Source organism: Schistocerca serialis, chromosome 4, assembly GCF_023864345.2.
Source record: "Schistocerca serialis cubense isolate TAMUIC-IGC-003099 chromosome 4, iqSchSeri2.2, whole genome shotgun sequence".
In the NCBI taxonomy this organism is placed as follows: Eukaryota; Metazoa; Arthropoda; class Insecta; order Orthoptera; family Acrididae; genus Schistocerca; species Schistocerca serialis.
Window position 1 is genome coordinate 627515651 of NC_064641.1, and position 514686 is coordinate 628030336.

The following is a 514686-nucleotide window of genomic DNA, read 5'->3' on the forward strand; positions in this document are numbered from 1 at the left end:
CCATTTAAAAAGTATTTTTTCTCTTGAAAAATAATTTTCAAAGCTATTTTTTAATCATTTTGTTGACCTATTTACAAAGTTGTTTGGTTCTGAGGAACAATAATTCGCAAAAAGCTATTTTTAGATCATTTTGCTGGTTTATTTGCTAAGCTATTTGTTTCTAGTCAAGAGTAGCTTTCAAAGCAGTCATTTTCTACAATTTTATTACATATATACATTGATTTATTTACAAAGCTATTTTTTACATCTTTTCTGATACTTTATATACATTATTAATACGGCCAGGTACACTAGAAACTAGAAGAACTTAAATACTTCGTTCGCCATTTAATATGTAATATTTTTTCCCATTCTGTATACAATACTTACTTTTTAATCATTGATAGTTCTGTATGCAGTATTTACATTTTAATCATATTTTTATACACAATACATATGGAAAAAGGGAACTACCAGCAGTAAGTGCTGAACAACCACACATACATACAAGTATAGGCAATATTTGCAGCCACACATAGTCTACATATAATTTTCACTCGCACATAGTTTCCAGTCATTCACTATCACACGCACACACACACACACACACACACACACACACACACACACACACACACACATGTACACCCACTATTTACAAGAAAGATAACCAGCCAAATAGACAATGAAAAGTGTCAGTACGGGAGGACTCAGATCCCATCCTCACAGAAGAATCATTTGTCGTCACACCGAGACACCTACTTTCAGCTGTGTCCGGCATACACCTCATAGCCTCGCAATCGAAACACTTCGTTGCAAGAAACTTTGAGGACACATGATGCGCACCCTTAGCCCACCTCTAGGTCGCAGCTGCATCTATGTTGGAAGCTACAAACTCCACAATCTGCGAACTATTTGACTCGTCTCTCACCAGACCGATAGCCTTCTTGTTTTGAGGTTTTATACGATAATTGTTACCAGTCACATATTCAGATGTGTCAAATGTCTCGGGATTGTTCCTAATTAGGTAAAACGGAATGCAGCTCTTCACCCAGTAGATAAAACTGTCTTATACATAAGAAATAATTTGGGATCAGTGAAGTTTGAAGAGGTCCACACTAACCGATATAAAAAGGCTTTATGAACTACTGTGAAAACTTACCCACTTTCACAGCGACTAGTTCTTGAGTGAAGATCATGGCCCACTTGAAACTGGACCCACCAATGTAAAGTCTTGCACCATAACGGTCCCACTACCTGTAAACTAAATGTATTTCGCGATATTCTCTAACATTTTCCATGGTTTTTACTAAAACTGAATTACCCATTAATTTCTTAAAATCTTCATCAAAATAACATGCCATGAGAGCCCTCTGTTCAGTTGTTAGATCACTGTATTCCTTCAATGATTAATGCTGACTGAAGATTATGCCAAAGACGATTATAACTCGTTCCATCCCCAAACTGAGACACTGATGGACGTTTCTGTAGTGCAGAATAGACCTCTGTTTATTCCCCAGCCTTGTTATCAGCTTTGGTATGGAATCATTTCACGGAACTAGGCACTCCAGACACAGTGGTAAGTCGTGGTACGCATCATGTAGGTGGGTGGAATATGTCAGTCCTGCCTCCAGAACATATCCCTCACCAGAATCTGGAGCCACATTTGTATTTCTTTCCCAATTGTGCAACCAGCAGAACGCTCCAAATGACAGAGGTTTGCTATGTGATGTACTCATAGAGATTGTTTATATCAAAGCGAAGTATGTAATTTATATAAATTAATGGCTTGTATTCCTCCTCATTCATTAATAGGTTATTCGCCTTGGTCTGTCTGTGCACACATTGGCAAAGTGCCACTCAAATCCCGTGTTCGAAGAACTGCAGTTTATCAACATCAGTCAACACTTCGATTCTGACACGTGTTCTTCACACTGCAACCCACGAAAGCAGCGGTGCAGAAAGTAGGATCCAGAGAGTACGTGCCCAGCCTTACACCCCACAATTTCTCAAAAATGTCTCAAACAGGAGTATATCGTTGTTCATGTATAATCTAGCATATTCCCGTAAATCAGGGGCGCTGAACTCCTGCCAAACATTAATTGTGTGCTCGTACTCTGCATTCGTTATGGCAGAGCATGTTAGTTTAGTGGAGAATTTAGTTATAACAGGCAGAGTATTTTCATGAAGCCCCTCCTTCAAATCCAGACCCCTTATTTGTCACAAGCTGAAACTTTGGATCATCTGGATGTGCAGCTCTGGTGGTGTACATATCCTCCCAAAGCATTGTCGCAGCAAGTTTCTGAAGAGATGCGTTCATTATAGGTAGTGAATCCAGGAGCAGCAGCATTATGTTTGGTGTGATTCGCTTGGAAAATGACATGTACTTTTCAACAGTATCAGGAATGACACTGAGCTTATCTTTCAAGATGAAATCACTCAAGTTCTCAACAAGGAAGTTAGCATCTCACCCACTCAAATTATAAAAGAAGACGGGTATGTATTATGGCAGTTGGTATTTCAAGTTGCATGCATTTTGAGTTGCACCACAAAACTTCCTCATAAGATGACAGTGGTTTCTAGATGGAGATACTGCTTTCCTATCCAACAGCAGCCAACAAATATGACAGTTAACTGCCTGCTCATACAGGGCACCATTTTCATGCAAGTCGATAGCGATAAATTCCATCAAGTCCCCAAGCTCTGAGAGTAGCCTTCTCACAGGATAATCCCTGACATGATTCGAATCTGTTGCGGTTGCAGACATATGAGCACGTGACTTGATAAGTTGCCACATAAGGTGAGTGCCCTTCTGGGAAGGTAGTACAAGGGTCATTTAGGTCACCTTCACGGTGCACTGGGGGACTTAACAGGCACTCGAAGTCAGAATATATAACGAAGATACGTCACTCATGGTAGTGGATATTTCTAACTCGTTGAAGAGGTGACCTTGGGTGAAAACCACATATTGTTCGTACTGCTCAATTTTGTAAAATCAGTATTTTCTTTCTAAGTAGAGAGATACCCCAGAAAATTATTCCATATGATTGTTGAGTGGAAATACGCAAAATGTGCATGGAGGCAGATTTGTTTGTTTCTGAGACTAGGATTACACGAAGAGCAAAAGTAGGCTAAATCAACTGTTTCAGAAGCTCGGTAACATGCTTCTTCCAGTTAAAGTTTTCATCAGTATGTACACATAAAAACTTGGATTATTTTACCATGTTTACCCACTTCTCTTCATGTGCTACACAAAAGGTGAAATGACTTTTTGTTATACAGAACTGAATAAGGTATGTTCTATCAAAATTTAGGGTGAGTCCATTTTCAGAGAATCGTCCAATAACTCTATGAAAAAGTCATTAACAATCTCTTCTGTGCCTGTCTCTCTACTGGAATTTATTACAACACTAGTATCATCTGCAAAAAGGGCCATTTCTGTTTGTTGAATGTTAAGTGAAAGACCATTCACATACACAGGGAATAGGAGTGAACACAAAATTGAACCCTGTGTGACTACCTTTGCCATTTTCCCCGTTCGTTAAAATTTCCTACTTCCCCAACATTGTTCGAATCATTTATCACAACTGTTTGTTGGTATGGCTATGATTGAAGCCAGTTGCGTGTAAAGCACTCGATTTCATAAAACTTGAGTTTTACCGACACAATCTTACACCTTGGAAATATTACAAAAAATTCCATCTGGTGATATTTTGTTATTTAAGGCTCTTAAATTAGTGCTTAATTAGTGCTTTTCTGTCAAATCCTGGCTCAGTGAATTGTCCGGTTTTACTCTTCCTGCAGGCAGCCATTTAAACTCCCTAAGCATCCTGCCATGAAGTGGCAGTTCACAAAGGTGCTGAACATCGCCCAAGTTGGTCTGTGAATCTAAAACATTGCATTCTCGTAATCCTGCTGTAAGTGAATGTTTCGACGTAAGAATGAAACTAATCTATTGCTATTACATTCCTACAGCAATCGCTTGTGTGAATTCCTCACTCTTTTGTAAATAAGAGACGCACAATTTGTCTCCTATCTTTTGCCACTCTTCCTTTGGCATTGTATCTTGCAGTAGCTCAGCATGCAAGCATCAAAGGAGTTGGGTAATAATAATAGTAATCTCTAATTTTGTCTACATTTCTTTTAAAGAGCACTCTTATTGCCCTTTGTCTCTAACGATATAAAAAGTTTCTATAGTCCAGTGTAATTGGAGTTGGAAGGAGATCAGTTTGCTAATATGTAGAATTGCGTGCCAGTCACGTGTTATTATGTGCAGATTTGCACACCACAGAAAATTCGAACCTTTGCAATCTAAGCTTATTGCGTGAACTCCGATCTGCGTTACTCAGTGCAATGCAAAATTATTTGTTGCATTGTATTTAATACAAGAAAGGTCCACCATCACCAAACTTATCTGCTCGCTGTGACGTATAAATTTGCGGTGCCTACAGTGTCACGTCTTTCAGTGTCACACAAATTTTTATTTTTAAAGGGGAACACGACTATTTTCATGGGTTCGCCCCTCACATTTCTCCCTCATATTACAAAATTGCCGTCTGATGTAGTACAAACTCAAAAAATAAATTCCTTTTAAAGCAGAGTTTCGTATATAATTTATATTCAAAACCTTACACCTGTGTCACAGAACAAATTCTACATCGAGAATACTTTACACAAGTTTAAGGGAAGAAATGCTTCCGATAATTATTACAGTATTTAAAGAACATCAAAATATGAACAGGCTGAAATGAACAAACAGTACATGAGACTATGTTAATCAGTTTAATTGTAAAAATCTAAGGAGCATATTATTAGCAAAATGAGAAATATCCAAAAGTGAATTCCAAAATGAGTACTTCTCAATTGGGAGTAAATCAAAACAATCGGAATGGCTGAAAGAGAGCACAACAACATGAACCATAAACGAATAAGAGCTAAGCAACTAAGAAAATAAGAGAATAGGCAAAAATGAGATGCCAACAAAATGAAAGCGAGCCGAACTCCGTCGGCACTTATATACGGTTGCAGCGCCTGCGATCACAATGCACTCTTAGCGCTCGGGGCGGCGTCTAACGGCCCGTACGCAAGTTGTGTGATTGCTGTCGCAGGTCGACCCTTAATCTATGATGTTACATCGCCAACAAAGGATGAGAACCTGACAACCAGCAAAGCAGGTAACAGAATTAATAATAATTGACCTTTCACCGTAGAAGTGGTAAAACATAGATATTGCTTGGTTTAGTTATGATTTTCATATTTAATCATTCCGGTAGTCACTGTGGCTCCTTCCAACTTCCGAATAATTAAGGTGCAGAAGAATGCTACATCAGCGATTTTCTCAATTTTATCTTTCTCTCTCGCCTCTCTTTTTTCTCTGGTGAGTTACAGCGCTCTAAGAGCTGTTCATATTCATACGGTCCATCGAATTAGAATTTACAGATAACGTCGATTTCCTCGAAAGGCAACTCTTACACTTTCGACTTTAGATGCTTGCTCCATTTGTCTGGTCCCTTCAACCCCCACAAACCAACCAACCATCCATTTGTCTCTCTTGTAAATCGGAAGTGCTTTCTCTTTATGCTCTTTAATATTCTGTTTTGGAGCTCAAAGCTCCCACACTTGCCAGCCTAACGAATTGTCATCCTTTATTATTTCTATTGCAGTCTGTTGGTGTTTGTCAGACAATCTTGTAACTCTGAACGTGGCATTGCCGTCATGTTCGTCAAGAATGTCACGGTGATTTGAAACACGGCTGGGTAATCACGCTGCGTGGTGCTCACGCCCTGTGGTATGGGTGCATCCCGCCTCCCACTCTTTAAGGCTACTCGTCTTTCTACCCTGACCAGAGTTACTAGAGCACCCTGGTAACTGATCTGACAGGGTAACCGGCAGACACGAGGCCCCCGCTGGCACACACCATCATGCTCAGCCACGGCATCTTCATTCTGCACTTTGTTTACGCTCAGTCTATGAATATTACTTGTCAGTATTTCGCTCGAAATTGGAACCTTACAATTCGTTTGGCCAATCCCACATTGAGAATTGTTTGCTTTATGTTATGTTATGTTAACCTAGAAACGACAGAGAGGCTCCGTCCCCGCCGCAGCCGCAGTGGTCCGCAACCCCACGACGACTACCGCAGTACACTTCACCCCTCCGCCGCCCCACACCGAACCCAGGGTTATTGTGAGGTTTGGCCTCCGGTGGACCCCCCAGGGAACGTCTCACACCAGACGCGTGTACCCCCTATGTTTGCGTGGTAGAGTATTGGTGGTGTACACGTGCATGGAGAACTTGTTTGCGCAGCAATCGCCGACATAGTGTAGCTGAGGCGGAATAAGGGGAACCAGCCCGCATTTGCCGAGGCAGATGGAAAACCGACTAAAAACCAGACTGGCCGGCTCACCGGACCTCGACACAAATCCGCCGGGCGGATTCGTACCAGGGACCGGCGCTCCTTCCCGCCCGGAAAGCCGTGCGTTAGACCGCACGGCCAACCGGGCGGGCATTGTTTACTTTAATGGATCACGTGGCATATGCTGACTACCATATTCTGTTTTCCCTCCATAATGGCTACCACTGTCGCCTACTGCGTATGTTTCGCTCGTGGCCCCGACTGCACAAATAAAAAAACATCGGCCTAACACCATCTTGCCGTGTCTGTCCGGTCTGCTGGCCATCGTATTGGCTGTGTGATCATTTCACTTTTTGGAGGAAACTGAAATAACTATCCCAGTTATCCTGCAGTGCTGCAACATATTTTCGACGAATGTTCTATACTCAATGCAAACAGTTCTATAGCTTTGCCCACATCAACATAAGCTTTCACCAGTATTTGCGGAATCCTTTCGCGATACCACGATGTAGCTGGTATTTATTCCACCTCCAGGAAAGCTCTTGCTGAACTTCTGAAGACCAACAGTCTTTTAAAAATTTTTACCTGAACTAATTTAAATCATTACAACACTTGACATCATCATTTGCCCAGTGAACAGCATCCCCTTTCAAATGTCTTGCAAGAAAAGAAATCTGCTCTAGAGCTGACCGAGATATCGGTAACAGTTCCACGAATTCTTGTATGAATAATTTTGGTCGCACATTTCCAAGCAAACCGAAATAATTAAATTTCCCACAGCTAATTAATGTAATTTCTGCTGAAGTAACAGTCGAATGCTGTGCTACACTTCTAGACAGCTTTTAAATCTCTTGGCCGGTTTTGAACAGTTTCAGGTCAATTACACGATTATGTGCCAACTGTTGCATCGAGCCGGCCGAAGTGGCCGTGCGGTTAAAGGCGCTGCAGTCTGGAACCGCAAGACCGCTACGGTCGCAAGTTCGAATCCTGCCTCGGGCATGGATGTTTCTGATGTCCTTAGGTTAGTTAGGTTTAACTAGTTCTAAGTTCTAGGGGACTAATGATCTCAGCAGTTGAGTCCCATAGTGCTCAGAGCCATTTGAATCATTTTGTTGCATCGAAATGACTCTCTTACTGTTTACTTTGTGTCCAGAATGTAATCTGTCACTATTACGTGCTTATTAAAATTAGTATGTTACATCGTTATATTATTACTAATATACTTCTTCACTCTGTCTCAACATGTGCTGCTTGCTTTTGCTCTATTTTTTCAGAAAAGTGTAATAGGCAACGTCATTAGTTTCCGTTCTTTCCGCAGACTGTGCTTCAGAGTATGACATGGGTGTCACAACTTTTCCACGCCTGACTGAGATGTAGATCTACACTGAAGCGCCGAAGAAACTGGTGTAGGTATGATTCAGTGATCTCTATACAACCTGGATGTAGAAGTCTGGTCTCTGAGTATAGAACTGCAGCGTGTCTGCAAATACACGTGGTTTGCATCGTCCGCCATATTGTAGTTTGGCAAACAAATTTCCATCGTTCTGCATGTGACAAAGAATTGCAAACTGATTTCTTGTTTTGAACTTTATGTCAACATATGATGTAATAGGCCGATGAGGGAGCGGAATTGAAAAGTATTTTCCTTTCGTGTTCTAGTGACATTTCCTAGCAGCCCTGTTGTAGTTTGGCAGGAAACGAAATATGAGCATCTATGGCTGGCACGATCAGACAGCTGAAGTTCAACATTCATGCAGTATAGAGATCACTGGTATGGTTATTCAAATACAGAGATAAGTAAACAGGCAGAATACAGCGCTGCGGTCGGCAACGCCTATATAAGAATAGTGTCTGTCGCAGTTGTTAGATCGGTTACTACTGCTGCAATGGTAAGTTATCAATATTTAAGTGAGTTTGAACGTAGTGTTATAGTCTGAGCACAAGCGATGGGACACAGCATCTCCAAGGTAGCGATGAAGTTGGGATTTTTCCGTACGACCATTTCACGGATGTACTGTGAATATCAGGAATCCGGTAAAACATCAAATCTCCGACATCGCTACGGTCGGAAAAAGCTCGTGCAAGAATGGAACCAACGACGACCGAAGAGAATCGTTCAACGTGACAGAAGTGCAACCCTTCCGCTAACTGCGGCAACAAGTGCCAGCGTGCGAACCATTCAACGAAACATCATCGATATGGGCTTTCGGAGCCGAAGGCCCACTCGTGTTCCCTTGATGACAGCACGACACAAAGCCTTACGCCTCGTCTGGGCCCTTCAACACCGACATTGGACTGTTGATGACTGGAAACAAATTGCCTGGTCGGACGAGTCTCGTTTCAGATTGAATCGAGCGGATGGAAGTGTATGGGTATGGTGACAACCTAATGAAACCATGGACCCTGCATGTCAGCAGGGGACTGTTCAAGTTGGTGGAGGCTCTGTAATGGTGTGGGACGTGTGCAGTTGGAGTGATATGGGACACCTGATACGTCTAGATACGATTCCGACAGGTGACACGTCATAAGCATCCTGTCCGATTACCTGCATCCATTCATATCCAACGGACCTGGGCGATTCCAACAGTCAAGCGCGATACCCCACACGTCCAGAATTTCTATAGAGTGGCTCCAGGAACACTCTTCCGAGTTTAAAGACTTCCGATGGCCACCAGACTCCCCAGACATGAACATTATTGAGCATACCAGGGATGGCTTGCAACCTGCTGTTCGGAAGAGATCTCCATCTCCTCATACTCTTACGGATTTATGGACAGCCGTGCAGGATTCATGGAGTCAATTCCCTCCAGCACTGCTTCAAACATTAGTCCAGTCCATGCCACGTCGTATTGTAGCACTTATGCCTGCTCGCGGGGGCCTACACGATATTAAGCAGATTTGCCAGTTTCTTTGGCTCTTCAGAATACCTTTAAACCAACTTCTTTTTTGCAACAGTGCATCAAGCTGCTGCTCTAGTTCTACTCAATATTGGGCAAACTGTTCTTCCATGTCATGCCTTACTTCCGATTTTAAGTTCGACATGCCTGTTGACCCATGGCAATTGACCTTATCAATCGAAACTTGTACGTTTAAATTTAGCTGATCCACACTTAAATATACTTTAATCATTTCTGCTCTTAAGCCTTCACTGACCTTTTTCAGCTGTGTTTTTCGATTACCTAACGTTGCAGTTAGTGACAACTAAAAACCTTTGCCCATCTGATTGAATCTCTTCAGACTATTGCTCCAATGAATCTGTCATTTCTCGAGTCTCATAGGTACTCACAGGTATTGAACTGTTCAGAATGATGACCAGTTGTTGACCCAACTTGTTCTGCTGACACAGTACTCCGAGATTATAACACCATTTCATCTTCATGCAATATTCCTGTGGAGTACCTATCAGCTCTGAAAATTTCAGTACTGCTCAGTTCCCTCTTCATTCTATCCATATCTGTTACACCGTCGACTAGATCTGGCGAAGTGTCAGATCTGTTGGGTCCTTATCCCTATCAGCCATTCTGTTTTGAAGTGTTACAAGCATGTCCAACAGTTGACAAAGAATTGGAGGGCTTAGCTTTCGAAGAATTCTCCCCTGGATAATCCATCACTGCTCCAGCTGCCACCATTGTTGAGGCACGTAGCCACCTTGCCGCCTACATCAGGACCTAACAATACCACGTTTCACGACTTACCCAGTGATGTTATCTGTGTCCGCAAAAGTGCTCACTCCACTACAACACTCTTTCTGCTGCAAGCTATAGGATTTCAACCTCCAGCTGATACTTCTAAGCGTTGTTTTTAAAAACCCAAAACTTCCGCTTAGAGAATATTCCACAAATTACTCTATTATGAAATACACAACAGTATTACATGCCATTTCCAGGTGTGGTGATTCAGATTTTGGAATATGTTAAGTCCTTTCGCCTTTTGGTGCTAATCAAAACAAAATACATTGGTTTACATCGAGAATAAATGCTAAATACTAATCAGCAACATGCTATGAACTAACGCCTATACCAGGAAGTAGGAATCTAACAGGGATGCAGGACTGAGTTGCAACATACACATCTCCACCTACCTACCCACCTACCTACGTACCTACCGGTTTGTACTGTGTCATCAAAGTTCATCTGTACGCACTATACCTGCTAAACTTACCTGCAGTGCAATTATTTGTATGCTGCAGTCCAGTATAACAACTCTGATGATGAATTACTCTAACGCAAGAATATTCTGGGTGAGATTGGTACACCAGCCAATGAAGAGCATACAAATCTGGTAAATATTAATGTCTTATTGAGGCCCACTGTGCTCCATATCGATAGCTGTACATCCATTACAGCACTTACGAAAAGTTGCAAATGCCATTGTCAGAATTCATGGAGCTCTCGTGCCGACAATTATATCTGATCCACACAGCACTACTGCCATTAATGAAACAGTTACTTCTGTATCAGTTTACTATTCTAAGCTTCCGCAACATTGCTACACTGTGCGGCATTTGATGTTTGCTCTGTGCCACGTATACTTAAGGCCACACCACCAGGGTAGTTTCGAATCAGCTGGCAATAAACTCCAAGATCTAAACCGACCATCATGACCAAGAGGTTATCAACAATATAGACACAACACTTAATGTTAATGTGTGTGAAATCTTATTGGACTTAACTGCTAAGGTCATTAGTCCCTAAGCTTACACACTACTTAAGCTAAATTATCCTAAAGACAAACACACACGCCCATGCCCGAGGGAGGACTCGAACCTCTGCCGGGACCAGCCGCACAGTCCATGACTGCAGCGCCTGAGACCGCTCGACTAATCCCGCGCGGCATACACAACACACAGGCAGTAAACAACAAGATAGTCCACATCGTCCAACTTACTGACTCGCCTTGGAGTGATGGCGTATTCCATGACATAAGCTTTGTCTAAGTCTGAGTAGACTGTCATAGTCTGAATACACTTTGTGAACCCCAGTCAAAATTACTGGCTACTCAGCTGCACTGATTACCTGTAGATGTTGTTAATTCACACGAACTAAGAGATGAAACTGCCTTTCGATATATATGTCCGACCTCTTCCAATACCCAGTGCGTTCTTCCCGATCATTGGCTCGTCAGACTCACCACTAACTTTTCTGTGCTGCATTTGCATCAGGCATTCCTCTCCTTCTCACAATATAATCTCCTAACTCAATTGCTCCAGAGGAGAGACTCTCAGAATGCTTGTTGTTGTTGTGGTCTTCAGTCCAAAGATTGGTTTGATGCACCTCTCCATACTACTCTATCCTGTGCAAGCCTCGTCATTTCCGAATAACTACTGCAACCTACATCCTTCTGAATCTGCTTAGCGTATTCATATCTTGGTCTCCCTCCACGATTTTTACCCCCCACGCTTCCCTGCAGTACTAAACTGGTGATCCCTTGATACCTCAGAATGTGTCCTACCAACCGATCCCTTCTTTTATTCAGGTTGTACCACAAATTTCTCTTCTTCCCAGTTCTATTCAATACCTCCTCATTAGTTATGTGATCTACCCATCTGATCTTCAGCATTCTTCTGTAGCAGCACGTTTCAAATGCTTCAAACCGTTTATCGTCCAAGTTTCACTTCCATACACGGCTACACTATACAAACACGTTCAGAAGGGACTTCATGACACTTAAATCGGTACTCGATGTTAACAAATTTCTCTTCTTCAGAAACGCTTTTCTTTCCATTGATCGTCTGAATTTTATATGCTCGCTACGTCGACCACCGTCTGTTATTTTGATTCTCAAATACCAAAACTCTACTACTACTTTAAGTGTGTCATTTCCTACTCTAATTTCCTCAGCATCGCCTCATTTAATTATACTATACTCCATTATGCACGTTTTGCTGATGTTGATATTCATCTTATATCCTCCTTTCAAGATGCTGTCCATTTCCTTTAAATGTCCTATGCTGTCTCCAACAAAATTACAAAGTCATCGGAAACTCCAAAGTTTTTATTTCTTCTCCCTCAAATTTAATTCCTATTCCAAATTTTTCTTTTGTTTCCTTTACCGCTTGCCCAAAATACAGATTGAATAACATCTGGGATAGGCTATAACCCTGTCTCACTCCCTTCTCAATCACTGCTTCTCTTTCGCACTCCTCGATTCTTATAACTGCTATCTGGTTTCTGTACAAATTGTAAACAGCCCTTCGCTCCCTGTATTTTACCCCCGTCACCTTTAGAATTTGAACGAAGATATTTCAGTCAACATTGTCAAAAGCCTTCTCCAAGTCTAAAAATGCTAGAAACGTAGAATGCTATGTGAAATAATTTCCTCTGTCTCCTAACTGTATCAATATATAATTCTATGATGGACTAATTTTCCTTTCTGTGCTGCACTGCCTTGGACAGTTCCAGCTGATTGTAGTTAAGGAGTTTCTGCCCCTGCAAACTATGCTGCATTTTTATTTTTGCCATTGCTGATATTCTTGCGCCGGTCTCCAAACTTCTCAGCGTCGCACTCGCGTGTTTTGTACGCACCTGCCCCCTACTGCTCGACAATGGCTGCCAGCTACCATTAATTCTTATTATTATACTCAATCAATACTCAAATATCTTGTGACTGTAGGCTCAGATTACGATGCAGCTTTCACTAATCTCACTTCAAAAAAAAAAAAAAAAAAAAAAAAAAAAAAAAAAAAATGAAGTTACTCTGAAATGAGTGTGCCCAGGATATGACATAGCAGTGCCACAGCTCATACTCGCTAATACTCAAGTATCTGAGTGTACCCCATTGTAAACACACAAGAAAAACACTTAGCGATGTATTTTAAATCCGCTCTAGTTTTATGGTTGTTCTGTTGTGTTGTGCATCCTACACCACCACACATCTTGCCGTCTATATTGTACTGATTCTATGTGATACCACTGTAATGTGTTATCGGCAGTACACTTGTGGTATACATGGCCATAGTCAACAGGGTTCGACCAACGTTTTGAGTGACTGGACACGCCAATAGTTGCTGATGACAGATTTCCTAAGAGGAGTCACTCCAAGTACGAACAGTGTTCTTGTAACGCTTCATGCATTCTTGAATAGTGAATATGTAAGTTACAATAGCCATTGGGAGAAGTTTACCATACTCTGTCCTGAAGATCACGCAGCAGATCTGACACTTCTTGTCGAGTGTCTGTCACAGAGCTGTCTGTGTGCTGATTGATCTGTCGAATATTATAGGCGGTCAAGAAACAAACCTTTTTTTTAGTTTCGGTATTTTTTTGCAAACCAATTTCAGAGTAGCTGGTTTTATATTTTCACCCTTTGTGAATGATCAGATAAACAATTTCGTGATGTAATATTCTAAACAAATTCTGCTGCTATGCTTTAAAATCTCTAAATATAAAAAACACACAAATTTTATACTGCGTTATCAAGAGTTTTAATGAATAAATGAAGGCCAGGGGAGATCAATTCTGATTTCACTTTCTTTTGCTAGTTGCAGCAACATTCATTCCAGAAGCGTTCAGTAAGAGCGTTAATAACCTCTTCTCAGCTCTTTCAGCGAAATTATCTGTGTACGAACATGCACCACATCATAGAAGCTGCTATGCGAGACTGAGTCTTATCCCCACACGCTAGAGAAACCGTTCAGAGGGAGAGTAAAACTAACGTCCAGGCATAGCCCATACGTTGTGTGTGTCACTCACGGCTGTGTGCACCGTCACCAGTACTGTATGGTATATCAGCTGTTCTGCAGGGTGTTTCCGTAACGATACAAAGTTGCAGGTACTGTGGTGAAAGACAAAGGTGTCACTCTGAGATAAGGTTCCCTCCTCCAGAGAAACTCGATCGAACGTTACTAAGTTTAGTGTGTTCTGTGATAGTTATGCAGTCGAATATGTTCACGTTATGTAGAGATTTGATTTATTATGTACTTAGTTGCTAAATTATGGAACAGAGAAACCGGACCAACGGTTGGGATTGCATCATGAGCGATATGGACTCTGGAAGATCTCCAGCTTGATATTCATGCCGAATGCGAATCCAGTATGACGGAGTTTGTGACAGTTCCCATCAAAACGCGACAGACATTTTTTTGCATTTTTATAATGTTATATAATATTGTATTTGATAAAATATTTAACTAGAGAACTTTGAAATGCTTCTGAATTGTATGGGAATTCGATAACAATCCTAAACTATTTCCGCTTCCTTCTGCCCATCTTCTCCTCTCCCTCCCCGCACCTCTGTCCACTTACCCACCCGACCTTGAGCTTTGTTTAGCGTTACTGCAATCGAAATCTTCAATCGGAACTGAAATCGCTGAAAACGTCTGGGTAAATCGGTTGGGATTATTGGTATATGGGGTATGAGAGACACCTCTCCAGCTGCTGAGTCTCTGAATATAGTAGCTTCAAAGATAGTATTTCTCATCGTTTTCATCTGTCAATGGATAGAATTACAAAGTCTCGGACGATTCAGATTCTGTAGTAACATTCTAATTATAAGCCAGTAAGCCATAAATACACTAAATAAACGTTCCGCGTTTTCTGCAAAACCGACGGCAAGGAAGGAAACAAAACAGCACATTGTTGTGTATATAATTTTTGTTTGATATATATATATATATATATATATATATATATATATATAAGAAGGAATAATATATGCACATGACACACAGTTCGTCTGATGGTTTACTTGCCTCCCTATCGTAGCTATAGCAGACTGCACGAAAGAAAAACGAAACCGCACAGCATTCTCTCTCTCTCACAGTCAGTCTTAACAGAAAACTTGTACGTTAAAAGAAATATATAGCTGACGTACTAGATAATGTTTATTAAATTATCATATAAAAATTTGAAATAAATATCTCAATAACTTTCAGAGAATTTTGGTAACAAAATTTGCCCTTATGTATTACATATATATTTGGTGATGATGAGGTCCCATACTCCGAGGAGCGTAGGGGACGATAGGGAGACCCGCACCGCCGTACTAGGCAAGGTCTTAGTGGAGGTGGTTTGCCGTTGCCTTCCTCCGACTGTAATGGGAGTTAATGATGATGATGATGACGACACAACAACACCCAGTCATCACGAGGCAGGAAAAATCCCTGACCCCGCCGGGAATCGAACCCGGGACCCCGTGCGCGGGAAATGGGAACGCTACCACAAGACCACGAGATGCGGCACATACACTCCTGGAAATGGAAAAAAGAACACATTGACACCGGTGTGTCAGACCCACCATACTTGCTCCGGACACTGCGAGAGGGCTGTACAAGCAATGATCACACGCACGGCACAGCGGACACACCAGGAACCGCGGTGTTGGCCGTCGAATGGCGCTAGCTGCGCAGCATTTGTGCACCGCCGCCGTCAGTGTCAGCCAGTTTGCCGTGGCATACGGAGCTCCATCGCAGTCTTTAACACTGGTAGCATGCCGCGACAGCGTGGACGTGAACCGTATGTGCAGTTGACGGACTTTGAGCGAAGGAGTATAGTGGGCATGCGAAAGGCCGGGTGGACGTACCGCCGAATTGCTCAACACGTGGGGCGTGAGGTCTCCACAGTACATCGATGTTGTCGCCAGTGGTCGGCGGAAGGTGCACGTGCCCGTCGACCTGGGACCGGACCACAGCGACGCACGGATGCACGCCAAGACCGTAGGATCCTACGCAGTGCCGTAGGGGACCGCACCGCCACTTCCCAGCAAATTAGGGACACTGTTGCTCCTGGGGTATCGGCGAGGACCATTCGCAACCGTCTCCATGAAGCTGGGCTACAGTCCCGCACACCGTTAGGCCGTCTTCCGCTCACGCCCCAACATCGTGCAGCCCGCCTCCGGTGGTGTCGCGACAGGCGTGAATGGAGGGACGAATGGAGACGTGTCGTCTTCAGCGATGAGAGTCGCTTCTGCCTTGGTGTCAATGATGGTCGTATGCGTGTTTGGCGCCGTGCAGGTGAGCGCCACAATCAGGACTGCATACGATCGAGGCACACAGGGCCAACACCCGGCATCATGGTGTGGGGAGCGATCTCCTACACTGGCCGTACACCACTGGTGATCGTCGAGGGGACACTGAATAGTGCACGGTACATCCAAACCGTCATCGAACCCATCGTTCTACCATTCCTAGACCGACAAGGGAACTTGCTGTTCCAACAGGACAATGCACGTCCGCATGTATCCCGTGCCACCCAACGTGCTCTAGAAGGTGTAAGTCAACTACCCTGGCCAGCACGATCTCCGGATCTGTCCCCCATTGAGCATGTTTGGGACTGGATGAAGCGTCGTCTCACGCGGTCTGCACGTCCAGCACGAGCGCTGAGGCGCCAGGTGGAAATGGCATGGCAAGCCGTTCCACAGGACTACATCCAGCATCTCTACGATCGTCTCCATGGGAGAATAGCAGCCTGCATTGCTGCGAAAGGTGGATATACACTGTACTAGTGCCGACATTGTGCATGCTCTGTTGCCTGTGTCTATGTGCCTGTGGTTCTGTCAGTGTGATCATGTGATGTATCTGACCCCAGGAATGTGTCAATAAAGTTTCCCCTTCCTGGGACAATGAATTCACGGTGTTCTTATTTCAATTTCCAGGAGTGTATATATTTATATACTATAAATGTATACATTTAAAAAGAATACTCTCCAAATGTTCGTTAGAGTATCATGTGAAATTACGAAGTAAGTGGACCAAGAACTTATCGAGATTTTTGGTAACAACGTTTCCTGTTTACATATTACATACACATTCACATATTTAAAAATATATATATATATCCTACATCCGTCTGAATGTCATGAGCAGTGTTTCAATTTACATATTCATGATCCTTGACCATTCGTATAATCTGTAGATGAAGTTTCGTTGTGGCTGGGTGTTCCTGAGAAGCAGACTTCAAGTAGCCGGAAACCGCCTCCTTCCGGCTGCTGGGACTTTCTTCCCGCGTCTGCCTCCTTATGTTGATAGGAGACCGTCGGTTTTATATTGCTAGAAATTTTCTTGGCTGGGCTTGTTGCTGCCATTCAACACATTCTTACACTGCCGTCACCTGTTGCAACAGATGTCACAATAGCGGAGCGTGACTGGTGGTCCTCGTGGTAAGATCAGTTGAAGCTAGTAACGAGACGTCGAAATACACTTCAGTTTGAGCGCCAGTATGGAATACTTTAATAGTAACTGTTGTACAAAATAGGTAATTGCCTATATCAATATTCAGTTTAAAGTTTCACTAAAAGTAATATTTTCATAAAAGATTTGCCAGAAAGTTACCAGTGCGAAATAGCCGAAAGTGGGACGTAGGCTGTCGGAATTCTGATACTGAATTTTAGCGTGCTAGGAACTCAGATTTGATTCCGGCTTGCCCAGAGTACACTGTTAGTTATGAACGATTTTTGTGTTACTAAGTTAGTCGGTACTTGAGACAGAGTGATTTTGAAATTACGCGCTATCAAGAGTAATAGTGTGATATATGTGCTAGAATGGTAATAGGTGTAGGGGAAGTACTGAGAGTTTGTATACTTTTTCACTCAACGAGGACAGTGCAACTGTCTGCCTCACTTAAATGTCAGCCAATGGCATGTACTAATAAGCTCCACGTTATGATCCTAACAGGCTATTCATTGCCTAGTCTATCAGTAGCCGTGTTAACCTGTGCCAGCGAAGTTATTTGGATGAAGCACGGGGTGAGCATACTGCTCTTCCAGGTGTCTGCACTTTCCCTGACCTTTGAGCGGTTACGAATTACTTAAGAAACATCAAGACGCTGAGTGCACCCCACTCCAATCTGCCCTCCACCAAGGTAAACACTCTGGCGGTGCCGAGAATTGAGCCCCTGTAATCGTACAGGATGATCACTTAGCTCAAGAGGTGGACAGTTTATGCTGAAGTTTCTCTTAATAAATATGATTGTACAGTTCGCGAGGCATGTCAACTCTAATCTACAGTCAAGAAGCGTTACATCTGCATGGTACAAAGACTAACAGGTTGAGTGGTACGAATGTTACTGACGCCAGCTCAGACCAGGTTTTAGTACTTCATCCACACAGCATCTTCCTGTGTGACGTATACGCCACAGCAATTCCACGTTGGCGTCATTACACTACAGTACAACTGACCATAAAGGTCGCTCTGAAACTGCAGCTGACATTGCACATCTCGTTCGCAAACACCTGCGCCAGGTGATAGGATAGGAAGAGAAGATAATGTTTCGTGGCCTTTAGCTCACGAGGCATGACCCCACTAGACATCTTCGCGTGGTATCACATAGAGACTCTTGTGTAAGAGGCCCCTGTAGAAACGCATCAGGATCTCCAGGCAAGAATACTCGCTGCCCGTGACAATGTTTATACAACATCGGACTCGCTTTGTTACGTACGGCACCTCTGCGATGAAGTCATGTCCACGAAATAACGGGACGACAGACTCTGAGCCACTACTGAGAATTTAGAACTTGTGCCGGAAACAAAATTATAACACCTTGAAAGACGATGTCGATTTTGACCCATGGACAGAATATGGCACCTGGTGAATAGTAGGTGTACTGACAGTGGTTTCAAAGTGACCCGCCTGCATATGGCGTTGTGATACAGCTACCAGACCGCCACATGTGCATACGTTTTAAAATGGAATGACCAAAGGTATAAGGCTCAGTGTGATGCAGACGTATAGAGCAAGCAGGCTGCATGCCATGGAGACGCACTTGTGATTTCTACGACCAACTTGAGACAGGATGATAGTGGTGGAATTGTGGGCTAACAACTGGCAGGGTGGTCATTTTGTATAACTGTCAAACAAGTTGGAAGTGCAACGTCGATTGCGCAGCGATGACGGCAACAGTGCACTCGAAAATTAGCTTCTGGACGTTCATGCAGCACAGATGCCGGCGAAAACCGCAGTGTTTTAAGGGCAGCGGTGGAGAATCGTCGTATTGTAACGGCAGCAGTGACATATCGTACAGCTTCAACGGCACAGGTAAGAGCAAATGTCAACAAGAATTTTTACAAACCAGTTACCAGCAGCAGAACTACAGGCGTGCACTCCCCTACTCAGTTCTTCACTCACGCCAAAGAATTCCCGTGTACGGTTCGACTGCTGCCGTCGGGGATCACTTGAAGGATGGAATGGCGTACCCTTTCTTCACCGATGGAAGTAATTCTGTCTGCATGTAAGTGATGGTTGTTGTTGAAGTTTTAGTACGTGCTTTTACTACACAAGTCTTCAAGCCTAAGATTTTCATTGTAGGTGGTCACACAGTGACTGAAATCGATTTTCTACTGTAAATGATTTCTGGTGCTTCCAATTTTGTTGTTTACGATATCAAATATTTTTGCTACCCCCATTACACTGAGTGTCTACTGAGCCACTAAGTCCACCACAATTCACTATTTAAGTCTACAATCATTCGTTACGAAAATGTTCTGACCGTAAAGCCAGTTTTATCCACTGCCTGACAAAACACGTAAAGCACCCAGAAGAAGGAAGGGTTTCAGTGTGTCGTCTTACATGTACACAGCATAGGCGACCCGCCATGGGGCGTGAACAGCGTTAGATATTGAATGATCACTGCAAAGGAGCCGGCCAGATTGGCCGTGCGGTTCTAGACGCTTCAGTCTGGAACCGCGTGGCCGCTACGGTCGCAGGTTCGAATCCTGCATCGGGCATGGATGTGTGTGATGTCCTTAGGTTGGTTAGGTTTACGTAGTTCTAAGTTCTAGGGGACTGATGACCACAGATGTTAAGTCCCATAGTGCTCAGAGCCACTTTGAACTGCAAAGGATACGAACATGCCGCATATTCTATGAGACAGCGTTATCAGCGCCTGGCAAAGTTTGATACTTGATTCATTGTGGGTCTCCACTTGTCCGACTCCGAGAATCGTGCAATACCCAAATTTGGTGGGCATTCATGTGAGACAGCGGTCAAATGTTGGACTGCATAAGAACGTTAGGGCAGGCTTACTCGCCGTATTGTAGGCCATCACATAAGCCCTTCACATCTGCACCTCCCGTTCGAAAAAAGAAAAAGAAAACGGATTCCGTGCCACATTGTGTACCCGCCCGCACTATTGGTCGGAAACTAGTGGCGTCAGGATAAGGCAATTACCGTGCCATAGGCTGCCGTTACCACCTCAACATGAACGGATGCGTTTGGAGTCTCGCCGTGGCTGGGACCCGTAGACTGTTGATGAATGGCACTAGAATTGTGTTCAGCAAAGAATCGCAGTTCTGCAATGATATTATAGTCATAGTCTAAGAATATGGTGATTACCTGGGGAGAAGTTCCATTCTTTCAGTGTTTTAGACAGGCAGCAGTGTAACTCGCGGTGTCATGGCGGGGTGGAGCAATCGCGTATGACCTGTTAGTGCATGACGGAACTCTGTTTCCACATCTGTAAATCCTCATTTGTTATCTCTTACTCGAAAGGATCATGTTGCCAGCTTTCAGCAGGTCTCTATGGCCTGTCTGCCGAATGTTGATGCACTCTCACTGCCATCAAGATCCCCAGATCTGGCACGATAGAGCGCATATGGGACCAGTTCTGACTTCAGCTCTTTCACAATGCAAGTATCCAGGATATAAAGGACCAGCTACAATAATTGTTGGCCATCTTGCCTCAAGAGAGCATACAATGGTTTTTTGACACCCCCTCCCCCCCTACCGAATCAGTGCATGCATCTAGACCAGAGGGGGTGAAGCGTCTAATTGCTAAGTGGACTGCCGGCCGCGGTGGTCTCGCGGTTCTAGGCGCGCAGTCCGGAACCGTGCGACTGCTACGGTCGCAGGTTCGAATCCTGCCTCGGGCATGGATGTGTGTGATGTCCTTAGGTTAGTTAGGTTTAAGTAGTTCTAAGTTCTAGGGGTCTGATGACCACAGCAGTTGAGTCCCATAGTGCTCAGAGCCATTTTGCTAAGTGGACTCATACCGCGAAGCTCTTTGTAAGTCTGACCCGAATTCATAATCACATGACTTCTCAAGTTTGATTTAGTTTCCCCCTCCGCTTCTAGGTGCCCTACTTTTTTTGTTAGGCAGTGTATATTGCCAGGCCGATCGATGTTGTAGTGGTGACCGGGGTATTTTGTTTGTGGTGGGGCCAGGAAATGGATATTGATGGGGATTTGGGATGGAGCAGGAGGGGGGAGTGACGGAAATAATTATTTGTTTAATTCATTAAAAATTGTTTTTTGATTAATATTTGCCATCATTCAGATAGATAAAGAAGGAATACTCATTTAAGTTACATTGCAGTTCATTTTAAAAGTTCTATGTGGCTTCTTTTCAAGACAGAAAACAAAAAATTTTAAGAATAGACTTTATTTCCAGATACTTAACAGCACATATTTCTGTATGGCTCAGGTACAATTTTCTTATTTTTTAATGATAATGGAAGCCTTATGGTTTCCAAGTCAGTACACAGAAGTTACATAAAAGACTTTAGTAACTAGATATTGCTTACTGAAGACAATCTTAAATTCCTTAAAACGGAGTGAAAGATCATGAGATAAAGCCTCCTACTTTTATATATTTTTTCCAATTAATAAGAGCTACGCTGTAACCAGACACACAGGCACACACAAACACAACTTGCACAAAAGCTTACCAAGACATTTTCCATCTATATTGACGTAACCAGATAACACATTGTGTCACTTGGAAAGGCTGTTCTCAGATGTAACATTTCTTTCAAATCTACTAATCCAATCATACGATGGCTGGCTCTGTAACATGCCTTCAACAACTATTGCAACATCTGTTTGCTTCGCAGCAATATATAATTTACGTGATAACATTTAGAATAACATTTTTTATTGATCGATAAACCCCTAGTAAAATAACGTTTTAATAAATTGGAACACATTTTTAAATTTATTATGTTTTGCATATAGAACTATTTGTCACATCAAGATGCAGAAAGTAGAGCACATGACCTTTCTTAACCATCAGATGTCTAAATTCTAATTTATATACCTTCAATCACAAAAATATTGAACACACAGTTCCAATAAAAGTCCCTGGGTTTCTGAGGGCACCATGTTGTTAAATACACCGATAAAAACATGAACTAACAATGGAATTTTAAAAGTTTCTGAGAATGTGATAGAAGATGCTCTTAACTTACAATCTGTTAATTTTTTTTATTAAGTGCTACCCACCTGTTTGATTACGTTGAATGTTGGAGCTGTCTTTCAGTGTATTCTTAGGCAGCGTTTAAATTCTATTTTCAGTTAATATAAAGTTCTTTCTCCCAAAATCACAAACACAACGTGACCACAATCCCAGAAGAATTTTATTCGAACTGACAGGCTGTGTAAACTTGTACACGTATATCTAATACACATTTCAATGGCATTATATTCATTTATTAGTGCGTTATAAACATCTGAGAACAACAATTTAATAAACTCTATGCTTTGGTGTTTCAATTAATGACCCGCAGTATAATTACTTTAACCACCCCTCAACTATAAAGTACAGAATACTTCAAAACTGTTAATCTTTACCACTGAAAACATTCATTAGTACTCGCTCTTTCCATAACAGACGTAAAAAATTAAAATTTCAAGGAAATCTGAGAATCCTATAAAAATAAAAGCTTTGGCCACTGCATAAAAAACATATGAAGAGATAACTAAATAAAATGGGAGAACTACTGTCTGTTAGAAACAGTTGAATATTAGCCCATCTGAAGGAACTCTTATTTCCTACACCTGAGAAAACAATTTCAAAAAGTAAGGCAGATTCATTATTACTGCACTGCGGCGGAGGTTTATGCTAAAATGCTAGACATCTTACTTGCAACTGCTATTTAATTGGCTATCTGTACATATATTTGCAGTTTATTTCCTTGCTGAAAATTATTAACAGTCAAGAACTACCACCAGTCATATATTGCAGCTTTGTCAACTGATATATACAATGGGTAAAACATGTCTCTCAGATCATTCATCAGACCAATAGTCAGTATAATGAAGTACAAAAATATTTCGAAATAATTTGTAAAAAACATATTTTAAATAATTCTCTGTGCTGTACTGCAAGGAAATTTTATTTGCTGCTCTTATTATGTAATTGATTCTTTGAATGGTTAAATATTAACAATCTGCAACAATGTAGTATAGTCATGTTTGTGATATGGTAAGTATTGTCTGTGATCACGTCTTCAAGAAGGTGTCACTGTTGGCCCAACGTTATTATGAAGGTGTTATGAGGTTGTCGTTTCAGTGTCAATATGGACGTGTATTAGTGCATGAATGGGGCTAAGATTTTGTTAATTTCTACTCACTACTCTCCCTTCAGTTCCTCTTCTTTGAAAGTGAGCGCATTTCTGAACAGAACTACCTAACTGTAACTTTATCAGTTTAAGATAAATTAAAGCTATAAATCAGACCAACGTAAAAGTATTTATACCAATCAATATCTATAATGTAAACTAGTGTATTATTCAGTCTTAGAGTACTGACGCACTGTTAGTATGACGGCAGTCCCAGATCGCGATATCTTCTACATATATACAGTGACACTGAAATTCATTTCTTCCGTTGTGAAGAGCATATGGGGAAGCCCTGAGCAGCTGTCGAAGTTACCAACCCTTAGATACAGCCTGTGAACATATTTAAGTTCAAAACAAGAAACCGCGTTGGTAGCAACCAATTCTATGAACTAGTATCAGTTAAAAGCTCTATCTTGCGTGAAGTTTCAGCTGTTCGTGTCTATGCTGCCTTCGACTTCACAATGCCACTCGAACATTTTGTACGTCTGACTGCTACGCCTTTATCTCCCACAGGACTCCCCAAACAATAAACTGAGGACCATCACTCGCAAAATGTCAACCAGTTGTGTACCGTCTGTACGATAAACTATCATTTCAAATAACTATATGTCAATAACCTTTAACGTGCAAGACATCCGATTATATACCTTTTTACTGAGTTTTGTTCTCCACATCGAAATATCTTTCATGTTTTGTTTCTCAACTCTGAGTTTATTAGCAAATTAATTCACAACAACAGTATTCGGCAGCACATGCTAATCCGAGCGCACAGAATAAGTATAAAACCTTTCATCGTGTGCCTTCATTTCACGACGACACACCGACAATGAAATCAAATACGAACTCGATCCTGGCACATCTACGAGTGAATGAAAATCAATCTCTCTCTCTCTCTCTCTCTCTCTCTCTCTCTACCTTGCCCCCCCCCCCCCCTCCGTCGTCCCCATCCCCTCTCCCACTCCCTCTCTCCGTCTTCTCCCCACACAGCCGCACAACCATAGTATCTCATGCGCTTTAGATCTCCCGATTGCCATAAAACATACTATCTTCGAAAATGATATATCAGCCTAACACGCGCTTTTGTGCAAAAATATCTTTCTATCAATTAATTTATCTTAGAATATGGGATACTTGTCACGTATGTACCATCCACTCTCAATCTTTCTCGGTGTTTCGGGAATAACACAATAACTTCTGTTTCTGTTCAGATACTGTTTCTATGAGAATTGTACGGAGCTGAATAAGCGTGTCGAATTAGCATTCTCGTTATACTTTTTCCACATTGAGATGATTAAATATTCGTTTTTACGCAGCGTTTGCATTAACTAGGAAACAGCTGATGCTGCTGTTTAGGCCCTCAAACTAATTGAGTTTCTAATGAAGTTACACCACGAAGAATTTTCTGGCGGAACGCTTCCCGAATGATTATTCAATTTGTCAGTTGCCATAGCACGCGTCCCACTCTCACTTTTGTTACGCTGAGAGTAACTCAACAATACTTTACATTCGGCTTAAAATGTGACAGCAGAAGGCGAGGGTATACAATGGTGGTTATGTACGAAGTTGTAGGCTGCTGAGTAGCGGAGCCTTGCGGGCGGGTTGCGAGCCGCGCCGCTAGGTGTCTCGCCGGGTAGCGGCCGGCGCCGTGACGTCGCTTTGGAGGCGGTGGCGCGACGCCGGGGGCCGCTAGTAGAATGACGGCCAGCGGTCGTCGACGGGGCTCAGCGGCTCGACCGCGGGGGCGGCGGCGGAGGCGACGCACTGGAAGGCGTAGTTGGCGCCGCCGTTGCTATCCCAGAACTGCGCGCCGCGGCACTGGAAGCGCACGGCCAGCTCGAGGCGGCCGCCGGCGGGCAGCGCGTCCGCGTACACCACGAACGAAAAGCGGTCCGAGAAGCCGTCGCACGAGCCGTCCACGTAGCGCGCCTGCACGTCGGCCCACGTGCGCCAGCCGTCCATCGTGTAGCGCACGTGCACCGACTTGTGGAAGTCCAGGTTGCGCACGCGCACCACGCCGCTCAGCGACAGCAGCGCCGGGTCCTGCAGCGTGGCGCTCTCCAGGCACACCTGCCGGCACACACGACCAGAAAAGTGTGTCTAGCGGACCAAGTTTGGAAACGGGTTCTCCTCAGTAGCTCGTACCAAAATGGACTCGAGTCGTGTTTACGCGCAAAGGAACAGGTGGTTTAATGGGTCCCACTTTGATTTTTTATAGTTACTGGCACAATTTCGTTTCTATCTACTTAAGGGGGGTAGGACGTCAAACGGGCCGACTTGGAGCAGGAGAGGCACCAGAGGACATTTTAATTTCCACTATCTATACTTTTAAAAATAAATTCATAAAACTTTACAATGAAATGAAATAAACACTCTTAGCTGCTTACAGGCGTTGACATACGTCAACGGGGACAGATGAAAATGTGTGCCCCGTCGGGACTCGAACCCGGGATCTCCTGCTTACATGGCAGACGCTCTATCCATTTTTTTAATCTCATTTTTGTTCGTTTTCGTTCGTTTCATCTGCTCGGGGCGGACGTCGCAAGACACCCGTTTCAGTTCATCGTTGATCCATTAACTCAGTTTTTTTTATGACAGAGGACAGCTAACCCTCTGACCGAACACGCTGAGCTACCGTGCCGGCTTCCATCTGAACCACCGAGGACACAGAGGATAGCGCGACTGCAGGGATTTATCTCTGGCACGCCTCCCGCGACATGTCCGAAAGAACAGATACCATCTTAATAAATATATAGTTAAGGCTCACCGGCCACTTGACCATCTTCTTCTTCTTCTGTGCGAATGCACAAACAGTGCCCCAACTCTTACGGGAATCGGCAACGCGCCGCGAGTAATGAGTATAATGGGCGGGGCACTACAAATGTAGTGCGCGACAATACGTTGAGAGATAAATCCCTGCAGTCGCGCTGTCCTTTGTGTCCTCGGTGGCTCAGATGGATGCTGGCACGGTAACTCAGCGTGTTCGGTCAGAAGGCTAGCTGCCCTCTGTAATAAAAAAACTGAGTTAATGGATCAACAACGAACTTAAACGGGTATCTTTCGACGTCCGCAACGAGCAGATACAACGAACAAAATGAGATTTAAAAAAAAAATGAATAGAGCGTCTGCCATGTAAGCAGGAGATCCCGGGTTCGAGTCCCGGTCGGGGCACACATTTTCATCTGTCCCCGTTGACGTATGTCAACGCCTGTAAGCAGCTAAGGGTGTTCATTTCATTTCATTGTAATTTCATTCTAACGAGCTGCTTGGTCACCGATAGTATCTGTTCTTTCGGACATGTCCGAGGGTGTCCATTCATCTTAATAAATATATCATAAAACTTTGTCAGCATGACCAGGAAGGATTCAGAATTCACACTCATAGCAGTGGAAGTTCGAAAACATAACAAAATAATTTTTTTTTAGATGTGAAATTTCATCATTTTTTCACTTACTAATGGCACCATTTGTTGCTATAGGTACACTTTTATTCGTACGTAAGAGAGATGGTTCGATGAATTTTGCACAGCATACAAACCATACTTAAACGTATATGAAACTCTAGAATTTTCCAAATCTATTAAAAACTGCGGTAAAAATTGAGGTAATTCACTACAAAATTTGTGTTTTTTCTAAACATGAAGTTTAAAATACAACAGATCATTCGTTTTTTCATAAATTAAATAAATTCTAGAGTTTCATCCACCTGTAAGTATGGTATGTAAGCTATGCAAAATTCATCGAAGAATCTCTCTAACTTATGAAGAAAAGTGTACGTATAGCAACAAATGCAGCCATTTGTAAGTGAAAAAATGATGAAATTTCACACGTAAAAAAATTTATTTTGTTATGTTGTCGAACTTCCACGGCAATGAGTGTGAATCCTGAATCCTTCCTGGTGATGCTGACAAAGTTTTATGAATTTATTTGTGAAAGTATAGACACTGGAAATTAAAATGTCCTGTGATGCCTCTCCCGCTCCAAGTCGGCCCGCTTGACGTCCTACCCCCCCTTAAGAGTTGCTGTGAACATACTCTGACATGTCTTTGACTTATCATACATTTTATCGGGAATAATGCATGGGGCAAAAAATATAATTTGTGTCATGGAAACTTACACAATCTGCGAAAATAAAGTCGTGTTGGTAATTTGAGCCCTGTGGGATAAATTAAATAGATTAAACCAGAACATACAAGAAAGTTAGTTTTATTAAATCCAATATAACTGCAAGAGTGCACAGTGTGGAACCCGACTACGATGTCGTCCCTTACACAAATTTCAAAAATCATGTTTATCAAAATTCATATAGCTTCAATATATTGAAAAATACTAACTATTTACAAAAATCACACACGCCTCAGTCTCACGACCAGCAGACAAAATTGGTTTCCTTCTGATTTTTCTTCTAACTGTCCTTCGAAAGGCAAGTCACAAGGAAAGAGTCTTTGAAGGCTTGCTTCAGATGTAGAAAACATCTGCGTTTTTTAGGTCAGTTCATTTCTCTGATACTGCCTTTAAGACTCCGACCATGTCTTGTTTATCTCAAGTTTTTTCCTCCTGCAAGTTAACTCTTTGGGGCGTCTGCAACACAAAGTTGAGCAGCAACTCTCTTGTGATTATAATTTGGTCCCCTTTTGTTTTGGAGGATAATACTGCCAGCACGAAAAGGGCTCATACTAACACCGCCATGTTTTTGTACAAAAACTTACCGTCTAATCTTAAGGATAAATTAAAATATTAATACTGGAACATAATGTTTCGTACATTTGCAACAGGAAAAGAATATCACAATGTGTAACTTCACAAACATAGGTATAGTAATACTGCTTCAAATGTCTGCCTCACTTTTTCGGCGATGAAAAGAGGATAACCTCGCTGTTCGCTTGGAAAACTAGCTACTGCGGCAAGGTGCTCTACAGGCGAAACTACGAACTAGTAGTAGTAACTAAGGCATTCATCATCGGAATGCGCAGTGCTGTTTATTAGATATTTAGGGAACCCAAGTTACCCGCAGGTGGCCACGAAATCACCCTTACCAGTACATGATCTAGAATGAAATTTTCACTCCATTGCGGAGTGCATGCTGATATGAAACTTCGTCCGAGACTAACTCGGGACCTTCGCCTTAAGCAGGTAAGTGCTCTACCGACTGAGCTACCCAAGCACGGTAGAGCGTCTCTCCGAGTTCTAGTCTCGGTAGGGCACACAGTTTTAATGCACCAGAAAATTACAAACACTATCTGATCAAAAGTGTCCAGACACTATTAATGGACATTAATATAGGGCTTCCCGTTCCTCTTTGTGACGGCTTGGACTATACTGGGAACACTTTCAATGAAGTATGTGAATGCCTGGTGAGATATGGCAGCCCATTCTTCCTCAAGATCCAAAACCGAAGGAGGTAGTGATGCTGGACACTGGAGTCTGGAGCAAAGCCGATGTTCTAACTCATCCCAAATATGTTCCATTAGAGGCAGGTCGAACCCTGGGTAGGATAGACCGATTCAGAAATGTTATTGTCCACATACCATTGCCTCACAGATGATTTTTTATAACCCAGTATACTATCACAATAATCGTACCTGAACTTTACGACTATTGTACACAATACCCATTATTGTAAAACGTTTTCATACGCGTCTGTAGTCAGCATTTTCTCGAGTCCAATAAGGGGACCACACACTAACCATGTATATCACCCCCTTACCATAACACCACCTCCTCTGTACTCCACTGCTCACGCTACACTTGATGGAACGTTAAGTTCGCCACGCATTCAACAAATCCAAAACCTTCCATCGAATTGCTGTAGCGTATACCATGGCTCATCACTCCAAATCACTCTTTTACAGTCACCAGTGTCATCGCTCTTTGCTCCACCTCAACACGACGCTTACCATGGACTACTGGAATGTGTGACTTATGTGGAGCTGCTCGACCGTCATACCACATTCTTTTAATTTGCCACGCACAGTCAATGCGCTGACTGGCCTGCTGGTAACACTTTTGAATTCACGAGTGATTACTCCCGATGATTTCATGTGATTTTTACGATCACCCTCCGCAGTTCTCGACGGACCCTCTCCGTCAGTCAATGAATTCTGCCTGGTTTTCGTTGAGCTGCGGTTATTCCTTCGCGACGCCACTCCACGTCACCAAGACTGTTGGGCAGCTTTAAAAGGGTTGAAATGTCACTGATGAATCTGTTATTCAGGTGAGTAGTTCACAGTCACGTTCGAAGTCACTGAGCTCTGACGACCGACTCGCTCTGCCTTTACTACTTCTCTACTGCCAACGCAACACTCGCCACCTTCCTCTATACCGGCAGGTCCGCGTCTCATCACATCCAGTGGTCAATTCGGATTACGTAGGATGTCCCGACACTTTAGATCAGATAGTGTAAGTTCACGAGGCAAAAAATACTCGCTACCTTAGAAAATGGCACTGGTCGTTCTGGTAAACTGCAAATGGGAACGGAGCTGTTATCAGAGATCGAAGTAGTGTGTACATGCCAGTCGGTTGTATGCAAACGAAGCAGTAAGATGGAACGACGCACAGACGCGACAGAATGGCAGAAGGGAGTTGTGGTATTTGGACTTGCCCATGACCACACCGTGAATGAAGTTGTATGATTTGTTCGTGTATCAACTGTACAGCTTGTCTACAAAGAACGGCGCATCAAAGACTATCGTTCACATCGCCACTTAAAGCTGCAGTGGGTCAAACAACAGTGGACCTGACAAAACAACTGAGAGGAGACGTGTTGTTTTTGGACGAGTAAAGATTTTGCCTGTTTTCAAATGATGCAAAGCATCGAGTGTACCAACGGCACAATGCGGTTTTTAACGTGCAATGTTAGGTAAGTATAATTCGGGTCTGAATCGATTACCGGGATATTTTTGTACCTAACTTGCAACCATACATTCAGGCTAAGCTGAACAAGAAGTAGGATGTTTATTCCAACATTCTCGATATCGTATTTTCTTTTTACATCAGGATGAGAATGCTATGGACTTCCATCTTCCCACATAATTACAGCTGCGTTCACAGTGTAAGTAGGCTGTTTAGGTTTTTTTATTGGTAATGCCACCTCTGTATGAAAATCACTGGCTGTGCTGTGTGCAGTCTGTGGCTGCTTTGCATTGTTGTAATACTCGCCATTGTAGTGTTGGGCAGCGGCAGTTGGATGTGAACAGCGCGTAGCGTTGCGCAGTTGGAGGTGAGCCGCCAGCAGTGGTGGATGTGGGGAGAGAGATGGCGGAGTTTTGAAATTTATCATGAACTGCTATATTTATATATGATGATATCAAGGTAAATACATTGTTTGTTCTCTATTAATATCTTTCATTTGCTAACTATCCCTATCAGTAGTTAGTGCCTTCCATAGTTTGAATCTTTTATTTAGCTGGCAGTAGTGGCGCTCGCTGTATTGCAGTAGCTTGAGCAGCGAAGATTTTTGTGAGGTAAGTGATTTGTGAAAGGTATAGTTTAATGTTAGTCAGGGCCATTGTTTTGTAGGGAATTTTGAAAGTCAGATTGCGTTGCGCTAACAAAATATTGTGTGTCAGTTTAAGCACAGTCATGTATAATTGTTCAAAGGGGACGTTCCATAACAGGGTTGTCCACATACTACCTTGTTTGGCTAAGACTTAGTCACTCTATAGAACTTCGGCTCGCTCGTTAAGCCACCAGATTTAAATCCTATGGAAAATGTCGATGCATGCTTGTAGCAGCGGGTGAAACGCAGGAATCAGCATCCCCATAATTTGACAGCTTTATGGGACCTTACGTGTATAACACTTTCCTGAGTTATAAATTAACGCCGGTGCTTCTTCATCAGCACCAGACAACACCCAATCTTTTTGCCTATTTTGTCTGCAACCTAGACGCGTCACAAGTAAATCTCACAATATAAAAGCATCTGAATCCACCTGATGATGATAATGATAATGATGATGATGATGATGATGATGACGACGACGTTGACTAAAATGTATAGCAGTAATAATTAAAACATAAAATCCATGATTGTGTTGTAGTTGTGTATAGTATGTAACCAGTTGTAGCCCTTTTCACACAGTGCATTATGGACCATGAATTTATATTAGAGTTTTGTCACGTTTAAATCTAACCTAAAAGGTTGAGATTCGAAGAAAATGTACAATGTTCTATCAGTAGTAAAATGACAAAGAGTTTCCTTGTTTTGTTATTGGGGAAACAAATGACCCTCAAAGCTTTGTAAGGCCAGCAAACCTTTTACTGGCAAATTGACCAAATATAGACACGTCAGTTCTTCATGGTATTCTGGATGATGTGTCGAGAAGTAAAGACAAAGGGACAGTAATCGGCAAGTATGTTCGCATATCAACCGGAGTGTCGCTTTGCAAGGCTTTTCGATCCCTAGAAGCACCTGCCACCGGCCGAGGAAAGGCAGAGGCGTGCGCGTGCGCGTTTTAGCGTTCGATTAGAGATTTAGTTCACTTCAAAAAAGAATAGGCTGCAACACTGATAACGAACTCGAGGCGAAGGAAACGCCAGACGTGTTACAACGAAGGTGACTGAATGCTGGTACGATAGCAAGGATCCTTAAGCTGTTTCCCTCTTCTCACAAGAGGTGTAACACGTTATCGTGTGGAGCATAGCCCGTATCCTACGTAACTTAAAAGAATAGGACTGGAATCTCATTGACTACCGCACAATTTTCTTCGGCGATGGGTCCCGCTTCGAACTGAGCCACGTTGACCTACGAAGACGTGTGTGGAAACAGCCCGGACAACGGTGGGATACCAATCTCACTAAAATTACCAAATATGCAGCAACCAGTCGCAAAATTTATTCATTCACTTTTGCAAATCGATTTCAACTAATTAACAGCCATCATCGGTGCTTTCAACCAATATGTGCTCTGAGTAGTGATACTGTCTCAAGCAGAGGTCAAACATAACTTTTGCAAAAGAGAATAAATAAAACATGATTTTGCGACTGGTTGCTGCATATTTGGTAATTTTATGGTTTACGGTCACTGCACGACTTGGGAACCACATGGAGCTCACCTTTCACCTGTCTCAGTGTCGCCCGCCACACAGTTCAACACCCGGGAGTGATGGTCTGGGATTGGTTGTCATCCGCAGCACCCTTACTGCACAGCGATACGTCAGCAGTATTCTACACCCGATTTCATCGCCCTTCGTGGCAAACCATCGTGGGCTTACATTCCAGCAAGATAATGCCCTCCCGCACAGACCAGAGATTCTATTGCTTGTCTTCGTGTTTGACAAATCCTGCCTTGGCCAGCAAGACTCCCGGATCTAACCTCAACTGAGAGCGTTTGGAGAAGTATGGGCGGGGCCCTCCAATCAACTCAGGATTTTGACACACTAACACGTCAGTTCGACAGAATTTTTTCACGCTATCGCTTAGAAGGACATCCAACAACTCTGTCAATTAACGCCATGCCGAATAATTGCATCCATAAGGGCCAGGTGTGGACCAACGCGTTATTGACTTGCTCATTTTATGAACTACTTTCTCTTTAATAAATCATCCAGTTTTTCTGAAATCGTAATCTTTTTTCTCTTTACATTTACATAACTTCTACAGATTTTCGTCCAATTCGGATAATTTTTAGTGATGCCTCTGTTTTGTTTTTCCCCCTTAGAGTGTAACTAAACAGAGCTAACTCGACAAATGTATAAAAGTGTACGGAGCACTACAGTATAAGCTACATAACAGGTGCCTACCCTTCCTCGATATCCTAATAATGAAGAAAACGGACTGCACACTGGGACACTCCGTCTACCGAAAGAAAACACACACAGACGTGTACCTCAACGCCAACAGCTGCCATCACCCACCAGCACAACGGAAACCCGTGCCCACTACCCTTGTCCGCAGAGCTCCTGACATATGCGAATTCACTATATCTACTGAGATTTGGCACCTGAAGAAAACCTTCCAGAATAACTGCTGCACTGAAACAAGGAACCTCTTCTCCTGTCAACGGGACAGTGATTTGCGATACTGTTATCTTGTTACTATTTGTTCAAACTCCATAATCACAGAAAAATATATAGCTCTTCCTGCATGTATTAGGCGTTTATCTGTTACGCACCTTGGTTGAAACTATTAATCTTGCCACCATTTCCTCTGTCTTACAAAATATCTTCTGTCCACTGCACAATAATTTATCGTTAATTTTGATATTCGGTCATCTTCCATTTTTGTGACATGATGGTTGCAGTTCTTGTATTCATTAATTTGCGCATTTGAGCCTCTATGATGTCAGCATGCATCCTCCCGTCTGACAGCATGTAGCCAACTACTCTTCTTACGAATCTCATCTCCGATTGTAGTGATATTTGTTTATTTTCTTTTTGTTACAGCCCACAGTTCACTTCCACATATCATTTTGCAGAACTTCCGTAGAGTTTCCTTTCTTGCTTTACTTCCGAAGATTCTATATTTTGTTCTGTTGATATAATTGAATCTTTCTACTTTCTTACGTGTCTTCGTTTCGGCCACGAATGTGAGAGTATTTCTTAAGAAGATGAATGAGTTTACTCCTTCTACTTTCTGATTACTTCTTATTGTTTGGATGTGAATCGGCTGTTGGCCGCTAGAAGTCATAACTCTTCTTTTCTATAAAGATACCAAAAGATGATACAACTTTGCTGTTGCGGATAAAATACGAGCATCTATTTGCAATGTGTTGTCGCTAACAGCAATCAAAATTTGATCATCAGCAAAAAGTAATGTTACAAAATGATTCATGTCGTTGAAGTCGTTAGTATAAAAACTGAATTTAGTTTTCGATTACCTAAGCACGTCGTCAATTTAAATATTAGATAAAATCGGAGACAAACTGCATTCTTGTCTTATTCCCAAATTTGACCTGTCTTTTCTCACTTGGTACATGTTTTCTACTACATTTAGTGTTGTTGTTGTGATGGTCTTCAGTCCTGAGACTGGTTTGATGCCGCTCTCCATGCTACTCTATCCTGTGCAAGCTTCTTCATCTCCCAGTACTTACTGCAACCTACATCCTTCTGAATCTGCATAGTGAATTCATCTCTTCGTCTCCCTCTACGATTTTTACCCTCCACGCTGCCCTCCAATGCTAAATTTGTGATCCCTTCATGCCTCAGAACATGTCCTACCAACCGGTCCCTTCTTCTTGTCAAGTTGTGCCACAAAATCCTCTTCTCCCCAATTCCATTCAATACCTCCTCATTAGCTATGTGATCTCCCCATCTAATCTTCAGCATTCTTCTGTAGCACCACATTTCGAAAGCTTCTATTCTCTTCTTGTCCAAACTATTTATCGTCCATGTTTCACTTCCATACATGGCTACACTCCATACAAATACTTTCAGAAACAACTTACTGACACTTAAATCTATACCCGATATTAACAAATTCCACTTCTTCAGAAACGCTTTCCTTGTCATTGCCAGTCTACATTTTATATCCTCTCTACTTCGACCATCAAAAATGGCTCTGAGCACTATGGGACTCAACTTCTGAGGCCATCAGTCCCCTAGAACTTAGAACTACTTACACCTAACCAACCTAAGGACATCACACACATCCATGCCAGAGGCAGGATTCGAACCTGCGACCGTAGCGGTCTCGCGGTTCCAGACTGTAGCGCCTAGAACCGCACGGCCACTCCGGCCGGCCTACTTCGACCAGCATCAGTTATTTTGCTCCCCACATAGCGAAACTCCTTTACTACTTTAAGAGTCTCATTTCCTAATCTAATTCCCTCAGCAGCCGCTGACTCAATTCGACTACATTCCATTACCCTCGTTTTGCTTTTGTTCATGTTCATCTTATAACCTCCTTTCAAGACACTGTCCATTCCGTTCAACTGGTCTTCTAAGTCCTTTGCTGTCTCTGACAGCCTCACCTTTAGTAAGAGCAGATATATTCGTTTTGTGTTCATTCTCTTTCATAGCTTCTCTCAACTTACTTTATCGAAAGCTTTTACGCTACAACTTGGCGAAGGCCACATCTCGATACGTTTATTCGTTCTAGATGTAATGGAGATGGTTTATGTTAGCTTCCTCATCGTCAATACATAGAGAGGGAGGAAGAAAGAGAGAGAGATCGAAGTTTATTGTATTGCAGTTTGTTTTTATAGCCCTAAATTAGTCAGGGCACGAGGCGGTTTGTAAACGGACGTGGCACCGTGTCAAGAGCGCCTGGCAGCGCTTAGCTGGTGGCCGGCGGTATGCGGGGCTATTTCCACTGGCGTTTACGTCCCGCCGCCAGCAAACGTCAGCCAGCGTGCAAGAACCCGATTTGCAAGTGAAATGTACTGAGTTATTTGCTCTCCGCCTGTTGACAGAGCTGTCCAGAAGATGGTTTACGTGTAGTGCGTTCACCGTAAGTGATTACCACTGGCTAAACCTCTTGCACAATTCGTGGAAGCACTGTCCATGAACAGGCAGAAACGTAAGTTAGCTTTTAACTCGAGCCCTGTATGCTACCATCACACTGTTTAAGTATGTAGTGTGAACAAGACGGGCCGTCGAAGTAGAAGTGAGTAGCAAAGACCTTTGCTGCACATCAATAATGTGGTTCATGTCAGGGTCAACGTTCGCCGCGACGGGAGCAGGCGCAAACTTAAGAAGAACCCACACATCACGAGCAGCGTGCTCTTAAGCGCCCCTAAGCCGCTTGTCAGATCATAACAGCACAGTGTTTCAGTTGAGTGTGTCAGCAAAAAGCTATTACGTTTGTAAGAATTGACGTCTTCACTTAATCGCGTAGGTAGCGAAACCTCCGGTTAACCGTGCACTTCGCAGATTTTCGAGCTGTATTGTGTATTCTCGGTATTCTTCTCGCGTCGAAAACATCAACTTTTGACAATATCCTTCATGAAATGTATTCTCAGTTGCGAATATGAATCACCTCCAGATGTACAGGGTGTTTCAAAAAAGACTTTACAACTTTGAAAATTTATATGAATTAATTCATAGTACCTACAGAGGTGATCGTGGTGTCAATTTGTATATGGAAATACACTAAATTTAGTCTAGTGTAGTTTGCTACTGCCGAATCACACCATAAGGAGCACTAGCGGCAGTGGCGTTAAAGATGGCTTGCTCCACTGGACACTAGCGTGCTAGCTGTGTGCTTTGGTTTGAAGAATCGCTGTCGGCGACAACGGTTTAGCGTAATTTCCGTACCAAGTACGCTCTAGATAGATATGTTACAACAATTTTCGATATCACAGATCGATGAGGATGACTAGAAACGAAATGTTTACTTCATGCAAAGTGGTGCACCACCCCATTACCTGGCTGACGTCCGTGACTTTCTCAGTGATCGCTTTCCAGGTCAATGGATTGGCCGTGATGCGCCAACTGAATGGCCCCCATGTTCCCCAGACCTGACATGATTTTTTTAATGGGGATTCGTCGAGGATATCGTGTTTCTACCTCCTGTGCCGGCTTCTCTACCTGAACTTACAGCAAGAATTTACGTCGCCACTGAACAAGTTATACCTGCAATGCTACAGCGAGTTTTGGAAGAAATTCACATCAGATGGTTCAAATGGCTCTGAGCACTATGGGACTTAACATCTGAGGTCATCAGTCCCCGAGACTTAGAACTACTTAAACCTAACTAACCTAAGAACATCACACACATCCATGCCCGAGGCAGGATTCGAACCTGCGACCGTAGCGGTCGCTCAGCTCCAGACTGTATCGCATAGAACCGCTCAGCTACCCCGGCCAGTGACTGAAGATGGGAGTGTGCAGGATAACCAAATGAAGGTAGAAAAAAGAACTGTGTGTGTTTCCATACAAAATAACACTGAACCCAGATCGATATCTTCTTTCAATAAATTTGTATGAATTTTTGAAGTTGTAAAGTCCTTTTGAAACACCCTGTATAATGGAATGACAACAGTGGAAATTTGTGCTGGACCGGAACTCGAACCCGGATTTCCCAATTTACGCGAGACGTCACCTTAACCGCTTCGTCTATCCGAACATGATTCACGGTCATACCCAAACTTCCATGTGTCATACCTTTACTCGTAGTTCCCAGTAATGTCATTCCCGAAAAGGGAGTCATTTAATTTTTAATTGCTGGCCCGGTATCGGCCAATAAATACTAAACTGCAGTCCCTGTATTGTAAAGAAGTACGATGCGATGTTCTTTCGGACTTGCGTGCATGTCGGATGGAATACCGGCCGATGTGGCCGAGCAGTTCTAGGCGCTTCAGTCTGGAACCGCGCAACCGCTACGGTCGCAGGTTCGAACCCTGCCTCGGGCATGGATGTGTGTGATGTCCTTAGGTTAGTTGGGTTTAAGTAGTTCTACGTTCTAGGGGACTGATGACCTCAGATGTTAAGTCCCATAGTGCTTAGAGCCATTTGAACCATTTTTCGGATGGAACATTGTCATCGTACTACTTCAAAACCGGGCACTGCGGCTTCGGATTCAGGGTGCTCAGAAATTCCGGCTACAAACTTCTAGGATCTGTAGAGGGGAGTGAGTACATAATATTTTGAATAGGAACCCGCGTCTGGAAAGGTACCGTTTCCGTACTATAGCTGTCTGATAAAATGTTTGCTAGATAGATATGCAACAAGGTAATCATGGTGGGAGGGTGGTTACGTCGGATCATATGATGTCATTTGACGTCTGACCTACCTCTCTCACCTGGTTCGAGCATCATTCACGTGTATGTGAGTGTTAGAGCGACATGGTTAAGTTTGCAGAATACACCGACATGATCCTTCTGAATGTCGAAGCTCACGGTAATGGAAGAGCTGCTCGTTGCCTTTATTGTTCTGGACAACGTCCGACTCCATCGCACACCCTTTTCGCCACAATTACGCAACGGCTTCGAGAAAGGGTACCTTCAAGGTCAGCAGGCGTGACTGTGGTGCTCCAAGGAAACGTTGCACATGCGAATTAGAAGAGACCATACTACATCACATTCAAGAGGACCCGTCAACGAGTACACGAGCAATTTCTTTGGCTATTTATGGGTGGACTGGTAAAACACTTGATGTAATGTGTCACGCCTAACCAACTAATTGTAAAAGTGGTCCCGTTTCCAACTTGTTTTCAAATTATTGTAGCACGGAAAAGATAAGTTTCCGGACATGGGTTCTAGTTCAAAATACTATCTACTCACTCACTTCTACACGGCCTAGAAGTCTGTAACGGGAATTTCCGAAAACACTGTATTTCATCAGTGTCTTCGTCAGAAAAGCAACTCACTGTCGATGTAGTAACGGGTCACGCTCATGTCGATGTACGCGCATCCACAACGAAGGGGCTTCCGTAGAGAGACCAGACTAACCTATACTTCCTGAAGAAGTGTACCAGACTATTCAGTTGTTTCAGGGACAACGATCTGGAAAACTGACAAATCGTGCCTCTTAACATTAGGCAACATGGCCTGACTGTGCTTGTACTGCAAACAGCAGAAATCAAGTTGACACTAAAGAAAGTTAGATCCCTTAATCGGGCAGGAAGGTCACAGAAATTAAAAGGGGAAATATATAGGTTGAAGTCATACGCAGTGCGAATTAGAGAAGCGCGCTAACGAGAAGAACACGTCTTCTGATCAGGTGCGTATACGGTCATAAAATATAGGTAATACAGGATTATATCTAGTAATTAATAAAAATAGGAATGAAAGTACGCTACTATGAACAGAATAGTGAATGCACTATCGTAGTCAATATAGGAACGAAACCATCATTCAGCAGAATAGTACAAGCTTATGTGCCATCTAGCTTCGCAGATGATGGCATTGAAGAAATGAATGCTGAAAGAAGAGAAATTATTTAAATAGTTAAAGTAGGCGAAACTGTAGTTGTAATTGGGAACTGAAGTCCGATAGTAGAAAGAATAAGAGAAGGAAAAATAGCACGCGAACATGGGGGAAAGAAATGAAAGAGGAAGCCGTCAGGTAGAATTCTGCACAGAGCATAATTTAGTTATCGATAACATTTGGTTTAAAAAAATCCATAAGAAGATTGTATACTTGGAAGACACATGGATACAATGGAAAATTTAACGTTGAATATATGGTGGTAAGACAATGATTTAGAATTTAGATTTTAAACTGTAAGACATTTCCAGGAGCAGTTGTGGACTGACTGTAATTTATTGGTCATTATCTCCAGATTAAAACTGAAGAAATTGAAACAAAGGTATGTAGTTAGGCCATGGGCCCTGAATGAATTGAAAGAGCCAGAGGTTGTTTAGGGTGTCAAGGGGAGCATTAGCCAACAGTTTTTCTGAAACGGGGTAAGGAGTTCAGAAGAAGACGAATGTAAAGCCTTGAAAGATTAAAAACTGAAGGCAGTTTAGAATAAATTATTTATATAGACAAGATCTAGTAGAAATCCTCTGACAACAAGGCTAAATTTTATTTAACTGACGAAAGGGTAAAATATACAAAATACTGCAAATAACGCAAAGGGGAATACATATGTCTAAACAATGAGACTTACAGAAAATGCGAAATCGCTTAAAATAAATGGCTAGAGAACAAATGCAAGGATGTAGAAACAGGCATGAGTTGAGAAAAGATACAAGCAGCCTATAGGAAAATTAGAGACGTTTGGAGGAAAGATAAGCAATTTCATGACTATTAAGAACTCAGATGGCAAGCCATTACCAAAGAACTGCAAGGTGGAAGAACTATACAGATCAGAAAGGCTACATAAGGGAAACAAACATGAAGACAATATAATGAAAAGCAAAGAGGAAGCAAATTAACATGAGATTAGAGGTATGATAATGCAAAAATAATTTTACAGAACACAAAGATCTTAATGGAAACGAGACCCTGGCGCAGATAATATTACCTCTCAATCAGTATTACTGATATCCTTGAGCGAGCCGTATGCGACAACTGTTCTATGTGGCGTGTAGGAATATGCGACAATAGAAATGCCCTTCGATTTTATGTAGAATATAATAACTTTAAATCCAAAAAAGCAGGTGGTAAAGGATGAAAATACTTCAGAACCATTAGTTAAATCATAGTTGCAAAATACTGACACGAGTTAGTTACAGAATCGAAAGACTGGTAGAAGCCGATCTCGGGGGAGTATCAGTTAGGGTTCTGGAGAAATATTTGAATACGCGAGGAAATACTGACCCTACAACTTATCTTAGAAGAAAGGTTGAAGAAAACGAAACGTACGTTTATAGCTACATAGGCTTCTAGGGCTGGTGTCAACCTTATTCGTCCTCAATGTACTGCTGCATCATCTCATAAAATAATTAAGTAATAAAATAAACCGATGTTTAACAATTTTGAATGGATCACACTGACTGGACTGCAGTGTGAAAACTAAATGTATTTACAATTTTTTCGGAAACCTGATTGCAATTATTAGAGTCAAAAGACATGAAAGGGAAGCAGTAGTTGAAGAGGGAGTGAGACATATTAATGACTATCCCTGTTATTGAATATGTACCTAGAGAAAGTGTTGAAGAAAACTGAAGAAATGTATGGAAAGGGAATTAAAGTTGACAATAAAGAAAGAAATTAGATTTGGCCAGGACATTGCAAATGTGACAGATATAACAAAGGACTTTGAAGATCAGCTGAATGGAACTGAAATCTCTTAAAGAGGTTATTAAAAGGAAAACAACAAAAATACAACGATGGTGGTGGAATGTAGTCTAATTACATCAGGTGGTGCTGAGGGCATTACGTCCTGAGAGACTAAATGTAGTATATGACTTTAGGTACTTCGGAAGCGAAATAGTTTACTGCAGCACAAGTGTAAACTAATAATAGAACGAAAAATATTCTGATCTACATCTACATCTATATGATTACTCTGCAATTGACATTTAAGTGCTTGGCAGAGGGTTCATCGAACTACAATCATACTATCTCTCTACCATTCCACTCCCGAACATCGCGCGGGAAAAACGAACACCTAAGCCTTTCTGTTCGAGCTCTGATTTCTCTTATTTTATTTTGATGATCATCCCTACCTATGTAGGGTGAGCCCAACAAATTATTTTCGCATTTGGAAGAGAAAGTTGGCGACTGAAATTTCGTAAATAGATCTCGTCGCGACGAAAAACGTCTTTGCTTTAATGACTTCCATCCCAGCTCGCGTATCATATCTGCCACACTCTCTCCCCTATTACGTGATAATACAAAACGAGCTGCCCTTTTTTGCACCCTTTCGATGTCCTCCGTCAATACCACCTGGTAAGGATCCCACACCGCGCAGCAATATTCTAACAGAGGACGAACGAGTGTAGTGTAAGCTGTCTCTTTAGTGGACTTGTTGCATCTTCTAAGTGTCCTGCCAATGAAACGCAACCTTTGGCTGATGATAAGTGTATTAACATCAAACAAATGTTAGAGTTAAGCAATTTTATCTGAAAATATTTGTCTGGTTTGTAGCCTTGTGTAGAAATGAAAATGACGATAACTGTAAATACAAAGGGAAGAGTCTTTATTTTTATGAGGTTTTTTTTTTCAAAAGAATGCCCACGATTAAATGGAGCTAGTGAAGCAGTACTCAAGTGAATGGAGCAATAAAGAACTCAATGGCGTAACTTGACTAAAAGAAATGGATAGAGTGATACGATACATACTGAGTCATTAACGAGTACATAATTTGGTAATGGAGACAAGTAGGTGCGAGGGAGGGAGTGAAAATAGTAATAGGAGACTGAGCGTTAACGACATTAAGCAAGTCCAAGTGGATGTACAGTATGTTGCGGTAGCCATGCAGAGAAAGAGATTAGTGTAGACAGCCTACGAACACATTACTAAAACAACAAACAGCTGGTGGACAAGAGCGTATATTCCATGAAGTTTGCAGATGATGCTGTTGTATATTACCTACACAGGTTTAGTGTTGGTCTAGGGCATGGCAGTTGAGTGCCTAGGTGAAAAAAATAAAATTTGATGTATTACAAACAAACAGGGGGAAAGGAGTCACAACGTTGGGAGAGATGGAGAGTAGAAGAAGGAAAGTAAAAAATAGGGAGAAAGAGATGAAGGTAAGGAGGAGGACGAGAAACGCATGGAGGAGGAAGAGGAAGACAAGGAGAACGGCGAGGAAGGGAAGGAGGACGGCGAGGAATGTGCTGCGAATACATAGAAAGATAGATCCCTTATCATTTAGCTACAAAATAGCAGGTCAGCAACTGGAAACAGTTAATTCCATAAATTATCTGGGAGTACGCATTAGGAGTGATTTAAAATGGAATGATCATATAAAGTTGATCGTCGGTAAAGCAGATGCCAGACAGATTCATTGAAAGAATCTTAAGGAAATGCAATCCGAAAACAAAGGAAGTATGTTACAGTACGCTTGTTCGCCCACTGCTTCAATACTTCTCATCGGTGTGGGATCAGTACCAGATAGGGTTGACAGAAGAGATAGAGAAGATCCAACGGAGAGCAGCGCGCTTCGTTACAGGATCATTTAGTAATCACGAAAGCGTTACGGAGATGATAGATAAACTCCAGTGGAAGACTCTGCAGGAGAGACGCTCGGTAGCTTGGTACGAGGTTTTGTTAAAGTTTCGAGAACATACCTTCACCGAAGAGTCAAGCAGTATATTCCTCCCTCCTACGTATATCTCGCAAAGAGACCATGAGGATAAAATCAGAGAGATTAGAGCCCACACAGAAGCATACCGACAATCCTCCTTTCCACGAACAATACGAGACTGAAATAGAAGGGAGAACCGATAGAGGTACTCAGGGTACCCTCCGCCACACACCGTCAGGTGGCTTGCGGAGTATGGATGCAGATGTAGATAAGGAAGGGAAGGAGAATGGCAAGGAGAAGGAGAAGAATAAGGAAAAGAAGGTGCTGGATGAATAGGAAGAGGAGGGGGGGAGGAGGAGGAGGAGGAGGAGGAGGAGGAGGAGGAGATAGGGATAATTAGAAGGGGGAGCAGGAGTGGGAGGAAGTGGCAAGGGGTAGGAGAAGAAAAAAAAGGGGCAGTCGCTTTGGATTCAGGTGTAAATCATTCCTAGTGCTGGCTAAAGATCTAAGAAAATGATTGTGGTGGTGGTGGTGGTGAAAAAAATTCCTTTGAATAGGAATTAAAATTATAACATTATTATGTTGAGGAACAATGAGTGACAGGTTATAACAACACGAACAGCTGCATCAAACTAGGTCAACAACAGTGTGTCATGTAATACTATCACCAACGAAACAATGACAGGCCAAAAGATGGGCTCCTAGACTTGGAATTGATCATTGTCAGTGATACGGCTTCACGACTCTATATGAAGTAATTAGTTTTTTAGGGGTTGATGCCTAATATGAATAAGACGGAAGTGAATAATGGAGATTCAGGAATAATAAAGAACTACCTACTGACCTGTCTGTCGCGCACACGGTCCAAGAAGTCCGGCTGCGTCCAAGGCTGCTGGAACAGGGGCACCAGCGTGCGGGCGGTGGGGAACGCGAACGACTGCTGCTGGGAATCTCCCAGTATAGTCGTCGTCGGCGCCGGCAGGAAGCTGGGCGCCGAGGTGCCCAGGTCGACGTCGCGCAGGTCGTCGTAGGCGGAGCTGGGGATCTTGGGGATCTCGTCGAGGAAGGTGCGCACGTCGGCCAGGTCGAGGCCGAGAACGTCGGCGAAGCGCACGATCTTCTTGCGGCCCGGCGTGCCAGGGGGAGTCTTGCCGCTCTTTAGGGACGAGCAGCGGCGGACACGCTGCGGCCGCGAGTCGTCGTCCTCGTCGTTAGAGGCGCTGCCGCTGCCGTTGACGGGAGGCCGTTCCTTCTCCTGTTGCGCCTCCGCTTCGTCCTCCGGTTCGGGGCTCACCACGATGCGGCACTCCACCTGCTGCGAGGCGTCCGCTTCGACGCACACACCGTTCGTCGCCTCTTCGTGCCTCTCCTCACGTTCCCCAGAGGCTTCTTCACACAGTGCACGCAGGTTCTCTGCCGACTTCTCCTCGCTAATCCGCTCACGCGGGCCGTCGTCGTCCGTAACTCCTCCCTCTTCCACCGGCGCTTCGGCTTCAGCGTCTAACTGACAGTTCATCTGCAAGTCGACGGACACAAATGTCCTCTCGTATTCAGTCTCCGAATCTCCGTTCAGTGCCGCTCCGTTACTGTCCTCCTGGTGGTCCGAGACTTTGAGGCGGTCGACTTCGCTCCCGGGCCGGTGGTGCAACGCGTCTCTTCCGTTACGCAGACTGTTGTGGTGGATGACGCACTTGCCATTATGGAGGCGCACTACGCAGTCGCACCCGCCGCGTCCAGCTTCGCCGTTGGTGAGTCCCAGCCGCCTCACGACTGCACTCAGCGCCTCCTCCGCCTCCTCTTCTGGCATCCCCTTCAGCCTGTCCGACTCAGGGGGCACTCCGTCCTCCAAGACGGAAAACTCTGCCGTGGCGACCGAATCTTCTATCGTGGAATACGAGCTCGGCGTCGGTTCGAGCGCAGACAGCTCGCTCAGGGGTCGACTGTCGTCGCTTGCCGACTGCGATCGAGGAGACGACCGGGTCTCTTCACTCGGTGTCCTGGTCGATCTGCGAAAACAGAAGGTTTTTCAGCGATGCGAAAGAAAAAGAAATTTCAAAAATATCACAGGACTCTGACGGCAATACTACTGATATGCGTAGTGAAGATACCCTTTCCAACTTTATGAAAAATCATACATTAATTTGTTTACGAAACACCAATCGAGACTTTAATACAATTCGGTGTGAGTGGTTAGGTATTCCATCTAGTGTTCCTTGCATCAAAGATTGAGTGGGTATCCCTTGGACTTTTTTTTTTATTTAGTGGCTTTTGGTATTTACCCATACAGCCATCTAGACTCTGAAATGTCAGTAACGGCGATACGAACGTAAAGACTGACACCCAGCCCCGAGTGGAGGAAAATCTCCGACCAGCCAGAGAATCGAACCCAGTCCCTTCGGTTAGCAACCCACTGCGCTGTCCGCACAGCTACCGAGGCGGACGTTGACACAGGTTGTCGCAAGTCATGTTTTACCAAACTCTCCACACGAAATTCACAGCCCCTAGGAGGTTTTGACACATGGGGAAAACCCTCCGTGGTTCGAAAGCCGTTTCAGCTAACTGCTCCGAAAGCAAAGAAATCTTCAGGACAGATCAGAAACGTAGCCAAAATGTTGCAGATAAACACTGAACGAGGCCGAAATTAGCGTACGGAGCGCCATGCGTAAAGCGTTGACTGAATTTGAAAGTACAGTTCTTGCTACCGGTCTGGCTGAAAAAATTTTGGTCTTATATTAAATCAGCAAACAGATCAAAGCCATTTGTCTAAATACTCTGTGGCCGCAACTAGGTCGTAACAGAGAATAAAACAATGATGGTCGAAATACTAAATTCCTTTTGTATAAAATTGTTTCGCGGAGGAAGATGGTACTGCTGTTTTTCCTTTCAATCGTCGCCAGAATGAGGTACCAAAAGAAGTCACCACTGGATAAAAAGTCAACTACAGCTGGTGAACAGATGACAGAATCTAACAGGTACAGTTTCAGGCGCAAAGTGAGCGGAGGAATTTGCTCATCTTGTAGAAGCAGTCTACCGTCGGCCACTGGAGGAACGAAACGTTCCGAATGATTGGAAACTATGAAAGCCACATCCGTTTTGGAGGATGACGCACACGACTGAAGGCCTATATTGCCGTCAGTAAGTGATCTTTTAAGAGAAAAAAACATCTGTGTAGGAATTTTCGCAGACAACGATCGCTTGAAATCTATTTCGCTCTATTCGCCAAACAGAATCGGCAGGTTCTCACCGGCACTCAGGCTGATACCATGTTCCCTGAATTCCAGAAAGCGTTTCACATAGTTCGGTTCTACTACGGCAGACCTAGACTTAAACCATTACATAGCCATCTTTAGTTCTAAAAATTACAAAACAGGAGAATCAGGAACAAATATACGACTGTTGTCAACGTATTTTAAGTGCAAACATAACACTATACAACTACATACCACATAGCAACAGGTGAATTAGTCGGAAGGGTCACGTAATAAACAATATTGGTTACTGTAGAGCATACAGGAGTGTAAAATGAACTGAAACCGTTGTTTACATGGTTGAACGGGAGGAAAATGTGACATGATAGTCGTGTGGTGCCCTCTATCGAAGTGCCGGTAAATAGTTAAATAACAGCAAAGCTATATAATTTTTAAAAATATTTCTTTTTAAACTACACTGAACAATAAACCACTAGTAGTGGTTAAACCACGGAAAGCAAATCACATTTGCTAAGTCATATGTGAGCCTCTCAGAAAAAGTAAGTACAGGATATTTGTCTTTTTCTTTTTTGCATAAGGAACTAATGGAATAAGATCCACTTACACTTCGATACAACGCGAAAAGTACAATGTTAAAACTAATGTACCAAAATAAAAACTTTAAATGAATGAAAGTACTACAATAAAATGCGGTGCGCCCTCTCTGGGGATAAACGAAAACCGTACAACTCGTTAAGTTACATTAGCGCCATCTCTGGGCTTACAGTATAAATAGGTGGAATAAAGCAGCATTAAAATGTCGAAAGTTATGGAACAAGCCAGTAGCGCACAAAAATGAACAAATGACTAAACATGAATGAAATAGTAAGCTGAAAAATTACAATAAAAATTGTGCATAAGCTAAAATCATGCAAATCAACGATTTCAATCCTTTATTTTACTTAATTGTTCATTTTTATGCACCACTGGCTAACTCTCGACATCGTAATGCTATTTTATTCCACCTGCTTATACTGTAAGCCCAAAGATGGCGCTACTGTAACTTCACGAGTTGGAGGATTGTAGTTTGTGCCCAGAAAGGGCACACCACATTTCATTGTTGTACTTTATTCCTTTAAAGTTTTATTTATTTTGGTACATTATTTTAACATACTTTTAGCGTTGTATTGAATCGTAAATGGATGTTCTTTCATTAGTTTCTAATGTAAAAAAAGAAAAAGTAACATACTATCCTGTACTTACTGTTATTGAGGGGCTACACTTATATCTTCGGAAATGCGATTTGTTTTCCATAGTTTAACCATTACTTGTGTTTATTGTTCAGTACACATTTTAAAGAAATATTTTTTAAAATTACATAGCTCTGCTATTATTTAACTATTCACCGGAACCTCGATAGAGGGCACCGCACGGCTCTGACGTCACATTTTCTTCCTGTTCAACCACGTAAGCAACGGCTTCAGTTCATGTTTTACTCCTATATGCTCTACAGCAGGGGTTCCCAACAAAATTTTCTCGAGGACCCCCCCTCATCGAGCATGATTGGCACCTTGTCATATCACAGTAACAAGTACCTAAAAAAGCCAAATTAAGAGTCTTTTCTACATTTTCTATTTTTGGCACTTAGAAAAAACATTGACATATTCATTACTGAAAAAATATTGAGCTTAAAACTTCTTCAATTTAGCTATCATTGTTATTGTTAAATTTTTGATTATTACTCAAAACCTTTGTCTTCAAATCTGGGTGTTTAGTATAACAAACTCCTTAAAAAAATAAAAATTGAGTATGAACTGAAAATGACAGGAAAAAATTAAAACTGAGTATATTGGTCTTTCAAGGGTACTACACTTGAGATTGCATTGAGTAGACATGTGCGAAAAATAAGAAAACACTAACTTCATATAAGCTATTAATTATTTGAAAAATACAGTTACAACAGAGTACTCCATCAGTAAACAGTTAGTTTTAATTTTCAGTTCACTAAAGCTCTGCTCATGCAGGAAGCGGCCAAAACAAAAAATCTGTTATCATACGAAATATATTTAATATGTTTTTTATTCTAATAGCATCTTGCGGACCCCTCTGGAATAGCTCCACCTGTTGCGAACCACCTGTTGCGAACCACTGCTCTACAGTAACCAATATTGTTTATTACGTGACCCTTTGGACTAATTCACCTGTTGCTATGTGGTAGGTATTTGTATGGTGTTATGTTTGCATTTAAGATACGTTGTCAACGGTCGTATATTTCTTCATGATTCTCCTGTTTCGTAATTTTTAGCACTAAAGATCGCTATGTAATACTTGAAATCTAGATCCGCAATAATAAAACTACGGATCTGGCGATCGATTGCTGTTCTTTTCTCCACTGTCACGAATGCAATACGTCATTATTTGTGGAAAGGTCGTCAAACATAAAAGCAACTTTGTGCCTACTTCAGGGAAATATCTGAGGGTTATCACTGCTCATAATGTATGTGAATGACGAAGTGGATAACGTCGGAAGCTCCAAGAGGCTTTTCGCTGTTCTATACAGAGAACTCGCAACGCTAGAAAATTGTGGCGAAATGCAGGAAGATCTGCAATGGAACGACGCTTGGCGTATGGATTGCCAGTTGATACCCTACATAATTAAATGTAACGAACTGCTCGCAAACATATAGAAAGGCCCTCTATTGTTAGATAACACGAGTGACGGCAGCTCACTTGAAGTGGTAGCAACCGTACAATACCAAGCAGTAGAGTGTAGAGACAGATTTAGCGTGAATCGACTACATAACCCTAACAGGATATTTGACTGTTTTCTGGAAAATTATCTTAAATGGTTAATTGTGTCATTTTATGCTCACAGCATGCTTCTTTCCTCAAGAATTTCAGTATTCTTTTATAAAAACGGAGATTTAATTCAAATAATTTGAAAGCCTGCTAAAACGCTCCAGTTGGTTCATGTAATGCCTGTGACGTCACTGGCTAACTCGTTGCTCCTGCTGTCGTAAAGATCATTCAAAGTGATGTCTTGTTTTGGAATTTACGTTTCGGTAAATGGGTTACAAATGGTGTGTAGTACCACGCTCTAGAAATACATCTGCAAAAACTTACGAAAAATTGTTTTTGGGTATTCCAAAGAATGAGAAGATGCATGAAATACGGTTACACTGCACCGGCAAAACGCCACTACGTCGGCACACAAGTTCTCTAACTTAATGAAAAACGTCTAGAACTCTGAAGTTAACATTTATTTACCTCCGAAATATGCTTTCGCACTGTTACAAGGAAGGATAGCGTAATTCAACGAAATTAAACTCTGAGTGAAAATTTTTGTTTCATCCCACTTCACTTGCATTGTTCCGTAGTTCAGTTGTTAGGGCTGTAGGTCGTCGAATTATATAAGGCAATATTCAAAGATCGTTGGTTCGAATCCAATCCGAAAGAATATTTTAAGTTATTTGTTAAACGACTCGAAAGTCCTGTCATATGAAAACCAAATCACAATTATAAAACTTTACCACACCGATCAGAGAAAGAGTATTATTCTGCTTTCCTTACTGTTTACAAGTGCTTATATTTGCAATCGCTGTTCACATACCTCACGTTCAAAAAGACATGTCCTAGTTAATGTAACCACACACTTTTTACTTAATTAGAAACAATGCTTTTTATCTTTGTACTGTACAGCTAGGATCCTTATTGTTTAAACTTTTGAAGTTGAATCATCTTATATACAGATGAGGGAATTTTTGTTTTTTTTTGTTTTTGGTTTTAGGGCGCAAAACTGCTATGGTCATTAGCGCCCGGTCCGTGACTTAGGAAACAGTAAAAAACCGAAAATGGAAACCAGCGAAAGTCATAAAATTGGAGAAACTAAAAGCAGAAGGAAGGCTTAAAAGTCCACTACAGAAAGGGGTTGGTTGTCCCCAAAAAAAAGCTTCAAATGACTGACATCATTTCACTGGCACAAATAAACTCGAGAACGCGATCGGCCGAGCGCGTGTCATCTGCTAAAATTGACGATATATCAGGCGACAGCTGTAGACGGGCGCGTAACTGAGTAAAATAGGGGCATTCAATTAAAAAGTGTCTCACCGTCCACAGCTGAGAGCAGTGGGGACAGAGTGGGGGAGGATCGCCGCTTAAAAGATGTCGATGGCTAAAAAGACAGTGCCCTATCCGGAGTCTAGTTAAAATTACCTCCTCCCGACGACGCGTTCAGGAGGAAGAGGTCCAAGCACAAGGAAGAGCTTTCACGTCCCGCAATTTATTATGGGGAAGTGTCGACCAATGTGCGTGCCATAAAAGAACAACACGACGACATAAAACGCTTCGTAGATCGGCGATGGGAATCGACTGAATAGCTGGCCGAAGAAGAGAGACTGCAGCCTTGGCTGCTATATCGGCCGCCTCATTTCCACAGATACCAACGTGTCCCGGGAGCCAGAGGAACGCCACCGGGACGCCCCCAGGTGGAGCAAGCGCAGACAGTCCTGAATCCGGTGGACCAGAGGGTGGACAGGGTAAAGAGCTTGGAAACTGAGGAGAGAGCTGAGAGAATCTGAACAGAGAACATACTGTATCCGCTGATGGCGGCGGATGTAGTGGACAGCCTGGAGAACAGCGTAAAGCTCCGCAGTATAAACCGAACACTGGTCGGGAAGCCGAAATTGATTTGGGGTGTCGCCAACAATATAGGCACTCCCTACACCAAACGATGTTTTTGAGCCATCGGTGTAAATAAATGTGGCTTCCTTCATTTGTGCACATAGAGCAGAAAATGCCCGACGATAAACAAGTGAAGGGGTACCATCCTTGGGAAACTGACAAAGGTCACGGAGCAGGCAGATTCGGGGACGGAGCCAAGGCGGTGCTGTACCCCAAGTTGTCAAGAAGGTTTTAGGAAAGCGGAAGGAAAGAGAATGGAGCAGTTGACGGAAGCGGACTCCCAGTGGTAGTAGGGAGAAGGGGCGGCCTGCATACCCTACATCAAAGGAGGCGTCGAAAAAATGTCACGGGCTGGATTAGCAGGCATGGAAGACAGATGGCTAGCATAACGACTCAGAAGGACTGCTCGCCGATTGGACAGCGGAGGTTCAGCAGTCTCAGCATAAAGGCTTTCCACAGGGCTGGTGTAAAAAGCTCCAGACACTAAACGTAATCCACGGTGGTGGATAGAGTCGAGACGCCGAAGAATAGACGGCCGAGCAGAGGAGTAGACTATGCTTCCATAGTCCAACTTCGAGCGCACTAAGGCGCGATAAAGCGGAGAAGGACCACTCGGTCCGCTCCCCAGGAGATACCATTCAGGACACGGAGGGTGTTGAGCGATCGCAGACAGCGAGCCGAAAGATAGGAAACGTGGGAGGACCAGCACAGTTTTCTGTCAAACATAAGACCCAAGAATTTAGCGACGTCTGAAAACGGAAGATTGACAGGTCCTAGATGTAAGGAAGGTGGAAGAAACTCCTTACGTCGCCAAAAATTAACACAAACGGTCTTACTGGGAGAAAAACGGAAGCCGATTTCGATGCTCCAAGAGTGGAGGCGATCGAGACATCCTTGAAGACGTCGTTCAAGAAGGCTGGTCCGTTGAGAGCTGTAGTAGATCGCAAAATCGTCCACAAAGAGGGAGCCCGAGACATCAGGAAGGAGACAATCCATAATTGGATTTATGGCAATGGCAAACAGTACAACACTCAGCACGGAGCCCTGGGGTACCCCGTTTTCTTGGGAGAAAGTACGGGAGAGAGTAGTGTTCACCCGCACCCTAAATGTGCGCTCTGCCATAAATTCGCGAAGAAAAAGGGGCAGCCGACCTCGAAAGCCCCAAGAGAACAGTGTGCGGAGGATGCCTGTCCTCCAACAGGTATCGTATGCTCTCTCCAGATCAAAAAATATTGCTACTGTTTGGCGTTTCCGGAGAAAATTGTTCATGATATAAGTGGAGAGAGCAACAAGATGGTCAACTGTAGAACGATGCTTTCGGAATCCGCATTGGGCAGGTGTTAAAAGACTGCGGGATTCCAGCCACCAAGCTAAACGGTAATTCACCATACGCTCCAAAACCTTACAGACACTACTCGTGAGAGAAATGGGGCGATAGCTAGAGGGGAGATGTTTGTCCTTTCCAGATTTCGGAACAGGAACGACGATAGCTTCCCGCCATCGTCTGGGAAAAGTACTGTCGGTCCAAATTCGATTATAAAGGCGAAGGAGGTAACGCAGACTATGGGTTGATAAATGCAGCAACATTTGGACGTCGATACCATCCGGTCCTGAGGCGGAGGAGCGAGAAGAAGAGAGTGCATGTTGGAGTTCCCGCATGGAGAAAACAGTATTGTAGCTTTCGCCATTTTTGGAGGAGAAAGCAAGAGGTCGCACTTCCGCTGCACGTTTCTTCGGGAGAAACGCTGGCTGGTAATTTGAAGAGCGCGAAATCTCAGCAAAGTGCTGACCCAATAAGTTAGAAATTGCGACGCGGTTCACTAATGTATCATGCGCGACATTGAGCCCCGAGGTCTGGGAGAAACTAGGCGCGCCTGAGAACCGTCGAAGCCGACTCCAAACTTCCGAGGAGGGAGTGAAGGTGTTAAATGAGCTAATAAAGAATTTCCAGCTTGCCTTCTTGCTATCGCGGATGACACGATGGCATCGCGCTCGGAACTGCTTATAGCGGATACAGTTGGCCAAAGTAGGATGGTGGCGGAAAACGCGAAGAGCACGTCGCCGCTCCTGTATTGCGTCACGGCATGCCTCGTTCCACCAAGGAACTGGGGGGCGCCGGGGCAATTCGGAGATGCGTGGTATTGAACGTTCCGCAGCTGTAAGAATAACGTCGGTAATGTGTGACCTCATCGTCGACGCTGGGAAAGTGACGGTCATCGAATGTCGCTAGAGACGAAAAAAGTGTCCAATCGGCTTGGGAAAACTTCCCGCGTCGCGGGCGCATATATGGCAGTTGTGGCTGCAATTGAAGGACACATGGAAAGTGGTCACTCGAGTGTGTATGATCAAGGGCGGACCATTCGAAGCGCCGAGCTAGCGGAACAGTACCGACTGAAAGGTCCAAATGAGAGAAATTTGTCGTGGAGGCAGACAAAAATGTAGGGACCCCAGTGCTGAGGCAAACTAGATCCCCTTGGTGGAAGACGTCTAGCAATAGTGAGCCACGTGGACAAGGATGTGGAGATCCCCAAAGCGGGTGGTGGGCAAATCCCCAACCAGCATATAGGGGGGTGGAAGCTGACCAAGAAGATGAAGGAGATCAGCTCGTGCCATTGGTGTGGACGATGGAATGAATACAGTACAAAGAGAAAAGGTATATCCAGAAAGGGAAAGACGGACAGCGACGGCTTGGAAGGAAGGGTTTAAGTGGATTGGGTGATAATGGAGAGTATCATGGAGAAGAATCATGAGTCCTCCATTGGCTGGAGTGCCTTCAACAGAGGGGAGATCATATTGGACGGACTGAAAATGAGGGAGAACAAAGCGGTCATGGGAACGCAGCTTTGTTTCCTGAAGACAGAAGATGACCGGCGAGTAGGATCGTAAGAGGATCGACAATTCATCCCGATTGGCTCGAATGCCGCGGATATTCCAGTGGATAATGGACATAGGGTAACAGAAAATGGAGGAATGTGACCAAGGTTGCCGGCAACTCAACGACTGCTCAGAGCTTGCGACCGACAGCATGGAATGGCATTCAGCCGAAGGCAGAAGATCCTGATCCATAGGTTGTTCAGGAGCAGCTCCTGCCACCAGCGATCGGCTGGTTGATCGGCCGCCAGCAGTGCGCCTCGGCGACACAGAAGACGGCCGAGGGCGATTTCCGCCAGGTGGTGCTGTAGATGGGACACGCCTTGGCGGAGAAGGAGATGAACTGGGTTTCTTTGTAGCCTTATCGGAAATATGATGTTTAGATGAAGGAGGAACCGATGGTTGTGAAGTTGGGGTACGTAAAAAATCTTCACGAGTATGCTCTTTTGTCGAAGTCTTGGTGTCTGACTTTTGGGCTCGAGATTTAGCAGAACCCGATGAAGGGTGAGCCATAGAGTGGGCAGGCGAAAGTGGTGAGGTTGAATGGGCGATCTTTGCGCTGGCCGATCTGACGACCGTGGCACTAAAGGTGAGGTCGCAAGTCTGCGTGGCCGCCTCCTTTGTTGGCTGAGGAGAAGCAAGGACAGTGCTGTATTTTCCTGTCTGAGGCACGGTGGGCTCTCGACTGGCGAATAATTTTCGAGCAGCAAAGGTCGACACCTTTTCCTTCACTCTGATTTCCTCGATGAGCTTTTCGTCCTTAAAAACTTGGCAATCTCGAGAGGAAGCAGCGTGGTCACCCATACAGTTGATGCAGCGAGGGGATGGAGGTGGACAAGCACCCTCATGGGCATCCTTGCCACACTTAACACATTTGGCCGGATTGGAACAGGACTGGCTGGTGTGATTGAACCGCTGACACCCATAGCAACGTGCAGGGTTTGGGACGTAAGGGCGAACGGAAATTATCTCACAGTCTGCTTTGATTTTCGATGGGAGTTGAACTTTGTCAAACGTCAAGAAGACAGTGCAGGTTGGAATGATGTTCGTGTCAACCCTTTTCATAACTATGAACAGCAGTTACGCCCTGGTCAGACAGGTAGTGCTGAATTTCTTCGTCAGACAATCCATCGAGGGAGCGTGTATAAACGACTCCACGCGAGGAATTTAAAGTGCGGTGCGCTTCAACCCGGACAGGGAAGGTGTGGAGCAGTGAAGTATGCAGCAATTTTTGTGCCTGGAGGGCACTGACTGTTTCTAACAACAAGGTGCCATTCCGTAATCTGGAACAAGACTTTACAGGACCTGCAATTGCGTCGACACCTTTCTGAATAATGAAAGGGTTGACCATGGAGAAGTCGAGACCTTCGTCAGACCGAGAAACAACAAGGAACTGTGGCAACGATGGAAGAACTGTCTGTGGCTGAGACTCAGTGAACTTACGTTTGTGAGCAGACATAGTGGAAGGTGAGGAAACCATTGCGGAAGAATCCCCCATGATTACCGGCGTCTCCGATGGCGCACTGCTCCCTTGTGGGGGCCCTCTCTGAGGGCACTCCCGCCTTAGGTGATTGTTCACACCTAAGGTCACACCTCCCGACAAACGGACGGAGGGACCAATCGGCACTTTCGGAAGGTATCAGCTCGGGTAATCACCCCTCCCTGGGCCTGGCCGTTACCAGGGGGTACGTACGTGTCCTACCTGTCTACCAGGGGCGGGGAATTACGCGTTACCCCATCACCGGCTATGCACAAAAATGCGTGGGTCGGCCTTCAGACACGCACAGGGAGGAAGAAAGAGAAAGGGAAAGGAAAAAACAAAGAAAGGGAAAGGAAAGAGGAGAGGTCTCAAACGCCGCAGTGGAGAAAAGGGTAAAGAGAAGAGGTAAGGAAAAGAGAAAGGCAAAGGAAGGATGAAAACATACAAGCAGAGAAGGCAAAGAATGTGTTACACTTACGAGCGTCCGTCTCCGGACGTAGGCACAAACCATACTCCCAGAGGGGGAGAAAGGGAAGGAAAGAGCCAGAGGTGAGGGGAGGGGGGGCGAAGATGGGGGAGAGGGAAGGATGCGGAAAAGGAAGGTATGCAGCCCGGAAAGGAAGGAGGGCCACATTAGCTCGGGGTCCTGTGCTCGCTACGCACGTATCCACAAAAGAGTTGTGGACCCCCTGGGGGGAAAGATGAGGGAAGTCTGCTCCAGACACTGTCATTAGTTTACACTCTCAAACATCGCTGCCCGTAAGTCTGTGTTACCTGCATGTTGTACATACTCTATACCTCTCCATACACAAATCATCATCCTATACCTCATTGCTTTGATTTTCGATGGGAGTTGAACTTTGTCAAACGTCAAGAAGACAGTGCGGGTTGGAATGATGTTCGTGTCATTAGTTTACACTCTCCACAATCTATTGGTTATGAACTGCAGATGGAAACTGAAGAAACTGCAAAAAGGCGGGAATTTAAGGAGATGGGACCTGGATAAACTGAAAGAACCAGAGGTTGTACAGAGTTTCAGGGAGAGCATAAGGGAACAATTGACAGGAATGGGGGAAAGAAATACAGTAGAAGAAGAATGGGTAGCTCTGAGGGATGAAGTAGTGAAGGCAGCAGAGGATCAAGTAGGTAAAAAGACGAGGGCTAATAGAAATCCTTGGGTAACAGAAGAAATATTGAATATAATTGATGAAAGGAGAAAATATAAAAATGCAGTAAATGAAGTAGGCAAAAAGGAATACAAACGTCTCAAAAATGAGATCGACAGGAAGTGCAAAATGGCTAAGCAGGGATGGCTAGAGGACAAATGTAAGGATGTAGAGGCTTGTCTCACTAGGGGTAAGATAGATACTGCCTACAGGAAAATTAAAGAGACCTTTGGAGAGAAGAGAACCACTTGTATGAATATCAAGAGGTCAGATGGCAACCCAGTTCTAAGCAAAGAAGGAAAGGCAGAAAGGTGGAAGGAGTATATGGAGGGTTTATACAAGGGCGATGTACTTGAGGACAATATTATGGAAAGGGAAGAGGATGTAGATGAAGATGAAATGGGAGATAAGATACTGCGTGAAGAGTTTGACAGAGCAAGGAAAGACCTGAGTCGAAACAAGGCCCCGGGAGTAGACAACATTCCATTAGAGCTACTGATGGCCTTGGGAGAGCCAGTCATGACAAAACTCTACCATCTGGTGAGCAAGATGTATGAGACAGGCGAAATACCCACAGACTTCAAGAAGAATATAATAATTCCAATCCCAAAGAAAGCAGGTGTTGACAGATGTGAAAATTACCGAACTATCAGTTTAATAAGTCACAGCTGCAAAATACTAACACGAATTCTTTACAGACGAAAGGAAAAACTGGTAGAGGAGGACCTCGGGGAAGATCAGTTTGGATTCCGTAGAAATGTTGGTACACGTGAGGCAATACTAACCTTACGACTTATCTTAGAACAAAGATTAAGAAAAGGCAAACCTACGTTTCTAGCATTTGTAGACTTAGAGAAAGCTTTTGACAATGTTTACTGGAATACTCTCTTTCAAATTCTGAAGGTGGCAGGGGTAAAATACAGGGAGCGAAAGGCTATTTACAATTTGTACAGAAACCAGATGGCAGTTATAAGAGTCGAGGGACATGAAAGGGAAGCAGTGGTTGGGAAGGGAGTAAGACAGGGTTGTAGCCTCTCCCCGATGTTACTCAATCTGTATATTGAGCAAGCAGTAAAGGAAACAAAAGAAAAATTCGGAGTAGGTATTAAAATTGATGGAGAAGAAGTAAAAACTTTGAGGTTCGCCGATGACATTGTAATTCTTTCAGAGACAGCAAAGGACTTGGAAGAGCAGTTGAACGCAATGGACAGTGTCTTGAAAGGAGGATATAAGATGAACATCAACAAAAGCAAAACGAGGATAATGGAATGTAGTCAAATTAAATCGGGTGATGCTGAGGGGATTAGATTAGCAAATGAGACACTTAAAGTAGTAAAGGAGTTTTGCTATTTAGGGAGTAAAATAACTGATGATGGTCGAAGTAGAGAGGATATAAAATGTAGACTGGCAATGGCAAGGAAATCGTTTCTGAAGAAGAGAAATTTGTTAACATCGAGTATAGATTTAAGTGTCAGGAAGTCGTTTCTGAAAGTATTTGTATGGAGTGTAGCCATGTATGGAAGTGAAACATGGACGATAACTAGTTTGGACAAGAAGAGAATAGAAGCTTTCGAAATGTGGTGCTACAGAAGAATGCTGAAGATAAGGTGGGTAGATCACGTAACTAATGAGGAGGTATTGAATAGGATTGGGGAGAAGAGAAGTTTGTGGCACAACTTGACTAGAAGAAGGGATCGGTTGGTAGGACATGTTTTGAGGCATCAAGGGATCACAAATTTAGCATTGGAGGGCAGCGTGGAGGGTAAAAATCGTAGAGGGAGACCAAGAGATGAATACACTAAGCAGATTCAGAAGGATGTAGGTTGCAGTAGGTACTGGGAGATGAAGAAGCTTGCACAGGATAGAGTAGCATGGAGAGCTGCATCAAACCAGTCTCAGGATTGAAGACCACAACAACAACAATACCTCGTTGCACTGTGGGTGTACTACTAGCAATGCTTTCCAAAAAAGTGTATTGTTTGTACGCAAAGTTAATGCATTTATCCTCAGTTGTCCATTGCTCAGACTAATCTGAATCTATAATTAATACATTCCACCCTTTAAACAACTCCTACAATGAGTTCTTGGTCACGCTATTTTCGTATTCCGTTTAAAACTTCTAAAAATATACGCCTGTTTTAAGTTTCGAACCTGTGGCCTCTTCACTTGCAATTACATGCGCTACCCGTTGGGCCGCAGAACACCTGGATGGAGCTGTCTCCTTGCCTAGTATTTTATATATAGGATATCTCCACTAAGATTTTCCAAGAACAATTTTATTGTGTTTTTGGTCGTTGTTCATGACTAATAGTCGTCAGTGTACTTATACGATACGATCCACTTGCAAAATTTCTGCACTTCTTTAGTTTTCAGTTAGTTTAATATATTGCAGGGAGCAGGGAAAAGAATGTCCGCCACTGCACATATCGCCGCTCTAAATCGGTGGACCATAAACGCATTACCTTTCGGAAAGTTTCCACTCTCAACATTCACAAAATTCCTTCCTATCGTTATTTAAATCTTGTAACTGCGTTTTATATCACTGAATAGCTAAGCTGTTTGCAGAAAAAGTATGTACAAAGCTAGTAACTCCGGCTAAAACACCGATACCAAATGTAAAGCTTCGTCTTACTCCAAGCCTGTGACTTCACCAAAGCTTCAGCCAATAACACAGCGTTTCCAATCACGTAACCAGAGCTTGATACTTAATGATTTTTAAGCTTTGATTACATAAAAGTATCATTTGTGAGAATACTGACCGTAATGCTACTTGAATGTTATAATCACTCAGAGTAACAACAATCTTCAGATTTTTAACGCAGGAAAATAGCTTATTGTAAGTACGCAAACGTTAGGCTGATTAATCTGAGGAATCTTCAGAAAAGCTGTCTTACAAAACCCTCTTTCGACCGATATTTGAGTATTGCTCTTACGTCTACATCTGTACTCTGTAAACAACTCTGAATCCTACGGCAGAGGGAACCTACCATTGTTCCAGTCAATCGGGGTTCCTTCTGTTCCATTGACGTACAGAGCGCGGGAAGAATGATTGTCTAAATGCTCCTGTGCTCCACGTTACAAGCCAAGACTGATAGAGGGGACACAGAAGATCCAAAGAAGAGCAGCGCATTACGTCACATGTTCGCTTAGTAAGAACGAAAGAGTCACGGAGTTATCCAGCCAATTACAGGGGCAGACGTAACAAGAGAGGCGTCATACATCACGAGGTAGTTTACTGTTAAATTTCCGAGTGCGTATGTTCCCAGAATATCAACCAATATATTGCTTCCTCCTACGTACATTGAGGTAACAAAAGTCACGGGGTATCTCCCAATATCGTGTCGGACCTCCTTTTGTTCGGCGGAGTGGAGCAGCTCGACGTGGCATGGAGGTCGTCTGCAGAAATATTGAGCCATGCTGCCTCTATAGCCGTCCATAGTTGCAAAAGTGTTGCCGGTGCAGGATGTTATGTACGAATTGACCTCCCAGTTATGTCCCATAAATGTTCAACGGGATTCAAGTCTGGCAATTTGCGTGGCCAAATAATTCGCTCGAATTGTTCAGAATGAACTTCAAAGCAATCACGAACAACAGTGGCCAGTGACATGGGGCACTATTATGCGCAAAAATTCCGTCGGTGTTTGGGAACATAAATTCCGCGTGAATCGCTGCAAATGGTCTCCAAGTAGCAGAACATAACCATTTCAAGTCAATTATCAGTTCAGTTGGACCAGAGGACCCGATCCATTCCATGTAAACATATCCCACACCATTATGGAGCCACCACCAGTTCGATAGTGCCTTGTCGACAACTTGGGTCCACAATTTCGTGGGGTCTACGTCAGACTCTAATTCTACCATCAGCTCTTACCAACTAAAAATCGGGACGCATCCGACAAGGCCACGATTTTTTCAGTCATCTAGGGTCCAACCGCTATGGTCACGAGCTCAATTGAACAGCTGCAGACGATGTCGTGCTGTTAGCAAACACACTTGCATCGGTCGTCTACTGCCATAGCCCATTAACGTCAAATTTCGCCGCACTGCACTAATGGAGACGTTCGACGTACGTCCTACATTGATTTCTGTGGTTACTTCACTCAATTTTGCTGGTCTGTTGCCAAATGCTTAATTTTGATTAATCCTTAGGGGATTCACTTTAGGAAGTGTAAGTTCCTGGAGGAAGTGTTGTCTCCTGTTTGAACTGTTTTGCTACTGCATCTGCTCATGGTCTAAACGTAAACGTCATGCAATGCAGTCACCAAGTCTTGGAGTCCACTCCTTCCTTTATCATTTCCTTCAAAAAAAGTACTAAAGCTGTATATTTGCTGAAAAAATTTTAAAGTTCTCAACCTTGGCATGTTTTTAGCAAGCATGCACATCAATACCTCTTGCACAACTGGTCAATATGTTCTTAAAGGTCATTTTCAAGTGCAGTAGGTGTCGATGTAGTTAATAATTATCCGCCGTTTTATAATCGGATAATTGTACAACACATTGACAACTACTGGCTTTGAAAGTGGCCTGTAAAGCCGAAATTTGTCAGTCGTCCAAGATGTAACAAAGTGAATGCTTGTCAAAAACAGCCGAAGTGGAAAAACTTCAAAATGTTCTTCCTTTATTTTTTAAAACGCATTTCGGTCGTATGTTGGAAGTATCAGTCTGGTGGAATTTGAAAGGCAGTTTGTCTCAATTTTTAACCGACCAAAAATAGTAAAACCTTTCAGAAAATTTCCGCGATAGAGCTGGTGGCTGCGTGAAGATCGTTACAACACGCGATACTAGAGGGTTTCCTCGCCATACAGCGCCCACCGACCTCCAGCAATAGTGCCAGCGTCCATTTGATGCCAGACGGCCTGCCCACGTGATCGCGACGCGGCGGATCTTTGTCACATTTCTGCTCTCTCACTGGTAAGCATAAAATTGATTGCTAGTGTAGTTCGATGTTCCGCGCAAAATAACTTCGATTAACTCAGTAAACGAAGTGCAGCAACAACACGCATATGACGCTATGAGTGTATTTATCACGAGTCATTTTCATAATTTAAATTCTACTATGTGCCTTGCAGTTATGTATTCTATTCTGCATATTTGAGTCTTACGAATGTTGTTCACGCGTTATAAAACAGAATCGCAAACGGAAAAAGGTCTGAAGTTTGACATTCTTAATTTTAGGTTAAATAGATGGATGAAGGCAGCGAATACAAGGCGAAACATTTGTGTAGGACGAATGCTATCGTACAAATCACGCCAGAAAAGGATTTTCTTGTTTCATAAAGCATCGATTTGATACGAATGATATTCCACGGAGAAGAAGTCCCGATAAATGAAATATATGATAAACTGCGATCATTTAATCGCCGTGCGACATCTGCGATCAGTACCCAAGGTTCAGAAGATGGATGTAGGAATTCCTAATTCAAAGTAGTAGTAAAGTAAGGGATGAAAATTATATCATTTTTATTTGAACGTGATCAATCTGTTCATGGATCATTCCTAAGCAATACTTCTCCTTGTGACGAGTTATGGTGCCTTTATCTTAACTTCCTAAGAAGATATTAATAGCTAACCCTATCAAAGTACATCTCCTTGAGCGAAGGGGCAGCGTGAATGATAATATTTTGCATCTGTTGGTACACACAGGGTGTTTTACACTACGAACTGCTCTCACGGCGTGCATTCATAGTAGCAGGCATTTGTTTCCGAGAACAGAGACGCCTTGCGGTCGCAGTGTAAGAAAAACGGTAAACAAAACTAAATCAGGTGATGCTACTGCACGATAGCGCCCCCCTCCACTCTACTGATTTCACAATAAAACCGTCTGGGAGTTTGAAAAGTCATCTCTTACCCACTTACTCTTCTGATCTTAGATCCTGCCAGGCCTGTATCATTCATAAATCCTCTGTAGGTCATGGATGAGTTATAGCTTACCACGATAACCTTTTGGTGAGAGTCTATTCCAATATTATATGAAATACATGTAAAATGAGCCTGCTTAAATAGTCACGAATTACATCTACATTTTCAGCAATACTCCACAAGCTACCTGAAGGTGTGGCGGACGGAACTTCTGGTATCAGTAACTGATCCCGCCTTCCCTCTTCCACTCGCGAGTGGTGCGCGAGAAGAATGATTGTCGGCAAGGCTCTTGCGTTACCACTAATTTCTCGAATTTTCTCATCGTGGTCATTTCGCAAGATGTACGTGGGAGGAAGTAATATTTGTCCGATTCTTCCGAAAAGGACTCTCTCGAAGTTTCAACAGTAAACATTTCCATGGTGCACAAAGCTTTTCTTGTAGCGTCTCCCATTGGAGTTTGTTGAGCATCTCTGCAACGATCTCGCGCCGACTAAATGATCCCGTGACGCAATGCGCTGCTCTTCGTTGGATCTTCTCTCTCTCTTCTATCAATCCTAACTGGTAAGGGTCTCAGACTGATGAACAAAAGTGTTAGTCAAACATGAGCCGAGTAAGACACTTTTTTCGTGCATGAGTTACATTTCCTTAACATTCTTCCTATGAATTCGTTTGGCTTCAGCTGCACGCACAATACGACACATTTACTTACATTCAGTGTTAACTGCCACTACCTGCACCATTCATCAATGCTCTGTAGGTCATTTGCAAATCGATACTGTCTTCTGGTATTGCTATTTTCTTACAGATATCCCACATTATCTGCGAACTTAAAGAGCTTCCTTCTCTTTCTGCAAGATAATTTACACTAAAGCGCTGAAGAAATTGGTGTAGGCATGCACACTCAAATACAGAGATATGTAAACAGGCAGAATACGGCGCTGCGGTCGGCAGCAAACAATGGCAAGTTATCAAGAATTGAGTGAGTGTGAAGTTGGTGTTGTATTCGGCGGACGAGCGATGGGCCACATCTCTCCGAGGTAGCGATGAAGTGGTGACGTGGGAATCTTCCCGTACCGCCATTTCACGAGTGTACCCTGAATATCAGGAATCCGGTAAAACATCAAATCTCCGACATCGCTGCTGCCGGGAAAAGATCCTGCAAGAACGGGACCAACGACGACTGAAGCGAATCGTTCAACGGGATAGAATTGCAATCCTTTCGCAAATTGCTGCAGATTTCAATGCTGGGCCATCAACAAGTGTCAGTGAGTGAATCATTCAACGAAACATCATCGATATGGGCTTTCACAGCCGAAGGTTCACTCGTGCACCCTTGACTGCATGACACAAAGCTTTACGTCTCGCCTGCGCCCGTCAATATCGACATTGGACTGCTGATGACTAAAAACATGTTGCCTGGTCGGACAAGCCTCGTTTCAAATTGAATCGAGCGGATGGACGTGTATGGGTATGGAATTAACCTCATGAATCCATGGACCTTGCATGTCAGCACGGGACTGTTCAAGCTAGTGGAGGCTCTGTAATGGTGTGGGGCGTGTGCAGTTGCAGTGACATGGGACCCACGATACGTTTAGATACGATTCCGACAGATGACACGTAGGAAAGCATCCTGTCTGATCAGTTGCATCCATTGAAGTCCATAGTGCATTCCCACGGACAATTCCAGCAGGAGAATCCGAAACCCCTCGCGTACAAAATTGCAACACAGTGGTTCCAGGGACACTATTCTGAGTTTAAACACTTCCGCTGGTCACCAAACTCCACAGACACGAACATTATTGAACATATCTCGGATGCCTAGCAACGTATTGCTCAGAACAGATCTCCAGCCCCTCGTACTCTTACAGATTCGTGGACAGCCCTGCAGGATTCATGGTGTCAGTTCCCTCCCGCACTACTTGAGAGCTTAATCTAGTCCATGCCACGTCGTCATGCGGCTCTTCTGCGTTCTCGCAAGGGCCTTATACGATATTGGGCTCGTATATCAGATTCCTCGGCTGTTCAGTGTATACCACCATACTGTAGCCTTAGACATTAACTCTCTATTACGCTGTGTCTGTTTCTCAAGACACAAATCGCCTTTTACTCTATAGTTAATGAAATTAGACCGTTTTGATACTTACTTTTACAACCCTTAACGTATTTGGATTTGCATCCGTATGAGAAACAACTGTTGAAATTCTCTGTTACTAGTAAAGTAAAAACATGGGAAGAAAGTATGATACAGAAGTTTCGATCATAGCGCTAAATGTAAATAAACAGCTTTAGATTGCACTCATGTGATAATTCTGACTCTCTCTCTCTCTCTCTCTCTCTCTCTATCTATCTATCTATCTCTGCATCCGCTTAAAACAGCAACTTTCCCTAATTACAACTTCAACTGCTCATTAGTGTACTGCAGAGTTCCAAACTATAACGATTTAGTTGTACGGAGCTTTTAGTACTATTCTACTCACTGCTTTCGATTTTGTTGTCACTGGAGGGTAAAGGGAGAAATTAAGATATGTATGATGTGTTGTCACACGCAGTTCGCAACTATACTAACTCTTTTTTGGGTGTGGTCTTTAGTGAAGAGCGACTTGTGAAGAAGGTATGTGGCCAGCTGGCTAGTTGGGCAGCCAGTACCTGCTATCGTCGCTGGCGCTGGCGTGCCCCGGCAGCTGAACGTGCACGGCGCTGGAGGAGCTGCTGGACAGGCCGGACAGCGTGCCCGTGTCCGAAGTCGACGTCGACGTCGACGTCGACTCCGAGCCGGAGGAGGCGGCGCGCCCGTTGTACGCCGCGTACGCCTCATCCTCGCCGGCGCTGCTGCAGTTGCTCGTGCTCGACTCGGGGTCGAAGAACAGCACCTGCAAACAGCACGCCTCAGCTGTCCGTATTGTTCTCCTCTTTAATATCTGCCACATCACGGGTTACAATGCTTGTTTGCACGACTGACGCTGTACATGGGGCGTTCACTAAGTAGTGAAACACTTTTTTTCTCTGAAAGCAGGTTGGTTTTATTCAGGATTCTAATACACCATCTTGTTCCCTACTCGTTTGGACACGTAACCCTACTTTTCAACATAATATCGGTTCAGTGCATGGCCTTGCCCCACCTTACTTGGACGGCATGTATGACCGCAGGGTACCACTCTATTACTCGACGTCAGAGCCAACCTCTTGCTCCAACAACAACCTCCCTATCTACACATACAGCTTCCCACAGAGTTCATCCTCCATTGGGTCAGAAGAGATGGAAATCGGAATGTGCGAATTCAGGGCTGTGGGAGTGTACAAGGAAGAACAGTCCAATGAAGTTTTGTGGACGGTGCCAACAAAGGCGTCCAGTTGAGCAGCTAGGTGACTGTGATCCGTCGAACAGCTCGAATGAGTGAGTCCGCATGTTCCAACACTGCAGGAGTCACAGCTGTGTGCGATCGGCTGACCACCGGGGGATCGGACAGGTTCACGCGACCTTGTTACGATCATCTACATCCACACTCCCCAAGCCTCCTGACTGTGTCGCGGAGGGTACTGTGAGTACCTCTATCGGTTCTCCCTTCTATTCCAGTCTCTTATCGTTCGTGGAAAGGAAGATTGTCGGTATGTCTGTGTGGGCTCTAATCTGTCTGATTTTATCCTCATGGTCTCTTCGCGAGATATACGTAGGAGGGATCAATGATCCTCTCCGTTGGATCTTCTCTATCTCTTATCAACCCTATCTGGTACGGATCCCACACTGCTGAGCAGTATTCACGCAGTGGGCGAACAAGTGTACTGTAACATACTTCCTTTGTTTTCGGATTGCATTTCCTTGGGATTCTTCCAACGAATCTCAGTCTGGCATCTGCTTTACCGGTGACTGATTTTATATGGTCATTCCATTTTAAATCACTCCTAATGCCTACTCCCAGATAATTTATGAAGTTAACTGCTTCCAGTAGCTGATTTGCTATATTGTAGCTAAATGATAAATCATCTTTCTTTCTATGTATTCGCAGCACATTACACTTGTCTACATTGAGATTCAATTGCCATTCCCTGCACCATGCGTCAATTCGTTGCAGATCCTCCTGCACTTCAGTACAACTTTCCATTGTCACAACCTCTCGATATACTACAGCATCATCCGCAAAAAGTCTCAGTGAACTTCCGATGTTATTCACAAGGTCATTTATGTATATTGTGAATAACAACGGTTCTACGACACTCCCCTGCGGCACACCTGAAATCACTCTTACTTCGGAAGACTTCTCCCCATTGAGGATGACGTGCTGCGTTCTGTTATCTAGGAACTCTTTAATCCAATCACACAATTGGTCTGATAATCCATATGATCTTACTTTGTTCATTAAACGACTGTGGGGAACTGTATCGAACGCCTTGCGGAAGTCAAGAAACACGGCATCTACCTGGGAACCCGTGTCTATCGCCCTCTGGGTCTCGCCGACGAATAGCGCGAGCTGGGTTTCACACTATCGTCTTTTTCGAAACCCATGCTTATTCCTACAGAGTAGATTTCTAGTCTCCAGAACACAAGACGTGCTCCAAAATTCTACAACTGATCGACGTTAGAGATATAGGTCTATAGTTTTGCACATCTTTTCGACGTCCCTTCTTGAAAACGGGGATGACCTGTGACCTTTTCCAACCCTTTGGAACGCTACGCTCTTCTAGAGACCTACGGTACACCGCTGCAAGAAGGGGCAAGTTCCTTCGCGTACTCTGTGTAAAATCGAACTGGTATCCCATCAGGTCCAGCGGCTTTTCCTCTTTTGAGCGATTTTAATTGTTTTTCTATCCCTCTGTCATCTATTATGACGAGACTCCTCGCCCAACGGCTCTCACTGGCTTCACTGCGAGGTCTCCTTAGACATTCTGCAAGCACCTACCAATATTTGCGATGCTCTCGTTTTCCGCCAAAGTAAACTCACTGACATCTTCTCATTGGAACGCACATCCGTTACAGACGCCACTTCGCAGGCTACGCATAGCGTCGCCACCTGTCGGAACTTCATGAAACTATAGGTTGCTGAAGGTTGGACAATTTCACGATGTTCCACAACGCCTTTTTCAATCGACAGTGGCCGAGAAAAAAAAGTATGTGGCATTATTTATTGAGTGCCCTTCGTATTTAACTTAACATTACTGTCCAGACATAAAAGCAGCGGGAACGAGAGCTAACTCAGCTAGGGACAGAAAAAAAAGTAAATCGAACTTACATTCTGCCCGCGAAACTGACGTATTATTTCAGTATAATTCTGAAGAAAGTCGAGAATGTAATGGATGCTGACTAATAGGATACCCGTCTCCGTGGCAGAGGTCCCTAACGCACTCCTGTGCAGCGGTGCTCGAATCTGAGGTACGTCAGTTCGAATCCTATTGGTGTAAGAAATTTTCACTGTCAGTTTGGGACGGGCAAGAGGAGATGACTTAAGGTTCTTGATCACTAGGGTCTGCGCCAGTCCGCTAAATTCAGTTCCAAACCTCTCCGCAGTGTGTCTCGAAGTTAAGTGAAGGCGACAATGTCTATGGTTGATCCGTGCATCAGATGGGGTCTTTAAGTTCGGCTGCCACAGTGGTGCTCTACGAGAGAAGGAAGCTCCGTGGCGACACCAGGATTCACCCACCTCCTATCATCATCACACCACATCATCACCATCACCATCCAATACAAACATCACACCACGCAATAGGCTACACGCATACATTACCTCCACTTTTCAAATGGCTCTACACGCTATGGGACTTAGCATCTGAGGTCATCAGTCCTCTAGACTTACAGCTACTTAAACCTAACTAACCTAAGAACATCACACACATCCATGCCCGAGGCAAGATTCGAACCTGCGACGGTGTTAGCAGCGCGGTTCCGGACTGAAGCGCCTAGAACCGACCTCTACTTTTCTTTAGTCATCAGTATTCTGACTGGTTTGATGCGGCCCGCCACCGATTCCTCTCCTGAGCCACACTTTTCACCCCAGAGTAACACTTGCAATCTACATCCTCAATTGTTTGGTGGATGTATTCCAATCTCTGTCTTCCTCTACAGTTTTTGCCCGCTACAGCTCTCTGTAGCACCACGCAAGTTTTTCCCGGATAGGTGTCCTACAATCCTGTCCCTTCTTTTTGTCAGTGATTTCCACATATTCCTTTCCTCGTCGAGTCTGCGCAGAAACTCCTCATTGCATACCTTGTCAGTTCACCTCAATTCCAACACTCTTCCGTAGCACCACGTCTCAGACGCTTCGCTTCTCTTTTTCCTGTTTTCCCACAGTCCATGTTTCACTACCATACAATGCTGTGCTCCAAACACATTCTCAGAATTTCTTCCTAAAATAAGGCCTACGTTTCATCAGTAGACTTCTCTTGGCTAGGAATGTGCTTTTTGCTAGTGCTAGTCTGTTTTTTTATGTCATCCTTCCTCCGTCCGTCATTAGTTATTTTGCTGCCTAGGGAGCAGAATTCCTTAACTTCATCTACTTCGTGATCTCCAATTCTGGTATTAAGTTTCTCGGTGTTCTCATTTCTGCTACTTCTCTTTACTTTCGTCTTCCTTCGATTTATTCTCAATGCATATTCTGTACTCATTAAGGTGCGTTTACGGCAGTGCGGTTTACGCCTACTCACAGTGCTGCTGTAGCTTTCCCGGCCGGCCACGGTGGCCGAGCTGTTCTAGGCGCTTCATTCCGGAACCGTGCGACTGCTACGGTCGCAGGTTCGAATCCTGCCTCGGGTATGGATGTGTGTGATGTCCTTAGGTTAGTTAGGTTTAAGTAGTTCTAAGTTTAGGGGACTGATGACCTCAGATGTTAAGTCCCATAGTGCTCACAGCCATTTGAAACATTTATAGCTTCCCCCCACCCACCTCCCCACCCCCCATTCGAAAGTAGAGGTGCCCAGTGTGAGAGCAGGTGTGAATTAAATCATTCGCACGCACATGTTGAGGAAGAGACATGCAGCCTACATGCGTGCCTCTGCTTCCGTGCAGGGCAAAAACGGTCGCATGGCGATTAGGCGCAAGGCGCACACGTGTAAACGCACCTTTAAAGTGTTCATTCCATTCAGCAGATCATGTAATAATTCTTCGCTTTCACAGAGGATAGTAATGTCATCAGCAAATCCTATCATTGATATCCTTTCATATCGTTTCACCTTGAATTTTAATTCCACTCTTGAACCTTTCCTTTAGATCCGTCATTGCTACTTCGAGGTACAGATTAAACAATAGGGCAGAAAGACTACATCGCTGTCCTGCACCCCATTTGTAGGAGCATTTCGGCGTTGGTCTTCCACTCCTATTGTTCCCTCTTCGCCCTCGTTCATACTGTATATTACCTGCCCTTCTCTACAGCTTAGCCCTATTTTTCTCAGAATTTCCAACACCTTGCACCATTTGACATCGTCGAACGCTTTTGCCAAGTCGAGAAATCCTATGAACATGTCTTGATTTTTCTTTAGTCTTTTCTCCAATTTCAACCGCAATGTCAGAACAGCCTATTTGTTGCATTTACCTTTCCTAAAGCCAAACTGATCGTCATCTAACACCTCCTCAATTTTGTTTTCCGTTCTTCTGTATATTATTCTTGTCAGCAACTTGGATGCATGAACTGTTAAACTGATTGTGCGATAATTCACGCACTTTTCATCTCTTGCAGTCTTCGGAATTGTGTGGATGTTGTTTTTTCCCCGAAAGTCAGCTGGTATATCACCAGAATCATACATTCTACACACTAAACTGAATAGTCATTTTGTTGCCACTTCCCCCAATGATTTTAGTAATCCTAATGGAATGTTATATATTTCTTGTCCCTTTTTTGATCTTAAGTACTCCAAAGCTCTTTTAAATTCTGATTCTACGACTGGATCCCTATCTTCTCTATACAGACTCCTGTTTCTTCTTCTATCACGTCATCAGACGGGTCTTCCCCCTTTAGAGGCTAGATGCATTCAACGTACTCTTTCCACCTATCTGCTGTCTCCTCTGCATTTAACAGTGGAATTCCCATTGCAATCTTAATGTTACCACACTTGACTTTAATCTCACCAAAGATTGTTTTGGCTTTTCCATATGTTGCGCCAGTCTTTCCGACAATCATATCTTTTTCGATTTCTTCATATTTTTATGCAGCCATGTCGCCTTAGCTCCTCTGCGTTTGCGAGTTATTGCGTTCCTAAGTGACCTGTATTTCTGTATTCTTGAACTTCCGTGAAAATTTTTGTACTTCCTTCTTTTATCGATCAACTGAAGTATTTCTTTTGTCACTATTGGTTTCTTCGCATTTACGTCCTTTGTACCTACGGTTTTCTTTCCAACTTCTGTGACTGCCTTTTTAGAGATGTCCGTTTCTCTTCAACTGAACTGTCTACTTAATTATTTGATATTGCAGGGCTATAGCAACCCAACTTATTTGGGCAATGATTCTTTCTGACCAATCTCTTAAACTTCAGCCTACTCTTCATCACCACTAAATTGTAATCTGAGTCTATATCTGCTCCTTACAATCTAGCATCTGATTCCGGAATCTCTGTCTGACCATGATGTAATCTAACTGAAATCTTCTCGTATCTCCCGGTCTTTTCCATGCATACTACCTCCTCTTGTGATTCTTGAACAGAGTCTTCGCTATTACTAGCTGAAATTTATTGCAGAACTGAATTAGCCTTTCTCCTCTTTGATTACTAGTATCAGGCCCATATTCTCCTGTCATCCTTTCTTCTGCTCCTTCACCTATAAACACATTCCTGTCCTCTATGACTATTGCATTTTAATCTTCCTTTACGCATTGAATTACCCTTTCAATATCCTCATACACTTTCTCTATCTCTTCATCTTCAACTTCCGGCGTCTGTATGTACAAAAAATGGCTCTGTGCACTATGGGACTTAACATCTGACGTTATCAGTCCCTTAGAACTCATAACTACTTAAACCTAACTAACCTAAGAACATTACACATATCCATGCCCGAGGCAGGATTCGAACCTGCGACCGTAGCGGTCGCGCGGTTCCAGACTGAAGCGTCTAGAACCGCTTGGCCACACCGCCCGGCCTGTATGTACAGATGTACAGTAATTATCGTTTTTGGTTTGCTGTCGATTCTGATGAGAACTACCCAAACACCGAATTGTTCACAGTAACTTGCCCTCTGCCCCATCTTCCTATTCACATCCTACTCCCGTTATACCATTTTCTGCTGCTGTTGATATTACTCTATAGTCGTCCATAAATGTACATGTCACAGAACAGTCACATATCCGCAAGGAAAGGGGCCAATATGCTCTGAGTAAGAACAATATTTCCTCTAGGTGGCTGAACTCATTCCGTGGAACATCCGAGCCAACAATGCCATCGGACATTTACATTTTTACTAAATAGAAAATGTATCCTACGGAATTTGTCGCAATATCTCTTAACTGTTTCCTCTTTCAATGCAAAACTAGTGAGACTTGCACATCTGCTACTTTTTAGATAAAGTTTCGCGTTCCGCCCATAGACGGGCCAATCGGGTGCAACCGACCGCCGCGTCATTCTCTGCCAATGGCATCATCGGATGCGATACGGATTGCCATACTGTCAACATACCGCTCTCCCGTCGTTGTGGGATTTTCTGACCTTGGAACCGCTACTAACCCATCGAGTTGTCCCTCCCACCAACGAAAAATCTCTGGCAGTAGCGGGAATCTAGCTCGGGTCCCCCGTATGGCAGTCAGCCGCGGTCACCAATCAGCAACGGAAGCAGACTCAGCTACTGGGTAGTTGGTTCTAATTCAGTTACCGAGCGGCATGGCGTAGTACGCAAGTCACTGGTCCCACAGGAGGACGGAATATAGTTCAAACCCCCACATGACCATCCACATTAAAATTTTCGATCCGTTCCAAAAACCGCTTGAGGCAAGTGCTGACCTGGCTGCTTTCAGACCACCATTAGGCAGGAGAGTTCTGTCACGTAGCAAGTTAAAATTCACTAAGGAAAATTTGCAGCCCGGCTACTCGCATCTCTACGAGTTGACTGGATACATTCTAATGTGTAATGGAATTGTCAGATAATAACGTAGAGAAGAGTAGGAGTACGAAAAAGGTACAGAGAAATCAATGCTTAAGTACAATAAGCACATTCAAAGGGATGTAGGATGCAGGAGTTATGCAGAGATGAATTAGGTTTGCACGTTGTAGACCAGCTTGGAGAGCTGTAGTCCATTCTGAAGATCACGAGAACGAGACTATCTTTCATTTCCGGTTCCACGGCTAACCCGCGGCATTAACCAGTTGCATGTTGCCTGTCCGCCGGCATCGACGGGTAACAAAAAATTGATTTTCGTTATTTCATATGCTTATTGAAAGAATTTAAAAATATAAAATGTCATAATCCACTCATTAAGAGATACAATCTTACACTCAGCGTCTAACATAATGAGTCACATATTACAGGTAGAAACTGTGTGTGTCTTGATGCACGCAGGTTACTCAAACTAAATTCGTCCAGTATTTGAGAATGAAGGTGCATAGAGACTGTCAATTAACGTTGCAAATAATTTCAAAGCTTTTCAAAAGTTTTTCTCGCTCACATTCTTCCCCCTCTCCGTCCCCCCCCCCTCCAGCCAACAAAATAATGAAAGGAAAAACCCTTTATAGCTTACTATATTTTCGCTACTCATGCAGTAAAACCGCAACATCTGGCATGAAGTGTCAGTCTATTACTTCAATAAGGTGCAGTCAAAAAGTTTCCGTTTGCTGTTGTTGCTGCAGCAGCATATATATGCAACATTGCGCGACTCCAATGAGGGTAGATAAGCACTACATGTAGACAAGGGACTTGTGTGGAATTCATCTCTTTCCGCCTTGCGTGCGGTAAATGCGGAAAACGTAAACTATGGCGACGCAATCACCAAGTGCGTCCAAGATGAACCATTATGTTGGTTGCTGAAGGACAAACACCGCCAGACGTTCATCGGAGATTGAGGAATGTGTGTAGGCATCATGTCTGTCGAAAACCAAGAGGTACAACAGCCAGCCATCTGGTGGGAAGGTGATGCTCACTCAGTTGTTTGATAGGAAACTTGGGTCTCCAGCACGGCAAACCTGGAGGAATTAAGGCGTGCAACTAGGCGAAACGTCTAGGGAAATTACGACAATGGGTACTGCTGCTTCATGATAATGCACGTCCCCATATCGCAAATGTCGCAACGCAGAAGTAACACCAAATCAAGCGGGAGACATTCGAGCACCCGTTCTGATGTCTCCCCCTGCGATTATTACGCCTTCGGTCCCTTAAAAAGCCCTTGAAGGGTCGACGATTTCTGTCGGACGAAGATGTCGTAGCAGGCAGTTACGGACTTCTTAACAAAGCAGGACACGGCGTTTTACCAAACGCGTATCTTCAAGCTGGTGCACAGGTGGGATGGCTGCCTCAATGCTCACTGCGATTTTGACTGATTGGCGTACCGGTCTCTGAACAGAAACTCTCATCGCCATTTATACACTCCTGGAAATGGAAAAAAGAACACATTGACACCGGTGTGTCAGACCCACCATACTTGCTCCGAACACTGCGAGAGGGCTGTACAAGCAATCATCACACGCACGGCACAGCGGACACACCAGGAACCGCGGTGTTGGCCGTCGAATGGCGCTAGCTGCGCAGCATTTGTGCACCGCCGCCGTCAGTGTCAGCCAGTTTGCCGTGGCATACGGAGCTCCATCGCAGTCTTTAACACTGGTAGCATGCCGCGACAGCGTGGACGTGAACCGTATGTGCAGTTGACGGACTTTGAGCGAGGGCGTATAGTGGGCATGCGGGAGGCCGGGTGGACGTACCGCCGAATTGCTCAACACGTGGGGCGTGAGGTCTCCACAGTACATCGATGTTGTCGCCAGTGGTCGGCGGAAGGTGCACGTGCCCGTCGACCTGGGACCGGACCGCAGCGACGCACGGATGCACGCCAAGACCGTAGGATCCTACGCAGTGCCGTAGGGGACCGCACCGCCACTTCCCAGCAAATTAGGGACACTGTTGCTCCTGGGGTATCGGCGAGGACCATTCGCAACCGTCTCCATGAAGCTGGGCTACGGTCCCGCACACCGTTAGGCCGTCTTCCGCTCACGCCCCAACATCGTGCAGCCCGCCTCCAGTGGTGTCGCGACAGGCGTGAATGGAGGGACGAATGGAGACGTGTCGTCTTCAGCGATGAGAGTCGCTTCTGCCTTGGTGCCAATGATGGTCGTATGCGTGTTTGGCGCCGTGCAGGTGAGCGCCACAATCAGCACTGCATACGACCGAGGCACACAGGGCCAACACCCGGCATCATGGTGTGGGGAGCGATCTCCTACACTGGCCGTACACCACTGGTGATCGTCGAGGGGACACTGAATAGTGCACGGTACATCCAAACCGTCATCGAACCCATCGTTCTACCATTCCTAGGCCGGCAAGGGAACTTGCTGTTCCAACAGGACAATGCACGTCCGCATGTATCCCGTGCCACCCAACGTGCTCTAGAAGGTGTAAGTCAACTACCCTGGCCAGCAAGATCTCCGGATCTGTCCCCCATTGAGCATGTTTGGGACTGGATGAAGCGTCGTCTCACGCGGTCTGCACGTCCAGCACGAACGCTGGTCCAACTGAGGCGCCAGGTGGAAATGGCATGGCAAGCCGTTCCACACGACTACATCCAGCATCTCTACGATCGTCTCCATGGGAGAATAGCAGCCTGCATTGCTGCGAAAGGTGGATATACACTGTACTAGTGCCGACATTGTGCATGCTCTGTTGCCTGTGTCTATGTGCCTGTGGTTCTGTCAGTGTGATCATGTGATGTATCTGACCCCAGGAATGTGTCAATAAAGTTTCCCCTTCCTGGGACAATGAATTCACGGTGTTCTTATTTCAATTTCCAGGAGTGTATATAACTAACTCCACACGCAAAGTATGAGGCGCTACCGGAAAGTTCCCGTAATATGCAGACAAATAAAATTACTCTTTACTTGGATGTTATTCGCCACCACCTACTTCAAAGTCGTCCGCTTTTCCTTGGTCTCGAAGTTCCCTGAAATGCATTTTTTATGAGGTAGTTTAGTACCATTTGCGTTTATGCTTGAACCTACTCAACTGTATGAAATGTTCGACCTTTTAATTTGAGTTGCAATTTGGGGAACAGGATGAGGTCACTCGGTGCCAGGTCTGGTGAATACGGCGGATGAGGAACAATTGTCATTTTGTTTTTTCCGCCACAAACTGAGTATCAACGCAGTGTATGACGTCACATTGTCATGGAGGAGGAATCAATCGCCTGTGCGCCATTTTTCCTGTCGTTTCCTTCTCAAGTTCTCCCACAAACGGCTCAGGACATCACAGTAGACACTGCGCTGACGAAATGACAGAGAGAGACGAACTCCTTACGGACAATTATTCTCAAGCGAAGAAACAGATTGGCACGGATTTCACATTTCTCTTCATTTGTCGGACTTTCGTGGACGGCGAGACAACTGAGTCTTCCATGCAACGACTGCTGCTTGGCTTCGGGATCGTAACCATAAACCCAGCTTTCATCACCAGTAATAGCCTTCGAAATAAAGTCTGGTTCACTTTCAAACATTTCTTTAAGCTCTCTGCAGCCTCGCACTCGATTCTGTTTCTGCTCTTCGCTGAGAATTCGCAGCACAATCTTTGCGGCAATCCAGTTCGTCGGACAAAATCCTCTGACCCGTCTCGTAAGACAGTCCCACGATACGGCACATATCCAGGATGGTCTGCCTACGATCTTGCAGCACCGTATTGCGAACAGCAGCGACACAGCCGTCCTGAATGCCAGGCTTCAAGGGAATCTTATACCATTCATCCTGCAAAACTGTAGCAAGTTCAGGTAACAATGAATGAGATGGATAGCGATGACGACCCCTCTCTGTAAAGTAGCCCACTAAGGCTCAATAATGTTGAGAGCTGGTGGCTGTGGTGGCCAGCTGAGATGGGACAAATCATCCTCATGCTCACAAACATTGTTTCAGGGGATGTAACCAATCAGCCAAAATGGACACAATCTTTGGCAGCAATGCAGAGTGTGTCATTCCATATTCCAAACCTTTATAACTAATACTATCCAGGTCCAATCCCAGAATACTGATCCCAAGAGGCGGCTTGCCGGTAGCCAATTTGGCCAGCCAGTCAGCGAGGTCATTCCTCAGGATCCCAACATGTTCTGGGGTCCTCCAAAGACCATCATGCATCCACATTGTTTGAAAGGAAAAAGGAAATCCTGGGTAGTCAGGAGCAAGAGCTGGCGGCCGTAACGGTGGTCAAGAGTTTGTAAGTTTCTCAAGGAGTAGCTACAGATGACGAAGGACTCACTGGTGCAGGAATGAATATGCTCAAGAGCACAGGGGATGCCACCAACTGTGCGGTGGAAACAGTGCAGCCATCTGGCAAGAAGTGGAGTTCGTTACATTCAGCATATATCTAAGCAAAGCCAGTGTGACCTGCAACCACAAAGCCATCAACATAGACTTCTTCAGAACCCTTAAACGTGCCAAGAATGGAGAAAGCAGTGGAGGGCCTCAGCCAGAGCAGAGTCTTCTGGACCTTGTTATAGATCAAGATAGAGGTGTGAACAGTGGCCAATCATGGAGGTATGTGAGCGAACCCAGAAAAGAGATGGCACAGAGAAAAGCTGGAGTTCTTGAAAAAGGGATTACATGTGGATGGCTATCACAACCCCAGAACTGGGACACTGTTGCAGGAGGCAAATCTCTGTATCTGGAAAGAGACGGTGGATCAGGTGCTCCAGGTAGCAACAGATGTGCAACACATAAGCGATCAACTGTTGTTGATGCAGAAACTGCAACGGTGGAAACCTAAGAGACTGATCACCTGACTAGACCAAAAGGCGCCAGTTGCCAGTTCTACCCCATAATGGTGTATCAGGCCCAGCATCCATGATTCTAAGATGGCACTGAGCTGCATGAGAGACTGGACTGGACCAATGCTTTGTAGAGCCATAGCAGAGTAAAGTGGTTCGCACCCCAGTTAGTATGGCGGAGGCATTGAAGAGCGTTGAGATGTGGCCTACATATGTGCTTTAGTAGACGAAGGTGGGGCAGTCATGTTAACCAGGCACCAAGACCAGTTCGAAAAACCGATGAGGTTCGGCCACACTGACGGCCTGTCCATCAAAGTAGATCCAAATGGGGATGCATTGTACAATGATGAAACGTATAACACAGGTCTTGGCAGCCCAAAATTGGAAGCTCAAGGTTGCACTCTATGTACTGCTCCCTGCAGTCTGTGTACAGCAACGCTTATCATGCACGAGCAAAATTAAATGCAAAAGTCATCAGCATACAAGTAGGGGGACACTGTCCATCCCACAAGAGCCACCAGACCATTATAACCATTAAAAGGAGAGGGACACTCAAAACAGAACCCTGCTGTATCCCATTCTCCTGAAGAATGGAGGTGCCAGCCTGTACATGAATGGTGAGACATGAAAGAAAGTACTGGATAAAAATCGGGAGTGGGCCATGGGGACACAACTTATGTAAGGTGCACCATGTGGTATTATAAACTTTATGCAAATGAAAGAAGACTCTGACAAGGTGATTGCACCAGGCAAAAACCCGTTCGGATAGCAGACTCTAGGTGTACTAACTTATCTGCAATAGAATGGAGTTGATAGAAACCACTCTCTGTCGAAGTTAAAAGGTCCTGGAATTCAAGGATCCAGCATAGCCTTCGACTCGCGACATGTTTGAGTAACTGGCAGAGCTGCCCATCTGAAGAGGCAGTTAACCTGATTTACCAAACTGGAATAACAACAATTTCTCACCACTGTGAAGGGAATTCCCCCTCGCTCCATAGACGACTGAAAACGGCTAGTGTATGACGTTGGCTAGCCACCGATAAGTATTTAAGCATTTGGTTGTGCATCTGGTCCAGTCCAACAGCCGTGTTGGGGCATAGCAAAGGCACTCTTCAATTTCCACTAGCTAAACACTGGGGAGGGCACTCCTAGAAGAAGCTCCATCCCCAGCGATTTTCTGAGGACAAGGAGCGATTTCATTAACGGAGGGAAGGGGGACTGCCATAGAGAAGGAGGGGAAATGGGGACACAATGGAGATCAGGAGGAAGGAGGAGGAGGAGGAGGAGGAGGAGGAAGAAAAGACGCAACTGAAGCAAAGATAGACGTTACAGATACTGGGTGGATATGGTCGAATTTCTGTTGGGCCTCAGAGTAGGACATATGGTCAAGAGTTTTGAATTACTGATCTGCCTGTCTGGCGATCGAGGACAATAGGGGTCAGAACAGTTCATACACTTGGGCAGTGAGATGCAAGAACTTTATATGGAGAGAGTGGCCACAGTCGCTGCAAAAAAGATCGCCTCACATCGTTAAGATATGTCACCAAAACGGAGACACAAGAAACAGCACATAGAAGATGGGATATAGGGCTTCGTGTCGCAACAATAAACCATAACTTTGACAATTTCTGGGAGGGTATCCCCTCAAGTCAGGATGAATGCGCCGTTATCAACACATTTGTCCTCCTCTGCATGCCTCACAAAAAATTGAAATTTGTGGTAAGGACTATGGGGACCAAACTGCTGAGATCATCGGTCCCTAGGCTTACACACTAATTAAACTAACTTAAACTTACACTAAGGACAACACACACACCAATGCCCGAGGGAGGACTCGAACCTCCGACGGGGGGAGCCGCACAAACCGTGACAAGACTCCTTAGGCCGCACGGCAACCCCGCGCGGCCGATGCGCCAGACGAAATGAACAGCACACCATGTCAGATTCCTCCTGAGTTCCCCATCAGATCGAAGAAAGACCCCGTGGAAAATACTGCCCTGGGTCATATTTAAGGACTGTCCGGCAATAATTCTCGCTGTGATGGCACCAAAGTGCTCACAAGCACAAAGGCAAACCGAATCACTGGCAGAAAAGGTCTTAATCAGTTGGGAATTAAGGGAGTCAACTTCACCAAACTTATCTTCGCTGTGTTCTACAATAAAGAGCGGTTTGGTAGCAGCCTAAGTCTCCCCATCTGTCCTGGAACACAACAAGTAATGGGTTTCACCCCAAAAAGGCAGGTCCTGGCCCTCTTTCCATAGGTGGAAGACCGAAAAGAAAAGAGAGAACTGTTCCTATCTGGCGACATGGCCGCGGAAGAGAAGCCAGAAGTGTGGAGCTTAGCACGCTTCATGTGCAGAGCGTCCTCCCCTGTCTCCCCCCCCCCCCCCTTCCGCCACCATTTGGACAGGGGCTCACACCGTGGGCGCCAGCCAGCTGCAGATGGGTTTGACCTGCACAGCGTCGGTGCCAGTAGTTCTGGTGCCCCAAAAAGATGAGCAACCACTCCAAGCAAGCACAAGGGAGTGACAGCTCAATTACGTGAAGTGTCATCAATGTCGTGTCAGAGGGCTCACCCAAATGGGTACGTAACAGCTCCAGCCCATGGACTGGCTACTATGCTGATGACATAGCAGGGGGGTGTAGGCTACGGTGGGCAAGGAAGGGGGAAGAGGAACGCATGATTAAGACGCTAGGGAGAGAGTTTTTCACGAAATGGCTCGCATTATGGAAACAATTTAGACAGGGAGGTCAAACCCCAAGGGAGACCAGAAAAAGCCAAAAGAAAGGGGCAGTTTATTTATTTATTCTTATGGCTAGAGCCCCCCGTCGGGCAGACCAGTCGCCGGGTGCCGGTCTTTCAATTTGACGCCACTTCGGCGACCTGCAGTCAACGAGGATGATGGTGATGATGATGATGGATGACGACGACGACGACGACGACGACAGCACAACATCCAGTCCCTGGGCGGAGAAAATCCCCAGGCCAAGCTGGGAATCGAACCCAGGCCCAGAGGATTGACAATCCGTCACGTTGACCATTCAGCTACCGGGGGCGGACAAAGGGACAGTGCAAATGCGAGACAAGATAGTCAAGAATAGCAGAACCGAGGAAATAGCCAGGTCGTCATAAAGAGGAACACCGAGGGAGAAAGAAGGAAGGCAGCAGGGGGAGGAGTTAGGATGGGAAGGAGTGCGTATGGGGAGGGGAATGCAGTCCAGGAGAGAAAAGCCTGCAATGGCTTAGGTCCAATGAACGTCAGACATGTACCCACAATAAAGCTGTGGGCCTCTTCGGGGGTCTGGCTTTATGTACTCACAACAACATAGATTACTGTTCTGATCACCAGTGACTCTTGCCATACACTTAGGACATTCCATAGTGATCGTTAGTGATGAAATACAACAGCGCAACTTGGAAGCTTGGCGAGCATCTAGATTTCTCGCGGAGTTGTTTCCACAGTTTTGTCCAACCGACGTACGTAATGAACTGGGCTAACCTCAGAGCTGTCACTGTCTGAAGAACAGGTCTGCAGTGGGGCTGCCACAGCCGCAGGCGGCGCCACTTCCACAGGGCTGTCCACGGGATCGTAGAAGACGTCGGTGTCCGAGGGCACGCGCCCCAGCTGCACCTGTACCGGCGCCAGTGGTTGCGGCTGCGAGGGCGGCGCTGCCCAGAAGGGTCGCTCCTCGTCGGCGGACGCCGCCCCCGCGCCGCCTCCCATGCCCAGCGTCTGCAGGCGGCGGCTGAGGCGGCGCGCGAACGCCTCTGCGCGGCCGCGGCAGCCGGCCGACAACAGCGAGCCCAGCCCGCACGAGGACTGCTGCGGCTGGTGCGACGGCGACTGCTCCGGCTGCGGGGGCGGCGCCTGCCCCTGCTGCTCCGCCGTCATGCGCTCCCCAGACCTGCCGACACAAGGCGCGCGCTGTCAGTCGCCGTGTGTAACGCCTAGTGCATTGGCCACAGCGCACAGAACACAGAACACACTAAGACACAGAGAATGACGCACCATGAAATCATTATCCGAAAAGGACGCAAATTGGTAGATGTCATGTAGATGTACAGAAACAAATTATTCTAGTTTCATGAAAACTGAATGTCCTCCTGACGAATATCGTTCCAAATTCTGTCCAACTGGTGCGTTAAATAGTCTAAATCCTGGGCTGGTTAGAGTGTCCTGCCCGTAGTGCCCCAAACGTTCTCAATTCAGGAGAGATTCTGCAATCTTGCCGGCCATGGTAGGGTTCTGCAAACACGAAGACTAGCAGTAGAAGCTCTCGGCGTCAGTGGACGACCATAATCTTGCTGAAATGTAGCCCTCAGAATGGCCTGCGATGAAGGGCAACAAAGGGGTGCATAGAATATTGTCCATGTAACGCTGTGCCACAGCTGACAATAAAAGGCATCCTTCTTTTCAAAGAAATGGTAACTCAGACCGTCACTGCAGGCCGTCGGGCCGTGTGGCCTGCGACAGTCAAGTTGGTATCACACTGCTGGTTGGTTGGTTGGTTTTTGGGGAAGGAGACCAGACAGCGTGGTCATCGGTCTCATCGGATTAGGGAAGGATGGGGAAGGAAGTCGGCCGTGCCCTTTCAGAGGAACCATCCCGGCATTTGCCTAGAGTGATTTAGGGAAATCACGGAAATCACACTGCTGTCTGGAGCGTCTACAGACATGTCTTCGGTCTGGAATTTCATTGACTGACGTAGAATTGTCTTCAGTGATGAGTCCCGTAACTAACTGAGCCCCTAGGACTAGGGAAGACGTGTTTGGAGAACTGAGCCCCTAGGACCAGGGAAGGCGTGTCTGGAGAACTGAGCCCCTAGGACCAGGGAAGGCGTATCTGAAGACGGCCCACACAGCGGTACTTTACCATCCTCGCTGTTGCCTGCCGTACGGCCTGACAACTACGATTGATTGTCAGAGGACCCACTGCATTTCACAGCAAGACTACTTTGGTTGTCATCCGCGGCAACGTTACAGCACATAGGAACTTCGATGATATTCTACGCCTTATGTTGTTGTCTTCGTGGCATATCATTCTGGCCTTACAATTCAGCAAGATAATGCACGTCCACACAGGGTGAGAGTTTCCACTGCTTGTCTTCGTGCTTGCAAAACTGTATCTTGACCAGCAAGGTCGCCAAATCTCTCCCCTATTGAGAACGCTTGGCGCATTAAGGGCAGAGCCCTCCATCCTGCTCGGGATTTTGACGATCTAACGCTCCAATTCGACAGAATTTTTTCAGGAGGACATCCAACAACTCTGTCAATTACTGCCAAACCCAATAACTGCTTGCATAAGGGCGAGCTGTGGGCCAGCGTCTCATTGAATTGCTCAATTTGTGAAGCTCCTTCTCTTGAATATATCATCCAATTTATCTGAAATTTTGTACATGTACATCACATCTACACCATTTCCGTCACCTTCGTGGTGCGTCGTTTTTCTTCTGTTAGAGTGTATTCATCAATTCATTATTGGACAACAACAATCAGCGAACAGAAGCTGCGCCTATAAAGTCACTGACATCAGTTTCAGTGGGTGAAAGCTGCCACCGTGCTCTCGAGTCTTGGGGAAAAGTTCTCGTGCACTGGTGTGTCGCAGTACACTTTACATACGGCGATGGGAGAATATGAGATGACAGAACACCACATGAGGCGATGCGTAATGCTTTCCAACAGGTCACTGGTCAGTGTGGGTGAAGATTACATGGGAGCAAATGGTCCGCATTACATATCTGCCATCGTATTCCACTGGTGGGCGATTCAGAATCTTCTGTCGGATGATGAGCACACGTGTATTCGCCTACAGCACCCCATAATGAACCAAAACCATATCGCTCCAGAATTGTGTCACAATGATCTGGGGAACATTTCCCGATGCGACGGTGATTTTAATGATAGATCACCTGGCTTAGTTCTTACGGAGCGCATTTGGGACACCAACGAGTGAGATAAGAGGACCTTTGACACGTCTGCAAGAAATCCTTTCGTTTTTGTGTGTAATGGTTGAGCGGTCCTGGATCAGGATGGAACAAGGCACAGCCACTGATACGTATGTTTACAGCTATGTGCAGGGGAAGTATAGCCATCATTTTCCGTTCCACTTGCCGCCATCTGGAGTTTGTGACTGGCTGAAATCACGTCACGTTGCACTTCCGCTTACGTGTTAATGTGTGTGCTGCTCTTTTGTCTCTAGAAGGGAGAGAGATTTTATAGCATTCCTGCTTAAGGGAAAGATGCAGTAAGCAGTAGTTTTATTCATGAACATAAATCATCTTGAGATTCGCCGACGAGATATTAAGTAACGAAGCGCTATAACTTTCTTTCATGAACAAATTCGCGATCAAGGTTTATGGGCAATCACGTGAGACTAAATTCTTGAAGTACTGACCTTTTTAATTTGTCTGCAGGTGGTTAAAATGCTAAAGTGAAGATGAAGTTACGGCTTAACTGAGCCAATGTCCGAATACTGTTTGATTTCGTTTCTTAATTAAAATTCTTGAAGACTGCTGCATCCTGTTTACTTGTGATTCGTGTATCATTATAGTACACGAATAAATACAAGAAGATAAGAAAAACATGAAAATATAATTGGAATCGTATAGGTGGTTTTTTAAAAAAATCCTCTGTATTTTACAGCTGTTTCTGTATTACACCAAGCAATTTCAAACGTAAATGTTAGACATAACACGTGCATCCGGCAATTTTTGCTGTGAAATTAAATTTTACGAAAATTACACTTCATCGAGTTCCTGCAGATGTACCTTTTTTTTTAATAGGCCACGTTTTCAAACACTAAAAAATGTAAAGATTGTTTTCAGTAAATAGCAACTTTTTTCCTCTTTTTGCAGCGTAATTTGTGTTTCATGTTAATTGTAACAGTTTATATTGGAGAATAATTAGGCCTTTTTGTCTTTATTCACAAGGGGGGCAAGAAACAGTAATGTTATTTTAGTTCGCAATATGTACTTTACAAACCACGTATACATTTTTGCAGAAAGCTCAGATTTTAAATCCAGTGATCTGTACATTCTATATGTATGGACTAGAATGTAGTGCCGGCTGTTTGTGATCAGGGAAGGATAATGTGAATGTTTCATGCATGGGTGATACGTATGTAAGGAGGGTACTGTTCACAGCTTTAGCCGTCGGCGAACTAAATTACCTTAGCCATTGCTACGCAGAGCACTATGTTGGAATTTAGCGTCTCTAATTATCATAAACAAAACCAGTAAACGAAAAATGTCAAAAAATATATTTTGTGGTAAGGATAAGCTTCAGTTTTTTGCCGTAGTCAGCTACTAATAATGATAAATACCGAACGTCGTTGTGAGTAGCTATAAATTGATCTTGACTATCAGCAGTAAAAAGTGAACCAATATTAGGTCGGAATATATTCGTTTTACAAAGAGAAAATCAAAGCCACCGTTCAAACATCAGAATTCTGGAGCAATTTACGTCAACGAAATTGAAAAGGAACCATCTAAAAACAAAGATTTGCTAGTAGACAAAAAATGCTCCTGCAGCAGCCAACAGTAAGGTTTATTCAAGATAAAATGTTTTTCTATTGTAAGATTCATTATTGCTGTGCTTTCTTAAGCTGCTTTTACTGAGACAGAATCACTCTGATAGTAGCGAGCCAGTGTGTGAGTCGCAAGTTGGTGGAAGCAAAAATCTCCTCGAATACGTCTTTCCCATAATGGTGCGAAGAGTTGGATTACTGCAAAGAAATTCATTTGACCACAGCGTAATAGCTCAGAATATTTTAATTAGAGTGACACTTCTGGCCGTGAAATTTTAGATCGACCAAAGTAAATGTAATTGACTCATGAAGGAGATGGCTCAAAAGATCCTCGTTCGATCGATACTTGAGTATTTAGCGCTATCTGCGATCTTAACCGGGAAAGAATCAGAGGCACAACGATATAGCAGGCGGTCATAATTAAACTTTCCCTATTTAACACGTTATATCACGGGAACTAATTACCGTATGAGTACCAAACTTGGTAGCATTAATGTCCAGAGTATAGAGTGCATGATTTCCATCCCTCACAGTGCCACCAGCCACTTCCAACTAGGGCCACCAGGTGCTGCGATCAGTCATCGGGTTCATAGTCTCACACACCTGACCAGTCGCAGTGCCCTTGTTGACGTGTCAACATTAGCTTGGACGAAAGGAGCAAGGCACTGTTCGTGAAGGTCTAGTATCAAAACGACAGTAATGCTGCACTTTCACTTCGAGAAGCATTATGGAAGGGTCCTCTTTCTCCACCTGCTGTGCTGAGTATGATGAAGTAACTGGAGAACTCGGCGTCGTTCCGGGAAGATGCCGACGACTGGTTGACGAAATTGCTGTTGCTATGACAGGCAAGATGAATACACTAAACAGTTTCAGAAGGATGTAGGTTGCAGTAGGTACTTGGAGATGATGAAGCTTGCACAGGATAGAGTAGCGTGGAGAGCTGCAATCAAACCAGTCTCTGGTCTGAAGACCACAACTACAACAACAACAACAACAACAACAACAACATGACAGGCAACGCTGAGCGCAATTCCCGATTGTCCGGCAATGCGCGTGTTGTGTCACGGTGTCACGACAGTTGAACATCCCGTGGTCCACTGAATGAAAGGTGCTTTGAACCATTCTCAAATGGTATTAGAACAAGTTCCATATCGTTCAGCAGCTTGCACCACAGTACGCACAACGACATGTTGACTTCGCTCTCCACTTTATCGCAAGGATTGAAGTTGAAGACCGCTGGCCCCGGAACATCCTATGGGCAGACGAAGCTCATTTTTCTCTGACGGGTGATGCGAACACACAGAATTGTCAAGTGTGTGTATCTTCACCTCCAGTCACTGTGCATAAAAAGTTCCTTTGTATGGTGGACGTGTCACCGAATGGCGTGGCTTCAAGGCTACGTTCATCAGCGGCCCATTCTTTTTTGAACAGGTTGGGGCTCAAGGACCAGAGACGCGTAGTGTCCAGCATTACTGCGACATGCTTCGCCAGCATGTCATACCCGCCCTAGAAGAGAGACACGCATTGAATTCAACAGTTTTCGTGCAAGATGGGGCCCCACCGCACATGGCTCGTGAAGTTCACCTGCTTCTCCGAAACACATTTGGATACGATCGAATTATCAGCGGATCGTTTCCAAATGCTTGGCCTGTACGATCACCTGATCTCACTCCCTGTGATTTCTGGTTGTAGGGCTACCTGGAGGAGCCGGCCGTTGTGACCGAGCGGTTCTGGGAACTTCAGTCTGGAACCGCGCGGCTCCTACGGTCGCAGGTTCGAATCCTGCCTCGGGTATGGATGTGTATGATGTCCTTAGGTTAGTTAGGTTTAAGTAGTTCTAAGTCCATGGGACTGATGACCTCCGATAATAAGTCCCTTAGTGCTTAGAGCCATCTGAGCTACCTGAAGGACAGTGTGCGTCAGTCGAACATTTACCCACGTGCTGATCTGAAGCGCAGCATATGAAGAGAGGTAGCCAGCATACCTATGGACATCCTTCGTTGTGCTGTGCAAAGTGGAATCCTCTTCTGGACACTGATGGGCGCCATATTGAGCCCCTTTTACAGCATTACTGGTACAGGTATGTAATGGTACAATGCACCGTAGCAGCACATCAAAAGTGTTCCAGTTGAATTGTTTCTGCATTATTTCTGTTCCTCACGTCCTTGACATTAATGCTGTCAAGTTTGGTACTCGCAAGATTATTAGTTCCCATGTTATAACGTATTAAATTATAACCACCCGATATTTCGTCATTGATGCGATAAGCAAGTGCGTAAGCATCACAGAACTGCACGTCCAACTCCAGTGGCTGACGCTACAAGGAACGTCTTTTGTATGAAAAGGGACTCACTGTCAAATTTCCGAGAATATAACTTCCCAGGAAAGCAAGGCAATATATTGCATCCTCCAATTACGTATCTCGTGAAATGACCAAGACAGTCAAACCAAGGTACTGTGCATATACACTACTGGCCATTAAAACTGCTACACCAAGAAGAAATGCAGATGATAAACGGGTACTAATTGGACAAATATACTAGAACTGACATGTGATTACATTTTCACGCAATTTGGGTGCATAGATTCTGAGAAATAAGTACCCAGAACAACCACCTCTGGCCGTAATAACGGCCTTAATACGCCTGGGCATTGAGTCAAACAGAGCTTGGATGGCGTGTACAAGTACAGCTGCCCATGCAGCTTCAACACGATACCACAGTTCATCAAGAGTAGTGACTGGCGTATTGTGACGAGCCAGTTGCTCGGCCACCATTGACCAGACGTTTTCAGTTGGTGAGAGATCTGAAGAATATGCTGGCCAGGGCAGCAGTCTGACATTTTCTGTATACAGAAAGTCCCGTACAGGACCTGCAACATGCGGTCGTGCATTATCCTGCTCAAATGTAGGGTTTCGCAGGGATCGAATGAAGGGTAGAGCCAGGGGTCGTAACACATCTGAAATGTAACGCCCACTGTTCAAAGTGCCGTCAATGCGAACAAGAGGTGACCGAGACGTGTAACAAATGGCACCCCATACCATCAAGCCGGGTGATACGCCAGTATGGCAATGACGAATACACGCTTCCAATGTGCGTTCACGGTGATGTCGCCAAACACGGATGCTACCATCATGATTCTGTAAACAGAACCTGAATTCATCCGATAAAATGACGTTTTGCCATTCGTGCACCCAGGTTTGTCGTCGAGTACATTATCGCAGGCGCTCCTGTCTGTGATGCAGCGTCAAGGGTAACCGCAGCCATGGTCTCCGAGCTGATAGTCCATGCTGCTGCAAACGTCGTCGAACTGTTTGTGCAGATGGTTGTTGTCTTGAAAACGTCCCCATCTGTTGATTCAGGGATTGAGACGTGGCTGCACGATCCGTTACAGCCATGCTGATAAGATGCCTGTCATCTCGACTGCTAGTGATATGAGGCCGTTGGGATCCAGCACGGCGTTCCGTATTACCCTCCTGAACCCACCGATTCCATATTCTGCTAACAGTCATTGGATCTCGATCAACGCGAGCAGCAATGTCGCGAGACGATAAACCGCAATTGCGGTAGGCTACAATCCGACCTTTATCAAAGTCGGAAACGTGATGGTACGCGTTTCTCCTCCTTACACGAGGCTTCACAACAACGTTTCACCAGGCAACGCCGGCCAACTGATGTTTTTGTATGAGAAATCGATTGGAAACTTTCCTCACGTCAGCACGTTGTAGGTGTCGCCACCGGCGCCAACCTTGTGTGAATTCTCTGAAAAGCTAATCATTTGCATATCACAGCATCATTTTCCTGTGGGTTAAATTTCGCGTCTGTAGCACGTCATCTTCAAGGTGTAGCAATTTTAATGGCCACTAGTGTATTTACGATATTCGCCACAAATGGGGACCTAAATTTAGAAAGCAGACGTAGAAGAGCGCCTGTGACGTATGAGGGCGCCGTCAGCTGCCGCTGCAGGTCTCAGGTGACAGAGACTCGCCAAGTCGCTGCTACTGAATCCAACTTGGCGGCGACCGCGTGACCGCCTCTACTGGCCGTCGGTCCTCGGCGTAGGTCAGCGACGCGTCTATTTCCGACACCGGCCGCCCCACGTGTTTGCTCATGCGGTGGCCCGCGCATCCTATCACCTGCGGCAACGACCGCTCCCGTAAATTCTAAAAGCCGCAAGTCCGGTTTCACGAGTCTGGCCAGTGTAAGAGGCAGGGATCTGGTGTTCAACGTCACGGTTTGATGTCTAGGTAGGGGGGCTCTCTAGAATAGGTGGTCATGGAATTTTTGTGGAAAGTGTTGCACTCTAGCCTGGAGAAAATTAAATCAAGAAAGGATGAAAAGGCGCTGAAACATGTTTCTGCTGTCGTGGAGATCCGTCTCTTAATGCTGCATCGTACGATTCAGCAAGGAAACTCGGAATAACTAGTTGTGATGATCATGTTTTTGCGTTCATGTTTCTAAATGTCCTTGCCCCTGGGCACCTACGTCTTCCGTTAATATCGGTTGTACACAATATGTTATGAACGTCAACATTTTCATTTGGTAACTAATACGTATTTTACAGAGGAAAATAATGACCAACAATAATAAATCGTAAGACAGAATAATAATTTTGGATTAACACAACCGATCTCTTTAAGTATTCCGTCAGTCTCAGTATGTGCTCAACCATCCTCTCTCTTTACTTTTCTTCTTCCTCCTCCTACTCCTCCTCCACTTTTTCAACCTGAAAAACTGGTTTGATGCACGCAAGTCTATCCTATGTAATCCTCATCATCTCTCAATAATTACTGCAATGTAGAGATATTTGAAACTGCTTACTGTATTCATCTCTTCGTCTCCTTCTACAACTTTTATTCCCCCCCTTCCCAGATACCAAACGGACAATTTCTTGATGCCTCATAGTGCGTCCTGTCAACCGATTGCTTCTTTTAGCACCACATTTCAAAAGCTTCCATTCTCTTCATGCTTGTCGTCCACGTTTCACTGCCTTGTAAGGCTGTAAACCACACATAGCTCAAAAAAAAAAAAAAATAGTAAGTGCTTTCTAATACTTAAACTTATATTCAGTTTAAACAAATTACCCTTTTGAAAAATGATTTCCTTGCTATAGCCAGTCTGCATTTCATATTCTCTCTACCTTGACTATCATATGTTATTTTGCTGCCCAAATAGCAAAACTCATCTACTACTTTTAGTGTCTCATTTCCTAATCTAATGCCATTAGAATAGCCTGATTTTATTTTACTACATTCCGTTACTCTTGTTTTGCTTTTGTTGATCATCATTTTGAAACCTTTTCTCTCGAGACACTACCCATTCTGTTCCATTGATTTTCCAATTCCTTTGCTGTCTCTGAAGTATTACATCATCAACAAGCCTCAAAGTTTTTATTTCTTCTCCTTGAGCTTTAATTCCTTTTCCAAATATTTCTTCCGTTTCCTTTGCTGTATAGTCAGTGTGCATATTGAATAACATCGGAGAAATGCTTCCCTCTCCCTCTCCCTCCCCTTACGCATTCTTCCTGGCTGAAATATTTTAGCTTAACACAAAGAGATCACTAGATAACATGGCCATCTGAAATTACAATTAGAAATGGCTATGAAACTTCCTGGCAGATTAAAACTGTGTGGTGGCCCGAGACTCGAAATCGGGACCTTTGCCTTTCGCGGGCAAGTGCTCTACACTCCGCTGCACAGTGAAAATCTCATTCTGGAAACATCCCCCAGGCTGTGGCTAAGCCATGTCTCCGCAATACCCTTTCTTTCAGGAGTACTAGTTCTGCAAAATTCGGAGGAGAGCTTCTGTTAAGTTTGGACGGTAGGAGACAAGATACTGAAAGAAGTAAAGCTTCGAGGATGTGGCGTGAGTCGTGCTTGGGTAGCTCAGAAGGTAGAGCACTTGCCCGCGAAAGGCAAAGTCCCGAGTTCGAATCTCGGTCCGGCACACAGTTTCAGTGTGCCAGGAAGTTTCACATCAGCGCACACTCCTCTGCAGAGTGAAAATCTCATTCTGGAGAAATGACTATGTTGGTTGACAACCTTCAAAGTGTCATGCTACCGGTATAATAAGCAGTGCTTGCCACGATGTCGTATATCGACGATATTTAACTGAGCTCCCCCTATCAGGAATGAATTATGTGGATAGGATTTGGTATAGTAGGCGGCCGTAAATATTCTTTTAATCAAAGGTATGAGTACCCTACAAGCATAAATTAAAGAATTGATCACAACTATTCCATCGCTGATATTCAGGTGAAGCGGTCACAATCTGCAGACACATTTGATTTACTATAATCAGTTTCGTTCGTCAGATGCGAGCATCACAAGATAATCATTAACCTCGCGGTAACCCGTTAAGGGGTTTAAACAACCGTTCAGTAGCACACTCAAAGCACTTATTTAACAGAGCAGGGTATGGAAGAAGCGCTACAAATTTTTAAGAGGAATTGAGAGATACGCTTTAGTATATTTAGATGGGCAGTCCGCGAAAGCTAACGGTCCAGATTTAGCTCTGGTTATATGTCAGCTGGAGAGGCCAGACAGAGGGCGATCAGCTGACGCTCCGGCCGTGTTTATTTTTCGCTGTTACGGCTGAGTGGTCCTCGTTATCAGACGGCGAGATAACGGCGGCCCGCGCATTACACCACGTGCGCGGCCGCCCGCCCGTGACTGCGAGCACACAGCGGTCTCCAGGTAGCACAGGCACAGTGTTTCCAGACTGGCTTTTCGAAATTTCCCCATAACACACAAGAATCCTTAAAAAAAGGTGGAATTTTGAGTTCAGAGCCGTGAAATTACCTTATATATCCAAAAAATTTGAGTACATGAAGAAAAATTTTTAATCTAAATAAAAACAATAGCCAGACTAGAAAAAGTAATGCTGCTCTCGGAGCGCCACATGCTTTTTTCATTGTTCTGTTGATTTACCATGAGCGTACCACCTACATCACACCTCGCAACTCGACACCCCGTCCAACACGCTACTGTGAACAGAAAGTCCGTGGCTGTGTGTTTTTACTTACACCTCCTGAAGGCACTTAACAACCGATCTGTCATTACCTTAAACTGTATTTGATTACACCAATACCGACACGTTTTCACGAGATCCTCAGCATTTGAAACAGCACTTAGAGGACATACAAGGCCGCGCGGAATTACCCGAGCAGTCTAGGGCGCTGCAGTCATGGACTGTGCGGCTGCTCCCGGCGGAGGTTCGAGTCCTCCCCCTCGGACATGGGTGTGTGTGTTCGTCCTTAAGATAATTTAAGTAGTGTGTAAGCTTAGGGACTGATGACCTTAGCAGTTAAGTCCCATAAGATTTCACATACATTTGACCTTTTTTTGGACATAGAAACCCTTCAGACACAAGCTTCAATTAAAACGACGGCAACCTGTATGGCGTCTCCTCAGAGTTCGATATGACCGCGAAAGTCTATAGACATTTCTAACGGTCGTAACGTACACACGTCAACGTGACCTCACGGAGAGGTATCACCATGGTGAGCCTAGCGTCTCACACATAAGGAAACACACTTCGATTGATTTGAATAAGGAGTGACATCTGGTGAATATCTAGTAAACTAAGTATGTGTTGTCTGAACCAAAATATCAGCAAAGTCAGTTGTAGGGGTACGCAAATGAAATACTTCCCCAGGTTCCCCGGTACCAAAATTTTCTTCGCCAAAAATTTCCACAAGAAGTTGTTGCACAGGCGCTGTTGTACAGGCTCAATTCTGAGCGCCCTCCTTCACCTATTCACCTTCGGGAGCACCGTCATCATTATAAGACTCTTATGCGAAAGCACATCGATTATGAACAAGTTCTGGTTTCACGTGTAGCAATCTCACGATGCACTACTAAACTTCAGTAGTTTGTTAAGAAAATCGTACTAAAACACTTGTAAGCACAACGGTCAAAAAATTAGTCTCCCTTACAAGGCATTACGCTAACCCACTGGTCTCAATTCGGCAAGAAAGACAGTCCACGAATTCCTTCATGTATGTCACATCCCAAATGGCATTCACTGATTATTAGATCCCGTGGAGCTACCAAATTCCGAGCGATGTTTCTTGCCACAGTTCGTCACTTGTTCCAAATAGTCTCAGATATTTTATTTGGGATTAATATCGGGTGATTTAGATGCAGGCGAGGTGCTATAAGATTCCTGTATGTTCGTCAAACGAGGAACTTACGCACGCACACCTCTAAACACGGCTGTTGTCAGCTTGTAAGACCGCAATGTACCTATCATGAAGTAGTAGAAGAGAGGGCAATTCCGAAATAAGCATCTTGATTCACCTTCACAATAGCCTGAATGGATGTGTCCAAGTCATTGTACAACTTATTATATGCGGTCTGTTGGCTAGGTATAGGTGAAATTATATCGCACACACTGACCTGGAAAGACAGGGGTAAGCAGTGCAGATTAATGAAGAGTTTCGACTTTCAGGTACATAGTATTATGAGAGGAGGAGGTGCAAATGGTTCAAATGGCTCTGAGCACTATGGGACTTAACTTCTGAGGTCATCAGTCCCCTAGAACTTACACCTGACTAACCTAAGGACATCACACACATCCATGCCCGAGGCAGGATTCGAACCTGCGACCGTAACGGTCGCGCAGTTCCAGACTTAAGCGCCTAGAACCGCTCTGCCACACCGGCTGGCTCTGAAGGTCTCGCTGTGCGGTGGTACAACATGCAATGTGTGTTTTCGTGAGCAATAAAAATGGCGGAAATGATGTTTATGTTGATCTCTATTCCAATTTTCCGGAACTCTCGGAACCAAGGTGATGCAAAACCTCCTTCGATGTGTGTATATAAACGACTTGGGAGACAATCTGTGCAGCCGTCTTAGGTTGTTTGCAGATGACGCTGTCGTTTATAGACTAGTAATATCAGAATGTCAAAACAAATTGCAAAACGGTTTAGAAAAATGTGAGGTCATCCACATGAGAGCTAAAAGTAATCCATGTATTTGACACATTCAGAGACTAATGCAGAGCGGCAGAAGACTTGGCGTTCTTCAGACATAACCAGTGTAAACTATAACAGTCACGAAGATCAGTTAAAATGTTATAAAAGATGTGCATAAACCATATTCTGAATTACAGTCCTTTCTGTATGTCGGTGGTCCAAACTTCTGATCGATGAGTGTAATCAGCATCTACACAGGTACTTCGTACCGTCTCTCTTCTCCCTTCTCTCTCTCTCTCTCTCTCTCTCTCTCTCTCTCTCTCTCTCTCTCTCTCTCTGTCTCTCTGTCTCTCTGTGTGTGTACTATGCTTGAGAAATAAACTGCAAAGGAAGAAGAAATAATTAGGTTTAACGTCACGTTGACGAGGATGGATACCGCACTTCGACTGGAAGATGACGGAAAAGAATAAGACCACCACTCGCCCACTTACTTTTCAAACAAACATTGTCGACATTCACTTCGTGTTGTTTATCTGGAAGATGTTAATGATTTGAACTCCCCGCGAAAAGGGTCCAATGCTTCAAACAATACGCCACGTAGCTTGGTTGCTGGAGAGTAACTGTTGGAGAAAGTGATTCAAAAATGGTTCAAATGGCTCTGAGCACTATGGGACTCAACTGCTGAGGTCATTAGTCCCCTAGAACTTAGAACTAGTTAAACCTAACTAACCTAAGGACATCACACACATCCATGCCCGAGGCAGGATTCGAACCTGCGACCGTAGCGGTCTTGCGGTTCCAGACTGCAGCGCCTTTAACCGCACGGCCACTTCGGCCGGCGAGAAAGTGATTCTCTGAACATCTAGACAAAGCTACACTTACGCCAAACAGGAACACTTCTTTTTCTGGATACAGATACAAGGAACAAACAATAGAAAACAAGTAAGCAAGGAGATTTAAGTAAGAGGTATTACCATTTCACAGAACCCTGCGGATATTACATTACCGCTCTCTGTAATCTGCATGAGGCATGGCTTTTCGGCATTATTAGGAGACGTCAGGAACCTGACAGATGAATGATCTTCATTTTCGAAGATCCATTACTTAATGGTTGATAGACAACAGACTGTATTTATCTAGACAAATAATTCGCGGAAGTTCTCCACTATCTTCTGCACGTGTAGCAACGTTACACAATTGTAGACTCTTTTATAAACAGCCACTACTATGCTGCGATGTGGTTGTCCTGCTGGTGTATGAGAATTTATGAAGAGTCTCCGTGATATTCGTAACTTGGTGGCAAATGCTTGCAATTTACGAAGAAAGGGGAGTAGAGGGCAACTAGAAAGACGTTTACAGCCTTCCTGCGCAGTCTAAGACGCAGCTGACCTTTCAGCACGTCACGTGACGAGACCAATGATCGTTCTGTTCGTTGCCAACAGCTTATTAGCGACGACGCGTCAGTCAGACTCAATTCCGCTTGATGTCACTTCATAATCTGCCGGTCGAGTTCAAGTGGAGTGCTGACCCGGATTACTGGCGCGTTAAAAAGGAAGAGGAAAAGAATAATTAACGACGGAAATCGCAACACGTATTTATTTACGTAGTCACAATTACGACATCTCCCGCCTCCGTTCCACACTCTTCCCCGCCCTCAAAACACACACACACACACACACACACACACACACACACACACACACACCAATAGCTTCCCTCGGCACAAACTCATCCTCTGCAACAACGGAACCAATAGATTACGAAACGCTTTTCGTGACAGACACGTCTTCACCTACGAGGCAAAGTTTTTGAAACAAAAGCTGGCAGGACGAAGGCCTTAATATAGTCACAGCGTAGCGGATCTACTATGTCCATATCCATTCCGCAATTTTCGAATGCGCGATTTTTTGCTTACATTTCGTGCAGACAGGACAGGCAGCTTATCGCAGGAGCGTGCTTCAAGGCGGTTGGCAGGTATGAAATGAGGCCTCTGGGATCACACGAATATTGTAAGCAGCTGAAGCACATGTTATGTGGAATACTGCAGCACCAAATGTTTTTAACCAATGTTAGGATGATTGTGAGATGCAATCGAGTTTTGGTGACATTTTTAGTGTGGTGCCTGGTAAACGTGTCGTGTAAAATAATTGAGGTGTGACGCGCCATTTCAGAGGAAATTATAGGTCACATCTATCTCCTCCTAGATGAGGGAAAGTGATCGAGAAGTCAAGTCTCACTCTCGGAACACGCAGCCCAAAGATGTGCTACGGCCATTGAAAGGCACCCACCAATAATCCGCGAGAATTTATAAAAACAATACAAATTATGTTATTTTCTTATTATCAATAAACTGTATAGCAGGAGATGAAATTTTGTTTTGTGTAATAAGCTACACGAAAGGGATCCGTTATTTAGTAGGTTGCAGAAGATAAAAATCTTTTTGTCTTAGTTTTACAACACAGTCTAGAAGTTTATGAATCCAAACTTATTCCACGTCAATTATATGGTTTAGCGTCGTGTTTTCATTTTATCTTATAAATGTAAAAGTGAACGAAGAAAAATTTGACAACCGGTACCCGCAAGCACGCGCCTCATCTGATGGTCCAACCAGTGGAGTTGGCGCGCTTTGTCAACTTGACAGCCTCCGTAGAACGAAAAAAAATTTTTTTTTTCGTTCTATTTACTTGTATACCTTGTTCGGATTAGGATATTTAAGCACTCTCATTCCTTGAACAAGACACCTCACAGTTAGCAGGGTATACACGTGAAAAGTACATCGAAAATATATATTAGACCCGCCAGGAGGTGATGAGTTAATGGCAACGGGCCAAAGAACTAGGTTTAGCGGCATAAAAAGTGGGAACGACTACGGATTGATATGGATAACAGTAATCGTAGTCGGTGGACTTCGATCCTGTGGGTCGGGTCCGATTAACCTGACACATCGGTCGTAGAGTAATTCAAACAGTTTTATAGCACAGAAGTACCTAGACTGTAAGTAAGTAGTAGCCTGTCACTTTAACCTGTCCAGTATCTACTATGAAAATTATGAATGCTTTATCGGAAGTAAGGCCAAATACTCTGAAAACACTGTTTCACAGCTGCCTCGAACAACTAGTCCAGCAAGTGCCACACGAAGCAAGATTTTAGACTATCTAGTTACTAATAGATAGTGCTGCCGGTTGTGAATATTACTGAACTGTCAGTTTTAATAAGTCGTGGTTGCGGAATGCCGACGCGAATTATTCACAGAATTCTGAAAGAATTGATAGAAGCCGCACTTCGGTAATATCAATTCGGGTACCGGTGAAAGGCACGTACACGTCAGGCATTACCGACTCTGCAACTTATTTTGGACTGAGGAAAAACAAACCTTCGTTTATAATGTTTGCAGACTTAGATACAGCTTTTGACTAAAAGGACAGTCGGAATCTTTCAAATTCTAAAGGTGACAGGGGTAAAATACAGGGAGCGAGAGGTTACTTACAACTTGTACAGCAACCAGACGGCAGTTAAAGAGCAAAAAGCCATGAAAGTGAAGCAATGGTTGAGAAGGCAGTGAGATAGGGTTGTAGCCTATCCGTGATATTCAATTTGTAAGCTGAACAAGAAGGAAGCCAAAGAAAATTCTGGAGAATAAATTAAAATTCCGGAAGAAGAAACAAAAGATTTATGGTGACCCGATGACACTGTAATTTCGTCAGAGACAGCGAAGGACTTGGAAAGGCATTAAAACGGAATAAACGATGTCTTGAAACAAGGATATAAGGTGAACATGAACAAAAGCAAAACAAAGGTAATAGAATGCAGCTGAATTAAATCTGGTGATGGTGAGGGAATTAGATTAGGAAATGAGACACCTAAAGTAACAGACGATTTTGAGGAACTGGTTTCCGTCGACTGCCTGCAACAACAATGTTACGTCTCCAACCATAGTGGATATTAGCCACTGATGGAATCATGTATACGATTGGTGTTAACCCACTCAGCGTCAGTTAAAGCCTGAAGATGCTGTACTGAAGCACCGAAACTGGTAGCCATGTAAGACATAACACTGAAAGGCTGGCTGTAGGGGTTCACACATTTTGGAGCAGTTAGAACGCCGAATTTGTAACAGATCCCAGTATCCAAATCGTTACCTTCTTTGGTTTCGGCTTTTGCGGACACCTCTGAGACATCCAGACAGCTCAGTTAAAGTGTCCCCAGAAGAGTTCAAGCCGACAAAAAGCTGAAGTATGGACGCTCTCCATGTCCGGATACTTTTGATCAGATTTTGTAAATGTTTGCAGACTGTCCACAAGCAACATCATTTGCCAAAAGTTGTCCCGAAGTTCAATGGTAGGAGGGGTTAGATTTGTGTTATAATCCTCGAGATGTGATGATTTTCTGTGTAGTTGGCTCGCCCTCGCTAGGGTCGTGGATCACATCCTCATTCGACCTGCCCGGAGCTATGTTTACTGTGACTTGTCAAAATCATCTAAGACAAATTCGAAAATGACATTTGAAGCACGGCAAAACGCATATACTGACTTAGAACGACCTATTTGTCGTGGGGTTTTAGTGTGCGACTGTTAAACGGCGTTGAACAGTTATTAAGCTGTGAGAACTTTTATCAAAATTGATGATTCTACGAGCTGTGGGCCAACTCCTTGTGAAGTTGGAAACAAGATTTTCAGCCTGCACAGAATCGCAGAAAACGACACGAAGAAATGTTTTGTGATTTAAGAGAAACGAATGTAGGCGTGTATTTCACTTTGAAGGAACTATCCCTAATTGAACACATTAATACCACGACAAATAAGTTGCGGAAAATCTCGGAAAACGACATTTTTCGGGGAGAAAACTGCTATTCCATTGCCACTGAGGCTACCACAAGAAAATATATTGAGAAAACTGCTATTCCACTGCCACTGAGGCGACGGATATTGATGCCACGATGAAACGATCAGTTGAAAGTATAAAAACCAGTAGCACACTAAAACGCATGAACAGTGTAGTTTAATTTGCATATTAATTTTACCTTAACGTAATGGTTAATAGCGCAGTCGATGCCGAACAAATTGTTACCAATGTACTTTTAACTACACTAAAACTCGTTCTGAAGCCCTCAGGATGCAGTTTGCCTGTACACTTCTAGGACGACCTATGTCAGGTATGTAGAAGTATACGCGCCTTCTGGGAGCAGACTCGTGTGTGCGGGACCTGGCCAGCCTAGTAGTGACGCTGGACTGCCTAGTGCGCTATGTGGGGCACCGCATGCAGTGGAAGTGAAAGTGACCTTCAGCCGCAACCCGGTCAGCGATAATTGCCGATCAGTGTGGAGGCATCCACGTTGCACCTCTGGTCATTCATAGCTTTGCTTACCTACCTATGCCGCCAGTGTCCAACTGAACAACACCTACTTGGCACGTACGAATGACACGTGGTAGTTTGGTGGGTCACTTCTGCTGCCGATCTTTACGCCGTTACACACACACACACACACACACACACACACACACACACACACACACTATATACAGGGTGATTCTTATTAACGTTTCAAAAAACCCAGAACCGACGTAGATGACGTTGAGACAAGTAATTTAATACAAACACATAGGGCCGCAAATGTTGAGACACTCCCTAAATATGGATGTCAAATGCTAAACGTGCGACGTAACCACAAGACGCACCCGTTCGGACGTGCAGCGGTGGAAACTATTAGTCTGTCACTCCTGATCGTACCAACGCTCAAAATGACAGACCCCAGACAAAACCTCTAGTAAGCACGTTTGTATATTTCAAAAAGGCGTATGAATCGATGGACAAGCCCACACTAATCCAGTTTTAGAAGAGAGGGGGGCTAGATCCCTTAACATGAGACCTCATCACACAAACACTAAATGGCACGAAGTCTAAAGAGAAATTTGTGGAGGAAATCTCAGAACCCTTTGACAGTCAAAGAGATGTGTGACAGGACGAAGAGTTTGCCGTAAGACAGCTCGAGATACTCAAAGAATATGCAGAAAAACTAAGTGTACAACTCTAATTCGAGAGAAAGTGAATTATTTTGTTCAAAGACAGAAATCACGCCTGAAAACAAAATACGATAAAATCAACAGGGTCCTGTAATTTGAATACTTCGGACAATTCTACGAACGCAACGCCCTTGGAAAAAATCTCACAGCAAAATCACCTTAAAAAATTAAAAACGCATTAAGGCTTGTCCAAAACACCTACAACAAAAACTGCATGGCAAGACAGACAAATATTCGGCAATACAATACAGACCATAAAACCAACAGTCGTCTGCGCAAGCGAAACAGTAACACTTAACAGGAAACACGAACTTGACGAACTCAAAAAAGGAGAGAGGAAGATCATTAGAAAAATTTTAGAAACAAGGCAGTTACAGGCTACAATCAATCAAAACAACAGAAAACTTTTCAAACATCGAAACTGACATTACGAAAAGGCAAATGAAATCCTTTATCTCACCACCAGACGCCCAAAAAAGCGATTGACAAAAAGAATAACAGATTATACAACATCACTTAAGAAATCAAAACCTTAGCTGAACGAAATTCTGAAGGACCTCAAAAACTTAAACGTAAGACCAACCAACATTTTACACTAACACACCTTCAGACACAAAGTAAACAAATGGGAAGTTGCATCAGAACAACCAAAACACAAACAGCACAGGCCAAAGTGGTCGGAAGAATGTAAACATGCCTTCTCGGAAAGAATGAAAGTCAATTGGAACAAGAAGAACCTAAAGAAAAATTGATTGAGTTACTTGCTTAATGTCTTCCATTTATTGGGATAATTTGCTAGTAATAATACTAATGATAATACTGGTATGAATAATTAAAAAATTGTAGTAGCTGATAAAAATTGTTGAGCGTGATGTTTTTTTAATATACCACTTGTGTTTCTTTGTATTATTTGCCTTACTTTCGCAAATTTTCTGTATGTTTCTTCGTATAACGTTCATAACCTTGCGTCTGCAAGGCAAGTGAAATCAAAACCTTGCCTTTCGTGAGCAAAGCTTTTACCTACTCAGCTATCCAGGCACGTGTCACGATCCGCTCTCACAGTTGACATTCGCCAGCACCTGTCTCTCACCATCCAAGCAGAAGTAAACTTGTAGGACTACCGATCTTGGAGGACAGGATATTGCGGAAAAATAGCTTAGCCGCAGCCTGGGGCAGTGGTCGTCAAAGTACTTTGCTCAAGGGCCAATAGTGTCATGTTTACCGATCTTATTATTAATTGGTATCCCGCAAAAATTAATATGTTACGAGCCCCTAATAGACTAGCTATAGAAAGATTGCAATATATTGGCCGTCGGCACAAAATTACTGATAGTTAAAAGTCGGCACCCTTCGAAGCACTTCGTGTCACCTGTTCCGTTTCAGATTGCTGCCGCACTCAGCGAACCAAAATTGTAACACTGCAGTTACCTGAAGAAGTGGTGGTGTCTGAGCGCATGGTTAATTGATTAATAACAGTAATTATACTCATATTTAACACGTTCACGTCTGCATTATAAATGTTAGTCTCGCCGTCGGAGGGCGTGCTATTCATACTTAACTTCTTCTGGCAGCGCTGGTTTTCGTGTTTCTCGTCGTGAGGTGGCGATCGTATTCAGACGCCCGAGGCTGCTATTTTAATAACTGGCGTTTGCTAAATTAATAACAAATTATGCAGTATCCAACATGTTCAGAAAGCTCTGTCGTTCAAGATTCGCGGAAAATATTGTATTCACCGCTGTTCGTTGCGCCTGGCTGATACGTAATGCATTATACATTATTGTTTTGCAGGTAGCATAATTGGGAAGCAATTAAGGCTGAGCGATGTACCGCTCAATCTCATTTGATGTTCGCGGAGAATCATGTTAGGGCGGTACAAATATTTTCTACAAATGGGCTTATACCATTTTCAAAGTAAAGGGTCCAGTACGAGTCTGTACTTACGTGCGTGAGTATATTTGTGTTCAAAAAGATTACGGCGAAGAGTTGCCAGAGATAATGAACGGACGTTTTGGCGGAACGTCGGACCGTCTTGCAGTTACTCCAACTACACTCGCAGCGGTTCACGCTGAACCATCAAGCTACTTTCCTTGAGTTCCAGCAGAATCCTCTTCAATAATCTTCTCACAATTTCTTGTTGGGAGCTAGACACAACTCGATCGATCACCCTGGTACTTAAATCCATGAATTCGTCAATATTGCTGTATGCAGAATGCCTCCGTAGCGTTAATGCTGATCGTTTATATAATATGAAGCAGAGCACTGAATGACGATTTAATTTATATTACTATCTGACAACAGTGAGGAATTCATGGGCTATAGATTTGACGCCATTCAGTTTATATCGCCTAGCATGATGTGAATCTTTTATGAACCTGATGATGGACTTTGGATCGAAACTGGTTGTTCAATAAAGAATATTTATAAGTTGATATTGGCGCTAAAATCCTTTCTTCAAACTATGGCGAGTGTTGGATTCGTGTCTGTTTTGGCTACGATAATACACTCCTGGAAATGGAAAAAAGAACACATTGACACCGGTGTGTCAGACCCACCATACTTGCTCCGGACACTGCGAGAGGGCTGTACAAGCAATGATCACACGCACGGCACAGCGGACACACCAGGAACCGCGGTGTTGGCCGTCGAATGGCGCTAGCTGCGCAGCATTTGTGCACCGCCGCCGTCAGTGTCAGCCAGTTTGCCGTGGCATACGGAGCTCCATCGCAGTCTTTAACAGTGGTAGCATGCCGCGACAGCGTGGACGTGAACCGTATGTGCAGTTGACGGACTTTGAGCGAGGGCGTGCAGTGAGCATGCGGGAGGCCGGGTGGACGTACCGCCGAATTGCTCAACACGTGGGGCGTGAGGTCTCCACAGTACATCGATGTTGTCGCCAGTGGTCGGCGGAAGGTGCACGTGCCCGTCGACCTGGGACCGGACCGCAGCGACGCACGGATGCACGCCAAGACCGTAGGATCCTACGCAGTGCCGTAGGGGACCGCACCGCCACTTCCCAGCAAATTAGGGACACTGTTGCTCCTGGGGTATCGGCGAGGACCATTCGCAACCGTCTCCATGAAGCTGGGCTACGGTCCCGCACACCGTTAGGCCGTCTTCCGCTCACGCCCCAACATCGTGCAGCCCGCCTCCAGTGGTGTCGCGACAGGCGTGAATGGAGGGACGAATGGAGACGTGTCGTCTTCAGCGATGAGAGTCGCTTCTGCCTTGGTGCCAATGATGGTCGTATGCGTGTTTGGCGCCGTGCAGGTGAGCGCCACAATCAGGACTGCATACGACCGAGGCACACAGGGCCAACACCCGGCATCATGGTGTGGGGAGCGATCTCCTACACTGGCCGTACACCACTGGTGATCGTCGAGGGGACACTGAATAGTGCACGGTACATCCAAACCGTCATCGAACCCATCGTTCTACCATTCCTAGACCGGCAAGGGAACTTGCTGTTCCAACAGGACAATTCACGTCCGCATGTATCCCGTGCCACCCAACGTGCTCTAGAAGGTGTAAGTCAACTACCCTGGCCAGCAAGATCTCCGGATCTGTCCCCCACTAAGCATGTTTGGGACTGGATGAAGCGTCGTCTCACGCGGTCTGCACGTCCAGCACGAACGCTGGTCCAACTGAGGCGCCAGGTGGAAATGGCATGGCAAGCCGTTCCACAGGACTACATCCAGCATCTCTACGATCGTCTCCATGGGAGAATAGCAGCCTGCATTGCTGCGAAAGGTGGATATACACTGTACTAGTGCCGACATTGTGCATGCTCTGTTGCCTGTGTCTATGTGCCTGTGGTTCTGTCAGTGTGATCATGTGATGTATCTGACCCCAGGAATGTGTCAATAAAGTTTCCCCTTCCTGGGACAATGGATTCACGGTGTTCTTATTTCAATTTCCAGGAGTGTACGTTCACTACATTGTTCGTAACAGCGTAATCTTAATCCTATTTCCTTATTCATTGTCAGGCCTTTTGCCGCTCATTTTACTCATGTTGCTATCAGACCTGTGGTGCTCGCGCAAATTATTAATTTGTAATTCCACATGCAATACAATGCGTTCATGCTCGACCCATTTAAACAATCTATGAGCATGTAATGATACTCGTGGAAGTCGAGACACACGTTTTCGGCTGATTCGAATACATTTTCTTAAAATTTATTGCATAGAATTGTTATTCATTGATCCATGAAGTTCTGGGAATGCAACGACTCCTTTCCCTGTTGATGTATTTCGGTTGTGGATCGTCGAGCCATCTTCAGAAAGAATCATACGACATACTGCACATATTTATTCACACGGCGACAACTATTGAACTATATGGAAAAAAATAAATTAGTTACAAACTACAGCATGCACACACTTTATTCAACATGTAAATGTCACTACGGGTATTCGGATTTACGTTATGACGTGTTCGATATGCTTGCCATCATTGGCGATGATGTGGAGCAGAGGAATAGCGAAATTCTGCTTGATCCGCTGTTTTCAGCTTAGCAATGGTTTTGGCATTATTGCTGTACACCTTGTCTTTAATATAACCTCACAAAAAGGAGTCGCATGTCTTCGGATCCGGAGAATATTGCGGCTAATCGAGGCCCATGTCAGTGGCTTTGCGTACCCCAGAGCCAGAATGTAGTACCTAGTGTGTTCTTCCAGAATATCAAACACACTCCTGCTTCGACGTGGTCGTTATTGGCTTGCATGAATCACATGTTGTCGAAATCAGGGTCACTTTGAGTAATGGGGATGAAATCATCTTCCAAAACATTTACGTACCGTTCGGTAGTCACCGTGCCATCAAGGAATATCGCATCGATTAGTCCGTGACTGGACATTGCACAGCACGGAGTCACCCGTTGAGGGTGGAGAGGCTTCTCGATCGCGGAATGTGGATTCTCATTCCGCCAAATACGCCAATTTTGCTTACTGACGAACCCATCCAAATGAAAGTTGGCTTCGTCGGTAAACCAAACCTTAGTCACATGAAAATTTGATACCCACCTTTTGTGCAGCTCGTCTTACCGATTTACTCCGGCTGGTTTGAAAAACAGCGCTTGTCTTCTAGATGTTTTCAGGCGGTTTCAACCTTTTTGGACGACCGACATTGCCAACACTGTCATCACGAACATACTCAAACTTGCGAATCAAATTCTTGATTGTTAGCACTCTTTGACCGATTGTTTTCAGCTTGGACTCGCCCGCAAAATTCCTTTGAGTCACGGTTGGGCTGTTATAGCTCGCAGGGCTTCACAAGCGCTATACACACAGGCACGCTGTACCGTGACATTTTCACGTGCAAATGGCCGACAACAAGAAGGGTCCTGCACATGCGCATACTAATTCCTGTCTTGCTACGCGGCCAACTTTGCAGTTTGAACGTCCTCACGCAAACAGTTCAGAAGTTATGGCTACTTTATTTCATATAGTTCAATAATAGTCACCTTGTACATTGATCGTTACCAGAATGAATTTCCACTCTATAGTGGAAAGTGCGCTGATTTGGACTTCTTGGCAGGTTAAAACTGAGTGCCGAGACTGGACAGAGGTGAGCAGGTTTAGTAATTGTTGTCTATTGAGGTCAGGGTATGTTGGAGGCCGAAATATAGGCTCTGCTTTACCTATGCATCTTGGACTGTACTGGCGCGTTTGACGTCGTCTTTCATCAGCACCAACACGCGCCGGTTTCCCATTTCCCCATTATGCATGTAACTGTAGTCATCAAACTTTTTTGTTCAAGATCCAATACTGACATTGTAGAGTGGCACCTCGAAACGCAAATTCATCGATCTTATTATTAACTGGTAGCCAATACAAATTAGTATATTATGAGAACCCAGTACTCTAGCTACAGTAAGGGCCCAGTAGTTATTCGCTGCCCCACAAGAAGCGATCGTCAAAAATTGTCACCATCTGAACACTTAGTGTCGGCTGTTCTCTGCTTCTGATTGCTGCCGCCATCTGCGACCCTACAGTTGTGGGACTGTAATTGGCTGATGGTGTTTTGTGTAGTTCGTGTGAGCGGATGACTTACTGATTAATAACAGTAACTTTACTTATATTTAAATGCGTTGCACATTAATAGGAGACACGATCACACATATTTACTAAATGTTTTGAATATCATTTTTCTTCTCTTCATTGGGTTGTGCTGCAATAGCGCTAATTTTACTTCAAATTCGTTGCTAGAAATATGTACCACGTTTGAAAACGCCGGTCTGTCTAACGCACAAACATAAATGAATGTTACTTCCGGGTGAAATTGACACCATATAGCTGACCTGTACGAGGCGCACACGCCTGTGAGTAGTCAGCACTGGAAGATAGACAAGAAAACCCTCCCCCTATCAAACACACTCACCTTGCAACGGCAAATTCATCTGCCCCTGCACCCAGCTTCGTCCCTGAGGTGACCAGACGGCTTTTCGCAGGCCTGCTATACTACCTCCAGCATATATTTCATTCGATTATGGAGTCCCCTACAACCAACAACTGCAAATAAGTATTTATTCTTTCCTGGTAAATAAATGTAAGTGTCTTGTGCCTAGGACCTCCCGTCGGGTAGACCGTTCGCCGGGTGCAAGTCTTTCGATATGACGCCACTTCGGCGACTTGCGCGGAGGAAATCTCCGACCCAGCCGGGAATCGAACCCGGGCCCTTAGGATTGACATTCTGTCGCGCTGACTACTCAGCTACCGGGTCGGACTCCTGGTAAATGAGTATATGTATAAAATAGATTTAATTAATGTGACCTATTATAAACTTTTTTGGCTTTCACTTATTTGCGCCTATTCAAACGTATATAATCCATATTGCGTCTTCTAAACGCGGGATCTTTAAATATAATGTTAGACAGTATTGTTATCATAATGTTATTAAAATTACTTTTTACCTGTCAGCTGACGGAAGGGACGCAGTGCGTTGCCACCTGTAACGGCGCACCGACAGTTGTAACAGAACAGAGCGCATGTCGCGCAGATGGCAATTATGTAGAGTTCGTATGCTAGACTTCAAGATATGATTGGCTCACTCAGATACAGCCAACACATGCTCTTAACTGTCATGTGAAGTATAAACTCGTACTGAACACACACGTTAGGTAAACTTCCTTGTCTGTGCTAAGCCATTTGTACGGTATTAAGTAAATTTTAAATAAAACATTGATGTCACAGGACTTTGGAATCTGAAGAACGCTCGGAAAGTGCAGTTCCATAATTATTGGTCACTTTTGTTATCGATAGTATTATTCTAGACTACCCAAGCGAGAAGTTGTCCGGCAGTCCCAATATACTGATCGCTACATGTCGGTACCATTCGGAACACTTCTTGTTGGTTGTGGTTTGTTTCATTGATGCCTGTCTGAGCAGGGTAAAAGTTGTGACACGATAGGTGTGTGGTGAAGTGTTGTTCATTTCACCGTATGTGCGAATGACGCATTAATAAAAGTATTAGTCCTTACAAATTTTGATAAATAAAATATCTGTTTTCTTCTACTCACTGCATTGTATTACAACAGCCTTAATTAATTTAGTGTTATTTGCCACCGCATTTTGAAGATGACTGTCGTTGTAATGTGCAGTCACAAATCCATGTTACATCCGTATAAAAATCTTTATAAAAGTAGCTGGTCGTTACGAGTCCATAATGGAATACAAACAATGCAATATTCCTCCTCACACATCCCCAACCCCCACAGTTACCACGCTGCTTATCTATCTGCCCCGGAGGTCGGCGACTAATTTTACTTATCTCACGACCGAATTCACCAGCGTCAATTACAATTTAGCACATCTTAAAGTATTGTTGTCTCTGTACGTATTTCTGTTTGTTACTGAGTAGGAAGGCTGCATTCTTAAGAAGCTTGTGCCGTTTACGCCACGTCCCTTGTCACATATATTACATTTGATTGCTGCGTTCTAATGCACACTATAGGAGGACTTTGTTATGGGAGTCTAGCAAGTAGGTAGTGTCACAAAACAGACTCGTCGGAAAACGCGCCACATAATCTCGTAGTGTGAGAACGGCCGGGCGAGCAAGAGCCGCATAGTACTGGAACAGACAGACACTAGGGATTCACCTACCACGCTGGGCGCAATCAAGCGCATCTTTTATTATTTATATTTACTGTTTAAATATTAATATACAGCTCCAACCGTGCTGATGACTTGTTAGTAATAATGTCAATATCACATACACATTTCTTCAGGAAATGCTATCGACAAATTTTTACTGTCAGTGGTTATTCTTGACTAGAGAACTTCTCGCTTCTATAGTCCATAATAACCACAGGAACGGTGGACCACTCAGAAGCGCGCCCAGAGAGGGCAGGCGCCAAACTGCTAAGATAGCTCGCTACTAGTGTACAATGGGTTTCAGAGGAGGTAATACATAAATCTGTGTATGAAAGCTGATCTCATGTACACTCGGAACAGTTTGTTGAAAAATTACCTCGGATGATACTGTGCCAGATTGTGCTAATCTCGTATTAGTTCTAAGATCATGTGAAGATTTTTACGGTGTCATTTGCGGTTCTCTAGAGATGTTTATCGTCCGGAAACTTTGTCATAAATAATGGGGGACTGGCTCTCAGAATCTTTTTCTTGATTTCTGCTCCTTCGAATAGAAATAAAAGTCAGTGGCGTTCCAATACTCCGTAATTACAATTTTAATAGTAATGATATTTTTCCCACATGCCACTTTGTTTATGCACTACTTACGCCATGCACGTCAGAGTCTGCGGTCGGCGGAGAAGAAACAAACTGAGATTACAGCTGCATCTTTACAAGACGGAAAGGTCCTTTTCGTGGGAAGTGTTATATTCAAAAACCCATTGTGTAGTATTTGCGGGTAACAATTTGCTTCTCTCGGCAATTCTACTAGACGCATACTCATGAATATTTTATATGCTTTTGACATTAGTTGACGTTTACTGGATTCGGCAATTAGCTGCTAAATGCATAGGCGGTGGACAGTGGGCCGCTAGAACGCTTAACGTGGGCCGCAGTTTGACGACCACACGTGTTTCGTTTCATTCACGGATGTCGACGTCAGTGTCAATGTTGTGTGACATATTCTTCAAGCCTACGCCGTCGTGGAAGTGTATTTTGTTGTCCTATATCCAATATGTCCTGTTAGGATTATTTGCGTAGAAACCCCCCCCCCCTCCAAAAAAAGTTACTTCATGTTTAATTATTAATGAATTGTGTGCGTATATTTTCGTAATAAGACGCAATGAATATAGGACAAAAAATACAGTTACACGGCGGCACAGATGAGAGGAAGGAACCACAGGATACCTCCACTTATGATGCTCCATAAACAAAACAAGCGCAAGACGAATCTTAGAAAGGTAAACAGCCTTTTATTTAGTCATCGAGACGAGCTTCGGATACTAAGATGTACCATCATGTGATGTAAAAAATTAGTACGCTTACCTCGCAAATAATTTTCTGTTAATTTTTTGTTTTGCTTTGTTTGTAAAAATAATTTTTGTAACTGGTTACATACATTTTCAGGGACCACTCTTTGTGAAGGATATATTTTTAGAAGTATCGAAACCTAGGTCAAGGGCTAATAAGCCTTTGTTTTTCAACTGGCTGGCTGACTTTTTCAATCCTTTACTAAGGTGGAATTAGCTTCCAAGGAAAGAAGCGAACATACGAAATAATAAGGTTGGTTTAGAGTTGCAGCAGCTACCAACATTGTAAAATATTGTTTGGGTGTTCAAGCGACACACAACAGCACAACTAGCAGCACCTGAAGAAGACGATTGGTTTCGTAATTGAATATTCTGCAGGAAATGGAAACAATGGCTAGGATGAACGCCCACAAGTATACCACCAATCAGTCGTGCCGAGAAAATCTGATAGATCACGACTGCATTTTTCTTATCTTGTGTTACTCTACAAACACTGCCATACTGTTACTTTTCGTTTGCATCTTCTGTACAAAGCTAAACATTCTTGTACAAACTGTGGGAAAAATCAGTGTATAACTTGTTCCAAGCCTATTTTAAACATGGCAGTTGCAAGAGGAGCGAAATCAAAGCACTGTTCTTCAGAGGACATGCACAAATGTTCCAGGATGCATCACTGAAAAGTGTTTATTGCCATCCATGCGAATGGTAAGGTCTGAACTTTTCAGTTCACTAATTTAAACATTAACAAATTATGTGCACATTGATTTTTGAACCATTATCTGAGCAACTTTGTCAGCACTATTCAAAGACATTAAAACCACACGTCGCACTTGACTCATTAACCACACAAATGTAGAAAGGGAAAAAATTTTTTACTAATATAAAGTTATTCGTTTTATAAAGAAATTATCGACAGAATAAAATTTCAGGACATTCCATAAGACTACATCGCGCATGTAAGACCTCAAAGCGCACCGGCTGGAAGACGTGGAAGCTGGAAATCTAATACTGCAAAGTTCAGCGGGAGAGAAAAAGCACACCGGCCTATATGAATGGAGTACGCATGAAAACTCTACAGAACTGCGTCGAAACGTGGTAAGCAAACAGACTGTCTCACTAGCAGTGAAAGGAATTTAAAACATGGTCGTAAAAAACAGCATTAATATTGACAGTTATTCCTTTCGTTTAAGGTTAGCAACAAATAGTCTGATTGTTCGTCTGCTTCGCTGAGCGGCCTATGGCCTATGTCGTTTGATGAGAAGGTTATTCAACTAACGAATTTTATGCGAGATTTATTAGCAATATAAAGCAAATATCGCGTAGACAGTGAAATGCCACCAGTTCGCAGTAATTTCACAGCAATGAAACATAATATGTAAATAAAACTCCTGTGCCAATCTGTAATGATTTCATTGTGGCCGCGCAGGATTAGCCGAGCGGTCTGGGGCGCTGCAGTCATGGACTGTGCGGCTGATCCCGGCGGAGGTTCGAGTCCTCCCTTGGGCATGGGTGTGTGTGTGCGTGTGCGTGTGCGTGTGCGTGTGTGTGTGTCCTCAGGATAATTTAGGTTAAGTAGTGTGTAAGCTAAGGGACTGATGACCTTAGCAAAGATTTCACACACATTTGAACATTTTTTTCAAAATACAACTTTACGTCAGTGTTGTATTATTCTCAGAGCTTTAAAAATATTGCACAATCACGCGCACGAAACCATAAAATGTTACTGTCAATTCAGAACTCCTACTTAAATTTTCCCCCGGAAAACTGCTGAGTGCCGTGCGCCGCCGATAGTATGTTCTTCGTGTTGTGTATGGATAGATAGCCTCTGACTGCCAAATTTCCCCTAAACGCTATGTTGACACGTTGTGTCATGCCTGAAGCAATGAGACTACATTGACAATAGAGCGAAACTGCTCCTGGAGTCTGCCGCAGTCTGATGACATGGTCGGAAGAGTCCCGTAGCCGACAAATGGCCGCCTCTGATATGTTCTGCTGGTTGCGAGTCACGTGACTACCCTAACGAGCCTCCATCCATCTCCGTCACCATCGTCATCGTCATCACGCAGCAGCAGCAGCAGCAGCAGCAGCAGCAGCAAATGCCCTACATTCTGCAGCTTGCAGCACAACACATACGTTTCCTACAACAGATATATGAGTAAATATATAGTACAGCACAGTAGCCACTGCCATTTCTACTTGACATTCCTCAGCTAATGAGGTCACACGAAGTAGAGAGTTTCGAGTAGTTACTAGCACTTCTCTTAAATACTGGACCTGATTACATGCTCTTGTCAAAACTTAAGGTAGCTGCTTTTATTTATGTAAATACGCTGTCATACCGTTGTGGCTATGAAGAATTTATCGTTGTATCAGTGCAACAGAGCTTTGCCTCAAAGTTTCATTGAAGAGTCCTAAATATTAGTCATTTAGCAGGATTCATTTTCTCCGTTTTATAATTTTTGTGTCAGGTCCGCTGTTCCAAACTGCATGTGATTCAACTACGCAAAAGAATCTGAAGATTTTCTTTATGTACAATATCAAATGGTTCAAATGGCTCTGAGCACTATGGGACTTAACATCTATGGTCATCAGTCCCCTAGAACTTAGAACTACTTAAACCTAACTAACCTAAGGACAGCACACAACACCCAGCCATCACGAGGCAGAGAAATGTACAATATCCACATAATAAAAGATATAATAGTAAAATTTGGAAAATAGAAATTCCTTTTCCGGGAGGTGACGTAAATTGTTTAGTCGTATTTCTCACACGTGTCCACACACACATACATTTACCCCAAAACCGTCGTTTTGGTATAAAATGTACACAAACTTGTAATCGTTTAAATGTAGGATAATAAATGTTCAACAGTAGAAACTGTGCGCTCGATGAAAAAAACTGAAGTTTATTTCCGTTTCTGTAACGTATTGACTTATGCAAGTCTGCACGCTTTCGTGTCCGAATTTTTAGGTCCTGTCATATTTCTTCTATACAACCAATGTTTCGACCCCTCTTCTGGAATCTTCTTCAGGAGCTTGCGGTGTCCGCGATTGACTGAACTCTCAGTCAATCGTGGGAGTCACAAGATCCTGAAGCAGATTGCAGAAGAGGGATCGAAACGACGATCATACAGATGAGCGGCGTAGGAAGCAAGGAAATTTTACCTGTATTGTCTACAGTCACTTCTTCAGCAGGTCGTACAATTAGTTTGCATCATATGACCGGTGGAGTGACACCCAACCGTTCCCAACTTGTTTTCACATTCGCGACATTTTCTTAGGACTGCAGAACTAAATGGCTCATACTAGAGCACTTTTCCTCGAAATGCTGATCCGACGGAATTAGAACTTTTAAAATGCTGGTATTTAACGAACTATGCGTCACATCACAGGCATCGTTATTACTTCTGATTCCAGTATCATTGCTATTTATTGTGACGGGTTTGTAACAGACCGCTAGCCAGTGATTATGACGATACAAAACAGACACGCTGTTTAACCCATAACAATGGGAGAGGATCACATTACATTGCCCTGAATAATTCCATATGACAGTCCGTTAGTGAAGAGTGTTGGAAAATTTAGTGATAGCAGCTGTGAGACTGTTTCTCGCCGGATGATTTGGGTTAAATGGGCAAAAAGCAGTAGACCGTGAATCCCGTAACTTATTAAACACTTCTGGAGATTCTATCAATTTCGAAATAACTTGTTTAATTCTTAACACAACCATGCTGTCGATAATACTAGAAGGCCGTAACTGAGTTGTTTGACAAAATGGCAGCGTGACAGAACAAATAATCAGCCCACATCCATTACCTGACTGCATCTAAGTATCTCTGGGATGAATTTATACATCGTACTGCACTATGATCGAAAATCCTACAAGCCAGTCTGATATGAGCAGGAAGACCACAACTGCAGTCATTACATTGCAATTTACTTAAAAGTTCAGCAATGTTGCGTTGGTTTATAAGTTCATAAGGGTTTCCTATAAGTTTAATAAACGCTATAGATGCACATAACAGTGACTTTAGTCAAAAAAAATGTATCCTCCTTTACTGTTTACATTGGTCTGCCAACGCTCGGGAAACTATCCGGTTCCACGACTGTAGAAATCACGTGGTTTTGAGACGTCGTACCATGTTCGGAGTGCATTTTCATTCAGAAAGGAAGTTTCTTGAAGGTTGTTCGATTGACCGCGGTAAAGGTGAAAACCCGAGGGCGCAAGATCAGCTGAAGGAGGTGGGTGGGAAATGACTTCCCATACCAACTCCTGTTCAGCGTTTCTTGTGAGTCTGGCAGAACGCGGCCGGGCCTTATCGTGCAGTAGCGCCGCTTCACTCAGTCATACTGGCCGTTGTGCTCGGATTGCGTCTGCAAGACGTCTCAGTCGTTGACAATAAATGTCAGGAGTGACAGTTACACCTCGGGGAAGCAATTCGCAGTACATCACGCCGTCGCTGTTTCACGAGAACATTACGTTTTGTGGATGTGCGCAGATCTTTGTACGGGCAGTTGCTGCTTTGTTTGGGCTCAAGCATTCCCGTCTGTTTCTTGTGTTAGCATAGAGACGTCATTTCTCGTCACCAGTAACGGTACAGATTAGGAATGGTCGGTGTTCGCGAGCCAACTGATGACGAGCAAGCAGAGATGAGCGTATGGCCACCCGCTGATTTTTTGTGATTTTGACTTAAGAGCATGCGATACCTATGTACACGATTTTTGTATCTTCCCCACTGCATGCAAATGTCTCATGATGGTGGAATGATCACAGTTCATCACATTTACTAGTTCTCGAGTACACTGTCGTGGATCATTGCGCCTCGGGCATGGATGTGTGTGATGTCCTTAGGTTAGTTAGGTTTAAGTAGTTCTAAGTCCTACGGGACTGATGACCTCAGAAGTTAAGTCCCATAGTGCTCAGAGCCATTTGAACCATTTTTTGGATCATTGCGGGTTAATGCTTTTAAAAAACCTTCATTATATCCCGGAGCACTTCCTGAACGTGGAAAAACACTAATGTCAAAACGATCTCCTTAAATTGAAAAAAAAAACATTTTCTTGCCTTGCTGTGTCGAATGGCATTACTCCCATACACGGAAATATTTATCGCTGCCTTCGCTGCTGTCACCCCTGTGTTGAACCCAAATAGAAGACTCTCCACTTGGAACTCCATTCTCTAGTGCCCAAAGCTCCACTCATGAGCTCCAAATGACAAAACGACAATATTTAAACTCAACTTGGTTCATGTCGTTGCCGACAGGTGTGTTTCTGGTTCGGTTACAGCAATCATGTAATCCGACGTGTCGGAGATCTTCCTTTTGTAAAAACGTACGGAAAATCTAATTTTGAAAAGACCAATCACCACCGCGCTGGTACCATTTAAGAGCATTTCTTAATACTGTGCTGCCTCAACGATGGATCGGACGTAAGGAAGTATGGATCCCGCACTGCACCACTCGTCCCCAAGGTCGCCTGATCCCACGGAGCATGCTTTCTCTTGGTGGGGTTTTTTGGAAAATTCCGTCTGTGTGTCTCCCCTTTTAACAACTTTACGTGATCTTGGACGCCGCATAGCAACAGCTGCGTATGACCCAACTCTAAACACGATCCAAAAAGTTCGAGGAGAATTTGACTATCGTCTGGATGTTTGTCGTTAGTCCCATGGAAGGCCAACTGAACATGCAGCTTTAAGTTTTCCGTGATTTCCCTAAATCCTCGCAAATGTCGGGGTGGTTCCTTTGAGAGTACGCGGCCGATTTCCTTCCCCATCCTTGGAATATTCCGAGTTTGTGCTCCGTCTCTTATGACCTCGATGTCGATGCAACTTTAGACCCTAATCTTCTGTCCCGTCTAGGCCGTGAGAGGGGAAAAGTAGTTGGGAAGGGAGTGGGCCAGGTTTGTAGCATTTCTCCAATGATATTCAATCCGTACATCGAACCAGCAGTACAGGTGAGCACTCCGTCTTCAGGCCACAAGCGGTCCATCGGGACCATCCGACCGCCGTGTACCGCCGTGTCATCCTCAGATGCGGATAGGAGGGGCGTGTGGTCAGCACACCGCTCTCTCGGTCGTTACGATGGTTTTCTTCGACCGGAGCCACCACTATTCGGTCGAGCAGCTCCTCAATTGGCAACACGAGGCTGAGTGCACCCCGAAGAATGGCAACAGCTCATGGCGGCCCGAATGGTCACCCATCCAAGTGCCGGTCACCCCCGACAATGCTTAACTTCGGTGATCTAACGGGAACTGGTTTATCCACTGCGGCAAGGCCATTGCCCTAGTACAGGAAAAGGAAGTATAAATTTATGACAATGTAATTCTGTCAGAGACGATGTAGGACTAACAAGAGCATCTGAACAAAATGAATGGTGACTTTACAACAGCTAAGATAAACACAATAAAAGTAAAATAAGGGTAATGACATCTGGTCGAATTAAAACAGATAATGGTGATAGAAAAGATTCGGAAATGAGAACTAAAAGTAGCCTATGAGGTTCGCTATTTAGGCAATAAAATAGCTGACGATGGCTGAAATAGAGAGGATACAAAATGCAGACTGACAACAGCAAGAAAAACGTTTTTGAAAATGATAAAGCTGTTAACATCGAATATAAATGTGAATGTTAGGAAGTCATTTCTGAAGGCATTTGTGTAGATTGTAGCCTTATACGGAAGTGCGATGTTGAAGATAAGCAGTTCAGAAAATCAAGTAATGGACGTTTCTGGAATGTGCTGCTACAGAAAGAGTGTTGAAAATTGTAAGAGGCAGCCAAATGAAAAGAGGTGCATGGAAAAAAGTAAGCAAACTGTTTATTATTTCAAAAGTAATCGCCATAGCTTTTAATGCTTATATCCCACTGTGAGAAAATACGGTCAATGCCTTCATGAAAAAATATTTCCGGTTGCCTGCAGACCTGTGACTGTACCCAGCCAAAATGCATCGACAGCCACGAATGTCTTCCTTCACGGCTCCAAAAATATGAAAAGCGGATGGGGAAATCGAGACTGTATCGAAGATGCGTAAAGACTTCCCAGCGAAAATTCGGCAGCGTAGTCTGAAAGACCTTGACAACACATGGGCCAGGCCACTATGTTGCATAAGTTCCGCTGGAAAGCCCTTACCCATCTTCCACACAGTCTCCATTCCCCCATCGGATTTTCATATTTTTGGAGCCCTGAAGAAAGAAATTTGTGGCTGTCGATATGCTTCGGAAGGAGTGGTCTCTGTCTGGGTACAATCACGGATCTGCATTTTTTCATGAAAACCTTGACCGTCTTTTCTCAAATTGGGATATATGTATTAACAGTTATAGCAATTAATTTTGAAATAATAAACAGTTTCCTTACTTTTTTCCACCTGTCTCGTTTTCATTTGACTGCCCCCTTATACAAGAATAGATAGAAAATCAAATGGAAGGTACTGTATGGAAATGGAAAAAGAAATTTGTATCACAAATTGACTAAAACTCTAAAAGAATGGTTCGGCTGCCATGGCACATCCTGAGGCGCCAAGGACGCGTCTGTTTGGTACTGGAGTGAAGTGTGTGGGATAAAAGCTGCAGAGGGAGACCAAGGTTTGAAGACAGTAAGCAGGTTCAAATGGATGTAGATTGTGGTAGTTTTGCAGAACTGAAGAGGCTTGCACAGGATAGACTGACATGAAGAGCTGCATCAAACAAGTCAGCACAAAAAATACCATTACGACTCCAATAACACTAACATCAGTAATGATATGTTTATTGGTTCAAATGGCTCTGAGCACTATGCGACTTCTCAGGTCATCAGTCGCCTAGAACTTAGAACTAATTAAACCTAACTAACCTAAGGACATCACACACATCCATGCCCGAGGCAGGATTCGAACCTGCGACCGTAGCGGTCGCGCGGTTCCAGACTGTAGCGCCTAGAAGCCCACAGCCACTCCGGCCGGCAATGATATATTTATATCTGACGTCACGTGAGCTAGGAGATGTGATTATTTGCACAAAAGAAGATGACAGAGAAAACAACGGAAGATGTTTGAAACAATTCTCATTTATCCTTCAGTCTCAGCTGCACATTTTTAGTTGCACGACTTGCTTCGAACTCTATAAATCACCTTCAAATCGAAGCAATGGCATCAGCAACTAGTCTGTGTCAGAACCTAATAGAGTACTAGATTATAAAAGACAAGACGGGCTGCTGACCCAACTACTTAGATCCGAAGATGATGTAGAGAGATCGAAACATGTCACGTAATTAAAAATGGGTAGCTGAAACTGAAGAATAAATGAGAATTGTTTTAAATGTCAGCAAAGTTGGTGCTCCTCTCTGGACCAATATGTAGGCTATAGTGCACGTAAGATATTTTTAGCTTGTATGTTTGTGTTGTAATGGCAGTTACAGCTGTAGCCACTTTTCCCGAGCATCCTGTAGGTTTTCTAATCGCTCTGCTTTTCTTGGATATAATTAGAATTGAATCCAAAATAGGAAGTTACTTGTTTCACCACTGTATAACACAAGTCTGCATATACGTTGGAATAGTAAGTACACTGGACAGTATGCGGGCGTTTAGCGTATTTCGCAATTTGCGCAGCCGTTGCTTCCGACGGAGCGGTCTTCCCAAGGTGACCCGCAGGCGGGCGATCGATGCCGCTACAGCCACCAAGACCTGGAGCCGTTCCCAGGTCAGTGACTTCGAAAGGGTGCTTAAAGTGATCGCCGGCCACAGATGCCTTGGCAGGATTCTGCGCCCGCCACGCGAGCCACATCTCCCCGATTCTGAATCGGCTCATCAATTTTTATTCAGCTTTCCTCAGCCACAAGGATAAAGTCTGTGAAGCAACGCTCATGACAAGCACCTTACTACGAAGAGCACTGTCTGTCTACGTCATGCAATGCTGTTAACTGATTAAAGGCTAATTCACAATTCGAGACCACGTTCCCCACACGCTCACAAACCGTCGGTTTACACACATCTGACGGTAAAAGGGAAGCCACAATTTCGAATTTAGTGACGAGGGCAAGGCAGAAGCGTATTAACCGACAGGAAGAAGATGCTGTGATATGCAAATGATTAGCTCTTCAGAGCATTCATTCACACAAGGTCGGCGCCGGTGGCGACACCTACAACGTGCTGACATCAGGAAAGTTTCCAACCGATTTCTCATACACAAACAACAGTTGACCGACGTTGCCTGGTGAAACGATGTTGTGATGCCTCGCGTAAGGAGGAGAAATGCGTACCATAACGTCTCCGACTTCGATGAAGGTCGGATTGTAGCCTATCGCGATTGCGGTTTATCGTATCGCGACACTGCTGCTCGTGTTGGTCGAGATCCAATGACTGTTAGCAGAATATGGAATCGGTGGGTTCAGGAGGGTAATACGGAACGCCGTGCTGGATCCCAACGGCCTCGTATCACTAGCAGTCGAGATGACAGGCATCTTATCCGCATGGCTGTAACGGATCGTGCGGCCACGTCTCAATCAGTGAGTCAACAGATGGGGACGTTTGCAAGACAACCACCATCTGCACGAACAGTTCGACGACGATTGCAGCAGCATTGACTATCAGCTCGATTACCCGTGACTCTGCATCACAGACAGGAGCGCCTGCGATGATGTACTCAACGACGAACCTGGGTGAACGAATGGCAAAACGTCACTTTTTCGGATGAATCCAGGTTCTGTTTAGAGCATCATGATGGTCGCATCCGTGTTTGGCGACATCGCGGTGAACGCACATTGGAAGTGTGTATTCGTCATCGCCATACTGGCGTATCACTCGGCGTGATGGTATGGGGTGCCGTTGGTTACACGTCTCGGTCACCTCCTGTTCGCAATGACGGCACTTTGAACAGTGGACGTTACATTTCAGATGTGTTACGACCCGTGGCTCTACCCTTCATTCGATCCCTGCGAAACCCTACATTTCACGAGGACAATGCACGACTGCATGTTGCAGGTCCTCTACGGGCCTTTCTGGATACAGAAAATGTTCCACTGCTGCCCTGGCCAGCACATTCTCCAGATCTCTCACCAATTGAAAACGTCTGGTCAACGGTGGGCGAGCAACTGGCTCGTCACAATACGCCAGTCACCACTGTTGATGAACTGTGGTATCGTGTTGAAGGTGCATGGGCAGCTGTACGTGTACACGCCATCCAAGCTCTGTTTGACTCAATGCCCAGGCGTATCAAGGCCATTATTACGGCCAGAGGTGGTTGTTCTGAGTACTGATTTCTCAGGATCTATCCACCCAAATTGAGTGAAAATGTAATCACATGTCAGTTCTAGTATGATATATTTGTCCAATGAATACCCGTTTATCATCCACATTTCTTCTTGGTGTAGCAATTTTAATTGCCAGTAGTGTAGTTTGCCCGAAGAGCCAGATCACTTATTACTTTGCTCTCCTTTGCATTTCGTCTATTTTCTCTGTCAGTCCTACATGGCAGGGGTCTCAGAGTGACGAGCAGTACGAAGATTACGATTGAATGAGTCTTCTGGAAGCAACCTCCCTCGTGGACGGACTGTACGCAGTGGTTACAAGTAAACTTTCGCTCCGTGAGAAGGTCTCCACGAAACGAGTGGTCGTAGGACACAACCTTGTGGTAACGTTTGTAAGGAAAAGCAGGAGAGAGATAACAAATAAACCATCGAAAGAACCCGATTTTAATTTCCACAAGACAGGGTAGCATTTGTTAATTACGTACCATGTTGAAGTTCAAGGTTACAAACGCTGTTCAATGTGACGACCAATTGCATCCACGATAACCTGGAGCTACACTAAAGATGCCGTTTCACATTAGTTCGCAGCACTTTTTGAGTGGTGGAGCAGGGAATGTTCAACTGTCGTGACGCAGCTTTTGTACTGCTTGAAGGTCTTACATTGCGTTCAGCTTTCACACCCATGGCAACAGTAATTACTTCAACAATTTATGGTGCAATTTGCAGTCGGCTTCTCCCAAGATCAGTTCCTAAATAACCAGTTAATTCCTTTAAAGCATCGATACTAGCGCAGAGTAGCAGCACTGTAGCTGTTGCTTTGTTACAACAGCTTTTCGAATAAAACCCTGCTCGCCCCCTCTACACCGATGTTGCCCGTCTGGAACTCTAATGCACAATGACGCTTGTGTTTCAACCTTACATCGCCGTACCAGTAAGGGTTCCTAACGGCAAGTCATGACACTAACACTACTAACAACGCAAATCCTGCAGCGCACAGTCTGAACACCGTTCTAAAAAAGTTGGAAATCCGTATGGTAAATCGTTTTCCATCTACACTAGATGGAGTAGCAAAAGAATAATTATAATCACCCTGTACTTCTCGAAGATTCTTCAGAAGAAACTCAGTCTGGCAGCTTTCTCTCCTACGTTTAGCTTTAAGTAGAGCTGCACTCCACCAAAACTATGTTCGGTCGTTTTGGTACAATACATAAATGGCACTGTAAGTAATGGTAGGACTGATAGAGAAGGAAACAAATTAATGTTTAAATCTTTAAGGCAGAAACTGTGAGCCGGCGACTTTTATCTCTCTCTCTCTCTCTCTCTCTCTCTCTCTCTCTCTCTCTCTCTCTCTCTGCGTGTGCATGAGCGTGAGTTTTTGCTCGTAGTTAGTACCGCACGTCATTCACAGTTGGCCATAATGTATTTTATATCCTTACTTAATATAAATTCCATTTGTAAGTGATAAAAATTAGCTGATCGCTAACTTCTGCGCTTTCATGTAACCAAAGCAATTACTTTCCATGCAAGTGCAGTTTACATGCATAAACGTAAAAAAGTGTATGATTATTGCCGTTATTTTTTACGTAATAGAAAGTTCATCATCATGAGGAAAGACAAATTCTTACTGTTACTATTGAGAAATGCAAAAGTTGCGTAAGAGTAACAAACATGTTTTGCATAAGTTCGACCAAGTATTGTACCGATGTTCAATAGATTTTTGTTTTGCACTTTTTTCAATTTCACCTTTCTTTGAGGAAATTGCGTTCTCTAGCGCTGTGTGATAATTTTTTTTTTTTTTTTTACTACAACATCCCTCTGCTTCATGTTAAAGATCAACAATTTTCGAATTAAGTCTGAATTAAATATTGACAGTATTTTTTCTACGAGTTTCTCCTTAAATAACAGACAGGAGGGTAACTATATACGATAACAAACATGTTATGTAGCGTATGCGGTACTTTGTATATCCTTAGTTTCTAGACAGTCGCCGCTTCCGGTTTCTAGGGCACTCTAATAAGACATTATTTTGCAAACAAAGTGATCAACATGAGGTGACACCCAATAGGTATGCAACACACCTAACATTCAGGTAACGCAGATACGGCCTTAACCGACCAAGACCACTACGAAAACTTCCAAAGTCTACGCTTACTTATGGTCGTCTACAGTAGCCTATGGTAGTTTTGCAACTCTAGTCCCATGTGACCATTCCACTTTGAATCGCTCCATATATATAAAAGGTGAAGGGAACGTCTGCAGCACAAGCTCGTGAACGGGCTATTGGCCTGACAGTAGCCAGAGTACAGCCTTTCATCGCCACAGCTGTAGGAGGGGGAGGGTGCGGGTCCATCAACCTGGTGGCCTTCAACACCCGGGAAAGGCCACTAGTGCTCATAGTGATATCAGGCTGGGTGCAACTGGGGCGCTCTGGGGGGACTGGAACACAAAAAATACCTCTGCCACTATCCGCGATTCAACCCGAAGCTGTCGTATCCACTGTTTCCTCCTGGTTCTTATCTATCCAGTTTCTTCGTCGTTTTTCATTAGCATTTCTATGAGAATGTGTCACGACACCTCATTTATTCTACTGACGAAAATTTCACGCAATTTTTTTTTCCCCTTACGTAGGGTGGCCAGTTCCTTATGTAAACAAACCTACAGCGCCGGCACCCACTGCAACACCACGGCCGCATTCCGTATGCACTCTTCTAAATATTTAATAGATATTGCTGCATCCAATGACTGTTCGACAGTAGTGGAAGAAGACTTTGGGTTTGGGGGGGGGGGGGAGATGCAGGATTCACGACCACACTAATATACTTTTGTCAGGCTAGTACTGATTTCGCACTGTTCTGAGAGTTTGGACATCAAATGCAATCACAATGAGTGCACCAATCTTGCACTCGCCTAACGGAGCGCGCGCGCTCGCGCACACACAATACGGAGATGATACTTGGCCGCAGCCAGGCCGCCTATTTCCGTCCGCGGCTAATATTAAGACCTCTATCTGGACACCCCGCAGGCCACACGCCGTCTCTATGTGGCACAAATGCCGACCACCAGTGATTCCGTCTCCTGCTTACCAGCGTGGAAAGTCGTTATCTAGAGTGCATTAGCACAAGTGTTGTGAATGGTTTATCCTCGTGGACACTCACTCCGGAAGGCGTCCTAGTGTGATCCAGGAAATCCCCGCATCCTTCTCTTCACCAGCCTCCGACATCACATTCTGTGATACGTAATTCAATACAAGCTCGTAAGAGACATTCGCTGACGTGATTTACTAACTTAATATTATACTCTAGCACGTGGTGATTTCTGTGGTAGGCCGTCATTTACAGCAAGCAGCAACTAAACTACTTTTTGTAACAGAAATATAAAACACAATCAGTTCCCGAAACATCTTTGAGTAGACCTAAATCGCATCCTCACCTGTAAGAAACATCTCGAAACCACACGACAAAAACTGAAAATCAGAAACAGTTTGAATAGAAAAATTGCCAGAACAACCTGGGGATCATACGCGAAGATACTGCGCATAGAGCCACAAGCACTGGTCTATTCTGTTGCTGATTGTTGCTCTCTTATATGGTGCAGGAGTTGTCCTGGTAAGAAAATACCTTTACCCCTTAATAACACTCAAATCCACGCTTGTTCCATGGCTACCTCCTCCACTTGTCAGACAACTATAGGCGGTCCAACATAAAACAAGGCCAATCATATGTCTCCAAAGACTTGCCAATAATATAAACATAAAATGCAATAGTCAGTCAACCGGTCGCACACAATTTTTTTAACATATTAACGAGGTTTCGATACTTCTAAGACTATCGTCGTCAGAATGATAAAATTTACATGCAGTCACATAACAAGTTTAAAATTTCAACAACAGTGCTCTCGTCAAATGACATGTTTGAGTTCTATGAGTCACATTATCTGTCTTTTTTATTATGATTGTATTCTTGACTCATGGAACTCAAACATGTCATTTGATGAGAGTACTGTTGCTGAAATTTTAAACTTGTTATGTGATTTTATATAACTTTTTACCATTCTGATAAAGATAGTCTTAGAACTACAGAAACCTGGTTAATAGGTTTAAAAAAATTGTTTGCAGCCGGTTGGCTGACTATTACATTTTATATAAATACATACACGGATACTAAGGTCACAGCCCCAAAACGTTTAAAAATACCAGCCAATAAAGCATACATTGAGTTCCTTACGCCATAATAGCTTCAAATCTTGTAAAACTATCTGGAATCACATTCCACCCACCTATGACCTAACAAGACAATGGTGGTGAGAATGGGCATATTTTCAGACCCACAGTTAAGCAGTCTACACAGCTCCAACCAAACGACCTCCAGGAATGCATTTACCTCGGAAATAACAGAGGCGCTTGAACAGAATAATAGCAGGTCATGCTAGAACGAAAGCTACGCGTTGTAAGAGGAAAATCGCTGCAAGTCCTCAATTTGCCTGCATCTCACCAAAACAAATAGTACAGAATATAGTGCCAGTGTGTTCACACAGCATATTGCAAGGGAAGTGGGCGATCTGCTGGCATCAAAATCCGAAGCTAAAGAGGTGACTGAATGCCTGAACTCACTGAACATGGCACTGTAGCATACATACAATGAAAACCGAAGGGATCTATAATAAGAGGATTTCATTTAATTTTTATGTATTATAATCACCTTTAAACACTCAGTATTTTCATATTTTATTTATAATACATGTCTTTTTGCTACTGCATTATAATTCCCAGTATACATTATGTTGCAATGTACAGGACGTGCTGAAAAGTAATGCTTCAGAATTTTTATGTGAAAACTCAAAGTTTTTTAAATGAAACTATGAATATTTTCATTATTTATGTCTATATATTAGATCCTCAACTTAGTCATCCTGACAAAGACACATTCTCCCAATGACAGACCTGTTTTTTGATACCGTCACTGTAGATTGTCTGACCCTGTTGACGGAGCCATACCCTCGCCTGTCCTTGCACCGCTTCATCACTATTAAAGTGAAATCCTCGAAGGTGTTCTTTCAGTCTTGAAAACAGATGAAAATCGGATGGGGCTAACTCGTCACACTATAGAGGATGATAGATGATAGTGAACCCAAGACGTCAGACTGTTGCAAATGTCGCAGCGATCGTGTGTGGTAAGGCATTGTCGTCCTGAAGGAGAGGAACTCTTCTGATTCGAAACACTATTACAGCTCGCTGTTCTTCATCCACCAACATTGTTACGTTACACACCGCCATGTTACACGCTACGATTCAGAGCTCTCTAGTGGCAGAATGTTGCAGCTTGCGTCAGCGGAGCGTAAAAGTCGACCGAGTAGCACGCGTGACATGTAACACCTCAACCAATATTAACAGAATATAAAATTCGGAGGTATCACTTTTCAGCACGCGCTCGTAAGATGTTGGCTACTTCCGTAGACGCCATACGATAAAAACAAATAAAACAATAAAATGTAAAAGCCAACATTTCTTTCTGCACACGTTGCTTCAAACGTAATTAGTGTTGATATTTCAATGTTGTTACTCGCGATATCGGAATTCTAAGAGAAATTTCTCCAATAGAAATCATTTTCATTTTCTACCATTTGCAAGTTTTTTTTCTTTTTTTATGAACGTAAATCTCTTCGCTGTGCATCTCACTTACGTCCTGTGCTGTACATTATCCGGTTATATATTAATAAAGTATTAATCCATTTAGAACGATAAGTGAATAATAGAAGATATTAATAATGACGATAATAATGAAATTTTTTCTGAGAAAATGTAGGAGGACATTACCTAATACAATGGTTTCAGATAGTCGATGGAAACTTAACTGAGCCCATGGGTGAATAGGTGGTCTACTCAGAAGTATATAGAAATCTAAACTACTAAAAGAATTAAATGAAAAATAAAAAAGATCGATCAGCATTCCTGCGAATGTGTACCTTACAGACAAGGAGAGCAGAAATTTTTATTGTGAAATAAAAACAAATGATAACCAAATAACGGCAGTTTTTTCTATATACATATCTTCGCGCATCTGTGAAATCAAAACCTGCTGCTGGGCAACATTTCACACCCCGTTGCTTCTTCTTTAGCTTATCATTTTGCAGAAAGATAAATATCATTTCCGAACACGAGCACATTCATTTGTTGAAATACGGAAATGTAGCGCCCCGTTTTTTCTTTTAGTTTTCACAGTTTGAGTAATTAGTGGGAGATTCACTTCATAACAACAGTACACAAAGTTAAGTCTAATTGGAACAGGATGTTGATTCTTAATAGAATAGACCTAGCAGTCAATAAAAGGAACTTTAGTTTTGCATGACATGACGCAAACAGTTAAAAATTTTGCATCCTATACGAATTAACTGTCAAATATCAGACTCCGATAGAATTTCATTTAATGTGAACTAACAATATGCGAGGTTGGGAGCTGATCATTTGCCTAAAAGCATTCGTTACAGAATGGATGCAGCAGCAAGCATAAAATTATTTACTCGTGGTAAAAGACCGTAATCTGCTTGTCATCAAACATTTGAAACAACTGTACATCCCGGAATATAGGGTATGAAACTGACGAACAACGAAGACTTGGAAGGAGCTTAGCTCATTTGCGATCATCAGGTATCTGCTGCGTTTCCGCTGCTGCTCGAGTTGGAGTGGACGTCAATCACACGCACCCGTTTTCTGTCTCAACGAATAGATTTCTTTTTATCGTGGAAGGTTTCGGCATCTCCCCTTTCACAAGCAGTGCTTCCCAATTCACAACTGTCGGTTTCGTGATTAGATTGATGGGGAACAAGATATTCTATTCATGAATCAGTACTGCACATAAACAGATACAGCATGCTTGTTCATTCGCAGCTCCTGTTATTCAACGCAAACTGTCTTCTGTTCGCTATATAGACCTCGAGGCGTTTGATGAAATCAGCATCTAGAGGATTCTGAAGGGTCAAATGGCTCTGAGCACTATGGGACTCAACATCTGAGGTAATCAGTCCCCTAGAACTTAGAACTACTTAAACCTAACTAATCTAAGGACATCACACACATCCATGCCGGAGGCAGGATTCGAACCTGCGACCGTAGCAGTCGCGCGGTTCCGGACTGACGCGTCTAGAACCGCTTGGCCACCGCGGCCGGCAGGATTCTGAAGGTTACGGCAGAACCGTGTCCACTCCAGTTTCACACTGTTCGCAAGTAATGGTTTGGCTCAAATGGCTCTGAGCACTATGGGACTCAACTGCTGTGGTTATCAGTCCCCTAGAACTTAGAACTACTTAAACATAACTAACCTAAGAACATCACACACATCCATGCCCGAGGCAGGATTCGAACCTGCGACCGTAGCAGTCGCACGGTTCCGGACTGCGCGCCTAGAACCGCGAGACCACCGCGGCCGGCAGTAATGGTTTGTTTAATACGAATTTCCTCTCGTTCGATAGATTGAAAAGGAATGGGGAGGGTAGTTGATATTTATGAAAGTTGGTGTACATGCGAATATAATTTTCTGTTCCAGTAACAAACGAATGGGGAACTGATAAGATGTTCTTTCTATGAGTTATTGAATGACGGTCGGTCGTCTGGAAATTTCACCATGTAGGATTAATGAAGGAGCTAGGGAAGATCCAAAGAAGAGCAGCGCGTTTCGTCCCAGACTTGTTTAGTAGGAGCGAGAGCGTCACGGTGATGCTGGTCCTACTTCAGCCGTCGACGCTACGAAAAGGGGCGTTGCGCTTTATGGAGAAGTTTACTGTCGTAATTCCTAGATTCTACATTCCACGAAGAATTAGGCAACGTATTATTTTTCGAAAAATAATCATAGCTGTGGGAATCCAAACATTATCCCCAGTTGTTCGCCTCCGCACTGTTCGGAGGTGGAACAGGAAGGAGATAGAATGATGTTGATACACGGGGCATCCTCCACCACTCACCGTTAGTTGCCTTGCTGTGTGTAGATATAGAGGTATTTCATTTCCTATTGTTCAGAGGGCATCTCAATAGGCGGATAACTGAGACACATTAGCGTCCAAAATTAAAGCAACAAACCGCTATTTCCCCGTCCCGTTACTAATTTACAATATAATCATACAAACCACCAACAGACGCCTTTACGATCGTGTTCTGCACGTAATATGGCATTCCGATCAACGGATATTCACCCCAGCAATGATATCAGGGCACCTATAAGCGGAGTAATGTTTGCAGGGCAGTTCCACATCCACAGTAGCTGTGTACACAGTCACAGACGGTGCAGTGTGGCACAGAGAAGACGCCTATAGACACACTGATGAGGAGGGCTATAGGAAGAATGGGAGCAGGACAGTCGCAAACTTATATGGCCCGATGACTTAATGTGAATCATTCTGTTGTTTCTCGGATGAGGCGACAGTTTATAGAGATCGAAAACGTATCCTGAAGACCAGGGCGGAGCCGACCACGTGTGACATCAGAAAGAGGGGGCGTTATTAGGCTATAAGGGCACGGCGGTACCGCTTTAGTACTGCAGTGCAACTGGCAAATGACGTCGCAGCATCCCCTGGACCTGTTTCATCAAGGCAAACGATGTACCGAAGACTTCAAAAGAGTCGTCTTTACTGTTGGGGACCTGCTGTCTGTTTAGCTCTGGGCATCTTCATCTTCACAGAAGGGAACGTCTGGAGTGGAGCCATCAACATGCCACCAGGACGGTCGAACGGTGGGCCAATGTTCTCTTCAAAGATCAGTCCCGATTTGGTCTGGAGAGGGATTCTCAATGGATTCGCACCTGGGGACACGTAGAACACGATTGCGGGACCCAAACATTGTGGAAAGAGTCCGATATCGAGGAGGATCCCTAATCCTGAGGGCAGGGATTATGTTGACCACTTTAACACCTCTTCACGAATCTGTACGAGTGCATCAATCAACAAGATTTAACTGCTGTCGGCTACCATGAGGAGATCTTGGGATCTCATGCGCGGTTGTTGCGAGGTGCTGTGGGCCCAGACTTCGTATTGATGGACGGTAATGCTCGACCTCATAGACCACAGGTGCCGGATGTTTATTTTAGAAACTGAATATATTGCACGCATGGCGGGGCGTGCTTGCTCTCGCGATTTGAATCCCATAGATCATGTCTAGGATGCACTAGGGAGACGGGTTGCATCACGTCAGCATTCACCAACCACTCTCCAAGAATTGTGAGCAGCTCTACATCTACATCTACATCTACATCCATACTCCGCAAGCCACCTGACGGTGTGAGGCGGAGGGTACCTTGAGTACCTCTACCGGTTCTCCCTTCTATTCCAGTCTCGTATTGTTCGTGGAAAGAAGGATTGTCGGTATGCCTCTGTGTGGGCTCTAATCTCTCTGATTTTATCCTCATGGTCTCTTCGCGAGATATACGTAGGAGGGAGCAATATACTGCTTGACTCCTCGGTGAAGGTATGTTCTCGAAACTTTGACAAAAGCCCGTACCGAGCTACTGAGCGTCTCTCCTGCAGAGTCTTCCACTGGAGTTTATCTATCATCTCCGTAACGTTTTCGCGATTACTAAATGATCCTGTAACGAAGCGCGCTGCTCTCCGTTGGATCTTCTCTATATCTTCTATCAACCCTATCTGGTACGGATCCCACACTGCTGAGCAGTATTCAAGCAGTGGGCGAACAAGCGTACTGTAACCTACTTCCTTTGTTTTCGGATTGCATTTCCTTAGGATTCTTCCAATGAATCTCAGTCTGGCATCTGCTTTACCGACGATCAACATTATATGATCATTCCATTTTAAATCACTCCTAATGCGTACTCCCAGATAATTTATGGTATTAACTGCTTCCAGTTGCTGACCTGCTATTTTGTAGCTAAATGATAAAGGATCTATCTTTCTGTGTATTCGCAGCACATTACACTTGTCTACATTGAGATTCAATTGCGATTCCCTGCACCATGCGTCAATTCTCTGCTGATCCTCCTGCATTTCAGTACAATTTTCCATTGTTACAACCTCTCGATACACCACAGCATCATCCGCAAAAAGCCTCAGTGAACTTCCGATGTCATCCACAAGGTCATTTATGTATATTGTGAATAGCAACGGTCCTATGACACTCCCCTGCGGCACACCTGAAATCACTCTTACTTCGGAAGACTTCTCTCCGTTGAGAATGACATGCTGCGTCCTGTTATCTAGGAACTCCTCAATCCAATCACACAATTGGTCTGATAGTCCATATGCTCTTACTTTGTTCATTAAACGACTGTGGGGAACTGTATCGAACGCCTTGCGGAAGTCAAGAAACACGGCATCTACCTGTGAACCCGTATCTATGGCCCTCTGAGTCTCGTGGACGAATAGCGCGAGCTGGGTTTCACATGCAGGAAGAATGGCTATTGTTGCCTCAACATGAGATTTATGACATCGTCCACAGCATGTCTCGTCGTTTTTAGGCCTGTATTGGTGGCACAGGTGGTCATACCCCATTCTGAGCACATTAACCAGTTGCCAGAAGGTGGGTGCAAATCCGTTAAGTTGGAAAGAAACTAAGAGCATTTTTGCCTATCGTTATGCATGATGCAGTTACATTCTGTATTTTTACGCTTTTTCTACATTATTGTTACCTGTTTATAATGTTTTGTGCCACAATAAACGCAACCTTGAAAAATTTCCGTTCATTGCTTTCATTTTGGGCACCAGAGACACTTGTCCGACGCTATTAGTCATCGGTAAGACAATCAGAGAAAACTTTCAGCGTGTGCGGGGTTTAACAAATTGTTCTGAATCCTTTGGTTTTCCTAGCACACGCCTAACGTTCGTAGTTGAAACACCGTGTTGCAGTCACCCCGGCACTTCTGAGATTCTTGGCACATCGACAGAACAGGCGTTGAACTTCACCGAGGGCAGCAATGCTGTCCCACCTGAAACGTCCTCAGGTTCTGGCAGTGTTTGCGAACGATTTGTACACGCACACTGCACTTCTCTAGACCTATTCATGGCGAGCGTAGCAAACACCTCCAGCTTTGACTGCCACTGTGCGTGATTATGCGTGCCAGGGCCCACTGTCAAACGCGCTGGCTAGTTACGAAATGTGGCTTTATACGCAAAAGAAATTAAGCAAGCTCATTCTTGCTTGGCGTAAACAGTTAAGACATCACTCAGTAACTCCGTTCTTAATACAGAAACGCGTTACTAAAACAGTATTCTTGTTGCATACCATCCCTTTTGATTTACGAAAAGTCTGACCACCTGTATTCGCAGCATGGTAGCTTATTTGTAACGCAACGAACACTGTTCGCAAACTGTAATAACTGCAATGAGATATGCTGCAAGCATCAAGCTTTCACTCGGCAGAACGCTGACAATGTACGTGTCATATTTTTTCAACTCCGAGTACAGCAGCATCCCATACGGTTGATAGATTTGCAACTATGTCATCCAAGATATCACATTTGTATAGATTTCAGTATCATATAAAATTGCAGGATTTTTTTCCATGGATATAACGACATTTTCTTACGAAAATTTTCCTAGCTACTCTTTGAACTTGGTACGTGATGAAACCAGCTCATGGGATCTACTTATCTACTTCGTATGTGATGTAAAGTGGAACAGTTTCCTGAATGGCTACATGCCTAAGTAAAAGGATATTTCGAACAATTTTTAAAACTTTACTGCAAGAGAAGTCATAAGCGAAAGATCTTTGGATATAAGTTTATATGCCTGTCTTCGTTCTTCTGTTGGCATGAGGTGGAAGCTGCCACTGAATTTTGTAAAGTATTTCTGATGCATTCTACATATAAGGTTGATTAATATGCGAAAAATTTATCTGATTTGTTCCACGCATTTTCTGTTGTTGGGTTCGTGGAAGAATAAACAATGTAGCACAATCTAGCTTCCAAGCTTTTCGGAGCGGAGTATTTGCATAAAAAGTTCTTGGCTTATTTGTCGCGTAGATTTCGGATAAAATTTCAAGTTTCGGTCATCAGCTCCATCACAATCGTCAGTGGTTGAAACTGTCGTGAACTGCCGAGGCCTTCACTTGTATCCGATCGGCCGCATTAAGTCATGAGAAGTTATTTTCACAAAATCTAATTTCAACTACTTCTCTGATCACCGAGTCCCAGTAGGTCGATGTGTAGAGTCCTAATCAGGCAAGGAATCAGACCAGTCTTCTGACCACCCAGAAAAATTTAAGAAATGCTGCGACCAATCAAGGGTAACCTCAGCCTGAAAGTACCGTGAATTTATAACATTTCGCGAATGTGGCAAAAATTACGCGGACCTTAAATTCAGGTATTTGGATAAGTCGGCGGTGGAAGCCTGTTGAACAAGCTCAAGATTTTTGAGCATACTTCCTCACGCATCGACCTTCTGCGTCTCCCTGATAAGGGGAGCAGTTGAAATTAGACTTTGCGAAAACGACTTCAGTGGGGGACACCGGCTATGCACTTAGCAATCCTCCCCCCGGAGGAGGAAGCTATGTGTGAAAGGTCTATGCCCGATGCGCAGTCTGGTAAGCAAAACCTCCTTCCAGCGGCGAGGCTGACACGAAGCTTTTGTGGTTGGTTTGAGAGACCGCAGTTTGTTGTCCGACACCTGCAACCATTCAGTCTCCCACCGACGCATGATGCATCTGTCAGAAAATGAGAATGGCGTGCAACTGGATGGGACACTGATGGACAGCACCCTCTCAACATGGTTCCTTGGCCCCGAATGCAAGTCCAGTATACTAACCTCTGCGCCACTTCGCTCGGTGTAGGTGCTGTGAGTGACACACAGACAAGAAAAGGAAGATTAGAGATCAACGTCCTGTCAACAACCTCTGATTTGGAACGAAACCGGTCAACACTTGAGCATCCAAGGAATTCATGGAAACCTAAATATGGATTGCCAAAAGGGAATTTCAACAGTCTCCCTCCCGAATACGGGGCCCGTGTGTTATCACTTCGTCACCTCAATCGGTGTGGAGGGAAGAGACCGGAGTGAATTAGCAACAGAACAGTGCTTCGGCCATCTGGAAGAGGGAGTGGCAGTTGTGTTGAACCTGAAAAACAAGAGCGCTCTTATTGAAGTTGCTGCTAACAGCAGTGACGATGGCGAGGCGGCGATGATGAGAATAGAACTGCTACACTTTCTCTCTTTTCGGCGTCTGGGCATCTCCTAAGATGCAGCTAGCTGTATTCAATCAGTAGGATGCAGCAACAGCGTCAGATGATTTATGACGCAGTAGCCCGGGCAGAGCACGAAAAAGAGCACGTTGGGTGCATCGGCGGGTCTCGTCCCGGCCGGATAGCTATTCTGGTCGCCAGGCAACAGAGCCACTGCCTGCTGCGCCGCGCCGTCTGCCTATCTCTCCAACAGGCGTCTGCAGCTGGCCGACCACTTCACATACCCGCAGATTGGGCCAAATGTAATAGACAGGCCGGGGCAACACTGCAGCATGAGGAGCCTAAGACAGCTCACCCGGAATATGCACTGAGGTGACAAACGTCATAGGCTAGCGATATTCATATACACAGATGGCGATAGTATCGCATACGCAGAGTACGAGGGTCACTCCAAAAGAAACGCACACTATTTCTTTTTAAATCCATCTTTTATTCTACATGTTTGAAAGTTTCACAGTGTGTAGATACATCCTTTAGGAACAATATTTTCAGTTCTCCACATAATTTCCATCCCTCTCAACTAACTTACGCCATCTTGGAACCAGCGCCTGTATACCCGCACGGTAAAATTCTGGACCAACCTGTTGGAGCCACTGTTTGGAAGCGTGCGCAAGGGAGTCATCATCTTCAAACCTTGTTCCACGAAGAAAGTCTTTCATTTTCCCACAGATGACAGTCACATGGAGCCAGGTCAGGACTGTAAGGCAGGTGTTTCAGTGTTGTCCATCCCAGTTTTGTGATCGCTTCCATGGATTTTTGACTGACATGTGGCCGTGCATTGTCGTGCAACAGCAAAACATCCTGCTTTTGCCGATGTGGTCGAACACGACTCAGTCGAGCTTGAAGTTTCTTCAGTGTCGTCACATATGCATCAGAATTTATGGTGGTCCCATTTGGCACGATGTCCACAAGCAAGAGTCCTTCGGAATCGAAAAACACCGTAGCCATAGCTTTTCCAGCAGGTGGTGTGGTTTTGAATTTTTTTTCTTTGGGTGAATTTGCATGATGCCACTCCATTGATTGCCTGTTCGTCTCTGGTGAAAAATGATGGAGCCATGTGTCATCATCTGTCAGAATTCTTCCAAGAAATTCATCTCCGCCTTTTTCATATTGTTCGAAAGTTCGCTTCATACCGTTTTTCTTGTTTCTTTGCGAGCCACTGTCAACATCCTGGGAACCCACCTGGCACAAACCTTTGTTAACGTCAACACTTTCAGTATCCTGCAAACACTTCCTTTCCCTATCCCAATGTAGTGTGACAATTCGTTCACTGTGATGCGTCTGTCAGCAGTCACCAATTCCTTAACTCTCTGCACATTGTCTGGAGTGTGTGCAGTACGAGGCCTGCCGCTGCGAGGACAATCCCCCAATATTGCCGTGCCCGCTTTCATCACGTAACGTGCTTGCCCACCGACTAACTGTACTTCGATCGACAGCAGCATCTCCATACACCTTTTTCAACCTCTTGTGGATGTTTCCCACTGTCTCGTTTTCACAGCACAGGAATTCTATGGCAGCACATTGCTTCTGACGAACGTCAAGTGTAGCAGCCATCTTGAAGACATGCTGTGACATCTACATCTACATCTACATCTATACTCCGCGAGCCACCTTACGGTGTGTGGCGGAGGGTACTTATTGTACCACTATCTGATCCCCCCTTCCCTGTTCCATTCACGAATTGTGCGTGGAAAGAACGACTGCTTGTAAGTCTCCGTATTTGCTCTAATTTCTCGGATCTTTTCGTTGTGATCATTACGCGAGATATATGTGGGCGGTAGTAATATGTTGCCCATCTCTTCCCGGAATGTGCTCTCTCGTAATTTCGATAATAAACCTCTCCGTATTGCGTAACGCCTTTCTTGAAGTGTCCGCCACTGGAGCTTGTTCAGCATCTCCGTAACGCTCTCGCGCTGACTAAATGTCCCCATGACGAATCGCGCTGCTTTTCGCTGGATCATGTCTATCTCTTCTATTAATCCAACCTGGTAAGGGTCCCATACTGATGAGCAATACTCAAGAATCGGACGAACAAGCGTTTTGTAAGCTACTTCTTTCGTCGATGAGTCACATTTTCTTAGAATTCTTCCTATGAATCTCAACCTGGCGCCTGCTTTTCCCACTATTTGTTTTATGTGATCATTCCACTTCAGATCGCTCCGGATAGTAACTCCTAAGTATTTTACGGTCGTTACCGCTTCCAATGATTTACCACCTATGGCATAATCGTACTGGAATGGATTTCTGCCCCTATGTATGCGCATTATATTACATTTATCTACGTTTAGGGAAAGCTGCCAGCTGTCGCACCATGCATTAATCCTCTGCAGGTCCTCCTGGAGTACGTACGAGTCTTCTGATGTTGCTACTTTCTTGTAGACAACCGTGTCATCTGCAAATAGCCTCACGGAGCTACCGATGTTGTCAACTAAGTCATTTATGTATATTGTAAACAATAAAGGTCCTATCACGCTTCCCTGCGGTACTCCCGAAATTACCTCTACATCTGCAGATTTTGAACCGTTAAGAATGACATGTTGTGTTCTTTCTTCTAGGAAATCCTGAATCCAATCACAAACTTGGTCCGATATTCCGTAAGCTCGTATTTTTTTCACTAAACGTAAGTGCGGAACCGTATCAAATGCCTTCCTGAAGTCCAGGAATACGGCATCAATCTGCTCGCCAGTGTCTACGGCACTGTGAATTTCTTGGGCAAATAGGGCGAGCTGAGTTTCACATGATCTCTGTTTGCGGAATCCATGTTGGTTATGATGAAGGAGATTTGTATTATCTAAGAACGTCATAATACGAGAACACAAAACATGTTCCATTATTCTACAACAGATTGACGTAAGCGAAATAGGCCTATAATTATTCGCATCTGATTTATGACCCTTCTTGAAAATGGGAACGACCTGCGCTTTCTTCCAGTCGCTAGGTACTTTACGTTCTTCCAGCGATCTACGATAAATTGCTGATAGAAAGGGGGCAAGTTCTTTAGCATAATCACTGTAGAATCTTAAGGGTATCTCGTCTGGTCCGGATGCTTTTCCGCTACTAAGTGATAGCAGTTGTTTTTCAATTCCGATATCGTTTATTTCAATATTTTCCATTTTGGCGTCCGTGCGACGGCTGAAGTCAGGGACCGTGTTACGATTTTCCGCAGTGAAACAGTTTCGGAACACTGAATTCAGTATTTCTGCCTTTCTTCGGTCGTCCTCTGTTTCGGTTCCATCGTGGTCAACGAGTGACTGAATAGGGGATTTAGATCCGCTTACCGATTTTACATATGACCAAAACTTTTTAGGGTTCTTGTTTAGATTGTTTGCCAATGTTTTATGTTCGAATTCGTTGAATGCTTCTCTCATTGCTCTCTTTACGCTCTTTTTCGCTTCGTTCAGCTTTTCCTTATCAGCTATGATTCGACTACTCTTAAACCTATGATGAAGCTTTCTTTGTTTCCGTAGTACCTTTCGTACATGATTGTTATACCACGGTGGATCTTTCCCCTCGCTTTGGACCTTAGTCGGTACGAACTTATCTAAGGCGTACTGGACGATGTTTCTGAATTTTTTCCATTTTTGTTCCACATCCTCTTCCTCAGAAATGAACGTTTGATGGTGGTCACTCAGATATTCTGCGATTTGTGTCCTATCACTCTTGTTAAGCAAATATATTTTCCTTCCTTTCTTGGCATTTCTTATTACACTTGTAGTCATTGATGCAACCACTGACTTATGATCACTGATACCCTCTTCTACATTCACGGAGTCGAAAAGTTCCGGTCTATTTGTTGCAATGAGGTCTAAAACGTTAGCTTCACGAGTTGGTTCTCTAACTATCTGCTCGAAGTAATTCTCGGACAAGGCAGTCAGGATAATGTCACAAGAGTCTCTGTCCCTGGCTCCAGTTCTGATTGTGTGACTATCCCATTCTATACCTGGTAGATTGAAGTCTCCCCCTATTACAATAGTATGATCACGAAACTTCTTCACGACGTTCTGCAGGTTCTCTCTGAGACGCTCAACTACTACGGTTGCTGATGCAGGTGGTCTATAGAAGCATCCGACTATCATATCTGACCCACCTTTGATACTTAACTTAACCCAGATTATTTCACATTCGCATTCGCTAATAACTTCACTGGATATTATTGAATTCTTTACTGCTATAAATACTCCTCCACCATTGGCGTTTATCCTATCCTTGCGGTATATATTCCATTCTGTGTCTAGGATTTCGTTACTGTTCACTTCCGGTTTTAACCAACTTTCCGTTCCTAATACTATATGCGCACTATTTCCTTCAATAAGAGATACTAATTCAGGAACCTTGCCCTGGATACTCCTGCAGTTTACCAATATTACGTTAACTTTTCCTGTTTTTGGTCTCTGAGGACGGACATTCTTTATCAACGATGATAATGTCCTCTCTGGTAAGCCGTCAGGTATTTTATCGTTTCGCCCAAGGGGGGGTCCCTCTAACCTAAAAAACCCCCGTGTGCACGCCACACGTACTCTGCTACCCTAGTAGCTGCTTCCGGTGTGTAGTGCACGCCTGACCTGTCTAGGGGGGCCCTACAGTTCTCCACCCAATAACGGAGGTCGATGAATTTGCAACCATTATAGTCGCAGAGTCGTCTGAGCCTCTGGTTTAGACCCTCTACACGGCTCCAAACCAGAGGACCGCGATCGACTCTGGGCACTATGCTGCAGATATTAAGCTCAGCTTGCACTCCGCGTGCGATGCTGGTTGTCTTCACCAAATCAGCCAGCCGCCGGAAGGAACCAAGGATGGCCTCAGAACCCAAGCGGCAGGCGTCATTCGTTCCGACATGTGCTACTATCTGCAGCCGGTCACACCCAGTGCGTTCAATAGCTGCCGGAAGGGCCTCCTCCACATTACGGACGAGACCCCCCGGCAAGCACACCGAGTGCACACTGGCATTCTTCCCCGACCTACCCGCTATTTTCCTGAGGGGCTCCATAACCCGCCTAACGTTGGAGCTCCCTATAACTAATAGGCCCGCCCTCTGTGACTGTCGGGACCTTGCCGGAGAATCGGCCACTGGCCCAACAGGCGAGGCACCCTGTGGTGGCTCGGAAACGATGTCATCACCACTAGGAAGCACCCCGTACCTGTTGGAGAGGGATAAGGCAGCTGCCACGCGGCCAGATCCCACCTTCGCCTTTCGGCCAGGCACGCGCGAGCCCACCACTGTCCGCCATTCACCCTGGAGTGATGGCTGACCGGTAAGATGCTCACTGCCGGAAGACGCAGCGACATCAGGGGTTCCATGTGATTCCAAGGCCACCGAAGTAGGCATAGGTCTCACCACAGTTGCCCCAACGCCACTACGAGCCGACGCCTGCGCCTCGAGCTCGATGAGCCTAACAGACAAAGCCTCCACCTGCCCCCGAAGAGTGGCCAATTCTCCTTGCGTCCGCTCACAACAACCACAGCCCCTACACATGACTATGTTTACCCTACTCTATACGGTGACAAATTCCCAAGATAATCTTCTGATGAGCTACTCTGATAATCAAGAAACACTCACTGAAATACGAGACGCGAAAACTACGCTAGGTTTTCCCAGAAAAACTATTTAAAAGCTAAGCGCAGCAAATAAGTACAAAAACGCTTTATACAAACAGTACTCGCTGCTGCTGGTGCTGTCGCTCTGGCTGTCACAAGACAACTGCTGATTCAAGTGACTAGTGGCTAACGGCCGCGAAACAAACAAAAGACGCCGCCACTCACGGGAACAGGTTGAACTAAGTTTGAAAACAAGCGGGAAGGATGTATCTACACACTGTAAAACTTCCACACATGCAGAATGAAAACTGCATTTTTACAAAAATAGTGTACACTTCTTTTGGAGTGACCCTCGTATGAAAGGGATATATCATTTGTACTGAAGTGATTCGAGTGAGAAGGTTTCCGACGTGATTGTGGGAATTAACAGACTCTGAATACGGTAGGATAATTGGAGCTAGACCCATGGGACATTCCATTTCGGAAATCCTCAGGCAATTCAGTGTTCCGAGATTAACAGTGACAAGAGCGTGCCGAGAATACCAAATTTCAGGCATGACATCTCACCAGAGACAACGCAGTGCCCGACGGCCTTCACTTAACGACCGAGTGCAGCGGCATTTGCGTAGAGTTGTCAGAACTAACAGACAAGCAACACTGTGTGAAATAACCGCAGACATTAATGTGCGACGTACGACGAAAGTATCCCTTTAGGACAGTGCGCCGAAACTTGGCGTTCATGGGCTACGGCAGCAGACGACCAATGCAAGTGCCTTCGCTAACAGCAGATGTCGCCCGCAGCGCCCCTCCGGAGCTCGTACCCATATCGGCTGGACCGCAGACGACTGGAAAAATCGTGGCCCCGTCAGATGAGTTCCGACTTCATTTGGCAGGGTTCGAGTAGAGGCCATGGGCCCAAGTTGTCAACGAGGCACTGTTCAAGCTGGTGGTGGCTCCGTAATGATGTGAGCAGTGTTTCCATGGAATAGACTGGGTCCTCTGGTCCAACTGAACCGTTCATTGACTGGAAATTATTATGTTCGGCTGCTTGGAGACCATCTACAGCCATTCATTGACTATACGCTCCCGAACGACGATGGAATGTTTATCGATGGCAACGCGCCATGTTACCGAGCCACAGTTGTTCGCGATTGAGTTGAACAATATCCTGGACAATTCCTACAAATGATCTGGTCACCCAGATCGCCCGACATGAATTCCATCAAACATTTATGGGGCATAAGCGAGAGATCAGTTAGTGCACAACATCCTGCACCAGCAACACTTTCGTAACTATGGGGGGTGTACAGGCAACGTCGTTCAATATTTGCAGAAGATTTCCAACGACTCGTTGAGTCCACGCCACGTGGAGTTGCTGTAGTACTCCTGGCAAATGGAAGTCCGACACGGTATTAGGATATATCCTATGACTTTCATCACATCAGTGAAAAAGGAACTGCTACAATATAGGTCAGAAGGCAACTGAAAGAAACGACACATTTATTCAGAGACAGTAATCATACTGAAGTCACTGCGGTTTATGATGGTCCTGTGGACATAGTTCTTGATACGGCATGAGATCACCATGGACGGGAGTGTATGCTCTACAGCGTGCCCCCATGCTGCCCACAAGGTATGAAGTTCTTGCGGTAAGGCATTTCATTCATCCACCAGCGCTGTTTACAACTGCTAGATGGTCTGCGCCTGTGAACGTGCTGCAATACATGTCACTACCCCATCTCACAGGTGCTCGATGGGATTTAAGTCTAAATAATGGGTGAGCCAGTCCATTCTTTCATTCCAAGAGCTCCTCCACCTGCGCTGTTGGTTGGTTGGTTGGTTGACGGGAGAAGGGACCAAACTACGAGGCCATTGGTCCCTTGTTCCTAATAAAACAATGCCACAAGTGTGAGAATAAAACGGACGAAACATATAACACAAAACAGAAAGAAAGGAAGCGCCAAAAGAACGAAGGGAAGGTAACTAACACTAAAAGGAACAAAAGAGGGCTAGAAAACAACAGAGAGACGCTAGAAACAGAAGAGAGTAAAACGTGAAAGCAGATTATAGTGGCTGGCCTACCACGAGACAAAAAGGGTAATCCAGCCACTCTGCAACACATTAAAACCTCCGCTGTAAAAGCACTAGGGTGGAGGACACAGAGGGACAAAGTGCATGCGCTAAAACCTACACACAAGTATAAAACGCACTCTCACGGACAAAACGTAAAACTAAAGCTGCTGTGGAGGCATTCTCGTCCAACACCGAAGGCAGGGTGCTGGGAAAATTAAAAGTGGGCAGTCCAGCAAGAGGTGGATGACTGTCATTTGGGAGCCACAGCGACACCGAGGTGGGTCATCGTGACGGAGGAGGTAACCATGTGTTAGCCACGCATGGCCAATGCGGAGCCGACAGAGGACAACTGATTCCCTGCGAGAGGCCCGCATGGAAGACTTCCACACATTCATAGTCTCCTTAATGACACGCAGTTTGTTGTGCGTGCTGCTATGCCAGAATAACAGAAAGGAACTATGGCATTTGGACGTATCCATGACCACACTGTGAAGGAAGCTGCCAGCTTTGTTGGTGTATTGGTGGCTTGTCCAAGTTGTATGTAAGGATTGGTGTACCACACTCAGCCATGTAGCACGGCCTAAGAAAAGTGGTGCAAAAAGATCTAACCGACAGGGACAGGAGAACAGTATCAGTTGCTGTCAATGACAATCGGTTTCAACACATTCAGGTTCAAAATGGTTCAAATGGCTCTGAGAACTATGGGACTCAAGATCTGAGGTTGTCAGTCCTCTAGAACTTAGAACTACTTAAACCTAACTAACCTAAAGACATCACACACATCGATGCCCGAGACAGGATTCGAACATGCGACCTTAGCGGTCGCGCGGTTCCAGACTGAAGCGCATAGAACCGCTCGGCCACACCGGCCGGTACACATTCAGGAACTGATGCTTTCACTGAAGGTAAGTCAATCTTAACCCGTCTCCGACCGTACATTACGCAACAGGCAATGAACATTGGCGTCTGGGATCTCTCAAACTACCATTCTTCACAGCATGGTATCAAAGGACGCAATGTGAAGAGTGTACTGACGGCCCAACAAGGCGTTTAATCCACAGTGTAAGGAGGACGTACTTCAGTCTGGAGATGGTTTTGCGATGTTTTGTGAGTGAGTTTTCGTAGCATGTTTGCACGCCCATCATTGACGTTGCCGTAAACAGGAACCAGGATGTTTTTTCTATGATTCTTCAAATGTTACTCTAACCTTCATATCGTCATGAAGAGTGTGCTGTGAATACTCCGCCTCGACTAGCGAGCTAAATTCCCCGATCTTAATTTCACAGAAAACAATACGGAATATTTTGAACAGGGAGTGAATCGTAGCAATCAACATAGCCGCAAGTTGGTAGCCCTAGGAGAGTCAGTCATCAACTAGTTATTTCAGCTGGACACGGTACACCTGAAGAAACTTGTAGAAGCTCCTCGTCCAATTGCAGGCATTATCATGGCCAGATACTGTGTTACACGGTATTAGCGTGATGTCTCCTGAGTGATGGTTTGTCCGTGCGCTTACGACCCACTGTGACACTCTAGGACGGACGACGGACGACGCACGGCTGAACACTGAAAGCGCCTCCAGGAGTGCCAACCTCTCAAGGTATGCAGTTCGAACAAATTTATAACAGGAAAATAAAGTGTTCTTTTTTACGTTGCTGTGGATACAAAATGTACGTTGCTATTGCCGGCCCATCGTCATTATCACCACCACTATTATTATTATTATTGTTCGCCGCAGTGGGCGAGCGGTTCAAGGCGCTTCAGTCCGGAACCGCGCTGCTGCTCCGGTCGCAGGTTCGAATCCTGCCTCGGACGTGGATGTGTGTGATGTCCTTAGGTTAGTTAGGTTTAAGTAGTTCTAAGTTCTAGGGGACTGATGATCTCATATGTTAAGTCCCATGGTGCTCAGAGCCATTTGAACCATTATTATTATTATTATTATTATTATTATTATTTCCTCGACTGATGTAAATAACTTGAAATATAATTGATAGTACATAAGCTACACATCAACGGTGATAAAACGTTGTAATTCAATGTGCAAGTTCCCTAAAAAATGTAATATAAAAAGGATAAATCAGTCGGTCGAGCAGTTTTCCGCGAAAGATCAGGGTCCTGGATTCGCGTCCCAGTCGGGCATGCAATTTTAATCTATTAGGAAGTTCCATATAACAATCTTTTTGCCCCAAGTAATTGATGAAATCACGAAAAAACAGTCGAAAACGTAGAATGATTCTTCGTCACGACAAATCCAGCTGTCACACAGCGCCGGCTGCTGTGGTCGAGCGGCTCTAGGCGCTTCAGTCCGGAACCGCGCGGCTGCTACGGTCGCAGGTTCGAATCCTGCCTCGGGCACTGATGTCTGTGATGGCCTTAGGTTAGTTAAGTTCAAAATGGTTCAAATGGCTCTGAGCACTATGGGACTTAACATCTAAGGTCATCAGTCCCCTAAGAACTACGAAAACCTAACTAACCTAAGGACATCCATGCCCAAGGTAGGATTCGAACCTGCGACCGTAGCAGCAGTGCGGTTCTGGATTGAAGCGCCAGAACCGCTCGGTCACAACGGCCGGCTGGTTAGTTAGGTTTAAGTAGTTCTAAGTCTAGGGGACTGATGACCTCAGATGTTAAGTCCCATAGTGCTTAGAGCCATTTCATTCAGTCACACAGCACTTCAAGTGATTATTCGAAGGAGAAAACGGTCGAAAGAATTTCTCGGTGGTCATATTCACGTAACTCGCTAATGACTTCTATTTGTTCCCTTGTATGGAAAAAAAAACTAAATAAAAAACACTACAGACTACTTTCTTTACCTTCCAAAACCATGATTTTGAAGTAAAAAGAGTCACAGTGGAAAAACTGTTTCCAGTTCTGGCTTGATGACATGCAAAACTACAGAAGTTTTAAAGTCGAATATTTTGAGAAACGAAACTGACAGGCGGCATTCTTTCATGCTCGAGTGCGTTGTAACAAACAGTTCAGCGAGCGGAGGCCAAGTATTTGTACCGACTACACTCCGTGAAATCTACCTGCGCCTCCGATAGTTCTGACCATGCCTCCCTGCACACACACTACTGGACCAAGTTGCTGGAACTGCACAGCTACTGTGGTTGCGTGCTGTGCTGTGCTGTGCTGTTCTGTTTGTCATGCACGTAGCCGCAGGGAAGGCTGTGTTCAGTCTCGTCCGGTCGGCACCAAGGATGGCGGCAGTGACATCGTCGGAGGAGGTAGAAAGTAAAAGTCATCCTGACTCGGGAGACCTTTACTGGTCAAGTGCGTTGCAAAAACGAGGTGGACCGACCGAGGTGGCGTAGTGGCTAAGGCGCTGGACTCGCTTTCGAGAGGAGTGAGATTCAGATCCACGTCCGGCCATCGACATTTAAACCTGGTTTCGTTAAGTCGTTTACGGAAAATACAGGGATGTGTCCTTTGAAAAGGACAAAACTGATTGCCTGCTCCATTCCAGTCTATTCTGAGCTTGAGTCCAGTCTTCAATGATTCATCGCCGACGGTGCGCTCGTCCATCATTAGAAACAGGGCAGACCTCAAAAAAAGTGCGGAAGATTGCGCACCATCTACGCACGTGCAGCTGATCTGTGCTTCAACTGCGTCACTACTTGCAAGTTCACTGACGAAAAAGAGGTGGAACGCGTATTTGCTGAAGAGCATCTTAATGTCTTGTGTCGAAAGTATTAAAATACGCAAACTGTGACGAAGCCCCTAAAAAGTTTCAGCGAGCCAGGAAAATGTCTTTTTGTTGTAATTCCAGTCTTGTATCACAATTTTTATTTCTAATCAGGTTATTAATTTCGCTCAGTAAAGACTAACGTCAGAACTGAGTAGAAACATTTTGCATTCCACATATAACGCCATACCATATGATAGTGCAGTCAAAATAATTAGCCATTTCGGTTTCGTCAAACAAATAAAATTGTGGTGTGTAAAGACCACTTCTGAAGCGTATATCCTGCACGTGAGTGTAACTGACAAGGAAAAGTCCTCATATCCCCCCCCCCCCCGCGCCCCAAGGATTAAGTGGTAAGATGGCCCATGAAAACAGAAATTTGTGGTAAGACTTTATGGGAGCAAATTTCTCAGATCATCGCCGGCCGGAGTGGCCGAGCGGTTCTAGGCGCTACAGCCTAGAACCGCGCGACCGCTACGGTCGCAGGTTCGAATACTGCCTCGGGCATGAATGTGTGTGATGTCCTTAGGTTAGTTAGGTTTAAGTAGTTCCAAGTTCTAGGGGACTGATGACATTATTTAAGTCCCATAGCGCTCAGAGCCATTTGAACCATTTGCTCAGATCAGTCCCTAAGCTTACACAATACTTAACCTACCTTAAACTAACTTACGCTAAGGACAACACACACAGACACACACACACACACACACACACAGACACACACACACACACACACAGACACACACACACACACACACACAGACACACACACACACACACACACACACACACACACACACACAGAGACACAAACACACAGACACAAACACACAGACACAAACACACAGACACACACACAGACACACACACAGACACACACACAGACACGAGGGATGACTCGAACCTCCGACGGAGGGCGCCGCCCAGACCGTGACAAGGCGCCCTAGACCGCGCGGCTAGCACGCGCGACGATGAAAGCGGGAAGAAGATGTACTGAACTGTGTCAATGGTCCAAAATCAACATGTGCAATACTGAGCAACTTTGAGTGACTGTGCTGTCGTGGTTATGTGGACACGGTGGTCAACTTCGAATGGGGAGATCTGGATTCAAATCTCCCTCACACCTCATTTTTTTCCCCAAAAACTTATGAACTGTACGTCCCGTCATTGACGTGTCTGTTCGCTGTATTGAAATTTGTGTCTGTTTCGTGGAGTGGCCTCCTTTCGCAATAGCGCCGTGTAACCTTGCGCTCCGTTTCGGAAGTTTTGTCTCTTAAATCCTTTGGTTGTAACATACTTCACACCCGTTTATTTGTTATTTTCATTTCCGTGAGAGGTCTATGAGACATTTCGCCTGCTGTGACTATTCATTGGATTCTTACCACATGACGCATATTCTATAAGCAGTGTACAGTATGGCAATTTCCAAGACTGTAAAAGGAGAACACACACGTGAATGACCGGATGGACAGCTCATAAATTTGTGAAAAGAAATGAGCACGAGGGAGATTTGAACACGGACCTTCCTCTTTGCAGCCCACCACCCAGACCACCCAGCTATGACACGGTGGTTGTTCCAAGTCTCTCGATGTTATACATCTTCGGCTTGGACTGTACACTGTTTCTATTTTGCTTCTTTTTTCACAGTTCAGTACACCTTCTTCATGTTTTCATCTTGATCTGTGTTCCGTTTTTGACGGGGTACCCACTGGGCCATTTTACCACTAAATTTGAGTAGGGTGCGATGGGGAGTTTCCCTTGTAAGTTTCTCCTCACGTGCAGTATGCACGCTTCAATGGTGCACCTTACATACCATAATTTTATTTGTTTGGCGATGCCGAAACTGCTAATATTTTTGACTGCACTATCACATGTAATGGCGTGGTATGTGGAATGCAACTCGTTTCTACTCAGGTCAGAAGATGGTTATTACCGACTGAATTTAACCCAATACAAATAATCATTGTGACCAAACAAAATGTCTCTTGAGCACTATGGGACTTAACTTCTGAGGTCGTCAGTCCCCTAGAACTTAGAATTACTTAAACCTAACTAATCAAAGGACATTACACACATCCATGCCCGAGGCAGGATCCGAACCTGCGAAAGTACAGTCGCGCGGTTCCGGACTGCAGCGCCTAGAACCGCTCGGCCACCAAGGCCTGCCATTGTGATCCAAGACCCGAATTATGATAAAGCAACTATTAAAATATGCTTCCACAAAAAATAAGGTTTACGAGGGTCAAATTAATCCTTAAAAACAAAAAAATTTTAACTTTTGGCAAATTAACGAGAATGAAAAGATCAGGGAGAAAAATTACATTAGGTATCATCAAAAATATGACGTTATGCAGTTTCTGAAGGAAGTCCTTATGTCAAATCCGCAGACAATGAAACCCGTCAATTAACACTGTATTTTTTCATTTTTTTGCATCTACATGTAGTCTTCGCAAGCCGCGTCGCGGTATGAGATGGAAGGTATTTGTGGCACCACAATCTTTTTCCCTCCTTTTCTGTTCCATTCACGAATGGAGCGTAGGAAGAAAGGTTGTCGTTGAAGCTCCGCATACCATTTAATTTTGCTGATTTTCTCTCCGTCATCATTTTACGAGATGTTTGTTTTGGTGTGGGGGTGGGTGGGTGGGGGGGGGGGGGGGGAAGTAATATGTTGCTGGACTCTTCTTTCGACGTACGCTCTCCAGATTTAAACAGTAAACTTGATCCTGCTGCTCAAAACCTCTGCCACTGGAGTTTGTGGAACACCTCCGCAACGCTCACGCGCAAACTACGTGATCCTGGAACGAAACGCGTCGCTCTTCGTTGTCCTTTCCTATCTCTGCTATTAACTCAACCTGGTGAGGGTCTCAGAATGATGAGAAATAATCAAGAATCTGGAGAACGAATCTTTTGTAACCCAATTCTTTTGTGGAGGAGTTATATTTCCCTAATATTCTCAGATTAATCAGTCAGGTATCTACTTTCCCTACAATTTCTTTTAGACGATAATTCCACTTTAGGTCTGTCAGGATGGTGTTATTCGGCACTTTTCGGCAGTTTCCAGCGATCTGTCGCCAACAAAATAATCCAACAGTAGTGAATCTCTTAACGTATTTGTGCACACAACATTAAATTTATTGACGTTCACGTTCAACAGCTAGTCCGTGTATTAACCATCGACCCACTGCAGTCTTCCCGCATTTCATTACACTCTCTTAGCATAACAGAGCTCCTATATAAATTGTAAACAGTGGCGGCCCTATAACACATCGCCGGCCGTGGTGGCAGTGCGGTTCTAGGCACTTCAGTCCGGAACCGCGTGACTGCTACGGTCGCAGGTTCGAATCCTGCCTCGGGCATGGATGTGTATGATATCCTTAGGTTAGTTAGGTTTAAGTAGTTCTAAGTTCTAGGGGACTGATGACCTCAGATGTTGAGTCTCATAGTGCTCAGAGCCATTTGAACCTATAAAACTTACTTGCGGTACTCCATCCCTACATATTTGTCGAATTTGTTCCGTTAAGAACAGTATACTGAGTTCTGTCTGCAGTGTAGTCCAGTATCCGCAACTCTAGTTCAATACTCGATAACCTCGTACTTTCTTCACTAAATGGCAGTGTGGAACTACATCGAATGAACTAGAGAAGTCAAAGAACACTGCATCAACCTGAGCGCCTTTGTCTGCGGTGCTCTGTATCTCGTGGATGAACTGAGCGAGCTGAATTTCGTAAGATCACTGCACGAGGAATCCATATCGATTTTAATTCGCTGACACCCTTTCGTAGCACTACAATAATTTGTGCCTCGCGAAAATTATGCTGATTTTACAACAGCACTTTTATGTTTGAGATTTACACCTACATTTTCTACTTAAGCACGTACCTGTTCTCATCACTGCTTTATTTCACGCCTTTTCTGAGGAAATTTTGCGTTAGCTTTTCGCCAGCCATTATTAACGCACCCATCCTCCCCCCCTCCGTCCCTCCCTGTCCGTCTCCCTCTCTCCCTCTTTCTGCCCTCCTTCCTTCCATTCTTCCCTTGCAGACGCAGCGATAGCATATGTATAGGAAGACGTAGTTTTTTTTGTAGAGAGAAGCTACATTTCCGTTTCGGTTGCACGGACTTCTAGTCATCAGATACAGGCGTTGTTCCATTCCGACCGGAATTGACACAAACTTGACACAGTGCTGAAGATATTGATCGGCCGTTTCCTTGTAAAAGAACCCCGAGTGGAGCTCCTAACCAAAGCGACTAACCAGATTTTCCAACACGTATCATGTCAAGCACATTACTATCGCGGTGCCTCTGTAGCAATTCACCCGTTGTGATTAAATACAACGGCCTCTTCCACGCTGATACTTATAACAACATAAGGCAGACGTTTGGTCATCTCCAATCTTGCTAGGGTACAGTAATGTCGTGTCCTAGTCAGACTGAATCAGCTCGTAGTCGATTACAGCAACTGAAAGCAGCCACCTCTCCTTGTTAATAAATCTCTCACCTTCGGAAACAACTGCCGCCGAAAGTAGTCACACTGGTGGTTTCTCAATTTGCACGCACTATGGGGGAGAGGGCGAGAGAGGGCGAGGGGGACATTTGGAGAGGGAGAGGGAGAGGGGGAGAGAGAGAGAGAGAGAGAGAGAAACGCCCCGTCAAATCTTCCAGAAAAAATCTGTAATGTACACATCTCTACGACGATACGTTCCGTGGACTGGTGTTTCGCCACTCTGTCGCCGATGATAGTGTAGGTTATCACTTGGTATTCACAGCCGCTCAACTGTATAAACATCCGCATGTACTGTTGCACGTCGTATTAGCTGCTACGAAGGGGATACACATGGTGAACCTGAACTGCATGTACAAAATTTCTGTGACTGTTCACAGACATTTTGTGAGTAATTTGGAATAAGGGACCTGGGACCTCCAGTGTCTTGTTATAAAGAAGAATTTTTTTTTCGTTTGATGTCATACACCCTGTGCCTCTTCGTATCTACCCTGTACTGAAAATACCAGCACAACAGTGCAAATGTCGACGCTATACGCTGTGTGCCTTATTTGAAAACAAACTTGTTCCATTCCCTCGCGGTATTTGCTGTATTATCCAATTTGCTTTTCGTCCTCAAGCTTGCATTCGGTAATCCTCAGCACTCTCTTGGCCGTTTTCCCTGCAGTTTTAGCTGCACGTGAAAAGTGATACATAACATTATGGATAGATTCACTGCTGAAGAGTTGGCCGATATGCGTCACGTGTGGGTGTTCCCTGAGTCGGATGCACAAGCGGCGCAACGACCCTATACCGAGCTGTTCCCGCAGCGACGGCAATCGCATCGCACCATTTTTCGTCTCTCTGATGGTTTTTGCATTACCCTGCTTTTTACGGTGTACGTTTTGATGACACCATAGTACAAACCTTCCAGAGAGAGAGAGAGAGAGGTTTTTTCATAGAAACTAAGATAAATGGGGTAAGAAAGCGAATACATCATAATTGTGTTCTGCAAGGTCTGTAGGAGAGCTTCTGTGAAGCTTGGAAGGTAGGAGACGAGGTACTGGCAGAATTGAAGCTATGAGGACGGGCCATGAGTCGTGCTTGGGTATCTCAGATGGTAGGGCACTTGCCCGCGAAAGGCAAAGGTCCCGAGTTCGAGTCTCGGTCCGACACACAGTTTTAATCTTCCAGGAAGTTTCGTATCAGTGCACACTCCGCTGCAGAGTGAAAATCTCATTCTGGCGTAATTATGCTATTACTCTGTATCGAACTATTGGAGACCACGAGATCCTTAAACCAAAATATTCTGAAAATATCCCTGAACAGTCTCTGTAATTTTGTCGACGAAGTTAGACTTCTCCCTATATAGGAGCGGGTTTTCCGCAAATGAAGGACTTCTGCATAAACTGAACGTACGAAGAAATTGTAAACGGGCCCCTTGTATTTCGAATTTTAACATGTTAAGTCGTTAGCACCGTACATTGATGCTCCCAACCCAAGGGGGTTTCCCAGGTATAAAACAAGGGTTTCCCAGGTATAAAAAGAATATGGGTCCCTTATGGTTTATTCATGACTAAACTATACTTAAAAATTCTCTCTATTACCAATATTTGATTAATGAACATTTATTGGATTACCAACAGTATCAACTATTTTGCATCCCTTGCTGGATTTATCCACGCATCACGGTCTTCGAGTACACGCTTTCATGGTGTGTTGCCTGTTTTACAATGCCATCTGTCTAACATCCATTAGTGTATCTCTTGGAAGCTAGAAACCTACATCCTTGACCATTTGCCGCCCCATTCCCCTGGCTTACATATCCTCCCCACATTCAATTGCCTTCCACTAAAGTCGTCAATATACCTTACGCTCCAATTTGTTCCATGATCCATTCATTTGATTTGCTGTCTCTTCTAGTAATTCCCGTCCAGTAAAACTTCTTGTTCACTGAGATTTTGAATGGTTTCAACTCAAAACTGCTAGTGCACACAATATGCAAAGTTTCCTTTAAGACACATTGTAAGCTTAGTTTGCAAGTTCTGCCTAATTTTCTAAAAAAATATTGCAGGTGTTTTTTACTCTTCTTTTACTTTATTTCTCCTGTCCATGCGTCTACAGCAGTCACCTCTTGTTATCTGCAACAAATTATGTCAGCACCTATTTCTTTTGATTTGGTTAATCGACAAATAAATACGTGAATTTTAAAGACGTGCAGTTTTTTAATAGTTAATTCAAGTCAAGGTTAAATTTTTTGGACTGTGAAAACAAATGTTGAAAACCGATTTTAATAAAACGGGACAGGCAGCACGTTGGCGACTGGTTGAAAGCAAGTACACTTTACGACCGAAAAACAGTTTTATCAATACTGCGTCAATTCATCACATTTTGAAGGTTTAAAAGTAGTTTTTAGAATGTGGCAACAATAAAAAGGAAAGCGAGAGACAGAATGAATTTTAGCATGTTTTACGGCGTGCACTGCCTGATACGAAGCCATTTATAAAAAGGACCAGTTGACTATATTCTTGCTTTAATGAAAGCCCTAGAAAACGTATGTTTTATTTGTATTTGTCGGAATGTATTCTGGCTAGATCTCGCGGCTTCTACTGAAGTGCCCATTTTATGCGTCTACCAAGCTGTAAGAGCGAAGAAAAAATTAGTCGTTTTTCTAGGTGTTCCTTAAAACACTCTTTCATGTCTATAAATGTCACTATCTTTAAAGAGAAAAAAATCACCTTAGTAACATCGATCCAATTACTTTACCATTGACATTCATTAGCTAACCAGGCGATATGGTCAGTGTTAGTGTTGTTCTTTTTACATATTTCTTTCAGTCACTTAAGTTAAAAATTATCATGTGATGACTTATCTACACAGGTTAGAATGAAAGTTGTAAAATTCTGATAAATTTGTTCGAACACGGCATACAACACAAAAATGTTAGGTGTGGAATTATTGTTCTCATATTTATCATTAGGTCACAAATACGGATGCAGTTCGAAACACACAAATGCCACCGCATCGAACACTGTTATACATGGCTATGTTCTTATTTTGTTCCAGGAGGATTCTGACGCTTCATTTGAGAACATCGACGAATGAGCAGTTCCCTATCCTTCAGAAATGCTTCCTATTTTTGGAACATGCTGATGACAGGGTCCTCGAAGCAAAAGACCTGGTGTGCAATGAACTAAATCACACATCGTATTCTCCGCCTAGCTCTGTGGTCACTAAATCAAGAGGATGCGAAATATTTATCACCCTTCGCAAATGCACAAAGTTCCTACGCAGAAAAAAAAGACTGCATTAAAACGGGACACAGCGCCGGTGGTCAACCTTCGTTTTCCAAATTGGATGGACATATCAACAGTAAGCTACACAGAAAGTGCTATTAACCAACGTGTCCTGAATGTCAAAGAACATTTTAAACAGGATACCCCATTACTTGTGCAGAATTAGTGGAAAACAATCATTATCATTATCATTTGCGTTGTACTATACTGGACAGCGAAGAAAGAATGACAAAATAAAAAAATGTAACTTTTAAATCGGTGCCTCGCATGACAAATTCGTGAAGCAGTGAGCTAGAAATATTTTTTTCTGAATGGAATAAAACGTGCGTTTCCTCTTTTTCCCTGAAGAATCGGGCGGAAAGCCAGCGACACGCGCTATTTTTGCAACGAGCGTGTCGACACGGACGCGTCACACGGCAGGGAGGGAACAGTCGGCGGAAACTTGCTAACACTCTGCCCCGCTTTTGCTTTCGCCGCGGGAGTCGCTACCACACCATCACAGACGTGCACGGAGGCTCTGGCTTGGTGTTAGAGTCAGATTTTTTTTATCGGCAGGCGTCACAATCTGATTACGTCAGAGGAAGACTTTTCTAGTGGTCACGAGACATAAAATGAACTCTGCCTCGTACAAATCAATTAACGTAACGAGGAGCAGAATCATCGTGAACTTAGAATCTACGTTGACTTGTACGATTGTCACACAATGAAGACAGTGAGGAGGTTGCAAGTGGCGAGAGATGAATATGGAGGATTTTATGCTGTTTGAGTACGAGTTGAATGGGTGGTTTTCCAGACGTCAATGACGACGATACCTAGCTTTCTATCAGTCTAAATTATGAAAGCATACAATTGTAACAGTTATCTGTTCCGATCAGCAGAACAGACAGCACTCAGTTACATTACTATAATCGAGCGCAACGGGACTATGTTTCGGTGCGGATGCACAATTATCGTTCGGATCCCTACGGGAATCACGAATTTACGAATAAGAGAAATAATGGACCAGAGACGCTGCAATGCGTCGAGTGATAAGCTAAGAATTAGGTTCGGTCGAGAGGTGTGTCGGGTGGCAGAGACAGTTAAGGCAACCGTTCTAGAGAAGCGAAGCATCCGATTTCGTGCCCCGGTCCGGCACAAATTTTCAACTTTCGCCATTGCAGTGCCGCTGTTCCCCGTGAGGCTCGGTGTTACGGTTTATCCGTTTCCCCTTCTTCGCCCTTACTCTATTTTAGAAAAATACAAAGCATTATAATTTAAATAAACTGTCAATGCAAGAAGTAATGAAGATTGGAGCGTCATATCCAGTTTGTGTCGTACTTATTGCAGGCGGAGTGCAAGTCTGGGTACACGATGTTCGGAAAGAATTCGGTCACAATCTTATAGAAGGAACCGCTCGTTATTCGCTTCGTGGGATTAGGAAAAAAAACCATCGCTCAACCAAAGGTGTGTGTCGCCGGACTCTAAACGGAAGCTAACTTGTTTCGAAAAAGAATCCAGCATGGGAAACGCGGAGTCAATTGCTCGTCGCAAGCACGGTTACGTTCTAGGCATCAGAGAAATCTACCACAAATCTTTGCAGGAAGATCTCTCACAACAGAACAAGAGAAGTCCACCTACACAAATGGACGAAAACATTTTTGAAGAATTAAGAATGTCTCACTAAGCTCTTAGGAGGAACTTATTACAAATTCTCAGAGTGTCATCCGCTGGCTTTTACAAGTATTGTTCATGTATTTGTGGTGTGATGGAATATCGCACCTTTTCAAACGTCGCTCGACGGAGTCGAATGGTTTTGCAGGCTTCTTTTAAAGTCCAAGCTCCACGAGGGTCTGATCCTTTAATTAATTCTTTTACTTTGGTCGGCATACAACAGTCAAAAGGACTAAGGTCAGGGGAATGCGTAGACCATGGAACCGTCACTGACTCACCTTTCCATATGTCAAGGAATCTGAACAATGTGACGGAAACAGTTCCCTTATTTGCTGGCATATATACCTCAGACTAGCCAACGGCCTTGCCACAGTGCCAACACCGGTTGTCATCAGATCACCGAAGTTAAGCGCTGTTGGCTTGGCTAGCACTTGGATGGGTCACCGTCCAGGTCTGCCGAGTGCTCTTGGCAAGCGGGTGCACTCGGCCCTTGTGAGGCCAAATGAGGAGCTACCAGACTGCGAAGTCGTGGCACCGGTCACGAAAACTGACTGGCTGGGAGATGACAACATTCCCCTCTGTATCCACATCCGATGACGCCTAAGGGCTGAGGATGACACGGCGGCCGGTCGGTACCGTTGGGCACTCACGGCCTCTTCGGACGCTGTTTGTTTTCATATACCACAGACTACAGATTAAAAGGTTCGAGTTTTTAGCCACAGCTGGTCCTTTGGGTTTATCGCTTCTTTCACCTTTGCCAATGACGTGTTCATATGATAAATGTCAAGTCGTGCCGTGGTTCGGACTCTCCGATATATTTTAGATAGTGCCCCCTTGTTAGCGGCTGGGGGAGTATGATACATAAAGGTCGCGCGTAGTAACACACTGCAGTGACGAAACCAATTGTCGGGTTTGGAGAGCGTCACTTATCCTCTAGCAATTCTGGAAGTGTGTTCTAGACTAATTCCTTGTAGACAGCATCTCCTCCTCCTCCTCCCCCCCCCCCCCCTTCCCCCTCCTAATCGGTGCATGCTGTAACGACATGTCGTGTTTTTTAAATGAAGACATCGCCATTTCACTAAATTGTTGTTTATTTAATTGCGACCCAGGTATCGGCCTTTTATACCATTTTCAAGTGATTGAGTTTATGTCATTAATATATATTGCGGGAGCTTGACATCCTGCAATATATGTAATTGGTAACTCAGTCACTTGAAAATGGCATAAAAGGCCGAAAGCTGAGTCGTAATTAAATAACAATACAGTCAAATGGTGGTGAGTTCATTAAAAAATTATTATATGACTGTTGCTCAGCAACTAGGTCGTAATTAAATAAACAACAATACAGTCCAATGGTGGTGTGTTTATTTAAAAATTATTGCATGACTGTTGCTCAGCAACATCAAAAATTGTTTACATGTCCTGTGTTGATACTTGGATCTTCGATAGCCCACAGAATACATTATCCGGTCCTAACAAGACGCCAATGTTTGACTGCCTCTATCTACAGATTTTGGTGTTACGGATCCTGAATCAGCGACGAAGAACAGTGCTAAACTTCGGTATTAATCCTAACGGAAAGAATTTTGCAATGACTGCTGTTGAAGTTTAACCAACAACAGGAAATGATGAATTACTTGAAGTCCTCTGTTTGGAAACTTATTTTCTTACACCCGTGCAGCCTCACAGCCTTTAGCATACAAGCGGCGTTACATTAAAATCATAATTATGTCTCCTATCACCATAAAACTTACCAATTGCCTCACCGCCACCACCACCACCACCACCACCACCACCACCACCACCACCTACTACTACTACTACTACTACTACTACAAAGCATGCGCTACATTTTCAAAGTAGAATAATCTAAAATGTGAACAAATATCAATTGGACATATGTCTCCATAGCAACACACAACCACCGAGGATACAATTACTGCAACAGTAGATTCACTTTCACCGATTGTATATAAAATTTCCTGCATACATAACATATCCCAATGGATTATGGTTCAAATGGCTCTGAGCACTAAAGGACTTAAGATCTGAGGTCATCAGTCCCCTAGAACTTAGAACTACTTAAACCTAACTAACCTAAGGACATCACACAAAAATTCATGCCCGAGGCAGGATTCGAACCTGTGACCGTAGCGGTCGCGCGGTTCCAGACTGAAGCGCCTAGAACCGCTCGGTCACAGCGGCCAGCCCAAATGGATTATCACTTCACGCATGAACTCTTGCGAGACAGTTATTGTAAAAAGTAAAGTATGAGTACTTTTAATTTATTCTGTTTACAGATAATTACGAGTATTTCAGACTGGAGAAAATAAGCGTTGCAAGGCACGACATCATCAGCTTAGAAGTACACAGAATGTTCTGAAGACTTTCAAAATTATTTCCAATACGCAAAGATAGAGGAAATTTAAAACCCTTGACAACAAGACTGCTAGCGTATTTCAGACTGTCGAAAAGTGATACGCTGGAATAGGTCTCTTTAAACATCCAAATAGTTTAAGAATCACAATATTGAAAAAACATATCAGTATTTAACAACAATGTGATTGCTGGCACGTGGTTTAATACGTACCTAGTTTGAAACCAATCTGGATTAAAATAAAGTAATGGTATCTCGCAACAATATTGGAGATGATGTGCAATTGTTCCACAATGAGAAAGATGGTAAATTCTGTCAAATTAAATGGCCGCCATTAGAAGCCACACAATATTTAACTGCTTTCTCCTACGAAAGCATCTGTCAGGGAATTAAAACCCAAGTAATTAGTATATTGTACAACGGTATTCTAACCATAGACACAGTCCGTGCTTTGGAGAAAGTGCAACAGCATGCTATTTAATGTAATGTATCCCTCAAAGAAAATAAAATAAATAAAGTGAAATTTTTGAGTATTAACTTTTAGAGAGGCTGGTCACATCACACTGGTGACAGCAGGAGTTTAATAATGGCACGATATTACAGCTTTTTTGTGTTAATTATAAACTAGAGATCCTGTTGTGTTGACCACTATTACCTGAAATTTCATATTCTGATGAAAATCAGGGACAGGAGTCGTCTTTGTAAATTGAAAAAGCTTGGTGACTTAGGGCAGTGATTTGATTAAACTGCAATATAATAAATGATTTGTATAATAAAAGCAATGATAATTGGATTTCGTAAAAAGAAAATTAGACTACAGGTTCGACTTGTGAAAGATCTGATAGCGCGCGATTACACGTCACCAAACCGTCCACTTCCAACGGTTTAATTAGTTGGAACATAAAATGCTTCATTTTTGGTAGGATAGAGTCATAATGATCATAAGAAAGAATGAAAGTAGATTTGAAATTATGAAGTATATTATTAAAAACATGATCTGTTTCTCAGTACATCAGTTAAAGAGAACTAACAAGGAGCAAAAGACCAAAGATTATTTCCCAGTAAATCGTACATCAGGTTTTTGAAAACAACTGACGCTTGAAATTTTTACACAGATAATCACAAATGGTGGTGATTAACTCTCAGGAAAATGATTATATCTTCATCTTTAAATAATGATGCAATATAATAAACAACGGCATTTTAAAAAAAAACATTAAACAAATAATATATCAAATGGAAGAAAGAAATAAAGCCTTAATCTTTCAGTAGATGTGGTGACAGTGCAAAACACAGTTGCCTGACAAAATTTACTAAGCCAGGTTTTGAAATCTGAAACAATACGAGGACTGTCAACATCGGCAATCGAACCTGCTGCGTGTGAACTTTCGTAAGTGGTGAGGCCGGGGTGAATAATGGAGGATGGAAACATACGTCGCTAAGAGTTACTGGGTATTAATGTAGACGAAAGGCTTTGCAGACTGAAGCTATTGTGCGCATTCGGTGGGTAGGAAAGGGCGCTGGGTTCTGACAGCCAACCGGAAGCGATGAGTGCATTGTTCGACCGCGGCGTCCACAAATCAAACGCGCACCAACGACCGTGCTTGGCGGAGCCACCAGGCACTTCGTTTCCCATCGCACGCTGCTGTGCAACTGCCAACACGAGGACTGTTCTTTAGAACGATCGGCCTCGCAACTGTGAAACAATCTACGTGAAAAATCGAAAGGACAGAAACGGATAGCAGGTGGTTATAATTGAAGTGCTGCTACTCACGGATATCCTGTGTGGGCTGTTAATTGTCGTATGGCAGCGAAACATGGTAGATATTCTAATGCGTTAATGCGCAACCGTTTTGTGCTCGAAAAAAAAAATGAGTTTCCATTTTGGCCACCAGGTGTAAATCTGGCGCTGTACAACATCTCGTCGACGCCTCCAGTGCTCACATAGAATAAACTGTTGTGTAAGTGGCGGTTAATACTAAAATCGGCATAATGCCGTTATCACTTGTTTGAACTTTTCTGTCCATATCGCGTTCCTAATCTACCACATCTGGAAACATTTCTTTACGTCTACCTTGCATTCACAGCGCTAGATTTGCACTTGGTGGCCAAAATTGGAACTAATTTTTGTCCCGTTAAATCGATTCTTCTTTAATGCGTCAGATTATCTACCAAGTTTCGCTGCCATAATATAATTACAGCCCACATGGAACCTCTGTGTGTAGTTGCACGTTAATTATAACCATCCGCTATTTTCTTTCTAGAAAATTCCATTTGGTATGTGACTACCGCTATAATTACTTTCACAAGTAAAGAGACGAAGGTCAATATATTGCTCTGACTGCATTAACATTTGGGATGGGAGACTCAAACCCATGCAGCACTTTCAACCAAACATTGTACACATACGACATTACTAGTTAGAGAGAAGGAAACATTGTGTGAAGTAAATACCTACCTCTCTTAGGGGGAGGAAAGCTGGTGCAAAAAGGGAGTAAGGTTAACGCGTAAAAATTAGCGAAAACGATGCATATCAGTGTAGAAGCTAAATTAAAATGGCTATTTGTAACTGGTCTTCGATACTTACAGGATTCCGAAGTTCTCAGACGGCTTACAATACAAAATTCTATTGTACAGAATCACTGGAACTAACTTACTTTCTTTCTTTTTGCTTGTGCCGTTTTTCCCCGCAGATATGCAGGATCGGCATAGTTGATCGGATGTGGCAATGTTAGTTGAACGGGTGGCCGGATCCCCTTCCTGCCGCCACCCCATACGCCCCGGGAAGGAATCAGTGTACCCCAGCTGTCTGCGACTAGTGTAATCCATGGAATAGTGCGAAAGTGTTCAGACGTCTGCGAGTCGTGTAACTGAGGCGGGACGTAGGGACCAGACCGGTATTCACCTAGGGGGATGTGGAAAACCGCCTAAAAACCACATACAGGCTGGCCGGCACACCAGCCCTCGTCGTTAATCCGCCGGGAGGATTTGATCCGGGGCCGGCGCGCCTACCCGAGTCCAGGCAGCAGCGCCTTAGCGCGCTCGGCTACCCTGGCAGGTGCAGGAGCACTGGAACATTCAGTAGCATTTCGAATTTTTATTAAGTAATTATTTGTTGTTGTCCCTTTAAAGTGACTGAGTTGACGTATGTTTCACACGTTGAGAGAACAAGGAGATTTACTGACGAAATCACAAGTTAATTTAGTATCTGGGTACCAACTTTCAGAATGGCCATCTACATTTCTTAAACATTAATGTAACCAACCTAGATGCCCAATGATGCTACGGCCATTTCATCAAACAGTATCGCCCGTTTTTCGCGAACGCGTAACTGAAACTAGTACATGGTAAGGCAATTTAAAACTAAAGCGTACTGTTCCTATTACCCGAATGATTTCCCCATAAAATGATCCTTCAGCACCGTGAACATTCGCTGTCCTTCCAAATACTAACCTCTGCCACTCTGCCCTATTGTGTCCGATCTTTAGAATACAACCGAAAGATGCGAGTCCCTGGGTGAATGGAGCCAGATGCGATACAGGAAAACAGTCCGTAGCCAGAAAACCAGGTTAATCGTCTAGCGCCGCGTTTTTATCGCTTCTGGAGTGCCTATTTTCGCGTTGCATATGCTAATGTAAAGAATATACCTAACTTGTTGAATCTAATAGTGATTCTTCTTACATTTCCGTGGTTTATTTGTTAAGTTGCCGGCCATGTCTGTTCCTAGGTGTTAAATTATGTACCTGATATAATTAGACATGCCATTATCAAATGTATTCTAATGTCTTATTTATCAGAGTTCCGCTGCAACAGGTAGGTTTACATTGGGGACAGAATGTCATGGAAAAGATCCTGAACTTCTATAAACACTAAAACTGGTGCCAAAGGCTAGCAAACAACGATAGCGTTACACGACTACAGTAGTCGTCTTAAGCGATTTAGGGATACCGCGAAGAGTATACACCTGAATCGGGGAATCGGGATACGAACACTGTCCACCTACATACAGTACCACCACAGTAACTCTTATCGTGGAAAGAGCAAATAGGAGTTAATCTTGTCTTAATTGGATCATAAACCCACTTTGTCGCATCCAGGATACTCTTGTAGCGCGGACTTATCTTTTGCGAGACTGATAACGAAACAATATTTTCGGACAGTGAAAACACGCAGATCACCGTATAATTTACTACGCATTTCATTTTCTGAACTTTATCTAACAAGATATTAAAGAAATAGTTTTAATGCAGTTCAACAGCTGTTAAAAAGAGGAACTGAGTGATATAATTACTGTTAATATTTGCAGTGAAACTGTTAGCAGAAAGAGCTGTAAGTTTGGTGAGTGTAGCTGATCCACTGCAGCTTACACCCCGTTATGCAATGTTTGTGTGGACATTGGGGATAAAACGCTTTTGTTGCTGACTACCATAATTTTCATATTCAGTACACTATCTCTTGACATACACAAATACAGGGCGATTCAGCTGCTCCCTACCAGTGGGGTTTATGCAACCCACAACGCCTCCAAAATACCACACGCAAGATTTTAATATTCTCTCACTTGTTGCATGCAGACTATTAGCCCTACAGAAAAAAATGAACAGTATCTCCCTATAGGAAATTTAATGTAGTTAAATTTTGCACTAGGATACGTTTTCGCTAGAGACTGTACGAGTTATTCAAGAAAAATGTACAAAAGTGATCTTCAAACGCATTTTTGTTGAATAACTAAAACCGTGGCGTCCATCAGAAATATATCCCTGTACAAAATTTAACTGTACTAAATTTCCTACAAACTGGTAGTGTTAATTTTTTGTATAGACTACTAGTATGCGCATAGTGGAGCGAGAAAATATGAAAACTTTGTGCATGATATTTGAAGGGTCTGCAGGCTACATAAAACCCAGCTCCAGGGGCAGCTGAATCACCATGTGTGTTGGCAATTAATTCATGTATTTCACGCATATTTGTACATATATTTCATCCGCATCCCTAATCACTTTCCCCGGACAGTTTCGTTTGAATTCTGAGGAAACTTGCAAACCTGCTAAGGGCCAGTTTCAGACCCAAGCGACAAGACGGTGGTTAGGACGCCAAGCTCAGAGGGGCGCCCAAAGGAAACATTTGTATACAGTGCTCGCGTATCATAATCAGTAAAGAAACTGACTGGGGTAAACGTGTCGGATGGAAAAGAGTGGGCGGAAAGAGGAGTGCTAAATAATAATCCCCCTACATGAAAATATGTTTCCGAACCTGCCCCGATTATGCCAGTACCTGTCGTTTCTAGTAGAAAAAGGACGGTCGCTGGCAAGTGTTTGGTTCTCTGTTGTTTTAACGCATGCGACTACAGAGAATTTGGCACGGTCCTTGGCCCTGAAACACGCTGGCAAAATTATTAGTTCGCTGCAGTGCTTTGAGCAACACAAATAAAAGATAGATAGTGGGCGCTTCTTTTTAAAGTATTCCAAGTCAGAGTTACAGGACAGGAATAACAACAGGTCGTTGTCGGAAATTTCGATATGTAAACCCTTCTCATTATCACCCATAGCGGTAGTAGAGCTATCATCCTACAGCAGTATTTTTATACAAATAATGGGTGTGCTGAGGCAAAGTGAAGAGCTACTTGATTTAGAAGTAGTGGCTCTGGTCTCCTAAACTGACATATGGCCGGGAGAGCGGTGTGCTGACCACATGACCCTCCATACCCGCATCCAGTGACGCCTGTGGGCTGAGGATGACACGGCGGCCGGTCGGTCCCGTTCGGACTCCTAAGGCCGTAGTTAGTTACCAGATTTGGTTGAAGCTGCTCCAGGCGAACCTCAGATACGTTTCTGTATAACCCCCTCCTATGGGTAGTAAACGGTTCTTACTCCGTCAGATACATTCGAAGGCGTGCCCACAATAACTCACAAAATTTCATGGCCATCGGGTGGATGGTATAGGATCGCATACAAGACTAACACACACACACACACACACACACACACACACACACACACACACACACACACACACACACACATTATATATATAAAAGCACTCCGTCTTCAGGCCACAAGTGGCCCATCGGGACCATCCGACCGCCGTATCATCCTCAGCTGAGGATGCGGATAGGAGGGGCGTGTGGTCAGCACACCGCTCTCCCGTTCGTTACGATGGTTTTCTTTGACCGGAGCTACTATTCGGTCGAGTAGCTCCTCAATTGGCATCACGTGGCTGAGTGCACCCCGAACACTATATATATATATATATATATATATATATATATATATATATAAAATAGAGGGAAACATTCCACGTGGGAACAAAGATGATGTGAGTTACCAAACGAAAGCGCTGGCACGCCGATAGACACACAAACAAACACAAACATACACACAAAATTCTAGCTTTCGCAACCAACGGTGGCTTCGTCAGGAAAGAGGGAAGGAGAGGGAAAGACGAAAGGATGTGGATTTTAAGGGAGAGGGTAAGGAGTCATTCCAATCCCGGGAGTGGAAAGACCTTAGGGGGGGGAAAAAAGGACGGGTATACACTCGCACGCCCGCACATATACACACACACACACACACACACACACACACACACACACACACACACACACACACACATCCATCCACAATTTTGTGTGTATGTTTGTGTGTCTATCGACGTGCCAGCGCTTTCGTTTGGTAAGTGACATCTTTATATATATAAGTGTGTGTGTGTGTGTGTGTGTGTGTGTGTGTGTGTGTGTGTGTGTGTGTGTGTGTTCATTTTAATATATTAGTTTCCGCCGTAACGGTTCCAGAGAACTTCGCTGGAAATTTTAATAAATGTTGTTTCATCGCATTCAACCTCTCGAGTATTACTAAACTACATGACATAAATAAATTACATTTGCTGAGCACGCGCACTTGTCTCTCAATATAATCAGTTATTAAACATGAAGTGTTCAGTAAAGCAGTTTTTGCAAGCTATAACTTGTACGAAGCCTCTGTTCGATATGACCATGTATGGCCCTTAATGCTGTTCACGCCAGGCCAGTTAATGTGCACACGTTTCCCGTTCTTGGTGACTCATGACAAGCGCTTTACGGATTCTCTCTTCCGGGGCGGGCTGCGTTCTAGCGAGCATAGCTGGCCACAGCTACGGCGGCCCCATACAACTGAGGTCAACTGCAGCAATGGACGAGTGGGCTTCGCTGGCAGCGCGATGGGCCGCCAGATATGAATTCTAGTGTTGTCTGCCAGGATTGGAGCACAATCTTGCATCTCGTATTGCCACTGTCCATCTAAAATATAGGGGGTGAGAAACATAACTGCAGTCAAAAATGGCTCTGAGCACTATGGGACTTAACATCTATGGTCATCAGTCCCCTAGAACTTAGAACTACTTAAACCTAACTAACCTAAGGACAGCACACAACACCCAGCCATCACGAGGCAGAGAAAATCCCTGACCCCGTCGGGAATCGAACCCGGAACCCGGACGGGGAAAGCGAGAACGCTACCGCACGACCACGAGATGCGGGCAGCTGCAGTCGAGGATCAGACAATGGACATACGCTGATCTTTTTACTTGGCTAGTTCCTTTTTAAGAGAACAGTTTATTACACGGTGCTTCTTTCCTTCGTAAAGCGACGACACGAAAGCACGACCTGTTACAAAGAACAGTAGCGCGTCTTTATAAACATTTCTCTTAAAGCAGGAGGGCGGAACGCCACTCGGAAGAAGAGCATAATTATATTCTCTGATTCTCAGTTGCAGTTTGATCTTTTTTCCAGGGTTCCTCGCGCTTGAAGTTTGCCTGCAAATCGATCTTTTCCGACCATTACTTATTATTCATATCGCATGGTTTTGTGGAATGAAATCCTTATTTCTTAATTTTGTAGCTTATATAGTGATTCCAAAAAGATCAGTTACTGTAGAATTTAATTTCGTGGTTTGACAAACTAATTTCAGCATGAATTGCTCCTCTTAAACCCTTACAGAGACAGGAAATTAACCTGTGGCTGAACAGAACTGTTTAAGAAACACTAAATTGTGTTTCTTCCTGTTCAAATTTATCAATGAGTACACAAAATTTTTTTCAAGATTTTTATTTACTCATAAAACTTTTCCCCACCACTTACATTTATTATCGTTATATTTCCCTTGATGTGCGCCGGTCAGAGTGGCCGTGCGGTTCTAGGCGCTACAGTCTGGAGCCGAGCGATTGCTACGGTCGCAGGTTCGAATCCTGCCTCGGGCATGGATGTGTGTGATGTCCTTAGGTTAGTTAGGTTTAATTAGTTCTAAGTTCTAGGCGACTGATGACCTCAGAAGTTAACTCGCATAGTGCTCACAGTCATTTGAACCATTTTTGAACCTTGATGTGCATAACTGTACACACTGCAGTTGTTTTTAATTTGTGAGAAATACTGTTTGCTGGAAACGACTGAATGATTCTTTCAACAAATTATTTATTACTTACTCAATTACTATGTATGTACTGGGATTGATTGCAATATGTCATCTGAAAAAAGAATTAATAAAACTTAAAGTATACTAAATGAAAGATCATGTTAAAAGAATGTGTAGCATGAAAGGTCTCTGTTGGATTCCTTTCATGTTAATTTCTTAAATCTTTTGTCATTTACGGCATAAATTCCTTTTCTAAATTTACTGTGGCGTTTCTGACTATCTGGGAGGAGACTGAGTAGTGGAACGTGTTACTTTTACACATAAACAAGAACGATCTGTCACACTACTACACTTTAAAACACAGTTTATATGTAATTCATGTCACACAGTCTCATACGGAACCTACATCCGCTTTCTTTTATATACTGTATATGATAAGATACTGTCATCCCCCTTCCCTTCTGTGTGAGAGGATGAATGAGCAAATGTATCTCTATTTGCATGCCTCAGGGTAGCAGACAAGCCTGTCTGCTAGAGAACAGTAGGACCAACGTCGGAACAGGTAGCTACGCTTTCTAAAAGCAAAGAGGTTTCTATCCTTAGTATGGTCCTGTCTGTCATTTGTCATGTTGGTATAGGAAGCTGCCCCTCTGGCCACTTCCGTTTGTATTTGTGAGCCACCCTCAAGGAAGGGATTAGGTCAGTCTGTCCGTGGCGAGCGTCTGAAGTGGTAAGATCTCCGGCTAAGCGCGTGTCTGCTAAGTCCGTAGGACAATGGATTTCTTAAGTTCAGCCTAACTGAAAATTTAATCACCTTTATTTCAGGTTTAGCTCTAAAATATCTAATGTTATCTTAAATTGCAACGCAGTGTAATTCGCGTGTGAAGTTCAGAATATCTCCCGGTAGTTGCTTTGTTACTACTTTGTGAGTAAAGTGGAACCACGTGTTGATCAGTAACTCTAACTAGCATCATCAATCTTCAATGTGAATGTGCGTGAGATTATAACGTCTCGTCTTGACAATATTTTTCAATATAGCAACTTTTCTTTATGTTCAACCCACGTGGGGTGTACTTTGTGAGACCAGTACCACGTGCTCATACAATGGTTTGACCCATCAGCTTAATAGTAAGACGATAGTAATCAGTTTGAGGTTTTTCTCTTGTAAATTGCTTTTCGATCTAATTTATTTTAATTATCAAAATTATTGTGGAGTTACACTCTTTGTGTAAACCAAGTTGACCACGTGAAGCATGTGGTGTAATCATCAAAGTAGCCCTCAGCTATTCTTTTCGGGAAGATTTCACAGAGAGTTAGTATGAATTTAGTATACCAGTGTGTGGTAATTACATAACGGACAGGATTGTGCTACGAACGTAACTTCTTTGGGTGAAAATTGAATCGGTTGGTTGTGGTTAATTTCCTCTTGCATGTGTTTCAACGTTCTTCGTGTGTTATTCTATGAATGCAGTGTTGTATGCAGTCTCCCAATCTTGGCTCCATATTTGATGTGTTCCGTAAGATTAAAAACTCACATTTTCACAGTCCTAAATAAGGCACCAGCTTAGTTATGACTCACGTTTAATATGCTGAAATTTCAATGATCAATGTTAAAATAAATTTCCAAATATAAACTGATTTATTTCTTTTTATTTAAATTCTTTTAAATATATTATATATATATATATATATATATATATATATATATATATATATATCACCGGTTGTCGTATGACTATTAAAAGATTATAATTAATGTTAGTCTGGTTGGGAATTTGGTAAGCTAGACTGGATACCTGGTGAAACATTTGCGCAGTAATGCAAGGTTAACTTCCTCAGATAGCTCACAGCTTTTAACCCGCTTTTATTGTCAATCAGCACCGCTTACAACACAAATTAAAGCAACAGCGTTACAAGCAAAAATTTGGGAAGCTAGACTGGATACCTGGTGAAACATTTGCGCAGTAATGCAAGGTTAACTTCCTCAGATAGCTCACAGCTTTTAACCCGCTTTTATTGTCAATCAGCACCGCTTACATCACAAATTAAAGCAACAGCGTTACAAGCAAAAATTTTAATGGTATCAGTTGAGTACTCGTATATACGTATGTATTTATTTAGTCTTCGTTCTGTACCAGGGGCGTAGAGGGGATTGTTAATATCCGGCCCACTGTAGCACCTAAGTTCTTTTCAGACAAATATCAGAGAGCTGGTAGGGGCTCATAAGGGTATCCAGCTGGGAATGAGTAGGAAAGTATTACCACTTTTGGCATTTGCCTTGCAGCCAATGGGAACTTCCTGAAAACATTGGTCAAAACCAGAGGATTCAGACTACATTTTCATTTATTTATAATGTCCTGTTCCACAGACAAAAATAAGAATGTGTGTGTGTGTGTGTGTGTGTGTGTGTGTGTGTGTGTGTGTCAGAGCCAGAAAGCGCTACTGTACATGTGATGGCAATCGCTGAATTTAACCTTTAAATTAAATTTTGTGAGGAGAATATATTTTCCCGGATACACACTTTGTTATTAATATAAGGAATGTCAACGAACCTGAGAAGATCGATGCTAGCACGGTCTGAACGCTGTTGGCAGGCGTGGCGAGTCTTTGGATGTGACAGAACGCTGTCTGCTGGGACGCTGTCCCGCTGTTGACAAAGTGACGCACCGGCGGCCAACATAGCGTCATCGATCAGATAGCAGGTGTGGTCTCTCCTGCGCTGGGCTCGGCTACGCAGCGTTACGAGATTCAGTTACACGGGCCACCGTCACAAAAGCAGCCGAGTCGTCTATTAGAACCGAAACACTACTCCCGTACTTTCTCAGAAGCGTATCTCAGGTTAATACGAGACGTTGAAACTTTCTCTCGTCGTTCTCACCGTATTTCGTTTATACGACAACGAGGAAATTTGAATAAAAGTTAAGTAAGTAATAAGTCAACGAATAGGCCTTAAGACTCCTTTGAAGTCTTGCTCAGTAGATAAAGCCATTGTTCCAAATGGGAACGGACGGGGAAGGAAACTGACTGTGTCCAGTTTCAGTTGCTGAAAAACTAAACTAAACTCCGTCCGAATAGCCTCGGAAGGCTCAACGGTACATCGACAACCATGTCATCCTCAGTCGATTTGCACCACTGGATGCGGATATGGATGGGCATGTGGTCAGCACACCACTCTCCCAGCCGTCGTCAGTTTTCGTGATTGGTGCCGCTATTTCTCAATAAAATAGCTCCTCATTTGGCCTCACAAGAGCTGATTGCGCCCCGCTTACCAACAGCGCTCGGCAGATCCGGAAGGTCAACCGTCTAAGTGTTAGCCAAGACCGACAACGCTTAACTTCAATGATCTAACGAGAACTAGTGTTGCCATCGCAGCGAGACCGTTGGGTTCATTTGCTGAACAATGCACAAATTGCGACATTATCATTCTCGACATCTTCTGACTGATTTAAATCGTCGAAGAATCTTTGAAAGTAGGTTCTGGAGTTACAAAGGCCTGCATTACCCTGACCACTGGACGTTTCCATGTAAAGCCATGGGAACTTTTCGAACCAACTGCCTCGCGACTGTTTCCACCAGGAGACAGATCAAATATAGGGAGTCACGTGTGGTTTCAGAATCTGCTGACACTGATTTGAATGAGCAATTACACATTTCGAATATTAATTGGGGTAATAATACTTTGCGTATGAGTCCTGCCTGATATCGTGTAGGGAACGTCATCTCGGCTGATGGCGATCCAAGACTCAACGTGCGGTGGTATTTCTACTAGCATCACGTGCTAAAAGTGTTTGCCTTTAAGTTGGAACCTGATGGTGTGGTTTCCTCTAAGCTGCCAAAAGTGAGCAGTGGAGGAGATACAAAATTCAGTCTTAAGGTCTGTGTCTTTTAGCGTCGCTTAAGCACTTAAGGACTGGAGACTTTCCCATGACGTCTGATATTTTCCAGCATCGTTTAAGATGGAAATAAATTTGCGAGAAGTAATTGGTGGAAGCTGCACTTTCCAGAGGACTGCTGTTGGGGGGAGGATCAACAAGAACGTTGGTATTTAAGTAAAAAGACAGCCGTACTGTTCTCTGACCTCATTGACTGAAATGCTTGAAGTTTTAAACTTTTTTGTGAGTCTACTAGCACCCTTTTACGATCCGGGTAACAAGCCGTATCCTCTCTGGGGTGAATGTGCTGTTTGCTAATGGTTCTGGACGCGGGAATTTGGTAATCCAAAGCGGTCGACGAAGTTAATTTCTTAGTACGGAACTGTTAAAAGAATTCTTATATGTGTTACCGTGTGCGGTCAGCGTTTTCTTGATTCTGTTGGCGCTCCTTAGTGTGTGTTCACGTTTTTGGCCAATGTAAGGCTTGTATTCGATCTATTTCTCCATCTAGATGACTACTCTTTCATTCACAATTAAGTGCTTGGCAGTGTGTTCTTCGCATCACTTTCAAGATATTTCTGTATTGTTCCACTCTCAAACAGCGCCCAGGAAAAACGAACAGTTTAATCCTTCAGTGAGAACTGATTTATTTTATTAAATTAAATCACATAGTTATCTAGCTCGAGAAGAAGGGCAAGAAATGTTCTTCGCGCAATGTAATTAAAACTAACTAAATCTATACACTTCCGTGAAAACTTGAGAGCTTTGAGTTTTGAGTGTCTCACGACACAATTAGATCTGAAACTTCCTGGCAGATTAAAACTGTGTGCCCGAGCGAGATTCGAACTCGGGACCTTTGCCTTTCGCGGAAAAGTGCTCTACCATCTGAGCTACCGAAGCACGACTCACGCCCGGTACTCACAGCTTTACTTCTGCCAGTATCTCGTCTCCTCACCGGGCGTGAGTCGTGCTTCGGTAGCTCAGATGGTAGAGCACTTGTCCGCGAAAGGCAAAGGTCCCGAGTTCGAGTCTGTCGGGCACACAGTTTTAATCTGCCAGGAAGTTTCATATCAGCGCACACTCCGCTGCAGAGTGAAAATCTCATTCTGGAAACAATTAGATCTACTAACTATAAACCCCTACCACGGATCAAAACAAGTCTGACGACCGTTAATAATACTGTAGTCCCTGAGAAAAGAGTTCGAGGAACGTTCCGAGCGGAGTGTATATTGGAAACAAGCCAATGGCTCTGAACCCACAGTGCTGCATGGCTTAAATGCCTACATATTTGTATTGCTTCTAGACTTACTCCTAACACAAAAAACATCCTACTAGTCTGTAATAGACCTTTATTGAGGGGAGTTAGTCCAATGCATGATTTTACGTAGATAGCTATTTTAGTTTTATATGAAAGACAGTTGCCCCTTCAAAATCCTACGTGCAGTGATTTAGCCCAAACGGATGATGATAATGAGTATGATGATGATGATGATGACGATGATGATGATGACGATCTTCGACAAGCTTATCTTAGATGGGGACCTAAACGAGTGTTTCAGATGTTAGCTGAAGTTAAGGATTTACTAAATTAACAACGAAATTTATCGTTCACATGCATCAACGCCGTCGCGCACGAGTAGATACCTACCCTACACTGTAGAGCAGAACGCGGGTTAGTTTTGCTTCGGCTGCCTCTTACACAAAGCTTTCCCCTAATCTGGACGCACTCCGCAAACAGCGGGGGAACATATCTGCGAGCGCAAACAGCTGGCACGCCATCGACGTAATCTGTTCGCACTGAGAGGGCCATCAATCGCTAATTGACGTATAGCTCTTCCAATAAAGGGATTCGCAAAAAACACTGAATGAGTACAGAATGTCGTCAGAGGATGAATCCTGGTTAACGATCTGCTCAGGAAGTGGTATCGGTAAACTTTTTTTTTTGTTTTTTTTTGGCGTCATCGAAAGATCTACAGTCGACTCGCAACACACACAACAAGCTACTATGTATTGGAAGCTGAGGTAGCTAAAACTCTTCATATAGTCATCTCGTTTATTTTATACAGGACGAGAGGGGTAAACTTACACTTCCTATTCACCAAACTATGCACCAGTGCCCCTCGGTGAAGGTCAGTTCTCTGTACGATGCCCCATGGAGACTGGGCTTCAAACACTTAATGACTGTCCCAGCGACCCTCTCGGTAATATTCAAAAGGAGACGGGGATGTCCCATCAGTGGTCCTTATCCGGGCCTTCCTGCACACTGCATTCTCTCAATTGTTTCCAAGCAATTAGCTTGTCTCTGCACAGCACAGCACTCATCCATCACCCTCGCGTAATTCGGCATACCACTTCCGTTATACACTCGTGAGCAACTCTAACAGTTTCGATAAGCGAATGTTTCTATTACGAAGGCGAACAGAAGAGTGGCTGAGTGTTGTCACACAGTCTGCGGGCCGACAGCCAAATAAAAGAATAGGTGCGGCGCGCAAAATCATCGCATTTCAACAGGGTCATATTGTTGGTGTCCGACGCGTCAGACACACCATCTCAGAGGCACACACGTACTGTTCTTTTTTCTCTCTCTCCATGTGCTTTCGTTTCGATGGTGAATCGATCTGTAGAAACTTCGGAAGCCAGAGTGAAATGTCATCAGCGCCCGTACGTAGTTCCAATTATTACACAGTCTAATTTGTTTACACAATCCAATCTACCCACTGTCCCGAATGATGATGATAGTGATGATGATGATGATGGATGATGATGATGATGATGATGAAATGATGAGCACAACTCAAACACCCCAGTCTCCGGGCAGAGAAAAATCCCCAACCCTGCTGGGAATCGAACCTGGGACCGCGTGATCCAGACGCAGCAACGCTAGCCACTAGACCACGAGCAGCGTACGCAACATGTTGATAATTCGCGTTGCTGTATCACCTGGACAGATGCGTAAGGTACACGATGGTATGCGCTGATAGTAGCGTAAGAGTACGTCGATCCGACATGACCCAGAGAACCGATGATTGGCAAAGGGACAGGCAGTTGACAGTGAACATGAATTAATGCAACAGACCGCACATGAATGGACGAAGAAATCCACTACGATTAGGCCCTTCACTATTGGCGACAAACCGCCGGAAGCAGTAACTGCCGTAACATACGCAGAAGCAACCACTTGGAGCGGCATAAAATGGAACGACCACATGAAAGTAATTGTAGGAAAAGTAGATGGCATGCTGAGCTTCATTCACAGAATCTTAAGGAAATGCAATTCATCCACAAAAGAGTTCCTAACAAAATACTTGTTCGACCGATTCTAAAATACACTCCTGGAAATTGAAATAAGAACACCGTGAATTCATTGTCCCAGGAAGGGGAAACTTTATTGACAGATTCCTGGGGTCAGATACATCACATGATCACACTGACAGAACCACAGGCACATAGACACAGGCAACAGAGCATGCACAATGTCGGCACTAGTACAGTGTATATCCACCTTTCGCAGCAATGCAGGCTGCTATTCTCCCATGGAGACGATAGAGATGCTGGATGTAGTCCTGTGGAACGGCTTGCCATGCCATTTCCACCTGGCGCCTCAGTTGGACCAGCGTTCGTGCTGGACGTGCAGACCGCGTGAGACGACGCTTCATCCAGTCCCAAACATGCTCAATGGGGGACAGATCCGGATATCTTGCTGGCCAGGGTAGTTGACTTACACCTTCTAGAGCACGTTGGGTGGCACGGGATACATGCGGACGTGCATTGTCCTGTTGGAACAGCAAGTTCCCTTGCCGGTCTAGGAATGGTAGAACAATGGGTTCGATGACGGTTTGGATGTACCGTGCACTATTCAGTGTCCCCTCGACGATCACCAGTGGTGTACGGCCAGTGTAGGAGATCGCTCCCCACACCATGACGCCGGGTGTTGGCCCTGTGTGCCTCGGTCGTATGCAGTCCTGATTGTGGCGCTCACCTGCACGGCGCCAAACACGAATACGACCATCATTGGCACCAAGGCAGAAGCGACTCTCATCGCTGAAGACGACATGTCTCCATTCGTCCCTCCATTCACGCCTGTCGCGACACCACTGGAGGCGGGCTGCACGATGTTGGGGCGTGAGCGGAAGACGGCCTAACGGTGTGCGGGACCGTAGCCCAGCTTCATTGAGACGGTTGCGAATGGTCCTCGCCGATACCCCAGGAGCAACAGTGTCCTTAATTTGCTGGGAAGTGGCGGTGCGGTCCCCTACGGCACTGCGTAGGATCCTACGGTCTTGGCGTGCATCCGTGCGTCGCTGCAGTCCGGTCCCAGGTCGACAGGCACGTGCACCTTCCGCCGACCACTGGCGACAACATCGATGTACTGTGGAGACCTCACGCCCCACGTGTTGAGCAATTCGGCGGTACGTCCACCCGGCCTCCCGCATGCCCCCTATACGCCCTCGCTCAAAGTCCGTCAACTGCACATACGGTTCACGTCCACGCTGTCGCGGCATGCTACCAGTGTTAAAGACTGCGATGGAGCTCCGTATGCCACGGCAAACTGGCTGACACTGACGGCGGCGGTGCACAAATGCTGCGCAGCTAGCGCCATTCGACGGCCAACACCGCGGTTCCTGGTGTGTCTGCTGTGCCGTGCGTGTGATCATTGCTTGTACAGCCCTCTCGCAGTGTCCGGAGCAAGTATGGTGGGTCTGACACACCGGTGTTAATGTGTTCTTTTTTCCATTTCCAGGAGTGTATTACTTATCAGTTTGGGACTTTTGTCAGGTTGGATTCATATACACCGGTTGCCTCTCCTGTGGTTCGTCAGGCGCATTTTCTCTGCTGTTTCAGCAGGTATTAGCAGTTTCGTTCTTGTAATGTGTAGATGAAGTCAGCCGAAACACATACTACTCATTACGTCACATGCGAGCCCCAATTTTGACGGAAAGTGTCGGTTTCCTTCCCATTATAAACAAAATTATTTTTAAATCGTAATTTTACATGCCCATTCGATAGAACTGGCTCAGATCAGTCTAGTGCGATATTCGTTTTACCGTCTGTGTTAACAGGAGCAGTAAAACGCGAACATCCAGTACTACAGCAGCTACTGAACAGCGCTCCTGCATTGCGACAAGTCAGCACGGGCTCCTGTTAACACATGACGACAAAAGGAATATCGCACTACACTGATTAAAGGCAGCTCTGTGGAATGGGTACGTAAAATTACGATTTAAGAATAATATTGTTTATAACGGGATGGAAACCGACGCTTTCCGTCGATACTGGTGGTCGATAATGACGTAAAGAGTAGCATTTGCTTTGGCCGACTACAGCTGCCCTTCGCAATAACGAAACTGCAAGTATCTGTCGAAACACCAGAGAAAATGCACCTGACGATGTACAGGGTGTTCGGAAATTCCCGTTACAAACTTCTAGGAGCTGTATACGGGGGATGACGGGGGAGGGGGGGGGGGTTTCGTGACTACATAATATTTTGAATAGGAGCCCACATCCGGAAACGTACCATTTCCGTTCTACGAAGGTTCCAGATCACATGTTTAACTTATCGACTTCGGTTTGAGGACTTGATTTAGGTGTGACTCAGTACAATTGTTAGTTAAAAATTTGAAACGAAATTTAACGAAACATTCATTTACCACTTAAGCACATTTGTTTGCATTAACACTTAAACATTAAGTTCTGTACGTACAGTGTGCTGGATTCTTTTTTGTTTTGGAATAAAGTATACAAGTAATGTTTAAAAGTTACCACGAACAAAAGCGCTTAAGTATAAATGGATGTTTCCTTTTGAACCGTCGACTAATAACTGTACTGCGTCACGTCTTATTCAATTCAAAATGGTTCAAATGGCTCTAAGCACTATGTGACTTAATATCTGAGGCCATCAGTCCCCTACAACTTAGAACTACTTAAACCTAACTAACCTAAGGACAACACACACATCCATGCCCGAGGCAGGATTCGAACCTGCGACCGTAGCGTCCAATTCAATTCCTCAAACAGAAGTAGATGAGTTAAACATCTTGAGTTCCTATTCAAAATACACTGAAGAGCCAAAAAAACTGGTACACCTGCCTAATATCGTGTAGCCTCCCCTCCCCCCCTCCCCCCCTAGCACGCAGAAGTGCTGAAACACGACTTGGCAAGGATTTGACTGATGTCTGAAGTAGTGCTGGAGGGAATAGACACCATGAATCCTGCAGGGCTGCCCATAAATCCGTAAGAGTACGAGGAGATGGAGATCTCTTCTCAACATCACATTACAAGACATCCCAGATATGCTCAATAACGTTCATGTCTGGGGCGTTTGGTGGCCAGCGGAAGTGTTTGAACTCAGAAGACTTCCTGGAGCCACTCTGTAGCAATTCTGGACGCGTGGAGGGGGGGGGGGGGTCTCATTGTTCAGCTGGAACTGCCCAAGTCTGTCAGAATGCACAATGGATATGAATGGATGCAGGTGATCAGACAGGATGCTTACGTACATGTCATCTGCCAGTGTCATCTCTAGACGTATCATGGGTTAGGTCCCATATCACTCCAACTGCACACGTCTCACACCATTACAGAGCCTCCATCAGCTTCAACAGTACCTTGCTGTCATGCAGGGTCCATGGATGCGTACTCTTGTCTCCAAATCCGTACATGTTGATCCGCCCAGGTGAGGCGTAAAGCTTTGTGTTGTGCAATCATCAATGGTACACAAGTGGGCCTTCGGTTTCGAAAGCCCATATCGATGATTTTTCGTTGAATGGTTCACACGAAGACACTTGTTGAAGGCCCAGCACTGAAATCTGCAGCAACTTGCGAAAAGGTTGCACTTCTGTCACGCTGAACGATTCTCTTCAGTTGTCGTTGGTCCCGTTCCGTTTCCGGCCGCAACTATGTTAGAGATTTGATGTTTCACCGGATTCCTGATATTCATGGTACACTCGTGAAATTGTCGTACGGGAAAATCTCCATATCATCGCTACATCGGAGATTCCGTGTCCCATCGCTCATCGCCCACTATAACACCACGTTCAGACTCACTTGAAAATTGATAACCTGTCATTTAGCAGCTGTAACCGATCTAACAACTGCTCCAGACACTTTTTGTCTTACTACGGTATGTTGATGATTTTCACTTATGGACCGTCTGACAGCAACAGAATAAAACACAGTTTTAGTGCCATACGCGTTTCGCCTTTATTTTCTGCAAGGCATCATCAGTGGCCTGTAATATGTACATATGTTAGCTATTTTATTTACATTTTTGTCAATGTGCCTATAGGTTATAAACAGTTCTGGTGGTTGGTATTTCCTATTAAGTAGTAATGTTTTGAACTGTACTTGCAGGCTGCGTAGACAGTTTCTTACATATTACGCTCCTGTTGCATTTTTGGTCTTGTTCTTCTTCCTATGAGCGCCAATTTGCTGTTTTTTCTGCATTCCACAGCACTATGCACTGAACGCTTGTTTTAATGCAATGTTTTGGTTTCTGTTGCCGACTGTCAAATGTTTTTGCCAAAGATCGAATATTACTGCCAAACTTATGAGTGTAACTATCGAAGTATCTGTGGTCTGTTCGTGTATGCATTTGTGTGTGCGCTTGTGGGTGTGTGTGTGTGTGTTTTGGTGTCATTAATTTAATTTAATTTTATTGCATTTAATTATTTATTTTTGTTTATGTCCTGTGTATGTGTGTGTGTGTGTTTTGGTGTGATTTTTTTTTTTGTGCTGTGTATGTGTGTGTCTGTATTTTGGTGTTATGCATTTTTTTTTTTTTTTTTTTGAGGGGGGGCTGTGTATGTGTGTGTGTCTTTTTGTCTTATATAGGCATTGCCGACTCGCTTCGCCGTGTTCTGCCTGTTTGCATGTCTCTGTATTTGAATACGCATGCATATGCCGTCTCTTTGGTGGTTCAGTGTATTATGAACCCTCTCCGCTCTGCAAGTCCTAGACGTTTGTAACGGGAACTCCGGAACATCCTATGTAAGTTCCAACGAAGTGCGGCGCGTTTCCTCAGGGAGAGAGCGTTACGGAATTCAGAGATGCTCAACATGTGAAACGTCCCCTTAGAAAAATTTATGAGTTACTGTCCTGATAAACCTCTTACATTATTTGATTTTCAAACAGCTGAGCAGAACTGAACGTACTCAGACATTTCGCTCTTTACCTATTCTGATCAACACTGAACTGACACACAACATTTTTAGCGCAACGCAATCTGACTTTCAATAATCCCTACAAAACAATGGCCCTGACTAACATTAAACTATACCTTTCACAAATCACCTACCTCACAAAAATCTTCGTTACTCGAACTACTGCAATACAGCGAGCGCCAATACTGCCAGCTAAATAAAAGATTCTAACCGCTGAAGGCACTAACTACAGATAGGCATAGTTAGCAAATGAAAGATTTTGATAGAGAACAAACAATGTATTTACCTTAATAGTGTGCAAAAGTCATTATATATATATATATATATATATATATATATATATATATATATATGTGTGTGTGTGTGTGTGTGTGTGTGTGTGTGTGTGTGTGTGTGTGTTACAAAAAGGTACGGCCAAACTTTCAGGAAACATTCCTCACACACAAATAAAGAAAAGATGTTGTGGACATGTGTCCGGAAACGCTTAACTTCCATGTTAGAGCTCATTTTAGTTTCGTCAGTGTGTACTGTACTTCCTCGATTCACCGCCAGTTGGCCCAGTTGAAGGAAGGTAATGTTGACTTCGGTGCTTGTGTTGACATGCGACTCATTGCTCTACAGTACTAGCATCAAGCACATCAGTACGTAGCATCAACAGGTTAGTGTTCATCACGAACGTGGTTTTGCACTCAGTGCAATGTTTACAAATGCGGAGTTGGCAGATGCCCATTTGATGTATGGATTCGCACGGGGCAATAGCTGTGGCGCGATACGTTTGTATGGAGACAGATTTCCAGAACGAAGGTGTCCTGACAGGAAGACGTTCGAAGCAATTGATCGGCGTCTTAGGGAGCACGGAACATTCCATCCTATGACTCGCGACTGGGGAAGACCTAGAACGAGGAGGACACCCGCAATGGACGAGGCAATTCTTCGTGCAGTTGACGATAACCCTAATGTCAGCATCAGAGAAGTTGCTACTGTACAAGGTAACGTTGACCACGTCACTGTATGGAGAGTGCTACGGGAGAACCAGTTGTTTCCGTACCATGTACAGCGTGTGCAGGCACTATCAGCAGCTGATTGGCCTCCACGGGTACACTTCTGCGAATGGTTCATTCAACACTTTGTCAATCCTCATTTCAGTGCAAATGTTCTTTACGGATGAGGCTTCATTCCAACGTGATCAAACTGTAAATTTTCACAATCAACATGTGTGAGCTGACGAGAATCCGCACACAATTGTGCAATCACGTCATCAACACAGATTTTCTGTGAACGTTTGGGCAGGCATTGTTGGTGATGTCTTGATTGGGCCCCATGTTCTTCCACCTACGCTCAATGGAGCACGTTATCATGATTTCATACGGGATACTCTACCTGTGCTGCTAGAACATGTGCCTTTACAAGTACGACACAACATGTGGTTCATGCACGATGGAGCTCCTGCACATTTAAGTCGAAGTGTTCGTACGCTTCTCAACAACAGATTCGGTGACCGATGGATTGGTAGAGGCGGACCAATTCCATGGCCTCCACGCTCTCCTGACCTCAACCCTCTTGACTTTCATTTATGGGGGCATTTGAAAGCTCTTGTCTACGCAACCCCGGTACTAAGTGTAGAGACTCTTCGTGCTCGTATTGTGGACGGCTGTGATACAATACGCCATTCTCCAGGGCTGCATCAGAGCATCAGGGATTCCATGCGACAGAGGGTGGATGCATGTATCCTCGCTAACGGAGGACATTTTGAACATTTCCTGTAACAAAGTGTTTGAAGTCACGCTGGTACGTTCTGTTGCTGTGTGTTTCCATTCCATGATTAATGTGATTTGAAGAGAAGTAATAAAATGAGCTCTAACATGGAAAGTAAGCGTTTCCGGACACATGTCCAACTAACATTTTCTTTCTTTGTGTGTGAGGAATGTTTCCTGAAAGTTTGGCCGTACCTTTTTGTAAAACCCTGTATATATATCAGTTCATGACATCCAGTCTTACAAATTTACTGTCTCCGTCCAGATCGCCCGCTCTCAAAACTCCGCCATCTCACTCCCCACATCCACCACTGCTGGCGGCTCACCTCCAACTGCGCAACGCTACGCGCTGTTAACAGCCAACTGCCCAACACTACAATAGCCAACAACAATGCAAACCAGCCACAGACTGCACACAGCACAGCCAGTGATTTTCATACAGAGCGCTACATGGCGTTACCAACATAAAAAAACAAACAGCCTACTTACACATGCTCCAGTGACAGACGCTACAATAGAGGCGTCCTGCATAACTCAGGATTGAAATTCAGAGAGAGTAAGTTTCGGAAAAGTCGGGCAACATACACTACTGGTCATTAAAATTGCTACACCACGAAGATGAGGTGCTACAGACGCGAAATTTAACCGACAGGAACAAGATGCTGTGATATGCAAATGATTAGCTTTGCAGAGCATTCACACAAGGTTGGCGCCGCTGGCGACACCTACAACGTGATGACATGAGGAAAGTTTCCAACAGATTTCTCATACACAAACAGTAGTTGAGCGGCGTTTCCTGGTGAAACGTCGTTGTGATGCCTCATGTAAGGAGGAGAAATGCGTACCATCACGTTTCGGACATTGATAAAGGTCGGATTGTAGCCTATCGCGATTGCGGTTTATCGTATCGCGACATTGCTGCTCGCGTTGGTCGAGATCCAATGACTTAGCAGAATATGGAATCAGTGGGTTCAGGAGGGTAATACGTAACGCCGTACTCGATCCCAACGACCTTTTATCACTAGCAGTCGAGATGACAGGCATCTTATCCACATGGCTGTAACTGATCGTGCAGCCACGTCTCGATCCCAGATGGGGACGTTTGCAAGACAACAACCATCTGCACGATCAGTTCGACGACGTTTGCAGCATCATGGACTATCAGCTCGGAGACCGTGACTGCGGTTACGCTTGACGCTGCATCACAGACAGGAGCACATGCGATGATATACTCAACGACGGACCTGGGTGCACGAATAGCAAAACGTCATTTTTTCGGATGAATCCAGGTTGTGTTTACAGCATCATGATGGTCGCATCCGTGTTTGGCGACATCGCGGTTAACGCACATTGGAAGCGAGTATTCGTAATCGCCATACTGATGTATCACCCGGCGTGACGGTATGGAGTGCCATTGATTACACGTCTCGGTCACCTCTTGTTCGCACTGACGGCACTTTGAACAGTGGACGTTACATTTCAGATGTATTACGACCCGTGGCTCTACCCTCATTCGATCCCTGCGAAACCCTACATTGCAGCATGATAATGCACGACCGCATGTTGCAGGTCCTGTGCGGGCCTTTCTGGATACAGAAAATGTTCGACTGCTGCCCTGGCCAGCACATTCTCCAGATCTCTCACCAATTGAAAACGTCTGGTCAATGGTGGCCGAGCAACTGGCTCGTCACAATACGCCAGTCACTACTCTTGATGAACTGTTGTATCGTGTTGAAGCTGCACTTGCAGTTGTACCTGTACACGCCATCCAAGCTCTGTTTGACTCAATGCCCAGGCGTATCAAGGCCGTTATTACAGCCAGAGGTGGTTGTTCTGGGTACTGATTTCTCAGGATCTATGCACCCAAATTGCGTGAAAATGTAATCACATGTCAGTTCTAGTATAATATATTTGTCCAATGAATACCCGTTTATTATCTGCATTTCTTCTCGGTGTTGGGATTTTAATGGCCAGTAGTGTATTATTCCCTCCCGCATACCTTACGCCAAGTGACTACAGAGAAAATCAGAGAAATTAGAGCTTATACGTAAGTTTACCTACAATCGTTCTCCCCACGCGCCATACGGGAATGGAAAAGGGAAGGGTGTAAAAGAGAGTGTCACCATCCCCTTTTGCGGACTATTGATTTAGATGTACTGGCGATGCATTGCAGATCTCAACAGAGGTCACCGATCGGGCTGGCGGTAGAAGTTTTGTTGTGTGTGGCGTCTGCACACGGAACGAAATGCGACAGCTGATATTCCTGCAACCATCTCTCAGGGGCGAACGATACAGGGACCTTTTGTTCGATCATGTAAATTAGTCTGTGAAGCCTTCAGGCTCTGGAAGAGGTTTGATGAACCAGGATGACTACCAAATAATGTTTCGTGGAGACTATGCCACGACAAATTTTTCCGTCGTTAGATCGAGAGGAGGAGGAGGAGGAGGAGGAGGAGGAGGAGGGCGATCGGTGCTACAGACTGGCACTACGGTCGCGCCACGCGTCTTTCGCTGTCGTATGTCTTAGAGAGGAGAGTCACGGTAAGGGAAAAGTGTCCAGTATGAAACATCTATCGACTCAGTGTGGCAAGTGGGCAAATATTGATAGGCCTCTTATAACATCTGAAAGCCGCTAAAACTACTATATTAGGTACCTGTACATAATTTTACTGCTCGAATGTAATCTTGTGAAGAAAGCAAAGTGAGATTCTTGACATTGTCGTCAGTACTCACTGCAAGTCAGTTTTTTATTCTGTCGGGTGGCATTTGCGTTTCCCGCTCAGGAATCAAAGGGAACAGCGTCAGCTGCACATGATCATCTGTAATTCGCGTGCTTGCGAGTGGACTACAGAATCAGCATTGCGAAACAATTTTCAAGTGATAATGTGTGTCGACTGCAGGCAACTTTCTGCCTTTGATAATGAGTTCTTGGTGTTTAAATATGCTGCTGTTAGTGAGGAGTCCCACTAAACTCAACCCATACTGTTACATCTCTAACTATATTTTTAGCAGGATACAGGAATTAGTTCCAGAGCAAATACCATAACATGGAGTTGTAACGAAACGCACTAGGTGACGAATGTGTTTTGGTTCCAGCAGTCCTCCTGTACTTTGGTCTTAGATCTGAAGATAGATAAATTCGGCTGAAACTGGTGCTAAAAGTTAAATAAAAAGGCAGTCTGTACTCTTCTGTTCATATATTAATATAACAAGATCACTACCATCTCCAGGGGTACAATAATTCCATTCGTAAGAGGGAAAATTAGAAATGAAATAAAAAAGAAGAAAAAATGGAAAGAATCCGGAGACATGAATGTACACATAATTCTGCCTACAATTATTAACTTTCTTTTAAATCTGGCACAATGAAATTTCTGTTCCCGTGGGTCCATCTTCAGTTGATCTGCTCTACACCGTCTACATTCGTCGTTTTTGACGATTCCTTCCGTCAGTGTGGCAACGTAACGTAACTTTAGAGATAACTGTAAGACCAGAGGTGATAAAAGATCAGTCTTTACACAACTGTATAGCGTCAAGTGACGCTACTGGTAGCAATGTATACTGTGTTTCACCAGTTACGGACTTAAAGGTATGTCCAGAGTTTATGTTGCCCAAAAAACTTCAGAAAGCGTATAAAACGACGAATGAAGGTGCTGTTGAAATTAGAGCCCCTAGTGTATTGTGTAGATTAAAAATAGATTTTTGTGAGGAGGCGCAATTTATACGTCAATTCGAATACATTACCGCGAACACAGTGGTTTCAAACACAGTAGATAACATGTCAGAGAATTTACTAATTCTCTGTTGCTTGGGTTGTCATCGAATTTGTTGTGCTCTTAGGTGATGCAAACCTACCTATCATACTGGGGAATAAACCGAAAATCAAAGCAGGCGCTTGGCTTCTCCTTCTTTAAGGGGCTCCGGAAAGGCTCAAAATCATGAAAATTTCCATTTTTTCTTTTTTGCATTTTCTGAATCTGCAGACTATTACTTTTTAATAGATGTATAATTTATTCAATTCCGAAGACTACAACTATTTTCAAAATTTTTTTGAAATGTGTTCTACATGGGCGTGACCCACTGTGGCGCTGTTAAACTGCTGTCAAATGGTGTTATTATTAACGTCCGTGTTCATCAGGTACATTTTAGTGATGTGAGATAAAGTATGTGTTGTGGCTAACCTGTGATGGTTCAATATATATCGCTGGAGTGATTGTCGATTGTTTCATGTTTATTTACTCTGTCGTTATCTCGAAAATATTCGTAATTAATTCTGTTTCTTGAGTCTCTGTTTTGTTGAAGTATAATAATGAGTAAAAGTAAAGTTATTAGAAATCCTCTGAAGGTTTTTAAGAAAAGGAGAAATGTTGGAAAGCCAAAGGTATGTGTTATTACTGTAAACAATAAAGACGATAACCAAGTGAGTGAACCTAACCTCTCAAGTACACCTGCCCATAGCAGTCAAAGTGGGAAAGAAAATACTTCACAGAAGAAGCTTGGTTCAATGAGTGAAAACAATGAATGATTTATGGGAGAATCGGATGTGAATGAAATATTTAATATGTCGGTTCTCAAAGGAATTTTTTCAAACTGTGTAAGATGCATTCATTGTAGTGAAGTTGGTCTGGAACTCTCCATAATAAAGCACGTAGGACTTGCTAGTGAAATACAACTGAAATGTGATAAGTGTTCATACATGACCACCTTTTGGAACAGTGTTGCAGTAACTGCAACTGAAGAAAATGGTAACAAAATCTACGAACACAACAACGAGCGATGCTTGCTTTAGACAAGGAACGCCTTCTGGCTGCAGACAGGGCTGTAAAGAGTCTAGAAATACAAGCAAGAGTAAACAGGAGGAGGAACAAGAGGAAGCTGGAGGAGGAGTTTGCAGAGGATGAAGATAATCCATCCTATGGACCTGGAATGCACTAAAAAGTTAATCCAATCTTTGTCGCTCGATTCCCAAAACTTTTATTTTCTCATACTAATTACATATTTTCTAAGGATCTTCCAAACATATTTGTTTCAAACTTTCAGTAAATGTTACACAGTACCTTCTGCATAATTTAACACAGCCTTTTTCCAAAAAACTGTATATTTTTGAATATATAAATAAAAAATTGCAAAAAATGTTGTGAATTTTCATTACAATTGAAAAAAATCATCTTTAATAACTGAACTAAAATTTTGTAAAATCCGTGTGTTAACTTGTAGCCCATATTCCAATAAATAATCTGTAAAAAGTTCAACTTCCTACCTCAAATACTTTGTGAGGAAAGATGTAATTTATAAGCGTTATTTTAACATTGCAAGTATAGGGCGTTCCGGAGTCCCTTAACGAACATTAGCACCTAACTGATGTAAGTTAAAATCTATCAGCAACAGTTATTCAATTCATACACGCCCAGATAGTCGATCGCGTTACAAGGACACACTGCAAGTGCGCCCGCCCAGGATCCAATCAGCCTGGCAGATTAACAACTCTGTGTGTGGATTTTAGGCGGTCTTCCACATCCGAATAAGTGAATACTGAGCTGGTACCCGCATCCCCTTATTCGCAAAGACTTACAAAAGCGTTTTCATATTTGCATAAACAATAACATTTGACGCAGATGCGGTACACAATTCTGTCCAGGATGAAAGTGGCAGGGTCAGGAAGGCCTTCTGGCACCCATTAACATATAAAATGACAAATCCAGAGAAATATGCTGCCTCCGTGGAGAGATGGTATAAGGTCAGGAAGAAGAAGAAATCTCCATTCAACCACTTCCCTAGCACTTCAATGACCCATTTCAAGAGACCTCTGCTCATCAGGTTGTTGATACTCAGTTTCGGGTGTTCATTAAATAAAATAAGTTCTTTTGACTAGGGGTCCTCGTCTTTCATAAAAAAAATTTTCATTTTATGAAAGCCACAGAGTGAGTCAAATACCTGGTAATGAGAGCACTGTCGCTTGAATCATGTCGCTGAATTGTCTCGGGTACCATTGAAATGTCTATATATGTGATACCTGTTCTTCCGGAAACGTCCGAAAGAAAAGACACCACATATATAAATATATGTCCCATGACTGCAATTAGTGAACGTTCTGTGATGCTCTTTGTCTGACATCTTGCTGCAATCAGCATGAGGCTGCTATCAATGAGGGTAATTGGCATGGGACGCTACGTATGTAGTGTGCGACAAGATGGGAATTTGGATTGGACGGGCAGCGTGTTCAGTTAACCGAAGCGGTTAAGGAGACAACTCGCGTAAAATGGGATATTCGAGTTCGAGTCCCAATTCGGCACAATTTCCACTTGTCGCCACTGAATTTTTTCAATGCCTCACTGCTGCTAACTTCAATTTCATCACTATTAAAATGGTTGAGTGGAAATAATTGTTACTGATCAAGTATAGTAACCGCTACCTCACATCCGAGGAATAGGTAATGGCAAAGTTAATGTTAGTCTCAGACAGAGCGGTGGTGATATCTAGTGTTGTCTTAATGTGTTTGGTTATCAGAAAATTGCCTTTAGCTCAGACCGTTGCGTTTCGGAGGCCAAAGCAAAGCGACGGATCTACAAGGTAGTACGTGCGACGGAACACATGAACCGTGACTAATAACACGTAGAAAGATAAATAACCGCACAGAGTAAAGAGAAAGAATACTGCAATTCTTCATATCATTGCAATAACGTGGCGGTGATGCTGCAAGGGATAAACTTCTTAGGGTTTGGATGTTAGCCAATTGAATGCTGCCAAACCAGTGCCGTATTTGAGTCCTGAGGATCGTGGAATAGCTGGACCGACCGTTTTTTAACTGTGAGGACACGAAAGCGTAATTTTCTGGAGAGAGGCAACAGCGGCTGCAGCTTGTATCTGTACACAGATTGATGTCGGCACGAGGCACCGCATAACGGGGCTCCACCGTATCCGCGTGGGCACTCAGGTAATATCTCAGCATCTGCTTGCTGGCTGGCCGGCCACCACACGTAAACAGGCCGCCGGCGCCGGCTCAGCGGCTTGTGCGGTCCGCCAGCATCGCGATACACGGCAGGATACGATACGACAGCACCCTATACAGACTAGAGGGCGGTGGCTCACTGCCGAAACCAGTCGTGTCTTAACCGGTGAAATACAGAGCGAAATATTGACAAATAAATCAGTTTTCCGGTGAATTTACAACTCCTCGACTGGCTGCTATTACGGGAATCTACATTGTGATGTCGTCAGTCATACGACCACACCGCCGCCTGAGAGATCGATCCGCCGGATGCGATTCTCTCGATAAACGGAACAGATGAACGGCTGTGTTGGCCTAAGAGTACACAGCCAGTCGCAGTACTTATGGCCGGTATTAAACGTTCAAATTTCTTTGTCAAATATCTTTGATGGTGTAATAGGAAACTTTGTCAAATGTCATCCAACATTTGATCAAATCTAGGGCCTCGCTGTAGATTTGATCAAAGAAGTCGCTTGTCTTCTGTCACTACAATGTGACATTGTACCACATGGACCGCTAGCATTGCTGCAGCATTCTGTCGTCTGTAGTGTTTTTATAAACATTGCCGGTAAATACAATTGGCGTGTGCCGACAACTACAAAATTAATAGAGATGTATGAAGCTGATGAGGCGCTTTACAACGCGAGGCACCCTGAATACAAAAATAGATTAAGAAGATTGCAGACCTGACCTAAGCTAAGCTAACCCTCTCCTGTAGCAAGGAATCGGAGTGTTACTGTGACCCTGTCTTCTGCAGATGTAGCACTTCTTAAGTGAATATTGTGCTTTGTGATATGAGGATACACTTCACTGAGCACATACAGAAATGTATGCTCCTCCATTCTTAAGTAATTTATGTACGACTTGACGTCCTCCACTATAAGCTCACGTAACAAAACAAGTTTTGTTGAATGCTTTTATCGTGTCATAAAACCCACGGCTTCACCTAGGTATGTTTCCTTTTTTTCCGCTTCTCTTCTGCATGTGAACACAGTGCAATTGTGGTACATGCAACTGCTGCGGTTAATAACAAGTTGTTGTTGTCAGCCATCTTGAACTTCGACGAAAAATATTATGACAGTGTAATACCCCTTCTAGTGCTACGTCAAAGATCTTTGTCAAATATATTTGACGGAATATTTGATCACATCTTTGATCAAATCTTTGATCAAATTTTTGGCGAAGAAATTTGATAGTGTAATACCGCGAGGCGCCTCTAGGCCACTTCATGTGCAGCAGGAGAGTAGTGCGGTTGTGCTAGTCTACAGTTCGTAGCCGCGCTCAGTGGTGGTCAGCCAGCGCTGATGTTAGTCGTCGTCTGCAGCTCAGTCATTGCTGCCATCAAGTCTTTGTAGCTCCGTTCCAAGTTAGTCTTCAAATTCACCGGATTCGACATTCAAGATTACGAGAGATTAATTCCTCACTGCAAGATTTGTGACTTGTAAATTATTCTACAGACGCTTAGTCTAGTCGCGTCTTCTGTAATTACCAACCTTCTGATCATGGACTACGGCGAAGTTAAGTAATAAATACTTTCTTATTTTGTACTCCTGCTAATTAATGGTGTTTTCCTGTTGTAGCTACCAAGTAGCCTTGGCATAGTAGAACCCACGTTTCCACCTCCTTGGGTACCTCATATTTGCCACCTCATGTTGATGGATTCGATGATGGTGGAAGATCGAGAGCCATCATGCAATACCACTTTTGTCCGTTATCGACATTGATACTGGCAAAATAGCGGTCCCTGGAATCCCAAGATTTCGAGACTGTTTTACTTTCAACAATATAAACGTGACAAAGTCATGCAGGATGCAGGCGAACATTATTAGAATGATCAGTAGTTCTCCAGTGAGGCTGACTAGGTCGCAGTGTTAAAAGTTAAACATAAGGTAAGGAGCGATTACTGTTCCTGAATATCTGATGATGGATAAATTCCGAAACGCGTCATATGAGCAATAGTCATTCCTTGCCTTATGTTTGACTTTTACCATTGCGACACAGACGGGCTGAATGCAGGACCTCTGACTGTTCTAATTTAAAGTTTGACAAATAAAAGAACTTGTTTTTGGTATGGTATAGTTACAAATGTACAGTTTTCGAATTCTTTTCCTGGGGTTTTACTGTGAGACCTTTCTTTTCGCCATATTTCATGATTATAATCCAGCGAGAAGTGACGTAGTGCACTGGCTTGAAAGCTTCAACGTTTTACATCGCCAAGGGACTATAGACCTTAATACAGTGAGTCCAAAAAGTATTCGTCTAGCTGTATATATTTTAGAAAACAAAGTCTGTGTGACATGAAAAGAAATGTAGACAAAATCTAAAGAGCCAGTCATGTAAGAAGTACCTCGGTAAATCATTTTTGTTAAAAAGCAAGGAAAGAAATGCATCCAAATCGACAGCAAGGCTAACAAAATTGAAAATGTAACACAGGCGCTAGTTCATAAAGTATTCCTCCACTATCTGAACATGCCGAAATTCTGCGCGCTGTGACTGAACTATAACGCTGACCCGCGTCACTCACTACAGTCACTCGTGCGCGGCCCCACTCTATCGCCTGTTGTGGTTCTGACCGGCACCGATACAGTGCAGTTAGCGCCATGGGCGGTAAGGGTAGTGAGACGACGCTGATCTAAAGGAAACTTATTCTGCACTTACATAATGAGTGCAAATCATCTTACGAGATTGCTAAAGTAGTCGGTAGACCTAGATCGACGGTTCAGTCGATAATAGATCGATTTTGCGCAACAAAATCATCTACTAACCAACCACGTACCGGACGCCCTCACACTTTGAGTGATGCAGACGTGATTTACCACATGGGATATGAAGAAGAAACCTAAAAATCAGCGCTTCTAAGTTGGCTGGGAAGTTAGAGTCTAGGGGAAAGAAAGTAAGTGCCAACACAATCAGAAATACCTTAAAAACGTATGGATATCACGTCCGGGTACCGCGCTTAAATTTTGGGTCAGTGAATAGAATCTAAAGAAATGTCTTCATTTTGCAATGGAACAGAGATTCAAACAGGAAGACTTCTGGAATAGAGTAATATTTTCTGATGAGAGTAAATATAACGAATTCGGGTCGGATGGCAGGCGAATGACGTGGCGTAAGAAGAATGTGGAGATGTTGCCACGCAATCTTGTGCCAACGGTTAAACACAGTGGTGGCTCCCTAATGGTGTGGGGCCCTACGAGTGCTACAGGTGTTGGAAAATTACAGTTCATAGAATGTACAATGGATCACCATATGTATATCAACCTTTTAAAGGACAATCTGAATCCTAGCGCCGAAAAATTAGGTCTGCAAGGAAATTACATTTTTCAACAAGATAACGACCCAAAGAATACGGCTCTAAACACAACGCTGTGGCTCCTGTACAATACCCCAAAACAACTTAACACCCTTCCTCAGAGCCCAGACGTTAATCCTACTGAACACCTTTACACCTGGGAGATAGCATCATGAGAAGACACATTTCTAACAAGAGATACCTGAAAGAAGCATTTCAATTCAAATGGGACAAAATTCCAGCCTCTCTGACGGCAAACATGGTCAAGTCGATCCCCAGACGACTACAAGCAGTAATAGCTGTAAAGGGAAACCCCACTAAATGTTAAATTTCTTAATTGAAATCATATTTTAAGAATGTAAACTTTTTTAAAAAAGTATGAGTGGATCAATATTTTTAGAAGTAGCCCTTGAATAAATTCTCCATTTTGTCAAATTTGTTATCGCTATGGATGTGTGTATTTCCTTGTCCATCAATAAAAATGACTTACCAAGGTTCGTTGCATATGACAGGAAGTTCACATTTTATGTTCCCTTCCTTTCACGTGACATATGCTTAGTTTTTTTTATAATTACAACTAGACGAATACTTTTTGGACTCCCTGTATTTGACAAATTTGAGTATGATACATCTACCTGTTCCTGAGGGGGAAAAAAAAAGTTCTTAACATTCGGACGGACGGATGCACGGACAACAAATCGATCCTACAGAGAGTTGCGATTCTACCGATTGAGGCACGAAACACTACAAACAGCATATTCAGTTCTGAACAGCAATAAGAATAATGCAAACAACCGAGATCGGACATGAAGGGGTAGACTGTCCCAATGTTTTGTTTAAAAATTAAGCTACGAAATATATTACTGGACTACGCAAAACCTGAGGCGAGCTACTGTTGGTCTTCGTACAACTCAGTTCTATATATGATTAACGTTTTATCGATAACTTTCTTTCGGAAATAACAGTTTAGAAAGGAATTACTGGTATCACAAAAGCGAGTGTTCACCAACAATCATCTTGTACACGCGTCGACGCAGGGAGATAGTTACTTTAATTACTCCTTCCACGACTTCTCCAGGTCACAGACTAAACACTGTAAGTTCCGTAGTCTCTAGACTCCTTTGGGCAGTTCTGCTGTCTTCTTCTTCTTCTTCTTCTTCTTCTTCTTCTTCCGTCCGAAGACAGGTTTCACAGGCAGCCCTCTATGCAAGTATATCCTGTGCAAGATGCTATCATCTATAAGCCGTATACAAGGTGTTCCATTTATCTGATGACCGCACACGCGGCGCAATAGACGGCGGACATAGAGCGCTCCTTTGCCCAACGAATCAGATTGCGCCCATCTACTACCGCAGTTCTAGATTTAAGATGGACGCAAATAAATTTTGTACTTACCCATGTCATGCAAGGAGATGCTGGAACTGACTGCCATTGTTTGTCATGCATTTCTGACATCTGTTCACGAAATTATTCATCACACGATGCAATTCTCTGAGAAATTGAATTAACTGACTGACAAATAGTTGCTTGAAATCCTGTAACGTGTGCGTATCTATTGTGTACACTATATCCTTTAGTGCTCTTCACAAATAGAAACGGCACGGGGTTAAATCGAGAGTTCGTGTGGGCCAGATATTGTTGCTAATGACTGTCATGGGACAAACCTTGAATTGCGTGCAAACAAACGTTGACCATATGCGCCCTTGCCAAATCCTGTTGAAAAAACGCGACGCTTCGTTTTCTTTCACTGAATTCATTAAAAAACGGTCGCAAAACGTTTTGCAAATATATTTCACTGTTAAATTTTTAAAAATGGGCCTATTATTCGGTCAGAACTTAACCGCGCACCGCACTCCTATTTTCTGATCGTAAACAGGTTCCTCATAAAGCAGAGTAGGTCCGTCGGCGAACCTATGTTGACCGTTTTGGGAATTAACATACCCGCGTAAATGGAACCAAGCGGTATCTGAAAACAGAATGAAGTAACGATTAGTTCACCGTCATGCGCTTTTTTCAAAACCCATTAGCAAAACCTAACTCTGTGCTTGTGATCAACAGGTTTAAGTTCTTGCACTGCTGCTAGCCCAGATAACTTAGCAGCTCTTCGTACAGAGGTGCAAGAAATTAGCGTTTGCTGTTAAAGACGTCCAAGAGACTTTTTGGGGATATTTCTTGACAGTATGCAAAGTCATCGAGATGAGCTTCTGGGAGCACTTTACATCGTCTATTACACTTCTTGTTATCAAAATTTCATGTTTCAAGAAATTTATTCTCTAATTTGTGAACTGCATCTCGACGCGGAATTCGAACACCGCGAAACTTTGCTCAGACAATCTCCGGACAATACGAGCGGACTCAGTACACACATACGAATCGTAAATACACACTCATTGTAGACTGGAATAATTCAGACTTGCCACTGTTGCGTTCGCAAACTTCACTGTTACACTCGTAATGTTTGTTTCACTGTTCGAATGACACGAGCCGAAAATGTGCGTAGTGTTGCATTAACAAAGAGACGCGCGACCCATCCGACGGCTTGTGCGGCTGCTATGGTTGGCAAACATAACCACACACATTCTGTCATAAGAGAATGGAACACCTCGGGAAGCGTATCATATTTGCTAATGTTACAAAGCCAGTCAGTAAATTACCCAGACTGTTGCACTTGTAACTACTGAATAGGCTTTTGCCTCTTGTCAGTAATCATACGTTAGTCTTACCACTGCACTGATCGCCGAGCCCTTCCCCCTCCTATCTTCTTGAGATACGCACCGGTTTTTACAAAGTCTTTGCATCAAACGTATATGGGTAACTGATCACGTTGTGGGAAACAAATATTGTTAAAGACCCAAGAATGTTCGCTGACGCTTTCCGGCGACGCTAGGCTATTTTATCGAATTCGCCGGTCCTGGAATAACGAGATTTCACGGAACTAATAGGGTCTACTAAACAGGTTGCTGCATCTGCGTACTACCCACCCCCAGTAAACTGACAGTCATTTTCAGTATGAGTGTCTCTAAGCGAAAAAAGAGATTTTAGAAGCTCGGCTTCTACCCTTTCGCGCGAATGTGATGACTGGATTACAGGCAACACAACTGCATACGATCGCTAAAGAGTGCCTACGCACTGCCGCCTTTCAGGGGCATAAGCAATAATAAAAGACGCCTAGATACTAGGGAAGCGTCAGTGAGCACACTTCCACCAGCAAACGTTGTTCCCAATGACAGGATCTGTCGCACCTAGACGTTTTATGCATGTAACAGCTAGCTCTACATACTTGTCTTATGCAACCCATAACTCCTACAACCACGTGCGAGGATTTTCGTATTTTCTCGCTCGTTACATGCAATCTATATATCCTACAGAAAATCAACAAGACCTTTTTGCAGAAAGTTTAACGTAGTTAAATTTTGTACTGAGATATATTTTCGCTAGAGGCCGTAGTTTTCCAATTATTCAAGAAAAGGTACAAAGATGACCTTCAAATGCATTTTTCTTCAATAACACAAACCGTGGCCTCCAACGGAAACATAACCCATAACAAAACAACTACATTAAATTTATTGGAAAAAGGTCTTGGTTATTGTTTCTGTAGAACTAAGTGTTTGCACCTTAACGAGAGAGAGAGAATATGAAAAACTCATGAGTGGTTTTTCAGGGTGTTGCAGGTAGCATAAAATCGATAGGTAGGGTCAACTGAATCACCCCGTATATTATTAATTAGATGCATCAGTATTAATTTCGCTCTTCCAAATAGAAGTATAGTAATTTCTGCTGGTACTATCTTAGTTCTAAGATAGACGAATTCAGCATTTCGCCCCTCAAAAACCGATAGTAACTTCAGAACAGTTACAACATTAGTAACTAAGGATTTATCTGATTCGATCATGGAATCGATTACTGTCTTGTGCTGAAATTAGTGTTATACGGAACTTTCGCATCAGGCTTATGGGGCGCGCCAACTTGACCCAGCTAAGACAGTCACTGACAAAAGCGGAATAGTAGGTGAAAGAGTCTTGAAACAAAAGTGCACTTCAAAATTGTAATGGACTTGTCAAAGGAACTGAAATACGAAGATTGTTAAATAATAACTTTACGTTGTGCGTTTAATGTCAAGACACACACACAACTTGGAAAATTACTTTGGCAGTAGTACCAAAAAAGAAATCATAAAGTGGCCACAACAGCATTCAGTTTATGTCATCAAGTGTTCGAAGAACCCACAGTCTACTGCAATACACGTTTACAGTCGCTTGTGCAAGGACTTCTTGACGGACTAAAGAGATTTCTTCGAAATCACTGCACATGCTGCAGTACTGTACTGAACTATCATTGTTCCTGGATAGTCTCTTGGGATATATATGTGCGTACGATTCAACTGTTCCCTTCGCGTTCATTCTGCAGTCCCCATTAAGTAGCAGCGTGTCTAATTTTTCTCCGTCTGTGAAAGAGATCATTTTTCAAAATAACCAGCACCCGACCCAAGTAACGACAAAGACAGTTTCTCTGTGCTCTTTTTATTCTGGTATCGCGGCAGTGGAACACACTGCATGTTCTTTACCCGACGTAGCGTATTTCGTTAGTTAGGTCCGAAATCACGAACTTCTGCTTAAGATAGCAACCAATTTCACGTTCAAAACAGATAAACCCTAATTTTTAAGTATTCTAATTATTCCGAAACTAGTAATCGGATTTTGAAGCGTGAACGCTGCTGTCCATGAATAATAGCAACACAAATTACTGGATTAGAAAAAGCGAAGTTGATACTGGAACCTCCGTAATTAATATAGCACTGAAAAACACTGTGTCTCTTAACGACGACACACACAGTTCATGTAGGTGACAACAGAATTACAATATCTTAAAAGATTCCATAAATATCTGAGGTTAACAGCTTAGCTGAATCACACTTTATAACGAAACTGAAATGCCAGAAATTTGCAGCGAAATGCAGATGGACCTAGACAGGTCTACACTGGGTTCAGGGACCGAAGTCGGGTCTCACTATAAATAAAAACAACGTATTGCGAAATAAATAGGTTCAAATGGCTCTGAGCACGATGCGACTTAACTTCTGAGGTCATCAGTCGCCTAGAACTCAGAACTAATTAAACCTAACTAACCTAAGGACATCGCACACATCCATGCCCGAGGCAGGATTCGAACCTGCGACCGTAGCGGTCGCTCGGTTCCAGACTGTAGCGCCTAGAACCGCGCGGCCACTCCGGCCGGCAAATAAATAGGGAGAATGACCCATTACGATCAGTACAAGAAGGGAAAGATGAAAGGTGTGGTAGAGAGCCAGAGGAAGCGAAGAAGAAGATGATGGTAGTGGGAAGAAGAGAAAAAGAAGAAAGAAAGGTGGAAGACGAGAGGAAGAGAGAGAGATAGAAGAGGAGAAAAAAGATGACAAAGGATTGTTGCAGCTACAGTAGTAGCAGTAGTGCCAATGGTAGTCGTGACGGTTGCAAGTTGACAACATTGGTGATGGATGGTTAGCAACGAAAATTGTGGTATTTAATACTAAGGAAGACGTTTACGGCGTTGTATACTGTACCCATCCAGACTAGAGTTGGTTCTAACGGGTAAAACTGGCAAGTCTTACCTGTATCATTTCGCAGCTGTGAATGACAAAAAAAAACACATTTTGACTGTATGGTAGCCAACAGGGATATTACGCCTGGGATAATAGGGGACTCGCGAGTAATAAAGAAGCACCTGCTGGCTTATCTGTTGCGCAGACGGTATTTCATAGTCTGACAGTCGTCTATTTGCAAGTCTTAGGCTAGAAGCCCTTCCTTCCTCCACACTCATCAGATAACCTGTGGGAGGGAAGTCGTTTTCGGCAATCTGCCTACTGTGTGTAATGTTTGTGCAGTGTTTTGTCGTATTTTAGCTGTTTGTGTTGTAATATTGCTACATGAATTGTGCTATGCTGATATCGGGTGCTAATAGTAGAATAAAAGCGGGTTAAAAGCTGTGAGCTGTCTGGGGAGAAGTTAACCGTGCATTACTGCGCAACTGTTTCACCAGGTAACTAGTCTAGGTTTACCACATTACCAATCAGACTAACATTGATTATAATCTTTTACAGTCATACAACAACCGGTAATATATCTATATATAAAAACGAGAATTTAAATAAAAAGAAAGAAATCAGTTTATATTTGGAAATTTATTTTAAGATTGTTCATTGAAATTTCAGCATATTATACGTGAGTTATAACTGAGCTGGTGCCTTGTTTAAGGATTGTAAAAATGTGAGATTTTAATCATACGGAACACATCAAATATGGAGCCAAGATTGGGAGACTGCATACAACCCTGCATTCACAAAACAACACCCAAAGAACGTTGAAACATAAGCAAGAAGAAATTAACCACAACCAACAGATTCAGTTTTCACCCAAACAAATTACGTTCGTAACACAATCCTGTCCGTCATGTAATTACCACACACTGGTATACTAAAGTCATATTAACTTTTTGTGAAATCTTCCCAAAAAGAATAGCTGAAGGCTACTTTGATGATTACACCACATGCTCCACGTGGTCAACTTGGTTTACAGAAAGCGTATAACTCCACAGTAATTTTGATAATTAAAATAAATTCGATCGAAAAGCAATTGACAAAAGAAAAACCTTGAACTGGTTACTAACGTCTTACTATTAACCTGATGGGTCAAATAGTTATATAAGCACGTGGTACTGGTCTCGCAAAGTACACTCCACGTGGGTTGAACATAAAGAAAAGCATAAAGAAAAGTTGCTATATTGTAAAATATTGTCAAGACGAGACGTTATAATCACACAAGCATTCACATTTAAGATTGATGAACTTAGTTAGAGTTAGTGATCAACACGTGGTTCCACTTTACTCACAAAGTAGTAACAAAGCAACAACCGGAAAATAATATGAACTTCACACGAGAATTACACTACGCTGCAATTTAAGATAGCATTAGATATTTTAGAGCTAAATCTGAATTCAAGGTATTAAGTTTTCAGTTAGGCTGAACTTAAGAAATCCATTGACCTACGGACTTAGCAGACACGCGCTTAGCCGGAGATCTTACCACTTCAGACGCTCGCCACGGTCCCACAGCAACTGCCTACTGCCGAGCGTGCTTCCTGAGGGTGGCTCACAAAGACAAACGGAAGTGGCCAGAGGGGCAGCTTCCTATACCAACATGACAACGGACGGACAGAACCATACTAAGGATAGAAACCTCTTTGCTTTTAGGAAGCGTAGCTACCTGTTCCGACGTTGGTCCTACTGTTCTCTAGCAGACAGGGTTGTCTGCTACCCTCAAGCATGCAACTACAAATACATTTGCTCATTCATACTCTCACACAGAAGGGAAGGGGGATGACAGTATCTTATCATATACAGTATATAAAAGAAAGCGGATGTAGGTTCCGTATGAGACTGTGTGACATGAATTACATATAAACTGTGTTTTAAAGTGTAGTAGTGTGACAGATCGTTCTTGTTTATGTGTAAAAGTAATACGTTCCACTACTCAGTCTCCTCCCAGATAGTCAGAAACGCCACAGTAAAGTTAGAAGAGGAATTTATTCCATAAATGACAACAGATTTAAGAAATCAAACATGAAAGGAATCCAACAGAGACCTTTCAGTGTCTCATGTTTGGGAACCATGTTTTATGACGTGTGGATTGGGAACCAGTTCGGTACTTGCCTAAACGGGCGTGGATAACCTTTAAAAAAAAATAAAAAATAAAAAAATAAAAAAAGACCACTGCATTGATGATTCGACCGGATCTGGCTGCGTCTCTTCCTCGTAAATTGGTGTACAGTGCATTAAGCTATAACAATACATCCAGCTGAGTTTATGCTCTCTATGGCAAATGAGAAATCAGAAACTGTGATTTGCCTTCCCACTGATCTGAAATCCCTGTCTCCCAGCTATATGCAAAATTTTATATTTTATAGAACAGAATTACTCATTAGCGGCGATGTTCAAGATACGATGCGTCCCAGCCCACATCAGTGATAGCTGTATGGTGCACAGTGCAACAATTTTCAAATAAAATGAGAAAATGACTTGGCAAAGTAGGAACACCGTGAATATAATTCCCTGTGTGTGCTCAATCACGAAAGAAAACTCGTATCTATTGTACATACACATTCCGCAAGCCACTCTCGAACAGGGTGAGAAAAATAAACGACTGTCCTAGCCTTCGTACAAGCCCTAACTTCTCCCGTCTTATCTTCGTGGTCCTTACGTGATAGGTGCGTCGGCGACTGTAGAACCGTTCTGCAGTCGGCCTCAAAAGCCGGTTCTCTAAATTTCCATAGTAGTGCCTCGCGAAAAGAGCGTCGTCTTTTCACCAGTTGTTACCATTTGAATTCACAAAGCATTTCTGTTAATACTTGCGTGCCGATCTAAGTTACCGGTAACAAATCTATCAGTCCGCCTCTGAACTGTTTCGATGTTTTCCTTCAAGCCCACCTGTTGGGAATCCGAAACAATCGAGTAGTACTCAAGAATCGGCCGTAATAGCGTTCTATACGCCTTCGTAGATGAACTACATTCCCAAAATTTTCCCAAAGAAACGAAGTCGAACATTCGTCTTCCTTAACCTGGCGACGTAATTCCATTTCACCTCGCTTTGCAGTGTTACGGCTAGGTATTTAACCGATATGATTGTGTCAAGCAACACGCTACTAATGCTACATTCGAACGTCACAGGATAATTCTTCCTGCTGATCCGCAGTAACTTACATTTTTGTATATTTAGAGCGAGCTGCCATTCGTCACACCAGCTATAAATTCTAAGTCATCTCGTATCCTCCTACAGTCACTCAACGACGCCCCCTTCCCGTACACCAAAGCGTCATCAGCAAACAACCGTAACTGCAGCTCACGCTCTCCCATCACACATCCTCTGATGAACACTAGACGTCGACAACAACGCACTGGATTCCTTGATTATACACTCCTGGAAATTGAAATAAGAACAACGTGAGTTCATTGTCCCAGGAAGGGGAAACTTTATTGACACATTCCAGGGGTCAGATACATCACATGATCACACTGACAGAACCACAGGCACATAGACACAGGCAACAGAGCATGCACAATGTCGGCACTAGTACAGTGTATATCCACCTTTCGCAGCAATGCAGGCTGCTATTCTCCCATGGAGACGATCGTAGAGATGCTGGATGTAGTCCTGTGGAACGGCTTGCCATGCCATTTCCACCTGGCGCCTCAGTTGGACCAGCGTTCGTGCTGGACGTGCAGACCGCGTGAGACGACGCTTCATCCAGTCCCAAACATGCTCAATGGGGGACAGATCCGGATATCTTGCTGGCCAGGGTAGTTGACTTACACCTTCTAGAGCACGTTGGGTGGCACGGGATACATGCGGACGTGCATCGTCCTGTTGGAACAGCAAGTTCCCTTGCCGGTCTAGGAATGGTAGAACGATGGGTTCGATGACGGTTTGGATGTACCGTGCACTATTCAGTGTCCCCTCGACGATCACCAGTGGTGTACGGCCAGTGTAGGAGATCGCTCCCCACACCATGATGCCGGGTGTTGGCCCTGTGTGCCTCGGTCGTATGCAGTCCTGATTGTGGCGCTCACCTGCACGGCGCCAAACACGCATACGACCATCATTGGCACCAAGGCAGAAGCGACTCTCATCGCTGAAGACGACACGTCTCCATTCGTCCCTCCATTCACGCCTGTCGCGACACCACTGGAAGCGGGCTGCACGATGTTGGGGCGTGAGCGGAAAACGGCCTAACGGTGTGCGGGACCGTAGCCCAGCTTCATTGAGACGGTTGCGAATGGTCCTCGCCGATACCCCAGGAGCAACAGTGTCCCTAATTTGCTGGGAAGTGGCGGTGCGGTCCCCTACGGCACTGCATAGGATCCTACGGTCTTGGCGTGCATCCGTGCGTCGCTGCGGTCCGGTCCCAGGCCGACGGGCATGTGCACCTTCCGCCGACCACTGGCGACAACATCGATGTACTGTGGAGACCTCACGCCCCACGTGTTGAGCAATTCGGCGGTACGTCCACCCGGCCTCCCGCATGCCCACTATACGCCCTCGCTCAAAGTCCGTCAACTGCACATACGGTTCACGTCCACGCTGTCGCGGCATGCTACCAGTGTTCAAGACTGCGATGGAGCTCCGTATGCCACGGCAAACTGGCTGACACTGACGGCGGCGGTGCACAAATGCTGCGCAGCTAGCGCCATTCGACGGCCAACACCGCGGTTCCTGGTGTGTCCGCTGTGCCGTGCGTGTGATCATTGCTTGTACAGCCCTCTCGCAGTGTCCGGAGCAAGTATGGTGGGTCTGACACACCGGTGTCAATGTGTTCTTTTTTCCATTTCCAGGAGTGTATTATTTAAAGTGTCTTCGAGCCACTCACATATCTGGGAATCTAATCCGTATGCTGGAACCGGTGGCAGCAGTCTACAGTGGGGCACCGTGTTAAACGCTTTCTGAAAATCTCTGAATACGCAACCTGCTTGTTGCCCTCCATCCATGGTTTGTGCCATATCATGTGGGAAAAAGGGCAAACTGAGTTCGGCACGAGCGATGCTTTCTAAATCCGTGCTGATTTGTGGACAGAAGCTTTTATGTTTGAAGGAAATTTATTATATTCCAACTCTGAATGTGATCAAGAATTCTGCAGCAAAGCTACGGTTTAAAATATTGGTCTGAAATTATGCGGATCCGCTCTTTTACCTTTCTTTTATACTGGAGTCACCTGAGCTTTTTTACAGTCGCTTGTCTCTTTGTGCCGGGCGAGAGATTCGCGATAAATGTAAGCTCGTAAGCAAGGGATCAATGCCGCTGAGTATTCGTCGTAAATCCGAATTGGTATTCCTAGTGACTTACTTGTTTTGAACTCTTTCAGCTGCTTCTCTACGCCAAGGATGCTTATTTCTATGTGCTTCATGCAGGAATCTGCATGTTTGTAAAATCCTCCTGCGGAATGATTTCTTAAAACTTGTCCCCTGTAGACCAGTCTGGGGTGGCAACGAGTGACTGTATGGAAGCCTTTGACGCGCTTAGTGTTTTTACGTATGACCAGAATTTTCTCATATTCTCGTCTAGATCTTTCGCTGAAGTGTGACGGTGAAAGTAGCTGTAAGGTACCCGCGTTGATCATCTTACAGACGCACGAATTTCTACTACCTTTTGCGTGTCGAAATTTGCGCGTTTTTTATGGCTTGAGAGTGCAGTAATTAACGTTTCCTCGGCATTTTCCGAATTTGATTATTAAACTACGAAGGGTCTTTCCCATCCTGAAAATACTTATCTGGCACATACGTCTCCAGCCCGCGATTAACAATCAGTTCAAACTTTGCTCTTACAAGGGAACCTCCCCATCGCACCCCCCTCAGATTTAGTTGTAACTTGGCACAGTGGATAGGCCTTGAAAAACTGAACACAGGTCAATCGAAAAAAGAGGAAGTAGTTGTGTGGAACTATGAAAAATAAACAAAATATACAAACTGAGTAATCCACGTCCAACATTAGCAACATCAAGGACAATGTGAGATCAGGAGCGCCGTGGTCCCGTGGATAGCGTGAGAAGCTGCGGAACGAGAGGTCCTTGGTTCAAGTCTTCCATCGAGTAAAAAGTTTACTTTCTTTATTTTTGCGGTTCAAGTCTTCCCTCTAAAAGTTTACTTTCTTTATTTTCGCAAAGTTATGATCTGTCCGTTCGTTCATTGACGTCTCTGTTCACTGTAATAAGTATAGTGTGTGTTTTGCGACCGCACCGTAAAACCGTGCGATTAGTAGACGAAAGGACGTGCCTCTCCAATGGGAACCGAAAACATTTGATCGCAGGGTCATAGGTCAACCGATTACTCCACAGGAAAACACGTCAGATATATACGATACTAGTGACGGCATGTGCGTCACATCACAGGAATATGTTGTTGACCCACCAGTTACCTCGCATCGGACGGACGGACAGATAATAACTGTCTGAAAATAAAAATTAAACTTTTCACTCGAGGGAAGACTTGAACCAAGTACCTCTGGTTCCGCAGCTGCTCACGCTAACCACGGGACCACGGCGCTCTTGCACTCAGATTATCCTTGATGTTGCCTATCTTGCGCATGGACTATTCAGTTTGTATATTTTGCATATTTTATCATAGTTCCACACAACTTCTTCCTGTTTTCTCGATTGGTCTGTGTTCAGTTTTTCAAGGCCTATCCACTGTGCCAACTTATAACTAAATCTGAGGGGGGTGCGATGGGGAGGTTCCCTTGTTAGTTCCTATGTCCGTCATAACCGAATTAAATGATGTTTAATCATTGTCTGCGTGGGAATTACTAAAGCAGACGCCGCTTAGTACAGCAGCAGACTTGGCGCGGTAGGCCACACACAGAGAGCAGGAAGGGAAGACGAGCGCACCGTTCCACGAGGCGGAACTAGTTCCACAGGCGCACGCATCGTGACCTGCGCGTGCACGCAATATTCAAGAGGAGAGAGGCGAGCGGCGCCGAGCAGGCGAAAGCTGCGTGGAGCAATTCGAACCAAGCGGCCGCCTCATCTGAGCGTCGTACCAGGTTTCTGCTTTCTTCATTCAACCGCAGAATGTTGTTCAAGGTCCCCATATTGTTCCAGAGAAATAAAACCAGCCTCAGTAGAGCAAAGTCCGTCACATTTTAAGAAGTTTACAACATGAACTCTGAGTTGATTAGTCATTTATTGGGATAATGGCAGTATTGGAGTGTGTGTGTGTGTGTGTGTGTGTGTGTGTGTGTGTGTGTTTGTGTGTGTGTGTAGTGTGAATTCCTAAGGGACCAAACTGCTGAGGTTATCTGTCCCTAGGCTTGCACACTACTTAAACTAACTTATACGAAGACCAACACACACACACACACACACACACACACACACACACACACACACACACACACACACACACACACGAGGGAGTACTCGAACCTCCGGCGCGGCGCAGTAGTGATAAGGACGTTTCTACATTACTGATGTGTGTAAGTATCGGCACTTTTATTTTGGTATCTATGGAACAGTTGTGTCTACCAAGCATTCAGTAATCATTCAGTACAGTCTTTCGCGGACGGTCTTTATGTCACTGGTAGTACGTGTCTTGGCACTCTGGCAAGAAGGCAAGTTATTGGCTGAGCGTGCAGACCGACAAGAACTGTGCGCGAATATTCGGGTATTGCGAAGGACTTAGCCCACTGCTTGCTACAGCATTAATGTACAAAATCCCCTGCATAAACCCAAGTCGTCACAGGAACCCGATTTAAGGAACACAAGAGGAACTGTAGTCTGATCAACGCGGATAATTCGCCGTACCAGATCATGTATTCTGACAAAGAAACTCTAATTCGATTCCCTGACACTAAAGTTTGATCAATGGCCAATCGTTACTCAGCTGTGGGTAACAGAGATGCTAGAGAGATTCATATACAAAAAGTAACTTAATAAGAAGGACTGAAATGAGACAAGTTGTGGTCTTTGGCGAGAAATAAAGCAATCAATGCAAGCGCTTCTGTTGTATAGGATATAAAACACACGTCACAGACCATGCAATCTTCGGTAGCAGTCGGATGGCGTCATAAGACGATGTCGATGACTGAGTGCTTAATTGAAGTGCATGTCAAGAACAGCTTCCTGTTCTAAGCTACTAAAGGACTGAGAATCCGGAAACCCTCTGCGCACGAGTGTCAGCTGCATAGATAAATGTAATATAATGCGCATACATAGGGGCAGAAATCCATTCCAGTACGATTATGCCATAGGTGGTAAATCATTGGAAGCGGTAACGACCGTAAAATACTTAGGAGTTACTATCCGGAGCGATCTGAAGTGGAATGATCACATAAAACAAATAGTGGGAAAAGCAGGCGCCAGGTTGAGATTCATAGGAAGAATTCTAAGAAAATGTGACTCATCGACGAAAGAAGTAGCTTACAAAACGCTTGTTCGTCCGATTCTTGAGTATTGCTCATCAGTATGGGACCCTTACCAGGTTGGATTAATAGAAGAGATAGACATGATCCAGCGAAAAGCAGCGCGATTCGTCATGGGGACATTTAGTCAGCGCGAGAGCGTTACGGAGATGCTGAACAAGCTCCAGTGGCGGACACTTCAAGAAAGGCGTTACGCAATACGGAGAGGTTTATTATCGAAATTACGAGAGAGCACATTCCGGGAAGAGATGGGCAACATATTACTACCGCCCACATATATCTCGCGTAATGATCACAACGAAAAGATCCGAGAAATTAGAGCAAATACGGAGGCTTACAAGCAGTCGTTCTTCCCACGCACAATTCGTGAATGGAACAGGGAAGGGGGGATCAGATAGTGGTACAATAAGTACCCTCCGCCACACACCGTAAGGTGGCTCGCGGAGTATAGATGTAGATGTAGATGTAGATGTAGATCGGGAGTCCCAGCATTTCGCAACTCTAATGAAATGAGAACAAGAGAACGACATTGAACTGAGCACAAGCGCATCTGATGAGTATTTGCGAGACAGACAGACAGATTTCTATTCACCTTTCGTGTACCTTCAAGATACTTTTAGTTATGATGCGTATCAGTATGCAGTTTTGTAGAACATTATACATGGCAGAATGATTACTTCACATTCGCAATAAACAATAATCCTAATACCACACACTGCTTCGGATAGTAGTCACTGTGTGATTTCGCTAGATACAACCATATTTTTAAGGTATCTAACAACGTTATTATAATTTGGTAATCGGTTTATTAGATCCTTTATCACATGTCAACACTATCACTTGTCAGCACTACATTTACTCGTCTTTATGGTAGTACTCAATTTCAAATGTGATTCTGTATGGGGAAACTTCTGAGTTCTATTTGTAAAAAATACATTTCTATTTATCAGTCTGATATATCATTCAGTTCTACCACGCGTGAAAAGATAGTACAATCTCCGTATTTTGCCTTGTATTGTACGCAATAATTGTTTCCGAACTTCACACGCGAAAGGAATGCGAAGTAGCCCTTATAAGTGGTACAGTGCGAAATACTCTCTGCCATGCATTTCACAGTGTTTTGTACAGTACAGATATAGATATGAACCAAGTTCTTTTATGTCAAATGCTTACTTGTATATATAAAAGTAATCAGTATCTTTGCGTTACTATCGATATCGGTACCACGATTCTGTCTACTATCGAGGAATTTCTAGCAATTCGTGTATCGATTAGAACTATCGCTCCGAGTACGATGCAGTACTAATATCTTCATCTCCGTCACGTAAGTAACGGTAGAAGTCATCGATATAGAAGGCACTCTTCACGAAATTAGCTAATTCGAAGACAGAAGCCATCTTTAACGACATACTCCAAGATTCGTATCTGCTGCTTATGGAAACGCGAAGAGGGTTTTCGGATGGCTAGGTAGTGGCCACACGAGTTCGCTCGGCAGGCGGGGCGCACAGAGCGGGACAGCGGGACAGCGGGACTGGTTCCGTGGAGCGGCAGTTGTAAAGAGCCGGCAGGCAGCTATCGGGCGGCGCGGCTATATATAGCACACGTGGTGCCCACGCGGCGTGCACGTGCACACGGGGCAGCCAATTCCTGTCCGCCCCCCATTCGCTACGAGCTGAACTCAAGCCGCACCCATGCTTCTCTCTATCTGCTCCCAACACACCGTCTGCGGAACGAATGTCTTCACCTTTCGCTTAGGCTCGGTAGTTCTCCGTCCACGCAGAAAACGGATAGCTGGAAAGACTATATCGAGGGCCTGTACGAGGGAGAACGATATAGAAGCAGAAATAGATGTCAATTTGGAAAGGATCATACAGCGGCGTGGGAGTGACGGATGATGATGATGATGGTTGTTGTTGTTGAAGACGATGACGATATTTGTATCAGGAAGTTCAACGGTCTGTGTCAGCCCTCTCTTATAATATGAACTAAAAATGTTTGGTGAAAATAGCGTTTTTCTTGGAACACACATTAAACAGTTGAAATACTGTCTGGCAATGACACGACAGACAGTGGTTGCTTATCAATATATTAAGACGAATAAAAAAATCACACACTAGAACCAGCATCTACAGGGTCGCCCACTGATCGTGACCGGGCCAAACGTCTCACGAAATAAGCGTCAAACGAAAAAACTACAAAGAACGAAACTTGTCTAGCTTGAAGGGGGAAACCAGATGGCGCTATGGTTGACCCGCTAAATGACGTTGCCGTAGATCAAACGGATATAATCTGCGTTTTATAAATTAGGAACCCCATTTTTTTATTACTTATTCGTTTAGAACGTAAAGAAATATGAATGTTGTAGTTAGACCACTTTTTTCGCTTTGTGATAGATGGCGCTGTAATAGTCACAAACATATGGCTCACAATTTAAGACGAACAGTTGGCAACAGGTAGGTTTTTTAAATTAAAATACAGAACGTAGGTACCTTTGAACGTTTTATTTCGGTTGTTACAGTGTGATACATACACCTTTGTGAACTTATCAGTTCTCAGAAGGCATACTGTTACAGCGTGATTACCTGTAAATACCACATTAATGCCATAAATGCTCAAAATGATCTCCGTCAACCTCAATGCATTTGGCAATACATGTAACGACATTCCTCTCAACAGCGAGTAGTTCGCCTACCGTAATGTTCGCGCATGCATTGACAACGCGCTGACGCATGTTGTCAGGCGTTGTCGGTGGATCACGATAAAAAATATCCTTCGACTTTCCCCACAGAAAGAAATCCGGGGACGTCAGATCCGGTGAACGTGCGAACCATGGTATGGTGCTCCGACGACCAATCCACCTGTCATGAAATATGCTATTCAATACCTCTTCAACCGCATGCGAGCTATTTGCCGGACATCCATCATGTTGGTAGTACATCGCCATTCTGTCATGCAGTGAAACATCTTGTAGTACCATCGGTAGAACTTTACGAAGGAAATCGGCATACATTGCATCATTTAGATTGCCATCGATAAAATAGGGGGCAATTATCCTTCCTCCCATAATGCCCCACCATACATTAACCTGCCAAGGTCGCTGATGTTCTACTTGTCGCAGCCATCGTGGATTTTCTGTTGCCCTGTAGTGCATATTATGCCGGTTTACGTTAACGCTGTTGGTGAATGACGCTTCGTCGCTAAATAGAACGCGTGCAAAAAATCTGTCATCGTCCCGTAATTTCTCTTGTGCCCAGTGGCAGAACTGTACACGACGTTCAAAGCCGTCGCCATGCAATTCCTGGTGCATAGAAATATGGTACGGGTGCAATCGATGCTGCTGTAGCATTCTCAACACCGACGTTTTTGAGATTCCCGATTCTCGCGCTGATTGTCTGCTACTGATGTGCGGATTAGCCGCGACAGCAGCTAAAACACCTACTTGGGCATCATCATTTGTTACAGGTCGTGGTTGACATTTCACATGTGGCTGAACACTTCGTTTCCTTAAATAACGTAACTATCCGGCGAACGGTCCGGACACTTGGATGATGTAGTCTAGGATACCGAGCAGAATACATAGCACACGCCCTTTGGGCATTTTGATCACAGTAGCAATACATCAACACGATATCGACCTTTCCCGCAATTGGTAAACGGTCCATTTTAACACGGGTAACGTATCACGAAGCAAATACCGCCCGCACTGGCGGAATGTTACGTGACACCACATACTTATACGTTTGTGACTATTACAGCGCCATATATCAAAAAGCGAAAAAAGTGGTTCAACTAAAACAATTTCTTTACATACTACACGAATATGTAGTAGAAAATGGGGGTTCCTATTTTTAAAAACGCAGTTGATATCCTTTGACCTAAGGCAGCGCCATCTAGCGTGCCGACCATAGCGCCATCTGGTTTCCCCCTTCGTGCTAGACGAGTTTCGTTCTTTGTAGTTTTTTCGTTTGATGCTTATTTCGTGAGATATTTGGCCCGGTCACTATCTATGGACCACCCTGTATATGTATAAAGAAGAAGGTTCGTTTGTTTGTAATGCATGCAAATTTACAGTTTTATTCTTGATGAAGTTTTGTTCACTTTCTCTTCAAGACAAGAGGAAGGTCACTGCATACTTAAGGTTTCGTAATCCTATTTGATACATTCATGTACGTAATCGAGAGTGACTGTAATTACACTTTCAAAACGCTGTAGAAATAACACCACTGGTCAGGATGACGTCAAATTGCAACGGAATATTATCGGAGAAGGGATAAAACATGTGGCAGAAGAAAAACAAATAGTGTGAAAATTGTGATTCTCGAGTTTCTCCCGGCGTATTTGATTAGTGTGAAAATTGATCAGTAGATGGCGCTGTATGTGTCAGAATACGTAAATGAAAATACCTGTCATGCACACGACCCATTGAAGTTGGTGTGCCGGCCGGTGCGGCCGAGCGGTTCTAGGCACTTCAGTCTGGAACCGCGCGACCACTACGGTCGCAGGTTCGAATCCTGCCTCGTGCATGGATGTGTGTGATGTCCTTTGGTTAGTTAGGTTTAAGTTCTAGGGGACTTATGACCTCAGATGTTAAGTCCCATTGTGTTCACACCCATTTGAACCATTTTTTATAAGTTGGTGTAAACACGCCGGATACACGGCTTTTCCTCCTTTCGCGTCTGCGACTTTCGCCATGACTGTCTCAATGCAGGATCGCGCTCTGCTTGTAAAGCTGTATTACAAGATTGATGATTGTGCACACGTCGCTCTGCAGAAGTTTCGGACACTGAAGGGTTTGAAAAAAGGCGTTGGTCCGATGACTGTCGTGGGTCTGGAAAAAATGATTCGGAAAGTCGAAAAGATGGGTTCTTTTGGTGTGAAACCTGGCCGAGGGAGGAAATAAATTGATTCGACGTCAGTTGAAGCAGTGGCCCAGTAATGCAGGAGGAGACGAGTGATGGTGTACAAACACGTAGTGGACGGAGATTTGCCGGAACACTGGACATATCCGTGCGCACGGTGCGTGAAATCTTACGAAATACCCTTCTTTGTTATTGTTTCAAAATACTCATGTACATGTGCTGCTTGCTGTTGACCTGCCAGCAAGAGAGACCTCTGCTTTACAATTTCTTGGTCGAATGGAAGTGGACAGTGACTGGCCGTGGAAGATTTCGTGGACAGACGAAGCCCACTTCCATCTGATAGGCAATGTCAATACACAGAATTGTCGAACATGGGCAACAGAAAATCCACACGAAAATCAGCCAGTACCACTTTATCCTGAGAAGGTCACTGTGTGATGCGGGTTTACAGCGTCATTTATCATAGGGCCACATTTTTTTCGGAGAGACAGGTGCTTCTGGTCCTGTTAACTGCACCGTCACTGGTAAGCGCTACGAGTGTCTTTTGCGCAACCACGTCAATCCAGCTCTCCAACAGCGTGAATGAGTGGATGGGATCATTTTTATGCAAGATGGCGCACCTTCGCACAATTCAAATCCAGTTAAGCAGCTGCTGAAGCGCCATTTCGGAAATGCTAGATTTGTCAACCGCCATTTCCCTACAGCCTGGCTGTCCCGATGACCTGATCTTAATCCGTGTGACTTCTCGCTATGGGGCTGTCTGAAAGATGTTGTGTTCAGTGTTCCGATTGCAAACTTAGCTGCATTGAAGGCACGCATTGCGCCACACATTCTGAACGTGACCCCGGAAACACTTCGATCAGTTGTGAAACATACAGTTTCTCGATTTCAACTTGTTGCAGAAAACTGTGGACAGCATATTGACCATGTTTTTGCCAGTCACATGGAAATTAATAATCAGATTTGATTTTGAATGATGCTTTTTATGCGATATTTGGCCTCAGGACACTTAAAAACCGATGTGATTCATGCTTTTTCGCAGTTTTTAGCCTCACGGCAAGTAAAAACCGATTTTTCCCATCCCAGGTGATATGACCTTGCCGTGGTGGATGGGCTTACGCAACTAACAGTATCACACCTCTACACCCATCCACACAGGGTAGTACAGTTTATTTAACGTCAAAAGTACACCTTAGGCATTACTGCATGATTCATTTGTCATTTGGAGTAGACCACTATTGAATTATGGCGCTTACAGCGACATCTATAGCTACATTTTGTAACTATTTATTTTTCTTCTGCCGTACGTTTTCCCTCTTTTCCGATAGTAATCCGTTGCAATTTGACGTCATTCTGATCAGTGGTGTTATTTCTACAGCGGTTTGGAAGTTAATTATAATCAGCTTATATATCTACATATATATCTACATCTACATACATACATACTCCGCAATCCACCATACGGTGCGTGGCGAAGGGTACCTCGTACCACAACTAGGATCTTCTCTCCCTGTTCCACTCCCAAACAGAACGAGGGAAAAATGACTGCCTATATGACTCTGTACGAGCCCTAATCTCTCTTATCTTATCTTTGTGGTCTTTCCGCGAAATGTAAGTTGGCGGCAGTAAAATTGTACTGCAGTCAGCCTCAAATTCTGGTTATCTAAATTTCCTCAGTAGCGATTCACGAAAAGAACGCCTCCTTTCCTCTAGAGACTCCCACCCGAGTTCCTGAAGCATTTCCGTAACACTCGCGAGATGATCAGACCTACCAGTAAGAAATCTAACAGCCCGCCTCTGAACTGCTTCTATGTCCTCCCTCAATATATGAAGGGGAATGGTTGTTACTAAAAATCTCTGGAAGCCCTTCCCGATTTGCTTCGAATCTCTACACGATCCACTAACTTTAAAAGTATTTGACCCATTTACTTCAAAGTTATTGGCCTATTTGCTTCAAATTTCTCATGTGGCTTACATTCGTTATGAATATCGTCAAAGCACAGGGCCAATCATTTTGTGTGGCAAATATTAGACAAGCCGTCCAACGCCTGGCATTGCAGCTAGTGTTTACATACAGCCTCAAGACCTTTCCCTCGTGCTTGAATAAAACGGAATTCTGAAAGACATGCGACCGGATAAGGCGTAAGTCATTGACATTAAATAGGATCCAGTCTTTCTGCTCCATGGTTTAGCTTGTATATCGAAGAAGCAATTAAGGTAATATAAGAAAGGTCCCGACATCACATTAAAATACATGATGGAAGAACATCAATGATAAGATTCGCCGATATCATTCCCATCATAATCCAATGAAACTGAAGACGATTTACAGGACCTGGTGAATAGAATGAACGGACTACTGAACACAGAATATAGATGGAGAGAAAGCCAAAGAAGCCGAAAGTATACCGGAAGTACACAATTGTGGTTAGTGATAGATTTCACTTCAAAATTAAGTACCACGTAGTTAGCGAAATAAAGGAATTCTGCTACCACGGAAGCAAAATAATGCATGACACAAGTAGAGACGGGGACATAAGCATACTAGCCTGCTGGGCGCATCGTACCATCTCTTGGGACTGCTCCTAGAAACAGTAGTAAAATGTTACGATAATCACAAATGAACTGTGTCAATGACGGATGAAAATACGAGCGTTTGTGTGCGTAAAAGTGCTGTTGTTGTTGTGGTCTTCAGTCCTGAGACTGGTTTGATGCAGCTCTCCATGCTACTCTATCCTGTGCAAGCTTTTTCATCTCCCAGTACCTACTGCAACCTACATCCTTCTGAATCTGCTTAGTGTATTCATCTCTTGGTCTCCCCCTACGATTTTTACCCTCCACGCTGCCCTCCAATACTAAATTGGTGATCCCTTGATGCCTCAGAACATGTCCTACCAACCGATCCCTTCTTCTGGTCAAGTTGTGCCACAAACTTCTCTTCTCCCCAATCCTATTCAATACTTCCTCATTAGTTATGTGATCTACCCATCTAATCTTCAGCATTCTTCTGTAGCACCACATTTCGAAAGCTTCTATTCTCTTCTTGTCCAAACTATTTATCGTCCATGTTTCACTTCCATACATGGCTACACTTCATACGAATACTTTCAGAAATGACTTCCTGACACTTAAATCAATACTGGATGTTAACAAATTTCTCTTCTTCAGAAACGCTTTCCTTGCCATTGGCAGCCTACATTTTATATCCTCTCTACTTCGACCATCATCAGTTATTTTGCTCCCCAAATAGCAAAACTCCTTTACTACTTTAAGTGCCTCATTTCCTAATCTAATTCCCTCAGCATCACCCGACTTAATTAGACTACATTCCATTATCCTTGTTTTGCTTTTGTTGATGTTCATCTTATATCCTCCTTTCAAGACACTGTCCATTCCATTCAACTGTTCTTCCAAGTCCTTTGCCGTCTCTGACAGAATTACAATGTCATCGGCGAACCTCAAAGTTTTTATTTCTTCTCCACGAATTTTAATACCTACTCGGAATTTTTCTTTTGTTTCCTTTACTGCTTGCTCAATATACAGATTGAACAACATCGGGGAGAGGCTACAACCCTGTCTTACTCCCTTCCCAACCACTGCTTCCCTTTCATGTCCCTCTACTCTTATAACTGCCATCTGGTTTCTGTACAAATTGTAAATAGCCTTTCGCTCCCTGTATTTTACCCCTGCCACCTTTAGAATTTGAAAGAGAGTATTCCAGTCAACATTGTCAAAAGCTTTCTCCAAGTCTACAAATGCTAGAAACGTAGGTTTGCCTTTCCTTAATCTTTCTTCTAAGATAAGTCGTAAGGTCAGTATTGCCTCACGTGTTCCAGTGTTTCTACGGAATCCAAACTGATCTTCCCCGAGGTTGGCTTCTACTAGTTTTTCCATTCGTCTGTAAACAATTCGTGTTAGTATTTTGCAGCTGTGACTTATTAAGCTGATAGTTCGGTAATTTTCACATCTGTTAACACCTGCTTTCTTTGGGATTGGAATTATTATATTCTTCTTGAAGTCTGAGGGTATTTCGCCTGTTTCATACATCTTGCTCACCAGATGGTAGAGTTTTGTCAGGACTTTCTCTCCCACGGCCGTCAGTAGTTCCAATGGAATATTGTCTACTCCGGGGCCTTGTTTCGACTCAGGTCTTTCAGTGCTCTGTCAAACTCTTCACGCAGTATCGTATCTCCCATTTCATCTTCATCTACATCCTCTTCCATTTCCATAATATTATCCTCAAGTACATCGCCCTTGTATAGACCCTCTATATACTCCTTCCACCTTTCTGCTTTCCCTTCTTTGCTTAGAACTGGGTTTCCATCTGAGCTCTTGATATTCATACAAGTCGTTCTCTTATCTCCAAATGTCTCTTTAATTTTCCTGTAGGCGATATCTATCTTACCCCTAGTGAGATAGGCCTCTACATCCTTACATTTGTCCTCTAGCCATCCCTGCTTAGCCATTTTGCACTTCCTGTCGATCTCATTTTTGAGACGTTTGTATTCCTTTTTGCCTGTTTCACTTACTGCATTTTTATATTTTCTCCTTTCATCAATTAAATTCAATATTTCTTCTGTTACCCAAGGATTTGTACTAGCCCTCGTCGTTTTACCTACTTGATCCTCTGCTGCCTTCACTACTTCATCCCTCAAAGCTACCCATTCTTCTTCTACTGTATTTATTTCCCCCATTCCTGTCAATTGTTCCCTTATGCTCTCCCTGAATCTCTGTACAACCTCTGCTTCTTTTAGTTTATCCAGGTCCCATCTCCTTAAATTCCCACCTTTTTGCAGTTTCTTCAGTTTTAATCTACAGGTCATAACCAATAGATTGTGGTCAGAGTCCACATCCGCCCCTGGAAATGTCTTACAATTTAAAACCTGGTTCCTAAATCTCTGTCTTACCATTATATAATCTATCTGATACCTTTTAGTATCTCCAGGGTTCTTCCATGTATACAACCTTCTTTCATGATTCTTAAACCAAGTGTTAGTTATGATTATGTTGTGCTCTGTGCAAAATTCTACCAGGCGGCTTCCTCTTTCATTTCTGTCCCCCAATCCATATTCACCTACTATGTTTCCTTCTCTCCCTTTTCCTACACTCGAATTCCAGTCACCCATGACTATTAAATTTTCGTCTCCCTTCACAATCTGAATAATTTCTTTTATTTCATCATACATTTCTTCAATTTCTTCGTCATCTGCAGAGCTAGTTGGCATATAAACTTGTACTACTGTAGTAGGTGTGGGCTTCGTATCTATCTTGGCCACAATAATGCGGTCACTATGCTGTTTGTAGTAGCTTACCCGCATTCCTATTTTCCTATTCATTATTAAACCTACTCCTGCATTACCCCTATTTGAGTTTGTGTTTATAACCCTGTAGTCACCTGACCAGAAGTCTTGTTCCTCCTGCCACCGAACTTCACTAATTCCCACTATATCTAACTTCAACCTATCCATTTCCCTTTTTAAATTTTCTAACCTACCTGCCCGATTAAGGGATCTGACATTCCACGCTCCGATCCGTAGAATGCCAGTTTTCTTTCTCCTGATAATGACATCCTCTTGAGTAGTTCCCGCCCGGAGATCCGAATGGGGGACCATTTTACCTCCGGAATATTTTACCCAAGAGGACGCCATCATCATGTAATCATACAGTAAAGCTGCATGCCCTCGGGAAAAATTACGGCTGTAGTTTCCCCTTGCTTTCAGCCGTTCGCAGTACCAGCACAGCAAGGCCGTTTTGGTTATTGTTACAAGGCCAGATCAGTCAATCATCCAGACTGTTGCCCTTGCAACTACTGAAAAGGCTGCTGCCCCTCTTCAGGAACCACACGTTTGTCTGGCCTCTCAACAGATACCCCTCCGTTGTGGTTGCACCTACGGTACGGCTATCTGTATCGCTGAGGCACGCAAGCCTCCCCACCAACGGCAAGGTCCATGGTTCATGGGGGGGGGGGGGGGTAAAAGTGCTATCAATGATTAAATAATATTTAGGAACGGTAGAACTCTACACCTTTACGTGTTTTGAACATCAAATATTAATAATAAACATATTTCTGTGTAACAAATACTAAGAATAACAAAAACTATGAGTATATCGTGTCATGGAATTTCTATATAGGTGTTGGATAAGGGTTGGATGAAAAAATGATTACTCTGGTGTCAACTCACGAACCTATTAATTGATTTTGTACGAGGTTGCTTCTGAACACATGATTTTATTAATTGTACGTAAGTTTCTTTCACAATAGGCATATATGTACAAGATGCACTTGTCCTTTTAATCTCATTTTATATGTGAATATAATTAAGTGAAAATAATTAATTATCGCTAGCATTCAAGTTATATCATTGGCCATCTGCCATTCGTTTGTCGTAATGGTACATTGGCAGCCATTATGGGAAATGTAATTAAACACATGATTTTCGGGTTTCACCCTCAAGATGACAAGGAAAAAGTACTTTAATACTTTGCTAGCAGGAAAAAAATATTTTTTTCAGAAAGGTTTTCATTAAATATACACGATAAACCCAAAGATAAGAAAAAATAATGTAAGGATCAGGCTTGCTTATGATTAAATTGCTGACTGATAAAAAACTTTTTTTCCACTGCCGTAAGCATTATTCAAATCATAATCAACAGTATAAAAGGACAGTGTTTAACTAAGAATTTACCTAACACTGAGAATAGTAGTGCAGCCATGTAGGTGATTATATCGCCTCTCTGCAACAGTTTTTATTCATCGGGCCTTAACTAATACAGTTTTAAACAAACCACGCGTAGTTTTCGGCTAGTCATGTGTTGTAAACATAAGTAAATTGTTAGACTCGAACCTATTACCTTTGCCTATGTAGCAACATTGATGATTGTTGGCATATATTTTAGCTGCTACATCAAGACATAAATATTTTCATCCAAGATTCCAAAAGTAACAAAACGATACCTTTCGTAGAGAGAGAGAGAGAGAGAGAGAGAGAGAGAGAGAGAGAGAGAGAGAGGGGGGGGGGGAGAGGGGGAGAGGGAGGGAGGGAGGGAGGGTGGGGGGGAGGGAGGGAGGGAGAAGGAGTGACTATATAGCATTAGTAGCCACAAGGAGTTTACCACTATCATAGTCCTTAATTTGAGAAAGAAATTTCTGAGAACTTAGGAATGGGAATACTGCATTGAATGAGGGTGAATCATGGAATGTGGAAAATTGTAGAAGAAGAAAAACTGAAGATTTTACATGTGAAAGAAAGGAAGTGAACATTAGGTGGTCTTGTAAAGTGAGAAATGAATTGGAAAAGGAAAAACGAAATAAAATGATCGTATAGCATTACTGAACTCGAGGCTCCATCGGCCGGCTAATGCAGGTCTTTTACGGCGACGATGACCAATTAACGACGAGGGTAAAACAACACCCACTCTCCGAGCGGATAAAACCTCCGACCCAGCCACGAATCGAACATGGCAGTCACCCGCACATACCACTTTCTTCGTACAACTCAGTTGTTATCAACTGCGAAAGCGCACGAGAGGAAAGGAATACGTGGCAAACACTGACAAGAAGAAGAGATGGGATATGTTGAGACAGACTGGAACATATCCAATAAGTAATTGAGGACGTCGGCTGCAGATGCTACTGAAAGATGATGAGACTGGCACGATGAGGGTTGTGTCAAGCCACTCAAGATTAATCGAAAAATAGTCGTTTAGAAAATCTATCCCCAAATGCAAAAATAGCATATGAAGGGAAGCAGTGTTACAGTTATTTTTTCATTTCTGTCTCTCGTGAAATTTTGAATTTTACCAATTGCATCTTATATTCCGTGTGTTTCAGAGACGGACTCTTTTTAAACTGTGATGTCACAGTTGTTAAGCACGAGAGCATGGGATCCGCTGCTCTAAGAAATTAGTGCTACACGTCTAACTGATGTCACTGAATAACAGACAAAATTGTGCTAAGTGTGAGAAATTATGAGTTAATTAAAAATTCTATAATATTGGCATTCTAATAAAAATTTCAAAGATGAATTTTGTCATGCTTTTAGTGTATTTAACGAACAGGCCCAAATAATGGTGACAAAATAGCCCATAACTTATTCTGTGGTGTAAATAAGTCTTCCATACAGTTGCAAACTGATGCCATCGACGTGTAATATAAATACGTATCTTAATTTCAAAAAAATGGTTCAAATGGCTCTGAGCACTATGGGACTCAACTGCTGAGGTCATTAGTCCCCGAGAACTTAGAACTAGTTAAACCTAACTAACTTAAGGACATCACAAACATCCATGCCCGAGGCAGGACTCGAACCTGCGACCGTAGCGGTCTTGCGGTTTCAGACTGCAGCGCCTTTAACCGCACGGCCACTTCGGCCGGCTCTTAATTTCATTCGTTCTGGAAATCGAGTTTTTGGAGAATATCTAATTTCGGAGAATATCTAACAATAACAATTAAATTACGACTCGCTGAATATATCATTCTGCTGTATTCACTATTAACTCGTCAAATTAGTATGATGAGTTGTTATTGCATGCTGGCATGTTTTGGTTTATGATTCTTGATTATAATAAATGATTCACGACTTAGGATCTTATGTAATCGTGGAGCTTTAGTTACTAACTCTGTCCTCAACGCAAAATTGGTTTCAACACCGCACTCCTTTACTATGTCCTAATTGGATGTGATATGTCCTCGCCTACCACCCAAATTTTGAGCTGTTTACCCTGTTAGTTACAGGATGTGGGACTTCAAATTGTGATGCAACCTGGCATTTTTCATATCTATACATCACTGCAAGAGGTGGAAGAAGTAATAAGAGGTACTGTACTGACTGAGAACTGTATCATAAACCTTCCGATTTTTAATTTGATATTAACATATTTAGGCAACGCGACAAAGCCAAGAGCTAGGAACGCAAGAATGATGCTGTTCTGTGCTAACGAACTGTGCTGTTTTAATTAGCAATTAGTGACACACAGAAAACATTATTTACTTTTTTGTTATTACATGAATTCGTATGGCATGAGTGGCTGGGAGACCCCAAGGGGGAAAGCGACTTTAACACCATGAATGTACATATTTTGGGTCTTGGAGGTATAACATAATATACTGATTCTCAGAAGAAGTAAAACTTTATTTAGGAATTGAACGAGTAAACAATACGCTCTGTATTCTTAATATCATTTTTTTAAACTCTTGAGGAATACAGGAAAGATACAGCTAAAGAACTACTGCTGTGTTCAACTCATGTTAAGAGGGAAGTCAGTTTTGTATATCGAATACAGCAGACGAGCAGTAGAAGAAGACCAGCCAAACTGACAGACATTCCAAGTGGACTTATTTAAACTTATTTGAAGCCAACCAAATCAGGAAAACTCCGAGCGTGGCAGGAAGATCACTAAGTTCAACTGGACTTGAATGCTTCAGTAATATAAATAGATCATTGCGCGCATGCGCGATAGATAACGTTATATGGAACTACTATTGTTAGAGCCAAGAGGTTCACTGGTACTTCCTGGCTAGACTAGAATTCCTTTTATTATTGGTTATGTCCCTGAGATGGGGCACTGTGTAGGCATTCTGCAGTGTGCGTATGCCTTGTGTGTTGCCTGTAATCCAGTCATTTGTTCCGATGAAAGCGGGTCGGCCCAGCAAAATTGAAGTTCCTGATTCGCTTCTGCAGTACCTTCCCGCGCTTAGAAACACAGATTCTTAAGGTTTTCTGGTTGAAAATCACAATCATTTTAGTGGACCAGATAGTATGCAGCGCATCTGGTTGGTAAACCATAGAAGTCCAGTGGGTCTCATCGCCCCAGGGCCAACGAATACTGAAGGCGGCCTGGCTTCACTGGAAAACGTCACCGAATATTATTAAAGAATTATGTGCAGGAAAATACAATATCTTATTAACACATGAATCCTCCAGATTCTATGATACCCGCGGCTTTTGTTATATCTGATAGAGCCTATGATAACGTACACGATGCAGACCTGTCACGATTACCTATGTTTCTTGATTCATCCCCCATTGCATTTCACCTCCAGCTAACGGAGGACAACTTCTTACGTGACGAAGATATAGCCAGCCTCGTCACAGAATCTCTTGCAGCACTTTAAAGTCCTTTTTACTCGACTGTCTGTCTCAATTGACTGCAGGAGACAAGTGAATCTATTGTAGCCAGCTCCCCCTAGAGTTTTATTCCTATACTGAGTCACGTCTGTATCGAGTTATTTTCGATACTACGCCAGCGCTAAACTACGTGTGTTCTGATGTTTTGAAAGTTGCCTGCTGGGAAGTTTGACATCTGAACTTTCAAGTAACGGTACGAGGTGCCATCCCTTTATCGAGATAAATATAGTAACAAAATGTAGGAACACGCAATGACATCAGAGTTTGTTAATCACCAAAGCAGAATTCATAATGAAAGTTCTTGTCGCTAATTCCTTTAACTTGTGAGAACTGAAAGATATGGGAAACTGTCATCCAAACATTTCAGAACCTATCCATTTACTTGAGCGAGAAAATGTGTACTTGCACGTACACACATTGATCAATATCTCAAATGCAATAAATAGTGCGCTTTGCTTTATTCTATGTATCTAATTTCCTTGCTAAGTGCCAAACCACACTGAAAATTATTTATATCGTGAAATAATTCTGATATTTTCACTGTTGTAATAGATTCCACTAAAACACGTTTATTTAATTGTTATTTATGAATAATGCAAGCTTTTTCTCTATAAAACGTAAATAGGTTTTTTATTCCACATATTTCGTCTCACTTGTAAGAAGAGAGCAGTAGTAGGAAAAAAAAATACTTGGGCATCGTGCAACTTTTCAGTGTATAACGGAAACAAAGCAAATGACACATTACAGATTACGAAGACACGAAAGTACAAAATACAGAATTATAATAGCTGTGAGCTCGACCACAATGGTTAACTTCCGGTGCTACCAGACGCCGCCATAGCTCTCCGTTTTTGCGGGTGCTCAGTGTGCACCATACTCGGAAATTTAGAACTCCACAATCGGCATAATCTACAGATCACTGACGCCATTTACACACTCGCGTCTTGGTTAGCCTCTGATTTACACGCAGGCACGAAAGGCGCACAAGTAGTCGATTTTGACCGGAAAGTCAATCGGTAAAACGGTCTTAAGAGATCACGCCGTAACAATGTCTGGCCAGACGGCTTGCGCCTTTGTTTATAGTGTGTGTGTGTGTGTGTGTGTGTGTGTGTGTGTTGGCAACTGGCAGGTGTAGGAAGAAGCCTGCACCGGGAATCTATTTATAGACCGATTGTGAGACCCGGTACAAGGCCCTTTCGTATTCCATGAGAGAGAGAGAGAGAGAGAGAGAGAGAGAGAGAGAGAGGAGGCGCGCAGCCCAATGCCAAGGTCGAGGCAACCTATCGCACCGCCTGTTTGCGTGGCTTTTGTCGCTGGCGCCAGTGGAATTAATAGAACGGTACACGCCACGAAACGCACCACTCTTATCAGTGGTAACGCAAACTGCTTTCCGATTAGTCTCATCACCACACTACAGTTAAATACAAGAGTTAGAATGTTGCATCATTTTACTTATTTACTTATTTATTCGTCTGTGTTTCTTTGAAGAAGGGACTCTCCAAGGTGGATAGAGTTAGTGAGATAGTGCCGGGTAGCTGGTTCGAATGCTACCGGTAGAATGAACTTAGCAGAAGAGTTGGGCCGAAGGGAAGGTGAAAGTAAGAGCCTTTCAGACGAGTCAGTAGGGAGTTAAGGGCGAAAACATCCATTCAGTGAGCAAAATTAGACACATGATCTTTGCGTAGGTGACACCTCCGTATCTACAGTTCAAGAAGCGAGCAGCACTGCGCAACGTAGAATCTAAACAGGCTTTCACAATACTTGTAAGCTTCTCATGACTAACGTTTTTCATTCCCTGCATGAATACTTTAATGGTGTAAAGAAAACGCCGTAACAATTTTTATTCAATAACTGACCACGTTCCGGCGGTATTGGAAGACAGCCAATACAGGCCATAACCATTAATGATTGTGTTATAAAATGAGACAGTTTAGGAAATAAGGGAAATTTAATTATCTCGTGTTGATAAATGAGAAGGCACGATGTGTTTTACAAAGCAAAGAACTTCCTACAGCCAAGATTGCATTAATATTTCATTATTTTCAACAAGCGTTTTCGACAGACTTTGCTGCCATCTTCAGATCTTCGAAAGTTTTGTTACGAAATGTCTTCATTGTGAGTTGGAACCCCATGCCAAGTTATCATGCTTGTAGACACAATGTAATATATTACACAAAGGTTTGTTAAAAATAAAGCATTTATAGTCAGAAAGCACCTTGTACGCAAGGCCATGTCCGTGTATGTTAATTCTTACAAATGATTCTTGCGTCACAAAGATCACAGTACACAGTAAAATACAATGATTATAAACCTATAAAGCACAAAAAAAACAAGGAGAAAGATTATATGTTCAGTAGACTAGATAAAAAGGCAGTAATGTCATATCTAAATGAGAAAATAGAAATCTTACGTCACAAAGATCACAGTTCACAGTAAAATACGCAGTAGCACAATTGTTTACATTAGCTTGACATATTCCATGATCATCTTAGACGGCATATATGGTACATACGCCGTCTAAGGGTGCTACTGTGCATTTTATTGAATACAGTCATTTTTATGAAGTCATACCATATATGCCTCTAACAAGGAGAGGCCGCCAATTGTGAAATTCAGATTCGATTCATACTGCGCATAATAAAAGCTCATGGCCGAAGGTGTAATGTGGCAAAGCACCAAGATGCACTTCTCAGCCGTTGTCGAGAAAATCGACAGTTAAAAGAAACCGTTGTGGTGAAACACTCTCTACGATTAATGATTTTCTACAGCGTCGTGGCGCAGCGGTAAGCGCTCGGGTTCGTAATCCGAAGGTCGCCTGATCGAATCGCGCGCCATGCAATTTTTTTTATTATTAGTTTTTTGTAATTCAAATATATATATAATGTATACTATTAATGAATTGCTTATGCATGTTGGTGAAGGCGGATCGCTCTCCAATTGTACCGCCTCCATTTTTCCCTTTTTTTTTTTTTAACAGGGTGTACCAAAGCTCTCCCGTACGCACTGATTTTCGACGATAAGTTGCGCTAGGGACCGCATCTACCTTCTTCCGAAGTTAGCACGCAACTACGCTGTTATGCGGCGGCTCGTTTCGGCCCATTCAACATCTGTCCTTCAAGTGTAACGAGCGAGTAACGGAGTTTATATTTCATACCTGCCACAGCAAATTTGTGTTTGTGGTGTCTCTATTCTAATTCGAACGTTTGACTTACGCTATACGTATTCGTTTCGGAATATCGTTCCCACGTCTTCCGTTAACTATACGTGGATAACATTATGAAGATAATTAATAACATTTGTGAAATACAACTTTGTTTGCGGAAAACATAATGATGTTCGAAGTCGCCAGTTTTCCACGACAAACGACTTTCAACAACTTATTATATGCGTAATTGTTGCAACTGATTGCCGAGAATTTTATATATATATATATATATATATATATATATATATATGAATTACAAAAAACAAATAGTAAAGAAAAAGAAGGTTGCAAGGCTCGAGATTCGATCCGGCGACCTTCGGATTACGAACCCGAGCGCTTACCGCTGCGCCACGACGCTGTAGAAAATCATTAATCGTAGAGAGTGTTTCACCACAACGGTTTCTTTTAACTGTCGATTTCCTCGACAACGGCTGAGAAGTGCAGCTTGGTGCTTTGCCACATTACACCTCTGGCCATGAGCTTTTATTGTGCGCAGTATGAATCGAATCTGAATTTCACAATTGGCGGCCTCCCCTTGTAAGATGGTCATTAATGAATAGCGGATGTCAAACTATCGTAAACGGATGTGCTACTCTGCATTTTATTGTATACTGTGATTTTTTTATGACGTAACAATCATCTATGAGCGCTACGTATATGTGCACGAGGTGCTTTTTGATTGTAATGTTTTATTTTTATCAAAGCTTTGTATAATGTGCTGAATTTTCTTCACTAATATGACAACTTCGCATGAGATTCCAACTCACAATGAACAAGTTTTGTAACAAAAAATTTTTGAAGTCCGGTTATTGAAAATAAAGGAATATTTTAATGCGATCTTGGCTGAAGACAGTTGTTTTTTACCAAATAAAAGAAAGTTCACAACTCTGCTGTTGAACATGAGAGCGAGCTGTGTAAGCGGCGTTTGTGTGAACCAAACGCACTGATGCCACATAAACCATGTTATAAATAGGCGCCTTTTCACTAACAGTAGTTTCTTTGTGAAGGGACTTGTGAGCAGTGACATTGTAGACGTAACCCGGTGACAACTGCGTGCGTTTACTGCCGCGGACCTAGGAAAAGGCTTATTCTCGTGGGCACAGGCCAGGGACACGAGGGATACGAGAACTCACTGCCTCTTTCGGTTAATTCTTAGACTGTCTTTCTTTCTTCCGGTCAATTTTTTCGCACATGCACCCTTGACGGGGGCTTGTCTCCGCACCCCGACGGTACGACCCTTGGCGTATCCTGCATTGTGAGACTGCCATTGTGTCCAACAGATCATAAACTACGTGAATAAACCATCCAGAAAGACTCACTCTGGAATTAAGATAAATTATTTAGGTCAAATGCGGTAAACTTAAGTCAAAACGATAGCATGGGGTATGTACCCCCGGTCCTCTAGAGAACATGGCGACTATATTAACCATTCCACAACTTCGGTCCGTTATTTTGCTTGCAACAGGAGGTGGGGCGGTGTCGTTAAATTTATAGATAGCAGGATTTGCACCAAATTTCTATGTCGCATCGCAAACCTCTGTGCCGTGTCTCATAGAATGAAGGCAAGAGACAGTATTAATGACTCGTCAATCAATCTGGGATAGTAAACTTCGCGGTTTCGTTTATGTTATTCTAGAAGTAAGTTATGTGCAACCGCCTTTCACCCTGTCCCTTACTTCCATTTCGTCAAGCTTCCATAACAAGGCTAGTACAGCACTGTATTATACAAGACCTTCTGAGACATCGGCCTGTGCCAGGTCGTCCTCCCACCTGTTTATTCCTATTTAAACAATTGTCCGCCTACGTCTTGTCTGTCACCTTATCTCTTTCGATTCGGACGATATTTGCTTTCCTTGATCAAACTGTTTTCATCTTTAAGTACATGAGTTTTCAGGGATTTTATTATTTGAGTTTACAAGCCCTTCTGTATCTTTCGGCTCACGGGAACCAACTACCGGGGACAAAACAGCCTTTTGCACGGGATAGGAGCGCTAACGTCAATTCGGATACAGAATTCGCTGTTCCAGCGGAAGTAAACAGGAGTACGGGCCGAACTGCCTCTTCCGGAGCTCCGGAAGAACGGTAGTGTTCCACTGGACGGACGACCTCATACAGAACAGAAAGCTTCGAAATATGGGGAGGCGAAAACAATCTAAGTTCCTAAACCGCCACAAGGGGTCGGCGCGACCACTCGCTGAAACTAGCGTTTCGTCCTGTTGCTGGACAGCACCCCAAATTCTGATGTATTGCCACAGCTGTATCTGAGAAAATTTCCAGTTCTGTTTTCCAAAGGAAGCACACTCCGCAAATTCCAAAATTCATAGCAATCCCAAAATAGTTGACTTGCCGTGAGAATGTAGTTTCGCGTCTTTCCTCAGTGCGAAAGCACACTTCTGATTGGTGTTCTGGGATGTAAATAATTGATGGGAGACAACGGGCATGATTCCAGTCCTCTCATTGGAGAGACAGCTATGTTTTTTTTCGGTGACTGGCCGAACAAAGTGCGCCGAGCGCATACACCGAGGTTTGAAGGAAGCGAGGTGTCTCTGTAAGGTGTAGGCACAGGACCACCACGACTTCGATAAGCAGATTTGGACATCGGCCTTATGCGAAGTCGCCGGAGTCTGATTTACTAGTTCGTGTGACTTGGGTAAATTTCTCGCGATTGCGTCTGACCAGATGACTGCAACCCACGGTCACAGCCGTAACAGCCAGCCCTACGCCAGTCAGCAGTAACGCTCACAGGATCACAACGCACGGCGACATGGCGCAGTTCCATTAGATTAGATTAGTTTTTCGTTCCATAGATCCGTGTTGAGGAGATTCTCGTGGATGTGGAACATGTCACTTTTTTTTTAAATCTGAGATAACAATACTAATAGTATGAATATATACATCATTTGTTTCTATTAAAAAATTCGTCAATTGAGTAGAAGGAGTTGGCCACTAGTAAGTCTTTCAGGCTCCTTTTAAACTGATCTTTATTTGTAACTAAATTTTTTATGTTTGCTGGCAAATTATTGAAGATGAGTGTTCCTGAGTAGTGGACCCCTTTTTGAACTAAAGTAAGTGCTTTTAAGTCCTTGTGCAGATCATTTTTGTTCCTGGTATTGTATGTATGAACTGAGCTGTTTGTTGGAAAAAGAGATATATTATTTAGGACAAATTTCATTAAGGAGTAAATATACTGAGAGGCAGTAGTTAGTATACCCAGTTCTTTGAATATGTTTCTACAGGACGTCCGTGAATTTACTCCACAAATAATACGTATTACACGCTTTTGGACTCTGAAAACTTTTGTTTGACTTGAAGAGTTACCCCAAAATATTATACCATATGACATTATGGAATGAAAGTAGGCAAAGTATGCAAGCTTTTTCACTTTTATGTCGTCTATGTCTGCTAACACTCGAATTGCAAATACAGATTTGTTAAGGCGTTTCTGCAGTTCTGTGGTGTGCTCCTCCCAATTGAATTTATTATCAAGTTGTAATCCCAGGAATTTAAGACTGTCAACCTCTTCTATCTGCTATTCTTCGTACTTTATGCATATGCTGGGTGGAAACCTCTTACAGGTTCTGAATTGCATATAGTGAGTTTTTTTGAAGTTTAATGTCAGTTAGTTGGCTTTAAATCATTTATTAATATCCATGAAAATATCATTAGCAGATCTTTCTAGAACTACACACGACATACTATTTATTGCAATACTTATGTCATCTGCAAACAAAACGAACTCTGCTTCTGGCAGTGTAACTGATGAGAGATCATTAATGTACACAAGAAAAGCAATGGCCCTAAGATGGATCCTTGCAGGACACCACATGTCATTTCTTCCCATTCTGATGATGACTGATGACTTAATTAATTACAGACACGGCAAGGCTGCACTGCAATTCGATCGAACGACGACAGGAATGTCAGCTGTTTGAAGAACGGGGCTCTCATATCTACATTTCAGCTTCTGTTAATCTCTTACTATGACACATATTCATGCAACTTTTTGCATGCTTCTTTTTTTCCCGTCTCTTCAAATTCGGAGGAAAACATTTAGAACGATAAATAATGTCTTTGAGAGCGTGCTGATAAGATTGTTTCTTTCTTCTTATTTTCACAGTGATGCCATGTACTCTGTTCACATTGCTACCTATGTCAGTAACTTAACATTAATTCAGCGAATATTGTCCAGCAGTACACAGGTAGTTTGTCTTTCTGAATCATTTACTCTTTGGTTTGTGCTATAAAGATTTAGTGTCTCAAAAAATATATTTCCTATATGTTATTCATGAATTAATGAATTACGCTCTTAGATTAAATTCTTGATTCAAGTACTTATCCCATATTATAATTAAATTGCCAAAGCCCTCCAACTATAAATGCTTAAGTGAGGTCCCTTGACGAAATCGTGTTTTAATTAAGGTTTCCTGCAAGCGCCACAGTTATACTGATGATCACTTTTGGTGTTTCATGGGAATATGCTACTGCGTTCTGATTTGCAACGATAGTACTGGCAAATGAATTTATTTGCCTATTCGCGGAGGTTTGTAGCAAGGTGCCGGTTATACACTAGCAATCTTCACGCATTCACACACACGCCACAGTTCCACATATTGCATGCCATCAGGTAGCATATCCCGCTATACCTCTCCAAAACAGACAGTGACTACACACGGCCATAATCCAATTAGAGGCTTGCAAACGGTCTGCCACTTATGCTGGTGATACAAACAAATTTCTCCTCTCGTTACGATGCAGCAACTGACGAGACAATTTAACCAAATCAATATTAGCAGGAATCTGCTGAATGTTAGCAATGTTACCGTTCTCGCAGCAAACACAAGGATCAAGCGAACAGAAAAAAGAGTTTGAAAGACGACGAATCATGATAAGGAAAGGGAGACAACTATGATTGACGTCCCATCGATGACGAGGTTATTAGAGACAGAGCACAAGCTTGGACTGGGGGGAAGGAAAACGGCTGCGCCCTTTTTCCATCGAAACCATCTCGGCATTCGACGTAATCGATTCATGTTGTTGTTGTGGTCTTCAGTCCTGAGACTGGTTTGATGCAGCTCTCCATGCTACTCTATCCTGTGCAAGCTTTTTCATCTCCCAGTACCTACTGCAACCTACATCCTTCTGAATCTGCTTAGTGTATTCATCTCTTGGTCTCCCTCTACGATTTTTACCCTCCACGCTGCCCTCCAATGCTAAATTGGTGATCCCTTGATGCCTCAGGACATGTCCTACCAACCGATCCCTTCTTCTGGTCAAGTTGTCCCACAAACTTCTCTTCTCCCCAATCCTATTCAATACTTCCTCATTAGTTATGTGATCTACCCATCTAATCTTCAGCATTCTTCTGTAGCACCACATTTCGAAAGCTTCTATTCTCTTCTTGTCCAAACTATTTATCGTCCATGTTTCACTTCCATACATGGCTACACTCCATACGAATACTTTCAGAAATGACTTCCTGACACTTAAATCAATACTGGATGTTAACAAATTTCTCTTCTTCAGAAACGCTTTCCTTGCCATTGCCAGCCTACATTTTATATCCTCTCTACTTCGACCATCATCAGTTATTTTGCTCCCCAAATAGCAAAACTCCTTTACTACTTTAAGTGCCTCATTTCCTAATCTAATTCCCTCAGCATCACCCGACTTAATTAGACTACATTCCATTATCCTTGTTTTGCTTTTGTTGATGTTCATCTTATATCCTCCTTTCAAGACACTGTCCATTCCATTCAACTGCTCTTCCAAGTCCTTTGCTGTCTCTGACAGAATTACAATGTCATCGGCGAACCTCAAAGTTTTTATTTCTACTCCATGAATTTTAATACCTACTCCGAATTTTTCTTTTGTTTCCTTTACTGCTTGCTCAATATACAGATTGAACAACATCGGGGAGAGGCTACAACCCTGTCTTACTCCCTTCCCAACCACTGCTTCCCTTTCATGTCCCTCGACTCTTAGAACTGCCATCTGGTTTCTGTACAAATTGTAAATAGCCTTTCGCTCCCTGTATTTTACCCCTGCCACCTTTAGAATTTGAAAGAGAGTATTCCAGTCAACATTGTCAAAAGCTTTCTCTAAGTCTACAAATGCTAGGAACGTAGGTTTGCCTTTCCTTAATCTTTCTTCTAAGATAAGTCGTAAGGTTAGTATTGCCTCACGTGTTCCAGTGTTTCTACGGAATCCAAACTGATCTTCCCCGAGGTTGGCTTCTACTAGTTTTTCCATTCGTCTGTAAACAATTCGTGTTAGTATTTTGCAGCTGTGACTTATTAAGCTGATAGTTCGGTAATTTTCACATCTGTTAACACCTGCTTTCTTTGGGATTGGAATTATTATATTCTTCTTGAAGTCTGAGGGTATTTCGCCTGTTTCATACATCTTGCTCACCAGATGGTAGAGTTTTGTCAGGACTGGCTCTCCCACGGCCGTCAGTAGTTCCAATGGAATATTGTCTACTCCGGGGGCCTTGTTTCGACTCAGGTCTTTCAGTGCTCTGTCAAACTCTTCACGCAGTATCGTATCTCCCATTTCATCTTCATCTACATCCTCTTCCATTTCCATAATATTGTCCTCAAGTACATTGCCCTTGTATAGACCCTCTATATACTCCTTCCACCTTTCTGCTTTCCCTTCTTTGCTTAGAACTGGGTTTCCATCTGAGCTCTTGATATTTATACAAGTCGTTCTCTTATCTCCAAAGGTCTCTTTAATTTTCCTGTAAGCAGTATCTATCTTACCCCTAGTGAGATAGGCCTCTACATCCTTACATTTGTCCTCTAGCCATCCCTGCTTAGCCATTTTGCACTTCCTGTCGATCTCATTTTTGAGACGTTTGTATTCCTTTTTGCCTGTTTCATTTACTGCATTTTTATATTTTCTCCTTTCATCAATTAAATTCAATATTTCTTCTGTTACCCAAGGATTTCTACTAGCCCTCGTCTTTATACCTACTTGATCCTCTGCTGCCTTCACTACTTCATCCCTCAAAGCTACCCATTCTTCTTCTACTGTATTTATTTCCCCCATTCCTGTCAATTGCTCCCTTATGCTCTCCCTGAATCTCTGTACAACCTCTGGTTCTTTTAGTTTATCCAGGTCCCATCTCCTTAAATTCCCACCTTTTTGCAGTTTCTTCAGTTTTAATCTACAGGTCATAACCAATAGATTGTGGTCAGAGTCCACATCTGCCCCTGGAAATGTCTTACAATTTAAAACCTGGTTCCTAAATCTCTGTCTTACCATTATATAATCTATCTGATACCTTTTAGTATCTCCAGGGTTCTTCCATGTATACAACCTTCTTTCATGATTCTTAAACCAAGTGTTAGTTATGATTATGTTGTGCTCTGTGCAAAATTCTACCAGGCGGCTTCCTCTTTCATTTCTGTCCCCCAATCCATATTCACCTACTATGTTTCCTTCTCTCCCTTTTCCTACACTCGAATTCCAGTCACCCATGACTATTAAATTTTCGTCTCCCTTCACAATCTGAATAATTTCTTTTATTTCATCATACATTTCTTCAATTTCTTCGTCATCTGCAGAGCTAGTTGGCATATAAACTTGTACTACTGTAGTAGGTGTGGGCTTCGTATCTATCTTGGCCACAATAATGCGTTCACTATGCTGTTTGTAGTAGCTTACCCGCATTCCTATTTTCCTATTCATTATTAAACCTACTCCTGCATTCCCCCTATTTGATTTTGTGTTTATAACCCTGTAGTCACCTGACCAGAAGTCTTGTTCCTCCTGCCACCGAACTTCACTAATTCCCACTATATCTAACTTCAACCTATCCATTTCCCTTTTTAAATTTTCTAACCTACCTGCCCGATTAAGGGATCTGACATTCCACGCTCCGAACCGTAGAACGCCAGTTTTCTTTCTCAATCGATTCATATATACCCCAAAAACAAATGGGAATAATACAATAATTGTTTTCAATTTATGAGCTTTTGCAGGCTAAATTATTGAGTGTTTTCAGCAGTCATGTTCTTAATGGTGCTTTCTTCCTTTACTCTTTATAATTTTATATGCTCCCTAATAGCTGTAGCGAATAAACATGTTTTTGCAGTCCAACGGACGAATGCTCTCCATGGTCCAAGTAATCGTTTACCTTACGTGTCTTTAAATACTCTGAATTGTGGTGGATTACTTTTTTAAAAAAGATGAAGGCTAATGATTAAGTAATAGCTTTTGAAACATACAGAAATATGATAAATTCTAATTTTCGCACATTTAAGCAAGGTATACCCACAACTATACTCATACGTAATATTTCGTTTTATAAGCACGACGCATGAGCAAGCATAAGTGACCGACATGGGCGTTTGGTGAATGTTCGACAAGTTACATTTGTAGCAAGATACTTGGCAGATTGTTTATTACTCTTCGTATATTGCACTTTTATTTTTATATTGAACAACAATTTTGTATTTTGGCTTTACTCTATTATTAGTTCCGCTGACGACTCTTAAGAATCGAAACTGGTAAACTATTCCACTGCGATCAGTACAGTTGGGTCGATTCATTAAATCCTGACGACTGGATGGTATCTGAACCCTGCTCATCTCGAATGTGAGTCTAGTTTCACGAACACTGCTCCAAGTAGCACGATTGTAATGAGGGAATAAGGTCATCTCGAAAAAACGCCAGTGCTACATACTGGTTGCTAGCAAAGAAGTATTTGCGTATTCTACAGCCAACATTTTAGTCTTTTACCTGTGATGATACTGGTTTGGTACCCTGTTACTCCGACGTACTCTATCTGATAAAAAGTATCCGAACACCTAATAATCGATATTAATAAGCCATGTGTCGGTAGCTCCGCCCTTCACCTTACGACGTCTTTATCTCCGCTGGTGAAATTTTCAGTGAGGTGTGCGAATATCTGTGGAAGAATGGCAGCCCACATATTCGCAAGAGCCGAAACCAGAAGGAGGTAGTGATGTTGGACGTTGGTTGTGGAGCGAAGTCTATGTTGTAATTCATCTCAAATGTGTTCCATTGGGTTCAGGTCGGGATTTTAGGCAGGCCAGTCCATTTTTGAAACATCATTGTGTACCAACCATTGCCTCACAGATGCTGTCTTCTGACGTTCTGCATTGCCATGCTAATACAACCATCATCTCCGAACTGTTCCTCTACTGCACGCAATACACAGTGCTGTTATGTGTGTTCAAGTCCTTCCGCGTGTAGCTTTTTCTCAGGCGCAATAGAGGGACCACACTGTGTTGGCATTACGTATAATGGAAGGTTATCGTCACTCGCTAAACCCAAACCCTTCCATTGGACTGCCATACGGTTCAGCGTGATTCACCACTCCAAAATCACTCGTTTCCAGTCACCCACTACCCAGTGGCGTCACTCCTTAGGCAACTACACGCGTCGCTTAGCGCTGACTACAGAAAAATGTGGTTTATGAAGGACTGCTCGACCATTGCACCCCATTATTTTCAACTCTCTATGCCCATTCGCTGTGCTGGCTAGACTTCCGATAGCACTTTGGACCCACGAATGATTCATTCACGCTAAGGCGATTTTTAACAACCATCCTCCCCAGTGACTGACGGTTCCTGTCGGTCGGTATATGAGACGTGCGTGGACTGTGGTTGTTCCTTCCCATTACTACTTCACAGTCACATCACCAACCGTCGTCTTCGGCAACTGTTGAACGGTTCAAACGTCACTGATGGATTTGTTACTCAGGTGCCATCCAATGACTAGTCCATTTTCGTAGTTACAGACCTCTCCTGTTCGATCCATTACTTTTCTACTGCTTCTCTAATGATAACACAATACTCCACGTTCCATAGTGACACGTACGCCTCTCGTTTCGTATGATTCACTGCAGCATAGATAAAATTTCTCGTTAAGTACCCCGAATATTTCTGTAGACGTAGGATTTTCTTTATTAACTCAAGAATGACGTGTTTCGCTCGGGTAGAGCATCATCAGATTATCTCATGGGCATTAGTGACAAGTCATAGCAACGCAGAACAGGACCACGCGCACACGCTGTATTACGAAGTGCGACAATAAAGTAATGAGACAGATTTTCTTTGCAAGATGTGGCAACCCTGCAGGCTTGCGTAGGCACAATATCTTTGACCTTGGTGTATAAGCTGCTTCTAGTACAAGTGGCACATCAATGCAACTGCTCAGTCGTGAGTTGTGCTGTAATAAGTTAACACGTGTTTGTGTCTCTCGTCACGGAAATGGAACCGCATAATGTTGCACAACGGTATGCCATTTCTTTTTGCGTTAAATTGGGTGAAAACGCGACGACGACTTACAGTAAGCTTCAGAAGGCTCTTGGAGAGAAGGTTATTTCAAGAGCTCAAGTTTTTCGTTGGCATTAAATGTTTACTGAAGGCAGCAAGAATGTTGAAGATGAAGACCGCAGTGGACGGCTATCAACCTCACGGAAGGATGTCAACTTGGCCAGGGTGCGTGAACTCTTACGATCTGATCGAAGATTATCCGTGAAAATGATTGCAGAAGAACTGAACATCAGTTGAGAAACGGTTCATCTATAAATAACTGAATATCTTGGTATGAGAAAGATTTGTGCAAAAATGGTCCCCAAAAATCTCACACCACAACAGCGAGAAACAGGGAAAAATGTGGCAGCTGATCTTTTAGAGCAAACGGAAATCAATCCAGAATTGTAGAGCCGTGTTTAACTGGTGATGAAAGTTGGTTTTTTCAGTACGTTCTAGAGACAAAACGCCAAAGTTCGCAATGGTGTTCAAAGGGATTACCCAAACCAAAAAAAGCTCGCACGTCAACGTCAAAAGTGAAATGCATGCTTGTCTATTTCTCTGATTCCAAGGGAATTGTTCATAAAGAGTGGGTGCCTCCTGGACAAACAGTTAACAGATATTACTACAAAGAAATTTTAGAAAGACTTCGTAAAAGAATTGTTCTTCTCCGTGCCAACATTGCTGATAATTGGATTCTGCATCACGATAATGCGCCATCACATACTGCTCTGTCAGTACAGCAATTTTTAACCTCAAAACAAATTTCAGTACTACCACAGCCACCTTATTCACCAGATATCGCTCCGTGCGACTTTTTTTATTTCCGAGAGTCAAAACGGCGGTCAAGGGACACCATTTTCAAAAAACAAAAGATGTCCAAAACGTTGTGGCGTGGGTCTTGGAGGATATTACAGAAGATGAGTTCCAGAAATGTTACCATCAATGGCAGAACCGCTGGATAAAGTGTGTGCTATCAGAAGGGAACTACTTTGAAGGAGACAACAGTAAACTTGACTAAAACGGTAAGCAACATTTTTTTCACATCAGTCTCATTACTTTATTGTCGCACCTCGTATGCCCATATTTACAGCGTGTGGACGTGGTCTTGTTGTGCGCTACTATGACTTGTCACTAACGCTCGTGAGGTAACCTGATGATGCCCCACGCTGGTGAAACGCGTCGTTCATGTGTTTATAAAGAATAAAGTGCAACCTACAGCAGTTTTTAATATTACCCATGACAAGGTTACTGTACGAGCACGCCACGCTGGAACAGAATAATTTTTAAATTCTTTCGATGTCTGTTGTCAAGTTAACTTGGTAACGACTCCAAACACTAGGACAACACTGCAGAATCGGTCACACTGGCGTATTGTACAGAATTTTCCGTCACAGACACATTGCATTTTGCAAGAACCCTTCTAGCTGTTGGGTCTTGTCCACTCGTCTCGTGCAAGACGCCTAAGGGATGCTGCGCGTCCTGGAATGCTATACAATAATTCAAGCAAATAACGTTAGTAGTTTTATATCTATAAAGCAGATTGACAATACTTAACTTTAATGTAAAAAAGTGTCGCAAGCGATGGGCGACATCAACATAAATCCGAGTCCTTGCTATACACAATGTTCAAACAAGCAATAGGTATGGATCACTACAATCTGATATCGTAGGTCTCTCCGCTAGTGCGAACTAATACTCTGCGAATCCTGTCCACTAATGTCCGGCAGAGGTTTGGCAGCAATATTCACATCTTGCAGAGGTCGCTCCTATCGCGACGCGGTCCTTGTCAGCGCACGATTGGCTGACGTCGCCTCGCCGCCTTCTCTGGTCTTGCATTCTTCCACTTTGTTCCGGCGCTTGTGGTTACGCCAGAACACTAGCAAATTTGTCTCCCATTCGCGTCCGTAGTACTGATTCTACGAGATCCACTTCATATCGCTCCCTCATATACTCTTAAATCCTTACACGACTTTACGTGATCAAAATGTTTACCACGGATTTTGTAATCGGATACTGTCGGGTTGTTTCTCTCTGTTGAAAGCATCGTCTTGCATTTATCTACATTTAGTAAGAGCTGCCATTCGTTAGACAAGTGTAAATTTTGTCCAAGCCTTTCTGTATTTCCTTACGATCGTCCAGTGACGACACAGTATGTCAAAGATTTTTTTTAATTACTGCTACCAGTCACAAACTTTCTCAACTATTGTATTATTTATTTAGCGACATGTTTCGAGGGAATACCTCATCTTAAGGCTAAATGGCATTACAAAACCAACTTCAGAATAAGGTCATACCGATGTCACATAGTCTTTTCGTAAATGCTGTGATCGTCCTGTGTAAGAAGAAAAAACTTATTAAGAGGCGATAAGTTTTCTCTTCTTCCACAGGATGACCACAGCATTTATGAAAAGACTATGTAACATCAGTATGACCTTATTGTAAAGTTGTTTTTGTAATGCCATTTAGCCTGAAGATGAGGTATTCCCTCGAAACATGTTGCTAAATAAGTAATACAATTGTTTACAAAGTCTGTGACTGGTAGCGGTAATTTACAAAAACCTTCACATATTTCTTGAGAAAGTCACTGTTGAAAAATAGTCAAAATGGCTTCAAATTCTTTTACAATCCAGTAGTCTACAGCATTATCACTAGTAATGGAAAAAGTGCCCTCCACTGTACAGCGGCTTTGTGTGTGTGTGTGTGTGTGTGAAAGGGGCACAGGCTTTCCGGAGGAAAGCCCTATGATCCGTCTGCTAAAGGCGTCGGTAGCGAAGCCCTGTGGGAGATAAAGCGGGCGCGTCCGCCATTTAATGTCAGAGCGCGCTCTCCTAATTGGGGCCACTCGCCTCAACTGGGCCGGGGAGAGATCGCGGGGCACATGCCTCAGGACAGACGCATGACACTCGTACGAGCTAAAATCCACGACGAATTTGTGCTGCGACAAGCACCCAAAGACTGCTGAAAAAGCAATTTAACGCCTGTACAGCTTCGCAGCCTGCAATCAGAGATGAAATCGAGCCCCCTCTTACTGTTGGCATAAAGTCACCCTACTGGCAAGTATCCATCACAATTTAGATATCTATTAACAACACCTAATCGGAAATAGATTACCATAATGGGACCAGAGACTTTCCAAGCGCATTATTTCTTAAAAGCTACACAACGTGAACAGGAATTCCCACAAAGTCCGCAGCTCGTTAGAGGATATTTTCCAAGAATTTTGATAAGGAACTCGTGGTCTCCCGTTCATTACATAGTTAACTGATTTTTTATATCCATTTACCTTTTTGTCTGTTTCACATTGAAGTAACTGTACAACAGTGCAGATGTATGTATGTATGTATGTATGTATGGTTTGGAAACCAACTAGCTGCATTCACTCATCATACTTGCTGTTGACAGCAGTACTACCAAGTCCCACCGTTCGCTCTCAAGGTAATATTCACTGCTACCCAGTTTTGTCTCGGCGCTGTTTTGAGGACTGTGCTGCATTACTCAGTATTTTGTATTTTACGTTTTGGTGACTGCGTAACAGAATTTTTCACAGAAACAAATGTGACTTGGGCAATAAATCATAATTACATTAATTCTCTTATGCCAAAGTATTCCGAAAATGTCTCTGAACAACCTCCGATATTTGGTCTGCGAAGTTCGGGTCTACTATTTATAGTTTTATCTGGAGCGGAAATTTCTTTTTTAGGTGCCCTTCTAGTTGATTTTATTCTTCTACGTGTACAGCTATACTCTCCGCGTTACCTGAAGATGTGTGGCGGAAGGTAATTTGGGTACCACTTTCCTGTTCCACTCGGGAATGGGCGTGGTTAGAACAACTGTCGGTAAACCGTCACCTGCACTCTAATTTCTACATCTACATGGATACTCTGCGTACCACACTTCAGTGCCTGGCAGAGGGTTCATCGAACCACCTCCACAATAATGCTCAATTATTCCAATCTCGAACAGCGCGCAGAAAAATGAACACCTATTTCTTTCCGTGCGAGCTTTGATTTCCCTTATCTTATTATGATGATCTTTTCTCCCTATATACGTTAACGTCAACAAAATATTTTCGCATTCGGGGGAGAAAGTTGATGACTGAAATTTCGTGAGAAGATACCGCTGCAACGAAACATGCGTTTGTTTTAATGATGTCCACGTCAAATCATATCATGTCAGTCACATTCGCTCCCTTATTTCACGATAATACAAAACGTGCTGATCTTCTTTGAACTTTCTCGATGTGCTCCGTTAATCCTATCTGGTAAACATCCCACACCGCGCAAAGACGTCCTAAAGAGAGCGGATAAGCGTAGTGTAGGCAGTTTCTTAAGTAGATCAGTTACATCTTCTAAGTGTTCTGCCCATAAATCTCAGCCCTTGGTTCGCCTTCCCCACAGCATTTTCTTTGTGTTCTTTCCAATTTAAGTTGTTCGCATTCGCAATTCATAGGTATTTAGTTGAATTTACGGCCTTTAGATTTGACTGATTTATCGTGTATCCGAAGTTGAACGAGTTCCTTTTAGCACTAATGTGGATGATCTCACACTTTTCATTATTTAGGGTCAACTGCCAATTTTCACATCATTCAGATATCTTTTCTAAATCGTTTTGCAATTTGTTTTGATCTTCTGATGACTTTATTAGTCGATAAACGACAGCGTCATCGGCAAACAACCTAAGACGGCTGCACAGATTGTCTCCCAAATCGTTTACATAGATAAGGAACAGCAGAAGGCGTGTAACACTACCTTTGGGAACACCAGAAATCACTTGTTTTAATCGATGACTTTCCGTCAATTACTACGAACTGTGACCTCTCTGACAGGAAATCACACATCCAGTCACGATATTCCATAAGCACGCAATTTCACTACGAGCCGCTTGTGACGTACAGTGTCAAAAGCCTTCTGGAAATACTGAAATACGGAATCGATCTGAAATACCTTGTCAATAGCGTTCAACACTTCATGTGAATAAAGAGCTAGTTGTGTTTCACAGGAACGATGGTTTCTAAACCCATATTGACTGTGTGTCAATAGACAGTTTCCTTCGAGGTAATTCCTAATGTTTGAACACAATATATGTTCCGAAATCCTGCTGCATATCGACGTTAACCATATGGGCCAGTAACTTAGTGGATTACTCTTACTACCTTTCTCAAATATTGGTGTGACCTGTGCAACTTTCCATTCTTTGGGTACGGATCTTTCGTCGAGCGAACGGTTGTGTATGATTTTTAAGTATGGAGCTAATGCATCAGCATACTCCGAAAGGAACCTAATTGGTATACAGTCTGGACCAGTCGACGAAGTCTGATAATCAAAACCGAGAACGTTCCGTCTGTGCCTTAAACCGGGTACAGGTACTTGACTTTCCGCAACATTCTGTGTCATCCAGTACCACTGGTCGGAAACTAGCAGCGATGAGATAAGGGAGTTAACGTCCCAAGTGCAGCACGCCGTTAACAACATAACAGAAACGGCTGCGTTTGATGGCCTGACCGAGAAACATGAAATGCTGACGAACGGCTTTACCTCGTGTTCAGCGAGTCGCTGTTTCGCACTATCCGCATGACCATCGGCAGCGAGTGTCGCGGTGACATGGGGAGAGATTCCATTATTACCAAGTACTGGAGAGGCACAGCCGTGTTACTCCTGGCTTTATGGTGTGAGGGGCAATCGGGCGTAGCTTCACGTCACTGCTGGTAGTGACAGAACACTGACGGTACGTCACAGTCATTCTGCAACCACACGTGTTGCATCTCATGCGACGGTTTCGTGGTACCATTTTTCATCGGTCCGTATCTCTTTGAACTGCCTGCAAGATAGCCATATCCGTCCACAGAGAACATCTATGGGACCAGCCCGGACTCAACTTCGTCCCAGTGCTAGTATCCATGATATCAAGGACCAGTTACTACAGTTGTAGACCAGCTTGTCTCTGGAGAGTTTACAACGACCTTATGACACCATTCTCAACTGCGTCAGTGTGTGCATCCCAGAGGGAGAGGAATGTGATTGTGAGAAGCAGGCTCTTATTGCCCAGTTTCTATTACATTTGGCTCTTGATCTTGTAATCACTGAAATAACATAACATAACCTAACCTCTCAAACCGTGAAGTTTCATTTCGTTTCTTCCTCTTCACCTTTTTGTCAGACAGGTTGTTTTATTATTATTGTTGTTGTTGTTATTGTCGTCGTCGTCGTCGTCGTCGTCTGGAAGTGGAAGGAGTAGTACCTGGACCGAATGAAACATCTTTCTGATAACTTAGAACGTAAACTTAGCTAAAGACCCCAGCGTCTACCTCCTCTGCTTACTGCTCTGGAGGAAGAATGGGCCGCCATTCCTCCACAGGCATTCGTGCACCTCATTGAAAAAAAGTGTCCCCAGCAGAGTTGAAGCCATCACAAACGTGGAGGGTGGACACACTGCATATTAATGTGCAGTAACACGTGCCCGGGCTGCTTTCGATCAGATAATGTATGGTGCCACTATTTACTCATAATGCCGTGTTTACATATGTAGTTTCTACTCGTTGTCTCTTAATACGTAACTAGACGTATAAATAAATAATTCTTTGTATTTAGTCTTCCTTTGAAAACCAATTTATTAGACAAAATTGCTATGTTAACATAATTACAGGAGTGCATATTGTATAGTTCCTCAGGGAGTCACACCTAGTGATACGTGGCTGGCGACCACGGGGCCCCGAGTTGACTCCTGGCATTGCTTCCACTTACTTATGCCAGGCTCCTCACTTTTATCTTTCCTATCTGGCCACCCTCGGCCAGCTCTTGTTCTTTTCCGACCCTGACGCTATTAGGTTTCGAGGGCTAGGGGTCTTTCATTTTCCAACCTATACTTCTCATGCAGCGTCTGACCCGGAGCGGGCGGCTGCAAAAGGCGTCTGTATCCCATGTTAGGGGGCGGCCTCCAGAACTGCGGAAGGCAACAGAATACCACCGCAGATTATCTTCCCTGCATAATGCAGTATCCATTTTATGCACAAAAAATGGCTTCCTCTCATGTTAAATCAGTGTCCGGAAGTAAAATAGTCCCCCATTCGGATCTCCGGGGGGACAACTTGAAAGGAGGCAAAAAAATCAAAACGAGAATTGGTACCTGGAATGTCAGAACTCTGCTGCAAGCAGGAAAACTAGAAAACCTTAAAAGAGAGATGGAAAAGAATCATATGGACCTCGTAGAAGTTGCTGAGGTAAGATGGAATGGACATGGAGAGTTGCAGTCAGATGAATATGTATTCTACTACTCAGGAGGAGAAGTAAAAGGAATTAATGGAGTAGGAATGATTATGACAAAGGAATTGGCTAAATGTGTGGAATATATAGACTATGCAAATGACCGGGTTATTGGTGTAAGGCTGAAATGAGCACAAAAAGATTTACTGATTGTCCGGGTGTATATGCCAACTTCAGAACATGATGACCAAATTGTAGAGGAAACGTACACTGTAATAGAGAGAATAATGGACGAAAATAAAAAATGCTGCAAAGTAGTAATGGGAGACTGGAACGCCATTGTGGGAGAAGGGAAAGAGGGAAACATAGTAGGCAGTCATGGTCTTGGAAAGATAAATGACAGAGGTGAATGGTTAATTGACTTCTGCAGGGAAAGGCAGCTGATAGCGGCAAACACATGGTTCAAGAACCATAAGAGGAGGCTCTACACTTGGAAATCACCAGGGGATAAATATAGAAACCAAATCGATTTTATACTGGTAGAAGAAAGATACAGGAATGGAATCAAGAAGGTGCACACATTACCAGGTGCAGATATTAATAGTGGCCACAACTTACTTATGGCAGAAATAGAAATAAGAATGAAAAAACAGAAAAAGGCGACAATGGTGAAGAAGTGGGATCTAGAGAAGATAAGGTCCAACAAAGAACAAATTACAGAAATGCTGTCTCGGGACTTTCTAAACACATTACGAGACAAAGAACCACCTGATAATGCCAACGAGTACTGGAATATGCTGAAAGAAGGAGTCATTAAAGCAGGACAGCAAAATATAGGATATGTAAAAGGGAAAAGGTCAAAAAAACCATGGGTCACACAAGAAATGATTTCCAAGATGGAGGAGAGAAGAAAATTGAAAAACAAGAACACTGAAGATGCAAGAAAGATACACCGAAAGTTAAATAACGAACTGCGAAGAGAAACAGAGCAGGCTAGGAAAAAATGGCTAAAAGAGGAATGTGATGAAATTGAAGAACTGGACAGGAAGGGAAGATACGACTTACTATACAACAGAGTAAAGACTATGACATGGGAACAAAACAGAGCAGGAAGTGCTACTATGGAAATTTTGAGTAAAGACGAAGAGGTAGTGTACAAAGATCGTGACGATGTCCTCCAGAGATGGGAAGAATATATAAAAGAGCTATATGACACAAATAGCAAACCAGAAACTCTAGAACTTGAATCACACAACAGTGTAAGTGATGAAGAGAAAGGACCGACCATCATAATGGAAGAAGTAAAGTCTGCCATTGCTGCAATGAAAAATGGCAAAGCAGTAGGTACAGATACAATACCGGGAGAAATACTAAAATGCTTGAACCACAATGGAATAAGAGAAATATTGAGGTTATGTAATAAAATATATGACAGTGGTGAATGGCCTGAGGACTTTTTGACAACAGTAATGATTCCATTACCGAAAAAACAAGGAACCACGAAATGCAGCGAGCACAGGACAATCAGCCACATTTCACATGCAGCCAAAGTGATGTTAAGAATAATTAATAAAAGACTTGAAAAAGTAATAGGAGGAGGATCTCGGCGAGAAGCAGTTTGGCTTTAGACGGAATACCAGAGATGCAATAGGGCTCCTACGAATCTTGGGAGAAAGGTTTATTGAAAAAGGAAGAGACCTATATATGTGCTTCATCGATTTAGAAAAGGCATTTGACAATGTGGTTTGGGACAAGCTGGCGACTATTATGAGGGAAAAGAGAGTGGACTCATTATACCTTAATCAAAAAGTTTCAGTTAAAGTGAGAGGAGAAAGTACAAACTGGATCAGACTAGGGAAAGGAGTAAGACAAGGATGCTGTTTATCACCTACTCTTTTCAACCTGTACTTGGAAAATATGATTGACCAATGCTCATTAGATGACAAAGGAGTAGAAATTGGAAGAAGAAGAGTAGGGTGCTTGAGATGCTGATGACATGGTCCTTCTAGCCACAGGGAAAAAAGAATTACAGGATTTGGTGGACACCATTGCAACTAACGGGAAAAAATATGGAATTAAAATTAACACAAATAATACAAAAGTATTGGCAGTAGGAGGAAATAAGGAAATAAAAATTGTGCTGAATGGAGAAACACTAGAACAGGTGCAAAATTTTAAGTATCTTGGAAGCAGGATAGACACCGACTGGAAGGGCACCACAGAAATTAAAACAAGGATAGCAATGGCAAAAGAGGCGTTTTATAAGAAGAGGAGAATCTTCTGCAGTGGTCTGGACAGAGAACTCAGAAAGAGACTCATAAAATGTCTTGTATGGAGTGTTCTTCTATATGGCGCTGAAACATGGACTATGAGGAAAAAAGACAGAGAAAGGCTGGAGGCTTTTGAGATCTGGACATGGCGGAAGATGGAAAGAATAAGTTGGATGGACAGAGTAAAAAATGAAGAGGTACTGAGAAGAGTGGGGGAGAAAAGATAGTTACTAGCTGTAATAAAGAGAACAAAAAGAAATTGGATTGGGCATATATTAAGAAAGAATGACGGACTGATAAAAACAGTTTTAGAAGTTTATGTAGAAGAGAAAAGGAAGCGAGGAAGGAAGAGATTCCAGATACTGGATGACATGATGGACGGTACAACATACAGGAGCCTTAAGAAGGAAGCAATGGATCGCAGAAAATGGAGAGGCAAAGGACTTGCTAATATAGCAGATAACTGATGATAATGATTGTATAGTCCTCTTGTGATTGGTTGGTTGGTTCGGGAAATGGGACCAAACAGCGAAGTCATAGGTCCTATACGATTAGGAAAGGATGGGAAAGGAAGCAGGCCGTGCGCTTTCAGAGGAACCATACCCGCATTTACCTGAAGCGATATAGGGAAATGACGGAAAACCTAAACCAGGATGGCCGGACGCAGGTTCGAAACGTCCTCCTCCCTAATGCGAGTCTAGTGTGCTAAGCACTGCACCACCTTGTTCGGTTCTTCATGTAACTGAGTGGTGTAAGCATTTTATAATGTAACTACAACTGCCCTGTTTTTATGCATGTGGGGATGGCAATACGTATTGCCGAAACAAGTAGTCCAATAACTGTGTTAACATAGCAGTCTTGGCAAATAAATTGGTTTTCAAAGAAAGACAACAATACAATACAAAAGTAGTATATCGGCTCCTGCATTAAATGATCATGTCAGGTAACCTTAATGTAATATTTTTATTAACAGTGGCAGCTTTGGGCAAGCATGTCGTTTTTCAACCACCGAAATAGTTGAGGAACAGAACGTGGCAAAATAATGTTGGAGCCCCATCTACGATCCGGAGAGTAGCTCAACCCTCGCTGCTTGCGGTCAGTATCTGCGCACGTGTTACCACCGTTGACGCCCGCGGAAGGGCGCAGCTGGCGTGGGCGTTGGCCACTGCTGGCCGCGTGGGCGCGCTGCAGCGTTCTCGTGGCTGGCTTCCGGTATCGGGAGGGGGGAGGGGGGGGGGGTGCCGACCGGGCTCACTATCCGAACAAATTATTCCTCTAGCTATTGTCAAATGTCTGTACTTTGGAAACCAGGAAGTGTGGATCGAATGTTGTGCAGAATGCAGATGGATTCTTTGCAGGAAAGACGCACACATTCCTTCAACGAATCTCCGAAAGGTACAGTAATCAATTACCTCTCCAAAATCTCTCTTTGTCCAGTAATTTGCTTTGAGTAGAAACATCCGTTCAAAGAGTAACACTTATGTGGTACATCCGAATAAAGATTTGGAAACTGAACTTACTATCTTAATGTTACGACACAGAGTGACTAATATGGATTAAAGACATCACTGGAGCTATTTATTTATTTATTTTTAATTTAAACTGCAATGACTCCTTCAATGTCATCCTTTTTTGTCGTTCTGCGGTCATCTTCATGAAATAAATGAAGCCAAAGACAGGGTGCATCATAATTGAAAGCGAAAACTGACACGAGTGAAACTCAACGATAACAGGAGCAAAAACGTTATAGTGAACATGAGTCCACGAATGAGTCGTTTGTGAGGCGATTGCGAAAGTGAGATTATGAGCCACCATTGACGTCAATGTGAACTACTGTTCTAGTACTAACGTATTTGAAATGTTAACTATTGGATTAAGTCCCCGTTTAATTGCGTTCAAATTTCATCCACCCAGATACCCATGACTGGGGAATGTGATATATGCATTTTGTTGCCGATCTACGACTATGGTCTCAGATGGATAGTTTGAGCTGGGTCTGTACTTTAGCCTCCTAGCTCAACTCACCTTGTTTTTTTTTTTCTTTTTTCTGTCTGGGGTCACCTCAAAAGTGACGTGCTCATCACTCATGTTAATACGTTTGAAGAATTAGAGCAGCAAGTTATACAGCGTCTTTCAGGTGCTGGAGGTTATCTGTGGGTCTGAAGGAATTCTTAATTCATTCCAGAGACGAGTGCAGTATTGCCTCCAGAATTGGAACGTGGAACGTCTCCTTTTACAGGTACGAGTCAACAATAACTTGTAAGAAGTAACGTAGTGAAGCGGTACTGTATTTCTTGTTAAGGTAGACAAGGGATGAAAATTGAGGACAAAGATGTGGGAACCTAATCTAAGAGCTTACATTTTCAAAGACATTTCCTCTAATTAGGACAACATTTCAAAGCGAAGTCAGAGGCGGCTCGTAATCATACGATCTCACTTATCTCATAAGCGACTGGTTTGCAAACTCATGTTTATTAGAACATCATTTCTTCTACAATCGTGATACAGCCTGTATAAAAATAATCATCTTACAAGCTGCAGAATACATTTTCGACAACCTCAAAAGCACTGTTGGTAGCTTGAGCTAAATCCGTATTGACTGTGTCAACAGACCGGTTTTTTTTTTTTCGAGGTAATTCATAATGTTCGAACACAATATGTGTTCCAAAATCCTGCTACATATCTACGTTAATGTAGGGGCCTGTAATTTAGTGGATTACTCCTACTACTACCTGTCTTAAATACTGGTGTGATCTGTGCAACTTTCCAGTCTTTGAGTACGGATCATTCGTCGAGCGAACGGTTGTATATGATTGTTGAGTATGGAGCTTTTGCATCAGCATACTTTGAAAGGAACTTGATTGGTACACAGTCTGGACCACAAGACTTGCTTTTATTAAGTGATTTAAGTTACTTTACTACTCCGAGGCTATCTACTACTACGTTACTCATGTTGGCAGCTGTTCTTGATTCTAATTCTGGAATATTTAATTCGTTGCCTTTTGTGAAGGCATTTCGGAAGGCTGTGCTTAGCAACTCTGCTTACAGCACTGTCTTCGATAGTATCTCCATAGCTATCGCCCAGAGAAGGAATTGATTGTTTCTTGCCGCTAGCATACTTCACATTCGACCACATCTCTCTGGATTTTCTGCCAGGTTTCGAGACAAAGTTTCGTTGTGAAAACTATATAGGCATCTCGCATTGAAGTCCGCGCTAAATTTCAAGCCTGTGTGAAAGATCGCCAATCTTGGAGATTTTGCGTCTGTTTAAATTTAGCATGTATTTTTTTTCGTTGTTTCTAAAACAGTGTTCTGACCCGTTTTGTGTACCAAGGAGGATCAGCTCCGTCGTTTGTTAATTTATTTGGTATAAATCTCTCACTTGCAGCCGATACTATTCCTCTGAATTCAAGCCACATCTGATGTACACTTTGTATCCGAACATTACGGGCTTGTTTCTTCTACTCATCCGCATTAACTTACATTTTTCTGCATTTAGAGTTAGCTGCCATACTTTACAACAGCTACGAATTTTAAGTTATTCTGTATCTTCTACAGTTACGCAACGATGACATAATTCCCGTGGACAACAGCATCATCAGAAAACAGCCGTAAATTGCCGCCCACACTGTCCGTCACATCACTTACGTATGTAGGGTATAAGAGTGGTTCTATCACACTTCCCTGGGGCACTTCTCACAATACCCTTGTTTCTGATGAACACTCGCCCTCGAGGATTCTATTACATACGAAGCCTTCGAACCACTGACATAACTAGGAACGTAATCTGTATGCTCGGAGATTCGTCAACAATCTACATTGGGCCCCATGTCATACGGTATCCGGAAGTCTAGGAATACGGCATCTGCCTATTGCTCTCCATCCGTGTCTGGTAGGATATCATGCGAGAAAAGCGCAAGCTGAATTTCGCAAGAGATGCTTTCTAAATTCGTGCTGATTTGTGAACTGAAGATTTTTCTGCCCCAGATGCGTTTATTGTAGTAGAACTCGGAATGTGTTCAAGCATTCTGCAGCAAATTGATGGTAAGGATATTTGTCTGTGATTATACAGGTTGGTTCTTTTACCTTTCTTATGTACAGGCGTCACCTGCGCTTATTTCCAGTCGCTTGGGACTTTGCACTGGGCGAGAACTTCGCATTACATGTAAGCTAAATAAGACTCCAATGCCGCCCAGTACTCTCAAGGAAACCGAATTGGGATTCCATTCGGACACGACGAATTATTTCTTTTCACAAACTGCCTATTGGCTTCTGTCTCGGGTTCTTCGGCCGACGTTCATCTGATGATTTTACTGACGTTTCGCCAGCACGAGTGGCTGGCATTGTCAAAGCTTCATCCTCCATTGCCGGTGATTCACCAACGGCGATGGAGAGTGAAGCTTTGACAATGCCAGTCTCTCGTGCTGGCGAAACGTCAGTAAAAATATCAGACGAACGTCGGCCGAAGAACCCGAGACAGAAGCCAATAGGCAGTTTGTCAACAAGTGGCCACGAAAGCCTTAACAATTTTGTATTTCTTTCCAATTCTTTCAGTTGCTTATCTACGCCGGGGATGTCTGTTTCTACATTCTCCATGTGGGAGTCTGTGCGACTGCCAAACGACGGTATGTTTGTATGATCCTCCTGTGTGGATGATTTCTTAACCACGAAACTTAAAAATTCAGCTTTTCTTTTGCTGTCTTCTACTGCCAGGCGAGACTGGTCGAGAAGTGACTGTATAGAAGCCGTCGACCGGCTTAGTGGTTTTAAGTGCAGAATTTTCTCGGGTTTTCGGCAAGATCTTTCGCTAAGATATGACGGTGAAAGTAGATGTATGTTTTGTGTCCTAGTCTTCTTACGGACGCACAAATTTACGCGTTCTTTATTTAACCAAAAGTGCAACAATCCGTACTTCGTCAAAATTTTGTGAGTTTTATTATTAAACCACGGAGGGTATTTCCCATCCTAAACCCACTTACTTTGTACATATGTCTCCAGGGCACGATTTACAACCAGTTTTAACTTTGCTCTTAATATTCCTCTACGTAGTATCAATTTGAAATTTATGTCACATATTAAGGTGTAAGGTACCTTGGCGACGTAGAAAAGCGAAGCATCTAAGTCATTGCACTCAAAAGATTCCGCCATTTATGTCACGTACTTTGGTACAAATTCACTCATCAAAAACTGCAAGGCACTTCTCGTTAACTTGGAATCAGGAAATTTGCCAAGAAACTATGTTTCACTCTACAACCTAAGTAAAAAAATCTAAAAATCGTTAATGTGTAATTATATCACACGAAAGAAATATTTCTTTTATCATCTGTTATAGGGCTTAAAACTTGAAATTAAAACACTCTCGAAAGTTTTGGAATCCCCTTGACCGATATCTCCTGGGACCGATATCCTGCTATTATCAATGTCAGTAGCTGGCAAAAATCGTAGAGATCCTCTATTGGCTGGCTCTGAGCACTATCGGACTTAACTTCTGAGATCATCAGTCCCCTAGAACTTAGACCTACTTAAACTTGACTAACCTAAGGACATCACACACACACACACACACACACACACACACACACACACATATGCCCGAGGCAGAGATCCTCTATTCCTAGAATGGATGAACTTTCTATTACATAATTAAATTTGTATGGAAGCAACAGCGTGTGAGTCCTACTCGCATCTGGCCAATTTTTCCAGCTTAAATACTCTCTCCGCCTTCTTGATGGACTTATTCACTATAATAACCATCGTCGCTGCAATGACACGATAGCTAACCCGTGTCTCTATACTGAAACTATCGATAAGATGAGGCCTACTTATAGCTACGAGGTGCTAATTGCCCTGCTGCTGCGGGTGACCGCGAGTGCGACCTTTCGGCAATGGGGAGGGACTGGCAGAGTGGTGGGTGGTGGGTGGTCAGGACCGCGTGGCTGCGTGGGAGGGCGACGCCACGCACTGGTCGATAGGACGCCCCCGCGAGCAGCAGCAGCGGCAGCGGCGGCGGCGGCGGCGGTGGCACGTCACAGCAGAGCACGGGTTGCGCGCGCTCTGGCCGGGGCGAGAGGGTGACGGCGGTTTCTCTGCCTTCTCTCCGAGGCTCTGACTAAGAGCCGCGCTCTCTTCACCTGCTGGCGTGTCTTGTGCAGCCCTGGTTTCGTTCCTCGATGCCCCTTGTAGCGAAAGATGATTGATGGTGTGGAAGTACTGTAGAGTCATCAAGAGTTACATCACATTTCAAAGTGTCACGTAATGCTCTCACTACCCACCTATTATTAAGTCTGAAAATTTCTGACATTGGAAATACACGTTCCTACATCCCCTTACTTTTCGGAATTGTCAAGTACCGGGTGATCAAAAAGTCAGTAGAAATTTGAAAACTTAATAAACCACGGAATAATGTAGATAGAGAGGTAAAAATTGACACACATGTTTGGAATGACATCAGGTTTTATTAGAAAAAAAAACTAAGTTCACAAAATGTCCGACAGATGGCGCTGGACAGCAAAACGTCAGTGACTGCGCATGACAATCGTGTATAAAAGGAGCTGCAATGATAGAGAGAATCAGAGGCGCCAGCAGTCGCAGCATGTTTACGTTACCTGAAAAGGCGCTTTTAGTGAATCAGTATTATCAGAATGGGGAATGTGCTAGTTCAGCGCTACGATCCTATCGCCATAGGAAGGGGATTCGAACGGGTAAAGGTCCGTTGACAAATGCAGTTGTGGCGAGAATGATTTCTAAGTTCGAAGCCACGGGTTGTTTAGACGATAGACCTCGTAGTGGACGACCGAGCACAAGGCGTAATGCTGCTGAGACAGTTCAGGAAGAAACGGAGACTGTAGCGGGTTCGTCTATGCACAGGGAAGTCAGCGCTCGTGCAGTCGCACCGGCATTCCACACACTACTGTTTGGATGGTACTGAGGTGTACCCTCCGACGCTATCCGTACAAATCCATCGGCATCATGAACTGTTACCTGGCGATTCAGTGAAGCGGAGGGCACTTGCGGTGTGGGCGTTTCAAAACATGACGGAAGATGACGATTGGTTGAGTAACGTGTTGTGGACCGACGAAGCTCATTTCACGCTCCGAGGGTCTGTCAACGCCCACAACTGCAGAATTTGGGCTACCGAAAATCCTACGGAAAATCCATTGCACGACGAGAAAGTCACGGTATGGGTTGGATTTACCACATCTACCGTTATCGGGCCTTTTTTCTTCGAGGAAATGCGTGATTCTGGTTTTGTAACTGCTACCATGACGGGTGAGAGGTACGCCGATATGTTACAGAATCGCATCATCCCGAGCCTGGCTGCTAAACACCTACCGGAACGTACGATGTTTATGCAGGATGGCGTTCCACCCCATATTGCGCGTCGTTTGGTGATGATCGTGTGCTCAGCCGCCACTTTCGTCATGCTTGGCCTCCCAGGTCCCCAGACCTCAGTCCGTGCGATTATTGGCTTTGGGGTTGCCTGAAGTCGCAAGTGTATAGTGATCGGCCGACATCTCTAGGGATGCTGAAAGACAACATCCGACGCCAATGCCTCACCATAACTCCGGAGATGCTTTACAGTGCTGTTCACAACAATATTCCTCGACTACAGCTATTGTTGAGGAATGAGGGATATATTGAGCATTTCCTGTAACGAACTTCATCTTTGCTCTGTCTTACTTTGTTATGCCAATTATTGCTATTCTGATCAGATGAAGCGCCATCTGTCGGAAATTTTTTCAACTTTTGTATTTCTTTGGTTATAATAAAACCCCATGTCATTCCAAGCATGTGTGTCAATGTGTACCTCTCTATCCACATAATTCCGTGATTTATTCAGTTTTCAAATTTATACTGACATTTTGATCACCCGGTACATTAATCCATTTGTAATTCCACATAGCCTAATCTAGAAAGTGACATGCCGGGCCTGGTACAAAGCAACACGCAACTATGAATTTAAACAACTACAACAGCGTAACTGACAGTGCAAATCAACCTATGGCTGTTGTCTTCTGGCACTGAAACGGCATACTGATTTGACTCAGGCACAGTTGGCAAAACTGTCGCGAGTGCGAGATGTGAACAACAGCGACCCCCCCTCCCCCCCCCCCCCCCTGCCCATTATAGGTACACTTCAATATTTCCTTCAGTGCAGCTTTATAGTCTTACATTTCTACACAGCATTTAACTGTAAACAAGCCTCCTACTATGAGGGGCGTTTAGTAAGTAGTACAACACATATTTCTTTCTTGGCCAATTTCGATTAAAACAATGTGGAATTTCTTGTGAGATATCGTGGAATATTCCTACTTCAGCCGCTATATCTTCATGAAGTTCCGATAGATGGTGACAATATACGTAACCATCAAAACGGCGTATGTAACGGAGGTGGGTCCCAAGCAGAGAGATGTAATTGAGTTTCTTTTGGCGGAAAGCCAGAGTTCGGAGACATTCATAGGCGGTTGCGGAATGTCTACGGAGACCTGGTAGTAAACAAAAGCACGATGAGTCGTTGAACGCGACACGTCTGTCATCGTCGCAAGAAGGTCGCTCAAATCTGTCTATCTCCGGCGTGCCGGTCGCCGCATACTTTAGAGGACTCCATATATCTGATGGTGGTGACTACTCCTGTGATTAGAATGAAATTTTCACTCTACAGCGGAGTGTTCGCTGATATGAAACTTCCTGGCAGATCATAACTGTGTGCTGGACCGAGACTCAAACTCGGGACCTTCGCCCGCGAAAGGCAATACTTACATTTGTTTATGCTGAGGATCAACTGCTGGTCTCTGCACCTAGCGTCGATCTGTTCAGCTCTTCGTTAAAACTTTATAGCTTTGCGATTCCTATATATACAACAGCGTCATACTCATACAGCCTCAGGAAACTTCCAACAATACCCACTAGGTAAGTATTGTGAACAGCAGTAGTCCTGCAACACTCCCTTGGGGTACACCCCCCCCCCCCCTCCCCGAAGTAATTTTTACGTGGATGTGACAGTGCGGAACCATGCCTAACGCCTTCCGCAAGTCAAGGAAAGCGGTGAAACGTCCCCTTAGAAAAATCAGTGAATTACTGTGCCGGTAAACCCCTTACGTTATTTGATTTTCAAACAGCTGAGCAAAACTGAACGTACTCAGGCATTTCTCTCTTTACTTATTCTGATCATCACTAAACTTGCACACAGTATTTTTAGCGCAACGCAGTCTGACTTTCAATAGTCCCTACAAAAGAATGGCCCTCACTAACAATAACCTATACCTTTCATGAATCACTTACCTCGCAAAAATCTTCGTTACTCGAACTACTGCAATACAGCGAGCGCCAATACTGCCAGCTAAATAAAGGATTCTAACTACTGAAGGCACTAACTACTGATAGGCATAGTTAGCAAATGAGAGATTTTGATAGAGAACAAACAATGTATTTACCTTAATAGTGTTCAAAAGTCATAATATATATATTAGTTCATGACATCCAGTCTTACAAATTTACTCTCTGATGGACACACGTGCAGATCATCCGCTCTCAAAACTCCGCCCTCTATATCCCATATCCACCACTGCTGGCGGCTCACCTCCAACTGCGCAACGCTACGAGCTGTTCACATCCAACTGCCCAACACTACAATGGCGAATATTCCAACAATACCAACCAGCCACAGACTGCACACAGCACAGCCAGTGATTTTCATACAGAGCGCCAGCTGACGTTACCAACATAAAAACCTAAACAGCCTACTTACAGCGGCAACAGCCTGGGTCCCGGATGTCGGTACCAACTGCCTTCTGCGTCTCGTTAGCAAACAGACCGTGCCGGATTTCATGCGATCGTTATTTGCGGAATCCATGTACCAAGGAGATGTTGATCATATCCAGAAATACAATGTGAGTATAAAAGATCAGCGATATTAACCTACAGTTGGATGTGTCTCTTCGACGGTCCTCCTTGAAACGCGAATGACCTGTACATTTTTCTAATGACTTGAAACGCTTCGTTTCTCCAGCGACCAACTGTTGATAGCTGCTAGGGGAGTAGGAGGAGGAGGAGGAGGAGGAGGAGGAGGTTCTTTGGCAGACTACCTACATATCTTGTATGTATTCGGTAAGGTCCAGTAGCCTTGAACTGTATGTTTTGCGGCATCTTTTTCATTAAGAGGCGTCATGCTCCGAGGCAAATATGAAAATCGTCCTTTACACAGTCGGTGTTAATTCCCGCATTTTGTGCGGAGAATTCATTAAGAGGCGTGCCTCTGTGAAAAAATGAGCAGTGGCCTGTTCGGGGAGAATATGCAGGAGGTTACGTAAAACGGTATTTCGTTTTGAAGCTGGTGTAGGCGGGGAGAATAATCGGCTTAGGCGAGACTTGCATCCTGCGGAGGCGGCATCTACTCGTGTCAGTATGTTCGTGTGTGTACACGTGTCTGCCGGGAGATGCTCGCCCTATTCCTGGCACTCACCTCGACTCAAATAGCTCCGATACGCCGTCTACTGCGCTTCCGGAAGCGCTACCGGGATCTGCTGTTTCCGGTCGTAGCAGATCGTCAAACACACCGACACACATACGAATCAGACGTACACCAGCCTTCCAGGGACTTCTTCCGATCTCGGGCTAAGCACTACAAACCCCTCCCTCAGGAAAATGCTGTAAGTATACGAGGGGCGTTTGAAAAGTCGGTGCAAAGTCTGAGAGATGGTATCACTGGGGCGTATCGAGGTCATGTTTAGTTAATAGCATCTTTGGAAAGAACGCAAACCAAGTTTCAGCCATATTGGTCTATTTCTTTGTTTGACATTCGTGTGAATCAAGGAAGTCGAGTGATTGTCAAAAAATGGACGAAGAAGAACTTCGTGTGGTGATTAAACATTACTTTACGAAATGCAAAACGCCTCAGGAGACTAAAGAGAAGCTTGATAAACATCACGGTGACTCTGCACCGTCGATTAGAACAGTTTACAAGTCGTTTCACAGTTTTCGGAGTGGTCATATGGGCACAAGTAATGCTGAATGATCTGGACGCCCTGTGGAGGTTACGACTCCAGAAATCATCGATAAAATCCATGATATGGTGATGGATGACAGAAGAGTTAAGGTGCATGAAATTGCTAGTGCTGTGGGCATCTCGAATGAATGGGTACATAATATTTTGCATAAACATTTGGACATGAGAAAGCTAACCACAAGATGGGTTCCGCGACTGCTTACGCTTGACCAAAAACACAATCGAGTGAAAAAAGTGTTGTTGCAACTGTTCAGGAAGAATCCGCAGGACTTAAAGCGTCGTTTCGTCACTGTGGATGAAACATGGATACATTACTATACTCCTGAGACCAAACAACAATCTAAACAATGGGTTACCTAGGGAGAATCTGCACCAAAAAAGGCGAAGACCAGCCCTTCGGCTGGAAAGATTATGGCGACTGTCTTTTGTGATTCGCAAATGGATAATTCTCATCGACTATTTCGAAAAGGGTAAAACTATTACAGGTGCATGTTATTCATCGTTATTGGACCGTTTGAAAACCGAGCTGCAAGAAAAACGTCGGCGATTGGACCGCAAAAAGCCCTTTTCCATCATGACAATGCACCACCACACACCTCAGCAGTTGTCGCAAAATTAATGGAAATAGGATTCCAACTCGTTTCACATCCTCCCTATTCTCCAGACTTGGCTCCCTCGGACTACTATTTGTTCCCCAAATTGAAGAAGTGGCTGGCGTGACATATTCAAATGAGGGGGTGATTGCAGCAAATAATACCTATTTTGCGGACTTGGACAATTCCTATTATTCGGAAGCGATCAACAAATTAGAACAGCGTTGGACAAAGTGTACAAGTCTAAAAGGAAACTATGCCGAAAAATAAAAAAGGTTTACCCCAAACAGGCAAGTAGATTTTAATTTTGTACGGACTTTTCAAACGTCCCTCGTATAAGGGTCGGTGTAAAATATAGTATCTCAGCAAACGCTAATTTGACCCCCGTAATCTACACATTGAGTTACAGTAAATGAAACTTCCCAACTTAAAGAAGTGCGGGGATTAATAAACACGTAGATTTTAGCAAGAAATGTCTACGATCATTTTCTCTCGCACAACCTGAGGATGCTTGCTTACGTTATGTCTTCTAGAGATGTCCTGTAGCCGTTGTCCCACTTGGTTGCTTCTCAGTCAGTCGCGCGCTCTAACGCTTGTGCCATAAATAGGGCACAATAACGTGATAAGTGGGCAGGTATAAATGATCGTAAAATATTTGTATGCCAACTACACTCATGCTCATAAATTAAGGATAACGCTGACACATGGGGAAACAACGCTCTGGTGGGCGGTTTGCGGTTTTAAATCACCTCGGGGTATGACCATGCGGAGTATCTGACCTGCGGTCGTCGCACTGTGGCGCTGGCAGCAGTCCACATACACAGATGTGTTGGTGCATGTCAGAGTACGGTGCAACGAGTAAATGTGCAGACGTTTTCAGACGTGGTAATGGTGACTGTGTGTTGAAAATGGCTCAAAGAACACATATTGATGACGTTATGAGGGGTAGAATACTAGGGCGACTGGAGGCTGGTCAAACAGCAGGTTGTAGCACAGGCCCTCTGTGTGCCACAAAGTGTGATCTCAAGAGTATGGCAACAATTCCAGTAGACAGGAAACTTGTCCAGGTGCTACAATTGGGAGATCCACAGTGTACAATACCACAAGAAGACCGATATGTCACCATCAGTGCCCGCAGACGGCTACGGAGTACTGTAGGTAGCCTTGCTCGGGACCTTGCCACAGCCTCTGGAACAGTTGTCTCCAGACACACAGTCTACAGACATGGTTTATTCGCCCGGAGACCTGTAAGGTGCATTCCACTGAGCCCTGGTCACAGGAGAGCGCTTAAAGCCCGGTGTCAATAACACAGTACATGGTCATTCGAACAGTGGTCCCAGGTTATGTTCACGGAAGAGTCTAGGCATAGTCTGAACAGTGATTCTCGCCGGGTTTTCATCTGGCGTGAATCAGGAAACAGATACCAACACCTTAATGTCCTTGAAAGGGACCTCTAAGGAGGTCTTGGTTTGGTGGTGTGGGGTGGGATTATGATTGGTGCACGAACACCCCTGCATTTCTTTGACAGAGGAACTGTAACAGGTCAGGTGTATTGGACGTCATTTCGCTCCAATATGTCCGCCTTTTCAGGGTTGTAGTGAGTCCCACCTTCCCCCTGATGGATGATAACGCACGGCCCCACCGAGCTGCCATCGTGGAGGAGTACCTTGAAACAGAAGATATCAGGCGAATGGAGTGGCCTGCCTGTTCTCCAGACCTAAGCCCCATCGAGAACTTCTGGGATGCTCTCGGTCGACGTATCGCTGCACGTCTTCAAACCCCTAGGACACTTCAGGAGCTCCGACAGGCACTGGTGCAAGAATGGGAGGCTATACCACAGCATCTGCCTGACCATCTGATCCAGAGTATGCCAACCCGTTGTGCGGCCTGTGTACGTGTACATGGTGATCATATCCTATATTGATGTCGGGGTACATGCGCAGAAAACAGTGGCGTTTTGTAGCACATGTGTTTCGGGACGGTTTTCTCAACTTATCATCAATACCGTGGACTTTCAGATCTGTGTCGTGTGTGTTCCCTATGTGTCTATGCTATTAGCGCCAGTTTTATGTAGTGACACGTTGTGTGGCACCACAGTCTGCAATCATCATTAATTTATGAGCATAAGTCTACGTCTACATTTATACTCCGCAAGCCACCCAACAGTGTGTGGCGGAGGGCACTTTACGTGCCACTGTCATTACCTCCCTTTCCTGTTCCACTCGCGTATGGTTCGAGGGAAGAACGACTGCCGGAAAGCCTCCGTGTGCGCTCGAATCTTTCTAATTTTACATTCGTTATCTCCTCGGGAGGTATAAGAAGGGGGAAGCAATACATTCAATACCTCATCCAGAAACGCACCCTCTCGAAACCTGGACAGCAAGCTACACCGCGATGCAGAGCGCCTCTCTTGCAGAGTCTGCCACTTGAGTTTGCTAAACACTGAGTGTAATTCTGTTTTATTTCATTAATCGCAAATTTAGTAAAACTATTGACAGGTTGCAAAGCCATACCAACAATCAAGCACACGTTCTAAAAGCCTCCAGTTCTGCCTGAAAGCGTTACTTGCCTACCACTGAAGTACCACTGAGGTGTTTCCATAAAAACATAAGCAAAATCGTGGCAAGGGTGCGAAGTAATCGCGACAAACCCACTTAACTTTCAGGTTTCTTCTCTCACCGCATGAACAACAGTAATGGGTAACAACACTTTTTGCCCTTGTGACGAAGGCGATGCTTCTTGGCATGGACTTCACAAGACATCGAAAGGGTTGGTGGGAATTCGTGATGAGTTACCTATCAACCACCGCCCATGACTCACGTAGATTGATCTGAGCTGGGACCAATGTTCGAGGATCTTGTTCGAAAGCGACCAGGATGTACTCAATATGCCTTGTGTCACGTAACCTGTAGGGCCACGCAAGAACCCTCGGGTAACGAAAGTACTCTTGAAATCATTCTGATAATTCAGATGGCAAAAAATGGTGTAACCGAACAGAACGATGCAGAAAGTCCGGAGGTAGGGTCCTGTGTCGTTCGCCGGTGAAAAATGATCGCGTGCTTACAAGGAGCCCCATGTCACCCCATATAAGACTCTCCCCAGCTCTACGATAACATATCACCACTACATAACTGAACATTCAAAGGAAACCTGAATGTGGTTGGCAGAATGGGTGTTTGACCCCATTACACAACCATGCAAGTCTACTCATTGAATAACTGTGCTATCTCGATGAAAATTAAAAATAAATTGACAAGGACGATGATGAAACCTGTCCTACTTTCACCTGAAGTTATTTGAGAAAACGACAGATAGCGATTGTCGGGACACCTTGATACGTACTCAAACACCTCTCATCCTCCACTTAAAATCCGGGTTCTTTTTATGGTTTTTTTTCACGAGTATTCTGGCTGGTTTGATGTGGCCCACCATGACTTCTCCCGTGACAAACTCTTCATCTCAGAGTAGCAAACAACCAACATCCTCAATTATTGGTTGGATGTATTCCAATCTCTGTCTTCCTCTACAGTTGTTGCCACCTACAGCTCCCTCTAGCACCAGGAGCTGTAAGCCATTAACCAGATATCTTAACACATGTTCTATCGTTCTGTTCTTTCTTATTGTTAGTGTTTTCCACATATTTCTTTCCTCGGTAATTTTGCGGGAAACCACCCCGCTTCATATCAGTCGAATTAATTTACAACATACTTAAGTAATACAAAATCTCAAACATTTCGATTTTCTTTTTCGGGGTTCCCACAGTCCACGATTTACGTCCATACGCTACTGTACATTAGACATACACTCCTGTATGTTTCTTCCTCTTGTTAAAGCCAAAATTTTACACTAGTATAATCATATTAGCGAGTAATACTCTGTGTTAGTCTGCTTCATACACTGAAGAGCCAAAGAAACTGGTGTAGGCATGCGTATTCGAATACAGAGATATGTGAACAGGCACAATACGGCGCAGCTGTCGGCAACGACTGTATAAAACGACAAGTGTCTGTCGCAGTTGTTAGATCGGTTACTGCTGCCACAATGGCAGATTATCAATATCTAATTCAGTTTGAACGTGGTGTTATAGTCGGCGCCCGAGCGATAGGACACATCATCTCCTAGGTAGCGATGAAGTGGGGATTTTCCCTTACGAACATTTCACGAGTGTACCCTAGTATCAGGAATCCGGTAAAACATTCAAATCTCCGATATCGCTGAGACCGGAAAAAGATCCTGCAAGGACGAGGCCGCCAGCAAGTATGAAGAGCAGGTTCAACGTGACAGAAGTGCAACCCATCCACAAATTTCTGCAGATTTCAGTGCTGGGCAATCAACAAGTGTCAGCGTGCGAACAATTCAAGTAAACATGATTGACATGGGCTTTCGGAGCCGAAGGCCCACTCGTGTACCCTTGATGACTGCACGACACAAAGCTTTACGCCTCGCCTGGACCCATCAGCACAGACATTGGACTGTTTATGACTGGAAACACATTCCTGGTCGGAAGAGTCTCGTGTGAAGTTGTATCGAGCGGATGGACGTGTACGGGTATGGAGAACACCTCATGAATCCATAGGTCCTGCATATCGGCAGGGGACTTTTCAAGCTGGTGTAACGGTGTGGAGCGTATGCAGTTGGAGTGATATGGGACCCCTGATACGTCTAGATGCGACTCTGACAGGTGACACGTACGTAAGCATCCTGTCTGATCACCTGCATCCATTCATATCCATTGTGTATTCGACCGACTTGGGCAATTCCAGGACGACAATGCGACACCCCACACGTCCATAATTAGTACAGAGCGGCTCCAGGAACGCTCTTGACAAACACTTCCACTGGCTACCAAACTCCCCAGACAGGAAAATTACTGAGCATATCTGGGATGCCTGGCAACGTGCTGTTCAGAAGAGATCTCCACTCCCTTGTACTCTTACGGATTTATAGACAGCCCTCCAGTATTCATGGTGTCAGTTCCCTCAAGCACTACCTCAGACACTTATGTTATGTTAACCAGGGACCTAAAAACGACGGAGAGGCTCCGTCCCCGCCACAGCCGCAGTGGTCCACAACCCCACGACGACTACCGCAGTCCACTTCACCCCTCCGCCGCCCCACACCGAACCCAGAGTTATTGTGCGGTTCGGCCCCCGATGGATCCCTCAGGAAACGTCTCACACGAGACGAGTGTAACCCCTATGTTTGCGTGGTACAGTAATAGTGGTGTACGCGTACGTGGAGAACTTGTTTGCGCAGCAATCGCCGACATAGTGTAGCTGAGGCAGAATAAGGGGAATCAGCCCGCATTCGCCGAGGCAGATGGAAAACCGCCTAAAAACAATCCAGAGACTGGCCGGCTCACCGGATCTCGACCCTAATCCGCCGGGAGGATTCGCGCCGGGGACCGGCGCTCCTTCCCGCCCGGAACTTCAGACATTAGTCGAGTCCATGCCCCGTCGTGTTGCGGCACTTCTCCGTGCTCTCGGCGGCGCTACACGATATTAGGTATGTGTACCAGTTTCTTTGGTTCTTCACTGTAGCTCCCTAGCTGTCAGAATTCCTTCGCTCCGTCTGTTGCCTGGTGTTCAGTACTTATGGTAGGTCCTTCTATAACAACCATTAACACTCGTCTGTGGCTAGGAACATTGGGAAAGAGACTGTAATAGTGACCGGAGAGAGTATCTGCACTGCTTCCGAAGCATTGTAGCTACGCTAGCAAGAATCGTTGCAATTGCAGCTGATGACCGTTTGCGCTTAATAAGGCAGGCAGTCAAGGAATGCCTGTGCTCGTAGCCGCTTCGCCCAGCACGTGGAGTGGCGATCAATAGCGACGACGGCTCCAATTCGCGAGGGAACGTGGCTTCCCCATTTATCCTGTGCCGTGACCCAGTTGCCACAGCCGGGAGGCCGAAACTGGGTCACCGTGACGCACGGGGCGACGACCCATTGATCCAGCCAGCCCGGAGGCCGCGTCCACGCAATGGCACGCACGCGCCACGACCACGGGTACCTGCGTCAGCACCGCCGCACTCTCAGATCCGCAAGGAGCCGAGAGACTGACCGTTCTGCACTTACTTTTACCTTGGAGGCTCCACAGATACAGACGTGGAACAGCGTCTGTGTTCCTTCAGCTTATGGTGAGTCACACAGCATAAGCTCCGAAGTGATTAGATTTATTCCCATTTCCTTACGGACAGAGTACCAGGCGTGATAAGATTTATTCCCATTTCTTTACCGACAGAGTACCAAGCGAAATTAAATACGTTTCTTTCGATTTATCAGTCTTACCTGATGCTTACGTCGCTATTGAATCGATATAAGAACAGCGCAGACAAAACGTATGTCGCCCACAGGAGACATCTACATACATACATACATACATACTCCGCAATCTACCATACGGTGCGTGGCGGAGGGTACCTCGTACCACAACTAACATCTTCTCTCCCTATTCCACTTCCAAACAGAACGAGGGAAAATGACTGCCTATATGCCTCTGTACGAGCCCTAATCTCTCTTATCTTTGTGGTCTTTCCGCGAAATATAAGTTGGCGGCAGTAAAACTGTACTGCAGTCAGCCTCAAATGCTGGTTGTCTAAATTTCCTCAGTAGCGATTCATGAAAAGAACGCCTCCTTTCCTCTAGAGACTCCCACCCTAGTTCCTGAAGTATTTCCGTAACACTCGCGTGATGATCAAACCTACCAGAAACAAATCTAGCAGCCCGCCTCTGAATTGCTTCTATGTCCTCCCTCAATCCGACCTGATAGAAATCCCAAACGCTCGAGCAGTACTCAAGAATACGTCGTATTAGTGTTTTATAAGCGGTCTCCTTTACAGATGAACCACATCTTCCCAAAATTCTACCAATGAACCGAAGACGACTATCCGCCTTCCCCACAATTGTCATTACATGCTTGTCCCACTTCATATCGCTCTGCAATGTTACGCCAAAATATTTAATCGACGTGACTGTGTCAAACGCTACACTACTAATGGAGTATTCAAACATTACAGGATTCTTTTTCCTATTCATCTGCATTAATTTACATTTATCTATATTTAGAGTTAGCTGCCATTCTTTACACCAATCACAAATCCTGTCCAAGTCATCTTGTATCCTCCTACAGTCACTCAACGACGACACCTTCCCGTACACCACAGCATCATCAGCAAACAGCCGCACATTGCTATCCACCCTATACGAAAGATCATTTATGTAGATAGAAAACAGCGGTCCTACCACACTTCCCTGGGGCACTCCAGGTTATACCCTCACCTCCGATGAACACTCACCGTCGATGACAACGTACTGGCTTCTATTACTTAAGAAGTCTTCGAACCACTCACATATTTGGGAACCAATCCCATACGCTCGTACCTTAGTTAAGAGTCTCCAGTGGGGCACAGAGTCAAACGCTTTCCGGAATTCAAGGAATATGGCATCCGTCTGATATCCTTCATCCATGGTTCGCAAGATATCATGTGAAAAAAGGGGCGAGTTGTGTTTCGCAGGAGCGATGCTTGCTAAAGCCGTGCTGATGCATGCATCATTACAATAAAGTGCAACACCGCCTCTAGCCTTGATAATACCCTAAATTCAGCGACAAGACGAAGTAAGTCCCTACATCTACATGTCTACCCTGCAATTCACAGCAAAGTGCCTGGCAGCAGACAGCTCTTCGAAGCAACTTCAAGTGTTTCTCTACAGTTCCCTTTTAGAGCAGCGTGTGGGAAAAACGGACACTTAAATCCTTCCGTGCGACCTCTGATTTCTCTTATTTTATTAAGATGATCATTTTTCCCTAGTAAGTTGGCGGCAACAAAATGCGTTCACATTCTAAGGAGAAAGTTGGTGATTTAAATTTCATGAGAATATCCTACCGCAACAAAATGCTTTTCTTTTAACGATTGACACCCCAATTCCTGTGTCATCCGTGGCATACTCTCCCCTATTCCACGATAATACAAAACGAGCTGCCCTCCTTTGAACTTTTTCGATGTCCACCATCATTTCTATCTGATGCGGATCCCACACGGCGCAGCAATACTGCAGAAGACGGCGGACAAATGAGGTGTAAGCAATAGCATTAGTAGACCTGTTGCATTTTCTAAGCGTTGTGCCAATAAAGCATAGGCTTTGTTTTGCTTTCCCACAACGTTGCCTATGTGATCTTTCCAATTTAAGTTGTTCGTAACTGTAATCCCTAAGTATTTAATTTAACTCACAGCCTTTACATTTGTGTGATTTATCGTGATGATGATGATTGGTTTGTGGGGGCGCTCAATTGCGCGGTCTACAGCGGTCTTACAAAGCCCCAGTTTTTACACAGTCCAGTTTTTTTACCCAATCCAATCTAGCCACTGTCACGAATGATGGCGATGATAATGATGATGATGAAATGATTAGGGCAACAGAAATACCCAGTCCCCGGGCGGAAAATATCACCAAACCGGCCGGGAAGCTAACCTGGGACCCCGTGCTCGAGAGGCAGCAACGCTCGCCCTAGACCACGAGCTGCGAACGTGATTTATCGTGAAACCGAAATTTATCGGATTCCATTTAGCACTTATGTGAATGACTCCACACTTTTCATCATTTGGAATCAATTGGCACTTTTCGCGCCATACAGATGTCTTGTCTATATCATTTTGCAATTGGTTTTGATCACGTGATGACTTTACAAGACGGTAAATTACAGAGTCATCTGAAAAAACTCTAAGATGACTGCTCAGATTGTCTCTTAGATCTTTTGTGTGGCTTAGGAACAGCATGGGGCCTATAAAACTTCAGTGTCGAAGTTTGTTCAGGTATGCCATATTCAGCTGAAGCCACGCATTGATTTACGTATACCATATAAGAATAAAATTGTGGGACACGTTAGTTTAACACGTGTCACTCACTGCACCAAATAGACCAGGCATTTCCTTTCAGATGAGGATCGCGTGATTTCGTGGACCATTGCAGGCATGATAGGGTGCGCGTGTATTCGCCAAACCAGGAACGTATGCGTGAAGCCCCGTGAACACAGCTGTCATCTGGTAAGCCTGGTGTGTTCACAGCACAATCCTCGTTATGATGTAGAAGAAAGGGCAACACTTGCTCACCGAGAATGTTGAAATAAACATATTCGAGGTAACCTTAATGACTAAGACCCAGTCATGGTACAAAGCATGATGAAACTCGCTAGTAGAAACAGTATGATAACAGGTGAGCTTAATGTATGTCTAGAGAACAGAGCTACAACGGGACCAGGTGATGGAAAATTGTACACAAGGAACGTGTTTAGTAAGGATGCTGTTGCCTAATGTGTGAATGCAGGATTTCAGAGGCGAATTTAGCACAATGTCTGAACTGCCGACGAATGGGAAAAAGGTAGCGTGATCCGACGGTGGTTGTTCTGCACATGTTCTGTACTGCGAGTTGCGTTTACCTACCAATAGCACCAGAAAATCGTACAAGTAACACCTCCATCTGGAAAGCGTAGAAGAGGAGCTCCGTAATTAACAGGCTCATTACATCATTTTTAGTGACTCCTACGGGCACATCCGTATGTTCTTTGGAAGCGCTTTAGGTGGACATCTTCACGTAATGACGCAAGTATTGTGCCCAGGTGCAGATTTTATGTTTCACAACGACAGCCTCCAGTTTTTGCTTTGTGGGACAGGTCCACGATTGGTTTCATGAGCGTAAGGATAAAACGTGTGGCTCTGTGGCGAAGTGTTAGATTAGAAGTTCTAAGATTCAGGGGTTAGCCTCAAAGTCTTGCGATTTTCTCTGTCACCGCTTCTTTCATCTCTGGCATTGATTTTTATATACAGGGAGAGTCACGTAACATTACCGCTGGATATATTTCGTAAACCACATCAAATACTGACGAATCGATTCCACAGACCGAACGTGAGGAGAGGGGCTAGTGTAATTGGTTAATACAAACCATAAAAAATGCACGGAAGTATGTTTTTTAACACAAACCTACTTTTTTTTAAATGGAACCCCGTTAGTTTTGTTAGCACATCTGAACATATAAACAAATACGTAATCAGTGCCGTTTGTTGCATTGTAAAATGTTAATTACATCCGTATATATTGTAACCTAAAGTTGACGCTTGAGCACCACTCCTCCGCTGTTCGATCGTGTGTATCGGAGAGCACCGAATTACGTAGGGATCCAAAGGGAACGGTGATGGACCTTAGGTACCGAAGAGACTGGAACAGCACATTACGTCCACATGCTAACACCTTTTTATTGGTCTTTTTCACTGACGCACTTGTACATTACCATGACGGGTGAGGTACACGTTCGACGGGCGTTTCATAGGACGTGGAGGACGCATAAATTGGCCAGCCCGTTCTCCTGATCTTACACCTCTGGACTTCTTTCTGTGGGGTACGTTAAAGGAGAATGTACACCGTGACGTGCCTACAACCCCAGAGGATGTGAAACAACGTATTGTGGCAGCCTGCGGCGACATTACACCAGATGTACTGCGGCGTGTACGACATTCATTACGCCAGAGATTGCACTTGTGTGCAGCAAATGATGGCCACCACATTGAACATCCATTGGCCTGACATGTCGGGACACACTCTATTCCACTCCGTAATTGAAAACGGAAACCACGTGTGTACGTGTACCTCACCCCTCATGGTAATGTACATGTGCGTCAGTGAAAAAGACCAATAAAAAGGTGTTAGCATGTGGACGTAATGTGCTGTTCCAGTCTCTTCTGTACCTAAGGTCCATCACTGTTCCCTTTGGATCCCTACGTAATTCGGTGCTCTCAGATACACACGATCGAACAGTGGAGGAGTGGTACTCAAGCGTCAACTTTAGGTTACAATATCTCCGGATGTAATTAACATTTTACAATGCCACAAACGGAACCGATTACGTAGTTGTTTATACGTTCAGATGTGCTAACAAAACTAACGGGGTTCCATTTAAAAAAACGTAGGTTTGTGTTAAAAAACATACTTCCGCGCATTTTTTTATGGTTTGTATTAACCAATTACACTAGCCCCTCTCCTCACGTTCGGTCTGTGGTATCGATTCGTCAGTATTTGATGTGGTTTACGAAATATATCCAGTGGTAACGTTAGGTGACTCACCCTGTATATGAGAACGCCAGGTGTCACCCTGTTCCGGAGTCCACGCTCAACTGCAGGTCCTAACCCTAACCGTAACCCCCCCTCCCCGCCATCCCCATCAACTATCTCGATCAATCAGTTCGTAAGTCTGAGGACGGCAAGGGATTTCCACCCGTAACAGGACCGTAACAATCAGCGCGCTGTGGCTTTCAATTACCCTTCGGGTTGAGAACAGCTTTCGGTCTATTGACCTCCAATATCACAATGTGATGATTGTGGAACTATTCATTACCGTCTGTACTTAAGAAACGATAGTGCCATCATCGACTAACTCTCGAGGAATGGAAGAGTTTCTTTAAGAGGACAAAATTCACGTGTATCGTCTCCACTGTGGACTCCAAACGACAGTGCACATAGAGGGGTTGGACAAAGACATGGAAACACAGCAAGAAAACCGTGCTTCAACATAAATGCAGATGCAAGCAAAGCCTTCAGTTTCATTTGACCACGAATGGCACCTGTGCAGTGTCCTTAGTGGGTCCCACATTGCCAGTCGTGGTCAGTACAGTGTTCTGTGAAGTTGATAGTGCATTATGTAGGAGGCAAGTCAATTCGAACGAGGCAAAATTGTTGGTGCTCGTTTGGTGGGTACCTAAGTAAGCAAGAGAGCAGAGGTGTCTGATGTTTGAAGAAGCACCGCATCGAAGATTCACATCGCAAAGCAGAAAAACATCATCCGCTAAGTCACAAAGCGGACGCAAAACTTAAGATAATTATGACGAAACATAAGGGATGCGATAGCTGCACGAATCACTGGAGAACTGCATGTCGCACTCGCGAATTCTGTCAGCACCAGAACATTAAAGGAAATGCATAAGAGGGAATTGCAGGGAGAGATGGCACTTCAAAAAATGGTTCTGAGCACTATGGGACTTAACATCTGTGGTCATCAGTCCCCTAGAACTTAGAACTACTTAAACCAACCTAACCTAAGGACATCACACACATCCATGTCCGAGGCAGGATTCGAACCTGCGACCGTAGCAGTCGCGCGGTTCCGGACTGAGCACCGAGAACCGCTAGACCACCGCGGCCGGCAGAGATGGCACTCAAAACCATTCATCAGTGATGCAAATGCCCGTAAGAGGAAAACGTGGAACCGAAGCCATAGAACCTGGACTGTGGAGCAATGGAAGGATGAGTCTTGTTTGCACACTGTTTCCAATTTGCGGAAGAGTTTACGTCCCAGGAGTGAAACATGACTGGGGTTCGGTGCTCATGTAAGTGGGCTGCGCTGTGTAGCGTTTTGCGTTGGATCTCTGACTGCGCTTTCTTTGTAAGAGAATCTGTGGCTGGCTGGACTCGTTGTTGGAAGTTAATCGCCAGTACTGTTGGGCAGTTGGAAGTTAGTCACCAGCAGTGATGGAAGTACTGTTGGCCAGTTGGAGGAGAACAGCCAGCAGTGACGAATGTTAAATGTGAGAAGTTAGCATTGATGGAGGGTGCAGGTCTGAAGTGTTAGCGTAGGCTAACGATCTGGAAGTATCAGACTTGGAGATTGAAAATTATTCATGAGTATATATCCTTGTCCTGAATGTCAGCGACAATTTACATTCGTGTTTGAACTGGATACACATAATTAAGTAAAAAAAAAAAAACAACATTATTTGGTTTGCAACAAGATCTGTCCTTTGCTAACCACATGCCTATTAGAATTTAGTGGCTTTACTAGTTAGAATCTTTTATTTACCTGGCAGTATTGACGTTCGCTGTATTACAGTAGTTCGCTTAATGAAGATTTTTGTGAGGTCAGTGCTTAATGAAATGTGTAGGTTATTGTTAAGATTTCTTTTTAGTCAGGGCCATTCTTTTGAATTAATTATTTGAAGTCAGGTTGGAAATTTTGTTGAGCAGTCAGATTGCGTTGCGCTAGAATATTGTGGGTCAGTGCTGACACGATAAGAAAAAGTAAAGAGAAAGCACGCTCAGTAAGTTCAGCTTTACTCAGCTGCTTCAGAATTAAATAATGTAGAAGTTTCATCTTCTCAGTCATTCAGCAACTTAAGTACAGATTCACACATTTAAATAAAGAAGTTTCAATTTGAGCAGCTATAGCGTGGACCGTATGGTTACTCCGCCAGGTCGCAATATTGTCAAGGATTATGTGAGCATATTGGGACATCACATCTAGTCCATGACTCAATGATTGTACGCCAATGGTGATGCTGTGTTCCAAGACGACTGGGTTCCCGTTAAATCAGCACGCTTCGTCCAGGACTGGTTTTGTTACCACCGGGATGAACTGTCGCCCCCACAGTCACCACATCCCAATACTATTGGACCTTTGTAGGCTGGAGACAACTGTGCATAATCGCTACCCATCTCCATCATAGTAGCCTCAACTTGCGACAATTTTTCAGGAAGAATGGTATAAGATTCACTTGAAAACCATACAGGACCTGTATTTACTCATTCCAAGACACTTGAAGCATTTGCCGGCCGGGGTGGCCGAGCGGTTCTAGGCGCTACAGTCTGGAATCGCGCGACCGCTATGGTCGCAGGTTCGAATCCTGCCTCGGGCATGGATGTGTGTGATGTCCTTATGTTAGTTAGGTTTAAGTAGTTCTAAGTTCTAGGGGACTGATGACCTCAGCAGTTAAGTCCCATAGCGCTCAGAGCCATTTTTGAACTTGAAGCATTTTTTGACTCCAACGTTTTCTTGCACCGTATAAGGCATGGTAATGTGTTGGTGTTTGGATAGTTTTGTCCTACACCTGTAGTCTTCGATGCTAAAAGTAGACCAAATGTTTCAAAAACATTTATCTGATTTCACGAAACTAAAGTTTCTACGTTTGAGTTGGGGTGAATTTTAGGTTATATAGTTTGTAGTTACCGGTAAGGGTGTCCATTGTGCAGGAAAGCACTCTCTCTCTCTCTCTCTCTCTCTCTCTCTCTCTCTCTCTCTTCTCTCTCTCTCTCCCTCCCGCCGCCACGTACACGAAGCATGCGACACGTTTGGAAGAATGTTAAGTGGATACAAGCATCATGCACAAGTAACCATGAAAGCGAGAATATTGTACGTATGTAATATACACTGTTGGAAAAATAATCGTAACACCAAGAAATAATTAATGTACAGCAATGAAATTTCGGGAGTACATTCGTCAAGGTACCATATTTAAGTGATTAACACTGCAAGATCACAGGTTACTGTAAGCATGAGATAAGCCATTGCAAATGCGAAATGCTGGTACGTTAATAACAGGTGTAACTGGCAGAATGTTAAATGTAAGCATGCAAATGCGCATGTATTATGCCATACAGGTCAGTTTGTGGAACGGAGTTGCATGCCTGTTGCACTTGGTAGATCAGTACGGCGTCGGTTAATACTGGTTGTGGATGACGCTGGATCTGTCGACCAATGATGTGCCTATGTACTCGATACGAGATCGATCTGGAGATCGAACAGGCGAAGACATTATGACGACACCCTGTAGAGCATGTTTGGTTACAACAAAGGTAAATGGGCGAGCGTTATTCTGTTGGAATGCCGCGCGGGATTAGCCGAGCGGTCTGGGGCGCTGCAGTCATGGACTGTGCCGCTGGTCCCGGCTGATGTTCGAGTCCTCCCTCGGGCATCGGTGTGTGTGTTTGTCCTTAGGATAGTTTAGGTTAAGTAGCGTGTAAGCTTAGGGACTGATGACCTTAGCAGTTACGTCCCATAAGATTTCACACACATTTGAACATTCTGTTGGAAAATACCCCCCGGAATGCTGGTCATGAATGGCAGCAGAACAGGTCGTATTGTGGTGTCACCGCCAGACACCACACTTGCTAGGTGGTAGCTTAAATCGGCCGCGGTCCATTTAGTACATGTCTGACCCGCGTGTCGCCACTGTGTGATCGCAGACCGAGCGCCACCACAAGGCAGGTCTCGAGATACGGACTAGCTCTCGCCCCAGTTGTACGACGACTTTGCTAGCGACTACACTTACGAAGCCTTTCTCTCATTTGCCGAGAGACTGTTAGAATAGCCTTCAGCTAAGTCCATGGCTACGACCTAGCAAGGCGCCATTAGCCTTACATAGTTTGATAGCTATCGTATGAAATGTCTCATCAAGAATGCTGTATTCACATCAAAGAATAAAAGATAAGTATTCGAGGAGCTGCATACTTTTCTTATGAGAATTCACTACTTATCCTGTTCCAGAATTCACGCCCGTCTGCGTTAGATAGCGTGCATTTCGGCCGCCTCTATCTACAAGGTGTTGGCACATTTACCAACACATCACGTATCACCAGACTGACGCAGAAATCTTCACTCAGGATGCGTGGGATAATCACGAGAATGCACCTGCTGTCATATGAAATCACTCCGCAGACGGTAACGCCAGGTCTAGGCCCGGTGTTTAGCACGCGGACCGAGTGGTTGCAGGTGTTCAACTGGCCTCGTCCTACCCAGTACACGGCGATCACTCCCACCGAGGCAGAAACAACTTTCATCAGGAAACGCACCAGACCTCCACCCTACCCTTCAATGAGCTTTCGCTTGTTTCCACTGAAACCGCAGGTAGTGATGGTTTGGGGTCAGTGGAATGCACTCAGAAGAGCGTCTGGCTCGGAGCTGTCCTTTAAGTAACCGATTTGTAACAGTTGGTCGTGTCACTGTGGTGCCAACTGCTGGGGCAGATTTCTCCTGCAGATGTCGTACGATATCCCAGAGTCATACACCGAACACGATATTCTTCCCTCTCGGTAGTTTTTTTTTTTTTTTTTTTTGTGTGTGGTTTTAGGGCGCACAGCTACAGTGGTCATTAGCGCCCACACTGAATCAAGAATGCACTGCGAGGCACAATGTTAAAACAGCAACTAAAAAGGACAACACTATGAAAGGCACATTAACAGGCAAGGGATTAATAGAAAACAGCATAATCAAATGTCCGTAGACAGGTTTGTCAAGTGGATAAAACGAAGAACGCGAGCAGCTGCTCCTGGGTCATCCGCTAAAATTGCATCCAGAGTACATGGCAGGCCAAGATCAATGCCCAGTGTATTAAAATTCGGACAGGAGCCTCTCGGTAGTGCCACGTGGCCCTCCAAAGCCCGGTCGTCTTGCGACAGCACATTCCCGTGACAACAGCGACCGGCAATCATGTACAGTGGTTACGTTACTGCCAACTCTTTCTGCAACATCGCAGAACGAACATCCAACTTCTCATAGCCCTATTACACGACTTCGTTCAAACCCACTGAGGTGTTGATAACGGCGCCTTTCTCACCTTAAAGGCATTCGTGGCTATCAACAACTCACAACGTCCAATCTCAAAGGTTACTAATGCTCAAGACCATTACAGCGTGTATTTAAAGCAAACTCGATTTACGTCCACCTAGTGGCCCTACTAGCGCCACTCTTATGCGACTGGCGCGAAATTTGAGTAGACATAGTCTTCCAGATGCAGAAACACGGCCATTAGTTTTCTATTATGTCGGAAAAAAAAGTGGTTCAGATGGCTCTGAGCACTATGGGACTTAACATCTGAGGTCATCAGACTTAGAACTAGTTAAGCCTAACTAACCTAAGGACATCGCACACATCCATGCCCGAGGCAGGATTCGAACCTGCGATCGTAGCGGTCGCGCGGTTCCAGACAAGCGCCTAGAACCGCTCAGCCACTCCGGCCTGCTCGCTTATGTTGCACAAATTCTTGGTGCTGTGATATATATATATATATATATATATATATATATTGCGTCAGTGTATATTATGAGCTTTATAATACTGCTCTTAGAGAGAAACGAATAGGGCGTGAACTGGAGAGGAGCAGAAGTGGTACCGGGACATAAAAGAACTGTGCAGAAGCAGTTCAGGCCGTAAGGAAATTTCGGGCCGGTCTGCCAAACCGGTTGCTGGAGAAAACGAATCGGTACTTGCGGCGTGTGCGCGTGCTGAAGGGAGACCTGTGCATGGCCGGCGCCAGCAGCAGTACTGGTCATCAACCCGAACCCGCGCCGCGCGCTCTATTCTTAGGCGCGGCGCGCTCAAGGACACGCACTGGCACTCCGCTGTGGCTGTCACGCAGGTGGCGCGTGCCACGCACAACTGGGGCGCCGCACCACGCCCGTGTCTTGTCACGTCTGCGACAGGTTGAAGACTCGTGACGCCCGCACCCCGCTGCCTGTCTAGCAACTGACTCACTCCCTGGCTAGCGGCCTGCTACACACCTCCGGAAGTCGTCCACTGCACAGCTGCGCCGATGAAGATTCTGTTCCAATTTAATTAAAATTTACTGAAATAATCAATGGAATCGTTGCGGATGAAATCAATGACTGCAGTGATTAGGTATGGAAAATTATTTTGCACCGTCATCAACTTTTATAAAAAAAACGTTATTAATAACATCAGCTTCCGTTATCACAAATCGTCGTCAGGCACAAGAATTGTTTTAGTCATAGTATCAGTGAAGAGGCCCCTCCCCCGTATTCCGGAATTAGGGAATACCACCGGCCGCGGATGGAACTTGCCCTGCTGATTAAAGAGGACTGGAGTGCTGGCCAGCCTGGATGTGGTTTCCAAGTGGTTATCCACATCCGAATAGGTGAATACTGGGCTGGCTCCCACATTTCGCCTCAGATACGCGACTTTAGAACCCATCGAAAATGTTTTTGCACCTTCATATGGAAGAAAACTAGACGCAGACAGATGAGGTACGCAAATTATGGAGAGGGGGATGGGTTTAGGGAAGGCGGGGTGGCGGGGGCGGAAAAGAGATGGCGCCAGGAGGAGCATTAGGACTCCATACACCACAAACACTCCTAAAGTAGAATTACATGTCGACCCTGGAAAGGCACGGGCAATCCCTCAGGAAAAGAAGGACGTTCAACACGCAAACAGAATGCCAGAACGTGATACCTAAAATGTAAATATTGCTCGAAAGGCCTGGTGTAGTCTGTAACGACACAGTATAAAAGACACAACTTCTGAATATTTTTTGGAATAACTTGCTCCACTAACAGTCAAAAATTCCTCAGCCAATCATACATACATTATGATAACTCGTTTCACTTATTATGCAGTGGCGTCTGGGGACTGATGACCATAGATGTTAAGTCCCATAGTGCTCAGAGCCAGCCAGTGGCGTCTCAACAAGAAAAAACTTCAATCATGTTGGCAGAACATCCGCTTATGAGCATTATAGCAGAGGTTGAAAATACCGCTTCAGTTGTAAATTACTGTATTTTCGCATGACCGGTTCTGCGCTCATAGGAATCACACCGTGCCTGGTACAAGCGGCGCTCAGGGACCACAGCACAGCTACGACACCTGAGGATGGGCTTATAACAGTCCGAAACCGGTCATGTGAAAATAATTTACAACTGAAGCTGTATTTTCAACCTCTGCAAGAAAAACTTGTCCTACCACGGCATAACAGCCCGGAATATTTGAAAAGTGTGAATTTCCGGTCGTCAGAGTTTACATTTTACTATTCGTAACTCTGTCAGTCGTCAGTGTCACAATGGAACGCGTTTCACAAATCTAGGATGATGTAATGAACTCGCTCATATATGTCTAAATTTTAGAAGAGATCGTGCTTGAATAAAGCATCCTGTGTCTCGCTTGAGAGGTTTCTTTTTTCCTCTTCCTAAATACGCACTGATGCTTAGAGAGGCTTCATACTATTCGCGCTCAGAACATGCCCTGCGGTGACAGACGGACGTTACACGTATTGGTCAGTAATACTAATATCGCAAACAGTCCTGCTGCCCTGCAACCGTGCGTATGAACCCGGCTGCGCTGCACAAGTCAGTGGTGGCAAAGCAGTCGTGCTGCGTCATTTGACGTGCGCGTAATTTGATCGATTGGTGAGGTGCAATCTGCGTTCTCCTGGCGCCCGCGTCATCGGAATAGTGTTCTCGCAGCGCAGTAAGAGCGCAGGAGACGGGACGACAGTGACCCATACTGTGCGAAGCGCAGCCCAGCCAACGGCAGCGCGGCACAGATAGCACGCAGAGCGGTGTCCTCTGTCAAGGTCAAACAGTCGGCGCCGCTGCTGTAGGCCGTTTATCAAGAGCTGCGGGGCCCGCCGCAGTACCGCTGACAACAGATCGTAACATCAGCTTCCTCAGCTGTCGTCGACAAATAGTGATGAAGGAACATTAACCAATATAACCATTCAACTAGAATGCTTCCACACTACAGCCGCACTTCACAAGACACTCTATGGTGAAGGGTACTTCAAGTACAATTAGTATGTTCACCAATTAGCTACGCCTGAGGGCAAGGCGGGAAGGACAGCCGGAAAATCTCAGCGTGTGATTTAATTTCTGATTTTTTTCTTCTTTTTCTTTTCTCAGTGTGGTCATTACACATGATGTATGTCTGAGGAAATAACTGCTGCTAAGTCGTATCAGAATCTATATTTACACCAGAAAGTAAGGATAAGGATTGGAAATGAAATGTCAGAAGCAAACAGCATTGGACGAGGTGCTAGACAAGGTTGTTGCCTTTCCCCGCTGTTGTTTAACGTATACCTTGAAGAGATTATTGCGAAAAGCTTAGATGGGAAAAGTGGAATGTGTATTGGTGGAAAGAGAATAGAATGTATAAGATTTGCTAATGACATGGTATTAGTGGCAGAAAGTGAGCGGACAGTGAATAACATGCTGAAAGATCTGAATGAAGCTTTGTGGAATATGGAATGCAAATAAACACAGCAAAAACAAAGAGTATGGTCATCAGTATAAGACGCAGATTCAAATGGCTCTGAGCACTATGGGACTTAACATCTTAGGTCATCAGTCCCCTAGAACTTAGAACTACTTAAACCTAACTAACCTAAGGACATCACACACATCCATGCCCGAGGCAGGATTCGAACCTGCGACCGTAGCAGCAGCGCGGTTCCGGACTGAGCGCCTAGAACCGCTCGGCCACCGCGGCCGGCACAAGACCCAGAATGTCCAATATTAAAATAGGATAATCTACCATTAGCCAAGTAAGTGCATTTAAATATCTTGGAAGCACAATAACTGAAGATTGGTTGGTTGGTTTGGGGAAGGAGACCAGACAGCGTGGTCATCGGTCTCATCGGATTAGGGAAGGATGGGGAAGGAAGTCGGCCGTGCCCTTTCGGAGGAACCATCCCGGCATTTGCCTGGAGTGACTTAGGGAAATCACAATAACTGAAGACTTGAGATGTCACCAGGAGGTGAAAACTCGAACTGCCATAGCGAAGGAGTCATTCAACAGAAAGAGGAGCCTTATGTGGCAAATTAGATAAAGGACTAAGGAAAAGGCTTGGCAAATGTTTTGTCTGGAGTGTGGCGCCATATGGGGCAGAAACATGGACGCTGAGACGAAAGGATGAAAAAAGGTTTGAAGCAATTGAGATGTGGATGTGGAGGAGCATGGAGAGAATAAGCTGGATGGAAAGAGTGAGTAATGAAAGAGTATTGGAAAGGGTTGGTGAGAGAAGATGTCTGCTGAAGTTTGTAAGAGAAAGGAAAAAGAACTGGTTGGGACATTCATTGAGAAGGGAGTGCTTGCTAGCAGATGCTTTGGAAAGATTGGTTTGTGGGAGAAGACAGAGGAAGAAGGAGATACAAGATGATAGACGACATAAAGGGAAGAGGAAATTATGCAGACCTGAAGAGGATGGCAGAAGACCGGACAGCCTGGAGAACTACCACGTGAAAACCTGCCTTTTGGCAGAACACTGATGATGAGTCTGATACAATGTATTCTTTTTATTTTCATTTCTGATTTTCGCAATAAATATCAAATTACGCCTGTTTTTCAACCTTCCTAGTCTGTTAGTACTTACACAGGAGTCCACTCCAACTCAACTTTCACCGAAAAAAAAGGCTTTTGTGCCTTTAGGTTTTTTCAGAATTCCCAGGTAAGTTTGGTTACTGCTACCACTAGAATTTATTCACAGGAATTATTAAAAGCCAAGAATCCTTGCTACCTGAGTACCGGTACATCTGACATAACGTGATTAATTTTATATTCGAACAAAATCTTATAGTGTGTACAAACTACAGTGTACGTTCGTGTTCTCTCAAAGTTTCGTCTCCTTAAAAAGCTGAACAAGCGAAACATCTAAATTTTCCAATACATTTTACGGTTTGAATACATTATGGGAGTGACAGTGATCAATATTTTACAAATATTTACTATCGAAAACAGTCCTGATCACAATTTATTTATTACGATGATCGGTTTCGACCACTACTGTGGTCATGTTTAGCCCAACGAGTATGATCCTCCTCCTGCTGGAGATTCACTACTAATATATAAAATTTACTCTAAGAAAAATCAGGTTGCGAGTTCCGTTCAACTAAGATCATCAGAGTAGTGATTCTACAGCAGAAGGTGGTTCATACTCATTGGTCTGAAGATGACCACAGTAGTGGTCGGAACTGGTCACCGTAATAAATAAATTGTGATCAAGACTGTTTTTGATAGTAAACATTTTACGGTACTTATAATAAATTTTTACTTTCCGTAATTATAATGGTTGTGAAAGATTGTTTCAAGGTTATCGCAGCTGAGAGAGAGGTAATGTTCGAATTCCACGCAGATTGTACTTTTCTTAGTTACTACTCTTCTAGAAGTACATAGCTTTTCAAGGTCTGAAATTCTACAGGAACCACGAAGCGTTTCAAAATAAAATTTACTCTACGGAAAATTCAGGTTGCGAATTCCATTCAACTAAGACCATCAGAGACGCAGCACTTCCTCAGCTTGAAACTGGCTGTGTCTTGTCCAGAGGAGTCACCTGGCCTCCGCCTTCAAGCTTAGGAAAACCACAGAAAACCTAAATATGGATGGCCATGAGGCGGCCTGAATCCCTTATTTCTAGAACGTGAGTTCGGTTACCTTACCAACATATCACACCTCAGGAAAAAGTAATTTCGCAATTACTTCAAAAAGAAAAGAAAATAAGGCTATACACAGACAATAGCTTACAAACTTCGACTAATAAAATCATGGCATTGTAAGTGTGGTAATCAGAATAAATTCTACTTCTCCGTTAATAATAAAACTTCCTCGGAAATAACAACTGACAACACGAGGTGCAATTTGAGGATAAAAAGACTGATAAATTTGCTGTGTTCTATCTTTCAACAGTTAACAGACAATTGACTCTTTCGCTGTTATAAGAACGAAAAGAGTATATTAAGACACAGGCCATTCTGCAAAATTGTGCCAACAATGCGTACAAGATTAAAATTAAGATATTTAATGGGACACTTTTGTGGAATGTCTACAGATCTTCAGATCTAACAATGCGTACAAGATTAAAATTAAGATATTTAATGGGACACTTTTGTGGAATGTCTACAGATCTTCAGATCTAAGCTTAATTACTGAAAATGCATTTTACTTTATTTGTTGATTATAGCTTTCGAATAAAAAGGGGAAAAATTTAAATGTAGACCTGTTTGAAAAATAGTAAGACCACGATGTTGTGAAATTCCTACTGTTATAACTTACGGTCAAAATTTTACTTCACAAAAGTAGCGAGATTCCAAAAGAGGCGCTGTTTGCGGTAGCTGAAAAAGTTCCTGATACTGCGACTAGACGTATGATCTACTCGCGGGCACTTGCACAGCTTGCGCAGTCACGCAAAGGCAGGTAATACAACAGACAATGCTCCATCTTACGTCACTCTACCGTGCCTCTGGTGCTAAATGGTTCAAATGGCTCTGAGCACTATGGGACTCAACTGCTGAGGTCATAAGTCCCCTAGAACTTAGAACTACTTAAACCTAACTAACCTAAGGACAACACACACATCCATGCCCGAGGCAGGATTCGAACCTGCGACCGTAGTGGTCACGCGGTTCCAGACTATAGAGCCAGAACCGCTCGGCCACCAGCGGCCGGCTCTGGTGCTAAACAAACTTTCCTTGACAGAGAAAGATGACGCAGCTGTCACACCGCTGGGCTCGTTTTTTCGCATAGCAGAGCTCAAGTTTTCTCCTGGCCATCTTATTTTAACACCATCCCTTGATATTCGATACAGTTTCGCACTTTCGGACCAACTTGCATTGAAAAGTTCCTGGTAAGAAAAGCACAACACGTCATTCATAACGGAGACATATCTTCAGATGTGAAAGTAGCCTTTAGCGTACTCCAGAGAAGTGTTACAGGGCAACTGATATTCACAATGTGCATAAATGACGTATTAGTTCATGTCGGAAGCACCGCTAACTTTTTCGCGGGTGCGATGGAGGTGTACATGCAAAACAGAGTAATGCAAGAAGAATTGCTGGTGGAAGCTGTGACGGTTGAACCTCTACATAAAGGAATGTAACACATTGCGCTTAAATAGGCAGGAAGTAAATTCACAAGACGAGAACTCTCGGCGACAGAGTACAGAACACCTACAATCAAACCATTTTTTTTTAACGGCTGTTTTGGATATCCTTACCTGAATGTATGCTGACTGTATAGTATTTTATTCATCTTAAGACATTGTAATGGTTATTTTGAGTGATGTCCTATGACGAAGATTTGGTATTTATCTACAGCTGTACGATTCAGCCGGCCGGGGTGGACGAGCGGTTCTAGGCGCTACAGTCTGGAAACGCGCGACCGCTCCGGTCGCAGGTTAGAATCCTGCCTCGGGCATGGGTGTGTGTGATGTCCTTAGGTTAGTTAGGTTTAAGTAGTTCTAAGTTCTAGGGGACTGATGACCTTAGAAGTTTAGTCCCATAGGGCTCAGAGCCACGTAGACCTCGTCTATTGACGGACAGGAACCGTCGGGCAATGAGGAGGGTGGTGGAAAAAAAATTGCGTGAAATCAGAGGAATGAATCATTCTTGAGTTCCCAAGTCCTACTAGCAGTCCATCTAGTACAGTGACTGTGCGTAGGGAGTTAAAAAGAATGGGGTACATTGGTCGAAGACTTCCTCATAAGCTACACATTTCTGTCGTAATTGCTAAGTGACACTGTAACTGACGTAAAGAGCGACGCCACTGGACAGTGGACAACTGGAAACGAGTGGAGTGAGGAATCACGCTACACTGTATCACAGTCAGGCGGAAGCGTATGGATTTAGAGAATACTTGTAGTGCCAACGGTGTAGTGCGGAGGAAGTAATGTTACAGTATGGGGGCGGGGGGAGGGGGGGGGTTAGGGAGTAGTCCCCTTATTGCATTTAAGGAAACGCTAAATGCGAAGTATATGAACACATTTAACAACGTTATCTACTGCGTACATTGGGGGAGCAGTTCCGAGATGATGACAGCATCTGTAAGCCAATGGTATGTAGATAATAACATTCCTGAAATAGACTGACCCGTCTGCACTCCCGACCTGTACCTAATGGAACACTTTTGGGATAAGTTAGAACTTCATCTTCGCTCCTGACCCGAACGCGTCCAAAATCAGTACGTTCTCCAGCGTCGGCTCTTGAGTGGGCTGCCGTCCCTCCACGTACATTCAGAGATCTCACTGAAAGCGTTCTCAGAAGAGCTCAAACTGTCTTAAGGCTAATAGTCGACACATACCATACTAGTGTCTACTAATAAGTGTCCAGATGCCTTCGGCAGATAGCCGAAGCCAATTTGCTGCACTAAGCAGTGCCACAGAATAAGTGTACATCGAGCAGGAAGCCGGTTCCCGTGGAGGCAAAGGTAGCAACCGGCCCTTATAAGGCGCGATGGTGAATCTTAGGAGTGGAGAAGGAAGCACAAGCCTTGACAAGGGGTCTTAAGCCACAGTAAATTTGTAGGGGAACCACTAATGTTCTCGCACGAACCGCCGATTTTCCTTTATTAAATATTAATATTCAAATCATCTTTTGACATAACTGGTACTAAGAGCCTTCACCACAATAATATTGATATGCAGTAAGCTAGTAAATTCGATAAACAAATGAATATTAACTTCCTAAAAATGTACGAGGAGCTATGAAGTCGTTACAGTGTAAACAAGCGTTTTTGGCTCTGCGCCGAGCTGACCAGTCGGCGATAGGACTTACTCTGAACCTCTTCATCCGTGAAAGCCGGCGACACAATATACACAGATACTGTTCGGATACGAGATTCGGCTTTACCATGCTCTCGGAACTTCCTTGCTTCCTGAAAAGAGTTTTATAATACTAAACTGTAACTATTTTACGGTGTTTGCAGATATACGTATCGCAATGGCATCCCAGAAATTATTTCATAGAAACCAGCTACCCGCATCACTAGTAAGTATCGCACATCGCTTGCTTTCATCTTCCGAAGAATCCAGTGCACATCTTGTATGGAGGCTCAATTACGCGCGGAGGGTGCACTCTACGTCAAACTAAACAACAGAAACAACAACAACAACCACAACATGACTCTCTCCGATCTTCTCCAGATAAATAACCAATCACATAAATACGTAACAGCTTCTACATGGTTTCTTTTATGTGATAATTTGTTAATGGTACGTTGTTTTGCACGATATAATCTGCTGAGCGATGATTTTGAGAACTGCGGCTCCTATGAAACCTCGAAACGTAACTGATAGCAGTAATGCTGAGAGTACACACTACGGATTGTCGCTGACACATCGCTGGCACTATCAAGAGCAGTCATGCTGTATCTTTTTTTCTGAAGTCATTGGTGCCAATACCGTGCTTGCAAATTCGTCGATACTATTCTTATCACGCCAACCACTCTGGCGATTTATATTCGGTCTGTTAATAAATATTGAGCTGTGGCATTTCTCTTCCTTGCGATAAGATATATACTCTAGTAATTAGAGGGTATTGGCCTCTTTGTAATCTCTAAAGGAAGACATACAATTATGTAATATATTTATTCGTCTTTCGTTACTGCTTCTGTCATTGACAAAAACATTCAGTTTAGAAACAATTCGATTTCTACACACACACACACACACACACACACACACACACACACACACCGCAAGCCACCATAAATTGCATGTTGGAGGATACCCTGTGCGACTCTTAAGAGTCATTACCTTTCCTAGTTATCTTTTTGTAGCACACAATACACAAAGGTAAGGAATGTTATTCACAGTTTTGCGTTTCAGGACCCCGAAACACATAGCTACGGATGAGATTTCTAGGTCTGTGTGTTGTGTACTAGCGAGGGAAAAAAAACGAGCGTCTACATGCATCCCTACAAGCCCTAATTTCTCTCGTCTTCGCAGTCTTTATGTTAAACGTACGTTGGCACAAAATCGTTCCGCCGCCAGCCGCAAATGCTAGTTCTCTACATTTTCTCAAAAGTGTTCCTCGAAAAGAACGTCACTTTCCCTTTAGAGATTCCCATTTGAGCTCCGGAGCATTTCCGTAACAGCTGCGTATTGTTCTAACCTACCGATAACAAATCTATCAGCCGCCTCTGAATTGCTTCCATGTGTTCCTTTAATCTCATATAGTGGGGTCCCAAACACTTGAGCAGTACTCAAGAATTGCTCACACTGGTGTTCTAGCCGCGGTCTGCGTTACAAATGAACCATACTTCCCTAAAATTCTCCCAATAAACTGCAGTCAACCATTCGCCTCCCCTACTTACGTTCTTGTTCCATTACATACCGCTTGGCAACGTTACGCATGGAATCTATATATTTAATGGACGTGACCGTGTCAAGCAATACGCCACAAATATTGTATATCAACGTTACAGGATTGTTTTACCTACTCATCTGCATTAACTTACATTCTTCTAAAAGCTGCCATTCGTTATACCAAAATTAATTCTGGTTAAGTAATCCTGTGTCTTCCCCGGAGTCACTAAAAGCCAAAATTTTCCCATCCCGGCAGCGAATAGGTGCAAGTTCTTGCTCACCCTACAGTCAGAACATTTATGCACGTAGAGAAACAGAGCGTCCCTATGACACTTCCTGTTGCAGTCATGACGTTATCCTTGTCTCTGATAAACACTTGCCGTCAAGAACAACGAACTGAAGTCTATTACTTAAGAAGACTTCGAGCCACTGACATGTCTGGGAACCTATTCCGTATGCCCGAGCTTCGTTATCAGTGTGCTGTGGGGCAATGATTCACTTTCAGCGAATCTAGAAGTGTGGACTCTACTTGTTGTTCATTAATAGAGACAGAAAAACAAGTGGATAACGAGGGGGAGGGGAGGAGAAGAAAATCGGGTGTCTCAAGTTCAAAGGAACATTTTGCTTACACGATTTAGGGAAATGATGAAAAACCTACATATGGAAGGGTGGATGTGGTTCTGAGGTGGTGCGACCAGGTGAAACTACTTTCGTCTCGCCACAAATGTGGTTTCTTTGATTGCTCTGGGAGAAGACTCATCACACTAGAACACGTGAAATATTAGTACACTTTAGTACATAAATGAATAAAAGATTTACTTACTTCTGACACAGTTCTTTGTCACAGGAATATTGGATAATTTACAACTGTAATCGACTAGCAAAGCACCACTTGCACTAAGCAACAAATTATCTTGAGATAAAACGTTCAGAATTAACAACAGTGCAAGTTCAACTAAAACTAAGTATTCTTTGGTCCTAGACGATGATGTTGACTGCTGTAATTGAGCTCTTCCACGATCATCATCATATTGACCTCAGAGTAGGACTGATAATATTTTTTAAAAAGTAGGGGATCCGATATATCGCTATTTAAGGCAATATCATTAACGGCCGTCGAATATCTAAAAAAGGTATCGATATAATGACGGGAAAAATATCAACGTACCGGCCTATAAAATTATCGGCTGCACCTTGTTAGTATGCCTTCGGTTTTAGGGCTGTATATTCCAGTACTGATTTACGAATAAATATTCTGTCCATAACAAGCTAGCAGCCTACTTATCTCCCTTAGGGCAAGAACTGAAAGGAAAATGGTGTACATTCATGCTTGGCGATAACCACTTTGCCAACAATGGTAAGTGCATGTAAGTGGCTGAAAAAAGGTGTCCAATGGGTCCGTCGCTCGGTTTCGTCACATATCTGATTCGTACGGAACACTTCATGTCGATTTCCCTTTTTTTTTTATTTCTGCAAAAGCCAGCCACCTAGCAGCAGTTGTGTCAAAATTGCGTGGCGAAGTTACAAAAGTTGCATTTTCTGTTAGTGCAGAGCGCTGATTACGTCAGCATGTCCGCTCGCACGTCTATCACTTAGATTTTTGTTCATCATTTTCAGGAACTGTTTTTTGAGAATGCCGATGTGAAGAAATAGCGCATTAGTTGCATACTTTTGCTATGTGAAGCAAGTATAGCTGGCACAAAGAGAAAAATTGGAGGTGATAAAAGTTCAAAGATTTGTAAGACTCCGTCACATAGTGAAAGTAAAATTATGTTCTACTACAGCTTCAAATATGTAGAGATAAAATATCTGTACTCGATAATGCCATTTCGATATCGATGTTTCTGGCAAGAGATACGCTACATTATGTCGATGTTTTTGAAAACAATATCGATATCTTCTAAACAGTCCTATCTCATAGTGAGGGCGTTGCTGTTGCCGAGACGATGGCATCGTCTTCTGGAGCGCCACCAATACGTCGTTGCTGATTGCAGCTAGCCCTAAAACAATAGTGGTATCGAGTCCTGTTGCTGATTTTCCTGTGGCACCGCGATCTCTGGACAGTACCTCACCAGGCTCTGTCCTTGTTACACTGGACTCGCATTCGGGAGGACGACCGTTCAATCCCGTCTCCGGCCATCCTGATTTAGGTTTTCCGTGATTTCCCTAAATCCCTTCAGGCAAATGCCGGGATGGTTCCTTTGAAAGGGCACGGCCGATTTCCTTCCCCATCCTTCCCTCACTCGAGCTTGCGCTCCGTCTCTAATGACCTCGTTGTCGATGGGACGTTAAACAATAATCTCCTCCTCCTCTGTCCTTGTTAAACTCCAACTTCTTACCGCTCAGTCCTATCACATATTTGGGGACAGGGGAGTTACATGTGAGGACCTGGCATTCTTCATTGCACAGCTTACGTCGTGTGATAGGCTGCCACATTTCCGCTGACACGTCTAGACAGGACAGGATAGCACAGCGCAGTACAGAAGCTAGTTGCATCGGCAGACCGGTCCAGCGGCGTCATACGAGGCGGGTCCTGCGCGAAATGCGATCCGATCCCCTGCAAAGTGCAGCAGCCAGGCGCCAAGCTAAAAAGACGACCGCTGCGGCGGTGGGTGTCCGGTGCACAGGCGTGTCCCACACAGCTGCCCAGAGTCACGCAGCGACAGGTGCAGACACCAAACGTAAGGCTGCGTTCACAGTGGCACCGACAACGGTCGTCAGACACCGTCGCCAGAGGTCGCCCGATAACACCCACCGATCTCCCTCAGTTTTTCGCAGGGTCAAAGGAGGTTAGGTTAGGCTATAATTTATGTATGAAATAGGTTAGATTTTAACCTCTTAGGTTAGGGTGGATACCATGATGCCTCTCTGCTTGGATACGAGTGTTGCATAGCGGCTTCTGCTATCAAAGAGACGCAGAATGCATGTGGATGAGCATTCCTGTCTCGTAAAGAACGTGGCTAGTATAAGTACTGTACATTCTGTCCTCATTTTTTGGAATAACCAGACACGTTTTACGAATATATGAGAAGATAGGAGAAACGTTCTGTTACATACTCGAGATATTTCGTGGTGACCTTGAAAAGCAACTTATAAACAGAATGAAATTTTCACTCTGCAGTGGAGTGTGCGCTGATATGAAACTTCCTGGCAGATTAAAACTGTGTGCCGGACCGAGGATCGAACTCGGGACCTTTGCCTTTCGCGAGCAAGTGCTCTACAAACTGAGCACACCGTTTTAATCTGCCAGGAAGTTTCATATCAGCGCACACTCCGCTGCAGAGTGAAAAATCTCATAATAGACTATATACAAAAGAATTTATGGTACAATTTCAACTTAACATGCTTATGAAAAAAGACACACTTCACTAATGTGATGGGGGTCTAATAAAGCCCAGCGACGAAAAATGGGTCTATCTTCCTCCATAAAAACGAAGCGAAGCTGATGATAACTAAGATGATACGCCATCTACAGATCGTAAGTAAAGATGGTACTTCACGGCATTCGCTTCAAAACTGCTACAAATTCGTCGGGCAGTAGACCGCACCGCTCGAACTGTCAACACAACTGGCACTGCTAAGAGTATCCTACGACTTCCACATCGCTGGCAACGGTTTACAACACAAAGCCGGTGACTACTCTGAAGGTCAGTAAAACTTCGAAACACTTATCTATTTTGTACGAGCTGTAAATAAATAGTTGTCACTATTACAGTTTCAACCCTCGTATTTAGTACAAGCTAATTATATGTCACTGACAAACAATGACAAGCCTTTCCTTCCTTCATTTTCTTTTCCGTGAATAAAAAATCATCAATGGTGACAATGAACCTGCCTTACACCTTTGCTGTTTTTGACTTCTCCTGCAGACCTGCCAGTCCAGACTATTCTAATTCGTGATGTATATATGCCACAATTAAAATTTGTACCGATGCTGGGATTCGAACCTGGGTCTCCTACTCGCTAGGCAGATGCGCCAACAACTATACCGCCCTGGCACAGTGGCATTGGACAACTGCACGAATTATCCTAACACACCTCCGTCCCCAATCCAAATTCCCATTCACTCCTCAGTCGACTGGTATCCCCCCCCCCCCCTCCCTCCCAAACTCGAACCATGTGGGCTGAGGCGTGAATGGGAATTTGGATTGAGAAGCTTGCTAGGGTACTCTGCGCAATTGTGCAAAGTCACTGTGCCACAATGACAGTGGTCAGCGCATCTGCCTAGCTAGCAGGAGACCGGGGTTCAAATCCTGGAAGTGATAAATTTGCATTCGTCGCTCCAGTCTGCATATATACATCATATTCGATACTTGAAAACGTCTCTGGAATTATATAGTTTCATTTGATTATTCTAATTCACTCGGAAGAAAAACTGGCTTTTCATCTCTCCGTTACCGATATGCACGCTGCTTAAAAAAGTAAAAGCACTTCATTTCATCTCACGTTATAAAACGCCTTTCCATATTTATAGCGTCACAATAAGCTCCGAATTAGGCACTCATCTACGTTTCGAATATGCTTCTCTTTTCCACATATACGATGAACAATCGTTTCGCAGCGTCTCTACACATGCCAGTCGCTTGGTGGCGCTGCAGTAGCGAAGTTTCAGAAACACATTGATAGTTTCGTGACTCATTTTCTTGGTCTCTGACCAAACAGTCAGGCGAAGACTCACGAGCACTGCCGACAAATCCCGAGGTAGATAAGAAATGGAATCGTATTCGAGAGGACGACAGTTGAAGGCTACGTACGACCATCCAGATTTCAATTTTCTTTAATTTTCTGAAATCGCTCATGGGGATTTTGTTTTTACCACGTCAATGGTAATTTCTAAAAAATTTTAATTATACTGCAGAGAATTTTCATAAACCAGAATGGTGTTAGTGGGAGTTGAAACCAGTGGTGCTGTGGAATGGGAATCCCTCATGTTGACCACCGCCCACTGCAGCAGTTCCGCGCAGCGGCGCTATTGCTCCATCTGTGACGCTGCCGAGGCAATTTCCTCCAGGAACGCTATTTTAAGGAATACACTAGAAGTGACGTGAGGATGTCCACACACGCACGCAGAAAACCGGGCTTGTAGCGGAGACGTGACTCTAGACGCGTGCGGGGAACACGGCAAGGTCAAAGCGTGTGCCAGCGCCCAGCACCCAGCCGGGCAATGCGCTCGCTTCCGAATAGCGAGCAACATCCGGCTGGACACCGCCTCAACTTCTGTCCTTACAATCCCGGTTCGCCGTAGTATTTGCTAACAACCACATATAACACGGCACTTTGCCAGTTATAGTTTCGACATTTTTTTCGAGAAAGAATTTAACAGAGCAAACTAGGGCGCCCAAGCCCTGTGACGGTCTAGGACTGTTGCCAGCGATAATATTTTACCGCAGTCCGGTGCCAAGCTTTGTTCAGAGCAGAGTTTTCTCGCTTTTCGCAATAAAGGATTCGAAATGAGACACTTTTAAACCTTACTAGAGCAGAACCAATATCCGTAGGAAAAAACAACGGGGCGACACACCTGTTTGGGCACTGACCTAATCCAGTAGATTTCTATTCCAGGAGCAGTTGTACAATTCGGTTTTGAGTAACCTCTAAAATATTTTTTTTTTACTAGTGAGAAGCACTTAACCAAATAATCATGCTACTTTGTGAAAAAGTGGCATAATGCCGTACCAGTTTCAATAAACAGGTTGTTCCTTACATAAAGTAAAGACAGCAACCGCTCAACTATGACAGTCCAAACGTTATCCACACAACTAGCCATTACCAGAAAGATATACAGGATGGTCCACTGATCGTGACCGGGCCAAATATCTCACGAAATATTGTCTAGCTTGATGGGGGAAACCAGTTGGCGCTACCATAGGTCAAACGGATATCAACTGCGTTTTTTTTTAAATAGGAACCCCCATTTTTTATTACATATTCGTTTAGTAAGTAAAGAAATATGAATGTTTTAGTTGGACAACTTTTTTCGCTTTGTAATGCATGGCGCTGTAATAGTCACAAACATATGGCTCACAATTTTGACGAACAGCTGGTAACACGTAGTTTTTTTAAAATGAAAATACAGAACGAATGTAAGTTTGAACATTTCATTTCGGTTGTTCCAATGTGATACATGTACCTTTGTGAACTTATCATTCCGGAGAACGCGTGCTGTTACAGCGTCATTACCTGTAAATACCACATTAATGCAATAAATGCTCAAAATGATCTCCGTCAACCTCAGTGTATTTGGCAATACGTGTAACGACATTCCTCTCGACAGCGAGTAGTTAGCCTTCTGTAATGTTCGCACATGCATTGACGCATGTTGTCAGGAGTTGTCGGTGGATCACAATAGCAAATATCCTTCAACTTTTCCAACAGAAAGAAATCCGTGGACGTCAGATCCGGTGAACGTGCGGGCCACGGTACGTTGCTTCGACGACCAATCCACCTGTCATGAAATATGCTATTCAATACCGCTTCAACCGCACGCGAGCTATGTGCCGGACATCCATCATGTTGGAAATATATCGCCATTCTGTCATGCAGTGAAACGTTTTGTAGTAACATCGGTAGAACATTACGTAGGAAATCAGCATACATGCACCATTTAGACTGCCATCGATAAAATGGGGGCCAATTATCCTTCCTCCCATAATGCCGCACCATACATTAACCCGCCAAGGTCGCTAATGTTCCACTTGTCGCAGCCATCGTGGATTTTCCGTTGCCCAATAGTGCATATTATGCCGGTTTACGTTACCGCTGTTGGTGAATGACGCTTCATCGCTAAATAGAATGCGTGCAATAAATCTGTCATCGTCCCGTAATTTCTCTTGTGCTCAGTGGCAGAACTGTACACGACATTCAAAGTCGTCGCCATGCAATTCCTGGTGCATAGAAATATGGTACGGGTGCAATCGATGTTGATGTAGCATTCTGAACACCGACGTTTTTGAGCTTCCCGATATTCTCGCGCAATTTGTCTGCTACTGATGTGCGGATTAGCCGCATAGCAGTTAAAACACCTACTTGGGCACCATCATTTGTTGCAGGTTGTGGTTGACGTTTCACATATGGCCGAACACTTCCTGCTTCCTTAAATAATGTAACTATCCGGCGAACGGTCCGGACACGTGGATGATGTCCAGGATACCGAGCAGCATACAAAGCACACGCCCGTTGGGCATTTTGATTACAATAGCCATACATCAACACGATATCGACCTTTTCCGCAATTGGTAAACAGTCCATTTTAACACGGGTAATGTATCACGAAGCAAATACCGTCCGCACTTGGGGAATGTTACGTGATACCACGTACTTATACGTTTGTGACTATTACAGCGCCATCTATCAAAAAGCGAAAAAAGTAGTCCAACAGAAACATATTTCTTTACATACTACACGAATATGTAGTAGAAAATGGGGGTTCCTATTTTAAAAAACGCAGTTGATATCCTTTGACCTATGGCAGCGCCATCTAGCAGGCCAACCATATCGCCATTTGGTTTCCCCCTTCGTGCTAGACGAGTTTCGTTCTTTATAGTTTTTTCGTTTAATGCTTATTTCGTGAGATATTTTGCCCGGTCACTATCAATGGACCACCCTGTATATATCACACGATGCAACCACATTTATGTGACCACCGTTTATTTTCGATGTCAACGTGCAATAATCACTCACAGATGGCAGTACTAGCAGCGAAGGATATTTAAAGTGTGTCTTAATTTGGAAACGGGGCTATCTGAGGCCCAAAAGTGCATGATCGTTGGCTTTCCGGCCAAGAGTGGACGCGTTTCCGTAACGGATGAGTTTGTGAACTATTCGCACGCCACCGTGGTATACCGCGCATGGCAAAATAGCACTATTCAACTATGGTGCTCAACAGGCCATAGATGACAGGGGTGAACGACAGTTGTGGAGATGTGTACTGGCGAGTAGATGCGCAGATGTTCAGAAACTGACCAGCCTAGTGAACCAAGATGATAGCAACAGTACTTCTCAACGACTCCACGACGAACGTTGCTGTGTATGGGCCTCCACAGCAGACGCCTAGTTCATTCATCCATGCTGACTGCTGTTCATAGGCGACGAAGACAGGAATTTGCACGCCACTACCGCAGCTGGACGTCCACTGACTGGTGACAGGTGGTCTTTGCTGATGAATCACGTTCTCTGCCTCATCAGATTGAAAGCAAACACTCTGCAGTAATCATCGGAAGGGTCCAGGTCGGAGAAGGGAACTTCTTGGTCTGGGGAAGATATTCGTGCCACTCCCTGGGTGATCTCGTCACTGGAAAGCATAATGGCTCAACACAGGTGTGCCTCTATCATTGGGGCCATATCCATCCCTACATGCAGTTTGTTTTTCCCCGGCACTGTGCCATCTACCAGCATGACAATGCAGTGTCAAACAGCACACAGTGTACGAGCAGTGGTACGAAGCGCACCATTCTCCCCTAGCCACGAAACTTCCCACATTTAAACCCAATGGAGAACCTATGGGACCACTCGATCTGGCTCTTCCCGTCATAATTCCCAAGCAGCAAATCTAGCGCAGTGGCCACAACACTGGTGTCGGAATCACCCCACATCCCTGTCGGAACCTTCCAAAACCTGACACACTCTTTCTACGCTGTCATTCACGCTTTTAACAGGTGATCACATTCTGTATAAGTCCACCTATTCTCCCATACACATCTTTGCAGGCGTCTTTCTCTGCAGTCATCTACGGTCTGTGCTGCACCACAGTTGTCTTGGCACCGGTTTTGGATAGTGCTGTCTTGCCGTACATGGTGTACTTTAAACACGGCGGCATGCGAACATTTTATGAACTTAACCGTTTCGAAAATGCTTCCATCCTTGGCCCGAAAGCCAATTATCATACCCTTTTGAAGGTTAAATAATCGTTCCGTTTCCGCATTACGATAACGACTGCACTGTTTTCCGCGTTCCCTCGATAAGATTTATATACCCTTCACTGCTAGTGCTGCCACATGCCGTCTTTCAGTGGTTATTGCACCCTGACATCGAACATAGGCGGTGGCCACATCAATGTGACTGGATCGTGCTTATATTCCTGAAAATCGCTAATATTGGTAGCAGAAGAAAACACAAATATACGCGATGTGATCTCAGTCATCTCTCAGGAGTAATCGATAGTATATTTTTGTATCTCTCCCTATGCTCAGACAATCTGATGTTTTTACACTTCTGGACATTAAAATTGCTACACCACGAAGATGACGTGCTACAGACGCGAAATTTAACCGACACGAAGAAGATGCTCTGATATGCAAATGATTAGCTTTCCAGGGCAATCACACAAGGTTGGCGCCGGTGGCGACACCTACAACGTGCTGACATGACGAAAGTTTCCAACCGATTTCTCATACACAAACAGCAGTTAACCGGCGTTGCCTGGTGAAACGTCGTTGTGATGCCTCGTGTAAGGAGGAGAAATACGTACCATCACGTTTCCGACTTTGATAAAGGTCGGATTGTAGCCTATCGCGATTGCGCTTTTTGGTATCGCGACATTGCTGCTCGCGTTGGTCGAGATCAAATGACTGTTAGCAGAATATGGAATCAGTGGGTTCAGGAGGGTAATACGGAACGCTTCGTATCACTAGCAGTCGAGATGACAGCCATCTTATCCGCATGGCTGTAACGGATCGTGCAGCCACGTCTCGATCCCTGAGTCAACAGATGGGGGCGTATGCAAGACAACAACCATCTGCCCGAACACTTCGACGACGTTTGCAGCAGTATGGACTATCAGCTCGTAGACCATGGCTGCGGTTACTCTTGACGCTGCATCACAGACAGGAGCGCCTGCGATAGTGTACTGAACGACGAACCTAGGTGCAGGAATGGTAAAATGTCGTTTTTTCGGATGAATCCAGGTTCTGTTTACAGCATCATGATGGTCGCATCTGTGTTTGGCGACATCGCGGTGAACGCACATTGGAAGCGTGTACTCGTCATCGCCATACTGACGTATCTCCTGGCGTGATGGTATGGGGTGCCATTGGTTACACGTCTCGGTCACCTCTTGTTCGCATTGACGGCACTTTGAGCCGGCCGCGGTGGCCGAGCGCTTTTAGACGCTACAGTCTGGAACCACGCGACCGCTACGGTCGCAGATTCGAATCCTACCTCGGGCATGGATGTGTGTGACGTCCTTAGGTTAGCTAGGTTTAAGTAGTTCTAAGTTCTGGGGGACTGATGACCTCAGAAGTTAAGTCCCATAGTGCTCAGAGCTATTTGACCCATTTGAACGGCACTTTGAACAGTGGACGCTACATTTCAGATGTGTTACGACCCGTGGTTCTACCCTTCATTCGACCCCTGCGAAATCCTACATTTCAGCAGGATAAAGCACGACCGCATGTTGCAGGTCCTGTGCGGGCCTTTCTGGATACAGAAAATGTTCGACTCCTGCCCTGGTCAGCACATTCTCTAGATCTGTCACCAAGTGAAAACGTCTGGTCAATGGTGGCCGAGCAACTGGCTCGTCACAATACGCCAGTCACTTCTCTTGATGAACTGTGGTATGGTTTTGAAGCTGCATGGGCAGCTGTACCTGTAGACACCATCCAAGCTGTGTTTGACTCAATGCCCAGGTTTACCAAGGCCGTTATTACGGCCAGAGGTGGTTGTTCTGGGTACTTATTTCTCAGGATCTATGCACCCAAATTGCGTGAATATGCAATCACATGTCAGTTCTAGTATAATATATTTGTCCAATGAATACCCGTTTATCATCTGCATTTCTTCTTGATGTAGCAATTTTAATGGCGAGTAGTGTATTATATTTATGTTTTCTTCCTTTTTTCATAGTATTTATACGACATTTCTAATCGTCTCCGAGCATTGTGCCTAAGACGTGCTCCCAGAGTGGACCTGTACCAAATTTCTACACGCACCAGCTTTCTACTCTAAGCGGTACAAACGGCAGGGCAAATCCCTCTTATCACCATTCACTTAGGATGAGATTCGAAAGGAGGCCAGAAATTATATGGAGCATTGCAATGTGCAAAAGATTTTCAGTACCTCGCAAAGAACAGGCTGATGTCTTATACGGAGATACACGTCTGATACACCACGTTCCTCTCATGGTATGGACGACACCTGTAGATGGGGATTCCGTTGGCGAAGTCAATGAAGTCCTGCCTACTGCTTCGAAAATAGACGCCGCCTGGAAACCTGTGCGCTGCCCTTTCCCAAAAGGAAACTCCTGATCAGCTCTGCAGAGCAACCTTCCTTGTACGCTCATGGTAGGCCTCCGTGCGTCTCGCTACATTGCCCGGAGGAGTTCGAAGGTTGGCTAACAACTGCTGCCTTGTGCTCCGCCTGAATTTATGGTGTACAGTTTCTACAATAACTACTTGCGCCGCAAATACAGAATTGTAACGTTGGAGGTCGTGGTGGCATTAGAGTGGTGTAGTCTATTTTATTCTTCCTTTTAGAACATTTGCAAGGTCTGTAATAGCTTATACAGCTGGCAACTAACGAGAAGTGACCCGCCCGGATAGTTGCGCGCGTTAGCACGCCGTTTACGGGATTTGGAGAGCACGCCGGCCCCGAATCGGATCCGCCCGGAGGACTAACGACGAGGGCCACGATGTGCCAGCCGGCCTGGATATGGTGTTTAGGTGGTTTCCCACATCCCAATAGGTGAATACCGGGCTGGTACTCACGTCCCGTCTCAGTTGGGCGATTCGCAAATATTCAGAAAAATGGTTCAAATGACTGAGCACTATGGGACTTAACATCTGTGGTCATCAGTCCCCTAGAACTTAGAACTACTTCAACCTAACTAACCTACGGACATCACATACATCCATGCCCGAGGCAGGATTCGAACCTGCGACCGTAGCGGTCACGCGGTTCCAGACTGAAGCGCCTAGGACCGCACGGCCACATCGGCCGGCTATTCAGAAAACTTTCGAACACTTTCACGTGTGATGACGCTAGACGAAGACAGCTGGGATACATAATCTATATCTACATCATACTATGGAAGCTAGGGATGGGCAGAAAATACCGATATCAAAATAAAGATGTTTATTCAAAATAATGTCATTATACAGGGTGCCTCAAAAAAATGTACACACCCTTTGAACTGTCATAGACAATTTATTTCCCGTTCTACAAGGTTAAATATCTGTGAGAAAGTAATGTTACGTTTCTTCAACAGGCAGCAGTGGCAAGGAAGTAACTGCAACATGGCGGACGTGCGTTTAAGCTTTGGAGCGCGGAAGCAGATAATTAAGTGGTACTGGAAGTTTGAGAATGTAGCTGCGGTTCGAAGACAGTGGAGAATTGAGTATGGTACAGAACCACCTTCAAGGTTAACAATTACACATCTACGAGACAAATTCGAAATTCATGGAACAGTGTGTGATGTGCATAAAGGTCGATCAGGGCGACCTCGTACAGTTACAAGTGATGATTCCACAACTGCGGTCTCGGAACTGTTTCAGCGTTCGCCTCAAAAATCTTCAAGGCAAGCGTCACGTGAGAGTAATGTAAGTGCTTGTAGTGTGCTACGCATTCTGAAGAAAGGCAAGTTTCGTGTGCACATTCCAAGGCTGGTGCAACAGCTAAGTTACGACGATCCAGATCGAAGGTTAGAATTGTGTGAATGGGTTCAGGAGATGGTGAGACGTGAACCGGGATTTATGGGTAGCATTATTTGGTCGGTTGAAGCCCAATTCAAACTCAATGGAACTGTCAATAGGCACAATTGTGTGTACTGGGCTGAAGATAATCGTCACATTACAGTTGAAAAGGCTGTGAATTTGCCTGGTGTAAATGTGTGGTGTGGTTTGTCTGCAAGGGGACTCATTGGGCCTTTCCGCTTTGAAGGTACTGTTACTGGAGAAACGTACCTAACAATGCTTGCTGACTCCATATTCCCTGCCATTCGTGCATTATACGGTAATGATGAGTTTTATTTCCAACAAGATGGCGCCCCGCCGCACTATCGTAGGGACGTACGAGCGTACCTGGATCACAATGTGCCAGGCCAGTGGATAGGACGCAAGGGACCACTCGAGTTTCCTGCACGCTCTCCAGACCGCACGCCGCTGGATTACTTCTTATGGGGCACAGTAAAAGATGAGGTGTACCGACGTAAACCACGTGACCTGGACACACTTTGGAATGAGATTCAGGTGGTGTGCGATGTACGGAATCAGTGGTGACTCGTACTCAAAAATGTATTGATGCTGAAGGCCACTAGTTTGAACATTAATCACATTTGCAAAGTAATTTATTTTTCCATTTGGACTTTAAGCTTTCAATTTCCAGAAATTTAACATTGTAGAACGGTAAATAAATTTTCTATGACGCTTCAAAGCGTGTATACATTTTTTTGACGCACCCTGTATATCGGTGATACTTAAATTATCGATGTATCAGTTAATCGGTATTTGATACTGAACATCTCTTGATTCATAGGCACAATATTTATCAACAGATTTCTTACCATTCCACCTACTACCAATCTTCGCAATCTGATATTAAATGTCTTACAATGGGCTTAGCTTTATTTCACGTTCAGTACTACAAACGAGCACCTCATTTGCATGTGAATGCAACCTGTACCGCCTTTTCATGAAAGCTTGTTACTGCTGTGTGTCATTTGTGTCATTACAAATGGTAGGTACAAGATGTAAGATGCACACATTTTGTGACAGCACTGTATGAGAATGGTGGAAATTATTACTCCCTGCTGCCAAATATGACGCAGAATGTGCGCTTCTCTGACCCCTGAGTGCCCGGATGAAGAAAAGATAGACGCGCTATAAAAGTAACGTACACTCAGCATGAAAATCATATTAATGCACTGGTATCTAATGCAAAATGGACTCTGTTGCCTGAAATATTCAGTCGTCATCTCACACCTGTTTAGTCAGAAATGAGTCAAAAGTACTTAATATGCCAAGTCTCTTCCGTTTCGTCCCAAAGAGTAGCTACCTAAGCAAATTTCGTTGTGCTAGATAACAGAACCAGACTGTCAGGTGTCATATTAAACAAAGAGTTCTATTAGTATCTACCGTTGATGATTACTGATATCATTAATTAGTTTTTAGTAATTAAGCGATTTTATAGTACACTGTGTCTTTTATTGGTCAATATTGGATATAATAAAGTACTTCTCAACTTTTAAACGTTTGTTAATCATATTGTGACTTCGATCAGTTTTTTTAAATTTCAGTAAATACTGAAAATATCGACCGGTGTACCGAAATATCGATATTTATATCCCGATAATATCGTTTTCTTTTCATAAATGTACATAAATATCAATACAACGTATCTCGATATTTTTAGGAATTTACCCATCACTACCCCAAGCCACCTATCTGTGTGTTGTGGAGGAAAGTGCTCTCTCCAAATCATAGCAGCAAATCCCTGGGTGATGCACAACGCCTCTCTTGTAACGTCTGCCACTAGAGTTTGCTGAGCATCTCTGTAAAGCTCTCGCGCCGACCAAAACGATCCCGTGACGGAACGATCCGCTCCTAGCTGGATTTCCTCTAATCTCTTCTATCAGTCCTACCTGGTAAGGATACCAGATAGATGAACAGTACTCAAGAATCGGTCGAAAAAGCGTGTTATAAGGAAGCTTCGTGGATGAGTTACATTTCACGAAGATTCTTCTCTTGGATCTTAGTCTGGCATCTCCTTTTCCTACTATTTGCTTTATGTGGCCATGCCACTTATGGTCGCTCTGGTTAGTCATTCAAATGGTTCAAATGGCTCTGAGCACTATGGGACTTAACATCTATGGTCATCAGTCCCCTAGAACTCAGAACTACTTAAACCTAACTAACCTAAGGACAGCACACAACACCCAGTCATCACGAGGCAGAGAAAATTCCCGACCCCGCCGGGAATCGAACCCGGGAACCCGGGCGTGGGAAGCGAGAACGCTTCCGCACGACCACGAGCTGCGGCCCGGTTAGTCATTCCTAGATATTTTGCGGTAAATATTGTTTCCAGAAATTTTTCCATCAATAGCGTTATTGTGCAGTAGTGGATTTCATTTTGTATGCATGCGTAATGTCTTACATTTATGTAGGGTGAACCTGAACTGCCCGAGCCTGCACGATTCATCAATCCTCTGCAAATCGTGCTGCTACTCGATACTGTCTTCTGGCGTCGCTACTTTATTATAGCCAACCAGTCATCTGCGAACAATCAAAGAGCTTCCGACGCTTTCTGTTTGGTCACTTCCCTGTCCCGTTGGGGAAAAGGATAGTGACAGGAAGACTATCCTGTCACCCTCTACCACTAACATTGCCAATTCCAGATTAACGTTCCGACCTCGTGAAGATGCGGAATAAAGGCCAGGAGAAAGGAAGAAGACAGGTGAACTTAGTAAAATATAGCGACAGAAACAGCAATCTAACTAAATAAATTTGACACTTACGGTAAATGGCTGCCACCACAGTATCAATTAATTTAACTTTCCCTAATAGTAGTTTTCCACATCTGCGTGTCAATATTTACACTGTTTTACACACTATTTAGGTGAGATGCTGATGTGGAACTGCACTTTCAAAGAAAGGAACTGCAATGGTTCAAATGGCTCTGAGCACTATGTGACTTAACTTCTGAGGTCATCAATCCCCTAGAACTTAGAACTACTTAAACCTAACTAACCTAAGGACATCACACACATCCATGCCCGAGGCAGGATTCGAACCTGCGACCGTAGCGGTCGCGCGGTTCCTGACAGTAGCGCCTAGAACCGCTCGGCCACCCCGGCCGGCAAAAGGAACTGCACTTTCAAGGAAAGGCACTGCACATTCAAGGAAAGGCACTGCACTTTCAAGGAAAGGCACTGCACTTTCAAGGAAAGGAACTGCACTTTCAAGGAAAGAAACTGCACTTTCAAGGAAAGGAACTGCACTTTCAAGGAAAGGAACTGCACTTTCAAGGAAAGGAACTGCACTTTCAAGGAAAGGAACTGCACTTTCAAGGAAAGGAACTGCACTTTCAAGGAAAGGAACTGCACTTTCAAGGAAAGGAACTGCACTTTCAAGGAAAGGAACTGCACTTTCAAGGAAAGGAACTGCACTTTCAAGGAAAGGAACTGCACTTTCAAGGAAAGGAACTGCACTTTCAAGGAAAGGAACTGCACTTTCAAGGAAAGGAACTGCACTTTCAAGGAAAGGAACTGCACTTAGCCGCAGCAGATCAGACACGTCCTCATGTGATTTGAAGAAAAATTCGTATGAGAAACGGAGACGGCGAAGTAGTCAGAACATCTGCGACAGTAATCGGCGCCAGAACGTGACGACGGCAGCTTCAGAGATAAAGAGGACTGCCAGAACATAATGTGACAATCAATTCTGCTGTCGACAAAACAGAAATACTTTCTATAGATACAGGGTGACAATTATCGAACTATATGGAAAAAACGTAAATTAGTTACAAACTACGGCGTGTACACATTTTATTCAACACGTAAACGTCACTACAGACATTAGGATTTAGGTTATGACATGTTCGATATGCCTGCCATCATTGGCGATGATGTGACGCAGACGAGTAGCGAAATTCTGCATGACATGTTGAAGTGTCGAAATATCGGTCCTGTCGATGACCTCCTGAATGGTTATTTTCAGCTCAGCAATGGTTTTGGAGTAATCACCGTAAACCTCGTCTTTAATATAACCCCACAAAAAGGAGTCGCGTGTGTTCAGATCCGGGGAATATGGCGACCAATCGAGGCCCATGCCAGTGGCCTCTGGGTATCCCAGAGCCAGAGGGCGGTCCCCAAAATGCTCCTCCAGGATATCAAAACTCTCCTGCTTCGATGTGATAGAGATCCGCTTGCATGAACCACATCTTGTCGAAATCAGGGTCACTTCGGATAATGGGGATGAAATCATCTGCCAAAACGTTCACGTACCGTTCGGTAGTCACGGTGCCAACACGGAATATCGCACCGATTATCCCGTGACTGGACATCGCACGTTGAGAGTGAAGAGACTTCTCGATCGCGAAATGCGGATTGTCAGTCTCCCAAATGCGCTAATTCTGCTTATTGACGAAACCATCCAAGTGAAAGTGGGTTTTGTCATTAAACCAAACCATATTCACATCAAAGTCTCGTTCGTCACTTCTGTGGACAATAGTGTTGGTGAAACAACCGCTGTTCCATGGCCCTGGGGCTTAACGGCTGATGGGTTTGGATTTTGTATGGAAAGAGTAGCGGATCTTCAACAAAAATTTGCCGAAGTGAGTCCCGATTGATTCCCACCTGTTGTGCAACTGATCGATTTCCTGAGGTGGTTTGAATACAGCGCGTGTCTTCTCGATGTTCTCAGGCGTTGTCACTCATTTTGGACGACCTACATTGCCAACCCTGTCATCACGAACACTACCCGTTCTCTCAAACTTGCGAATCATATTCTTGATTGTTAGCACAGTTGGACCCGTTGTGTTCAGCTCGAACTCGGTCGCAAACTTCCTTTGAGTCGCAGTTGGGCTGTTATTGCTCGTATAGTAGTCCTTCACAAGCGCTATACGCTCGGGCACGCAGTACCGTGACATTTTCGCGCGCAAATGGCCGACAGCAACAAAAAGGCGCGTGCGCATACTCATATTAATTCCCATCGCGTCCCGCGGTCAACCGCGCAGCTAGCACGTCCTAAGGCGAACCGTTCGGAAGTTATTACGATTTTATTTCATATGGTTCAATAACTGTCACCCTATGCTTTTGCCAGCTAACATATATATTCAACGAGTACAGCAGGGAGGCGTGCTAGAGTAATCCGTGCAGTTCTGCAAAACCACCGAGTCAGGGTGGCATAATGGTTAGCACATTTTCCTAGTGACCCAGAAATCCAGGTACAGACCCTGGTCTTGTTAACAAATTTTCACTTGTCGCTTCAGTCTGCATATGTAGACCATAGACATTTGAGATATGAAAAGGTCAATATAACCACATAGTTTCATTTGATTACAATAATTTGTTACGTGGCTAGCAAGTGTTGCATTTACATAACTGTTTTTAATGTTATTTTATCCGTGTTGGATTTTTTCAACTCCGCGGCCTCTAATGATAGTTGATAGATGACACAACCAGTTTTAAAAGTTTTGTTTTAGTGCCATAACCGGTTTCGGGCTACCATGCCGATCTTCAGATGGCTAATATTTTCAGTTATCCAGATGTTTTCACCAACAGCATATCGTCCGCTTCTACACTGCACAAGAATATTTCAATATTTAGTTCCACTTTACCAATTGTTTCATTAATAAAAGCACGCTAAAGTGCTTGTAAAATAGTTGTATCCACTTAACTAAGTTCCAGTAGATGACGATTTGTTTTGTTGTGGTCTGTAGACCTAGAAAACCGTATTGACCACAACAAAACAAACTGCCATCTACTGGAACTTATGTAAGTGAATACAACTATCTCACCAGCACCTTAACGCGCTTTTAGTAACGAAACAACTTAAAAGTAGCACTACACATTCAAATGTTCTTGTGCAGTGTACAAGCAGACGACATGCTGTTGATCAAAACATCTATATTACGGAAAATATTAGAAATCTGAAGATGGACATAGTAGCCCGGAACCGTTTATGGAACAAAAATAAAACAGTCAAGAAGTATTTGTGGCGGCGTTATTCACCAACTAGAACTGTTTTTATATTAAAAATGAAGAAATTCCTCCAGATGTATCTAAGGTTGTAACAACGTCATCTTCAGGCCCATACACTTGTTGACGTCAACTGCGTGCGGCTGATACTAGAAGTCACTAGAGCAGCACACCAGGACTGTGAGGCTAGTTACTACCTACCTTCCACACCGAGCACGTCCAGATCTCACCACTGACTGCTAGTATCAGCCGCACGCAGTTGACGTCAACATGTGTATGGGCCTGAAGATGACGTTGTTACAACGTTGAAACTAGTTGCCGAAATAAAATCGACACCTTAAATACAGCTCGGGGAATTTCTTCATTTTGAATATAAATTTGTACCAGCTGACGTCCCACTGTCCTCCATTTCAACTATGGATGTACAAAGAACTGTTTTTGTCCTTTTTGCAATATTTTTCTAATTACTTTCAACTGTGGCTAATGCAGCGTGAAAAAAGTTAACGGTACAACAGAGTGAAAGAACCAAACCTCATTCTTAGAACAGAGTAGGAACATTTTCTACTTATAGCTTCCTCACACTTCTGTTGGAAATAGAAACGTCCTTCCAGCGTGTGCAGACGTGGTGTCAGGCGCAGTACCTCAGGACAGGTAGTTTTCGATTCTTCTCAATTTGTTATTTTCCTTGCTTCTCCCATCAGAAGAAAAAAATGAAAGAACACTGGCGATAAGAGATCGAAGATGTGATATACAGTTTCACAGCATCCGACCTCGCTCTTAGCGCACACTATATACACGTGGCTACACAGTGTTAGCAAATCGTGTTTTATGCTCATTTTCCCGGTACCTTAGGTATAGGCTGTAGAATTCAGCGTAAAAGCCCATAGGAAGACTAACAGAACGGTCTATATCCTTAATCAACATAGGCTATTTATCAGATAGGGTCAGCAACAGTATCGGACTGTTGAATAAATGTGGGTGAATGACAGACAATACGCAGAAGAAAACAACTCTACAGTATCGGATAACAACATCGCCGGTAAACTTCTGGAATCCATTACATCGTTTATAAACTTAGAGTATTACTAAGAAGCGGTATGAAATCAGTAGTAAGAAAGAAAACATTTTGTTCGAAGTATTGCGGGAAACTGGAGTGCATTGTAGAGGAAACTGTATAGATCTGCTAAGGCTCCCAGTCCTGGAGTGCTGCTCTAGTGTTTGGAGCCTGTGTAAAGTGATATAACGGCAGACAGCGAACGAAATCAGAGGCGTGCTGCAAGTATAAAACAAGTCTGTGTGGCCCATAGGAGATAGTAACAGATTAATCAAAGAATCTTTGGAAGCAACAAGAATTTCTGTCGCGGAATGCTGTTGGCCGAGTATAGAGAATCGGTATCCGATGGTAGACTATGCGTCAATTCTGCTACCTCCATAGTAATATTTCGCGTAGCGGTAGTGATAGTAAGATGAAGATTGTAGCTCGTACAGAGACATACATACAGTAACCTCTTCCTCGCACGATATGCGTATGCAATAGGGCAGAAAATCACAATATTGATACGAAGTACCCACTGTAATGCACTTACAGTACACACGCACACACTACCAAGGGGAGGCCGCCAATTGTGAAATTCAGATTCGATTCATACTGCGCATAATAAAAGCTCATGGCCAGAGGTGTAATGTGGCAAAGCACCAAGATGCACTTCTCAGCCGTTGTCGAGAAAATCGACAGTTAAAAGAAACCGTTGCGGTGAAATACTCTCTACGATTAGTAATTTTCTACAGCGTGGTGGTGCAGCGGTAAGCGCTCGGGTTCGTAATCCGAAGGTCGCCGGATCGAATCTCGCTCCATGCAACTTTTTTTTAGTTTTTGTTTTTTGTAATTCATATATATATAATTCCCGGCAATCAGTTGCAACAATTATGCATATAATAAGTTGTTGAAAGTCGTTTGTCGTGGAAAAACTGGCGACTTCGAACATCATTATGTTTTCCGCAAACAAAGTTGTATTTCACAAATGTTATTAATTGTCTTCATAATGTTAACCACGTATAGTTAACGGAAGACGTAGAAACGAATACGTATAGCGTAAGTCAAACGTTCGAATTAGAATAGAGGCCCCACGAACACAAACTTGCTGTGGCAGGTATGAAATATAAACTCCGTTACTCGCTCGTTACACTTGAAGGACAGATGTTGAATGGGCCGAAACGAGCCGCCCCGTAACAGCGTAGTTGCCTGCTAACTTCGAAAGAAGGTAGATGCGGTCCCTAGCGCAACTTAAAACATCGTCGAAAATCAGTGCGGACGGGACAGCTTTGGTACACCCTGTTAAACAAACGGAAAAATGGAGGCGGTACAACTGGAGAGCGATCCGCCTTCATCAACATGCATAAGCAATTCGTTAATAGTTTATATATAAAAACTAATAATAAAAAAATATTGCATGGCGTGAGATTCGATCCGGCGACCTTCGGATTACGAACCCCAGCGCTTACCGCTGCGCTATGACGCTGTAGAAAATCATTACTCGTAGAGAGTATTTCACCGCAACGGATTCTTTTAACTGTCGATTTTCTCGACAACGGCTGAGAAGTGCAACTTGGTGCTTTGCTACATTACACCTCTGGCCATGAGCTTTTATTATGCGCAGTATGAATCGAATCTGAATTTCACAATTGGCGGCCTCCCCTTGTAAGACAAAAACAGACGCATCACGCAGAAATCATCCGAATGGGACGGAAATCTTAAGATAAGAGCTTCACAAACTGAACAATAAAATACGCTTTGGTCCGCCTCTGGCCTTTATGCAACCAGATGTTCGGCTTGGCTATGATTGACAGAGTTGTTGGATGTCCTTCTGGGGGATATGGTGCCGAATTCTGTCCAATTGGCGCGTTAGATCGTCAAAATCCGGGGCGGATTGGAGGACCTTACCCATAAAACTTCAAACGTTCTCAATTGGGAAGAGGTTTGGCGACCTTTTTGGCCAACTTAGGGATTGGCAAGCAGTAGAAACTCTCGCCGTATGCGGACGGACCTTACCTTGCTGATATGTAAGGACTGGAGAGCTTGTCATGAGGGGAAACAAAAGCCGCTGTGCTGTAAGGAAGCTGCGTATGACAAAGGCGTCCTGCTACGATAACAAGTAGCATCCCAGACCAACACTTCCTGGTTGTCGGTGGGCGACAGTCAGGTTGGTATCCCACTGCTGTTTGGGGCGTCTCCAATACGTCTACGCTGGTCATCAAGACTCATTTTCGAAGCGGAACTCATCACTGAAAATTACTCTACTCCACTCAATGAGACACCCCGGACAGTGGTGGAATGCCAACCTGACTATCGCTCGCCATACAGCCCGACAACCAGGTACTGATGGTCTGCGGCGCCATTTCTTTTCATAGCAGGACCCCTTTGGTTGTCATCCGCGGCACCGTTACAGTACACCGGTACGTCGAGATTCTGAGGCCCATTTTGTTCCCCTTCATGGCAAGCCATCTTGGACTTATACTTCTACGAGGGTAATCCCAAAAGTAAGGTCTCTTATTTCTTTATAAGTACATAGACCTGTTTATTTCTACAATGGTTTACATCAGTTTACAGCTCGAACATTTATCTATTTTTCGACATAATCACAATTTCTGTCAATGCATTTTTGTAGACGCTGTGGCAGTTTTTGTATGCCCATATTATACCATCTCGCCGCCATGCTGTTCAGAAAGTTATAAACTAGCGTGATTGTTACTTGGTCTCAGGCGTAAAGTGGTATTCCCAGGTTTCGTCACCCGTGACAACTGAGTCCAGAAAGTTGTCCTATTCGGCTGCGAGACGGTGAAGAATTGCGCGGGAAGCATCAACTCGTTGCCGCATGTGATCCACATTCACCATGCGTGGCACCCATCTTGCGCACACCTTCAATGTTTCTGTTAAAATTCTGTGAGCGGTGCTTCTGGAAACCTCAGGAACCAACAACGTGCAGAGATCTAAGCACTATGGGACTTAACAGCTATGGTCATCAGTCGTGCAGAGATCATCCAGAGTGATCCGCCGATCTTCACGCACGCTTTTCTTAACCTTCAACACTGTCTCCCCAGAAATTGACGGTCTCCCGCTCCTTTGTTCGTCGTGAATTTCGGTCCGACCAGCTGCAAACTCTCTACACCACTTACGAACATTTTTGACATCCATGCACGACTCACCATACAATTCCGTCAATTGGCGATGGATTTCAATCGGCGCAGTGCCCTTTGTTTTCAAAAACCGTATAACTGCGCGCAATTCGCACTTGGCGGTAACATCCAACGGGAGCTCCATTTTCAACGGCTGCCAAGCGAAGACTGAGCGCCTCAGCGTGGCGTGCGCATGTTTACACACAGCGCGTGAAGCACTCTTCATAACAGTGTGACCAACTGTCACACCAACAGAGTTCTGTACTTACAAAAAAAATAGGAGACCTTACTTTTGGGGTTACCCTCGTACAAGGTAATGCCCATCTGCACACGTCTGGAGTTTCTACTGCTTGTCTTCATTATTGCCAAACCCTATGTTGGGCAGCACGGTCGCCAGATTTCCCCCAAACTATGAAGATTTGGAGCTTTATTGACAATGCCCTCCGATCAGCTCGGTATTTTGACAATCTAACGCGAAAACTGGACATAATTTAGCACGATATCCCTCAGTGGAACATCCAGTAACATAATCAGTGCCAAGCCGAATAACTTCTTGCGCAAGAGCCAGAGGTGGACTAACGCGTTATTGACTTGTTGCATTTGTGAAGCTCTTTCCCTTGTATAAATCATCCAATTTTTCTGAAACTGTAAATATTTTTTTGTCTGCCCATGCACATTCCACCTACCAACTTCCACCACATTCGGGTAATTCCTTTGAGCTGTGTCTTTTTCTGTCTTAGAGTGTACATATAACAAAGTAACTGATTTTGTGAATCTTGTTTCGTCATTCCTGTACAACATAAAAATCATGCCATAGTAACTTTTGATATTGTTGCGATGTCGCGGAAAACGTGAGCTTTTTCATGAGAAATTTCAACTCACGCCATTAACGCAACTGTTACACGCGAGACAGCGCTCAAGTTGTTACGCCCATCTTCCAGTTTGTTGACTTGCTGCTTCTTTCAGTAGGCTGTCACACAGTACATACACACTGTGGGCGCTGACAGTACATGCTGTTAGCTAAGCGCAACGTCTAAGAGGTGTGTCACGGCCGATGGAAACCTCTCTACGACGTACTGCTTGCTGCGCTACAGATGTAGTCAATAGCTCAGCAAATCCCGAATATCATTTTAAGTGTAACTGGCTGATCTAGGCTCCCAAGAGGTAAAGTAGCATCAGAGTCACTGTCTGTAGTCTCAACTGAAAGTTTAAGCATCAAAATGTTAAATAAATCAAATTTCATCATGATTTCCTTTACCACATTGCTCTTACGGCGTCGGTTGTTTTTACGTGATGTGTAAGTGTTTGCAACAGCGCGATGAATCACGGGAAATAAAGAGGGGCCAATGTCGACTCAGATGCAGATACCCGATGACATTGTGCTTTTCTTTTTCTTCGTAAACAAGTCTCTGCAATTTAAAATGGTTCAAATGGCTCTGAGCACTATGGGACTTAACAGCTATGGTCATCAGTCCCCTAGAACTTAGAACTACTTAAACCTAACTAACCTAAGGACATTAAACAACACCCAGTCATCACGAGGCAGAGAAAATCCCTGACCCAGCCGGGAATCGAACCCGGGAACCCAGGCGCGGGAAGCGCACGACGACGAGCTGCGGACTCTGCAATTTAAGCTGCGCTATTACAGTCCTCCTGAAACGTATCTCAAATATTGTAAGTTTTAATTTTTCACTTTTTTGGTAAATTCTTAACACGAACCATTTACTGTATAAAGAAAATTATTTCTTAAAATACCTATTTTTTTCAAATTTTATACTGTCAGTAAGGAAAAGTGCGTTCCACTGCGTAATCACAGCCCCGAAAACCACGACGTAATCGTAGGAAACAGCTAAGACTTTTTGACAAGCAACCTGTCGGGTCCATATTAAATGTAGTGCATAGGCATTGCAAGAGAGAAGTAAAAAGACATTATCCGTGACACTTTCATTCTTCTTGAAACAAAATATTGTTTAAAGAGGACTTCCTCTTCCGGTACGTCACTTCTGCTGTTACAGACAACGTGATAGGAAGTACGTTTCCAGGGCGCTGACTGCATTGTACTATGTACTCAGTAATAGAACTAAGCTTAATTTTATTCTAATGGTGTCTGTGAATCATTTGTAGAAACCTATTGTTGATATAATTAATTTGTGTGATTTTTCTATGTTTCATATGTGTGTGTCAGGACTGTGCACTCACTGTTTGAGAGCAGAACGACCGAATGCTATATCGCGTCGTGTCGTTTCAATAGTACTTTCATACAAATTCGATCCTGTATATCGCCTCCCCTGAAGTCGATCTAATACTTGTTATCAGATTTTTTACGTGCAAGTCAATACGGCATTTTAGCGGTCGAAGAATGCTTTCAAACAATGAATATGAGTAACAGCCAAAAGTGCCTTATACATCAAAAGTAAAATGTAAAAAGGATGGCTTTTGTATGATGAACTTCACGAGGATATTCACGATAGTTCATTTTTATTTGATGTTACTGGTAAGTGCATCGTGTCATCGCACTTTTGACGAACGTTTCCCAGGGCAAACCATTCTTAAACGCATTGCATACGTTTATGTAATTTTATACTGTCACTAAGGAAACGTGGGTTGAAGTGCAAAACCGCATCCGCGAAAAACATGACATTCGTAGGAAACAGCGAAGTCTTTTTGATAAGCAAGGCTGCGCTATTAGGTTCCTGCATAACCACGTACTCAAAAATCTAATAAACTAGCATCTTCGATGCAAAGAAAGAAATTATATTCGTCGATTATCATTAGTTACTCTATACTATCACGATATCCGAATAAATCACGCAATATATTATAATCTATGAAGTTTTCGCTACAGTGAAACGTAGTAGCACAGCACTAATTACTCACAAATTCTTAATAGACAAATGAAAATGTGATGGGACTTTATTTACAAACCGAAAGAAATTGCGCACGACATTCTTATTACCTAACATCAGATTCGTGTGCGGCCGTCTAATTTTCCACGTTACCAACACCCACACATCGCGTGAAACGTTCGTACCACTGGTTGTAGTGTATTTCACAAGGTACATGTAACATTTTAAGTAATTGTTCAAGGAACCTATTATTCGGTTGGAACTAGAACTTTGTAACCTGTTAATCGTAATGACGGAAGCTGAGTAAATGAATTGAAATTTGTGCCACGGCCGGTACTTGAACCCGGGTCTCCTTGCTTACTAGACAGGAATCCTGGAAAATAAGCTGAAGATGAATTGAAGTTTGTATTGAGGAGGGCATTGGGCATGGGTACTCCGTGCACCAACGTTTGCCATAGTAGTGGATTGGTGTAATGGGCAGCACAAATTTTAATTCATTCATCTTCCATCACTATCGTAGATAAAGATGAGACTTAAATGTCTCGAGGAAAATTTAATCATCATCTTCTTCTTCTTCTTCTTCTTCTTCTTCTTCTACGTGAACAGGCCCAGTAGACCGCACGCTTCTATAAGTTTCCTCCTCCACTGTATTCTATCCAGTGGTGCTATCCGCCATCCGTCCACATGCTTGTTTAAATCGTCATGGAGTCCATCCCTCCTTCTTGGGTCTCCCTGGGGGTCTCTTTCCTATAGATGTGAAATCCAGGAGCTTCCGAGGCCATCTGTGATCTTCCATCTGGGCCACATGGCCGGCCCACTATATTCGTTAAATTGTAAGATCTATAAATAGTAAACAATTGTTGAGTTGGTGCTGATTTACATTTTCCGTAGTTTCTCTGTGCCAGTTAAGGTGAAAAGGGGGGGGGGGGGGGTCTTTCAAAGAGTTCAAGATGGTTTTAATTCAACAGCTTCGTGCACCTCAGTTAGTACCCCAAAAACTCAGATCTTCTGATGAGATTCCCATCGTTTCTCCCACCCTGGCTGTTCGTCTCCAGTCCAGAGAGAGAGAGAGAGAGAGAGAGAGAGAGAGAGAGAGAGAGAGAGAGAGAGAGAGAACAGGGACGTGACGGGGCCCCCTGCACTTTTCGGTGCAGTGACCTGGGCCGGCCGGCTGTGCCCTTGCCTGTGGCGGCTGCGGCCGCGCTAGGTCGCCGCGACACCCGCGGGTCTGCGCCGTAAATACGCAGCAGCTGGCCTGGCCGCTGCTGCTCGGCGAGCGGGCGGTCTGCCAAGTTCGCACGGCGCCGCTAAAAGCGAGCCAGCGACTGGCGAGAACCGGATTCCGGACTGCGGCATGTGCTTGCCGACTGGTATGTCGCAAGGCTGTCTGCTGCCGCATATCTGTCACCGCCAACGCTGAATCGCGTCCCGTGCTAGCGGCTACTGTTGCAGTGACAGGTGCCACCGTGCGCAGCTATCAACTCAAAATTCTAAGCTGACGAAGCGCAGGGAAGGAAGTAGATGAAGTGGCGCAGGAGGAAGAGAAGCTGGAGGCAAAAGATATGTAAAGGAGAAGAAGAGGAAAAAGAAGATAAGCAGTAAGAAGAAAAGGAAATTTAGGGTTTAATGTTCCCGCTCAGCTAGCCGTGTTGTCTAACGCACTGCTTCCCGAGCGGGAAGGCGTGCCGGTCCCCGGCATGAATCCGGCCGGCGGATTAGTGTCGAGGTCCGGTGTGCCGGCTATCCTGTGCATGATGTTTAACGCGGTTTTCCATCTGCCTCGGCGAATGCGTGCTGGTTACCCTTATTCTGCCTCAGTTACGCTATGTCGGCGACTGCTGCGCAAACACTTTCTCCACGTACGCGTACACCATAATTACTCTACCACGCAAACATCGGGGTTACACTCGTCTGGTGTGAGACGTTCCCGGGGGGAGGGGTGGGGGGGAAATGGGGTCTGAACCGCACAATAGCCCTGGGTTCGGTGTGGGGCGGCGGTGGGGTGAGTGGACTGCTGTAGCCTGTTGTGGGGTTGTGTACCACTGAGGGCTACGGCGGAGACGAAGCCTCTCCGTCGTTCCTAGGTCCCCAGTTGAATACATACATATATACACATACATAGGGTTTAATGTGCCATCAGCCGCGCAGCATTAACCGAGCGGTCTAGGGCGCTGCAGTGATGGACTGTGCGGCTGGTCCCGGCTGAGGTTCGAGTCCTCCCTCGGGCATGGGTGTGTGTTTTTTGTCCTTAGGATAATTTAGGTTAAGTAGTGCGTAAGCTTAGCGACTGATGACCTTAGCAGTTAAGTCCCATAAGATTTCACACACATTTGAACATTTTTTAATGTGCCATCAACAATAAGGTCGCTAGGGACAGAGCACAGGCTAGGATTTGTGTAGTATACTAGCCGTATCTTTTTGAAGGGAACCTTCCTGGCATTTGCTTTAAACGTTTTAAGCAAATCACGAATACCTGTTTATATTGGTTTGTATTTGGGAGGACGGTGATTTAAATCCCTGCCTCGTTAACAAGATTTAGGTTGCCGTGATTTGCTTCAAGCGTTTAAAGCAAACGCCAGGAAGGTTCCTTTCAAAAGGATATGGCTAGTAATCTGCACCAATCGTGGCCTGTGTTCTGTCTCTAACGGCCTTATTGTTGATGGCACATTAAACCCTAAATTTCCTTTTCTTTTTGTTTCTGATCTTTTTCCCCTTCTCCTCGTACTTTACACATCCTGTCGCTCCACCTGGCCTTCCCCCTGCTCCACCTTCTCTTCATCAGGGGACGCAATTAGTTCAAAAGTCGAAGAGCAAATAGGTTTTTCTAAGACTACTTATCGCTCCACATTCCGCGTTACATTCTTCAATCAATAAATATCTTGTACTACACACTTTTAAGAAGTAGCCCATGTGTTATTCAGGACATGATTTAATTCCATTCAAAATTTCTTCCAAAAGCTAGTTACTCTTTGACTTTTGCACTATATCGCTTCTGTGAAAATGCTTTGTATTGTTTGATATGTCCTACATAATACGATTCAACGTAATGAATACAATGCTTGTACAGACCTGAAAGTGTTTAAATCGAACAAGCCCGTTGCATTTTAGCCGCTGAGCGTCAGCCGTATCTGATAGCTTGTGAGACGTTTGAAGACTCACAACAACGATATCATTTAAATGCCATACAACCGACAGACGTCGTCCCTTTACATTCAGAATATGGTAGGTTTCTAGTGAGGTTGGATTTGATTTGATATCCGAGAGTATCCGCTGTTAACAGGCGCACAAGTGAGGCCAGATGACGTTGCTGCTCCAGCAAATATAAAATTTGCACTGCACCAAATTCGAACTGCTTATTTTCTTTCTTCGTCAAGTTAGTATGTTTGTTACTCGTTCACGATGAAGCGGCTTCACGGATTTTGATCAATTTTGGAATGGAGATAGCCTATATTATAAATTAATACATAGGCTACCTTTCATTCCAGAGACTCTTCTCATGGGATGAGAAACGTGGCTAATGTCGCCGTGGGACGGATAACGGTGACTGCCAAGTCATCCATGAATATTAACTATCAAATGAAGTTTAGCGTAGAGATTGTTACCCAAGAATGAATCAATGGGGAACATCAGTAAAAAATTATTGATCAAGTTCCGTGTGAGGTGAGCACCTGCACGTCAGTCGATACAGTAAAGACAAGAGACGACGCTACTACATACCCTGTAGAGTTCCTGAGTTCATTAGATGTGTACGATTTTGCAGTGCCTGTGTTGTTCAGGAATACGATGCGAAGTTCCTTCGGATATTATGCACGTCCGAAGGAACAGGCATTTCAGTGTCTATAGCCGTTATGAAATACATGAAATATATTCGCAGTTGTGAGTATGGACAACCATCAGCTGTATAAGGGAATGACGACAATGTAAATTTGTGCCGGATCGCGACTCGAAGCCGGATTTCCCGCTTATCGCGAGCGGTCGCCTTACCATTAGGCTACCCGAGCATGCCGCACGGCGACACCCATACTTCCATACTTCGTCCATTATGTACATTCTTGCACAAGGGGAACAGTACAAAGCCGCTTGTTCGGTGTCGGCGAATAAATACGATATTGCACTGTCTGTGTTGTTCAGAAATACGATGCACGGTTCCCGCGGACATGCGGGGCGCTGCACAGCTATGTTGCACAGCAATATCGTATTTATCCGCCGACATCGAACAAGCGACTTTCAATTAAAATATCTGTTCTGTACGGGAATATACAGGTTAAGTCACTAACTATTGCCACCTAGGATACCTCCGAAAGTATGACAGTAGCCGAAAAGTTTGTGAGACAAATGTTGCATGGGACAACAGGAACCATAATATGATGTTCGTTTTCTGTTGCTAGGTGGGGTCGCGTCAGAGATATGAACGTCAACTTTGTTTTTTTTTTTTTTTTTTTTTAATTCCTTGCTATAGTTTGGTACTGATTTTCTGATAGCGGCTATCGAGACGAATCCAGTTATGTGTAACAGTAAGGTCTTTGAAGATCAACGAAGGTCACAAAGGTGGCATGAACGTCTGTTTACAGAAGGTGCTCGAAGTGATGGCCATTACTATCAATGCAATGCTGCAATCTTCTTATCATGGACTGAGTGGTATTCCTTATCACATCGGCACTTATTGAAGCACATGCTCTGACAATTCTCTCTCGTATATCGTGCAAATAGTAAACATTCGCCGAATACGGCGTACCCAACTAACGCGCCATTGACATGTAAACACCATTCCACGATTTCGCAATACAGCACTAATAGGAACGGTAAGACTAATATCGTCGAATCAAGCGAATGTGAGTGATTTACTCCTTCAAAGAACAAATAGTATGCTTCTCATTTACGGAGAGGGGGTTTGGATAGTTTGGGGGAAGAGACCAAACAACGAGGTCATTGGCCTCATCGGATTAGGGTAGGACAGGGAAGGAAGTCGGCCGTGCCTTTTCAAAGGAACCATCGCGGCATTTGCCTGGAGCGATTTAGGGAAAGACGGAAAACCTAAATCAGGATGGCCGGACGTGGAATTGAAACGTCGTCCTCCCGAATGCGAGTCCAGTCAGCTAACCACTGCGCCACCTCGCTCGGTACGGAGAATTCAGTGAGAGCTAGAGACTTATACACTGAAATACATCCTCAACTTATTCACCCTACACGTCGTACATTTAAATGTGTGTATGACAATGGCTCTGAGCACTATGGGACTCAACTGCTGAAGTCATCAGTCCCCTAGAACTTAGAACTACTTAAACCTAACTAACCTAAGGACATCACACACATCCATGCCCGAGGCAGGATTAGAACCTGCGACCGTAGCTGTCGTGCGGTTCCAGACTGTAGCGCCAAGAACCGCTCGGCCACATCGGCCGGCTGCGTATGATAAATTGAAAATTGGATCTTTACCGCATCGGAAACACATCCGGCAAAGGAAAGTTCCCAACGAGGAAACGGAAATTGGTACTCTTGCCACTGTGGTTCGAGATCCTTGTGTTAGTTCGCGTCAAGTCGCAAGGGAATCCGGCATGAGCCAGAGTAGCGTTGTTCGTGTTCTGCATCGCCATAAATATCATCCTTGCCACATCAGTCTCCACCAAGCATTAACTGGTACAGATTGTATGCGTCGCATTGAATTCTGCCGATGGGCTCAACTTCAGATTCAGAGGGATGGCACATTTATTAATTTGATTTTATTTACTGACGAGGCTACATTCACGAACCATGGATATGTTCATTTGCATAACATGCATTACTGACTTATACGCGTCGATTCAAGAGAGACGCTAACCAATGGTCCAATGGCTATCATTTAGCGCGTGGACACTAAAAGGCGGCGCTAAACCGCACCTGCAGTTTGTCTGGTGTGCACGATCCTCAGCTTCTGTTCGGACTGTCGTCAGATGTTCCGCTCAGCGAATGGTACAGGCCGAATGACTCTGGCTTGGTCGTCTAGGAGGCAAGGCAATTTACTGCCACTAGCCCTTCTAAGAACGGCTACGATGAATTGTAGCATCGAATGGGCAGAGAATTTAGCTCAATGGCAGAGGACTAAAATGATGGAAAGTTGCAGGAAAGAAAAAAATGGCTTGCTAGACTTCTAAATTGGAGCAGACTACAGGAACTCTTCTGTCTTGAGTTTGTTGAAAGTTGCTTTAGGACTGATGGCCATGACGGATGTCGTAGCGGGGTGGTGAGATCAAGTTGGAGTCACTGACCGCATTCCGTTAATCCCACGATACCTGTAGCCTCAACAACAGCCCGAAGTTGCCAAACCTTCACCCAACCAATACAAAACTTCCCGCTTGCACTGAGTTTGAGTTTCAGGGAGCTTGCTGTCCTGTGGGATCGTTGAACCCTGTGATTTTGTTTGTTGTCAAATCAAAATGGTTCAAATGGCTCTGAGCACTATGGGACTCAACATCTTAGGTCATAAGTCCCCTAGAACTTAGAACTACTTAAACCTAACTAACCTAAAGACATCACACACACCCATACCCGAGGCAGGATTCGAACCTGCGACCGTAGCAGTCCCGCGGTTCCGGACTGCAGCGCCAGAACCGCTAGACCACCGCGGCCGGCTGTTTGTTGTCGTTTCTACTGCTTCAGGAGTTATGTGATTTGTTGTTGCTGTTAATTGTACCGTGGTACTGAACAATATCAGTACAACTTTCGTCGAAAGTTATGAGTGGAAAACGTTCGGTCTTCCGCTTGGTCAGAGGATTGTTCCACGTGGTCAGTCAATAGAAGTGCCTACTTTGAGACTGAAAAACTTAATGGTGACCTGCTACTCTCCGTTAACAACGGACTCCATATAAATGTTGCAGGTCTGATCAGAAACAGAAACACTACTGTGAAGATTGGAAAGGAACTGTTTGAGAAATAAAAGGAAGCTGGAAAAACATTGAAGTTTGAAACTCTTGGGGTGGAAAACGCTTTATGGATAAGCGGATTATCACTATAGATTCATTTACTGAGGATGCAGTTCGTCGTCAAGACTTATCGCAGAAAGGAAAATCCAGCACTCGCCAACTTATTCGGCATCCTTAAGAATCATGTCTTCTTCAACGCAGTCGCACACAGTTTTTCCGTTCATTAAATAACGACAGTAACAGTTACACTGATACTTCAAGCAGGTGTCATAGCGACGGGAGTAATCTCAATGGAAATTTTCCATTATTACCAGAAAAATCAATTATAGGCAGATTCAGCTGCGTATTTGAAGTGCGCAATTTAGAGTGGTAAGTGGCTACATTACAAAATTATATTTTCGTGAGTTTTCATATTTTAGTAAGAAAGCCTTACCAGTAACCAACTTCAAAAGAAGTTGGTGTCAACAATTGTGTCTGTCATACTAAACAGATATTACTGTTTATAATATAATTTAATACCAATGTAATGTCTTTTGTATCGCTTTTATTCTTTTTCCCAGTACTGGTTGGCCCATTTAAGCACTAATAAAATATTATATTTTGTTATGTTAGAAATGCGTAAGTAGATCAGAAAAATTAATAACTGCTTAACTGTAAATCTAACGATCCCTTTCTCACAACACACAGTACTCGATACGTGAGCGGATAGTAGTACGTCATATTTAACTTAAATTATCTCGCGTCAGAAAACACTGTTAAAGTTCCTGTTCGGAGTAGATGAAGGTTTAATGTATTCTTAAGATTTAATTCGATTGTGTTTATCTAACTTCAATAACAAAAACGTTTCTCACATGTCTAAAATTTTGTGATGCCGTCGAAACATACAGGAGGTTTAACAACAGCGCACCAATCACTGCAGAGTAAAAAGACTCATTGTGGAAACAACCCTCTAGGCTGTGGCCGAGCTATTTCCAGGCGTTCTAGTCCCACAAGGTTTGCAGGTTCCCGTGATGGTTGGTACGTAGGAGAGAGGTACTGGAAGAAGTAGCGCTATGAGCCCGAGTTGCGAACCTTACCTGGAAAGCTCACTCGTTATGAACATTGCCAGTGAAAAGCAACGTTGAGGGCTCGACTCCCAGTTCGGCACACAGGTGTAATCTGCCCCTCAGCATGGGTGCGAAAAAAAGCAAGAAGAAGAAAGAGGTAAGAATCGGCATTAAAAGTGTAAAGTACCGTGGGGTACGGCGGTGGGGGTGGGGGGGTGGGGGGGTGGGGGGGTGGGGGGGTGGGGGGGTGGGGGTTAGATTCTGGGAAGCCACCCCTATTATGTCCGACCTACAGCGCCCCCCTCCCCCCCCCCCCCGTCCTCTCTCTCCTCACCAGCCCCCTCGGCCTGTTCAAATGGCTCTGAGCACTACGGGACTTTAACATTTGAGGTCATTAGTCTCCTAGACTTACAACTACAAACCTAACTAACATAAGGTCATCACACACATCCGACTGTAGCAGCAGCGCGGTTCCACACTGAAGCGCCTAGAACCGCTCGGCCACAACGGCCGACCCTCGGCCTGTAAAAGACGGGCAACATAGTTCAATAAAACGGTAGAAGAAATTTAGGATTAAGACGAAGCGTTAGATCACAGTATTATCGAATTAAAAGGCAAGATGATCAAACCAATCCGTCAATCAGGAATTGCCGGAGGCCCTAGGGATGTGATGTGATAAATCAGCCCCTCTCTGAGCCCAGCTGGCACACTGACTGACTTTCAGATACGATTGTTACTATGGTAGAGAATGTAAATTACATTTGTTGCTTGAATTTCATCGGCTAAAAATAAGGGTGCTACAGTTTCAGAAATCACCTCATCGTGGTATGTGTGAAGCACAATTAAAATGAGCTCTCCCGACTGAAATGAACAAAATAAATGCGTGATTCTCAGACTAAGGCAAGCCTTTCAGCGGCTTGGTGTGCATTTTGCTGCTCATTTATTGAAGTGGCTCCTTATTCGGCTTCAACGGGAGGAGCTGATCCCTTTCCATACCTTTCCCCGCACAGAAAATTCAGAGGTGTGTTCAGCGAGTGTCGAACCCAGTCTCAGTAACAGCGACGCGGGCTCCTATCTGGCAGAAGCAATCTACTGATTCAAGAGTAGTGAACAGAGAGGAAGTGCAAGCATTTGCAAGCAGAAGTATTTAGGTAAATACTGAGGTCAGTCGCAGCAAGCGTTGTATCTGAATCTGTAGATTCAGTTAGCTATGGGACTGAGGGTTTATATCTGGCCAGGTTCGCAATGCCGACACACAAGAAAAAGGCGGCATCTACACTCCTGGAAATTGAAATAAGAACACCGTGAATTCATTGTCCCAGGAAGGGGAAACTTTATTGACACATTCCTGGGGTCAGATACATCACATGATCACACTGACAGAACCACAGGCACATAGACACAGGCAACAGAGCATGCACAATGTCGGCACTAGTACAGTGTATATCCACCTTTCGCAGCAATGCAGGCTGCTATTCTCCCATGGAGACGATCGTAGAGATGCTGGATGTAGTCCTGTGGAACGGCTTGCCATGCCATTTCCACCTGGCGCCTCAGTTGGACCAGCGTTCGTGCTGGACGTGCAGACCGCGTGAGACGACGCTTCATCCAGTCCCAAACATGCTCAATGGGGGACAGATCCGGAGATCTTGCTGGCCAGGGTAGTTGACTTACACCTTCTAGAGCACGTTGGGTGGCACGGGATACATGCGGACGTGCATTGTCCTGTTGGAACAGCAAGTTCCCTTGCCGGTCTAGGAATGGTAGAACGATGGGTTCGATGACGGTTTGGATGTACCGTGCACTATTCAGTGTCCCCTCGACGATCACCAGTGGTGTACGGCCAGGGTAGGAGATCGCTCCCCACACCATGATGCCGGGTGTTGGCCCTGTGTGCCTCGGTCGTATGCAGTCCTGATTGTGGCGCTCACCTGCACGGCGCCAAACACGCATACGACCATCATTGGCACCAAGGCAGAAGCGACTCTCATCGCTGAAGACGACACGTCTCCATTCGTCCCTCCATTCACGCCTGTCGCGACACCACTGGAGGCGGGCTGCACGATGTTGGGGCGTGAGCGGAAGACGGCCTAACGGTGTGCGGGACCGTAGCCCAGCTTCATGGGGACGGTTGCGAATGGTCCTCGCCGATACCCCAGGAGCAACAGTGTCCCTAATTTGCTGGGAAGTGGCGGTGCGGTCCCCTACGGCACTGCGTAGGATCCTACGGTCTTGGTGTGCATCCGTGCGTCGCTGCGGTCCGGTCCCAGGTCGACGGGCACGTGCACCTTCCGCCGACCACTGGCGGCAACATCGATGTACTGTGGAGACCTCACGCCCCACGTGTTGAGCAATTCGGCGGTACGTCCACCCGGCCTCCCGCATGCCCACTATACGCCCTCGCTCAAAGTCCGTCAACTGCACATACGGTTCACGTCCACGCTGTCGCGGCATGCTACCAGTGTTAAAGACTGCGATGGAGCTCCGTATGCCACGGCAAACTGGTTGACACTGACGGCGGCGGTGCACAAATGCTGCGCAGCTAGCGCCATTCGACGGCCAACACCGCGGTTCCTGGAGTGTCCGCTGTGCCGTGCGTGTGATCATTGCTTGTACAGCCCTCTCGCAGTGTCCGGAGCAAGTATGGTGGGTCTGACACACCGGTGTCAATGTGTTCTTTTTTCCATTTCCAGGAGTGTACATCTATGTGATTACTCTGCTACTCACAATAAAGTGCCTGGCAGAGGGTTCAATGACCCACCTTCATGCTGTCTCTCTACCGTTCCACTCTCGAACGGCAAGCGGGAAAAACGAGCACTTAAATTTTTCTGTGCGAGCCTTTTTTTCGTATTTTATTGTGATGACCATTTCTCCCTGTTTAGGTGGGCGCCAACAGAATGTTTTTGCAATTGGAGGATAAAACTGGTGATTGAAATTTCATGAGAAGATCCCGTCGCAACGATAAACGCCTTTGTTTTAATGATTGCCACTCCAATTCACGTATCATGTCTGTGACTAACTCCCCTATTTCGCGATAATACAAAACGAGCTGCCCTTCTTTGTACTTTTTCGATGTCATCCGTCAGTCCCACCTGATGCGGATCCCACACCGCACCGCAATACTCCAGAATAGGGCGGACAAGCGTAGTGTAAGCAGTCTCTAACTACATGGCATAGGTCATCATAGGTCACGCTCTATAACATGGCCGCCGTCAGGCGCCACGTACCTGTGATAGACTGGGAGGGGCGGGGGTGGTTGGAGGGGGGGGGGGGGGGGGGGGGAAGCGGATACCGCGGCAGCATTAACACTCTCCCATCGAATTACAACACCTCTGCTGGTTACCATCGCGACGTGCCGGGCGAACTCTACGACGACGCTGCCGCGATGTTTCCTTTCCTCTCACGGAATCTGCTTTATTTATCGGTGCTTGTGCTGTCGACGACTCATTGCTACGAACCGGTTTCTGAAGAGTGGAGACTAGCGTTACATTCTCGAGTGAACTTAACTGTTCCACCCGGTCTTCATTGTATCGGATGTTCCTGCAATGAAGTACGGCTGTGAGCCGACGTAAAGGTACGCCATTTCCGCCCAACACGGACATGTAAACCCTGCGTAAGGAAAGAGGATTCTCAGAGATCGCGTCCTCATATACATGGGTCTCTTCTTAATGAAATTCGTTATGCAACCGAAACCGAGAGAAGGGTAACATTTATTTGCAATGTCGTCTGATGTTAGCTGCAGTACCGAGGACAGAAATGATCGTCCCGCGGATGGGTTAGCAGGGGAGAAGCGATCTCGCCATTGTGACGCAGCGTAATAGCTAACTGCGGTGATTGTTTGAACTCATTTCATCAATTGGCGCTCGTTAGACACACTGCGAACTCGAGGACACACCTCGGGCCGGCATCGCCTACCCTTGCAACACATGCCAGTAGCTCAGCTGCTGCTTCTCCCTAAAGGATTTAACATGCGCTTACAACGAGCTGAATAAATACCGAGCAATAACTCAATTAGAAGATCACTATTCCCCATTAGCTGCGTGTGACTTCTTTGACAACTAGTGTTGGGTGCCAACAGTCCAGCAGTACGTTTTATGCGCTTCATTATTTGGAACGTAAATCACTGATTACTGCAACAGCAAAAAAAAAAAAAAAAGAAGCGAAACAGTGATTCGTTTATAAACAAAGTTTAAGTATCATAGGTTCAACCGCAAGTCGATATCTAATTAAAGACGGAGGATACAGGTAAGTTAGCCGTGGACATGAACCGTAATTTGACATGGTCAGTTCGACGGAAATATTTTCTCGTAAATCCTAGGCGATTTAGTGAAAACAGGAGGAACCTCTGCCAACGTGGTACGAACCCCACTGTCAAACACTGCGTCTCCTCTCTTCGCTTTTAGATAAACAATTAAAAACATATTAATAAAGGAAATAAATTTCCTAAATAGTTCTGCGATCGTTGTGGATATTTTGTCAGTAACGGCGTATAGATTGCTGAACATATATCTTTATATATAATGTCGTTTCGGCTACTGCCAACTTCAGATCAAAAATTAGATCTTCTAAAACAACGTTCATTTTCAGTATCAATGAAATCAATGCCTAAGTAGGGCAGTAAGCGTTCTAAATTAAGAAATATATTAAGCGATATAGACGACTTTATTCACAAAATTAACAATGTGTAATAATGGCCGGCAGTGTGGCCGAGCGGTTCTAGGCGCTACAGTCTGGAACCGCGCAACCGCTACGGTCGCAGGTTCGAATCCTGCCTCGGGCATGGATGTGTGTGATGTCCTTAGGTCCAGGGGACTGATGACCTTAGAAGTTAAGTCCCATAGTGCTGAGATCCATTTGAAACTTTTTTTTTTTTTTTTTTTTGTAAATAATGACTACCGACGTGCTTTCCGCTTAACGGCTCCAGCAGTGGGGTATAAGTAGTACAGCACAAAGTCTCTTTATTCGAGTTTAAGTACGCAGCGAAACGTTGACAGTAGTTTTAGCACAAAATGCAACCCACTTTTCTTGCCAAACATGGCGCACTAAAGTCAATTTCTTTCGTGTAAATTTCCTCACATCGGAATGCGGAAGCACCGACATTGTTGAACACTTGTTCTGTGCAAATGCAGATGATCGTGATTTGATGATTCAGATACTGTAGATACTGCCTGCAGTAGAGCCAATTATTTTACGCCCGGTATATATTCTCACAGCCCAAAAAACTTACTATGCCAAGGACGGCTGCATTTCCATTGCGCTGTTAGTTTATATGAGTACTTCATGAGGCACTATGCTCAATTTTGAACGTGAGCTCATCTTCCATTGCACTCTTTGATGTAACATCGTCCTCGTAAAACTGGCAGGCACGACAATGGACGCGACCTCGTAATAAGTATCCATGAACCAAGCACATACAGCTGTATGCAGTCCAAACACATAGTGCCGGACTTCTTTCCTCACCTCAACCATAACTTGGTGTTGAGATGCATACAGCTCATGTTCTCGATTTATTCCCGTAAGTACTGGATCACAGAAAAGTCATCAACCTAACGGAATGAAACTGACGGACGAATGGGAGCCAAATTTAATGCTCGTTACTCTAGACACTCCAAAAACAAACTGGCCACTGTCGGTTACTTAATTCACGTCAACAAAGTCATCAAGTGAAATGTCCAGCAAAAAATGGATGGTCATCAGAGCATACCAAAATAGCTTCCTGATCACGGGATGAAGTTGTCTGCTAACAGCTTCAACGTATCTTCCAGAGCCACTTTTGTTTACAAAGAGCAAACATCCAGGATGAGCTTAATTTCGTTTGACCTCCTTCGATTTGTCAGATTTTGTCGACGAATTTATGCGAGATTTTTTAATGTTATACTAACAGTGACCACGTACAGGAGCCAGCAACTTACTTAGATATTTGCTTGAAAGTTGAAAAGCTATAGTGGTATAGTGTTAACATTAGGAGCACTGGAACACGTTTACATACTTTAAGCAAGCCGTAGAGTTTGGTAGGAGGTGGGTGGACTGTGATATCTCTCTCTCTCTCTCATTGCTACGGTCGCAGGTTCGAATCCTGCCTCGGGCATGGATGTGTGTGATGTCCTTAGGTTAGGTTTAAGTAGTTCTAAGTTCTAGGAGACTGATGACCACAGATGTTAAGTCCCATAGTGCTCAGAGCCATTTGAACCTCTCTCTCTCATCATTTACCACATTGTTAAGTAGATAAGAGTTTATCAAAATATCCATGGGTATACTGACGGACTACAGTGTCCAACGGGCACAATATTTCGGCGATCATACATGTCGCCATCATCAGGTGAACTGACGGACTGAGCTCCTGTGACGACCTCATGAACCGTGACTGTGGCTATAATCTTAGCAAGGCTTGGGAACCAGCGATTGGGTTAATCGAGAATAAATCGAGCAAACGTATAGTTGCGACGACCACGGCGGACAGAGCCATCACACCGACGTCGCAATCTGTTCCACCGCGTGACCGTGGCGCGGACGGCGGAGGGAGTGCGCCGCGGGCGGAGGGGAATTTAAACCTGCCGCCGCCGCGACCGAAACCAGTTCCCCCTGAGCAGCCATAGCGTACGGATCTCCGTACTGGCACGTTCACAGGAGCTCAGTCCGTCAGGTTGGTTGGTTTGGGGAAGGAGACCAGACAGCGAGGTCATCGGTCTCATCGGATTAGGGAAGGACGGGGAAGGAAGTCGGCCGTGCCCTTTGAAGAAACCATCCCGGCATTTGCCTGGAGCGATTTAGGGAAATCACGGAAAACCTAAATGAGGATGGCCGGACGCGGGATTGAACCGTCGTCCTCCCGAATGCGAGTCCAGTCAGTCCGTCAGTTCACCTGATGATGGCGACATGTATGATCGCCGAAATATTGTGCCCGTTGAACACTGTAGACCGGAAGTACACCCGTGGATATTTTGATTATCAAATACGCCGGGAGAAACTCAAGAATCACATCAGATCAGAGTTTGTTCAAAATATCTGTAATTGCTTCTTGCTTCTGTACACGATCGTTAACAATACTTCAATTCGAATGACATTTCTCTTGCATACTTTTGGTAGAGTTCACAAGCCATCACACAGCAGTCTTTTCAACTATATTAATGTAGTCCGCTCTACACATAAAGAAAGTTTCAGTCTTCTTTACATGACCTACCAGTAAATGAAAACTGTAAACCAAATAATATCAGGTTCCAAATCACGACTACTTTAGAGCAATAATTAATAATTAATGTCGTAGATGAATTATCAGCATTACGTGTTGTGTATTCCACATTTATTGCAATGACGTGAATATAGTAACACTAGCGGTGATATAAAACAGAAAAATGATATTTTTAACTTATCTAGTTGCGGCGTCATTGTTCAGGGGCAGATAAATTCTTTTCATATACTCCAAAAATAATGCCTAGGATTGCTACAAAATGACAAATACTTTTCTTACAGCTCCAAGTTTTTTTATTATAAACTTTGGTGGCACATTCATAAAGCCCACAACTCTTTTCATATAAACTTGCCACAATCTTGAAATAGTGACATCAACAGACACTGCTTGAAACAAGTCCATTACATTGCCAACATCGTCTGTAACTTAACCACAACTCAGTGCAACTCTGTCAGCCACACTTGGCACTAACGTACTACCAAAGATAACAATGTATCAAAGATGTAACAATGAATTAAAATGTACACTGAGATAACACATTAAAAGACATTAAAAAGTGAATATTCTTGCGTTACTGCACAATATGATTTGTATCAATACTTCATGTCTTAACCAATTCTGTTATAACTGAACGTAACAATTCCTGGACCACTAACCGTTTCGGAGTCGCCGTAATTCGATCTTCAGAACAGATTCAAAATGCTCAAATAAACTTCAGACAGGACAAAGGAACGATAATTGAAAATAATATGAATACAGCGAGCAACCCGGAAAAAAACCAAAATAGGCCCGAATCTGCACAAAACGGTACCGGTATTTCCAAGTCGTAAAACGGGTACCGATGGATGCAGTAAAGAATATAAGGCATCAACTTTGGGTCGCTACAACACCCAGCCTTTGCTGAAACAGAGTATTTCGTTTCCCCTCTAGGAGCAGACCTATTCTGTGAGATGCAAAGGCATCAGTCCCGCTAACTTAATACCGCTTGTCCGGAAACGGTGGGGAAAAGCAGTAATAAACGCCGGCGTAGCAGCGGTTTCGTCTCGACTCTGAAGACAACCTGGGTGGCTCTTGAGGGGGAAAAAACTGAAAAGCGGAACAGGCTGCTATGGATGCCGCAACGCCATCTACCGAGGCTTCACTCGCGGTATCTAAAGCATTGCCAAGATTTTTACAATGGCTGCACTGAAATGCGATTTACTCTCATGTGCACCAAAGCTCTGTAGCTGTTTTAGAGTTACATCATCCTAGATTTCATTCGGAACACCTGTACTTCAAAATACATACGCAAAGCTGACAGAAATGGGTGGGGGGAGCGGGGAGTGGGGGAGGGGGGGGGGGAGACCGGGTAACAGTCCTACAGCCTTAGAACGCGGTGGAAATCTCTACGGCTTACACAATAGTATAGTTTATTATTTTGAAGTGAAACGGGCCATATTTCTCGTGATATGATTTTCTGACCTGCTCGACACCTTATAAGAGATAACTTCTCTTCCGTTCAGCACACACACTGAACCGCCAAAGAAACTGGTGTAGACTTCCGTATTCAAATACGGAGATATGTAAACAGGCAGAATACGGCGCTGCGGGTTGGAAACGCCTACATAAGATAACAAATGTCTGGCACAGTTGTTGGACCGGTTACTGCTGCTACAATGGCAGGTTATCAAGATTTAAGTGAGTTTGAACATGGCGTTATAGTCGGCGCACGTGAGATGGGACATAGCATCTCCAAGGTAGCGGTGAAGTGGGAATCTTCCCGTACAAACATTTCACGAGTGCACCGTAAATATCACGAATCCGGTAAAACATCAAATCTTCGGCATCGCTGCGACCGGAAAAAGATCCTGCAAGAACGGGGCCGCCAACGACAACTGAAGAACACTTTCAATGCAACAGAAGTGCAACCCTTCCACAAATTTCTGCAGATTTTAGTGCTGGGCCAGCAACAAGTGTCAACATCATTGATATGGGCTTTCGGAGCCGAAGGCCCACGCGTGTACCCTTGATGACTGCCCGACACAAAGCTTTACGCTTCGCCTGGGCCCATCGGCACCGACATTGGACTGTCGATGACTGGAAACATGTTGCCTGGTCGGACAAGTCTCGTTTCAAATTGTATCGATCGCATGGACATGTACGAGTATGGAGACAACCACATGAATCCATGGACCCAGCATGTCAGCAGGGGACTGCTCAAGCTGATGGATGCTCCGTATCGGTGTGCGGCGTCTGCGGTTGTAATGATATGGAACCCCTGATACGTCTAGATAGAACTCTGACGGGAGCATCCTGTCTGATCACCTGCATCCATTCGTGTCCATTGTGCATTCCGAAGGACTTGGGCAATTCCAGCAGGACAATGCGACACCCAACACGTCAAAAATTGCTACATAGTTTAAACACTTCCGCTGGCCACATGAACATTATTGAGGATATCTGGGATGCCATGCAAAGTGCTGTTCAGAGGTGGTCTTCGCCCCCTCGTGGTCTTACGGATTTGTGGACAGCCCTACATGATTCATGGTGTAAATTACCTCCGGCACTACTTCAAACATTAGTCGAGTCCATGCCACGTCGTGTTGCGGCACTTCTGTGTGCTCGCGGAAGACGTACATGGATTAGGGAGGTTCAAAAAATGGCTCTGAGCACTATGGGACTCAACATCTTAGGTCATAAGTCCCCTAGAACTTAGAACTACTTAAGCCTAACCAACCTAAGGACATCACACACACCCATGCCCGAGGCAGGATTCAAACCTGCGACCGTAGCAGTCCCGCGGTTCCGGACTGCAGCGCCAGAATCGCACGGCCACCGCGGCCGGCGATTAGGGAGGTGTACCAGTTTCTTTGGGTCTTCAGTGTATAAACCTTCTGACCTCCAAAACAGTCGTTCGACTTATTCTTGGTTGCTGTTCATCAGTCCAGGGCACTTACCAAGTAGGACTAACGGAAGAGGTAGAGAAGATCCAACGAAGAGCAGAAAGTTTCGTCATAGGATCGTTTAGTCAGCGCTGGAGCGGTACGGATATGCTCAAGAAACGTCAATGCCAACCATTATAGGAGAGGCAGTGGGTATCACTTAGAGCTTTACTGTTTAAATACCGAGAGGGTAAGTTTGGAGAAGAGTCGGGCGACGTATCCTCTGACGTACACTGTGTAGGAAAATAAATGAAGTAAACAGATGACATGGTCGGATGTCGATGTAACTCCGTACGCACATACACCATCTGCGGGTTTATAAGTGATTAAGAGCTAGAAATCTCCGTGGCAGGTGGAGCGGCCATCAGAGTGCATTAATACATATTCTTTGATAATTTTTATTTGGCTGGAGCCAGAGTCACGGTAAATTTTTTGAATGATACTGCCGCCATTTGATTGTAATAACTTTTATTTTATAGTTGTACAACCCAGATTTCGGCTTTATTCGGTTTTCAAGTACAAAATTTTGTGCTCGAAATGTGGATTGTACGACTATAAAATAAAAGTTATTACAATCAAATGGCAGCAGGATCATTAAAAAAAAAACAACGTTCGTGTGTAATGTTGTTATCAGGCCTGGTAGAGCAATGAAGGGGCGTGAACAGACGAGTGATAATTGTGAAGGAGAAGGAGATGCTGCGCATTCATGTGAAACGGCGTTAACAGCACAGCGTTTGAAAGGGGCCTCATTGTGGATCTCCATCTGGTCGGCTTATCGAATCGTGCGATATCTTTATTTGTGGGACATTCGGATGTGAGAGTGACCCAATGTTAAACTGTATTGGAATGTGAGGGCAAAGCATGCTCATTGTCAGGATTCTGATCGATCACGTTTGACCACCACAAGAGATGATTACTATACTGTGCACCAAGTGCATTGTAAGTTCTTATCTGCGCCCCCCCGTCCTTAAAAGAAGATATTTCGGCGGAAATGGGGGGGTCGTGAGTCCTGGTTGGAAAGCTCATACGGTAGAGAATTTGCACGTGAATAGGAAAGGTTCCAGTTTCGAGTCCCAGATCGAGTCGTTTCAAACGACCGTTATCGCTGCTCCCGACCTCATTCTGACATATACGAACTTCTTCACATAATTTGAGGAGTAGGGAAGGGTGCTGTTTTGAAACGTCTCATTTTTTGCGTTACTGTGAAGTATAATGTTGTGTTTGTGTCGGTGTGGAGTGAGAGACAAGGGGCACCTCATTCTTGGAAACCTTGACGCGATTGACGAGATTGGATTCTGGCGCATTCTCTGACCGCGAGAAAATGGTCAACATCACCTGCATCGGCCAGCTAAATTCTCGAGTTCAGAAGCTGATTTGCCACTAGGAGTCGATCTGGGTACATCTAGCCCCACTAAGTTACCGCCACTTCGTTATCTAGGCCACAAGGACAAGCAGAAAATTGGATTAAAATTGCGTGACCAACGGATGCTGCTCTTTGCACGTAACATCGGCCCTTTTTTTCTAGCAAACGTCCTACACTGATGCAGGCTCTGCTTGCTCGGTTGCCTTCTGCTCCAAGTTTCTGTCGAGCGCGTCCTCAGGTTAGGGATCTTTGCTATGTGACCGTTTTTGTCAAAAGTGCTACGAACCATAATCAAACAGCATTCAATTGAAAACCCATCTAATTTAAATTAATTCCCAGGTAGAACTGAGTAAGAGTATGGTTACAGTTATCGTCAGTAATTGCTATATCCAGCTACCAAAATTCTACATTAATTTCTTATTCTGGAGGATTGTTTAAATGCGTAGTTTGAAGCTCTATTTAGCGAATGTTGAGTAGTGGCTGGCAGAACAAGGGAGACGGCCAGTGTCGGTTCAGTTAGAGGCGCAGTGCTTTTCACTCGCCATTGCGAGGGGAGGAGCAGAAGCCAGGTGGAAGCACTGGGACTGGTATATTGCGTGTGGGCAGAACTTCGCTGGCCAGGCGCCATCTGTGATTGCGTAGTAAATGATGGAAGGCTATTATGTAATGAAAAACTGTTTTTAACGTGGCATGTCCACTGGCGACAGGGGGCGTTTCGCGAGCTAACACCGCCGGGGCGTGGCGCAGCGTAGTGCACTGCACCCTGCAGGAAGTCTGTATTCTACACTGAAGATCCAAAGAAACTGGTACACCTACATAATATCGTGTAGGGTCACCGGGAGCACGCAGAAGTGCCGCAGCACGATGTGGCATTAACTCGACTAATGTCTGAAGTAGTGCTGGAGGGAATTGAAACCATGAATCCTACAGGACTGTCCATAAATCCGTAAGAGTACGACGAGGTGGCGATCTCTTCTGAACAGAACGTTGCAAGGCATCCCAGATATGCCAAATAATGTTCATGTCTAGGGTGTTTGGTGGCCAGCGAATGTGGTTAAACTCAGAAGAGTGTTTCTGGACCACTCTGTAGCAATTCTGGACATGTAGGGCGTCGCATTGTCCTGCTGTAATTGCCCAAATCCGTCGGAATGGACAATGGACACGAATGGATCCAGGCGATCAGCAGGATGCTTACGTACCTGTCACCTCTCAGATTCGTATCTAGACGTATCATGGGTCCCATAAAACTACAATTGCACACGCCCCACACCTTTACAGAGCCTCCACCAGCTTGCACAGCCCCCTGCTGATATGCAGGGTCCATGGATTCGTGAGGTTGTCTCCACACCCGTACACGTCCATCAGATCGATATAATTTCAAACGAGACTAGTCCGACCAGGCAACACGTTTCCACTCATCAACAGTCCAATGTCAGTGTTGATGGGCCCAGGCAAGGCGCAAGACGTTGTGTTGTGCAGTCATCAAGGGTACAACGAGAGGGCCTTCGGCTCCGAAAGCCCATATCGATGATGTTTCGTTGAATGGTTCGCAGGCTGACACTTCATGGCCCAACATTGAAATATCCATAAATTTGCGGAACGGTTGCACTTCTGTCACTTTGAACGATTCTTTTCAGTCGTCGGTGGTCACGTTCTTGCAGGATCTTTTTCTGGCCGCAGCGATGTCGGAGATTTGATGTTTTACTGGATTCCTGATGTTCACGGTACACTCGTGAAATGGTCGTACAGGGAAATCCCCCTCTTCGTCCCTACCTCGCAGATGCTGCCTCCCATCGCTCGTGCCCCGGCTATAACACCACGCTCAAACTCGGTCAAATCTTGATAACCTGCGAGTGTAGCAGCAGATCGAACAACTGCGCCAAACACATTTTGTCTTCTATAGGCATTGCAGACAGCAGTGCAGTATTCTGCCTGTTTATATATCTCTGTATTTAAATGCGCATGCCCATACCAGTTTGTTTGGTGCTTCAGTGTATAAACCGCTGGCAACAGAGCAGTTCAAAGATAAGTTTGCACAGGGGAATGAGATGAGACCGTCTGGTTATTTTGTGGCTGATAGTGCAGTAACCACTGCCAACAGGCTGGCGCTAAGCTAATTGAATTCTCGACTCTCCTAACAGTGTGAGCATTTGCAATTGGCTAATGTAAACAGATTCTGGAGTAGGAGAAGGTCTTATTGAGAAACACGAAATAGGACAACAGTGGAAGTCATAGGATGCCTGTTTCTGAGCTCCAACACTAAAAATCCCCATCATCGATTAATTACATTAAAACTGAGTATGGAAAGGAAATTGCTGCATTATTAGAGATAATCTGATTGGTTGGCCTCCGGAACAATCACTGTCACTGGTGATCAAAATGATGCCTAAGACCCACACTCAAAAAGTAACAGTGAAATTTCTGCTTCTTGATAGTAGCGCTCTCTAGAACAACTTCCATCCGAGATTCGACGGGGGATGCTTCAGCCGAGAGAGGGACAATTCTGGCTCCGGGGGAGAGCAGCCTTTCTTACACGCTGGACAACTTAGAATTTCGCAGATACCACAGCGACCATTCTCGGGCACCGGAAACGCTAAGTATGGTTAGCAACAGCAGCGTTTGCAAACTGAGGGTGTAGCAGGCATGCGAAGCCCTCAGACTGACGTTAGGACTCCACGTTTTGAATTTAAATATATTTACTAGACATGCATCCAGTCAAGACAGTAGGTGCATGCACGTTTGTTTCTGTAGTTCACTCCTACCTTCTTGATCGACAATCAGCAATCAGCAACTTCTGTAAACTCTCAAATGTTGTGTTGACTAACATATTCACCTCACACTCATTATCCAACCTTTGCCAAGCTGCTGACATTTTAATTCCGTTAATGAACGTAACTGTTTCCTGTCTTTGCGCACTTGTGTTTGATTTGAAGTCTACAAGGACTTGTAATAAATGTGGTTTTATATGACCGTTGTTTTATCGAGTAGTTTGGTGAACCCACTATTTTTTCATTTCGTGAGTTAACAGCAGCCAAGTTTAACGTGTGCTAGGGCCGCCCCTTTTAACACATTCAGACCACTCAGTTATCCGTTGTGTGACATCTATAATTCATTTCACGTTATCCTATGGAGAATAACCTCTTCATCGGTAAGATTACCCGGCACAGATATTTTCGACGCTCTCAAAAGTATGTATATGGCTCAGCAGTAAGCTCACATCTGCCACTTGCATAATATCCTCGATCTTGTCTGCTGTAACTATCGTTTCTTGGTACGGACCACGGAGAAGTCTTCATTCCAGTTCGTAATGGAGAGAGATTATATGATGGAATCATCGTCGTCGCGTCTGGTGGTGCCCTCAAACCATCATTTCTCGTAATCTGTTAGTGATTACTGTCACTCCAATCGGTTCCCATAAATGTTACTTCCGCATATTGCTCAGAGTTTCGACTCGCATGGGCCAGCATAACATTTTCATTTCCACTTGATATGGTTCGTGTTCGTCTTTGTTGTTGTTGTTGATCAAAATTATGAGCCGTGTAGAGTCACTTGGAGGAATTATGATGTTTGGTTTGGGGGGCGCTCAACTGCACGGTCATCAACGCCCGTACTAAGTCCCAATTCTTACACAGTCCATTTTTCTCACAATGCAATCTAGACGCTGTCACAAATGATGGAGATGATGATGACAACACAAACACCCAGTCCCTGAGCAGAAAAGATCCCCAACCCGGCTGGGAATAGAACCCGGGGCCCCGTGATCCAGAGGCAGCAACGCTAACGGCTAGACCACCAGTTGCGGACCACTGGCCGGAAGACGGATCTACAAAACTTCCCCTTAAGACGGTTTGGCGCTTTCTTACCACATAGCATTCCACTGTCTTGGCGCCACTTCAGACTCGCAACATTCAACTCGTGTTCAAGAATCTCTGAATGTTTCGTCATCTCAAGTTATAACAGAGCACAGGAATTTAAACTGTGTAGTTATGCAAGTGTGTCCTGGTATATTGGCTTTCGACGCCATAAAAATGGAGTTTCAGATTTCAGTGCCCTGTTACTTCTCTACACTTATTTAAATAACAACAGAAACTGGCATTAGTGTTACAGAGCCATTGCGGTTACGGTTTCTACCTGTATTAGAGCCTGCCTCTTCCCCCCTGCCCCCCCCCCCCTCTCCCCCCCCCCCCCCTCTCTCTCTCTCTCTCTCTCTCTCTGAACAAATATTCTGCAGATGCGCTCGCTCACTCTTGTGTTAAAGAAACAGTGTCAGCTCGCGAAATTAGCTCTTGCTAGACTCGTAGCTACAGAAAAAGATCATAATGACTTCTCGGCAGAGATGAGCCTCTCCTGGCATGTAATAGAGCAGTGTCCGCTAATGCGTGTGCTGCAGTCGTTTACTTTTCAAAATCTGGAGAAAAATTTCGTCTTACGCAAGAACCGTTTTATGGTTTTGTTTTCACCCAGACGTGTTTCAGCACTTTCTGTACTATCTTCAGTCGGTTTATTTGTTTATTTTCTTTCTAAAGAACCTGTCGTTACACTGTAATCTCTTGTGTGTGTTATACCTACATCTGGCACGAAAGTGTTTACACTTGCAAAAGGAGCTGTTATTAAGTGACAAATATTTTACATTAGTTTGCATACAGCACATAGTTAAGGCATTTATCACTGAATTGACGCCTATATGTTGTTTATCTACGGTATGTCTAAAGATTTTGGTTTCTTTAAATTTGGAAATTATGTGGATCCGGATTTTCATTAATGTACCTCACATGAAGTTATTAGTTGTCTATGATGGTAACTTTAAAACTGCTCTACAATCTACAGCGTGTCATCTCCAGACAACGAAACTTTATTTTTCTGTTTATTGTTCATTTCCGACTGGGATTCGTTATATATCGAGTTACTTAGCGTGTTACTTCCCGTTTTTGATGTTGTAGTGCTATTTATTTCCTTGCTCGTGTCGTGTTAACAGACTTATTGCATTTGATGTTGCCATTGCACTGGCATTTTGAATAATTTGTTAGCCAAGCAAAGAGTAGTGTAGGTAGGATACGGGAAAGAGTGGTTTAGGATATGGGAAAGAGAATTTAATTTTGGAGGCTGACTATATGCAGTTTTGGCGTTGGGTTTCTTTCTACGATTTTTTGTATTATGGAAAAGGGGATTTTATTGCACACTGTGCCTAAGCTAACATATCATACAAAATGCGTGTGCAACGACGACAACGAAAGAAATGTGTATTAACACGACACAAGTAAGGAAAAAAAGACATCAAAAACCATAACACACTGTATAACCCAATATACAGCGATTCCCAGTCGGAAATGAGCAGTAAACTGACAAATAAAAAACGTTTTCTTGTTTGCAGATCAGAAGCTGTAGATTGTATAGTAGTTTTCAAGCTATCAGCATACACAGCTGACACCTTTATGTGATGCATGTACACAAACAAATATATCTACATTATTTCCAAATTTACAAAAACCTGAATCTTTAGACATATAGTAAATGAATAACATATAATCTACCAACTCAGAGATAAATGCCTCACCTCTCTTCTGTGTACAGTTTAATGTAAAATATTTTACACTTAATAATCACTCGTTTTGCAAGTGTAAACACTTTCGTGCCAAAAGTTCATATAAGCCAAGCAAGATGATAACATTTGTAACAACAGTTTTTCAGGAAGAAACTAAACAAATAAAACCACTGAAGATAGCACACAAATTGATGAAACGTATCTGGATGAAAACAAAAACTGTAAAACAGAGTCTTGCGTCAGGCGGAATATTAATATAAATATATTTTTTTTAGCAAGCACGGAAATAAGAACTGCAAAATCCAAAATATGATATTACTACTCTTCTTTTCCTGGAGTTGAAGCTTGTCACATCAGGAATCGGCATTTTTAGTTCTTATTCCACGAAGAAAATGTCAAACGTGAACTGTGTGTAGACTCGAAGCTATCGTTTATCCGTGGACAGATTGCATCTCAGCTCCTGCGTCGTGATAAGCAGGGTAGCAGCTTCCTTCGAGGCATAAAAATTGTCGCTGATATTTCTACTTCTTTACATTGAATTTCAAGTAACGTGTGCCACAGCAAAGTTACCGGTGAGTTTCATATGGGGCAAACAAGTCGTGCTTCTTCGCGGACGGAAAGACACTGCATTTTGAATTCCGGTATAGCATCAGTAGGCTGGCCCACAGGGAAGAGCATGGAAAGTTCCAGATCACTGCCGCTGTCTGCACAAAATGAGGTAGGTTTCCGATCGACCGGGGCCAACGAGATATACGGGCCCTGCAACGAAATTGTGGCGTCACACTCGGCTCTGCTGAGCGCCGTGCAGGGCCCATTGGAAATGACTATTTAATTCAAAGGGTACACACTAAAGGTCTTAATTTTGTCGATTGCTATTCCGAACTTGCATGCATTTAAACCAGCAGTCGATTATTAAACTCGTCTGAAATAGTTGCTCGCTTCCCGCCGCAAACGATGCTGGCACTCATTAGGTCTACAGTGCCACGTGTGACTTATGCGCCACAGCCTTCTTTCTCGTGGGTCTCGGTGATCGATCCCTGCTTCTACGTTGCAGATCGTTCCCTTTAAACAGCTGTTTCTACGATCAAGGGGTGTTTGTTATATAGGGTGGGGCAAATGAAAGTAGTCCGGAGAACCGCATAGGCAACCCGCACAACCGCGCTGTTGCGCTACGCAATCGAGCTGTAATTCACTGAGATGCACAGGGGTGCCTCACACAGAGCATCTCAGAGTGACCTTGGGAGGCAGCAACATCAAGAATCGCTTCTCGGCTTTTGACAAGATGAAGAGTGGGGATTTTTTGGGAATCAGGGTTTTTTTTATTTATGACAATATACAGTCAAATCACCAACAAGTTTACAGCTTCACAAATATCACCTCCTTTAGATCACACAGAAATAGCTTCATAATGATCCACCCTACGACGTCCGCGAGTCATCAGAACAAGAGGCATTGAAGAAGAACAGAAATATGAATGTAGCGGTATCCTTATTAAAGGCTTCACCAACATTAAAAGTACGTTAAGTAACGACGTCATGGTTATTAAGACTTCCAAGGCCGCCATTACTCTCAGTACCTCCACAGTGAACACCACTTACCGCGTACATTCTCGTCCAGTCGTATCCACTCGTCCGGGCCACTTTCATTTGCCCTAACCTAAACAATGGCGTCTGAACGATCCTCCACTGTAATCTCACCGGCAACCTCTATAGAGTGATTTCAGGCATCGATGTAGAGAGAGACTTTACCACGGACAAGCTTAAAGGACGCGTTTCAGTTTTGATAAATGTAGGTCACGCAGTATTGCACAATATACTGTAACACAAAGAGTTTTCTGTGGTGAGAGCCAATCCGTTTGTATCGATCTTTTGTCAGAGAGGGGAAAAAGGCATAACGTTTACACAGTGATACGAGCTTTCAAAGACGATGGGTGAAGACAAATGGGTCAATTTGAGATGGGGAATCCTGGTCTGGAAACGACAGAGTTAAAAGTTATAAACTCAGATGAGAAAATCACCAATTTATTGGTAGTCTCCTGCCGATTATAAAAATAACCCAGCAGAACATTCTATAATAATTGTTATTATCTGCACAACTTGCACAAGGTAATACATTCACAGTGTTTTTCAAAGTAGTGTGTCATTCTCTTTACAGACACGATTTAGTAATGTCGCACAACTCTTTGTCTTATCCGAACAACGCCAGTTTTCGAATACAGTCACAGGCAGCTGGAATACTTACCAGGAGATACGGTCCAGTTTCGAGAGGAATCCCGTGTACGAGAAATTTCGCGTGACATCGTTAGAAGAAAACAAGTGAGGGTCATATCAAGTGAAAAATCTGTCAATAAACAGGATCTCGTCGTTGAATCTTCACGCTTCCTCGGCTAAATTAATGGCTTCAAAGTTTTTTATTTGCAGCTGAGTTGTCAGTTTTTCTTTACAAGATATTTTGACAACTTCCGTAGTTCCGAGTGCAGACTCCGTTGCTCGCTGTTTGAACTCCGGCTAAATTGTGGACTGTACACGCTGCCCGGCACCGATAAACGACTCAAAAACATTCTACGTAATGAAAATGCCCTAAGACAAAAAACTTTACGAAGCAAGCTCTTAATAGGCATTCATGGGAGCAATGCGATGTTTTACGATGTTATTGAAGGATATTGAATATGAGATGAAACTAAGCGCAAAAGACAGAATACTATTCTAAAGCATGCGACACGTAGTAGTGGACCCCCATTTGACCATCTTCTTCTGTGTGGATGCATAGTGCCCGAACTCTTACGGGAATCCGCAAAAAGTCGCAAGCAATGAGTATAATGGACAGGGACATGTCCGAAAGAACAGATACCTTCTTCACATACAAATAAAATTTGAATGTCCTTTGCCATATTGCTACGACGAATAAAAGTAAAACGTGGTCAACAGACCGCGCATCGTTCGCTAAAACGGCCGATAACTCAGACGACAAACACATACGAAAACGTATGGGCTAAACTTTAAATGGATTTTCTCAAAACTAAATTTTCTTACTTTCAGGTACCATTATTTGATAAACTAATAGGGTTAGAAACAAGAAATTTGGTCAATTTGTACTGCAGATGGTAATAAGTTATTACTATAGTAAATTGAGAGTTTTCTTAAGGGGAGACGGAAGGCAAGTGGACTTCAAAAATTCGATTTTTAGATTTTAGCATATTTGAAATTCCTGGTCTTTTCTGCGTAAAACAGTTTTTGTTTTATATAAATACGACAATTTTTTCGTGAGATATGGTTTTCCTGACGCTCTGTGCAATCTGGCAGCAATGCTTATGCCCGGGTGCGTGCAGAACAGCCCTATGGTCCTAATGTCACAATTTCTAAATTAGAGTGCATTGGGCATGTCCAGAAGAGAATGGAGTCCAGGTTGAGAAGATTACTGAAAGAAAAGTCAAAAATAACTGCGGAAGTATATGAGCACATTTCACAGTAGAATTTTGTTCTTTCATTAGTAAACTTTAACCTTTTTTTTACATTAATTATTATAAAACAGTTTCTGATTGTTTGGTGCTTCTCAAAAATAGTATTAGAAGATGGTAAAGGTCGCCTGACAAATGTTGAAATAGATAGAATGCAGAATTGTTATGGTTTAATATTGCAATTCTGGTATAGTTATTGATGAGAATTAATTATTTTTTGTTCAGGTTAAAACCCTCAAATTTGGTGTTTATTATGCTATTTTACGCTTCAATGATGGTGTAATTAAAAAACTGGATGTTTTGGAATTATTGGGCATAAAATCTAGTGGAAATACTGCAAAATCCTTGGTGAAAATAGATAAATAGAGAATCTGCAAAGCAGATATTGCTAATTTAAAATGCACAAAAGAAGCCAGGCATAAAAGAGGGGGGACCAAGAGACGAAAATAAGATCAGTATGATTCAGATGATGCTCAGGATGGTGCAGGAAAATACTTGTGGTAATTAATTCTCATCAATAACTATAATAGAATTACAATATTAAACTTTAAATAGATTTTTCTCAAAACTACATTTTTTTACTTTCAGGTACTATTATTTGATAAACTAATGGGGTTAGAAACAAGAAATTTGGTCAATTTGTACTGCAGATGGTAATAAGTTATTACTATAGTAAATTGAGAACCACCAAACAATCAGAAACTGTTTAGTAATAATGAATGTACAAAAAAATTAAAGTTTACTAATGAAAGAATAAATTTCTTTTCTTATTAGTATATTATGTTCATCTTACTTGTTAATTGAGGCATATAAAAATTTCATTGCTTTATCATTTATAGTTCTTTGGAAAAGTGTACCTATTCAAAGGGTAAAATTGCTTTGGCAGAATAGGGATAAAAACTGCCTTCAGTCTCCCCTTAAGCGCAATAACGGGACCATATCCTAACCACAAGAACACCCATACCATAATACCAGATCCTCCGTACTTAGCTGTTGGCACTACACATGTTAGAAGGCAACGTTCCCCAGGCATTCGCTTAAACCAAACGGTCCCATTAATCTGCCTCAATCTGTCACGTGATTCCTCACTCCAAATGACCACTGTCCAGCAGTGTCGCTCTTTACACCCTCTCAAGCGTCGCTTAGCATTGACTACAAAAATGTGTGGCTTATGAGGAGTCGCTTGACCGCTGCACCCCATTATTTTTAACTCCATATTTGCAGTCAAGCACTAGCTGGACAATTGGTACCTCTTTGGAACTCACGAGTGATTTCATCCACTGATTTAATGCGATGTTTTAGAATCACCCTACACAGTGGTCCATGGTCCGTGTCCGTCGGTATACTGGCTGGTCTTGGTTTAGCACCGGTTCTTCCTTCGTGTTTCCCTTTCCTAATTACATCACCAACTTCGGTAGCTTTAAAAGTGTTGAAAAGTCAGTGATGGATTTGTTACTCATATGACATCCACGTTCGAAGACACTGAGCACAACACAGTATTACTCTCCTCCTCTTATACCTGCGGGTCCACCTCTTTAACATCTGGTGGTCAATTCTGCATTATGTAGAGATGTCCGGATACCTTGATCAGATAGCGTATGTCAAAGGACGCTTTCGCGCTCATTTGATCTGCGCAATTATTTGTACTAAATGTATGTTAATTGCTTAGTTTACACTGGCAGTCTAAGACCTACACCAGAAAATAGTCTATAGCAACTATTAATTGCCCATTTCACTGCTAACAGATCCGTTGCTCCAGTACCTGTTGTTAATACAGTAGTATGTTCACCTATTTAATAACACGCTGCGCTAACATTCATCAACAACTGCACAGCCCTTCTCTGTGTTTTGAGGCTAAGGAAAGTACTACCGTGATAATAAATCGTGTCTTTTATTAATCGAGAAGGTAAAATATTTTGAACACTGAGCTGTTTTGAAAAATAATCTTCGCTCATTTAGAAACAAGCTCAATGCATATACTGGTTTTTAAGACTGAGGTATATGATGTTTACATTCCTGTATTGAGCTATTAATACCCAATGATTCTTGTGACTCAACAAACTTATGGAGAACTTGCCTCTTGTTTACTAATGCTATCCTCTTGTTACGTACCTGACATTCAGAGTAGTTTGTAGTTTCTTTCTCTGCGCTGGTCAATCGACTTGTTGCATTATCTTTCAGGACGCTGGGTGTTGCAGAGAGGTAGTGGGTGGAGTCTGGGCTGCTTTTCTCTACTGCGGAGTGCCTCTCTCGGCGCTAAGCACTTCCCTTCCGCCCACGAAAACAGACAGTTTTATAGCAGGAGCCGTCGATGCAGCAGCGCAGTCGCGTTTCGACGAGCTGCAGGATTCGGTCGCCTACGACTTCTTGTGGCCCTTGTCCTCCACTACGTAGCGTCTCTGCAGCTACCAGCCCGTTAGTCACTTACAATGTCACAGTCTGTAAGAATAGGGGTTGGGGGTTGGGTTGTTTGGGGGAGGAGACCAGACAGCGAGGTCATCGGTCTTATCGGATTAAGGAAGGATGGGGAAGGAAGTCGGCCGTGCCCTTTCAAAGGTGCCATCCCGGCATTTGTCTGGAGCGAATTAGCGAAATCATGGAAAACCTAAATCAGTATGGCCGGACGTGGGATTGAACCGTCGTCCTCCCGAATCCGAGTCCAGTGTGCTAACCACTGCGCCACCTCGCTCGGTGTGTAAAGATAGGACTTTTCCCAGGTGATAAGACATGCTTTATGGAATAATCAATATACTTCCAGCAGCTATATTGTTCCAGATACCTTTTCAAGCCTCACACGTCTATGATAGCTGATTGAAGCAATGAACAAAAATTTTTATCACAACCGTGATTTGAACCCGGGTCTCCTGCTCACTCTTTTCTTTCTTTTTTTATTTTGATAACTGCCATCGTCGGCGTGGCTTCTTCGCCATTATTATTCCTTTTTCTACAACAGAAGTATCTTTGAAGCAGCAATAAATGATCTATTCTTGAGATAAAGAATAATACTTCCATTGTAATAAACAAACGTTTCCTTCTTGAGTAAAAAGTTGCCGGTACATCGATAAATTCTCTACTTCTTGAAAATAAAAGAGGATATTGTTCTGAAAATAAAAAAAAATATTTCTTGAAAAGGTAGATAAACATACTTTTACAACACTCTAGCTGAATGTAAGAATCAGCTAAAAACAAGGACTTCTTGCCACTTTACGATATGAAGGAGCTGCTGCTCGATATCTGTTAGCTCGGAGCTCTCTAGGCAGATGCGCCACCCAAGTACGTCACGCTGGCACAGTGCTTTGGACAACTGCACGAACTAACCTAGAACGCCTCCCTCTTCATTCCAAATTCCCATTCACGGCTCAGCTCACTTGGTATTCCCCTCAAACTCTAAAAGTATTGGCATAGCACCTCAGAATCGAATGAAACGAGGGATCCCGCCTGAAATCCAGGTATATGTGCTTTAATCAAATTAAACTATATGGTTACAGAGACCTTTTCAGATCTCAAACATCTGCTGACCTGGTTGAATCCCGGCCAGTCTACATACATACATCGTATTTTATCGCAGTAAGGTATCCAGATTTTCAGCACTGATTGTAATGTACGGTCGGCTTAACTACCGCAGTTCTCCACTGGGCGTGGTCATACTGGAGGTGACATGACATACATTCCTGCGGTCTATGAACTGACTTACGGCCTAGTTAGAGGAGTTGGGGAGTGTGGGGGGAGGATAATCCATTTGGCATTTTTCACACATATAAGTCATTTCTAGATGTGAAAGAAGCGATAAAAGACGGAAAAAGGACCTGGACCGATAAGAATTGAAGTCCGGGCGTTTGCATTTTTATCCTGACACCAATTTAGCCATTGTGCTAAAAAAATAACAAAAATCATAAGCTTCATCCAACTCGGAACTTGTGCGCCAAGGACCACCATACGAAATATGACTGAGGATACTTTCTACTTCTCTACTGTTCTATTTGCGACAGGTGCGATGGGAAAAATTAACGTCGAGAGTAGCTTGAGTCTTCTTGCTGCGGTCGTTCGCATGCATTTCTCTTTTGTTTTTGCTTTTTGGAAGTACCCATACAGCCATCTCAATAGTGTAATGTCAGTGGGGCGAAAAATGGCGTTAATGGGCCATGGCAGCAGACGACCCTCGCGAGTGCCTTTTCTAAATGCACGACGTTACCTGCAGCGCCTCTCCTTGGCTCGTGACAATATCTGTTGGACCCTATACGACTGGTAAACCGTTGCCTGGTCAGATGAGTCCAACTTCCAGCTGGTAATAGCTGATGATAGGGTTCGAGTGTGGTGCAGGCGCCACGAAGCCATGGACCTAAGTTGTCAACAAGGCACTGTGCAAGCTGGTGGTGGCCCCTTAATGGTGTAGTCGGTGCTTACATGGACTAGACTGGATCCTCTGGTCCAACTGAGCCGGACAGGAAATGGTTATGTTCAGCCACTTTGAGACCAAACAACGATGGAATTTTTATGGATGACAATGTGCCATGTCATCGGACCACAACTGTTCGCAATTGTTTTGAATTTGGACAATTCGAGTGAATTATTTGGCCACCCAGTTTGCCCCACGTGAACCCCATTGAACATTTATAAAACATAATGAAGAGGTCAGTTCGTGCACAAAATCCTGCATCGGGTACACTTAAGGGGGGACGTTGATGAAATTGACCAAAAATGTCAATTTTCTATTTATTTTTTATTTGCTAGTACAACTCATGGACAATAAGTTCCCAAAGTTTCAATGTTGAAACCGCACCCGAAGTGCCTGAAAATTAATTAAAAGTGTGACGCGGCCTCCCTCCCACGCCCACGTTTTGAAGCAGCACTTCAATACCAGCTCAGAGAACAACGATTCTGTGTATTACTTTCAACCAAACGTGTGCGGGATACATCTAGAAGGCCGTGATACATACTCTTTGGTTTTCTAGATCCTCTTTGGCCGATCCTGCACTTCTCAAAAAGAGTATTCAAAACCCAAAATCCAAATGCGTCTCTAAATTCACTCATATGGAAACGATGCCCTAAAAACACATTTTCATCTGCTATAGTTGTCAGAATTGGAACTTATGATGCAGTTACTGTCTTTAATCATGGGAACGTCGAGAGGATAAAGGTATTAGAAAGAGAGGAAATTTTACTCAAGACACCCTGAGAAAAATAGATTTACAGCGCGTCTCTGCAACTGAAAAGTCAGTTGAAGACCTGGTAAAGGAAAGACAGACAACCAGAAACCAGAAGAGAAGCCTTGAAGGGAAAGACGACCCAGAGTACAAATGTAGTGCCTTCTGAAGAAGCGACATAAGGAAAAAAGTTAGGTTGAACTTTAAATTGCGTTTCCTGAAAAGTTTGTTTTTTAAAGCTTGTGTCCCTTTTCCTCAGATTCCATGAATTCTAGAATTATGAAATTTTGGACACATATTTCCGTAAACCTAATAAACGTTGTCTCAAGGGCAAATTTGGAAATTCTGATTGCAAGCTGAGATATGGTGCAAAGTGCTTGGAATTTTGCATGAATCTAAAATTGTACTTGTGGAATTATAATTAAAAAACTGAAAATTCTCCTATTTGACCTATTCCAGAAACCTCATGAGAGAAGCTTACAACATATAAAGAAATGAAACAGAAAATTTTTTGTAGAAATCTCTTGAATACTTTATGAGAAAAAGGAACATACATTATTTTTTGAAAATAAAACTTCAAATTTCATTTTAAAGAAAGCTGAAGATATACAATCAAAGGATTTTATATGTAAATGTGTTGCTTTCATGTAAAGTGTGGTACAAAATTTCATTGTCATATCTCGAAAACTGTGGATTTGGTGCATTTTTGAATTAGTGTGTGTTTTTCATCAACGTCCCTCCTTAAGCAATTATGGACGGGTATAGAGACAGTATGGCTCTATTTCTCCGGGGTACTTTAAACGACTTGTTGAGTTCTTACCACATTGAGTTGCTGCACTACGTCGGGTAACAGGAGATCCGACACGATAGGCGTTTTCCTGTGAGTTTTGTTACTCACCCTATACTTCGTGAACAGTTAGGACCCTAGAACATTTACCTGTGGTACATTAGAAGATGATTTAATACTGACATTGTGTTGTCAACATAGTAATGGCAGTACTACCTAACAGAGAGCAAGGAATTTGTATGGTTTCGTTTAGTACCATTTAATAGCGTCAGTCATTTGGACTTGATAAATAGGCTTTAAAAGTCAGACTGGCTAAATTGAAAATAACGTTAACACTGTCTTCAACCCTATATAACTGAATGTTGTGCTTTAGATGAAACAGATTTGCTTTTTGAACTGAAATGAAATCAAAGATCTTGCACAACATAACCAGATTATAGAAACGGTGTGGTATAATATAAACAATTGAAGATACTCCTAGATAGAATGGTTTAGACGTAAGTCACGCAAAAGCAGAACTCGGTTCTGTGGTCTTAGAATGCGTAAGGACAGTGTCCGATGGAGTAGACGCATCTGTTCAAAAACTTGGCTCTAAGCACTATGGGACTTAACGTCTGAGGTCATCAGTCACCTAGACTTAGAACTACTTAAACCTAACTAACCTAAGGACATCACACACATCCATGCCCGAGACAGGATTCGAACCTGCGACCGTAACAGCAGCGCGGTTCACGACTGAAGCGCCTAGAACCGCTCGGTCACAGTGGCCGGCGATGCATCTGTATTTCAACACAAAAAACCAACAGTTTCCCAGTAACTGAATGTCAAAGGAGGCCATGAGGAAATGGGCATACGAAGGTAACGTGGTCATGACAGACGCTTCAGAACAGATATACTGGCTTTTATGATTGTCTGAGCTGGGAGAAGGCCAAGTGGTGGAAAATGGACAGATGGAGACACTGTTTAAAACGGCGAAGAGATGAGAAGATAAGTGAACGTGTGTGTTGTATAAGTCTTATCACAGTGCCTACAACCGCAAGGAAAAAATCTCGATTTTAACACCGAATGCACATAAAAAAAGGAAACAAGAAAATTCATGTCGCAGATACCACCTGCAATGGGAATACTCCGGATTTTAATCTCGATCAGTGGAATCAGCAAATAGAGACTCTCATACTTGAAATCAAGAAAAGATTCATAAGTTGGGTTCAGAAGTCTTATCGCTAGGATATGTTTGCCAGTCCAGAACTTTTCGAAATGCAACAGTATAAACTCCCGTGTCCAGTTCCGTGGAAAGTGCTGCAAAGATGACGGAGGCACTGACAACTACTTACAATAATGATCGGGATTTCAATTAAACAGAAGTAAGACGTAATAATGTTAACGAACATAGAATACTAGTAGTAATATTAATAGGAAGTTCGTTATAATGAACATACAATGTCTGGAGTGTCTTTGAATCAGACACTAGGTAAACTTTGGACTAAGAGCATAACTCTGTAGTGAGCAAGTAATCCTATGGTACGGAAAGACGCGAGCGATTCCGCAACCGTCACAAACCATCAGCTCAATGTAAGATTCTACTTTAGCTTGGGAATTCTTACAAGGTGAAGGACGTAAATTACTAATTTATTATATTTTATACTAATACATTTTTCTCCGTATAGCAATAGTAGTGGATGACCTGTTCTACAGCACATGTTTACATTTTGGTTGCTAGTTGTAAATAGTAGATGATCGTGGTGTGACAGTAACTAAACGGTAACTGCGTATAAAATCTCAACGTTGGCTTAAATAAACAGAAGCTCAGACGCCAACAAATGATTACATTAATTCAAACTTAGTTTTGTAAGAAAATGCATTATGTTCTGAGAAGTTATTTATGTTACAGTTGCATGGGGAGTAGAGGAGCGCGAGTGTTATTTTCTATTTCAGAAAGACCATCAAAATTACGAAAAGATATTTCTTTAATTTGTCTTCATTTATTGTGTTACCAGGAGGACACAAAGGAAATTATGAGTGTTCACTTTTTTCTTACGAATTTCAGTAACTATAAATTAACTGATATAGTTTTCACATTAGCTGCAGTGTATCAAACTGATTAATAAAAGAGTTGCTAAGTTATGTATTTTCCTGCACCCGGTCACCTGTTATTGGCTGCACAATCGGTAACCAGAAACTTTATTACACCTGTTGGTGATCGCACAGTCAATCGTCGGTGGACAGTGAAGGTAAGGTGGAGGAGGCGCATTCCCGAAGGAATCGCATACTCTTGATTCCACTAGACCGGAAGGCGCTGTCCCAACCATTGCCGTACCACAAAACTTATTTAACTTCTAAGGATTTTAAAAAATCTGTACTGTGAAATGTTTCTAGAATTTTTTCAGTTGTTTCCGAATTCTGGGCTATAAACTTACAATAAAATATAGTAGTCTTTCTAATTATAATTTTGATTTGCAAACGAGAAAAGTAAGGTGCTTATTACAAGACTTCACCATTTGCAACAGATGAAATTATGGCTAGTAGAAGAAAGAACTCAGCCACACTCACTGCTATCCCAGACGCTTCTGTCATTTCCAGTATTTCAGATTTGTACAATACCTATTACACACTGAAGGGCAAACGTTTATGATTCGTTGCGACTGGTAGACGTCCCACATCCAGGCCAAATTATGAGGCTGTCAATTGCCTGTTAGGGAGTTCAGTAGAGTGGGTTATCGAAGATATTACAGATGAAGGCGCGAAAGACACATTTGCACACGCATTGGTAACTTATTATTCAGCAGAGGGTCCGATGGGACACAGCAAACTTGTACGCTTGGCGACCGTCGTTAGTCTCCACGCCGTAAAAAAATGAAATGAATATCGTTAGAATTGTGAGTAAATTCGTGACATATGCCAGAATCATTGCAGTTCAGGATGCGCGATCACAATAATAGCCCAATCAGCAACTGGACGCTGCTTTTTTTTCTTTCTTTCTTTCTTTCTTTCTTTCTTTCTTCGAAATCTCTGTTTTTGAGAGAGAGAGAGAGAGAGAGAGAGAGAGAGAGAGAGAGAGAGAGAGAAAGGGGTGGGGGGAGGTTATACATGGTCAGATCAGGTCCTCTCGTAAATAAGATGCAATGCGCATAGAAAATTTATTACAAAAAAATAATTATTGTGATAAAAATAATAGCTGTGATAACTATCAGTTCTGTTAAGATTGTTGTACGTATATTTCTCACAGTAAGAAGTGTCCGCCAAATGGAAGTAAATACATTACCAGAATGGCATAACAGTAATATCAATAGAAATATACTGAGATATTTATTGGTATACTGAAGTATGAAAAATATTTGGGATAATTAATATTACATTAATATTCATATCATATTAGGGAATAATTAAAGAAACACCAATGACAATAGAAGGAGAAAGGAAAGTTGTTAGGGGATGCCATGAGATAGACAATGGGGAAGAGAAACTGGTTCGCTATTGAACCGGAGGAGGGCTGTCTCACTCTACAGACACAGACGGAAGTTACGCGAATAGTAATGGTACAGGAACATCTCAGAAGATAAACGCTTCTCAGCCTAATTTGGCACATATCACACGCACATGGACAGGTTAGATTGACAACCATTAGCCACGCATCAGCACGTGACATTCCGCTACGAAAAAAGAATTCACCGATGCAGCCAAGGAGACGTTCTTTTGCAACTCATCTTTATTTAAAGAAAGCAATTAAACCCCCGTTGTTGCAACTGGCGCACCAATACTACGCCCCGATTTCATGGTGGACGAAGTTTATGTAAATCTACATGGGTTTGGATCTCCTACGATGAAATGACAATTTGTCATTCACCACAACATGTAGGCGCAACTTGCAATGATACGGCCTGTCCGAAGTTACACGCGAAGAGTGTGCAGCGCAAACTTCAGTACCGTCAAGCGTTTGTTATATGACGTGCCGATGGAGTGTCTCAGATAATACTTAAAATACATCGGTTTACGAGAAAGTAAACTACGTCTTTGGTCTAGCAGTGTATACTACAACAGAGACGCAATGTGGGTAATTTAAATCTCTGCCAACTTATATACTTTTTGTCGCCGACATCAATCTCGTACAAAAAGTTGATGCCTTGTGCATGGTGACTGAAGGCAAAAGATTCTATATTCTGGCGATCATTGCTAAAAAACAAGGATATTATTTTACCCGTGACATTTACTGTTAATTGTTTGTGGAGATGTATGTTGCAGCGTAGTATTTTTTATTGCTTTAAATGAACCGAAGCAGAGTGCTTATGCATACAGAAAGATCATCATTCTAACGTGCTCTTTCTAAATAGATTTTAATCATTACTAACAATTTTTCAATAAAGTTTATTTCTATAACTTCTTAGATTTATTTTGTTTTTCAGATTGTCAAAGAAAATTTCACGATTCCAATTCAGCTCTTATTTAAGCGACGAAACATTTGACTTGTAGCTACTATCTACAATCTGCGCTCGTGCTCTGTTTTAGCAGAACGCAATGGGTAACGGCTCACCTACAAACAGAAGAGATTTCTTGGCTTCTTGTGTCTTCCTTAAAACATGGATTATACAAAAAAGAGCGAGCAATAGTGGAAACCACTCCAGGGTATCGCATGGGACAGACAGTCGGGCCAATTGAATCTACAGGTCCTGGACGCCAGCTTTGACCAGTGACGTAATGTTTTGGCCTGTGACGTCATTGTCCAACGTGTTCAGACAGAAAGAACTAAGAATACTGACAAAATCGGTTTTTCATCTGTATGATTTTATTGAATCTATGTAGTGGTGACGGACGATCTGTAGCGTAGTGCGAGGTCAAGGTTAGGTTGAAAGGGAAGTTTTCTTGTGAGTTGAAGCCGTATATAAGGGGGTTCAGGAAGGAAGGTGTGCCGATACTTTCAAGACCGTGCAACCGTGGTCGTTTTTCTATTTGCTTGCCAGGTATATACCCAGGGGCGTTCAGCCGCGTAATGCGCGCTTAAAAGCTGACTAGCTTCATACGCTGCTTCCGCCGAGCATTAGCATATAATCGCCTTACGGGTAGTTTCAGATGCACTAAGGTTCTGTCATTTCAGTACCCTGCTTTACATGGAGGTCGGTAACCAGTAGTGTATTTCTCTTTCTTTCTCTCTCTCTCTCTCTCTCTCTCTCTCTCTCTCTCTCTCTCTCTCTCTCTCTATCACGCATACACACAAACACACTTCAGTTTTTGTTTACAAACACAGACGATATTCGCTATCATTGAAGTCTCCTTGCAACAGCTTATCAGATGACAGTTATTAATACGCTTTTGAAGCGCTCGTATGACGTCACACACTAATCTCGCCGAGAATTTGACTGCTCTTTGAGTGTCCTTTTGTTGTTATTTTTAAAAGTTTACAAAATTAAGAGCCTTCTAATTCAAGAACAGCATGCTGGATGCATTCCAACGCTTGAGAAAGCTAAATAAAGACTAGACCATCACGCCACTTCGTGGTGCTCCCACGACTGCACTGTAACTCTCATTGTAATTTGGAAACATCGTCATCCAGCACCTCGTACCTCGAAACACGAGCATTCCCTCTTAACGAGAACTGACGTGGCATTTATGTTTGTGAGGATGCTACAATTAACGCAGAGAATGGTATCTTCAATGGAAACGAATAGAAAAGTCAGCAACTGTCACGCAGTACATAGCTTACAAAAGCTAGTGAGATTTAATCTCCGCCTGATACGTCAGTGCTATTGAAATGTTACCAGTGTTTCAAACCGAACAAGCCTAGAGTCTCCACACAATCAACATTTACAGGCTGCCGAAATACTGCACAGAAAAGTGGAATCGTTAGGCGGCAAGACACCCATAAACTACGAATGGTCGAGTATTCTCAATACAAAAACAAAATTACGTCATCCTATCAAAATGTTTCTTAAATCGACTGGTCTAACATAGGGAAACTGACAGCGTAATTCACTCACTATCATTCCTCCTACAGAAAGTAGAAGTCCTGTATTATCAACTGGTCGGCCTGTATGAATCGACCACAATATTATTGCACCTGAAAGTGAGGGCGCTTAGGTCAGATTATCGTTAGTTTTTATCCTGATATTTGGCGAGGAAACGTTGAAACGATTGATAGTGTATGCACAGCTATATTTAAATCATTCACAATGCGATGCGTTTTCCTTTTTCGGTAACGTGGCCATGTATTTCCCATAACGGCCATTACAGGCTAAGTGCAATAATACAGTTCATGGTATACAGTTCATGTTGTTGACAGTTTGAGTGTGCGCATCCGTCACCAAGCGGCACTGATATGGATTTCGTGTAAAAAAGGTTTCAAGTAGCTTCTGTGATTCCAGCACATAAATCAGGGTAAAAGCTATTTTCTCTATCCGGAATGTTTGGATAATATTGTTGTTGCAGCAGTAAGTTCGTTTAACATTAACCTTTAAGCACCAGAGCATTCTCTTTGCGGAAAGACATTGCGAGAAGAGGGAAGTGGATGTTTTAAGCGACTTTTTATTTACTAATCGAAAACCACAGCGATGGTGAGAGTGTAAAGCGTTTTCTTCCCCTGTCACTTCCACCGCGGGTGGACACTCGCTTGCACACACGCAACGGGCAGCAGCCGCGGCGGCGGCGGCGTCGTCGCCGGCCGGCGTGGCGCCTGCAGCTGTTTGCGGGGTACTCACAGCATGCGTGAGGGCGCGCGGTCGCAGCGGCGGCTGAGCGGAGCGTTCGCCGGGAAGTTGTGTTGCCGCTGTGGCGGCGGCGGCGACACTGCAGCCGCGACCCGGAGTCGAGCGCAGCCCCGCCCCCTCTCCTGCAGCCGCGGCCAATAGGCGGGCCGCGCGGCGCGACGCTGGCGCCATCTGCTGCAACCCTGACCTGACGCAACTGCACCTCGCGCCACAGCAGTCAGCTGACTCGCTGCGCACCGGCCAGTCTCACACTTCCTCCAGAAAACCACCGTCTGCATGCATAGGATGTTTCACTTCGTAACTTTCCATTGAATAATCATATTTCTTCTTCTCCTGCTCCTCCTCCTCCTCCTCCTCCTCCTTCTTCTTCTTCTGTGTTCAAGCGCGATGGTTTCCAGCCGTACTGGGCCCTACACACGCACCTAACGACCGACAAACTGGACGTGTGTAGGCATTTTGACCGACCGAACGACAAACTTCCTTTGTCGGGATGTTGGACAGGTAGGACCACCCGACAGCCGCTCCGCACACCACTTCACCCAACAAACTGTGCCGTGTTTAGCGCTGTCGTGCCAACCGCCGACAAAAGTTCGTCTTTTGTCATTGTGAGAGGGATACATAACAGGGTGCCAGGCGGACGAAACTGTAATGACAGAGTTTCTAGCGAAATTTAAATATTGATGTTTGTGGAACACGTCGTTCGAGGAGGGTAGCAATATAGATGCAAGAGATGAAGCATTTTTTTTTTTTCATTTTTTAAAATGAATCCATATTGCTATCGTGTGGCATATTTCCGATACTTACTGGAAATGAAATCTAAAACCCGAAATATCGACATTTAATGGCCGTTAATTCGATAAACAAACTTGCTTCATTCGTTTAAGTGTTGAAAGAAGTCCAGTCTACATCCAAGCCCTCTGCTATGAAAAGTAAAGTATCGGATTTTTTTTAATTTTACTTTACAATCCCAACAGTTGCTAATGCTTCATTTCTTATGTATCTTTGTCGTATTTACTAGATGATGTGCGCCAACACCATGTGTAGTCTTTCTTCTTCGAATCTGAATTGAGTTTCTTAAGCTTGCAGGTCATCACTTATGCTACGTAAATAAATTAATATCGTTTATGCAAACATCTTTTGTTTTATTTATATTGCTTCACCATGACGTATTTTCTCAGTCAACCGTAAATAATGCTGCAGGTTCCAGTAATCATTTTAGTTAATAATTGTGGGGATACAACAGCTCTGCATGTGAAGTCCTCTTCTGCCACTAACTAGAAATCGTAATGTAGCTAACAGTCTCTCCTTGCAGCTTACAGCCTCTTTCATGACTGTATTGTTTATCGATTAGAATGGTTTCACGATGTTAGGGGGCGCCGAAATGCATGTTTCATCCATTCTTAGATAATTACGAAAATCATGGGCTCCCAGCTGCTTAAATAGCAGATCGTGGGTAAAATTTCTTTCCTTGCGTTAGCCAATTCTTTGCCCACAGATTTCTCTTCGTCGGTCGGCTGATAAATAGGTGCTTGTATACGGGCCTTATGCCATCCCTCTCTTCTGTCTGTCATCCTCCTCAGTTCCGGAAAGAAGGAAATGTAGCATGAAAGTATTTGTTTAGAGTGTGGCCCAATATGGGTGAGAAACTTCGACAATAGGAAGACAAGAGACAAGACGGCTAGAAGCCCTTGAGATTTGGCGGTACAGAATGATGATGATAAGCTGTAGAGACACAGTCAACAATGGAGAGGTGCTGAGAAGAGTACGAGAAACGAATCTCTCTGGAGGCACATCCAAACAACGAAACGGATGCATTGGCCACAGAGTCTGCGGAAAACCTGCTCACACCAACCTGTGCTTGCACGTCATCAGCCATCGTGGTGTGGCAGAGAAGCGCACGATGTTACAAACAATGGTTCTTGCATCGTGCAAGAACGATATCACATGCCGATAACCAACCGCATGAGCTGAGCCACATATGCAAGGTCTTCAGGAACAACGGCTACAGCTTTTGCCAAATAAATGAAGTGATCTCAAGAGTCACTATAAGAACTTCGAACTGGAGCATGAAAAGAATCTTGCTTTTTCGCCGCTCTGTGGCTCGCTGTCTGCCAAGATAAGTGGCCCGCTTAAAAGACCAAATTGATCTTCAGTCCTTCTACCAAAATCCGTCAGTCATCAGTAACACAAGCTAAACATGCTGCAGAACTCCGAACACCTGGGGTCTACAATATACCTTGCGAGCGTGGCCAGTCTTACGTCGGACATACAAACAGTAGGTGTTGTAGAACAACCCCGAAAGGAGCAGGAGACGTTTTATCACTTGCGTTCTCCCTTAGAAATCCGTTAAAGCTGAGCGTGCTCTAGAAAACGGTCACCGGATCAAATTTGACGAAACTTCTGTTGTGGCTCGCGCTAATGGATTCTGGGATCGTGTAGCTGAAGAATCCATCGAAATAAAAATCGTTTATAACAACCTCAACAAAGACGGCGGTCTGAAGCTCGGCGCTGTGTGGGATCTGGCGATCACGAGGTTGGAGCGGGCGGGTCTAACGCCGGGTCAACTAATGCCCACATATGCCGTGAACACCAGTGACGTCACAGTCGGCAGCTAGTGTATACACGGTGATCAGAGACAGCCTAAAAAGTTTGCAATAATGTTGCAAGGCAGGCTGTGCTAGGTAATGACCGTTAAGAAAAAAAAAACGATACGTTGCTACGTTTCAGAGTTAATTAGCACTGAAGTTAGCTAATCGGGTCGTTGCGTGCGCAAATTCAAACAGATTGTTAAAAAATAAACTTTACGATTCTGACACTATCACTTTCAGAAAGCTACCTATACCTACAATATACATAACTGAGAGAGTATAGTATCTATGAGGTCTGTAAATTTTGTTTTACTTTCAAGTACGAAACGCTTAGGACCCGCCCGGACAGCTGAGCGCGGTAAAATGGTTCAAATGGCTCTGAGCACTATGGGACTTAACTTCTGAGGTCATCGGTCCCCTAGAGCTTAGAACTACTTAAACCTAACTAACCTAAGGACATCACACACATCCATGCCCGAGGCAGGATTCGAACCTACGACCGTAGCGGTCGCGCGGCTCCAGACTGTAGCGCCTAGAACCTCGCGGCCACTCTGGCCGGCAGCGCGCTAAAGCGCCCGCTTTCCGGACAGGGGGAAACGCACCAGTCCCCGGATCGAATCGTCGGGTGGATTAATGACGTGGGCCGATGTACCTGCTAGGCTTTAAGTGGTTTTTAGGTGGTTTCCCACATCCGACTACATGAATGCCAGACTGGTACCCGTGCCCCGTCTCTGTCACATGTTTCACAAACAGAAACGTTCTCCCACTTACACGGATATTACGTGCCGCCACCCTCGGAAACACAGGAAGGAAAAAGACGGAGAGCCACTTAAGGTTTAGATATATGCGAGTTAATTGCATGCACACATTTTAATAGTTTCTGAGATCGGCATGTAACAAGAGGAAAAAAACAGCGCAGAATAAAGATGCAGCGCACTTGGAAGCTTTTAGTAACCAGTGTAGTGCCAAAAGTAAAATTCAGAGGCGGTGGTGTTGAGGTGTGGTCGTGTTTTTCATGGAGGGACTTGCACCCCTTGTTGTTTTGGGTGGCACTAGCACAGCATAGGCCTACATTGATGTTTTAAGATTCTTCTTGCTTCCCACTGTTGAAGAGCAATTAGGGGATGACGATTGCATCTTTCAACACGATCGAACACCTGCTCAAAATTCACTGCTTGTGGCGGAGTGGTTTCATGACAATTACATCCCTGTAATGGACTGGCCAGCACAGAGTCCTGACTTGAATCCTATAGAACACTTTTGGGATGTTTTGGAACGCCGACTTCGTGCCTGGCCTCACCGACCGACATCGATACCACTCCTCAGTGCAGTACTCCGTGAAGAATGGGCTGCCATTCCCCAAGAAACCTTCCAGCACCTGATTGAACGTATGCCTGCGAGAGTGGAAGCTGTGGGCCAACACCATATTGAATTCCAGCATTACCGATGGAGGGCGTCACGAAGTTGTAAGTCATTTTCAGCCAGGTAATTAGTCGCAGTCACATTGCCACACATGGCCGATTCGTCATGTTCGAGTCATCAGATTGCTTGGAAATAAAAGTGCGACGTATATTTATATATAATATACCGCTTCCTGGGACCTTCTTGACGAATCGCAGTAAACAGTCGCTAAGTCGCGCGATATGCCTATACGTCACACCTGTATTGCCAAGCAATCTGATGACTCGCACATGACGAATCGGCCATGTGTGGCAATATGACTGCAACTAATTTTTCTTGTTATTATGATTGTGTAGCTTTATTTCGTTTCGCTGCACGCACGTGAAGTAAAAACTTTATGTTAAAGTTTATAGTTGTTCACACAGTATGGACCACTCTGGAAAGTGAAACTGCAGGCAAAGTTGCCACTAATATTAAGAAGGAATAAAAATCTAAAAACGTTGGTACTCGTAGATTTGGCAGCGAGTACCATTTTGAAACTAGTGCTGTAGAAGCAGAAATTCAGTTAGTGATTTTGAGTTATTAGTGAAACAATTAGGCAAGTTATTAAAGTTTTTAAGTTTTAAGCAGAATGAGGTAATATTAATTCAACATTTTAATTTAAATTGTTTAGGGGGTATCCATGCCACAGCCATACTTAAGTCTCTTGTCATGTCATATAATCTTTCTCCCCATTATATCATTTACAAGAGTTGTGGAAACAACACTTATATAGGGTGTCTAAGAAATACAGCGACAGACTTCGAGGGGTCGTAGAGGGTATCCAGAGGAAGAAATCGAGGATAGGAACCCGTGTCTGGAAACACCATCCATCAACGCTAGAGAGCGTCAGAGTTAAAGGCACCGCCGCCTGCCACTAGGCCGCCCCCTCAGCAGCAAATGTGACTTCACACTGAATAAAACTTTTTTTTTCTTTATTGAATTTCGATTTCCCCCAAAGAGGGTGGGCTGCCAGCAGCTTAGTATGCCGCTCTTCAGCCTACAGACTTTGTTTTAAAAAGATGAAGATAATACATATGAGGTGTACATAGTTCCGCGTAGTCAGCGCTTGCACAACTTTCCCACTAGAGCGCGCCCCGCTAAGCACAACAACAACAGCTCGTCCGTCTCTTCACTACGAGATGGTGCTGTCTTAGAGACGGACCAAATTCTGCTTCCGCCGATCCGCATATTAATATGTACTGCAGCCAGTGAGATTGCTGCTAACGTAGAACCTTTTCTCCTCGCGGATCACACTCGCGCAGTGATACCTGAACACACGAGGTATTATAACGAGTGTACAGACCTCCGATTAGTCAGTCTGCATGAGTCTGCATTAGTCTGTAGTCAAGTTTCAGTCTGCACCTAATAAGATTATCATATTCCTGTATATAGCCATGAAGAGAATGTATAGACACTTTGTCAAGTATCAGAGATATGTGAGAATAAGATTAACGTTCCAAGACCAAAGAAACTTCCGATTGTCAATTGTAAATAGCATCCAGAATCAAGTTAAGTAAGTTTTATGATTGTTATTATTTTAATAAATGTGTGTGAAAATCAGTCAAGTTCTGTTTAAAGTTGGTCACCGTCAATCTGCTACTCTAAGCGTGCAAGTGGCATTTCTATCGTCTGACCTAACGGCAGAAGATAAACACGCCATGATAAGACCACGAGACATATTGCTGACACTCGCCTACTTTGCTAGAGCGACAAGTCAAATAATCTGATGGTATGTGTACCGAAGGTTTTACAGTACGCACACCACAACATAATAAAAAACAGGCGATAAAATCGAAGACTTAAAGGGTAACATGGCGAAAAAATCGTGGAACTTAAAACAGAACAAAGGGATGATGATGTTAATAAAAATACATATGAAGCAGACAGGTAAAATAATAGACAGACAATTTATAAAAAAAACACGGCGACAGTCTGGTTTCTGTTCGCAAAAGACATAAAATTCACACCCAGCGACAGCATGGTTTCTGTTCGCAACACGGGAAAAGATGAAACTACACTGAACAATCACTGGAACACTGCGCTAAAATATGACACCACAGTCAAGAGCACGTGCGGGGGGGGGGGGGGGGGAACTAGACAGATGAGGGGAAGATAAAAAAGGGGGGAAGGTGAGGAAAAGCGAAGGGGGGGGGGAAGGAGCCAATGGAGGACGAGGACCCAGAAGAGGGGTGGGGGTGATGGGCAGATGTGACAGGGAGTGGGGAAGGCAGAGGACGGGAAAATACAAAGGGACTCGGGGGGGGGGGGGGGGGAGGAGAATGGAGGTAGGGAGAGGTTAGGAGGGGAGAAACACAGGATGGAAGGGAGGAAGAGGGAGCCCAGGGAAAGGATGGAGGAAAGGAGGGGCAGTGAGGATTGGAGTTGATTGGAGGAATAAATGGAGGGAGAGAGGGCATCATCTGGGAGGGGGAGTTAATGGAAGCCACCTTGGGAAAGGAGATGAAGGGTGTAGAGATGGAGGGTAGGGGGGTCACAACAGTAAGACGCGGCAGGGGGCGGGGATGGGAGAGGAGAGGAGCAACCAGGGGGTGTGGGGGATCAAGGTGGTGGGAGGTGTAGAGTATGCGGATATGTTTGAGGAATAGGAGCAGATGGGGGAAAGGAATGAGGTCATAGAGGATCTGCGTGGGGGACAGGAGGCATATACAGAAGGCGAGGCAGAGTGCATGACGCTCAAGGATCTGGAGGGATTTATAGAATTTGGGGTGGCTGGGGGGGTGGCAGATATCCAGGCAGGACTAGCATAACAGAGGATGGGACGGATTAAGGATTTGTAGGTGTGGAGGATGGTAGAGGAGTGCAACCCCCATGTCCGGCCAGAGAGGAGTTTGAGGAGCCGGAGACGGTTGTGGGCTTGGGATTGGATGGAGCGGAGATGAGGGATCCAGGTGAGGTGACGGTCAATGGTGAGGCCAAGGTAGGTGAGAGTGGGGGTCAGGCGGACAGGACGGGTGCAGACGGTAAGGGAGCCAACACTTTTGTATTTTCGAACTGTATTTTATGTCCGTTTTCTAGGCAATGCTCCGCTATGGCCGACTTGTCAAGCTCCCTTAAAACAAAGGGAGCTAACGCACCTACATATTGGGACTCCGTTATAAAGGAAGCGGCCGAGATTCGTTTAAACAACAACAATTTCAACAGAGACCAGGGGTACACACTCAGCAGGGCATGGGGGTGGGCGTTGGTCATCGAAAGAAAGCAGAGACAGATGCGCGACGCGGGAGCGGCAGTTTCAAACGTGGCGCCTGCCCCTGGCGCCACCTGACGTCACCGGTGCTGCCACGGGCAATAGCTCCGTTAGCTGCCCGGGTCGACCTAAGCGCGCGCGCCACATTGGGTCTATCTGATTGACTGCTGATGATGTAATCATGCCTATAAAGCGAGAAACCGTAGCAGCACCGCCACTCGGCGAATTCCTGACGACGATGGGGGAGATGGTCATCGGAAGCTCGAGGATTTTACTCCAATTGACGCGGCTTGAAAACCCAGAACGTTTTATTCAGTGTGAAGTCAAATTTGCTGCCGAGGGGGCGGCTAGTGGCAGGCGGCGGCTCCTATAACTTAGACGCTCTGTAGCGTCGTTGGACGACGTTTCCATACGCAGGTTCCTATCCTCCTATCCCCTCTACAACCCCTCGAATTTGTCGCAATATTTCTGGGACACTCTTTACAGGCACATCAAGATTGCAACATCATTGTGTGAAAACTTGTGGTTAACTTGCAAGACAAAGAAGTTACAAAGAAATTGAACACTTTAAAATGTATTTTCGAGGTACAGACTGCAAAGAAATGAGTATCATACATGATGCTAGTGAAAAATGAAGTGTAAAGTATTCTGTAACATGGACAACAGTTTCCAAAATCAGCATTCCAAGAAAAGTTTAATAAACTTTTAATTCTGGTATTGCCGGCCGGGATGGCCGAGCGGTTCTATGCGCTACAGTCTGGAACCGCGCGACCGCTACGGTCGTAGGTTCGAATCCTGCCTCGGGAATGGATGTGTGTGATGTCCTTAGGTTAGTTAGGCTTATGTAGTTCTAAGTTCTAGGGGACTGATGACCTCAGAAGTTAAGTCCCATAGTGCTCAGAGCCATTTTTGAATTCTGGTATTTTTGTATATGGCAGTACTTCACGACACTGGTTGAAATTGCTTTGTAAATCGCTCGTGTGTGGTGGGGTCAAAACAACCGACTGATTGCACATAATGTCGTCACCGATGCACCACTATAGTGTGTGTGTGTGTGTGGTGTGTGTGTGTGTGTGTGTGTGTGTGTGTGTGTGTGTTGGCGCTTTAGTTTCGTGGAAGAGGAAGGGGAAGGAGTAGAGTAAACGAAACACAATTTCTTCCTCATTAAAATTAAAAACTACTGAGAAACTGTGTTCCTTTCACCAAATATGTTAACGCTATCATTTCAAAGTAATCAACGTACTTATCTCAGAGAGTATAATTCCTATGAGATTACTACTCGTATGTACTATTCTGCTGGCGGTAGGCAACGATGTATGTTCACATATTTATATATCAAACGAAAAAAGAAAACATCACGAACGCAGTAAACAGAACGCCACTGAAGGTTTTCAAACACGGAGCCATCTGACTTTCTCAGTTACAAGAAGAATGGCGGCGAACAGCGAAATGGTTTTGAAATTTTACAATAAATGGCACTGAGTGCACTTGCTGCTACTCAGGACCCATTACATGTTCTGACTTTCTTCAAACTGATGCTGACTCGGTACGCCTGTTCATGTAGCGTAGCAGGATGTGAATTTGGTTTGTCAACACCACACATGAGCAGGGGGGGGGGGGGGGGGAGACGGAGCAAGTGAACTCCCCTTCCTCTTGCATGGTACACCCTTGATCACATGATAAGTTGTATTTACTTGGTAGCTCTTTCTGTTGCTATGCGCCTGCCTGAAAAGTCGTACTGAATATGATACCGATCGGAGACCCTCCATTCATACCTGGATTCAGCGAAGATGCTTGTGGCACCGGACAATATTTTCAGAAAGCGAACCTTTTCTTACGAGGTCCATTCAAGTTATAACAGCTTCGACTTTTTTCTCACAAGTTAATCACACGAAACTGTGAAACTTGTGTCACTTCTCGACGTAATCTCCCTGCAGCCGTGCATATCTTTCATAATGGCGCCATGACTCCATGTCAGTTGCGAACACCTCCTTAGGAGTCTGATTTACCACTGGAAAAATCGCTGATGCAATAGCGGAACGACTAGTGAATGAGCGATCACGGAGAGTGCCTTTCATCGTTGGAAACGGCTAAAAGTCGGTAGAAGCGAGTAGGGAGCATGAGAAATCACCTCAAAGCATCATTCAAAGATCCAGAATGGTATTTTCACTCTGCAGCGGAGTGTGCGCTCATATGAAACTTCCTGACAGATTAAAACTGTGTACCGGACTGAGACTCGAACTCGACTCAAGTCTCGGTCCGGCACACAGTTTTAATCTGCCAGGAAGTATCATTCAAAGATCTTTGACCGTAAAGCTGGAATGCTGGAAGATGTGTGCGAGATGGGTTCCGAGAGTGACCACAGCGGTCACCAATGACGATGCGTTCACTCTTCACGCGAATTACTTCGGCGCTATGCAGATGTAAAGGACAACTTTTTGTATTCTATTGTTATGGGTGACGAAACCCGGACGTTAATTCTAATCTGAGCCCAAACAGCAATAACATGAACTGTGGCATTCCCCTTTTACCCAGGCAGCGAAAAATCAGACATACATAGTCTGCCAGCAAAATGAATTCCTCTTTTATCCAGGCAGCGAAGAATGAGACATATGCAATATGCCAGCAGAATCATCACACCTTTTTTGTGCTGGAAATAGATGTTATTGGACTAGTAAGGCTTTTGGGACAACAATATAGCTGATAGCATTTATGTTTCTTCTTTTTTTCATCGATTCTGTGTACAATCTGTTCATTTCTTATCAGTTTAGCTAATTTTCAATATCCTTCCATAGCGCCACAGCTCTAACTCTTCGATTATCTACTTCCCGGTTCTCTCAAAGTCCATGACTCTCTACCATACTATGTAGTGCTCCAAACGTACGTTCTCTGAAATTTCTTCCTCAATTTAAGGCCTTTGTTCGATACAAGTAGACTTATTTTCGCCAGGAATGTCCTCTTTGACTGTGTTACTCCATTTTTTATGTCCCACCTTGCTTCGTCTGTTACGTGCTATTTTTGCTACCAAGATATCAGAATTCCGTTATTTCAGCTACTTTGTGGTCACCAGTTTTTATCGCTAACCTCACTTCTGTCACTCATCAGCAGTTTCGTGTTTCTCCGGTTTACTCTCAATACATATTCTGTATTCATTAGATTGTTATTCCATTCGACATCCCCTGAAATTATTCTTCACTTTCATTGAGGAAAGCAATGTCATCAGCTAATCTTATCATTGATATCCTTTAAACTTGAATTTTAATCCCATTTTTGAACATTTCTTTCATCTCCATCGTTGCTCCTTCGGTATGTAGATTGAAGAGTAAGGTCGAAACACTGCATCCCTATCTTACACCCCAACGTACATCTTAATTCGATCACTCCGTTCTTGGTCGTCCATTCCTACTGTTTCCTCTCGGTTCTTGCACGTATTGTATAATGTCCGTCTTTCTCTACAGTTTACTCCTATTTTTCTCAGAATTTCGAACACCTTGCGCCACTTTACATAACTGAACGCTTTTTCTAGGTCGACAAATCCTATGAAGTCGTTTTTGTTTTTCTTGAGCCTTACTTCCGTTATCATATATTATTCCTTATACTCTCAGAACGTTGCTCTCCAATAGTAATCCGGATGGGACATCATCATCCGCCCACCAATAGTATGGAGTTTCCTCTTTGTAACTGTCATTTATTCCTTGGGCAAAAAGAATACTTAACACTATTATTCGTAATTCTGCCGAAGTTGCGATGAGTAAAAGCCTCTTTATTTTTTCTCGCCGCAACTTCGACAGAATTCCAGATAATAGTGTTGATGAAGGTAAGTTATTGAACCACTTTTCGCGTATCATGGTGGAGGTTGATAGAAGGAACATTTGGCCAGAAGCCAGCTCAACAACAATGTCAGGTGAAGATTGCGGTTCAATGCTTTCTCAGTCTCGGCACTCAAGCTGTTACATGGGGAGGCAAAAGTTGTCCCATCTCCTACAACAACACATCGATCGATATGAAAATCATGTGAATAAAAAATTTTCTAATTTTAATATTATGAAAATAAATATTTTTATTTGTTTCTTAAGGGAAAAAAACAAGCGAACCTGTTATTAGGTTCACCCTGGTATTTCCCTCTCAAAACAGTCATCTGTTTAGTCAACGGAAGATAAATGATCATTTTCGTTTCCTCCTGTTTTAAATTAATATTGAATATCCTGTCGACATCCACATCATGAAGAACAAAAAATTAGCTTTGTTGTAACATAAAATGGGAAAAAGCTCTGCCTGGTCATCTATAAGGAATGTTTCTAGCATTCGTCAATACAAGATGGGTAAACAGCAACAAACCGAGTTGAGCGCGTTTAGACGGGAATTTAGCCTTGGAGTGCGCTGATGTCTGTACGGTAGTCTGAAAATGAACTGAGTCAGTGCCGTCGTCATACCAAGTGTGCTATGTTTATTTGCTTCCACGATTTACGGCTAAAGTGCCCCCTCAGTTAGCGCGCCACAGCTAACGAGGAAGAATCAGCGATCCGGAGCATACCGGTGGCACGCAATAGGGCAGAATACCGTCTCGCGGTGACCGTCACTCTGCAATAGGAATGGTCAAACATTGCACATCTCGACGACAAGTTGGAATAGCGGCGTTAAATCGTAGTAATAAACGTTAAGTCGTAGTAATTCCAAAGTCAGTAGGCAAATTTCCATGTTCTGATGAAAATATTTCTGCGAAACATGAAAAACACAGTGTGAACTTGCACCGCAAATATTTCGGAAATGGAAAGTGCCATTGATGTGCGGATTTCACAGAATGGATTGGTGGTCATGGGTTCGTATTGCTGGCCAGTAAATAGATGGTAATAATACTTAGAAATTGTATATATTGTGCGAACACATACTTTTTAAATGGATCAATGCCTATTGACATTAACATCCCAAAAGTAGGGTAAATTAAAATGTCAGTGGTATCTTTTGCAGGTTTCTAGTGCGAGTCGTTTACGAGATATCGCATTTTGGAAAGTTCTCACACAGACATTTGTATAATACCTGTGGTAGCACACACTAAAGAACAACACAAGTCCATCGACTAATTATGTTGATTCCTACCAGAAACGAGACAACTGATTATCACAAGTTGTTTTGAGATTGACTACCAGCAGCAGCAATTGATGCTTTCAGTCTGGTGTAGGACGACCACTGCAAACGTGCTAGCATTTCAGCGGGTATGTTGGATCAGGCTGCAGCAATACGTCGTTGCACATCATTAAGTGTAGTTGGTATGCCCTTGTAGACAGCATCTTTAAATTTTACCCATAAAAAAAAAGTTTGCAGCGTCAAACCGAGGGAACGGGCCGGCCAAGATACAGGTCCTCAGCGTCCAATCCAACGATTTGGAAACAGTTCGGTAAATCATGCTGTAGTGCTTTGTGCACTATGGGCTGCCATCCTGTTGGTACCACAGGATCATCATAGTCTGCAAAGGGATATCTTCTAATATCCGTGGAAGATCGTCTGTTAGGAAGCTGCGATACTAGTGCGCGTTCAGTGTACTGTCTATGAAAAATGGGGCGTATGAGCTGATCATTCACTATCCAGCATCACACGTGTACACTCCATGGACGTTGACGTTCCATCTGATGAAACCAACGGGGTTGTCAAGAGACCTACAGTCCACGTTACGTAGCCGTTATTGGTAAATTTGGCTTCATCACGAAACAAGACACATGAAACATCTGGAATATCCAGTCTTAATTCCAACGTACAGATTGTAAGAGGTCCATGACTAAGGAGTTTATTGCTAGCGCACTCGAGCAGATGTAATTTCGAAGGATTGCTCACGCGCTGTCTGCGATATGTAAGCTATAAGAGAATCTCAGACCAGAGAGGAGTGTTGACTGCAGTAGGAACCGTGTGGCAGTAGGAGTAAGTAGTAGCGAGTAGTCTGGTGTAACGAGTTGGTTGGGCCGGTCGTGGGAAGCGATGGCAGTGCCTCAGCGATGTATTATAAGGGAAAAGCAGCTTCGCGCATATGTAGCATTGTTATATCAAGTCCCATGTAAATGTTTTTAAAAAGAAATCTCTTAAAAATAATCTTTCTTATAAAAATTAACTATTGACAATCATTCATCTCAATTTAAAGAATTTACTAATTTCTCCAATCCATGGTCATCCCGATTCTTATAAAGAAAAATCAGTTGTTTCTTTTTATACATGACAAATCTATCGGTCAGGATTGTACTGGGCTGTGCCAGAAAAATTTCTTATAGTAGCAGATATATATCCGTTATCCGGCGACCTTGTTGAGGTAAGAATTTTCAGTTTATTCAGTATGATCTTTCAGGGCCATGACGCAGCACTCCTGACGTCCAAAATATACTAGTTTTAAATTTACAGTCAATTTTTGAAAGGTTACATGTGAGTAACATTTTTTATTAGAAGGTAGTCACATTGTATTACTGGTAGGTTACGGAATAATAAACTGTTGGGAGGTTACGCTAAATGTGAATGTAATATTCGTATTTTTACTGTGGGTAGTTACACTAAACGTGAATGATATAATTATATATTTTTACTGTTGGGAGGTATTTTTTCTTACTGCGGGGAGGTTACACTAAATGTGAATTATATAATTATTTTAAACTTTGGGGAGGTTACACCTCCCCACAGTTACACCTCCCCACAGTTACACCTCCCCACAGTTACACCTCCCCACAGTTTAAAATAATCGTATAATTCACATTAACATTTAGTGTAACCTCCCCACAGTTTATTATTCCGTAACCTACCAGTAATACAATGTGAATAACCTCCTAATGAAAAATGTGACTCACATGTAACCTTTCAAAAATTGACTGTAAATTTAAACTGGTAAATTTTGGACGTCAGCAGTGCTGCGTCATGGCCCTGAAAGATCATACTGAATAAACTGAAAATTCTTACCTCAATAAGGTCGCCGGATAACGAATATATATCTGCTCCTATAAGAAATTTTTCTGGCACAGCCCAGTGCAATGCTGGCCGATAGATTTGTCGTGTATAAAAAGAAACAACTCATTTTTCTTTACAACAATCGGGATGACCATGGATTGGAGAAATTAGTAAATTCTTTAAATTGAGATGAATGATTGTCAAAAATTAATTTTTATAAGAAAGATTATTATTAAGAGATTTCTTTTTAAAAACATTTACATGGGACTTGATATAACAATGCTACATATGCGCGAGGCTGCTTTTCCCTTATAATACATCGCTGAGGCACTGCCATCGCTTCCCACGACCGGCCCAACCAACTCGTTACACCAGACTACTCGCTACTACTTACTCCTACTGCCACACGGTTCCTACTGCAGTCAACACTGCTCTCTGGTCTGAGATTCTCTTATAGCTTACATATCGCAGGCGCTAGCAATAGTCATGGACCTCTTACAAGATGTTAACACAATTCTCGTAATCGTTTTTCCATGCAGCTCTTTATAGAGAGAGACGTGACAGGGATGGAACCTATGTCGATGGAGAACACGTAGGACACTTCCCTGATACATGCCACTCCGTCGTGCGATTGCGCGGCAGCTACGGTGCACATCAACTGCAACAGCAGCAAGAGCATTAATTTCCTCCCCTTTGTTCGTTGCTTGTTTCCTTCTGTTACGTTGTCTAGGTATTACAACACCAGTTCACGTAACTGGTCGAAGAGATTGATAAATAACTGTCAGCCGGACGCTGTGGCGGAGCGGTTCTAGGCGCTTCAGTCCGGAACCCCGCTAGTGCTACGGTCGCAGGTTCGAATCCTGCCTCGGGCATGGATGTGTGTGATGTCCTTAGGTTAGTTAGGTTTAAGTAGTTCTAAGTTCTAGGGGACGGATGGCCGCAGATGTTAACTCCCATAGTGCTCAGAGCCATTTTTTTTAAAATAATTGTCGAGATGGTTGACGTTTATTGGGATATCTTGCCGCATACACTGTACAAGAACGAACGACATTCTTTCTACACTCTCCATATACTATGAGCATGTCGGCTTTTTCTCCGTTGGTGAATCTCATCGCCCACTCACGACCTACTGCTGCAACTCTCGCACTCTAACGGTCTAGCAAGTCGCAGTGCCACTCAAGGAACACACGAGTATGCTGTAAGCAAACATAACAACATCGTTCCTAGCAACTACGCAGTTGGAATGGCACAAACAAGTGTCAGTGTACGAACTTTTCAAAAAACGGTATCTCGTAAACGACTGGCACTACTATCCTGCAACAAACGCCACTGACCTACTTTATCCTGTTTTTAGTCTGTTGATGTCAATAGCCAATGCTTCATTTAAAACAGGTGTATGTTTGCAAAAAATTAGACTTTATAACTATTATTACAATCTGTTTACTCGCTAACAAAAAAAAATGGTTCAAATCGCTCTAAGCAATATGGGACTTAACATCTGAGGTCATCAGTCCCCTAGACTTAGAACTACTTAAACCAAACTATTCTAAGGATATCACACACATCCATGCTCGAGGTAGGATTCGAACCTGCGACCGTAGCAGCAGCGCGATTCCGGAGACTGAAGCGCCTAGAACCGCTCGGCCACAGCGGTCAGCACTGGCTAACAATACGAGCCCTTGACTAGCAATCCATTCTGTGAAAACAGCAAATGAATAGCACTTTCCATTTTGGTCAAATGTATGGTGCAAGTTTTAAGTGATTCACCCTGTATATTGGTCCGCAGATGCGAATAGCGATCATGTTTGGCAGGCGAGTAAAGCCTAGAACTGCCGAGAAAAAAATCTTAATAAAGCGAAAATGGAAATTGTTACACTGTGACCGAAACTGATAAACTAATGTGTCTACATTTACATCTATACTCCGCCAGCAACCTTACAGAGTGTGGAGGAGGGTGCTTGTGTACCAGTGTCGCTCCCCCGTATTCCTGTCCCAGTCACCCTTGGTTCGCGGGTCCGAGTCCACACCTCTGTTATATTTGGACTATAATTTCCTAGTTGCACGAGCTTAATTTCGGTATTTTATGAACTAAAAAAAATCATTCCTACAGACGAAGAATTATGTAAATACATGATGGGTACTGGGTGTGTCTACTTTTCAGGTGTACATCGCAACACAGCGTGCCCAGAGATTTCTGAAGGAAAGAGGATTCAGGGAACGAAAATTAGAATATCCGGAATGGATTGCAGACCTCGCATTTTAAGTGGACTTGACTGCACACTGCCTACAGTAAGATACTGCAAGGTGACGAATAACTTCTTTCTGATCTAATGAGGATGCATTTAAAAAGAAAATCGCATTAGCGAAGAGACACACTTCGACAAACACAGTCCAGTTTCCTAAGCTCACTAGGGAAAATGTGTTAGAAGAATTAATTGTGGCCTTGAAAGAATTACAAAGATGGCTTCATAAATGTTCTGAGGACACAGTGACTCTTACGTCTGTTTTCGACCTGTTTTCGAGACTTTTCCGTTTCAATTGAAAGCGACCCTGTGCATCTGCAGATGTAACTGATTGAGCTGCAAGGGAGTTTCGGTTTCAATGACAAATCCTTTTACGTCAAAACTGTCCAGGACGTCTACATTGCTATTCTCAGGTAGAGATTTCACATCTCCATAATGAGGTCGCAAAAGTGCTACAATATTTCGATGGGCCTATGAAATAAATAAATCACGATTACTTGACAACTTGAGTGCGAAAATCTGTGAAACTGTGTGCATCTGTCCGTATGCCGACAGTTTGTCCCAGGTAAAAGTGATGTCTTCAGTGCGTCAAAAACAGTTAAATAACACTGAAATTTGTTTTATTTCTGATCTACGGTGTTGAGAAATGTGAAACATAAAACCGAGTCATATGCAGTGCAACTGCACTGCCATGTAAACGTGGCGCATTCACAGCTTCCTCCTCTCCCCTCTCCAAGAGCGTGGCGGTTGCGGGAAGTCTGCAGCGAACCTGAGCGCTATGGCACTGATGCCGGGGCACGGTCCGCGAGCTGGTATCTTGGTTGCCCTGTTCCAGAAGAACTACATGACGAGAAGACCGTAGCATTGTTCGATTGACCCGGACGAATAGACAGGTGACAACGGCAGAAATATGGCAAGATGCTACAGCCATAGCGTCATCACTAGCAGTGAGTGGCATTCTGTGATGTTCAGCGATGTGTCCCACACTCTGATTGACGCCTTGTGTTCGTAGACGACCTGATGAAGTGGCATAGGAATCAACAGTTCTCAAAATCCATACCCTCCAACTCCTGGAATAACAATGTGGGGAAAGAAATGGAAACGAGCGTTTGGCGTCATTGGCCGGGAGGCCCCTTGCAGCGCAGGTCCGGCCGCCTTGGTACAGATCTTATTACATTCGACGCCACATTGGGCAACCTGCGCGCCGTATGGGGATGAAATGATGATGTAGACAGCACAACACCCAGTTCCCGAGAGGAGAAAATCCCCGACCCAGCCGGGAATCGATCCCGGGCCCGTAGGACGGCAATCCGTCACGCTGACCACTGAGCTATCGGGGCGGACACTGTGGGGATATAACAACGGGGCTGATTTGATTATATTGAAGGATGGCTGAATTTTCGATACTACGTGGGAAGAAGGTTAATCCTGTTGTCAAAAGCCACACGATCACGTTACCAAAAAGCAAATCCCAACACGATAATAAATGACCGTCACTGCACTGCACGCCACAGCGCCTTGAGGAATTTACGGATCCTTGACCGACCAACCCAACCCCCGACCTCTCCCACTGGCAGCGTCTGGGATGCCATGAGAAGACGTCAACTTTTACACCAGGTCCAGCCAGCAGTCGTCATCAACTAACGCAGCATGTTTTTCAGGCCAGGCAATGACTTCCTCTACAGGGCTTTAGACTGCTGTTTGCTTGCATTTCACAACAAATACGTAAGTGCATTCAGTCCATGGAGCCAAGCCTCATAATGATGTTGATAATGGACATCAGTGACATATAGACTGAATTTTAATCAGTTAACACAGCTATTTGATCAAAAGTATCAGGACAACCTTATGTAATGCGGAATTGACCAATAGATGACACGAGAGGCGAGACCCGCCAGTATAAAAGGACGTGGGGAGTGTCGTGTTATCAGTAGAGGAGCAGTGGCAGTAGAATGGGTCCGTGAGAAGAGTACAGTGGCAAAGAACATGGAGCAACTGGATGTCATCTGGGTAACAAATCTGTTGAGACATTTCAATACTTCTGAAGCTGCCCAAGACGACTGTTGGTAATGTGATTGCTCTGAGGGCTTTCATAAGGCTGCCACAGATATTTTCTCTTTTGCATATATCGAAAAATATTTATTTTCCGATTGCAATTATACACACGTCAAATGGTTCAAATGACTCTGAGCACTATGGGATTTAACATCGGAGGTCATCAGTCCCATAGAACTTAGAACTGCTTAAACCTAACTAACCTAAGGACAGCACACACATCCATGCCCGAGGCAGGATTCGAACCTGCGACCGTAGCAGTCGCGCGGCTCCGGACTGAAGCGCCTAGAACCGCTCGGCCACCGCGGCTGGCTATACACACATCAAAAAAGTTTTGCATCAGCTCGCTTCCGAGAGTTCCGGAACCTGTACAGAGAATTGGAAAAGAGATCAACATAAACATCATTTCCGCCCTTTTTATTGTTCATGAAAATCACACACAGACAGCGAGACCCTCAGAGGTGGTGTTCCAGATTTCTGTATACACCGGTACCACTAATACCCAGTAGCACGTCCTCTTGCACTGATGCATGCTGTATTCGTCGTGGCATACTATCCACAAGTTCATCAAGGCATTGTTGGTTCAGCTTGTCCCACTCCCCAACGGGAATTCAGCGTAGATCCCTCAGAGTGGTTGGTGGGTCACGTCGTCCATAAACAGCCCGTTTCAATCTTTGTTCAATAGGCTTCACGTCTGGAGAACATGCTGGCCACTCTAGTCGAGCAATGTCGCTATCCAGAAGGAAGTCATTCATAAGATGTGCACGATGGCGGCGCCAATTGTCGTCCATGAAGACGAATGCCTCGCCAATATGCTGCCGACATGGCTGCACTGCCGGTCGGAGGATGGCATTCACGTATCGTACAGCCGCTACGGCGTCTTCCATGACCACCAGCGGCGTGCGTCGTCCCCACATAATGCCACCCCTCCCTTCCCCCCAAAAAACAGCAGGGAACCTCCACCTTGTTGCACTCGCTGGACAGTACGTGTAAGACGTTCAGCCTGACCGGGTTGCCTCCAAACACGTCTCCGACGATTGTCTGGTTGTAGGCATATGCAAGACTCATCGGTGAAGAGAACGTGATGCCAATGCTAAGCAGTCTATTCGGCATGTTGTTGGGTCCATCTGTACTCCGCTGCATGGTGTCGTGGTTACAAAGATGGACCTCGCCATGGACGTCAGGGGTGAAGTTGCGCAACGTGCAGCCTATTGCACACAGTTTGAGTCGTAACACAACGTCCTGTGGCTGCACGAAAAGCATTATTCAACATGGTGGCGTTGCTGTGAGCGTTCCACCGAGCCATAATCCGTAGGTAGCGGTCATCTACTGCAGTAGTAGCCCTTAGCGGCCTGCGCGTGGCATGTCATCGGCAGGTCCTATCTCTCTCTATCTCCTCCATGTCCGAACAACATCACTTTGGTTCACTCCGAGACGCCTGGACACTTCCCCTGTTGAGAGCCCTTGCTGGCACAAAGTAACAATACGGTCGCGATCAAACTGCAGGATTGACCGTCTAGGCATGGATGAACTACAGACAACACGAGCCGTGTATCTCCTTCTTGGTGGAATGACTAGAACTTATCGGCTGTCAGACCCCCTCCGTCTAATAGGCGCTGCTCATGCATGTTTGATTACATCTTTGGGCGCGTTTAGTGACATCTCTGAACAGTCAAAGGGACTGTGTCTGCGAAAAAATATCCACAGTAAACGTCTATCTTCAGGAGTTCTGGGAACCGGGGTGATGCAAAACTTTTTTTGAAGTGTGTAGTAATATTCTCAGATAAAGCAAATGTTCAAAATAAATTAGAAAATCTATATTAACTTCAGTATTCTTATTTCTGTCTGTGACAAGTAAACTGCATTGATGAGCCCACCGAGACACTCTGTCATCTGGTGGCGTTGTCGCGAGGGATTAGACGAGCGGTCTTAGGCGCTGCAGTCATGGACTGTGCGGCTGGTCCCGGCGGAGTTTCGAGTCCTCCCTCGGGCATGGGTGTGTGTAAGCTTAGGGACTGATGACCCAAGCAGTTAAGTCCCATAAGATTTCACACACATTTGAACTTTTTTTTGCGTTGCGGTCACGTGACTCGGTAAGGAAAGTGCAAAACCGGACCACAGACGAATAGGGAGTAATACCTAGTAACGATACGGCCGAAAACGATTAAATAACTTATATAAGCGGCTTTGAGAAAAGGCAATTTTTTACGGCCCTGCACGTGGGAACAAGTATCTCGGAAATGGCGAAGCTAGCCGACTGTTCGCGTGCTACTGCCGTGAGCATCTTTGGAAAGTGGTTAGAGCTCGGTGAAAGAATGAGCGGGTGACAAAGTGCTAGACTTCAATGCCTTGTCACAGAATGTGGAAGTTGGAGTTTTGCCCGCTCTGTAGAGCAGAAGAGGCGGTAATCTGTGGCAGATCTGACGACAAAGTATAATGCTATACATGAAATGCATTCGCAGCTGCGAATATTGACAGCCGTCAGTTGTATAATGGAACCAGGCGATGAAAATTTGAGCCGGACCGGGACTAGAACCTGGATTTACCGCTTATCGCGAGAGGTCGCCTTAGCATTAGGCTAGCCGAACCAAGTCCCACGGCCAGACCCAGACTTCCATATGTCGTCAAACAATGTCTGCAACCTCTCCTCGTACATCCATTATATATATTCCCGTACAGGGGAGACGAGAAATATTATGCAATGTTCCTTCGGATATGCACGCATGAGATCCAGTATGGGCTATATTCATCGTATGGTAGCGAAACCTAGTAGATATGCTAATGCGTTAACGCGGTACCGATTTGCGCTGAACAAATTAGTTCCAGTTTTGGCCACCAGGAGCAAACATGGCGCTGTACACTGTAGACATCCACGCTGTCATTTGACATGCCATAACGTTAGTGAACAGGATGCTTATCGAGAGGAGAGATCGTGAGCTGTTAGTGAAACCTTTTTGTGTGAACGGCAGCAATTACAGTGCTGCATTGAGAGAGTACCGCTGACTGAAATGTCTGAGGAGAGGCCCGATGTCATTAAATGATTTAAAGAAGATGACACGTCAGCTTGGTGTGTCACCTCGAAGAGGAAGGCGTCCGATACCCGTGGAAGTTATGAACAAGGTTGCCTTTGTCACGAGAAAGGTCCATCCAATCGTCAACACTACGAAAAGTTTTGGGGTATATTTTGTACTGGTACCCATACAAGAACCAGGCGATGCCGTAACTGAAACCCTATGATCAGTAGAAACCGAACTTGCTCCTCAGTTTCTGGCACGGATCGAAATTGATGACATGTGGCCAGGCGGTATTCTATGAAGTGACGAAGTACATTTTACACTACAGGATGCATAAAATACACAGAACTGCCTCAGTTTCTGGCACGGATCGAAATTGATGACATGTGGCCAGGCGGTATTCTATGAAGTGACGAGGTACATTTTACACTACAGGATGCATAAAATACACAGAACAGCCGAATTTCGAGTACTGCTATACCCCGTGCTGTGCGCAAAGAGGCACTGCGCTCGGCGTATGTGACTGCGTGGTGTGGATTCAAGGAACTTTACTTTCGGTCCGTTCTTCTTTGAAGAGAATACACGCAGACGGCCAGTCAGGTTTACCGTGACGTCTGTACGTTATTTACACCTCCTTGCACAGCATGTGATTCCTGCTTTGGAAGATGGCTGTTGTGTGCAAACAACTGTTTTCATGCAAGATGGGCTATACCTCATGTCGTTCGCCCAATGAAAGATCTGCTTTCTTCAACATTCAAGGAACGTGTTATCTCTGGAGCTTTTCCAGATGCATGACCTACAAGATCATGTGGTCCGAATCCATGTGACTTTTGGCTCTGGGGATATCTACACTCATGTTCATAAATTAAGGATAATGCTGTTCCATAAAAACACGGGAGAACTGCCGTAAGTCAGTAACATCTTGCCACGATATTTCGGCACAAAGTCTTTTGGCCATCTTCAGGTGAGTACAGCTGGAGAACTACTGGCGAATACGCTTTTTTTTCTTTATTGTTATTTTAACACCTGAACAATCAGGTAGGCTGGCAGCGGCATGCTACGCCGCTCTTCAGCCATAGTGTTGACAATAACAGTACAATAATGGAGAATTAAAATGAACATAGTGACGGGCAAAAAATAGTGGTCACAGATACACAAAAAACACGGAGCCGTTCACACTCGACGATAACGACACTGAAAACACGTTGACACGGCGCAGATAACACTGATGAATCCTACGGCACAAGTGAACGTAGACGCGTGACGGCGGACACTAAAAACACAAACCGACGTCACACACACGAGACACAGATGGCGATGATCTCTGGCGCGCGAAAGTCCACGTAGCGTGTGCGAGTCCAGGGACCTACAAAGAGGGGAAGAAGGGTGAGGGGGGGGGGGGGGAGATGGTGGAGAGGGGAGAACAAAGATGCCAATGGCTGAGGAGATGGGAGGAGGAGTAGAGGGACAGGGGAGGGGAGGCCCGGGGGAGGAGTGGGGAGTAGGGGAGGAGGGATGGAGAGTGCCCAAAGGAACAGACACAGGAAGAGGGAGGGAGGATCAAAGTTGGTAGGAGGGGTAGATAGAGGGGAGGAGGACATCATCAGGGAGGGGGAGCTGGCGAAAGCCACCTTGGGAGAGGGTGAGGAGGGTGGAGAGATGGAGACCGGGTGGGACGTGGGAATACAGGCGCGGCAGCGGGCAGGGGTGAGAGAGGATGGGTGAGACAAGCAGATGAGGAGGATCGAGTTTGCGGGATGTGTACAGGATCCGTATCCTCTCAAGGAAAAGGAGGAGGTGGGGAAAGGGGATGAGATCATACAGGATCCGCGTGGGGGAGGGGAGACGGATGCGAGAGTCGAGGCAGAGAGCATGGCGTTCAAGGATTTGGAGGTATTTATAAAAGGTAGGGGGGCGGAGACCCAGGCCAGATGGGCGTAACAAAGCATAGGGCAGATGAGGGATTTATAGGTGTGGAGGACGGTGGAGGGATCCAGACCCCACGTACGGCCGGAAAGGAGCTTGAGGAGACGGAGTCAGGAGCATGCCTTGGGTTGGATTGTCTGGAGATGGGGACTCCAGGAGAAGCGACGGTCGAGGGTGACGCCAAGATACTTAAGGGTGGGAGTGAGGGCGATAGGACGGCCATAGATGGTGAGATAGAAATCAAGGAGGCGGAAGGAAGGGGTTGTTTTGCCTACAATGATCGCCTGGGTTTTGGAGGGATTGACCTTGAGCAACCACTGGTTGCACCAAGCGGTGAACCGCTCAAGATGGGATTGGAGAAGGTGTTGGGAGCGCTGCAGGGTGGGGGCAATCGCAAGGAAGGCGGTGTCATCGGCAAACTGGAGAAGGTGGACGGGGGGGTGACGGCGGGGGCATGTCCACTGTGTACAAAAGGTACAGAAGGGGGGAGAGGATGGTGCCTTGGGGCACACCGGCAGAGGGGAAAAAGGTGTAGGAATCCGTGTTATGGATGGTGACGTAGGAAGGACGGTGGGAGAGAAAGGAACCGATCAGATGGACGTAGTTGATGGGAAGGGCGAAGGTTTAGAGCTTGAAGAGGAGACCAGAATGCCATACGCGGTCATAAGCACATTCGAGGTCCAGGGAGAGGAAGATTGCGGAGTGACGGGAATTAAGCTGTTTGGAAAGGAGATGAGTGAGGTGAAGGAGAAGGTCGTCGGAAGAGAAGGACGGTCGAAAGCCACACTGGGTAACGGGAAGGAGGCAGTGCTGGCAGAGATGCTGGTGGATGCATTGGGTGAGGATAGATTCCAGAACCTTGCTGAAGACCGAGGTAAGGCTGATGGGACGGTAGGAGGAGACGGCGGTCGGCGGTTTGCCAGGTTTAAGGAACATCAGGATATGGGAGGTTTTCCACAGGTCGGGGTAGTAACCGGTGGACAGGACTACATTGTAGAGCCTGGCCAGAGTGGAGAGGAAAGAGACAGGAGCTTCACGAAGGTGACGGTAGGTGACATGATCGTGAGCAGGACCAGTGTTGCGTTTTGTGCGGAGTGTAGCAATGAGATCCTGTGTAGTGATAGGGGCATTGAGTTCTGTGTGTGCAATGTTGTCCAAGTACAGGAAACCAGGTGCGAGGGGAGGGACAGAGGTGTCAGTTCGATCGCGGACATCCGGGAAGAGGGAGTAATCGAACTGGGGATCATTGGGGATGGAAAACACATCGGAGAGGTAGGAGGCAAAGTGATTGGCCTTACTAAGGGTGTCAGGGAAGGGGTGATCGTCATGGAGAAGAGGATAGTAGGGGGAGGGTTTAGTTCCGGTAAGGCGACGGAAGGCTGACCAGAACTTGGACGAGTTGATAGGTAGGGTAGCATTTACACGGGTGCATGTCTGTCGCCAGTCCCGGCGTTTCTTAGCCGCAAGCAAATTACGAATGTGTCGCTGGAGTTGCCAGTGGCGTCGTAGTGTGTCTGTGTCACGCGTGCGGAGGAAGGCATGGTAGAGACAGCGGGATTCATGGAGGAGGAGGACGGCCTGTGGGGGTAAGGTAGGATGGTGGGGGTGGATGGCGACAGTAGGGACGTGGGCCTCCATGGCCTCAGACGAGGTCTGCTGGAGAAAGGAGGCGGCATGGGTTACATCGTCAGGGTGGTGGTAGGTGAAGGGGTGGCAATCGACCTGGGTGGAGAGGGAATCCAGTTGGCATGGGAATAGTCATGGACGTACTTAGGGGGAGGGTCATTACGAGGGTCGGGGCGGGGGCGACGACCGTCTGAAATGGTGAGAAGGGCAGGGAGATGGTCGCTACCAATAGGCTCCAGGACATCCACCGTTATGCGGCCAAGGAGGTTGGGGGAGGAAAGGATAACATCGGGAGTGGAGTTGGATTTGGGACAGGTGTGCTGGGGGATGGGGATGAGGTCGCCTTCAAGGGAGGAGAGGAACCGATGCCACCGCCGTAACTGGGCCTCGGAACGACTATGGATGTTGAGGTCGGCGGCGATCACGTAGAAGGAGAAGGTACGGTCAATGCGGGAGAGGAAGTCGAAGGGAATAGGGGCGTTAGGGCGGACATAGATGGTGGCGCAGGTAACGGTAAGGCCGGGGAAGAAGAGACTAAGGGTCAGGTGTTCGGTGGGTCGGGAAGGAGAGGTTGGAGCCGAACGGGGATCTGGCGGTGGTGACCAATGGCAACTCCGCCATGCACAATCGGGAGGGTATTATCGGTGCGGTGTAGGAGATAGGGCGAAGTGTGGACGGTGTGGTGGGGTTGGAGGAAGGTTTCATTGAGGAGGAAGGCATCCACGCGGTGGGTGGTAAGGGTGTGCAGGAAGAGGTTCTTGTTGGCGGGAAGCGAGCAGACATTGTTGAAAAGGATACGGTGCCGTCGCGCCATGTCAGGGATTTAGACAAGGGTGTCAAGACGGGAGAAGGTAAAATGGGCCTGGTTGTTGGAGTAGGTGGCGTACATTTTGAGTTGGAAAATGGAACGAGCGGCGAGGGATATCTGTTGGAGATTGTGGGGGCGCTGAAAAGGATGAACATTCTGAAGGACGATGGTGAGGAATCTGATGATGTCCTCAGCGGTAGGGGGTGGGCGAAGGGAATTGCCGGGAGGAGTGGGGGCGTCCAGAGGATGGACAGGGACGGTGAGTTCAGGAGTGGTCGGAGGGGGTCAGGCTTTACACTTTTGGGAGTAGGTGGGTGGAGGAGATTGCAGGTATTACAGGAGGGAGGGGATTGAAGGTTAGGGCACTGCTGGAGGAAGTGCGCTTGCCTACAATGCGGACAGGTGGAGGCCTCGCGGCACTCGGCTGTTGGGTGTGCGTTATAGCGCAGACACCTCTGGCAGCGAAGGGATTGAGGAGGGGAACGGGAGGGGTCGACCTTGTAGCGCTGGTTGAAGAGGAGGGCACCCTCCTTGGCGAATACGCGCTGAGCTCTGCTATTTAAAGCCAAAGGGTGCTGCAGCGCGCATGCGCTGCGCATGTACTGTTAGGCGTGCGCGTTCACAACTCCGTGCGCTGCGCCTGGCGCACTCCGCGGTGAAAACTTGGCATTTCGATATCAGATCGATCTTCATCTTTATACCGATAACTACGTTGACTACGAAGTTTCTCTACAACGGGATTCCAAGCGGGATTTAACTGGTAACAGCTATCTCGATAAGAGTCTCGCTGTCTGACAATTTTATTTCTATGGATTCATTTATAATTGAACTCCAGAAATTTGATGTTTGAGCCACTATGCATTCATATACCTGATTCGCCTCGACAGGCAATAAATCCACCACTATCAGTGAGGATGCGCAATTACGTCCAACCGCCTGCAGGAATATCAAAGTAGCGGGAATAGAGGATATGGATGGTGTAATAAAACTGACTATGGTGAGATAAATGTAATAACCGATCTTGGATCACATGAAGTGATAAAACAAAGATCCACTTCTATATAACTATGCGAAAATGTTTAAATGTTAACGCTTATAAATACTCAGTGTAATTACAACGATAATTATGGACTTCTCAAAAAAAGATAAGACAGTTAATTGTATTTTATTTATGAAATATATGTTACAAATATTGTCTTGCATAAATAGATCGATATATGATAGTAAATTCTTTCCTACATGTTGCTAGAGGTAAATCTTTGTTCTTTTATGCAGTTGGTTGTGCGAGTTTGAAGTACGAAGCTGTAGAACTAGTTATGTGTGTTTTATTAATTTGTATTGTGAAGTGAAATGACTGAAAATAAATTTGTATTTCTGCAAAACGTTCACCAGAATTCATATTGTTATTATAACATCAACCCGATCATCTTCTAGACAATTATTGAAAGATAAACCAAAGAAAGGAAATGCACAATGAGCCATCAATACACAACAAAGAAGAGCAACAAAAAGATGAGTACTTTTATTATTAACAGAAGTGGTTATTTAAATTCGAATATCCCTGTCCCTCGGCGCAGAGTGTCACTATCCCAGCGTGTCAAGTGCTGTGAAAGTGTGATCTGCCCCCCCCCCCCCCCCTCCAAGTTACTGACCTAATCCAAACATTATAAACCAACTTTGAGCAACAAGATTGTGGGGACGATTAGAACGGGGACTGCAAATAGTTGGCGCTAGATCGGAGTTTGGGTCGACTTAGAGGCGTACAGAGGTAGTCCGTGCAACTGCCATAAACACTGTGTTCGTGTGGCGCAGTGGTTGACGCTACTGCCTAATAAGCAAAGGATCTGGGGTTCGAAACCTGGTCCGGGGCACGTTTCACTTGGCGGCCCTGATTCCGCTTAAAGTCCCGATGCAGCTGACATCAATAGTCCCTTTCCTTTCCTCTTCTTTCCTCTTATTTCCCTCCTCTCCACCTTCATCTTACATCACAGGCGCGGATTCCGCAAGGTGTCTGTTTTTTCAGACTTGTCCGAAAGAATAGACACCACGCATTCAAATAAAAGCCAGGTTTGACAAGAGCTAAATACTGAACGAAAACCAAATACGAGAACAAGAAAGTCAAGGAACAACAAAGGGCAGAAATCCAATAAGCAGAACAGAGTGACTCATGCAACGGTCTGTACTAGACTACATCACAGCTGTCTACCTGGCCACATTGTTCCGAGCGGCTTGACCCGTGTAGCATGCCGCCCACGCTCCTGGTGGCGCCCGTCAATTGCAATCTGTGGCCGGCCGCGGTGGTCTAGCGGTTCTGGCGCTGCAGTCCGGAACCGCGGGACTGCTACGGTCGCAGGTTCGAATCCTGCCTCGGGCATGGATGTGTGTGATGTCCTTAGGTTAGTTAGGTTTAAGTAGTTCTAAGTTCTAGGGGACTTATGACCTAAGATGTTGAGTCCCATAGTGCTCAGAGCCATTTGAACCATTTTTTTGCAATCTGTAGTGCCTCTGAGCTGCTGTTGATATTTGCCGCTGGCAAGTTTATTAAAAACCTGTACTTCTCCTTCACCTGTCTTAAGACCTTCACCGCTGCATACCCTATTATACACTACTGGCCATTAAAATTGCTACATCACAAAGATGACGTGCTACAGACGCGAAATTTAACCGACAGGAAGAAGATGCTGTGATATGCAAATGATTAGCTTTTCAGAGCATTCACACAAGGTTGGCGCGGGTGGCGACACCTACAACGTGCTGACATGAGGAAACTTTCCAACCGATTTCTCATACACAAACAGCAGTTGACCGGCGTTGCCTGATCAAACGTTGTTGTGATGCCTCGTGTAAGGAGGAGAAATGCGTACCACCACGTTTCCGACTTTGATAAAGGTCGGATTGTAGCCTATAGCGATTGCGGTTTATCGTATCGCGACATTGCTGCTTGCGTTGGTCGAGATCCAATAACTGTTAGCAGAATACAGAATCGCTGGGTTCAGGAGGGTAATACGGAACACCGTGCTGGATCCCAACGGCCTCGTATTAATAGCAGTCGAGACGACAGGCATCTTATCCGCATGGCCGTAACGGATCGTGCAGCCACGTCTCGATCCCTGAGCCAACAGATGGGGACGTTTGGAAGACAACAACCATCTGCACGAACAGTTCGACGACGTTTGTAGCAGCATGGACTATCAGCTTGGAGACCATGGCTGCGGTTACCCTTGACGCTGCACCACAGACAGGAGCGCCTGCGATGGTGTACTCGACGACGAACCTGGGTGCACGAATGGCAAAACGTAATTTTTTCGGATGAATCCAGTTTCTGTTTACAGCATCATGATGGTCGCATCCGTGTTTGGCGTCATCGCGGTGAACGCACATTGAAAGCGTGTATTCGTCATCGCCATACTGGCGTATCACCCGGCGTGATGTTATGGGATGCCATTGGTTACACGTCTCTGTCACCTCTTGTTCGCATTGACGGCACTTTAAACAGTGGACGTTACATTTCAGATGTGTTAAGACCCGTGGCTCTTCCCTTCATTCGATCCCTGTGAAACCCTTCATTTCAGCAGGATAATGCACGACCGCATGTTGCAGGTCCCGACCGGGCCTTTCTGGATACAGAAAATGTTCGACTATTGCCCTGGCCAGCACATTCTCCAGATCTCTCACCAACTGAAAACGTCTGGTTAATGGTGGCCGAGCAACTGGCTCGTCACAATACGCCAGTCACTACTCTTAATGAACTGTGGTATCGTGTTGAAGCTGCATGGGCAGCTGTACCTGTACACGCCATCTAAGCTCTGTTTGACTCAATGCCCAGGCATATCAAGGCCGTTATTACGGCTAGAGGTGGTTGCTCTGGGTACTGATTTCTAAGGATCTATGCACCCAAATTGCGTGAAAATGTAATAACATGTCAGTTATAGAATAATATATTTGTCCAATGAATGGCCGTTCATCATCTGCATTTCTTCTTGGTGTAGCAATTTTAATGGCCAGTAGTGTATCACTGACCGACGCACAAATCCTGCCTAATGCCAGCCTCAGCAACATTTTTCGCTTCGGCATTCAGAGCAGCGTGGTAAGACACTGGACAGTCATTTAGGAGGACGGCAGTTCAAGTCCTCACCAAGCCTTCTAGATTTAGAATTTCCGTAATTTCCCTAAATTACTAAATAGCAAATGGTATGATAATGGTAAAGTATGGTACTTTTGATAGGGCACGGTCGATTTCCTAGCCCAATAAGTGCTCGTGCTCCGATTCTAATAACATCGCCATCGACGAGACCTTTCCCATCTTTTTCCGGAGCTCAGGTAATGCACAACTCTGACTAGTGCGGGATACTTTAGTACTGGTAGCCATACAGTGTCAGATGGGGTACACGGCAGTCCTGAGCACTTTCTGCCGGAGGCATGGTGTAGGTACATCCGCCTTCAGCCGCCTGATAGCTGACCGGGAGCAATCTCTTTAAAATGACTGAAGCACAAACTATATCGTTTCAAGAATATCGCCAGCACCCACTCTAGAGCTCTAGAAATACTTTGGTTTCCCCAAAGTAAAATTAAAAACTCGAACTGAAGTGGACAGATTATATTACATTAGGCAAAACTGAAGTAAGAAATTAAATGAAACACTCGCAGTTTATCAAAAAATGAATTCATGTATTGGCAATTCAGGATAATAATTATTAAAATGAAAATCAAAGCGAATATTTGTTCTTCTCATGCGTTTGAAGTTAAAATGTTAGGAAATGTTGAATTACTATCGCTGATATTTTTTAATGACAGAGTAAACTAAACTCCACCCAAACAGGCCATGAAGGCCCAACAGTACCGACCGGCCGCCGTGTCACCCTCAGCCACAGGCGTCACTTGATGCCGATATGGAGAGGCATGTGGTCAGCACAGCGCTCTCCCGACCGTATCTCGGTTTACGAGACCGGAGCCGCTACTTCTCAGTCAAGTAACTCCTCAGTTTGCTTCACAAGGGCTGAGTGCGCACTGCTTCCCAACAACGCTCGGCAGACCGGTTGGTCAGCCATCCAAGTGCTAGCCCAGCCCTACAGCGCTTAACTTCGGTGATCTTACGGGAACCGTTGTTACCCCTGCGGCAATGCCGTTGGCTGTAACGATAGAGTAAACAATTCAAAATTAAGTCGACAGGTTCATAAAGGCACACACACAGACACAGACACACGCACGCACACACACACACACACACACACACACACACACACAGGTTGTCTCGGCAGGATAAGATAGAAATTATCATTCGAAGGAGAAACGTCTAGTAAACGTTTTCTCTAAAATGGATACCTTAAGAGCCATAAGCACCTGTTCATCTTTGGCACTGTGAAATACACCTCTTCTATTGCTCGTAGTGGGTATCAAATGCATTTTAGAGCCCATGTTTATTAGATTTTTTTTTTTTCGAATGATGGTTCCCGTCGAATTCCTGAACACTGACCACTCCTCCAGGTGCATCCTGCATGTCTTGCTTCACTCACTTACGTGTATTTTTTTCACAGCCTTGGAAAAAAATTGTAGCAAGAAGCAAGGTAGTGCATGACAAAGTGACACGGAGCAACAGAAGTGCTCTGAATAAACACTAATGAGCCAAACATCGTGACCACTACCCCTCGCCAGACTGAATACCATCGGGTTGTGAGCACGTGACGCAGTAAGGCAAGTATGTAAACAAAACAGAGACGAATAGGAAATCATTTTAGCGACGATACGGGCAGAAAATGCGTGTATCCAGTGACATAAACGGCTTTGACAAAGGACAAATTGCTATGACCCAGTGACTGGGAACGAACATCTCGTAAAAGCCGAAGCTGGTAGGTTGTGTACGTGTTACTGTCGCTTGCATCTACCGGAAATATCTGAAGGACGGTGACACCAAGATGTCAGACGTCCATCCTCATCACAGAAGGTCGAGGCCAGAGACTTGCCCGCTCTGTAAAGCAGGATTGCAGCAGTCTATGAGAGGTATGACGATAGGGTACAATTCCTTCCTGGCGACCATTTCCTTTTCAATTTTTTCGCATTTCCTTCAGCTATTTCACCATGACTTCCCATCACTACTTATTTACTTCACTATTTGGTGCCTTACATTGCTGTATTCTTTAAATAGTAAAGACAGAAATGCACACAGACAACCCGCAGGTCGCTTAAGGTGTACGCAAGAATGCCTCATTGTTACAGTGTTCGCGCAGGTACTATTCGCAAACGTGTCGCGGGGTGCCTACAGCCGGAAATTGAAGAGCGCAAGCGGCGAACACAGCACTTCGCGTCGAGTTCCGTACTTCAGACACTGGACTACACTGCACTGTGCCGGCTACTTCCATTGGAGGCAGCATATTTCAGATCAGAGCATCTCCAGAATTTTGTTAAACCTCCAACTTCTCGCCAAAACAGCACTGAAGCTGCAGTGTACTTCACCTGTTTCTCGCCCTGGGGATTCTCATGGGCAGTTTATACAAAAAAACGCCCATTTGTGATTATATTTGTAAACTAACGACCAGAAATGCTCTTGTGAGGCCAGTGAAATCGTTCCCGACTGGCACAATATGCTCGGCTAGGCAAAGATCTCCTCCGACCCCCTCAGGCTGCCGACAGATGGGCTAATGCAGTTCCGTTACAGTTTATAGCGTCTTGTGAAAATCTAGCTAACGGTCTTTACTCAGATTCCCTCCGCGAAGAGTGGGTAGAAGGAGATCCTACTTGTATTAGATGCCTTAGTCCACCTTAGGTATCTCTGTTGTGTGACCATTTGTTTGGTAGTTTGGGCCTGATCTTTATTTCTTATGCTCTATATTTACAACTAACTGCTTCTTTTTCTTACTAGGAGGGTGTAATGTCGACCTTCGCATTCTTCCATTGTATTAAGGGAAGCCTCCCTAAAATGTTAGTCAGGCCTACGTCTTTTCCTTATTTTCTTTGTATGTTAAATATGTTCACATTTCTGTCCTAAATCTGTTTACATTCTATCAGTCATCTTCTCCGTGGTGCTCCAGAAGTCATGCATTGTCGTTATTTCTATTTGTGTTTGTCGAGAAAAAACTTGCTACATGCAATCCTTTATGACTGAAGCAGCTTAGCGCACTTACCGGCGCGGAAAATTGGTATTATGGTGGCCTTGACCAATAGTTGTGTATTTAAATCTGCGTTATCTATCCTGTTTTGCCTCATTTTTGCTCAGTGGCGTCTGCTGCACTGCCATTAAATTACGTTCAATTATTCCCTGGATTGAGATGCAGATCGAATAATAATTCCTCCCATAACCAACTCTAAAGCTGCCCTCAACCCAACGGTTGGTTTTAACACCACAATGCTTTACTAGGCACTGTCCTACCGGCCGTACGTGTCCTTGCCTTTCTCCGACCGTTACTAAACTAAACTACACAAAACTCCGTCCGAACACTTCTCGGAAGACCCTAACGGTACTGACCGACCGCCTTGTCACCCTCAGCTTACACGCGTCACTGGATGCGGATATGGAGGGTCGTGAGGTCAGCACACCGCTCTTCCGGCCGTTGTCAGTTTTCGTGACCGGAGCCGCTACATCCCAAGCAAGTAGCTCCTCAATTTGCCTCAAAAGGGCTGAGTGCAGCCTGTTTGCCAACAGAGCTCGGCAGACCGGATGGTCACCCATCCAAGTGCTAACCAAGCCCCTCAGCGCTTAACTTCGGAGGTCTGACGGGAACCGGTGTTATCAGTGCGGCAAGGCCGTTGGCTTCCTGTGGCCGTTAAACTGTATTCAATCACAGACTTAACTTGGACTCAGAACCACGCGGCAGCACGGCATTTATCATAATAACAAGTCACTGCCATAGATGAGAGAGGTGGTACCCAACAGGAAAAATATTCCTATTACCGATTGGGGATTGAACCCACGCGCTTTTTGTTTGTAACCTGCCACATACCCACTGAGCACAAATCAGACCCATCGCCATGGGAAAGATACTTTGTTCCGAATATCAACGTATGTGTCATGCCGAACCGGAAATTTAATAACTGTGTACCATGGATTGAAACGATTAAAAATAGAAGAGTGGGACACAGTGCCTTTCGCAAAGATATCTACGCCGCGCGGGGTAAGGCGTCTTGTCACGGTTCGTTCGGCTCCCCCCGTCGGAGGTTCGAGTCCTGCCTCGGGCATGGGTGTGTGTGTGTGTGTGTTGTCCTTAGCTTAAGTTAGATTAAGTAGTGTGCAAGCTAGCTTAGGGACCGATGACCTCGGCAGTTTGGTCCCACAAGACGTTACCACAAATTTCCAAAGATATCTATAGTGATAGTTCTATTTTTGGTTCAGATGGCAAATTTTTTTAATTAATTTATTTTTGTGCATAAATTTTACATTTCTATCGACAGCTGTTACCAAACGATCACAGGATTGTTTTAGAGAAGAATAGAGAATGAGATTAGTCTTCGTTTCGTTAAGTAGCCTCTGCCAGTACTCACCTAGAATTATTTCAAATAGCTACCTTTAATCTTCATAGAGACGGTCAGCCAGAATTTGCATCACCTTCTTTAGAATAAAGCCACAATGGTTTAGAAATCTTTCTCCCAATTTCACAAGCTGGAGTTTCAGAAACGGCAAAACTATATGAGGAAATTGTCTTACTGACGAAAATGACATAAAAATGGTTTGAAGACAAATCTCAGCTAGTCTGCATTTATTCTAAATTTACAAGGGGCATTCAGTAATTAACGTAATACATTTTTTTCTGAGAGCAGGTTGATTTTATTCAGGATTCCAATACACCATATTTTTCCTCACTCTTTTGGCTACAAAACCATATTTTTCAACATAATCTCCGTTCAATGCGACGGCCTTAAGCCACTTTACCGGAAGGCCCTGTATGCCGACATGGTACGACTCTACTCGTTAACGTCGGAGCCCACGTCTTGCTGCATCAATGACCTCCCCGTCATCCACGTACCGCTTCCCGTTGAGTGCGTCCTTCATTGAGTCAAACAGATGGAATGAATTTCTTTTATTTCAACCAGTGACCACAATACTTTTGATCCTCACACTACCGGTTTCAGTCCGAAATGACCATCTTCAGATCTTTTTTATAAGTTGTCCTAAAGTAGTAAAGCCGTAGTGGCTTTGTTGCAATGCCGCTATGTTTTTATTATATTAGGACAAGTTATAAAACACACCTGAAGATGGTCATTTCGGACTGAAACCGGCAGTCTAAGGATCAAACGTTTTCTGATCATTTCTGGGAATAAAATAAACTCATTCTACATTTCTTGGATCACTATTTCAATTCGTGACCATGTCGCAACTTGTAAAACAGATGGAAGTCGGACAGTGCGAGTTCCGAGTTGAATGGTTGGGTAAAGCAAAACAGTCCAATGAAGTTTTGTGAGCTGGTTGCGCATACTTGTGAGGCTTTGAGTTGTCATGCAGAAGGGGCAGTTCGTTTGCATTTTTATGGCGACGAACATTCTGATGCCGTTTCTTCAATTTCACAACTGTGTGCGGCCGACTGGTAAGCGGGACACCGGACAGGTCTGCACGAACTTCTTGTGATGATGACAGACGCCCAACGACTCACCGCGCTTTTGTTCACTGGCATTTCTCCGTAGACAATCTGCGAGCGTCTGTGAATATCTGCACTGTTCTGGTTTTCCGTCAAAATAAACTCAGTGACAGCTCTCTGCTAGGAACGCACCTCATTGCAGACGCCATCTTTAAGGCTTCGGGTAGCGCCCACCACCTATCGGAACTTCAAGAAACTACAGGGGTTGAAGCGCGAATATTCCACGATGTCCCACAACGACTTCCACATGTTTTAGCCGAAATTAGTTGAGAAAAAATGTGTTGCATTACTTATTGTACACCCCTCGTATAATGTTGGCGCAACTAACATGCGGCCTAAACAAATGAACGAGCTTCAGCAAAGACCAGTGGATAGAAAAATACGTAATTACTACTGAGACCTGCGCCACAAGACGTTTTGCATGTGTTCTCGCTAAATTCATCTTTTCTCGCACAGTAGTCTTCACCGCAAACTCATAGATGTTGTGGTCTTCGGCGGCAACATCTATAAGCGCAGTTAAGAATACAGCACGAGAAAAGACGAAGTAGAACATTTTAGTTTGCCGCCTCCGTCAGGTAGCGTCAAGAGTTGCTGGCTACTGATCCGGACATCCTGTGCTTCGGGGTCTTAACTGGGTTCATTTAGTCTCGCGAAGCCAACCGAGAAGCTGATTGAATAAAAAGGCGGAGAAACTGACTCTGAGGCCGCCACGATTCGAGAGGGTCGCCAGAGGTTAGGCACTCGGACTCGGTAGGACGACGTTTCAAATCTCGTCTGCTCACCGAGAGTGAGGTTTTGTGCGGTTTGCCTAAATCGTTTAATCCAAACCCCGAGGTGGCTCAGTTGGAACGAACACGGCCGTTTTCCCTCCCAGTTTTTCATAATTGGAACGAGAGATCTGACTCTAATAAACTCGCCATCGATGGCTCACTAAAACGTTAATCTTCCTTCCTTTGACTGACTTGCACTATTCTGTGAAACATACGCCATGTATTTATTCAACACATTTATCAAGATCACACTGACAGTAATCGTACGTCTTACTTCTTTTCTGAGTATATCAACGATAGCCTCCCCATCATTGCAGAGTTATTTTCCTCTTAAATGTAGGCGCTTGTTTTGACACAAAGTCCTGAGTACTGTACTGTCATCCATTCAGCAGGAGTATTGTGATGGTCTTTTACGAGACTCGTAAAGTTACGCTGCTCCGAGAACGTAATGCAACGTCGCGTTGCACCAGTCGTTCACGGCTTGCTGCTGCCAGCGGTGGACACGAACAAACGCACGCATTCTGCCCAGCGTAGTTTATCTAACATCCTACATTTTTTTTTCGAAATAGTTTTTACAGCTTTCAATGTACTTTTCCTTCTTTGGTCTACCTGGACTTCTTCGTCCTCTTAGTATGTAGTCCTTAATTTTGAGAAGAAGTTTTTTGATCTTTAAGTTCGTTTCAGTTTCTCCTATTACATTCAATTTGCTTTCTGAAACTACAGTTATGCAACTCTTTTCAAATTTCATTAATTCTAAGTTAAACGTTGTCAGGTACCTCAAAACTGTCAGTTCTGATACCAAAAAGTGAAAAACAGATGCCCGCATCTCGTGGTCGTGCGGTAGCGTTCTCGCTTCCCACGCCCGGGTTCCCGGGTTCGATTCCCGGCGGGGTCAGGGATTTTCTCTGCCTCGTGATGGCTGGGTGTTGTGTGCTGTCCTTAGGTTAGTTAGGTTTAAGTAGTTCTGAGTTCTAGGGGACTGATGACCATAGATGTTAAGTCCCATAGTGCTCAGAGCCATTTGAACATTTTTTTTTTTTTAAACAAATTGATTCACTACTGGCAGCTAAATGAACTAATCTCACTTTTCAGGCAAGGAGTAACTTGTCTTAAATACATGTTACAAATAAATAAGAAGAATAGTAGCAACTAAATGGCTAAAGCCGACAAAGTGATCTGAGGCATTTAATCTATATTTTCTAGGTATACAGACGGAAATTAATTCTGAACATAATCTTTTAAGATACACGGTAGGCGGAGGCAAAGGTGCGCACTTAACACTTTTCTATTTTTCCCTTCCGCTTTTCTGATTGCATAACAAGAGATGGTACGCAACACACCTAGGATGGTACTTAACACGACATCATAAGTTCAAGATTGCTGGTATGATGTAGTAAAGTTGTACTTAACAAAATGTTACAAATGAAGAAAGGGATCTTTACCTCATGCCTGGGGTAAACATTGTATTGTTATGGCTCAAAATTCCACGCAAGAAGAAATTATTATTATTATAACAGACTAAAGGAGACTTACAGTACTTGTCAGATATGTCAATTACTGCCATTATTAACCTGTATAACGTTTTAATTTATCAAAATCATCATCATCATCATCATTGTTCCCGTCGTTGTGATCGTATTAAAGGTCAAAACAAGACAATAATATATCACTAATTTAAATATAAAACATTTTAACACAAATAAACACTTCGTATTATTGTATTTTTGCCTTTTCTTGCCACAGTTTTCTGCAGTTTTACCGGTACTGTCTGTATTCCTGTTTCGTCTTCATTATAGAGTCTATGGGGCGGAAAATTATATTCGGATTGCAAAGTCTTCAAGTTACTAAAAAAAAGTTTCATATGTGCTTCACTGAACCCTATTGTCCTCCAGATACTGAGTTCTCCGGTTGTTACAAACTTAAACCATTACGAGTGATGTTTCGGCAAACTAATATGCTAAATGTCGAAAATTTTTATACCTAATTCCACAGAGCATCGAATCCATACTGATACATGCTCCGCCAATTCAGTTTGCTCTGTCTCAGAAAATACTCTTGAAACGCCCCACTAATGCCACTGCAAAGCCTGATTTAAGTCTTTTTCGAAATGGGGATCCATTACATCCAAGCCTTTTAGCTGCATTTTTAATGGAAGACCCATTTTCTGTTAGCTTTTTAGCCTCCTCTAACGTTTTAGAAGACAACGGCATGGAGGACGTTTTTCTTCTCACAGTTTCTGTAAAATGAAGTTGAGCTATTGTTGCTGGTAACCGTCTAGGGGTATAAGATCGTGGTCCACGAAACTCTCCTGTTCCTAACGTTTCGTCCAGAGCTGCGCTGCACGTCTTCAGAGGCGTTGCTCCTCCTTTAAGTTTTGGCGACTGACGTGTCGGAAGTCTGAGTGCGACATACATGCTGTAGAAAAAGAGGCGTGGTCGGATTTACACGTGATAAGCAGAGATGATACTTGTCAAAATGAAACTTAACTATCGATTGTCGTCTAGTCAAAGATAAAAAACTGTGTAGCGCTTCTGCAGAGCCATTGTTCATATGTCGCTAAGTTTTATGGTCTCTATTTTCCTATAAAAATTATCTCTATGTTTATATATTTCAATGGCTTCTCTACATAGCCGGGATGACAGTTCATCGTCGTAGATAAAATTTTTGTTTCAGAAAACTTCGTGACATCCTAGCTACAGCCGATTTGTCTATTTTCTCTAGTCAGCAAGGACTTTTGTGTTCCTTTAGCCGAGTAGTCACACATCTATTAGTTGTTCCTCCATAAACTTTACCACACGTGCTGACAGAGGAGGGTGTTTATCCTTTACAGATCGGATTGTTTGACTTATTTTCTTTGTTGGTCTAAAAACCGGTCGTGTTTCTGTAAAATCTTTGCGATCTGATCTGCTTCTTTTGTAATAAAAGGGAGAAATTGAATTCTCCCATTGCTGTTTTTCCATTGCTGCTTTAGATGTTTTAAATTGTCGTCCTAACAAAATTTTAGGAACAGAAGAATTTCGTGGATCACGACCTTATATTCCAAAAGGTTTACCAACAGCAATGTCATCCGGACGTGAAAGCCTTCATTCTATGATCAGAAGTAGAACTGGTCCTATTAATACTGAATCAGTCTATGTGAAATAATGAACTATAAATTAAGATCCATTAAACACGTTAAATAAAGCTAGTCGTTCACTGTTAAAACCGAAGAAAAAAACGACAAACGTTCTGGGCAAATGTACACATGTGGACATTTACCCCAACTAGTTTGTAGGAACTTTATCCCGTGGCGCTGATTTATGAACTTCTACTATCAGCTGCCATGTGGCAAGTTGTTAAGCTAACAAATAAATTTAAAGCGTGAGTTACGTTATGTACTTCCATACGTGGTATTGATAAGTTCTGGGGATTTTGTTATAGCATACAGATAGACATCAATTACATGGTAAATACTTAGATTGAAAATTTCAAAAAAACTAGCCCACCTCACACCTCGAAAGCTTCAAAACTCACACCACTAACGCAACACACCTGACTCTTCCACCACAAAAACTCTCAACTGAAGGTCCAGGTCTTTAACGCCCTAAATTTAATTTGGCTATCTACTGAATTTCAAAGAGTGTAGACTAGTCAACATTGTCAAAACCTTTTTCTAAATCTAAAAATGCTATAACGTAGTGTTGTCTTTATTTAACCTATCTTCTAAAACAAGTCGTAGGGTCAGTGTTGCATCGGGTGTTCCTTAATTTTTCCGAAGCCCGAACTGGTCTCCGTGGCAGGCTTCTGCCACTTTTTCCATTCTTCTCTCAATAATTCGTGCCACTGCAAGCGCGACTTATAAAACTGATAGTTCTGTGATATTCATATCTGTCAGTGCCTCCCTTCCTTAAAACTGGATTTTTTTCTGTTTGAACTCTGAAGTTATTTCGTCTGTCTCATTTTTCTTGCACTCCGGTTGGGTAGTTTTGACACAGCTCCCCATCCCCATTATCTTAATCATTCTGGCGGACTGTCGTCTACTCCTAGAGTCTATAGGATTCTTTCAGTCCTCTAATTCTTCCCCAGCGTTATATCTCCAACTCGTGTTCATGTACTTTCTCTTCCCTTTTTGTAACATGACTTTCAAGTTCATTGCCAATGATAACCCTTCTATATATTTTTTCTATCTTTCAGTTTCCCCTGATTTGTCACCTGATCTGTCACCTAAGCTCTTGGTATTCACATAGTCCCTTCTCTTTCCTCCAAAGGCCTATTTGATTTTCCTATAGGTGGCATCTGTCTTTCTCATAGTCATGCATGCTTTCATAACCTTGAATTTTTCCTCTTAATTATATTATACTTGTCATCTATAGCATTTTTTGAACGTCTGTATTCTCTTTTGTCTGATTCACGTGCTTCAGTTTTATATATTCCCCTTTCTGTTTTCAGTGCTTGTTCTTGAAAGTTACCCATTCGTTCTCCTCGTACTGCTACAGTTAACTGTTGCGTTATGCTCTCTGTGGGACTCTCAGTAATCTCTGGTTCTATCAGTTTATTCAAGTCCCATCTCCTTAATTTTCTACCATTTCGCAATGCCTTCAGTTTTAATCTGAAGTCCACAACCAATGAATTATGGTTGGAATTGACATCTGCCATTGGAAATGTTTTTCAGTTTGGATTCTGGCTTCGAAACCTGTGTCTTACCATTCTATAATCAATCTGAAATCTACCAGCGCCTTCAGATCCCTTCCATGTATACAATCTCATTACATGATTTTAAAACCAAATGTCAGAGATAGTTAAATTATAAGACAGCCACTGTGGCCGAGCGGTTCTAGGCGCTACAGTCTGGAACTGCACGACCGCAACGGTCGCAGGTTCGAACCCTGCCTCGGTCATGGATGTGTGTGCTGTCGTTAGGTTAGTTAGGTTTAAGTAGTTCTAAGTTCTAGGGGACTGACGACCTCAGATGTTAAGTCCCATAGTGCTCAGAGCCATATGAACCAGTTAAATTCTACCAAGCAGCCTCCCTTTCCATTGCACTTCCACAGGCCATGTTCTCTAGCATTTTTCCTTCTCTTCCTTTTCATGCTGTCGATTTTTCGTCCCTATAACAATCAAATAACTGTCTCCTTTAAATGTTCCAATAATTTCTTCTATCTCATCGTACATTTTTTCAGTTCTTTCATCATCTGCAGCGCTAGTAGGCATATCAGCCTATATTAATGTGCTGGGTGTTCGCTTCCTGTCTATCTTGCCCGCTGTAATACCTTCACAGTGCTTTTGTAGTAAGTCACACGTAATCTTATTTTCTTAGTCATTACTAGACCGGCAACTCAATTACCCCTATTTCATTTCGGATTTATAAGCGTGTACTTCCCTGACTAGAAGTTATGTTCTCATTGCCACCGCTAATGAAACAAAAGTCACGGGACAGCTCCTACTATCTTGGCGGACCTCCTTATGCCCTGCATAGTGTAGAAACTCGACATGGCATGGACTCTATAAGTCGTTGGAAGCCTCTTGCAGGAATATTGAGCCACGCTGTGTCCATAGCCGACCATAACTGCGAAAGTTTTGGCGGTGCAGGATTTTGTACGAGAACTGACCTCTCGATTACGTCCCATAAATATTCGATTGGACTGGTGTCGGGCGATTTGAACGGCCAAATCTTTCGCTCGAATTCTTCAGAACGTTATTAAAACAAATCGCGAACAGCTGTGACCCGGTGACGTGGCGCATTATCATCCATAAAAGTTCCATCGTCGTTTGGGAACATCAAGTCCATGAATGGCTGAAAACGCTCTCCAAGTAGCCTTCCTGTCAATGACCGGTTCAGTTAGACCATAGGACCCAATCCACTCCATGTAAACACAGCCTACACCATTATGAAGCCACCACCAGCTTTCACAGTGCCTTGTTGTCTAACCGATATGTTCACGAGTTCAGTAGCAGCGTTGCCGTCATAGCCCCATTAAGGCCACATTTCGCCGCATTATCCCGACGGATGTGTTCGTCGTACGCCCCACTTTTTTTTTTTTTTTTTTTGCGGTCATTTCACGCAGTGTTGCTTGTCTGTTAGCACTGACTATTCCTCGCAAACGTTGCTGTTCTCGGCCGTTAAGTGAAAGCCGTCGCGCACTCCTTTGTCCGTGGCGGTAGATAAAATATCTGGGAGTATGCGTACGGAACGATTTGAAGTGGAATGATCATATAAAACTAATTGTTGGTAAGGCGGGTACCAGGTTTAGATTCATTGGGAGAGTGCTTAGAAAATGTAGTCCATCAACAAAGGAGGTGGCTTACAAAACACTCGTTCGACCTATACTTGAGTATTGCTCATCAGTGTGGGATCCGTACCAGGTCGGGTTGACGGAGGAGATAGAGAAGATCCAAAGAAGAGCGGCGCGTTTCGTCACTGGGTTATTTGGTAACCGTGATAGCGTTACGGAGATGTTTAATAAACTCAAGTGGCAGACTCTGCAAGAGAGGCGCTCTGCATCGCGGTGTAGCTTGCTCGCCAGGTTTCGAGAGGGTGCGTTTCTGGATGAGGTATCGAATATATTGCTTGCCCCTACTTATACTTCCCGAGGAGATCACGAATGTAAAATTAGAGAGATTAGAGCGCGCACGGAGGCTTTCAGACAGTCGTTCTTCCCGCGAACCATACGCGACTGGAACAGGAAAGGGAGGTAATGACAGTGGCACGTAAAGTGCCCTCCGCCACACACCTTGGGTGGCTTGCGGAGTATCAATGTAGATGTAGATAATGCGTGAAATTTGGTATTCTCGGCATCCTCTTGACACTGTGGGTCTTGGAATACTGAAATTCCGAACGATTTCAGAGATGGAATGTCCCATGCGTCTAGCTCCAACTACCACTCCGCGTTCAATGTTAATTCCCATCGTGCGGCCATAATCACGTCGGATACCTTTTCACATGGAATCAGCTGAGTACAAGTGACAGTTCCGCCAATGCACTGCCCTTATATACCTTGTGTACGCTATACTAACGCCATCTGTATATACGCATATCGATATCCTGTGACTCTTGTCACCTACATTGATATTTGGTTTCGCCATGCAGTCATTTGTGATCAACAACAAAAACCCTGGACCGTTGCGGAGACCATGTTAACTGGTGACAGCAGGACAGAACAGATGAAGAGGCTTGCGAATTGGTGCGTCGCCACGGCAGTGTCTGTGTTGAGCTACCTGCAGCGCTGGCCGCCTGGAGGCATGGTCGGCTGCACCTGAAACCAGCCGGCCGGCTATCACAGACTGGGCGTGGCCCCGTTCCGCCTCGCTGCATCCTCAGCTTTCCGTGCTGCAGCCCTCGTGCTGACGTTTCCTCTGGAGATCTACATCTGCATCTACACTCCTCAACCCCGCGTACGGCGCGTGACGAAAGGTCCGTATCGTACCAGCATCGGTTCGCAGCGTACCATCACTTTCCCTCTTACTGTTCCATTCGTGAATGGTACGTGGAATGAGAGACTATCGGAACTTTTGTGGCATTTGTGCCCCATCTTGACCCATATTTTATTTTTCATCGCACAGTGTACAAAGATTACGCTGCTATAAGATAGTAAGCAGTTAGGATCGGTGGCAATCCCCATCCCATAATACCCAGATGGTCACGGAGCGTGGGAACAGAGCTGTGACCTGGATCTCTGCCATTCTGGCAGACAGAGAATAAGCTGAATCACATTGCTTGGCGACTAATGCATAATATTAACTATTTAAATGTTTATATACGATTCCAGATAGACTGTCGACATTATCCATACTCACAGTTAATGAACAATTATTTCAGTTACTCCGAAATCGAGCTCTAATTTTAATTACAATTTCATTTAAGACTGTCAACGCCGGCCGGGGTGGCCGAGCGGTTCTAGGCGCTACAGTCTGGAACTGTGCGACCGCTACGGTCGCGGGTTCGAATCCTGCCTCGGTCATGGATGTGTATGATGTCCTTAGGTTAGCTAGGTTTAAGTAGTTCTAAGTTCTAGGGTACTGATGACCTCAGAAGTTAAGTCCCATACTGCTCAGAGCCATTTGAACCAAGGCCGTCAGCCTTTGGACGAATAAACCAACCAATCAGAAACGCGTCCTATGCAGTCAGGCGCGAAACGCTGAGGCTAGTGCTTAAGGCAGTTTAAAACGAACTTTCAAGCGGTTTAATGATACACCGTTTTCGTCTAGTGCTCAGGCTGACAACTTGTACTCAGTGCGACGGAATATTTTATATTGTTCAGATTAAGTTAAAGTATTAGTCAGCCTCGGGAAACTTTTAGCTCTAGGACTAGTTTTTGGAGAGGCACCACTCATCTGTGGTAAATCGAATATGTTTTCGCTTAAAAATGATTGAGTTAAAAGTGCTGCGGAAAACGTTTATATGCGAATTCGCAAGTGTACAATTTTGAACTGGCATTAAATTGATGTGGAGATAATTGTATAAACTTGAAATGGTGCCCGATATGTGATAACTAGAGCCCACGAAATTAGATTTTTCTATTAAAAATACTGTTGCGTCCCATTATTTCGAGACTTTCATTTAGCGTTGAGATTTTCCTGCTTGCCATTCCATTATTCACAGTCGATTGTATGCTTGTGTTGAGGCACGATTTTTGGGTTAGGAGGAAACCAATTATGGCATCGAGACAACTTTACGGGCCGCGAGGTAAGCAAACTTCTTAATGATGAGTGAGGGAATTTGCTGGTGCGCTGGACCTCCTTTTCAGAATTGGTGAATTTGGTCAATGCAGCCCACCTACCCCATGCAACAGTTCGTGCGGAACAGCTTGCGCTGTTAGCGTGTCAGATGCAGTATTACGCCACGTCAAGAATGTTCCTTACCTCACTGTACTTAATTAATTAGTTGGGTTGGGGTAGGAAACGTGGTTAGGTTGTGGTCCCCTTACTGCGCTTAAGAAAACGCTACATGCGTAAAGATATAAACACATTTTACTGCTTTAGTATCTTGCCCTCTTCGGCAACTGTACTCGTATATAATAAAATAACAAGCAACCAGCTGCATAAAAGAAATTTAATTTCTTGACCGGTTTCGGGCACTTAGTTCCCTTCTTCAGAAGATTACGTCTATCGCTTTATTTGCGAGTATCAGTAATAAAGTGCGTACAGTAGAGAAACAGTTCGGAGAGGATGAGTCTATCAGCATGACAATGCGCCCTGTCCTAAAGCAGCATCTGTGAGGCAGTGGATTGTGGATAACAGAATTCCTGAAACTGAGTGGCCTGCTCGGAGCCCCGTTCTGGACCCAACGGAACAGCTTTGGGATGGATTAGAACACCGACAACCCCCTGGATCATTGCGCCACACGCCACTGTCTTCTCTGACTTCTGCTCTTAGGAAATAATGGGTTGACATTCCTCCACAGACATTTAAATATTTCATTGAAAGTGGCCCAAACAGAGTTCAAGCCGTAATAAAGGTGAAGGGTAGGCACACCCCGTACTAACGTCCACCAATACCGGGTGCTTATAATTAAACTTTCCCTATTTAACACGTTATAACACGGAAACTAATTACCGTACGAATACCAAACACAGTAGCATTGATGTCAAGGACACGGGGAAAAGAAATAATGCAGGATCAATTAAATTCAAACACTTTCAATGCACTGCTACGGTACATCATAAACTATGTGATCAAAAGTATCCGGACACCCCCAAAAATATATTTTTTGTATTAGGTGCATTGTACTGCCACCTACTGCCAGGTACTCCATATCAGAGACCTCAATAGTCATTACACATCGAGAGAGAGCAGAATGGAGCGCTCCGCGGAACTCACGGACTACGAACGTGGCAGGTGACTGGGTGTCACTTGTGTCATACGTCTGTACGCGAGATTTCGACACTCCTAAACATCCTATGGCCACGGTTTCCGATGTGATAGTGAAGTGGAAGCGAGAAGGGACACAAGTACAAAAGCGTACAGGCCGACCACGTCTGTTGACTGACAGAGACCACCGGCAGTTGAAGAGGGTCGTAATAGCCAGACATCTATCCAGACCATCACACAGGAACTCCAAACAGCTTCAGGATCCACTGCAAGTACTATGACAGTTAGGCGGGAGGTGGTAAATCTTGCATTTCATGGTCGACAGGCTGCTCATAAGCCATACATCATGCCGGTAAATGCCAAAAGACGTCTCGCTTGGTGTAAGGAGCGTGAACAATGGACGATTGGACAGTGGCAAAAACGTTGTGTGGAGTGATGAATCACGGTACACAATGCGACGATCCGACGGCAGGGTGTGCGTATGGCGAATGCCCGGTGAACGTCATCTGCCAGCGTGTGTATTGCCACACAGTAAAATTCTGAGGTGGTGGTGTTATAGTGTGGTCGTGTTTTTCATGGAGGGGGGTGGTTGTTGTTTTGCGTGGCACTATCGCAGCACAGGCCTACATTGATGTTTAAAGCACCTTCTTTGCTGCCCCCTGTTGCAGAGCAATTCGGGGATGGAGATTTATGTTTCAACACGATCGAGCACCTGCTCATAATGCACGGCTTGTGGCGGAGTGGTTACACGATAGTAACATCCCTGTAATGGACTGGCCTACACAGAGTCCTGATCTGCATCCTATAGAACACGTTTGGGATGTTAAGAACGGTGACTTTGTGCCAGGCTTCACCGACTGACATCAATACCTCTCCTCAGCGCAGCACTCCGTGAAGAATGGGCTGCCATTCCCCAAGAAACCTTCCAGCAACTGAATGAACGCATATCTGCGAGAGTGGAAGCTGTTCAAGGCTAAGGGTGGGCCAACACCATATTGAATTCCAGCATTGCCGATGGAGGGCGCCACGAACTTGTAAGTCATTTTCAGCCAGGTGTCCGCATACTTTTGATTACATAGTGTACCATTACATCCGGTTCCATCACTGTTAGAAATCCGACTCAATATGGTGCTCATCAGTGTCCGGAAGAGATTGAAAGCTGATAGGTATGCTGGCTACCTCTCTTGATATACTGCGCTTCAGAAAGAAAGATCCCTTATCATTTAGCTACAATATAGCAGGTCAGCAACTGGAAGCAGTTAATGCCATAAATTATCTGGGATGCCAGACTGAGATTCATTGGAAGAGTCCTAAGGAAATGCAATCCGAAAACAAAGGAAGTAGGATATATACGCTTGTTCGCCCGCTGCTTGAATACTGCTCAGCAGTGTGGGATCCGTACCAGATAGGGTTGATAGAAGAGATAGAGAAGATCCAACGGAGAGCAGCGCGCTTCGTTACAGGATCATTTAGCAATCGCGAAAGCGTTACGGAGATGATAAATAAACTCCAGTGGAAGACTCTGCAGGAGAGACGCTCAGTAGCTCGGTACGGGCTTTTGTTGAAGTTTTGAGAACATACCTTCACCGAAGAGTCAAGCAGTATATTGCTACCTCCTACGTATATCTCGCGAAGAGACTATGAGGATAAAAATCAGAGAGAGTAGAGCCCACACAGAGGCATACCGACAATCCTTCTTTCCACGAACAATACGAGACTGGAATAGAAGGAAGAACCGATAGAGGTACTCAAGGTACCCTCCGCCACACACCGTCAGGTGGCTTGCACAGTATGGATGTAGATGTAGAGATCAGCACATGTGTGAATGTTCCCCTGATACAAATCGGAAATCACAGTGAGTGAGATCATGTGATCGTGCCGGCCAAGAATTTGGAAACGATCGACTGATAATTCGATCGTTTCCAAACTTCACGAGTGATGCGCGGTGGGGCCCCATCTTGCATGAAAACTGTCAAGTTCGATGCGTTTCTCCCCTACAGGGCGGGTATGACATGCTAGTGAAACATATCGCAGTAACGCTGGCAAGTCACACTGCACGTCTTTGGTACTTGATTGCCAACCTGTTCAATAAAGCATGGACCAATGATGAACGTAGCCGTGAAGCCACACCATACGGTGACACGTTCGCCGTACAGAAGAACTTCGTGCCAGGCTTCACAGACTGACATCAATACCTGACTGGAGGCGAAGATCCCCTCTCTCGGCAATTCTATGTGTTCACCTCACCTGACAGAGGAAAATGGGCTTCGTCTGTCCATAGGATGATCAAGGGCCGGCCCTTGCGAGAAAGTGGAGAGCGAAGTCAACACGTCGTTATGCGTCCTGTGGAGTAAACTGCTATACGCTATGGATCTTGTACGGATATCAATTCAGGATTGTTCGATTCACCTTCCGTACTGTGGACCAAGCGATGTTCAACTGCCTTGACACAGCACACGCACTGTCTGACTATCGATAATTGCAAGCACCGTTGTCTGCCATAGCAACAGCGATTTCATCAATCACCTGCGGTACAACCGGTCTTTGCCTCTTCTCGGAGCAACCCCAGTTCTCCAGTTCAAAATGGCTCTGAGCATTATGGGACTTAATTTCTGAGGTCATCAGTCCCCTAGAACTTATAACTACTTAAACCTAACTAACCTAAGGACATCACACACATCCATGCCCGTGGCAGGAGTCGAACCTGCGACCGTAGCGGTCGCGCGATTCCAGACCGTAGCGTCTAGAGCCGCTCGGCCACTCCGGCCGGTAGTTCTCCAGTTGACTGGAACTTCTTCATCATGCTCCGAACATCAGGTGGAGAAAGAGGACTCTTCCGAAATCCTTTCAGCCGGCGATATTGTCGAAGTGTAGCTGCAGCATTACTGTTGTTTTGATAATAGAGCTTCACAATAATGCCCTGCTACTTTTGTCCGAGCTCATGTTGACACGTCAACAAGACCACTGCGACTGGTCAGGTGTGTGAGACTATGAATCACGATGACTTAGCACGGCACCTGGTGGCCATAGTTGGAACTGGACAGTGGCGCTGTGAAGCATGCAAATCATGCACCCCATATTCTGGACATTTATGCTGCCAAGTTTGGTAGTCGTACGGTAATTAGTTTCTGTGATATAACGTTTTAAATAGGGCAAGTTTAATTATAACCACCCGGTAGATGTTCGTATACTTCTGGTTAGTAATAGTGCCTTCGACACGGGTAGATTTAAGGGACCGTTCCACCTTCATTGACTTCAGATAAACTGAAGAACGTCATCTCATACTCACTTTCGCAGCTCTTGCTGGTAACTGGTAACTGGTAGCTAAGTAGACAAGCATTGAAAATCGCCCAACAGAGACAAGGCGACTGGATTTGGTGGTTAACCGGCACTATGCCACAAAAATTGTTCTTTTTGTAATTACAAAGTACTGCAGTTTGCTATAGCGACGAAGTATTCCGCTCAAATTTTCGAAAAGAGTTGTCGGGCAGACATGATTAACTATAGACCTATGTTACAGATTTTACTCTGTTGTACGGTTACAGAACCCGTTCTGTGCCCACGTATTTTAATCTTTGGAAGATCAAGAATTTCTCTGTGGGAATATACATGGATTTTTCAGAAAGCTACCTTCTGAAACTCGGCTCGTTCTCTCGTGCATAGGAATCAGAAGTGGTGCCAAGGTTGACGAAGTATCATCGAGTAGTAAACACAATATGAGATTACTCAATATGGGACCAGCTTTTGCACTGGACTGAAGAGCTTCTGTCAAATAAAACACAGCTCGTCGTTGTTAACGACGAGGAACTGTTAGATGCGAAACTTCGGGCGAAACATGAGTGACTGACACATGTCCATAACTGTTTATAATATGTGTAAATCCGGTGGGTAGCGTCGAAAAGTCGAGAAGTCTGATGCGAATCATGTCACTATCTATAGGAAAGCCGCAACGCCAGAAAAATCACGAAGATGAACAACGGATCGACGCTCTGTGCAAGGTCTAGCTTCCATAAACAAGAGGCAAGGGCAGTATTGTAAGGCGGAAACAATCTATTCTTTTATTACAGGTCCTACAGTATCATCAATTTGGGAATATAAAGGAGGAGAATGGTAAATGATAATTAACATAATGCTATTTTTGGGACAATAAAAAAAATCATGTTTTGTTTATTTTTGTTTGGTTTTGAAAATCACAACTGTCAAATAAACACCGTCCTTGTCGTACACTGAAAGAGTCGACGAACAAAACTGCAATTACTTCCACCAGCATTTCAGGTGTAACTGCCTGGACATCCTTAATGATGCGTCGCCTCTGGATCTCTAACCTGAGTGTCCCTACAGAAGGAAATCGCAAGCATTCAGATCGGAGGATTTATCTGGTAGCAATTTGTCGCCGACACGTGAGATGATTCTGCCCATGAGTACCGTATGTAACGTTGCCATCGTGTCTCGCGCGGTACGAGCAGTTGCGCCGTCTTTGCTGAAAATAAACTGGTGTAAAATCAACATCCTGTCTCTCTTATTCAGGTATAAGGAAAGTCGTCAATAGGCCTCTGTAACATTTCGGATTGACTGCGATTGCGTTTCGGTGCTTATCCTCAAAAACCGTAGGATCCAGTCATCCTGAAAACCGATACACCACAAAAACAGTGTCCTTTCGACTATAGAGTGGTTTTTCGTAGTATTCTTGCGCTTTCCCGTTACTGCAGTATCGCATGTTTTGCTTGTTAACATGTTCTGTCAGTTCAAACTGTGCGTCATCGCACATACCCAGTTTGAGAAGAATGTCCCTAGTCTCGTCCAGATGGGTAATGAGGTCTGTACTGAATAGTTTCCGGGACGCATAGTCGCGCTCGAATAAGTTATGAGTCACCTGGATTTTGTACGGATTACATTGCTGTGGGGAATGTGGCGCACACTTCTGTCGGGCATGTGTAAGACTGCATCATGTTTGTTTACTGGTCGCCTAGACCTCCTGTCAATAGCATCCCGTACATCTCAATGTTTTCTTGCGTTCGCACTGTCCACGTCTTTCCCGGTGTCTTCTTATCCGTGGCATTTGCGGTAGCACGAAATAAACTGACCAACCCATCTACGAAGTGCGTGCCGTTCTGACACCTTTGCATGTCTCCTAATGTTGAGTTACTGCTAAACCACCGCTGCATGGCTCACACAATGTCACCACTTCGGAAATACGCTTCAATCACAAAAACCCGATGCGTCGCGGTCTCATGTTCCATTGTAACTAAAGTAGCACCAATCTTACTACTGTCTCCCCTTCTTGGTTTTATCCTCACTGCGGGACCGTACGGGCTACCAAGTGTTGAAAGTGGTAGATTCTTTCTGCCGAGTTCTACTGGCGGTAAATCATCGGAAACAGTAATCACCAATGAGGAGAATATATCCGGAGCTATTTAAGGTAAAACGATCTCGTACAATTACTCCTGAGGAAGTCACGTGTCAAACTAAGTTTATTGCAAGAATCCATAGGAAACGTTACTCGCGCGAGAGAGAAATCGTTTGCAACACCCTCGTTTGGCAATTCTTGAGAATAGCTGGTCAGTCTGTGATCGTTACAAGATATGATTAACAGAGTAGATAGAGAAGATTCAAAACAGAGCAAAGTGTTTCGTAAAGAAACACGTTGTTTGAATTGCAAAAGAACCGAGAAGGATGCACAGTCAATATTTTTGGAAATTCATTTCTGTTTTTCTTTCCCCACGTAAAAAATGTATCACCTCTGCTATCTGATTCATCAATCATTATCAATAACTTGTCATCCATTGCTTGATAAATGCATATTTTCTGATATCGTCTACCCACCTTCCGTACGGCCGTCTTTTCGGCCTTTTCGAATCTCTTCGCATAAAGGAATGTACTTCATAGGACGATTGACTGTCCGATTCTCATAGAATTATGCCCTACCCATGTCATTTCGTTTTCATTACAATGCTGATGATCATCAAAAGTTTCTTATGCTCTCACTCCTTGTCAACGCGGTGAGGTTTGGAATTTATCTCAGGACACTGAATTAGCATCTGGTTATCGGAAGATCTGCAGCATCATCTCCTCTCCTCTTTCCGGGCACGTACTGACGATGAAATGTTGTTGTACTAGAAGACTCAGTTAGCCCCGAATAGTGGCCGTTACTCTATCATACGTTAGAGACATCGATTGCGGAAGTGGGGTCATCTTGGCAATAAGATGGATACCTCCATTGCAGAGAACATGGTCCTGGTGAAATTTGATTCTCAGCAAAGATGGTTGCCTTCCTCATATTGAAATAGCACTATTTACAAAAAAGAAACATTAGGTTTGGCCTTCATTATCTATGGCTACCACTCTTGGCTATCGCATGTATACAGCGTGGTCCATTGATCGTGACCGGGCCAAATATTTCACGAAATAAGCCTCAAACGAAAAAACTACAAAGAACGAAACTTGTCTAGCTTGAAGGGCGAAACCAGATGGCGCTATAGTTGGCCCGCTGGATGGCGTTGCCATAGGTCAAACAGATATCAACTGCGTTTTTTAAAAATAGGAACCCCCATTTTTATTACATATTCGTGTAGTACGTAAAGAAATATGAATGTTTTAGTTGGACAACTTTTTCGCTTTTTAATACATGGCGCTGTAATAGTCACAAATATATGGCTCACAATTTTAGACGAACAGCTGGTAACAGGTAGGTTGTTTTTTTTAATTAAAATACAGAACGTAGGTACGTTCGACCATTTTATTTTGGTTGTTCCAATGTGATACATGTACCTTTGTGAACTTATCATTTCTGAGAACGCTTACTGTTACAGCGTGATTACCTGTAAATACCACGTTAATGCAATAAATGCTCAAAATGATGTCCGTCAACCTCAATGCATTTGGCAATAAGTGTAACGACATTCCTCTCAACAGTGAGTAGTTCGTTTTCCGTAATGTTCGCACATGCATTAACAATGCGCTGACGCATGTTGTCAGGCGTTGTCGGTGGTTCTCGATAGCAAATATCCTTCAACTTTCCCCATAGAAAGAAATCCGGGGACGTCAGATCCGGTAAACGTGCGGGACATGGTATGGTGCTTCGACGACCAATCCACCTGTCATGAAATATGCAATTCAATACCGCTTCAACCGCAGCGAGCTATGTGCCGGACATCCATCATGTTGGAAGTACATAGCCATTCTGTCATGCAGTGAAACATCTTGTAGTACCATCGGTAGAACTTTACGTAGGAAATCAGCATACATTGTACCATTTACATCGCCATAATGCCGCATCATACATTAACCCGCCAAGGTCGTTGATGTTCCACTTGTCGCAGCCATCGTGGATTTTCCGTTGCCCAGTAGTGCATTTTATGCCGGTTTACGTTACCGCTGTTGGTGAATGGCTGTCATAGTCCCGTAATTTCTCTTACGCCCAGTGGCAGAACTGTACACGACGTTCAAAGTCGTCGCCATGCAATTTCTCGTGCATACAGGGTGTGGTAGATAAGTAATGAGACTCAGTCTAGAAAAACAAATTTATTGATCCAATTTGTACAAAACGTTAATATTCTTCAAAGTACTCGCCTTGGGCGTCGACACAACGTTGCCAGCGCGTTTTCCAAGCTTCATAGGCCCCACTGTAGTCCGTTTGAGTTATCCCAGTTAGTGCCTTCGTGACAGCACGTTGGATGTTCGGAATATCGTCGAAACGATGACCCTTCAGGCATCTTTTGACCTTCGGAAATAGGAAGAAATCATGAGGACTCAAGTCAGGGCTGTATGGTGGCTGTGGCAAAACTTCAACTCCAATTCAGGCCAAGTAGGAGGTCACGAGGAACGCTGTGTGCGCCGGAGCGTTGTCGTGGTGGAGACGCCAGCGTTGAGCAAGGTCCTGTCGCTTCCATTTGACGGCTCTGTGCAATCGCTGGAGGACTTCTTTGTAGAATTCGGCATTGACAGTCTTCCCCTGAGGGACAAACTCTTTATGAATTAACCCCCACTTGTCGAGAAACACAATCAGCATTGTCTTGATGCGGGACTTTGACATTCTTGCTTTCTTCGGCCGCGGGGATGCCGGTGTGTGCCACTCCGAGCTCTGGGCTTTCGTCTCCGGGTCGTACTGGAATGTCCACGATTCGTCGCCTGTTACTACGTTGTCTAAAAAGTGTGGATTATTTTCCAAATCATTCAACATCTCACGGCAAACGTCCACTCGTTGTTGCTTTTGTTCAGCGGTGAGCACTCGGGGAACCAATTTTGCGCAAACTTTCCTCATCATCAAATCTTGCGTAACAATTTGGTGAACCGTAAATTTATTCACGGAGACCTCATCGGCGATCATTTTGAGACTTAAACGACGGTCGGAGTCCAGGAGTTCTTTCACTTTGGCCACCGTTTCATCCACACGACTCGTTGAAGGGCGTCCAGATCGTTCCATGTCTTCAACGGATTCCCTCCCGTTTTTAAATTCATTAAACCACCGGAACACTTGAGCTCTTGATAGGGAGTCTTCTTTGTAGGCCTCCGTAATCATAGCAAAAGTTTCCGAAGCAGTTTTGCCCAAGCGAAAGCAAAATTTGATTGCATACCGCTGTTCTATCGAGCGATCCATCTTCAGCGTTTTCACAAGTGTCACGGGCACACAAACAACGTAATACGCGAAGCTCGACCCTCACTGCACCAGAGCTCCGACGCGACTGCGAACCGGTTCTATTGTTAGCTCAGATCGTGACGTACAGGTGGAGACCGCCCTGCGAGCGACTGGGGCGCCGCGCGGCGGTCAGTCTCATTACTTATCTACCACACCCTGTAGAAATATGGTACGGGTGCAATCGATGTTGATGTAATATTCTCAACACCGACGTTTTTGAGATTCCCGATTCTCGCGCAATTTGTCTGCTACTGATGTGCGGATTAGCCGCGACAGCAGCTAAAACACCTACTTGGGCATAATCATTTGTTGCAGGTCGTGGTTGATGTTTCACATGTGGCTGAACACTTTCCGTTTGCTTAAATAACGTAACTATCCGGCGAACGGTCCGGACACTTGGATGATGTCGTCCAGGATACCGAGCAGCATACATAGCACACGCCTGTTGGGCATTTTGATCACAATATCCATACATCAACACGGTATCGACCTTTTCCGCAATTGGTAAACGGTCTATTTTAACACAGGTAATGTATCACGAAGCAAATACCGTCTGCTCTGGCGGAATGTTACGTGATACCACGTACTTATACGTTTATTACAGTGTCATCTATCACGAAGCGAAAGAAGTGGTCCAACTTAAACATTCATACTTCTTTACGTACTACACGAATATGTAATAAAAATGGAGGTTCCTATTTTTAAAAAACGCACCTAGCGGGCCAACCATAGCGCCTTCTGGTTTCCCCCTTCAATTTAGACGTGTTTCGTTCTTTGTAGTTTTTTCGTTTGATGCTTATTTCGTGAGATATTTGGCCTGGTCACTATCAATGGACCTCCCTGTATATATTAAGTGTAAAATAACGCCATTAGTAGAAGCTTATTTAATCGTATTTTCCAAACGAGCATCAAAATGTAAATTGTTACAGCAACTAAAAAGCAATTTCAACTACCATTTTGTAATAAAGTTATATGTGAGGCTCGTGAACGATGCCACTCGATAAAATATGTGTATCAAGATCGGGAGGCACTGTGCACCCAATATTTCATTATGAAGAAAAATATATATTTGGAAATTACGCTATATATTAGGAAAATATGCGAAAAATGTGGGTACAGGTCTGTCAAGAGAAAAGATAAAAAGGAACAATCAAGTCCGAAGATCGTCGAGAAACCTTATTACATCAAAGGGAATGCGTCAAAATTTAACGTAGGGCGGGCTGCCAAAGGAACTGTCGTGACTTGGCAAGACAGCCAAGCCACTCGGAGGTAGCCGAAAGGCACGCGTTTAGCTCACGCAGACTGGCGTGAGATCTGGAGCAAGACAATGTCTTGAGAATTGCAAATAAAGTACGAAGATCTTGGAATACTTAACTTTAATCCATAATCAGAGAACATCGCTCTTGTTGATACATTAATATATATATATAACTGGTAATGGCGCCTTGCTAGGTCGTAGCAAATGACGTGGCTGAAGGCTATGCTAACTATCGTCTCGGCAAATGAGAGTGTAATTTGTCAGTGAACCATCGCTAGCAAAGTCGGCTGTACAACTGGGCGAGTGTTAGAACGTCTCACTAGACCTGCCGTGTGGTGGCGCTCGGTCTGCAATCACTGACAGTGGCGACACGCGGGTCCGACGCATACTAATGGACCGCGGACGATTTAAAGGCTACCACCTAGCAAGTGTGGTGTCTGGCGGTGACACCACAGGAACAAAAACCTTTGTTCAGACAGACACATACATATTTTTAAAAGGATATCAATCAAACAACTGAGGTGAGAACTGAGAATTTAAAAATATGCATAAATGACAATTTATGGTTTAAAAGAGATAATTTAATGATTTTTTTTTAAATTACAAGCAGATGAATTTGTATCACAGTCAAGGAACAACGGGATGACGATGCTGTGAGACGATGATGATGATAGTGGTGGTGTAGCACACTGATGTTGACGGTGGAGGCGAATATATAATTGTTACAATGAGACTGTGGCAATAAAAAAAACCGACAAGAGGCAAGCGGCAGTGATGTTTCTGGAAAGAGCGAGTGGGCGTGGGGTAGATGAAATTGCGAAAGGATGGGCTGAAGTGAGGTTACGAGGACTTCATTTAGAGACTAATTTTATTGATGAGGAGTGAGAGTTGATTGAAATTCCTGCATCAGAGGACAGACAAGACATAGCGCTCCGTAGCAGATAAGATACGGGAGTAATGTCGTAGCAATGTACATGGTGATTAGATTTGGGGAGGTGGATATCTGGTGACGGGATTTCTGTTTGTTGGATTCGAAGGTACTCCAGGTAAAGAAGGTGAGGGAACTGGAACTGGAAGAGGTTTGGGGAAGGCGAGGCGAAGCGCAGCTGTCTCTAGGGTTTCCAGGAAATTATAGGTTAGGATGGGACAACTGCGAAATCTGATAGAAATTAATTTTAGTCAGATTTGGACGTTCTGTAGCATGGTGATCAGATGTGTATTACTGCTTAGGAATTACACTCCTCAACTTGTTGGTGCAACTCAAATATCACAACGTGGTTCAAATCACTTCCTCTTTTCATAGCAGAGGTATCACTATTAGCACGTAACTTCTTACAAGAGACTAAGGAAACTGAAACACAGATTTTCCACTAATATCAGCACCAATCGCTCAGCAGAAAACGCAAAAGATTGCAACATGTTGTGCCTATTAAGAGATTGCAACTTACGTGAACAACTGAGTGTCTATTCCCACGGGGAATTTCAGTGCACAACACGGACTCTATGACAAGCCATAGCACACTTTCCCTGCATTTCTTAATCCTTACCTTTTGGAAGCAACCATGTAACAGCCAGATGATAAAGTTTGCGATATCACTCCAAAACAAATTACATTTTTCTTTCCTAAACAGTTTAAAAGACTTTTTACCCGTTACCATGATATGTTATTATTACTTGGTATCGCAAACAGCACCTTTCTTTCGCGAAGTGCAGGTGTTGTGTCTTAATAGAGCATCTGTTAGTGTAAATGACTGTGATGAGAGCATGTGGAGTTTTGGTGTTATGTGTGTAGTTTTCATGGTCCAGAGAAAGAAGGTAAAGGAGAAAAGGTGGGGGTTGGGGGACGGGGTGGAAACACACTTTCGGATGATAGCCTACTCGCCGGCCACTGTGGTCGAGTGGTTCTAGGCGCTTCAGTCCGGAACCACACGTCTGCTACGGTCACAGGTTCGAATCCTGCCTCGGGCATGGACGTGTGTGGTGTCCTTAGGTTAGTTAGGTTACGTAGTTCTAAGTCTATGGGACTGATGACCTCAGATGTTAAGTCCCATAATGCTTAGAGCCATTTCAACCATAGCCTACTCCTCTTGAATAGCGCCAAGGTTAACATCCCCACCAAACGGTTCAGCCGTTGTCACATGACCCCTGCTATGAGCTGCTGCGTAGAGAATTGGAATTTAATCCAGCACATGAGGACACTAGCGCAATGTCTGGTTGTTAAGAAATCTACGCAACTACCTCTCCTGCAATTGCTAAGCAAATACTGACGTTGAATGTTTCTTCTACGACCAGGAGTCGAACCGCTTACTTCCACGTCGAGCGCCACCGCGCGAACACACTTTACAGACCTTGGGTACGGAGGCAGTTTCCCAATTGAGCGATCATGCTTTGCATGTACAATAAAATAACGAGCGTACTCATGGTGGGTCCAGGTTCTATAAGCCTTTTTTCAATAAAAGTTTGTTATTATCAAATGGCGGTGATTTTTTCATACTGGACCCCGATTACAATCCTGGTAATATACGAAATGTTGTTAATCAATACTTGTTAAACTGTTGATAAACATCCGTCAGACCTAAGCGGATGGTAAGTTTTCTGAACCTGTCTGTACTATTCGAGAAGAACAGGCTATTTTCCAGCACAGGATTTGTCCTCTTCCTTCCTTATACAGGGTGTTTCAGAAGTGATGGTCAATAGGTCCGCAAATCAACCGTTGCCGAGGTACCGCATTAATTCGAGATAAGAACCAACTGTAAACGCTCCTGAATACCGTGGTATTTACGCTGGTATCTCAAGATTTTGGATCTACTATCTGTTTGTTTACGCATGCGCAACTACGTCCCTTTCCCCCTCCGTGCACTGTGCCATACCGGCCTCACTAACAGTCACGAACGTGAAGGCACCATGGACAGAGGTTACTCGCTGACATGCACTTCATGTATGGCAAAGCGAATGGCAGTGCCCTTAAGGCTGCGCGATTGTTTGAAGAAGCTTTTCCTCTCTGTAGGTAGCCCGACAGGCGTACATTTAGCCAGTTACATGATCGCCTTAGGGACACCAGAAGTTTCGCACACCATGTACGAGAAGATCGACCCCGGTCCGTAACACCGGATGTTCAGGAAAGGGTGTTACGCATTGTACACGAACGTCCGAGTACTTCAATGAGGACTGTTGCCCAAGAGCGTGTCCTGAATCATAGCAGCGTGTGGCGGATTTTACAAATGACTCTGAGCACTATGGGACTTAACTTCTGTGGTCATCAGTCCCTTAGAACTTAGAACTACTTAAACCTAACTAACCTAAGGATTCGAACCTACGACCGTAGCGGTCGCGCGCGGATTTTACAACGACAAGTATTATATCTATATCATCTCCAGCGAGTGCAAGCCCTCAACAATGCAGACTTCCCTCCTAGAGGGAATTTCTGCCAATGCCTGCAGCAACAGTGTATCCTGAATACCCTGTTTGTAAGCAGTATTCTGATCACCGATGAGGATGGATTTACCCGTGATAGTATTTTTAACTACCATAACTGTGTTGTTTGGGGTGATGTCAGTCCTAATGCAACCCACGTATCACATCAGCAGCGTTATTCCTTGAACGTCTGGGCAGGACCACTTGGAGACCGCGTAATTGGACCACATCACCTACCACAGAGACTAGCCGGATAGCAGTACGTGATGTTTCTGTGGACTGGACTTCCAGATGTACATGATGATGTCCCACTGAACCAACGCCTGAACATGAGGTTCATGCATGACGGTGCTCCAGCACATTTTCATTTACGAGTGCGCCGGCTTCTAACTCGGACGTATGATCAACATTGGATAGGTAGAGGTCCTGTCCAGTGCCTCCAAGGTCTCTGGCTTGAAATCCCATGGATTTCTGTGTGTGGGGTCAAGTCAAGAGCCTGGTCTACGCTACCGAGGTCAGCTCTCTTGAGGAATTACGCTTGCGGATTGAAGCAGGCTTCTAGCATTTACAGAATTCCCCAGGACTGCCTGAGAGGATTCGCAACACATTTCAGAGACGCGTTCAGTGTTACAAGCAGACGCATAGACAACATTTCGAACACCTACTCTAACGTTTGGAGATGCCATGTGTTCCTAGACACTGATGAACCGCAACAGAAAGTGTGTTGTATCTCGACAGCGGTTGATTTGTGGACCTATGTTTATTGGAACTTTTTTGCTACTTTTGGCCTGTATTTTCCATGTGTGAATTATTGACAATCACTTCTCAAACACCCTGTATTTCACTTTTCATTATCTTTTCATAACTGGGATTCGCAGTCATGTAAATTTTTTTGAAATACTCATGTTTACGCCAGTGACTGTTAAACCTTTTATTTCCACTATCGCAATTTCGGCCTTAGACAATAAACATTTGTATTTCAGCTGTACTTGATAAAATTTTACTTGACTGTGAATCCCAGTTATGAAAAGTTAATTAATTGCTTGCCTAGCCAGGCACACGGGATTTTGCTGAATTACCAACGAACGAAGATAAAACTGCTAAAGAGATTCAAAATACACAACGATTTTTGTAAAATATTTTATAAACATTTGTATTTCAGCTGCACTTGAAAATGGCCTAAGGCCGAAATTGCAATAGTGGAAATAAAAAGTTTGTCACTGGCGTAAACATGATGTCTTTCAAAAAATTTTACATGACTGCGAATCCCAGTTGTGAAAAGCTAATTAATTGCTTGCCTAGCCAGGCACACGGGATTTTGCTGAATTACCAACGAACGAAGATAAAACTACTAAAGAATGTCAAAATACACAACGATTTTTGTAAAATATTTTATAAATATTTGTATTTCAGCTGCACTTGATAATGGCCTGAGGCAGAAATTGCAACAGTGGAAATAAAAAGTTTAACAGTCACTGGCGTAAACGTGATGTCTTTCAAAAAAAACCTTGTATTTCGTTTCTATAATCTTTCATAACAAGAACAATTCAACATTATACTGCACGAACAGTCACTGAAGCCGTCCACATGAGATGTACACTACGTTGAATAGCTGTACGACTTCAGTATACTATTAACTACCACAGAAACGACTGTAATAGACATTACCACTAGAGGGCGTCTACCTGTCGAGCACATTGACACGAAGAATAAATAAACTCCTCATTATTATATCACTGATTTATGTTTGTTGTTTTGATCCATAATTTATGATCATAAGATTAAGTTAAGTGCTTAATAACTCTTCTGATCAGTGTAATGTTCTCTCGTTGGTGTTACCTCGAAGTTCGCTTATTATCTCGAGCAATGAATATTAATATTATTCTGCCCACCTTTGTTCGATAGTGGCTGTGCCAATTTGTAGACTTCTTCGAATTATGCAGCGCCTGCTGAAAGACAAGTATTTAGCACAATACTCATTTTCATAAATAAATACGACTTTTCTCGGGTATCTACATGCTAATGCGTTCTTCCAACTCGATACAATGAATTGTCCAATACAAATGTTTCAGCTTCGTAAGAGAACTGAAAACATTACAATAAACTCATGATTCAGAATCAGGATTACGAATGAACGTCTCTAATATAATCTTCCTTTGTCTTCCCAAGTCGATCCCAGCATTGTTCGACTCGGGTATTTATTCCACGGCCGATGCGCGACTCCAACCTGGTCCGGCGATGCATGGAGGTACTTCCTCTGCGAAGTTCCAGCGATCGCCGTCCCACCTTGAAGACACGCTTCGTCTCATGATATCACTCGCCACATGAAAAATAGATAATAAAATCGCACAGTACATAACAATTTATTGTATCGTTTTATTGATCGCTAGTCTCATTTGTCGGAAAGATTAACTCAGAGTTTTTGATATAATCAAGCCAATGAGAAATTAGGAATCCTACGATAGCACGGGATATTGATAACTTTGTTTGTATAAAAATCAATTATTTCACACCTAAGTACAACTGCTCTAGGGGTTAAAATTGACGCCATACCTGGTCGATTAAATCAAGGAACATTTATATCCCATGTATTTCAAACAGTGTTGAAAGTTTAACACAGAATTTTTTAAATTAAATCCTATTAATTTTCCGAAATATTTACCAGCGGCCGCGCGGGATTAGCCGAGCGGTCTAGGGCGCTGCAGTCATGGACTGTGCGGATGATCCCGGTGGAGGTTCGAGTCCTCCCTCGGGCATGGGTGTGTGTGTTTGTCCTTATGATAATTTAGGTTAAGTAGTGCGTAAGCTTAGGGACTGATAACCTGAGCAGTTAAGTCCCATAAGATTTCACACACATTTGAACATTTGAATTTACCAGCGACTGTCTCTGACAGGCATGTAAACTCTTTGTTTTTATAGTAACTTTGTTCTGTTCCATTGTATGGAGACTTGGCGGAAAGTGGCTGTAAATGAAAGTCGAGTAGTTTCGTAAGGCTGCAGAAAGCAAATGTATTTTTTGTTCTGTTGTTCAAATTGTGCCGTCTCAATACGTGAAACGGAGCAGAATACAATCGTTTCAAAGTTCATATACGCTACTTAATTTAGTATTTCGAGAATTGCCCGATTTTCACAATCCTTTCATCTGTTAATTTTCTCCGTACCAGAAGAAAACCTACGGATGTTATCGAGCCTTTAAAGAAGACGATGAAGCCAACATCGAGAGTTACACATCACTCTTTTGGAGTGACTTGTAAGACTACATCAGATCCTACTCTAGTCCCCGTAAAAACAAAAGAAGAAAGTTCAGGAGTAAAATACAGTGGTAAAACACTCCACTTACGCTTAACACTTTAAATTGATACGTTGTTACAGATGCCTTTCGCTAAATCCGTTACTTGATTAGCGCCATAATGGAAAGTAGTTCCTTCGAAGACTAATAAAGTCTTATAGTCAATCAATATAGCACGTGCTAATTTACCCGAACTTTTTCTCAACTCCCTCTCCTCTGAGAAGCATTTTCTAGGAACTTCTCAGAGTAGTAAATTCCCCGTAAAATAGAACACCGATCTTTGTAATTGCGACTTTCCCTCTTAACCTCTACCCCTATCGTTCTGATTCTCGCGTCGTGAAACTTCTATGGAACTCAAGACCACTTCTTACTATCCAGGTTGTTCGGATTCCCAGTTAGTCACCATTCGCGCCTAAGTTGCAGCGTTTGCGGCAGGACACCGAAGCTGCAGTGAACAAACGTTACACTGAAACAGGACGAGATAACACAAAAATCCCTGAGCCCACCACGAGAATTCCAAAAGGAATCTCGCAGATTTATTCCTTGCACTGGGCTCTTCTCCAAGCTCACAAGGCTTATTTACCAAATTCTCACTTTAATTTCTTCTTTCCTGAAATTCGCTTTAAAAATTTTCAATTTTAGTTTTAATAATGAACAGCCTCAGTTGCACCGTTTACCTAGAAATTTACCTAGGTTTCAGTCGAGATAACCAACCTTCTTCAGAATAACAGTATCTATCGTTTGTCCACAGTGGACATCGTCAAGCTAAAAGTACAAATCCATAAATTATGTAAAACTTATCCGGCACTGCCTCGGCCCCACTTCGCGACCGCGATGCGGCAGCCACGAGTGCTGTACTGGAAGTTCCAGCACAGCACTCCTGGCGGTCGCGAAGTGGGGCCGAGGCAGTGCCGGATAAGTTTTACATAATTTATGGATTTGTACTTTTAGCTTGACGATGTCCACTATGGACAAACGATAGATACTGTTATTCCGAAGAAGGTTGGGTTATCCCGACTGAAACCTAGGTAAATTTCTAGGTAAACGGTGCAACTGAGGCTGTTCATTATTAAAATTAAAATTAATATTTATACAGTTGCTGACAGGGCCGCGAAATGTTGAAGATAATTAAAAATTTTCGTTTATAAACTAAATATCTTTTACATGCTAGAATGCTGATATTCACAATCGCAGTAGCCTTTCCCGCTTCGTAGCTAAGGTGTTTTTAATGGTTGTTTTGAAGTAGTATACAGATATATTAAACATACATTTAAAACACTTACGTCCAGATTTTTATAGAAATGAAACGCTACTTACAGTTAATTTTACATGTCCTGACGATACGTATTTTTCTTAATATGGTCACAAGCCAACACCCGCACTTACACTTAGCAACGATATCATGAACTTTACATTTCTTCCTGTTCTTCGGATGATGGCACAATGTGTCGTTAAATTTGGCTCTCGTCGTTCGTTACTTACGTCACTGAAATTCTATCGGCGTTGACCTTTTGCTGTCTGTAATGTTGACTAAATAGGGCCGTAGGTAAAGTTCTCAGAGTGTTGAATAATTTAAAAAATTAACTTGGGTGTCCATTATCATGAAGCACAATGTTTAAAATACTCGTGGAATATTTCAAGGTACCCGCTACACTCTAGAGCGAAAAGATAGGGTCCCAACCCGACATCTGTTCGAAACCTCACAAGTTGAGAGTAAGAAAATAGTCGCAAATGTAACCTAAAACACATACAAACTAAAGTTAACAAGCAACAGTGTTTACTCATATTTGAAATTCCGCGTCGTTCTCTACCCTTTTACGATCATGCTTTGATCTTATTTCCGCGATTAATTTTATGTGAGGTACACCTTACTAATTGAACATCACTTCGGACATAATTCTAATTCTCTAATTCTAATGAAGTGGCTACGGATAAACCTATTACTTAATTAATTCTTATACTATAGTATACTGTTGTAGGTGTTTAATTATTTATTGTGATTAATTAAGTGATTAAGTTCATCAACAGTCCTTCGCACCTGTCGGCTAAATTAAAGGTAGACAATATCGATCGTGGTGTATCGTGGTAGCAGAGGCAGTGAGCTGCTAAGTTCAGACATTATTTCTTATTACTATTACATGTAAACTACATATATAACTGTAATATCTAATATAATATAATGTAATATCTAATATAATAGTAATATCTAAGACTTGACGACATTTCATGGTACCTTGAATGTGGATGCACCCTGAGTCCGACCTCTTGCAGGGATCACGCGAGTTGCTGCGAGCAATGAGGAAAACGAACAGAGGCGCTACGGGACTAGTGTGCGATAAGTTGGAGTTTGGGTTGGATTGGAAGCTGACACAGTTAATGCGACCGCTCGCGTAAAGCGAGATTTCCGGTTTCGAATCCCGGACCGGCATTGAATTATTTCAGTGCCCTCATGCAGCTAACGTCGGTATTTCTCTTTCGTCATTTTGCCCTGTGTATCACTGAGACAGGCATTTTTAAGCTGCTGCGTTCAGTATTGTTGGTGAGACTATTGCTTGTTTGCGTTGCAATGGGATAATTCAAAATTACACGATTTTTCAGGTGCATCTGCGAGAGATGCTATCGCTGTTTGTGTATCCATGTCAACGAAGTTAATTCTTTGTTAAGATCGCGTCTTTATTTGAATGTGCAAGGATCAGTATTTGTCTTTGAGTCATCTGAAGCCATAGGTCGTGTTTCACATTACGTCCGTACTCCCTAAATTGTATTATGGGGATTGCAAAACATGGAGGGTATTATTCTGCTTTTGTGAGTGTGTGGTAGTGTACAGCCACGTCATCCGTTGTCGGACATTTACATGCATTGTTCATGAATTTTCGTGTCGTTTGTTTGAGTTATAACAGGAGTTAAATTAAAATCTGTCGCGCATTACTTTCTTCCCTCAAACATTTTTCAACGCTGAACTCTCACGCTCGTTTGCGTATGTGCTGACTCATCTTCTGCTCATACCTGTAGCAGGTGTGAGCACAAGATATTTAAGGTGAACTGCCTCGAGCAGCCATATCATTTTACGATTTTGTGCAAGATTTTCAGGCAAATAAGATGAGTGCAAATCTCAATGAATTTCGAGACACTTGTTGCGGCAATGAATACTTTGCGAGTTTACCTTCGAATGTACCATTTTTTTATAGGTCTTAGACCATAGAGCGCGCAGTTAAATCTGGGTTGCATGTGTTTCTTCTACAAGGAAGGACACTTCTACACAGAAACACAGGGAGTAGTATGTCGTCCTGAACGGGGTAACTTCAACAGAAACAAGAGTAAATTCAGATGTGCGCCAGGGCAGCGTAATAGGTCCTCTGCTTTTTACGATTTACATAAACGATCTGGTTGATGGTATTGACAGCGACCTTAGACTGTATCCCGGTGATGCTGTAGTCTACAGGAAAGTAGTATCACACTAAAGTTGTGAAAAAATTAATAAGGATTTGCAGAAAATAAATGCGTGGTGTAATGACTGGCAGTTCAAAATGGTCCAAATGGCTCTGAGCACTATGGGACTTAACATCTGTGGTCATCAGTCCCCTAGAACTTAGAACTACTTAAACCTAACTAACCTAAGAACATCACACACATCCATGCCCGAGGCAGGATTCGAACCTGCGACCGTAGCGTTCACACGGTTCCAGACTGAAGCGCCTAGAACCGCACGGCCACACCGGTAAGTGTAACATGCTGCGTATAACAAGGCGAAAATCCTCATTAATGTATGAGCACAAAATAAATGATCAGTCTTTGGAAGCGGTAACATCAGTCAAGTATCTGGGTGTGCCTATTCGAAATGATCTCAAATGGAATGATCAGATTACACAAGTAACGGGTAAGGCGAACTCTAGATTGCGGTTTATTGGTAGAATCCTGAAGCGATGCAGTCCTTCAAGAAAGGAAATAGCTCACAATACGTTAGTTCGTCCAGTCTTAGAGTATTGTTCGTCTGTATGGGACCCTTACCAGTTGGGTCTGATTCAAGAGATTGAGAAGGTCCAAAGAAGAGCGGCAAGATTCGTGACTGGTACATTTAGCCATCGCGAGAGCGTTACAAATCTCATAGAAAGTTTGAAGTGGGACACACTTGCAGATAGACAGTGCGCTAAACGGAAGGGGCTGCTCAGTAAATTCCGAAATGCAGTCTTCACCGAGGATGTAGAGCATATATTATTAACACCAACTTTCAAATTGCGTAATGATCATCATTCAAAGATAAGGGGGAAATAAGAGATCGTACTGAGGCGTTCAGACAGTCGTTTCTCCCTCGCGCGATCCGCGAGTGGAACAGGGGGGGGGGGGGGGGTGGGGGGGGACATGACTTTGGCACCACGAATTGTGCCCTCCACCACACACCGCTTGGTGGCTAGCAGAGTGTATATGCAGATGTAGAAAGGTTGTATTACGACAGATGAAAATATTAGTTACAACTGAGGCATTTTCCGGAAGAAAGGTCCATAGGTCTAAGTGCCCCTTTCCAGAAAATAGTTAAAAATTAGTCAGTGATTTATATAAACTATTTTACCAACATTTTGTTTCACTATCTCAGTGTTAGTGGTCAGAGCAGCGTCCTATTGATGCGTGTACATCGCTTCTCATTCAGTTAAATGGAGCGAGTGCTTATATGCAGATCAGCTTCAAGAAACCTACCTCCACGGGAACTGTGTTTAAAATTCAGAAGAGTTTTTTTTCTGAAATACAAAGTCGATGGTTCAGTGCTAGGCTCACTAACATACATTCCGACTTTAAAGGTATTGGTTCAAATGGCTCTGAGCACTATGCGACTCAACTTCTGAGGTCATCAGTCGCCTAGAACTAAGAACTAATTAAACCTAAGGACATCACACACATCCATGCCCGAGGCAGGATTCGAACCTGCGACCGTAGCGGTCACGCGGTTCCAGACTGAAGCGCCTTTAACCGCACGGCCACACCGGCCGGCAAAGGTATTGTCATATCGCCGGCTTAGTTGCGGAGTTATCTTTGCGGGCAGGGCGTTTGGAGAGTCGAGCACGGGACACGGAGCTGTTACCTGGTGTTATGGGTAGCTCTGCATGTGAGAGGCATTGTTGTTATGGAAGTTCAAGTGTTGCTAAAAGTGATGAAATATGGAAGTGAATCAGAGGAAAGTGCGTAATGATGTAATTAAAAATAAGCAGTGCCGGCGATAACGTATTTGTGTATCCTCTCGTTGCGTGTCACATCGTACGTCAATTATCCGTGCCGCGTTCGGCCTCTCAGAATGAACTAATGTCGATCAGCAATATAGTTTACCACAAAAGAGAGTATTCAAGTGCCAGTGTCTTGTAGTGAGCGTGAGAATGTGCGTTCGGTCATCGCGTTCCGCATCATCATCAACAATCAGCCGCGCCGCGACGGTTACGAGCACGTTCGTACAAGTGAGAACTGAGAACTGAAAAATTAACTCTATGAACAATGTTGGTTGGTTGGTTGGTTTGGGGAAGGAGACCAGACAGCGTGGTCATCGGTCTCATCGGATTAGGGAAGGATGGGGAAGGAAGTCGGCCGTGCCCTTTCAGAGGAACCATCCCGGCATTTGCCTGGAGTGATTTTAGGGAAATCACGGAAAACCTAAATCAGGATGGCCGGACGCGGGATTGAACCGTCGTCCTCCCGAATGCGAGTCCAGTGTCTAACCACTGCGCCACCTCGCTCGGTGAACAATGTTATATCATTACTAATGTCAAGGAGGATTGGTACCAAAAATCTGTGTATGCGTGACGAGCGTAAGAACTTTCGTTAAATCATTCGGCTTCCGCATCATTAACAATCACCCTCGTCGTGTCGGTTACGCGTACGCTCGGCTTGAGTGATATTGTAGACAGATAATCAGCAAGAATGTTAATTGGGATAAGCAGTTATGACTTAGAATGTAAACAGTGCAACCTGTGATTTCTTATCGTCTCAGAATATTGATGTTCATACCAGACGTAGAACAGTGTAGTGCTTAACGTTGAGTGGCTCCCCTAAACCCGCTTGCATATTTAAATAGAAAATTTCAGGCAAGCCAGCCGCAGTGTGGAGCAGAGCAATACGACTGCCGCGGGATTATCAGGTACGTGGTGTTGACAGGGCGCACGGTCGAGAAGCGGCAAGCGAAAACAGTTACAGGGTCCAACGCCATTTGTACCCCGGGCGTGTTACACGACTTTAGGAGTAGAAATACAGTAGTGGAGAGTTGAAAAATCCAGTGAAGTCGGAAAAAGAAAAGGATGTCAGGGATTTATTTAAGCACAAGGAGGATGAAAGTAGTTCGTGGTTATACGATATGTTTCAAAATAGTGACCAGAAACCAGACGTTCTTTAGAAAATAGACCATGCAGGTCAGAAGGGAGAAAAAGAAGAAGAAGAAGGCAAAGAAAAGTCCTTCAGTAACTATCCCCCAGAAACGATCCACCATAATGTATGGACCACACGACAAAACAGCTGTATTTTATTTGTATAGTTGTATTTTGGTATCAATTTCCTTTTTGTTACTTTATTTTTGTAGCTTTCTGAGGGTTCCCTGATCGTTACTACTCGTATTATGAAGAATAATATTACTGTTATGTTACACTGAAGGTAAGTATTTAAACTGTCCTATCTCAACCATTATGTCCGATGAGTCTTTCTTCCGGAAAATGCCTCAGCTTACCATCATTTACTTGATGTTGAAGGCCCCTTTATTGTTTCGTTGCGTTATTAAAGTTTGCTCACTACTTCATTTTTTTACTAACTGTAGTGAGATCACGCTGTTGTTCATTCATGCGTCAAACTTTATACAAAGGGGAATAATTTCAGGGCATTAATACTGGAGCAATAATTTGCTATGCACTGAGGTTGAATTCTAGTAGGCAGTATTGTACTGTATGTTAACCGGGAACCTAGAAACGACGGAGAGGCTCCGTCCCCGCTGCAGCCGCAATGGCCCACAATCCACGACGACTACCGCAGTCCACTTAACCTCTCCGCAGCCCCACACCGAACCCAGGGCTACTGTGCGGTTCGGCCCCCGGTGGAACCCCCAGAGAACGTCTCACACCAGACGAGTGTAACCCCTATGTTTGAGTGGTAGAGTTATGGCGGTGTACGCGTACGTGGAGAACTTGTTTGCGCAGCAATCGCGGACATTGTGTAGCTGAGGCAGAATAAGGAGAACCAGTCCGCATTCGCCGAGGCAGATGGAAAACCGCCTAAAAACCATCCACAGACTGTCCGGTTCACCGGACCTCGACACAAATCCGCCGGGCGGATTCGTGCCAGGGACCAGGCGCTCCTCCCCGCCCGGAAAGCCGAGCGTTAGACCGCACGGCCAACCGAGCGAGCAGCAGGCAGGACTACTATCAAGCTCTTGCTCGTCACTGGCTGTCTACAAGGCTGGTTCGCATTCTCATGCACGTCCATTATACTGTGTCAATTTACAACTCCACTTTGTTAAATTTTTGAGCATATTCGCATGGAAATGGTATATTTTTTTGTTTCTCTCACACCTTGTGGCGTTACACTAGATTACTTAAACACTTCAGTGATGATTGGTAGCAATGACTACTTTTAACATGACAGCTCTTGTGGTTTGGAAAGTGGAATTGTTGTTTGCATGGCGTCAATATTTTCTTTTTTGTGTTCAGAAAGACACCTTCTGCGACACTTCTCATGTTAAACGTGTGACCTACTTGCTAGACCACCAGATCATGGCAAAACACTGTTGTAAGTGACCTGCAGATGTGGCATTCTACAAGAGGCGTTCAATAAGTAATGCAACACATTTTTTTCTGAAAGCAGGTTGGTTTTATTCAGGATTCCAATTCATCGTATTACTTCCCACTCTTGTGGCAATAAAATCTTATTCTCACCGGTATCTCCGTTCCATGCGACGGCCCGACGCCACCTTACTGAGAAGATCTGTATGCCCACATGGTACCACTCTGACTCACCTGGTCGACGTCGGAGCCAACGCCTTGATTCATCAATATCTTCCCCATCATCCACGTACTGCTTCCCGTGGATTGCATCCTTCACTGGACCAAACAGCTGGAATTCGGAAGTTGCGATATCCGGGCTGTCGAGTAGAGGAAGTTTTGTGAGCTGCTCATGGGTGCACATACTTGCCTTGAGTTGTTATAGAAAAGAAGTTCGGTTGCTTTTTTTGTGAAGACGAACGCAATGAAGTATATTCTTCAATTTCACAGCTGTGTCCAGCCGGCCGGCACGCGGGAGATCGGACACGTCTGCTTGACCTTGTTGCGATGACGAGAGATGCCTCGCTCAACGACTCACCGTGCTTTTGTTCATTGCCAGAATTCCGTACACATTCTTCAAGTGCCTGTGAATATCTGCGATGCTCTGCTTTTTCGCCAAAAGAAACGCAATGACAGGACTCTGCCTGGAACGCACCTCCAATACAGACCCCACTTCGAAGGCTACATACAGCGCCGCCGTCTATTTCTTCTTCATGAAACTATAGGGGCCGAAGCCGGAATTCCGTTTTAGCCGAAACTGGCCGAGAAAAAAAGTATGTTGCATTACTTATTGAACGGCCATCGTGCTTGTGAGACATGGCAAGAAAACACGGAAATCTGTGATATGACAAACTGTACTGCCCACATCACTTAATCAATTTTTATTGACTTTGTTAACGGTTTACGGTACTGGCTGCAGATGAGCAGTTATACTGTGCTGGCAAAGCATTCATAGACATGGGGGATTAAGGATGACAGGTGATTATGAGTGAGGCTCTCCTGGGGTAGGGACGCGGGAAGTGACAATACTGGTAAGACCGAGGGGAAACACAGACCACTAGCGGGAAAGGCGACCCACCACAAAAGGACCATGGAATGGTTCCATTTAAAAGCAATCAACATACGCTTCAATACATTTATCCCACTGGGAGACGAGTTGCTCAATTCCTGTTTCTGGGAAAGCGATTGCCCGCTGACTGATTAACAACCGCACCCACTGTTGCACTTTCTCGTCGGACTAAAACCGGCGTCCGCGCATGTCTTTCTTCAGGTCGTCAAAGATGTTAAAATCACAAGGTGGGCGATACGGGCAATAAGGAATATGTTGCGGTATTCCCAACCAAATCGCCAAAGCATAGTCTTCGTCCGATTGGCAGTGTGGGGCGCGACTGTTATCGTGAAACAGGATGATTCCGCCCGACAGCATTGGTAGGAGTTTTAATTTTATGGCAGCCCACAGTTTCTGCAAAGTGTCTTCACAGCTCTGAGCACTGATTGTGGCTCCATGCTCGAGGCACTCGACGAACAGTGGGCCCCTGCAGTCGAGGGAGGTCATCATGACCTTACCGGAACTTGCGTGATCACCTTTGGATTTCTTTGTTGAAGATGAGATGCGGCATATTTCCACTGCTGGCTTTTCCGTTTGACCACTGGCTCTAAATGGTAGCACCACATAAAGCCATGATGATCTCCTTCCGAATTTGGATGCTGATATGCTCGTTTCATTGTGTAGAAAGCTAATATAACTGCAGGCCATATAACACAAAAATTAGGTCAATGCTGTTATACCTTCATTATAGTGTATCTGGATGTTACTTAAAAACAAATTTGCCTTTGCAGTGGTAAATGTGGAAAAACAAACCAAATATGCGTAAAAGTGGACCGCTCCCTCTCTCCTCCACCACCTCCCTCCCGACCCCCCCCCCCCCCCCCCCCCACACACACACACACGCACTACCGGTTGCATTGTTTTGCAGTTTATGTGCGTCGCAGACTTGTGCATTGTCTAATATACGTTTTCTGAAATTACCTTGCAGTTTTAGAGTTTATGACTAAAAGTCTTTTAAACATAGCAAACAGCATTTAAATATGACGCGAACGTAAATGCTGCGCTACATCTCGCGTGAAACTGATACCACAACCTTTACTTGCCTCACATTCGTTATCTTTCAACCTAAGGTTGACGCTACGCTACCGATCAATCTACTCTGGACCAAATATGCGTTATGCTTCAGATTCCGTCGTTGCAATTATGTAAACAAACAGCGATATGCCAACGTCATGTGTCAGTCTCATCTTCACATATGTAGTTTTCCAGAATCCAGTTTATTTGTGTAGGGTCTTGACCACTCGTCGCGTATATGGTGCCTAACGGATGCTGCATTCTCGGAATGCTATACAACAATTCAAGCAAATACCATTAAGAGTTTTTATTACTATTCAGAAGACTGACAATACTTAACTTGGAATATGCAATGGTGTCGCAAGCGATGGGCGACATGCAACATAAATCCGAGTCCTTTGCTGTATAGAGTGTTCATGCAAGTCTGACACACAGTTTGTGTATCACTAATAACTGCTATCGTAGCGTTCTCTGCTAGGCCTGCCCCTATACTGTCCTAATACTCGGCGAATACTGAGCGGCCAAGACTGGGAAGAGCGGCGCTTATATTCTCCTCTTGTGGGGGCCGCTCCTGTCGTGTTACAATCCTAATCAGAGCACCATTGGCCGACGTCGTTCCCTGCCTTCTCTTCTCTTGCGTTCTTCATCTTCGTTCCGGCGCTTGTGGTCACGCCAGAACATTTTGTATGTGGTGTTTTCATAAACAAAGGTGAATGAGGTATTATTAATAATAGACAATAATCGTATCTCCAAATTGTATGACTGTTACAGACTCAAGTCACTAATTATTACAGCGTATCTGGTACATCAGGTGAAGCTTAATGTGGAGCCGGACATCTGCAATAAATAGCGAAATTTTCAACTCACTAGTTTCCATTAACGAGCTTTTATATTGTAGGTAATCAATCAGATTTTTTAAGTATTCTTCTGAAGAGCACTGAACTACTAAGGAGAGTTTAATCACAGTACTTCCAGAAAGTCTACAGAGCAAATTAACTACAGTATTCAGACCATTTTACAGAGAAATTTCGAATTAGTCATTTAAACTCCTTAGCCTTACAATTTATTACTGCATCTGGTAGGATGCAAGGACATGTAAGATTCCTTACTTCTTGAAAAGCTGCTGGCCTCAAATGTTTTTCTTACAAGGGGAGGACACGACGATCGGATCACGAATTTACTTCAAACTTTGTGTGTGGGGCTCCTGCCCACTCGTCTTAGGTTGCCTAAAGGATGCTGCTTTTTCGGATGCATATACAACAATTCAAGCAAATCACATTAATGTTTTTTATTACAATAAAGTAGATTGACAATACTTAACTTTGGTTTACAACGAGTTGTTGCAAGCGGTGGGCAGACATTGTCCATATAAGCAATTGATGTAAGGCACAATTCTCAGTATAACAGTTAGGATGAAGGTTCTTCTAATGTCGGGTCTGCTAATTACGGTCTTCTACTGTCCGGCCGAGGCTGGCAGGACCGGCGATTATACTCTCTTCTTGTAGAGGGCGCTCCTGTCGTGGTGCGGTCCTAGTCAGCAAACTATTGTCAAACGTCGTCTCACAGCCGCCTCTGCTCTTGCGTTCTTTATCTTCGTACCGGCGCTTGTCGATACGTCGGAACATCGTATGCTTTTAGTAGTCTATTAGGACAATATAATGTGCAAGAAGTAGGGTGTACTACTTACGCGTTTTTTCAGGAAAATCGCCAGCCGCTGTGACCGAGCGGCTCTAGGCGCTTCAGTCCGGAACCGTGCTGCTGCTATGGTCGCAGGTTCGACTCCTGCTTCGGGCATGGATGTGTCTGATGTGCTTAGGTTTAAGTAGTTCTAAGTCTAGAAGACTCTTGACCTCAGATAGTGCTTAGAGCCATTTGAACCATTTTCAGGAAAATCGCAAGAGAAGTTTTAGGTGTCAATGATGTACCGATGCATTGTGACTCAGCATGAGATGACGACGGTTCTGTGGTTAGTGTTCGTGCTCCGTACTCACTGGCTCGCTGGATCGAGTCCCGCTCATGCTTTATTTGTAATTTTTATTTTTTCAACACTAGTCATATGTATTACATCTGAAAAGTTACATGATGAAAAACCACGTTTATTTGCATTATCTTCTATTGATTTCGGAAATCGCGATAGGCATACACACATTTTCAGAAAAAACTTTGCGCATTTGGTCGTTTACTGGTCGAGAGATATAATATTTATTGTGGTAATAAAAATTAGCAAACAACCAAATAACTCTGGAAATTAAATAAATGTTGGTGCAAAACACGTGTCTTTTCATCATATTGCCTTTCAAATTTAATATGTACGAAATAGTATGACTAGTCTTGAAAAAAGTATAAATAAAAAGCGGGGCTCGATCCCCCGATTACGACCCTTGAACACTAACCACATGTCCACCGCCAGCTGGTACCCAGGATCGCAACACATCGATACAACAATAACGCGTAAAGCTTCCCTTGTGATTTTCTCGAAATAGCCTAAGTAGTACGCCCTACTACTTGCATATCATGTTGTCCTAATGGACCGCTAAAAATGTACGAAGTTTGAAGTAAATCCGTGATCCGAACGTCGTGTTAGCTGAAACTCTTAAAGCACTTATTGGAATGCTCTATTATGAGCGTAGAAGATACCGGCGGCATTAACGTTAGCCAACCAGTAAACGCAATTCCTTGGCAGCCACGAGATGCAGTAGTTTGTCCCGGTACAGCAGACCGACCGCTGCCCTGTCGGTCCACTTCAGGGAAGCTCGTATCGGCACTGCTGTTGTTTAAACACCGCCATTCCCTTCCCCTGCTGCGAACACCAGACTAACAGTGTGGCGGGAAGGCACACGTGCCGCGAAATTTAATTTCATGGCACGGTTAGGAGTGTCAGAAGTCGTCAGAACATGTTACATTAACTGTAAGAACAATTTCATTTATCAGAAACATCAGGCCATAAACCATTTTAAACCTATAATTAATGTAAATAATATAAAATCTATGTAATATTTCAGAAACCCAGTGAAGACACAATCCACAGAAAGCAAGAAGTCTGGCTGAATAACAAATATCAACATTGCACCAGAAAAAAGGTATTTTGCTTAGAAACCAACATTTATAAAGCAGACGCGAAAAATTGTCATTCCAACAAACATGCCACCCTAAATATCATCTAGCCCGCCCGGCTAACCGCGCGGTCTCATGCGCTGCTTACCGAACGTTAAGGTGTGCCGGTCCCCGGCACGAATCCGCCCTTTGGATTAGTGTCGCGGTCCGGTGTGACGGCCAGCCTGTGAATGGTTTTTAAGGCTGTTTTCCATCTGCCTCGGCGAATGCGGACTAGTTCCCCTTATTCCGCCTTAGTTATACTATGTCGGTGATTGCTGCGCAAACACTATCTCCACGTACGCGTTCACCGTAATTACTCTACCACGCAAACATTTGGGGTTACACTCGTCTGGTATGAGACGTACCCGGTGGGGACAGGGGGAGGGGGGGGGGGGTGGTCCACTGGGGGTCGAACCGCACAAAAAAATGGCTCTGAGCACTATGGGACTTAACTTCTGGGGTCACCAGTCCCCTAGAACTTAGAACTACTTAAACCTAACCTAAAGACATCACACACATCCGTGACCGACGCAGGATTCGAAACTGCGACCGTAGCGGTCGCGCAGCTCCAGACTGTAGCGCCTAGAACCGCTCGGCCACTCCGGCCGGCTTCGAACCGCACAATAACCCTGGATTCGGTGTGGGGCGGCGGTAAGGTGGACTGCTGTAGCCTGCTGGGTTGTGTACCGCGTGGGCTACGGCGAGGACGAAGCCTCTCCCTCGTTTCTAGGTCCCCGCTTCAGTACACAAACATCATCTGTTTCTAGAAACAACATCGACTATATTATTTGAAATGGTAGTGGATCAAAATGCTAACTCTTGCGGCGTTGCTGGGTTAATATTCTCGTAACTGCTTACTGCTTAACTGTCTTTCGTCGTACTGTCAACCACAAAAGTTATACCTACCTCGGCACGGCGACTGGTCACCGACCTGCTTCTCTGCAAGGTAGATACTGACGATGTTAAACGCTGAGTTGAAGAAAAACATCGTCAATACTTACGTTAGCACAGTCCGCATTAACTCTGTAGCTAAATGTCATGTAAATATCTTATAACAATTTTCGGGTGGAGGGCGATTATTTCATCTCTTAGAAAAATGTCAAAATTCGGCAAATAAATCTTTATTTGCTTTTGACGCCAAATCAAATAGGTGCCATCAAATAGGTGCCACAGCTAATATCGCTGTCCTCATGTCACAGCTCATTCCATCTAGTACACACGCAAGACAGCCAGAAATGTACCAAAGTTCAACCCGAATTGTTACGCTACTTTCACAGTTTATACTCAGCTACAACATGAGTTTCACATTCGGTCCTTTTCAGTGCATTTCTTTAAAAGAAGCTGCTCGCAAACTATTCCGTAAACGATTACGAAATATGCCACGCGGAATTCTTCACAAAGGCCGAGAGTTCACACGTGTTAATCTCTCCAACTAATTCCTTCACAGCCGGCCGAAGTGGCCGTGCGGTTAAAGGCGCTGCAGTCTGGAACCGCAAGACCGCTACGGTCGCAGGTTCGAATCCTGCCTCGGGCATGGATGTTTGTGATGTCCTTAGGTTAGTTAGGTTTAACTAGTTCTAAGTTCTAGGGGACTAATGACCTCAGCAGTTGAGTCCCATAGTGCTCAGAGCCATTTGAACCATTTAATTCCTTCACAAAGCTCAAATTTTCACAATCTGTCCGTGTAAGCATCTGCTTTCACCGCGATATAAACCGAACGTGAAATAACAGCACCTTCTTCATTTTCCATATAACTTTTTCGGAGACATTCAACATGACCTGCGCGTCCAACACCGAGACTACGACTGACTCAATGTCGTTGCTCACAACACATATACTACTTGATAGAGCGCGGGAAAGACATCACTGTGATTGGTTGATCAAATGAACAGCCAATCAGAACAATATTTCAAGATCATATTCTCGACTAAACTGTTTTACTTCAATCAACATTCACAGATGCATTTACGTCTTTTTATGCTGAAAATATTTATAAAATGTTCCACCAAACCAAACCAAACGAAAACTAATCTTGAAACTACTTTAGAATAACATTACTCTACAAATAACTATTCTGGCTGCCTTCTTACAAAAACAAGCACACTCGGACATACGTCATCAGCAAGTAAGGGGAATTACAGCTTTCGTTGCAACAGCTTGTTGCACACTTTCCCATGACCAAGTTACATAATGTTTAACAGGAGATACTATTGAATCTTTACGTATGTCCCGCATACACACTCTCATTTAATCTCATTTATTTACACAACAAAACAAATAGTTATTAAATGAATATTAATTCTTACTGAATTCTCTGTTACGAAAACGAAAAAAAGTGAACGCTATTTAAGTATAAAAATTCAAACCTACTGACCTAACATTTTGTAAACTTCAGTAATGATTCCAACTGATAGCAAAGGACAAACTCTTATACATCCGACCTGACTTTAATCTTATTAGTGTCGGTTTTTGCTATTTTTTGTAATTTCCTCTAGCTTTGAAAGTATCCCAGCCAGAAGGATGAGATTTTGCAACCAGCTTCTTTTTTAATAACAAAAGGCTAAATATAAAGTTTATTCGAAATCGAATAAGATTTAGTATAGTTTATTTTGATTCTTAAGGGCTTGAATATTCTGTCGCTGTTACTGACACAAGTAGCGCTTCCCACGGCCGTGCTAGCGACAGGTGCGAGTGATTCACGTCGAGATTCAAGCGGCTGTCACCGCCACCGGCTCTAAAGCTACGAGCCCGAACTGCAAGGTAGCTTACTGCAATAAACTGCTATTGCGGTGTGACTCACGACGCTACACTCTCCACTTTGCTTTTAAACATGGATAATAACTAGAAACGCAGGCTTCCACGGCCATTGTCACAGCCAATAAAATCTTCTTTTCTGGGTTTGTGACCGCATTGCCGGTAAGTGAAACTACCCCCTGAAGAAGGTCACTAGCAACAATGGCTGAAACGTCGGTCATTTTATATACTGACAATGCTCTCACAAACCCAGAAAAATTTTATTGACATGGGTAATAACTGTTTCGTCAGACAATAACCAGTGCGATTGTGTTCGGATAGGTTTGGTGAGACCTGAACATGTGTTATCAGCAGTTCCCAGTTTCATGGACATGTTTTATCTTTTAACAGCATCAGCAGCTCTGTTGTAGTAATGGCTGGCCGGCCGTTGTTACTTTTAAAGTCAAGTACACGTTAAGTTGCCAACGGCCTTGCCGCAGTGATAACACCGGTTCCCGTGAGATCACCGAAGTTAAGTGCTGTCGGGTTTGGCTAGCACTTGGATGGGTGACCATTCGGTCTACCGAGCACTGTTAGCAAGTGGGGTGCACACAGCAAACTGAGGAGCTACTTGACTGAGAAGTAGTGGCTCTCGTCACGAAAACTGACAGCGGCCGGAAGAGCAGTGTGCTGACTTCACGCCCCTCCATATGCGCATCCAGTGACGCCTACTGGCTGAGGATGACACGGCGGTCGGTCAGTACCGTTAGGGTCTTCCGAGAACTGTTCGGGCGGAGTAAAGAAATATACGTCAAGTTAGACCAAGCTGGCATTACTGTTCGGTGGCATCTTTGCGTTGTGTGAAGTAGCTAATAGTTATCTGAAGGAGGGGCCAATCGAAGAAACGGACTTGGTGAAATTTGTATAAATACGGATGAGAGGATAAATTGGAGCAGTTGATTTTGGAGTGACTTTCCGAGATTCACATCTTTAACCTGTTATCACGAGTCTTTCTTTTTCTTAAGACTGTCGAGGACGTTGCATTGAGTCACATGAGGTTAAATGGAGATTGTTCGTGTGATTCCAGTCTCCAATAGACGTATCTTGGAATTAATCTGAATGCAACCGAAGAAGCACAGAAAAGTGTCCAGTCGTACAGGAGTTGAGACTTTTTAAGCATGTCTCGTGGTTTAAAGCAAGGCCGGTAATTTTTATCAAAAAGTATTTCGCTGATGCAATAGTGCAACTGTATTCAGTGAATCAGAACTTAATGGAAAGTCTTCCTCAAACATTTAACGTTGTAGTAGCGGCAAAAGGTCCTCTAAGCTACTATTCACGTAGATAGAGTCTTTGGAACAAAAAACAGATGATGGGAGACTTTTGACAATAGACTATTGAAGATCAGCTGGAGAGGTAGAATTACAAATGAAGATGTGCTGAGGAGATTACAGAAAATCACATCTCTCTAGAAACAAATCCAGGGAAGATGAGATAAATTCGTAGAACATATTTTAAGACACATCGATTTCCAGGCAAGAGGAAATAGTTTTACTTGTATAGACTGAAATGGGGAGAGAAAATTTATACCAAGGCCAGGAATCGAGCCTGCGTCTCCTGCTTACTAGGCAGGTGCGCTGGCCACTAAGCCACCTTGGCACAGCGGTTCGCACAACTTCACGGATTACCCTGGCACGCCTCCTTCTTCGGTCCAGATCCTCACTGCCGCCCCAGTCTACTTCAAATTCCCTCTTACACACGAACAGAATGGCCGAGGCTCTCCATGTTCCGGTGTAGGAGCTCAGCATCGACGTAAATGGGGCTTCCGGTCTGAAACCTAGATGCAGCTACAGGACTGGTCATTAAAATTTCTACACCACGAAGATGACGTGCTACAGACGCGAAATTTCACCGACAGGTAGAAGATGCTGTGATATGCAAATGATAAGCTTTTCAGACCATTCACGCAAAGTTGGCGCCGGTGGCGACACCTACAACGGGCTGACATGAGGAAAGTTTCCAACCGATTTCACATACACAAACAGCAGTTGACCGGCGTTCCCTGGTGAAACATTGTTGTGATGCCTCGTGTAAGGAGGAGACATGCGTACCATCACGTTTCCGGATCTGATATAGATCGGATTGTAGCCTATCGCGATTGCGGTTTATCGTATCGCAACATTGCTGTTCGAGTTGGTCGAGATCCACTGACTGTTGGCAGAATATGGAATCGGTGGGTTCAGGAGGGTAATACGGAACGCCGTGCTGCATCCCAACGGCCTCGTATCACTAGCACTCGAGATGACAGGCATCTTAACCGCAAGGCTGTAACGGATCGTGCAGCCACGTCTCGATCCCTGAGTCAACAGATGAGGACGTTTGCAAGACAACAACCATCTGCACGAACAGTTCGACGACTTTTGCAGCAGCATGGACTGTCAGCTCGGAGACCACGCCTGCGGTTACCCTTGACGCTGCATCACAGACAGGAGCGCCTGCGATGGTGTACTCAACGAAGAACCTGAATGCACGAATGGCAAAACGTCATTGTTTCGGATGAATCCAGGTTCTGTTTACAGCATCATGATGGTCGCAATCGTGTTTGGCGACATCGCGGTGAACGCACATTGGAGGCGTGTATTCGTCATCGCCATACTGGCGTATCACCCGGCGTGATGGTATGGGGTGCCATTGGTTACACGTCTCGGTGACCTCTTGTTCGCATTGACGTCACTTTGAACAGTGGACGTTACATTTAAGATGTGTTACGACCCGTGGTTCTACCCTTCATTCGATCCCTGCGAAACCCTACATTTGAGCAGGTTAATGTACGACCGCATGTTGCAGGTCCTGTACGGGCCTTTCTGGATACAGAAAATGTTCGACTGCTGCCCTGGCCAGCACATTCTCCAGATCTCTCACCAACTGAAAACGTCTGGTCAATGGTGGCCTAGCAACTGGCTCGTCACAGTGCGCCAGTCACCACTCTTGATGAACTGTGGTGTCGTGTTGAAGTTGCATGTGCAGCTGTACCTGTACACACCATCCAGGCTCTGTTTGACTCAGTGCCCAGGCGTATCAAGGCCGTTATCACGGCCTGAGGTGGGTGTTCTGGGTAGTGATTTCTCAGGATCTATGCACCCAAATTGCGTGAAAATGAAATGAGATGTCAGTTCTAGTATAATATATTTGCCCAATGAATACCCCTTTATCACTGCATTTCTTCTTGGTGTAGCAATTTTAATGGCCAGTAGTGTAAATGGGGGATCTGGTCTGAAACCCAGGTGGAGCTACTTATAAAAATGAAATGACATAATTTCGGAGACTTTACTGATCTCATACATGTATGATTTTATGTATAACTTATAGACTGAAGTGGCGAGTGAAAATTTGTACCAAAGAGGAATTTTAAGTAGACTGGGACGGCAGTGAGAATTCGGATCGAGGAGAGAGGCGTGCCAGGGTAATCCGTGCTTTTGTGCAAACTGCTGTGCCAAGGTGCCTTAGTGGTCAGCGCAACTGTCTAGTTAGCGGGAGACGTGGGTTCGATTTCTAGCCTTGGTACAAATTTTCACTCGTCGCTTCAGTGTATATACATAAATATCTGTATGGGACTAGTAATGTCTCTGAAATTGTGCCTAAAATCAGGTCTGTATGAAACTAGTGAAGTATATGAAATTGCGTCATTCCATTTCTAAGAAGAAATACATTCGTAGGGCATATTTTAAAACACAGGGACATCACTGGCACAATAGTCGAGTGTGAGTACTCATCTGTATACATTTTGTGGTTGGATGTTTGCTTTTAAAGTCCTATGTCACATATTTACATTCATGGCATGCACTACACATTTTAAGTAATGATTAATGCAATATGGTGGCTTAAACCATTTTGACCCTTATAGCATCCGTGAATATGGTTCAAGACCGAAACCGGTAGAATTTGGGTTTGAAGTAAAAACAGCTGACGGTTCAAATATGTATTTTATACAATAGTCGAAGGAACTGATGGAAAAAATCGGCAGTTGCGACCAAGGATGTAACGCACGCACAGGTAATAAGTATTGTGGGGTTTACAATATATGCGGAAATAAAGAAGCAGCCTGACAGATGAAAAGAATGGCGTACTACAGTAAACCAACCTCAGATTTGAACAGTAGAGAGACGCGCTGATAGCGTTGTCTCATTCTATTCTTACAAGGCTAAGTTCAAATGCTGTCCCCCAGCTTTTTTTATGTCTACAGAATTTAACTACTTTAACTTATATATCCTTTTGTTTTGTGCGCACTTCTGTAAGTCACCAGCAAGTGCTGTGAGCTTTGTGCCAAATGTTGATACTTGCTGACGCACTGTTTTAGATCGGTTGGTTCCAATGAGGATGGGAATTCTGCCAACTGAATTCTGCGAGAAAACTGTCTCCGAAAACATCTGCAAACTTCTAGTTTTCCCAAATTATCGCTTAGCTCATTTATTTACATAACTCTATTGTCACCTGTCACATGCTTAGTCTGCTTAAGAGACATCACACAAGACATTCGCTATTCTGCACACTTTCTACAAATTAATATCACTCTTGATTCTTATTTCTTGGATACGCTCATGTCCACGCTAAATCATTCGCAGCCATAATAGTTAGATATTCATGGTGTATTAGAGTGTCGTTTAAACGGTGATTTTTATGGATAACAAAGCTGTAGATGTGAATTTGGCTCTGGATTCAGATATTCTCATTTATGAACAATTATAAATACTGTCACAACTAACCCCCCCCCCCCCCCCCACACACACACACACAGAACTTCTAAGGTTGAGGGAAAAAAAGGACAAAGCGGCGCCAAACACTTACATGAGTTATACTGTACAAGCAGACTGGAAAAAAAATGGTCATCTTAGGGCAAATCAAGCTAATACCACTGCGTAACACCGCCTTTAGCTTTGATAATGACCCCATCTGGGCGAGGATGAGGTTGAACAAGTTTCCTCGGGTGTGCATTATCCAGCTAAAGCCACATGTTGATGATTAGACCCCGTAAAGATACCACAATGCGGCGATGTTGACTGTTACGTTTCGCCTGCTGTCACAAATGGTCACAGACATCTTCTATGGGACTGGAGTTTATCAGGCCAGTCTAATTGCGATAGGGAGCCTAAATGTTCGCCAAACCAGGTATGTATACCTACATCCCTGTGGACAAAGTTGTTTTTACCTTGGAATCAGCGTACACATCTTGAAGGCGCAGAAGAAAAACATTTGGTCACCGACACTTTTGAAATAAATATGGTCACGGTAAACTGAATGAGTAGGTCCAAGTCATGGTACAAAACACCCCAAAAATATCATACAAACACTGCAGGCCCAACTGCGCCTTCCACACACCATAGGTTAATTACGTCATTAGACCATCGGTGCCGCCGATGTGTAATTGGAGAAGACACAAAATCGTGACTCGTCCGACCGCACAACACGCCCCCAGTCAGCAATTGTCCCACTTTTGTGTTATTTGGCCCACTGAAGACGTACAGCTGTATGTCAGTGTGAGAAACTGCAAGATATACAATTGCAAACGTCATTGGATGCTATCCCATTCGCGATGTTTGCACGCAAACCAGCTGAAGTAGACCTGCAATCACCAACAGCAGCAATTCCTGTCGAGCTTGTAACTGACTGTTGTTGTCTCTGGTCCATGTCGGTCTGGATCTTTTTACGACCGATCTTCTTAGGACGCGTTACGTGGTGTGAGTAGTTCACCATTCCACCTATTCTGAGGCGACACAGTTCATGGGATACCTCTTAGTATCGTGTCAGATCTCCTCCTTCACGGCGAAGTGCAGAAACTCGACGTGGCAACAAGCCGTTGGATGTCCCCTATGGAAATGTTGAGCCATGCTGCCTCTGTAGCCGTCCATAATTGTGAAAATCTTACCGATGCGCCATTTTCTGTACGAACTGACCTCTCGTGTATGTTCCACAAATATTCGGTGGGTGACCAGAACGTTCTTCAAACCAGTTGCGAACAGTTGTGGCCCGGTAACATCGCGCATTATCATCCACAAAAATTCCATCGTTGTTCGGGAACATGAAGTCCACGAGTGGCTGCAAATGGTGTCCGAGTTGCTGAATTTCCAAAGGACCCAGTCTGTTCCATGTAAATACACCCACACTATTATGGAACCATCTGCAGCTTGCACAGTGCGTTGTTGACATCTTGGGTCCATGGCTTCTTGGTATCTGCGCCACACTCGAACCCTACCATCAGCTCTTGCAAACTGAAATCGGGACTCATCTTAGCAGGCCACGATTTTCCAGTCCTCTACAGTCCAACTGATACGGTCACGAGCCAAGGAGAGGCGCTGCAGGCGATGTCGTGTTGTTAGCAAAGGCACTAGCGTTGGCAACCTGCTCCCATAGCCCATTAGCGCCAATTACGCCGCAGTATCCTGAAGAATACATTCAGCGTACGTCACTCATTGATTTCTGCGGTTATTTCACGCAGTGTTGCTTGCCTGTCAGCAGTGACACTCTACGCAAACTCTGCTCTCGGTCGTTAAGTGAAGCCGGTCGGCCACTGCGTTGTCTATGGTGAAAGGTAATGGCTGAAATTTGGTATTCCCGGTGCACTCTTGATATTGTGGATCTCAGAATACCGAATTCCCAAACGATTTCCGAAATCAAATGTCCCATGCGTTTAGCTCCAACTAACGTTCCGCATTCAAATTCTGTTAAATCGCGTCATGCGGCCATTATGACGTCGAAAACCTATTCACATGTATCACCTGAGCCCGAATTGCAGCTCCGGCAATACACTACCGTTTTATACACTACTGGCCATTAAAATTGCTACACCTAGAAGAAATGCAGATGATAAACGGGTATTCATTGGACAAATATATTATACTAGAACTGACATGTGATTACATTTTCACGCAATTTCCTGGCAAATCAGTACCCACAACAACCACCTCTGGCCGTAATAACGGCCTTGATACGCCTGGGCAGTGAGCCTAACAGAGCTTGGATGGCGTGTACAGGTAAAGCTGCCCATGCAGCTTCAACACGATACCACAGTTCATCAAGAGTAGTGACTGGCGTATTGTGACGAGCCAGTTGCTCGGCCGCCATTGACCAGACGTTTTCAATTGGTGAGAGATCTGGAGAATGAGCTGGCCACGGCAGCAGTCGAACATTTTCTGTATCCAGAAATGCCCGTACAGGACCTGCAACATGCGGTCGTGCATTATCCTGCTCAAATGTAGGGTTTCGCAGGCATCGAATGAAGGGAAGAGCCACGGGTCTTAACACATCTGAAATGTAACTTCCACTGTTCAAAGTGCCGTCAGTGCGAAAAAGAGGTGATCGAGACGTGTAACCAATGGCACCCCATACCATCACGCCGGGTGATACGCCAGTATCGCGATGACGAATACACGCTTCCAATGTGCGTTCAGCGCGATGTCACCAAACACGGATGCGACCATCATGATGGTGTAAGCAGAACCTGGATTCATCCGAAAAAAATGACGCTTTGCCATCCGTGCACCCAGGTTCGTGATTCAGTACACCATCGCAGGCGTTCCTGTCTGTGATGCACCGTCAAGGGTAACCGCAGCCATGGTCTCCGAGCTGCTGCAAAAGTCGTCGAACTGTTGTGCAGATGGTTGTTGTCTTGCAAACGTCCCCATCTGTTGACTCAGGGATCGAGACGTGGCTGCACGATCCGTTACAGCCATGCGGGTAAGATGCCTGTCATCTCGACTGCTAGTGATACGAGGCCGTTGGGATCCAGCATGGCCTTCCGTATTACCCTCCTGAACCCACCGATTCCATATTCTGCTAACAGTCATTGGATCTGGATCAACGCGAGCAACAATGTCGCGATACGATAAACCGCAATAGTGATAGGCTACAATCCGACCTTTATCAAAGTGGGAAACGTGATGGTACGCATTTCTCCTCCTTACACGAGGCATCACAACAACGTTTCACCAGGCAACGCTGGTCAACTGCCGTTTGTGTATGAGAAATCGGTTGGAAACTTTCCTCATGTCAGCACGTTGTAGGTGTCGCCACCGGCGCCAACATTGTGTGAATGGTCTGCAAAGCTAATCATTTGCATATCACAGCATTTTCTTCCTGTCGGTTAAATTTTGCGTCTGTAGCACGTCATCTTCGTGGTGTAGCACTTTAAATGGTCAGTAGTGTGCCTTGTGTAAGCGATACTACCGCCATCTGTATAGGTGCACATCGCTATCCCCTGACTTGTCATCTCAAAGTAGACATGTTGGACAGCCCCTCTGACAGCCCAAAAGATCGGCAGTTTTATTCACTGTGTGATCATGGACACGTTCGGACAAGGTAGCTCCTATCTATCACTCAGTCACGCTGCTCGTCTACCCAACTTACTGTGTTGTCCATGCCTTACGTCAGCGATGGAAGGCCACAAGACTTGCTTGACCCAGGTCTACACGATCTGTCGTGCTCCAAAGGAATCGGTGTACTGAAACTTCCTGGCAGATTAAAACTGCGTGCCGGACTGAGACTCGAACTCGGAACCTTTCCGTTTCGCGGGCAAGTGCTCCACCTGTTGAGTACCCAAGCACGACTCACGATTCGTCCTCACAGCTTTACTTCCGACAGTACCTCAACTCCTGCCTTAAAAAGTGTGATCAATATTTTGTCCAGTGAGCTCACGTATGACATTGCAGCTTCTTGTGTCGGTGCGTTCGTACAAAATAGAATTATTGTTATTTAAAGGCATGGAACAGTTGTTTCGTTCTTCTTTTCTTTCCATATTAGTATTCGTAATTGGCATTACTATTTTATTTATTGTTACTAAAGGCAATTTAAATGTTTAATAATTTCTGTGTCCTTATGACAGTTCTGCTTGGTATCTTGTACTTGTAGATATTTCCAACTCATATGTAGTTAATAGCGTTTATTAATACTTCAGTTCTTGTTTCACGAGATATGACATAGTCGCACGGTGATCCAGGGATAAATAATATTTCCTTTTTATTTCCAGTTGTTGTTGTGGTCTACAGTACGAAGACTGCAGCTCTCGACGCTACTCTATCCTGTGCAAGTTTATTCAACTGTCTAAGACTGCTGCAACCTACTTCCAATCGAACCAGTTTATTGTACTAGGTCTTCCTCTACAATTTCAACACTCTCTCCCCTTTCCCCATACTTCCCTTCATTTCCAAACTGACTATCCCTTGACGCCTGAGGATGTGTCCTGTCAACCTACCTCTTCTTTTAATCAAGTTGTGCCATAAATTTGTTTTCTCCCCATTTCAGTTTAGTACCTCTTCATTTACTATCATATCTGTTCATCTGAAGCATTCATCTGTAGCACCACATTTCTAAAGCTTCATGTCTGAACTGCTTACCGCCCATTTTTCACTTCCGTAAAAGACTACATTCCAGACAAATACCTTCAGCAGACTTTCTAACACCGGAATCTTTGTTTGATGATAACAAATTTCTGTTTGTCGGAAATCCGTTCCGTGCTATTACGAGTCCATATCTCATGTCCTGCCTACTTCACCCGTTATCATTTACTTTGCTGTCCAAATAGCTAAACTCGTCTACTACTGTTCGAGTCTCATTTCCTAATTAAATCCCCATAGCATCACTTGATTTAATTTGACTCATTCCACTACCCTTGTTTTCCATGTGTTGTTGTTCATCTTGCAATCTCTTTTCAGGACACTGTCCATTCCGTTCAACTGCTCTTCCAAGTCCTTTACGGCTTCTGACACAGTTACAATGTCATCGACAAACTTCTTCAGAGTTTTTATTTCTTCTTCCTGACCGTTGATTCCCTCTTCAAACTTCTCCCTTGTTTCCTTTATGGCTTGCTGAGTGTACAGATTGAATAACATCGCAGATAGGGTACAACCCCGCCTCAGTCCCTTCTCAACTACTGCTTCTCTACTTCTGTATAGCTTGTAACCAATCTTTCACTCCCTGCATTTTATCCCGGCTACCTTCAGAAATTTAAAGAGTGTATTCCAGTAAATTTCAAAAGCTCTCTCTAAATCTGTAAATGCCACACACATAGATTTGCCTTTCTTGAATCTATCTTTTACGATAAGTCATAATTCAGTATTGCTTCGCGTGTTCCTACAACTTTCCGAAACCCGAACTGATCTTCCCCAAGATGGACTTCTATCACTTTTTCCATTCTTTTGTAAATAATTCGTGTCAGTGTTTTGCAACCACGACTTATTTAACTTATCGTCTGGTAGTATTCACGTCTGCCACTTTCCACTTGCCACTTTCCAGCTATGGAACAGGAGTTATTACATTCGTCTTGAAGTCTGGGCGTATTTCTTTCATACCAGGTGGAATAGTCTTACGACGGCTGGCACTCCCAAGCATCTCAATAGTGCTGAAGGAACGCCGTCTATTTCAGGGACCTCGTTTCCACTTCGGCCTTTCAATGTTCTATCAAATTCTTCTCGCAATATCATATCTCACCTCTCATTTACTTCCTCTTTCCTTTCTATAATACTGCACTTAAGCTCATTTCTCTCGTATATCTTTCCTACATATTCCTTTCACCTCTACGTTTTCCCTTCTTTGCATAGTACTGGCTTGCCATCTGAGCTCTTTATATTCATACAACTGCTTCTCTTTGCTCCAAAGATTATTTTCAGTTAGTGATCACAAAATTTCAACAGGCAATTAATTTTGGTATATAATTACCATCTTCAAGATAGACATTCTGAAAGTCTTAAAATGGCCATTACGGATTGAAATTCATTACTCGTTAAATTTTTGAGATCAGCAGCTGTAAATAAAAAGACAATATTATCAATTTGTGCTATTGTACTGAGCAGGTGGCATCTGACATGGGGCGCCAACGAAGTTCATCTTCATGATTTTTCTCTTCACCAAGAGCTACAGTGCGAAGACTTTCACAAAGGCTTACAGTTCGCTAATGGGGTCTAGGTAAGCGGATACAACTCCCCTATCAGTCCTCATAATATCCACAATGACTGACAGGACATATAAAGGTGGTGGTTTGGCACCGTGTGGTGTGGAAACACTCGCCGCCTTGCAGCGTTGATTGTCACGGCTAGTCCGGTATTTGTTAATTAATTGTGGTAAATCTGAAAAATTTGGCAAGCTGCTTGAACTGTTTGCACTGTACATATTTTGAATGTTTTGTGTCGTTTGTTTTACTATTGTTGCTCAAAGCGGATCCTAAAGTTGCCAATAAATTTTCTTCCAATAAACTTTCTCCCAAGTTTAAGTAACTTGATTTCTCCACGTAGATGGCATAGGGGGCTCTGGTTTTGTATTTTTGTTGCATAGTCGGTTGTTTACATAACTTGCAAGTGTTGTTAATTTTTAGGCTTATTTTTTGGAAGAATGTGATGGTGAAGTTGAATAAAAACATTTGCTGCAAAAGTAAGTGATATCTAAACTCTTCTATCTGGAAAATGAATTCTTACACACATTGTCGATAAGGACCATTTCAAAAAGCATTTTTTTATACAAAATATCAGTTTTACATGATTGCTTTGTTTTTCTGAATGTCTACAATTATCAAATAAGGATTCCCATTGCAATTACTACGTCGGAGCTTAAGGTTCTCAAATCATGCTATTTGTTGAAATACTGTAGTAAACGCAAACTCAAATTTAGTATTCCTTGAATGACGAATGAAACATGAGGCACACTCAGTAATTTTCAGTTTCTTTAATCGTGTTACACAAGAAAAAAGTCATCGACTGTTAAGAAACTTAATCAGATTTCATGTTTGCAGGTGACTTTTCATATTCTTGTTCTGAAGATCTGATGAATTCGGTAAGTGAAGAAGACTTGTCAAAATGTAAGTCTGATAATTTAGATGTTCAACTTGCTATTTCCTGAACTACAATTCGTAAAAAATACTGGAGATCTTTCTCCTGAACATAATGAACTGTTGCTCAATCGATCTGGCCTGAGATTCATTGATGAATCTACAATTTCTCTCCAACATGTCTTTCCGATTTTACTAGAATCATTCTGAAGTGCCAAAGAAACTGGTATAGGCAAGCTAATTCAAATACAGAGATATGTAAACAGGCAGTATACGGCGCTGCGGTCAGCAACGCCTATATAAGACAAGTGCCTCGCGCAATTGTTAGATCGGTCACTTCTGCCACAATCGCAGGTTATCAAGATTTAAGTCAGTTAGAACGTACTGTTATAGTCGGCGCACGAGCGATGGGACACAGCATCTCAGAGGTAGCGATGAAGTGGGGATTTTCCTGTATGACCATTCCACGAGTGTACCGTGAATATCAGGAATCCGGTAAAACATCATATCCCCGACATCTCCGCGGCCGGAAAAAGGACCTGCAAGAACGGGACCAACGACGACTGAAGAGAATCGTTCACCGTGACAGAATTGCAATCCTTCCAAAAATTGCTGCAGATTTCAGTGCAGGGCCATCAACAAGTGTCTGGTTGCGAACCATTCAACGAAACATCATCGACATGGGCTTTCAGAGTCGTAGACCCACTTGTGTACCCTTGATAACTGCTCAACACAAAGCTTTACGCCTCGTCTGGGTCCTTCAACACCGACACTGGACCGTTAATATCTGGAAACACGTTGCCTCGTTTCTAATTGTATCGAGTGGATGGGCCTGTACGGTTATGGAGACAACTTCATGAATCCATGGACCCAGCATGTAAGCAGGGGACTGTTCAAGCTAGTGGAGACTGTATAATGGTGTGGGGCGTGTGCAGTTGGAGTGATATGGGATCCCTGATACGTCTAGATACGTATGTAAGCACCCTGTCTGATCACGTGCGTGCATTCATGTCCATTGCGGATTAGGACGGACTTGGGAATTCCAGCAGGACAATCCGACACCCCACACGTCCATGTTTGCTACAGAGTGGCTCGAGGAACACTCTTCTGGCCGGCCGAAGTGGCCGTGCGGTTAAAGGCGCTGCAGTCTGGAACCGCAAGACCGCTACGGTCGCAGGTTCGAATCCTGCCTCGGGCATGGATGTTTGTGATGTTCTTAGGTTAGTTAGGTTTAACTAGTTCTAAGTTCTAGGGGACTAATGACCTCAGCAGTTGAGTCCCATAGTGCTCAGAGCCATTTGAACCATTTGAACACTCTTCTGTTTAAACACTTCCGCTGACCACCAAGTTCCCATAACTGGGATGCCTTGCAACGTGCTGTTCAGAAGGGATCTCTCCCCCCCCCCCCCCCCCCCCCCCACCTCTCTCCTCCCACCCCTAACCCCTCATCGTGCTCTTACGGGGATTTATGGACAACCCTGCAGTATTCATGGTGTCAGTTCCCTTCAGCACTGCTTCAGACATTAGTCGAGTCCATACCACGTTGGTTTGCAGCACTTCTTCGTGCTCATGCGGGCCCTACCAGATATTAGGCAGGTGGGGTACCAGCTTCTTTTCTTTGGCTCTTCAGCGTACTACTGAACTCCAAGAAACAATACAATCATAGAAACTGATGCCCCGAAACAGCGATTTCGATAGGCAATTTTAGTTGATAATTTAGGCCCTCCGGTGTCCGCCTGCTTAGGTGGGTGGTAACGTGCTGGCCTCCTGTGCAAACGGGCCCGGGTTCGATTCCCGGCCAGGTTGGAGATATTCTCCGCTCGGGGACTGGGTGTTGTGTTGTCCTCATCATCAATTCATTCTCATCACCGGCGCGCAAGTCGCCTAATGTGGATTCGAATGAAATAAGACTTGCACTGGGCGGCCGAACTTCCCCGAATGGGGCCTCCCGTCGAACGATGCCATACGCCCATTTCCATTTTTTAGATCCTCAGATAAATAATCAATAATGGAAATTTGCTATTTTATAGAGAATAGAATTCTCTTTCAAATGGCGGTTAACTCAAGTATAAATTAGGTTTCTTTTCTGAGATAAAAAGATTTCAATAAATGGTTCAAATGGTTCTGAGCACTATGGGACTTAACATCTGCGGTCATCAGTCCCCTGGAACTTAGAACTACTTAAACCTAACTAACCTAAGGACATCACACACGTCCATGCCCGAGGCAGGAATCGAACCTGCGACCGTAGCGGTCGCGCGGTTCGAGACTGAAGCGCCTAGAACCGCTCGGCCACCCCGGCCGGCCGATAAAAAGATTTAAATGTCACGTATCCTTGCAGCAAATTTTTTGGTTCATGTTTTGCCACTTATATCACATAAAACGTAAAACCAAAAGTGATGAAATCTGTAGGTTCTTAGACAAGCCAGCAGGCACTGAGTAGATAAAAGGAGAGCTTCCTAACCCAAGTAAGTGGAGCGATCAAGCTGCTTAAACGTGGGAGACATTTTATTGCCACGCCCGAGTTCCCGGGTTCGATTCCCGGCGGGGTCAGGGATTTTCTCTGCCTCGTGATGACTGGGTGTTGTGTGCTGTCCTTAGGTTAGTTAGGTTTAAGTAGTTCTAAGTTCTAGGGGACTGATGACCTCAGATGTGAAGTCCCATAGTGCTCAGAGCTATTTGAACCATTTTTGACTTATCATAGAATCACTCGATAGCGTTTACGCGGCCGCTGGAGAAGTGCGGATGGAGTTAAGCCGGCCGCTCATAAACAGTCGTAAATGGCATACTGATGGATTTTCACGTAGTGCAGCACCCGCTCGAGAGACCCCACGTCCTTTACTAACAAGTAAGTGGAGCGATCAAGCTGCTTAAACGTGGGAGACATTTTATTGCCACGCCCGAGTTCCCGGGTTCGATTCCCGGCGGGGTCAGGGATTTTCTCTGCCTCGTGATGACTGGGTGTTGTGTGCTGTCCTTAGGTTAGTTAGGTTTAAGTAGTTCTAAGTTCTGGGAGACTGATGACCTCAGATGTGAAGTCCCATAGTGCTCAGAGCTATTTGAACCATTTTTGACTTATCATAGAATCACTCGATAGCGTTTACGCGGCCGCTGGAGAAGTGCGGATGGAGTTAAGCCGGCCGCTCATAAACAGTCGTAAATGGCATACTGATGGATTTTCACGTAGTGCAGCACCCGCTCGAGAGACCCCACGTCCTTTACTAACAAGGGAACCTCCCCATCGCACCCCCCTCAGATTTCGTTATAAGTTGGCACAGTGGATAGGTCTCAAAAAACTGAACACAGATCAATCGAGAAAACAGGAAGAAGTTGTGTGGAACTATAAAAAAACAAACAAAATATACAAACTGAGTAGTCCATGCGAAGATAGCCAACATCAAGCATAAGCTGATCGCAAGGGCGCCGTGGTCCCGTGGTTAGCGTGAGCAACTGCGGCACGAGAGGACCTTGGTTCAAGTCTCCCTCGAGCGAAACATTTTTCTTTATTTTCGCAAAGTTATGATCTGTCCATTCGTTCAGTGACGTCTCTGTTCACTGTAATAAGTTTAGTGTCTGTGTTTTTCGACCCCACCGCAAAACCGTGCGATTAGTAGACGAAAGGACGTGACTCTTCAATGAGAACCGAAAACATTTGATCGCAAGGTCATAGGTCAACCGATTCCTCCACAGGAAAACACGTCTGATATATTCTATACGACACTGGTTACGGCATGTGCGTCACATGACAGGAATATGCTGTCGACCAACATAACTTGTACACTTGGCGAATGGGTAAAAACATTCTTCTACGTTGCCCGATTTAGGTTTTCTTGTGGATGTGATAATTACTCCCAAAAAAGTGATGAAAACATAAGAGTTTGTCACATAAACTGCAACAAACGAATCCAACAGTTCCACAGTCGCTCACTTTTCCTTGTGCTCTGTTAAAACATATGTTTTTAACGTTTTCAAATTTTTCTGTGTGTAGACCGTCAAATCCTGCATATGTCCAAGCAAATCTGAACATGTCCTGGAATTTTGGAGAGCGAAGTTGATTATGTGTGAGTGCCTGAATTTTGATAATTGTCTGAAAATAAAAGAAATTAAAATTTTCGCTCGAAGGAAGATTTGAACCGAGGACCTTATGCTCCGCAGCTGCACACGCTAACCACGGGACCACGGCGCTCCTGAGTGGAATCTATCCCAGATGTCGCTTATCATTCGCATGGATTACTCAGTTTGTATATTTTGCTTAATTTTTCAGAGTTCCACACAACTTCTTCCTGTTTTCTCGATTGATCTGTGTTCAGTTTTTCAAGGCCTATCCACTGTGCCAACTCATAACTAAATCTGAGGGGGGTGCGATGGGGAGGTTCCCTTGTAAGGAACCATTCCGTCAAGCGCCTTGAGAGATTTAGGAAAACAGCGCAAAACCTAAACCTTGACTACCGAATGGCGATTTGAACCACCGTCCTTTTGAATACGTGTCCAGCGTTTCACCGCTGCGCCATCCTGCCCGGCGCGTGCTGGGTAGAGGCAGGAGCGCCACGGTGAGTCAGCGCATCTGCAGGTGGGGGCTGGACGTGGTCGCCAGGGCGACATCTCCTGAGTCACACGACTGTTACGCAACGGGACACCGAAATAGACGCTATGGGGACACAGCTAAGCCGACTAGCGTTTGCCGAGCACCGGGACCACGGCCGAAGCTGTCTGCTGAACCTGTGGCTGCCGCTAGAATGTAACGGGAAAATTACGCAGCCGTTACATCCCCATTCCTGCCTAATCTTATTTTGTGTTTCGTGCAATGGCGTAATTAGAGTCATTGGCGTCAGCCGACCCCCCGCCATTAGACAGGCAACCTGCAACATGGAACACGGAGTGACACTTTTAGTCATTTAATAATATCCAGTACACTGAGGTGACAAAAGTCTTGGGATACCTCATAATAACCTGTCGGGCCTCCTCCGCCCGGCGTAGCGCAACATCTCGACGTGGCAAGGAATCTACAGAAATATTGAGCCATGGTGCCGTCTATAATTGCGAAAGCGTTGCCGGTGCAGGATTTTTAGCACGAACTGATCTCTCGATTATGTCCCATAAATATTCAATGTGATATATGTCGGGCGACCTTGGTGGCCAAATCATTCGCTCGAGGTGTTCAGAACGTTGTTCAAACCAATTGCGAACAACACGTCTGTTGTGTTATACATGACATTATTGACAGTACATACGTGATATGATAGGAATCTCTTATCGAAGCACCTAATCTGTGGCCCTGGTAAGTGAGTGAGATATGCACCCTTGCCCGGCAGATTTAGGTGTTCGTATGAATGTGAATGTGATCACTCCCAAGGAAATGATGAAAACGTAACAGTTTGTCCCATGAGCTGCAACAAATGAACGCAACAGTTTCACAATCACAAAGTTTCTCTGTACTCTGTCGAAACATATGTTTTTAACGTTTGTGAAATTGCGTTCCGTTTGGAACTTTAGACGGAATTCCTTTGATGTAACGTTGTTCACACCCGTTCATTTTCTTTTTTTTTTCATTTCTGTGAGACGTCTACGTGATATCTCGGGTGCTCTCACTACCCATCGCATTTACTTGCGACAGTAACGTACTCACGTTCTATAAACAATGCATAGAATGACTGCTCCCAAGACTACTACAGAAAGAGAACATACAATTCAGTGATCAGACGGACAGTTCATGATGTGAAAAATGAAAAATAAATGGCACGAGGGAATTTTGAATTTGGCTCGTTCGCTTTGCAGTCCAACACTGTACCCACTTAACGACGACGCCATGGCTCTTACACACTGCTCTATGTTCCACAGTTCAGTACACCTTCTTCCTGTTTTCATGGTTGATCTGTTTTCACTATTTGACGGGCTTCCAGTGGGCCATCTTACCATTAAATCTGAGTGGGGTGTGATGGGGTTTTTCCCTTGGTGGCACATTTTAAGATGTGCCATGTCATTATGGTTCATTAACGAATGATTTCTTAACAGTCCGATACTAGTTTCGCGTCAATTTAACAATGTTATAAGACATTACTGAAATTCCGAAGAAGATAATCCGTCAAAAGAAGTTCTACCAACCCTACCACAACAAAGCTCAAAAATTAATTATGCTTGTGGTGTTGCTCACGCTGCTAAATACTGCATTTTCGGGCAACAACAAAGTTATATTATGTGGCAGGTGTCATTAGAGCACAGTTAATAAAGTCATTTCATGAAATAATGGATAAACTAGGCACTTATCTTTTCGTGTTTCCCACGCTGGTCTCGTTGTGAACTCATGGCTCAATCGTCCAAAATCTAGGTGGTGACGATTCCAAGCTCGGATGCAAAAAGGCCTGGGTGTTATTCTGCGATATTCAAAAGTTTTATAGATGTGTTTCATAAACGATTCTTGGAGATTAAACGTTTGCAAGTTAAGACAATGGTGATGTAAAAAAGTAATCAGCACTCCTAATTTAAGTTACACTTCTTTTTTATTACTTTTGTTGCAATATCACTTCACTACACAATATAAAACATACTTGAAAATATCTTCCTCACTGGTAAAGTTGACATTTTATAAACTGACTACAATTTGCGTATTTCCAACATGACGTCCAAGACTTGACTTTCTAGCCTCCAATAACAGCTTACGCGCCCAAAAATTAGAGTTACAAGTACGTCAAAGATCACAATGACAAAAGAAAGCTTACACATAACAATAATATCATTGCAACATAAACATATCGATGTATCAAAGTACCTCTACATTAATGAAATCAAATCTGAATTTTGTCTCAGAAATATGTTAACTACTTTACAGAAACACAGTAGAATATTGCTGGTATCGAGAGGTTGAGGTGAGCTGCCGTAATGGTTACGTAATTCAAGTACCATTACAAAGTTAAGTGCAAAAAATATTCCAGTTGTGGAATTGACGACTGATTTTGATTTAGAAGAAAGGGTTTGGCTCATTCAGGATCAAAATACAATATTGTACTTAGCATACAGTTTTTCAGTGACAGCATTGTCACGGAAACTACACTGAAGAGCCAAAGAAACTGGCACACCTGCTTAATATCGTGTAGTGTCTCCGCGAGCACACAGAAGCGCCGCAACACGACGTGCCTAATTTCTGAAGCAGTGCTGGAGGGAATTGACACCATGAATCCTGCAGGGCTGTCCATAAATCCGTAAGAGAACGAGGGGATGGAGATATCTTCTGAACAGCCTTCGGCTCCGAAAGCCCCTATCCATGATGTTTCGTTGAACAGTTGATACGCTGACACTTGTTGATAGCCCAGCATTGAAATTTGCAGCAATTTGCGGAAGGGTTGCACTTCTGTCACGTTGAACGATTCTCTTTAGTCGTTGTTGGTCCCATTCTTGCAGGATCTTTTTCTGGTCGCAGCGATGTCGGAGATTTGATGTTTGGATTCTTGATATTCATGGTATACTCCTGAAATATTCGTACGGGAAAATCAGCGCTTCATAGCTACCTCGGAGATGCTGTGTCCCATATCTCGTGGGCCGACTACAACACCACGTTCAAACTCCCTTAAATCTTGATAATGTGCCATTGTAGTATGTGCGGACTTAGTATTTAATTTAGGGGCGGCTAGACACTTCAACAACAACAACAACAACAAACAACAGGATTAGCGTTGCCACAACTTAAGAAATGGCCTCTAGTCCCCTAATGTTACATCAATACCCGTTTACAACTGGCCATGGTTGATTGGCTAATAGATATGGGTACCTTCAATAACTGCTTACACAACCTTACTGATTTACGTAACTTATTAATAATAGTTCACTGAAAAACAAGTCTTAAAACACTTCATAGAAATGCTGGTTAAATAACTGTTCCTTTGATTAATCGATTAATAAATTCTCAAACTATGACAGTAGCAAACAACATCACTTCCAAATAAAAACTTACAAAATTGTAACGGTAGAAAGGTACTTTAAAAACTTCAAAATTCACTTTCATTTAACTCGCAGATATAAAAACACACCCAAAACTCACAGTTAGAATATTTGTCAAATTCCTGTATTTATAACCCGCTGAACTACAGCGCAGAACTCACAATTTAAAATCCGTCCAATGAGTAATCCTGATAACAGAAAATTATGTTCACAAATAAGAAATATAATAACTTTATGACAACGCCCATCCGGCTTTGGCACACTTTTACACAACCGCAAATTTCGTTGAAAACTGACAGTTACTGCTCAATCTCCACACAGTTAAGTAAACTAACACCGTAGAAGACACTGAAAGTTAGTACACGTATCGTATTCCTCTGCTTTCTTCTCCAATAGCGTGACATCCTTATTGTGGGCGAACATGCTACAGCACAGCGTGTTCAGGTTGGGCCCACGCTGTATTGTTTATCTGCCGTGGCAAAACACCCACAAACGACATCGGCCACAGCTCGCCATAAATTTCGTCCATACAATTGCAGAGCCCACGGCTTGTCGTTCCACAGCAGCTTTGAATTCCCAAGCGTCTCGGTTACACCATCAGTTCATTACCACATAGTGCCAAAATTATTAATGTACAATTCGGATCATCCGGACCCCAGCACTTTGCCGTTCTGTCCTCCTCGCTCGGTACTATTCAACCTTCCTCTCCTCGTCGTCAGAGAGACACTCGCCGCCAACTCGGCGCCCCAGTATCTCTGGCGAGGCCGATATCGACCTTAACAATCGCGGCCGGAACACAATCGCGCCGAAAATCGGCACAAGTACCCTACTGGCCATTAAAATTGCTACACCAAGAAGAAATGCAGATGAAAACGGGTATTCATTGGACAAATATAGTGTACTAGAACTGACATGTGATTACATTTTCACGCAATGTGGGTGCATAGATCCTGAGAAATCAGTACCCAGAACAACCGCCTCTGGCCGTAATAACGGCCGTGATACTCCTGGGCATTGAGTCAAACACAGCTTGGATGGCGTGTACACGTACAGCTGCCCATGCAGATTCAACACGATACCACAGTTCATCAAGAGTAGTGACTGGCGTATTGTGATGAGCCAGTTGCTCGGCCGCCATTGACCAGACGTTTTCAATTGGTGCGAGATCTGGAGAACGTGCTGGCCAGGGCAGCAGTCGAACATTCCCTGTATCCATAAAGGCCAGTAATGGACCTGCAACATGCGGTCGTGCATTATCCTGCTCAAATGTAGGGTTTCGCAGTGATCGAATGAAGGGTAGAGCCACGGGTCGTAACACATCTGAAATGAAAGGTCCACTGTTCAAAGTGCCGTCAATGCGAACAAGAGGTGACCGAGACGTGTAACCAATGGCACCCCATACCATCACGCCGGGTAATACGCCAGTATGGCGATGACGAATACACGTTTCCAATGTGCGTTCACCGCGCTGTCGCCTAACACGGATGCGACCATCATGAAGCTGTAAACGAAACCTGGATTCATCCGAAAAAATGTCGTTTTGCCGTTCGTGCAACTAGGTTCGTGATTGAGTACACCATTGTAGGCGCTCCTGTCTGTGATGCAGCGTCAAGGATAACCGTAGCCATGGTCTCCGAGCTGACAGTCCATGCTGCTGCAAACGTCGTCGAACTGTTCATGCAGATGGTTTTTGTCTTGCAAACGCCACATCTGCTGACTCAGGGATCGAGACGCGGCAGCTGGCCGTGGTGGCCGAGCGGTTCTAGGCGCTTCATTCCGGAACCGCACGACTGCTACGGTCGCAGGTTCGAATCCTGCCTCGGGCATGGATGTGTGTGATGTCCTTAGGTTAGTTAGGTTTAAGTAGTTCTAAGTTCTAGGGGACTGATGACCTCAGATGTTAAGACCATTGTGCTCAGAGCCATTTGAACCATTTTTTTTTAGACGTGGCCACACGATCCGTTACAGCCATGCGGATAAGATGCCTTTCATCTCGACTGCTAGTGATACGAGGCCGTTGGGATGCAGCACGGCCTTCCGTATTACCTACCTGAACCCACCGATTCAATGTTCTGCTAACAGTAATTGGTTCTCGACCAACGCGAGCAGCAATGTCGCGATATGATAATCCGCAATCGAGATAGGCTATAATCCGACCTTTATCAAAGTCGGATACGTGATGGTACGCATTTTTCCTCCTTACACCAGGCATCACAACAACGTTTCACCAGGCAACGCCGGTCAACTTCTGTCTGTTTATGAGAAATCGGTTGGAAACTTTCCTCATGTCAGCATGTTGAGTGAATGCTCTGAAAAGCTAATCATTTGCATATCACAGCATCGTCTTCCTGTCGGTTAAATTTCGCGTCTGTAGCATGTCATCTTCGTGGTGTAGGAATTTTAATGGCCAGTAGTGTAGCAGTAGCCGATCTAAGAACTGCGCCAGACACTTGTCTGGTACATGCGTTGCCGACTGAAGCGCCGTATTCTGGCTGTTTTCATATCTCTGTATTTGAGTACGCATGCCTAATACCAGTTTCTTTGGCGCTTCATTGTACATGAGGGTTTCGTGTAATAAGGCTTGACATTAAATATCATCAGAGTTAGTTTCGTTACAGGCCGCAGAGGCTGCAGTCGAGATCTGTCATCAGTGGTGTGGCGCGCACATTAGCGCTCTCAAACGCAGATCCCTGCGGCTGTGCCGATGAATATTCAGGTCACGCGCCTTAACTGCACGGCTTCATTGAAAGCGAGGGGGGCTCCGACGCGCTCCGGCCGCCTCAAGCCAGCCCGGACCGCCACGAACAGCTTATACTGGACACGGTCGAGGCAGGAAGGCCTTCACGTAGCAGGGGTTTTTAACACTGACATGCATGCTGCCACTTACTATTAGCCTTCAACGGGGTATTGACTAAATCAGAACATCGACTTCTACATCGTGCTCCGCAAGCCACCTAATGGTGTGTGGCGGAGGGTACTTTTGTACCACTAATTGAGCCCTCAAACCCTAGTCCACTTGCGAATAGCGCGTGGGAAGAATGATTGTCGGCAAGCCTCTGTGTTGGCTCTAATTTCTCGAATTTTCTCATCGTGGTCATTAAGGTGACGCATGTGAGGGGGAGTTTGCAAGACAACAACCATCTGCACGAACAGTTCGACGAAGTTTGCAGCAGTATGGACTATCAGCTCGGAGACCATGCCTGCGGTTATCCTTGACGCTGCATCACAGACAGGAGCGCCTACAATGGTGTACTCAACGACAAACCTGGGTGCACGAATGGCAAAACGTCATTTTTTCGGGTGAATCCAGGTTCTGCTTACAGCATCATGATGGTCGCATCCGTGTTTGGCGACATCGCGGTGAATGCACATGCAAGGGTGTATTCATCGTCGCCATACTGGCGTATCACCCGTCGTGATGGTCTGGGGTGCCATTGGTTACACGTTTCGGTCACCTCTTGTTCGCATTGACGGCACTTTGAACAGTGGACGTTACATTTCAGATGTGTTACGACCCGTGGCTCTACCCTTTATTCTATCCCTGCGAAACCCTACATTTCAGCAGGATAATGCACGACTGCATGTTGCAGGTCCTGTACGGGCCTTTCTGGATATAGAAAATGTTCGACTGCTGCCCTGGCCAGCACGTTCTCCAGATCTCTCACCAACTGAAAACGTCTGGTGAATGGTGGTCGAGCAACTGGCTCGTCACAATACGCCAGTCACTACTCTTGATGAACTGTGGTATCGTGTTGAAGCTGCATGGGCAGCTGTACCTGTACAAGCCATCCAAGCTCTGTTTGACTCAATGCCCAGGCGTATCAAGGCCATTATTACGGAGAGAGGTGGTTGTTCTGGGTACTGATTTCTCAGGATCTATGCACCCAAATTGCGTGAAAATGTAATCACATGTCAGTTCTAGTACAATATATTTGTCCAATGAATACCCGTTTATCATCTGCATTTCTTCTTGGTGTAGCAATTTTAATGTCCAGTAGTGTATGTCGTTCAACGCTTCCCGGAAATTGCTCTCTCGGAATTTCAACGCCTCTCTTGTAACTCTTGCCAATGGAGTTTGTTGAGCAACCCTGTAACGCTCTCGCTCCAGATAAACGATTCCGTGACAAAACGTGCCGTTCTTCGTTCGACGTTCTCCACCTCTTCTATCAGTTCCACCTGGTAAGGATCCCAGATACATGAACAACACTCAAGAATGGGTCTAACAAGCGCCTTATAAGCCACTTCGTTCCTGGATGAATATGAGTCTGGCATCTGCTTTCCCCACTATTTGTTTTATGTGGTCATTTCACTTAAGATCGCACTGGATAGTTACTCCTATACATTTTACGGTAGGTACTGTTTCCAGCGATTTCTCATCAATAGTGTATGTGCATAGTAGTGGATTTCTTTTCCTATGTATGCGCAATATGTTACTTTTTTTTACATTCAGGATCAACTCAGGAGCCTGTATCATTCATCAATTCGCTGGAGGTCATTCTGCAAATCGTTACTATTTTCTGGCATTCTACTTTGTTGTAGACAACCGCATCACCTGCGAACAGCCTTAAAGAGCATCCGAACCTTTCTACATATTGTACAGAACTTCCTTGGGCTACACTGGAAATTACCTTTACGCCTGTAGATTTTCTTTCTTTAAGACAGACGTTTTGAGTTCTATTTGCAAGGAAATCTTGGATCCAGTCGCAAATCTGCTCCGATACTCGATAAGCTGGTAATTTTTTTTTTCATTAAATGGCAGAGAAGGTCGGTATCAAATGCTTTCCTGAAGTCAAGGAACTCCGCAACAACCTGAGCACCGTTGTCTACGGCGTTGTGGAGCTCGTGGAGGAACAGAGTCTCACAGGATCTCTGTTTGCTGAACCCATGTTGAACTGGAAGAGAAGTCGGGCAAGGAAATTCTGTAACACCAAACTTATTCTCATCAGTTTTACATTAAGTTATCGCATCTTGAAATGAGAAGTATGAAGGATAATTAACGGTACACATCTGAGCCAGGTTCCTGCACTCTTTGCTTCTGTTTTCAACACCCAGTAGAGGAATAAATAGACCAATTTTGAAGCTAGATCTGGGGATCGGTTACAATAAGACTGACATAATATAAGGCATCGCATCGATTGGAAAACTGTATAATTAACAATGAATAATCAGTTTTATGTTTACTGCAGTTGGAAAGAGTAAATGTCGTCAGGAGTGCTGTTGTTACACTAACAGGATGTTAAAACATTTTCCAGTGTATCTGAAAAGTATAACTTGCAATCTGTGCGCATTACCAGTTACGGCAGTTAAACACGGACGTTTAATGTGGACAACATCCAAAATTTAAAGGCTAATCAACAAGCAATCGAGAGATGCACGCTGGGAATAATAAGGAGCGTTAGAAAAACAAACAAAAGCGTCATAGAACAGGCTGAGTGGTAGACTCTGCTACGGCCTTAATGAAAATAAAGTACGTATAGCCAAGCGAGTGAGTCGTAGCGGGGCCAAGGAATTTCTTTGCTGTATTTCAAGGCTTAAGAAAAGACCGAGATGACTGTTTAACGAGAGGCGGTTGATGAGTCCAGAAAACCTACAACATCATTATTGTAGTGCATAGAAAAGCCTAGAGGATATGTTTATCCAGCAGCGGATGTCGAAAAGCTGATGACGATAAACGACAACGACGAAGAGACGTTAAGAACCTCAAGCTTGTTCTGCGTATAAAGTACTCGGAAACGAGAAGTTAATAGAAATACTCTTGTAATGCGTAATAAATGAGTTGTATGAACGCTATAGTGTGTTTTCGCAAGCGTATTGCAGTTGTCGTACCGGCGAAAGTTTCTAAAGCTAGATTACAGATTATTTCGTCATTCATTTTTTTACAGTCCAAGTTTCTTAAAAACAACAATGGATCATAACAATTTAACTTATAAATAACTACATTTCATGTTTAGTGTCTTTCGTTTGTGCGATAAATCTGAACCTAAATTTTCGGTAAAAACATTGTATTTCTTTAATCCAACAACTTCCATTCTAACTTTTTGTTGGGTACCTACATAGCTTTCATGCAAATCTATAATCAGTTTGTAAGCATACTGTTTAGGTTCTCATATTGGTAACGCCACATAGCGCTCTGTATGAAAATCACTGGCTGTGCTGTGTGCAGTCTGTGGCTGGGTGGCATTGTTGGAATTTGCCATTGTAGTGTTGGACAGTTGGCTGTTAACAGCGCGTAGCGTTGCGAAGTTGGAGGTGAGCCGCCAGAAGTGGGAGAGAGATGGCGGAGTTTTGAGAGCGGATGATCTGGACGTGTGTCCATCAGAGACAGTAAATTTGTAAGACTGGATGTCATTAACTGCTATATATATTATGACTTTTGAACACTATTAAAGTAAATACATTGTTTGCTCTCTATCAAAATCTTTCATTTGCTAACTATGCCTATCAGTAGTTAGTGCCTTCAGTAGTTTGAATCTTTTATTTAGCTGGCAGTAGTGGCGCTCGCTGTATTGCAGTAGTTCGATTAACGAAGGTTTTTGTGAGGTAAGTGATTTGTGAAAGGTATAGGTTAATGTTAGTGAGGGCCATTCTTTTGTAGGGATTATTGAAAGTCAGACTGCGTTGCGCTAAAAATATTGTGTGTCAGTTTAGTGTTGATCAGAATAGGTAAAGAGCGAAATGTCTGAGTACGTTCAGTTCTGCTCAGCTGTTTGAAAATCAAATAATGTAAGAGGTTTACCTGCATAGTAATTCATTAAGTGTTCTAAGGGGACGTTTCAAGTTTTCTATGACATCATCTTCTGTTTACCGGCAGATGTAATTTTCCTTTTACGAAAGGAGAACCATGGATTGTCTCTACATTCTCTATTTTTATTATGTAACATTTACTTGTGTCACTTTCTACTTTCGGTGCCATTAAGAGAATAACGAACTTAATTATCGCCAAATGGGCTGACGTTGACCACTGAAATGAAGTTGACCAAAAAGTACAAAAAATATTTTATGTTAAATAACTCCACATTGGTGATGACAATTCTTTTATTTCAGTTATTATATTTACTGTTAGAATGTTCTTAAGTCTTGGCAGTGGCTATATGCAAAGGATTCCAAACTTCTTTCTGAATATCAATCTTTTCAAGAGGATTAATTTTTTTAAATTGTGTTAATTAACTAAAAATTGTATTCGTGTGACTGACACAAAACAAATCATGCATCTAGATCCTATGTATGTCGCGCACTGACCCTTCACAAGAACAACTTAAACAACAACAAAAGTTAGTCTATTATTCTTACCTATTTACCGACGTATAAATAAAACTTTGCAAATTTTTGGTAGACTCAGGGAGAAGTTGACCTCATGACATTCGTGAATGCGACAAGAATGTTGCCTAGTGAAAGCAGTAATAACGTGTCACAGTGCCTGCAGCAACAATATTGGAGCCGCGTGGTGTAGCCGCACGGTGTAGCCGCGCGGTATTAGGCGCCTTGTCACGGTCCGCGCGGCTTCCACCGTCAGAGGTTCGAGTCCTCCCGCGGGCATGTGTGTGTGTGTGTGTGTGTGTGTGTGTGTGTGTGTGTTGTCCGTAGCGTAAGTTAGTTTAAGTGTTTAGGGACCGATGACCACAGCAGTATGGTCCCACAAAACTTACCACAAATTTCCAACAATACTGGCTTTAACAGTGTAGTTGTGGAGTGAGGAAGTGACTGTTGTTAAGTTACTGTATGCTAACTTCTAGATTAGTCAGGTAGGTCGCAGTTCTGTTTGTTGCATCGCACAGATGAGTTCGTAAGAGTTGTCGCTGTGAAAATGCTCCTTTTATACAAATGTATGTGTATCTGATGAACTGAAGAAATAAAGCCGGATGTTCATTATTACTTGTTACCTTCAAATGAGATTAAGTTGACCGCTTCGGTGAAGGTCACCGAAAAGTTAAAAAAGGTTTCAGACGTTAAAAACTTTTCCAGACACAGTAGCGGGAAGAAGGGGAGATTATTTCCTTTGAAGTTGACGTGTTGGGGTTCAATGGACAGTGAACACGTTTTGTAGGTGTGTTTCTTCGGAATTTCATAAAGCAAATTTGTAATCACATTATTTTTGTCCATAAACGTTTTTGTGTGTGAACTTGGTATTAAAATTTAATTATCATGCTAGATTTATTTGTGAATTATTGATAAAGTTTCACACCAATTTAAGTCACTTTGGAGTCGTAAGTAATCCACTATTATTACATAACATAAAATCGTCCGAATTCACCCCATCTATAAACGCAGTTTATTTTTATATTTTATTCCGATCCGTTAGACCAAAAGATAATAAAGATCATAAATTTTATTACTAAGAGTTCAATACCCATGCTCTGAAAGAAACGACAACATATTAGTTTTATTGATTTCAGAAATATTTAAGCTTAAATTCCAAAATCGGACAACCTCACCTACTTTGAAGGTATTTATTTGACTGCTCGTGTAATTATCATTACAACTATCATAGAAAGCTCTGTTACTTCCATCACCACCACCTTGAACCTACTGCATCAAAATTACTAATAATATGAAAATTACTAATGTTAATATTAAAACCGTACTAGTATTATTTTCTTGTGTATTGATTTATTTTAGCTGGCAAGATTAGCGCCATCACGCAATCTGTTACATCTAACCAGGCATTATACATATTTTACATTACATTCGCAACGATGAGCATGTTACAAGTTACATCTAATATAGATTACAACACAGTGTATCTGTCTGTGATAGAGTACCTGTAGGGTCCTTCATAAGGATTTTGGAATAAGTTTAAAGTTAACTGAACTGTTTTATTCAAATTTTATTGGTTTAATTACAGCAAGGCAAATTAAATAAACATTTTATATCGGTATAACATCAGATACGCATTGAAAAATACTGCACTCTCAAAAATACTGCAAGTGCATCTTGTAAATTTTCGACAGAAGACTTCTAGCAGTTCTTCTGTTGTTCCTGTTGATCTGCATCAAAGCTAAGCGATTGAGTCGATTTTCTGCCATGGTGCTACGAAGACAGGTTTTTATGCGTCGCTGCGCAGCAAGTGGTCTTTCTGTTGTGCTAGTAGCAGTGATAGGCGGGATCGATAGGCGCTAAAGGAGGACTGCGATGTTTGTAAAACTAATGAACTTTTATCATCTTTTGCTGGGGAGGTTGGCTTGCGGCCTTGGTTTTTTTTTTTTCCCCACAATTGATTTCAGATCATCAGTTCACCTTCCGAAGCTTCGAAATGTGGCAAATCATTTTTGTATATTTCAGCGTTCTTCAACACTGCCCCAGTAGACCTATCAGAAATGTAATTTGGTATTACTTTCTTTAAATTACCAACAGCTTCAAGGTGTGCTTTGGGGAATCTCTAGGCCAGTTCATTACACAGACAATCTAGGAAGGGAACGCAGAGTGTCATTGTATAGTATTCCTCGTGTGACTCAGCTGGGGCATTCGTTTGTTTCTTTTGCAGGGCATTGTGCTAGAAGTTCTCATCTCAGTGCCTAATTTCTCAGCAAGTTATTCTGTTGCCTTAAAATAGGATGGAAGTGTAAAATACTGTCCTGACCAAGTTCTTTCAAGCTGACACACGCTCCTTCCACGAGTTGCATTGCTTGGAACAGATCGATTTCCTCGTCTTGTAGTTGTCGAGCAACTGGCAATGTTATCCCAAGCAGTTTGCCAAGTACACATAAACATAGAATAAATTCTGATGACTTCATAGCATGGAATAAGGAAAATGCGTTCGTTGCAATACTGCTTCCACTGTGAATGTTACATAGTTTCTGCAGTGCGATAGTTAAGCAAAGAGCGATGTCTCGAAAGTGCAGGACAGCTTCATGCCTCTCTGCCCAACGTATTTCACACAGTTTCTTTAGTGTATGAATCTTTTCTGCTGGTAAAGATGACCGTATTTTTCTCTCTAGTAAGTGTCCTCGTTGATAGATTGCCTGATGAGGATCGCAACTGGACCAGTTATATCCACAGCATTTCGTATGCTTCTTAGAGTGCAGACTTTGCTTAGTGTAAGGATTGAGCCTGTGACGGGCACATTGACTGTAAATTGCTAATGGTTGTTCCTGCGATATAACTGCTTGAACTCCTTTAAATTTACGACTCATACTCGCTGCTATGTCATAGGATTGTCCTCGGCAACAAGTTACAACAGTGCCATTTGCTTTAATCTCCTGCAGGATGGTGTCTGCTAAGTTTTCATTCGTCAGGTCAGTAGCAACAGTGAATTTTAGAAACGCTTCTATTACAATACTACCCTCAACAGCAAAGAAATGTATGCATAACGATGATTGCTCAGAGATGCATATGTTACTTGTCTGATCTGTTACTATGGTGAAAAATTTGGAGTTCTTTATGGAATCAACCATTTTTCCAGCAGTAACATCAGCACGACACTCTGTTAAATAATTTTGTGTTGTCCTTCTGACATAACTCGCATTGTTTGAGACCCACTGCATGTGTTGTATTACTATTTCATCGTCTGCGTCTATACATCTGCATCTACATGGATACTCTGCAAATCACATTTAAGTGCCTGCCAGAGGGTTCATCGAACCACCTTCACAATTCTCTATTATTCCAATCTCGTATAGCGCGCTGAAAGAATGAACACTTATATCTTTCCGTACGAGCTCTGATTTCCCTTATTTTATCGTGGTGATCGTTCCTCCCTATGTACGTCAGTGTCAACAAAAATTTTTCAAATTCGGAGGAGACAGTGGTGATTGGAATTTCATGAGAAGATTCCGTCGCAACGGAGAACGCCTTTCTTTTAATGATGTCCAGCCCAAATCCTGTATCATTTCTGTGACACACTCTCCCATATTTCGCGATAATACAAAACGTGCTGCCTTTCTTTGAACTTTTTCGATGTACTCCGTCAGTCCTATCTGGTAAAGATCCAACACTGCGCAGCAGTATTCTAAAAGAGGACGGACAAGCGTAGTGTAGGCAGTCTCCTTAGTAGGTCTGTTACATTTTCTAAGTGTCCTGCCAATAAAACGCAGTCTTTGGTTAGCCTTCCCCACAACATTTTCTATGTGTTCCTTCCAATTTAAGTTGTTCGTAATTGTAATACCTAGGTATTTAGTTGAATTTACGGCTTTCAGATTAGACTGATTTATCGTGTAACCGAGGATTAACGAGTTCTCTTTAGCACTCATGTGGATGACCTCACACTTTTCGTTATTTATGGTCACCTGTTACTTTTCGCACCATTCAGATATCTTTTCTAAATCGTTTTGTAGTTTTTTTATCTTCTAATGACTTTATTAGTCGATAAACGACAGCGTCATCTGCAAATAACCGAAGACGGCTGTTCAGATTGTCTCCTAATAGATAAGGAACAGTAAATGGCCTATAAAACTACCTTAGGGGACGCCAGAAATCACTTCTGTTTTATTCGATGACTTTCCGTCAATTACTACGAACTATGACGTCTCTGACAGGCAATCACAAATCCAGTCACACAACTGAGATGATATTCCATAAGCACGAAATTTCACTACAAGCCGCTTGTGTGGTACAGTGTCAAAAGCCTTCCAGAAATCCAGAACTACGGAATCGATCTGAAATCCCTTGTCAATAGCACTCAACACTTCATGTGAATAAAGAGCTACTTGTGTTTCACAGGAACGATGTTTTCGAAACCCATGTTGAATTTTAGTAAAGCACCAAAGTTTCCCTCTGAAGTAAATTCTACTGATTCAATGTCCATCTCCTGACTGCCTTTACCAAACAATAATCCATCATATCTGTCCTCCCGTAAGGGTACATCCTGAACTCCACGTCACATTATTGTCTTTATAATTGGGATTAGTTTTTTTCTGTTTTCGCCCCCCCCCCCTCTCTTCTCTTTCTAACCTCATCCTTTCTTGTTAAAAAATCCGTTGACTTCCCTTCAGTTATGTGCAGGAAGTTCTGGCAGGCAACCATATTTCTCTCGTGATACTCTTTCTCTCGGTGACAGTATAATTGCAGTTGTTTTGTTACACATTTTCATTGGTTCATTCACTGGTATTTCTAATTTTACACTGTTGCCCCCCCCCCCCCCCCCCCCATCGAAGGGAACGTAAGTTTTACAAAATCTGCCATTTAATTTATTTCTGTAGGCCAGCCAAACATTTTCTTCCAGTCATTTTCTCGGAAACGATCTTATTTTATTACCTTGTGCAACTTGTGGAAAGCAAAATTTGGTAGGAGGTGCCCAGCTGTACTTTAACCATTGAAATATTTCCTCGTCTGTCAGATATCGACTTCTTTTCACCAAATGACCGGTATCATGTTCATCCACAGTAGTCTCACATAAATCACTCACATTACTTACAGAGTAATTACTAGTAGACGCTGAATCCACAATTGCTGGAAGTGATGCCTCTTCTCCAACTTTAATTTCACTTTCACCTTTTCGGTTTTTCCAGCATTTGTCGCTTAGACCTACTCACGCCGTCTCCTGTTTAACTCACAGTGGGAAGCAAACACAGTAACGTAAGCTTACAAACAGTTGTTGAAGTGATCACGTTCGTCACGTTCATTGCACAAGAAACAGATTGCACCGAACAGGAATAGCAGTGCCTCTACTACAACCATTTCCCAGCCGTAGTTGCAAGTACATACGTGCAAAAAAATAAATAAATAACAATAAAATAAAAGAAGGTTCAATTGGCTCTAAGCACTATGGGACTTAGAACTACTTAAACCTAACTAACCTAAGGACATCACACACATCCATGCCCAAGGCAGGATTCGAATCTGCGACCGTAGCAGCAGCGCGGTTCCGGACTTGAAGCGCCTAGAACCACTCGGCCACAGCGGCCGGCTACGTGAGAAATGCGTGAGTCATGAATACAATATTCTAACAAGCGATGTTTTATGTTTTGTACAAACCCTGTGGAGAGGGGGGGGGGAGGGGGGCAGGGGGGCACGTGCCCCTGTGCCCACCTCTCTAAATCCGCCACTCGTTCGTGTGAAGTACAACAATACAAACAAATTACAGGCAGACAGAGTGTCAGCAGATATGAGTTTGAGAGAAGGGTTAGCAGAGGGAGCGCAAGAGGAACGCGATAAAACTTAATTAATGAAGATGGGGAAAAGAAAGTGCCGTGACTAACTGAGAAACAAAAACAGAAAGAAGCTTAACCGGGAGAATCTGGGAGCATTTGCTTCACTATCTGACAGCGGGAAACTGGCTACATTCCTTGCTTTAATACCGTTTATTTTGCGATTGAAGTTGGTATGACCACTGACCCTAAGAGTACCATTCAGCTGTGTAGTGTGCCGGGTCACTACACGCGATTTCTGTTCACATTAATCTGAGGATCGGCCACAACGTCGAGTGAACAGCAGTTGCCTCCAGATTGCACCCGAACGCATCTCTTCAGCGAGTATCATTCATTCCTCTCTATCCTCTTTCGCTCGCTGCCCTTCACTTTTCTGTTACTTAGGCGAAACGATCGTAGAGCTATTAGGACTCGTTTCTGTTACTGGGTTTCGTTACCTTTGCTGTGGCCAACGATAGTGACGCATTGCTTTTTCAGAGACAGCAGCGGCAAGAACAATTACAGTGTCGAAAAACTCTTTTTATGATTAGATGCTTTTGCCTCTTACAACCTGTCTTGTGGTAAAGATCTTCAACTTACGGACATTATCAGAGGACAGTAATGTGATGTGTCCGTTTTCGCCCCGTTACAGTTGATCATTTCCCTGTCACTAATTGCGTTGAAATATGTGAACCTATCTCCCAAAATGGTTCAAATGGCTCTGAGCACTATGGGACGTAACTTCTGAGGTCATCAGTTCCCTAGAACTTAGAACTACTTAAACCTAACTAACCTAAGGACATCACACGAATCCATGCCCGAGGCAGGATTTGAACCTGCGACCGTGGCGGTCGCTCGGTTCCAGACTGTAGCGCCTAGAACCGCTCGGCCACCCCGGCCGGCGAACCTCCCACTTGGCACCAAATGCTACACGCCTTTTTTTTTCTTAATCAAGACTCCGACATGTCTCCACATAGTCAGCGATTATCTGCATACTGGGAAACGACGAGCTGTGTTTTCATGGATCGTCTTATTGCTAGAATGTGGAATTCATGGAACAGTTAGTGAAATGGTGTTCTGTGTATGCTAATCTCCCTGTAATGTATGTAAGCTTCAAAGAAGGGGGCACTGACGATAGCTATTTTTATTACACATGAGAATTTGCTGCAGATGCAGTACTGTAGCCTATCTACCTCGTCAAGTTGTCTGATGTGGGGATAAACAGGAGCCGGCCGCTGTGGCCGAGCGGTTCTAGGGGCTTCAGTCTGGAACCGCGCAACCGCTACGGTCGCAGGTTCGAATCCTGCCTCGGGCATGGATGTGTGTGATGTCCTTAGGTTAGTAGTAGTAAGTAGTTCTAAGTTCTAGGGGACTGATGACCTCAGATGTTAAGTCCCATAGTGCTCAGAGCCATTTGAACCATTTGATAAATAGGAAGTAATACGTGTTAAGTGAACATAACTGAGCCACCTTTGTGTTGCTTGTGACACAGTGTTGTTTGTATCTAAGGCAGATAAACATCAACAATGAATAGAGCAAGACTGGAAGCATGCCTAAAAATCAATTATAATAACATTCAAGCAATGTAAGATTGAAAAGAAAATTGCCTATGAAATTATAGAACCAGCTGATACCTTTTTTGTCTATGGAAGAAGTAGTCAGTGATTGGATGGAGACGAAAATAAACAATTAGACAAGTAAACATATCTGGAGTGCCATTAGAAAAGTACAATTTTAAAGCTAAGATTCTTGTGTATTTGACAATTAAATTCTGCAATCAAAGTTTATTGTCAGTTTTGTTTTATGGCAGATAGACATGGAGTTTTAATGGTAGAAGCAGTCAGAAACCAAAGACTGCTCAACGAGTAATAGATTGATGCACCTTGGGAGTTAGCAGGAGAGGCAGAAAACAAACAAAGAATCAGCGAAGAAAATGAAGTGGAAGACGTAATTATGATTCCAACGAAAATGAAATGGACATTTGTGGGGACAATGTGCAGGAGCGGTACAGGTGCGTATGGTTGAAGATCAAAGCGAGCGGAAAAGTCCAAAAGACGCCTTTGGCCAGCAAGGCGTATTCCAAAACCAATGCCCGTTTGGGCATAAAAATAATAAGCTCATGAGAAAAGGTTTTTATTGGCCATAATATTTTACTTCATATCTACTTTACTCTTCCACATGTCGTTCACATCTGTTCACTTTCTTTAGCGCTACACCAGCTTCTTTAAACCCTCTGCGTAGAGTCTGCCACCTGGAAGTAGAACCAGTTGATAACGCAAGTCTTGAGTTCAACATCGTTTTGAAATCCTTTTCCACCCATCCACTTTTTCAAATGGAAGAATAGGAAATAGTTGCTTGTTGCAAGGTCGGGCCGGTACTGAGGGTGCTCAAAAAATCGCTAACGAAAACCTTGAATCTTCTCCTTGGTTTTGGAAGCGGTGTGAGGGCGTGCGTTGTCGTGAAGGAGGATTATGCCAGACGACAGTTCCCCGTGGTGACTATTTTGGATCCCATATCTCAGTTTCGTTGGCATTTCACAGTATACTTTAGCTGTAATTGTTGACCCACGGTCCATGAAATCAATCAGAAGGATGCCATTTTCGTCCCTAAAAACGGTAACCATCATTTTTCGATTCGAGAACGGAGACTGCTTAAACATTTTTAGTTTTGGTGAACCTACATGGAGCCACTGCATTGACTTTTGTTTCGATTCTGCATTGTTGTACGACATCAACGTTTCGTCGCCCGTAACAATGTGGGAAAACAAATCTCTCCATCTTGTCTATAGCGCTCCAGAAACTGTCGTGCCCTACGCATTCTTCGCTCTTTGTGCTGATCAATGAGCGTTTTTGGAATACAGATTGCACACAGTTCCACGCCGTTCAGTGACATCCTGTAAACTGATTTTCGAGCAATATTTTGGCATTCATTAGTCAGATCACCAAAAGTCAATCATCGATCACTTAAAAGTTTTTGGTTCACTCGATCAACGATGTCGTCTGTCCGAATACTGGGCCTGCCACTCGGGTGTTCATCGTGAACATTTGTGCGGCCATTTTGAAATTCTCGCCACCATTTTCGATCTTCTCGTGGAAATCGGGTTTTCTGCCGGATATCAGCGTCTTCCAAACACGATATTTCGACGTCATTACTTGACGTGTTCATCAGGTGTTCCCTGAGACTGGCTGCTTGCTGGACCGGGTCGCATATTTATGCCTGCCCGGTGCCTGGTGTTCTGTTTGCCGTTCCCTAGTCGGTCCGCGCCCTCGAGTCGTGCTATCCTGCCGCTCTAGGTGTTCCCTATTCCGTCCGCGCCCACTCCGGCCGCCTCCAACTCCGGTCGTGGCCTCCTGGTGTTGCCAGTCTCAGGGAACACCTGATGAAGACGTCAAGTAATGACGTCGAAATATCGTGTTTGGAAGACGCGGGTATCCGGCAGAAAACCCAATTTCCACGAGATGTCATCAAATCGCCTGGAAAGTCTAAGAAATTACATTTTCGATCTTGTTTGTCACTCTTTATTTCATGTACATACACTAAGCACAACTCACGATGGATTTCAGGGGCTGAATATTCTTTAGCCAGCAAAAATCGATTCACGTCGCACAATTTACAACTGGCGGAATCTGCGAATCTCTGGGCCGTTGCGATCTGCTCTCACCGACTGGTAAACGACAACTGAATCAAACCAGCACCGCAGTAGTTTCCTAACAAGCCGGTAGACAGCGCCGCATGCGTGAAACTTCTTTCAGGCCTACCATGGCCATACTGGTCACCGAACGTTAGTTTTGGAATACGTCTCGCATGTCAAATGGCTGATGCTGATCATGAATGTTGCTGATATAGTAATCCGGATACGATGTTGTACATGGCTTCAGTTGATGCTGTGCAGTTCGTGCACTTTACTCAAAGCATTGCAGTATTGTACGTCACTAGCCCCGCCAGATGACATATTATGCGACATTTTTAGAACGAGCTCTTGTTGTTTTTGTTGCTGCTGCTGCTGTTCGTGCAGCTATCCACACTACCCGCCCATCAGCCGACATTCCCGCACGAATGTCGAGAACCTATGGCGCTACCGAAGGGAATACAAGGCGATCAAAATGTTTAGTAGTATATGAAACGGTGGAAAGGTCGTTTTTACCTCACAGACTTTTCCCATCAAATTTAGAGCACGATCCTCTACTGCCCTGGAACCTACATCCACTTGAACCTGCTTACCGTAGTCAAGACCTAATTTCATTCTACAATTTTTACCCATTAATAAATTTTGTCACAAATTTCTTTTCTCCTTAGTTCGTTTCATTACGTCTTCATTATTTATCCAATCTACCCATCTAATCTCCAGCTTTCTTCTGCAGCACCGCATTTCAAGAGCTTCTGCTCTCAGCTTTTAAGGACTGTTTATCTTCCACGTTTCACTTCCGTACAAAGCTACACTCCAGACAACTAGCTCCAGAAAAGAATTCCAAACACACAAAGTTACATTCGGCGTTAACAGATCCATCCTTTTCAGAAATATTCTTGCCATTGACAGTTTGTATTTTTTTCTACTTCAGCCATTACAAGTTGTTTTGCTGTCCAGCTATCCAACTATCGGCTTTCACACTGTCTTACCAAAAGAATGAACTATCCAGAAGAGGAAAGGGAAACGAAACTTCACTGTTTGTGAGGGTATGTAATTTTATTTCAGTCGTTATAAAATCGAGTCAGATCCACAACGAACTTGGCAGTATGGGCCCATTTACCAATACGACATTGGACACACTTTGGTCTTGATACACGCACTGATTCGCTTGGTAAGGTTGTCCCTCTCTTGAGGAAACTGGCCCACAACTGTTGTATCAGTCTTTGATACCCGGGACAGTGGTATGGATGGAGTTGGCATCAGAGCTTGTAATATACATGTTCTATAGGCCACAGACAAGGGACTCTTGCTGGTTGCGTGAGTACCTCAATATCACGTAGACAATATGCACTAAGTGATCAAAAGACCCGGACACCTGGCTAAAAACGACTTACAAGTTCGTGGCGCCCTCCATCGGTAATACTGGAACTCAATATGGTTTTCGCCCACCCATCGCCTTGATGACAGCGTCCACTCTCGCAGCCATACGTTCAATCAGGTGCTGGAAGGTTTCTTGGGGAATGGCAGCCAATTCTTCACGGAGTGCTGCACTGAGGAGAGGTATCGATGTCGGTCGCTAAGGCCTGGCACGAAGTCGGCGTTCCAAAAACATCCCAAAGGTGTTCTATAGAATTCAGGTCAGGACTCTGTGCAGGCCAGTCCATTACAGGGATGTTATTGTCATGTAACCTTCCGCCACAGGCCGTGCATTATGAACAGGCGCTCGATCGTGTTGAAAGATGCAATCGCCATCCCTGAATTACTCTTCAACAGTGGGAAGCGAGAAGGTGCTTAAAACATCAATGTAGGCCTATGCTGTGATAGTGCCACGCAAAACAACAAGGGGTGCAACCCCCTCCATGAAAAACACGACTACACCATAACAGCACCAGCTCCGAATTTTACTCTTAGCACTATAGATGCTGTCAGATGACGTTCACCAGGCATTCGCCATACCCACACCCTGCCATCGGATCGTCATATTGTGTACCGTGATTCGTCACTCCACACAACGTTTTTCCACTGTTCAATCGTCCAGTGTTTACGCTCCTTACACCAAGCGAGGCGTCGTTTGGCATTTACTGGCGTGATGTGTGGCTTATGAGCAGACGCTCGACCATGAAATCCAAGTTTTCTCACCTTCCACCCAACTGTCATAGTACGTGCAGTGGATCCTGATGCAGTTTGGACTTCCAGAGTGATGGTCTGGATAGATGTCTGCCTGTTACACATTACGACCCTCTTCAACTGTCGGCGGTCTCTGTCAGTCAACAGAGAGGTCTGCCTGTACGCTTTTGTGATGTGTTTTCCTTCACATTTCCACTTCACTACCACATCGGAAACAGTGGACCTAGGTATGTTTAGAAGTGTGAAATCTCGCGTACAGGCATATGACACAAGTGACATCCAATCAACTGACCACGTTCGAAGTCCGTGAAGCCGGCCGGTGTGGCCGAGCAGTTCTAGGCGCTTCAGTCTGGAACCGCGCGACCGCTACGGTCGCAGGTTCGAATCCTGCCTCAGGCATGGATGTGTGTGACGTCCTTAGGTTAGTTAGGTTTAAGTAGTTCTAAGTTCTAGGGGACTGATGACCTCAGATGTTACGTCCCATAGCGCTCAGAACCATTTGATCCATTTGAAGTCCGTGTGTTCCACGGAGCGCCCCTTTCTGGTCTGTCACGATGTCTAATGATTACTGAGGTCGCTGATATGGAGTACGTGGCAGCACAATGCACATAATATGAAAAACGTATGTTTTTGGGGGTGTCCGGATACTTTTGATCACGTAGTGTATGTGTTGAAAGTTACACTGACATCCGACCGTATCTTCTGTGTGATTTACATTTTTAGCCAGGCAGTGTGGTTTCTCATTTCCCTATCTAATCTCTCAGCATATCTGATTTGATTTAAACTACATTACACTAACCATGATTTACTTTTCTTAATATAAATGTAATAATCTTTTTAAAAATCTGCCCTTCCTCTTCACTTGATCTTCCAAGTCCGTTGCTGACTTTGACACAAGAAGGAAGGAAGAATAGAGTTTAACATCCCGTCGACAGTGAGGTCATTAGAGACGGGGGTCAAGATCGGATTATGAAACGATGGGGAAGGAAGTCGTCCGTGCCCGTTTCAGAGGAACCATCCCGCCATTTGTCTGAAGTAATTTAGAAAAATCACAGAAAACTTAAATCTGGACGGCCGAAAGGGGATTTGAATCGTCGTCCTTCAGAATGCGAGTTAAGTGTGTTAATCTGTGAGAGAATTACGATGTCATCAGCAAACCTCAAAACTATTATTTCTTTTTACTGAACTTAAATTCCCTTTCCCAAATTTCACCTCGGTTTCCTTGCGTGCTGGCTCAGCGTACAGATGAGTTAAAATGGGAGACAGGCTACACTCCTGTGTCACCCCTTTCTCAACTACTCCTTCTTTTTGACGTCCTTGGACTCTCACAATTGCAGCTTCGTTTCTGTACAAGTTGGAGGTAACCATTCATTCCCTGCTACCTTCATCAGTTCATACAGTTTATTCCAATCAACATTATTAACAGGAATGAGTTACAGACCAATATTCACGGTTCCGTGCGTAAGACAGAGTCCTACTGGTAATCGTTGCTGGTCCTTCTTATCATTTTCTACCCTTTAATACACGCATTTTGGGTCTGTTCCAGTTCTCTCAGTGTAGTGCAACGCGGAGGTACTTTCGACCGGAATGGTTAGACCTACAGTTTGCCTTCGTCGCGAATTGCGGCTAGCCTCAGCTGAAACCACTTTTTGTATGGGAATGTAAAGACCGAGGCTGCGTGCATCGTTCTCTGAACATTCGGTACTAAATCACCGAAGACTTCGTCGAACCCCGCTACTGTCAGAATGACCACGCCTTCTCCGTAACACAGCAAGGTATTCGCCTTCCTCGTTTTATCGTTATGCGTCGATCGAACGCGTACAGAACAGTTTTTTATGCTGCCCTACCCTTCCTTAGTAAAAGTGATTCCTAGTAATAGGTATTCATTAACTGTCACACACACAACATTCTTTACATAATTTATCAGCTCTCCCGTAAGGCCAACCGCCTCGTGCAAGGCGTAGGAGAAGCCACGAAGTAAGGGATTGTCTTTAGGAGTGAAGTACAATGCCTCCACTGTGTATTCTGTGTTACAGGATACACCCGCAGCGCAGAACAGGTGATTAGGATTGTGGAAAGGGCCAAATATGGTGGCGGTCAGTTTCACTTCAAAATTGTAATTTAATAACACATTTAAACCAAAACGGCACATAGCCGAAGCTTTACAACTACGAGTTTCAAAATCCAATTCTTCCATGGCTGAAGGCCTCCAAACAAGAGATCTTAAAAATCATAAGATTAATTTCAAGTGACTGAAGAAAAGCAGTTAAAATTGCAAATAAAATAATTAAAATATATATGTATACATCACAGCTAGGCTGAAAGCCTCAAGGCAAATGTGGATAGAACAAACATAAACAAGGTGCAATACTAATGGCTGAAGACCACAATTAAATTTCAAAATTTTAAAATATATTACCATAATCTTTCGAGGCAGAAGGCCACAATGTTTTCGCTTAAGGGAAAATTTTAAAAATAAAGCTTAAACGGTTGAAGGCCCACAATTGATTTTCCAAAAATTCACAATACCTTAAAACTAAGTCTTAAGTGGCTGACAGCGCACTAAATGAAAAGATAGCACAACGAAAGCAACTTTCAGCAAAATATCCACTTGCCAAAATTCAAACTTACTTATACGGGCTGAAGGCCCTTGATTTACACAAAACACGATAAAAAAAATTTTCCTTTAAAGCATTGGCTATAATAGATTACCAACAGACCATTAAACACCCATGAAAAGGACAGTATAGACAGCGGCACTCAGACGCCTCCAGGGGGAGGGTGGGCCTGCCTTCGAAGCATTAATGTTCACTTAGGTGGGCCCAACTACACTTGATCTGTCGGTAACCCAACCAAGAGACAGTCACGGACCGACCGACCAAATGACTTGCTAGCCACCAAGCGGTACATGAAAACTCAAAGACAAAACTGTTACGGACGTGATCATCCACAATGAAATATGTATTAAGCGTTCAAAACTACACACCGTGTTGGACAGCGACAACGGGTGAGGAAAGGACACTGCCTGAAATTACGTTAGTGACCAGGGCAGGTAACTGGAACACTAATGACCACAAGGCAGAAAATTCCGCTGGTACACTTGAATTTGAAATAAGGTAATATAGTTAACTCTACCCAAAAAGAACACTGCCTGAATTTACGTCAGTGGCCAGGGCAGGTAGCCAGAACACTAATGGCCACAAGGGAGAAAATTCCACTGGTGCACTTGAATTGTAGTGAACCAATATAGTTAATTCCACCGCATGGCGGCTCGATTTCACCACTACAAACACTCGGTGTTGCTCATAGGAAAAGCTCCCCAACAGCGAACCACCGAAACGATCGACACAACATGAACGGACGTGGCTTGGATACTTATGACACCACTCAACTCTGCCAACGGACCCAGCTGACTGCGCCACATGGAGATGTCCTCCCTGGTCCTCACCAACCGACCAACTGCCCGCACACCCCCAAGCCAGAAACTATATGCACAAGACCAAAGACGGTAAACGGTGCAAATATCGATACACATTGCTGCTGCCACACGTAGAAGGAGGAAGAACCACGGCATAACCGCAACAACGGCGGGAAACCAAACACAGATAGACAGCCAAGTTCAAGGAAACGCATAGTTCGGAGTGAGCACGGCTCATTAATTTTCGTCTTGTTTTTCGTTTTAGTGTACTCTGATTGTCAAACTTGTTTTATATCGAACCATCCCTTTGTTAAGCCTATGTAACTTCGTACCAGGATACGTCTTAAACTAATGTCTACCATGAATTGTCAAAACAAATTGTACTATAACATTTACTATATTTAGATGGCTATGTGGGATCGCTCCGAAAGCCAATAAATTAAAAAAAAAAGTGCAGTGCGTGCTCCGTGCTCTGAGGCCGCTACCGTAGCTACGAACGCCCTAAAGGAACCTCGAAAAGTAATGGTTACTGGGGCTCTGGTGAAGACATCGTCGACAGCAATAACGGAGTGATTGTCTTCGCAACAGTAGAGCTGACGCAATGGCGTCCAAACAGTTGCTTGTGGAAGAGGAGGGTCTTCGAAGGCTATGAGAGTACCTTGGCAGGAAACCATGCCAGCCTGAAGGCACAGAGGGGGACCGTGCTCTACTTCACGCTACCATAGCAGGTAATAATTCCGCTGCTGTTTTGGAGACGCCAACTAGAAAAACCAGTTAAGTCAGCTGGTAATGCCTAGGTTGCTTGAGTACTAGTCTCAAACGTACAGATGGCTGCCATTCACTGCGCCACACAGGGTAAAGGATGACCACAGTCTTGTGAAACCACCCATATTCATTGGCCTGCTGACAACATGTTAGCAACTGACAGCAACTCTTTAGCGATGACTGATAACTGATTTTTCTATCTTTCTTGGGACAACTCAAAAAAGATTTTTAAACCATTTATTTTTCATCTCCGGAAACCCTGAAAATTACTGGCTGTGCGTATAAACTTTATTCCAAGACTGGTGGGGAACAACTTCAGATCAGGTAGGGAGCTGCTTGACATTACGTCACCGAAAGTAGCAATGTGAAGACCACAGGTAAACGATCTTTACGGCTACCTAAAGCTTTAAACGTAGTAACTGCATATGACAGATTTTCGCTTGATTAATTACGTCTCTGTTCTGACTTGTTGCTGGATGATAACTCCTCTTAGTGTCATTTCATCTGTAAAGTTAATAACAACTTTTATTATTCTCTTTTTTTATTGTTGTATATGTGATCTCGTCTTCTTCCATGAAGCCGAGATTCGTCCTTCAGTGTTGATGTCCCGCGAATTGTTATCATAACTCTGGTTGATCTAGAGTAGTGGTTTTAACACAGAAATTTTTACAAATCCGCTGAAACTGAATGAGAGACTGCAGTGAAAGTGACCAAAGAGGACGTCTCGTCCTGTTGCCAGGGGTGGACACTTTTTTTTTTTTTTATATTTGTGGCGAGTTTATGTTTCCACGGGTAGCGAGGTCAGGATGTTACAGCTGACACTCTAACGTGGTGTGCTGTTGCGTCGTCGACATCTTTTACTCTGAATGTACAAACGATAGAATAATGCGTATGATTGAATACGGTAAATCTAACGAAGTCCGATAGCCATAAAATTGTGGCGACCTGCAGAAAAAGAGAAGGAAGTTTTGTGACAACTAGCACTTGGTGTATAGGTCGCAAACTCGTAACATATTCCAAGCATTAGTGAGCTTGCAATCTCATGATATGTTTTTTCTGTGAGGGTCTCTGAAACACACTGTCAATGTACCCCTGCTGCTAACAAATTTGGGTCATCTGCGATGCCATATAGCAGGAGCAATGTACCCATCAACTCCAGACTTGTTCGCAAAAGCATGAGACGAGCTTGACTAACGTCTGGATGTTTATCACCTATCCACTGGAGGCAGCATTGAACGTTTGTGATGCATAAATGAAAAAATGGATCTTAACAGTAATTGTAAAAAGTATATCAAGGTTTTATGTGAATACATGCAGAGGATATAGCCTTGTAATGCTACACTCATACCCATAAATTAAGGATAATGCTGATACATGGTGAAACAATGCTCTGGTGGGCGGCTTGCTGGTTTAAATCACCTCAGGGTATGATTATACGGTGCATATGACGTGCGCTCGAGGCACGGTGGCGCTGGCAGCAGTCCATATACACAGAGGTGTTTTGGTGCATGTCAGAGTATGGTGCAGCGAGTAAGTGTGCAGACGTTTTCAGACGTGCTAATGGTGACCGTGTGTTGAAAATGGCTCAAAGAACACATATTGATGACGTTATGAGGGGTAGAATGCTAGGGCGACTGGAGGCTGGTCAAACACAGCAGGTCGTAGCACAGGCCCTCCGTGTGCCATAAAGTGTGATATCAAGATTATGGCAATGATTCTAGCAGACAGAAATGTGTCCAGGCGCTACAGTATGGGACGTCCACAGTGTACAACACCACAAGAAGACCGATATCCCACCGTCAGTGCCCGCACACGGCCACAGAGTATTGCAGGTAGCCTTGCTCGGGACCTCACGGCAGCCACTGGAACAGTTGTCTCCAGAAACACAGTCTACAGACGACTGAACAGGCATGGTTTATTTGCCCAGAGACCTGCAAGGTGCATTCCAATGACACCTGGCCACAAGGGAACCCGTAAAGCCTGGTGCCTAGAACACAGTACATGGCCATTGGAACAGTGGTCTACATCTACATACATACTCCGCAGTCCACCATACGGTGCGTGGCGGAGGGTACCTCGTACCACAACTAGCATCTTCTCTCCTTGTTCCACTCCCAATCAGAACGAGGGAAAAATGACTGCCTATATGCCTCTGTATGAGCCCTAATCTCTCTTATCTTATCTTTGTGGTCTTTCCGCGAAATGTAAGTTGGCGGCAGTAAAATTGTACTGCAGTCAGCCTCAAATGCTGGTTCTCTAAATTTTCTCAGTAGCGATCCACGAAAAGAACGCCTCCTTTCCTCTAGAGACTCCTACCCGAGTTCCTGAAGCATTTCCGTAACTCTCGCGTGATGATCAAACCTACCAGTAACAAATCTAGCAGCCCGCCTCTGAATTGCTTCTATGTCCTCCCTCAATCCGACCTGATAGGGATCCCAAACGCTCGAGCAGTACTCAAGAATAGGTTGTATTAGTGTTTTATAAGCGGTCTCCTTTATAGATGAACCACATCTTCCCAAAATTCTACCAATAAACCGAAGATGACTATCCGCCTTCCCCACAACTGCCATTACATGCTTGTCCCACTTCATATCGCTCTGCAATGTTACGCCCAAATATTTAATCGACGTGACTGTGTCAAGCGCTACACTACTAATGGAGTATTCAAACATTACGGGATTCTTTTTCCTATTCATCTGCATTAATTTACATTTATCTATATTTAGAGTTAGCTGCAATTCTTTACACCAATCACAAATCCTGTCCAAGTCATCTTGTAACCTCCTACAGTCACTCAACGACGACACCTTCCCGTACACCACAGCATCATCAGCAAACAGCAGCACATTGCTATCCACCCTATCCAAGAGATCATTTATGTAGATAGAAAACAGCAGCGGACCTACCACACATCCCTGGGGCACTCCAGATGATACCCTCACCTCCGATGAACACTCACCATCGAGGACAACGTACTGGATTCTATTACTTAAGAAGTCTTCGAGCCACTCACGTATTTTGGAACCAATCCCTTAAGCTCGTACCTTAGTTAGGAGTCTGCAGTGGGCACCGAGTCAAACGCTTTCCGGAAGTCAAGGAATATGGCATCCGTCTGATACCCTTCATCCATGGTTCGCAAGACATCATGTGAGAAAAGGGCGAGTTGCGTTTCGCAGGATCTATGCTTTCTAAAGCCGTGCTGATGCATGGACAGCAACTTCTCAGTCTCAAGGAAATTCATTATATTCGAACTGAGAATATGTTCGAGAATCCTGCAACAAACCGATGTTAAGCATATTGGTCTGTAATTTTGAGGATCCGTCCTTCTACCCTTCTTATATACAGGCGTCACCTGCGCTTTTTTCCAGTCGCTCTGGACTTTACGTTGGGCAAGAGATTCGCGATAAATGCAAGCTAAGTAAGGGCCCAGTGCAGTAGAGTACTCTCTGTAAAACCGAATTGGAATCCCATCAGGACCTGGCGATTTATTTATTTTCAACCCATTCAGCTGCTTCGCAACCCCATTGATGTCTATCACTATGTCCTCCATACGGGAATCTGTACGAGACTCGAACGGCGGTATGTTTGTACGATCTTCCTGCGTGAAAGATTTCTCAAATGCTAAATTTAAAATTTCAGCTTTCGTTTTGCTGTCTTCCGTTGCCAGGTCAGACTGATCAGTGAGTGACTGGATGGAAGCTTTCGACCCTCTTACCGATTTTACGTAAGACCAGAATTTCCTTGGGTTTTCAGCAAGATATTTTGCTAAGGTATGACGGTGGTAGTAGTTGTATGCTTCGCGCATCGCTCTTTTTACAGCAGCACGAATCTCTACTAACTTTTGCCTGTCCTCATTCTCCCGATCTTTCTTGTACTGCGAGTGCAACTGTCTTTGCTTCCTGAGCATTCCCCGAATTGCGCTGTTAAACCACGGTGGGTCATTTCCGTCCGTAACCCACTTTTTCGGCACATACTTGTCCAATGCGTGATTTACAATGAATTTAAAATTTGCCCACAATTCTTCCACGTCCATCGTACCGGAAGTAAATGAAGTTGATTCATTTACTAAGTGGGATGCTAACAACTGCTTATTGCTCTTTCTAGTAAGAATACCCTCCTAGCCTTGTTGACCGACTTTTTAACTTTCGTAACCATATTCGTAATGACAACATCATGATCACGAATCCCTATCTCAACACTGACACCGTCGATAAGGTCTGGTCTGTTCGTGGCTACCAGATCCAAAATATTTCCATTACGCGTTGGCTGTCGATTTAGCTGCTCAAGACAGTTTTCGGATAGCTACGTTCCTGGAACGTGTTTTGTCTTAGAGAGTATTTCCATGTTTTCAGGGTTGATGGAGAAACTTATGTCAGATGAAATAAGGTTCCTGGAACGTCTGCCGTTCTCTCTCGCAGGTTATGTTCATGTATAGTCTGAAAAGTGATTCTCACCGGCTTTTCACCTGGCGTGAACCAGGAACCAGATACCAAATCCTTAATGTCCTTGAAAGGGACCTGTATGGAGGTCGTGGTTTGATGGTGTGGGGTAGGATTATGATTGGTGCACGTACACCCCTGCATGTCTTTGACGGAGGAACTGTAACAGGTCAGGTGTATCGGGACGTCATTTTGCGCCAGTACGTCCGCCTTTTCGGGGTGCAGTGGGTCCCACCTTCCTCCTGATGGATGATAACGGTCCCACCGAGCTGGCGTCGTTGAGGAGTACCTTGAAACAGAAAATACCAGGCGAATGGAGTGGCCTGCCGGTTCTCCAGACCTAAACACTATCGAGCACGTCTGGGATGCTCTCGGTCGACGTATCGCTGCATCGCTGCACGTCTTCAAACCCCTACGACACTTCAGGAGCTCCGACAGGCACTGGTGCAAGAATGGGAGGCTATACCCCAGCAGCTGCTTGACCACCTGATCCAGAGTATGTCAACCCGTTCTACATCTACATCTACATTTATACTCCGCAAGCCACCCAACGGTGTGTGGCGGAGGGCACTTTACGTGCCACTGTCATTACCTCCCTTTCCTGTTCCAGTCGCGTATGGTTCGCGGGAAGAACGACTGTCTGAAAGCCTCCGTGCGCGCTCTAATCTCTCTAATTTTACATTCGTGATCTCCTCGGGAGGTATAAGTAGAGGGAAGCAATATATTCGATACCTCATCCAGAAACGCACCCTCTCGAAACCTGGACAGCAAGCTACACCTCAATGCAGAGCGCCTCTCTTGCAGAGTCTGCCACTTGAGTTTATTAAACATCTCCGTAACGCTATCACGCTTACCAAATAACCCTGTGACGAAACGCGCCGCTCTTCTTTGGATCTTCTCTATCTCCTCCGTCAAACCGATCTGGTACGGATCCCATACTGATGAGCAATACTTAAGTATAGGTCGAACGAGAGTTTTGTAAGCCACCTCCTTTGTTGATGGACTACATTTTCTAAGCACTCTCCCAATGAATCTCAACCTGGTACCCGCCTTACCAACAATTAATTTTATATGATCATTCCGCTTCAAATCGTTCCGCACGCATACTCCCAGATATTTTACAGAAGTAACTGCTACCAGTGTTTGTTCCGCTATCATATAATCATACAATAAAGGATCCTTCTTTCTATGTATTCGCAATACGTTACATTTGTCTATGTTAAGGGACAGTTGCCACTCCCTGCACCAAGTGCCTATCCGCTGCAGATCTTCCTGCATTTCGCTGCAATTTTCTAATGCTGCAACTTCTCTGTATACTACAGCATCATCCGCGAAAAGCCGCATGGAACTTCCGACACTGTCTACTAGGTCATTTATATATATTGTGAAAAGCAATGGTCCCATAACACTCCCCTGTGGCACGCCAGAGGTTACTTTAACGTCTGTAGACGTCTCTCCATTGATAACAACATGCTGTGTTCTGTTTGCTAAAAACTCTTCAATCCAGCCACACAGCTGGTCTGATATTCCGTAGGCTCTTACTTTGTTTATCAGGCGGCAGTGCGGAACAGTATCGAACGCCTTCCGGAAGTCAAGAAAAATAGCATCTACCTGGGAGCCTGTATCTAATATTTTCTGGGTCTCATGAACAAATAAAGCGAGTTGGGTCACACACGATCGCTGTTTCCGGAATCCATGTTGATTCCTACATAGTAGATTCTGGGTTTCCAAAAACGACATGATACTCGAGCAAAAAACATGTTCTAAAATTCTACAACAGATCGACGTCAGAGATATAGGTCTATAGTTTTGCGCATCTGCTCGACGACCCTTCTTGAAGACTGGGACTACCTGTGCTCTTTTCCAATCATTTGGAACCCTCCGTTCCTCTAGAGACTTGCGGTACACGGCTGTTAGAAGGGGGGCAAGTTCTTTCGCGTACTCTGTGTAGAATCGAATCGGTATCCCGTCAGGTCCAGTGGACTTTCCTCTATTGAGTGATTCCAGTTGCTTTTCTATTCCTTGGACACTTATTTTGATGTCAGCCATTTTTTCATTTGTGCGAGGATTTAGAGAACGAACTGCAGTGCGGTCTTCCTCTGTGAAACAGCTTTGGAAAAAGGTGTTTAGTATTTGAGCTTTACGCGTGTCATCCTCTGTTTCAATGCCATCATCATCCCGGAGTGTCTGGATATGCTGTTTCGAGCCACTTACTGATTTAAAGTAAGACCAGAACTTCCTAGGATTTTCTGTCAAGTCGGTACATAGAATTTCACTTTCGAATTCAATGAACGCTTCACGCATAGCCCTCCTTACGCTAACTTTGACATCGTTTAGCTTCTGTTTGTCTGAGAGGTTTTGGCTGCGTTTAAACTTGGCGTGAAGCTCTCTTTGCTTTCGCAGTAGTTTCCTAACTTTGTTGTTGTACCACGGTGGGTTTTTCCCGTCCCTCACAGTTTCACTCGGCACGTACCTGTCTAAAACGCATTTTACGATTGCCTTGAACTTTTTCCATAAACACACAACGTTGTCAGTGTCGGAACAGAAATTTTCGTTTTGATCTGTTAGGTAGTCTGAAATCTGCCTTCTATTACTCTTGCTAAACAGATAAACCTTCCTCCCTTTTTTTATATTCCTATTAACTTCCATATTCAGGGATGCTGCAACGGCCTTATGATCACTGATTCCCTGTTCTGCACTTAAAGAGTCGAAAAGTTCGGGTCTATTTGTTATCAGTAGGTCCAAGATGTTATCTCCACGAGTCGGTTCTCTGTTTAATTGCTCGAGGTAATTTTCGGATAGTGCACTCAGTATAATGTCCCTCGATGCTCTGTCCCTACCACCCGTCCTAAACATCTGAGTGTCCCAGTCTATATCTGGTAAATTGAAATCTCCACCTAAGACTATAACATGCTGAGAAAATTTATGTGAAATGTATTCCAAATTTTCTCTCAGTTGTTCTGCCACTAATGCTGCTGAGTCGGGAGGTCGGTAAAAGGAGCCAATTATTAACCTAGCTCGGTTGTTGAGTGTAACCTCCACCCACAATAATTCACAGGAACTATCCACTTCTACTTCACTACAGGATAAACTACTACTAACAGCGACGAACACTCCACCACCGGTTGCATGCAATCTATCCTTTCTAAACACCGTCTGAACCTTTGTAAAAATTTCGGCAGAATTTATCTCTGGCTTAAGCCAGCTTTCTGTACCTATAACGATTTCAGCTTCGGTGCTTTCTATCAGCGCTTGAAGTTCTGGTACTTTACCAACGCAGCTTCGACAGTTGACAATTACAATACCGATTGCTGCTTGGTCCCCGCATGTCCTGACTTTGCCCCGCACCCGTTGAGGCTGTTGCCCTTTCTGTACTTGCCCAAGGCCATCTAACCTAAAAAACCGCCCAACCCACGCCACACAACCCCTGCTACCCGTGTAGCCGCTTGTTGCATGTAGTGGACTCCTGACCTATCCAGCGGAACCCGAAACCCCACCACCCTATGCCGCAAGTCGAGGAATCTGCAGCCCACACGGTCGCAGAACCGTCTCAGCCTCTGATTCAGACCCTCCACTCGGCTCTGTACCAAAGGTCCGCAGTCAGTCCTGTCGACGATGCTGCAGATGGTGAGCTCTGCTTTCATCCCGCTAGCGAGACTGGCAGTCTTCACCAAATCAGATAGCAGCCGGAAGCCAGAGAGGATTTCCTCCGATCCATAGCGACACACATCATTGGTGCCGACATGAGCGACCACCTGCAGATGGGTGCACCCTGTGTGGCCTGTGTACGTGTGCATGGTGATCATATCCCATATTGATGTCGGGGCAACTTATAACCAATACCGTGGACTTACAGATCTGTGTCGTGTGTTTTCCCTATGTGCCTATGCTGTTAGCGCCTGTTTTGTGCAGTGTCAAGTTGTGTGGCACCACATTCTGCTATCATCCTTAATTTATGAGCACGAGTGTGGATGGTTCTTTTGAAAATTTTCGCTGATCATCAGGGCTCAGTTCGAAGCGAGACTCATCTTTGAAATCAATTCTACTCTAGTCAATGAGACTACAGTCCGAAGACTTGTATGGAGGCGTCCCAGACAGTGTTGGGACTGCAACTTGAGCGTTTCCCACCATAGGATTCGACAACTAGGTGTGATGGTGTGGGTGCCATTTCGTTTCATAGCAGGTCTCTGTTGTGACTTGGCAAGACAGCCAAGTCACTATGAGAGGAAGCCGAAAGGCACGCGCTTAAGCTCACGCAGGCTGGCACGAGATCTGGAACAGTTAAGGGAATTAAAAGTAGCAAATAAAGTACGTAGTTGCTGTAATACTTAACTTTAATCCATAAGTGGTGTGCATCGGTCTGACGGTACAGGCATCACAAGTTAAATATCTATTGATAATGGCGCCTTGCTAGGTCGTAGCAAATGACGTAGCTGAAGGCTATGCTAACCATCGTCTCGGCAAATGAGAGCGTTTTTGTCAGCGAACCATTGCTATTAACGTCGGCTGTACAACTGGGGCGAGTGCTAGAACGTCTCTCTAGACCTGCCATGTGGCGGCGCTCGGTCTGCAATCACTGACAGTGGCGACACGCGGGTCCGACGTATATTAACGGACCGCGGCCGATTTAAAGGCTACCACCTAGCAAATGTGGTGTCTGGCGGTGACATCACAGTCTCCTTTGATTGTCATTCGCGGCACCCTTACAGCACAGCGGTATATCGACGATATTCTACGTGCCGTTTTGTTTCCCTTCACGGTAAGCCATCCTGGGCTTACATCTCAGCAAGATAATACCCTCCCGCACACGGCGAGAGTTCCTACTGCTCATCTTAGTGTTTGCCAAGCCTTACCACGGCCAGCAAGCTCGCCGGATCTCTCCCAGTTGAGAACGTTTGGAGCATCATGGGCAGGGCTCTCCAACCGACTTGTCTTTTGATGATCTAACGCCCCCCCTCAGGTCAACAACTCTGCCAGTCAATGCCAAGCCGAGTAACTGCTTGTATAAGAGCCAGAGGTGGACCAATGCGTTAATGGCTGTCTCTGTTTGTGAAGCTCTTTCTTTTGAATAAATCATCCAGTTTTTCTGAAATCGTAATCATTTGTTTGTCTGTACATGTATATCACATCCACTGATTTCCGTCCTATTCGAATAATACCCATGTGGTGTGTGCTTTTTTTTGTCTTAGAGAGTATTTCCATGTTTTCAGGGTTGATGGAGAAAATTATGTCAGATAAAATAAGGCTCCTGGAACGTCTGCCGTTGTCTCTCATCGACGAACGATACTTGAACTCACTGTCCGGTTGTGAATGAAGTCCTCTAATGGCATTATTGGCTAGGAGCCACCATCTGGAACTGTTGGAATGTGACTTGCGCATCTTTGAGATGAATATAACATGAAATGATTAGGAGAACACAAACACTCAGTCCTACAGCGAAGAAAATCTCCGACCCAGCCAGGAATCGACCCAAGGACTCCATGGTCCAGAGGCAGCGACGCTAATAACGAGATCACGAGCTGCGGATTGTCGGACAGTATTCATCCGTAATGGTTAAATTGTCAAGCATAACGATGACTCCAGCACACTTGCAATATCTCGTGGATTACATGTCACGACTCTTCGCCGCCATCATCAAAACGAAGGTAGATGCTACAAAACTCTGTAAGGTATGTGCCTCTAATGGAAATGCTATATCTACAGCGCTGATAATTTAAATTGAAACACCACGAAGGTGGCGCGCAACAAATGTCACATTAGCATTGTACTGTACATTTCAATATGACGATTATCATTTCAGCAGTATCAAGCAAGATAGGGAGAGCTAAAGGGAAGATTATGCAGAGGGTTTCTCATTCATAAATCACTTCTTTGTGAGGAGATCTTAGCAATATGCACCAGCACGTGTCGAGATTCGATAGCAGCAGGATCGTGCCCTATCAAGGCTGCTGCTGCTCGCATTGATCAGAATCCCACGGGTGTTTTGCTAGTGTGGAACCGATGGGTCCAGGAGGGCCAGTCTCAGCGTCTTGCAGGGTCTCAATGGCTCCATGCGATTCGCGTCCGAGAGAACAGACATATTGTTCACATGGACGTGCAGCATCGTACAACCATCTCACGAAACTTGAGTAAAAAATGGGCATGCTTAAAGTACGATATCCACACGGACAGTGCGACAAAGTCTCAAGCAACAAGAACTGTCAGTATGGCGACCATTTTTGCTGCCTTTCATGACACAGCAACACTGGACACAAAAGTGGCACCACGTCGTCTTTTCAGACGAGTCTCGGTTCTACGCACTGTATCACGATGGATGTATCAGTGTGTGGAGGCTCCAAGGAAAATTAAGGTTTCCGGATTGTTTCGTCATGTGGACCCAGCAACTAGTTTGATGGTGGGGAGGCCTCAATGGGTACACAGCCGGCCGAAGTGGCCGTGCGGTTACAGGCGCTGCAGTCTGGAACCGCAGGACCGCTGCGGTCGCAGGTTCGAATCCTGCCTCGGGCATGGATGTTTGTGATGTCCTTAGGTTAGTTAGGTTTAACTAGTTCTAAGTTCTAGGGGACTAATAACCTCAGCAGTTGAGTCCCATAGTGCTCAGAGCCATTTGGTACACAAGACGGTCACCTATGAGTCGCATAGCCAGTGGTTTGGACAGCAGCCGTAACATTTTTGACATGTTAAGACTAGCGGCCGTGCCCTATCTTCGAGGTCCCCATGGCGTTATCTTTCAATAAGATAATTCAAGCCCAAATGTTGTCCGTGCTGTTCTCATCTGCCTCGATACCTAGGTGTTAGACTCTACTTTAGCCAGCACGTTCTTCACATCTGTCACCCATTGCAAACATGTGGTCATGAGTTGCTCAGAGATCGGCACGCCATCACTTTCCAGCCAGTACAACTGATGACCTCTGGCTCGTATTGTTGAAGCAGCGTAGAACTACGTATCCATATCTGCCATCCGAACTCAGTTTGATCTGATCCCCAGCCGAGTTAGAGCCATTGTTTTTGCCAGATGTGGTAGCTCTGTATGCTAAATTTCGCGCTATGTATACATCTGCCCCCCCCCCCCCCCGCCCCCACTCCCCAACAGCACCAAAAAAAAAATCAAGATCTTCTTGCTATAGCGTACAAGCGCAATTAGAAATATGTTGCTATTTCCAATGCTTAATATCCTTACTGGTGCAGCAGTTTTGGTGGTCGGCAGGGCAGGATGGTACTGCAAATGATGGAATTTCTGATATCAGCCCACATGCAGGAGCAATGCGTAACTCTTTCCAGGAGGTTAGAAATACTGATATAGTATAAGTTAACCAACACAGTGACAGCTTGCAAGTGAGAGTGAGATAAACCAGACTCAGATCGATTCCCTGGGCAGGTTGGTGCCAGTTCATCTGGTACAAAGACCAGCCCAAGTGAACAGTTTCCCACTTCAGTGTAAGCAATTGTCGGGGTAGTTCTAAATCTATGTCTGAGAAACACAGCACAAGCAGTCAAAATATGATAGTCGGACAGTAAAGCTTAACCAATACAGCGACGACTTGCGAGAGAGAGGTTTAGATAAACCAGGTCCAAATCGATTACCTGGGTATGTGAGTGTACGTTTGTCTGGTACAGAGACCAGCCCAAGTGAACAGTTTCCCATTCCAGTCCAAGCAGTTGTCAGCGTTGTTATCCATTTATGTCTCGGAAACACAACACCAACAGTCAAAATACGAAAATATGCAGTATAGATTTGCGTGATTCACAACCACACGTCGATCACGTGTTGCTCTCTAGTGTTACGTCAACAGGTGCTGTGGTGGCAGGAAAGGCATCCAGTCACTGAAATATGAAATTGATAATCGGGGATGTGGCGCTGTTAACTATGTGCTAGCCCCTAAAACTGGAAAAGTGCGAATACAGAGAGTGCGCAAAATACACTGCTGAGCCAAATCATTATGACCACTGCCCACGGCGAGTTGCCGGCCAGAGTGGCCGAGCGGTTCTAGACGCTTCAGTCTGGAACCGCGCGACCGCTGCGGTCGCAGGTTCGAATCCTGCCTCGGGTATGGACGTGTGTGATGACCTTAGGTTAGTTAGGTTTAAGTAGTTCTAAGTTCTAGGGGACTGATGACCTCAGATGTTAAGCCCCATAGTGCTCAGCGCCATTTGAACCATTTTGAACCAGCGCGAGTTTGATTGCCACCTGGTAGCGTTGCGGACTCGCAATGCAGTAAGGGAAATATGTAAGTGGAGCAGAGGCGAACAAGGGATCATTCAGCGACCATACGGAGAGGAAATTTGGAAATTCCCAGACGTAAGTGGCTCTCAAAAAAGGCAGATGTTTATGGCCTGGCGCCTGGGACTCTGCGAAGCTTGTCATCTGCTCACGTGCTACTGTCGTGAGTGTCTCTGGAGAGTATTTGTAGGACAGTGAAACCACGAGTATGTGGCGAGATGATGGACGTCCAAGCCTCATCACAACGTGAAGGTTGGATACTTGACCGCATTCTAAGCCAGGTTTGGAGCCGATCGGTGGCAAATCTAATGACAGAGTACAATGCTGGTGCAGCCACAAATGCTTCGTGACACACAGTTCAGTGCACAGTGCTCAACGTGGGGCCACAGAGTATACCTACCTCTTTCCATGCTGACCCAACGACATCGTCAGTTGCGATTGCAGCGGTTAGGGGATTATCGAGACTGGATCGATGGAAACGTATCGCCCGATCGGATGGTTCACGTTTCTTATTACAGGAGGTCGACGACCTTGTGTGGACAGGCCATCACTCGGACGAACAGCTACTCTCAATCGCATCGCGCCACAGACGCAGGGCGATGGAGGCGGTGTTATGCTATGGGGCATATTCATCTGGGCCTCCGTGGAACCTGCGGTAGTAATCGATGGCACAATGACAACTGTGAACCACTTGCAGCCATTCATGCCGGTGTCCTCCGCGGCGATTGCATCTTCCAGCAGGCCAGTTGTTCGTGTCATAAGGTCAGAACCGTGGTGCAATTGTTTGAGGAGCATGGCAGTGAACTCACGTTGATGTCTTGGCCACCAAATTCGGCTGGTCCGAAGCCGACGTAAAATATCTGGGACGCGCCCGCTCAGCGCCAACAAACTGCCGGCCCGTAATTTACTAGAATTGAGTGACCCGTGCGAAGACGTCCGGTGCTACAAACCTCCAGAAACCTATCAAGGACTTGACGAATGTATGCCGCGCAGAATTGTTCCTTTACTGCTTGCCGAAGGTGGACCAACATACTACTGAGTAGGTGGTCGTAATGTTTTTGCCTCATCCGTGTACGTTGCGAACTAGTGATGATTAAGCTGGTTTCTTTCCCTAGTAGAGGGAAAAATTTTAAATACATAAACTGAGTCATATGAAGTACAGCATTAGTTCAAAATCGGGAAAGTACATCAGATTAAATGCTTTATCCATATAAATTGTTTTGACTCCACAATATATGAATCATTGCTCGTTTCAACGTCTGTGTTTATACAGTGTCTGTATCTTCAGAACACAATTTCCTTCAGACATGCATCTATGTTGAAGGACATTTTATTGTGAAGATACAGACACTGTATAAACACAGACATTGCAACCATGAATGATGCATCCACGTCTGTGCGGGAATAACAAATAGTGCAAGCATAACGATTGTGACTAAGTGACGGAAGTCAGAATCGGTCATGGAGGTGTGCTCGGATAGCCGAATTGTTAGGTCGATCGCTCGCGATAAGTGGGATGGGTTCGAATCATAGCCTGGTACAAATTTTCATGTGCAGTAAACAGCTGACGTCAATGCATAATCGCATAATACAAATCTATTTCGTATAGTACAGTGCGTCTCAACCATTTTGGGTCAAATTGAAACAGATGATAGTGGGTCCACAATTGATTATACTGAGACGGGGAACCAATGGTCGGAAATGCGTATTTATTGTGTTGTGGAAATACACAATGTACACCACACAACAAGCGTAGCTCATAGTGATTGTTCAAAGAGACGACCGCCAGTCTCAATGCATGCACTCTCTCAAAGATTCGTGGTGTCTGTTGTATCAGGAGACAGGCAGTTTGGACCCTAGCAATCAGGTCCTCACCCAGCTCTACAGGGGTTGCACATACCAAAGTCTTGACATAATCCCAGAGGAAAAAGTCCAAAGGTTTAAGACCCGGTGATCACACTGGCTGTGGAACAGGGCCTTCCCCTCCAAAGCAGCGATGATGGTACGTGTTGGTCAGGTGCTCACGGGCATTAACAGTGAAGTGGGCTGGTGCACCATCGTACTGAAACCACATCCTTCGTGAACAACAAGGAGTACAGTCTCCTAAAACTGTGGGGAATGTCCTTACTCCAAACATGGCTGTTGTGGCTGTTGAAAACACAATCAAGGTCGGCACTACAGCATTACGGTGGATCATCCATTGACAGAAGTGAACACAGAGAACAAATCCATTGGTCACTGTGCTTGAACATGTCCTTTACGGTTATTTTTTTTTTTTAGTGTTCTGAGTGGTTTGATGCGGCCCACCACGAATTCCTCTCCTGTGGCAACCTTTTATCTCAGAGCAGCACTTGCAACCTACATCCTCAATTATTTTCTGGATTTATCCCAAGCTCTGTCTTGCTCTACAGCTTTTACCCTCTACAGCTCACTCTAGTAGCATGGAAATGATGCCCTGATGTCTTAACAGATGTCCTATCATCTTGTCCCTTCTTCTGGTCAGTGTTTTTCATACATTCTTTCCTCGCCTAATCTACGGAGAACCTCCTCATTCCTTACCTCATCAGTCTACCTAATTTTCAACATGTTTCTGTAGTATATTTCAAATTCTTCGATTCTCTTCTGTTCTGGTTTTCCCACGATCCATGTTTCACTATCTTACAACGCTGTGTTCCAAACGTACACTCTCAGAAATTGCTTTCTCAAATTAAGACCTATTTTTATACTAGTTTACTTCTCTTAGCCAAGAATACCCTTTTTGCTAGTTCTTGTCTGCTTCTTATTTCCTTCTTCCTCCGTCCGTCATGCGTTTATTTTGCTACCTAGGAATCAGAATTCCTAAATTTCATCTACTTTGTTATCACCAATTATGATGTTAAGTTTCTCACAGTTCTCATTCCTGCTAATCTCATTACTTTCGTCTGCCTTCGATTTACTCTCAGTCCATATTCTGCTCTCATTAGAGTGTTCATTCCACTCAGCAGATCCTGCAATTCGTCTTCACTTTCTCTGAGGCTTGCAGTGTCATCAGCGAATCTTATCACTGATATCCTTTTACCTTGAATTCTAATCCTATCTTCAATCTTTCTTTTGTTTCCCTAATTGCTTCTTCGATGTATGGATTGAACAGCGGGACACAAGACCACATTCCCATCTTATACCCATTTTAATCTGTGCAATTCGTTCTTGGTCTTCCACTCTAATTGTTTCCTCTTCATCCTTGTACATATTGTATACTACCCGTCTTTTCCTAGAGCTTACGTTTATTACTCTTAGAATTTCGAAGATATTGCATCATTTTTCATTGTCGAAAGCTTTTCCGAGGTCGACAGCGCCTATGAACGTGTCTCGACTTTTCTTCAGTCTTGATTCCATTATCAACCGCAAGGTCAGAACTGCCTCTCTGATGCCTTCAATTCTCTTCTGTTCTGGTTTTCCCATGGTTCATGTCTCACTACCTTACAACGCTGTGCTCCTAAAACCAAACTGATCATCAGCTTTCCTTTCCATTCTTCTGTGTACTATTCTTGTCAGCAGCTTGGATGCATAAACTGTTAAGCTGATTGTGCGATAGTTCTCGCACTTGTCGGCTCTTTCAGTGTTGTATCTGCGTGGATGATATTTTTTTCCGGAAGTCTGATGATACATCGACAGTCTCATACATTCTACACACCAGCGAGAATAATCCTTTTGCTACCACTTGCCGCTTCTAGGCGCTACAGTCTGGAACCGCGCGACCGCTACGGTCGCACGCTCGAATCCTGCCCCGGGCATGGATGTGTGTGATGTCCTCAGGTTAGTTAGGTTTAAGTAGTTCTATGTTCTAGGCGACTGATGACCTCAGAAGTTAAGTCCCATAGTGCTCAGAGCCATTTGAAACATTTTTGTTACCACTTCCTCTAGCGATTTTAGAAATTTCGATGGAATGCTATCTATTCCTTCTGCCTTATTTTATTTTAAGTCTTCCAGACCTCTTCTAAATTCTGATTCTAATACTGGTTGTTTTTCTATATACTGAGTTAGGCCTTTCGATAATCGTTTCTTTTTAGATGTCTTCACATTTTTCACGTGCCTATTTCGCCTTAGCTTCCCTGCAGTTCCTATTTATTTCATTCCTAAGTTTTTTTTTGTATTTATGTATTCCTGAATATCCCGGAACATTTTTGTACTTCCTTCTTTCGTCGATCAGCTGAAGTTTCTTCGCAGTTACCTTCCTTGTACTTATGACTGTCTCTCCAACTTCCGTGATTGCCCTTTTTACAGATTTCTGTGCCTCTTCTAAGGATCTGTCAACTCAACTATTCAATATCGCAGTATCTACAGTCTCGAAGGACCTCAAGCCTACGTCTTCATTTCTTAGTACTCCCGTATCCTACTTTCCTGCGTACTGGTTCTTCCTGACTAGTCTGTTAAACTTCAGCCTACTATTCATCATTATTAAATTGTGATCTGAGTCCTTTGTGATAGGGGTGTAACATTTGATCCAGCATGACTCTCCACTCTGTGTCGTTCGAAGTGCGCTTTCACAAGGAAGTTGACGGGTGCTTTTTGCTACGTTGTCGGCCACACGATCCAGCAACACCTCCTTAAAGTCTGGTGTGCGGACATGTCTTTGGCTGGCTGAAATGGCTCTGAGCACTATGGGACTTAACATCTGAGGTTATCAGTCCCCTAGAACTACTTAAACCTAACTAACCTAAGGACACCACACACATCCATGCCCGAGGCAGGATTCGAACCTGCGACTGTAGCTGTCGCGTGGTTCCAGACTGAAGTGCCTTGAACTGCTCGGCCACACCGGCCGCCATGTCTTTGGCGGGAACCTTGGCGGGCTCTCCGTGGTGTGAACGACCCCGTCTTTCGTAAGTTGGTATCTACGAAGTTAAAGTTCTTCCTGCTGGATGACGCCTGTTGGGAAAGCGTTCTCTGTACATTTGAGCTGCTATACGGCCACTACAATCTACCGCACTGTACATTAAATTCGTGTATGCTAACTCTCGTGATAACGTTCCATCTTTGATTACGCATCGTGCACTGTACACAGTAATACCCCTCATCGTGGACACATGACACACTGTGTGATGCTATGGACAACTCACACCACGGATAGTGGTGAGTGTGCGGCACAGTTTAATGAGCCCGGGTGATGCATGCGGTCGTCACATGACACACATCCTATGAGCCTACCTTGCTTAGTGTATGTCTGTTGGTGGTCAGTGCTGTATGATGTTTATCACCGGCTGCCTGTTCGGGTGTCAGCAGACACCCACGATCTCTGCGAGAGTGCGGCAGAACCGCATTGAGTTTGGCGGTCATCGCTTTGAACAATTGCTGTGTTCTTCGTTGTTGTTATTCGGTGCACCTTGGTATGTTTACAACATAATAAATAGGCAATTCTGACCATTGATCCCTATCTCAGTATAATCTACATTACTGGCCATTAAAATTGCCACACCAAGAAAAAATCCAGATCTTAAACGGGTATCCATTGGACAAATATATTATACTAGAATTGACATGTGACTACATTTTCACGCAATTTGGGTGCATAGATCCTGAGAAATCACTACACAGAACAACCACCTCTAGCCGTAATAACGGCCTTGATACGCCTGGGCATTAAGTGAAACAGAGCTTGGACGCCGTGTACAGGTACAGCTGTCCATGCAGTTTCAATACGATACCACAGTTCATCAAGAGTAGTGACTGGCGTATTGTGACGAGCCAATTGCTCGGCCACCATTGACCAGACGTTTTAAATTGGTGAGAGATCTGGAGAATGTGCTGACCAGGACAGCAGTCGAACATTTTCTGTATCCAGAAAGGCCCGAACAGGACCTGCAACATGCAGTCGTGCATTATCCTGCTGAAATGTAGGGTTTCGCAGGGATCGAATGACGGGTAGAGCCACGCGTCGTAACACATCTGAAATGTAACGTCCACTGTTCAAAGAGCCGTCAATGCGAACAAGAGCTGACCGAGACGTGTAACCAATGGCACCCCGTACCATCACGCCGGGTGATACGCCAGTATGGCGACGACGAATACAAGCTTCATATGTGCATTCACTGCGATGTCGCCAAACACGGATACGACCATCATGATGCTGTAAACAGAACCTGGATTCATCAGAAAAAAATGACGCTTTGCCATTCGTGCAGCCAGGTTCGTCGTTGAGTACACCATCGCAGGCGCTCCTGTCTGTGATGCAGCGTCAAGGGTAATCGCAGCTATGGTCTCCGAGCTGATAGTCCATGCTGCTGCAAAAGTCGTCGGACTGTTCCTGGAGATGGTTGTTGTCTTGCAAACGTCCCCATCTGTTGACTCATCGATCGAGACGTGGCTGCAAGATCCGTTACAGACATGCGGATAAGATGCCTGTCATCTCGACTGCTAGTGATACGAGGCCGTTGGGATCCAGCACGGCGTTCCGTATTACCGTCCTGAACCCACCGAGTCCATATTCTGCTAACAGCTATTGGATCTCGACCAACGCGAGCAGCAATGTCGCGATACGATAAACCGCAAATCCGACCTTTATCAAAGTCGGAAACGTGATGGTATGTATTTCTCCTCCTTACACGAGGCATCACAACAATGTTTCACCAGGGAACGCCGGTCAACTGCTGTTTGTGTACGAGAAATCGGTTGGAAACTTTCCTAATGTCAGCACGTTGTAGGTGTTGCCACCGGCGCCGACTTTGTGTGAATACTCTGAAAAGCTAATCATTTGCATATCACAGCATCTTTTTCCTGTTCGTTAAATTTCGCGTCTGTAGCACGTCATCTTCGTGGTGTAGCAATTTTAATGGCCAGTAGTATAGTTTAAATAAAACCTAAGCCTAAGTAGGGCGTCTCTTAGGCATAGTTTTTATGGAAACTGACACATGATGATGTTTTATAAGAAGTAAATTCTGATCCGATGATGGCAAATCTTATAATATTATGCGATCTAGACGGCTTTATTCTCAACTGAACACCAGTTACCATGCGATGGTGGCAGGAAATAAGGACCTGTTAATTGGTGTTGTATAATTGCAGCCCAGGAGCTTACAGAGAATTGTTGCTGGGGATTTGAGCGTGGCGTGTGGTTTTTACTCACTTCAGATATGGCAACTACGGCAGCTGAATACACAATTTCGATTGAAAGAGTATTCATTCGCGCTCGATACGAACTGCAAGTTCGGCACAGCAGTACTGGGCTGAATAAGCCATTCATTCTACTTGCCACCACAGCTTGTATACAGGTTTTTATAGGAGTGTAAATGATATTCCACAGGTTTTCCCCCCACACTGTATTCTTCGAATTATATTCTTGATGTTGCAGATTAGACGAAATGGCAACATTTTGTCACCGAAAATTTTGATACAAAAAAGTAACCTGGCGTGTAATCTTATCTGAACGCTCACCAGCCACTCTGGAAACTTCATCCTCTTTCTCCCAAAATCAATGTATGATCATCATCTTTTGTGAGGATGTCTTGAGCGACATCAACTTGTCATTCGTGAATATCAAAAAGATAGACTGTCTCCTGGGTTCCATCATTAGAATGTCATTGGCCTGACCAGCATCATGAGATCCGTTCCTGGTTGCACCTACTGGTTACGGAATTCCCACGAGAATTCATCATTTCCTCGCCTTAGAAAAGCTCCTGACACGTCGTGGGCAGACGGAGGCACAGGGTTCGCCCAGCTGCATGAAATGCCGCTGGGCAGCGCGTGGGACTGCGGAGACCCGCCTAGCCGGCCGAGTCACGAGACTTGCCCCTCCTACCTGGACATCTGCGGGCTCCCCCCCATTCGGTTCCGCCTTGTGAGCTTATGCTCTCCGCAGGGCATCTTCCAACGTCGCTGATAGCTGCCGCTGGCGGAATTGCCCATCCTCAATAGGCCATATCTATAAAACTCTGACGAAATTTCTGCCAAGATTGCTCAGTGGGTTGCAGATATCAGCACAAATAACAGATATCTTCGACATTCATATACGGCGTGTCTCAAATCTTTTGCATCAAATCGAAATACACTGCTGGCCATTAATATTGCTACACCACGATGATGACATGCTACAGACGCGAAATTTAACCGACAGGAAGAAGATGCTGTGCTATGCAAATGATAAGTTTCTCAGAGCATTCACACAAGGTTGGCGCCGGTGGAGACACCTACAACGTGCTGACATGAGGAAAGTTTCCAACCGATTTCTCATACACAAGCAGCAGTTGACCGGCGTTGCCTGGTGAAACGTTGTTGTGATGCCTCGTGTAAGGAGGAGAAATGTGTACCATCACGTTTCCGACTTTGATAAAGGTCGGATTGTAGCCTATCGCGACTGCGGTTTATCGTATCGCGACATTGCTGCTCGCATTGGTCGTGATCCAATGGCTGTTAGCAGAATATGGAATCGGTGGGTTCAGGAGGGTAATACGGAACGCCGTGCTGGATCCCAACAGCCTCATATCACTAGCAGTCGAGATGACTAGCATCTTATCCGCATGGCTGTAACGGATCGTGCAGCCACGTCTCGATCCATGAGTCAACAGATGGGGACGTTTGCAAGACAACAACCATCTGGACGAACAGTTCGACGACGTTTGTAGCAGCACAGACTATCAGCTCGGAGAGCATGGCTTCGGTTGCCCTTGACGCTGCATCACAGATAGGAACACCTAAGATGGTGTACTCAACGACGAACCTGGCTGCACGAATGGCAAAACGTCATTTTTTGGATGAATCCAGGTTCTGTTCACAGCTTCATGATGGTCGCATCCGTGTTTGGCGTCATCGCGGTGAACGCACTTTGGCAGCGTGTATTCGTCATCGCCATACTGGCGTATCACCCGGCGTGATGTATGGGGTGCCATTGGTTACACGTCTCGGTCACCTCTTGTTCGCATTGACGGCACTTTGAACAGTGGACGTTACATTTCAGATGTGTTACGACCCGTGGCTCTACCCTTCATTCCATCCCTTCGAAACCGTACATTTCAGCAGGATAATGTTCGACCGCATGTTGCAGGTCCTGTACGGGCCTTTCTGGATAGAGAAAATATTCGACTGCTGCCCTGGCCAGCACATTCTCCAGATCTCTCACCAATTGAAAACGTCTGGTCATTGGTGGCCGAGCAACTGGCTGGTCACAATACGCCAGTCACTACTCTTGATGAACTGTGGTATCGTGTTGAAGCTGCATGGGCAGCTGTATCTGTACACGCCATCCAAGCTGTGTTTGACTCAATGCCCAGGCGCATCAAGGCCGTTATTACGGCCAGAGGTGGTTGTTCTGGGTACTGATTTCTCAGGATCTATGCACCCACATTGCGTGAAAATGTAATCACATGTCAGTTCTAGTATAATATATTTGTCCAATGAATACCCGTTTATCATCAGCATTTCTTCTTGGTGTAGCAATTTTAATGGCCAGTAGTGTATATTACACGAGTTGTAAATTATGATGTGATGATGTCAATCACCGAAACGACGTTATAAATAAAGAAATGTATTAAGCAATTCTTTTTGAGTCATCAGTCTTGTGACTGGTCTGATGCGGCTACTCACGAATTCCTCTCTTGTGCCACCCTTTTCATCTCAGAGCAGGACTTGCAACTTAGGTCCTCAATTATTTGCTGGATGTATACCAATCTCTGTCTTCCTCTACAGCTTTTACTCTTAACAGCTCCCTCTGGTACCATGAAATTATTCCCTGAAGTCTTAACAGATGTCTTACCATCCTGTCCCTTCTTCTTGTCAGTGTTTTGCAAATATTCCTTTCCTCGCCAATTCTGCAGAAAGCCTCCTAACTCCACACCTCATCAGTCCATCTAATTTTCAACATTCTTTTGCAGCACCACATCTCAAATGCTTCGATTTTCTTCTGTTCCGGTTTTTCCACAATGGACGATGATGATGATGATGTTTGGTTTGTGGGGCGCTGAACTGCGCGGTTATCAGCGCCCGTACAATTTCCCAACCTTTCCACAGTTCAATTTCGCCACTTTCCTGGATGATGATGAAATGATGAGGGCGACACAAACACCCAGTCATCTCGAGGCAATTCTGACCCCGCCGGTAATTGAACCCGGCACAGTGGACGCCTCACTACCATATTACGCTGTGTTCAAAATGTGCATTATCAAAAATTTTTTTCGTCAAATTAAGACCTGTGTTTGATACTATCAGAATAGTTTTAGCCAGGAATTCCCGTTTTCCAGTGCTAGCCTGCTTTTTACGTCCTTGCTCCGTCTGTCATGTTTCATTCTGCTACTTCAAAAAATGGTTCAAATGGCTCTGAGTACTATGGGACTTAACTTCTGAGGTCATCAGTACTCTAGAACTTAGAACTAATTAAACCTAACTAACCTAAGAACATCACACACATCCATGCCCGAGGCAGGATTCGAACCTGCGACCGTAGCGGTCGCGCGGTTCCGGACTGTAGCGCCTAGAACCGCTCGGCCACTCCGGCCGGCTCTGCTACTTAGGTTGCATAATTCCTTAACTTCGTCTACTTTGTGATCCCCAATTACGTTGTTACGTCTCTCGCTGTTCTCATGTCTGCTGCTTCTCTATATTTTCGTCTTTATTCGAATTACTCTCAGTCCATATTCTGTAATCATTAGACTCTTCATTCCATTCAACCGATCTTGTAAATCTTCTTCACTATCAATGAGGACAGCAATGTCATCAGCGAATCGTGTCACCGATATGGTTTCATCTTGAATTGAAATCTCACTCTTGACCTTTATTTTATTTCCGTCATTGCTTGTTCAACGTATAGACTGAACAGCAGGGGCGAAAGATAACATCTCTGTGTCGCACCCTTTTCAATCCATGCAGTTACTTCTTGGTCTTCTACTCTTAATGTTCCCTTCAGGTTCTTGTACATATTGTACATTACCCGCCTTTCCCTATAGTTAACTCAAGTTTTTCTCAGGATTTCGAACATAATGCACCATTTTACATTGTCGACCGCTTTTTCCGTGTCGACAAATCGGATGAACGTGTCTTGATTTTTTCTTCAGTCTTGCTTCCATTATCAATCGCAACGACAGAACTCCCTCTCTGGTGCCTTTACCCAGACCTAGACCGCTCTATTCCACAAACATCATGATCAGAGACTCTTCACGAATATGGAATACCAAAAAAAACTTGTGCTATGCTTGATTGATGCTATTACCGTGTCTAGAGGTGGGATTACCCTCGTGTCTCATAGACCTGACTAATTTTTTATCCACTATGTTTATTTAGACGTAGAACTGGATTTCATCGTGTGTCAGGTTGGGGATGAGGATTTGCTTAATGGGAGACAGAAGGCAATTTTTATCCCTATTCTGCCAATGCTGTTTTACCCTTTAAATAGGTACACTTTTCAAAAGAACTATAAGTGATAAAAGAATGAAATTTTCACTGCACATATATCACATACATGCCTAAATTTACAAGTAAAATGAACATAATACCTCTTACGGTTTTGAAGAAAAAATTATTCTTTTACTAGTAAAATTTAACTTTTTTTCTACATTAATTACTATAAAATAGTTTCTGATTGTTTGGTGGTTCTTAATTTACTTGCAATAACTTATTACCATTTGCAGTACAAACTGACCAAATTTCATATTTCTAACCCAATACGTTTATCAAATAATGATACCTGAAAGTAAAAAAAATGTAGTTTTGAGAAAAATCCATTTAAAGTTTTATATTGCAATTCTAGTATAGTTATTGATTAGAATTACTTACCACTAATATTTTCCTGAACCATACTGAGCATCATCTGAATCATACTGATCTTCTTTTCTCTTGGTCCCTCCTCTTTTCTGTCTGGCTTCTTTTGTGCGTTTTAAATTAGCAATATCTGCTTTGCGGATTCTCTCTTTATCTATTTGCACCATGGATTTTGCGGTATTTCCAATAGATTTTATGCCCAATAATTCCAAAACATCCAGTTTTCTAATTACTCCGCACTGAGGCATAAAACAGCATCATAAACACCAAATTTGAGGGTTATAAGCTGTTAAAATACAGTTTTCGGTAACCGGTTCCAAATGACAGAATTCACACGTTCATTTAAATTTTGGGTTTTCCCATGAAGACATTTCTTCGACAAGGTATCTTTACAAAGATCTCTAAATGTGGGTTTAATTTCATTCGTTACTGATGCAGGTAAAGAATGTTTGTGGTCATATGTGGCACTTCTCCTGTACTTGCACCAAGTGTCAGGATCATTCGGGCAAAGCTCGTGCGTCAGGAAAACCATCATATCTCACGAAAAAATTGTCGTGTTTATGTTGTTGTTGTGGTCTTCAGTCCTGAGACTGGTTTGAAGCAGCTCTCCATGCTACTCTATCCTGTGCAAGCTTCTTCATCTCCCAGTACTTACTGCAACCTACATCCTTCTGAATCTGTTTGGTGTATTAATCTCTTGGTCGCCCTCTACGATTTTTACCCTCCACGCTGCCCTCCAATGCTAAATTTGTGATCCCTTGATGCCGCAGAACATGTCCTACCAACCGGTCCCTTCTTCTTGTCAAGTTGTGCCACAAACTCCTCTTCTCCCCAAGACTATTCAATACCTCCTCATTAGTTATGTGATCTACCCATCTAATCTTCAGCATTCTTTTGTAGCACCACATTTCGAAAGCTTCTATTCTCTTCTTGTCCAAACTATTTATCGTCCATTTTTCACTTCCACTCCACACAAATACTTTCAGAAACGACTTCCTGACACTTAAATCTATGCTCGATGTTAACAAATTTCTCTTCTTCAGAAACGCTTTCCTTGCCATTGCCAGTCTACATATTATATCCGCTCTACTTCGACCATCATCAGTTATTTTGCTTCCGAAATAGCAAAACTCCTTGACTACTTTAAGTGTCTCATTTCCTAATCTAATTCCTTCAGCATCACCCGACTTCATTTGACCACATTCCATTATCCGCGTTTTGCTTTTGTTGATGTTCATCTTATATCCTCCTTTCAAGACACTGTCCATTCCGTTCAACTGCTCTTCCAAGTCCTTTGCTGTCTCTGACAGAATCACAATGTCATCGGCGAACCTCAAAGTTTTTATTTCTTCTCCATGGATTTTAATACCAACTCCGAATTTTTCTTTTGTTTCCTTTACTGTTTGTTCAATATAGAGATTGAATAACATCGGGTACAGGCTACAACCCTGTCTCACTCGCTTCCCAACCGCTGCTTCCCTTTCATGTCCCTCGACTCTTATAACTGCCATCTGGTTTCTGTACAAATTGTAAATAGCCTTTCGCTCCCTGTATTTTACCCCTGCCACCTTCAGAATTTGAAAGAGAGTATTCCAGTCAACGTTGTCAAAAGCTTTCTCTAAGTCTACAAATGCTAGAAACGTAGGTTTGCCTTTCGTTAATCTATTTTCTAAGATAAGTCATAGGGTCAGTATTGCCTCACGTGTTCCAACATTTCTACGGAATCCAAACTAATCTTCCCCGAGGTCGGCTTCTACCAGTTTTTCATTCTGTAAAGAATTCGCGTTAGTATTTTGCAGCTGTGACTTATTAAACTGATAGTTCGGTAATTTTCACATCTGTCAACACCTGCTTTCTTTGGGATTGGAATTATTATATTCTTCTTGAAGTCTGAGGGTATTTCACCTGTCTCATACATCTTGCTCACCAGATGATAGAGTTTTGTCAGGACTGGCTCTCCCAAGGCCGTCAGTAGTTCCAATGGAATGTTTTCTACTCCCGGGGCCTTGTTTCGACTCAGGTCTTTCAGTGCTCTGTCAAACTCTTCACGCAATATCGTATCTCCCATTTCATCTTCATCTACATCCTCTTCCATTTCCATAATATTGTCCTCAAGTACATCGCCCTTGTATGAACCCTCTATATACTCCTTCCACCTTCCTGCTTTCTCTTCTTTGCTTAGAACTGGGTTTCCATCTGAGCTCTTGATATTCATACAAGTGGTTCTCTTTTCTCCAAAGGTCTCTTTCATTTTCCTGTAGGAAGTATCTATCTTACCCCTGGTGAGATAAGCCTCTACATCCTTACATTTGTCCTCTAGCCATCCCTGCTTAGCCATTTTGCACTTCCTGTCGATCTCATTTTTGAGACGTTTGTATTCCTTTTTGCCTGCTTCATTTACTGCGTTTTTATATTTTCTCCTTTCATCAATTAAATTCAATATTTCTCCTGTTACCCAAGGATTTCTACTAGCCCTCGTCTTTTTACCTACTTGATCCTCTGCTGCCTTCACTATTTCATCCCTCAGAGCTACCCATTCTTCTTCTACTGTATTTCTTTCCCCCATTCCTGTCAATTGTTCCCTTATGCCCTCCCTGAAACTCTGTACAACCTCTGGTTCTTTCAGTTTATCCAGGTCCCATCTCCTTAAATTCCCACCTTTTTGCAGTTTCTTCAGTTTTAATCTACAGTTCATAACCAATAGATTGTGGTCAGAGTCCACATCTGCCCCTGGAAATGTCTTACAATGTAAAACCTGGTTCCTAAATCTCTGCCTTACCATTATATAATCTATCTGATACCTTCTAGTGTCTCCAGGATTCTTCCGTATTTATATAAAACAAAAACTGTTTCATGCAGGAAAGACCAGGCATTTCGAATATTCTGAAATGTCAAAATCGAATTTTTGAGTCCACTTGCCTTCTGTCTCCCCTTAAGGAGAAGCACTTTCGCCGCTAGAAAATAAGTGGGGTTCCTGTGAAGCAAATGAAGCTGGAGACAGTCTAGGCATGCCTTTCTGTTAGCGGCGGCGAGATGCCGTAATTCTGTCAGAGCGGCCCGTTCTATTCTGGGCTGCCGATCTGGCGCGACTCCCACACCGACAGCCGACATCCTGTGCGCGAGGCAGCCGCCGGGGCCTGCAGGGGTAAACACCGCCTCGACCACGCACCGACCTCTGCGCTGGGTGCAGAACCGACGCGACGCGTGACCGTCACGTGGCGCTGGGCAGCCGCCAATTCCGCTCAGCTGACCGCGTGAGTGCCGGCGGGGGCGGCGGGGGCGGACGCTTCTCACACTTTTCTCAGTCACCTCGCGACAAACGCTATGTTTCCTGGGAGGTAGAGCACCGCTGTACTGCGACGACTTTTGCGAAAGCGCACCGCATCGCTCAATGAAATAGCTGTGGAACTGAAACGTAGCAAGGTGGAGTGACTTCGTTTCCTATAATACCACTCCTCAAATAAACGTTCTGTTTTCCTTGCTGATACCTCTTCCACGGAGGGCGTTCAATAAGTAATGACACACATTTTTTGTTACTGAAAGCAGGTTGGTTTATCCAGGGTTCCAGTGCGCCGTATTCTTCTTGCTGCGCAATCCTGTTTTTCCACATAATCTCCCTTCAATGTAACAATCATACCCCAAGGGCCTGTATGCCCACAAGATACCACACTATCGATCGACGTCAGAGCCAACGTCCTCCTGCATCAATAACCTCCCCATCATCCAAGTACTGCTTCCTGCAGAGTGCGACCTTCATTGGGCCAAACAATTGGAAGTCGGTAGGTGCGAGATCTGGGCGGTAGAGTGGATGAGGAAAACAGTCCAGTGAAGTTTTGGGAGCTCCTCTCTGGTGCGCAGACTTGTCTGAGCCCTTGCGTTGTCATGGAAAAGGAGAAGTTACACTACTGGCCATTAAAATTGCTACACCACGAAGATGGCGTGCTACAGACGTGAAATTTAACCGATAGAAAGAAGATGCTGTGATATGCAAATGATTAGCTTTTCAGAGCATTCGCACGAAGTTGGCGCCGGTGGCGACACCTACAACGTGCTGACATGAGGCAAGTTTCCAACCGATTTCTCATACACAAACAGCAGTTGACCGGCCTTGCCTGGTGAAACGTTGTTGTGACGCCTCGTGTAACGAGGAGAAATGCGTACCATCACGTTTCCGACTTTGCTAAAGGTCGGATTGTAGCCTATCGCGATTGCGGTTTATCGTATCGCGACATTGCTGCTCGCGTTGGTCGAGATCCAATGACTGTTAGCAGAATATGGAATCGGTGGGTTCAGGAGGGTAATACGGAACGCTGTGCTGGATCCCAACGGTCTCGTATCACTAGCAGTCGAGATGACAGGAGCGCCTGCTATGGTGTACTCAAAGACGAACCTGGGTGCACGAATGGCAAAACGTCATTTTTTCGGATGAATCCAGGTTCAGTTTACAGCATCATGATGGTCACATCCGTGTTTGGCGACATCGCGGTGAACGCACATTGGAAGCGTGTATTCGTCATTGCCATACTGGCGTATCACCCGGCGTAATGGTACGGGGTGTCATTGGTTACACGTCTCGGTCACCTCTTGTTCGCATTGATGGTACTTTGAACAGTGGACGTTACATTTTAGATGTGTTATGACCCGTGGCTCTACCCTTCATTCGATCCCAGCGAAACCCCACATTTCAGCAGGATAATGCATGACCGCATGTTGCAGGTCCTGTATGGGCCTTTCTGGATACAGAAAATGTTCCACTGCTGCCCTGGCCAGCACATTCTCCATGTCTTTCACCAACTGAAAACGCCTGGTCCATGGTGGCCGAGCAACTGGCTCGTCACATTACGCCAGTCACTACTGTTGATGAACTGTGGTATCGTGTTGAAGGTGCATGGGCAGCTGTACCTCTACACGCCATCCAAGCTCTGTTTGACTCAATTCCCAGACGTATCAAGGCCGTTATTACGGCCAGAGGTGGTTGTTCTGGGTACTGATTTCTCAGGATCTACGCACCCAAATTGCGTGAAAATTGTTATCACATGTCAGTTCTAGTACAATATACTTGTCCAATGAATACCCGTTTATCATCTGCATTTCTTCTTGGTGTAGCAATTTTAATGGCTAGTAGTGTAATTTGCATTTTTGTAGCGACGAACACTCCGACGTCTTTCCTTCAATTTCCTGAGGGTAGCACAGTAGACTTCCGAGTTGATCGTTACCCCGTGAGCGAGGACATCAGACATCATAACCCCTTCAGAGTCCCAGAAGACCGTCTCCGTGACTCTGCCGGCCAAGGGTCCGACTTGGAACTTTTCCTTCGCAGGAGAGGTGATGTTGCGCTGCTCCGTGGATTGCCCTTTTGTTCCCAGTTCTAAGTGATGAACCCATGTTTCATCGCCTGTGGCGCTGTTCTACAAAAAAAAATAATAATAACAATGTCACATTCAATTCCGCATAGATGGTCCTTCGTTGCTCTATATGATCTTATGTTAAGCGGCGAGGAACCCAGCGGGCATACGCCTTTGAGCACTCCATCTGGTGGACGAGTGTGTCCGCGCTACCGACAGAGACGTCCAGTTGGGCAGCGATGTGTTTGATCATGGTCTGTCATCCACCTCGAACGAGAGTGATTGCACTTTCCAACATTGCAGGAGTCACAGCTATGCGCGGCCGGCCGGCACACGGAGAATCTGACAGTTTTGCGCGACCTCGTTTCGGTGATGACAGACGCCTCGCCCAACGATTCACCGTGCTTTTGTTCAATAATAGGTCTCCATGGACTTTCTGCAAGCGCTTATGAATATCTGTGATGCTCTGGTTCTCTGCCAACAGAAACTCAAGGACAGCTGTCTGCCTGAAGCGCACCTTCGTTACAGACGCCGTTTTGAAAATTACGTACAGCGCCGTCACCGATCGCAACTTCATGAAGGTACAGAGGCTGAACGGGAATATTGCATGATGACCCACAAAAAATTTCGCATTTTTCCAACCGAAAGCGGCTGAGAAAAATATGTGTTGCATTACTTGTTGAACGCCCTTCGTATACATAACGCATATATCATTTTCACTTAAAATTGCTATATCCTTATTCAAGCTGTATTTCGCTAAATTTTGTAATTCAGTGTATATTTTTCGAACCAGCGTGATAAAAGTAAAATTAGTTTTTGATAAACATTCTATTTAAAGAAATATTCCCGTAGGAGAGACACCCAGTATATATAGAGTGTCCCAAGAAACATCGACAAGGTTTAGGAACAGTTTCCTTACATCAAAACAAGAAAAAAAAGTCTAGTAAAAATGAGCTATAAAATGCATACCTTAAGAGTTGTGATCACTTGTTCATCTTCGATACTATGAAACATATCTCTTCTAATGTAAGGACTTTGATTTCCAAACCAAGAAAAAATTGTCCGGTAAATATGGGGTGTAAAATGCATAGTTTTATAGCTATGAGCATTTGTTCATCTTCTATGAACAAGTGCTCATAGCTCTTAAAGGTATGCCATTTACAGCCCATGTTTACTAGACTTTTTTTCTTGTTTTGGTCCATGCTATCTCCTCTCAGAATATAAAAAGCAAAGAATTTGAAGTAGAAGAGATATATTTCATGGTATCGAAGGTGAACAAGTGCTCACAGCTTTCAAGGTATGCATTTTACAAAAAAATGGTTCTAAGGTCATCAGTCCCCTAGAACTTAGAACTACTTAAACCTAACTAACCTAAGGACATCACACACATCCGTGCCCGAGGCAGGATTCGAACCTGCGACCGTAGCGGTCGCGCTGCATTTTACAGCTCATGTGAATCTGTCCCTAAAGTTTATCGATGTTTCTTTGCGACAGCCTATATGAATGTAATATACATTTTATTAATGTTAATCATAAGCTCAAAAACTGTATTATGATGCAAAAATTTTTGTATGTCATTTAACAGAGAATAAATGAACCCACTGTAGATGGAGAAACTTCTCCGAAATATGTTTGGGTATTAAAATAAGAAGAATTGTGTTTACTCAAGGCATAAACGTATTTTCTATATTATATGTTAGGAAGCAAATGCGGCAAAAATAAAGAATTCAACCATAAGACGAAATATTCACCATTTAAGAGTCACGGAAACCACGAGCATTTTAAAACTCCACCCCGACAGTAATTATTTGTTTTAGGATTGACATGTCTTTTTTAAAAGCCCTTCTTCTCCTTTTTGAAACATTACTTACATTTAATGTGAGCCAGAAAAGATTCTGGCATAACCACTCCAGGACGTTAGATCGCCCGGTACTGACGTTTCCCAGCAGCTAAATTCATCTAACAAATGTATCCCCGCGCGTGAGAGCGTTCAAGTTAATAGTAAGACTTGGTTTTAATGGATATAGCAATCTGGGTGACAGTTACTAACTTTTTAACAGAACTAAATAAGGACTGGCAAAAGTGAGCGAAAAAATATCTATGCCTATCTGTTATCATTATCTATTTATAATCTCTCGACAGACCACCCATAGTACAACAAACTGATACATTTTCTCCCTCATTAATTCTTGAAGTTTGTGAATTAATTTTTAACTTCAAGCGCTTCATTTTGCTTCATGTAATTAATTCCAAAACATTTTATTGCTATCTCATGAGGGAGTGGCTTCACAGTATGTGTATTTAATTGGAGTGCTCTTGACTCTGTTACATTAGATTGGGCGTACTTTTTGTTCCATAGATCCATAGTGAAGAGATCCTCAAGGATGTAGGACGTGTCATAAAACAAAAATACGCAGTACATATTTACAATGAAAAAGAGATAAGTTAATTCGCCTTCCACAGATCACAAGTGAAATGGTCCTTATGGATGTGGAATAAAAAAATATTTGCATTTAAAACGTATTTTAGGCTATCATAGCCATATATCATCAAATAAAAAATCAATTTACGACATTTATTTACTTTGATCACATTACTGCACTAAAGATGCATGGAAATTAGATTGTATGTAATATATTATTTGTTATCATTACTAACATACATACAGCAATCAGTTCTAATTGGAAATTCATCAATGGAGTAGAAGCAATGCGTCAATAAATTCTTGAGGTTCCTCTAACCTGAACTTAATCAGTAGATACTTTGAAGCTGATGATTTATTACTGAAAACGTGTATTTCCGAATATGGACACCTTTACAGACAAAAGTAAGTGATATTAAATCTTTGTGAGAGTATCCTTGTTTCTAGTACTGATGGACGAACTGAGTGGTTGGTTTGAAAAGAGAGATATTTGAAAAAGAGATATGCAAAGTGACACACAAGATATGGATGGTTTTTAAATAAAGAGTACTCGGTCAATTTTTAAATTAATGTACTTTTTTTTACATTTAAATCAAAGCTCATTACTTACATTTAATGTGAGCTTATTGCGACTTATTTTCGAAACATAATGTCATCGAGATGATGTCCATCATTTCGAATGCACGGTCCAAGTCTCTTCTCCAAACCCACCAAATCCACCAGTCACATAGACCAATGTCTATGCAGGAATGATAGCAATTTCTTTAATGAATGAATTCTTCAGCTGGCCCAGATTTCACGGTTCGTGGTTATAGACACGGCTCTTGAGGTACTCAACAGAAAAAAGTCACACACTGATCAATCTGACGACGTGGGAGCCCAGGGAACATTGCCAACACGTGAGATAATCTGTCCAGGAAACATGCGTCCTAGAACTGCCATCGAAGTGTTCGCGGTGTGTGATGTAGCGCAATCCTGCCGGAACCAAACATCTTTTAAAAGAATTCTTCGTCTTCTCAGTTCCGGTTTCAGGAACGTTTCAAGCATATTAACAGTGACTGTGATTTTCTTGGAAAAAATGTGGTCCAGCTGTAACGTCACGAGTCAATACGGAATAGCATTTAATGCACCACTTGGCAGTACAGCTCGTAGCTTTGGAGCCGTTGGCGGTGATAGAAACAGCTGCTTGTATCTCAGCGTGACTTTTTCGCACCTGTCGCTAGCCTAGCCGTGGGAAGCGGTACCTGTGTCTATTCGAGCGACAGAATATTCAAGCCCCTAAGAATCTAAATAAACTATATTAAATATTATTCAATTTAGTTAAAAGTCAATATACTGCCCTTTGTTACTAAAAAGAAGACGGTGTAAAAATCTCAGCTCTCTAGCTGACATACTTTCAGAGTTAGAGAAAAATACCTAGAACATCCTAAACCGGCACTTGTAAGATTAAAGTCAGCTAGGTTTCAGAACAGTTTGTCCTTTATTATCATTTGGAATCATTACTGAAATTGACAGAACGTTAGGTCGATTTGTTTAGAGTTTCATAATTAAGAATGTTAACTATTTGGCATTTTTCGTAATAAAAAATTCAGAAAAGATCAGTGCTTATTTAATGTGTTGTTGTGTGAGTAAATGAGAATGAGTGAGTGTGTATGTGGGATATACGAAAAAATTCAATATTATCTCATGTTAAACATTAAGTAACTGTGTCATAAGAAAGTGTTAAGCAAGCAAGTTGCAATGAAAAATGTAATTGCCCCACCGTGCTGATGTACGTCCAAGGGTACTTGCTTTTGTAAGAAGACAGCCAGAATGGCCATTTGACGAGTAACAGTTTTCTGAAGTTATTTCACCATTAGTTTTCGTTTGGTTTTGTTAAACATTTTATTAATATTTGCATGATGAATGCAAATGTGAATGTTGATTGGCGTAAGACAGCTTTAGCGCGAGAAAGAACTCCAAGGTTTGTTTTGATTGGCTCAATCAATCAGAGTTAAGCATTTCCCGCGCATTCCAAGTAGTTATAGGCCCTGGAAGGAGCGGTAGAAGGGAGTCGCTTGCTAACTATCGAACATGCAGGTCATGGTGGGCGTGTGGTTCTACGTTATGAGTAAAATGAAGAAGTTACTGGTTTCTCGCGTCCAGATTGTATTGCCCTGAAAACAGTTGCATTTATGGACAGATTGTGAAGATTTGAACTTTGTGAATTTTTTTTTTTTTTCTTTTGGAAAGAGAAACGCGTGTGAACTTTCAGCCTTTGTAGAATTCCGTGTGGCATGTTTCATATTCCTCTATGGAATATTTGGCGCTCAATTTCTTTATTAGAAATCCACTGGAAAAGGACCAAATGTGAAACTCATTTATTGTAGCAGAGTAATGACTGTAAATAGAGTAGTAATTCGGGTCGGACTTAAGTACATTCCTGGCTGCCTTGTGTGTGTACTGAGTTGTACGAACTGTGAGCTGAGGACAGTGATATTATTCGTTAATTAAATACGGGCTGATGTCAAGTGTTTAATTTTGAACCTAAAGAAATAAAAGAACGCGTTGCAGAATTTTGCCATTTTTCTAAAGAGATGAAGTAATCGCCCTCCTCCCGAAATTTGTTATAAGATATTACAGGATAGCTTGCTATTAGAGTTTACGCGGACTTTGAAAACGTAAGTATTGACGGTGTTTTTCTTCGACGCTGCTTTTAACATCGTCTGGACAGTATCTACGTATGCAGAGAAACGGGCTGGTGATCAGACGCCGTACTGAGGTAGGTGGAACTTTTGTAGTGCACAGTACGACGAGAGACAGTGATCAAACATTTACGCCACATTTCAAGCCCGCCCCGCCGCACAACCATGCTGAAAGAGTCAAGAGAACACCAGACTGCCTTTTTCAGAGTGTAAAGGACGCTGGTGAATAAGATGTGGATGCTCGGGATCCCAGTAACGCAGGTTTTGGTTATTGCCGGTCCCATTTAAAGAAAATGAGCTTCGCCGCTCACCAATAAAATGACATTATCACTAAAAATCACTTCCATTCTGCAAGCGAAGTCTTCTCGAACAGAAAAATCAGTTTGCTTAAGTTGATGCAGAATAAGAATTTTGTGCCTACGGAATTTTAATGTATGTAACCGATTCACGACTGATGTGACTACCATGACGTCTAGCTGACCGTCTTGGGCTTCTGACTATCGCTTCTCTTATCCCTGAAACATTTTCAGGCGTCGTTACACATCATCTCGGGCCTGTGCGCTTCTTATCCAGTTGATCTGAAGTGTTCCATTCATCTGAGGATTGTGTTACGACACGGAACAACTCCGTGTCCGCCGAGATTGAATTGTACACCAAACATTCGGTGCATAGCTGTAACAGACTCACCACTTATAACGAAATTGTCATGAACGAACGAACGATGTTGCAAGACCCACTGTTCCATTGTAACTGAAACGGCGTCTTCTGTGGAGAAGAACTACCCCCACCACGATCTTCTCCCACCACGGCGCTCTCAGTGCTACGCTGTTGAAAACTGTCCGTCTTCCGTGTGTCACCCTATGTTGTTTATGTCAAATTTCACTGACCAATAAATATATTGAGAATAGGTCACTGTCGAACGTTCTTGAGCTCCCACCACGCTTTTAGATTCTGAAAATTTTTGCTTGGCTTGATGAGTCAACCCAAAAAATGGTCTAGTATGATGTGGAATGAGAATTAGCAAAGTTTCCAAATCACCAACGTCTGACAACATCGGCCTTGCAAATAATGATTTGTTTAGGTGCTTTGTGGTTCTGTGGTACGCTCCTCTCCGTTGGATGTGTTGATGTCTTACATCTCTTCCTGTTTTGTGCTCATCTTTTATTCTCTAGCCGGGGTGTTAAACACTGTTCTTCTCCTCCTTCTCCACCTCCTCTTTTATTCGTCTTATAACTACTAGATACAGATCGTCAAGAATGAGCAGGGTATAAGGGAGCAGCGCTACAGAGGACTACGAGAGATTCGATCTGATACAGAACACGTCTCCCTCATCAGCACGTGCAATATCCGAAATCGCTCTACAAATTTGCTGAGAACCCGGACACATGTAAGCAGTGTGAGTAAAGGGTCGCCGTGTGTAAGGTGCGTGAACCGCACTTTCAATAAGAAAATGCTATCTGACATTGAAGTCAACGTAAAAGATTGGGTCGCCACCAACTCTAGCCACACAACAAATAAGAGGTTGGGTTGAATCGGAAAATAATTTATTCATAAGGAAAATTCATAAAAGAACATTCACTATAAAGCCATTCATAAAGAATGGGATGTAATTATTAATATGATCCAGGCATTGTTCACGTGAATCAGATACTGAAATAAAGTAACAAGTGCGTGAACACTGTGCATAAGAGCAGTTAACAGCAACATCCCTGAAAACAAGATCTATTCTAAAGCACTTGTTTTAAATAAAAAGGGAATACTAATTATTGGACCTGTGTGCATGGAAACGCTATGGATGGGCTAACAAGGAAACTACAAGCTAAATGGCGTAGGTAACAGAGACGTAACATCGGTACACTGGATAAGACTGGAGGTAAAGCTATTTATTCCTTAAAACATTGATGTAAGGCATCTATACAACTGCTGTTGCCTGGTAACTAAGTTGTGAAACGCTATACATTTCACAACAGACTCGTGCGCCCACGTGGTTCGTGGAGACAAATTTTAGTAACATTAAACCACGCAGTCGCGAACAACTAACATTTTACAGAGGACACATTTGAATAGTAAAGGATAATGGTAGAGGGTGTAATGGTACTTGAATTACGTAACCATTATGGTACCTCACCTGAACCCCTCGATACCAGTAATATTCTACTGTATTTCTGTTAACTACTTAACATATTTCTGAGACAACGTTCAGGTTTGATTTCACTTTTGATACATCGATATGTTTATATTGCAATGATAATATTCTTATGTGTATTCTTTCTTTTGTCACTATGATCTTTGACGTACTTGTAACTCTGATTTTTGGGCGCGTAAGCGATAGTTAGTTAGTTGTTAACTTGTTAGAGAGTCGGACCTTGAGACGGTCAAGTCTTGGACGTCATGTTGGAAAGACGCGTATTGTAGTCACCTTATAAAATGTGAACTTTAACAGTGACTGTTAAGAAGATATTTTCAAGTATGTTTTGTATTGTGAAGTGATGTTAGTGTGTCACGTGATATTGGAATAAAAGCAGTTAAAAGGAAGTGTAACTTAAATTCGGAGTGCTGATTATTTTTTTACATCACCATTGTCCAGCAAAAGTGTAATCTTCACGAATGATTTGTGAAGCGCACCTACAAAACTTTTGAATATAGCAGAATAAAACCTAGGCCTCTTTGCATCCGAGCTTGGAATCATAATCACCTAGATTTTCAACGATTGAGCCATGATAATACGAGACCAGCGTGGGAAACACAAAAAGATGAGTACCTAGTTTTTTTAAATTATTACATGAAATGACTATTAACTGTGCTCTAATGACACCTGCACACATAATATGACAGATGTGGCCCGAAAATGCAGTATTTAGCAGCGTGAGCAACACCGCAATCGTTATTAAAATTTTGACCTTTGTTGTGGTAGGGTTGTTAGAAGGACCAACAAACTCTAATATTAACCCATGTGGATGGTTTCTACCAGACATAAAGTAATGAGAGAAAGAAAATTTACAAAGAAGCAAAAATTACCAAGATTCGGAAAAGATTAGAATGCATACGCACGCTGTTGCAGGTACACAGACATTCACACTGAACCGAGGGCGCTTCAACATGTGCAACACCTTTGTGATACGTTCTCCTTACAGTTCAAAGTCAAGTCTGCATTAGGAATCAAACTGAAAGTCTGCAAAAGCCTTGGATTCCTTGCTACGACCCAGCAAATCGATCTTTATAAGATGAAACGCAAGAGCAAAAGCTAAAAGCTCCCCTCTTGATAAGACAAAGCGCCACGCGGTTAAATCAACTCACCCTTCATAGAAGAGACTTCGGCTGAAGACCCTTAGCGAGCTGGAAGCAGACTGACGCTCTCACACACTCCAACGTCTCCCACGCGATCCCGTGGCCAGGAAAACCCAGAGATGAGGCTTCCGTCAGCAACCTAACACCGGTAACTTTCACACAAGGGGAGCAAACCTCTTTGCCTACCTGAAAACTACAAGGGTTGGCCATTCTGCACGACTACCGCTGATTCTCTGCAGCAGACTAAACCACCGTATAGCAAATTGAAACACACCCACATTCATTCACTCACGCATGTCAGAGAGTTCTGTATCATTGGAAAGCAAATAAAATGATAATGAAAGGGGACTATAGGACCCTTTCACACACATGGGGTGCCTCCGTCATTTAATCTTCCGCCTACCACTGGAAGCTAGGATATGATAAATATGAGGAAGGAAATGGAGCGTGCCTTCTCCAAGGCACGTTTCTGGTTGGTTGATTGATTTGGGGGGTGAACGGACCAAACAGCGAGGACAGCGATGTCCCATTGGATTAGTGACGGAGTGAGGAAGGAAGTCGGACATTCCCTTTCAAAGGAACCATCCCGGCATTTGCCTGGATCTATTCAGGGAAATCGTGGAAAACCTAAATTAGGATGGCCGGACGCGGGTTTGAACCGTCGTCCTCCCGATTGCGAGTCCAGAGTGCTAAACACTGCGCCACCTCGTCCGGTGGACATTTCTGAGAAACCACTGAAAGCCCCAGTCTGGATGTCCAGGCAGGGATGTGATCCCCACTCCCCGTGACCGCGTCCAGCGTGTTAACCATTCCATCACCTCGCTTGGTTCGTCGAGAAAGAGACTAAAAAATTCGTGTGTAGATAACCTAAGCGGCCCCCAGAGCGGGCGTATGAAAATTCTGACAAAGAGAAAACGGAAAAATACTAAGATACTATTTTCTTATTATACTGCTTCAATACATAGGTATGAAAATATGGCGCTTTTTATTTTTCGTCTCTCATATTTCCCCAAAAGTAAATAAATGTAACATATTATGCATAAATAGGCGAAGAGCTCCATCACTGTGTGACGGCGACTGGTCACTGGAAACATTAGCTACCGTAGAATACCTAGGAGTAATTGGACCGGGCGTAAAGGAAACAAAAGAAAAATTCGGAGTAGGTATTAAAATTCATGGAGAAGAAATAAAAACTTTGAGGTTCGCCGATGACATTGTAATTCTGTCAGAGACAGCAAAGGACTTGGAAGAGCAGTTGAATGGAATGGACAGTGTCTTGAAAGGAGGATATAAGATGAACATCAACAAAAGCAAAACAAGGATAATGGAATTTAGTCTAATTAAGTCGGGTGATGCTGAGGGAATTAGATTAGGAAATGAGGCACTTAAAGTAGTAAAGGAGTTTTGCTATTTGGGGAGCAAAATAACTGATGATGGTCGAAGTAGAGAGGATATAAAATGTAGGCTGGCAATGGCAAGGAAAGCGTTTCTGAAGAAGAGAAATTTGTTAACATCCAGTATTGATTTAAGTGTCAGGAAGTCATTTCTGAAAGTATTCGTATGGAGTGTAGCCATGTATGGAAGTGAAACATGGACGGTAAATAGTTTGGACAAGAAGAGAATAGAAGCTTTCGAAATGTGGTGCTACAGAAGAATGCTGAAGATTAGATGGGTAGATCACATAACTAATGAGGAAGTATTGAATAGGATTGGGGAGAAGAGAAGTTTGTGGCACAACTTGACCAGAAGAAGGGATCGGTTGGTAGGACATGTTCTGAGGCATCAAGGGATCACCAATTTAGTATTGGAGGGCAGCGTGGAGGGTAAAAATCGTAGAGGGAGACCAAGAGATGAATACACTAAGCAGATTCAGAAGGATGTAGGTTGCAGTAGGTACTGGGAGATGAAAAAGCTTGCACAGGATAGAGTAGCATGGAGAACTGCATCAAACCAGTCTCAGGACTGAAGACCACAACAACAACAACAACAACAATTGGACCGACCTAAAATGATATGACCACATAAAACAAACAGCAGGAAAAGCATTTGCCAGGCTGATATTAACAGAAATAATCTAAAGAAAATATAACTCATTCATGAAACAAGTGGTTTAAAAAACTCGTGTTCCACCAATTCATGAGAGTTACTCAGCAATCTGGAACCCTTATCAGACTGGATTAATAAGAAGTGAGAAACAAAATCCAGCGAAGAGCGGTGCGTTTCGTCACGGGATCGTTTAGTTGGCGTGAGAACATGGCGGAGATGCTGCAGACAATGCAAGAGACGCCTTGTGCAACAAGAGAGGCTTACTATCGAAATTCCGAGATAGTACGTTCCGTGTAGAGTCGGACAACAAATTCCCTCCTCCCGTTATCTGTCGCGGAAAGCCCATGACGAGAAAATCGGAGGAACTAGAGCTAATACAGAGGTTTATCGACAGTCATTCTTCCCATACGCAGTTCGTGAATGGAATGTGGAAGGGGAGAATAAATAGTGGAATGAAAAGTAACCTCCTCCACACACTGTAAGGTGGCTTTCGGAGTATAGTTCCAGATGTAGATACAGATACGTAGATTCCGAGACTCTACTCTTTAATCAGTTTGTTTCCCCAATTTCGTTCTGTCTTCTGAACATCTATATTGATAGACCTTCCGGTGTTCAGGTAAATTCTTTGTTCATTTTGTGTGTACATATTCCGCAAAACAGCTCACGTTGTAAAAAGAAAAGTATTGGATATATTCTTAAAAATACCCCAGCACTCAAGACACATTGTTAGATGGTTCACAGCATGTGTCAGATCATTCTCATACGAACTAGAAGAAATGGAAGACGCACCCTAGTGTTTCATTAATAACCATTCTACTTTTTAATACACAGATTAGTCTCCTGCATCTTCGCTCATTGTGTTACAAAATACACAACGAACTGTTGAAACATTTCATAAAATGTTGCAAACGCTAGTGCTGCCGACTTCACCCGCTCTGATGAACAACTAATAGCTTTAAAGGTGTTTCCCCAGAAGGCAACAGCTGTTGATTACTACTGGCGCTACAGTTCCTATTGGCAGTTTCCGTTGAGCTCCCTGGCTATAGGAGTCTGCTCAACTGCCGAAGTTCGCGGGTTGCCTATACATGTTTTTGTAGGCGTGAAAGGCGCCAAACTGCAACGGCTTGACGTCCTTTATACTAACACGTTCTTCCCAACTTAGGTACTCCTGTATTCGGGATATTTTATCTTCAGGTGTTCCTGAATGCTGTTAGTGAAAAACGATTGTTCTTTAGCAGTATCTTGTATCTTTGGAAACTCCTGTCAATAATTTTAAAAACACATTAAGCCGAGATACTTGTAATTTGCCACAAGCCAGACAAACACATTATGTCCCACTGCCAATCCCTCATACGCAGAATCGTCGATCACAACTATTATCAATAAAACTTGAAATAAAGTAACAATCACTATAGCAGGTTCCACGTTTATTTCAGTAGACGGAACTTAGTAAACTAACTAGCATCTCACTGTGTAAACCGAGCGAAGTTGCACAATGTTTAGCACACTGGACTCACATTCTGGAGGGCGACGGTTGAAACCCGCGTCCGACCATCCCGATTTAGGTTTTCCGTGATTTCCCTAAATCGCTTCAGGCAAATGCCGGCATGGTTCCTTTGACAGGGCACTTCCGAATTCCTTCTCCATCCTTCCCTGATCCGACGGGACCGATGACCTCGCTGTTTGCCCCCTCCCCCTCCTGAAATTAACCAACCACTCACTGTGTAAGCATTTTCAAATATTTATGTATTACACTGCAGTGAAAGTAAATGTTATGGGTGATCTTAAGCTTTCTGGGCGAAACAACTGTCTATTGCTCTCGGGTGTCCGGTCTGATACAGTCGTAAGCGTAACCCGATATTTCGACCACGTAACTTGCCTTCTTCAGGTGACACCTGTAGAATGAGCGCCTTCGTTACATCGCGCCTCCCTTTTATGACGCTGTCTGTCTTAGCACTTCTGTTTGTTCATATTTCATTAAGTACCCTAAACTCACTGCAGGCAGAAAGTGGCTACTAGGGTAGTGGAGTACACAAACCGTTCACTTGTGGGTTTTTTAGGATACAGAAATCCCTCAACAAGCCCAGTGTGATACATTCTAATTTGAGACAAGGAAGAATCTCAGCCCCATTAATTAAAGAAAGTAGCTTCATCATGGTAGATCAGAAAAATAAAATGTTAATATATTCCTGGCATGAGTTAACGGTAGAAGCTTCCACGGAAAGGTTCCAGAACTAATCTCACTTACAAATGGCGATAATGTCCACATTAGTACTAGGGACCGATGTTAATAGCAATGAAATTTTAAATTCCAATTGGAATATACATCACAATGATCGGCTGAACGCCAGTGGTGGAAGCGTTTATAGGCGTAAAAAATATAATATCTAGTGAGGTCAGTACGAATTCCAAATGGGAAATAATTTTGGTGAAGACAAGAGTTGAATGTGGATGAAACACGGTAAACGGTTGCTTTTAGGTACCCCCTGCCTCAGGAGCAGCAGTGGCGCGGAAAACCGTAGATGAGATTTCGCTTAATTTCCCTTGTTTTCTTACAGTGTTACTGGGAGATTAAAACTTACCAACTATAGACTTAGGAAATCAAGTGATTAGGGCGGGTAGTAGGGACAGGGAATAGTACGAAATTGTTCTAAGTGCTTTATCTGAAAATCAGACGACCGACTCGTGATTTGCTTATCAACAGGCCAGAACTTCTTGACTCAGTAAACGTAGAACAGGAAATCGCCGTTAGTATCAATGAGTACAGCAATAAATAGGAATGTTAAGATCGGTGGAAAGATATTTCTACTTAGCAAGTGCTACAAAAAAATAAAAATAATAATAAAAAAAACAATTACCTGAGCAGCCACACATTCATATCCAGGACTGAAAATATTGAGTACATATGGACAAAGTTAAAGACTATTGTTTAATACGCTTTAGGCAGGTATGTGTCGAGTAAAGTTATGAGGGATGTGAAAGGCCCACTGTGGTCCGACAGCCGTGTTGGAGAGTTGCTACGGAAGCAAAGAGAGTTTCACTGTGGATTGAAATGCAGCTAAAGTCTCACAGACAAACAACAACCGAACAAAGCCAAAATCAGCATAAGGGTGCATAGTGAAGCGTTCAACTAAATCGAAAGTAAAAGTCTACCGAGTTGACAGTGAGTCCTAAGGAGTTTCCATCTTATATTAAATCAGTAAACAGATCGAAGCCATCTGTCCAGACACCATAACAGCATCGGAACGGAAGATGACAGAGGGAATGCCGAAATACAGAACTCCATTTTCCAAGATCTTACTGTGGTTCCTCCTCTAACTTGGTTCAAATGGCTCTGAGCACTATGGGACTCAACTGCTGTGGTCATAAGTCCCCTAGAACTTAGAACAACTTAAACCTAACTAACCTAAGGACAGCACACAACACCCAGCCATCACGAGGCAGAGAAAATCCCTGACCCCGCCGGGAATCGAACCCGGGAACCCGGGCGTGGGAAGCGAGAACGCTACCGCACGACCACGAGATGCGGGCTCCTCTAACTCGTCGCACGAATATCAGAACAGCAGATATCGAAAAGGAGCGACCACGTAGCAGAAAATCTACTGAAACTCCTCAACAGAATAAAAGAAACTGCACCTGATGGGATACCAATGCTACTCTATACACAGTACACTACATAACTTGCTCCTCTTCTAGTAGCAATGTACCTAGGTCGGTGAAAGAGTGAAACATTCCTAGTGATTGGAGAAAGGCTCAGGTCATTCCCGATTCCGAGAACGATCGCCGAACAGACGCACAGCACTACAGGCCTATATCGTTGACTTCAGTATGTATTCCTGGAGAACGAAAACATCCTCTGCGGGAATTAAAACAAATTCCGCAGACAACGATGGTGTGAGACCTGGCTCGCTCTGTTCGTCTACGAGTCGCAGAAGGCAGTAGATACCGACGTCCAGGTTGATGCTGTTTTTCTTGACTTCCAGAAAGTGTTCGATACAGTTCCGCACTGCTGTCTGATGAACAAAATACACTCCTGGAAATTGAAATAAGAACACCGTGAATTCATTGTCCCAGGAAGGGGAAACTTTATTGACACATTCCTGGGGTCAGATACATCACATGATCACACTGACAGAACCACAGGCACATAGACACAGGCAACAGAGCATGCACAATGTCGGCACTAGTACAGTGTATATCCACCTTTCGCAGCAATGCAGGCTGCTATTCTCCCATGGAGACGATCGTAGAGATGCTGGATGTAGTCCTGTGGAACGGCTTGCCATGCCATTTCCACCTGGCGCCTCAGTTGGACCACCGTTCGTGCTGGACGTGCAGACGGCGTGAGACGACGTTTCATCCAGTCCCAAACATGCTCAATTGGGGACAGATCCGGAGATCTTGCTGGCCAGGGTAGTTGACTTACACCTTCTAGAGCACGTTGGGTGGCACGGGATACATGCGGACGTGCATTGTCCTGTTGGAACAGCAAGTTCCCTTGCCGGTCTAGGAATGGTAGAACGATGAGTTCGATGACGGTTTGGATGTACCGTGCACTATTCAGTGTCCCCTCGACGATCACCAGTGGTGTACGGCCAGTGTAGGAGATCGCTCCCCACACCATGATGCCGGGTGTTGGCTCTGTGTGCCTCGGTCGTATGCAGTCCTGATTGTGGCGCTCACCTGCACGGCGCCAAACACGCATACGACCATCATTGGCACCAAGGCAGAAGCGACTCTCATCGCTGAAGACGACACGTCTCCATTCGTCCCTCCATTCACGCCTGTCGCGACACCACTGGAGGCGGGCTGCACGATGTTGGGGCGTGAGCGGAAGACAGCCTACGGTGTGCGGGACCGTAGCCGAGCTTCATGGAGACGGTTGGGAATGGTCCTCGCCGATACCCCAGGAGCAACAGTGTCCTTAATTCGCTGGGAAGTGGCGGTGCGGTCCCCTACGGCACTGCGTAGGATCCTACGGTCTTGGCGTGCATCCGTGCGTCGCTGCGGTCCGGTCCCAGGTCGACGGGCACGTGCACCTTCCGCCGACCACTGGCGACAACATCGATGTACTGTGGAGACCTCACGCCCCACGTGTTGAGCAATTCGGCGGTACGTCCACCCGGCCTCCCGCATGCCCACTATACGCCCTCGCTCAAAGTCCGTCAACTGCACATACGGTTCACGTCCACGCTGTCGCGGCATGCTACCAGTGTTAAAGACTGCGATGGAGCTCCGTATGCCACGGCAAACTGGCTGACACTGACGGCGGCGGTGCACAAATGCTGCGCAGCTAGCGCCATTCGACGGCCAACACCGCGGTTCCTGGTGTGTCCGCTGTGCCGTGCGTGTGATCATTGCTTGTACAGCCCTCTCGCAGTGTCCGGAGCAAGTATGGTGGGTCTGACACACTGGTGTCAATGTGTTCTTTTTTCCATTTCCAGGAGTGTACGTACGAAGTATCAGACCAACTGCAAGATTAGATTGACAAGTTTCTAGCAAAAAGAGCACAGCATGTCATTCGTAACGGAGAGAAATCATCATATGTAGTGGCAGCCTCAGGCGTACCCCCAAGGAAATGTTAGACGACTATCATTTTTCCGTTGCAGTCATGAACTGTGCGGCTGGTCCCGGCGGAGGTTCGAATCCTCCCTCGGGCATGGGTGTGTGTGTGTTTGTCCTTAGGATAATTTAGGTTAAGTAGTGTGTAAGCTTAGGGACTGATGACCTTAGCAGTTGAGTCCCATAAGATTTCACACACATTTCCATTTTTATTATTTTTCACGACATACATAAATGGCGTAGTCAATTAACGTCGGAAGCTCCATGAGGATTTCCGTGGATAATGCTGTTGTAGACAGAGAAGTCCAACAGTAAAGAGATCATTGACGCTTGGTGCAGGGTTTGGCAGTTGACTCTCAGAGTAAACGTATGTAAAGTATTGCACATAAATAGACAGAAAGACCCATTACTGTATGATTACACTATTGCAGAACAGTCACTGCAAGCAGTTAAATCCGTTAAATACACCATTACAGAAAAAAGCGACGCACCACGAAGGAATTATCCAAATGGTAAATGGGATGGAAATCGCTAGATGTGATGAACATGTACAGACAAACGAATGATTACAATTTCATAAAAACTGAATTATTCATTTAAGGTAAAGAGATTCACAAACTGAGCAAGTCAACAATGCGTTGGTTCACGTCTGTCCCTTATGCAATCCCTTACTCGGATTGGCATTGATTGATAGAGTTGTTGGATGTCCTCCTGAGGGGTGTCGTATCAAATTCTCTCTAAATAGCGCGTCAGATCGTCAAAATCGCGAGCTGGTTGGAGGGTCCTGCCCATAATGCTCCAGACGTTCACAGCTGGGGAGAGATTCGCCGACCTAACTGGCCATAGCAGTGTTTGGCAAACATGAAGACAAGCAGAAGAAACTCTCTCCGTGTGCGGGCGGATATTACACTATTACGCATTAAAATTGCTACACCACGAAGATTTGCTACAGACGCGAAATTTAACCGACAGGAAGAAGATGCTGTGATATGCAAATGATTAGCTTTTCAGAGCATTCATACAAGGTAGGCGCCGGTGGCGACACCTACAACGTGCTGACATGAGGAAACTTTCCAACCGATTTCTCATACACAAACAGCAGTTGACAGGCGTTGCCTGGTGAAACGTTGTTGTGACGCCTCGTGTAAGGAGGAGAAATGCGTACCATCACGCTTTCGACTTTGATAAAGGTCGGATTGTAGCCTATCGCGATTGCGGTTTATCGTATCGCGACATCGCTGCCCGCGTTGGCCGAGATCCAATGACTGTTAGCAGAATATGGAATCGGTGGGTTCAGGAGGGTAACACGGAACGCCGTGCTGGATCCCAACAGCCTCGTATCACTAGCAGTCGAGATGACTAGCATCTTATCCGCATGGCTGTAACGGATCGTGCAGCCACGTCTCGATCCCTGAGTCAACAGATGGTGACGTTTGCAAGACAACAACCATCTGCACGAACAGTTCGACGACGTTTGTAGCAGCACGGACTATCAGCTCGGAGAGCATGGCTTCGGCTGCCCTTGACGCTGCATCACAGACAGGAACACCTAAGATGGTGTGCTCAACGACGAACCTGGCTGCACGAATGGCAAAACGTCATTTTTTGGATGAATCCAGGTTCTGTTTACAGCTTCATGATGGTCGCATCCGTGTTTGGCGTCATCGCGGTGAACGCACTTTGGAAGCGTGTATTCGTCATCGCCATACTGGCGTAACACCCGGCGTGATGGTATGGGGTGCCACTGGTTACACGTCTCGGTCACCTCTTGTTCGCATTGACGGCACTTTGAACAGTGGACGTTACATTTCAGATGTGTTACGACCCGTGGCTCTACCCTTCATTCGATCCCTGCGAAACCGTACATTTCAGCAGGATAATGTACGACCGCATGTTGCAGGTCCTGTACGGGCCTTTCTGGATACAGAAAATATTCGACTGCTGCCCTGGCCAGCACATTCTCCAGATCTCTCACCAATTGAAAACGTTTGGTCAATGGTGGCCGAGCAACTGGCTGGTCACAATACGCCAGTCACTACTCTTGATGAACTGTGGTATCGTGTTGAAGCTGCATGGGCAGCTGTATCTGTACACGCCATCCAAGCTGTGTTTGACTCAATGCCCAGGCGTATCAAGGCCGTTAATACGGCCAGAGTTGGTTGTTCTGGGTACTGATTTCTCAGGATCTATGCATCCAAATTGCGTGAAAATGTAATCACATGTCAGTTCTAGTATAATATATTTGTCCAATGAATACCCGTTTATCATCTGGATTTCTTCTTGGTGTAGCAATTTTAATGGGCAGCAGTGTGTCTTGCTGAAATGCCCAGGATGGCTTGCTGTAAAGGGCAACAAAGCGGGGCGGAGAGTATCGTCGACGTAGACAACGAAAGAGGTCCTACTATGAAATGAAATGGTATACCACACCGTGACTCCTGGCCGTCGTGCCGTAAGGCGAGCGGCTGCCAGGTTGGTTCAAATGGCTATGAGTACTATGGGACTTAACTTCTGAGGTCATCAGTCGCCTAGAACTTAGAACTACTTAAGACCTAACTAGTCTAACAAGACCACACACATCCATGCCAGAGGCAGGTTTCGAACCTGCGACCGAGCCAGGTTGGTATCCGCCTGCTGTCTTGGGCGTCTCCAGAATCGTCTTCACTGGTCATCGCGGCTCATTTCGAAGCGGGACTCATCACTGAAGACACTTCTACTCCAATCAATGAGGCTCCAGGCCGAAGACACGTCTGGAGGCGCCCCAGACAGCGGCGGGGTACCAACCTGACTGTCGCCCGTCATACGGCCTGACAGCCAGATACGACGGTCTGGGGTGACATTTCGTTTCACAGCAAGACCCGTGTAGTTGAAATCGGCAGCACCCTCACAGAACAGCAGTAAGTTGACGATATTCTATGCACCGTTTTCTTGCTCTTCATGGCAAGCCAACCTGGTTTTACATTTCAGCAGTATAATGCCTGCCTGCACAAGGCGATGGTTTCTACTGCTTGTCTTCGTGTCTGCCAAACCCAGTGCCAAGGTTGGACCAACGAGTTATTGACTTACTCATCCAATGTGTCTGAAATTTTGCCGGCCGGTGTGGCCGAGCGG

At 44.0% G+C, this 514686-nt stretch overlaps 1 protein-coding gene across 2 annotated transcripts; it reads right to left on the reverse strand.

Annotated features, from left to right (window-relative positions):
- Nucleotides 1–24560: 24560 nt before the first annotated feature.
- On the reverse strand, nt 24561–344898 carry LOC126475447 (glycogen-binding subunit 76A). 2 transcript variants are annotated; one of them, XM_050103312.1, is made up of 5 exons: nt 344829–344898; nt 80712–81117; nt 65003–65226; nt 43957–45118; nt 24561–25666 (listed from the first exon to the last, which is right to left on the reverse strand). In XM_050103312.1, exons 1-5 carry the CDS (start codon nt 344831–344833, stop codon nt 25286–25288), a joined length of 2178 nt encoding a protein of 725 aa, XP_049959269.1. In that variant the 5' UTR covers nt 344834–344898; the 3' UTR covers nt 24561–25285. The 2 variants fall into 2 exon arrangements, with proteins under 2 accessions (XP_049959269.1, XP_049959267.1); XM_050103310.1 differs by lacking the exon at nt 344829–344898 and adding an exon at nt 115042–115128.
- Between the last annotated feature and the right edge of the window lie 169788 nt (nt 344899–514686).

Coding starts and splice junctions, on each gene's coding strand:
- LOC126475447 (XM_050103310.1), bottom strand. CDS start 115,103: ATGGTCCCGATGGACCGCTTGTGGCCTGAAGACGGAGTGCTCACCTGT. Junction 81,118..115,041: donor ACCTGTACTGCTGGTTCGAT/GTACGGATTGAA, acceptor TTGTGTCGGCAG/GTCTGGGGAGCGCATGACGG. Junction 25,667..43,956: donor ACCGTGTGCGCGACAGACAG/GTCAGTAGGTAG, acceptor GTGTGCCGGCAG/GTGTGCCTGGAGAGCGCCAC.